This window comes from Onychomys torridus, chromosome 20, assembly GCF_903995425.1.
Source record: "Onychomys torridus chromosome 20, mOncTor1.1, whole genome shotgun sequence".
NCBI lineage: Eukaryota > Metazoa > Chordata > Mammalia > Rodentia > Cricetidae > Onychomys > Onychomys torridus.
Window position 1 is genome coordinate 41,199,414 of NC_050462.1, and position 523,015 is coordinate 41,722,428.

Sequence of the window (523,015 nt, forward strand, 5' to 3'; positions counted from 1 at the left end):
GAACTCACAGAGATCTACCTGTCTCTGCCTCCTGAGTGCTGGGATTAAAGGCATGTGCCACCACCGCCCGGCGACATTGTTTTTTAAAACATGTAAGATGAAAAAAAGAATTGGCTCTGGAATTTGTAACACTTATTGATCTAATTGCTAGACCCTATGGCACCCAGAAAAGTGTTAGGTAAATGCATACATATTTGTGTGTGTACACACACACACATACACACACACACTTGCACTTATGCATGTGTGCACACAGATGTATATGTGTATATGTGCACATATAGGTAGCTGGTAATGTTACTGAATAACATAGTATCTTCCAATTGTATCCATTGATTCAAGTTATGTTTATGAACTGGAAACTTGAACACAATTTTGATAGTTGGATCAAATGGCTTAACATTTGTGATTTCCTGAGAAGCCCCGACTTTGGATTAAGAACACCCACTCCCTCTCCCAGGGAAACTCAGTTCCAATGTGTCCTCCCAAGAGCTATGAGGCTTCGTAGCTCTGGCCAATGGACCTCTTTTGCAGACACTAGGGTCAGACAACAGTATTTCTCATATAGAATGCTAATAATGCAATTTGTGTCTTAAAAAAAAAAAAAGGTCTCCGCCCTGAGACAGTGACTGTAATCGAATTTCTTGAAGGTTTTTTTTTTTTTTTTTTTTTTTTAACCTCAAATGAATGGTTTGGAAAGCTTTCACTTTTGTTATTTCCTGGTCATCTTGGAGGAAAAAGCCCATGTAACCACCAAGTTCCATCTTCACAGCATCTCTCCACTAGGACATAGCATCATGTGATTCTCCAGTTAACTTCATGCATGAGGACAGCACATACTTTCATTGCCATTTTTAAGATGTATAGACCGAGGCTTATCTAACCACGGTGAAACTCCTCTGCCTCTATACATCAAGCCCCTCACTTAACGTAACAGCCCCGAGGTTTCTGTACAAATGCATGGGATTATGTAACAAAGTTACCTGTACCGAAGAAAACATTTTCTTTTGTGAAGTGCAATCACAAAAATCAAATCATTCTAGAAGCAATCAGGTTTGTACTACTGCCACAGATAGACCAAACGTTCTAGCGCCCAAGAAACTTAAGTTCCTTTCCCTGTATCCATGAAGAAGTTTGTTGTGTTCCTCCTTCAGAAACAGCTCCCCCTGCTGTCCTGGGTAGCCTCCCTTGGCCAGAGTTAAGACAGCCAATGGAGTCTCTAGGTGTTTCAGTCTCCCTGAAGCACCACAGCGGGTATTCAGTTGTGCAAACAATTAATTACTATGAGGGTAGGGTGGGGTAGTTTTCTTCTCTCCCTTCCAAATGCCTCTCCCTAGCTCCTAGCTTAAGAGCCCAGCTGGACAGACAGACAGACAGACAGCGATGGAGACAGAGACAGATCTGACACTGGTTCTCAGCTCTCTTCTTTGCCTGCTCGAGGAAATGTCCGCGGAATTCAGTCTCGAATTAACCAGACTGTGTCTCCACTGACTAGTGTCGCCCAATTCTCTCCACCCTGTGGCTGCGGGAATCGGGCTTTCTATAGAAACGCCTGTTGTCGCCGGTCCCACGCTGAGCATGTGGAGTCAACAGGGTAGATTACGCACACCCAGCAAGAGGAGGGCAGGGTGCAAGTGAGTGGGTCTTTCCTGTTTGCAAGCAAAGGCAGGGTGACGAAGTCACCAGAAAGAGAGATCCATTTAAGTCCTGGGATTTTTACCCGGCAGACAACGGGTTGGGTAGCGGGAAACCGGGAGAGGAATAAAATCAGCTTGAGTGACTAGCACGGAGCTGGGGAAACGCGGGACCGGGTTCAGGGGCGCTGAGTTCGCAGGACCAGCAGAAGCAGATCTCTAAGGAGGCATTTACTGCACCTGTTGACGTCCTGCGTGGCTTTAAATTGGCTTGTCGAGGGGGCTGGAGGAAACCCTGAGGCACCCAGAGAAGTTTGGGGCAGAGCGGGGAAAGCGCCTGGCTAGGCAAAGGAATCCAGGCGTCTCAGCTCCACCCCTGCAACAAGGCAAGAGGACAAATCACAAACGACTCGGAGGGGTGGGGGTTAGGGGGCGTGGGGACAGTCTCCAGCCACTGGAACGTGGGGGAGCGCGTCCTGAGACAGCCCAAGAGTGTCCTGGGAGTGCGGAGTGTGGGAAGCTCGAGCAGTCTCCCTGCTCGGGAGCAGCGGGGACAGGCGCGAACATCCCACCCTACACCGCTCGCCCTGCGCCGCTGGGATTGCACAGTCAAGAGACCAACTGGAGGGAGGACAGCGAGCGGAGCTTAGGACGCGGGTCTCCGGGTCCTCGGAGGCGGGAAGGAAGCAGCCCACGCCGGACAGGGCCTCCCAGGCGCTGCACGGACAGCATGAGTTTCCCGCGAGGTTCCCACGATCGGGCGGCCAACAACTCCAGCCGGTGGTGGCCTCTGAGCGCCCAGGATGCCAACAGCAGCCGGGAGGCAGCGGGGCTGCTCCAGGAAGGTAACGACCCTCCCGGGGATGTGCGCAACGAGGAGCTGGCCAAGCTGGAGATCGCCGTGCTGGCGGTGATTTTCGTGGTGGCCGTGCTGGGCAATAGCAGTGTGCTGCTGGCGTTGCACCGCACGCCACGCAAGACATCCCGCATGCACCTCTTCATCCGACACCTCAGCCTGGCAGACTTGGCGGTCGCCTTCTTCCAAGTGTTGCCGCAGCTGTGCTGGGACATCACCTACCGCTTCCGCGGGCCGGACTGGCTGTGCCGCGTGGTGAAGCACCTGCAGGTGTTTGCCATGTTCGCGTCCGCCTACATGCTGGTGGTCATGACAGCCGACCGCTACATCGCCGTGTGCCACCCGCTCAAGACCCTGCAGCAGCCCGCGCGCCGCTCGCGCCTCATGATCGCCGCCTCTTGGGTGCTGAGTTTCCTGCTGAGCACGCCCCAGTACTTCATCTTCTCTATGATCGAAATCGAGGTGAACAACGGTACCAAAACCCAAGACTGCTGGGCTACCTTTATCCAGCCCTGGGGTACCCGTGCCTATGTGACCTGGATGACCAGTGGTGTCTTCGTGGTCCCTGTGGTCATCTTAGGTACCTGCTACGGCTTCATCTGCTACCACATCTGGCGCAACGTCCGTGGGAAGACGGCGTCGCGGCAGAGCAAGGGCAGCAAGGACTCTGGGGACACCCCAGGTCCCTTCCACAAGGGGCTTCTGGTCACGCCTTGTGTCAGCAGCGTGAAGACCATTTCCCGTGCCAAGATCCGCACCGTGAAGATGACCTTTGTGATCGTGACTGCCTACATCCTCTGCTGGGCGCCTTTCTTCATCGTCCAGATGTGGTCAGTCTGGGATGACAATTTCATCTGGACTGGTATGTAGTGAGAACATGGGGGCTGTGTGTGTGTGTGTGTGTGTGTGTGTGTGTGTGTGTGTGTGTGTGTGTAGAGAGAGAGAGAGAGAGAGAGAGAGAGAGGAGAGATTTCATAGTATCTCATCAATAACTAAGCTTCTACATGCATAAAAGTGGGGTGTCTTCCATGTCCACATTACAGGGGATAGGGAAGGGGAGATAAGCAAAAATGAAAATTCTTGGGTGTCCCCTCCCCCTCAGGTACAGAAGGGGCCAGGTGTCAGCAAGTATGACCATCCTAAAGCCACACACTGTGTCTAGAGTCACCCACTAGTTGCAAAACAATAGTGACATTTTCCCAGTTACTTAGACTTCTTGGATAGCCTGCCTTCAAGCCCTAGGAAGTAGTCTTAGTGTCAGGGTGGCTTTTGGGGGTTGGTGGGATTTAGGAATCTACCACAATGAACAGAAACCTCCTGCTGAAATTCTGCCGAAGTCAAGGGTAGAGATGGACACACTTTTCTGGAAAAGGCTAGGAAAGGATTCAAGAAGTCTCAACTGGCTTTTAGTTCATGAATCCTTCCTCATTACAATATTTTCATTTTTCTCTACTCATAATAACTTCTTTTCCCGGCACCCCACAGCAGGAGCATTGATCATCTGAAGTCAGAGGATGCGTTCACTCTTCTTTCAGCACAAATTTGGTAACAGAACTACCGACACCGCACAAACAGCTCTGTAGTTGACTGTGGAAGTTTCTCACCCCCCACTGGCTAGTCTCATTGTAGTTTCCTTAACAAATTAGAAAAACCCATTTCCCAGGAGGCTATTATTTAATTTTGTGTCTTGTAATATATCTTCCTTTAATAAGAAAACAAACAAACAAACAAACAAACAAACCTCCAAACCAAGTGTGTTACAGAAGTGTTCCTGGTGAAAACTTTAGTCAAGATAGAAAATCTGGGAGAAGTCATATCTTTTTCCAGTTTTAGGACTGAGGCATGGAATACATAAAATGTATTTTTTTATGAGTATTGTTTTTTAACATTCACAGATGTCATTTAAATAAATACTTTTGTAGGCTATATTGCCAACAATGATGAATAAATGCAAAGCCTTTTTTTGTTTACCTTTCCCCTCCGAGAAGCCTCTAAGAGTGTCAATCAAATTGAAAATTTCTATTGCTTATTGAAATTTGGACATAATTACTAAAATTGTTACTTGTGCTATGCATATTGAGAATGTCTATTATTTTTTAAATGCCATGCATGGCTACGGTCACCTATGCAGCACTTAGCACAAAGCAGTGAACGGTCTAGAGCAGTGGCTCTCAGCCATCCTAACGCTGCGACCCTTTACGACAGGTCCTCATGGTGTGCTGACCCCAGCCATAAAATTATTCTCATTGCTACTTTGTAACTGTAATTTTGCTACTGTTGTGAATCGTAATGTAAATATCTGATATGCAGGATGGTCTTAGGTGACCCCTGTGAAGGGGTCGTTCAACATCCAAAGGGATCCACAGGTTGAGAACCACCGGTCTACGGTTTATTTTGCCGTGACGAAAGTGAAATGATCCAAGTCTGTAATCAGAAGAAATTTGGTGTTTGGTAGTTCTTCCTTTTTTTTTTTTTTTTTTTAAATTATCAGTGCAATAGTTTCACTTTGAAAAGTTGTGGTAGCCAGGTAGTACCTCACAGAATAATTCAAAATCCTGTTTGAATCCCCAGTTCAGCTACTAGGGGTGTTGTTGATGTCTGCTTTAACTATCTTGTTTTGTTTCTATTATTTATTTGGAAAGGGGTCACATAAACCCAGATGTTTTTCTCATTATAATTCGTTTGAACTACAATCAAAGATGGTCTTTTAAAATCAAGCCAAATGACTAATGATTCCCAAACAAACTACTAAACAACTGAAGCTGGCTTCTTTGGAGCTCTCTTTTCAGTACCCTCTTCCCTAGAGTTTTTCTTTACCTCTGCTAAACACGGCCTGTATAGTGTACTGTGCCCAAGTGATCAGGATGCATGTAATTTGGTGTATGGGGTGATAAACACTTCAGATTTCCATTCTGTAAACACCACATCTGTTCACAAAGGCTCCTACAGGTGTATAGGTTTTTAAATAAATTACTCAATAATTTCACCTTCTTAGAATTCCTATCCATTATATGGAACTGCTCTAACAGTGTCTGGTTGAGACTATTTCCACAAAGTTTTAGATATTTCCTTTTACAACCAACTTTCAAAAAGCACTCATTTCTCTGCAGCAACAGCTGTTTCCCTAACAAATAAAATGTTCATTTCTATACTAACGTGCAACATTTTAACTCATTAGTCAGGAGGAAAAATAGATTAATTCAGTGCAGTGTCTCGCTTTGGCTGTTTATTAAACGATCGCTCTCCACGATCTCCCCACAGATTCAGAAAACCCCTCCATCACCATCACGGCGTTACTAGCCTCCTTGAACAGCTGCTGCAACCCCTGGATATACATGTTTTTTAGCGGCCATCTCCTGCAAGACTGTGTCCAGAGCTTTCCATGCTGCCACAGCGTGGTGCAGAAATTCACCAAGGACTCAGACAGCGTGAGCAGAAGGCAGACTTCCTACTCTAACAATCGGAGCCCCACAAACAGCACAGGGATGTGGAAGGACTCACCTAAATCTTCCAAGTCCATCAAGTTCATCCCTGTTTCCACCTGAGCGGCATAGCCAGACTCTTGGGGAAGTGGGTGGGGGAGGGGGCCTTTTGGTCCATTATCTAAATCCAGCTAGAGATCATAAGAGCAGATGGGTTTATGCGAGATAGCCACAAATGAGCTCAACACATACGTTGTTTCTAAGCTGTGTTGTCCTCACTGCTGTGACCAAAATCGGAATTATTTTTGCATAGACTATTAACGAAAATGTGCTACACTGAAATGTGTAGGCCAGGTTCATAACCATACTGACTTTATATTTTGTGGTTGATGTTTTTTTTTTTATTGTATTTTTATTTCTGACCTAAGTGAGGTTTGATTGGTTTAAGTCATGTGATGTGTACTGTTTCTCAACAAAGTGGTGTAAAAAGACCCGGTGTAGCTGTCAATTTGTACAACATAAAATGTAGCAAGAGGTATAGGAGGTTTTGGTTGAGGATGGAAAGGAGATAACTTGGTACCTGGCAGTCCTTCCTTCACAGTCCTGGTATTCTATTGGCTCTGAAAAACATGCTACTAAGAGGCTAAAGGCTTGACAATGTCGTGGACAGGCCGGTAATTTGTATAAGGGATGCCATACTTTATAGAGGTATAGTAGAAAAGGCGCCTACAGACATTCTCTTGTATATTTTAAACATACACTGACCAGCATTAAAAGGTATCCTGTGCTGTGCCAGATGTTAACATTCCATACCTACATAGTGACTCTAGATACACAGCTTGTAAAAAGTCTCCTAGAGTAACTCCAGACAAAAGACGCTCACAACAGGTTTGATTTAAAGCAGTTTTCTTCCTGTTTCCAGTCCATAAAATGGGTTCAGAACAAAAAGGATGCAGAGATATGGGGAGATGGGAGACAGATGGAAAGAGAAGGCATCTAGCCTTGTCTGGGTTCCTTCATTCAATGTGTGACTTCCAGCAAGATACCTGAAAATATTTAAAAACCTCTGTTTCTCGGTTGTACAATGGGCCTGTTAACACTCACCTTGCAGGGTTGTTGTGAGGATTAAATGAAATCATACGTGTGGGTGTTTAAAAAAACAAAGTGCTATTGATAGGCAAACAAGTTGTTTTTATTGTACTCTTGGGATCTTCAGACTACAAATTTTCTTATTCCAGCTTATTTTTCATTAACTAGCACTTGTTGTTTCAAAGTCTGGGACATGAAATCCTAAGATTTAAATATAGATCTGCTGATTCATTGTAAAGCCTTGCCAGCCACTACTGAGCCTGGCTTGCCTATGTCACAGAAGTCTTCCAGCACATAGCTAGAATTCGCTTTCCATGTGGATAGGCCACTGCCAGGCGAGATCATCACATTCCTTCATTTCTAATTGAAGATAAATTACAACACTCCTTGGCTGTGGGCTGTGCATTTTTTATCAATGAGACTCTGTTGTCTGGTTAGTTTTTCAAGATCGAGCAATGATTGGATGGTGCGTCACAAATATTTAGCAACTGTCAGAGTTATCGTTGCTTTTAAGAGTATTACCGACTTTCTTTTCTTAGCTCTGTAGATAAGAGGCCATTGGCTGAATGGCACCACTATAACCTGAAACCACCAGCATCCTCACCATTCCGCTGCATTTCCAAGTTCTCAGCCCTCAGAATCTCTGGGTTGATAGGTCAAAAGACTGTTTCCAAACATTCGGGAGAGGTTGTTCCCTTAGGTTTTAGAATTCTTCCTAAAATAACAAACTGGGTTGTGACATGGTAAAGCACTTGCCTTTTAATTTCCAGCACTGAAAAAAAAAAATCACACCAAGTAAAAGGTGTGTGTGTGTGTGTGTGTGTGTGTGTGTGTGTGTGTGTGTGTACGTCACAGTTTAACCTGAGCCATCAACTCCAGCAACTACATCTTTATTTTTTTAGTACAGCATGGCCATAAGCCTGTCTCTGTTAGATGGTCAGTCTATCTGACAATCTCTCTTTGGTTATTCAAAAACTAAAGCTTTTGGATTAGAATAAACAAGAGCCACCTTTTTCTAAACCTATTTCCAAAACATTCCAAAGCTTTCTGGCATAATTTCTGTTTCCAAATACCAGCATGTCCCTCCAAGTTAAACATTTCCATCTGACCCTTTTCTGAGGAGCATCTCTGGAGTGACATCAACCTACTCACCAGAGTGTTCTCCCCCTTTTTTTTGTGATAAAACAGTATCATGATATATGATATGATAATCTGGCTTTGCAAAAAAATAGTTTTCATTGTATATGCACATTATGACATCATGTTATCGTCTCCTTTTAAATGTGAAAGTAGTGATCTGGGGGCCCAAGAAGAAACAGGTACTAGTTCTGCAGGAGGCAGGTACTGGAATCACGCTCTGTGGTTTAGGTGAAGAAAACCTACCTAACGCTAAACTTTCCTGATATGGTATACCCCGAGACAGCATGCATATAGCCCTAAGCAGCATTCTACATTAGAAGAGGCCATCTTCCTGCCTCAGAAGGAAGATGTTCTGGGACAGGAAGCTTCCCTGTCCTTGACCAAAGGGAAGATCTGATGTTCAATGGAGTTTACAGTCAAGTGGAATGTGTTACTTTATCTTATTTTGGAGGTCATCTGAGGGAGGGCTGAAGGGGATATAGCACTAATCTATCTATGTGGGTATTAGATATATGCTCGATAGAGGTCCACTAGGAGGGGAAATGTGCTTTATTAAAACAGTGATATGTATCAGCAAATGATGACAAGCATTTTTTTCAATACATATTCAATACCTAATGGGTTAGTACCAGGACATGAATTTTTACAGTGTGTATCTAGTTGGTCTTTTCCTCTTATTTCTTCTCTGAAACATGACTGGGCGGAAGATTGGTGAACTGTATATTTGACCTAAATTCACAATTACTATCTTCATCAATGAAGGTTTAGCACCTTCATGCCTAAGAAAGTTTAGTTGAGACCAAGAAAGGTGTGATGATTGAGAAGGGCTGTGATTTCGGGAGAGAAACAAATTAAGTGGTTTTGCTGGTCTCAGCTGAGCTTATTACAGTTTCTAGAGTGGACAAGCCCTTGTGATAAAAAATCACAGCTTTTTTCTGTTATCACATAAATAAAGCAATACAATTAGCTTCAAGTTTTGTTCTTCTCAAGCCCTAAAACCTAGAGTTTTAAACTCATTGCAACACTGGCAACTTAAACACTTGGCTCCACCTAAGATATAATTAGGTGTTATGTAGGGAGAAATTTAATTTAATCTTTTACGACAGGTATTAGAGGTTAGGATCCTATAAACATGCATAAATGCAGTTATACTGAGCAATATTTCTGTTAGAGAAAGCTAGGGTAGAGTAGGGACATCCCAGATGCCACTCCTTAAAGAAGCAAATCAGCCAAGGTCTCTAGCCCAACCCCCCTATATATGGACTTTCAACACCAGTTGAAAAAAGGCTTGTGGCATTATATTATTATATTACATAATATATCATATATTATATTATTATATTGAAATAAATCAATTTTATTCTGCACTGGCATTTCTAGGAATAGAAACAAGTTGCAGACTTGCTTGAAGTAATTATTTTACAACTCACTTTAACAATGAGATATATTCCAGATTAATTGAGTGTGCTGGTCTAGAAAACCAAGGATCTATTGGCTAATAGGTTGAGGATGCAGCTAAGAATCAGAATGCTTGCCTTGCACATCAAGGCTCTTGGGTTCAATCTCGACCACCAGGAAAAACTTCTCTAAAGTCTGTGGCTATGGATAGGCTTATATTTGAGGACAAAAGTATTTCTGTTATTTGAGCATGGCAAGAGTAAGTTAAATTTTGTTAAGTTCTTTTCACTAAACTATCACTAGAAAAATAAATATAAGTGCTGTTCTAATCTATATTAAGGCACCCAACATAAATTGGAAATAGCCAAGGTCATGTGTGTAATTCAGTCCTTAAAATGTCATTTATGCTCATTTTTTTTTCTAAAAATAATCAAGTTGTCTTTGGGGGCCCTGGAGATCAAGAACACAGTCATCATAGTTTTTCAGCTAGTGTTCTTGTCCCTGGGGGCTCATAGGTTCCACCATATTAACTTCTAACCTATGTTGTCTAATGTTTTCTTTTCTTATTTTATAAATTGAATCCTAACAGCGTCAACTAAAAGCTAGTTTGGGGTTTGGCTTAAATTCTAGAAGTAGTGAATGCCCAGAAAGGAAGAAAAAGAATTTGAAATTTCTACTTTAAAATATTGCTAGAATAATAATTATGTAGTGTACCAAAGACTCGTAATGAAACATGTCAGTGTAGAAGTTGCCCTTCATCCTGTCTTCAGCCCTTCTGGATCACTACTCTGTGTTTCTTCTATCTGCTCTCCACTTCCTCTTTACACACTGCCCTGGTGCTTCCTGTTGCTGAGAGAAAACCACCTTAGGGGAGGAAAGAGTTTATTTCATCTTAAAACTCCCAGTTTAGGCTGGGCAGTGGTGGCACATGCCTTTAATCCCAGCACTCAAGAGGCAGAGCCAGGCAAGTTCAAGGCCAGCCTGGTCTACAGAGTAAGATCCAGGACAGGTACCAAAACTACAAAGAGAAACCCTGTTTGAAGACAAAAAACAAAACAAACAAACAAACAAAAATCCTTCCAGCTTACAGATCATCACTGCCACTAAGGAAAGTTGGGCCAGGAACTGGAAGAAGGAATTAGAGCCAAGACCATGGGAGAATTCTGTTTACTAGACAGACAGACAGACAGACAGACAGATACACACACACACACACACACACACACACACACACACACACACACACACACTCCCAATCAATCATTAATCAATAAAATGCCTCACAGCCCTGCCTACTGTAGGCAAGACAGCTAAGCTACATTCTCCTAACATCTGGACATAGTCTGGACTGACTATCGACAGTGTTTCGTTTCGATAGCTGGGAATCTAATGTGCTTACATTCTGCAGTTTAGTTTTTCCTACTTTGACAATACAAAGCTACATAGAATCAGGAAAACCACAGGGTACTAAGAGGATGGAAGTTAATCCAGCACCCTAAACTCCTCCAAACTTCTGTGCAAAATGGAATCAATTTTTTCAAATTTATCTGTCCTTGTTAACTGGTTATGATACAGGAAACTTTCCATACTCCATCTTTGCTCCTCTCCCATCCCACTGCTGTTATGAAAACACTTGAGCTAGTCCATTGCTTGCTGTTTCCTGCTCTGGAATACACTCACTATAGCTGCCCTTTGATCGTGTTTGCATTGCATAGATCTTTCTTTTCTTCATTTCAACCTCTGTCTCTTCACGACCCATTTGTATCTTTTTACCTAAAGAGTGCTTCCTGCGGGGTTGGGGATGTAACTTGGTTAATGGAGTACTTAAGCAGCATATCCAAGCCCCAGGCTCCACCCTACCCACTACATAAATGGGCCATGAGGATTGACACCTGTAATCCCAGCACTCAAGAGGTGGAGTGGGAGGTTCAGAAGTTCAGAGTCAGCCTCAGATGCAATGAAAATTCAAGGACAGGTTTGTGAAGAGTCTGTGTTTCAAAGGCAGAGAGGGCAGGACTGGGGAACTGGCTCAGTGGGTAAACTGGTTGCTTCAGAATGTAAGGACGAGCTGTCTTTCTCCAATGACGATGGAAGCAGATGCAGAGATCCACAGCCAATCACTAGACAAAGCTCCAGGAGTCTAGTCAAAGAGAAAGAAGAGGGATTCTATGAGCAAGTGCATCAGGATCATGATAGGGAAACATGCAGGGACAACCAAACCAAACTAGAGAGAACCCATGAAAGTTGGATCAATGGTTGTGGAGCCTACATGGAACTGGACTAGGCCCTCTGCATGGGGAGACAGTTCTGTAGCTTGATCTGCTTGGGAGGGCCCCTGGTGGTAGGATCAGAGTCCATCTCTGGTGCATGAGTAGGCTTTTTGGAGCCCACCACCTGTGATGGGACACCTCGGGCAACCTTGAGGCAGGGGAAAGGGCTTGGACTTGCCTCTACTGAATATGCCTCTACATGGGAGGCCTTGCTCTCTTGTGGGAGGGAGTGGGAATGGGTTGGGAGGGCAAGGCTGAGGGGTGGGAGGAGGGAAGAGGGGATCTTTGATTGGTGTGTAAAATGAATAAATGAGTTTTCTTAATTAAAAAAAAAAAAGATTGTAAGGAGCAGCATTCAGATTCCAGCACCCACATAGATACCACAACAGTTGGAGTTGCCTATTTATAATCCCAGCTGTTGAGAGGCAGGTCATCAGAGCAAGCTTGACTTTACTAGTCAAATCTGCAAGCTCTGAGTTCAGTAAGAGACCCTGCCTTAGTGTAGAAGGTGGAGAGTGATAGAGGGAGATACCCATGTCATTCTCTGCCTCCATGCCTCTCACATACACACATTTGAACACACACACACACATTTGAACACACACACACACCATACACACATGCTAAATACATGCAAGTAACGTACAGACTGGACAGGTTGTAGTTATGTATTTAGGGATGTGTGTGTGTGTGTGTGTGTGTATGTATGACTAATTAATAAAAAAGAGGCCATGAGGAAAAGAGAAATGATGTAATTATAACCTCAAAAATAGTTTTAAAAAAGTAAAAGAAAAAATTGCTTCATGTATGCGACATAAACTTGGATCTTCTGGGGTCTTGCCTCTTTAAGGTACACAGTCTCAGCCTTCCAGCCTGAGTGTATGATCCACTTATGTTTAATGTAGCTTTTAGCATTTGGGGATTTAAATATCCTTTTGCTATTTCTTTTATATGTATACCACTCATTCCTCACAGTTTGCTCTTCTCAGTTCCTTCTTCCCTTTCAATTGAGTGACCTCAATACTTGATCAACAGTGGATAATTTCTATATCTGTCCATCTTAGCTGTATGTCCCGCACCTGACATTTTATGTCTTTACCTAACAGTAGTCTACTTCCAAATAGCATCTCATAATGACAGAAAAGCTTTACCAGATCTGCTTTCACTGTCTCCCAAGTTCTTCATTCTTTTTTGTCACAAATATGTTTTTCTATGTGTTCTGTGCCTCAAAAATGCTTGCTATCACTGCTGTGTCAAATGATAAAACCCCACCCCCCTCACTCTGCTTGTTTTGAGACAGGATATTAGCTCAGATGAACATGATCTCATGATTTATCTCAGTCTCTGGAGTAGAAAAATTACAGGCATGCACCACTACCCCCAAGCAGTCAAGCTGCCTTTTAAAGAAATTTTAACTCCACCTGTCCCATTCCTGAACATATGCATGAAGGAATCAAAGGTATCATACAGTAGATATATCCACATACCCATTTATTATGGCATGTGGAATCAGCCTAGGTTCCGTTGAGTAGATGGAAAAAAGAAATTATGGCACATACACAGTGGAATATCGTTAAGCCATCAAGAATGAAGCCGTGCCACTTGCAGGAAAGTGGATGGATCTGGAGGTCATCCTGGGAATTAGTTGCTTTCCTTACTCCTATGGACACATACCTGACAAGAAGCAGCTTAAGGGCAAAAGGGTTTATTTCATCTTACAGTTCCAAGAGACAGTCTATTGTGGCCGGGAAACAACATCAGGAGCTGGAGGTACCTGGATACATTCTACCTGCAGTTGGGAAGCAGAAAGTAGACGGTACATGTGGCCTGGGCTGTAAACTCAGGGTCCAAGCCAGTGACTCACTTTTCCCAGTGAGACTCCACCTCCTGAAGATTCCACTGTCTTCCTAAAGAGCATTACCAGCTAAGAAACAAGTGTTCAAGGACATGGGCTTGTTGGGGACACTTCCCATGCAAACTACTGCATCATGTTAGATGAAATAAACCAGGGTCAGAGAGAGAGAGAGAGAGAGAGAGAGAGAGAGAGAGAGAGAGAGAGAGAGAGAAATTGTCTTCCTTCTCATGTGCACTCTAGGTTTTGAAAAAGATGTGAAAACAGAGAGAGAACTCTAGGGGAGGTAGAAGGGGTGAGGGCAGTGGGATTCAGGGGTGATGGGGGCTAATACCATCAAAGCAGTTTTGGGGTATGTATGAAATACCCCTGTGAAGCCCATTATTTTGTGCATTTAATATATGTCAATAGAAGAAAAAAATAGACAAATGTATTCTGGAGTTACCCACATGCCATTTTCAGTGTCCTTTGTACTACTGCATAATTTCAATTATCCATCTGGATTTTTTTTTCTGCCTAAGAACTTCATGCCATATTCTTTTTAATGATGTTTTAAAAAATTATGTGCATTGGTGTTTTGCCTGCATGTATGTCTGTGTGAAGGTGTCGGATCCCCTGGAACTGGAGTTACAGATAGTTGTAATCTACCATGTGGGTACTGGGATTTGAACCTGTGTCCTCTGGAAGAACAGCCAGTGCTCTTAACCTCTGAGTCATCTCTCCAGCCTCTCATTTTGTATTCTTGAAGTGTGTGTTGGTTGTCCTGAAATTTCCTCATTCTTTTGTTTGCCTGGAAAAGTTTTATAAGATGAAGTGTCAATTGCCTTACAGAAGTTCCTCGTTTTCAGGAGGTCTCATTTATTACCACTCTCGGTGTCTGTGCTACTGGTGTTGTATTTAGGAAGTGGTCTCCTGTGTCAATACATTCAAGGCTGCATCCTACCTTCTCTTCTATCAGGTTCAGAGTAACTGGTTTTATATTGAGGACTTTGATACACTTGGACTTGAGTTTTGTGCACGGTGACAGATATGGATCTATTTGCAATCTTCTACATGTTGACATCCAGTTATGCCAGCACCATTTGTTGAAGAAGCTTTCTTTTTTCCAATTGTACACTTTTGGCTTCTTTGTCAAAAATCAGGAGTTCATGGGTGTGTGGATTGATGTCAGGGTCTTCAATTCCATTCTATTGGTCAACATGTCAGTTTTTATGCCAATACCAAGCTGTTTTTATTACTACAACTCTATAGTAGAGCTTGAAGTCAGGGAAAGTGATGCCTCAATTCCTTTATTGTATAGGGTTGTTTTGGCTACCTTAGGTCTTTTTGTTTTTCTATATGAAGTTGAGTATTGTTCTTTTGATGTTTATGAAGAACTGTGTTGGGATTTTGATGGGGGTTGCATTGAATCTGTAGATTGCTTTTGGTAAGATTGCCATTTCATCTTTGTAGGCTCCTCAAATGAAAATCTTCCCAGTGATGCAATACGAGATACCACTGCTCTATTCTACACATAACCTCCATCCAGTAACTGGTGGGAGCAGATGCAGAGGTCCACAACCAAGCCAGAGCACCTGGAGTCCAGTTGAAGACAGGGGGGAGCAAGGGGGCTCAAGATCATTACAGAGAAACCCAGACAGAGACAACTGAGTGCAGCTCCTGGGACCTCAGACTCTGGACCAATGGCTGGGGAGTCTGCATGGAACCGAACTAGACCCTCTGCATTTGGGTGACAGTTGTATAGCTTGGTCTGTTTGTGGGGTCCCTAGCAGTGGGGCCAGGATTTATCCCTGGTGCATGATGTGGCTTTTTGGAGCTCATTCCCTATGGAGGGATGCCTTGCTCAGCCTTGATTAAATGGGGAGGGGCTGGATCTTACCTCAGCTGGATGTGCCAGGCTTTGCTGACTCCCCATGGGAGGCCTTACCCTTTCTGGGAAGGGGATGGGCTTTGGGGTGAGGGGAGGTGGGGAGAGAGTGGGAGGAGGGGAGGGAGGGGGAACTGTGGTTGGTCTATAAACTTCGTAAAAAATTAAAACTAATATATATATATATATCACTGCTCTCGTTAACCAGTGTGCGATTACTTCTGCCTTCCTCCTTGGGAAACTCTTTGGCTCTTTTTCATGGTGTGTCATCATGGCGTGCTTTGGTGTGGCTTTGTTTCTCCTGCTGTTTAATAAGCCTCTTGGATCTGTGAGTCCATAAATTTTATTGCTTTTGCCCAGCTATTCTTTCTTTTCCACTCTTTATGGGGCTCTGGAACTTTGGGTATTACCCAAAGGCTCACCTGTAATTTGTTTATATTTGGGGGGGGGCATTTTTCTTTCGTCTTTTAATTTATGTTGTTTCTATTTCTACCTTCAAAGTTATTATTCTTTATTTCTTCAGTGCCTAATCTTTTAATTCTATCCAATGTTTACGGATAAAAGTTTATTTTATTCATCTGTGAAATGTTCACTTAGCTCTTTTCTTTTATCTTCCATTTCTTGCTTTATGATGTTCATATTCTCTTCTGATTATTGGAACACACTCATTATTGCTGTTTAAAATTTATTTTATGTGCATGGATGTTTTGCCTGCATGTCGTGGGTGCAGGGCTCATGGAGGACAGAAGAGAACATAGGATCTGCTGAGACTGTACTTAGACACAGTTGTGAGCTGCCGTGAAGGTGCTTGGAATCAAACCTTTGCTGAGCAGCCAGCGCTCTTAACCACTGAGCTTTTTAAAATTTTTTATTAGTTCTTTTATAATCTTGTCCAAAGTTTTGATTGTACTTCCCCCATCCGTCAGATCCGCTCCCACTTTTCTAGACACCCAACTAGTTTATTACCTCCCTTGTACTAGGTCAGTTTGTATTGATTGACTCTTGTCTAAACTATGAGCTGTGCTTTATTGGAATGTCTAATGACTGTTCTGATTTATGAGATGGTGAATATTGTGAATTAGCATTGCTGAGTGTCTAGAAGAAATATCCTCAACAGAGGAGGCATGGCATGCAGTCAGTGAGGAAGTGTTAAGTTTGTCCTTTGACCTGGGACAGAACAGACCCATGACAAAGGAGTCAGATCTGGTGAAAAGTGAGGTTCAAGGGCAGGGTCCCTGAATGCTTGTTTAATCTCCAGGAATTAAAGGAACTGTACAAAAGTGTGTAGAGATACCAATTTCAAGAGTAAATATGCTTTCCAAACACAGCCTTAAAGACTTTAAAGTATTACATAAAATATATTCAGTGAATGTGATATTCAAATTTTGAACTTTTTGTTATTAAGGCTTTTGCTCACTGTCTTCACATACAACCTATTTAGGAAATATCAGTCTTTAAAATTATTTTCTAATGTGCAGTCATGCTGAGGACATGTGCCAAGAAAAAAGACTATTTGGCCTGTTTTCCAGAAAGGAAATAAAAACTTTAATTTTAGATAAGGCCTGATTCATGTGTCTTTTGTTCTCTGGATCCTATTGAAGCAATTTTTAATAAAAAGCTGTCATTTAGAGTATAGTTCAGCTTCATAACCCATCAAATTTATAAGCATAGTGAGTCGGTAAGTATATATGAAACAGATAAATTTGATTTTAGATATGAATTTCAACAGGATATATTTGTCTTTTAACTCATACAATTGGGTGAAAAACTCAAACAAGAGACAAAGTGTGTGTGCGTGTGTGTGCGTGTGTGCGTGTGTGCGTGTGTGTGTGTGTGTGTGTGTGTGTGTGTGTGTGTGTGTGTGTATGTGTGTAAGGGGGAGGGGCTCTTGCTACAGAGCCAGTGTGAGCATCAGGATGCTCTACAGAACTTCAGTTCCTCCTTCCACTATGTGGGACCCATGGACTGAACTCAGGTGTCAGCCATAGCGGCAGGTGTTGTATCCCTCTGAGCCATCCCGCCAGCCCAAGAGAAATGTCATAGTTGTCTAAAAGTAAAACTCAAATTCTCTATTTGAAAAACAGCTGTATGAACTGGTTGGTGGTGGCAGCGGCAGCGGCGGCGGCGGCGGCGGCGGCGCCCACCTTTAATCCCAGCACTCGGGAGGCAGAGCCAGGTGGATCTCCGTGAGTTCGAGGCCAGCCTGGGCTACCAAGTGAATTACAGGAAAGGCACAAAGCTACACAGAGAAACCCTGTCTCAAAAAACCAAAACAACAACAAAAAAAGACAAAAGAAAAACAGCTGTATCTCCAAATGCTCATATAAACTGAGACCTTTTTATCACACACCAGATGAGATCATGTGGGATAGAAGGACTGGTGTTCCAAAGATGCCCCAGGGCCACCTGAGTCCTGTTAGATGTCCTTGACAGCTAAAGATCCCACATGGATCTTTTTTGCACAGCCTAATGGAACATTTTACAGTTCTGGATCTGTACATTTGGAGGCGGCTTAAATTTGTTTGGATCAATGGCATACACAGCACGCAATATTGCCTTTCTGTTTCTTATATCTAATCTTTGCCTTACCTGTGTCTCTCAAGAGCATATTTCAGGGATATATAGGAAAATTTCTGCCATGGGAGTTAACTGGAGAGTAGGAAGTGTTGGTGTATACTTCTATTTTGCTGGGGTTTTTTGAAGGTTGCTAAGAGAAAATGTAAATCATTTGTGGTCAAATCTATTCCTCTTTCATTGTGACATCCATAGTCCCTTCACTCCAAAAATTTTAAGAGTTCAAATTTATCTTCCTCGATTCTTCTCTTCTCAGTCCTCCTGAGTTTGATATGGGAACACAGAATGAGCAGAGACACTAAGCTGGTTTTGTTGTTATGACCTGCTGAGTGATCCTATCGGCAAGCTTTGTGAGAATAGTGGTTTCTCTCCTACTATGTTCCCTCTTTATCATACGAGCTTCATCTAAATTATTCTAAACCATGAAATAATATGTATTTGTGGACGTCTATTCCGTGTCCCCAATGCTTTCTGTTTATATCTTTGCAGTGGCCTTCCATTTTGCTGATACATGAGAGGGCCTGGGCTCTCACCTCTTCACAGCCTTATCCATTCTTACCAATTACTCTTACATCATATTGATGTAAAAATAAAAATTTACTCAGGTATAAATGGAAAAAAATTAATCTCTGTTCTCTGCACCCTTGTTTTTTCAACTTCTTTTGCTCTTCATATGTGACTATTAACATCTTGGTTCCCAGATGAAACTTCAAGCTCTTCATAAAGCTCAAAATCGTTATCAAAATGATTAGTGATATTTTTTGTCATTAGAATTGTGTTGGTGATACATATTCAGCTAAGGAAAAAAATCATAGTTTGGAAATACTACTTTCCTATTCAAAACCCATTATTATCTGTTAAATTTTATTTTTTAGATCCTACTAAAATTTCATAACTTTATTCATGTGGGTACCAATACTTTGTGTGTAGTTTATTACTTGACATTATATATTATTAGCTCAGTAAAGGGATTTCCCTCTGGTGTATTTTTTCTTTTATCAGTGATCGCAGGGAGCCAATGAACCCCTGAGTGAATGTGTAAGGTATGGATGAACTCTGAGTGAATGTGTAAGGTATGGATGAAGTCCTGAAAGAATGTGTAAGGTATGGATGAAGTCCTGAGTGAATGTGTAAGGTATGGATGAAGTCCTTAGTGAATGTGTAAGGTATGGATGAAGTCCTGAGTGAATGTGTAAGGGATGGATGAACTCCTGAGTGATTATGTATTATTGACATGGCATGACCATGCTAAGAGCCAATGCCTCAGACCCAGGACAACTGGCAAAGCTTTCCTCTGGTCCAAGTACAACTGATCAATGTATGTAAAACTAGTTACTGCTAAGGCTAGCTGGCTCCTCCCCCTCTGAGCTGAGGTTCCCATTTGTTTCCTTCACCAGAGGAAACATCCAGAGTGAATACAGCCCACCTAAACCCAGCGTTTCTGTATATGAGTTTGTGTGTCTGTCTTCTCTTTATTCCTTTGCTGTCCCCATCAGGCTTCCAGGACCAAACCATGTAGTACTTGACAAATGATGATATAATTTCATCTTCTCTGTTTTATCTAGTAGTCTCATACTTGCTTCAATAGCATTGAAAAACATTATTTGAGATTTTAGCAATACTCCACCCCATCCTGTGAAAATTGGGATGAGGCTATCAACTCTACCTTTGCAACTTTGTTTCTAGGTCATGTTTCGCTATTTCTTGGAAGCTGTTAATAGTGAAACCATCAAATAGCAATGCTAACGAAAATTCTGATTAGCCTTGATGATTTCTAGACAGTCTCTAATGATAAAACGGGAAATAAAGAGCCCTTGTTGCAAAGCAGAATGGCATAATGCTGCAAGTGAGTCTCTGCAGCCTATTGCAGAGCTTGAATCCTAGCCATCAACTCCGAACTGAAGTAAGTGGGTTTCTTCTAGCCTCACTATTTCACTCTGTTCAGCTTTAGAATGGATTTTACCTTAGTGTCTACGTCTCATGGTTGATGTGAGGTGGCAGTGAATTACTATTCCATGGAAGGCACTTTTATCTCACCCATGGCTTTTAGACACCTTCCACACGCTCCAGGACTGTAGAACACCGGCAGACCAGGAGCCTCAACACATCAGACCCACTGATGGTTATCACCACAGTCTCTCCTCTTCAATTTCTCCTCGCTCTCCTTTTCTGAATATCACAGAGTTTATCTAGCAAAACATCTCATATAAAATGTATATGACCTGATTCTATACCACACTCAAACAGGTCCTTTGGCAGGAACGTGACTCCTCTGCTGAACAGCCATTGTTGATGTAGGCTCTTTCCAAAACTTTTAACACAATGGTGCTGGTTCCTCACATGTTCGTCATTCTGATTTTTTTTTTCTGCTGCCTACTAGTTGCCATCTCCACATGCTCATCAATCACAAGATTCAAAAAGGGACCAATATATGTCTTCCCTCATGTAACTTCATTCTTTAGCTCTGGAGGGCGGGCCTTGCTCCTGCTGGCGCCTCAGTGGACTCTGAAGAGCACCAAGGAGTGGGCAGCCTCCTTCCTCACATTTTATGCTGAAGTACATTAACTCAACTCAATGTATTCTGTTTCAACATTTTCTGAAGAAAATGTTGTTTACTCTTTGCAGTCTGTGTAAACGAATAGCATTTGTATTTTTGTAGATGGAGGCTACCGGGAAGAAAATATGAGTTCTTGATATTCTAAAGCTCGTTCCTTCCCATCCTTCATTAACAGTGTTTGTCTATTGTCAAGACACTGGAAACAGTGGCTCTGTGCTCCATCTCTGATCTCTATCGTAGTCAGCACAGGCCGTTGGCATAAGGTACCATGAAGACAACCAGATGTGGGGATGTATTGGCACCTGATTTGGGGGACATTCCCTTGTCTGTGGGATCTCTACTACCTCAAATGTATCATCCTGTCACCACACTGAAATTCCATACGCTAATGAGTCTTACGGGTTGCTTTCAGTCCAGACCTCAATCCTGTTCAAATTCATGAATTCAACTGTTCTTGGGATTTTGTTTGTTTTGTCTTTCTAAACAAAACAAGAACAGTCACCCTATAGTGCAGATAGGCCATGTAGCCAAAGCTGGCCTTGAATATGCAGAGATCTCCAGCCTCAGCCTCTTCCGTGCTGAGATTACAGGTGCGAGCCACCATTTCTAGTGTTGAACTGTGAATGTGTGTGTTTGTGCCAGGGAGACTAGATTAAATTTAGGGCCCGCACACAATAGGCAAGCTATCTACTACTGAGGTAACACGGCAGCCCAACTGTCTGTTTGATATCCTTGCTATTTCTGTTAAATAGATTGACTGGAACATCATAACATTTGGTAGACTATTTATTGACCTGAATAAAAAGCCACTATTCCTGTGTCTCTGGCTTCCTAGAACTTACTTTCGGCTGACTTATATTTCTTGTTGGTTTGATTCTTGTCATTCCTCACTGGCATTTGAGTTCCATGAGAACCAAATTTTTTTTTTTCTCCTAAAATATACCTGTTTCACTAAGAAAAAGTTTGACATCAAGTAAATATTCAGTAAGTGTGTGGTACAAAAACACTGCCATTATAAAGATGCAGAATTATACAGCTTCAAGTTAACAACATAAATGTTAAAAATAACATGAAAAATAATGTTAGCTGAGAGTTTGCTGGGTGCTATGCCTGTATAAAGAGTTTATACAGAGCTTCTGAGAATGGGTACTCTGTCTGGTAGTTTCATTTCTGCTTAGATACCAAAATCTTCAAGGATTTGAGACATATGTAAGCAGGATAATTTCAGAAAATGACACAAAATACAAAGCCACATCTGACCTGCTAAGACATCAGGACCTTTCAATAGTGAGAAATCCTGCATTTCACTCATGAGGGAAAATTAGCATGTGCTGATGTGTGATGCTCAATCTTTACACAGAAATAGCAATGACATCATGTGAGCCTATATGACATCATGTGAGCCAATGTTTAAAATCTTGTTCAGCATGTGGTGTTTCTCTGGCCTTGGCTCACTGTTCTAAATCCTGGTTTCCTAACATACCTTCCCTACTCAAATGATCTGAGGCTCCTCCAACCCTTTGCTCTTTAAGGCTAGTCTTAGACAGATTCTTGATGTCTTAGGTTGCCTTCACATAAGAAAAATGTCCCATAATTTTTATGTGTAATGAAGCCCGGAAATGTGTAGCTGGTTGACAACTCATGGGGATTCTTCTCCTTATTTAACAATGAAATTTTTTTTCCACTTAAAATAGGATTTCAAGTAGTTCAGTCTGGCCTCATACTCAGCCACAATCTTGAATTTTTGATTCTGTCTCTACCTTGTAAATTTTGGTGTTAAAGATATGCACTACCAAAACCAGTACATGCATTTCTGGGGACTGAACTCAGGGCCTTGTGCATGCTATGTGAGCACTCTACCAACTGAGCCACATGCCTAGCCTACCCAGTGGAATTTTATAACCAATTGCCATTTTCTTTATATGTGCTGAATCTATAGTCTAATTTTCTACAGCATATAACACAAAGATATTAAAAATAATAAAAACACAACTCAAAGTCTCATATTCAAAAAATAAAGATTTTGATTATAAAATATCAGTGAATGAAATTAATATAAGTAAATGTATATTCATAACTAGATTATATACATATGTAATATAATGGCATAAGTATGCATGCATATGATTGACATATAATAAGCCATAACTGGATGAGATTTATTATAGGAATGTAAAGTTAAAATCAAAATCAATCACTATAATTCACCATATTAGCATAATTTTAAAACTATACAATCAGCTCATTAAATGCAAATAAAGTATTTTCAGGATTCAGTACTCATGACTGATAAAAATTCTTGGCAAACAAGAAACAAAAGAATATTCTTCAGGCCAAGCTGTAGTGGCGCATGCCTTTAATCCCAGCACTCAGGAGGCAGAGCCAGGTGGATCTCTGTGAGTTCGAGGCCAGCCTGGACTACAGAATGAGTTTCAGGAAAGGCTCCAAAGCTACACAGAGAAACCCTGTCTCAATAAACAAAACAAACAAAAAAGGAATATTCTTCAGCTGAGTTTTTAAAAATGTACTAGAAACACAGACATATACACATGGACACATACATATATATACATACATACATACACACACACACAGACACCTGCATACAAACATACATACTAACACATATAGACCCTAACCCCCTATACACACATGTATACACACACATACACACACACAGCCGCACCTATAGTTAGCATCACACTTCATGGTGAATGACTGAATGTTCTAGAAGATCAAGAACAAGCAATCATTTCTGTTTATGCTGTTATCACTTCACAGATTTCTGGAGGTTCAAGAAAACACATGATAAAGAAATGAGTACACGCTTGCGGTGGTGGCACATGCCTTTAATCCCAGCACTCAGGAGGCAGAGGCAGGCAGATCTCTGTGAGTTCGAGACCAGCCTGGTCTACAAAGCGAGTTCCAGAAAAGGCACAAAGCTACACAGAGAAATCCTGTTTCAAGAAAAAAAAATGAGTGAACAGCAAGAAGAAAGTTGATCTTTGTTCACAGATGGCATAATACATTCTAAGAAAGCCAAACTAACAGGACGGTTTAGATAGGTCAAGACACTAGGTCTAGATATAAGAATTAACCATTTTCTACATAATAACAATTGGGAAGTGATAGGCTATGTACAAGAGTCATTTTAGATTTGAGGACATTTCAAAGGGGAAGGTAAAGAGATTTTTAAAAAAAATCATTCCAGGGCTGGAGAGATGGCTCAGCCGTTAAAGGCTAGGCTCACAACCAAAAAATCATTCCATGCAAACTGAAACCAAAAGAAAGCAGAGGTGGCATTCATATGTGACCAGATCCAGATAAACTTAAGGTAAAACTCTTACAAGGACAACATCAATCAACTGTAAAGATAGGAGCAACATATGTCAGCGACTATCAAAGGACCTAAGTAAATTAAGCAAATGTTAGCAGAGTGAAGGGAGAGATGTCAAAACAGAAGTAGTAATGGAATCTAATACCTTGTTTTCAATGCTGGACGGCATGTCCAAACAGAAAATCAATAAGGAAAATGAAGATGTGAGCAATGCATGTCGAGTGAGACCACAGGAACCCAACAGATATTTACAGAACATCCCACCTACCGGCCACAGAATAAAGCCTTGCAGAGAGATCACACACAAGGTCAAAACTAACAGGTCCTAATCAAGTTCAGGAGAAGAAAAATCACAACAAACATTTTTCAGTCACAATGGAATAAGAAACAGAAATCGTTAACAGACGAAAAACTGGAAAATGTATTAGGACACAGAAATTTAAAACACATTTTGTAACAACCATGACTCAAAGAATAAATTAAAGGGGAATTAGAAAATGTCATGGGGTGAACAAAGGAGACGCTTTACACACAGCATTGAAAGCTTAAGCAACCTGCCCCACGGGTGGCCTCCGAGGGTCCTTGGCATCTCAAAGACATGGAAATTAACAACAACAAAAAAGTCTTATGTGTTTTAGACTTCGTATTGAGTAGAATGCCATCTGTCAGAAATGCCAAGTGTAGAGTTTCCCTTCTAGCTTTATGGCCAGGTTTCTGATGAAAGACATGCTATTCATCATATGGCCACAGAGAAGTTGGGTAGGTTCAGACAAAAGCTGAGTATGTATGTGATCCACATACGAAAGCTTTTCCTTAGTAAAAACATTTCCCTTTCCTCTCCAAGTCATCGGCAAAGGCCTCATTCCAGTTGCTAACTCTATGGGCTCTTGCAGCCACTGGGCCCCTTCTGGACCTGATATGGCTGTCTTGAGTTCCTTGTTCTGTACTTGCCTCTAGGGTCCTAAGGATAGAAGCTTCACGCGTTGTCCCAGAATTCCTAGTCAAATTACTGCCTGTTAGGTTCCATAACCGGAAGCCACAGTAGAAGATGGTTAATTCAAGAGTGCCACATGTTCCTCAGCTATTTATTGAGTGACAGCCCCAGGCTCTGGGTGTTTCTGCACTGCCAGCATTACACTCCCACAAGAACAGTCTAAGCACGAAGGACAGTGTTCTAAACTCCAGTCCACCTGTGACAAGAGTCCCCACCTGGAAATGTTAATACTGCCCATGCAAGCAACCCTCTGCAGGGGTCTAGCCCTAACTAGAGACTATTCTGAAGCAACTTATCTCAAATGGATGGTTTCTAATAACTGTGCTATTTTCTCAGTCTCCTCACCCACCCACCCCCACACCTCCCACCCCGCTCTCTTGGAGTTCCAATATGAGTAGAACCAATTTCCTCTCCAAAGCTCTCTCTGAAATAGCTTAATGTTGTTTTAGTTTTCTGATATGGACACTGTGATCCTATACAAGTCACCTGCCTCCTTTGAGGATACACCATCTCTTCCAGGCTCTAATCTCTGTCCTTTGACTGTGGAGGAGAAAACACCACACACTCAATGTCAAAACTGTTTTTGAAAAGGGGACCGATTTTCCTGTACTTTCCTACACACAAAAGGTAGGCCAATAATAAAAAAACAAACAAACAAACAGATCCGTTGCCTGTGTCTCTTCTAGACGAGAAAGCTCCTGAAAAATCAGCCCGTTTGAGACCGGCAACAAGTATCACTTTGATCGATGCTGACCTTAGAGAGTCATGGTAAGTGCTCACAACAGCTTTTCAGTGTCATTACCACAAACTGCTACTCGTTCTTAGGGAGGCTTTGTCTGTGTACTTGCAACCTCACGCTGCCTTTTGTGTGACAAATCTGAGCACTGATGGCCCTGTTTCCCCAGCTTGCTAAGTGTGCTTGGGATGACCCGTGGCTTCAGTGGTCTCTTCGACATCACTTTTTCCTTTACATTCTCTCTGCTGTCAGTAACTAAGTCCGACAGGTTGGCCAGTGTCATGGTTTTGCACGTTTTTTGTTTCCTTGGTCACTGTTTTGACTAGGGATGTAACACAAGGCCTTGAACAAGTTAGACAAGCATACTAATACCGAACTGTATATACCCAGCCCCTAAATACTTAGATTTTAAAAAAATGAAATAGCACATACAGCATCTTTCATAAAACAGTATCATCCATGTGTAAAGTATGACACATCACCATTACTGTAGTGCTGTTTCTGGGTCTGCTTCCTTTATTATACCATCTTCCTTTCCTAATTTGGATTATCTACATTGGCAGTAAAGTCAATATTAAAAAAAAAAAACACTTCTGAAAGCACATTGCTTTTCAGACCAAGAATTTTTATAAGTCCTGTTGCTTCTCAAGGTAAGGTCAGTTTATGTCTACCATCCACTGTCTTTCAGTTCAGTGAGTTGGAATCAACACAGATGGAGAAAACATTGCCTATGACATTTGCAAGCAGATGCTGCAATGCTCAGAAAACATGGTAAATTATGAAAGAGAAGTGTCTTAGTCAGTGTTCTGTTGCTGTGAAGAGACACTATGACCATGGCAATGCTCATAAAGATTTAATTGGGCCTTGCTTACAATTTCAGAGGCTTAGTCCATTATCATCATGGCGGGAAGCATGGCAGCATGCAGGCAGACATGGTGAAGAAGTAGCTGAGAGTTCTACATCTGGATCTACAAGCAGCAGGAAGAGAAAGCCTCAGTTCTTGGGATGGGCTCCCGAAACCCCAAAACCCACACCCAGGGACACACTTCATCCAAGCAGGCCACACCTCCTAATCCTTTCAAATAGTGCCACTCTTGATGACCAGTATGCAAATAGGTGTGCATATGGGGATCATTCTCATTCAAAACACTATAGTCAGAGTGTAAAGGGAGCCTGAGTTGTGTGGTATTTTGTGGGAAGATGTGAGCAAATGTCTGTTCACCCCAAATAGGGCACAGAGGACAAACCAAAGAAATGACCCTTGCTAAGTCCACTTTAGTGAGCCAGCAAGTTTACTGGGGTACCTAACAGGATAATGGGTAATCCAGAGGAAGCTGTGTCACCCAAAAATGAACCTCAGCATAGGTGGTGGCTCACAAAAAGCACTCTCAAGAACCTTGCCCAACTTTCAGGTAGCTTGGAGAGTAGGCAAGAGTCCCCTTTCCCTAGTAATTGTTACTGTTTATGTGGGTCTTGTGAATCCTACACATTTTAGGAGCTTCCTGAGCCTTGTAAGTTTCCTTAGTTTGTTGAGCTTGGCTCTCTCCTCCTCCATACTTGGGGAGTTCAATTTGTAGGAACTAACTAAACACCACCTCTATAAATATGACTCAGCTATTGGGCATTAAAGAAAGTTCCCTGTAGCTCACAGTTCTCAACTGAGTTTTAAAGGATGGGTATGAACTAACAACGAAATATGAAGAAATTTAAGTCTAATAAAATTTAATTTAGCTCTCAATATGAGAGTGTATTTGCTAGTCCTATGTTCCCAGAACATCCAGCTAATACCATTTCCTATTTAAATGCACAGTTGACTTAAGGAAACCCAAGAATCACCTTACTGTGGTCTTCCATAGGCTTAACCCTTTCCACCTTTCCTCTATTCTGATTGTTGTTAGTGCTTTCCCTTAGAGCTAAGCCCACAGCCCACGGGGTCACATTCAGTAAAAGATATCCATGTATGCATTCCAACACAAAATTATAAGCTCACTAAAACATTGTAAGACTCCTGTTGCAATTTTATTTGGGGAACATGATTGCACGGTTCTCAAAGGTGAACTTTGTAGATGATAGCGTCATATTTTAATATCACTCAACATAAACTTAGGTGAGCTCTCATTATTTGTAAACATGTCTAGCCTCAGGTTTTTTTTATTGCATCCATTTTATTTGTATGTCTGTGTGTACACTCATATGAGTATTCCAAGACACATGTATGGAGGTCAGAGGACAATGTGTAGGAGATTTTTTTCCTCTTTCTGCTGTACATGGCCCAGAGAAGCTAGAACTGTGCAAACCTCTGCTTCAGAATATGGTTGGCCTCCCTCAACCTTGCCTCTACAAGGGCACAAACTATTTGTCCAATTGTTTTACATCATAGCACAATGGATTTTATGCACTAGTGTGTTATTTAAGTGAGGAAGGGGAAGAGAAGGAGGCCGCTGAGATATAAGAAATATATTTATGGATGTCTAGTAATTATATGGAGAAAGATTATGCAATACTGCCTCTTTTTACACTGAGTAGAGGTCAGTCCACCAAAGAAGTTTCTCTCAGTCTGGATCAGTTACCCTGTTGATTCAATCATTATGAAATAAATTTACAGAATTGTCCAGGAATTCAACAGCTTATACATGTGGCATCTTCCTTTTACGTTATCAAGACACATTGTATTTTTTTTTCTAAAATTTAGCAAAGTACAATTCAGGGGAAAAATGAAAATATTTCTATATAGGTCAGGTTATCATCTAGAGGACTTTAGGATTCTCAGAGACAAATTCATATACTAATAAACAAGTTTCCAAAAAAATATTTCACAAATAAAATAAGCTGAGATAAAATCGACCATAGGAATATATGCCACCCAGTCCTACATAGTTGACAGATTTGAGCCCCAGATTTGCAGTGTTTCCTGTTTCCTTTCTGGGGACTCCTCCTTCAGAGAAAATCATTCCCAGCCTTGGCTATATACCAGCATTTGCTTTGTTAACCATTTCATTAGTGTTACGATAATACTGTAAAAGAAATCTGAAGTATTTTTTACATATAAATGGCCTTATCTTTTACCAGTATAAATTCAGATAAGTTTGAAGTATTATCTTCAAGTAAAAGAGCTTGAAGATGTTATAAAAACAATAAAAAAAATTTTTAAAAATTAAAAAAAAAAACCTTGTTCTTGGAAGAAAAGCATGATGTGTCTCTCAGAGCACATTTTAGATTTAGAAGGTTTGAATCATGGGTTCTCCTTTTGCTGATGGTATGATATCTGATGGGGGTTGTTTTTTTGGGGGGGGTATCTTTGACATGCAGATGATTAAGGTGTGTGTAGTTAGGTTTCCTGCCTGGCCCACAGTCAGGACAAATCTCTCTCACCCACCAGGCCCATAGACGCTCAGACCTAACCAAGTAAACACACAGAAACTTATATTGCTTACAAACTGTATGGCCATGGCAGGCTTCTTGTTATCTACTTCTTCTATCTTAAATTAACCCATTTCTGTTAGTCTATACTTTGCCACATGGCTTGTGGCTTACCGGTGTCTTTACATGTTGCTTCTCATGGCGGCTACTGACGGTGTCTCCTCCCCCAGCCTTCCACCTCCCAGAATTCTCTTCTCTCTTGTCCCGCCTATACTTCCTGCCTGGCCACTAGCCAAACAGCATTTTATTTATATAGAGCAATATCCACAGCAGGTGTGCTCTGAGAATTTATTGATAAATCTGTATTCAATAGGGTTCCCAAAAGAAAAATAACTATTAGAACTCACAGCTTGTTATTAAAGGAAATTTATCAAATGGGCATCCACAGTGGGACCAGATAATCCCACAATGTCCATCTATACACCAGAGATGCTGAGACCATGTCAGCTGCTCATTCCAGGAAGCTTGGGGTGTTTTGGGAGCCCTAGTCGGTGCTAATAGCCTAGAAAGTCACAGTAGAATCACTGGTATTGTCTCCATGTGGACAGGCCAGAGCATCTGGAGGCAGCAGAACATCAGGGCAGTACAGACACTCAGAAAAAGTAAAGGTGCCTGGGTACCGTTTCTTTGTTTATTTCTTAGAGCTCTTTATATCTGAACTGTCCTTGGAAGTTCTATCCAGTGCTTTTGACCTCTGAGGTCATCACAGCTCCATGTCTACTAAGTACTGATCTGAAATTCCTTCCCCTACCTAATTTTAAAACTAAATTTTCCTTCATGCGTACCCAAGAAAACGGATTTGTTTGTTTGGATTTTTGGAGTGGGTGGGTATCTTTGTTCTGTTTATTTTGGGGTTTCTATATGTTTCTTTCAGGTTTGATTTTGTGTCATATTTTAAAGTTACATCTACATTTATAATTGATAAAGTTTCAAACAGAGTCTACCTCTATATTCATCAGTTACTAAAGAAAACTAAGACATGATTTTTTGCCTATAAGGAACCAATATGCAGCCCCTCCTTGATGAAATCTGCGTGAGTCCTATTTGAACAGAAGGTAGTTTAACAGCTTTGGTTTAATTCAATCAAAGTTTGTTCTGGGCCCTGATTTAACTCTTAAAAGATGTTACCAGGACTTCAGTGCAACCTGAGCTTGAATGTTATGTTATACCACTTGAGACAAAATTAAATCATTTGCTATAGTTCTAGAAAATTTGGCCCAATGATGTATGGAGACCCCCATATGAATAGCCTCCTTCCTTCCTTCCTTCCTTCCTTCCTTCCTTCCTTCCTTCCTCCCTCCCTCCCTTCCTCCCTCCCTTCCTTTTTTTTATTTATTTGCTAAACCAATGGTCTGTACTTATGTCAACAGAAGCACAGCAGGAGCACTCACTTTATATTAAAGGAAACTAAACATGTCATTATTAATAAATCCTGGATCTGCAATGCAGTTTTTAAACTATGGAAAAAAATAAGATTTGAACACATAATCTGTGGTGTTTTTGTTGTGCTTTCTACCCTCAATACACACAGTGTTTCATCTGATTGCCAGAATTCTACTCATCACCTAGGAACCTGCATGTCAAATCCCTTAAGCAGATGCCTGCAAATCACATCCACCTAATGGGCCCCATGGAGTTCTAAGGGAGGAGCAGGCTGAGTCATGGGGTTCCCACTCCTATCCCCCATCACTGCATTGTCCTTCAACCTGTCCTCACCTGCACTGTGGTCACTGCTGCTCTCTGGCCTCGTGCAAACATGAATAAAGCTTAACTACAGATCTCGTTCTAATCTGCTTGGAGTTTGAAATTTACAACCGCACCAGAGAGAATACTGAGCGGGTAAATGCACTTGCAACACAAGCCTGAAAACCTGAGGTCAGACCCTGGAACGTATGGAGGAAGGAGAGAACCAACTCCCAAAGTCTCCTAACTGTCACACAGGTACATGCACCTGAACACACACACACACACACACACACACACACACAGAAAGACAGAGACAGACACATACACACAAACACACATATATATACACATATGCCCAGACACATACATACATACACATATACACACAGAGAGACGCATACACACATACCACGATAATAATGATAATAATAATAATAATGATAATAATAATAATTTTGAAAAATCCATTTTGGGAATAGTAACAATGACTGATGCATGTGAAGTGTATATAATGTTAAGCTGCTAAGTGGAGAAGTGGACTGTCTGTCTACATGGTGTACCTGTGTATTTGAGAGAGAAAGAGAATACATAGGTATTGGTGAGAAGATCATGGGTAGCTATTCTCCTCTCTTTTAAGAAATCTCAACAAATGAGATCGAACTGAGGCAGGAGAAGGGTAAGCGGAGCATCTGGCTTAGACACTGCCTTGAACAGCTTGGTCTGTGGTCTGTTTTAAACTCTAATCACCCTAGTGAGCCCCTCCTTAACCTTCTCTGGAAATGAGCACCACGCATGCGGCTGAGCACTAGCTGGCCTCCTCTGCTCTCCAGTCTAGCTGGGAGGGGCTGAGGACTCTCCCAGGTCTGTGCTGTGACTCGTGGAAAGGGGCTGAAAGAGAACTTTGAAGGCTGCATTTGGCCTCCAGATTATTCTATGAAAATGTTTAAAACTGCGAAATGTTTCTGTTGAAGAATTAAATGGGGCCCAGTGTGGTGCGATGGCTGGGCAGATAAAGGTGCTTACCACATCAACATGGTGGCCTGAGTTCCATCCCCGGAACCCATGGAAAGATGGAAAGACAGAAGCAACTTTCCAGAGTTCACCGGCCTCCATCTCATCTCTCGCTCACTCGATGATGCTTGAAATGATGAGAACCAAGAGCATCCAAAGAGCTGCCTGTGGTCCCTGAATCTAAATATCTCAGGCAATCTCTACTTTGCCTTCCTTCTCCTCCAGCCTTTTTAACCGCTTACGGGGAGGGTAGAGGGGAGGTGTGAGGATTAGAAACCTGTCTTACTCGGGGGTATCCTGGGATCAGGCCAACCCAAGAGAGCAGAATGCTAAGCAGGAATTTTTCAAGCCGCTGATTTATACTTTAGAAGGCTGATGCTCATCCTGGTGGATGGCGGACATACTCAGACCTTGGGAATCAACAACTGACGGGAGTCTGACCTTTCTGTATGCTCCTCTCCCTGCCCTCCCGCAATAGAGGCAGCTGCTGAACGTTAGCCTGCGCCTCACTGTATTCTTCTACCTTCCTTTAATTCCGTGCCTAAGTGCTACAGGCATCTATAGACTGCTTGTCTTTTCTCTCCTACCGCACGCCCCTTCCCCACCCAGAGGGTGAAGTGCACGGCTGGCGTCCTCAAACTGCTGATAGAAACAGAGGAAGGAAGCTAGGCTGGAAGAACAGCAAACACACAAAATGATGCTCCTAGACAGATGTGGTGACGTGGGCCTGCCACCCAGCACCCAGGAGGTGGAGACAGGAGTCGTTTCTAGTTCAAGGCCATCGTGGACAACATAGTGAGACCCTCTACCACCTCCCAAGCGCACTTGTAAATATCGCCCAGCCAGATAGAATTGATGAACGTATTTGATGGAGGAGGAGGTTAACAAACTCAATTATCTCAGAGAACACTGATTTATAATGGTGAGATAAAAGCCTTAAAGTAGGGCTGGCAAAACGGCCCAACAGGTAAGGGCACTAGAAGACACGCCTGACATCCTGGGAGTTCCATTCCCAAAATCACAGGATGAAAGGAGAGAGTTAACGTCCCAACATTGTCCTCTGATCTCTACATGTGTGCCATGGTATGCTGTACACACACACACACACACACACACACACACACACACAAACACACACACACTCAGAGAGAGAGAGAGAGAGAGAGAGAGAGAGAGTAAATAAATAAACAAATATTTTATAAGTCTTAAAGTAGTAGGTTAAAGTTGAAAATTTTACAGCTACAAATAACTCAATTATAAGGGATACTTAATAATATGTGATATCCACGTGATCTTAAAAATAGAAATCAAGAATTGTGTAACTCAGTCCAATAGTTGATTAGAATGAAAAGAAACAAAAATCAGTAACAGTAACAGTGTGCGGAAGTCTTTTTCTAACATTTCAACTCACTGGGGAGTTTATACTCATCCATTCAACAAACAAAAATGAATTAGACTGTATGACAGTGTTCTAAACACAATGAACAAAAAAATCATTAAACACCTCGTTCAGTGTTCTTTCTACAAGGTAAAGTGGTTTCTTTTTTTTCTTTTCTTTTTTTCCTGGAGCTGAGGATCGAACCCAGGGCCTTGCGCTTGCTAGGCAAGCACTCTACCACTGAGCTAAATCCCCAACCGGTAAGGTGTTTTCAATTCCTATTTTCTCCTTTTTTCAGGTCTCTCCTACACAGCATCACTGCACAGAGCATGAAGGGAACGCACAGGGACTTTCTACCCACCCATCTGTTCTGCATTGCTCTTATTTCATTAATGGAAAATTATTCATAATATTCCTAACATTAATCTAAAAACCTGTTAGTGTCAAAAATATGGATGAGATGAAATGTAAAAACATACATATTTATGAGTTAGCATAAAAACACAGCACACTGTATGTATTGCATGTTTAAGTTGTCATATTCTCAAATATTTATTATTTTTTGCAGCTATTTGAAATGTACAAACTCGATTTTTTATCTATGGCCTGTTCTTGAGACACAGAAGACCACCAGCATTTATTTCTCCTAAGTGTAACCTCTTTTTTCCTCCCCCATTACCCACTGGTAACTACTGCTTTGCTCTCAATCTCTACAAGGACCCACTTACTGTTTTTCAATTGATTTTTTTAAACTGGTACATAATTTCTGAAACTGTGGATCACCACTCCTTGCTGCAGGAGAGTCACATAACTGAATGTGAGGGTCATGAAAAATATGGCAACAATGAAGGGTTTCTGAATGGGCAGCCATCACACATTAGTCAAAGTCAAGTGCATAATTCATCCAAGATGTTTCTGGGGGCTTTCACCAAAGCTGCATCGTGTGACCTCACTGCAGCCATGGTCCGAACACACAGCATCAGCTACCCTACCCATGCCATGAGGTACACAACACTAGTAAACAGTGCCCCAGACACTTTTACTCAAATTTAAGACAGTCACATGTTATGGATTGCAGTGTTTTTAATCTACATACAAAAAAAAAATCAGACAATATGTTCTGATCATGTTTTCTCCCCTTTTCCACAAATAATTATTTAAAGTAAGCTCATTTATTATTGGTAAATGTTTGATTTGTGTATTTATTTTACAGCTCTGTATACCCGAGGTCACATAAATTTTTCTTGAGTAAAAAGCCATCATGAGTAGAAAAAGTTCCAGATGGCCTGCGCTAAATCATTAAAATTGTACACATTAAGTGTGATGTTCCGATTACCTCCTCAAATGGCCATCACTTTGTTTTGAGGAAGAAACCCTTTCCTCTAGCTGTTGGAGAGGCACACTACACTGCTGGCATCTGTACTCACTTGCTGTGGGATGCCATACTAGAACTCGTTGGTTCTCCTTGGTGACCCTTCCCCAACTTCCTCTGATCCTAGTCTCCCCTGACTCTGGGAACTCTTCCCCAGTCCATATAAGCATTCTTTCCTCAGTTTCTTTGAGATCAACTATGCTGGAGTTCGTGGAAGTCAAGTCACATGGCACTTGTCTTCCTGGGCCGAGTGTAGTTCATTTAAATCAGCGTTTTCCACATCCATCTGTGTCGTCACGAACGATAGAGTTGCATCCTTCTACCATTAAATAATATTCCATTGTATATGTGTACCCCATCTTCTTCCACCTATTCATCAGTTTATCCATGTAGATTTCTTCTATTACTTAGCTATGGGACAAGCATGGGAGTAAGATTTAGGATTAATAAACCAGATGATAGCTCTATTTTAAATATTTTTTGACAAACAAACAAGCATTTTCCCCATAATGGTTCTACTAACTTACTTTAAGAAAGATATGAATGAGACTTGAATAGGCATTATTAAATTGGCAAAAAGAGAAGTTACAAATGTCAATAATAGCATTTTATTTCAGTCATACATATGATATTCTTGGGGGAGGGGTGTGGTATCAATGGTTTTAAAAAAATTATAGGTACCAGGTTTTAAGAGAAGAGGATCAGTAGGTGATGCACATTGGGTTTGGGTGTAGCAAACCTGCTACAAAATTCTATTATGCTGGATACATGCCATTACACTTTTGCCAAACCCTATACAACTTTACAGCACAATAAATGATTGAAAGTTAACTTTATCGAGAATAATCATTTAAAAAATAATGCAGGATAAGATTTAGGAGATGAAAAATAACCTAACCATAATATGAATAATAATTCAATGAAGGTATAGAGGGAATGGTGAGGACCTCCACAACCTTAGGGGTTGATGGGTTCTGTAGTATTAAAGCAAAAGGAGGGATATATAAGTTGTGCTTTGAATTTTTTAAAAATATTTTGTGTGTTTTTCAAGGCAGGGTTTCTCTGTGTAGCACTGGAACTCACTCTGTAGACCAGGCTGGCCTCAAACTCAGAGATCCTCTGGCCTCTGCCTCCTGAGTGCTGGGATTAAAGGGGTGCTTTGATTTTTAAAACGGTTTCTCTTAGACGTAGGGTTAACAGATGACTCAAAACAAGCCAGGTGTCTCATTTTTAAAAGAAGGATTTATAGAAGCATAGATGGACAAAGCTAGAGTGATGTGTGTGGCAATGGATTAGAATTAGAAACATCAGTGGGAACTCATGTTTGGTGTAAGTGCAGGTACCCACAGAAATACTTATGGATGTGCATATAGATACAGATTAGTGCATGTCTATATTTCTTAGCTGGCTGGCTCCCCTCTTCTCTCTGCCTATCTCTCCTCTGCCTAGCTATTGACTGTAGAGCTTTTTATTAGATCAATCAGATGCCTTAGGCAGGCAAGGTTAAGCAGCAACACATCTTTACATCATTAAACAAATGTAACACATCTTTACATAGTTAAACAAATATTCTATTCCACAACATACCTATAGTTGAAAATGCTGGCCAGTAGTACCGCAGCCAGGTAAAGAGTCAACATCAACAAAAATAAGTCCTGTGAGGAACATGGGTATCACTTACTCTATGTTCTCCTTCCCACAAATCCTCATCCTCATACTAATAAAAAGAAAAATACCAACCAGAACCAATGTGAGGGGCATTGGTGCTTCACCATGTGAAGGATCAGAAACAAAGTTAAATTGTCACAGCCAAGAGACTGAGTTCTGAGGACCTGATGATTCTGGATGGAACTATGGAACCAGAAAAGAACTCTAGCACAAACTAAGGAAACCTAAGCAAAGCACGCATTTGACTTCACACCAGTTTCAAACTTTGATCATGAGCCCTAACAAATGTATCTTCCATATGACCAAAGATGGGAGCAGCAAAAATTGAATGTGGGTTGTATGGAAAACCTTGATGTTTTTCTATTATCATTCTGCAAAATTCCCACTGTTAGCCAGTGGCATGGCTCAGCAGGATAAGGCCTCCTCTTGCAAGTTGAAGGGCTTGAATTTGGTCCTTGGAACCCACATGGAGGAAGGAGAGAACTGACTGCATGTGTGTGTGTACACATGTGTACACACACACACACACACACACACACACACACGCACACACACACACCATGCACATGCACATGTACATGCACACTAAACTATTGTTCTAAAGTTAAAAGTTCAATGAAACTATTTATAACAGCCACTTCAAAATTGGTAAAGATCATTAAGCTGACCAGCTAGGAGTCCCAAAGCAACCACCTGCAGAAAAGGAACAAAAATTCACCACTGGCTTGTTCTCCAGTATGCTTATGAGTAGATCTTTCAAGTGAATAAAAATTCTACTGTTATTTAAATCATAAGTTCTCAGCAGAGACAGTGTCATCCTGGGAGGTGTTTAGCAAATGGTAAAAATAGTTTGGGTTATCTTGGTTTGTAGAGAGGTTCCCTGCATTGGAAAATAGTGGGGTGGGGGGTGAGTGGAAGAACAAACATATGACAAACCTTGGGACTGTCTTTACAAGAAATAATTCTCCCAGGACCCATGTGATTTTAAAATGACTCATTCAGTGAACTTCCATGTGAGTGAAAAGTCAGGTCTGTTTACACAGTCCTAGAACCTCGCAGTTAATATTGGAAATCTTTTATTGCTCTCTGACCTTATTCTTTGGAGTTTGAGTTTCTCAAAGACGGGGTTTGCTGATGTGGCCCATCTCTTTAGCCAGATTGAATGGGGATGCCCTGTCTCTGGCTTCTGAGGCTGGAATTACAGACAAGCCACCATGCCCTCCCTGCATTTAGGTAGGTCCTGGGGATCCGAAATCTGGTCTTCTCAATTGTACATCAAGTGCTTTAATCCTCAGGACATCCCACAGTATTGTTGAGGAAAAACTCATTAAGATATTAAAAATGTCAAAAGTTGGCTGTGTAATGAACAGTAATTGGATAAGTTTGATTTATAAATGGACAAAGTAAAATGAAGTTGTATGTCATGGGCTAAAAAATTAGAGAAATATAGAGAAAATATCATTTTCCAAATTATGAATGATAGCTACAAATAAGCTGTTGATGTAAAAAGATTAGCTATATGGAAAATTACTTTTTCCAAATTTAGTGCCTGTATGAGAAGCTTTCCAAATACAGCAATTTGTCAGTGTGGTTTTTAAATAAAAATTTCCTTGAAGAAGACATGGAAAAGTTTAAATGACTTTTATATGCATACATTTTTGAAAGAGGCAAAAATAGCATTTTGTGAATCATTATTTACTATGAGTATGCAAAGACAATGATGTTATTTATAAATAATGCTACTTGTCCTGAAAACATGTAAAACACAGAGGCCTGTATCCTTAGCAATACAGACTGTTTTCTTTTAAGTGGTTCATTTTGTTCTACTACTATTTATTTTAAGACATTCTATGAAATCTTATAGCATAAGTTCTATATTGAAATTATTAAATCTGGAGTCTGCTGGGGAATATTATTTCAAGGTGTGTTATGTTTGTTTATGTTGGATTTGTTTAATTCTGTGAAGCTGTATTGCTGTGCCTGTCTAAAGCACCTGATCTAATAAAGAGCTGAATAGTCAATAGCAAGGCAGGAAAAAAGATAGGCAGGGCTGGTAGGCAGAGAGAATATAGAGGAGAAGTCTGGGAAAGAGAAGAAGTAGCCAAAGGAGGAGGATTTCAGGGGCCAGCCACCCAGCTACAAGCAAGCCACAGAGTATGAGTAAAATTTACAGAAGAGAAAGAGGAAATCCCATAGACAAAATACAGTTGTGTGGTGATATATTGTGTACCCCCAATATATTGTGTATCCAAATAAACTTATCTGGGGATTGGAGGACAGAGAAGCCACTAGATTAGACATAGAGGCCAGACAGTGGTGGCACACACCCCTAGTGCTATTACTCAGGAGGTGGAGATCCATCTGTATCTCTGTGAGTTCAAGGTCATACTGGGGACAGAGCCAGGCAGTGGTGACACACACCTTAAATCCCAGGACTTGAGATCTCATGCCTTTGCTTGGGAAGCACACATGCCTTTAATCCCAGTAAGTGACATGGCTAGGTAGAGAACATTATATAAGGTGTGAGGAGACAGGAACTAAGCAGCAGCTCAACTGAGACCCTTGGGGTGAGGACTCAGAGGCTTTCCTTTCAGTCTGAGGATTCATGGAAACAAGATCGGCTGAGGAGCTGGCAAGGTGAGGTTGGCTATGGCTTGTTCTATTTCTCTGATCTTTCAGCTTTCACCCCAATTTCTGATGCCAGGTTTTTTTTGGTTTTTTGTTTTGTTTTTATTAATAAGACCTTTTAAGATTCCTGTTACACAGTTGGGTTCAGTTAAGGAAACCTGGCAAGAAACAAGCCAAGTTAAGGCCAGGCATTCATAATTAAGAATAAGCCTCCATGTGTGATTTATTTGGGAGCTGGGTGGTGGGTCCCCCAAAGAGCAAAAACAAACAACATTTTGGCATGTTAACATGGGGCTCGAATTTCCACAGTGCCTAAGAAAGCTTTATTTTTTTAAAAAAGGGAAAGAAAATATATACAGCTCCTTTTAAGAGTTTTGGCTAGACAGTTTCTGCAGGTCACTGAGCCCTTGAATAGCTAGTATGTTAAGTAGGAATAAAAAAAACTAAGTAATAGTGCCTGTCACAGTGCAAGCATCAACGTTCTAGAGCCCTAGGAAGTTTGAATGCAGTTCCTGGTCAGACAAACCTCCCATGCTTGGTTTTCATGACCCAAGAAGCGGGCAGAACCAGCTGAGAACCTGGTGCAGAGGATTCAGGTATAGGTAGCAGTTTAAGGCTTGCTTATATGGTCAAAAAAGGATGAAGATATGCAGCAAAACAGACAGAAAAGCTTCTAAACAAGTTATGGTGTGTTTAACAATGTGCATAGGTTTAAGAAAAGAAAGGGTACAGTCATAGAAAGAAAAAAATAGTTTAAAAATAATAAAGTCTTTAAAGAGAGTAAAAATAATATAAAAGAGAAAAGCCACATAATATAGGAAATACACAGGGAGTCTGGATCACATGTGTTATTGTGTTAATTTTGAACTTTTTGATTATTAGCTGCAAAGAGACCTGGAATTGAAAGAGGGACTGTTGAAATAAATCAGCCTATATACTTTAGGAATGCTTTAACTTTTAAAAAGTCAAAAAATATATTTATCAAATGGAAATAAAAATTCTTTGGAGTTTTATTCCCACAGGAGATGAAGAGGCTGTGGATTCCTTTAGGGTTAATATAAATCAGATTTGATTAGGTAAGACCTCCTGAAATTTGACAGGTGATTATCTATCAGCAAAGGTTACTGTTGGTCTTCCAAGGACTTGGTCATTATCTCAAAATTTCTCTCTGGGACCCTAAAGATACTTTGTCCACAAACAGCTTGGAGAATACAATGTCCACATTCCCAAGAGGGGTGTGGGAGGCTTTTGGTTATTTTGTGGGTTATGGATGTTTGCTATCATTTAGGGGAATATAGTTTATGATACAAATTTAAAGTTATTTTTGTTACATATAAATATATATATTTAAGATTTTTATATATTTAAGGTTATTTTTCTTAAACATATTGTATGTATGTTTCTATTTTTGTTTGAGGTATTGTGCCTATGTAGTGCATTTAAAAATGTAAGTTAAAGCTATTATTACAAACTATATAGGATAATCAGGAAACATAGGTTAGTGGTTAGTCATTATAACAATCAAAATTGGCTGGGTGGCACACACCTTTATTTATTTTTATTATTATTATATTTGTGTTTCAATTCTACACATCAGCCATGGGTTCCCTGTCCTCCCCCCTCCCGCCCCCACACCCACCTTCCCCCCATCCCCTCCCCTCCATTCCCATCTCCTCCAGGGCCAAGACGCCCCTGGGGATTCATTTAAACCTGGTGGATTCAGTACAGGCAGCTCCAGTCCCCTCCTTCCAGGCTGAGCATGTGTCCCTGTGTAAGCCCAAGGTTCCAAACAGCCAGCTCATGCACTAAGGACAGGTCCCGGTCCCACAGCCTGGATGCCTCCCAAACAGTTCAAGCTATTCAATTGTCTCACTTATCCAGAGGGCCTGCTCCAGCTGGGGGCTCCACAGCCTTTGGTTCATAATTCATGTGTTTCCATTCATTTGGCTATTTGTCCCTGGGCTTTTCCAATCTTGGTCTCAACAATTCACGCTCTTACAGTCCCTCCTCTTTCTCGACAGTTGGACTCCAGGAGCTCCATCTGGGGCCTGGCTGAGGATCTCTGCATCCACTTCCAGCAGTTATTGGATGAGAGTTCCAGCACACCCGTTAGGGTGTTTGGCCATCTGATCACCAGACTAGGTCAGATTAGGCTTTCTCCCCACCATTACCAGCAGTCTACAGAGGATATATCATTGTGGATTTAAGGGGACCTCTCCAGCACTCTGGTGGCACACACCTTTAATCCCAGCACTTGGGAGGCAGAGCCAGGCAGATTTCTGTGAGTTTGAGGCCAGCTAGTTTTACAGAGTGAGATCCAGGACAGGCACCAAAACTACACAGAGAAACCCTCTCTCAAAAATTCAAAATCAAACAGACAAAAACAATCAAAATTGTAAATATGTTAGGTGTTCTTTCAAGGTCATATAGAGATATATTTTAGATGGATAAATGGTTTTCAAATACTTCAAAGGCCTACAGAATATAGCATTTAAAATGTTTTGTTAACTTAAAGTTTTTCATGACACAGACACATCTGCTCCTGGCAGTATCAATTTACTTCAGAGAAGATGATGGGCATTGAAGAAATTCCTTATGGAGTTTGCTTTCATTGTGGCAAGATTAGCTACTGGGCAAAGAAAATGCTCTTGCCTTTGTTGACAATGTGTTATGTAGACTGGACATGCAGGACACACAGGAAAAGAACTGTTGAACTTTGCCAAAACAAGGCAGGATAGTCTTTCAAAATTCCTGCTTCATAGAAGAGTCTGTCAGATATTCTGCAAGACACAGAGAAAAGCAACTGATGAACTTTTTCAAAACAAAGCAGGGCAGTTCAAATTCCTGTTTCATAGAAAAATTCTGCCTAGATACTCTATAGGCTGAAGATGGATGCTCCAACATTGCAGAGGAACTCTAGTGATTATCCAGGCAGCCAAATGTCTCTGTTGTTAGATAACACTACATCCTTCTGGGTCTTTGATGGAGTTGAAGACTAGATAGTTATAGTTGCAGTTTTCCTTAGTTGTGATAAAAAATAAATTATGTATAAAACTTTGGATTCACTAAGATAAGATAGATAATGCATTATATCTTTGAATATGCTAACTAAAAATGGACAGAATATTGTAAATGTAATTCCTACTTGATAATTGTTTTTGTTGTATGTAGTTATACTATGTTAGAGTTAAAACCTTTTTATTTAGATAAAAAGAGAGAAATGTTGGGGAATATTATTTTAATGTGTGAAACTTGTGTTTATGTTGCATTTGTTTAACTCTGTGAAGATGTGTTGCTGTGCCTGTCTAAAACACCTAATGGTCTAATAAAGAGCTGAATGGCCAATAGAGAGGCAGGAGAAAGGATAGGCGGGACTGGAAGGCAGAGAGGATAAATAGGAGAAATTTGGGAAAGAGAAGGAGTAGCCATACAAGGAAGTGGGCTTCAGGGGACAGTCACCCAGCTACACAGCAAGCCATGGGATAAGAGTAAGATTTACAGAGTAAGAGAATGAGAAAAGCCCAGAGGCAAAAGACGGATGAGTTAAGTTAAGAAAAACTGGCAAGAAACAAGCCAAGCTAAGGCCAGGCATTCATAATTAGGACTAAGCTCCATGTGTGATTTATTTGGGAGCTGGGAGGTAGGCCCCCTAAAGAGAATAAGAGCCAAAACAAACAACAGGGGTCTGCTTTTTAAATCCTTTTTTCCAAAATGGTCCTTCGCACACATTCTCTGTAATGTCGTCCATTGTGGTTCTTCCCCAAGGAAACATCTGGGCACTCCTATTGAAGGTTGAGGTACCTGAGACCATTTTTAGACAAATTGCAACTTGTGAGTGAAAAACAAAAGCCCAGTCTCTGGCTAGGACAAGCCATCCCAGGGTGCCAACTAGACAGATGAGTCCTGATGAAAAACAGGGAATTTTTACAATGTGACCGTATTAGGAGAAGAAAATACCAAAGGGGTCCAGGGACCAACAAGTCAGCTCTTCCCAGTGTTGACTTGAGGCAGAGACAAAGGAAAGAGATGAACAGAATTAAACACACCTGATCAAGCAAGGTGTCACATGATCTCAATGTCACCCCCAACTCCATTCTGAACATGACCTAAAGAAGTGCTTTATCATTCCCAGGGAGCAGCTCACCGACTGGCTATCCAACATCAAATAGTCAGCCCTGAAAACACACATGAATACCATTATACAGACTGAGCACATATACATGTATATATTCCTCAATATAACCTCCTCAATCTGCATAATGGTATATACATACATATACATATATTCATATACACATACATTCCTATATTATGTACATATACATATGTGTATTATATGAATATATAAGGATATATGCTTGTAACAACAATTAATGAGAAAAGAAGTCATGAATTTAGGAGAAAGCAAGGAAAGGTGTATAGGAAGATTTGGGAGGAGGAAAGGGGAGGGGAAAATAATGTGATTATATTATAATCTCAAAAAAAGGAACAATATAAAAAAGAAGTACATACTACTTCAGAGATCAAGGTAGTTCTCTCTCAGTCAATGGTTACTTTTGCTCCAGGATGCATTCTGTTCTTATGAATGGATGCTCTTGGTAGAGAAAGGAAGCAGAGATCAGGCTATGGCCCACTCTTATTGTATAAAACAGTGTTTTCTGAACTGAACACTGTCCTAGGAGACTCCATTTTATAAGCAACTTTGACTGCACTTTGAGCAAGAAGGACAAGTGTGGTCCCTGTCATGTACCACTCATCCAGCACAGACTTATAAGTGTCTTACTCCTGGGCATAGAGAAGACCACCATGTAAGTATACAGGTAGAAATAAAACTGTTAGGGCAAACAGACATCCCAAAGTCATATCAGAGAAAACAGGTCCTAGACTTTATCAGACATACCAGATTGAGTAAAGGGTGTAATTCTCTCACTTGGACCTCTTACAGAGATGAACACCCAGCCCTATGATGGCATGATCCCATGCCAATCTACTATCTGATATACCTGGTGTCTTAGTCTTCCATTGATATAAAGATATCCAAGATATAACCATGGCAACTCTTATAAAGGAAAGCATTTAATTGTGACAGACTTATACTTTCAGATAATAGTCCATTATCATTACAGTGGGCCTATTGGCCATATGCAATGCAGACACAACACAGTGCTGGAGAAGTAGCTGAGAGTTCTACATCCAGCTCTGCAGGCAGCAGGAAGAGAGAGGCAAGGGGCCTGGCTTGGACTTTTGAAACACCAAAGCCCACCCATAGTGACACACTTCCTCCAACGAGGCCACACCTATTGTAACAAGGCTGTACCTCCTAATCCCTCTCAAGCTGATGGTAATTATTTGCTGCTGGGAAAGAGAGAAATGGTATTCTTTAAGAGTGTCAGCTCTGGTAAGTCAAGCACGTGCTATTGGAAGACCATATGTATGGGAATATGTGGGTGGCACAAACCAGTCCTGAAGGGTTAAAAACAAAGGGACGGGAAGTTGAGTGAGTAGGGAAGGGCCATGAATCTGAGAAGAGATGGGGGAGGGGTGAATATGATCAAAACACACTGTATGAAACACTGAAAAGTATAATTATAATTAAAAAAAGAAATTCAAGGTGAATCTGAAGGAGAGATTAAGGGCAATGACCAATCTCTATATCCTCAGAGAAACTAGAGGAGACAGACAGACACACAAAATGAAGTCAGAGCCATTGGGCTTTCATTGGGCTTTTGCTAAACTGCACATCCATCCCAGCCTGTAGTCAATACTTTTCAATGACAACAGTTTCTACATGCCTGTTATATAGAGATGTATGGACTGTGGATTTATTTCAGTACCTGATATATTCTAAACCCACCCCAGAAACTTACATCTGACATCCCTCAGATCCACCATTCTTTCATTCATAAATACTTCTCAATGCCCACCATGGTAAAGGAGAATCTTAAAAGAGGACACCATGAAAATGGAGTGTAGTTGTCTGGCAAATCTAAGCATTAACCAGAGGTCAGTGCAGTTAAATTCTGGTAGTCATGTGTGTGTTCTCTCTGACTCACAGGCAGCAACATCAGCTGAGGTAAAGATGGGGGAGAGTTGGATTTAACCCACGTAGTCAGCCTTGTAATAAGTATTGAAAGAAATCAAGGATGTGCACCACAATTAGAATGAATATAATGACTGTAATCATTGTTCATAAACTATGACATCACTGTCCTTGCATTTGCCCATGCCCTAGAATCAACATCCATTTCAAAGGATGTGTGTCCATGAGCTCAAAACAGAAATAGCCCTTCTGCTTGGAAAAGTCACGGATCCTTTTTTCATAAGAAGTGAGAGGTGGAGGGAGGATTACTAGCTTTAAAATTGACCTCTGAACTTGTTTTTATTCTCTATGTATGCAGCATGTGCAAATAAACCTCGATGGATAACACCTTGCATTTTCATTATTTATAAAGTTAAGCATTTTGAGCTGGGAATAGAATTCAGTTGATAGAGTGCTTGCCTAACATGAACAAAGCTATGGGTTGGATTTTCACCACATAAACCAGGAGTGATGGCAAGCTGCTGTAATCCCAACCACCAGGATGTAGAGGCAGAAAGATCCAGAGTTCAAGGTCATCTTTGGTTATGCAGAGAGTTTGTATCAAATCAACACTTGAGACCTTGTTGAATGGAGATATAGAGACAAAGAGAATTTTACAGTGAAGGGCACTTAGCAAGGAACTGAGCCTTACTAGTCAAGGTTACTTTATACTTTAGCAAGCTCCTAAGGAGGGAAAACACGCCATCAGGTGGGGTTTAAAGTTAGTGACCATCCTAACCCCATCCTTTATCCTACAAAACACAGATCTGTTTTCATTTCAAGGCACATGAACAGTTCAAGACAATGCCTGCCTTTGTGCTTAATGGCAGCCATCACTCTAAGTGATTCCCTTAAGGCCATCCTCTTGAAGAGCTCATTGCCAAGTTTCTGTTTGAAGTTATTATTCCTGAATTTGCTCTCTTAGCCACACCCGACTGGATCTTACTCCTCAGAGGCAGCGTCAGCCAATCCACTAGTCAAGTAATAGATAAACAATTCCCACAGTAGTTAAGCACAACATAAAACACTTTTATGAAAAGGAGTGATTATATCACTGAATAGATAACTCTAGTTTTCAGCTATAAATGTACTGGTATGTGAAGGAATTTTAAGCATAGTGTTTTAAGGAACATACCAAAGTGTCTATGACCTACCTGCTAACAACTAGAAGATGGTTTGAGGAATAGAGTTCAATAAGGACACATTTTCTGAGCTTTTTAAAGTTGATCTATACAGCACAAATGTTAGGAATTTATTTTGACACCTGAGCCTTTCAAACCTGTCACTTAAAAACATTACAAATATAGTTAGTATTGAGAGAGAAATACCGCAGCGTGTTACTATAAACACAGTTGGCTTTTCATGTAGTAAACACACCTGTCTGCTTGGGGGATGGAGTGACCACCATCTATATAAGGTAAATGGAAAAAAAACCACATCAATAAAATTACTGAAGACAACGTGAAAACCAGAGATTTTTCATATGTACCAGGGAAGGAATGGTGTTGTGAGACAATGTCAGCACCTCCTTTAAAATGGAGAGAGCTTTATATCTGGATATTAGTCATTAAACACAGGATAATTAAGCTACAACTTAAAGAGGTTAGGCATAGAGGAAGGGACCAGGGGACCACATGGATCTCTCTGGGAGGGGGAAATAGAATAGATTTTATAGGTGGGCAGGAGCAGGGGTGGGGAGAGATGAGAACAGAGTATCAGGTGGGAAGGAGAGGGGAGATGGGATTGAAGGATGGAGTGAGGGAGAGACAGCTAGAACTGAAGAGCATTTGAGGGGTAGTATGGAAACCTAGTGCAGTGGACACTTCCCATAATATATGAAAGTGATTCTAATGAAATCTCAGATAACGAGGGAGATGACACCCCACTGGCCATCTCTTGTCTCCATATGAAGTTTCCAGGACTGGAACTAGGTTATCTCCAATTGAGTTGTTGGCCCAAAAGTTCCCTTGAATATTTCCAAACAACCGAGGCTGTCGCCAGGACAATAGGTTGCTCTCCACAAACTGACAGCAAGGCCCTGTTGCTGAAGACAACACCCACACAATTCATCAAATATAAAGAAGTCAAGCTGGTGCCTACATAGAACTTTCACCCCCATGTTCTAGTGTCTACAACATGGAAAGGTACTTTGTAGGCTACTGAAAGAGAAGAATAAACACCAACCCAGCCACAAAAATGATTCATCTACAATCTGTCCTGCCTACAAAATATGCTAGGGCAATGGTGGCTCAAACCTTGTGGGTGTAACCAATCACTCTCTAACTGGATTTAAGCCCATTCCATGAGATGGAACCCATCCCTGACACTGCTGGGGTGACCAAGAACCAGAGACTAGATAGACCAGAGATCTAGGGTAAAACCAAATATTACTGTTCTAAAAAAAAAAAGAATTAAAGTAACAATAAAATAACTCCTAATGATATTTGGTTATACTCAGAGATCAGTGCCTTCTTCAGCCATCATCAGAGAGGTTTCCTCCTGTAGGAGAAGGGAACATTATGGAGACCACAGCCAGACATCAATTACACAGAGAGACTTTGGAACACACAGCTCTAAATGAGGTGTCTCCATCAAATCCCTCCCATCAGAGCTCAGGGAACCCCGTGAAAGAGAAGACAGGGGACTGGGGAGACAGAGGGCATGGAGAACACCAGGAGAAAGAACACAGCTCTCTGAAACAGCTGAGCAGAACTCACAGGAACTCACAGACTGAAGCAGCAAGCACAGGGCCTAGCTCGCTCTGCACCAGGTCCTCTGCAGACACTTTGTAGCTTTTCATGCAGCACTTTGATGGAACTCCTGAATGTGTGAACAAGTGGATCTCAAGCTCTTGTGCTTCCTCTTAGGGCCCTTTTACTTTCCTGTTGACTTGTCTTACCCAGCATCGATATGACGGGTTTTGTTTTTATTTATTTATCTTATTATGTTTGGTTGTTACCTCTTAGAAGCCAGAAAGGGAATGGATCTGGATGAGAGAGGAGTCAGGGAGTTACTGGGAGGAGTAGAGGGAGAGAGACTGTATTCAGATTATATTGTAGGAGCAAAGAATCTATGTTTAATAAAAGGGGGGAAGTGAAAGAAAAATCAGAGAGAGCTTAGGCATCACTTTAGCCTGGAGTTTGGAGACTCTCAACATACAATTGAAAATTTGCTAAAAACAACATTTACGATGGTCGGGTGTGTGTGTGTGTGTGTGTGTGTGTGTGTGTGTGTGTGTGTGTGTGTGAAACTACCCAAGGGAAGGGACAGGTCAGGGATGTGTACAACAGAAGAGGAAGAGCATAGTGGGTATGACCAAGAGACATTGTGTGCATGTGTGAACTTGTCAAAGAATAAATACTAAGCATTAAACAGAAAAAAACTATTAAAGGTCAGAAATGATTATTAGATCAACCAAGTTTCGGAGGTTTTTTTTGGGGGGGGGTTGTTTGTTTTTGTTTTGTTGTTGTTTGTCTGTTTGCTGTTTTCAGTGCCTGCGACGTACCAGGCATTGTCTTAAGTTCTGTGAATAGAGTCACGGATAAGAAAGACAGAGTCCCCTGAGCTTGTGGAGTTGGTATTCGCAGTAATGAGGACATGGTGAGGACATACTTCAGAGCCTGATTAGCAAGTGCCCTCCTGTGAAGACACACATGAGTGAATGCTTCAGGTTTGATAGGCTTCTCTTTGGACACTGCAGTCTGAAATAGCCATGGACCAAAGGTTGGCAAACAAGTCCAGAGGCCAAGTTCTACCCACCGTTTGCTTTTGTAAATAAAATTACCTTGGGATGCAGCCAGAATCAATTGTTCTGTAATTGTGTGTGGCTAATTTTCTGCTTCAGTGACAGAGTTGAGTCTCTGGAAGAGACAATATGCCCTGTAAGAACTGTACTTTCTGCTGTCTTACCCTTTATGGCAAAGGATCCTAGCTAAGTACAGGGCGTAAACACTTGTGGCCACATTCCAAAAAGCTTATTAATGAATGCTTTATTGAATAAGGCATAATTTACAGACACTGAAATCTGAATGCGATAGCATTTTCATATGTCAAAAACCACTCTGTTTTATTTATTTATTTTTTTTTAACTTTAAAAATGTGAAGTCTATTCTTAGCTTGGCAAGCCGGACTGGGTCTATGTATCATGGCTTCCTAAACTGCCCCAAAATCTGTGCCCAACCCACAGATCTTCAACTTTACCATTTTCAGGGATGAGAGCCTATATTTAACTGCAATTTTGTTGATAAGGAAGCTGTCAGTTTCAGAATTATGATAATGAATAAACTATGGGCAATCCATGAGAGAGCAAGGACAGCCAAGTTCCTATGGCAGGGTCGCTGTAGTGGGAGGACTTTCTGATGAGCTCTAGCTGCCTCCCCACCCACCTGCCTGCCACTCCAGTATCATAAAGTCCCGATAGGGACATCAGACTGTACCAGGCCTATATTTCAGCCTGACTGTGGCTGCATCTGATAGCACTATCAGTGACATTTTAAAAGTAAATTACAAACATCATGGCACTTTAATACTGAGAGTCATTACACTCTTTTCAGGCTTTGGTTCCATTCTGCATAATTAAACAGGCCTGAAAATCTCCCAAACAAAAGAGCTGCCCCTTTGGGAGGCTATCTTTATAGGCTATAGTTTCATAAATTTCTCCTAAATAACAGGGTTTCCCCCCCACACACACTTTCATGTCATACTCTTTGTAATCAAATGCAAAGAAGTAAAATTACATGACTAGGTGTTTGACTCAATCACTAATCCATTTAATCAATGGGTAGGATTTGGCCTCTGGATTTGTTTGCTAACCTTTGGTCCATGGATGCTTTGGATTGCAGTGCCCAAAGAGAAGCCTATCAAACCTGAAGCATTCACTCGTGTGTCATCACAGGAAGGCACTTTCTCATCAGGCTCTGAAGTATGTCCTCACCATGTCCTCATTACTGTGAATGCCAACTACACAAGCTCAGGGGCCCTGTTTCTTATCCGTGACTCTATTCACAGAACTCAAGACAATGCCTGGCACAACGGAGACACTCCACGTGATTCGAGTGACTACATTTAGGATGAGTAAATGATGGACCGCACATAATCTTGATGCACCTGGGTGCCCACCACCATTCCATTCAGAAAGTCTAACAAGTATGCTGCCTTTGAGTTCAGTTGGAATCATTCTCCCCATAACTTCCACTGGAGATTTCAGTCCTTGGCTGTCTACAAAAGTTGACTTCATCTTTACCTGTAGCTTCTTTCAACTTTTCAAAAATGACTTTAGATGTTTGCTGAATCAGCTCCCTCAAATGAATCCTCGAATTGTATCTGTTGTATTCCATCCTTGATGGGGTTTCTTAGTCCCTTAAAAGACCAGTAGCCCCTGCTGGAGATGAATAATCCACAAATCCATTATTTGTATTTGAAACCTAACTATGAGACTGGGAACAAAGGGTCAGTGCAGCCAGAATGTGTCCCTTGTCATCACGGCGCATGTGGTGACACAGCACGCTTTCTTTAGATGTCCAGTCACCGAGGTTATCTGCCAAGGGTTCTTCTCGCATTGGGTCCATCTTCGTTTTATTCTTTTGATTCTGAGTGGATCTCTCTCAACTTTGGAGAGATACTTTTAATTTCCTATGTGAGTTTATTTGAAAAGTGACAACCATTCAATTTAGGGTTTGTTTTGTTTTGTTTTCTTCCCTCTTTGGCATTTGCACAAATACCATTTCTAAAAATCTGTTACACAACCTTGTGGTTGCCTTGATTTTAACACTGGTTTTTAAAATCCCTTGGCTTCTTTTCAGTTACAGTACAGATCCTGTATCTAGTCTCTATGGTTGACTGGCCCTTTGAGGACATTCTTAGAACCCTCTCTCCTGTGGTTCTCCCAGCACTGAAGAACAATGTTAAGTTCTTCCCTATTGAGAGAGAAAATGGCATGTCTAATCCAATGAGACATCTCTAATGTAATTTTTCTGCTAATCAGAGTGTCTTGGTGGGCCATTGTATCATATAATTACCCAAGACACGTTGAAAAGTACAGATATTCCTGCCTTACCTGATAGAGCTAGATAGAATTGCTGGAATCTATCCAAGTCTATGGAACTGCAGCTGTATTTTCTGAGCCCCAAGTGCACTTAGATTTTCATGCCAATGTAGAGTTCTGCTCTGCTTATAGGACAGGATGGTCCAGTGTTTGGAAGATTCTCAGTCTGTACTGGGAAACAAGAGTGGGCAATGACCCAAATGGCTATGTCATGGAAATTCACTCTCCAGAATTCCACTGTAATGGACTATTGAGCAGTTCCCCTTCTTTAGAACCTTCGAAGATCTCAGAAAAATCAAACAGCAACTTGATATTTCAAAAACTATAAAGCCTATTAGTGAGAATTTTGTACAGCAAGAATGCAGCATTGGCACTGAGAAAACACCTACAGTTGACCCCTGGCTCAGCCTCCTAGCTAGCTGTGTGGTTCTGGAAAGGTTTCTGCATGGATTTTAGCCTCTTTACACACGTGTGAGATGTCAGGTTGATACTCAACAGTCACCCACAAGTGTCAATTTCTTCCACTTCCAACAACTGTGGGACATGGGACAATACCCTTAAGTGATGTCTATAGCAAACAAGAAGAGAGAAGAAAGCAACCAGATTCGAGGGAACATACCTGTCATCCTAGCACTCAGAATCTGAGGCAGGAGGCTGTCAAGTCAAGGCCACCTGGGCTGCATGGAAAGGTTCTCTCTCAACAAACAAGAGTAGGAAGTATTTCTCAGGATGACATCCTGCACCCATTAGGACACAATGTTCAAAGGCAAGGAAAGATAAAGCTATACCAACTGCTCAGTTGCTAGTCATTGCTTTTTAACACCCTAAATCACACTTTCTATTTTCAGTGAATTTAGATGGAAAAACAGACACTCAATTTTTGTTCTCCTAAAGAAGTTTTGGTGATTCTAGAAAGGTGTCTGGCTACTAAAAATTTGGAGAGAGGGGGGCTACTGGCGCCTATTGGATAGAATGTCAAGAGTGCTATTACACTTGCTATAAGGCAGAGGATAACACCCATGACCCTGTATCAAGGGAGTGGCCAGGCACAAATATCAGTAACACTAAGATTAGCAAGCCCTATTTCTATAGGCTAAATAATCTCCATTTCTTTGTACTTGTTAAAAAACGTAAAGCTAGTTCATAATAAAGACTGATGACATATGTGTCCTCTTTCTGACATCAGCACTTCGACATAGCTCAACCATTACCAATAGTGGTATTTGTGTAGTACTTGAGAATTACAAGATATCTCACTTAACCCTAACAAAAACATTATGAGGACTCTGTTTTCAGTAACCATATCAGCTGAGAGTGACGGCATGAACCTGCAGTCCTCTTATTGGAGAGGCTGAGCTAGCAGGATTGTGAAGTGCAGGTAAGCCTGAGCTACCTAGCTGAACCATTTTAATCATAATAATTGATAATAATAATAAAGAAGCCAATGCCACGGTTGTAGACATGTTCTCGAAAAGATCATAGTTAAAGAGCAAAAACTCTAACCAAAAACCTTTGCCACTAAAACTCACATTCTCCACCGTCTCCTGCCCCAGTTGACCTCAGTTGTCCCCATGCTTTTCTCAGCAGAAAGGCCATGGTCACCTAGGTCCCAATGGCAAAGGGTCTCAGCCGAGGATGCAGAGAACCACCATGGAGGTTGAATGTACGTTGAATTTCTGAGGTGGGGACAAATCAAACATCTCTTCCAACATTCCTGAGTCCAGAGAAATGAATCTCTGGCGCTATTCTAGGTTTCAGGAACCCAGTGTAGTGTTAATGAAGCCCACCTCCACCCCCACCCCCACAAGTATTCAAAAGTGACCGTCATTGTCGTCTACTTTTAAAGCTTTCTATTCTGGGTCAAAGTAACTTTTAAAATGAGGCTCCATTTGTTGTTTTCTTTGCCCCTTATATATGTTAGACATAATAAATTTCATAACAAAGAACATGACCTAGTATAAGGCAATACCGTAGGCAATCAAAGTCTACTAAAGACCCAGTTCATGTGGAAGATGGCAGGCTTGCAATCCCAAAGCCCCCGCAACTGTACTTCAGTTCATTCAGGCACCTCTTTATCAGACATTGTTAACTCAAGTGGATTTCTACCTGCTCTTTTTAGCACTCTCCCTGGTAGCTGATTTTAAGCCTACAGTACTTCTTACAGATTCCTTATTGTGGAAACATGTTGCTGGACAGCAGTCTCTGTATATGGATTATGGGCAGCCCTGAGCTAAATCTACATTTCATCCAGATCTCCCCTTTGACAGACATTCGCATTGGAGGTGCAGTGCTCTGAGTTTGTCCTAAACTCTCTTGAGGTTTTCTCACCCCTGTGACATTAATATTATCTCAACACTGCCACAGTGATCTAAAACGGTGATGTTTAAAATGTCATCCTAGATCAGTGCCAGTTTTTCCCAGGAACTAATGCAAATGAACACTTGAACACAGTCTTGGGCACATTGAAATAGAAACCCTGGAGCTGGCTCATTCAGGTGATTCTTGAATACACTGAACTCTAAAAAAAAAAAAAAAAAATGAATTATATGAGCCAGAAGTTACCTATGGAAGTCATCTATGGAGCTTTGTGAAAGCAGAAATATCTGCTCCAAAACCCACATCAATTTAACCAGGTTTTGAACAAATACATCACCAGGTAATTCTAATGTGATGTTAAAGGCAATGACTGGGGCTCTGACAAAATAGAATATCACTGGTTAAGTACTACAAGTCTAATCCATGTATCTCCACCCTCAACACTGATTGATTGGGTCTGGAGAAGATACTCTGGGTTTCTATCACAAATTTTTCTGAGGTTGTTTCCAGATATTTGGTTGGTTGTTTGGTCATTTGGTTTGGTTTGGTATTTTTATGATTTTCATGTAATTCTAGTGTTTAGTAGAAAAGCACTAATCCAACCTGACCGTCATTTCATTGAGAAATACAATGAATGGTAAAAGTGGTATGTTTAAGCTTATAACAAAAACCAAGAATTTCAGGATTAGCCCCTGCCCGCCCCCCCTCCCACTTGCTTCTGATTTGGCCCAATGCTCTGAACCATGTACAGTACTTAGCTGCCTCTGAAAAGAGTTTGGCGTCTCCTTCCAGATGAACTTCATACCTCTAATTTTTTTAACGTTTCTGAGGAGTTTGATTTTTATCTTCCAATGACCTAGCTACTCTGAACAAGAAATTTTCATGATGAAAAATATGACTCATGCACTGAATCTTGAGCTAAGAGTGTAGTGCCCTAGCACGAACAAGGTCCTAAGTTCAATTCCCAATCCAAAAGCACATAAATAAATGGGGAGGAAGGACACAGAGTAAAGGAGGAAGGAAGCAAATTTAACTTGACAAGACATGTCTTCTAAAATAACGCTTACCATGAACACTCTTCCATAATGTGATATCATCACCCACTCACCAAATGATGCAATCATATCACTTGTCTGTTGAGTCTAGTCTGAATTTGGTGATTGCTTGGCCAGTGCCCTTGATGGAAATAGCATTCTTGACTTCCAAGTTCAGTTCATAAAAGTTCTGGCATCCTTTGCCCAGGCTTCACAGAATGTTTATTATTTTCCCAAATGGGTCAAATTGACATTTATAAAATAGCTCATCCAATAATAGCACAACATGAATTTTCTCAAGCTCACATGGATGATGGAGCCAGACAAGGACTGTACAGCATCTCTTATGTGAGGTACACTTGTGCTTGAGATGCTCACACTTGAACCTCAGCCACCACACATCAAGACATTCAAGTAACAACAGAGACTTATGTGTATGTCTTAACCACTGTTCTACTGTTGTGAAGAGACACCATGACCACAGCAACTCTTATAAAATAAAGCATTTCATTGTAATTTGCTTACAGTTTCAGAAGCTTTAGTCCATCATCATCATGTCAGGGAGCATGGTGACATGTATTGAGAGACAGACAGACAGACAGACTAGGCCTGACATGGTCTTTCATAAACCTCAAAGCCCACCCCCAGTGACACATTTCCTCCAACAAGGCCACACCTCCTAAGCCTTCTAATCCTTTCAAACAGTTCCACTCCCTAGTGACTAACCATTCAACTATATGAGCCTAGAGGGGCCAATCTTGGTCCAACCGCCACAGTGCAGGCACACTCTGGTTCTTGCCCTCAACTAAGTTCTCAGCTTGTTTCTACATCAGCTTAACCCTATGAGTGAACTGCCAGTGATCCTAGCCCAGATGGGTTGTCAGATGACTGGCAGCCCTATTAATATTATAATTAGGTAAAAGACTTCAAGCAAAAACTGTATACAGCTCAACTCTTCCCATCCTCAAAGTGGGAAAGATTAGGAAAAACCCTTGGGTTTTGAAGGAGTTTTGTTCATCAGCAATAGATGCCTAGAGCAATAGAACACAAGGAGAAAGCCCAAGAGTGGAAGGAGGGTAATACTGGTAAGTTAACAGTTATGAAAGGTCATTGGGAGAGGACAGAGTTGGTGGAAGGTGAAGGTCATGAGCACAAAAAAAAGTAAAGAATGACAGAACGGGATAGAGTATATGGCCTCCTCGGTGGACCGAAGACATAATAATCTGCCTTCTTTTAAAATCAGTTTAGGAATACGAAAGAGGAGGGTCTTTTAAATGTTTGTGCTGATAGCAAACTGTCGAAATTTAAAGACTAATTGAAGTGAAGGATGTGGTTGAAAGTGAACTACTGTCAAAATAAAATGAAAAGATAACCAGCTCGTGATGCCTTCTCCGACGGAGCGGACTTTGGAACCTCAGCTGCGAGTCTGTATTGTGACCCTAACGGCTGCATCAGGACCAAGGACTAGAGAGACACTTGGGCGATAGTTTCTACAGTCAGTTTCCTAGGGATGCAGGCAAATAAGAATGTTGTAAATGTCAGTTCTTCCAATTTCTGGATAAATCTGACCTTGTATCCGAAACTCAAGCTGTGACCCTTCGCTTTCATATTTAGTATTCTTTCAAACAATAATTATTCTGAAATTGGATTTGGATGACAATTGCTTTCTGAATCAAAACATACACAAAAAGAATCCTGCCCAGATTATTCTTGTCCTATTTTTCGTCACAATACACCAATTCTGCAGTGATGCTTGCCTTCGAAGTAGATGTTAAGGGACGCAGGTGCTGGCTTGCAAGACACACACAATGAGGGTCAGTAGTGTCCACTTTGTGACTCAGCTGCTCCTGTCTTCCACTTTTTGCGTCAATTGCCTTTACATGTTCCTCATTAAATATAAGAGCACAAAATTCTATCATAATAAAACTAATATTGGAAATGGGTATTTTGTGTTCCCTTTGATAACCATATTTAATATTTTATAGACATATTTCACTCACTAAAAAGAGAAAAGCAGAAAGAAAGAGAAAAGACTTGAGGTAAGCTATTCCAGCCACCAAGAACAAACTCAAATCACAGGTGCAGACCTGTATGGCTTGAATGTCCCAAATCAATCTAGGTTGAAATTTAATGGCCACTTAATAGTATGAAGAGGCGGGACCTTTAAGAGGTGATAGGACCTGCCTTCATCAATGATTAACACTGTTATTACAAAGGTGAGTTACTTATCATGGGAGTGGGCTTCTGACTAAACTGAGGAATTTGGCTGGACATCCCCTTGTGTGTGTGTATTGTCTTTCCTTTCTGCCATGTTATGATGTAGGGTAGAAGTCCTCACCAAATACTGTTGCCATACTCTTGAACTTCCCAGACTCTTATGAACCAAGAGCCAAACAAACTTCTATATAAATCACTCAGTCTGGTAAACTAAGGCAAGTTGTAACAGTTACTTAGCACACATGTTTCCAGTCTCTTTCCTACCTCTGTCTTAGAAATCACAGGCAAGCATGGCTCTTCTTTATCTGAGCCTGCACACAGCCTCAGAATTCGTCACAACCACTATCCTCCACCATTCTGTTACACTTGCATATGAAGTCAGAAAATGGTCTAGGTTTATTTTTCCAACCGCCTTTCTAAATCTGATGAGCAGAAGTAAAGACAATCATCCAGGTGACTTTGCCCTGTGAGACTAGGTACTTTAGAAAGTATTTTTTGTTCCCAACAGAAACTAATTTTCCCTTTGAAATTACAAATACAGTATCATATATTGTGTGACCTGGCTTCATGATAGTAGCTAAGATTGAAATTTCACTTAGAACTAAGATCAGAAAGGCATGGACTCTCAGAATTATCTTCACTAAAAGCAAAACAGATTGCTGAAAATTTTATTTCTCCATTGAAACTAATAACAATTGTGCTTTATATGTATCCTATTAACAATGCACCAGCCAAGGCTTTCATAATAATAGTCTGGGGTAGTATCTCAAGTCAAGTTCAACCCGGTTAGAGGGTTTCTCATATCTGGATCAGCCCATGACCTCGGTTGGGTAATCAGGAATCTTCAAAGTGGATCCAGGCAAATAAATCAATACAGGGCAAACACAGTACATTCTCTGTCAGTTTTTTTATTTTCAAGGTACTTGGTCAGTCATTGTGGACTACACAAGATGTAAAATTAGCCCACAAGATAGCTCAGCAGGTAAAGGTGTTTGATGGCAAGACTTATGATTTGAGTCTGATCCTGAGATCCACATGATGGACGTAGACTCAAGCAAGTTGTCCTCTGACCTCTACATGCATGCTCTGGCACCAATGCATGTATGTAAGTATACACACATGCACACACACACACACACACAGACAGAGAGAGAGAGAGAGAGAGAGAGAGAGAGAGAGAGAGAGAGAGAGTAAATTAAAATAAATATAATTTTTAATAAAGTGGCCCTACAGAAGTATATAATAAATGGAAGGAAATACTCTTTGAAAAGTTGTATTATCTAATGCTGATAGACAACTGGCTTCATACAAGCTAGGAAACCCCTGCAATTTTTCCTTAAAGGAACATTATATTCACTTACCCCAAATTTCAAGATAAGCTAAGCATGATGAGAAGATCCTTCGTTCTGTGGCCCCTAAAAGCCGATTCATTTTCATTGATCTGTCATTGATTAGCTGTGAACAGCTGGCAAGAATGAGGCCACAGAACACTCCCAAGCACTGGCCCTTCAACTGTAATTCTAAGAGCCACCTCGCAGGGCTATTGTGAAATGTAAGATCCTGCAGGAGAGGGGATTTCCCACAGAACGAGTTCTCAGTACATGTTATGTTACTATTATAGTACAACACTGCTAAGATTGTTGTCCTTGTTCAGCTCATGTTTGGGCAGCCATGCATGTAAGACTTTCTGAGTGTTCCCTCTGACATCACTAAAGACACAGTTTCACAGAAAACTCCTGGATCCTCTAACTCTTAAAATCTTTCTACCCCCACTTTCTCAGTGTTCCCTGAGACATAGGTGCCAGAGTTCTTTTGTTAATGTATTCACTGGGACTGGCTCCACAACTCTGCATTCTGATTGGCTATGGTTTTCTAGAACAGTCTCCATGTCTTGCAAGGAGAAGTTTCTTTGATGAAGATTGAGGACTACACTTATCTGTGGGTATAAGGACAAATACTTAGGGTACAGTTAGAAATTGTGCTGGTTTAATAAAGTAGTGGCTGTAGGTTCTCTTCAAGACCCATGATTTCACTGGCCCTGAGAGGTTGGCCAGGTGTGTAGTACCAGGTACGATTTCCCTCTTGTTGAGTGGATTGTAAGTCCAATTAGAGAGCTGTTGGTTACTACAATATGCATGCCACTACTGTGCCCATAGGATCATCATGCCATGTAGGACAGTGCATTGTCCAATAATTGTGTTTTTATCAGTCTCTTGTGGGGTCAGTTTCTTTTGCTTTGCTAAGAACATAGAAGCTTTTAAAAGAAAAATAAGGGTTAGAGCAATGGCTTGGTGGCTAAGAGCATTTTTTGCTCTTGCAGAGGACTTGGGTTCAGTTCCCAGCACTCACATGGTAGCTCACACCCAATAATAATAGTTCCAGGGAATTTGATCCCTGTGTACACTAGGCATACATGTGGTACCTATGCATACATTTAGACAAAACACTCACTCATAGAAAATATAAATATCTCTAAGATTTAAAAATATGGGTCTCTAGTGTAAAACTATAAGATTTGGCTTATAATGAAGTATCAAGGTTAAGTTATAGATTATAAAAATATGTCACTGTAGTGTGTTAGGTATATAGTGGGGGTAGTTCAGCATGTGTGAGCTTAAGGGGTATATTAAAGCATCAGATAATTTCTTTACTATTGCTGTTGCCTATTTCATGGATTTGGACAGATGTGCAATGACTTATATCCACTTTATAGCATCACTCAAAATAAGTTTACTACCTAAAAGTCCTCTGCACATCACTTTCTCATCCTTTTCCAGAATGTCATAGCTATACTCATCTAGAATGCTGCTCTTTCAGATTAAATTCTTTAAATGGGCATTTAAATTTCTTCATGTATCATAATGTCTTGGTAGCTCATTTCTTTTTAGCATTAAATAATAGTTTATTGTCTGGATGTATCAATTTATTTGTGCATTTACCTACTGAACATAATCTTCATTCCTATTTGGTGTTTGGAACTATGAATAAAGCTGTTTTCTTACATGTAAGTTAAAAAGAAGAGTGTGTCTCAAGTGTGCTGCATCGTTGAGAATCGCAGCTCATGCTACTCAAGACGAAAGGAGAACAAACTGGTATAAGATCTTGGGCAAATGGAGGAAGAAATGTAAGCACTCTTCAGATAGCTGAGATGGATTTTTATGAGCAAGTTCATTTAATTATTTCAAAAACTCAAAAGTAATATATGTTGAGGTCTTTCAAGAACATCTTTATAATTTGCACAGAAAACACATTATTAGTCCAAGCCACCCAGGGTGTACTAAGGCCTCAAGTACACCAAAAACAATCTCAAGTAGACAAGGCATTAGATGTTCTCTCCTAGAATACGGCAGCCAAACACACCATGGTTTGTAATATGCAGGGTTTGTACAGCACAGAACTGTTGGTAATCATTTACTGTACAAAAAAAAAATATTTTATAGTTGAATACTCAAGATGGAAAGGGTCGGTTTCTATTTACCATGCAGCAGGTTCCTTGATTTGAATCTGATTTTGTTTGAAATCAAATGATTTTTTTTTCTCCACAGTAACCCACAGCCTAGTTTCCAGCATACTGAAAGTCCAACCCATGATTGCCACATATCTTGGTGTCTTTTCTTGCTGCTATGATAAAAATACTCAATAAAAGCAACTTCAGGGAGAAATGGTTTATTTTAGCTTATAATTCCCTGCAGAGTCCATCATGATGGGGGAAGTCAAAGCAACAAGAGCATGAAGAACTGGCCACATTAGCCCACCAGAAAGAAGAAAGAAGGCAGTGATACACACATGATGCTGGTGATGATCCAGTTCTCCACTTCTTACCAAAGTCCAGGATCACCACCCACACCCATCAACGTAAGACAACCTCCTACAGATGTGCCTATACACCCATCTCTCAGGTCACTTCAGATTGGCTCAAATTGACAGTTAACTCTAACCATTGTAACATGACTGAGAAATTAGGGAGTCATTAAGATTCCCATGCAAGCAATGACATACAAAATACATTTTCTAAAAGCACTTCCGAATCAGCCTTTAATAGTATAAGGGGAAATAGTTTTAAGAAAGGAAGAAGTGAGAAAGAAGCTAGCCAAGAAATGTCTGACTGGTAGACTAAGATATAAATGCTGTGGTAGACTAAGATAATCAGTACAATATAGAGGCCTGACTATGGGTAGAGTCCCCCATGTGTCTACACATGACAGGCTTAACACCATGGTCAGTGTATTGGGCTGTGGCAGAAGCTGTAGGACATGGGGCCCTAAAGGAGGTCCTTGAGTCATTGGAGGCATGGCCCTTGAAAGAATCTGTGGTACCTGTCCAACTCCCAATCTTTCTCTGCCTCCCAACCTAAGATGTGAACTGCTTGCCCAAAGGCACACTCACTCTCCACCACTGCCATCCAGGGCCCTAAGCCCAGCCCCAAATCAATGAGGCTGTTTGACACGGAAGAGAACCTTCAGGACATGAGCTAACAAGCATTTTCTCCTTCTAAGTTACTGTCTCAATGCTTCATTGTAGTCTCATGAAGATGACCAATGCAGAGGAAATCCGCAAAAGACTACCACAAAGAGGATCATGGGACATTGTCAAAGACTGTGTGTTCACAAGACAAAAAAAGGGAGAGTCACAGGTCGCAACACAGTCTCTCATGGTACTCACTTGCTTTTTATCTGATCGCTCCTTGCCACCTTCATCACAGTGCTCTGAGGTCAGGATTATTCTTCTGTCTTCGCAAATGAAGAAACTGAGGCTCAGAGCATTCGTCCACCTGCTGGGGCCTAAGAGGCAGCCCACGAGTCCAGCTCTGCCTGAGTCAGAAAGCCTGTCTGCCCTCTTCATCACTGTGAACCTCAAACGGTTGGGGACAATGTTAATTACCGCTGTCAAAGCAGAGGAAGGCGCTACAGAAATCTGTTGCTGGTTTGGGATGTGCCCCACTGGAAATTAGTAACAAAGTGGAGACATTTAGTATGAATTAAGTGACTTGACATTGTTACTAAAATTCCTGAGATTCTGTAAGTTCCATTGATACATATCTTTATAGATAATTTTGTTAGTTTAGCTTTTTGTAAAGGAAGCTGATTTAGAAGGGAGGGAAGCAGAAGACGACTTGGTGGGTAAAGGCCCTTGCCACTAAGCCTGGTGACATGATGATCCCCAGAACCCGTGTAAGCAGAAGAACCAACACTACAGAGCTTTCCTGACTACTGTCCCACTACATGGACACACGCATCCAAGTACAACAATAAAATGTTTAAAAGGTTCTGGTCATTCAACTCTTCTAGCCTTGCTTTTCTGTGAATTCCCATCCCAACAAGAACAAATGAGGCGCTTGCAGCCATTTACTTAATTGTTTAATTCTCATGTGAATGGGTGGGGGAATGCTGCGAGCCTACCCATAGGAGGGGAAGAATTTTACCAAGGAGGCAGACTGTTAAATGGAGACTGCTTCTGCCTTCAGGGCTCTATTACTTCCAGAAATACCTCTGTTCTCTTGAGTTATTCCCTACAGGTAAATTCTTCTTTCCTGACACCTAGTGTGCTGAGTGTTCATTTTTACTTGAACAAAAGCGGCTGGATAGATAGATAGATAGATAGATAGATGATAGATAGATAGATAGATAGATAGATAGATAGATAGATAGATAGATAGATAGATGATAGATAGATAGATAGATGATAGATAGATAGATAGATAGATAGATAGATGATAGATAGATAGATAGATAGATAGATAGATGATAGATAGATAGATAGATAGATAGATGATAGATAGATAGATGATAGATAGATAGATGATAGATAGATAGATGATAGATAGATAGATAGATAGATAGATAGATAGATAGATAGATAGATAGATAGATGATAGATAGATAGATGATAGATAGATAGATGATGGATAGATAGATGATAGATAGATAGATAGATAGATAGATAGATAGATAGATAGAGATATTCACCTGTGTGTGTGTGTGTGTGTGTGTGTGTGTGTGTGTGTGTGTGTGTGTGCGGGTGTTGTATATACATATGGAGACAGACACATACACATACTGATGAGTATATGGACATATACTCCCTTGATCTGTTACTTGAAAGAGCACAGAAACCCTGAGAACCAGGTAAAACTGGGAATGGTCTTGATTCCTAATGCCACTCTCTATTGGAAGTGGCGGTGGATCAATGTCTGGTTCTAAAACTGGGACAGGAAATAAACAAAGGGAGCCAGTAGTATCTTATAGGGCTAGACGCCAAGTAAAGCTCAGAAGGAGAGAAAAAGGCTTTTTATAGAGATTTGCCCAAGGGTCAGGAAGCCTGAAAGAGTTCCCAACAGCCCAAGCTAGAACAGTTTAAGCAATAAAATAAACCAAATTATAAAACAAATACCCAAAAGTCAATAAACAGAAGAAAGAGATGAAACAAATCTTTCGCAGAATTACAAATAATTTATGCAGATACCCCCCAAGGGGGCAGAATCTGAGTTCCCACTTCTAAAGTGTAAACTGCAGATGGTGACTCATTCCCAAAGAGTACAACATGAGAAGGAGAAAGAGAATTTACAGTAGAGAAAGCTAACAAGCATGTCCCACCCGAGCTGGATGATTAAGGCAGAAAGCACAGCAGTAAGTCATGTTGATGAAATGGACTGTGTTGAAAATGGAACTCTGTCACTATGGTCTGTCTCCCTGCCCATAACTCCGGTACATCAGCTAACTTCTGATAGCTAGACATCCTGCAAAATACTTGACAGATGTGCTACAAAACCGCCAAGGCCATTGGAAACAAGGTACCAATGAGAAACTACCACAGACAAGAAAAGACTAAGGAAGCTTGACCATTACAGGTAATGTGTATGTGGGATTCTTACTACAAGGTGGACACACTCATTCAGTAACAAACTAAGGGACCACTGTGCCCTGTGGGATTCAGCTGACAATGCTCCACCAATGCTCATTCAGTAATTGTTGTAAAGGAAATGATAAAGAGATGGGATATTTTTTTAATTCTGAGTATCAGTTTTTTTTTTTAATTCTGAGTATCTGAATTTGTCAAGGAGTGTGTGTGTGTGTGTGTGTGTGTGTGTGTGTGTGTGTGTGTGCGCATGCGTGCGCTGATTGATTGTTTCACACTGGGGCAAAGTGTGATCATACTAAGGAAATGTGGGATTTGGTTATAGATTTAGTAATGTGTTTAAGAACTAGTCTCTAAGCACTGATGTGTTCTATATTTTAGGCTGTTTGTAATTACAAGTGTAGTTCTCAATAAAAACAGACAAGTAATCAACTTAGAAACTAGTCACCAAAGTAGAAATAAAAGGAGAAAATCTCAAAGATTCTCAACATGAAAAGCGGAACCTGGAAAAAAGGAAGGTGGTGAGCTGGAGGATGGCTCAGTGAAAGAGCTCACTTCTCAAGCATGAGGACCAGAGTTCAATGCCCAGCATGCATGTGTTTATGGTGTGGTGACATGTGTGTAATCCCGGTGCTCGGGAAGCAGAGACAGGTGGATCCTTAGAGTTTGTGCGACAAACAGCCTAGGCTGCTCGGAAAGTTTCAGGACAGGACAATAAGAGACCTTATTTTAAAAACTGATTTTAAAAGGTGTCCAACTCAAGGTTGTCCTCTGGTAACTCAAGGTTATCCTCTGGCCTCTACATGCATGTATTAACTGCACATACATAAACACACTCACATGTGTACACATTAAAAACCACACACAGACAGACAGACACACACACAGACACACACACACAGACACACACACACAGACACACACACACACACTGTATTATGTGTGGGACAGGGGCGATGGGGTTTGACTTCTTCCTTAGTTCCAAAGGTCAGTTAGAGACAGCATCCCACAGTGAGTGATTGGGAAGAGACAGTGTTCTTTCCATCTTCAGAGAACATCTACTTCACGGCAATCTGGAGACAGCACAGAAACTAAAGCCACACTCAGGCTGTTGCACCGCTAACATGCTAAGCAGGCTGTCTTAACCCTTTCCTGACTGCCCCACCCTAAGTGATAGAAGTATCCTAGAGAAGTCCTGACCACTCTTGCTAGGTGAGCAATTATCTTGTCTTGTGTTATTTTGTACAACATGCCAAAGAACTCAGATAATTCTGAAATAAAAGACCAAAGCCTTTGCCCAAATACACTCATTTGGGACTAGAGCGGCACTCAGGTAATCCCACTTATGGAAAGAGACCCCCCTCGCTCTCTCTCTGCTAGACTCCTCATCAGCTTGCCTTGAATATGGAGCGGTGTGCACTATCCCAAGACCTCAAATGGAGGACAATCTCCGCAGAAAATCTTTGACATCCATCTGCAAATATAGGACAAGAAAGTCTTCATATCCAGGAATCTCATGAGAGTAGTTTTTACAGGAACTATTGGCCCACTGGGAAATAGCAGGATTTCTTGGATTCAGTTTTTGAGTATGAGCCAGCAGCAGATCTGAACCAAGCAAAGTGGATTGGTGACTAGAAATAAGGCTTCATTACTTCTCTAAGAAGATTTCTATCAAAAAGCTCCATTGTCTTGCTGCTTACATTTAAGTTTTTTGACTATGGAGGCTGACGAGGTGGTTCAGTAGTTAAGGGCACTTGCTGCTCGTCCAGAGGAGCCAAGTTCAGTGCCCAGCAGCCATGTCAGGCACACTGTGACTCCAGTTACAAAGAATCTGATGCCTGTAGCCCCCTTGGGCACCTGCACGTGTGTGTACATACCCCCATGCAGACATACACAGGAAGGTAATAAAAGCAAATATTTCTTAAAGCTCTTCAGTTGTGTAGCATGGCTGTTACTCTGTTCCATCCTAACCACCCACAAACGCGGTACCAAGTTCTACCTTTGGTCATCTGATGGTCTATGACCAAAGTTCTCCATCAGGATAAAACTTAAGCTTCATTATCGAATGTCTCTTCACCTCATCTGCATCATCTCTGGCCCGGTATCACCCTAAGTTCTAACCCTGAAAGACTCACTGGCCTCATCAAGGCTTTGTAGAAGCTATCTCTACTTCCTTTGCAGTCTGGTGGGTCTCCAGCCTGTTCAACAAGTTCATTCTTGAGCATCCTTCAAAATTCAGCTTAGAATCACTGCTGTGAACTGCCCTTACTGTTCCCTTGACTCCAATCAAGAGGTCATTCCCTTCTGGGCTCCATAAATAGCCTGGGTTCACCCCTCCCACAGCACGGATACTGGGATCCATGTGTTCATCACTGGGTCCAGTACAATGATTAAGCTGTGCGTTCTCTGGAGTCGACAACAGTGTCTATTATTTCAGGATCCCCAAATGCCGTGTCTATAATATGTGGCGCCTAATTGTCACTACCAAGAATTGTGGAATGAACCCAATTTAGTAAATGCTTGAAAGCCACAAATTGCTATGGGAAAGTTAGGTTCAACCCAAACAGACGTGCCACCAGGATGCATGAACCGGATAACAAATTTGACCGTACGAAAGGATTTCATGCTTTTGGCTTTGTCCCTTCCTAGTGGTTCACTCTCTTGTGGAATGTTCTTTCTGAACAAAGTCACGGAGCAATGGTCCTCATAATGGAGCCTGAAATATGGCCATGGCCACACTCATCTGCTTCCAGTTCACAGAGCAATGTACCAGTTCTCACACAGGGCCCACACACAGGAAGCACTCAACCAGTTTGTTTAGTAAGTAGGAAAAGCCAAGTGTGTCATAATCTATTAAAGCTTGAAGACTGCAACGGAAGAGGAAAATCTTAGTTGGATTTAAGTTCGAAAGCTGCTATAAGCCGGTTACTGAATTAGATACAGACAGCATGTTTCATATCCCAAATCAGCATCTATACATATAAATGTGTGCACAGGTAAATGCATGTACGTATGACTAAAGCGAGCATCTCATAAAATCTTATTTATCCTTATGAGCTATGAACTCAAAAGTTCTCTGATGCTTTAGTGTGTTTAAGTTGTTAGTGTTTAATCTGAAAAGCAGCTTTCGAAAAAATGAAAGAGTGAATGGCCCGAGGAAATGAAAGGGATAGCCAGTCAACCCAAAGGATCCACTTGAGGTTAAGCGTGATAAATTTAACATAAGCCTAGTGGGCATGGTTATGGGGCTTTACCCAGGGTTATTCAGCTTGCGGGAGACTGGCATGGAGTAGGCAGAGGGTTAGATTTAACTGCTGAGGGGTTTCCAGATACATGTGACTAAGATCAAGGCAAATACATGAGGAGCTATGATGACATCAAAGCAAGGAATCTAGTTCCACCGAGGCCATATGAGGAAGTGCAGGAGCTAAGTAACAGAAAATGAAGAGACGATGAAGTCAACATTGGAGGAAGGGGGTTCAGTGGCTTTGGGAAAGGAAACACAGGCTATCAGAAAGCATAAGAGAGGCAGGGCACTGGGGAGGGAAAATGTGTTCAGGACTCTGAGATCATGGTAGGAGTATCCTTTTTGGTAAACCACGAACAAGATGACGACCAGGAATGTGGCTGGGGAGGGCGTAATGAGGTCAGAGAGAGGCTACATCCAGGAAGGGGAGAAAGTTCATGACCCTGAGCACATGGTGTTGAAGGAATCATCTATCTGGACACTGAAATAACCAAAAAAAAATGTTTAGGGGAAAATTGAGAGTGAGCCAAGAGCTAAAAATAATAGAGATGAGGAGGAGAGAGCTTCCAGGAGATGGTTCTAGCTGGGAGGGTGGTACTAGTCTGTTGGCAAGGGCTTCAAAGTTGGGATTTTAAGCAGGTAGAAGGAGAATTGGGACTATGAAATTGTGGTGTCAGGTAGCTTATACAAGGATCAGTATCCCTCAGCAAGTTATTGAAGGTGGTCGCCTCCCTCATGGTCAGCTTTGTTTTCTTGTTTGTTTTTGGGTTGTTTCCAAGGCAGGGTCTGTGTAGCCCCAGCTGCTCTAGCTCTCACTGTGTAGACCAGGATGGCTTTGAATTTACAAAGCTCCACCTGCCTCTGCCTCCTACACACTGGGATTAAAGGCGTGTGGCTTTACCTCCTGTGTCTATACTTACACTAGTAAGGAAAGCACCGCAAATGCTTCTCCATGGAAAGTCCTGGTTTATAGAAAAAAAAAATGGACTCAACCTCTGGCCCTAGATGGAGATATGACTTTCTGATTTGCTCCTCAGAGTAGGACATCACATACTGTAGCTGACATTTTCCTGGTCCTGCCTGGCTCCTGCAGTCCTGTGACTGCTTGGACCCAAGTAAACACACAGAGGCTTATATTAATTAGAACTCCTCAGCCATTAGCCCAGGCCTACCACTGACTAGCTCTTACATTTAAACTAACCCATAATTCTTATCTATGGTTAGCCACATGGTTTGGCTTGGTACCTTTTCTCAGTTCTGCCTTCACATCTTGCTTCCTCTGTGTCTGGCTGGTGACTCCTGACTCAGCCTTCCTCTTCCCAGAATTCTCCTCTCTGTTTATCCTGCCTAGCCTGTACTTCCTGCCTGGCTACTGGCCAATCAGCATTTTATTTATCTACCAAATCAGAGCAACACACATTCACAGCATACAGAACAACATTCCCATCAACATACCATTTCCTCCTCAAGAGTTAATTTGGCTGGACTTGTCAGTCAACAGAGAAAAGGCTACCCCACAGGAACCCTCATTCATGTGATAGGAGGAATAATTACCCCCTAAATGGAATAATGTGTTTATCCTTCCCAGAACCCCTCTTCGTGGCAAAGCCAATTATGGAGCCCCGTTATTAATATATTGTGTACACTAATAAACTTGCCTGAAGATCAGAGGACAGAGCCAGCCACTAGATTAGACATAGAGGTCAGGCAGGGGTGGCACACACCTTTAACCCCAGCACTTGAGATCTCATGCTTTGCTTGGCAAGCATACATGCCTTTAATCCCAGGAAGTAAAATGTCAGGGAAGAGAAATAAAGCATGAGGAAACAGGAACTCATTCTCTTTAGGCTGAGGATTTTGTAGAGTTAAGAACTAGTGGCTGGCTGCTCTGCTTCTCTGATCTTTCAGCTTTCACCCTGATATCTGGCTCTGTTTTTTTGTTTGTTTGTTTGTTTGTTTTTGTTTTTGTTTTTGTTTTATTAAAAGACCCTCTAAGATTCGACCAACAGAGCCCTCCACCTTTCTGAAGTCTAACACCTTTTTTTTCTCCTTTGCATCTGGATACTGACCCAAAACCTAAGCACACTTTCAGGGATAGTCTGGAATTTCTATTTCTCTGAATCTCTCTCTCCCCATGTGCCACACAGCTACCTGCTCACCTCCATGTGGCTGCTGGGACTCTAATCAAAAGACAAGTCTTTCCTCCTTCTTCTCTACATCTCCTGCCTCCCAGCAGCTGCCTGGAGGTTCAGGTCGCCCACTCCTTGAGCTTCCTTCCAAGTTCATTTCTAAATTATTTTATTAGCAAACCTAACAATCCAAAAGGGATCTCTGATTTCCCTAACAAAGAGAGGTGCACACACACCTACTGCTCCTCCTGGTCCAAGGGAAGGACAGCAGGGTAGCAAACACAGCAAATACCTTGGAACAGGTGAGGGAGAGGGAGGGGGAGGGGGCTCCATTGAGCAAAAAGTGTGTGTGTGGTAGTGGGGAGTGGGTGTCCAAAAGGAGAGGTGAAGTAGTGATTTGAACAGGAATGGCCCACATAGACTCATATATTCCAATGCTTGGTTACCAGAGAGTAAAACTATTAGGATGTGTGGCCTTGTTAGAATAGGTAACCTTGTTAGAGTAGGTGTGGCTTTGTTAGAGTAGGTGTGGCCTTCTTAGAATAGGTGTGACCTTATTAGAGTGGGTGTGGCCTTGTTAGAGTGGGTGTGGCCTTGCTGGAGGAAGTTCATCACTGGGAGGGGAGGGTGTGTTTGAGATCTCAGATGCTCAAGCCAGGCCCAGTTGTCAATCTCTCTTCTTGCTACCTGCAGATTCAGAGGGAGAACTCTCAGCTCCTTCTCCAGCACCATGTCTGCCTGCACACCGCCATGCTTCACACCATGATAATAATGTCCTCTGGACTATAATCAAGCTCCAGTTAAATGTTTTTCTTTATCCAAGTTGCCACCGTGGTCATGGTGTCTCTTCACAGCAGTAGACACCCTAAGACAGAGAACAGTGAGGAACTTTGCAGATGGCCTAGCCTGTTAGTATTAGGTTGGGCTGATTATAGACTCATACAGATACAGTATCTAGTTCACTGACACTTTGCTACAAATAACTAAAAGATAAACAATTTAAGCCCTTACTGGGGTCTGGCCTTTGTAACTAAATGGTGGGGGGAGTTACCTGGCTTCCTTTCCATCACATGGTATCATGTGTCTCAAGCTACATTCTTTACTGCTTTTCACCTTTCCTCCTATTTCAAACACGATTTTCCACTCTGTAACACTCGTGGTTACTTTTACCCAGAAGTAAATACAAAGTTAGCAACCTAGTTGAATTATGTCAAGAGGGAAAAACTTTCATTTGACATAATTCACTCAAGAGCCAAATGGGATTCTATTTTTCTCTTAGAAAGCTGTTTTTTAAAAAACACAAATACAATTTCTACTGATTTTTGTTCTGTGTCAGTTTATAGGCTGGAAAGGAAATTCAAACACATTATACACTTATACAAATACCTAAAATTCTCACAGGCACGCACAGTTCAAGTCTTGCTTTCCAGCAGTTAACAAAATGTAGCATGGGCCCCCTCTAGTGGGCATTTAGTGTTACTGCATTCTTACTCCGGCACTGGAGAATAATTTTTATTTAAATTTTTTGGGGGAATATCATACATGAATATTGTATTTACATGATCTCCACCCCTTCTTCTCCCTGATCCAACTTCTCTCATTTTCCTCCATTGCCTCTCAAACCTATGACCTCTTCTTTAATTATATTGTTACACATATACATTATATGTGACAATTGTACAGGTGCATACACACACACACACACATACAGCCTACTGAGTCCATTTAGGGGTGCTCATATGTACATGTGTTTAGGCCTGACCACTTGGGATTGAATAATCTGTCAGGGGACTCGTGTCTAAGAAAGCATGATTCTCCCTCCCCTTCAACAACCACACTTACGGCTCATCATCAAGGGCCTTGTGAAATCCCCCCATCCATGTTTGCATGAGTGATATTGCCACCACGCAGGTCTTGTGTAGGTAACCATGTTGATTAGATTTCCTGGTTGAAGCTTGGCAGTCTGTGTTGGTATTGGTAGATGGTGTTTATTGATTGCCTTGTATGTACCAGGCACTGTTCTAAGCGTAACCCTAAGAATCCCAAAACCTAATGAATAAAAACTGACCAAAGAGAATTTTTAATTTACTTTAAAGGTAGGCCAGCCTTGACAGCAATTAAAAAAAAAAAAAAAAAACGCTTCCCTAGTGTCCTGCACACTTTATGTAATTTTATCAGTCTACTATAGTCCTAATTGTAATTTTTAAATTTTTCTATTTTTGATCTATCAGAAAAAAATATAAATCAAAAGCACAGCGAGGGCTCAGGGAGAACAGACCACTGGTTCGGGTGCGTACTGTGTGAGTGTACAGACTAGAGTTCAGATCCAGAAACCCAGGGAAGTGTCCTGTGGGTGTGGCAGCCAGCCTGTGATTCGAGCCTGGCAAGGTGGAGACTCAGGATTTCCGCAGAGCAAGGTGCCTAGCAAGACTAGCCATAGAGGCGAGCTCTGGGTTTGACTGAGTGACCCTGGATGGAAGAAAAATCAAAGATCATTTCTGACGCCAACCTCTACCTATGAATATGCACACACACGCACACACACACACACACGCACGCGCGCGCGCACACACATACGCACACGCACACGCACGCACGCATACACACACACACGCACACGCGCGCGCACGTGCGCGCACATACACACACGCACATGCGCGCGCACACGCACACGCACGCACACACGCACACACACACACACACACACACATGGAAAAGGGGAGGATGGAGAGAAAAAAAATACATCTCACTGGGCTAGAATGGCTTAGTATTAAGATAACAACAACAATAAAATGCTACTGAGGATGTGGAGGAAAATGAGCCCTATACACATGGTTAGCAGGAATGTTAATACAACCCCCATGGAAAACAACATGGACGTTTCTCAAAATACGACCCAAGTCCCACATGTATGCTGAAGAAATGTAATTAATGCACCTGACTACCCATATTCATTATGATACTATTCACCACAGTCAAGCGATTGGTTCCTGTCAACAAATGGATGATAAGGGACGAAGGGGGTAAGTTCCACATATTCACAATGGAATATGATTATGCAACGTAGAAGGATGGAATCCTGTAACTGGGTAGAGCTAAAGTTCATTGTGATAAATGCTATAGACATACAGGAAGATGGTTTTATCTGTTTTCTCTCATCTGTGGAAAATAAGACAAGCAAATGATAATAATTAATTACCCTGATCATCTTTTGAAAGTAAAATATATATACACTCCTCACCTAGATTCTATAGCTATAAATGTTTGGATTTTTAGTTTCTCTAAGCTCTCTCTTCCTCCTTCTTCCTCTTCCTCCTTCTCTCTCTTCCTCCTTCTTCCTCTTCCTCCTTCTCTCTCTTCCTCCTTCTCTCCCTGGTTATGGATAGTTTTTCTTCCAACCTGAGAACAATGAAGGTGATACTACATTACTCACAAAAGGCAGTCTCCCAAGCAAACAACTGAAGCCCTCAAAATCAAGAGAAAAACAATCTAGTACCCAAGCCACACACTCTGTGTTTTGCCAGTTTCTCTCATAGACTGAGATACAATCTAGGATCGCATCCTACAAGAAGTTCTTAAGTGATTTTCCACATCTCCTTCAGTCAAGAACAATTCCTCAGTTCCTCCCTTTCGGGATGAAAACATGTTTCAAAGAACATGGGGGTTGCTTTGTAGACTTTGCCCCTTGTGCGGGACTTGTCATGAGTGTAGGTCATGTGTGTAGTCGTAGTTAGTTGTATTTCATGTGCTTCACTCAAGGGTACCACAGAGAGGACCTAGTGCAATTCTTAATGCACTGGATGAGGAGGCATCTAATGTTGACTTTTTTGGCATTTACCAAACTTTCCTAAAAAGTTGTAAGACTTTCTAGCTTATTAATTACTAATTAGTAAGCACATGGGAAGTACCTTGATATAACACAAATATCTACAACATATTTCTTTGTATGTTCTGATACTATCATTGCCTTAATCACTACAGCTTTATATTAAGCTCTGATACATACCACTCCATGTGCATCCCAGACTCTGTGTTTGTGTGTGTGTTCAGTGTTTGTATGAGTGTGCTGATGTGCATTCAGAGTCTACAGGATGACACAGACACTCTTCCTCAGGCATTCTCCACCTTAAATTTGCAGGCAGAGTTTCTCACTAGACCTGGAGCTCACGGATTCTGCTAGCCTGGCTGACCAGTGAACTATAGAGATCTTTCTCCCCCACCTCCCAATACTAATTGCAGGCAGACTGCCAAACCAGGCTTCTCTAGTGGATGCTACAGAGCCAATACCAGTCCTCATGCCTGCCCAGCAAGAACTTTATAAATCAGGCTGGTTCCCCAGCCTCTCATCCTGGATATCATTTTACCCTTAATACTTCCATTTAAACAGTCCAGTGGCTTTTCTCTCAATCACACGAATGTATCATTTGAGTTGTAGAGAATTTGCATCTTTATGATGTTATGTCCCTTACCATGAACACAATATGTTTCTCTCCATTAATTCAGCTTCTCTTACGTTTCTTAAAGTGTTTTGATTTTCCCCAGGCAATGCTTCTTGAAGATGCACCCCTGAGGTGTCTGATTAGAGCTGAGATTTGTGGTAGGAGAGACGAGGCTTTACCTCATCCGGGAATTGCTCCTACACTGAACTGGGTTCGGCTCCATCTAAAGTCCCATAGATGCAAGATGAACATTTAAATCTGATGGTGACTTGCTCTTCACTTGACCTGCTATCCATGGTTAGTCTTGCCTCTTGGGAATTCACTAGACACTCCAGAAGAAGCTTGAAGAGGCAGTGTAGGAGCCTCTGGGGTCTTTGTGTTCACAGATAAGCAGTAGGGAACCCCAGTTAAACACATGGGTTGTTCCTTCAAGAGAAGGGACGAAATGCTTGTTACCCATCCAGAAGGTTGGAGCAGATGTGCCTTCTAGCCTGGTGACCTTTGCACTATCTGTGTGGCTAGAGATGTTTCTGGTACTTGGGTCCTCCCCCAGACCTGCATCCTAAGTTTGTTTTTCTTGGTCAATCTATAGAACCCATCTTTATAGACTTTACAAAGAGTTTTGATATAGTCATACTCAATCTGTATTTAGCTTACTTTAGTCCTCAAGGAGATTTATGTATGCTTTGTTGTGCACAAAGGACTATGCTAATTACCACCAGAGTAAATTTCATCAAATTGGACCATGTTTAAATATGCCTAAAATAAACAACTTGGGATCAGACTCCCAAAGTTTGAACCAACACTGGTTATTGAGTCATGTTGAGCCTAACTGCCTTCTTGCCTCCTGTGGCTCATCACTCTGCTGGCTGTGAAGGTCACAGAGACCCCTGCAAGGCAGAAGAATCTGGACCAGAACATTCCTCTCCTCGGTGAACAATGCTGTTTTCCAGAGAGGACATTCAGTGTGACAACAAAGAGGTAAGAGGAAATAAGAGAAGAGAGGGAGGAGATAAACCAGACATTTGAGGGGTTGGGCCAAAAGCACTAAGTCCCCGCTCTTCAATCCTCCATTGTCACCCAAGCACTCCATGGTAAAGCCGCAACAATAAATCCTAGTCAGCAGCCACCAAGAGCATGAAGCAAAACTCCATTGGTTCCTGCCACAGTTACCATAGCCAAAATGGAAACGTAAGTGTTACATAGGATACAGAAGAGCTTTGTGACTGAACAGAACTCCACAGTAGGCAGCCCTGTGGCTCTTCAACAGAAGAGCCCAGAGTCCATTCAAGGAGCCCAGTTCCCCTGGGGTTAGGCCAAGTGCCCCATGATCTGGCTTGACTCAGGGACAAAACTCATAATGCCCTCATGACATTCCTTTGAGACTTGGAAATCAGGAATTTGAAATTATATTTCCTGGTAAGAATCATTCAAGAAGAAATAATGAGCAACTGGGGAAGAGATGACCAATGTGATTTTGGGGAAATCAAGATGCCTGGCCAACACTCATACTCTGTGAGAAGATACACCATATGCACATTTGCATAGAAATGGGCCATGTCCCCATGGAAAAGATCTGATGGCCTTGGCATAGTTCTGCTACTTCTCCTGCCCCAAAATGGTAAGATAATCAAAGCTCAAGAGTTCTTCATTTAGTCTGATCGTTTCAAAAGTAGCAGTTACCACCAATATAACTCAAGAGTACAAGCTTGAAATGTCAGGTTTTAAATAATGCAACTTCCCAATAATGAGATTTACACCATAATTTAACTAGGGGAAAAAAACACTCTTTAGAGTATGGGACCGGTTCATTTATTTGACAAATATTAATTATAAAATGAGTTTTTCATGGAGAGACGTTGGTGACATCCATCCTACACACCGGTCACTTTAAGTCCTCCTATTCTCACACTGCTGTCTTTTACCTTGTGGATGGCTGCAACTTCATGCCCTGTGCAGACTTAGAAACTATCAGACAGGTGATCTCACCTAGCTTCTCCTAGCTTAAGACAATGTGAAGACAGCTACCATATGGAGCTATCCATGGCAACCCCAGAGGTTAGATCAAAATGTTATAGTCAGTGGGGGAAAGTGATGTAATTCAAGGCAAAAGGGGAAATCATGAGAATCACAGTGAATTCAATCTTTGATAGGAAATCTGAAATGATTTATGGTCTGTGTAGCTAATGAAGTAGTAGCTTAACATATGGTAGTGACTACTGAACTCACCTCCATGGCATTTTACAGCTTCTTAAACCACAAGTTTACAAAACTTGATGTGCATGACTAAAAAAAAAGTTAGATTTGTAATTTTTAACACAGGAGAATAGTGCTGAATATACTTGAGGCATCTCTGTAGACTGTGAATGAGAACACAGAACCAGCGGCAAACATGATACCCTTCTTACCCTTAACACTCTGGCTGAACGTCTTTCTCAACTCCTCCATCAATGCCCTTTAGATATTCTAAGCACAGAAACTATGTTGTCCTGGACTGTACTAAACCTGGGTTTAAAACAGTGCTTCCTCTTCAGATAGGCAGTTGTACTTTACTTTGTCAGCCCCTGAATTCTGATTTCAGAGTTTCTATTTTCAAAGGCTTCCCTCTGCTCCTCTGTGAAAGAAAACACGCTAGAGACCTCTAATTCTTCCTTTAACCCATGCCTTCTCTTCTTTGTGTTCCAAATAGTTCAGTGGGTGTGGGAGAAGCCACAGTCTAGCATCAAAACCAGCCTCCTAAGGGCTGGGAAGATGGCACAGTGGATAAAACTTGATGAGCAAGCATGAGGACTCGAGTGTGGATCCTCAGCATCCACGTAAAAACTGTGTGCAACGGTGTCATGCGCTTGCAATCCCAGCACTGGGGTGGCAGAAATACACAGATCTGTGACTTCACTGGCCAGCCAGTCTAGCCAACTGGTCATCTTCAGATTCAGTGAGAGAACTGATCTCAAAAACAAAAATGGGAACCAATGAAGAAGAAACTAGCCCTGGATTCTGGTGGCCACATGTGCACACACTATCACACACATACAGATATGCATGTGTACATATAAGAAAAACAAAACAAGAGCAACAATAAAACCTGCCTCCCTGGTCCTTAACTGAGTGACTGTCCTGAATCTCAGTTTCTGTTCTCCAATCTCCACCTCCCAAAGTTGCTGTGAGGATCTGAAATGTATAGCATTGTGCTCATTAACACCCAAGGAAGCCTCTACTCTGTTATCTCATGTGAGCGCTGTTCTCCACCATCTGATGCTGCCCTCCCCAGGGGCATTCCCACCCATAGTGCTCACATCTCATTTATATCCACCATCCAACCAAATGTGCCGTGCAGATCTTTGATCTGTAAATGAGCAAACTCTTTATCGAATGGCAGATTCATATACAAATGTTCAAGAAACCAGTTAAAACCAACAGATCTGTTTCCCTCCGACCAGAAAATTATTGAAAAGCTCTGTCTCAAAAGAAAACATAGAAATCACCAACAACTATAAGAAAGGAGTTTCATATCATTCATTATCAGAGAACTGCAAAGTTAAATCATGAGTTAATCTCTCTCTATGGAGAATGGCAAAACATCATCAAAAGATAAGGCGTAACAAATGCTGGCGAAGCTATAAAGAAAGGAACCTAGGTTTGCACGGTTGGTGGGAATTTGAATGAGCGAAGGCACTCTGTGCTGCAAAATAGTATAGAGTTTGAGAAAACTTTCAAAGAGGGCTGGAGGAATGGCTCAGGGGTTAAGAGCACTTGATGTTCTTGCAGAGGACCTGGGATCGAGTCTCAGCATCCACATGGCAGCTCACAACCATCCATACCTCCAGTTCCAGGGAATCTGATGTCCTCTTCTGACCTCCAAGGGCATCAGGCACACATATAGTTCACAGACATACATGGGAGCCAAATACTCATACATATAAATACTTTAAACTTTCAATAAATAAACAAATAGTATTTAAATAAAAGAAAATGGCATGTTCAGAAAACAGGAGAAGAAAGTACAAATAGAATTGCCTTGTGGTACAGTATCCTACTGTGGCTAATATAACCAAAGGAGATGGAATCAATGCACCAAAGAGATGCCTCCATTCCTGTCATTAGTGTGCCTCTATTCAGAATCTCCACCTCCCAGAGGTGCTGAAGGAAAATTCCAATCCACTATCTTGTCCCAGAATCCAGTCGTTGTTCTTCATTTTCAATATTCTGGAAAATATACACCACAGTTTTCCTTGCTTCAAATTCTTCACTAAAAATTTGTCGAAAGGGAATATATTGATTACAGTTCCCCTTGATGTCACAAAAGACCTGACAACACAGCTTAAGGAGGATGTATGTGGGCTCTTGGTGTGAGGACACAGTTCATCACAGCAGGGAGGGCATGGAGGAAGGGGGGGAAGATGAATGCTGGTCCTCCGGTTCATCTCTCCTTTGTATTCAGGCTGTGATCCCAGCCCATACAATCCTGCTGCCCACATTCAGAACAGACCTCCCACCTCAGTTAAACCTCTCCAGCAATGCCTTCACAGATGCAGCAGGAGGCATGTCTCCTAGGTGATTCTCAATCCTGCTAAGTGGATAATCAAGATTAACCACCACAGTAATGATGGTAAACTCTCCAAACAGCTAAACTCAACTGTGATATTTGAATGATTGGTACTATAAGTTCCATGATAACAGGCAAGAAGAGCAAATAGGATGAATAAAACCCTGAAGATGTACTTACTACAAACTGTGAGATGGCAAGAAACTTTTGTGAGATACGAGAAGAATTTATAAGTATATAAATAGTTGTGGTGAGTAGGCTCAAGCTAGGATGAATACAATTCATAATTTTTTTCAAGAACATGGACTATTCTGAAACACTTGCTAATAAAGAAGAAAGAAACCATCAGTTATAAATCAAGCCACCTCTGGACAATAACTTTGTCATCACTGTACAAGTTAATTTTCTATTGACCAAGGTAACTTATAAAAGAAATAATTTATTTGAGCTTATGGTTCCAGCAGGCCCATAGTGCTGGGTCAGAGGCAACCAGCAGGCATGGCAGCTGGAGCAGGAGCTGAGAGTTCCTGTCTTTAGCCCTCAGGTACCAAGCAGAGAGTGAACCGGAAATGGTGTAAGTCTTTTAGCTCTCACAACCCAACTCCTGGGACATACTTCCTCAACAAAGTCACACCTTCTAAGCATCAGCAAACAGTGCCATCCACTGGGGACCAAGTATTCAAATGACCAAGACTTGAGGGGACATGTCATTCAAACCACCATAATCACTAACTACTGGAGCCTCATTCAGGACTGGCACACGGTCACCCCAAAGGTGAAGTCTAACAGCTCATCTAACAAACTAATTATTGAGCTACATCTATGGTCATGTGTCTCTGCCTGTGTGTCACTCAAACAGAATAACTGTGCATCAACTCCAGACAGTCTCAGTGTAGTTATTCAGTCCTGACACTTCCTAAACTATAGTTCCATTGGGGGAAAACTTGATATGAAGGAGCATAAGGAAGAAGGAAAAAGGAAGTTAGAGGAAGAGAGTGAAAGAGAAGACAAGGACATTAACAGCATCAACTGCTTCCGTGACATCCTCCTTCTACCCTCCCTGGCTGACGTACACTGTCTCTTACTTCTTTCTCTCCCGATCTGTTGCATTAACTGATCCCATAAAGCATGTGACTTGAGCATCTTAACTTGGTCAGTAAGACTGTCTGTAATATGACCTTTCTGGACCAGCGTCTCTTGATGAACTTGGATACTACCTTCACATCATGATGGTTCCCTGCAGGGTGTATTTTTCTCTGGTCTAGAATTTCTTTTTTGAAGGGAGAACCTTACAGTTACTATTCTTCAAAAACATTAAATTAGGATCATTTTAGAGTAGAGGACAATAAAGGCTCTTTTTCTACCATTTTTTTTTAATGATTTTTGATAGCTAGCAAGTGTTTGAAGAACTAGTAATTTTGTATGAACTTGCAACCTGCTTGCAGAGGTCACTGTTTCTAAGTATAGTTTCTGCTAGTCACTGAATTTTCCCTCTTTTTTGTCATCGGGGATCATGGTCATTATTCTTCTGTTCGCTAAGTATCAGTGTGCTTGTGGTCACCATTGCCTTGCTGGGCCAGGCCACACCAGAAAGATCAGGGGTAACTCAACATCTTGCAAAGAGTGGCATCAGGCAGCTCCTGAAAACCGTTCCTGCCCACACCCATCCACCCACACTTCTCTCTCTTCAGCGCTTTCCTGTTCATTCTCAGCTGCTTTCATTCCTTACTCATTTTCCTCCCCTTCTGACTTCGGGAACAAGATCTGAGTCCATCCGAGGCTCTGCTCAGAGCCACTTTATTTATTTATTTATTTGTTTGTTTATTATTTGTCTTGAGACTTTCTGCTTTTAAAGTTTTGCTCATTGTATCAATTTTGTCTCCCGGATTTCCCAGAGCATCTTCCCTGGGATGTCTCTGGTCCACTGCGTACTGGAACCATTGCAGTCCAACCCTACAGCTTGCTTGGACATCACGGTTCTACTGTGAGTTCCACTGGTGAATCTCCAACTCAAGCGCAAACTTGAACATAATATGTTGTCTTGGCACAGGAGTGCCTTGAAACAGGATTGTGGTTGGGAAAGGAGTAAAAGAACATTCCAGTCATCCTTCCCTTCATGCCCTCAGCCCAGGGTTTTCCTTCCTGCTTTCAAATAGTGGGTGAGTGGGTGGCATTTTGTTTTGCCCTCCTTAGGTCCTGAAAGGGGGGGGGGGGGTCCTTCAGAATGAAATAATCTACAAAATTTGAAAGCCTCTTCCTTGTGAATACCAGAAAGGAAAAAAAGAGGAAGTTCAGCCATTCCACAAATAAGTTCAAGGACAGATAATGGGCGTTAATAGTTCTAAATAAAACTAAGGAAAGAGAAGCAAGCTTCATAGTCCTTTCAGCCTCCTATATCATCGCAAGCAGTCCAATGGTCACCCACCTAACAACCAAACCAACCACAAATAGTAAAGAGGATTCTGAGATCATGGAAATGAATGTTCACAGAAAAGGTAGATAGGGATCTGGTTTGATCAGAACTGTGGCTCCATTGTTCTGACATTCTCTTGGCTCATCGTCCTTGCCCTGGCTCTGTCTTCAGCTGAGCTGCTCTGGTGAGGTCAAGATTACTGCCAGCAATACCAGAACCACAGGCTTCTGCAGGAACCCCTCAGAACTATAAACCTATACTTCTCAAAAGGAATTAAGAGGCAAACTGATAAAGGAAAATGAATTTATATATACCTTGCCCAAGCTAGTGAGAGAGAGAGACTCCTAGTTTCTGGTTTTGTATCCGTGTTACAATTTTATACAAAAATGAAACAAAAGGCGGGAAATATGAATATGTTAATTTTTCAGAAGCCCTTGAAATTCCTTTTTGGAAGTCATTTCCTCCTGTGTCTGGTATCAGGCCTTCATAATTTTCCTTCTAAGTGGAATTTCTGTTGACAATTTAGTTCTTTGGTGTCCACGGCTTCAATAACTTAATAGCTGAAGGGAAGAACACAAGCATCCCTCTTTAGAATATGCTCTTTCCTGCAAGGGTGGCTACATGTCCATGACCACATCATGAAGAGGACAGTGGTAGTTTAGGGCACACATCCTTAGGTTCACACAGATTAGACCATTCCTGTAGTTAGGATAATATTACACAGTGACCTTCTTAGATTAGGTATCACTGGGCCATTCCTTCTAGCCTGGAAAATGAGATGACCCTTCCTGGGCTAAGCTGTTGCAGGTGGAGTCAACTAAACTAAAACTCCAGGACTGCTAACAGCACAGGCAAAACAATGCTTTCTCACAGAAGTCTGCCTATTATTAGAGCTGAGGAAGGGAATTGATGCTGCCTTGGTAACAGACATGTCCACTGTACTCTCAGCATAGAGTGCGGTAGTTTGAATATAAATGGCCCCCACAAGCTCTTAGGGAATGCACTGTTAGGAGGTGTGGCTTTGTTGGAGGAAGTTTGTCAACTGTGGAGGTGGGCTTTGAGATTTTTCTATCCTCAAGCTACATCCCATTATCACAGTTCACTTCCTGCTGCCTGAGGATCAAGATGTAGAATTCTCAGCTCCTTCTTCAGCACCATGTCTGCCTGCATGCTGCCATGTCCCACTGTGATGTTAATGAACCTCCAAACTGTAAGCCAGCCCCAGTTAAATGTTTTCCTTTATAAGAGTTGCTGTGGTCATGGTGTCTCTTCACAGCAACAGAACCCCAAACTAAGATAATAGACTTGCACAGAGGATGGATGCTCATATAGGCTGGTAAAGTTGTTGTTCCATGAACTTTGATCAACTAATTTTCTCTAACTGTGCTTTTTACAGCCTGAAAGTGAATGTAACCAGAAGTCATTACCTTAAGCCCTTAAACACATTTTTATTAGCTTAAAAAACATAGGTTTCATTCTCTTCTCTTCTCTCTCTCTCTCTCTCTCTCTCTCTCTCTCTCTCTCTCTCCCTCTCTCTGTGTGTGTGTGTGTGTGTGTGTGTGTGTGTGTGTGTGTGTGTGTGTGTGTAATTCAGACAACTTTCAGGAGTCACATCTCCGTCTGCCTCATTGAGCCAGGGTCTCTCTTGTTTCTGCTGCTCTGCTGTGTACTCCAGGTGAGCGGCCTGAGAGCTCTCAGTCGGTTCTGACTCCACCCCCCAGCTCACCATATAAGCACTAGGATTGGGTGTCTCCATATTTTATGTGTGTTCCGGGGATCGAACTCAGAATGCCTGTTTACCTGTTGAGCCATGGACCCCATGTGACCTTTTGCTCTTTCCCTTCCCTTTTCAACACCTCCTATCCCCTCTCCTGGTCTCAACCTTAAGCATTTAAGATGATAAAATAGAGTCAGATGAGAAGAAAACGCTTCCTGATTCCCTTAAGAGTTCTATGTAACCGCTGGTGGTTGAATTAAAAGGCGAACCATCCACCTAAAAACAAGATCACCTTACAAGTCTCATCCCCTCTTCCTTTCACTCAATTTCATTTCCCTGCTATGCTGTCAGAGTTAATTTCCTGCCGTGATGCCATGCAATGCAGTCTTCCAAAATTCCAGCTCATATGAGTGTTTTCATCATTTTGAGCATATTTTTCTCTCCAGGTTAAGTGGAATCAAGACTCAGGGGACATGCTGTCCTTGTATTGTTTTATATTACAAGGCTTTTCCCTGACACCATCCTTACACACACACACACACACACACACACACACACACACACACACTCCCTTGGGGGATTCTGCTGTATGTTCTACCAGCTCCTGAGCAGAAGGCTTCAGTATTTTAATTTGTAACATTACTTCCTGGCAATCCCAATACACATTCAATAGATCTACAGTTTAAATTCTAGATCCTCGGCTAATTTACCATGCGTATATGAATAAGAAGGTCCTTCCAGAGAGCATTCAGCTACTCTTGGGTGGTTTAGGCTTCCATAGTAAAAACAGAAGTACCTCACACATGGATCCAGTCAAATTCACAGTGAAATTATGAGGAAGTCTATGAGAAAGTCTGCACTCAAGGTTCATCTGAGCTCTGACCTTTGGCTGGACCTGACTAGTATTTTCAGTTCACTGTAGGAATTAGAGAGCTGGAGGTGGAGAAGAACTGAGGAGGCACTTACGTGCTTTATAAAGAACCAGGGCAAGCGTTGGGTGCATGAGTTCCAACTGTGTTGGTCCCTTCCTATTTTCCTAAGTCTTTTTAAAAACAATACTTGTTTATTTTTAAACATAATATAATCACAGAATTCCCCCTCTCCCCTTTCCCCCCTCCAATCCCTCCCATGGACACCCATTGCTCTCTTAAGTTCATGGCCTCTTTTTCTTTAATTGTTGTTATACACACACACTTCAAAATACATAAATACAACCTTCTCAGTCCATATAGTGTTCCCTGCATGCATATGACCTCAGGGATGACCACTTGGTATTGGATACCAATTGGGGGTTCTTCCCTGGGGAAGGCCATTTCTCTCTCTCAGTATTCCTCATTTGGCCACAGTTCTTGTCTAGGGTTGAGCCTCTTTAGGCTTTCCCCATTCCCTGTCAGCATGTCCATTGGTCTTGTTCAGGCAGCCATGTCAATCAGACTCCCTGTAGCTCTCCGACATTGCTAGGAGACACAATCTCATAGCAAACTTCTGGTATCTCTGTCTTTTATAAACTTTCTGTCCCTCTTCTGCAATTACTCCTGAGCTGTAATTACTTTCTGAAGATGTATCAGTTAGTACTGAGTACCACAGGATCCCTTGTTCTCTGTCTGCATTTTGATCAATTAATGTCTTCTGCAATGGTCTCTGTCTGTTGCAAAGATAAGTTTCTTTGGTGAGGGATGAGAATAACACTTCATTTGTTTCTTTTTTAGACATCTTTCCTTCTCATATAACCCTTAACTCTCACTGTTACCAGGGAGTCAGGGTCCTTCATTGGGGTTCCTTGTCTCATTAACAAAAGAATGCACATATCAGCAGATGCCTGGGGAAGAAAGAGGATAAGAATGGGAGAAGCCATGCTGTTTGAGTTAAGCCAGCATAGAAGCCTGCTGCATGGTAGACAAGCAGCCACATGCTGGAGGGGAGCCCTAGAAAGAGGGTGATGTCCAAGGTATTAAGGAAGGATGCTTAGAAAAGGAAAGGACAGGTAGCATGATACCATTCTGCAGCCTGCAGTCCTACATGTGAGAATTCTGTGGCGAAAAAGCACATTATCTTATTAAAGGGATATTTATTCCTCCTGTCTCTTTAGTGTGGCTTAAATTAGATCCATCTTCCTGAGAGCTGGCTCTTTAGCCAGATGTATACCTGCCCAACTGGAATTGCTAAGTCTCCACATAGGCCAGAGATCTCATTCTCTTAGTCAAAAAGAAATAGTTTTGTTGTTGTTGCTTGGTTGGTTGCTTGGTTGGTTGCTTGGTTGGTTGCTTGGTTGGTTGCTTGGTTGGTTGCTTGGTTGGTTGCTTGGTTGGTTGCTTGGTTGGTTGCTTGGTTGGTTGCTTGGTTGGTTGCTTGGTTGGTTGTTTTTTGGTGTGCCTGAACTGCAATTGTATCACCAGTCCCCTCCACTTTCCATTTCACCAAATCCCTCTCACATTAAAGGACCTGGACTCACCATCAACTTAGAACTGGTACCCAATGGTGTGTTTTTTACAAGATGATGTGACCTCATAGGCAGCCACTCCTGCATGAAGATAGTTTTCCCACTTTCCACCATATTGTTTTCTGCCAATAACACTGGACAGAAACAAACAAGGAAAACTAACTATTTCTCACAAGTAAGCTAGATCACCAATAAACATAACCATGTTTACTCTTTCACCACGGTGGGTAAGGAAAGGAACTGAATGTTCAGCCCCTCCCTCCTCCCAGCACCCAATCACCAACTCCTGCAGGTTTTCCCTTAGGAACATATTTGGAGACCTGTCTCTTGTTTCCCACAATCCCTACTGCCCTAGCCCAAGGTCAATTTCATCTCATTGAACATTGTCCTTATAAATGCTCACCCTGTCTCTAATCATTTTTCCTCCAAATCCATCCTCTATATGTCTGAAGAAACCAGCTACTTAAGGCATAAATGCAGCTATGACCTCACAGAGACAGATCAATGGGGTGTGCCTCTCACCTGCTGCATAGTTCTCAGGCTCTGCTTATCAACCATCATCATCAAAAAAGTATTAGAGGCTTATGGAAGGATGCCAAATTTGCATGTTGATAAGGAAGGTCAACTTTCTAACTATCACATCCCATCACAGTCCTTTCACAAATCTGTAAAATTATTTTAAGTTTCAGGTCCATACACTGTGTACTATATCATTCAAGTGGCTAGTGCCATCGGCTGGAGAAATGTAGCTGTGTGAAAAGTCCTGCGTATTATCAAAGCATTCATTGATAATCTGGCCTCACACTGGTCCATTCTGCAAAGTTCAACATTATGTTTTAGGCCTCTTTGGGTAGACTCCTGGAAGCCATTCGGACCCTGTTTCTCCCTGCCTACGTTCCAGCAACATCACATGGCTCATAGTTCATCCACACATTGTTTCTTTCTCTTTGCTCCAGCTGTCTCTGTGGCCAGAGTAAAGAACGCTCAAGCATGAACCACTAAGCAACTGAGGATTTACCACAGCCTCCCATCTCGGCCACTCCCTTGCTCAATTAACTTTATGTAACATGAAGCACTCACAAAAGGGTTTCCTCTCCCAAAACCCCTTTTCTTATTTCTTACATGGTCTTCTCCCCACCTCTAGAAACGAGTTCAAATACTTCAAGACTATCTTGTGCCAATCAGGAACATCGCTCGTAGCATATCTGTCTGCCCTTTCACCTCCTTCTGCTCAGTGAGCATTCATAAGCCACTGAAGAGTTGGTATCTTTTCAGTTATTTTAGCAGCTCTGAGCACAGTGCATCTGAAGCCAGAGCCCTGGTTACATAGTGAGTTCAAAACCAACACAGCCACCATAGCAAGATTCTGTCTTAAAACAAAGAAAAGAAAAATCAATTGTTCTCATTCACACATGTGCAAATAAGCTGAGTCAGCTGACCTGACCTGGGTTTGTCTGGACTTCATTCCAAGTGAAAGTTGCATCCAAATCTTCCCAGACCAGAGGGGTCATAGATGTGTGTTCTTTGTATGACATTGAAAGGTCTGATGGAAGATGAGTCTACCACATAAACGTGTCCCAAAATTCAGTCTCTGTCACACCTGCTGACATTCCACTGGCCAAAAGCAGGTTGATATGACCAAGCCCAACATCAGATAGATAGATAAAATTGAGCCACGGAGAGACCATAGGAAGTGAATCTGTGTACCCACTATACCTCAGATGTGTCAAGGAGCAAAGGAGAAATCAATCAGGAGTATGAAATATGGTTCCATGGCGGCATAAGTGTGTGGCAGCATAGGTTAGTTGAAGAGGCTGAGAAACATGAGAAGGCACTCCTGGGAGAAGGAGTTGGCCATGCAGACTTCTTTATATTTTATCTAGGAATCCACTTCTTATACATAAACCTCAAAGGCCTGCCCTCACAGTAACTTCAGGTGCCCCAAACAGGGGCTGGAATTCCCAGTTCAACAAACAGCATGTATTTCTTGAAAGATAACGCTTTCCAGATTTTCTCTTTTCTTTCTAGCATGTGCTCTTTGGCTTGGGTTATCTCTAGACCTGTGACTGAGGCATCAATGCTTACAAAGTCCAGGCTTTGTTGGCTTCCAAAAAATGAAGGGAACTTTCCATTTTCATCTTTTTCTATGTAAATGTCCACTGGATGAAGCCGTGGAGGTCTATCAATTCTGAGGAGTAACAACAAGGTTTTGAACAAAAGTTTCTGGACACAGACTGAACCTTCTGAAAAGCTCATTAGCTTCAGGGTCTTTCATAAAACACCAAGAGTAGGAGCCAGTGAGATGGTTCAGTGGGTGAAGACACTTATGCCAAGGACGATGCTCTGAGTTTGATCTCTGGGACCCACATGGTAGAGGGAGAAAACCAATTCCCACAAGCTGTCCTTTTATCTCTGGATGCACAACATGGCATTCACATACACAGACACACACAGAGAAAATAAATACACAAAAAAATGTAATTTAGAAGATTTAAATATATCAAAAGTAGTCAAGCATAAGTCACTATTTTCTTTGCTGCTGCAATAGTTTTTGATGAGGCTATTTTCCTCCCATGAGCCTTCTCTGAGGCGCTTTCCAATCTGACAAGCAACTATTTAATCAACTACTTGAAATATAACATCACCCCATGTACTCAATGAACAGCTTCTGAGAATCCCAAATGTTGGCAAAAGAGCTCCATGTTCTGTTTAATGTCTCGGGCAGCATTTAACATTGAAAGTGACTAGCATAAAAACTTTGGTTTGAGAGAGGCAGTACGATGTTAGAATTATCTTGAGTCTCATTACTGTCCTTAATAACTGTGATTCCGGGCCACAAATCTATCTGGATCTGACACCAAGTAACTTCTATAGAAATATTTTCAACCTTCATTTTTACCCTGACCTCTGGTTCTTCCATCTTGCTACCTTTTTATCTAATTGTTGAAAAGCACTCCATCACTTCCTTGGCAGGTTAAGCCCTGGAGAATCTTACTCTTCATTCTGAAAGGGCCTTTCCAGGTATTTGCAAAACAACCTGTCATCTCTTCTGATACAAATGTCCCACAGTGCTAGTGTGTAACCATCCTTGTTTTTAATAGAGTAGGATTTTTTACTTCTACCTGTGTTTATCACTAATACACATCTTCAAGAAGCACTGATGAAATAAAAAATAACTATTGTTTTATTATCTAAAATGTTTTGACCTAAACCCTTCTTGATTCTTATAACTTCTAACTCCATCCTGAATATAACCTATTGTCTTAGTTAGGATTTCTATTGCTGTGGTGAAACACCATGATCAAAAAGCAGTTAGGGAGGAAAGGATTTATATTTGGCTTACACTTCAACATGGCTGTTCATCACTGAAGCAAGTCAGGCCAGAAACTCAAACAAGCCAGGAACCTGGAGGCAAGAGCTGATGCTGAGGCCATGGAGGGGAGCTGCTTACTGGCTTGCTCAGCCTGCTGTCTTATAGAACCCAGGATCACCAGCCCAGGGATGGCAACACCCATAATTGACTGGGCCCTCCTCCATCAATCATGAATTAAGAAAATGCCTTACACTTGGATCTCATGGAGGCATTTCCTCAGCTGAGGTTCCTTCCTCTGATGACTCTAGCTTGTGTCAAGTTGACACACAAAACCAGCCAGTACACATATTAACTAAGGACCTATGGCCAAAAAAAAAGAAAGAAAAGAAAGAAAAGAAAAATCTCAAAGAGGTTAATAAGGTATCAAGGTCCAAGTGCTTTTAAGTAGCAAAAGTGTTCCTTAAGTCTATATCCAACAGGCTTCAAAACCTTTATTTGCTTATCTTCAAAAGGGACATTTAAGCAGATAGCTCTGAAGATCTTTGAGATCCACACTTATTAAATAAAAGGTTAACTCAGAGGCCAATATTTTCCAGTCTCTGAACATTCCAGAAAAGTAAATACAACTGGTTTCTAGGAAATGGCCTCCAAGAGCTTGACATACATTACTCACCTAAAAGGAGTATACTTACTTACTGGGATTTGGAGCATTGTATAGTTTGTGCTATGTAACAGCACCAGTGGAATCCCTGGGCACCAAAGCTCAGAAGAGTTTTGTGGAAAATCCTTCATGTGTGCTGTGGCTTGTCTTTGCTTAAGCTTGCTCTGTCTAGTTCCCCTGGGATAACTGGGGGTTCATGTCCACTGGATTCTGCCCTATGAGCCTATGTGAACAGAACAGCTTACCTGAGTCTTATAGATCATCCTAGCTAATCATACACTTCAAAAATGGTCTTGGGGATTCCCAGGTAGCCATTTCAATTGTTTGTTGTGCATTCAATATGATTTTTATGCATCCTGGGTAAGAATCAAGGAGTGACATTTTCCAAAATTATTCTCATCATATTACCTGAAGTTCAGCCAGTGAGCATTCTCATGAGGTTTAGAAGGCAGAAGATAAAGAGAAGCTAGTGATTTGTCTCACTAACTGCAGTCCAACACAGACTGTGGGTCAGCAACACTTTCCTGTAAAGGCTTAGATCATAAATAGTCTAGTCTTTTCTGGGCATATAACCTCTGCCATAGTATTTTTTCTGCCATCACAATGCAAAAACACAAGGTCTAAATAAATGTGTGTCATTGCTTTCCAATACATTTTATTTACAGTCACTGAAATATCAATTTTATGTGATTTTCCTACCACAAAATACTGTTCTGTTGTTTTTGAATTTTTATTTTAGTTACTATAACTAAACATGTGAGACTAGGTCATTTATAAAGGAAAGAAATTTTACCAGCTCACTGTTTTGGAGATTGCAAAGTATAGCCGCATAGTACCAGGACCTAGGCAGATTTATTTTATTATTTATGTACATGTATATGATGTGCATTTATGTCTCCCTTCTCTCTCTCTCTCTCTCTCTCTCTCTCTCTCTCTCTCTCTCTCTCTCTCTGTGTGTGTGTGTGTGTGTGTGTGTGTGTATGTGTTGTGTGTGTGAACATGTGTGAGCAGGTGGTTGGAGGTCAGGAGGAGGCATCAATCTCCTGAAGCCGGAGTTATAGGCAATTATGAGCTGCCTGATGTGGGTGCTTAGAACTCAGTCCTTTACCACCCAGCCATCACTATAGCTCCAATGGTAAATTTAACCCAACCATAACTAAAAGTTCCCAAGTCTGCCTGTCTCTCAGCAGATGGAATTACAGATTCATTTATTTTATTGGGTCTTAACTCATTCAACGTTCCCTACTTTCCAATTATGTTGCTGTATTTTAAAGAAAGAACGTCCTATTTCTACTGCCAAAAATACATTCCTTGCTCTAGACATAACGTGTCCTGGTTTCAAACTAAATAGATGTTTAAGGAAAGCATATTTTTCCTAGAATTTAGCTTTGTACTTAAGTCTTTGGAGAAAATTCTGTTAAAAATTTAAAGCTGCATTTGTAAAACTGCTATATAAAGAATAAGCTTGTGGTGTGTTTTGGGTTACATAGTAATTTCATACATACATATACATTGCTTCTCCTTGTGAGATATTTCTTCAACTGCTAGGCAATTTTAAAGAGATTTTTCTTCTATTAAAGTTTAAGAAGAAATATATGAACATGGAACACTACCAATGAGTATGTGAAGGCATATACACATAAGCATCGGAATGAAGGAGCCAGTATCCAGACGAGCACTCAAAAGAATTCAGAAGAGAACAAGGAAGCAAAATAAACTTGATAAGTCTAAAAGCACAAATACAGCCAAATACAATGTATTTCTTCCTAAAAGTAGCACTGGACATTTAAACTTGAATGTCTGAGTTTGTTTCTGCTGACAGTTGAAACTTTGAGGGCGGAGACTATGTATGACTGACAGCTTTACTCTGAGACTAGCCTCTGCTCACATGACTAAGGCCCTGTTTCAGCAATGCAGGCTCAAGCTCCTCTTTTATCTTTCATATTTACCTTTTTGCTTTCCTTTCACTCCCACCCACTAAAAAATACTTCATATCTGCTTTAAGTGTGAGGCAAGCCCCTTGAACTAAGCGTCCAGACTTGTTCAGCATTGATGTCGGGATAGCTTTCTCACTGGCATCCACTCTGAGCTTGTCTTCTCTCCCTGCTCTCTCTCAGCCACTCCCATCTTCTTCCTGAAGACCTCAGCAGGAGCATGAGCCCAGATGCAGCAATCACGGCAGGCTACCAGCTCTCCCAGCTCTCCAGCTCTTTGGTGCCCTACCCTCTCTGCTCTCTCTAGATCCACTTACCAAGTCCTGGGAGGCATTTCTGAAGTCCATCTGTCTGCTTTGATTTTCACAACCACTCAGCCAGCCACTGCTTCTTTCTCTCTGGATCTGCGAACAGACTTTTACATCCCTCCCTGGAGGCCACATCTGCCTGCCCCCAACTCCATATTGTCTGCATCTCAGCCAGGGACACCTTGGAGAATTCAGACTGGGTCAAGATTGTCTTCTGTTCATAGTCTCTCAAGGGTTCTGCTTCCACTCTCACATTATGATGCTGCCCCTTCATTTTTGACCACCCAGAAAGAGATTCTAGGTCAAACTGGTAGACAGTTGAGGCAGCTGTTCTTCAGACGGGAAGAAAGAAGAGGTCCTCCATGAACAGATATAATTAGTTCATGAAATAACCTGGGCTAGACCAGACACAGGAATTAGATTCTGTTCTACGTGAACCCAGCACATGTGTGTTGGGAGACTCTGTAATCTGAACAGCAGGTAACGTTTTTAAAGTTTAGGGTTGAGGATATGACTCTAATAGAATACCTGCCAGCATTCTTAAGGTCCTGGGCTTGATCCCAACATAACAACAACAACAACAACAACAACAACAACAACAACAAAGCTCATACTGGTCAGTCCAAGGAAAGAAACATATCTAAGGCCAAGCCACAACTCTCTGGCCCATAAGCAGCCTTTGTGTGCTATGATTTTTACCTTAATTTGCTTGAGATGAGAATTCTGTTAGTTCTGGAATTGTAAAAACATTTCCTTGATAGGAACCACTGCCAATGGTGAGGGATTCACACCTCCCAGTTCTGATAGTTACATCTTGAAATTGATGCAAATTGTGTTTAGGGAGCTATTGATATAGCCATTAGTAACACTTCCATTAGTAACTTCATGAGTAAATACCTTTTCTCTCCAGAAAGAATTAATACTTTTGTGTTCAAAAATAACTACTTGCAATCGATAGTTTAATCTTCATATAGTTACTATTTAGATCATTTTTAATATTGAAGAGAACTCTGCATAATGAACATCTAAAAGATTAAATTTGTAAATCAGCAAGAAAGCACCAACAGAAATAACCTGGGAAAAACTGGGGCAGGCTTAATAAAGGCACCATTTAAAAGGACAACCTCAGTAGCAATCACCTGTATTTGGAATCATCACTGGAACCCAGAGACAAAAAGGATTCTAGAGGGGTCCTCAGCAGCCTACAATTTTTAATTGAGGTTGTAGTGGTCAAAAGTAACTCAAAAAGGAGGACGCCAAGGAAATAAATACCTAGACTTCACTTTCTAAGGTCTGGCCTATTCTTTTAATTAGTCTGTCCCGGTGTGTATAGTGTGTTCAGGTAAAGGAGCTAGGCTGTCAAGTGCATAATAATATTTAGTGAGGGAAGGGATCAGTAACCAAAACCAGGTAGAGTCTTGGATTATTAAGCATTTCCCTATGCTTGCAGGAGAGAATAGATGAAGATTACAAAGTAGCTGCTTTGGGGCTGGAGAGATGGCTCCGTGGTTAACAGCAAACACCGTTCTTATAGAGGACTGAGTTCAGTTCCCAGCACCCACAATTGGGCTGCTCACAACCACCTGTAACTTCAGCTCTGAGGAATTTAGTGACCTCTGCTGGCCTCTGTGGAATGAAAATGAATATAATGAAAATAATAAATCTTAATTTAAGTAGTTGCTTTTACTGTTGTTCACAAGGCCAAAGTTAAAACACAGTGCCTTAATTAGTGTTTCTCTTGTTATAATAAAGCACCATGATCAAAAGCAACTTGGGGAAGAAAGGTTTTTTTTTTTTCCTTATAATTCCACATCACAGTTCATCATCAGAGGGATTTGGGGCAGAAGCTCAAGGCAAGAACCTGAAGGAAGAACTGAAGCAGAAGCCATGGAGGAATGGCGCTTACTGGCTGTGGTAATTTGAATGTAATTGGCCCCCATAAGCTCATAGGAAGTGGCACTATTAGGAGGTGTGGCTTTGTTGGAGTGAGTGTGGCCTTGTTGGAGGAAGTGTGTCACAGTGGGGGTGGGCTTTGAGGTCTCCTATGCTCAACCCACACCTAGGACAGTTCACTTCCTGTTGTCTGCAGATCAAGATGTAGGACTCTCAGCTCCTTCTCCGGCATCATGTCTGTCTGCATGCCGCCATGTCCTGCCATGACAATAATGGACTAAATAAACCTCTGAACCCCTGAAACTGTAAGCCACCCAGTTAAAATGTTTTCCTACATAAGAGTTGCTGTGGTCATGGTGTCTCTTCACAGCAACAGAAACCCTAATGAAGACGCTGGCCTTGCTCCTCATGGATTGCTTTTTCTTATACATTCTAGAACCACCTGCTTAGGGGGTGGTACCACCCTTAGTGGGCTGCTTCTTTCCACATCAATCATTAATCAAGAATATGCCGCTCTGGCTTACCTATAGCCAGGTCTTGTTAAGGCTTTTTCTCAATTGAGGTTCTCTCTACTTTAGGTGACTCTCGCTTGTGTCAAGCTGACAAAGGACTAGCCAGCACACCTGGCTGGACATCACTCCGTGAGAGGGATACAGGAGAATGAATGTGTAAACTCACCCTTACCTTTCTTGAACCCTGTGTGGTGATACGAATGACTAAGCTAAGCACTAAGCAGCTCACTGATCTTGAGCTCAGTACTCCCAGTGCTGCCTCCTGGCTTCCATCGCATTCTCCCATTTCATCCAAGGACTTCTCTACCATAGCGTCTCCTCTGAACACCCAGCATGGCTGCCATCACCTTGCCAAACACAGACGGGAACAGAAGCAGCTCCAAGGACCGGAGTACAGAAGAGGAGTCCACGTCTGATCGGATGGGGCAGAAAATCAGGAATTGTCTGGGTACTACAAAACATGAGACGCTCATCAGCTATTCAGTAGCAGAATGGCTGGAAATTTTCATCTGTGGTTTCTTAGAATGAAGCACCTATGGCGCTCTGGCTTTTCCTGCAAATTAAATTGGAAATGGGAACCACAACTGAGTGACAGAGCTTAGGGAGAAAGTGACAGGCTTGGGGGCGACGGTGATTTTCATTTTAAAGTATTATAAGAAAGCCAAGGATCCCCTGAGTGGTCTAAAAGAGCCCCCCCCCCAGATGCCTTTAAACCACAGGGCTCGTGCACCTGAAAAGCAATCAGAACACCATCCTGAAGAGTACAGAATCATATTTTCAATTCATGCAGACGCTCATGAGGTTTTGGGTAATGTACAGGAGAATGACAGGGGACACAAAGAGCTAGATCAAGATCACTGGATGTACTCAGAGGGCGATAGCTTGCGTACTCTGAACCCCCAAGCGACAGGGTCCTTCCCACAGTTAAGTTAGTTTTCTGTGGCTGTGGGATCAATGATCCCGAAGGTTAGGTTTCAAACAACTGCCATTTATGACCGAGTTTCAGCCAGTGAAGGATTCAGGCTTAAGCTCCTTTTCACGGCTGCAGGATGGCTCCCAGGTTCTCCCTGGAGGTTTTCTCATCCATGCCTTCTCCAAAAGGAAGCTCCCACCATGGACTATCTGAGAACGATTGTATGTCAGCATGTCCAAGCATATTCACACGCTTGCATTCTTTGAGAACTGTCACACGTAGGGGTATATGCACTGATTCACAGGCATGCAATTTCCAAGTGCTACCACGTAGGCATTCATTTATGTCTTCACACATTTGCAATTTCTGAGTGCAGTCTTGTGACGGCTTGTAAGTGTTCATTGGCAGGAGGTTTCCAAGTGCTGTTATGTCGGCATGCATGAGCATGTTCACCTGTATGCAGTTCCCAAGTGCTCTCATCTGTCAGTGTGTGCGCACATTTTCATCCACATTCAATGTCCCCAGAACTGTAATGTCAGTGTCAAATCACAAAACCAGAAACAACAGAAATGACAGAGCTAACACCAGTCCTACAGATGTGATTTCTGGTAAGTGCTACCTAGATAAAACCCAGGATGCCAAATTTAAAAGAAAACCACACAGTTCATCAAAGAATTCAAGGGATCTAAGAAGACATAAACACTTTATTTAACTCCATTATTCTGATGGGTTTTCTTTTATATGTGACTTGCAGCATTCAGCAATCTTTCTTTGTTCTGTATATTTAATGTTTTTAACTACGATACACCTTGGGGAGTTTTATTTCCGGTCTTGTCTAGTTGGGCGTCTTTTTGTTTCATTTTTTGGGGGGTGTCTTGGTCACTGTTCTATTACTGTGAAGAGACCCACAACCAAGGGAACTCTCATAAGAGTTAATTGGTGGCTTGCTTATAGTTAGTTGGGGAGATTTAGTTCATTATCATCATGACAAGGAGCATGGCAGCATGCTTTGGAGCAGTAGCTGAGAGCTACATCCTGATCCTTAAGCAGAGGTGGGGGGGGGGAGACTAGGCCTAGGATGGGCTTTTAAAACCTCAAAGCCCACCCCCACCTCCCAAAACACATTCCTCCTACAAGGTCACACCTTCTAATCCTTTTAATCCTTTCAAACAGTGGCATTTCCTGATGACTAAGCATTCAAATATATGAGCCTATAGGGGTCATTCTTATTCAAACCGAGATATTGGGATTCTGTGTACTTCTTGCCTCGACTTGTATGGGTGTACCTTTTTTTTTTTTTGGAGTAAGATTTTGTGACAGGACAGCCGAGTGTAGAAGTTCCTCCATCTTGCTGAAACTATTTCAGATTTAATGTGAATTTGATCTCCTGTGGAATTTCCTGAATCCTGTGGAAAATTAACAAACTCTATTCTAGGAACCCAAGGTCAAGATGCCCCAGCTAACTTATCTTAGCTTCTGTTAAACTGCTGGTTTGAACAAAAACTACCCCCTTGCAAATGCCAAACAAGATAACGGGATGTGGTTTTTGCCTTTCAAAGCTCCTTTTTCTAAGCGCTTGCTGATACATTTGGCTCCTGAATACCTGAATGCAGTCCCAGCTGTCTGAAATAAAGACTTTCACTTGGCTGTAGACTTTGTCTAGTACTCTTCTTTGGTAGGCACCTATAACATTTTGAAGGTCTCAGAGAGATCCCCAGAGACTAGACCCCAGTGCTTAAGGGCCTTGAGATTCCAAGGAGCCCCGGAAGGGAAGAGTATGTTAGCTAGGGAGGACTCCTGGGGAGTATGCAACCTGAGACATTCCAGGACTCAGGGTAATCCTCTCTATCTCTGCTGAGTGCTCTGAATGTTGAGTGCTCTGGAGACACCATGTTAGTTATTATTAAGCAGTGCAATGTTATTTACTAAGCGGCACTGTTTACCATGTGAGAAAAGCCACAAGGTATAACAAAACCCACTATAAGGGTTGAGTAAGAAAAGGAACAGAGGAGAATGTGCTTAGGCCTATGGAAGATTGTGCATGGAGAGAGGAAGAAGAAGAGGGAGGAGTTGTCTGTGACCTGCTTTTTATGGAATTCCCCCAACCCTCCCCCAACCCACCCCCACTCCCCATCCCCCACCCCCGCACATGCACATATGGACTTACATAGCTAGGCCTCACATGCACATAGATTATGTGATCACACTGCACACAAATTACATGATCAGGCAGTGCATGGATTATGTAGGATGTAAGGCCCTGGGATGACTAAGCCTCTGGCTTGGCTACTGGACAGCGTATGTGTGGTCATGTAGCTGGGGGGAGTGGCCAGGAATTTCAACACACCCCATGCTGCAATTGAAAAGGGAAAAAAAATAAGACAAATTGAAAGTCACCTGGTCTGAACACCTTCAGTGGTAAGTTTGATCTTCAGGGGGTGCCATCTGGTTTGGACAGAAGAGGGGAGGTTGGACTTGACTGTGTATCCTGTGTCCAGAATCCATGTGGGCTATCACCAGACTCCCCTGGTCTGTTCCTGTGTACGATTGTGTGCCAGCCACCGCTGGTTGTCTTTACTATGTGCCTTTCTGTTACTGTGTCTCCCTGTGTGTTTCTCTGTGCATTTCTGTCAGTTCTGGTGGTTGGAGAATCAGATAAACAGATCTGAGGTGGAAGGAGGAGTGAGCCAACCACCAATGCCACCCCCGAGACAGTGCCCAGTTTTCTTCAGGCTCACTGGCCATGCCCGCTCACCTGCACTTCCCCCTCCCCTTCCAGTGGCAGTGGTGGTCATGCTGGCTGCTGCTGTTGCTCATTTCCCTGTCATAACCAACGGTTTTATCTTGTGCAAGACCCCTTGCCCCTTGGCTTAAGGCCTGTGCCCTCTTATTGGGAACCCAAATCCTTTTGGTTTGGCCAGTTTGCCCAGAGAAACTCCAACCCTTCGTCTGCTCTCTCAGCCTCGCTGAAAGAAATTGACCTACCCCCACCCTCCTGCTCCAGAGTGCTTGCTTCTGGAGGGTTTGTTTAATCACTTGACACCCCTTTGTGGTCCAGAGTCCTGGTCCCATATCCTGTGTGGAGGTTGGGAAGGGCTGGCCTCCCATCCAGGAGGGTTCCTGCTGTCTAAGCAAAGTATATGGAGAGAAGAAGAAATGGTTGCCTGATCAGTGTGCTCTCTTCTCTCTCTCTCTCTCTCTCTCTCTCTCTCTCTCTCTCTCTCTCTTTCTCTCTCTCTCTCATTCAGCAGATGACTGGTTGTGACTGGGAAGGAGGAAGTAGTTCCCCCAGCCACACCTAGAGAGAAAAGCTGAAGTTCAACTCCTTCCCCATCTGTGGTTTATATGTCCTTCCCTACCAGTGACCTGTATAATGGGAAGAACTGTAAGAAATATAAGAATAATAGTAATTGGAAGAATATATAAGAAAGCCCCCCCCCCTTTTCCGAGAATCCACAGCAGCTGGTGTCATCTGCTGGGGAGAAAAAGTCACTCAGGACAGACAGATGGACCATCCCTTGGACCTCTTCTCTCTAATGTCCCTTACAGGGATGGAATGACTGGGATCTAGGGAATGGACAGGGGTCAGTAAATCAGGTTGTGGGGAAGACTGGCTAATAAAAGGCCTTCAGGGATGACAATTTTATGTATGCCCTGCTGACGGTGAGTCGTCCTGCCAAGGACAAGGTACCTGCATCGAGTCCTCAAATCACTTGTCTTGCTTGTACTAACCGTGTGCCTAAGTGTGTGTCCTCTGACTCACTGGAAAGTTACAGCCCAACTCTATGTCTACTGGTCTGTGCTATCCCCCATGGAGAAGAGGAGGCTGTTCAATATTGGCCTTGGCTCAAGGCTAGAGAAGGTCAAATGGGCCCCAATTCTGACCCCAGTTCTAGAAGAGGCAGGAAGAGCCAGTACAACTGCCAAAGGCACCTCAGTCTTGACTGTTGGGAACCTCAGTCTTGACTGTTGGGAACCAAAACTTCAGGGAACTCAGTTCCCAAGCAGACTTTGACCTAGGCCATTTGGAGAATTCTACTTCCAGGCTGGAGAGCCAAGGTAGTCCTACAGAACTGAAGGAGACTAGACCTCCTTTAGATGAATCAGGGAGGACTTTGTATGGCCTTAGGAGAAACTTGCTGTTTCTGTGCCAGCCCATCAGGAGTAATTAGGGAAAACCTTATCGCAAAGAAAGGAAAGAAAGAGAGATTAGCTCATTGGTATCAGTCTCTGTTCACCTGGTCCCCATGGCTGACCACTTGTCAACATTAGCTAGATAGTTGATTCTTATTCTGATGGGGCTAATGGTGGGACCCTGAATCTTCAATTATGTCAAACAAAATAAACTCAGTTAAGCTACTGGTCCACAAGGACCAACTATGGCCCCCTATCTAAACTGGTGTATGTGCACCTGTTCATACACATGTGTGTTCCTAAAAGAGCTAAGGTGCCTGCACATCATTTCTAGCCAATTGAACTATCAAAATCCATAAATAATACCGTGAAATGTCATTTTAAATGTCATTCGTGCTAATTAACAAATTTCTTGCAGATTTAGATAGCAATATTAGAAATAGGGCTGTCAGCCTTTTCTCTACCGTGGGTTCCTCAAGAGTCTTTCAAATGGTAATTGCCCATTCACAGAGTGTGGATTTCTGATAACGACACTTCAAATGTTAATGAATCATTCCTAGAATGTAGAGGAAGCAGGGCACACTCTTCTATTACTCCCATTATTTACTCTCAGAAACATTTTTAGATAACTTGAGTGGATTTAGCAGCTCCCTAGTTTAGGCTGATATAAAAAAGTCCTCCTTGGAAAAAGGACAGCCGACCAGCTGACCCCTTACCCTCATCTTCATCTCAGTGACTCTTGAGCAGCTCACAGTATAAAACTTAAGATGAGCTGGGGAGAGCTGTACCTGGTCTAGGGGACAGCATGCCAGCCGCACTTTTACATCTGGCCATCAGAGGACAGTATACCCCTGCTGATGCAATATTTTTCTTTTCTGCTCTCTAGAACACAAAGGAATGAACTAATAATACATGTGACATTTGGAGAGCTTTTCTCGGTCTCAGGTGAAAAGACAGCACCTTCTCAAATAAAACTGAAGAGTGCTTTCAGTGTCCCCTTTTCCAGGTGTCTAGGAAAATAATGTGGTCTCCTTTTACAGGCCAGGAAAGCAACAGGCAGCTGTGCGCAGCTAAGTTGGCACGTAAAGTCTAATCTATAACCTAGAGCCCCCCTCCCTCCCCACTTATATAAAGGTATATATGAAGATCTGCTCTGGACTCACTACGACCCACCTTCCATCTGTACCACACCACACCTGTGCTTATGTATGTCTTTATTTCCTTTGACAATGAGGACTGTGGGCTCTTCTGGGGTAGCAGTCTAGTCTCTTGCTTCTCCCATGAAGAGAATTAATCTGAAAATTGAATTTTCTAATCAAATATATTAAATTTGTCTGGTCTCTCTGTCCTTCTAGATGTGCTGTAGCAGCAAAGACTCGTGCAGGAATACATCCCCCTCCACCACCACACGAGAGAGAGAGAAAGAGAGAAAGAGAGAAAGAGAGAGAGAGAGAGAGAGAGAGAGAGAGAGAGAGAGAAGAGAGGAGAGAGAGGGGAGGAGAGGAGAGGAGAGGAGAGGAGAGGAGATATTGGCAATGGAAGTTACTGGCTCCAACCTGGAGAAACCCCAGACTACATAAATCTCAACTCTTGGGAAGTAGAGAGCGAGCAATCAATAGTTCAAGGTCATCCTCAGCTGCATAGCACATCAGAAATCAGTCTGGGCCACAAGAAACCTTTTCTTGAAAAAATAAAATAAAATAAAGATCCAAGCATCTCTTCAATTTTATATAGTGCCAAGTGCCAGAGATAATAATATATATATTTCCCCATGAATATATAAGCACACAACCTTTATAGTAACATATGAATATTTACTTATACATTACAAATATCTGCATTTATAAATTTTTACTCATATTTTAAATACTCACTACAAAAAATAAATATGACACTTAAATATGCTTATGTATCTTTTTATTTCCTTTATACTGGCAGTTTTGATTGCCCTATAACATTATTACAATAATATTTTACAATATTAATATGATTAAACATTTACCTCCATATTTGTAATTTATTTAAAATGACAAATACTTAGGAGCACTATAAAATTTTTAAGAATAAAAAATTTTTAAAGATAAAGTATTTTGAATAATTAGATATATATCCTATTTAAGGCTACAATTTTTTCCAGCAAATTATTTTTTCAGCAATCATTTTCAGCAAATAATTCTTCTTCTTGGCTTCCTACAATTTAAAGGTCTGAGCTTTAATCAAGTTCACATGGATACTCACTTGAAATGAGTGTAGTAGCAAACAGTCTATAAAGGTGTGTTGACATTGTGCATCCATATTTCAAACAGTGTGCTCAGTAATTTTTCATTAATAGTTTTACTATTATTTCATATTTTAGAATAGGTCTTCATCATTTTACATCTTATAAGGTGTAAGAAAGTTTTCATACCTTGGTGGGAAAGTCGTTGGCATCATTTTCTCATTGATTTCTAATGTTATACTGTGGTGTTAGAGTTTTTATAGCTTCCCTGAGGCCACTCATCAGTTGAGGAAGGTTGGTTTGGTTTTTCTCAAGCCACATGGACTAAACTAGAAGGAAGGAATTTGTCACATGTCACAACACACTATGAGTAAGGGGGAGATGCCCACTGCAAACCTGCTCTGCTCTTAAAAAGGTGCCCCAAACTCCTCTGCAAGTTGTCACCATGGGACATGTGAACTCAACCAATAAATCTAAATATTGAATATTCCAAAGGATTACACTTACTCTTATACTTTTAGAAATAAATAAACATCTAAATGTATTAGCTTGCCAGCTCACCATCTCAGCTGTATGTAGAGCTGACATCTTCCTGCTGTCCACCATTTTGATGATCACTGACAGAACAAGGGACCATGAAATATAGAAACTCCATGTTTTGACCTCTTGACTGTGCTACAAGATAATAGAAAAGGCTACTCAGTTTCCAATTGCTAAAAATCATTTCCATAAACTCCATGGCTTGAAACAACATTGGTTTATTATCACATGCCCCCTAGACAGGAGCCCAGGCACAGATTGGACTGGTCCTGGGGATTTCTGGTCCTGGGGACTGTACTCACACTGTTGTCTTGTGCTCGGGACCCTATCTGGAGTGCCTGGGAGGAACTCATGTGGAATTGGCTGGCAGTTCTCAGGTCTTTAGGATTGTAGGATGGAAATCTGGGTATTGTTGGCGGTAGACTGGAGGCTACTACTCTCAGCAATGAGAGGCTGTGTAGTATCTTGATACATGTAATTCCTCCTGGTGCCTGCCTCCTCCCTCACAGGCATGAAAGAGCTCAGAAAGATGAGAACTACACATTTATGTCATGTAATCACATGATCACATCACATGACCATGTATTTTGATCCTATTGCTCTGTCCTTACAAGCAAGTCATACCCACCCACACTCAAGATGAAAGGATCATTCAGGAGCATGACAACCAAGAGGTAGGGGACATGGGCCACCTTAAGTATCTACATGCTATCATTGCTACCTACAAGGGAGACACAAGAATAAATACTGAATATTACCAGTTCTTAAGGAGTTATTAGCTCATGCAATTTCAGCTGAGTACCATGTAGCATGCTCATGCTAAAGAACCTTGTCAAAGCCACCTCTGTTGGAATCTGGCACACCCCCTGTATTTTCCATGCTATCACTGACTCTAGGAAGAATTCAGGGGTAAAAATCCATCAACAGAGCTCACTCAGCCAGACTCAGAAGAGCAGAGGACAAGGACTGTACACCCTTGCTCCCAGGCTAGTCAGACTTAGCTGTGAGCTTCTGCAGCTCTGAGACTGTAGAAGCTTCTGTACAACCCAAACAGAGGGGTGGTCTCATGATCTCAGTTAGTTCCTGCAACTTCATGGCTCTCTGGAAGTGAGCTTCCCTTGTCCATTTTGTGAACACCTGAGTACCTGAATTCAGACCTCTTGTATTTGAATCAAAACAGTCTTCCTAATGGAAACCTGTTAGGACTAAGATCTCCAGTGCTGTGTAACCTCCTCCCTGACACAGGTATAAATATTGTCACCACTGGTGTTTGACTGATAGAATATGAGAGAAGGAGAGAGAGCTGGAGAGAAAGGGAGGAAGAAAAAAATCCATCTCTGTGTGGCATGTATTTCCAACATTTTGTAAACATTTTGTTTAGCTACTGGTATGTAACAAATCACACAAAAACTTACTGGTAAAATATGTAACATTTATCATGGCCATAACTCTATGGGTTAAAAAATAGGAGAGGTAGGTGTTCTGTGAATTTTCCTGTGCAGATGTGAACAAGCAAGGCATTGATGACAGACCAAAGGATCCCTTCTCTACATGTCTAGCTTAGTGAACCCCTGAGATTCTTGGAGTTACTGACAGGAACATGGGGCGCATGAACGATTTGTTAAAACAGTTACTTCACCAAGATGCCCACCCCAGCTTGGGTGACAGCTCTTCAAAGTTGAATCCCTGATGCTCTTAAAACGTACATCCCCTGAAGCTCCCTACACAACCTGCAAGCCACTAGACTGGCTTAGGGTTCTCCTCAGCAATTGTTCACCCTGTTTATAACCGTGGAGGGAGGCCTTATAAAGCCTGTAGCTTCTAGAACCTTCCTAAGCTTTCTGTTCCTTGGAGGGTATAGTGGTTTTGATGGTCCCTTGTAGGCTCATGTTTGAATGCTTGGTCCCTAGTTGGTGGAATCATTTGGGAAGGGTCTGGAGGTGTGGCCTTGCTGGAGGTGGTTCTAAACCTAATGCTATTACCAGTTAGCACTCCCTCCCTCCCCCCTCCCTTGCCCACATGCCATATGGTGTTGTCTCAACATGTGAGCTCTCAGCTAATGTTCCAACACCATGTCTGCCACCCATTATCATAGGACTCACCCTCTGAAACCATAAGCACAAACTCCAAATTAAGTGCTTTCTTTTATAAGTTGCCTTGGTCATGGTGTTTTGTCACAACAACAGGAAAATGAGATATTTCATTGACTTCTCAGGTCTTCAGAGCCTGCTGCTTCTCCCAAGAAGGAATGTTTCATTTGAAAGCAATGCTACACAACAGCAACTCACTACAGGGATGGTTTCTATCAGCCCCACAGTGTCTAGAGTCTCACTGGGGTGACTCAGATGGTCAGGAGTGCACCGGATGGTTTGATGAGCATCATATGTCCAAGACAGTTCTTATCATTATGGCATTTTACTAGGTCTATGATATACAAGATGGCCTCTTCACTCTTGTGACATGTTGCCTAGACTGGGATGGCTGGAAAAGGTTGCCTTGGTGACTTGTCTTCTCTCCAGATGACAGTCTCAAGAAAACAACTTCTTCCATATCAGATGAGTCCTCTGCACATTCGAAGCAGAGGTCACAATGACGTGACCCAAGAATCTAAGGCAGAAATGGTAGTCTCTTAAGGCTCAGCCTCCCAAGTCCCAAGATCACTTCTATCACATTTTATCAGTCAAAGAATTATTAAGGGCAGCACAGATTCAAAGACAGAGTAGGTATAAACTTGAACTCTTGGTGGGGGAAATGGGTGTACATGCACAAGCAAGAATTGATGGTACCACTTTGGGCAGGGGGTTATTTCTTTGTTGATTTGAGATAAATCCTTGTTATGTAGCCAAGGATAGCCACAAGCTCATGGGCCTCCTCTCTGATCCTTCCAAGTTCTTGGGTTAAAGGCACTGTGTCTCAATGCCTGGCCAAAGATGCCACCTTGGATACTAGTCACCATAGTGAACACCATCCTGCAACTAAATTTTTATGTCAGTGGTAGTTCTTAAAAAAAAATCCACCCTAGATGTATCTCACTCATTTCTTCCACTTGCTACATGTTACTTACTAATATGTCACAGGTTAAAGGGGTGTGGTGGCATACCCATAATCCCAGCATGTGGGAGGCAAGCCTGAGCTACATAGCAAGTTCATATCCAATCTGGGCTATCTTCAAGGTCCTGTCTCAAATCAAAACAAATCAAACAAGCTATACTATAGTTTATTTAGATATTTGTTCCCTTGGGGACAAAAAAGCCGAAATAGAAAAAAATAAAAGTTTTTCTATTTTAAAATCATTATTCTTGAACATACTTGATTTTGTTTGTGTTTAGTTGTTTCTGGGAAGTGAGATGATGTGATCAGTAGTAAAGGACAAGAACACATCTAGAAGATACTACATACTTGCCACAAGAACTGGCTTAGCCACCTTACAATTACACCTTACACCTAAAAATTCATCACATCTCCAGTTTCTCTACCAATTACTTAAATGCTATCACACTTTTTAAGATTATTTTATTATTTTAATTTTGTGGATGTGGGTTGGTGTGTGCATATGCCAGGCAGGACTCAGATGTCCCTAGAGCTGGAGCTACAGGTGGCCGTGAGCTGCCCCACATGGGTACTGGGAACCGGATTGGGTCCCCTGCAAGAGCAGTTAAGACTCTTAACTGGTGAGTCATCGCTTCAGCCCCCACTATAAGATTTTTTAAATGTGTGTGACTTAGAAAATAGTACGTTATTCTTTTATTCATTTTCATACCCCTGTCCTGGGACTGTTCATTCATCACCAAGTCTGTCGAGTGTTTTGTCTTTTTGTATACTTTTTCCGTTTCTATCAAACTGTTTTATGTTTTTCTTTATAGAAATAGTTTGTCTTCCTATTCCCATGATGTCTTTATTTATCATGGTATCTCTTTCCTTGCTCTCCCACTCTGTCCCTGTTCCAGCTCAAATCTCTCATTTCCTTATGTTCTCATCCCCCATTCTTTGCCCTCCTTTACCCCCACCACACACACCCACCATGATGGGAAAACTTACAGAGATGACCAGCCAAACTAGTGGAAACCCATGAACTGTGGACCAATAACTGTGGAATCCCCATGGGACTGGACTAGGCCTTGTGGATACATGAGATAGTTGCTTAGCTTCAGCTGTTTGGGGGGCCACCAGGCAGGGGGATTGGGATCTGTCCCTGGTGCATGAGCTGGAGCCCAGTGCCTAAGGTGTGACACCTGCAGTCTTGATGCGGGGGGGGGGGGGGGGGGGGCTTGGACCTGCCTCAACCAAATGTACCAGGCTCTGCTGACTCCCCATGTGAGACCTTGCCTTGGAGGAGGTGAGAATGGGGGGTATGTTAGGGGGAAAGCTGGGGGCCTGGAAGAGGGAGGAGGAGGTATCTATGGTTGGTATATAAAATGAATAGAAAATTTCTTAATAAAAAAAAAATCCCTGACAGTTACAGAAAGAAAGAAAGAAAGAAAGAAAGAAAGAAAGAAAGAAAGAAAGAAAGAAAGAAAATTTGTCTATTCTGTATCCTAACCCTCTTCTTTTTACCTATTCAGGACAGATCTGGATGAAAGCCAGCATCCTGACCACAGGACTGGAGTCTGAGTGAAGAGGTAAGTTCAGAGCAACCCCCATTCAGGGCCCAGGTCACTTCAGCCATTTACCACCCTCACCAAGTGTGATACATTCCAGCGTGAGCCAGATTCCCAAAGATGCCGGGCAAACCTCATCCTTAAGGTGACAAATTCATACTTAGATTTCTCATTTGGAGTCAACTGCTCACTATTCACCAGTAGAATCTGAAAATCACCACTGTCGGCACAGACCAACAGTTTGGAAGGAAGAGAGAAAGGCAAGATAATAGTCCATCTCCCTGACTTGTTCTGGGAAAGAAAAATAAACTTCTATCACAGAATCTGAGAGCTACGGACATCTCAGAGTTCACCCAACCCTGTAATTCTTAAATCTCTTCCACGATCAGCATGAGAAATTCACCCAGACCTCTGAAATCAGACCTTCAGGAGGGTGGGCCAGATTCCTGCCTCACACACAACACCCAGAGCCCAGCCGGAAGCCCTTGGATAGAAAAAGGAAACCCAGGCCAAGGGAGTGTTCACATCTGTCGTTTTATCTCAGTCCAGTGGCCCAGGGCATAGATGTTCTGAAGGGTTAGACTGTCTTATCTCACAGTTCCTCTACAAGGCAGATTTTACCGGAGATGGTGAAGGCTGAAAATACTCTGATAATAAAGTGTTCTGACAATGTTGGTAAATGTTCTTTTCTAAACATTGACTCCGTGCTTAGTATCTGTTGATCTAAGAACTGAAAGGGGAAAGCCTCCAGATCTTCGTCTGTGGCAGTATTAATAACAAGGAACACCCCTGCAAAGGCACATGAAGCCCTTTCTGTTGCCCTTTTTTCCTCCAGTAGTTAACAAAACAAAACCAAAAAATATCTACACACAAGGCACAGCTCGGGTCCTGGGTATTTGTACTTATTTTACAACCCCAAACTAGGATGTCCTCAGAGACAGAAAGGATCATAAAAAGTAAGCAAGCTTTACGATTTGTATTCATCATTGGTATCCCACCCCTGACGCCCCCCGCCCTTTCCATTCTTTGCTATCCCTGTTCCCTGGATTCTCATTTATTTTACAAGATTTATTGCATACCGTAAAACAGTCAGAATAGCTAGGGTAAATGAGCCTGGCTTCGGGAACAGGGAGTCTACATTCTAAGGCTCGCTGTGCTCTGCTTGCCAGACACAAAGCTGTTGATGTACCCCACTTCCTTCTCCTGCTGTTTGGTAACACGGATAAGATACTCCATGACCCATTAAATGTCTCCCAGGATCATGGTAAGAAGACTGAAGAGGGTGTTTGATAAGCAAAGTCTCTTGTTTTCCATGGTGTGCTCTGAGGGGACAGATCTGGATATGAAGCATGGGCATTGGAAGCCACACCCTGACCTTAACTGTAAGGTTTCCTGAAAGGTCCAATTGTCAAAAACATACACAAAACCAGAGAAAGAATTATCTGAGGCTATATGTGCACACAGATACTTTAATTGTTTTTAATTGGTAGCATTTATCAAATAGGACACTGTTCCCTTGAATGGAAGGAACTCTTCTCACTATTGTCTTTTGGGGACAAAAGATAAGTGTACATTTTTTTTATTAATTATGAATGTAGCCTGGATTTACAGAAAATAGACTATATAAAGAAAACAGCAATATTAATATATTTAATATAATAGATAATCAGTATTTATTAGTATTAGTTACATAGAAATAATCTAATTTTTCATGTATTTCCATTCTGCCTACCCTCTTACACAAATAAACACCTATATTTGTGTGTATGACTCAAAATTAGGACACCTTTTTATAAGTGGTATTAGAGTTTATATTAGATTATATATTACGTTTGTTATAGTTTTGTGGTTGTTTGTATGCCTATTTTCTGTTTATGCGACAGGATCTAACTGTGTATCTATAGCTGTTATGGTATAGAACATGTTTTGTATACCAGGGTAGAATTAGATCAATAGTTTTCCTGCCTCAGCTTCCCAAATGCCATGATTACCAGCAAGTGTCATCATACCTGGATATATACATATATTATATTCATATATATATATATATATATATATATATATATATATATATATATATACACACACACACACACACACACATACACACACACACACATGTGTATATATATCTATATGCCCATGTATACATATGGATATATGTGGATATAAGATATATATAGAGAGAGAGAAAGAGAAATTTTTAGATTCATTTATTTAATGTCATGTGTCTGAGTGTTTTTCCTACGTGTGTATATGTGCACCTTGTATAGGCAGTGCCCCCAGAGGCCAGACCAGGTATTGGATCTCTTGCAACTGGAATTACAGATGTTTGTGAGCCACCATGTTGGAGCCAGAAACTGATCCCAGGTCCCTGCCAAGAGCAGCAAGTGATCTTAACCATTGAGCGAGCCAGCACTCCAGCCCTTATCAATTTATAAGTGAATGTCCTCCCTTCTGGGCCTGCTGATAACCCTCCTCGAATTCAAATCATGTTACTGCTTCTTGATAGTGTATGATAGCATGGTGATCTGCAAGAGCTATTCTTTTCCTGTTCACCTGGCAAACTGTCATTTGTTATACATCTACCCTAACTAAAGGAGTTGAGCTACTCCAGTGATTTGCAACATCAGAGAATACTTCACTTTGTCCGAGGTCAGCACACCTCCTCATCTTTACTCTTCTGTTCTCTGACCCACCTCTTCAGATATCTCCTTGGGGGTCAGTTGCTTTTACTATGATAATGAGATATCTTTGGGCAGATTTCCACACGTCCTTCTTACATTTAGCCAAAAGGACAGAGAGTGAGAAGGGCCATCCCTGAGCAGCACAGAGGACAACGGGCCATTCACCCAGCAGACCACTTCCTGTTGCAGGGTTTCCTTCATCACTCATTTTACTGCCGTGGAAGTTAAATCAATAAACACACAAACTAGCTTGCTTGCAGGAACAGAAAAAGGGAGAGGATTAGATCTTAATGCAGGTCAGAACCCTGGGTAGGTATTGATCTTGTATAAAGATGTTGCATAAAAATCATCCATATCTCTCGGTAGACAGAAACCAAACTAAGTGTGTTGTGTTTCAACCGTCTTGGAGGCACGTCTTAAATGTCCGTAAGTAGATTTTTTTACCTCGATGCATCTCTTTCAACAGGTGAATTTTCCTATCATTTCTATACTCTTCTGGCAGGAATTCTAATTTATTGTTTATTTTTAACTGTTGGTTAGTTTCATTTTTATACAATGAATTATCATCATTCTCATCCCCCATCTCCTTTCCCATCCCATTCCTACCCTCTCTGAAAACTCTCCTCTCAACCAAGTTCCCCTCCAGCTTTCAAGCCCTCTTTCCATGTGTGATACACTGAGTCAATTAGAGTTTCTTACCTTAATGGGGGTGAAGTAATACACTGGAGCAAAAGCAACTTATCATTTGCCACAATGCTAAAGAAAATGACAACACCCCCCCCACACACACACACACCACCACCACCAACAACTGCTGTGTATAGTTCCTTTGAGAGGGACCTCACAGGTCCTGCCCTCATCCCTGATTTGCCCAATCTTATGCAAGACTTATGCAGAGAACGGCAGCTGCAGCGTGTTCCTGAGTACAGTGGCTATGTTGAGACCAGAAGACATCTTTTTCTCCCATTAGACTCCCATAAAAAGTTAGATCCATCGAAAGCTTTAAAACTACAAGTTTACATACAAGTCCACTGCTAAGAAGCAAGACAATTCACCATTACCAGATAAGAGAAGCAGGAAGGAAACCAGTTGGTTACAGAAAGTCCATCAAGAAAAACCACAGGCTTGATGCATTTAATCTATGACGAGGTCATCTGTTCATACGTAAGATCAGGATAAAATAGGATGGAATTTGTAAAATGGAACTGAAAAGCCCAACACACTTTACAAGGAAGATCTACTACTGCATGGGCAGCTCCTTCTGGTTTGATGGCGAGGGGGGATTTGTTGTTTTGTGTCACAGGGCTTGGCTTTTGGAGATAGATGAGCTTGCTCTTTTGATCACGTTCATCCATTTTTAAAATCTCATATGTTCCATGTGATCCCATGTTATTAACGGTGTTTCCTAAAGTGGCACAAACTAAAAGAGCTCTGGGAATCACCCCGTGGTTAATCCACTTACTCCATCTGTAGCGGTGGACAATAAATTTTGAGTAACAGATGTTTGCAAGGACGATCGAAAGTGTCGTGTTTTATTATGTATTTTGAGAAGCACAAACGCAGTGCTTTTGAGAAACTCCATTTATACATTTGCAAGGTTTTCATCTTCAACATAACAAAACACAGTGGGCACCCCCAGAAAACTACCTGCTCATCACCTAAAACAGGAAGGAGGAGAAGGGCCTGCCGTTGTATATAAATCTGCTCTCAGAAAAGCTTCTACAATCAGAGCAGCTACTTAAACCTTGACAGAAATGAGACTACCTTATCAGGAAAAAAATGGAGCACGCAGCTGCAGAGGCTGGAAAAGGCAGCCTGCTTCCATCTGAGGATGGCTAGAATATTGCCTCGTAAATGAGAGAATGTGTGTTGTGAAAGGAATGTAGCCATTGATGCTTGATACCTTAACCTTCTGACACTTCATATTGGAAGAATAAAATTGATGTCAGGCATGTGAGGCTCCGCGAACACAGAGCAGTAATGACAGGAACAAAATGCAAGCTCTGGAGTGCTCCGTGGGCACAAAGTAACAGAACAAAAGAGGGGCCCAGGATGGCATCATTTCAAAGAGGCGGGTCTTAAGAGGGTACGATTTGAAGGGCCTGGAGGCATAGGAGGGTTCTGCCAAAGAGCCGTCTTTCTACCCCACAGGAGACAATCTTTCTTCTCGAGTGAACGTGTCTCATGTTGAGTGTGTTTAATCAATACAACTAGACATGCACCTAAGACATGTACAGGTAATTTTATGAGAAAGGAATAGAAGAAAAGATCCTTGGAATACTATGTTGATGGGGCAGAATCTGCTAACCTTTCAAGTAGCATTTGGTGCCTTCAGAGGAAATCAGTAGGGTTTATAGATGCCAGTGGCTGCCCATCCACAGTGAAGGGCAAGGGAGAAGCTGCCATGTTTGTGGGCACTTCCTATTTCTGTGACAGAGTCCTTAAAAGGGTTCATAAGGATACCCACTTAGGAACTTAAATGTACCTTATAAAAACATGCTAAAAGAAGTCATTTGCATTTGGAGAACCTTCAGATTCGCTAGCAGACCAGATCTTAAAAGGCAAAATGATGCCAGTTACAGGAGTAGTTGACGACCCACAGGACCACCCTCGGGTCAAAAGTCCTGAGAAGTAACAAACTTCTGAAAGAAGTCAAGGAAGATCTGAAGTGAGGTTTTGTGACTTGTTAGCTTCATGAGGAGCGCTACAGTGTGAGGGAAACATAGACTGGAGCTTATGTCTGAGTCTACCGCCTAATAATTTCTCTGAAACTCCATTTCTTCATGTGTAAAATGAACGTAGTATTTCAAATCTGTAGGGTGGTTTTAACTGAGCTACTAACCATTGACAAAGTAGCTCACAAATGGCATGCCAATGACTATTTTTATTGGAACTAAGAAGTCATAAAGCAATGTGCAAGCCAGAGACATCCTTGCACACATCAGAACTTTTGCATTTCTAGAGAAAGCTGAGATCCAGGGAGATTCAGAGACTAACCCTCCGACTTCAGAGTACCAGGGGTGTTTGTACAACAGCTTGAAGGCCCAGCAGTCCCAAAAGTCTGCTCTGGAACATTCTAGAGAGTTTCAAGAGATAGACAAAGGAGAAAAGAATATGGACCTCTTCTATCTCCATTTTTTTTCTTTTAAAGGTTGAGCTTGGGGGTGGGGCAGATAGTTCAATGAATAAGAACACTTGCTGTATAAACATAAGGACCTGAGTCAGAATTCCCAGTATCCACTTAAAAATATATCAGGAACTGCTACACATGCCTGTAACCACGAGATGAAGAAAGGAGAGGAGAAACATGGATTCCAAGAACTCCCTATCAGATCACTAGCTGAAACAGTAACCGTCTGGGTCAGTGAAAGACCTGTTACAAGGCCCAAAGGCGGAGTGTGATAGAGGAAGACATTTGCTGTGCTGCTCTGGATTCTGCATACTACACATGTGTAACATGCGTGCGCACGCACGCGCACGCGTGTGTGCACACACACACACACATATGGTGGGCATGCACGTATATGTTCATTTAAAGTAAACAGGCAAGCCAAAACAAGAAGTTAGAAAATGCTTGCTCTGTACTGGCAAGCAGGGAATCCCCAGAGCAGGCCAGTTGCACAATGGGGCTGTGTCTCCTCCTGTCTGTCTAAAGTCAGGCCGGAGGCAGACGTTTCTCCTCAGGAGAGCTGGATGCTTCCAGGGTTGAAACTGGCTGATTGAGGCCACCCACAACATGGAGGATAATCTGTTTCATTCAAAGTCTGTTGACTCAGTGATGATTATTGATAGATGGATGTGTAGAGGTAGGTAAGTAGGTAGGTAGGTAGATAGATAGATAGATAGATAGATAGATAGATAATAGATAGATAAATCTTCATAGCAACATCTAGTCTACTGTTTGAACAACTGGGCTTAATAGCCTAACTACATTAACATATAAAACTCACCATCATTTGATATGTGAAGGCAGGATGTATCTGGGGGCAGGAGCGCTCAGCCATTGAGGTTTTATTTTGCTTTTGCTGTTCTTTGGAGATTTCAGAGCTGTTGGTTTGCTGGGTTATTTTGATACTGATGAACTATCTAAGTTGTGTGAGCTATTGCTCTGTGCCCTCACTCTAAATTTAGATGCTGAAATTGGCAAATATTTATTTAGTGAACAGTTCTGTGGGTCAGCATTTTGGGCTGAGTTCCATTGAGCTCTTCGAGTCTTCAGGGGATTTACTTCTGTGTCTGAGGTCAGGCGTTGGATTGGTGAGTGCTGGTTGACTTTGGATGGCCCATCTCAACTCTACAAAATCTCTCAACTTCTATTAGCCTAACTATGGCTTGCTCATAGAGGAGGTTTGCCCCAATGGATAGCAAAAGCATATGAATGATGTAAGAATGCATCATTCCCCGACATACCAAATTTCACTACTAACTCAATCCAAAATCACTGGAGGAGCTGTAACTACAGCAAGAGACCATTTAGCCTGTCTTTTCCTACGCATAACGATGTCTTGATGGAGCAGGGAGTGTCTTCTCTCAACAAAACTGAGAAGATAGCGTGTGTCTGTCTGTCTGTCTGTCTGTATGTATGTATGTCTGTCTGTCTGTCTCTCTCTCTCTCTCTCTCTCTCTCTCTCTCTCTCTCTCTCTCATACACTCATACACACAAAGAATACAAACATCTAGAGAGCCCAACACTATAGCCTTCACTCCCAAACCTGATCATTGTCATAGAGACCTCTTTTAAAGAACTGAAGTTGAATGTTTCTACCCAATTCTTTTTACTGCAAGTGAGTCTCTGGGTCATTCTCATTATCCTCCCCAACTGAGCTGGTTTTAGACGTTCTCCTATTCACTGACCTGGTGATATTGCTGTAAATGCACTGTAAATCTGTGTCTGTGCTTTATGCAAAAAAGGCATCAGGAAAGCTCCCCTCCAGTTTCAGCAACCAAGTTTCACCCCATGGGAGAGAGGTTGCTGCTACTGGAAACACAAAAGTTTCTTCTGTGGCTTGTGAGTCTATATGAGTCAGTGGTGTGGCCATCGCCTAGCATGTGATGACTGCCAGGCTAGACACCCTGTAGTCCAAAGAAACAGAAAAAAAGAAATGCCTTTCCAGTTTCCACCCACTCCGGCTCTCCCCACAGCACCCTCCCACCCATGCGGCAGAATCAAGTCAAGAGTTGCCCGCTTCCAGCAACAGTCATAAATCAGAGGCTGCTGACACCAGCAAATCCATCTCCACATGACGAACAATAAAAAGAGGAAGATGGAGACAGAGCGAGCGGCATTTCATAAATGAGGTTTTACTGATAGGCACAAATGAAAGGCAAAGAAGTCAGCGGTTATGACTGGGAACCTGCGGTTCAGAGCTGTGAGACCCCACTACCAAAAGCCACGTCTGCACCTGCAGACCCTCATGGCACAGAACAGCCAGCCAAGGACAGCCAAGGAGATGGCTCCTCAACCAGGGGTGTTCCACTGCTCTGTGTGTGTGTGTGTGTGTGTGTGTGTGTATGACTGTGTGTGCATGAGTATGTGTGTGAGCATGTGTATGTGTGCATGAGTGTGTGTGAGTGTGTATGCATGAGTGTGTACATTTGTATGTGTTTATGTATGTGCACATGTGTGTGCACATGTGTGTACATTATGAAACAATTAGCCATACCTTGGATAATTAATATTTCCCTCTAAGGAGCATTTAGCCCCCACCTATTGTCTTCAGCTTGCTAAGCTTGTTTGGTCCTATTCAAAATAACCTCTAGGAGTTACATCTTTGTTGATGTCCCAGCTTATTGATTTTTATTTATTTGGGAAGCCCCCTAAGGCGGACTTTTTAGGAACTAACACTAAGAATGAATGTGCCAAGGATGTGTTACATTTGTACTTGACATCTAACCAGGAAAACACGAGAACCTGTGTTGTTTGAAAATATGCTATCACCACACGAACACAAACAGCAATAACTAGAGGCAATTAGTGTGCACACCTGTGGTTTTCCTAATTAGGAGATTAAAGCATCTTCACAGGTCAAAATGTGAAGGCTGGTTCTTTTTGGTAGGGACGAAATGCTGAGCTACATGGGCTTTCTCATGTTATCATTTTAACTGTATTGTTAGGAGCTGAATGTAAAGAGCGACAGCAAAGGCGTGTTTCTTTAGTCAGTATAAGTTGTATCCTGAGGCACTAAGTCACAGAACCATGTATCTTCAAAGACCAAGAAAATCCTGAACCAGGAGCCTGGGATCTGGCAGTGAGGCGGGATTAGTTTAACTGTCCTGAACTTCTTCAAGCGTGAAGGTCTGATGCCCTAGCCCTCTGGGCTCTCGTGAGGAAGGATTTGCTGTAGCTGCTGAGGAGTCTCTGCTTCCGTGAGCTTCAGGCAGTGACTGATGAGGGATCGGAGTGACTCCAATTTGAGTTGTTAAAAGAAAGAAAGAGGGAGAAGAGGAGGGAGGAGACAAGTGAGCCAGAAGACTAGCACTCACGGTACCACGGGGAAGAGAAACTGGTGGCTGGAATGGGGCTGGTGGTGGAATTTATCCAAGTCCTGGTGTGCACATACCTTTAGCGTAGCAAATGCACTTCTATAAATATACCATAAAAATTAACAACGAATGCTCTCAAAGACTTTTTCTAACTGTAAGAATTCTGGGCTGTGGTTAACGACTCCTCGGTGTAAGTTCTTCTCTGTTCTACTGTGGGGAAATGGCTAAGTCAACAATGGCAGGTCCAAATATTTCCACACAAAACAGGAGATAAGCTGCATTGTAAGTGGAACATGCCGGCCGTGAAAGAACAAACTGTGAGAGTCTGCTTACCAAGGTGCCTAGAGCAGGCAAATTCACAGCCAGGAAGTGAAGTGTGGGCTGTTGTAAGGAGAAGGAAGAAGGGGAAGTTTCACTTAATAACTGTAGTGTTTCAGTTTTCAATTAGTGATTCAGTTCTCTGAAGTTCCAGAGATTTACACAGCAATAAGAATCCCTAAAAATGGGTAAAATGGAAAACATTGCTACGTATGCATTTACATTTTCAGCATTAAAAATAAAAATAGGATTATATTTCAAAGATGACTAGATGCATGATTTTAATTTTATTAATTTGCCTTAACGTTCCTTTTTTTTTTTTTATAACCTATAGATTTTTTTGTTAGTAATAGAGGGAAAACTTAGTCATATGGGCAAAAACAAAAAGCCTATTCCAATCTTCAGTTAATGCTACTTTAGTAGCTGGTAAATGTGATAATAAAAAGGGAATTGTCTGTTTTCTCTGCTAACTATATTTTCTTTACCCAGAGTGCCTTTTCTGCCACGTGCCTCCCACAAGTACCTGTAGAAGATGCTCACTCCCCTTAAGACCTCCCCCTTCCTGTTCTCAGACCTGTAATAACAGTGAGTATAACCACCTCTCTAACCCAGTTACATTATCTGTAACAGGCGCACACACACACACACACACAAAAAAAAAAAAAAAAAAAAAAAAATTGAAAACACATTACATCTCATGTCATCTCAAAATGATGACACATACAAATAGGTATATTTATCCCCATTATAAAGATAGGGAAACTGAGGAAGAGACACAAAATCCCTTGAATTGTCAAAGGTATAGAAATCCAGCCATCCCTGCTCCTAAACCCACATTCTCAGGCTGATTCTCATAGGGAGAATGCCATGCTGAGTTCTTCAGCCAATCCTCATCAGGATAGTGCTTTCACAGTACAAATATCTTCTCCCAGCCTTCCCATCCCGAGCTCCTTGCCACTGGGAAAATCTCTGATCCATCCAAAGCAGTGCGTAGCTGAAGAGACTGTCTATCTCCCAATAGCCCAGGAATTCTGTAAACTCAGACAAGCAGGATGCTTGGGACAGGCATTGTATAAAAAAGAACAAGCTTTTCCTTCAAGCAGTGGCTCTGTCCATCACCCTATCTGTAGAACAAGAACGTAGGGAAGGAAGTTCAAGAGGAAACAGGAAAGAGAGGGGTAGACAAGAAGGTTTTGGAGGGAGTAGCCCTGCATCCAAGTTCCCAGGTCTCAGTGGGGAAAAGTTAATGCTTTGGTTATACATCAAACTACATTACAGACTTTTAGAAGTTTCCTGTTCCCTAGAAGGTCATGAAAACCTCAAGAACAGCACTGAAGGAGAGACCAACTTTGATGCTAAAGGGACCAGAGGAGCAGAGTGGCGATCGACATGCAGCCAGGCCGGGACCTCAGACCTCACCCTGGTGGAAGATATGTGATGTCACTCCTCAGCCTTGTATTCTGGATGTCACTGAATACAGCACCACTCTATATTTTCCGCAAGTGAATGTAGTGCAGCGGGGGTCCACCTGAGGCGGGAACTTGTGACTGCAATAGCTAAGTGATGAATACTTACTTAGGTTTCCATAGAGATTTGAGTATAAGAACAATTCTACTTCCTTTTCCACCAAGGGAAGGTATTGGTATTCTGAACTTTATTTGCCGGAGTTAAGAAATCATATTCAATGATTCCTACCTATAAAATCTTTTCTCATCTCCTACTATGTCCACAGGCATGAGAAACAATGTGAAAATTGTTAAGGGTCTGCACAGACCTTGTGTAACCAAGCCCAACTTCAAGGGGCTTACTCCTTTATTTTTTCATTCTTGAACTCAGACCTGACAGGATAGACTACGAATAGCTTCTAAGAGGGCCTATGGGCTGTGACTATCCACACCCATGTGAGTTTACTCTCCAGCTGATCTACAGATTTTATTTACAAGATGGCAGGCTCAAATTGGGACTTTGACTTTCACAGGACTTACTCAATGAAGAGTGAAGGGAACGGTCTCAGGGTTGGAACTAAGACTGTATGATTGGAAAACATGCCAAGCTGGATCTGAACATTTACTCTACCTGATGTGTGACCCTTCATAGATTCTTCGTTGATTTGGGTCTTGGTTTATCTAGATAAAGTCAACATAATTTCATACATCACACATATATTGAGAGCACTCAGAATAGAACCTGGCATACAGCAAGCTCCTAACAAACATCCTAATGAACAAATAAAGCCAGAAAGTTGACAGTGCCAGACTATAATGAACACAAGCCATCTGGGGATGTCCCCTAGGACAGAGAGATTCTCGGGTAGAGTAAAAGTCTTCTTTGTGTTATTTCTGGCAAAAATGCTAGAGGGTCCCCTGGCAAGAGGGAGAGTAGGCACTGTGGCAGACATGGTATTGATAGTCTGGAAGTGAGTTATTCCTTTCTGAAAACCTGGGGCAAGAACTGAGTTGACCCAGAGGTGGGGAAGGGGGAGGAAGAAAACAATGGAATTTGCTAAAACTGAATTGGGCATATTTTGATGGCTTTGCATATATTTAGAACACTGTAAATTCATTTAAGCCAATCTTCTTGATACCAGTATATCTGAGAAAAGGGAGCTGGGACACAAACCTATGTCAGGTACTTGAGTTTAGCCATCTGAGCCATGTCATGTGGCTTCTTGCCTGGTGATTTTCCTTAGTGACTTGGAAGGTTCCAGATCCTATTTGTCAACCTGGCCCTGATCATTCAGCAGAATGAGTCTCCAGTTGAGAACTTGGCCTCCATCTGAGTAATGCAAATTCAGAAGATGCAATGACTCACTTAAACATTGTAGCTGTCCTGGGAATGAAGTTGTTGGCTCTGAGGCCTATGACATCATCTGTTAGACACAGCAAGACGCACACGCAGTCCTGTTTACTGCCTCTAGGAAGCAGTGGCGTCAGACCCCGTCTTCCTCCCTCCAAGTTTTACCAGCTCCCAATAGCTGCATTTATTCTTTTCAAAGAACAGGGATCATTGAATTTGAACGCTTGCACCATTATGTGGAAATCATCCACTCTGGGCTTTCTCTGGAAAGTTTGTGGTCCTGGGGTCTCCTCTTTTCCAGGTTACTGAACAAATCATGTCTTTTTTCCTTCAGAGCCCAGTCTGAGTTTCAAGCCTTGAATTCATATACAAAATGCCAGTCCTTCAACTTCAACTGGAATTAAGGTGGATGGGTGTTTCTGTTTGAGAAACAATGCTTAAAACGAACAAATAAATTCAAGTGTGTATCTTGGTGTCACAGTACTGGCAGCAACAATTTATCCCATAATACAATAGTTGGTGGACTCCATTGCAGGAACATTTCATCTGGTGGATTTTCTACTTTATCTCATTGTCTTTCAAGACAGGGTCTCGCTATATAGCCTAGCCTGGCCTTGAACTCACCATCCTCCTGCCTTGACCTCCTCACTGCTGGGATTCCAGATTTGGACTGCCACATCCTGTTCCCCTCAGTGCAGTGTTGATGGGAGTGGAGCTCTGGTCCAACTCAGGGCCCATCATGCACTGGTGTAGGACACAGTAAAATTTAAACACCGAGTTCCAGTTTTCTCATCTGTGATGTGAGCTCCTGGCGATGGACAGTGATGTTGGTGTGTGGGACTCAGTTTGTGCACATGGCTAGAATCATGCCTGGGCATTCAGGTGTTTGATGTATAGCGCTCATAATTAATCATTTGATAGAAATGACAAAAGAAATGTCTAGTCTTCCTTTTCCAGTTCTTGGTGTTACAGTCCTGGAGAGGCTTAGTTCCCATTTCCCTAAGCAGACATTTTACAGAGAATGCTTTCTAGCTCAGAAGTCATGGCCTCATACATTATCCTTGGGGTCTGCACAGAAATTATTATTAAAAATAGAACCCTTTGTGGATATAATAACACGATGGCTAAATGACATGAATAACAAAAATTACTTTTGTGTCGACCCATACAGCTTAAAACTTACCTGAGGTATAAATTTGCCTCTATTCCTTAATAAAGTCAGTTTACGGGGCTGAAAAGTATGTAGGCTTAATCTATACATATCTGAATTTAAGCTCTTCACCTGCATAATAAAATAATAAGGTATTTTAGTTGAATTTTTATTAGGTTATTAGTATCCTGGACTACTTCATTTTAAACATCAGCTGTCACTGCCAACTATTAAGAGACAAATACAGGTACTAAAGAAAAAATACATATCCTTATTCACAATAACCAAGATATGGAAACAGCCTAGAGGCTTATCAGCAGATGAATGGATAAAGAAATGTGGCATATAGAAACAGTGGCATATTATTCAGCTATAAAGAAGAGTAAAATTATGACGGCTGAAGGGAAAATGGGCGGAACTATCCACTGTCATGTTAAACAAAATAAGCCAGATTCAGACACACACACACACACACACACACACACACACACACACACACCAGAAGGAAATATATATGTGGGGACTATATCCATATAGGGGAGATCAAGGTGGGTAGTAAGGAGCAAATATGAACTAAGTATAAAACATGTATATCAATATATAATAAAATCCATATTTTGGTACTGGGGACTAAACCCAGGAAACCCATTATTTTATATGCTAACTTCAAAAAGTTAATAAAAATGGTTATTATTGTTATTGTTGCTAGTATTTTCTATAATGATTCCCAGAAATCATAATTGTTTACTATAAGATGAAGTGACAAGGTAAAGACCCACCATTTTCAGATTATGGTCAAAAGTATGATCAGGTATTGAGCACTCCAGCTCCCCGGGCTCATCACTGGGAGGAGTTGGAGTCAGCTGCTCTCCACTGTGCAGTTTTTCATGACACTCCCTCAGTAACCCTGGAGGTAGCCCAGTCTCTCTCTTCTCTCAGCAACCCTGCCTCACAACTCCCCTGTCCCAGGGGAATCTAGAGTGGAGACTTTGTAGTTAGACTCGAGTAGTCAAGAGAAGCAAGCAAACCAGGGTCTTGCTTCTGGGAATTTAGGAAGCAAAATTCCTAATCTCCCTTGACACTGTGCGGCCAGGGGTTCTACAAGCCATCTCCATCTGCTACAAAAGGCAAGGTGGCATCAGTCTGCACCATCAAACTGGTGGAGCCCGTGTATAGTCACACTTGCTCTTGCACAAAACTCAATCATGTAGACATTTTCAGAGCCACTACTGAAAACATGATGTTGGCAGTTTTTCAATACAACATCTTATGATGGAGGCAACGTTTGCGCACCTATTGCCGAAGCTGCCATAATCACAAAGTTTCAAGGATAAGAAGACAGATCAATAACACATAAGGCAGCGAAAATGACCCACAGGGAAGTAGACAAAATGCAACTGGATCCCTAGAGAGAAAGGAGCTCACATTCCCCTTGCCGACTGACAGGGCGCTCGAGCTCTCGGCCCTCCCCCCCCCCTTCCCTCCCTCCCCCGTCCCCCCAGCCCTTCCCACAAGGAACATAACTGAGGAGAAGCAAAAAATATGTAAGTGGTTGGGGAAGAACAGCCCCTCAACATGACCTCACTACTGCATATGTGAATTCACAAGAGCTCTGCTTACCCACACAGATCAAGCAGGGTAAAAATTCCAACATGGAACATGGAAGGGCTTCTGGGGCCCCACCCACAGCTAAGAAGCTATTTCCAGTTAATAGTTTTGGAGAAGAAGGGAGATTCACTCTTCTTTTGGGGATGGCCACTGGAAGGTTCCCCATGCCTCAATGCTGACCTCATTGAGCACTAATAGGACTCAGTTTGTTAGCAAACTAACCAACTAAAAAACAAAAAGCAAAAGAAGACAGTATGCTGGGCAGGAAATGTGATGGGGGTGGGGCCCTTGGGGACTGGGATGGATACTATCGTGGTTAAGAGCACTGACTGCTCTTCCAGAGGACTGGGGTTCAATTCCCAGCACCCACATGGCAGCTCACAACTGTCTGTAACTCCAAGATCTGACACCCTCACACAGGAAAAAAAAAAATCAATATACATAAAACGAGAATAAATTAATATTTTTTAAAAGATACATTGTATACATATAAGAACTTTTCAAAAAATAAACAAAATAAAGAAGGGTTGGGGAATAAGGCCTGCAGTGGGAAGGGAGAGTTGGAGAAACTATGAAAGCAGAAATAGAGGTGCTCAGTTCTGAGAGCAGGCTGCAGAGTCCAGGGCTATTGGCCCCTGGCATGTTCTCTGATGTACTCCTTCCTCCCACCCCACCCAACCCTACCAATTAGTACCAGAACCTGGTGTTGCTTCAGGCTGAGAAGGCTGTGGAAGTTTTCCTACTAGTGACGACAGAGCACATGGAACACATCTGCTTGCATTGAGTGTTCCAGTGAGGTTGACTGCACTAAAAGAAGTGTCCATCTTTTTGTTTGTTGGCAGTGCCGGATTTTAAATACTATATACTAACTCTGTCTCTCTTAAGGTTTCAGAGTAGGCTAATTCAGCCCCTCCGCACGCTTCCATTTCCTCCCCTTTAAATAAGGTGGAGTTTGAGGAACTGTTGGGGTTCTTAATAAAGATGAGAAGGTCAAAAGACAGACCTTAATGTTTAGAAGATTACACTTTCTTCTGGGATGAAAGGTTAGGTATGCGTTTAAGTTTTGATGAGGCTGCCAGTGGCCCCATCATTTTGCAGTTATGTCAGGAAACAGATCAGGGAACATGCCAGCAGCCACTATTCCAGGACTTGCCAATTACTAGGCTGAGATATTTAAATAAGTTTAATTCTGCTTTTCAGTTTCTATCAGACAACCTCAGGCTTGGAACTCTCTAGAGAACAGAGATAGGTGGCTTACAGTTTTATAGGATGGGCACTGGAATCCAGTGCATCATAACCTGGCAGAGGGTACCACATGGTGAGACAGAGCTCAGGACTCTCCTGGGTGCCAAGCTCCATGACCACATTTAATTTGAATTTCTTTCCCAAAGCCCAACCTTCAAATACCATTAACATATAAATTTAAAACTTGTCTCCAAAGCAGGAACTTTTGAGTGACCCAGTTAAACCATAGTGCATACATATAACATTAATCACATCCATTCAAGGAATGAGTAGCCTCTTCTTCACCTAGGATGGCTGGGGACACATGTGTCTTAGTTAGGGTTTCTATTGCTGTGAGGAGACACCATGACCACAGCAACTCTTACAAAGGAAAACATTGAATGGGGTGGCTTACAGTTCAGAGGTTTAGTCTATTATCATGGTGGGACATTGTGGTGATATGTTGTGTACCCCAATAAAGCTTACCTGGGGATCAGAGGACAGAGCCAGCCACTAAATTAGACATAGAGGTCAGGCAATGGTGGTACACACCTTCAATCCTATCACTCAGGGAGGCAGAGATCTAGACATCCCAGAGATCCAGAGATCACAGAGATCCAGATCTCTTGAGTTCAAGGCCACACTGGGCTACATGAGAGAAACAGAATCAGGCAGTGGTGACACACACACGCCTTTAATCCCAGGAAGTAATATGGCAGGACACTGAAAGGTTTATAAGGTGTGAGGAAACAAGGAACTCACTCTCTTGAGGCTGGGGATTTTGTAAAGATAAGCTAGTGGCTGGCTGTCCTGCTTCTCTGATCTTTCAGCTTTCACCCCAATATCTGTCTCTGGGATTTTTTAAATATAAGACCTTTAAAGATTTGTGTTACAGAACATGGAGGTGTGCAAGCAGACATGGTGCTGGAGAGGTAGCTGAGAGTTCTACATCTTGATATGCAGACAACTGGAAGTGGTCAGAGACACTGGGCATGGCTTGAGCATATATAAGACCTCCACATATATCTATAAGACCCCCCACAGTGACACACTTCCTCCAACAAGACCACACAGACTCCAAAAAGGCCACACCTCCTAATAATGCCACTCCCTTTGGGGGCCATTTTCTTCCAAACCACCACAGCATGCCTTGAAGGGATAACAGAGGAAGACAAGGGAAGACTCACAGCTGAATGGACCTGTGTCTGGGCCAAGAGAAGGAGGCTAACTCAGCTCCTTAGCACACTTCAGCTTTTCCCCCTCTAAACAGGCCAGAGTTTGAGTGGTGGTCAGGGTTCTCAATAAAGATGAGAAGGCCAAAAGAAAAATCTTAGTTTTAGAAGACTGTTTTCTTCTATTTTTTCCCCGTTTGTTTTATTTTGTTTATATCGAGAGAGGAACTTACAGGGTAGCCCAGGATGCCTCAAGCTTACAGCAATTGTCTTGCCTCAGCTTCCCAATACATTTTATTTTTAATATGAAAAGGAACTATAGGTCTATCTGGAAAGGTGGGGTAGATGATTGTCCTGAATAGTTTTATGTCAACTGGAGTTGACAAGCTAGAGTTATCTGAAAGGAGGAATCCTCAACTGAGAAAATGCCTCCATGAGATCCAGCTGTGGGGCATTTTCTTAATTAATGTGGGAGGGCCCAGCCCATTGTAGGTGGGGCCATCCCTGGGCTGGTGGTCCTGGGTTCTATAAGAAAGCAGGCTGAGCAAGCCATGGAGAGCAGGCCAATAAGCAGCTCCCCTCCATGGCCTCTGCATCAGCTCCTACCACCAGGATCCTGCCCTGTTTGAGTTCCTGTTCTGGCTTCCTTCAATGATAGAACTATATGGAAGTATAAGTCAAATAAACCCTTTCCTCCCCAACCTGCTTTTTGGTCATGGTGTTTTATCACAGCCATAGAAACCCTAACTTTCCAGTTCTTTAAAAAATTAAATTACATTCATGTAGTTATTTGTGTCTTATCCATGCATTGCCACGGTGGCATGTGGAAGTCAGGTGACAGCCGTGGAAACTGGTTCTCTCCTTTCATCATGTAGATGCCTGGGCTAGAACTCAGGTCCTCAGGCTTGGTCACTAAGCCCTCTCGTTGTCTACGCAATTGATATAATGAGTGAGAGTCTAGCCCTCATCGCAGCACTGATTTCGTCGTTGATGGAAGAGGCAAGATGAACAAGTGTAACCAAACAAATTGATAATACGGCTGTCTGGGTTACCATGTGCCAATGTATGGTACTTCATCAAAACCGTGTACTTAATAAAATATATTGGAAAAACAGCAACGCTCACCCTATCGCTGCTGAAGTGAGAATATCAACGAGCACAATTGGAGAATGACTCATGCCTTTCTGCTCGGATAGGAATGTTAGCATGCATTTTGTGCTGCTCACAAACAATACAGGTGAGCATTAAAATGGGTAAAACACAACTCTCTGTTTTCATTTCACAAGAGACATGTGGTTTCTCACAACTGTGCTCTAGTTTATATAGCGAAAATAAGCTGTTTCAAGAATGCAATCTGATAGCTTCCAGGAAAAACATAATATATTCAGAATTACAACCCATTTTAGAATAATAGTCTGGCTTTCCTAAAGCATCTTCTCTGTCCACTTTGGAGTGGTAACTAGCCCTTACCATCTGACATCTGTCTCTTTACACGTGATATGTTTTAGTAGTGAATATTATTGTATAAAGCACCAATTATGCCTCGTATTGATAGATGTCACATTTATTTTTTTATCCATTTACCAGTTGATAGACATTCATTTGTTTTCAGTTCATGGCCACTGTGATTAACACTGCTATGAGCAGCCATGGATAGAGAAAGTCAGTGTGTAGACACACACATTTTCATTTCTTCCAGGTGTATAGCTAAGACAGGCTGTGGTGTAAGGTTGGGTGTACATTTAAGTTTTGAAGAAAACTTACTGGGCTGAGATATTTAAACAGAGTTCAGTTCTGTAGATCTACCCTATTATATCACAAATTTCTGCATTTTTAAGCTCTGTCCTGGGTTCTGTAATTTCTATGAGTGTTACACACACACACACACACACACACACACAAACACACATATACACAGAGAAAGAGAGAGGACACCAAGTATTATCTTTTAAAATACCTTTGCTGTCGTTTCGGTTTTAAAGTCAGGCTGAGCATGAAGGTAACAAAATCCTGGATTTAGCCAGCAAATACAATTGACAAAACAATGTTCACTTCTGTTACTACCTTCCTTTCAAATTCAACCCAAGAGCAGAAGACAAAATCCCTTCCTGGATAAACCAAAACAAAAAACAAAACAAAACAAAAAAACAGCGTGAACAATGAATGATCTTCCAGAAACAGCTTGGTCTTAAGAGACTCTTAGAGGACGCTAGGGAATGAGTGGTCTCTAAGAAGCTGGGGGGAAGTGGAGAGAGATAAGAAACTTCCCTCAGAAGAAAACACTGAATACACATGTCACCACTTTTTGAAATGTCTGTCTACCATTGCTTGTCAGCCCCTCCATAAAGCTGTGTGCTTTGGCCCTTTAAGCAGATAGGAAAAGAGGGGTATACTGGTAGCAGTCCCTTCAAAGCAAGTCACAAATATGGTTTCTATGTTGTGAGAAATGCCTGTTGCCTTTTATGATGATACATATAAGAGTTCCAACATATGGTCGCATGTGACTGCTGCCCCTTGTAGTGAGAACACTTGCCCTAGAATAAGAAACAGGGAGAGAGATACCAAGAGAGGGAAGAGAGGAAGAAGAGAAAATACTTCAGAAGACTGGCAAAATAGACCCCCCTGCTTCTCCTCTTGTTCCCCATCAGCCTGGGTTTCACCTCTGGTCAGGCTAAAAAGATCACCATTTCCTGTCACTTTGATGAGTCATGTTTCCCTAAATCAAAAGTAGCATGCTAATAAAGTCATTCAAGATTTGGAACTGTCCACAATCTTTAATTCTTACCCAAGTACAAGTTTGAGTGTGCAATGTATGTGCAGGGGCCCATGGAGGCCAGAAGAAGGCCTTGGCTCTCCTGGAGCTGGAGTTACTGGCAGTGAGTGGCAAGCCATCCAGAGGCGGTGCTGAGAACTGAACCGGAGTCCTCTGCAAGAGCAGCAAGGACTCTTAACTGATAAATTATCGCTCTAGCTCCTCTATTTTTTTTTTTTAAGGCAAATAATAACAGAAAGGAAGGGGAGGGAGGGAAAGAAGGGAGAAGGGAGGAGGGGGAGGGGGAGGGAGAGAAGTTGGCTCCGTGGAAGCAGAGCCTGGCATGGTGGCTGATGTGCTCGGTTCTTTGGCCCTCTCCTGCACGTGTCCCAGCTGTCCCTTGCAGTCCTGACATGTGGAATTCTTCCTGCTTGTCCTGCACTTGCCTCAGCAGACTTGATAGTGTCAACTTCTCACAAAACTTTGTTTTAAAGACTCTGCTCTTCCCAGCCAAAGGGCCCTCCCACTCCCCTCTTTCCTCTTCATTGTTTCATTATTTTATTTTAGGGGGTGAATGGGGACGTTTGCTCAGGCATGTGGATGCATGTAGAAGCCAGCAGTTGACACTGAGATGCCATTTCTCAATTTCTTCACCTTTTCTTTCCTTTTTTTTTTTTTTTTTTTTTTTTTTAAGAAGGGAAGGTCTCTCAGTGGACCGGAAGCTCCCCATCCAGATAGTTAAACCCTGAGAGCTACCTGCCTCCCCTCACTCATTCCCTAAACACTAGGGTTACACCACACACCATGGCATCCAGCTTTTACATGGGTGCTGGGGACTTGAACTCAGATCCTTAAGCTCGCTCAGCAAACACTTGATCCGCTGAACCATCCCCACAGCCCTCCCGCCTCACTTTTGCCGGTGACGTCCTTTACAGGTGTCTGACTCTGCTGCTTCTCTCTTCCTGCACATTTTCCTTATTTGTTGCCTGTTTTCCTCCTGCAGAATGGCAGCACCACAGAAGCAGGAGGGCTTTGTCTCGTTAGCCACTGCTGGGTCCTAGTGGCTGGAGCTGAGCCTGGCATAAAAATGGCACTCAAATAATGTTCCCTGGATGGATGGGTGGGTGGGTGGATGGGTGGGTGGACGGGTGCGTGGGTGGGTGGGTGGACGGACGGGTGGGTGGGTGGGTGGGTGGACGGATGGGTGGGTGGGTGGGTGGATGGTGGGTGGGTGGGTGGATGGGTAGATGGGTGGGTGGATGGGTAGATGGGTGGGTGGATGGGTAGATGGGTGGGTGGGTGGGTAGATGGGTGGGTGGGTGGGTGGATGGGTGGGTGGGTGGGTGGTGGGTGGGTGGTGGATGGGTAGGTGGGTGGGTGGGTGGTGGATGGGTGGGTGGGTGGGTGGGTGGATGGGTGGGTGGGTGGGTGGGTGGGTGGATGGATGGGTGGGTGGGTGGGTGGATGGATGGGTGGGTGGGTGGGTGGGTGTGTGGATGTGTGGGTGGGTGGGTGGGTGTGTGGATGTGTGGGTGGGTGGGTGGGTGGGTGGGTGGATGGATGGTTGGGTAGATGGGTGGATGGGTGGATGGGTGGATGGGTGGATGGATGGGTGGTTGGGTAGATGGGTGGGTGGGTAGTTGGGTAGATGGGTGGGTGGGTAGTTGGGTAGATGGGTGGGTGGATGGATGGATGGGTGGGTGGGTGGGTGGATGGATGGGTGGATGGGTGGATGGATGGGTGGATGGGTGGTTGGGTAGATGGGTGGGTGGGTAGTTGGGTAGATGGGTGGGTGGGTAGTTGGGGTAGATGGGTGGGTGGGTGGGTGGATGGATGGGTGGGTGGGTGGGTGGATGGATGGGTGGGTGGGTGGGTGGATGGGTGGGTGGGTGGATGGGTAGATGGGTGGGTGGGTGGGTAGATGGGTGGGTGGATGGGTAGATGGGTGGGTGGATGGGTAGATGGGTGGGTGGATGGGTAGATGGGTGGGTGGATGGGTAGATGGGTAGGTGGATGGGTAGATGGGTGGGTGGATGGGTAGATGGGTGGGTGGGTGGGTGGGTGGGTGGATGGGTAGGTGGGTGGGTGGGTGGGTGGATGGGTAGGTGGGTGGGTGGATGGATGGATGAATGGGTGGGTGGATGGATGGGTGGGTGGATGGATGGATGGATGGGTGGGATGGATGGATGGGTGGGTGGATGGATGGATGCGTGGATGGATGCATGGATTAATGGATGGATGCATGGATTAATGGATGGATGCATGGATGCATGGAGGCAGAGGGAGAGAGAACCTAAGAGCAAAAAGCAGTCAATGCCCACAGCAGCTCAGGCTGGATGGCCCCTGGTTTTCCCTGGATTCCATGGAACAACCTAGTGCAGCTTCAGAAATCTTCCCTTTCCAAAGACATCCAATGATGACATCCAGCTGGGCGTTGACCCTGGTTTCACAATTTAGCAGCATCTTCCCCATACTGTCCTTCATTTCCTGCCCATCCTGGGCCAAGGGTTGAGCACAACAAGGATAGACATGTGGAAGCTACTCATCACATCTGTTTTACTTCTCTTGTTCTCTAGTTCATTCATCCTGCGGATGAGCCCCTTCAATAGCTCATTACTTTAATTTCCTCTTCTCAGCTTCAGGACTAATGCAGTTATTAGGAGAATTAATGAGATGATGGCTCTGCGGTGCTCAAAGGCTCCAGACCAATTTTTTTATATAAGCAATTATGATGCTATTTCCTTTTCTTTTTCTGCTTCAAACTCGAGAGTCTGGGTTTTCATCTCCTCCTTTCCTCCCACAAATTGTAGAAAATCACTACGGTTGTGTAAACTAGTTTAAATGGGCCTCTGAGGTATGCTTCTGGTTTGTAAAGCATTGCTTTACAACTGGCACAGACTCTAATGACAGTAATGGTGCATGGCTAAACACAGTGATGATAATGGCTCTGCCAGGCTTACTTCCCATGGTGCTATTATCTGGAGGAGCCATCAGGTATTAGATAGGCAACACCTTTGGCATGGAGGTTGAGTGGATTCCAACTGAAAACCGCACTCATCACACCAATGTTCCCGATGCCTTTGTGCTTCTCATTATTTTTATCATTTAGGAAATCAGCCAAGATTTCATAACTGCACCTTTTAGTGTATTTGAGGAAGCGTGCTTCCGGGGACTTTATCCTTGGTGTTCTTTGGTACCTGCCCATCACTTGGCTTACCTATTCGTAAGTTTAAAGAGTGGGTGTAGCAAACTTCTCTCCCCCTACACACATTCAGTAGGATGCTAGGCTCTCAAACAAACCAAGTCCCTTCTTGATTTGGGATCTTCAAATATGTTTGCTTTGGGTGTTCTCTCTCTCTCTCTCTCTCTCTCTCTCTCTCTCTGTCTCTGTCTCTGTCTCTGTCTCTCTCTCTGCAGGGAAATCTATCATCCCAAATCCCCAGAAATTTAATTCCTATGAAAGTGACTTCCTCATGGGAGGCCCCTATGACTGCATGGATCAGCTGAGTATGAGTTAAGAAGTCCTGACCGCTAACAATAGAAAGCCCAGCTAGACTTTTCTTTAGCAATAAGGATTTAGTTTCCCTGACAAATGTTGTATGCATGCTGTTCTGGGCTGTCTCCGAGGTTCCACATTTTGTTAAAGCCACGGGTGAGTGTCTGCCTTTTCTTGCCCTTTACCAAATAGCCTTTTCAAAATGGCTATTGTGTCACCAACCATCACACCCTCACATTATATCTGAAGTAAGACAGAAGGGGAGGGTTTCTTCCAGACACATTTCTCTCATATCTCTCTCTTTTTTAATCAGGGAAGAAATTTTTTTTTTCCAAAAGGGTTCTGCAGATATCCACTCAGCCCTGGGCACGAGTTATTCTCATCTCTAACTGGAAAATGGAGGTGTGAGAGTGTTAGTCTACAAAGGCAGTGCATTTCACTGGCAAGAGAAAAAGGCCTTCAATTAGGCAGTCATCAGCAAGACCACAGCAGGCTGTTCCAGTCTTGTGTTCCCAGGGCACACCGTGTCTTTTCTCTGTACCTCTCATCACATCATCAATGTGCAATTACTGCTGCTCAAGTGTAAATTTGTCTGCCACTCTTATTCACCTTTACCCGTCTGTTTCCCAGCACAATGCCTGGCCCAAATCCAGCTGTGGAGCTGTGGGACTCACACTAAATAACAACAATGCGGCCATCTTGAAACAAACAGACAAGACAAAGTGGTTCTATTAAAACAACTAAAGTGCTTCCCTTGTGTATTCTCTTGCTCTTGTTTTGTGTTTGTTTGTTTAATGGTATTATTGTTTCCTATGTAATATTATTGGAACAACACATTTTAAATTGTGAGTTATCACTTTTTAAACCATCTGTACATTGCCTTTTGCTAGCGTTAAATGAGACTATAAACGGGATCCTCAAAATTGCAGTGTGGGTGTCATGGCTCACACATGCATTTGCATAGTCTTTCCAGAGTAGCAGAAATGCTACATGAGCTAATGCGACTATTTATGTTCATTTCTTTATATATGCCCATTCTACCAGTGCTGGGTGGCATCAGCCTACTAGAGGATATGGAATGACTGCGTCTTCATTAGGATTTCTAGAGCTGGGAAGAGACACTTTGACCACAGCAACTCTTATAAAGGAAAACATTTAATTGGGGCTGGCTTACAGGTTCAGAGGTTTAGTCCACTATGGCCATGGTGGGAAGTATGATGGTGTGCAGGCAGACATGGTGTTGGAGAGGTAGTCAGAAGTTCTACAACTGGGTTGGAAGCCAGCATGAAAGAGACACACACTGGGCCTGTCTTGAGCATTTGAAACCTCAAAGCCCGCCCCCAGTGACACACTTCCTCTAACAAGGCCACACCTACTCCAACAAGAGTACAACTCCTAATAGCAACAGTCACTATGAGCCTGTGGGGGCCATTTTCATTCAAACCACCCCAGGTTGAAAGGAAATCACTCCTCCCTTTCAACGGCATAACTTGCAGAGCTCAAAGAGGATGCAATTGTGCCCGTCATGCTTCTTAAGACAAGTCTGTCTTTTTCTCCATGCTGGAGACAAGTCGTGATCACTCAGGGCTGTCAGTGCCTTTGCATATCTAGTACACTCATCTTGAAGTCCCGGGAGTCTCATCAAACTGTCCCACATCACGCATCTACTAGAATTTCATACTCATGGGCACCATGATTTGTGTCAATGGGGTAACTGGGAAAGAGGCGCTCATGTGTGTTGTTGGCATGTCTTCTGCTTAGGCATGTGTGGTGTTATCCCTCCAACTTCGCTTAGGAAACACATGTTCAACCATAAAACTGTAAAGAACTTCAAGAAGGCCACATCAAAGTACTGAAATAAGCTTGGGCCCTTGCCACACCCACGACGGTGTCGCCCGCGTGACAAATGCCTTGGATGAGGTAGTTACGTGGGAAAGGGGGTCTCGCGGCCCTCGGGTCTATGCCCCCAGCGACCCCTCATCAATCTGCCCGAATCAAGGTGCCAGGCTACACGGAACCACACAGATCTGCTTGCAGAGGCTGGCTGGCACTCTGCCTTCTTCTCTTTGCAGCTGTAATTATTGCTGTTTCTTTGTGTATTAATTCCAAGAAGTTAACTCTTAATGTTCCTGATGTGCCCCATAAAGAGAGTAATGATTCCTCAAAAATGGCTTCAATACCCCCACCTATGATTCAAGCTCTTAGGCCAACAATTCAAGAGGGTCCCCAAAGTTTGGGGGAATTCATGAATAATTTAGAACAGAAAGAACTTATGATTCAGAAGGACGGAGATTCTAGCAAAGAGAGAATGAAAGTAAAGGTACAGGCACTCATAGGCAATTCACACGCACAGCCAACAGCAGCTGCGAGGAAGCAGTTACAGAAATTAGCCATTCCTACAAAAATTATTCAGGGACAAATAAAGTTTCTCATCAAGGGTCGATGATGACAACCCCCTAACTTTAATCTTAGATATAATAATTATTTAGAGCCATTACCTTTTATGGGAGCTTATGACGTACATGGGAACCGATGTGTAAATCATAATGGTATAAAAACAAAATGACATAAGTTACAGTTCATGGAAAGATTAGCTAGGTACCGACCCCCCTGGTGCCTTCTCACCCACAGGCAAAGGTTAAAATATTTTCACACAAATAAAACCATGGTTAAAACAATGATGGAAAGGGTTTAATTTTGATACAAAACAAAAATGTAAAAGGAAAACTATAGCTAGGGCCGTAATGTTCTCTGTCCAGATGAGGAACCACAAAAGAAAAAGTAAAGACTATACTCATGAGATCTGTTAATCATTCTGAAAAAAATTATATGACGATATTGTTGATTCTATGTCTATCACCTTACTGGCCGATTGCCGTGTTTCCCCAAGTAACTATATAAAATTCACTACTTGGTCTGAGTAAAATTACAACAGCTTCACAACATACTCTCGTGTCTATGGCTGTCTGTCATTCGCCGAATCCCACTTATCCTGAGTACCTTCACCCCGTTCCCTCGGTCTGGTGGTCTAGCTGAGATCCAGTCCGCGGCAGGCCCTTCTGAATATGAAGCCCTCGATGACCACAGAAGTCACATAAGCTAGGAAACTAGATCGGCCACACCCATCCAAGCTGGGGTCAGAGAATTTTTTGTTGAATGAATAAACAAATGCAATCTATTTCTTTGACCTTTCCGGTAACTCATGCTTCGGAAACTTCTTCCAAATGAATGGCTCAGCTTCTTAAAGCCTTTTCCTGGTCATTTGTTGGAGCCCACTAGGTTTCCTAGTGGCTGTACCCAGCAGGACTGCATAAGAGGTTGATTGGACCACGGGCCTGGGTACCAGGTGTTTGTAAGGGTCTACACTTGACTGTAACTAGCAAAGGGGAGGGCTTTTGCTCCACCCCTTGGCATTGTTATAAACAGACCTTTGGAATAAGGTTCTGGGCTGGTGGATGGAGATCTAGGCCCATTCAAGTCTATCCTGCACGTTTGTTTGTTTGTTTGTTTGTTTCTCTGTCCTCTGTTTCTAAGTCTCTTATCCTTTATTCTCCAAGAGTCCCTGAGGTAAATAAATGTGGGGGCTGGTCCCCCACAGTCATTATACTGAGTTCAGGAAGAAAGTATGACAAGAGAACATGAGCTCTTAGAAGCTCAAAGGTATAGTGAAAATCCAGAGAAATGGTGAAGTTTTTAAAGACGGGACCAAAGAGAACTCTTCTGTCCCTTAAAGAGTAGTCAAAAGTCTGAGACCCAGACCACAGGGTCATAGAAAACTAGGCTTATTAATCAGGGCTCCCAGGAGGAACAGAGTCACTAGGAAAAGATAGACATATAATGGGCAGATGAAGAGACCGACAGATGTATAGATGAATGAATGAATGAATGAATGAATGAATGAATGAATGAATGGCAGGTAGATGACAGTAGATATGTAGGAAGTAGAAAGAATGGACATTGGTTTGTGTCATTCTAAAAAATGAGAATTCCCACCATTGACCACATACCCAAAACCCTGAAAAGCCAGTAGTGTGATTCAGCCTGAGCCCAAAGGTTTGAGAAAAGGGAGAAGGAGAGAGCAATATACACACAGACCTAAGTCCCACAGTCTGACTGCTTATGAACCAGGAGCTTCAGTGTCCATGGATGTGAGAGTCAATTCCCCGTTCTCTGTCCTAGCTTGTACTACGTAGGGCCGGCAATATTTTGGACGATGCCTGGACACGTGGTTGAAGAAAACCAGTTCTCTGCAGGAAGCACCCTCACAGGGAGTTCTGCACACAATGCTTTACTAATTACCTGGGTGTCTCTTATTCTAGTCATCAACATATCTATTGTTCATCACAGTTGGGTTAGCACCTCTGGTCCTCAGTGTCTATGAGGGTCTATCTCAGCACAATAAGAGACCTTAGAGCTTTAGGGCAATTTTTGTTAGGGTACACAATATATCATCACAAAGCAGCAATAAGAATGCACAAGTCAGGCCTGGGGTTCCCAACCTGATAGGCATGCTGAGCTACAATGAGCCCAAAACGGGCTCAGCAAAGGATGGGAACACATAATCATTGGGTCTTCAGGAATGGCCCTGGTACATGCTTTGTTCACATCAACCTAGGGCTTCCTGACGAAGACAGCAGGAAATCAGCATTCTAGGACCCTTCCTTTCCACTCACTATGTAGGTCAGGCAGGTGCCTCTCTCCCTCATTCTTCCCCATCCCCATCTGAGAGCTAGGTCCGTTTGTGCCTTTAAGTCAACAGCTCTGACATGACCAGGCCTCTTTGCATTCTTCCTTCTCTTCTGAACGGCCTTTCCGACAAGACTTCAATAATAATGACTTAGAAATAGAAAGAACTCAGAAATATCAAGACAAAGGGGCGAGCAAAATCAGAGAATGATAGAAAGAACATGCACTGAACCATAGATTCATGTTTCTTGCAAAGCTCCTTGCAGCTCATTAATCCTTAGAGCTTTAAAAATGTCCTGTTCAACTTGATTGCTATTTGAGGAACATCAATAAAATCTCCTCTCGCCAGGCTGCGGCGGCGCATGCCTTTAATCCCAGCACTCAGGAGGCAGAGGCAGGTGAATCTCTGTGAGTTCAAGGCCAGCCTGGTCTACAGAGGGAGATCCAGGAGAGGCGCAAAGCTACACAGAGAAACCCTGTCTCGAAAAACCAAAAAAAAAAAAAAAAAAAAAAAAAAAAAAAAAACAAAAAACAAAAAACCTCTCTACCTTCTTAAAGGAAGAAGCATATCACTTCTATTTAAAGAACCATTCTAGGTCTGAGTTGACATCTTTCTGAAAACATGAGGCTAGGTCTTCTCTTAGCTTTTCTTTAAAAAAATATTTTATTTACACTTTGAGTGTTTACATTTGTGTATATCATGTATTGTGATTATATACAGCCTTCCTTTCCCTACTCCATCTCCCACAAGACCCTCCGCCAACACATCCTGCTTCCAACCTCATGTTCATGTCTCCTACCTCATATAGTCAGTGCTATCATATATATACCAGTGTAGAGCCGTCCACTGGAACACAGGAAACCTACTGGTGGCCATAACCACAAAGAAAAATGACTCCTCTTTCCACAAAATGACTCTTCTTTCCCTGCCCACCATCAACTGCCAACAGCTCTTCAACTAGGGAAGGGAACCTCGTGAGCAACTCCTTCATCCACACTGGATTTTGAATGGCGTAATTTTGTATAGGTAATCTCAGCTGCTATAAGGTCATGAGTGGGTAGCTGTGTCATATCCAGAAGATGGCATTTCAGGGCACCCCTCCTCTGTCTCCCACTTTTACATTCTTCCTGTCCCCACTTCTGTGATATTCCCTGAGCCTTGAGTCGGGTTACACACATGTCCCATTTGGGGGTGAGTATTCCCAGCTGCTTATTTTCAGCACTTTGAGCAGTTATCCATCTCTGCAATAATCATCGCCCACTGTGAAAGAAAGCTTCTCTGACCTATGGCTATGAACATAAATATTTAGAGGCAGTTTGACAGCATGATCTTATTTCAGAGTAGTAGTGTACAATAGTAGAGTAAAATAGTAGGTGTACACACACACACACACACACACACACACACACACACACACACACACATACCAAAGGCCTACAACTTCTCCTGAGCCTTAGGCTTTGACCAGGGTTACATACCAGGAACATTGCTTCCCAAGGTAGGTAAGCCTTACTTCTATTCCCAAAATCTCAGTGGAAATTTCCTAAAATACTTTACTGCCCTTACATGGACAGAAAAAAAAATATATTTTAAAGCCATATCAGGTCCAATTTAAACTGAATAGTCAGGTTGACACAACCTCAAATAATCTGGGAGGAGAGTGTCAGTATGGGGACCGTCTAGATGAGGTTGGTCTGTGGACATCTTGAGGGCCAGGGTGGATTGTGTTAATGAAGGTGGGTATACTGAGCCATTGTGGATGACAGCACTCAATGGGTTTGGTCCGGAATTATACAAAGTAGAGAAAGCCAACTGAGTGCTAGACATTCACGCATATTCTCTATCTGTCTGTCTGTCTGTCTATCTATATCTCTTGCTCTCTCTCTCTCTGCTCTTGGATAAGCTCTTGCCTTCATGTCCCTGACACGAGGGACTTTCACATGGAATTTTAAGCCGAATGAACTCTTGGTCCTCTGGGTTGCTTTGGTCAGGGTACAGGGTCACAGCAACAGAAATAGAACTAGAGCACCAGATGCAGCACACATCGGTTCACAGAGGAGACTAAGACAAGATGATCAAAAATGAGACCGCTCTAGGTCCACAGGAAGACACCTCCTGCCCCAGAGAAAAGGTTTTAAATAACGTAGTAAAGTATTTGTAAACTGATAAGACTGCCAGTCTTGCTATATTTTCAGGGTTGACAAAAGGCAAGAGCAATCATTAAATATGGAAAATCTTATTTCTTAGATGTTTTGTACAAAATGAAACTACTAGAACATGTTCCTTAAATGCATTGCCCGGAAATACGCTCCTAGAAAAAAGGAACCCATCTATCAAAATAAGCAATTAGAAAAGAATGTAACACATTTATATAGATTTATACATTTCCAGCCTTTACGATTTAAGTCATTCAACTTAAATGGTTGTTGAAATGTTTAATGGAAAACACAAAGTCAGTAGAATGCTTGTCCAGCATGAACAAAGCCCTGGGTTTGATTCTTAGTGTGGCATAACGCTGGGCATTGTAGTGTACCCCTGTAATCCTAGCACTTAGGAGGTAGATGAAGGAGAATGAGAAACGTGAAGGTCAAGGTCATCCTTGGCTACACAGTGAGTTCTAGGATGGCCAAGGCTCCCTGAGACTCTAGATAACACCACCACCCTCCAAAATAAAAGACAGACAATACAAAGTGCTCTTGGTAAATGAGACTGGATAGCTAGTTTGCCAACAGTGAGACTTGCCAGCACTAGTCCCTGGAATACTGACACCCCTCTTCCAACATTTCTGCATGTCCACCATCTCTAGCTAGATAACTGCACCCCACCATTGCGGAAGGTGAGATATAATAACAATATAAATGATGATTTTACCCAGAATCCTCTGCTTTCAGAAGGATGTTGATTAGCATATTAATATTCATGCAGGGGAAGGCATTTGTTCGGGACAACCTTTGTTCCTCTGTCTACTTTTTCCCTTATGAGGCATGGACTGCTGCTGATTCAAGTTCCTGGTTTTTAGACTTTGCCTTTAAAGCATGATCCGATGTGCTGCTGTCTTACAGCTTGTTATTGTAAAAACACAGCTCCCTGATCACTCACAAAACTGTGCTTTACGTGGCCCTTACTTTGCTATATGCTATTACTGCTATGCCTAGACTCACAGTGCTTATCCCAATGAGTCACCAGCCTATAATCTCACTGGGGTGGCAGCCAACACAGTTAACAGCAAATGATGAGAAGCCACATGACCTCCTCAACTTCCTAGCAAGGGTTCTCCCCAGATTATTTTGCCTTTGTGTTTATCATTTGCCAACACTACTCATGTTCTTGCTATCTGTTTAGGTCAAGACCAAGAGAATATATTCAAAAATTCCCCTGCAAGGGTAATAATGACATAGTGAAAGGAAAAGAATTCCAAATGGCTTATATAATTTTTTAAATTTTATTTGGGGGGTTACAACATAATTTCAGGAGCTATATACTCTACACAAAGAACCATAGGCAGCTAAGGGGAGCTGAGAACAGGGGAAATAGTCTTCCCCAGGGAAGAAGAGGCGTTGCCTTGTTATCCAATGCCAAATTAGGTCAGCCCTCAAAACATACATACAAGCAACATTACACAAACTGAGCATTATTATTTAAGAATAATGTGTATATATACATATACACATGTAACAACAACTAATGAAAAAAGAGGTTATATATGAAAGAGAGCAAGAAGAGGTAAATGGGAGGTGTGGGATGGAGGAAAGGCTTTTTGTTCATTTTTTTAAACAAACTTTAAAATTTTAATATTGTGTTACATTTTCAGAAAAGTTACAAAGATAGTTTGGAGAGTTCTCAGCCAGCCTGTTTTCATTTTCCCTTAGTGCGAGCATCCTTAATGTACCACATTAGTCTTATCAAACAAGCCAGTTTCAGTACATTACAATTACTATTCAGTATAGTACTATTACCCAAATAAAGCTCACGATTTGTTTGGGTTTCCTTGGCTTAATCCTGGTGACCTTTCCCATTTTATGATCCCATCCCTGGTGTCACTGGGCTTCCAGTGAGCCTGTCCTTGGCATCTCCTGGCTGTGATGTTTTCTTGGATCGCCCTTCCTAGTGATCACTTGAGCCTGTGTTTCTCATGGCTGTACAGGACACATGAGTATGAAGGATGTTGACCACAGAATCCAAGCACCATTCTCATCATACCTGATCACAGACCTGTACAATGAATGTGACTCACCGTGCCCAATGAGGCTGGTTACTGCAAACATTAACCCTGTTCTGTGAGCTGAGCTGAGGTGATCTGTGAGCCCAGGCTTTTTCAGGGGATGCAGGCATTTTCACGGGATGCAGGCATTTTCACACGATGCAGGCATTTTCACGGGATGCTACTTTCCCCACCTCTTCCCAGCACTGCTTTTATTGGTAAGGAAGTTCCATGTGCAGCCCACATGTAAGGAGGACATTTGTTCTACCTCTTTGAAGGCAGGATACCAACACAAATCATTTGCATCCTTCTGCATAGAAGAGTGATTTATTCTCCCAATACTTAATCTATACTCAATTATTTATTCACAGCATTACTGATATTTGTTTTAGTCTTTGCTGTATAATTCACTACCATCTTATTTATTATGTTGTTCAAATTATCCAGGCATGCCATTAGGAGCCCTGCCCCTTGACTCTGCATCCCTTTGGCAAAACCACCTTCTGTACTTCTTAGTAATTCTTAATTCTCTGGGACTAAAGGCTAATTGAGGTTCATATTTTGTGTTTCCTGCCTCAGCCTTAGAGTCATCCCTTTCTCTGAAGAGCCCCGGTTCTTTCTCTCTGGAGAACTCAAAACTGGTTTGGTTTATGTTTTCAATTTGGCCTAAACCCTACACTTCCTTTTCAAGTTTGTACAAGGAAATCCCACTTTCCTGAGGGAGTTTATTAAGACTCTGGACCTTTGGGACAGGTAAAGGTGTAATTCAGTAACACAGCACTTATCTGCTATGGCTATTTACTTGTCTGTTGTTGTGATAAGACATCATGACCATACAACTTACAGAAGAAAAAAGTTTATTTGGACTTATGGTTCCTCAGGGATCAGGCCATCATCACAGGGAGATGTGACAGCCAGAGGCAGGCTGGATGGCAGGAGCAATCCGAGGGCTCTCATCTTGAACCACAAGCATGAGGCCAAGAGTGAACTAGAACAATGCCATGAGTCTTTTCAACTCTCCAAGCCCACCGCCAGTGACACAATTCCTCCACCTCTCCTGAGCCCTCCCAAACAGTGCCGCCAATGAGGGACCAGACATTCCAATGCAGGGGACAATGCAGGACATTTCTCATTTAATTTATTGCCTATCTTGGTATGCATGGGGCCATAAATCCCACCACATACACTGCAAAAACATAATAAAACAAATTAACATAGTTAAAGGCTGAAAGCTTGAACCCCATTAAAAATATCAAGCAGATCAAATCTGTGTTCAATGCCCAAACTTCATCTCCCTCCAACTTGGTATCTCAGGCCCTACCCACATCATGTCTTCTTAGTTCTTAAGAAATTCTTAGTCCCACCTTCCATAAACAAGATACCTTCAAACATATTATTCTGCTTATTTTCTCATTCCCACTCACAACAAAGCCCTGAGCACTCCATTCCCCCCTACCTCCCCCCTCCACACCTCCCAATCTGTAAACCCTGCCTACTCCATCTCAGAATTCTAGGAGCCGTCTGCATCCATCAAAAACACTGTACACCTAAGTTTATAGAATAAAGGCTGGTGATAAAAAAAAAAAAAAAAAGCCAAAGACTCAGTTTTTAATCCACTGGGCCATTCTTATGGGTATGGAGAAAATGAAAATTAAGTTTTATATGTGATTACATGAGTTTAGACTCAGGCAAAAGTTGAAATGTCTCTGGTATGTACATGGAGCCTCCAGGGTACCCTTACAGCAAAGGACCTGTGCAAAGCACGGTGCTACATGTTTAGAAATACAGTGAGCTTGATTTTATGTTTTGGCACTGTCTTCAAGATCTCAATAACTTTTCAGCTGGAGGTCCTGATGCTTACATTTTCCTTTCTTCACCAGGCGTGGCAACTTATTTAGCCAGGGCTGACCTATGGTTGAGGGTAGCCCTTACTGCCTTCTCACCTTGAGCACGCAAAGCTAGTCTTCAGATATGATGTAGTACTTTAAGGAAATGGAGTCCAATAAGAAGGATCAGCAGGGAGAAGCTCTTACAAGCAAATATAATGATGTAAGTTGGATCCCAGGATCCCATAAGATGGAACTGACTCCTAAGAGTAATTCCCTGACTGCCACATGCACATGCCTACACACAGACACAGATTTTTTTAATGTTTATGAAAATGAAGTATGTCTAGAGCCCACATACAGTTCTAGAATTTGTACTATTCTATATGTTTGTACATAGAATAAGTTAAACAATCATCTACCTGGTGCTTACTTGTAGGAGGCCTGCTCTGACCTGTCAAAGGGTTCTTGGAGGAGGAGGGAGGAATGAGGAAGTATTAGATAGAAATATAGACGGAGATGAAGAGAAAGACAGAGACACGGGATAGCTTTGGGAGGACCCTGGGTCAATACCCAGCCACCTCAAGTTTTATTCTAATGGGCTTTTTATACACTACCAAGGGGAGAGGCAAAAGACCTCCCCTTTCAAGATCAAAGCACACCATACAGCCAAGTGTAGACCCTTCAAAACACCTGGTAACCACACCCCTGGACAAATCATCCTATTATGCAGCCCTGCTGGGTAAAGCAAGCTTGGATTCTCTGACCTTAAGTAAAGCATTACTGGGGAGCCTCTGTGGGCCCCCACACTTACTAAGTCCAGCCCTTGAATGCAATTCCATATTTGACAAAATTATGCACTTCCTGAAGTCATTTAGCCCAGTTTGCTTGTAAGCCTTTGGCTGCTTGATGAATATCGGGTCTATCCTCCTCTACTGACATAGACATCTGTAAAACTCCCCTGGGAGAACACTGAGCTGTGGCATCCCTGTGGTCTTCTAACCTAACCAGACCCAGTACTTCTTTGTAAACACAAGACATCCCTGTTACACAGAGGAGCATAGAGCTGACCCAACTATATTTACAGGAAATTACAGAGGGCAACATCAATAATACAGGCAACAGCCTAGAGTCAGAGAGCCTGCCTTCAAATAATGACCCCACAATGTTAGCTGGAAAGTTGCCCAAATTATTCAACTCAGTCTTATTTTACACAAATGATATAATTACAGGTATGACACAGGTATAGGTGTCATGAAAGTAATTGAGCTAATTAATGGAATGTGCTTATGAATGCCTACCAGAGAGTAAGTCCATAAATGTCAACTGTTACTCTTTAGCTACAGAGGAAAGTACTTGAGACCCAGAGAGGTCATGCAATTTTAACTACTAGCTGATTAAAATCCATGTCTTTCACTATGAGTTTCCACCTCTACACTGTAGGGTATATAAAGATTTGTTAGTCCCTAAACTTAAGGAGTTCAGTGTGAGCACAGTACACCAGAAATAATACCTTTATTATAAGAACTAGGTTAAAATTTCATAACTGTTCCTTACAGCTATTTACTTGGATCCAGGTGCCAGGATATTTTTTTATTATTAATTCAGTTGTAGACTTCATCCATAAGAACACTGTGTCTATCTATAGGGGCAAGTTATATTGTAAGTCTTCAGCTCAAGGTTCCGATGAAGGAGAAATAAAAACTGAGCTCATAGAATACAGCAGTCTTTCATTTTTCTCTTTCCAAAGAGGAGGTAGGAGGGAAATACTGTACAAGACGTGGTGTGTTTATATAAATGAGGTTAATTTAAAACTTGTTTTGAACCCATTTTTGCAGACTTGTATAATCTATTGAAATAACAGGAAGTACTCTCAGATGTCACCAAAGTGTTGCTGGGACACACTGACCTCATAAAAGGAAGCCTTTTATTTTTTTCAGTAAATGACAGAGTATCAGCCCAATGTGTCCAAATATCATTGCCAATAATTAGCCACAGCTTGCCAGTCCTACATCCAGCACCTCTTGGCATGAGCTTCACAGCAGACATCAATGGCTCAGTTATAAGGAAGCTGAGAGCAATAAGATTGTGTATTAACATAATCAAATACTCAACTAAATGCAGTGCTTAATTATGATCCATTAGTTAGCCGTCATCCACAGGACTGGGAAAAACATTGGCAAAAGATATTCCCACGTCTTTGAGGGCTGTTCTCAAGTCATTGGGCTTCTACATTAAGTCCAGTTACCCATCAGGCCAGCCCTCAGCTGTCACAGACACCTTCACAGAAGCAGTTCATTACCACATCCTTCTCTCAGCGTTTTATAAGTGCTACTGTCAAGGGGGAGATAAGCTACTTTTGATGTTCACCTTCATCTCCTTCCCTCCTCTGTCCTCTTTAAAAATGTTTACAGTCAATGAAGCAGGCGTACAGAAAATAATGAGAGGCAAGAAGCAGAGAGCTTTGGGTAGCCAGATCAGATACTAAGACCACGGTATTGGACCACTAAAGGTATTAGCCATGTGTCAGAATCAATCAGCTCATGAACCAAGAATAGAGAAAATGGCCCTATGCATAAAATGTTAGGGGAATCTGCTTTAATCTTTGCCATATATCTGCCTGCCTGCCCTTCCTTCCTTCTTTTCTTTCTTCCTTCTCCTTCTTTTTCTTCATATTCTTCTTATTCTCCTCCTTCTTTCCTCCTCCTCTTCTCTCTCCCCTTCAGAAGTGTTTCTTAGAAACTAAATTTTACATAATTTCTTAAATAACCTTTATGAAAAGCACCATTTCCATTGTTTTTTCTAACCATTGTGATAGGCTCAGCTCCTCACCAGCCATCTACAGTTCTCAGCAAGCAGTGAACTAAAGCCATACTTGCTGAAGTATTTCCCTGTGACAGATGCTTTCAACCATTCCTTCATGGCACAGCTGGTACCCATATCTCCTCCACAGCTATTTTCCCCAGCCATCAACTGTCCTTGACCCTCCACAGAGACAGCATCCTGCACTCTACTCATTCCCATTAGGATTTTCAGTCCACCAAGTGAAAGAGGCCCAAACACCCCCCAGAAAAGAGGAAGATGACATAGGAAAGGGAACCTCTGAAACCACAGGACAAGACACAAGGGGCACTCTAGGCTGCTTGGACCCTGGGTCATTAGGACCCTGGTCCCTAATAATGATGAAGGAGATATTGAAGGAAATGGAAATTATCAGATGAAAGACTATGAGACAAAGCTAGGGATGCCGAGATCCACATGGCACAATAGAGAGATCCATATGACACATAGCACAATAGAGAGAGATCCACATGACACATGGCACAATAGATAGATCCACATGACTCAATAGAGAGATCCACATAACACAATAGAGAGATCCATATGACACATGGCACAATAGAGAGAGATCTACATGACTCAATAGAGAGAGATCCACATGACACAATAGAGAGATCCATATGACACATGGCACAATAGAGAGATCTACATGACACATGGCACAATAGAGAGAGATCTACATGACATGGCACAATGAGAGAGATCCACATGGTACAATAGAGAGAGATCCACATGAAACAATAGAGAAAGATCCACATGGCACAATAGAGATCCATATGACACATGACACAATAGAGAGAGATCCACATGGCATAATAGAGAGATCCACATGGTACAATAGAGAGAGATCCACATGAAACAATAGAGAAAGATCCACATGGCACAATAGAGATCTACATGACTCAATAGAGAGAGATCCACATGACACAATAGAGAGATCCATATGACACATGGCACAATAGAGAGAGATCCACATGGCATAATAGAGAGATCCACATGGCATAATAGAGAGATCCACATGGTACAATAGAGAGAGATCCACATGAAACAATAGAGAGTCCACATGGCACAATAGAGAGAGATCTACATGACATGGCACAATAGAGAGAGGTCTTCATGATGACACACGGCACAATTGATGGGAAACTTCCATCAGTTGGAAAGACCCTCTGTGAGTGGGATACATCTGGCAATACTGTTTCAAGGTATTTTGATGGCTTTTAGAATTTTAAAGGGTGTTTATGTCCAGAAACTATGCATGTCTCCTTTATAATAGATTCTCATGAAAATACAATGTCTTTATGTTTGAATAATAAGAAAGCATAAGATTGAAAAGCGTAGATCTTTGTTTCATTGGTTTGCTGTTGGTACTATACATGATGAGTGGGGAAGTCGGCTATTCTCAGAACATGCTGAGAATACTGATTACTAAATTGGGTCAATGAAAAACTATAGACGTTTTCAAAGTTGGTATTCCTGTTTCTAAATATTCTTGGGGCAGAAGCTGGTAAGATGATTAAGGCATCTTGTGAGGGCACATGTCACCAAGCTTGATGACCTGAGTTCAATACCCAGATCCTACATGGTAGAGGAAAGAACCTACTCCAGTAAGCTGTCTTCTGACCTCCATACATGTACTGTAGTACACTTGCACACATGTGGGCACACATGGGCACATGCGTGCATGCACACACACATAAATTAATAAATGTTTAAATTATTCTTTTGTATTTCAACTTTAACTGTTGCTCATGATATTATCTGTGTGCAATAAAAAATATTAGTTTTGAAGTTATACAGGTAACTCTCTCTTGAGGAGCCTGTGTCCATGTTTGGATATTCATTGTCAGCTTGTGAATTTTTCAGTTGTTTTCAACATGCTATAGTTTATTCATTTGAAGACAGAACCTCTGGCTGTCCCAGACTAGACTCAAATTCACTATGTGGCCAAACACAACCTTGATATTATAATCCTCCTGACTCCACCTCCCTAGGGCTGGGATTACAGCCATGTATCACCACACCCAGTTTAAGTGGTGCTGGGGTTAGAACAGAGAGCTCCGTGAACACTGGGCAACTGAGCTCCATCACCAGCCCATACTGCTCTTTTTCTAAGTGTTCCCTTTCCCTTAAAGCCTGTGCTTAATCAAAGGACCAGTTTGCAAGACATTTGGAGACAAGTCTCACCAGTGCATGATTCCATGTTCTTAATTTAAGGTCTGAAATAAAAATGTCTCACAGAATACACAAAGTTAGGAGGAAGTTTATGGTATGGAAAAGAAATAAAATATGTGGGTGACAGGGAAATGTAAGCATCACGTAGCTTCTAGGAAGTTACTAATAAATACCTTACAAGAAAAGCTAGCAAAATGCTTTCACACTCCACTCACAGCAACTGCACGGTGCACAGAATACCTTCTATTACAGTTGAGAAGAGGGCTGGCAGGGGCTCGGTCACCTGCACATGGTTACAGGGCTCGCCCCCCAAGCAGCAGAACAGGTGTCCAACCTGTGACACGCTCATTGCAATCATGGTCACCACCGTCCTCACTCCAGGTCATCACACGTCTAAGCGCTAGCTTGCTGTACGATTTTAGTATCAATGCAAAGCAGACGCCCACCTAACCCAGGTGACTTTATGTTCTGCTCGGTCACTTGAAATACCTGTGTCTGTGTGGTTACAAGGTGCCTGGTTTTATAGTATGTTCTTCAAGCTTTTGTATTTTTATTTATTTATTTATATTGAAGGTTTTTTTTAAAAAAAAATTTTTTGTTTTTGTTTTTGTTTTGAGACAAGGCCACAGATAGCTCAGGCTAGCCTAAAATGAGCTATATAGCTCAGGATGCCCCAAATTTGTCATCCTCCTGCCTCTGTCTCCCAGTGTTTGGGAGGGGTGCATGGAAGGGAGGGCCATCTCTACCTGTGTGTGCTTGTGTGTGTGAATGAGGAACGAAGGCAGTCAGCTCAGTAAAGAGCACCCTCCTGCTCCTCAGAGCCAGCCTAGGAATCGGTTTTCTCTTGTTGTGAACTGGCTTTGAGGACAATTCGGTAGCGGAAGAAGGGAGGAGGGAGGAGGAGGAGGGAGGAGGAGGAGGGAGGAGGAGGAGGAGGAGGAGGAGGAGGAGGAGGAGGAGGATAAACTCTCTCAATACATTTAAGCAAGGCAAAATTCATAAAATAAATAAAATAAATATTATCACCAGCTAGACACCAGGTGCTGGCCTAAGTACTAGGAATACAAAGGTGAGCCAGCTGCAAAACATGCTTTCTTTTCTTTTAATTCTGAGACAGAGTCTCACCGTGTGGTCCAGGCTTGGCTTTGAATTCTTTTTGTTTGTTTGTTTGTTTTGTTTTGTTTTTTCGAGACAGGGTTTCTCTTTGTTGTTTTGGTGCCTGTCCTGGATCTGCTCTGTAGACCAGGCTGGCCTTGAACTCACAGACATCTGCCTGGCTCTGCCTCCCGAATGCTGGAATTAAAAGCGTGTGCCACCATCACCTAGCCCTTGGCTTCGAATTCCTGATCCTCATTTCTTAGCCATCTAAGTACTGAGATTACAAGTACACTACCATTCCTTGACTTGGTGGGAAGACAAGTTAAATGTTTATATGAGTGCATCAAATTAGAGCTTCAAAGAAAAGCTAAGAAAAGTTACACGTGACATTGAAATGCCACCTCATGTAAATGATCAAGTTACAGGAGGTGGAGAAGCCATGCACTGTTTCAAAGATAAACTTATTCAATCTTTTCGTGAATAGCTAAGGATGAGTAAAGTGGGGAGGGGTGCTTCCGTGATACATCAGGCTTGTAACATGGTTGCTTTCAGGGGTTTGAGCCACAAAGCAAGTCTGGGCATGTTTGAATTTATGCTCCCTTCTGTCACAGCTCTCATTTATTTTTAAAGAATTTTAAAAACAATATGTATTTATTTGCAGAATGTGGTTCTCTTCTTCTGCGTTGTCAGACTTGGTGGCAAGCACCCTCACCCACTGGGCCTTCGGACAGGCTCTGGATCTTTCTCATATTGAGAAATAGCAATTCAGAGAGGGATGCAGAAAGGGATGAAAAGGCAGAAAATGCATGGCAAATAAGCCTGGGATCAAGCAATTTAAAAGGCTGATCTGTTTTGCATAACATCTGAGAACAAGATGAATCAGCTTGTACTGAAATGACAGTTGAAGAAACACTCGCTGCTATCCAAAACACAAGACTAAAATTTGATTCCCAGGGCTTAGACTAGAGGCAGGAAAAACATACATCACACACACACACACACACACACACACACACACACACACACACACACAATGTATATAGTAAAACAGCCAGCACCAAATGAGCATCATCCCCAAGTGCCATCAGATAATCCCTTCTCTAAAGGAAAATCTTTCCAGCAGCTAAAACCTACCCACGACTGATAGCTGCCCAATTCACTACAGGAAAGAAAATGGGGAAGGGGTGTTTCCATGTGCTAACGACTTTGAAAGACTAAGATGGCGCACGAATGCAGCTGTGGGTGATTAGGTCTTTGGACTGTTTCTACTCATCTAAATTTATCACAGAGAGCTTTAAACTAGAGGGAATAATGTTCCATTCACAGGCATTTTAATTTTAAAAAGCTGGGTGCCAACACAAAAAAAACACAGAACCCACCTCAAAGGGAACAAAAGATTACTTATCCTAGAGCCAAATATGAGTGACCCTCGCCCTGGAACACGTATTCAGGCTGCCCCAAATGCCACGTTCTAATATGGAAACCATTTCATGAAGCTTTTACAATCACAGAACAAAAGAAAAAAATCACAGATGAAGGCACTTTTCAAAATCACTGGTGGAAACAAGGTCCTCCTCACTGCGGGTTTCAGTAGCCATCTCATGACTCTCTCAGCACTTGGGTTGGTGGAGGCGTGTGGTCAGTGAACACATCCCCAAAGGTTTCATGTAATTGAGTCACGAAGACGTTAGGTCAGACCCAGAGGTTTGCAAGAGGTTATCAAAGGACCTACAATAACCCAATTATTTAGCTCTGGTCCTGTAACTTTCCTACTCTCCTAAATCCCAAAATTCCAACCAGGCCTATGCAATCTCCACCAAAGGTCTGTTTGTTGGTCTGTTCGTTTTTGTTTTGTTCCTGGAAAATTCAGTTGATACCAGCACTAAGCTGTCAAAAATGACAACATACTGAGAGTTTAAGCTTTTCTGTAAGGAAGTCTACTCATAAGTCACGCCTGAATTCCTCATTCATCGGACAGGTTTCCAGGAGCTTCCCTACTGAGTATGATCTTAAGAAAGCCTCAAGAGTTTCATTAGATTTTCCATTGGATCATAACTCAAAGTCTGTCATCACAGAGAAACGTCATTTCTAACTTGGAACTTTTCTTAGCTATGTAGACGTTTGGAATTTCCTTTTTGTGTGAGCATAAGGAAGTGAAAGCTGTCCCCCCACTTCTACTACACGTGTGAACTAGAATGCTAGACATGTGTAAGCACATGCCTGTGGTAGGTGCATGCATTCATATGAATAAATTTAAAATAAATATAGATGTGCATGGCACACAAAAGCACCATACTTGATTTTATGACAGTTAGCAGGAGCCCCAATAACTGAACACACCTCGGAAGTGGAGGCTGTGCTCCATTGGTCTGCTACCAAAATCACCTTGCCTAGCATGGATTACTTTGTTCAGCAAGATAATTTCCCTTTCAGTAGACTCAGACTCTTTCTAATCACAATTATCTTTAAGGAAAAAAATTGTCCATGATACTTTGATTATACCCTCAGAAACAACAGACGAACCTGGATTTTGGAAATTTAACCCTGAACTTCATTGAAATGCAGTCATAAAATATACTCTGGTTCATCTTTTTTTCCCACAAGTTTCATAATTTCAGTTTTCTTTACTGCTGAATAAAAATTCATTGTATCCACATGCCTTGTTTTCTTTATTCATTCATTAGTCGATGGACATATAGGCTGATTCTATTTCCTAAAGATGGTGTATATACCTGGTGGTAACCCTGGCTCAGAAAGCCAAACGTCCATTTCATGTTCTTACTCATATGTGGATCATAGCTTTGAATTTTAAAATACTTATATTTAACTTGGAATGTCTATCGAGACCTGCCTACTAAACATGGACCATGGGTGGTAGTTGGGGAGGCAGCTTGAGGAGAGGATGCTAGGGCACCTAAGATATGTAAGTACAGAGAGGGAATACTGTGTGTGGCAAGGTTTAAATGGGGATGGGTGAAAAGGATGGAATAGAGAAACAGGTCGGGTGTGTTGAAAAAGTCATATGAAAACGTACTACTTTATAAAATAATTTTTAAATATATTTTTTTAAAAATAGTTTGAACAGAGGTGGATAATACTAACCCCAGAAGTCATTGGAATTTTAAATAAATTTAAAAATTCCAGTGGAAGGTGCTATGGTAGAGTATTATTTTAAGGTGTTGTTACTTTTGTTTACGTTGTATTTGTTTAACTTTGTGAAGCTGTGTTACTGTGCCTGTATAAAACACCTGGTGGTCTAATAAAGATCTGAACAGACAATATTGAGGCAGGGGAAAGGATAGGCAGGGCTGGCAGGCAGAGAGAATTATAGAGGGAGAAATCTGGGAGAAAAGATCTAGAAGCCAGAGGAGAGGACTCCAGGGGCCAGCCACTCAGCTACACAGCAAGCCACTGAGTAAGATTTACAGAAGGAAGAGAACGGGAAAAGCCCAGAGGCAAAAGGTAGATGGGTTAACTTAAAAGCGAGCTAGAAACAAAGTCAAACTAAGGCCAGGCATTCATAATTAAGAATAAGCCTCTATGTATAATTTGTTAGGGAGCTGGGTGGTGCCCCCCCCCCAAAGAGTAAAAAGAACCAACAACATCAAGGTGCAGGATACCTCCTTATGAGTTGTTGGCCAAGGAGTTCCCAGAGGCCTGCAAAACAATAAGGTTATAGCTCTTGGTTGTCACCGGAACTGGACAGCAAGACTCTTGCTGAAGATATCACACCCTTAGAGGAATCCAGCTAGAACTGAGTTGGATGCTTCCTGCCTGCTGGCTAGCTTACACAGTGCCAGAAGCTGCTATTGAGGAAAACTGAGGGGAAAAGTCATCAGCTATAGTGTGTCATGCTCCAATACTGACCTGCAGGGCAACATGTGCCCCATGGTGTAAGAGTGGATGCTGCTGTGTGAATATCCTGTGCATTCTCATTGGATCTGAGGCCTGCTCCTCAGGAAGGAGAATATGACAGAAGTTCAAAGGCCTGTGGCTCCCAAGGTCATAGGCCCCAGGAGGGCTTTGACATGTTGACAAACTGCCTTCTAAATAATGATATTTTTGCCCACTGAGTAGTTCTGCTTGTTTTTGCAGCAAAGAACAAAGTTAATGTAATTCTTGACTGTATATATTATATATTCTTATTGGATAGTTTTTCTTGTATTAGTTATAAGAATTTTTTTTTGGTTTTTCGAGACAGGGTTTCTCTGTGTAGCTTTGCGCCTTTTCCTGGAGCTTACTTGGTAGCCCAGGCTGGCCTTGAACTCACAGAGATCCACCTGGCTCTGCCTCCTGAGTGCTGGGATTAAAGGAATGTGTCACCACCACCTGGCTAGTTATAAGCTTTAAAAAAAAAAAAAAAAAATTTAGACAAAAAGGGGGAAATGTGGTGGTATTGTGCTCCCCAAAATATTGTGCACCCTAATAAACTTACCTGGGGTCAGAGAACAGAACAGCCACTAGATACAGAGGCCAGAAAATGGTGGCACTCACACCTTTAATCCTGTTACTTGGGAGACAGAAATCCATCCAGATCTCTGTGAGTTCAAGGCCACTTTGGAAACAGACAGGCATAGTGACCCATGCCTTTAAATCCCAAGAAGTGAGGCTTTAATCCCAGGGAGTGATGGCAGAAAGCAGAAAGGTATATAAGGCATGAAGACCAGAAACTAGAAGCATTTGGCCGGTTAAGCTTTTAGGCTTTGGAGCAGCACAGTTCAGCTGAGATCCTTTCGAATGAGGATACAGAGGCTTCCAGTCTGAGGAAACAGGATCAGCTGAGGAACTGGCAAGGTGAGGCAGCTTTGGCTTGTTCTGCTTCTCTGATCTTCCAGCATTCACCCCAATAATTGGCCTCAGGTTTGATCTTATTAATAAGAACTTTTTAGGATCTTATTAATGCAAACTCATGGCTGGTCAAGGGGCTGAGAATAAATGATAAGTGTTCAGCTCCCACAACAACATCCACATCATCTTTTGTGATATGGGGAACATGCAGGAAGAGGAAAAATTAAAGATGTAAGAACTGGCTGATGGCGGAAGGGCAACAAAACTCTGTCTTCCGGGCACTGGCAAGGCCATTACATCCATGAACTCAATAGCTGCAGTTGTCTTCACAGGGCCTGAACACATTGGACCTATCACCATTTCAACCACGGATGCCAGAGGGAGTCATGGGTCTAGCCCCTCCACGGAGAGCAGCTGACGGCTGCAAGATAAGAGGGAGTCATCTTCAATGATGTAGCCATTGGTGAGGTACCCCTGATCCAGTGGGTAGCTTCACACCCACACCCGCGCAGGAGACCCTGGCTAAAGTCAGTGGATCACAAAACAAGAAAAATGACTAAGTAAATAAATAATAACAAGGCAGAAAGATACAGTCAGGAGAGGATGATCGGTTGAGGGGAGGTAGTGATAGTGGAAAGGAAATCAGACGGGGTAGCAGGGTGTGTGTGACCAGGAAGTGATATGCCTATGAAATGGCCAAAGAATAAGCTAATTGAAAGAAAGAAAGAAAGAAATGCACTTTTTACAGTTCTTTCACTCAATATATTTCACTGAGAATATATTACTCAGAGTGGGGAGGAGTTTGGAGGTCTGCCATATAATTCACCATCCATGGTCCAGATGTCAATTTTCAATATGTAAATTCTCTATAAAAGTGAATAGCAGAAACTGATTTCTCATGAGATCTGACAGTAGGAAAGAAAAAAAAAATCCCCAAGAAGGGGTTCCTCTGCAAAGAAAAATTGCCCTTATTTCAGAAAGTTCCTAACGTCTGGTGGGGCTCTCACTTCTAACCTCTCCCACCTTTTCTGAGGGAACATAAAGAATAAAGCACAAAGAAATTTAACCTACTTTATCAAATCTACATCAAAATTTAGAAACAATGAACTGTAAACTTGAAAGAGCACTGGAACTGGCAGTTCAGTCTCCTCAAAGGCAAGAAGGCTGAGACTTATGGAAGTTGCCCAACCGTCGATCAACTAACAGAATGAGATCAGCAGTTTAAAAATAATATGAAGGATTTATTTCCCCCATAGTATTTGCATTACTGTTACTGTAAATTACTTAATACCCCAGAAAATTCTTTTCCCAGTGACAACTCTTTCAAGGTCACTCATCTGTTCTCTTTGACGTGACAAAGGCAGGCCAAATCAAAGCCCCAATTATTTGTGACCCTATTGTCTGCCTGATTTAACATACATAACTAGAAAAGAAGTCCTTTCCTAATGATTTTGATTTTTGTAAACCAGAAAATTCTGATTGATCCTCCAATAATTACACTGTTTTGACAAAAATTCTACACAGGAACTCGCAAACAAAGAGATCTTGGGATGGAAGAGATGCAGAAGGGCAGGAGGAAACAGAAAAGGGAACACTGTCAGCTCAGGGTGGGGGATCGGGTGTGCTGTGCTTTTGTTGTTAGTGATGGAGAACACACATGTTCACCATGCTGTCTGCTGTTCATCCTTGTTGGGTAAACGAACGAACAGAATTGTAGAGGCTGGACATGATGAAAATGCATAATTTGGATCAGAGAGATGGGAAGGTGTATGATATGTAGGATAATCACACCAGTCTAATACAGAAGGCTTAATTGAAGAAATATCAGAAGCTGCAGTGTGGTGGCTCATGTCTGTAAAGCCAGTACTCATTAGGCAAAGGGAGGAGGATCACCATAAGTTTATGGTCAACCCATTCTACACAGTGAAATTCAAGCCAGCTAGGATTTATTTAGCAAGATGCTGTCCCAAAAGAAGAAAAAAGAAAATTATTGGGAGGCAGCTAGTGCCCTGCTTTGAACTTTCACAGTGCCTGCTGAACTGACCCCACTACACCTTACCAAACAGTTCTATGAATGGGCTTCTTATCTGTCTCCTTACCTTACCACACAGTTCTATGAATGGGTTTTGCTTCTCTGACTCCTCAAGAAGTAAATTCTGTTCTGAGGGTAAGGACCATGGTCTCCATTTTCATACTTAAAGTTCAGCATAGGGAAAAGATAAACAAGATGTCAATAAAGCTACTAAATGCATGAATCAATTTATGTTATCTTGTTAAAATGCTCACAAACCTACAAATGCCATACTATAACATCTTGATGTCAAGCTAAGTACTGTCAATTTCATCTTGGAGCTAACAGATTATCAATTAAAATATTGGACATGATCTAAAGATGAGATCAGAATGCCAATGCCATGGCTCAGGTAAGAGCTGGAAGGCCGAGAAGGTGGCAGAGGCATGAGAAGAAACAGACTTGAATGTGGATGCTACTCCTCTCACCCATGTGAGCATTGAAACGGATGCTGTGTCCTGAAACCCACTGACATTCTGCTTCTATTGACCTCTTTCCAGCTGCTGTCTGCATCATTAAAATATCTGCATCCACTCAAAGTCCAAAGTGCTTTTGACCTTTACCTTCCATAGCTAGACCTTTTAGTCTCTGGAGTGCTGTCATCCAGGGTGTGTTTACATCGTCTTCCATTGTATCTTTGAAGTCTGACAAGCACACGATGATGTGATTCAGAGGGAAAAAGAAAAGCACCCTGCCTCTTACCTTGAAGACTCCCATCGATTCTGTCAGCAAATGCATCAATGGAGATGGAGAAACAAATTACAGAAGCAGACCTTGTCTTAGGATGAGAAACCAGACCGTTCCGACATTAATTCAACTTGAAATTTTGAAAAGGAAAATAGACCATAGATCATGAATACAGGGATTGTTCTTAAGGAGCCTTAGGTGAAGGGGAGATTTTTTTCATCGTTGTTATCTTAGCTTGTTTCTTTTCTTTATTTTTATGGTGCTCAGGATTAAACCTAGAGCCTTACCCAAACTAAAGAAGAACTCCAGCTCTATCTATACCCATGCCTTCTTTTCACTTTCTATTTTGAGAACAGGTCCAGTAAGTTACTCATCCTAGCCTTAAGCTCAGCTACAGTCTAGCTAGGTCTTAAATTTGAGATCCTCTGGCTTCAGCCTTGGAGGGAGACTTTTTTTAAACCTATACAATAACTTCTTTGCCCTTTACGAGGAGTATTTCCAAGGACAACAACCATCTACCCTAAAGCTGACCGTATAAGAACACAATGAGCAAGGTTCACACCTCTACCCAAAGTTTCAGCACAAAGGAGGCCATCAGCCTCACCTCACACACATGTTTACATTTGAGGTTAACGGTCTTCCTATCTCTAAGTTCTGAGAAAGAGAAAGAGCTTTTCTAGAAAAACCACCACAGCTGGCGCTCAGACTGAGATATGCTAGGGACAGAATTTAACTTTTTTAGATTTCCTTATTTTATTGTGTGTGTGTGTGTGTGTGTGTGTGTGTGTGTGTGATGTTTTCCCTGCATGTACATATGTGCACCATATGCTTGCCCAGCATCCTCAGAGGTCAGAAGAGGATATAGGATTCCCCTGCAGCTGGAGTTATGGATCATTTTGAACCACCATGTGGATGTTGGGAGCCAAACTCAGGTCCTCTGCAGGGGCAACAAGTGCTCTTAACTGCTGAGCCAACTCAACTCTCCAGCCTGAGCTACACTTTTCATGAATAATATTCAGTCCTCATGACAAATTTATTTATTTGAGAATTGTGTTCAGCTGCCAGCGGCGGAGATTCAGAAGACAACGGCTTAAGTAAGTGCCTGGCAAGAAGTCCAACAGCGACCATCCGTGGGTTTTACAGCAATGCCATGAAGTCATCAGGCCATCCTTAGTGTGCAGAGAAATACTATGAGTCTTGGTGAGATTTATTCAAGGAAAATGTCACCATGGAAACTGCCCATGCCTTGGGGGGGGGGGGAGGCTCTTGGTCTTGTTAAAAAATAACGATTTTAAAACAAATTCAGAAGAAAGTAATAATTTTTAGTATCGTTTTCGAGAAAAATAACAGGGCAGGCAAACTGTAAGTCTTGGCACCAACTAGGAAAAGGGTGATGAAGAAGAGGACCTGTGCAGTCTTTCTGCATGTTCTTCCTCCTGCTAACTTTGAACAGAGGTTTGTCTGGCTCCAAGGTAAGGACGAGGGTGATGGGGGAAGAGGATGGCATCCTGTATTCACAGAGACTTGATAGAGAGTTAAGCTTGGCCGTGTTTACCTCCAACCACATGGCCACAGGCCATGAATACACAGGAAAATTATCCAGGTCAAGCCTAGGGGAAATGAGCCTGGGAGAGGAAGACAGGATTTTTCTTTCCCTTAAGCAGATATAGCACCAAGGCAAGGAGCTTATAAACCTAGCACAAGGCAGAGGTAGTCTGGAGGCTGGCCTCCCTGAGAGGAGTCTTAGCCAAAGGGTACATGTTAGAGATGTGAGCCACCAGAAGCTAACCTGAATAGCAGAACATGATATTCTGTGCCTACTGTGTCCTCATGGAAACATCTATAAATTCTTGTATAAGCCACCAGGGAAGTTGGGGGCCCACACTGGGTACCACAAGTTACTGGGGAAACTGGGGAAACCTTTTAAGATTCTTTTAGGTTAGTCTTTGGTAACAAAAAGATGCCAGGTCCAGCCTCCATTTTTTTTTTTTTTTCAGTTCTCAGAGTGCCTTATTAATTCAGGTGAGCTCACGAGTATAAGGTGTCAAGTGAGGCTTTGAGTTGCCTCTGGATGTGTCCCATCAAGGGCAGTGTCTTCCAATTCAATCCCTGAATGTCAACAGAGACAAGCTTGTGCAATCAAGAGAGCTGCCAGAATGAATAGCCCTCAGCTTCCTCTTGCTGTCACACTGTGAAAGTCTGCTGGCATTTCCTTTTTTTTAAAAGGCTCTAATAGTCACCCTGTGAGACGTTCAGCATTTATTCACCACCAAGTTCTATGCGACTGGCACTGCAGGTGCTGTGATTCTGATAGCTAATTCTTATCACAGCCAAACAAGGTAGAGATTTTTCTTCTCAGTTTAAAGGGGAGGAGGCTCAGACAGTTTGCACGATGTATCCAAAAATCACAGCGCCAATAAAAAAAGTGTTGGGATGCAAACCTAGTACAACCCTTACTTGAATAAAATGTGTGTAGAAGGTGCAAGATTCTAGCCTGGGTAGCAAGATGCCACTCCACCTCCCAAGATGTGGTGTTTTAAAGGAGAAATGTCCCCCATAGTCTCAGATGTTTAGGAGGAAGTGTGTCACAGGAGGCACCTCTGAATTCTACACTAGTATGCAGTGTGGGTGTAGGACCAGGCTCAGTATGGTAACATTTGCTTGCTTATTTTCTATTTCCTTGTATTTATCTAACTACCTTTGTAAAAGCAGCTCTGCTAGTGCCAGAGTTCCCATCCATTCATTTTCCTTGGCTCTTTACATCACTCCAATCTATTTCGTTCTTATTCAAGTATAGAAAAACTCTTGGGTCAGGAGAACTCTGCTAACCACAAAAAAAAAAAATTACTAATAAACCATAGTTTTAAGTCAGAGAAGTTGGTGTACTTAATTTGGAAAACACAAAGGGAATCCTATGTCTCTATAAGTGAGGTCAAGGGGCTCAGAATGCCTTCTGGAGAAGCTGAGTTAGCTAGGAACCTGCCCTGGCCAGAGCCTTGGGCCTGCCAAGCTCATCCAGGTCCAGACTAAACAGATGGGGAGAGCAGAAAAATGTTAGAGCTTGGGCAAGCATCACTGCAAAGGGTGTAATGGAAAGAGAAGGAACCAGTCAGATGTAAAGGCCTTAACAATCCAGGCAAGGAAGACATGGGGTGAACAGTAGGTTCAGGACCCCCTCTGAATGGAAGACCCACATAATCCAAGAGCTTTAGAAGGTACAGAGAAAGCATCAACTTGAGGTAGCAGCCTAGACCATTCCCTAAAAGCTGAGTGTGCCCTGTACTTCCTCATCAGGTGCCATCTTTAAACAGAGCACCCACAGTTTACCTTGCCATTTTCCTGCAGCTGGATCTTGTATTGTTTGGTTTTACAGTCAATGTAGTCAAGATAGAAACTACGTTTTCTTGATGTTTTTCCCTTAAATGGTTCTAGGTTAGTGCTGACCAAGGGCAGAAATTAAGTAGATGTTATTATTCTCTCAAGGTCTATCAGAACGATGGACTGCTACTCATCAGATTCCAGGACCCCGAACTCTCCTCTGCTTCCTGTCCTATTCTTCTTCCCATCTACCAGCTTTGCTGCTTAGCAGAGGCTCATGGCCACCACTAGGAGCCTAGCTGCAGATCCACAGAGATACACAAAATCAATAACTTCTCATAGACTTTCCCTGACCTTCTTCCTGAAGTTCCCACTTCAGGGAGCATCTCATTTCTACTGGACAGAGTTATTCTGACACTTTCTGAGATCAATTCCCGCAAAGCAAAGATCTTTGCTCCGATGTCAGTGATGACATCCTAAGATGTCCCCCAGAATCTGCTACAAAGCAACAAAGACTCATCATTGAGCAAAAGTTGTTTTCTTTTTAAAGAGAGATGGAAAGATGGCTCACTTGGCCAAAGGCTTGGCTGTACAACCATATGGACCCTAGTTTGACCCCCAACACTCACTTGAAAAGCTGGGCACAGAGGCACACACCTGTGGTCTCAGCACTGGAGGGTAGACACAGTAGGTTCACTCCTAGGGCTAGCCAGGCTAGCCAATCAACAAGCTAGAGGTCCAGTGGGAGATGCTGTCTCAAAGACTAAGGTGGGGGACAAATAAGAGGGACTTCAGATGTCAACCTCTGGCCTTCATGTGCACATGTGTACATATACCTGTGTACACACACACACACACACACACACACACACACACACACACACACACACAGAAGAAATAAAGAAAAGGAGAGGCTGGAAATGTAGTTGAGTATTTGCCTAGAATGCATGACGACCTGCATTCATTCAGTCCCCAGCACTGCATCAAACCAAGTGAGGTGGAGAACTCATGCTATCCCAGCATCAGGAGTCTGAGGCAGAACCGTCAAAAGTTAAAGGTCACCCTCAGCTACACAGCAGGCTGGATGAGAGCCTATCACGCAGAAACGAAATTTACCTCACTTTACATTTGATAAGAAAACAAACTAGAAAATCCATTCATCAGCGCATTTCTGGATTTCAACTTCTTGCATCCAGTCTTCCAACATATTCCTCACACAAATTAGTGCCCATCCACAAAAGGTAAGAATCGTGAACCATTCGGGACTGCACACTGCTCTCACACTGGGACTTTTCTAATGGTAGGAGAAGATCAAATGATTTGTTTTTGATCAAAAATAAAAAGACAGCTAAGTAAAGATTTAAGACACTTATTAAGTTAAAAAGTGATTGTTCTTTGAGCCAAATCTCAAAACAGGACTTTACTTCTCTTGTTTATTGATATATTCAGACATAACATAGTTTTAAAAACATTGAAGTCAAGGAGATTAGAAAGGCCTATTTTGTATAAACTGATTTGTGAGCTTTACCTGTAAAATTAACCAGTGAGGAACTATTCTGTAACAACTAATTTAGAGGCCTTTTGGAGTAAGTCCCTCCAAGGTACCCGTGCCCATACATACAGCCATGTTTGTAGGACATGTAGGGCCTTTCTTGAGCACCTGATGGCTGGATATGAATTTGTGCTTGATCAAAGGCAGCCAATCAGAATCTCTCCTGAGCCTTCAGCATCAGAACACAGAAACTTGACTGCCCTTGGCTTCTGATGAGCATTTTAGCTAGAAGATGTGGAAAGGTAAAGGCTAGGACCGTGTCATAGGTCAAATCTGGGATATGCCCTCAATGCCCGTGTGTTAAAATTTTGGTCCTCATGATGGCATATACTAGAGGGTGGAGGAAGCAAGCCTCCACAGGATGTGACTACAAGGAAGTCTTGGGTCATTGGAAGGCACGCACTTCACTGGGCTGTTGGGACCTGCCCACCCTCCTCTGCTTCCTTTCCAGTCATCCTGTAGTAAGTTCTCCCTCTGCTTCTCACTTTCATCATGATGTGTTTCCTCTCCACTGTCCCCAAAGAGATGGAGCCAAGTAACCATGGCCAGAAACCTCAAACCCTCTAAGGTAATGGAAAGATGGGGGGCAAAAGCATAGTGAAGTACTGTCCAGAGAGATCAAGGACAACCAAGCTAAAGGCCTGAAAGAGTCAAGGATGGAGTAAATGGCATTGAATGTGAATGCTCTGGTTTCTGAGGACTTTACCTCTAGTTATTACTGGAATTAACCAGGGAAGCCTTCAGATAATTGATGAAATATTATCTCTGTTTTCCTTTCTTATCTAAAACTCATTTGAATGAGTGTCTCTCCTGACCCCAAGGTGAACTCTGCTTAGCTGCGGGCCCTGGTGCCTATTACAAGATTATCAATAGAAAACCAGCAAATGGGAGCTGGGGAGACGGCTCAGTTGGTAAAGTACTTGCCCCTCAAGTGTGAGCACCCACATAAATACCAAGCAGAAACCACCATTCCTATAATCCCAGTGCTCAAGATGCAGAGAGAGGGGATTTCCAGGGCAGACTGGCTGACCTGATGAGCTCTGGGTTCTGGTGAGGGAGCCTGTCTCAATAAAAACAAGGCAGAAAGCAGTCAAGACACTCAACACCAACCTCTGGCCTTCACACACACTCATGCACATACACATGCAAACATGCATACACATATGCATGCACACATACCACAGACATATACATGGAAAAAAACTGAATAAAATTAATTACCACACACAAATTAATAAGAAATTAACAAAATGATAAAATGCAGGTTCCCAATGGAGAAGATAATCTAGAATATTTACTTTAAGTGAAATTCAAGAAATACATGTAGCAGTCACAACACACAGCTCCTGTTGCTACACTGAAGAAAGGATGAAATTAAATCAGCAGGGGGAGGGGAGGGGCTTGTGAAGTCCCACCCCTATCTGAGGAGCTTTTGGCAGCTGGTCTTTAGTGTCAGGGAGAATCACTTTTCCTTAGGGATGTGGGCCCTGAAAGGCTGCCCATGCTTCAGTAGACAGCCCCACACCCATGTGCATTCATGAAGCACCAAATGGATTCAATGGTATTAAATTACACACAGAGAAAGACAAGGAGAGACAGAGACAGAGAGACAGGGAGAGAGCGTGGAGGGAGGGAAGGAAGGAAGAAACAGAGACAGAGACTGAAAGAACATGAAGTTGGGAGGGAAAAATCAGGGGGCTAGAGGAAGAATAAGAGAGGAAGAAATGGGGGTGAATTTGATCCAAATCCATTATAGGCATGTATGCATATTAAATACATATTTTCAAGTAAATGAAAGTCAAAGAAGGAAGAAAACAGGTAAATATACACACAGCCAAGCATGATGGCCTGAAGCTACCACGTGTTGGAAAGAACCAATTCCCCCAAAGTATCTTCCGACCTCCGCATAGGAGTCCCAGAAAAGGGGCGGGTCTTGCGACTGTTTCAGTGGGAGAATTATTGCCAAGCTATTGGCTATTGGGCAGGATTCAGAAGAGAAGGGAAGAAAACGAAGTCTGCAGGAAGAAAGCAGAGAGGCTACAAAGCTCATGACTGAGCAGATGGAGCGGACAGGACCCAGTGCATGGGTCAGCCCTACTTGATCTAAGCATCCGCAGGAACAGGAAAAGTGCTGGTAGGTGGGAGATGTGGTGGCAATGTGGGGAAGCTGGGACATTCATGAGAGCAAAGTGGGACGTGAGAGTAGCGAGAACTGATAACTAGGGTGCTTTTATCTCTCACGCCCAAATGCAACTTATCACCACTAACTCCTATTGCAGTTCCCTTTGATTTATATTCAAAATGTAGCCACTTTCTCGGCCATTATTATTAGCTCAACAGCCTCCCATCTACCTCTGTGCTTGTCCCATTAGGATAGTCTCCATACACAGCCTTTTAAAAACATCAATCAGATCACATTCCTTTTGTGTTTACAATCCCCAAGGGCTCGCTGTCTTGCACAGTGTATACATCAAATCCCTTACAGAAAACGGGAAGCCCTTTCATCTGTCCTGTCCCCTCTGAACTCGCCTCCTTTCCTACCTTGTCTCATTAGCCCGCCTTTAGCCACATTGGCCTTCTCTAGCTCCCTTGAAGATTCCTGGCGGGATTCCACCCTAGCATCGCCCCGTACTGTTCACCCCCCAGTATCTGAACAGCTTGTCTCTCTTCTTTTTCAGGCTCTGAAAAGATACATTCCACCAGGCTTTCCCTAGCCCCACTGTCTACAATTGCACCCCCTCTTCTTTACATTGAATTTTTCCTGCTCCGTTTTTCTCCCTAACGCTCATGGCTATCTAGCACGTTAACTCATTGTCTTAGCTGTCATCATAACAATGCAATGGGTTCAACAATGCAATGGGTTCGCATCTCGGCAGCGCATGCACAGTCAAAGCAAGCATAGCCCAGAAATGAAAAAGTACAGGAAGGTTTATTAGCCTTAGCCAGTAAGGCAAGCATGAGAGTTAATTCCAAACCAATGCCCTTCAGAACAAAAGAATTTTATACAGGAAGCCTATCACGTGTATATGGAAAAGCACTTTGCGGGGCAGGCACAAACCTGAGCGTGCTCAATTTAAGATGTACATTACTGTGCAGGCTCAGTTTAAGGTGCTAACTCAAGAAGAACCGATGCCAAGAACACTTCTGGGCATGCTTAGCTTCTATCACAAACGTGACAGGCAGCAATCCTCTGGCTACACTTAGCTTCTTTGCCCCAAAAGGTTTCACCTGCAGCCAAGTGAAAGGACATTTTAAAGATGTTAACATAGGGGTACCTGGTTCTTGTTTGGTTGATTGGTACGCTTCCCTAATAGGTAGGTCCCAGCTCAGACTATTGTCCACTTGAGGTTACTGCCATCTCAGAACTCAAAAGAGCATCTGCTCACAAGAACTTATATTGGTTGACTGAAATCATATATGATGATTCTGTTTTATAGACTAAGAAATCAATTCATAAAAGCATTGACATTGGGTTGAGAAAGCTCATTCGGTAAAATATTCAGCGTGCAAGCATAAAAACCAATATTTATTAGACAAAATCCAGGTAGGGTAGAGCACACTTGTGATCCCAGCATCAGAGATATGAAGAAAGGCAGATCTCTGGGGCTCACTGGCCAGCTAGTTTACCTGTTCCGCCACGTTCCAGTACAGCATCAGGACACTGCCTGTTGTTGTTTTTGCTCTTTTGGCTCTTGAGGGGTCTGCCACCTTCTCCCAAATAAATCACACATGGAAGCTTATTCTTAATTATGAATGCCTGGCCTTAGCTTGGCTTGCTTTTTGCCAGCTTTCCTAAACCTAAATGATCCCATTTAACTTTTGCCTCTGGGCTTTCCCCATTCTCTTACTTCTGTATAACTTACTCTTGTTCCATGGCTTGCTGTGTAGCTGGGTGCCTGGCCCCTGAACTCCTCCTCCTTCCCTGGCTGCTGATGCTCTTTTTTTTTTTTCTCCCAGAGTTCTTCTATTTATCCTCTCTGCCTGCCAGCCCCGCCTATTTCTTTCACCTGCCTCACTATGGGCCGTTCAGTTCCTTATTAGCCCATCAGGTGTTTTAGACAGGCACAGTAACACAGCTTCACAGGGTTCAACAAAGGCAACATAAACAAAAGTAACACAGCTTAAAGTAATATTCCACAACAATTGCCCACTATTAAGAGTTAGAATCTTGCTGGGTGGTGGTGGTGGTGCATGCCTTTAATCCCAGCACTTGGGAGGCAGAGGCAGGCGGATCTCTGTGAGTTTGAGGCCAGCCTGGTCTACAGATCGAGATCCAGGACAGGCACCAAAACTACACAGAGAAATCTTGTCTCAAAAACAAAACAAAACAAACAAACAAACAAAAAGAGTTAGAATCTTCATAGTTGATGGCTTCTGGTGGGAGTGGGGGTGAGGAAGGACTCAGGTTTTTTCTTCTTTTTTTGTTTGATGGGAGGAGGTGACAAAGTTGGATCTGGGAAGACATGGAAGTGAGTGTGATGGGGGGGGGGGGTTGAATTATGTAACATTCCCAAATAATCAATAAAATATTACATTGAGGGGAAAAAAAAAAAGAGAATCTCTACATGAATGCCTCTCCATGATAAATCAGCCCCAAAGAACAAATAAACACTTTTCTACCAACTGGTGCTATTCATACATCTGAATTTCCAGTTCGTATTTGTACAACTGCACTAAAATATGATGCAAAGATGCTAATCACAACATTATATGCATGGCCAAACTTTAGACGCTCCTAGGTGTCCATCAATAGAAAACTGATTAAATGAATTCATTGGCATCCAAAGTATTGAGAATTTCAGTAGATGTGAAGGAGGTTTGGGCAGATCCCTAGTAATGATTTTGCAAATCTCACATCCAAGAATATGATCCATAATATCTTATTCATGGTGCTCAACCAAAACAGTCTAGAAACTAAAGGATTTTCTGGGGTATTTTTTAACTTGTTGGTGAAACCTGGCCAATTATAAACCCACTTGGCAGCAAATACTGACATGAGGATATGTAAAGGCCCAATGTATCTTACTTGGAGTAAACAGAATATTCATTGCTTTTGATATAAGCAAAAATTTAATGATTTTAATTATGGGGTGCTCCTTGAGCCCACTAGTAGGGCTATGTGATATTTGCTACCCCCCTGTATTATCCCTCTGAAAATCTGTTTGTGTGTGGCTTACAAAAAGTGAGCAGGAGATAAAGAACCCTGTCTGAGTCATGATCCAACTTACATCATTTAAAAAAATACAGTGGGAGCTAAAGAGGTGTGCCAGTGATTAAGAGCATTGGCTGCTTTCCCAAAGGACACCACTTCAGTTCCCAACATCCACTTGGCAGCTCACAACTACCCATCAGTGACTTCAGTTCCAGGGGATCCAGTATCCTCTCTGGCCTCTATGGGCACCAGACATGCAAGTGATGTACAGACATACATGCAGGCAGAACACCCATCACATAAAATTAGAAAATTAAAAATGAAAGGATATACTTGTATATGCCTGGGAATTCTGAAGGGAGCCTATGTTTTTATAGAGAAAGAATTTGCGGTGGTTACTCCTAAGTAAGGGACTAGAAAGACGTGCAAAGTTGTTCTCATCAGAAGCCCAGGAGTTCACAGTCTTTCTCTTCAGTGCTGTCCATGAGATGGTTCAGCTCCAAACACCTGGCATCCCTGAGTGTCTCAATGAGAGTTAACACTAGAGAGTGAGAGGCTCAAAGCTATCTTAAGTCATATCAGCTGTGGGTAGTACAGAGTGGAGAGGTACAGGAAAGTCTCCATTGGTTGACAATGCAGGTGGAATTGCCATGGTGAGGTCGGGAAATCAGTCAGGAGATGACCTGCTCACCGACAGCAGCAGGTGCACGAGACAGAGTCCAACCTCACCATTTCTGTCTTTTCTAACTGCTTTCCACCCTAGCTTTTGGGAGAAAGTTTCTCACTAAACTTGGAGCTTGACAATTCAGCTAAATTAGTTGGCCTGCAAACTCCAGAAACATCTATTTATACTACCCCGACACTTGTTGTCTTAGTTTGGGTTTTTATTGCTATGAAGAGACACCATGACCACGGCAACTCTTATAAAACCTTTAATTGAGGGGGCTCGATTACACTTTCAGAGGTACACTCAATTATTCTTATGGCAGGGAGCATGGCAGCGTGCAGACAGAGGTGGTGCTGGAGCTGAGACTGCTACATCTTGCAGGCAAAAGGAAATCAATGGACACACTGGGCAGTATCCTGAGTATATGAAACCTCAAAGCCTGCTCCCACAATGACACACTTCCTCCGACAAGGCCCTAACCACTCCAACAAAGCCACAACTCCTAATAGTGCCACTCCCTATGAGATTATGGGGCCCAATTACATTCAAACTATCACACTTGGATTATAGTGTGGCAATCTGTCAGAGTCCAGCTCTGACCTGCTCCCACCTTTTGAAGGGTTCTTAGGTGGAGGAGAGGGGAATGAGGAAATATTAGGTAGAAAGAAAGAGATGATAAGAAAGACAGAGACACGGGATAGTTTTGGGAGGGCCCTGGGTCAATAACCAGTCACCCAGAGGTTTATTCAAAAGGGCTTTTTATAATATGCCAAAGGGAGAGGCAAAAAATTTCCCCCTTGTAAGATCAAAGCACAAAGTACACCTGGTAACCATGCCCCTGGCCAAATCATCCTATTATGCAGCTCTGCTGGGTAAAGCAATCTCAGATTCTCTGACCTTGAGTAAGGTCTCACTAGATAGCCTCTGTGGGCCCCCACATTATAGTTATGTTTTGTTGTACCCAACTTCTTACATGGATGCTAGAGTATCAAACTTTGGTCCTCACGGCAAGCTCTTTACCAGCAGAGATCTCAACCCCATAATATGTATTTTTTAGATAATATACCTAGATGCATATACATTTCTAAGTCTGAGACACACTGTATGTAGTCCACCAGAAATATGGGACCTGTGAGGGCCAAAAGAGCCTCCTACTTTGTAGGTAGGAAACAAGATCCAGAGTGCAAGAAAGGTTTTTACCCATTGTGGTGGTTTGATTAAGAGTGACTCCATACTCATGTATTTGAATGCTGGGTCCCCAGTTGGGGAAACTGTTTGGCAAGGATTAGGAGGTGTGGCCTCATTGGAAGAGGTGTGTCACTGGTGGCAGGTTTTGAGGTTTCAAAAGACTCATGCCATTCCCAGACTCTCTCTCCCTTGCAGTTCTGTTCCAAGATGTGAGCTCTCAGCTACTGCTCCAGCACCATGCCTGCCTGCCTGATGCCATGCTCCCCTGCCATGATGGTCATGGACTCTCTTATCATCCCAGTAGAAAAGTAACTGATATAAATGTATATGAATCATCTAGGCATACTATCTAAAAAAACAAAAAACAACAACAACAAAAAACATTATGGAGTTGAGATATCTCAGCTGGTAAAGGGCTTTCTGTGAGAACCTAAGTTTGATACTCTAGTGTAAAAAGTTGGGTACAACAAAACATAACTATAATCCCAGTGTTGGGGTAGTATCGATAGGAGGTTTTCTGGAGCTCACTGCCCAACTAGTTTAGCTGAATTGTCAAGCTCCAAGTTCAGTGAGAACCTGATCTCAAAAAGTAAGGTGGAAAGCAGTTGGAAAAGATACACAGCACCAACCGCAGGCTTCCACCCACACATGCACGTGCATGTGCACACACGCACAACACGTACTCATATACACACACGAAGACAAATTATGGTTTGACAAGTCTGTGGCAACCTTAGTAAGCAACTAGCCAATGGCAAAGTTGCTGGTTAACCAGATCACCAAGCACCCCACAGTGGTCTGCCAATGGTGAAGCCACTTGACTAAAATAAATAAAACTTTGAGTTTTAAATGTTTAAAGGTTGACTTTATAATAGCAAAACACTACTCAAAGTATCCCCGGTGATACAATATATTGCTATGGCGTATCTTGAAAGCACGCTCAGACGCAGTCCTAATGGGGTTTGTCCATCGTTAAAGCAGTTGGTCCCATCTGTAGGGGAGGGTAAGCCAACTGAGTGCATCCGTATGCTAATTCCCTAAAGTGTTACCTGAGAGTTCTGCTTTCAACTAGGTTTGATACTTCAGAGATCAGTGTGACATTGGCCCAGTCCATCCATACAAAAGACAATTGTCTCTCATGACTTGCATGATTAATGTCAACTTTACAGAAACATTTCTGTGCTGGAGATAGCCCATTGTCCAATAGTAAGAGGATATTAACCAACAGAATGTGGCTCTCGTGGCCCTTGGGAAGGAGCTAGGTTTTCATTTATTTCTGTTCAGAGTTAAGTAGGCAGATGGGTTTTCAATGAATAATTCATTATAATGGAACTGGGGTTTTCTAAAATGAGTTGTTGCGTGTAGCACTCAAAGATTCATGGTGAGTTTATTTGAGGTTGTGCCTACATCAGGAGGTCAAATCTCCGTCTGATAAATTCAATAGTGTTTAGTCTACATTAGGGATAATTTTAGAACTACTCTCCTGTCAGACATTTTCCAAATTACACTTTCAAACTAGAAACCACATCACAAGCTGAGTTGGTTGGGACATTAATTACATGCCCTCACCCTGCTAGCTTTCTGTGTGTCCTCTCACTTTGGGAACATAGGAAAACAGGAGAGCCAACTGTCCTGAAAAAATATTGAAAAAAAAAAGTGTCTTAAGAATCTGAGTTATAATTCACCTAAAAGACATGAAGCACTTTCTCCCACCCCCCACCCCCACCCCCAGATCTAGGTACCATGTGATAGCAGAGAGTGAGAAGTAAGAAGTAGCTATAAGGAAAGGCTTTTTTAAAATATAAAGATAAGTAATTGTTTAATATGGCTCACCTTGGAATGCAAACTTCTCCTTTCCTTCCTCAATCCCTCCAATGAGTCTCCGGCCTGAGCATTTCCCAGGGCAGCTGTTTCCAGGGGGCCTTTGGATAGCTGTGGTAGCCCAATGGAGTTGCCTAGAGAGTTCAGCCCTGACACGTAAGGAGTTAGCTGGGCCACAGTGCAGAGACTACCCAACACTGCCAAGCCTCCAGCTTCACAGGCACAGAAGTAGAGAGCATGTCCACACATATGTCTATGTGCTTAGTTCTCTAGCTGTCTCTCGTTCACTTATGCATTGAGTTCACGCTTTCTTTACTAACCTCACACCTCACAGCTCCGTTCCCACACTGAGTGGGCCCACTGGGCAGGTTATATAAGGAGCTTCCTCTCAGTGTGTTGATTGAACTCTTTATCACATGCATAGGACTCACAATGGGGTCCCACTAAGATCATATTTAAAAGGAAGATATGTTGGTGTGTTGGGAATTGTGGAACCTGCTAGAGAAGTGGAAGGCATATCGTGTGAGGAGGAGGCACACGTGTATGCGAAAGAGGATGGGTGCTGTGGATATCGCTCTGTGTAAATAAAGTTCTGATTGGCCAGTGGCCAGGCAGGAAGTATAGGTGGGACAAGAGAGAAGAAAATTCTGGGAAGTAGAAGGCTGGGGAGAGACACCGCTAGCCGCCGCCATGAAAAGCAACTTGTAAAGACACTGGTAAGCTACAAGCCATGTGGCAAAGTATAGACTAACAGAAATGGGTTAATTTAAGATAGAAGAAGTAGATAACAAGAAGCCTGCCACGGCCATACAGTTTCTAAACAATGTAAGTTTCTGTGTGCTTTCTTGGTTGGGTCTGAGCGACTGTGGGACTGGCGGGTAAGAGAGATTTGTCCTGACTGGGCCAGGCAGGAAAACTCTAACTACAGATGGGCAAAGGAGGCCGCCCTGCTTCATAACAACCAGCCCTTGTCACCACCAATCCAGTCATAGGAGCCACCACCCATCCCTACAACGTGGTAGTCTTGTCATATTGTCTGGGTTGGCCCTCAGCCTCTGTCGCAAATGGTCCTCTTAGCTCAGCTTCCTGTGTAGCTGGGTAGACAGGTGTGCACCACTACACCTAGCTGAGTCTTCATTTTGTTTCCTTTTGTAAGATTTTATTATTGATTGATTGATTGTCTGGGGGAGGGGGAATGTGCACGCCATGTTGTGCATGCAGAGGTTAGAGGTCAGCTTCTGGTCGTCGGTTCTCCCCTTCCACCATGCAAGTCCCCGGGACTGAACTTAGACCTTCAAGTTCGGCAAGTGCTTCTACTCACTGAGATACCTCACTACCCCCCTGAGTCTTTATTTTGTAGTTGAGAAAAACAAGACAGTCTTTGGGAGATTTCTCTGCTTTTGTGATGAGGCAATGTACGTGTTCATTAAAGATCCCAGTGAGTTCACCTCAGTTGCCACCAGGTGAGGACACCATGGGACGACAGCAGCTTAAACAAGGAAGAAGGCTTTCCTGGAGTCCGATGGTGCTGGCACCATGACTCTGGATTCTCAGGCTTCAGAACCATGGGAAATAAACCCCTGTTGACTTTAAGCTCCTCAGACTCTGGTATTCTGTTATAGCAGTCAAAGCTAAGACAGCCATTAAATTATGAAATAGATTAAAGATCACCATAATTTAAACAAAAACAAACAAAGCAGGATTAGGGACCAGTCTTCACTGCATACATATAAAAATGTATTAATAAGCTATGAATAGGACATGCACCAAAATGCATCAGTTATCAGAAAGTGCACTTTGCCAGCCCAAGTATGCCAAGAAGGATGAACACCCTCTGAATCCTCTATCTTGTTGTACTTCTCTTTCTCTGATCTTGGTTAATTCACAAGAAAGGACTAAGGCTGTTTGTCCAGCACCTACCTTCCTCCTGCCTCTGATTTCAAGCTGAACAGCATGTGGGCAGCATTTACTTGTCCCTGGTTCCCCTGTCCCCAAGCTTCTCATTCACTGTATCCCAGCACCATGATGTTGGGAGGAGGTTAACTTAACAGGAGTACAGGAAAAGGAGTCTGGGGTTTCTAGAGTGGCCCAAGACTGAGTGGTAAGCTCAACTCTGAGGTGTAGCAGCTGCCCACCTGGAAAAGCGGCAGTGGAGTGTTTGCTAGTCATAATATCACAGGTGCTTATCTGCCTCCTGTGTTTACCTTTCATTTGGTCAACGTCTAACAACAAGATAGGGAAATGCTCCTTCTAAGGATGCTGCTGGTTTGGGTTTTACTTGTGTTTGAGCGATGGACATACAGCTCAGTAATAGAATGTTTTCTTAGTACATACAAAGTCATTCACCACACCATGAACACATACGAATAATAACATATGCCATTTCCAAAAGGTATTCCCAGGGGTCTAGAGAGACTACTCAGTCGTTGAGAACACTCAATGCTCTTGCAGGGGACCCAGGCTGGATTCCCAGCCCCCCACAGCAGACATCTCACAACTACCTGTAATTCCAGCTCTAGAAAAATCTGGCCTCTGAAAGCACTTCGGTGCCCATACAGACAAGCAGGCGCACATAGAGTGCACACAAATGAAAATAAAAATGTAAAAATATAAAAGATACTTCTATAGTCAACATTAAAAAGTTACCTCCCGTATGGAATACTCGACCCTTTCACTCCAACACACACTTTTTCAGAACATTCCCTCTACTCACCCCTCTCTCTGCTCCAGGGTCATAGAGAACCATTCGCTCTGTGAACCTCATGCTTCTCCAGCCTCCCCAACACAGGATTTCTCTCATATCTTCCCAGCCCCTGAATGTCTCTTGTTCTCATACAATCCCATTCCACTTCCAAGTTCACTTCAAGTATGCAGCATCTTCAAGCTGTTCGTTGCTAGAAAATTAGCTGAATGGTCACATGCACCAGGTCACAGCCCCTGGGCCAGTGAGAGCTCAAATAAAGGCTAAGACATAGTTTGCTTTCTCAGAGAATCTCTCAACTAGTTGTGATATTTGATCCAGTGATGAGAATGTTGAAATGGAGGAATAAGGTCTGGTGGAGGAAAAGTCTGTCTGTGTACATTGTGGACCAATAGCCTCAGGACCACCCAGGAACTCGTGAGAAATGGAAAAGGTCCTGGTGAGGGACTGTCACCTATGACCCCACAACCTATGCAGGCAACTCCGGGGCATCTCGGAGTTGAGATATGCTGGGTTTACAGAGAGCTGAAAGACAGATGCATGCTAGTTACTTTTGCTGTCCCTGTGATTTAAAAAAAAAAAAAATACCAAAAGCTACATAGAAGAACTTTGTTTTGGCTGATGGCTCCAAAGAGATCAGAGTCCATCGTGGTGAAAGATGTGGTAGCTTGCAGCAGGCACAGAGGCAGGAGCAGGGAGCTGAGAGGTCACCTCTCAACCACAAACATGAAGCAGAGGGAGTGAACTTGAAATGGGGTGGAGCAATAATCACTCTTGAAGCCCACCTCAATGATGTACTTCCTCCAGTAAGGCCATCCCTCCTACACCTCCCCACACAGTGCCACCAACTGGGGGAATGGAACCACCACAAGACCTGAAGATGGTCAGAAATGCAACTTGTCTTCAGCTATAACCCTTTGGAAAGAAGGAGGAATGTGTTGACCCACTGAAATATCTCATCATAATGAAGTAAACTAGATAAGGCACTGCTGCTATGCCTGTAACTAAGGGATGTCTGTTAACATCAGGCCCACCCCAATAAAGGAACTCTCTCCTGTACAGATGTGGAGTGATTTCCAGAAAAGGGTGGATGTATGATTTGTAAACTCTGGACACATGTCTCACCAGACTCCTCTCTTCCTATGTGCCCACAGCGAACCCTATGAATATTTCTAAGAGGCCATTTATCACAATGGTGAAGTTAGTTATCTCCTAATCAGACTGGGACCTCTTCAAAAGGAAAGTCCCATCACTGTTCCTTATGGTCCCCTGTAGTCAGAAGGTTTCTCCAGTCCCTCCCAGATCCTTGCGGTCCCTCAGCCACTCAGACAAGTAAACACACAGAGGCTTATGTTAATTACGAATTGCATGTCATGGCCTATGGCTCAATTTTCTTGCTAGCTAGCTCTTATAACTAAACTCAGCCCATTTCTATTAATCTATATGTTGCCACGTGTTCTGTGGCGTTACCTGTGTGCCATTATATGCTGCTCTCTGGACAGTGGGATGGTGTCTCCTCCACCTCTGTTCTTCCTGTCTCTCTCCTAGATTTCCCACCTGCCTCTAAGCCGCCTTGCCATAGGCCAAACAGCTTTATTTATCAACCAATCAGAGCAACACATATTCACAGCATACAGAAAGACATCACACAGTATTCCCCAGACTGGTATAGTTAGATTTGGGTACAGCTTATATTCAAAATAAATAAAGACAAGCCATCAGAATGGGTGTGAGAAACTGCAGTTTCTGCGTTTTTCATTTCCCCTTGAGGCTCACTGTGCACTCTGATGGTGTTCACCAACTCTCTCATCTCACTTTGTCTGAAATGATGCCCAAGTGTAAGCACTCTAGAACATTTATCCTGCATGCTCCATTATCTCCACATTGACTTATTGTTTGTCCTTGTCTGGACTTGGTCCTCTCGCTCTTGGCCAACTTCTAAGTATTTCCTCATACCCAGTGAGCCAGAGAATGCCTCTACCTTTAATCACTTCTCTGTATATTACCTGTACTTCCAAGTTCTTCTCTGACTATATGACTGTTTCTTAGACCCCCACCCATGGATTACAGCACTATGGAGTATGCTTCTTGTCCTATTTATCCCCCAAGGTCATTTCAGACCATAAGTCCTATTTCCACTTTTTTTTAACAATTGCTCCAGGGATCAGGGTTGTGGCTCACCAGTCTGCTCACATCTGCATGCCTCAAAGTGGGCCCCACAGTCATAGACACTTGTCTAGCATGCATGAAACAATCCTTAGCCCCGCTCCTCTGTGCTACTTGGCTGCTCCCTCTCCCCTTTGAGGTCATCTGCCCACGACTGTCCACTCTCCTTCACTCACTGAAGTCTGAGGTTGGGTCAATGTCTTCTCTACACTTGGGACCCGGCTTCATCGTTTGACATCACATCTTCAAGTCACCTGCTCTGGAAATCAGACCTTAGATGGTTATTAGGCACAGGCTCAAGTCAAACCTCCATTCCCTCTGGAAAGCTCTCTCCTCCCATCAATTACCATTATCAATTATTATTGTCCCACCACTCTTCAGCTTCATTGGAGTCTCCAGATCGACTCTCTCTCCAGCTTTCCTCAAACCAGACAGCATCTTCGTGTTTATTGGCCTCCTCATCCTTTATGCTTATGTTCCTCTGTCCTCAGTAGCACTAGTCAGAGCATTAGCTCTTCTTGCCCTCTCCCACAAACATGTATCCACTAGAGAAAGTGACACTGTAAGTTCATAATCACCAGTACCAATGGGCCATCCAGAATGAAGCAATACCATGTCAACCCAGCCTCCAACAGAAAATATCCAAAATTTTTCCACACACAAAAAATTTCAAAATGCTTGTATTCTTCTCACCCCCAGAAGGCAACTTTTCTTCCTAGTAAAGAGGTAAAAAGTTACCATCTAGGGATGCTGCTGGGGGCTGAGTTGTATCCACTGGAAGGTCATATGTTGATGTCCTAACCCTTAGTGTCTCTAAGTGCAATTACCTTTGCAGAGGCAATTACAGTAAAAGTGAGATCCTCCAGCATGGACATGGGAGTTGAACGTCCAGTCTTACTCCTTACTCCTACGGAGGAACTGGAGATTGTTAGCTGCTGGGGAAGAAAGGGTCAGTTTTCTCTAAGAGGGTAGCTCCTGGTAAATCAACCATGCTTCAACAGAAGACCACACATCCAAAAGACATTTGGAACAGTACAGATTTGTCTCGAAGGAGTTTTAAAAAGAGTACAAAGTTGGATGGATAGGTGAGGGGGTGGATTTCAGAAGAACTGGAGGGGTGAACCTATCAAAACACATTGTACAAACTCTCAAAGAATAAAGAAATTTTTAAAAGAATATAAATAAACACGATATCCTACCTTCCCCACTCCATTTCCCCAGGTTACACTGCTCTACAACTCTGCTGACGAAGCTTTGTCACAATGAAGTGGACATGGTAGCACGTGAGTAACACCAGCACTCGGGGTGCAGCAGCAGCAGAACTTTTACATGAGCCATCACCAGCCTGTCTCAACACTTGAAAACAGAAAAGACACACACACACACACACAGAGGCAGAAACACAGACACACACACACACACACACACACAGAGGCAGAAACACAGAACACACACACAGACACACAGACACACACACACACACACACACACACACACACACACACACACACACACACACACACACACATGTTATAGAGAGGTCCTTGCCCTTCCTGGCAAGTTGGGCGATAAGGGAAAATAAGAATAATTTGGCTTGTGTGTGTGTGTGTGTGTGTGTGTGTGTGTGTGTGGGCGCGCGCGCGCCCACGCACGTGTGCAGATGCATGCACACCACAGAGCGCATGTGTATCATTCTCTGCGTCAGCTGTCATCTCTACTGACCACTGTGAGGTTGTTCTTCCTCTTGTTTTCAGATGCCTAGCTGCACCTGTTTTTCTCCCTGCTCTTCTGGTTGTTCTTTTCCTGGGTTTCATGCCCACCCTTTCCTTGTTATTCCGTAAACTTGGAGCACCTCGAAGTTCCGTCCCAAGCTTTCATCTTTCCTTCCGTGATTGCTTCCATTCGACTCTATTGCTTCTTCTCTCAGACCTATGGGGTCTTCCACTGCCCACAGAGAAAGCAATCTCATACCCTACGTGTGCACCACCACCCATTTCAGCTTCATTGTCCCTCTCACGAAACTCAGTCATATTTGTTCTGCAGTCTTCAAATCGACTGCCTGGATGTTTCGCTGAAGAATGTTCTTCCCAGCCCACAAATAGCCCTCTGCTTCCTCCAACCTTCTTCTATTTATGTCTCACCCACCAAATTCACTTATGCCTCCTTGAAATCTCATTTTACTTCCCTTCTCGCGTACTTCATCATTTTCTCAGTACCGGCCTCGGAAGAACAATAGGTTTTCATTTTATTCTGATGCTGAAAATCACCCCTCAAAATGATTTCCACACGGCAAATGACTACCGAGCTTCCCACGTCAGGCTGTAGTGAATTTATTTACTTTAGGGTAGCCATAGGTGAACCTTTATTATTATTTTATGGATCCATGGGGTCAGGCTGACCCTACTAAATATAAATGCTTTTCCTGAACAAAATAATATCCCATACTTCTATAGACACTCTACCTGAGTGCTCTTCATTCCTTCAAACTTCCTTTCACAGAAGACTCTATGATACCTGTTTTTAATAGTGTCTACACATACCCAATGAATCATTCTATACGCCTGTTTGTTGAGGATCCCATACTAATTTGCCACAGAATCACAATAATATGGGGAGAAATCAAAATGTCTTTAATTTTTTAAAATAAAATGTATTTAAGTCCCATTGATTAAATTAGGAAATGCTAAAGGAGGTGAAGGAAGCGAGGCTCTGGCTGACTTGTATTTGGTGTCATTTCCAGAGACCATCAGAGCTCGAAGGCTCTGGCCTAGTCGCTGGGTCCGCCCTTTGGTGGACTTGTAATATGAAAGCATCACTGGAAGGTGGTGGACAGGTAGTAATCCTCATTGGAGGAAGAGGCCGCTGGGCGGTGCATCTGGCCCCAGCCCGTCCGGCGTTCCCTTTCTCTGTCCTCCTCCTTACCTTGTACATACCCCACTGCACTTCTGCCAAGATTCACGATGTTCTCCCCCAAGCAAGTGGGGCCAAGGAAATGGGAGCTGACCTTTCTGAAGCCATTAGCTGAGCAAATCCTTCCCTTGTGTGATTTCTGTCGAATAGCTTGGTCACAGTGACACCAAAGTAACTAAATACTCTAATATTTTTAAACAACACTTCCTTCATTCTAATCTCATTTTCTTGGGGTTTTTTTCCCCAGTACTTACTGACTTTCATTGGAACTGATACATGTATATATTATGTATTGTTACAAGTAAATACATAATATATGTAAACATGTACATCACAAATGAGCACCCAAACAAGACATCCGATTCCTTGTCTCTTTGGCTGGTCTTTCCGTTATGTTTGTATGAGATGCTTAGCAGAAGACACATTACAATTTCAATTAATCGCATTTTCTACCTAGCGCAGTCCTTCACGAGCTCTCAAAATGGGACAATACTGAGATAGCACTGGACTGGACGGTCTCAAACAAAAGTGGCCTGTGAGTGAGGCTGCAGGGCTGCCCCTCACAGTCCCCTCCCTTGTCTGCGCTCTTTAAGATCTGCAATAACAAGGGGAGCTATGAGGGGCTTGGAGCGGCTATTTGCACAGTTGGCGCCTTTAGGAACTGGTCCTTTTCATCCCTCGCCCCCGCAGGATTATGAAAACTGAAATTTCATCACAGTGGGAGGCCATTTAAGTCAGAAGTGGCAGAGTGAGAAACGTCAGAGGAGGCAAGCTTCTGAGCAACCCCACATGAAAGGAACTTTCCACAGGCCCTTTGCCACGAATTTGCCTCCAGGAAGTTTCCAGATCACACAGAACCTTAGGAAGGACCAGAAAAGGCTTTGGAGATGTCAGAGACTTTCTCAGTTGTGATGCACAAGGTGCATCATGGAGAAAGAAGAAGAATTAAAGTCTGAAAGGTGCAAAGGAGAGATTTGTCAGATAAATGAAATAGGCTTCATAGATGTAGGTGTATGTATGTAAACATTTAGTATGTTTAATAATGAGTAACACAGCACTTTTTAAATTATCTCTTACCTAACCCATTTCAATGAAACAAATAAACAATAAAGAATACATACATTAACTTAACAATAGAATACATCATTAGGTCCATGACAATCCAGGAAACTTATGGCTATAAAAATAGAAAACTGGGCTCTAAAGTCATATTTGAATCAGATTTTGCCTTCACTGCTTACCACATATGAGTTTGGTCACATCATTCATTTCCTTGAATCTTAGTTTCTCCAAATAAGGTGCTTAGGGTGTTAGCCATGTTTCACAAAGAGAAAAAAATTCTGCTGTTAGCGAGGAGAAGCAGGTAATAATTCTTCTTCTTGGATGTCATCATACCACACTGTAGCTACTGGAAGACAAAAGCTTCTTAAAGGTTTAATTTTATGATGCCCAACTAGCCTGACTGCATTTTTATTGACTGACTGATATTTGTAGTTGGAGGAATTTTGTTTTGTCGTGGAACCAGAAGTACCGGTGTCCCTGCACATTACAATCAGTCTTCCACACTCATCCAAAGCACACCTTGCACACCATTGCTTCAGGAGAAACCCCTAATAAATGTTAGCAGATCTGAACAATACCTGAAACTCAAGAGTACTGAGGAAACTCATACGTAACTTACTACCAAGTCTGTTATTTAGCAGTAAATATTTCTCAGTTCTCATAGGGTGTGTGGCATGTTCCCAAGTACCTTAGAGTGCAATTAAAGTTGTGAGTTCAGCCTCTTAGAGGCTTGAAATCCTTTCAGCCACTCATCTCAGGCATACATCCATAACTTCCTTAGGGTAAGTTGTATGTATTGAAAGTGGACAACTACATAGGTTTTGCTGTCTGTGAGAGCATCTCCAAATCAAGACAGTGAACTTATGCTTCACTGTCAACTTTTCCTCCCATCCCTCTGAAATCTTTTGTCCTCTTTGGGTGCTCTGGTCACCTCAAGATGGAGAGGACTAGCCATGATACACTAGTTCATACAGTTTCTGAAATGTTGTTAAAGGGATTACATAAGATGTATTTTAACCCATCTTGTTTACCGTTAACTTATTTTGAGAGCCTTCAACATTATCAATAATTCATTGCCTTTATAGCACAGCAGTGTTCAATTGCATTTATAAATATGCCATAACTCCCTTATTCACTCCCCTGTTTATGACACTTAGGTTGTATCTACTTTGGGGGCTACTATGATTAGTATTGCTATGATCATTTGTGGACAGTTCTTTATATGGGGATAGTCTCTCATTTACTTTGAGTAAATGTCTAAAGAGTGAAATGACTAAATCATAGAATATGTGCATGTATAATTTTTTTAAAGATAATGCTGAAATACTTTCTTCATACAAAGTAACAATTTGTAGTCCTAGGAACAAAATATGAGATTCTACACACTCTGCACGAGCACTTGGTATGCTCACTGTATTTTTTTTTTTTTACTTTTTAAAAATTGTATTAGTCATTACAAATGAAAATCATTTTCAATGTCTTCAACCACTGTTGTTTTCTAGATGTAAAGTGTGTGTTCAGGAAAGCGAAATTTGTACATTTATTCTGATTTGATTTTTTGTTTTTGTTTTCCCTCTTTTATTAAAAAAAGCTTCTTTTCTCATATAATACATCCTGTTATAGTTTCCCCTCCTGTTACTCTTCCCAGTTCCTCCCAGCCTCCTCGCCCATCCAGAGCTGTAGCAATGCCCGCACTACTACCCGTTCCTCATGTCCGAGCGAGGGGCTAAGGATTAAAACAGAGACAAGACAGAAGCGGGTCAATCATCTCAGTAGAATGCCCTTTATTGAAGGAAGGAGGAGGCCTTAAATACAGACTTACAGCACAGTGGGAGAACCTGGGAGGGCAGAAGTTGGCTACAGATGTTTTACATTCTAGCATTACACCAACATGCAGGATACGCAATGAGCTGTTTAGGAGGTATGAAACCGGCAGGGAATTGGCCTAGGGAGGACATCTGATCGAGGTCAGCAAGCAAGGCAGCAGCTACACAAGGAACAGGGTCAGGGACCAACACAGTTTCACACCCTTTCCATCTCTCATTTAAAAAGAACAGGCTTCTAAGAGATAACAACCAAACATAACAACGTAAAATAGAAGATAAGACAAAAATCATCACATCGAAGTTGGACAAGCGAAATCAGCAGAAGGAAAGGAGCCCTAAGACACATAGTTGTACCTTATTTTATTTTTGTATATTATTTAGTTCTGGTGTGGGGTATGTGTATGGCCTGTAAGGATGTATGTGCGCATGTATGAGCAGAAGCGAGAAGTCAACACTTGGTATCTTCTCCTATTGATCTCATTGGATTTTTTGAGAAAGGGTCTCTTTGCTGAGCCTCCATCCACAGATGCTTTGAATAGACAGATGAGTTAGTAACCATCCATGTTTTGCTTTGTTTTGATACAGAGTCTCTCTATGTAGCTCTGGCTGTTTTGGAACTTGCTATGTAGACGAGCCTGGCCTCAAATTTACAGCTATCTACCTGCTTCTGCCCCTGAGTGCTGGGATTAAAGGTGTGCACCATAAGGTGTCTTATCACAGCAACAGGAAAAGACAAGACAATATTATCTTCTTCCAGATCTCTGCACATTTTTTTTCTGGAGCTGAGGATCTAACCCAGGGCCTCGAGCTTGCTAGGCAAGCACTCTACCACTGAGCTAAATCCCCAACTGATATCTGCACATTTAACTTGCCCTAGGGTTCTAAATCTTTGCATAATTCTGAAATTATTTAAGATTGCAACCTGGCTCCCATTATGTATCCATACTCTTTGCTACACACTATATATTGTACTTACTGGTTGTATTTATTGCTGTGGGATGTTCTGTATGTCAAATGTGTTGCTCTGATTGGTTAAAATAAATAAAGTGCTGATTGGCCAGTAGCCAGGCAGGAAGGATACGGTAGGTGGGACGAGGAGGAGAATTGTGGGAAGTGGAAGGCTGGGGAGAGAGACACTGCCAGCAGCTGCCATAACAAGATGTAAGGCACTGGTAAGCCATGAGCCATGTGGCAAAGTATAGATTAATAGAAATGGGCTAAATGTAAGAGTAAGTGCTGAACAATGATAGGCCTGAGCTAATGGCCAAACAGTTTAAATAATATAAATGTCTATATGTTTACTTTATAAAAGGGTTGTTGGACTAACAGGGCTTGGCGGGGGCTGGAGAGAAGGTCCCCAACTACAATTTATGGCTTACTATCTAGGTGCACCTGCCGGTGACTAAGTTCTATTAGTCAAGACTTTGTGACTGTTTTATTCATTGACATGTTCCAGTACCAAAGGCATGGCTTCCTGGTACAGAGGGGGCATTTTTAAGCATTTGCTTGATCAATGAATAATGATGCATGCAACTTACTTAGCACATTGTCTGGTATATGAAAATGCTTATGTAATGTTAGTCTCAAAAAACCAGTGTGAGGATAGCTTTGATATTGATATGAGGTCAGGGGTCACAGCTGGCACAGGTCCTGAAAGTCAGATAACACTGAACCTGCAGGCAGACACCAGCCAGGATCAGCTTCAGAGATTACAGCCATAGTGAGGAAATAAATAAACAAATAAACAAACAAATAAATAACAAAGTAACCTACACCCAAACCTACTCTGTAGAGTGTGCTGGATTTTATTCACCAGCTCTGTCTTCCTTTACTATTTTTATTTACTTTAAATGTAATTACTTGACTTCACTTTACCTTTCAACAAAGGCACGGCTTTGGACCTTTCTTCTCTATGTCTGTGAAGTGAGCTCTCCCACAGACTGGATAAATAAACCTGAAGCTTGTGGCTGAACATTGAAAACAGGCATCAAAGTGGTCCTCTCTCCCATGGAGGCTGCATCTAATAGAAGTCTCTGGTTGTCCCCCACTGAGGAATAAGGGCACAAAGCTCCTCTGGATGGATGCCAAGACAACTGTAGGAAGGTTCAACATGCTTTCCAGCTCTCAAAATTCAGTCTCTTTCCTCTTGCGGAGAGGAAAGACAGCAGAGCAGTTAAGGGTAAGGTTTTCAGCTCTCAGCTATTGCTCTGACTTCTTGGCTTTTAACTCTGCAATTGGCTCTGTGTTTCTTATTTAACAAGACGGTTACATCTACATCTCTGCAACTGGAGTAGAATTGATAGGAAGACTGTCTCTTGACCGAGTGTCCTAGTCTTAGCAACCTGGGATGCCAAGGCAGGTAGATTGCTTGAGCCCAGGAATTTGAGGACAGCCCGAGCTACACAGTGAAATCATGTCTCAAAATCAAATAAAACAAACACAAACCACATGAGCAAAACGAAAACTCTTTCCTTGGGACCTACAGGTACAACAACATTGTATGACAAATATTGCACCCATTGATCTTCCTCACCCCAGATGGCTTTTGTAATGTTCTGCTCAACTGTGATTTCACAGAACATTACTAAATGTTTCTCAGGGGTGGGCTGGGAATGCCACTAAGTGACAAAGTACTGCCCGATCTGCATAAGACTCCCACATTCCATCAAAGGCAAAGTGTAGCAGAGAGATAAAGGGGGATAGATATATAACTTAAATTCCATAAATTGTGTAATGAACTTTAACCAGATGTCTTCACTGGGAGATTCTGAGAGATGCCATCTGCTGATGTGCAACTCTGCGCATCCAATAAGATGGGGTGTTATGAAGCTTTTCATAAACTCACTGGTGATGGAAGCCCTTTGTGAAAGAACCTTGAAAGGCCTATCTAATTTATTCAACAAGATTCATTCGTATACAGGATACACACAGTCCTTGTCCTGGGGGTCCTAAAAATCTAGCAGAGAAGTTGCATGTGAAAGTTGATGAATATAATAAAAAAAAAAAACTAGAATAAAGGATGTCAACAGAACATTTAAGAGAGGGCTGTGTTTAGTAAGATGGACTTTAAGAAAAACTAATTTGTTTCATGAACAAATTTTATGTTATATAAATAATTACAAGATGTTTCTAATGTACTGTGTCCACTGTGCTGTGTTGACTATACTGGAAATATAGATGCATAAAACATGAGTCTTGCTTTAAAAACTTCTCTAATAGAGCTAAAGATCAATAGAAAGAAAATGAACTAAACAACATAAGCTACAACAAAATTATTTATTGTAAGTTTGAATGGCTTAATTGCCCATTAAAATGTTATGCCTCAAGACCTATAGATTTTCATTGCTTCTGGGAAATCCTCTCCCAATGCCTAATAGCCACTACTAGCCAGACTTTCCCAGGACTTAACTTACACTGCCTTATAGGGAAAGGGATTTGTGTGCATCTCTGGTTTAGTTAAACTATGGACTTTGTCTTCCGTACAGGGTTGGGGATGTAGCTCAGCAGAAAAGCATTTGTCCAGCATCTTCAAGGAAGGTCTTGGTATGCCCCTGAGAACCACAAACAGACTTTGACCCACAGACTTTTACATATTTGGTTTCCTTGCAGTCAGTTTCAGGCCAGCAAGTTATAGTGGTTAAGAGCTAAAGAAAACAAACAACAACAACACACTATACCATCATATCGATTGATTTAATGCTAGCATTGTCTACCTCTTCCTTGAGCCTTGGGTTTCTTGTTTATAAAACAATTTATAATACCATTATCTACTTAATCATGTTGGTGTTTTAGCATAAGAAAACTTTCCATTGCAAATAAAGATGGAAGGTGTTTGAAAAGACCTTCTTAGTCAGAACAACTAGTTACTGTAGATTGAAGTCAAAGGACATCGAGATGAGATAAATAGTGGGCAGGCAGGGAAATGCCACACCATGTAGTAAAGCAAGAGGCTTAAAGTGTGAGTTACAATGTTCAGATGCGATGGAAAGGTCTCCGATAAAACTAAAGAAAGAATGAAGGAATTGTTTTCAAGACAGATTGTCTTGTCAATAATGATCAATAGGAACTAGGGAGACAGCAGCAGAGTTTAAGGGATATCAATAGAATGATCAATAGGAACTAGGCAGAATGAAGTAGAGTCCAAAGGATATGAGTGATAACTATATAAACTAATAAAGTTGTAAATGTCACATGGATCCCCTCAGTGTTGCATACCAATACAATACATTAATTGTGTTTGGGCCTAGATAGGTGGGGAGCCAAAGCAGAAGTTACAATGTTATGTTCAAGACTAGTTAGTTAGCTGGATGTGGCTGTGCACATTTTGGAGGTATTGGCAAGAGGAGTTCAAAGTGCTTCTCAGCTATTAATACAAAGTTGAAGGGGACCTGCTCCCACTCTTTCACCCAGGGTACTCTTGAGCAGGGAGAAATGAGGAATATGTAGATAGAAATGTAGAGGAGAGAGAGAGAGAGTTAAAAACACAGGATAGCCTCGGGAAGGCCTGAGTCAAAACCCACTGGCCTTTTCTGTCTCTACTAAAGAGCTTTTAAAGGAATGTCAGGGGTGGAGCAAAAGACCGCCCCCCAGCACAGCCAAGTGCAAACCATCCCAAACACCTGGTGACCATGCACGTGGCCAAGTCATCCCCCAATGCAGCCCTGCTGTGTAAAGCAAGCTCAGATCTCACTAGAAAACCTTTGTGGGCTCCCACACACAGTAAGCTCAAGCCAGGCTGGGCTACATGAGACTGTCTCCAAAAAAATAAAAATAAAAATAAAAAAACAGGTGCCAGCAAGATTGCTCATTGAGTAAAGGCATGTGGCACTAGGTGTAATGAGCTGGGGTCAAGCCCCAGGACCCACGTGATAGAAGAAAAATTATTCATGAGTTGTTCTCTGACCTCCACACCCAAGCCATGGTACTTGCACACCTGCACTCACAGATGCCAATGCATAGAGTTTATAGAAACATAGGAATAAATAAGTGTAATTTCAAAGAAATTTAAATCTGACTCAAAAAAATAAAACAACAACAAAATCAAACAGGTGGAGATTAGTTCCCATGGACTGCAACTGTCTCTTACACAATTCAAGACAGCATGAAGCCCACTATGTATGACCAAGTAGTTCCTCATAAAACCATACTTCTCCATAAATAAATAGCACATGGTCAATTTGGTTCTCAGACATACACATTACTTCAACAAGGTGGATTAAAACAAAAAAACTTTGGTGTAGATACATTGTAGGAAGAACCAATAAGAAAAGAATTAAATCTTTATTCAAAAATCTCTTGGAAGATTATTCAGATTTCACCAAAAATAATTTTTTTGAACAAGCCCACTTACAGTTTGCACTATTTTATATTAGGAAAAAAGAAACACTGAAAATAGTGAACTGAAAAATGTAATGATATAGTTGATCATTTTTAAGTAGCTATGTTACATTCTTGAAATCAAGTACCCTGGTCTTGTAATACAGTGCTGACTTTTTGAACTGAGAGAAAAATTTAGAGGCGTTGTGTTTCTTTGTTCCTAAGTGTTAAGGTTAAAGTCATGTGAACATTCCACCTCTTCATCCTTCTTTGTGCCAACCAAGCGAGAGACATCCTTAAACATCTCAGTTCAAAGTCTGAGCAGACTTTCCAACTGAAAAAAAATGCTAAAAAGATAAATGTACTCCATTCTTGAAATATTACTTATTTTATATGCTAAGGGTCTCAAAAAAGACATTCAGGCATAATATTACAATAAATTGCAAATTAATTTCTAAAACACACAGTCTGTTTTTAATTTCAGGATCCTCAATTCCTAAAAACTTGATCCATCTGGCTTTTGTTGTTACTTTTTGTTGCTGTTTGGGGGGTTTTTTGGTTGTTAGTTTTTGTTTGTTTTGTTTTACTCACCCATATAACCTCATCTGGCCCCAAACTCACTCCTCTTGCCTCAGCCCTTCAGTGTTAGGAATACACACGTCAGCAGCCAGGCCTACACTCAGGCTCCCATGAACTACATTTGGGCAGCCCCTGTGAGGGGGTCACGAGATTCATGATAGGAGATTTGATGCCTCGTCTCTTCCTGCACACAGATGTCTTAGTTCACAGATGTACAGGATGCCAAACCTGTGGGGACCTTCCAAAACGCTCAAGCCATCTCTTTGTCTTATTCAAACAGAAGCCAGAGATGTCTAGGGTTTGAAAATAGTTGTCATATCAGTGAACTCTGTTTTAACCCCCCCCCCCAAGGGCATTTGTTCCTTTTGCTTTACATTCATAAACTGAAAGTCCATTTACTGCGTCCCTCCAGTGTGCAAAATCTTCCACTAGCCTCTGAGGAAACCCAAAAAGCACAAATTTAATTTTACTCTTAATTAACTAAAATCTAGTTGGGCATAAAGACGAAGCATAAGGAAATTAAATTACTGTCCAAGAGTTCCATAAACACAGAAGTTATGTCTGCATGCATGATTGACCATGGACTGAGTTATCCAGACAATGTTCTAAGCACAGAAAAGATAGAGCAGACTTAAGGGGTCTCAGAAGGCTTCAAAGAAGGTAGAGTTTGGAACCACCCACCCATGCAGCCTTTCAGTGGATTTTTGTAAGTGCCCATTTGTTTTCCAGAGACTAGGTGGTACCCTAGCAATTAAAGGATGAAAGACATGGTTCCTGACCTCCAAGAGCCACAGGCTGGTGAGGACAGCAAGGGCAAGAAACAACTGGAGGACTCCTCATGTCAAGTGTGGAGACAAGAGAACCGGACTTACTCTGAAGCAAAGTATATAGAACACAATTTTTTAATTTATTTCTTTCACTTTTGAGATTATAATATAAATACATCCTTTCTACCTTCCAAATCCTCCCATATACTTCTCTTCACTTTTTCAAATTCATGACCTCCTTTTTTCACTAATTATTGTTACATACATAAATATGTAATGTATATATTCCTAAATACAATCTGCTTACTCTGTATAAAGTTATTCGCATGGATGTTTTCAGGGCTGACTTGATTTGGCATTGGATAATCAATTAGTGTGTTTTTCTCTGGGGAAGATTAATTTTTTCCCACTCTCAGCATTTCTTAGTTGCCTGTAGCTCTTTGTGTGGGTTGAGGCCTCATGAGCTTTTTCCTGTCCACTTTAGAATGTCTATTGTCCTTGTTCAACTTATGTTTAGGCAGTCATGTTGCTGAGACTTCTGGCTTTACTAGGACACATAATCTCAGAACAAATTTCCTGATCCTCTGCCTCACACGATCTTTCTGTCCCTCTTCAGTGTCCCTTGATGCAGGAGTTGTTTTGTAGATGATGTAGCTTTTGGAACAGGGCTCCAAAACTCAGCATTTTGATGGGCTTTAGTTTTTTTGTAATAGTCTTCATTTGCTGCAAAAAGAAGTTTCCTTGATTATGTGCAAGGGCCACCCTTATCTGTGGGAATAAGGACAAATATTTAGTTGTGGGCTAGGCTAGTTTAGTAAAGTAATGGTTGTAGATGCTGCTCAAAGATCCCTGGTTCACTAGCCCTGTGTAATCAGTGTGGTTTCCAGTACTAGACATAATGTCCCTCTTGCTGGTTGGGTCTTAAGGCCAATTAGAAAACTGTTGGTTACCGCAAAGATATTCATGCCACTATTGTGCCCTTTAGGGTTATCACGTTGGCTAATTACTGTGGTAGAACAAAAGTTTCAAGGAAACAATTGTTTTAATGGTCTCTCAAGTACAGAGCTGGCATTCTCCTGCACCTGAGAGAGTGCCTTCAGAGGTTGCTTCTACTATGATAGTCTAAACCTCCCTTCTTCTTCTTCTTCTTCTTCTTCTTCTTCTTCTTCTTCTTCTTCTTCTTCTTCTTCTTCTTCTTCCTCCTCCTCCTCCTCCTCCTCCTCCTCCTCCTCCTCCTCCTTCTTCTTTTTCTTTTGCGCCTTTTCCTGGAACTCACTTGGTAGTCTAGGCTGGCCTCAAACTCACAGAGATCTGCTGCCACCGCCGCCGCCTCCGCCGCCGCCACCACCACCACCACCACCACCCGGCTTTAAATCTCTCTTCTTTATCTACCTGAATACCATAAAGCCTATCTCCTTGTTTATCTGTATGTAATAACCTCATCTCCTTGTTCAGATGTCTGCAACAAACCCACCTTCCCATTTAACTGTATAGTTAACATTGAGTTTCTATGGTGCTGAGGTTTCTCTATCAGATCATCCAATCCCTGTCCATGTGTCCATCTGTCTGACTTTCCTTCATTCCCTCACTGCTCCAGCCAAGTCTGACCCCGGAGCCCCACAGAACATGGCACCTTCTTGTTATAGTTTCTCTTTTGTGTGAGTAAGTTCTTTCTAGGAAAACAGCTCAGCCTCAGGTGTATCTCCCGCCACCACAGCAAGGACCACACAACTGATACCACAGCCTGCTCATGATCAGATCCCCTACAGGTAACTTTGTGTGTGTGGGGGGGGGGGGTAACATATTCTTTAGTCCATCAGTTACCTTGGAAGCATCTCTGTATTCCTATGGCAGACCCCATTCATCAAGGATGCTTGCTACTTCATAACACATAAAAGAAGATGGCTACCTTGTGGTTCTTCCCACAGACACTACAGCTTCAGACAGAATCGCCTTTGTTAAATGCCCTTTTACCCATGGCAAGGACAATATAACTAACAGCTATTTACAGAAAGAAAGCATGCTGTCCCATGTCATGTGGACCAAGTTTACACCAGGATTGCCTGTAAAGACACTCCTACTTTATGTGGCTGAGCTTAATTTTTAATTTCTCAGCACCCACAGCAAGAACAATGCTTCCTTCCAAACTCATCATTGGTTTTCTCAGGTTCCTGGGGAAACAATAGACCCAAAGAACAATTCTAATCAAATCTAGTTTTTGTTGAACCAGTAAATTTATAAAATGCTTATTTATAAAACATAGCACAGGTAGGGGTCACTTGCGGGGACGTGGGTGGCCTCAAAGCAACCACATCACTAAATTCCCACCTGAGCATGAATGGTGATGTCTCCACGGCTGGATAGATGGAGTATCCTCCTCATTTGACCTTCCCACACCACAGACTCTAACACCTCTTGAGACCATGTGCAGTGTGGGTGGAATTCACTCACAGCCGGGAGGAGGTACAGGAGGAAGTGGGAAGAAGCTTGAGTGACAGTGTTATGGCCTTCCCTACTTTCTGCTGTGAGGCGCCATCGACAGCCCCGATCTTAAGATTTTGCTTTGGTAACCACAGCTGCTCTGATAAAAAGTGCAATGGCTGTTATCCTCAGAGGAACAGCATTCCACAACAAAGATCAAAGGTTTGATTGATTTGATACTTCTTATGCATTCTTTTTTTTTAACATATACATTTTAAAAGAACAATTAGAAAATCCAGCCATCAAGTTGGCCCTAGCTGTTCTCTATCACATGTGACAGTTCCACACGGTATGTCTTTTTATGAGGAATGTAGTTTCTTATCAAGGCCACTGGAGATGGTTGTAACTACAGTCAACAAGAAGTAATGAGTGCTCTCCATGGCTGATTCCTGTGAATCTTACAGAGAGCACGTGAAAACAATCCTTGGATAAAACGCTGGATGAGTCTTGGAGAGTTGTGTGGAGAATAGGAGAGGTGGCCTGTTAAACACAATCAGTTTCGTGTTAATCTAGAAACCCAATAACACAGTCACAAGACTGTAGTTAGTCATTGCTAGCTAGTCACCAGAAATATCACTTGGTGGGTGAGGGACTACAAAGTAACGCATGGGTGCTACTGGTTGAGCAGACTCTGAACTAACTTTGTGGGTAACAGCTAAGTATATTATTTGCTCTGTTTTAAGAACCAAGTTAATTGTGTTAAAAATCTCTCAAGTCTTGGCAAACATGACCTCCCCCCCCAAAAAAAAATCACCAGAAGAGATGCACTTGGGATAAATTAAGTCTGGCTCCTGTCTATGAAGTAACGATGTTACTTAAGTGATGATCTAGGATCTGATTTTAGAGACATAGCTATAATCCCATTGTGTCTAACAAGATGGGACAGCTCTGTGCTCCAAATGGTGACTATAAAGAATGACCCTTAGTCCTAAGAAAGCAGGGGACAAAGCCACTTTATAAATGAGCCTCAACCCAGTTCCCAAACTGATAGAGAAGACTCAAAAAGAGGACAGAGAGGGACCCCTAAAGGAATTCACTTAAGGGGTGTCCACTTCATGTCAGCACTGTAAAGATCTCATCTGAGACAACATAATGGAGTTCCTCAGTGGTCCACATCCTTCAAGAGTCCAGTGAATCTCTGAATGGTTCAGCAAAAGACTAGAGTTCCAAATCTCATGGCAGAATTCTTCTTTAAATCTAGGTGTGATTTCAAATAAATTTTTTTCAAATATTTCGAAAATATTCTGAAATTATTTCAAATAAAGATGTCTACTCAATATATCTCAAGGATGGGATGGTTTTTGTCAATTTGACACAGCTAGGTTCATCTGAGGAGAGGTTGGTTTGGGTTAGTGTTTTAACACAGCAACAGAAAGCAAATCTGAACAGATGGAAATAGTAAAAGAAAAATGTATAACTGTCCTCAGGGTTAATCCAGACTATGGGTGTCATAATTCACCAGAAAACACAAGTCTACCACTGGGTCCTATGGCACCAAGCACAATACAGAATCTACACATAGTAAATGAAAGTAGAGCAAGCAGATGGAGAAGTTGTGTTTACTGACCTGAGACTGTTACAAATGTGGGGTTTTTATGAATATATATATAATCCATCATATATGACAAGAAAATATATAGCCCCTGCTGGATAACAGTCATATTAATAAAACTTCAGCCTTTATTACAAAACCAGTTTCACTTATTACCTGTTGGGGCCACTTCAATCCCATGCCTCATCTGGAGTAATAAAGGCAGCCCAATTCCACATATCTACACTCTCCACAGTAAAAGATGTAGCACATAAAATGCTTATTTGTAGTCAATTTAAATAAAAATGCAATAGGAAACTGGAATAAGACTCTGACTCGGTTTTTACTGAGACAGTAACCAGAGTGCCCAAACCAGAGTGAGATGGCCGCCCATACCTCCACCATCACATGCAGATGTGTAAAGAAATGGAACCAGACTCCAATCAACCTCTCCACCCAACCAAATTCTGCACATCTTTCTCTGGGGTCTAGCTTGGTCAGTTTCCTGACTCTCCCATCCACACACCCCCCTCCACCCACAACACCTAGCCCAGGTCAACATCCAGTACCTCAGCCTAGTCTGTCTACCTTTACCTGCTCTTCAACCAACCTCTAGGATTCTGGAAGGACCTGCCCTGCCTGCTGCCACACGTTTCTCATGTCACATCCAACCTCTCCACCCAGCCTTCTCTACCCCTTCTCTCCAGACTTGGACCAGGAGGCATAGCCTTTACACCCTCCCAGTCCCCTCTGGCCATCTGACTCCATTCCACCTAACCCATTTCCAACCTCTACACCAAAACTGCCTGTACATCTTCTTTTCTGTCCCAACCTGTTCTGTCAGTATCAGACTTAGAACTAACAAAAGAAGTCCACATGCCTGGATTTAGTCTCAAAAATACAAACGGTAGAAAAGATCAAGCCAGTATTCCCCTCCAAAACCTACCAGTTCTATAGAAATGTCTGTGAATGAAAACTACCCTGATGAACTCCAAGACATGTAATTTAAACAAACAAACTAAAACTTCATCAAAGAATTCAAGGAGTTTAAAGAAGACACAAAGAAATAGATCAATGAAATTAAGGGAAAAGAACTTAGAGAGAATAAATGCCTGAAAATACAAACATAAGGCCGATGGAAATGATGATATGTAGGCAGAGTTTTCCTGTCCTGCATCTGCTCTCAAATAAACATACTGAGGCTCATATTAATTACAAATGTCTTACCAATAGCTCAGGCTTATTACTAACTAGCTCTTACATTTTAAATTAACCCATATTCCTTCTTTACACTCTGCCATGTGGCAATACCTTTATTAACATGGCACGTTCATCCCCTGCTCCCTCTGCATCTGGCTGGTAACTCCAGACTCCTCCTGTTTTCCTCCCAGCATTCTCCTAGTTTGGCTCTCCTGCCTAACCTTATTCTGTTCAGCTATTGGCCAGTCAGTTACTTTATTAAACCAATCACAGCGACATATATTCACACCATGTAAAGGAATATTTCACAGCAATGAAAACCATCCAGGACTTGAGAAGAGGACTCAAGCTGAAATGAAGATGGAATTGAAAAACCCAATAACCAAACGAGAAGACCCGAAGGAAAGTCTACAAATAGAATGGATCGAACAGAAGATGGAATATCAGACTGGAAAATCAAGTAGGAGATCTAGACCAATAAGCAAGAAATATGAATTTTAAAAAGACAACAAAGGAATATACAAGAAATGTGAGATACAACAAAACACCAGATTATCACATCTTAAGCATAGATGAGGGAGGCATTTTCTAAGACAATGATCTAAACTAGATCTTCAACAAGGTCATAGAAAATAACTTGCCCAAACTAAGAAAAGACACATCATACAGCTATAAGAAGCACACACAAAATGGCAAACAGATAAGACCAGAAAAGAAAATTCCCATAGCATATCACAATTTAAACACTAAGGATATACATCAAAGTGTATTGAAAGCTACAAGAGAAAAAACACAAGTCACATATAAAAAGAAAACTTTTCAGAATAATAACTGATTTCTCAGTGGAAACTTCAACAGACCATTGCCAGCCGAGGCTAATATACCCAGCAAAACTATCCACTATAATTGAAAGAGAAAGAAAAAGTTTCCATGATATAATCAGCCTAAAAAGATTATATCCAACAAACTAATGTAAAGAAAATACAGGATGCAATATTTAAGGATGAAGAGAGAAATGATCATAGCAGAGAGGCAGTGGAAAGAAATATGAAGTCATAATTATTAAAACACAAAATACCACTGAGAATAGAGACACCAAAAATCAACGACACAATGACCACAATTAACAGATGCATTTCAGTAAAAACTTTAAGTACCAATGGCTTCAATTTCCCAATCAAAAGACATAGGCTGACTGAATCAATTGAGAAACAAAATTCATCTACCTGTTGTTTACAAACATATCTTAGCTTTAGAGATGAGCACTGCCTTTTTTTGTGGTTTTTCATGACAGGGTTTTCTCTGTAACTTTGGAGCCTGTCCTGGACTAGCTCTGTAGACCAGGCTGGCCTCGAACTCATAGAGATCCGCCTGCCTCTGCCTCCCGAGTGCTGGGACTACAGGCGTGTACCACCACCACCCAGCGAGCACTGCCTTTAAATAAAAGGATGGACAAATGTATTCACATCAAATGGGACCAGGAAGCGAGCAGGCATCACTATCCTAATATCCGACAAAACTAGAACTAATCAGAAGAGAAAAAGAGGGACACTACATTCAAATCAAGGGAACATTTAACCTAGAAGACACTACTGTGTCAAACACCTATCTGGTGCACCCAGTTTCATTTTTTTTAATGCACTACTGAGTTAAAAGACACAGATTAACATTAATACATTAATAAAAGTAGATTTCCAATAGACAGATCATCTGAACAAAGAATAAACAGAGAAACATCAAAATTAATCAACATTATACATCAAATGGGTCTAACAGATATCCACGTAATTAAGGCAAGAAATCCATAGAGTCTGCTGAAAGGACAAGGGAATTTATTAGGGGAGAAAAACACTGTATAGAACAGAATTGTCTTAGGTTCTAGAATGCTGTTCTGTCGTCTGAGTCAGTCCCACTTTCAAGTTCCACTAGGGAGCGAAGAGAACTGGCCTACATGCACCTCAGGTCTTAAGGGTACCAAGAGGCCACACCCCAGCGGCATGTACTTCAAGGTGATAGGCAAGTGGAGCAGTTACCTGCTGCATCTCTAGGGGTAGTGCTTCAAGGTCATAGACGGAACAGCTATCCACTACACAGCCCTAAAAAATACACATTCTGCTCATTGGCACGTGGAAACTTTTCTAAAACAGTCCACATCCTGAGACAGAAGACAAATCTTTACACATTTAAAAAGACTGAAACAACTCCATGTATTGTCTCTGACCACAATGAAATGAAGCTTAAAATGAACAGCAAACAAATCTCTAGCAAGTACATAAGCACACAGCACACGGAGATTTAGCAATTCATTACTAAATGATGAATGGGTCAAAGAAAAAAATCCAGACAATAAAAAATTTTCCTGGAACTAACTGAAAATGAAAACACAGCAAAACCTCTGGAACACATTGAAAGCAGTCTTGGAGGGATATTTATAGCTCTAAGTGCCTACATCAGACATATTCATAAAAAGCACAGAAATGACTTATTAATGAAATGAAAAATGTGGAAAAATAAGAACAAACCAAATCCCAACTCAGTCTTCAGCAGGAAATAATAAAAATTAGAGTCGAAATCAATGAAATAAAGACAAAGAAAACAATACAAAGAATCAAAGGAATTGAAGGCTAGCTCTTTGAGAAGATAAACATGATTGACAGATCTTTTGCCCAGCTAACAAAAAAAAAGGGGGGGGGGGATTCAAATTAACAGAATCAGAAATGAGCAGAGAAACATTACTGTAGACACTAAGAAATCCAGGATATTATAAAGGAATACTTTAAAAACCTCTACTGCATTAAGTTGGAAAACCTACAATAAAAGGATAATTTTCTAGATTCAGCCAACACACTTAAATTAAGCCAAGAAGAAGTTTGCAACCTAAACAGACCTATAACAAATGAGGAGATTGAAACAATAAAAACCCCTCCAGTTAAAAAAAAATCCAAGACCAGAGAATTCACAACAGAATTCTAATAGACCTTCACAGATCTACATCTAATCATTCTTAAACTATTCAAAGCATCCAACAGCTCCACCCAGCTATGGCACTTATGAACCACTTATGAACAATGACCAGCATGGCACAATAACACTAAGGGTACGGTAGTAGCACCCATAACTTGGTAGTAACCAACAGCTCTCTAATGGAACTTAAGACCCACTCAACAAGAAGGACGCATGCCCGGCACTGGAAACCTAGACAACTCCCTAGGGCAAGCAAAGTCATGAATCCAGGAGGTGAACCTACAACCACCACTTTATTAAATCAGCATAATCCTACCTACATAATTCTAAACGATTGTCCTTATACCCACTGATAAATGTAGTCCTCATCCCCGATCAAGGAAACATATCTTTGCAACAGATGGTTGCATTATAGAAAACCACAACCAATCAAAATGCATAGATGTGGAACCCAGGACCTGTGGATACACCTACAATACAACTCCCTCCCCTGATGTCCAGAGGTCACTGTGAAGGCACACATGGCGTGGGGGGTTGGGAGTAGAAAGATCATAAGAGCCAAAGGACCAGGGATTTTGCTGTGAGACCGTGTCTCCTAGGAACGGAGAAGCTGTGCTCGTAAAGTCTCGAAGATGAGCTGAACAAGGACAACAGCAATAGTCATGCTAAAGGCGACATGGGAAAGCCCTCGAGGCTTCATCCCTGCATGAGGAACTACAGGCAACTAAGGAATGCTAAGAGGGGAGGAAAACTTTCCCCAGGGGAAAACACAGGAATTGGCTAGCCATTATCACATGATAATCCGTGAAAAGATCCAAATAACATACAGACTGAACAGGGCACATTTATGTATCAGGAATATATGTACAGACATGTGTGTATGTAACAACAGTTAATGAAAAAGAAAAGGCCATAAATTGGAAAGAGAGCAAGGAGAGGTATATGAAAGGGTTGGGGGGATTATTTAATTCTACTATACTCTGAAAAATAGAAGAAATTAAACCAAGAAGTAGTTCCGCAGCCCTTGAACCCCTTGGGCAAATGAACTGTGCAAAGGCTAAGAATGTGGGTAGTCAGTGAATTGGTAAAGAATCACAGTTGAGAGGCCAGATGAGAGGTTAAAAAAAAAAAAAGCATGTAACCACAAACGTAAACACTACAACTTCCCAGAGCACTGTGACCTTACCACTGGAGACAAGGCTGTTAGTAAGGGATTCGTTGTCAGAAAGCTCAAGGAGACTCTGGATAGAGGATCTCATTCTGCCTAGGAAATCTACAGAGAAAGGAAGGTCCAAATGCTGGGGAAGGCAGAAGACTGGTCTGGAGAACACCTCTAACTCTCTCAGCTTGTGAAGTAAAAGATGTATACTACCAAAGACCAGGGCGGCTTCGTACCACGGCTGTGTACTGCCATCGGAATAGATGCAGGAAGAGCCAAAATAGCTGACCAGGAATCTGAAGGGACCCAGCGAGTTTCCATCTTCCCAGATCAGGGCTCTGCATAGACAAAAGACTGGCAGAGATTCTGCCAGAGTTAACCCTCAGCTATGCAGACAATCTGAAGCCATGGAGTCCAGCACGCCCTGGCTGGCTGCCTAACCTCTCTCCATTCACCCCCACTTCACCCCACTTCACCCAGCAGACACCCCTCCTAAGGCAGGCCCTGGCTGGTGGAGCTGTGACTGTTAAACTTGACTATTTATGACATTCAAGATATTGAATTGAAAAAGCTCTCACTAAGAGTCAGGAGGGGACTTTTAATTTTCTGAGAGTGACCATGCCTTTCATCTCCATTCAAGATGCAAAGAAAAAAAAAAAAAAACTCAATTCTCACATAAGCACAGAATAAACGCATGTCAAAATGGATTTAAGTCTCTGATGAAAAGGATACTGACGCTGGTCCAACAGCCCTGGAGAAACTGAGTATTTACAGACACTGTTACAGGTAGGGTGAGGAGGGCTGAGAAACTAGCAACCAACTAGCTGGCAACTAGCTACGGCTTTAGGGGGCAATGAACCACAACTGTGTGTTTTCTTTTGTCCTTTGCTTGTTTTCTATCAGGAAGAAACCATTTGCATCTCAAACACAAAAGTAAATATCACATGCATCAACACCATCGCAAAACGTGGATCGTAATCAATGATTATGACCAAAGGCTGCTCCAAAATGACACAGAAAGAATATAAGGTCATTCCTGTAGGCGGAAGTTTTCCTGTGTCCTGCAGCTGTTCAGTCCCAAATAAACACATGGAGGCTTATGTTAATTACAAGCTGTTGGGTCTATGGCCCAGGCTTATTGCTAACTAGCTCATTCCTCTTATATTAAACCTTTTCTATTCATCTATGTATTGCCACATTGGCTCGTGGCTTTACCCAAGTTCCATTACATCTTGCTTCTCAGGCAGGCGGCAACTCTCAGTGTCTCCCTGACTCCATCTTTCTTCTCCCCGAATCTTTGCTTGGATTTACTGCTTGTCTATAACCTTTCTTGCTATAGGCCAGAGCAGTTTCTTTATTAATCAACGGGAGCAACACATATTTACAACGTGCAGAAAGATCATCCACAGCACATTCTCCTGCCTCACTCAAAGTTAATTTAGAAAGAACTTTATACTTCCTTTACATTTACATTTATGACATGTGCTTATTTGCCTCTGTGTGTATGTGTGTGTGTGTGTGTGTGTGTGTGTGTGTGTGTGTGTGCATGTGTGTGTGTGTACATGTACATATGTACCATGGAACACATGGGGAGATCAGAGAACAACTTACAGGCATCAGTTTGCTCCTTTTATCGCGTGGGTCCCAGGGATGGAACTCAGGTCCTCAGGCTTGGCGGCAAAGGCCCTTACCCACTGAGTGATCTCTCTGAGCTTGTATTTTTGCATTTAGACCTTCCAGAAACAAACACCTATCAAAGAGGGTCTTAGACTCTGTAGGAGATGGTTGTTCTCCTGTTTTTAGGAATGGGTATGGGCCCTGTGCAATTAAACAGACATTCAAACACTGAATTACAACCTCAGCTCTGAGACAGACTTCCATGGTGCAAGTTTTTAAATAATATTTCTTTTTACATTTTTAATCATTATTTTGTGTGGGTGTGTATGATGTGCATGTCTGGTTACATCTGTCGTGATGTGCATGTACCACCCTGCATATGTGGAGGCCAGAGGTTATAATCAGTTCTCTCTTTCCTCCTATGTGTGCACTCCAGCATTCAAACTCAGGTCTGCAGGCTTGTGTGACAAATGCCTTTATCCAGTGAGCCATCTCGGCAGCCTTACTATTTACTAAGGAAAAGGGAAACAACGCCCCTCTACCCATAAACAGGAAATAAAAGTAAGATTGCATTTTCGTCATGATGTGTAGGATGTGGTCGCTCAGCATCCTGGGTACGCATTTGCAGGCACCAGAAAGTATGTCACACGTGGCTTTCTCTAATGAGCTAGCGTTGCAGGGATTTTGGTGGCCAAGTGTGAGACACAGGCTGGTGTGAATCTGTCAGGGAAGTCTTATTTCACTTTTGGGAAAGAAGGAGGAAGGTGTGAAGGGAAGCAGAGAAGACAAGAATCCATGGCGGGCTACTCTCCAAAGCCAGGGTTAGAGAGGCGCTCCTGGGACAGAAGAGAGTGTGGCTATGAGGAGGGATAAGGGACCAACATCATCTGCTGCACTTTCTGTCTCCAAAATCTCCAGAGAAGAGCTAGAAGTTGCTTGTTTTCCTCTGAAGCCTGTGTTTATTCTGCATCTTTCCAAGGGACCTAAGAACTTCTCTTTAAGAAAAATCAGCACACTATCCATTTGATCACACCTTGGGCGCCCATTTCATCTGGTAATCGACAGAAAGCTAACAAGACAAACTAATGTGCTATAGGTATTGTTCTCCGTGATTCAAAATGAGCAAATGCTTTGACACAATTCTGTTCGGTTTCTCAGCACCAAAAGTCTGTACATACTCCTCTGCCAGGGACACGAGAGTTATTTAAGAAAGCGATAGATACTGTTTCCCTTGGTCAAATATAAGGGTTTTGGGGTTTTTGTTTGTTTGTTTGTTTGTTTGTTTCCTTTCTAGCAAGCAAACGGTTGCCATAACCAAACGGGCCTTCATGCCTTTGTCTATTAAAACTGTTCTGTGAGCCAGAGCTTTTGCTGGCTGTCATAGATCCCTGAGCAAGGCCACAAAGAGTTCACTGTAGGTTGCTGTTATGGTCTGGCATCCTCCTAATCTGACCCTGGAACTGGGCAGCTGATTAAGCAGTATTTGCTCACTGATACCTCCTCCCCCTGCTAAAACAAACAGAGGCAAGTGTGGACATCCAAAGAAACCCGTTTCTCCTTAGAAATCTGTGGGACAGCAGCCAGAAGAACAGAAAGCTATCCCACAAGATGAGAAGACGTGAAGACAGATCCTGCCCAGAAGAGAGAGTGAGGTGGAAGTCCTCTTAAAATCGTGATCTTCACTAACTCAGAAAATGCTAAGAATAGAGTAAGAAAAAAACAAAACAAAATAAAAATCAAAAGCTTCCTCCTCCCCTCAGCCAGATCACAGAAAAGGAGTCAGACTTGCTTCATAAATGGGGATCTTAAAGCTTGTTACAGGAGGAGTCATAGGTGTGCCTTGTCTATAGTCTGAAAGAAAATCCCTCAAAAATCACAGGAAAATGGTCCTTTGAAAACCAGCTGGGTGTGGGAGTGCATGATCTCAGGACCTGGGAGGCTGAGGCAGCTGAGACCCTCGTCCTAAACAAAACAACAAAAAACAAAAGAAGGAAAGAGAGAAAAATCTACTTCATGTGTTTGGAGGCTTGCTTTTAAAAATCAGCAAATGTTAACAAAAAAAAAGTGTGGTGTGCTCTATTGTTGTAGTCTTTATTTGGGGGGTTGTTGGTATGTGTGTGTGTGTGTTGGTGTGTGTATGTGTTGGTGTGCGTGTATGTTGGGGTATGTGTGTATATGTGTGTGTTGTGTGTGTTTTGTTGTGTGTGTTGGGGTGTGTTGGTGTATATGTGTTGGTGTATGTGTGTTGTGGTGTGTGTTGGAGTGTGTGTGTGTGTGTGTGTGTGTGTGTGTGTGTGTGTGTGTGTAATACTAAGATGGGTGCCTGTACCCAGGAATGCACATGTGTGCACCAGAGCAGGATGCAGGTATTATCCATCAATCCCTACTTAGTATCTTGGCACCAGGCCTGTCAGAGAACTGAAAGTTTGCTGTTCAGGATTGGCTGGCTGGGAGGGAGATCTTCACCCAAAGCTAAGGTTCCAAGCACACACAGCTCTCCAGATTTTCATGTGGGTGCTAGAATTTGAACTCAGTTCCTCATGCTTGCAGAGCAAATACTTTTGCCCACTGAGTTACCTCCCTAAATGTTTTTTAATCCTTCATCTTCCATGCACAGTGAGGATTATTTTAGCTATTTTAATTAAAGAGCCTTATCATTAATAGTTGCTTTGATTTTTTTTTTCATCGCTAGAAAATTTTGTAAATAATATCCCATGTCTTATATTTGCTAGGTACTGGTCTTTTGCAGCATGAACATTAAAGACAAAAATTTAAAACAAATGCTTTGGTTCTTAATTACATGTACCAATAGGTAATATCTGAAGTACACAGATAAATAACACCCCAAACTGCCAGTATAGGCAGGCCCCCAACTTACTCCATAGTGAAAATTATACTCACTCAATAGAAACCATACTTTAACATTTGAGTTCTGAGGTTTGCCCTGGGCTAGTTATTTGCGCTACCAAATATTCTCCAGTGACACCAAATGACAGCAGCTAGCTGTGGCAAACAGTCGCCATCCAGGTGAAGGAGAAAGAATCCATCCAACACAGTGCACTGTCGCTCAGCTTCCACATTTGGTGGATCACGTCTATTAAACTCATTTTCTACTTCCAATGCTTTCCGACTCACACTGGCTTTATCTGGCCGAGGCTACCTCTTCACTCAAGGAGCACCACTATGTCTGTGGAATTAATAACGTTTTGCTTTCATTTGAATCTTTTGAATAAATAAATGATGCAATCTTTCCCTCTGCAAGGGGTGGTGACCCACCTCTCTCACAGACTCATTTCATCTTGGAAGAAAAACATAAGCACAAAGACGTAACTGTGAACTGTGAGCCTGCTCTCTCTCTCTCTCTCTCTCTCTCTCTCAACTCCCTGGGGCTTTGATGGTTCCTATGTGTTCACACGTTGGAAACTTGACCTCAACATGGAGGTACCTGGAAGTGAGTCCTGAGGGCTCCACTCATGAATAGATTCCTGCACTATCATGAAGAAGTGAGTCTATTTTGTCAAAAGTGGGTACTTTAAAAAATTGAGTTGTCTTAGTCTCTCTCTCTCTCTCTCTCTCTCTCTTACTTTGGCTCACCCTCCTTTTATTCTCTCCCTCTCTCCCCTTCTCCCTCCTCCCACCATACTACGATGAAGCAAGATGGTTCTAACCAAATAAGACCCCCTCCAGCTGGGGCTTTTGATCTTCAATTTCTCAGATTCCAGAACTGAGAAAAAATAATTTCTTTTGTTTCTAAATTCTCAGTCTCGTAGTATTTTTTACAGAAGCTACCATTCACCAAATATCTACCGTATATGCCAGGCACACTGCAAGCACATTATGCTGTTTTTGGAACATCGCTATTGCTTAAAAGCAAACAAACAAACAAAAAAAATCATTCTAGAAAGTTCTAGCACCAGATACTAACAGACTTTATTGCTGAGAAAGCAGCCTCATCAGTGCTACAACAGTCCAAATAATGAACCCTTGGGAAGTTTCTTGAAGCATCTCACCATATCCCATTTCAAAACAACCCAAGTTAATGTTTTCAAGACATAGGTTGGCTTTTAACCATTCTGCTTTACAACATGGGGAAGGCTCTCAAACGTTTCTCTATGAATGATAGTGAAAAATTTAAAAACCAACATTTACCCAGGAAAGGTGAGTCCATGGTGACCTTTAGACAGAAACCAGGAAGAGGCTGTGTTCCAGCTTTGGTGATGTTGCTGTGACAAAAAAAACAAAACAAACAAACAAACAAAAAAAAAAAACCAACACCCGGACGGAAAGAAATCAGTGGAGAGATGGTTTAACTCACGGCTCCGGGTTCTAGTCCGTCAGAAAGCTGGGGCAGAACTCCAGCAGCTAATCACATCGCACTGAAAGGAAAGAACACGCTGAAATGGATGCAAACATGCTTAGTAGTGCTCAGCGGGCTCTCTCTCCTCACACAGCCCAGGCTCTAAAACCACCAGCAGCCTGTATCTTGCCACATCAGCTAAACAATGAAGTTCCCCACAGACGTGCCCACAGGCCAACCTCAGTCTCTCTTCCCACGTGACTCTCTGCTGGCTGGTGTCGAGGTGACAAAATCAGACACCACAGGCAATGCTCATGAAAACCGCGATATTTAGGAAAATTTATTCTGTCTTTGACATTGAATGTTGAACAATAGATACTTGTAGTAAGGCCAAAGGCCTTCACTACAGAGTCATTCAAAATAGCATTATATATGGGCTTTGAATTCTTTTCAGTACAGACTGGGATGTGGAAATGCTAGATTGTATGGTAATTATACCTTTCTTTTTTTTTAAGGTTTTATTTAATTTTTTTTATTTTATAATTTAATTTAATTTTACGTATCAGCCACAGATTCCCCTGTCCTCCCTCCTCTCGCATCCCTGAGTTCATGGTCAACAAGAAAAAAAGCTCCAAATTCTGTTCAAAGTCTGTCATGGAGTGGGAGAATGCATAGAGAAATAAAGGCCTAAAGAAATGAGGACGTCTGTATATTTTTTATGTTACACATGATGGGGGAAAGACATGTAGGCATGGTAGGCATGGAGAATCTTGGGGTTAGAATCCATGCTCAGATGGTAATCCGCTGGAAGAAACAAGCAAAGTCCTAACTGCAAGTCCTCTCATCCCTGGGTCTTCAGAGACCATGGCATTCTCTTCCTCCACACACTTCTCTGATTATATGGCCTAAGGCAGTGGGTCTCAGCCTTCCTAATGCCATACCCCTTTAGTACAGCTCCTCATGTTGTGGTGACCCTCCACCATTGCTACTTCACAACTGTGACTTTGCTACTTTTATGGACCATACTGTAAATATCTGATATGCAGGATGTATTTTCGTGGTTACAAATTAACCCAAATGGGGTCAAGACCCACGGGTTAAGAACCACTGGCCTAAGACGACAAGGCCAGCTGGAAGATGAGTCTGGCCTTTGCTTCAATGTCCTCCAGTGCCACAGGGCTGCATTTTGAGGAAGTATGTCCCGAACACCCCCCACCTCTCTCAGGGGGGATGCCATGACTATGAAAATTGCTCAAGCAAGCAGAAGCAGGAAAATCTGAGAATTTTTCTTCTCTCCTGTTTTTTCTAAAAAAAAAAAAATCCATGTTTCTTTCATAAAGAAACCTACCTACCCTCTTCGTCGAAGAGTTTTATCTCCTCCCTTGTGGTCAGATTTTCATTGGAGCACCAGCTCCCAAATAATGACACAGAGACTTCTGGTTCATTATGAAAGCTTGGCCCTAGCTTAGGCTTGTTCCCAACTAGCTCTTATGACTTAAATTAACCCGTTTATATGAATTTATGTTCTGCCATGTGGCTCTCTTCTCCACACTGTATGTCTGACTCCCCCAACCCCTTGTCTCGCTGGTGAATTCTGTCTCTCTTCTTCCCAGAGTTCCTATCTCTGCCTGGAAGTTCCACCTATCCTCTCCTGCCTAGCTATTGGCCATTCAGCTCCTTATTAAACCAACCAGAAGATGTTTTAGCAGAGACACATCTTCACAATGTACAAAAAGATCATCCCACGACACTCCCTCCCCACTAGCCAATCAAGGATAAAATCCAAGACTTGAACTTCCCTTGAAGGTTCTCATCAACATTTGAGCATATCTTATTTCATGTGTAAATAGACAATTTCCTCTTACTAATCTGCCTTTTCTTCAACTTATTTTCATTTCAATTTCCGACATGAGATGACAAGAATTTTTTTTAATGACTGGCCACATTAACAAAAATTCAGTTCCTCACATATATTTATATGATTCTATATTTAAATTATACATGTAAATTTATATAAACATACTTAAATATTTCCCTCATTTTCTAATAAGTGATAGAAATATATGCCTAGACAAACTGCCTGCTGTGTAACTTAGTCTAGGAGGGTGGCCAGGAGGTAGCAGGCAGTCCCTCCTGCTGAAGAATTCAAATATCTGCCCACAGCAGTACACACAGGGCTCTCCCCTAACATAAGCCCATAGAAAGGAGAGAAGGGGACGGTTCATACATTTCCAAATAGTTTGTGAATGTCATTCAATATATTCTACATTTAGAGCTGTGGGAAGGGCAAGTCCACGTCTGCTTATTCAACATCCCTACTCATTTCCTATGCATGGATGCTTCTCAGCTGGTCTGTAGCAGAGTCACTCAGGAGACTTAATCAAAGTACATACTGGGTTCCACCTTCTTCAACAGGTCTGAAATGGGACCAGATAATCACTTTCCTAGCAAGTTTGTAGCAGATCTGCAGTGGCTCACAGGTGGCTGGTTGGACATTCCTGCATTAGAGGATACACTGTTAAATGTAATTATTGATTTGGAACTCAAAGGAAGAACAAGGACTTGGCAGTGAAGTTTTTAGATAGCCTACCATGTTTGGAAGTTGGGGGCAGCCTGGGTCATGCTGTAAGCTGTGCAGAAACTCTAAATTCTGTTCAACTGAAAACGTCATTATAAGAAAGTCTGCAATATTACCAATCCCTTTCCATGCCCCTCCATGTTGGCTTCCCTTTTTAATGCTACCTGCTCCCCACCTGCCGCCATTTTAAAATCGCTGCAATAAGCATTATTGTTTCAAGGCAACAGGGACCTCACTATAGTAACAATGAAGGTTGTTTACTCTGTGGCAAATCTTGGTTTGCTCAGAAAACTGCTCTCGCTTTGCAAGAATTCAGCAATCAAGCACCTAAGACAGCGTCCTCCCTCGTGACCCATTCTTCTTTCCTTCTTCGGTGTGGAGATGACAGCTGTTTTCAATACGTTCAAATGCAAAATTAGTTGCTTTGTCCTTTTTGTTATTAGCTGTGTTTTGAACTGAATGAGAGCGATTTCTATGCTTGTCTGTAACTATGTTAGGACAATTGCTCCAAAACCTAAATACAGTATTATTGCAAACAATCTCTCACATTTTATTCAAAAGCAGGACAGCATGCTCCCCAGTCTGGCTGTTATGAACACATCGTGATGTTAGTAAGATACCTGCTTTAGTGGTTTTTAAAAAACAAATCTGTAATACACCTGTGTTAATTGTCTCTTTTCTAATTGGCTTGGCTTTGGAAAGGTGGCCTGGGGACACCCTTCTCCACCTCTGCATTGAGAGGATAGCTGTAAATGAGATCCAAAACAAAATCATCAACTTAACAGAAAATATTAAATTATTTTTGGATTTTTTTGAAACGTAATTATACAAGTCTTAAGCCTAAACTTTGTAGTTGGCATCATGCGGCTGTGTTGCTCAAATGTACACAGAACCTCTACTTCATGGTGGCATGTGGCTTCTGACATCTTATCTTCCTAGGCAGTCAGTGGAATCTGCATCATCAAATGTTACAGGCACTCGCGGTGGCTTGGTAAATGAATAAGAACAACAATGCTTTAGCTCATCATTGCAAACGATCACATTTACTGCTACTCAGGAGGCAGGTAAGCATTTTTATTTAATTATGAAGGGTACGTCCACACCTCGACAACACCTCATTCATGGCCCCCATGCTTTCATGCTTTACAATCAGACCCCTATTTCCAAGGCTTCCACATCTGACATTTGGAAGGGCTTAAACCTGGCTTTCTATTTTCTTCCAATTAATTTTCACAATAAAGGTATTATCTTTTATCTAATTTTCAATCCCAGAATTGTTTTGACAATGTCTCGACAGAAAACAGAAGCCATGACAGGAAAATCCTGGAAGCTTGTTCAATGGAAACAAGTTGCTCAATAGACAGATTGAGGCAAATGGTAAGTCACCCGCTTAATTTTTAGAGAATTGTGCATATTTTCAAAGACTATGATTTGGAAGGGCATCATATGAAAAAGCATGCCGTCAAATCGGGTATCTATCAAGGATTATGAAAAAGACAAAATAGCAAAACTGCAAAGAAAAATCATCTTCTCTACAACTTTCTTTTAAAGTTACAACTTAGATTCGAGTGAAGAACTAGTTAGGTGATATAGTCTATCTAATAACAAAAAGTCAAAAACGTATAGTGATAGTGAGTTCATTAAACAATATATAACTAGTGTGGCAGATATAATGATAAATTGGAAAATGAAGGAGGCTATTTCTAAAATCAGCTTGTCTCACCAGACAGTGGTCCTGTGAATTGGGAAAAATTGAGGAAAAGCTATTGAAAGAAGTTTGGAGGAGAGGACCCCTAATCTTAAATTTATGCTCCGGTGATGGATGGCAACATTGACACTAAAGATGCACCTCCACCTACATTTCTATTAAAGACATTGACAACGACGAATGTAACACAACTGAAGAAATAACGTCATCAGTACGAGTAAAAGACTCAACGGAATCAAGATTTACACAAAGCAGTGAAAATATGTTAAAGTGATTTTTGTCTCGTCAAGACATCTAGTATAGTTGCCAATGAGAAGATAAATGATAAAAACTCATAAAATTAATAGAAGATGATGTAATTGCTTGAAACTCATACTTAATGAAGCATCATAGCATCGTACAGCAATGTATGCCCCCAAAGCATTACAAATGCATATTACGACTTCATTGAGGTCAAGCGGTTAATCAAGGTCAGTTCCAGGAATTCCTTCATTGATGCTGCCTTTGGTGACATCATTTACTTTTGAGAAGACAGAAAAGTCGGGTCCAAATAAGCAGAAGATTCCACGCCTTATGAAATGTTACCAAGTGGTTTATATCCTCAAATATAAAATCTGTCCCAGAACTTGATGAAGGAAACCGGCTTTCAGATTTAGCACTTTTAGTGGACTTAACCACTCCTTTGAGTTGAACACGAGTCTTCGAGGTGAACAAGCAACTTACCACTACAGTGTTTCAAACTCGTAAGAGGATTCCAAAGGGAAGTGAAATTGTGGCAAGCTTGGATGAAGTCAGGCTTTTTACACATTTCAACAGGTTGGCTAACGACAGCCCTGTGAACAGTGAAAAGTATATATAACCCTTTTTTTCCACTTGATACAAAAAACTTGAAACGTATTTCAAGATTGCTGAGAAAATAATATTTTGGTATAATTGCGACTCCATTTTCTGTTGACATAAACATATTACTGCCCAGTTTTCAAGCAGAATGCTTATAGATGAGAGCTGACATTGAAGAAACATTTGGCCACATCTCTGTGCTAAGCTTCCACAGGCCCTTTCTTCCCAGAGATAAAAGCCTTCTTAACCATGGCATCACTTTGGGTAGCACTTACATTGGTGAGACATGGTTTTCAAGAATGAAGCAGGCTGGAGATGGCTCAGTGGTAAAGAGCACTGGCTGCTCTTCCAGAAGACCCGGGTTCAATTCCCAGCACCTGCATGACAGATCACAACTGTAACTCCATTCCAGGGGATCCAACACCCTCATACCTGACATACACACAGGCTGAACACCAATGCTCATCAAAAAAAAAAAAGAAAGAAAGAAAGAAAAAGAAAAAAAGAATGAGGCAACTTATGAGTAAAATAGAAGCAAAATATCTGATGAGCGCTTGGAGGAGCTCCCGAGAAGTGCAGCTACTTCCTTCAGACATACAGTGGCTCTTTAGTTTCTTGATATAGATATAACAGGATTAAAGGGTAGATTAAGGAACTTACTTCCAAAGAGCAACAACTTGTTTAAAATGTTTTACATTTGTATAGATTTTAGTCTATTGATACAAACTTAAAGTTAATTTTGTTATACTGTGTGTATATTTCTACTCCTGTTTAAGGTATTATGTTTGTATAGCTCATTTTAAATTGAAATGGATAATTAAAAATAGATTAATAATTAGTCATCTATGATAATCATACTCATAGCCATGTTAGTTAAGTCTTCTAGATATACATAGAGATATTTCAGATAGATAGGTAATCTTCAAATACTTCAAAGACCTACAGAATATGGCATTTAAAATACTTTTAAAATTTAGACTTTCTGGACAGTGAGACATGTCTGCTCCTGGCAGCACTGATTTACTTCAGAGAGGAGGATGGGCATTGAAGACACTTCATATGGAGTTTATCTTCACCTTGGCAAAAATAGCCATTTGGACAAGAAACTGTTCTTGCCTGGACTGCTCGATCAACTGGACATGCAGGACCCATAGAAAGGTGACCACTAAACTTTGCTTGACAAAATGGTCCTTCAGGTTCCTGCTTCACAGAGGAAACTGCCAGACATTCTAAAGGACACTGAGAAAAGCGACCGAGAGACTCTAGCCCTATGGGCTGAAGACAAATGCCCCAACTTTACAAAGGAACATTAGGTGATTGTCCAGGCTGCCAGCTGTCTCTGTCTACTCTTCGAAGACTCCTGGAAAATGCTTCAATCCTTCTCCCAGTTCTCAGGTAATATTATATCCTTCTGAGGTCTTTGATGTGGTTGAAGACTAGATAGTTATAATTTCCTCAGTTATGATAAAAGATAAGTTAGGTATAAAACCTTAAACTCACAAATATAAGATAGATAGGATATCTTCTTTAATATTGTAACTATAATTCTTGCTTGATAATTGTTTTGTTATATGTAATTTTACTATGTAAAAGTTAAAACCTTCCTTAAAAAAAAAAAAAAAAAGAAAAGGGGAAGTGCTATGGATATCGCTCTGTGTAAATAAAGTTCTGATTGGCCAGTGGCCAGACAGGAAGTATAGGTGGGACAAGAGAGAAGAGGATTCTGGGAAGTAGAAGGCTGGGGAGAGACACCGCCAGCCGCCGCCATGAGAAGCAACATGTAAAGACACTGGTAAGCCACATGTCATGTGGCAAAGTATAGATTAACAGAAATGGGTTAATTTAAGATAAAAGAAGTAGATAACAAGCAGCCTGCCACGGCCATACAGATTATAAGCAATATAAGTTTCTGTGTACTTACTTGGTTGGGTCTGAGCGACTGTGGGACTGGCGGGTAAGAGAGATTTGTCCTGACTGGGCCAGGCAGGAAAAATCTAACTACAGTTTCTCAAATACAAAGTCAGGGGTTGGGGATTTAGCTCAGTGGTAGAGTGCTTGCCTAGCAAGCACAAGGCCCTGGGTTCGGTCCTCAGCTCTAAAAACAAAAAACAAAAAACAAACACAAAAAAATCAAATACAAAGTCAAATGCCCCAGGAGTGGTTTTTCACTTAATTAAAATAATTACATCACTATCCCCTCCTCCCTCCTATTCTTCCCATGTCCTAATGCCTCAGACCCTCCCAAATTCACTGCCTTCTCCTTTTGTTAAACTATTTTTGTTACATATACACATAAACAAATAAAAATATAAATATAACCTGCCAAGTCTGTTCAGTATTGGCCAATGCATGTGGCCAGTGCTGACCATTGTACTGCATGACCAGTTGGGTGCCCACTAGCTTCATTTTTCCCTCTCCCATTTATAATATATATATATATAAATCAAAAGAAAGCATTACTTTTTTATTATCTAGACATGTCAATTTTTTGATATGATTGATTTAAAACTTGGCTCCTCACGCCAAGGAGGATCTGGTCAACACAAACCAAACTCTATGTTTTTGTTCTGTTTTGTGGTGGCCTTTCTGTTTCATTTGGCAATTTTTTTTTTGTTTGTTTTACTGGGTTTTGTTTGTTTGTTTGCTTGTTTTTGAAATCTTCATCTTGTGGGGTGTTTTTTTTGGAAAGAGAGAAAGAGAAAGAACATAAAGTTGGTAGGTAGGTGAGTGGGAATTGGGAGAGAAGAGGGGAAGACATGATCAAAATACATTGAATAAAAAAATCTTTTAAAGAGCAAAAGGAAGAAAGAAACTAAGAAAGAAAGAAATTTTGGGACCTGCTTGACTGTTTTTAAAGACTAGGTGTGGCACTACACAACTAAGATTATGATGTGAAGAAATTTTTGCTCATCTGTTGTGTCAGATACAACTATAAGAAATTATTTCCTTCAAATTTCATTAGTGTTTGTATATTTAACATGTGACCCAAGACAATTCATTTTGTTAAACTCTGAAAGATTTATTCATGTTTATTTTATGTGTATGAATGTTTTGCCACTATGAGTCATTTTATTGCTTTATTCCTTCAGCATGACACTATTAGATTTTTCCCTAGAATCATGACCTATCTAGTCTCAGGTTCTTGGCCACTTTACCAGTGTCGGGTATGGGTTTCATCTCATGGAGTGGACCTTAATCCAATCAGAAAATGGTGACTTGTTCCCATAACGTTGGTGCCACGATTGCCTCACGGCAAGTCACTGTTTTAGGTCACACATTTGTAGCTAGAAGGTGTTGATGTTTGCCTTTCTCCTCCTGTAGTGTGCTGAGTAACTTTCAGCTCCTTGAACTCTAGTTTTTAAGGGTGAAGCTTTTGCTTAAGCACCAGCTCAACAGCTCCAGGTTCGATGACAGATGTAAGTATTGTCTTCAGCAGTATGGTTTTCCCAGCAGATTGTGGAGAACAATCAATGATCTTGGTAATAGCCCAAGACATTTGGGGTTATCAAGGACCCCTTTAACCAACAACGTAACAAGATATAACCTGTTCCTGGTGCTGGGGATTTTACTTGGTGGTATAAAATATTTAATTAGTGTCTTGTCTGCCCTATTATTTCATTTACATTGCTTTCATGTGTGTCTATATTTTAAGACGCTTCTATAATAGCAGGTTTCCTTATGGTTTTTCAAATGGCCTCTAGCATTACTTGTCCCTCTGTATATTCACTCCTTTACCCTTCTCTTCCATCCATTCCCTTCCCTGTTTGATCTTTCCAGTTTCCTCTTTGTCTCTCCATCGCGAAATATTCTGTTTCTCCTTCACGCCGCGTCCCCTCAAGTGACTGTCAAAACTAGAGTGTTCACACTGGCACCATACTTCACGTCTCTAAGCTCCGAAGGATGCTGTCGCTGTTGCCTTCTCTTTGGGGACCTTGACATTTGAAGCTCCCTAGCGAGGTATTTTGTAAAACATGCTCAGTTTGTGTTTGGCCCAGGTTCTTCTCATGAGTAGCCTGCCCTAAGGAGATGAGAAATACTGCAGGGGAGGTTCGCCTATTGAGGTTCATCCTGCAAGTGTGCAGGATGTTAGTGCATTTTAAATTGAGGGCATTAACCTTGATCATTTATTTACAGTGATGTCTGCCAGGTTTTTATAAAGCAAGTTGTTTTACATTTTGTCATTAGTAAATATTTTAAGAGAACTCCTGATATTTTAAGGGGAAAAAAAGTTATTGGGGCTTGTCTTTCTTTTCTTATAAACAACTCTTAATGATAACATGAAGTCATTTAATCAACAGAGTTATTATAGTATCATAGAGCAATGAGATTACATGAAAATCATCCAAACAAAGTCTCTCCCAAATGAATAGTCTTCAAACACAAGAGGCAGATGCTGTCTTCGTTGGAGTGGCTGTGAAGAGACACCATGTCCATGGCAACTCTTATAAAGGAAAACATTTAATTGTGTTAGCTCGCTTACAGTTCAGAGGTTTGGCCCACTATCATCATGGTGGGGAGCAAGGTAGCATGCAGGCAGACACAATGCTAGACAGAGAGATGAGAGTTCATACATCTTAACTCACAGGAAACAGGAAGTGGTCTAAGACACTGAGCAGTATCTTGAGCATATATGGGACCTTAAAGCCACCCCCACAGTGGCACACTTCCTCCAACAAGACCACACCTACTCCAACAAGAGCACACCTCCCAATAGTGCCTCTCCCTTTGGGGGCCATTTTCTTTCAAACCACCACAGATGCCTAGAGCATATGTACAATATATAACAAACAAATCGAGGGTCTCTCATTTCTTGATCCCTGTATAATTGGAATTTGGTTGCTCAGATCCTCCCAGGAGTAATGTATTAGTAAGTGAGAAAGGCATTTATTTTTAGAGGCACCTATAACAGCAATAACCCCCTCCCCCTAAATTACAAAGGCAAAACTCACTTTCATCTCTTGCTAGAAATCCATTGAAAGGCAAGGGAGTGGGGGAAGTTCGGTTTGTCGGCAGGGCAAAGTTCTAGGGAAGAATGCTGGACCACGCTAATGATGGCACTGTGCTGTGGCAGGCACAACAATTAGGTTATACCGGAAATTTAGACTACCTTCTTAAAGGCTTAATTCACTCATCTTGCTGATGTTTCTGATTTTAATTGTTCTAAGTGTCCTATTTCAGGAAAAGATTGGCAGCTGATGGAAAATATGAAAAGTGGTTTTACCCCTGACGATGAAGGAATCTTTTACTTTTTCATGATGGTTCTGGACCGCTGGATTTTATTTATTTATAATATACCATGGCCAGGTACTACTTTGCAACTGAAAATAAATCACACAGGAAATTCTTATTAAAATCCAATTTCATGTGCATGCTAAAGCTGCACTGTAAAGCGAAATGAGGAGAAAGCCTGTATTAAGCTCAGCTCAATGAAACATGGTTATTGAAACCATGTTTTAATATTGTCCTTTAGACTATATTAAAAGGTAACTGTACTACAAGAAACGCTTGAAAAGAGGAGTCTAAGTTCATTTCAGACCCAGAGGGTTTCAGAGCCTGTATTGAGTATGGATGGTTAGACAAAACACTCACAGTGAGAGAGTCACCATTCAGAAGTTCACAGGCAAAATTTAAGAAGGAATTGAATTGGCATCATTTAAAATTCTGGCCCATTAAATTTGCTTTGTTTTGGGTTCAATTTTATTTTATGTGGAAGGGTGTTTTGGTCATATGTATGTTGGTGTACCATGTTGGTGCATTGCCTGAGGAGGCCAGAAGAGAGATTTGGATCCCCTGAAACTGGAGTTGAAGACCATTGTGAGCCATGATATGGGTGTTAGGAATTGAAGCATAGTCTTCTGGAAGAGCAGTCAGTGCTCTTAATGGCTGAGCCATTGACCAAGTTTCCCAACCCACATTTTAAAATTAGAGGGATGAAGGGGACTGAGATAAAACGAATGTCTATTCAGTAAAAAAAGAAAAACAAGAAAGGAAGGAAGGAAGGAAGGAAAAAAGGAAGGAAGGAAGGAAGGAAGGAAGGAAGGAAGGAAGGAAGGAAAAATATTAAAATGATGGACCGAGAGTAGCGGAGTTTCACTAAACATTTGAAATATTCCAAAATTATTAAAGTGAAATGGTCAAAGGGAGGAAATACCTTTAAAAATAATTCTAGATACTGAAAGAAGGAACCATTGGGGCTTAGCTAGGCTTAAGAAGCAGGGTTCCTTCTGGCAATGGTCAAAAGGGTGCCTGAGCTGACCTACTCTGGTGATCGGATGGCCGAACGCTCTATCATGATAGAACCCTCATCCAGTAACTGATGGAAGCAGATGCAGAGATCCATGGCCAAGCCCCAGGTGGAGCTCCAGGAGCCCAATCGATGAGAGAGAGGAGGGATCATATGAGCAAGAGATATCGAGATCACGATTGGAAAAAGTAGAGAGACAACTAGCCAAATGAGTGGAAACACATGAACTGTATAGACCAATAGCTGAGGAGCCCACATGGAAGTGGACCAGGCCCTCTGGATAAGTGAGACAGTCGATTAGCTTGAGCTATTTAGGATGCCCCCAGGCAGTGGGACCGGGACCTGTCCTTGGTGCATGGGCTGGCTTTTTGGAACCTAGGTCCTATGCAGGGACACTTTGCTCAGCCTTGGTGCAGGGAGGAGGGGACTGGACCTGCCTGTACTGAATCTACCAGGCTGGGCTGACTCCCGGGGGAGACCTTGCCTTGGAGGTGTGGGGATGGGAAGTTGGTTGGGGGGGAAGCTGAGGAGAGAAGGGAGGATAGGGGAATCCGTACAACGAATAGAAAATCTCTTAATAAAAAGAAAGAAAAAAAAAAAAGAAGAAGAAGCAGGGTTCCTCCTTGGGGAGTGCTGGGCTCCTCTTCCAGCACCTGGGCCACCTCCCCCCACTTCAGCATTTGGGCCACCCCCCCTCTCCACCACCTGTCCCATCCCCCTCTCCAACACCTGGGCCACCCCCCTCTCCAACACCTGGACCCCCTCCCTGTCTCCAACACCTGGGCCACCCCCCTCTCCACCATCTGGGTCACCACCTCTCCAACACCTGGGCCACCCCCTCTTCACCACCTGTCCCATCCCCCTCTCCACCACCTGGGTCATCCCCTCTCCAACACCTGGACCCCCCTCCCTGTCTCCACCACCTGGGCCACACCCCCTCTCCACTCACTAATGATAAGGGCCTGGATTCCCTGTAACTCCAAAGGAGCTGCTCAGAGCATAGCCAGTCAGGTCGTACAGAGTCTTAAATGGAAGGTAAACATCAGAACATGATGTAAAACAGTTCAGCATGAACAGGATACCGGTCCTATGGCAAAAATTTAAAAAAAAAAAAATTAAGCAGAACCAATATTTAACAAATGTTACCCTTGAAGAAGCACATTTATTATTCTAAAGGCATTTAAATTAACATAAGATCGCCAAAATATATTTTATTATAAGCATCTGTTCGTTTTTAACTTTAGCATTTAATTCAGTGGCTGTGTTCTGTTTTTCTTTACTTTTCCATGTGCCCTTAATTCTGTGCAGTTAAAATACTGCAATACTGAAGATTTACCGGTCTCTGTATTGGAGAAAAAAGCTTGTGTGAATAAATTTGTTAAAAACCATTCGTGTTAGTTCAAATAGTGTATGTTCTTGATTTCTTGGGGAATCTTTTGTTGTCTGTAGTAATAAAATTCTAGATTCAAAACAAGGTTTGTGTCACGGACAGGGACGCATGGAGAGGCAATCAAAGAAAAAAAGAAAGTGATTCTCTGGCTGCTTAGGGGGAAACTTCCAAGGATTCTTGTGTATCCATTGTGTAGGTAAGACTCCAACACCAGGAGAGATCTGCTCCTTTCGGGGGACTAGGAGGTCTCCCACTTGGATTGCACCTGTCTCCGCGAAGTTTCTTTTCCGGAGGTCAAAGGCAGCGTTCCTCCTGGAGCCTACCCCTCCTCTGGCGTCTCCCTGCTGCCTGAGGCCATGTGACAGCCCCTAACACCTGCACAGCCACCAGCGCACAGCGCCCCCATCCTCCTCGCCAGGTACCGACCAGGCCAGGCTCCGTCTGCCTCCGGAGGTCACGGTCCGGGAACTAGCCGGGCTCGGCCGACAGGGGAGGGGCTGAGCCTGGGCCAGAGCTGCAGCCGGGAGCCCGTGCAGCCTGATTATCACATGACTCGACGGCGGTAGCGGTAGCAGCTTGAGCGGCTGGTCCGCGCGGGCTCGCCGGGTGGGCTCAGTTCCGCGCACGCAGGAGGAGCGGGGCGCAAGGGGGCGGGGAAGGGACCCGCCGCAGCCGCCGCCCGCCAGCCGCTCTCGGGGGCTCTCGCTTGTCCCTCCCTAGCCGCCCGCCCGCTCCATGTCGCCCGGTTGCGGAAGTGTCGCCGGGAGAGGTGGTGGCGGCAGCAAGGAGCACGGGAAGCCGGGGCTCGGCCCCCTGCAGCACTGAGCTCCGGGAGCCGCGCGCTCCGAGCGGCCCGGCTAGCCGTGCGCCCCGCGCCCTCCGCAGCCTGCATGCCCCGCGCTGCGCCTCTGCCGGCCGCCGCCTCCTGCTCGCCCAGCGGCTGCCCGGCGCCGGAGTAATATGCTCACTCGCGTGAAATCTGCCGTGGCCAATTTCATGGGCGGCATCATGGCTGGCAGCTCCGGCTCCGAGCACGGCGGTAGCGGCTACGGAGGCTCGGACTTGCCCCTGCGCTTCCCGTACGGCCGGCCGGAGTTCCTCGGGCTGTCTCAGGATGAAGTGGAGTGCAGCGCGGACCACATCGCCCGCCCCATCCTCATCCTCAAGGAGACCCGGAGGCTGCCCTGGGCCACCGGCTACGCAGAGTGAGTGCACCCGCGCCCCGCTTTCCTCGCGGCCCCCCCCCCCCCCCCCCCCCCCGCACCGTTGCAGCCCCCTTCCTCTTCCAGCTTCTGAGCTCTAGGGCTCTCCCCCACGGCTCTGGCCTCCAGGCCTCAGCGAGAACCTCTTTACTTCCACTGACTAGCTCCCTTCCCCCTCTTCCCCCCAAACCCTGGGTATGAGCTCTCGGGGGCCGGGCGGTGGGTGGAAGAGTGGATGGTCAGCCGCACAGGACCGTGGGAACGCTGAGGTTGGACTGGTCTATAATAAGGGGTCTGTGACACTTTGGAGGGGAAAGTGGGCCAAACAGCTCTGCTGAAGTTGCAACGTAGTAGGAAGACCTGGTATCGGTGTCCACCCTTTTTAAAAAAGAAAAATCGTTGTGCGCCCCCCCCCTCCCGTCCCCTCCACCAAGAGTTTGGTGAGATCCAGGCTTGCAGGACGTGTTCCCCGAGGCGGGCGGTCGGCTGGGTGCGCGTGACTGTACGTTCGGAACGGTCTTTTTCTCTGAGTTCCTTGGGCTTTGGAGCAGGTAGTGAGTGCTGCTCGACCGAGTCAATGCCGCTACCATTCCCCACAGTCCTTGCGGGGGAGGGGGAGGTAGAAACTTACTCCAGGCGTCTAATACAGCATTTTAGTAATCAGCTTTGGCGATTAAGCGAGAGCTCCGGAGTGATTTACTATTTTAAAAAACGACTGAGTTAGGCTCAAGGCTGGGCGTGGAACAGAGAGGAGAGGTTTCATTGCCCTTCCCTCCTCTATGGCCACTTCTCCATAGACTATTAATAACCATGTGAATGGTGGGATAGGTAATGTTTTCCCCCTGCCTATTATTTACTATTTAGCGTCGTGGAACTGGCAGACTAGGATGGGAGGGGGGATTTAGCCCAGAATCCTGAGGCTAAAAGCACTCCGAGCCCTGGGGTTCGGCATACCTGTGTCCTCTTTCCTCTACACCCCCTCTGTAATCTTGGACGTCCCCAAACCGATGCACGACTTCTCTTTCTGATTGGTCCATCCGGTAACCAATCAATCTCTCCTATGCCTGGGCACCTCGGTGCTGACCCGGTTCTGGTGGCCCTGATTCCCCCCCCCCCCCCCTCCAGCAGGCGTAGTTCCCTACGAGCCGCGTTTCGGTGCAGGAAGTAGGTGGCTTGCGAGGCAATCTGCTTTGAATCTTGACTTCTTTTTCCTCCCGCGTCATCCCTGTGATCGTGACTCCGCGCGCTTGTGTACGAATGGGGATGGATGACTGGCGGCGTGTAAAGAGAGGAGGAGCACGAGGATTGGGTGTGTGGGGTGGGTAGGTGGGTGTATGACATAAAAGGCAGGCAAGCGTGAAGGAGAAGGAGCTGGAAGGAACAAAACAGCCCCTTAACCTCTAAGAGGAAGCCTGTGTGGGGAACGTAAAGGCGAGGAGAAGCGCCTGCTCATTCATGCCAGCAGTTCTTTTTTCCTGGAAAATAAGTTTAAAAGCCCATTTGGACCCTTTGCAAGGTCAAAAGCAATTGGAGAGGTACAGTCCCATAATTGTAACCGTGGAGGCGCTTGTGCCTGCCGAGCTCCTGAGTAGTGGAGGTTTGAGGCTGGTGGTTCCATGGAGCATGGCCACCTGAGGATCTAGGAGATGCACTGGGACATGGTGAGATGATGAGAGATGGGGGCGGGTGGTGGTGGTGGTGGTGGTGGTGGTGGTGGTGGTGGTGGTGGTGGTGGTGGTGGTGGTGGTGAGATAGTCCTGCTCACAGTGGGCACTACCAGGACACAATGAAGGAGAAACCTCTCAAAAGTATGAACAAAGGGAAAAGAAAGAAATTTTCAGTGAAAAGTAGGAACAGGAAGCTGGATCTAACACCCCCCCCCCAACACAGACACCCCTACTAAGCCTGTTTCCTCATCTCTGAGAGGTCTATCTTATTCTAGGCTAGAACATGAGAGATGTTCAACTCCAAGACTGAAAAAAAAAAAGCCACTATAAAAGCTTCAGCGTGTATAACCACCTACAAACGTACTACTGTATCCATGTTAATTCACACAGAGATCTTCAGGAATGAGACTTCTACCTCCTCCAAACCCTACCTCCATGACCCCAGCAACTCAGTGCTGGGGATGTGTGCTTTTCCAAATGTGTTTGGATGTACCTCTGAACATGTCTGTATTCTTAATCCTAGTTGGTGTTATTCTGTGACATTTTCACAAAACACTGTTAGGGAAACCATTCCAACTCAGTGTGGGTAGAATTCTGTTATCCTGGCTGCCCTCACCTTGAAACAAGTTCTCACACATAGCCCAGACCACCTGAGAAACCTCATTCTTCTAAACCGTGTTATAGCACTAACAATGTTAATATAATTAGTGCTGGATATTCCTTAACATTTTCAAGTTCCTATTAAGCCATCTAAGTATCATCTAAGTCTTGTCATTTCTACTTTGTAGATGAGAACACAGGTGTGAAATGGTTAAGCACCTTGCCCATGTTAATACAACCTGTATCTGAACCCAGAGGGTCCAACTCCAGGGCCCATGACACCAAACTCCCTCCCTACTGTTTAAAATTCCGATGCATTCATCTGACCCAGGATATGTCATTAACAATCGATCTCTCCCCTCATGCCTACTTTTGCCAGGTCTAATAATGTACTGAATCATTACTCAAACCTCTATCATTTTTCTTCTTAATTGGTATAATTATTATAAAATTCATATATAAATATGACAAAATTTTTCTTTCTGACTTTTCATGAATGCATCCTAAGTGATAAAACAAGGCAGGAAGAAGGAACTAAGATTATTTAAATAATGGAAATAGAAGAATGCTGTTGAACCTAGTCCTTTGATTCTATCTCTTAAAAAAAGTTTTAAGTTACACCTAGTGGCATAGGCCTGTATTCTCAGCCATGTGGGAGGCTGAGGCAGGAGGATTTCAGCTACTCGGAAGGCTAAGGTAAGAGTTATATAGCCTATCTGAGGTAGTGAGTTCAAGGCCAGGCTGGGCAACTTAGTGAAACCATGTCTCATATAATAAAAAACAGAAGGCTAGAGATACGTTTACATACATATACAGTCACAGACACATGCATATACATTTCAGTGGAAGAAAAAAGTGACTGGTTCCAAGATTTCCAGCAATGAAGGCCATCACCTGGTGACAGGGAGGTTGGAGAAAGGGCTTTTAGCTGTAATTTTGACGACCCACCATTTTGGATGGTAGAAAATGGTCTATTTTTGTCATTTACTTTTATTAAGAAGAGATAGTCTGCATGTGACTGAATTAGAGAACTAGCCATAAGCAATCCATGTAGTCTTGGAGATGCTGATATGGAAGATCCTCTTCCATTCTGGAACTTTGTTAATCAGATTTTCTGCCTCCTTGAAGAGTATCTTGTTGTGGAGATAAAAGGTAGCCATTAGATCATTGAGCAGTTCTCAACCTGTGGGTCAACATCAGCTATCTTGCATATCAGGTATTTACATTATGATTCATAAGAGTAGCAAAATTACAGTTATAAAGTAGCAACGAAATAACTTTATGGTTGGGGGTCACCACACCATGAGGAACAGTCTCAAAGGATCACAGCATTAGGAAGGTTGAGAGTCACTGCCCTAGATTAAGGGGTTTTGGCCGGGACATGAAACTCTTGGAAGCACTGTAGTAATAGACAGTATCTTTTTAAAAACATGTATTAGCAAGTTCCATTTTGAATCTTGGCTTTGAAATCACTGACTGAGCCTATGAGGTCTACCCATAGAGCATCCAGGGAAGCCACCGTCTGACCCAGGGACTATGGGAACAGCCACTTCCCTCCACTTCCACAAGTTCAAGTACCGCAAAGGTAGTCACAGCGGTGCAGGGGCCTGAGGTCATCTCATTGTTTTAATGGGTTATAATCTTTTTTTTTAAACTTAAAACATTTCAAAAATCTGTCTTAACTTTTCTACTGTTTAGGCAGACTCAGACATGCAGGCAGTAATGGAGTTCTTACTTAAGTGCCCAACAGTGAGCCAGTATTTTTGAGAACCACTATTTTGTATATTGTGTCATTTAAGTTTTACTAATGATACATTTTTTCAATAATAGTAATTGTATAATTTTACATATAAGCAACCGCATGTCTTTCCTTTATGACATTTTTTCTAATAAAAGAACCACTAGATATGGGTAAAAAAAAAAAATCTTAAACATCACTTTGAGAACCTTCATTAAATGTGCCTTAGGGAAGTTCTTTGAGTCTCATGGAGTTAGTTCTAAATTCTGAACTTCTGGACGAAACAACCTTCTTAAAACCCAGAGACCAACTCACAGGTGTTTGATTCTGTTTTAGAATCTGGAGGCCACACCATCTCTCAGTGATGGCACTAAATACCAGCTGCCAGCCAGTAGCATTAGTTGGCTATGCCCTGGTAAAGACAAAGAAACCATCTTTATCTTGAAGTCTCCCAGATCTTGTTTTCCTTTCCTGCTCTGGTCTCCCCTGGCACAACTTGCCCATCTTTCACACACCTTTTAGTGGGGTGCCTGCTTCAGAACTTCCTGTTCGACCTTTGCAACTAAGGAACCTGATGCTTGCTTTCCACTTGTAGAGAAATGATGGAAAGAAGCAGGCGGGTGAGGGTGGCCATTGAACTGCCCTGTTTATAGCATTTACCTGCGCGTGAGCCAGAAGTCTGAGGCGCTGAAGATACTTCGTCTGCCTCAGTGGTTACTTTCAGAAAGCTTTAACTTTCCAGATCTGGGTTTCCATTTGCTAACTTCATTCCAAGGTGGTGCGCCTGTGGGGGCCATTTTTGTATTCAAATGCATCACCTTCCTTCCAAGACTCTGCTTGCTTGCTGGAACTGGATTTAGCCATTCTGACAGGTGTATTTATTTACCTGGGGTAGAACTCTGTTTGGGTAGACAATATCATACGTGATATGAGTCTACCACACCGGGTTTTCTGGTTTTGGTGATGGCAACTCTGTCTGGTAACTTAACCCTGCAAAGTGGAATTGTTTCCTTCAAACGCATATTGCTCAAGATAGTTTTCTTTGTGTTCAGTAGAAAAAAAATTTGTTTAAGTGTCTTGAGTTTTCTAATTTGCCTAATTTAAAGAGAGAATTGGCTTTTTCACTCTTGAAGTTATGCCTTCTTTTGAGAAACAAATGTTCATCTACTTCTGTTCTTTCCCAATTACGATATCATTGCCCTCTTGCTGTGTGGCAGGTACCGGTCCCATGCTGGGTCCATCATGTAATAAGACATAGAAGTCATCCTATAGTCTGTGTTACAGCACTGCCCAACTCCCGCCCTTTGTGGATCATCTTTGGAGTGACATTGAGGACTACCACATTTAAAGATGTCAGAAGTGGGGCTTTTGTTTGTTGTGATTTCGGTCTCGAATACCTCTGAGCAATCTGGAATCTCACTACTTGGGTCACATGAGGGAAGCAAACTTTTTGTTTTCCCCCAAAGACTTTTGTGATTAGCTCTGTTCCCAACTGTCCCCAGACCTTTATACATACCCACTGTAAAGAAAAAAAGATCCCAACTTATTCTGTTGCAATGTAGCATTTAGGTTCAACTCTGGACAGCTGGACTGATGGCTAGGGAGCTACGTGAGGGGTCAGCGGACAGAGTCACTGAACTGGTCTGACCTAGCAGGATTATTACTGGAAACAGATTAACTTGTCTTTCAGAGGTCGGGGATAGAGGCTTGATCCCATAGCAAAGCTGAAGAGTTCCTCTTAAACTTCCTTAGCAGGATTCTTGCTAAGACCATAGGACGGGATCGAAGGTCACAGAAGGAACTTAGAGGAGCGGTCACAATCCCTTTGGGGGCGTTCAAACTACCCTTTCACAGGGGTCACCTAAGACCATCAGAATGCACAGATAGTTACATCAGTATTTGTGTGTGTGTGTGTGTGTGTGTGTGTGTGTGTGTGTGTATTTTTTCAAGACAGGGTTTTCTCTGTGTAGCTTTGCGCCTTTCCTGGAAGTCACTTTGGAGACCAGGCTGGCCTCGAACTGTGTCACCACCCCCTGGCTTACATTAGTATTCTTAACAGTAGCAAAATTACAGTTATGAAGTAGCAATGAAAATAATTTTATGGTTGGGGGTCACGGCAACCTGAGGAACCGTGTTAAAGGGTCACAGCATTAGGGAGGTTGGGACGCACGCACTGACTTAGAAGGATCTAATTATGTCTCATCAAGTACAGAGTGTTTGTCATCCCTGCAAACCGGGGAAGGTAAGAGAGGGAAGAACCGCAGTTAAGTAACCGTGTTTTGATTCCGAGTTATCGAGTGGCATCTGTGACCTCCCGCTGCTCCTGTGTTCCGTTCTGGTTTTTGGAGGGCATGCAAAGTGTGTAACTGATGCAGGATAGACCTAATTACAGAAACTGACATTAAGGGCAATAGTTGAGGAGCCTTTCCTAAGAGGTCCCTTCGGTGGTTTTTACCAGCTTTCTAATTTGTTCTATCACGGACACTTTGAGAATGGCAAGAAGCAAGCGAGCTTTTGATTTGCTGGGCCCATTTCCATATCCCCACCACCACGCTACTTCATTAGAGGCATTAGCATTTTCTCAGGGCAGCAGTTATGCACTGAGATGTCCCTGTGTGCATGCTCCGTACCGTGTATTTTCCATGTGAGTTTAATTAAGTGCATGAGGCATAGGTGCAGACGCCCATTCAAAAACACGGTGTTTTTTTGTTTTTTGTTTTTTTAAGTGGCAGACTTCTTAAGCCCTAGACCCAATTCTCACCCCCACCTCCAGTGGCTTTGACCCGTCTTATAAATATTTCTTTCCTTTCTGTTTGTAAATCACACACATTATTTAACTCTTATCTACCTCTAACAAAAATATTTTTTAAAAAATATAACTATAAAATGTCATCAAAAAGTTCATATAATATATAATTCACTGAAAACTATAAACAAAGTAAAATTGCAAAGCTAATAATTGTTAATACTTGAGATAGATTTAGACTTACTGTATCTTAAAAATTAAAGTGCATCACTTGCATGTTGTAGAATATTATTATAAAGTGTATTACTTTTGTTTATGTTGCATTTGTTTAACTCTGTGAAGCTGTGTTACTGTGCCTGTCTAAGACACATGATGATTTAATAAAGAACTGAATGGCCAACAGCAAGACAGGAGAAAGGATAGACAGGGCAGGCAGAGAGAATAGATAGGAGGAATCTAGGAGGAAAGGAAGTAGTCAAAGGAGGAGACTCCAGGGGCCAGCCACCCAGCTACACAGCAAGCCACTGAGTAAGAAACAAAGAAAGGAACACAGGAATAGAAAAGAAAAAGCCCAGAGACAAAAGGAAGATGGGATAGTGTAAGTTAAAGGAAGATGGCTAGAAACTAAGACAAACCAAGACCGGGAATTTATAAGTAATAATAAGACTCCGTGTATTTATTTGTGAATTGGATGGCAGGCCCCTCAAAGATACAAGAGAAAAAAACCAACAACATCTTGATGTTCCAACGTGGGACCACAGAAAACAGACAACAACACTTGAACATTCCTTTGAAGGTGTCTTCTTCATGAGGGTGGGTTGGACTCCCCGACAAGTCAGTATCCAGAGTGATGTCTGACGCTCTGTTGGAAGACTTTGCATTAATGAATCTCTAGTGGACATTCCATCTGGGATTAACATTTAGGCTTTTAAGATTTATTCTGCTCCTCTAATTATTTCCTTAAGGACAACTTCTGGATGTGGAGAGCTTGGTTAGAAGCCATGCACATGCATAATTATGATTCATGTTATCAGACTGGCTGTACCGCTTCATGCGATAGTCAGCAGTGTGTTACTGGAAACTGATTTAGCCTTTGATGTCTGCCAATCTTCAAAAAGATGAGTTGCTCCTCATTAAAACTTAAGCTTGATGAGCCTAAATAGTCATATATATGTTTATATCATCTATTGGCCATTTGGATTATTACTCTTTCTAACCCATATAGTTTTGTCCACTCTTTGGAGATAACTTTTTTTAATTTATAAGAGCATTTTGTATATTAAGGGCATTAACCTTTAGCCTATAACATTGCAACATTTTTTTCTCATATAGTCTGTGAATTAGTTTTCTAATTGATGAGACGAAAATACCTGATAGAAGCAAGTTAAGGAAGCAGTGATTCTCTTTGGCTTACAGTTCCAGGGCGTAGAGTCTGTCTGGGTGGGGAGGTGATTAGCAGCAGGAGTGTGAAGGAGCTGTCACAGTGCATCTGCAATAAGGAAGCAGAAAGATAGAAATGCTTGTGCTCAGCTAGCTTCCTTCTTTTTACATAGTCTGGGGACCCAGTCCAGGAAGGGATGCTGCCCGAATTTAGGGTAAATTTCTCCACTTCCATTAACCTAACCTAGATAATCCCCCATAGACACGCCCAAATGGTTTCTTCCTGTGGCAGTCCTAAATCGCATCAAGTTGACAAGATTAAACATTACGTCTTGCATCTAACTATATTTTTTCCTTTACACTGCCAGGTTTCATTTCTGTGTGATCACATTTAAGCTCTGTCATAGCTTTTATTTAGTATCATTGCAAACTTTTGAAGTCCTGTAATAACCATTTTTTTAAAGATTTATTTATTTATTATGTATGTATGACTGCAGGCCAGAAGAGGGCACCAGATCTCATTACAGATGGTTGTGAGCCACCATGTGGGTGCTGGGAATTGAACTCAGGACCTCTGGAAGAGCAGTCAGTGCTCTTAACCTCTGGGCCATCTCTCTAGCCCTGTAATAACCATTTTAGCTCTTTAGCTATTAAGTGTTCTTGGTTGTCAGTCACAGAAGTACAGCTTCTTAGGAGCAAGGAAGGAAAGGGAGTTATAGAGAAGATAGTGTTGTTGTCTTAATGACCTGTGGCTGTGAAGAGACACCATGACCACAACAACTCTTATAAAAGAGAACATTGCGTTATGGCTGGCTTACCATGTCAGAGGTTTAGTCCATTATCATCATGGTGGGAAGCATGGCAGCATGCAGGCAGACATGGTGCTGGAGCAGGAGCTGAGAGTTCAACATCTTGACCCACAGGAAACAGGAAGTGGTCTGGGACACTGAGCATGGCTTGAGCATATATGAGAGCTCAGAGCCCACCTCCATACTGACACACTTCCTCCAGCAAGGCTACACCTACTCCAACAAGGACACACCTCCTGATGGTGCCACTCCCTATAGCCCAAGCATTCAGACACAAGTCCATGAGGGTTATACCTACTCAAACCACCACGCTTATCTTAGTCCAAGCATAGCTGGGGAGCTCCACAAGGAACTGCACCTCTGTACCCAAACGTCACCCTGGAGCAAATCAGGTGTTCCTTCATTCCTTCTGTAGCCGCACATCCACCTCTCCATGCCAGGACATGCTAACTCAGCCTCCATTCCAATTTGGGGTTTAGGGGAGAGGCTTGATTTGGTTCAGCTTGTATCAGATGTCTGTCTTTGGCTTCCATGTCTATGACCGGGGAGCCAAGATCACATCTCAGCCTGGCTGCCAGTGCCCACTACAGGAAATTAGCTCTTTGTAAAGAAGAAAGGGGTGGTAGTTTGGGCTGGGCAGACTGATCGGAAAATTCTACCATAGGTAACTCATTTAGCAACAAACACTAAAGTTCCTCATGTACTTCAGACTTGTATTTGCGGATCAGAAAGTAAATCGGCCTCATTTTTGTACATTTTCAAATTATTATTACTGAACAGTGAATCTTTAGAAGTGAAAGAATTATAATATCATTGATAGCTGAGTTTTTAAAATTCTATCTCTTATGCAGTTGTTTGTACTCGATAATTTCCCAACACACACAGTGCCTGAAATATTGTGTATGTGTGTCTGAATGTCCCTGCGACCCTGCCTTGCAACTCAAGATGCCGTTCATGTCTATATTAAAGACTGATCTTCCATTGGTCATAGGAACTTCAGTCAGGCATGTCCAACTTTTGACATTGCAGCACAGTGTGGTCATCTAAAAGCTCATGCTCTAGAACCATGCCAGGTTACAAATACACGTGTGTGTGTGTGTGTGTGTGTGTGTAGTGTTTATATATATATATATATATATAACAACATACAGAAATCTCAAAATGTATTTACAGTTTTGTATTGGATGACACTCATAGCTCTCCTGTGGCCTGTGGGTCACAGGTTGGACACACCTAGACCATCCTTTTTTATCATTTTTCTCCATCCCAGAATGGATAGACTTGGGCCAGCCATGGAATTCATGTAGTTTGAAGGTTTGTCCTAATGATTCTCTCACTCACATGAATGAAGGCGCTGTAGCCCTTCAGACAGAGGTGAACCTTGGTAGGAGAGTGCAGCTCCACTTACTGTCTTACTCATCTCTGATTCCTAGGCTAATGAGAGACACCATAGATCAATGGGCTTTATGAAACTAAAGTTCCGTTTATCTTCTGCAACCTCTCTCTCTTTTTAAGTCTTCCAAAACCTGTCCCATTTCCCTCCATTAGAGATGGGTTCAGTTTGATACACGTCTTATATTTTTTGGTAGTATGCGTGCAAGTCCTCTCAGTCCGTTTCGTGAACCAGTTGAAGTCTGAGACTGGGAACCACTGTTTTTGTTGACCTCACCTGTCACCTTGACTCTCCATGTAGTAAAAGCCTACAAAGGAAAATGACTCGTTTTGTGGTATTCCGCATAGACTTTCATGCTTCCTGTTTGGCTACAAGAAAGTAAGACCAACAGATGATAGCCTGGGAGGGAGTAAATGCGCATGTCCTTGTGCTCTGGTGTTAAACTAGATTTTTACGAGTGTAACGTTGAACCTCAGAAAAGTTATTGTAAATATGGAGAGCTGGAAACACTTTTTGCAGCACACTATTGAAGAGCCAGTGGTCGGGAGCCCTGCCAGCTGGCTCTTGTCCGTGTGTGTGTGTGTGTGTGTGTGTGTGTGTGTGTGTGTGTGTGTGTGTGTGTAGCCTGGGTTTTGTTCTTAGCTGGACATCTATCCCACCAGTGATGCCACTCACCTTTCTGATCTCTGGAGAGAATGGCTTGCTCAGGATTCATAGAGACAGACACTGTTTCACTTAATCATAGTTCCAGCCTCGGTGTTTTTCTTATAAAATGGAGGGATAGGATTGGACTGGATTGGATTAGTAGTTTCCCCTAATTTTCATTTTGCCACCTTATTCCCAAAACACTGAGAAAACCAACATAGGGTTATTTTCATTTTGCCAAGAGGACATTTAGTCTTACCATCCACTATCCGTTGTAATTTAAAGCCAGAAGTGTAGAGGCTCATGATCTCGGGCACAAGAACAGCTTTTAAATCAAGTGCTTATAGTTTTATGAAAATATTGTGAAACTGCCAATGTTTTTCTAATTTTTTTTATGGAGCCATAAAACCATGGATTTATGCCAAGGCCCTTTTCATCTCTGAACTCTGAGTCCCTGGGGTCAGACTAAGAACAAATATATATTGCTCTCCAGACTAAGGACTGTCCCAGTGAGACTGCCGCTTCTCTCGTTGTGATATTTTCCCCCAGAACTTTATTATGAAAACTTTTTTTTAAAGACAGGATCTCACCGTGTCACCCTGGCAGAGAACTCACAATAGCAATCAGGCTGATCTGGAGCTCACAGAGTCCTGCCTGCATCTGCCTCCCCAGTGCCAGAACTTAAGTTGTGCATGGCAGGATTAGCCTCTTCTGAAAGTTTGAAACTTGCAGAAAAATTGAAGCCACTATGTACCAGGAACCACATCCCCACCATCTAGATTCTGTAGTTCATATCTTGCTGTATTTGCTCTATGATATATAGTTGCCTGTGTCAACATTCAGTCCATCCTTGAATTATTGCATATATGTCTTCCTTTAGTCAGGTTGCTTTACTTTATGTTATTCTTTCCATAATAATTTTTAAAAAGTGAGAAAAATCATTAAGAGTTGGGTCTTCCATATCAGGGGGACACTCCACATTGGACTTCTATATCATGAGCACACTGCAAACGCCTCCTCCGTCCTTAAACTTCCTGTGTCTTAGCGTTCGTGTCATTGAGCACTTTATGTGGGGCGGACTTGGGAAGTGTCTCTTTCCTATGTTCCTGTTTAGTTGCATCATGAATGATTTGTTTGAAATTTGAATCACTCTTCCAGGCAGGGGCCGGTCAAGTGTTATCCAAGGAGCAGTCTTGAACACAGACTCCAGGATGGCGCCTGCGTAGTGCTCAGGATGAGTCGAGACATCTTGGCCTGTGACTTCTTAGTTCTGAGGTAGAGGTGGTTTGCTGGGAGGAAGGCCCAGGTGCCCACCTGCTTAGTGACTCTTCTTTCTGGTGTGGGCAAAGCCAATTGTGTTTCTCTGGCATGTAGATCCACAGGATTTTCTTTCACCATCTCTGAATTAATTTTCTCTAAATCATTGGTTTTCAACCTTCCTAATACTGTGACCCTTTACTATAGTTCCTCATGCTGTGGTGACCCCCAAGCAGAAATTTATTTTCATTGCTACTTCATCACTGTAAGTTTGCCACTGTTATGAATAATAATGTAAATTTTTTTGGAGATGGGGGTTTGCCAAAGGGGTCACAATCCACAGGTTGAGAACTGGTGTTCTAAATGTCTGTACAATTGAAATACTTAGGTGTGTTTTCTGCATGTGGATTTTATGCTTTCTTAATAGAATAAAGGATAATAATAATAATAATTATAATAATAATAATAATAATAATAATAACAACAACGTTCATTTATAAATCTGTGGCTGTGGATGGTTGCTAAGAGCCTGCATGAGCTCTTAACATAAACATCTTTATCTTTAAAGGAAGAGGATTGCGGCATCTATCTGTGTCTGTGTGTCTTTCTGTCTCTCTCACCAAAATAAATACAATTAAAAGAATAAAATGAGGTCTGGAGAGAAATCCATTTATCTCAACATCCCATGCTGTCTTTCTGTTCTGGTGCTGGCTACTGATTCCTTGATACTGACCCATAACTATGCGGAGACATTCATTAAGAAAAGAATATCGGTCCACCCCGGAACTCCCATCTGGACCAGAGGTGAGTGCCTGGGATTATAGCCAGAGAGGCAACTGCCCTTGGGTCCCACCACTGGACACAGGCCACTCCAGGAGGACCTGACCAACTTGGCCCCAGTTTCCTGCCAATCGGCAGGCCCTGAGGGAAGGCTCCCCTTTTCCAAGACTGCAGGCAGACACTGCAGTCTCCACACCCTGCCCCCACATCCATCTGCTGGAGACCCCAGCCACTTCCTGAGACTCAGAGACCAGCCCCAAGCTTCCATCCTGCCCTGGAACTCCCATCTGGACCAGAGACCAGAGGAACTCCCATCTGGACAAGAGGAGCTCCCATCTGGACAAAATAAGGAGACCCCAGGGACTTCCCGAGACTCAGAGTCCAGCCCCCCAGCTCCTATCCGGCCAGCACTCTCATCTGGACCAGCGCTCCCATCTGGACCAGAGCTTCCATCTAGACCAGAGAGAGGCTCCCTAAATCTGTCAACTCTCTCTGGACCAAGTACACTGATAAGACCAAGAACAAACACAAGAAGAGATGGGCAGACGTCAAGGCAGAAGTACATACAACAAAATAAACAGCAATACAGCATCACCAGAATCTAGCCCTTCTCCAACAGCTAGACCTGAACATCACGGAATAGAAGAAGAAGAAGGAGAGGGGGAGGGGGAGGGGGAGGGGGAAAGGTAGGGGGAGGGAGAGGGAGAAGGAGAAAGGAGAAGGAGAAGAAGAAGAAAACAACCTTATAAGTAACATCATGAAGAGGCTAGAGTCTTATATAGAAGAAATAAAAAATAAAGTAGAGGAACAGACAAACAAAAAATGGGAAGAACGCTATAAAAAACTAGAGGAAAGGAGCAATTAAAGCAGAAGAAAACAATAAATCCTTGAGTGAAAATCATGAAAAAGCAAGGGAGACAATCCAAGACCTGAAGAGGGAAATAGAAAAAATGAAGAAGACACTAGCAGAAGGAATGTTGGAAATAGAAAATCTGAGTAAACAAACAGGAACTTCAGAGGCAAGTATAACCAACAGAATGCAAGAGATGGAAGAGAGGATCTCTGGTGTTGAAGATATAGTAGAAGAAATAGATTCATCAAAGAAAACACTAAAACCAACAAAGTCATGACCCAAAATGTCCAAGAAATTTGGGACACCATGAAAAGATCAAACCTACGAATAATAGGGATAGAGAAAGGAGAAGAATACCAACTCAAGGGCACAGAAAATATATTTAACAAGATCATAGAAGAAAACTTTCCCAACTTAAAAAAGGAAATGCCTATGAAGACACAAGAAGCCTATAGAACACCAAACAGACTAGACGCCCCAAAAAAATTCCCCTCGCCACATAATAATTCAACAACTAAACATACAGAATAAAGAAAGAATATTAAGGGCAGCAAAGGAAAAAGGCCAAGTGACTTATAAAGGCAAACCCATCAGAATAACACCTGATTTCTCGATGGAGACTTTGAAAGCCAGAAGGACCTGGACAGATATAATGTAGACACTAAGAGACCATGGATGCCAGCCTAGAATAATATACCCAGCAAAACTTTCAATCATCATAGATGGAGTGAACAAGACCTTTCCAAGACAAAACCAGATTTAAACAATACTTATCCACAAACCCAGCCCTACAGAAAGCACTAGAAGGAAAATTCCAACCTAAGGAAGGCAGATACACCCATGAAAACACAGACAATAGAAAACACCACAGCAGTAAACCCCAAAGAAGTGAAGTACACACACACTACCACCAAAAAATAAAAATAACAGGAACGAACAATCACTGGTCATTAATATTCCTTAATATCAATGGACTTAATTCACCTATAAAAAGACACAGACTAACAGAATGGATAAAAAAACAGAACCCATCTTTCTGCTGCATAGAAGAAACATACCTCAAATTCAAAGACAGACACCTCATAAGAATAAAAGGCTGGGAAAAGACTTTCCAATCAAATGGTCTTAAGAAGCAAGCTGGTGTAGCCATCCTAATATCCAGCAAAATAGACTTCAAACTAAAATCAATCAAAAGAGATGATGAAGGACATTACATACTCATTGCAGGAAAGATCCACCAAGATGAAGTTTCAGTTCTGAACATTTATGCCCCAAACACAAGGGCACCACATATGTAAAAGAAACATTACTAAAGCTTAAATCACATATAAAACCCCACACATTAATAGTGGGAGACTTCAACACCCCACTTTCACCTCTGGACAGATGGGCCAAATTGAAACTTAACAGAGACATAATGGACTTAACTGATGTTATGGCTCAAATGGACTTAATCGATATCTACAGATATCCACCCAAACAAAAAAGAATATACCTTCTTCTCAGCACCCCATGGAACCTTCTCTAAAGTCGACCACATACTTGGCCATAAAGCAAATCTCAACAGATACAAAACAATTGGAATAACCTCCTGTGTTCTATCAGACCACCATGGTTTAAAGTTAGATTTCAACAACAGAAAAAACTACAGAAATCCTACAATCTCATGGAAACTGAATAATGTTCAACTGAATCACCAATGAGTTAAGGAAGAAATAAAGAAAGAAATTAAAGACTTTCTAGAGATCAATGAAAATGAATACACCACATACCCAAAATTATGGGATACTATGAAAGCAGTGCTAAGAGGGAAATTCATAGCACTGAATGCCCACATAAAGAAGCTGGAGAAATCTCACGATAGTGACTTGACAGCACACCTGAAAGCCCTTGAACAGGAAGAAGCAAAGTCTCCCAGGAGGAACAGACGCCAGGAAATTATCAAATTGAGAGCTGAAATCAGTAAAATAGAAATAAAGAGAACAATACAAAGGATTAATGAAACAAAGAGTTGGTTCTTTGAGAAGATCAACAAGATAGACAAGCCCTTACCCAAACTAACCAAAAGACAGAGAAAGAGCATCCAAATTAACAAAATCAGAAATGAAAAGGGGGACATAACAACAGACAATGAGGAAATCCAGAGAATTATCAGGTCATACTTCAAAAACCTCTACTCCACAAAACTGGAAAAATCTAAAAGAAATGGATAATTTTCTGGATAGGTACCACATACCTAAGTTAAATCAAGACCAGACAAACCATTTAAATAGTCCAGTAACCCCTAAGGAAATAGAATCAGTCATTAAAAGTCTCCCAAACAAAAAATGCCCTGGACCTGATGGTTTCACTGCAGAATGCTACCAGATCTTCAAAGAAGACTTAATACCAATACTCTTTAAATTGTTCCACACAATAGAAGCAGAAGGTATATTACCAAACTCCTTCTATGAGGCTATAATTACCCTGAATCCTAAACCAAAGATGCAACAAAGAAAGAGAACTACAGACCTATCTCCCTCATGAATATTGATGCAAAATACTCAATAAAATTCTGGCAAACAGACTCCAAGAACACATCAAAACAATTATCCACTATGATCAAGTAGGCTTCATCCCAGGGATGCAAGGGTGGTTCAACATACGAAAGTCTGTCGATGTAATATACCATATAAACAAACTCAAAGAAAAAAACCACATGATCATCTCACTAGATGCAGAAAAGGCATTTGACAAAATCCAACACCCCTTCATGATAAAGGTCTTGGAGAGATCAGGAATACAGGGAACATACCTAAACATAATAAAGGCAATCTACAGCAAGCCAACAGCCAACATCAAATTAAATGGAGAGAAACTCAAAGCAATACTACTAAAATCAGGAATAAGGCAAGGCTGTCCCTTCTCCCCCTACTTATTCAATATAGTACTTGAAGTTCTAGCCAGAGCTATAAAACAACATAAAGAGATTAAGGGGATACAAATTGGAAAGGAAGAAGTCAAGCTCTCCCTATTTGCAGATGACATGTTAGTATACATGAGTAACCCCAAAAATTCAACCAAGGAACGGATACAGCTAATAAAAACCTTCAGCAACATTGCAGGATACAAGATCAACTCAAAAAAATCAGAAGCCCTTCTATATACAGTAGACAAACAGGCTGAGGAGGAAATTAGAGATTAAATCACCCTTTACAATAGCCACAAATGATATAAAATACCTTGGGGTTACGCTAACTAAGCATATGAAGGACCTATACAACAAGAACTTTAAGTCCCTGAAAAAAGAAATTGAAGAAGATGTCAGAAAATGGAAAGATCTCCCATGCTCATGGATAGGCAGGATCAACATAGTAAAAATGGTAATCTTACCAAAACCAATCTACAGATTCAACGCAATTCCCATCAAATTACCAATACAATTCTTCACAGATCTGGAAAGAATAATACTCAACTTCATATGGAAAAACAAAAAACCCAGGATAGCCAAAAGAATCCTGTACAATAAAACAACCTCTGGAGGGATCACAATCCCTGACCTCAAGCTCTACTATAGAGCTACTGTAATAAAAACAGCTTGGTACTGGCATAAAAACCAACATGTGGACCAATGGAATCGAATTGAAGACCCTGACATTAACCTGCACATCTATGAATATATAATTTTTGACAAAGAAGCCAAAAATGTACAATGGAAAACAGAAAGCATCTTCAACAAATGGTGCTGGCATAACTGTATGTCAATGTATAGAAGGCTGCAAATAGATCCATATCTGTCACCGTGCACAAAACTTAAATCCAAGTGGATCAAAGACCTCAACATAAATCCAGCTACTCTGAACCTGATAGTAGAGAAAGTAGGAAGTACTTTTGAACTCATTGGCACCGGAGATCACTTTCTAAATATAACACCAGTAGCACAAACACTGAGAGAAACAATCAATCAATGGGACCTGTTGAAACTGAGAAGCTTTTGTAGAGCAAAGGACATGGTCAACCAGACAAAGCGACAGCCTACAGAATGGGAAAAGGGCTTCACCAACCCCACATCTGACAGAGGGCTGATATCCAGAATATATAAAGAACTAAAGAAATTAGACATCAAAATACCCAACAGTCCAATTAAGAAATGGGCTATAGAACTAAACAGAGAATTCTCCACAGAGGAAGTTCAAATGGCTGAAAGACATTTAAGGAATTGCTCAACATCCCCAATTATCCAGGAAATGCAAATCAAAATGACTCTGAGATACCACCTTATACCTGTAAGAATGGCTAAGATCAAAAGCACAGAAGACAGCTTATGCTGGAGAGGATGTGGAGCAAGGGGAACTCTCCTCCACTGCTGGTGGGAATGCAAGCTTGTACAGCCACTTTGGAAATCAATATGGCGCTTCCTTAGAAAATTGGGAATCCATCTCCCCCAAGACCCAGCTATAGCACTCTTGGGCATATACCCAAGGAATGCTCAATCATACCACTAAGGCATTTGCTCAGCTATGTTCGTATCAGCTTTGTTTGTAATAGCCAGAACCTGGAAACAACCTAGATGCCCTTCAACTGAAGAATGGATAGAGAAAATATGGTACATATACACAATGGAGTACTACTCAGCAGAGAAAAACAATGACATCATGAGGTTTGCAGGCAAATGGATGGATCTAGAAAAAATCATCCTGAGTGAGGTAACCCAGACTCAGAAGGACAAACACGGTATGTACTCACTCATAGGAGGATACTAGATGTAAAACAAAGATGACTAGACTGCTACACAACTCGAGGGAGGCTACCTAGAAAACGGGACCCTAGGAAAGACACTAGGATCACCCAATGACAGAGAAATGGCTGAGATCTACATGAACAACCTGGACAACAGTGGGAGTAATGAAGGGCAAGATTTGAGGGAAAGAAAGCTTAGGGGAGCAGGAGATCCCAGCTGGATCAAGAACAGAAAGGGAGAATGAGGAATAACAGACCATTATAAATGAAGACCACATGAGAACAGGAATAGGCAGAGTGCTCGAGAGGTCCCCAGAAATCCACAATGACATATTCTCTGTAGTCTGCTGGCAATGGTCAAAAGAAAGCCTGATCTGACCTAGTCTGGTGATCAGATGACTAAACACCCTAACAGTCATGCTGGAACTCTCATCCAATAACTGATGGAAGTGGATGCAGAGATCCTCAGCCAGGCCCCAGGTGGAGCTCCAGGTGTCCAACTGTCAAGAAAGAGGAGGGTCTGCAAGAGCGTGAATTGTTGAATCCAAGATTGCAAAAAGCACAGGGTCAAATAGCCAAACGAATGGAAGCACGTGAATTATGAACCAAAGGCTGTGGAGCCCCCAGCTGGATCAGGCCCTCTGGATAAGTGAGACAATTGAATAGCTTGAACTGTTTGGGAGGCATCCAGGCAGTGGGACCCGGACCTGTCCTTAGTGAATGAGCTGGCTGTTTGGAACCTTGGGCTTGCACAGGGACACTTTGCTCAGTCTGGAAGGAGGGGACTGGACCTGACTGTTCTGAATCCACCAGGTTTAAATGAATCCCCGGGGGTGCCTTGATCCTGGAGGAGATGGGAATGGAGGGGAGGGCCTGGGAGGGGGGAGGACAGGGGAACCCATGGCTGATGTATAAAATTTAAAACACATAATAATAAGGAAAAAAAAGAAGAGGTGGAGAGACCATAACACACACAAAAGAAAGAATATCCTGGGCCTGCGAGTTGGCTCAGTGGACAAGGACATTGAAGTCTGCTGACTTGAATTTTCATCCCCAGGACCCACACAGTGGGAGAAGAGAATGTTCTCCTACAAATTGTCATCTGGCCCCCACACACTTCGGCTCAGAAGGCACATACACAGGCACACAAGATGAATAAAATATAGTTCAGCAACAACAACAACAAAAAGTATCTTATTCTTGTGAACAAAGTACCATGAAAAGGAGTTTAATGTTTTTGCTTCTCAGAAAACACTAACAGGGTCTAATCTTCAGGTGCCTTCAAATTGGATAAGGGAAAATGAACACATCACATTTTGAATAAAATTATGTTTTTCAAGCACTTTGAAGTAATTTCATTGAGTAGAGCAATCTTTCTTAGTTAGACTTAACTTTCTTGGTATGTGCATTCTAAGCATAGCAGTCTGGGACTTGTCAAATTACCATATTTTTCCTTGACTAGAAAGTGCTTTTTTTCGTAATGTAATGTCTTTGGAAATGAAGTAAGCCTTCAAACCAATCTGTCCACTTGATGTGGTTAGCTAAGAAGTGGATCACACTACTTGCAAATGTGCTCTAGAATTCTCAAGAGCAGGACTCAAATCCTAAGTCAGGTTTTAGGAAACCTTTTTTAACTTTTGGAGAACTACCTGGGTTCTTCATTAAGCAGACACATTTTAAAGGGCATGAGTTTCAGGTAAGTGACTTGGTGAGCAACAGGCTAGCAGCGTTGAGCATAGTGACCCCAGCAGTGTTTGCCCACAAGTGACCTCAGAGTGTATGCATTACCATCAGTGACTTTCACAAGCCAGACCTTATGGAACCTTGCTGGTGTAATTAATCATTGCAGGACTGTGGGCAGACAGATCAATTACCTGGCAAGCAGAGAGAGCCAAAGTGGCTTGCTTGTACAGTGTCCTTTTAGGGAGATGATAAATAGATTTTTAAGCATTAAAAAAAAAAAAGATGCCTTTCTACCATGTGACCTTGTCCATATTAAGTATAGAAGAGGGGCCATTTTCAAGTAATAAATCAATTGTTTTTTTTAAAAAAAAAAATAACATAAAAATGTAGCAGGTTATTGAATTACTTTATTTTTGAGCAGTCTACTTTGGTCTACCCATGGCCATTCCATGTCGTTTAGAACTGGTGAGCATGGACAGATGATGTTTAGAACACACAGCTGGCAGAGATCAAAGCTGCAGTGTGGAGGTTGAGGAGGAAGGGATTTGAAGTGTGAATATTAGTCTGTAAGAGGATTGGAGGCATGGTCCAGCTGGGAAGGCCAGCCGGTAACAATACAGACAGAACTCTAGCTCCCCCCAACCCCACCCCAGACAGGAAAAAAAAAAGGAGGAGGAGGAGGAGGAGGAGGAGGAGGAGGAGGAGGAGGAGGAAAGTACAGTGCTTGGTCACAAATGAACGGCCTGTGAGGACTCCGGAATGTATGTTTAGGGAAAAACAACAGCTTTCTCGGTCCTTAGGATAGCGTCCTCCATAATGTAGAAGGTGGAGCAGAGCCAGAGGCAGATTAGATGCCTCCTGGCATCTTTCCCTGTGCTTATTAATGGGTAGAAGTCACCGCAGGCCTGGGCTGTCCTGTTGCTAGAACCAGGTGTCCAGTGTGAGCACGACTGTGTAATTTCACTGCAGCCACAAACAGGAGAGCAGAGTTGGCGAGCTAGACTACGGTGGCAGCTGCTGTGTTCATTCATTCATTTATTTATTTAAAATAGTGCTCCTATATGGGGACTTCCCAGGCCATGCGTCTCTCCCTCCTGCCTCGCCGCCATCAGGTGAGTGCTGGTGGAGGCCACCTGGCTGTGCCACCCACCCCTTTCATACCTTGTAGCCACCTGACCTGCCTTCTCAGGGAGAGGAAGAGGTAGATGTTTCCTGCAAGGGATGCGCTAGTGAGTGAAGGGCCTTCACCTGGGCCTTGCCTTAAAGGCTCCGCCCCCTCCCCCAGGCCTGGATGTCAGCAGGTGCTCTAGACTCCTAAAAAAAAAAAGCTTGTTGCCTAACCTTTGGCCTTTATGGACCGAAGGTTAGGAAACAGTGTGTCATCATCAAGGTGGTTTTAAGATTCCATGGGGAAGATTTCCTTTGCAAGCTGTGCTACATAAGCATTGAGTTTCCTCCATTGGGGGCGGGAGGGGAGGAGTTACCCAGACACATTAAATCCCTCAGGCGTCATGAACACCAACATGGAGTGTACTGTCTCAGCCCCAAAGCAAAGTGCTTGCCGCTGTTATGGCTGCATCCTTACTGCTCACTGTAGGTCCTATGTCTTAACCCATCTAGTGTAATCTTCCCAGATCCTTGTTATGCCAGATTTAGATCCCAGCTGAAAGCTGCTGGCAGGCCTGGATTTTGCACATACACCTGAGGATTGCCCTACCCCACCCCACCGCAGCCCCTGGGTGTGCTCAGGTCAGTGTTAAGATTATTGTATTCAGAATTTACATTCTCCACACCTCCCTCAAGCACATTGTTCCAGAACGTCTCCAGTGTTCTGTTCCTTGTTGAGAAACTGCTTCATAATGGTTTTATTTTCTTGGCTTCCACAATGCTGCCAAGTTGCCTGATAGGCCTGACGTTCGTCGGCTGCAGATTTAATTAAACTCGTGCTGAGAATAATATTTTCCTAGCAGAGTTCAACCCTAGGGCAAAAGTCTCTCTTGTAAAATTTTCTATCATTTACTAACTACGAATGAGAAGAACTTACAAATATCTTCAGATTTCTACTAGCCCCTCGACAAAGAAGGAACATTAATCAATTAGGAACTTAGAAGTAGTTTTTTTAAATGTTGCTGTATTTTTCTTATTAGAGAAATGATAGGTTCTCTGTAGGTACTTCAAATTCTTATGAACATTATAAAGAACATAATTATATATAAATATTATATATCGATAAAATGATGTCTGTGTATCTCTCCGTGTGGATGTATTTATAAAATGAGATCATTCTTCATACTTGGTATGTTTCTCTTTTTAAAAAATATTTACTTTTGTATTTTGTGGGTATGGGTGTTTTGTCTGCACATACATCTGCACATCAGAAGAGGGCATGAGATCCCACAGGACTACAGTTACAGATGGTTGTGAGCCACCATGTGGGTGCCAGGAATTGAACCCAGGACCTCTGGAAGAGCACCCAGTGCTCTTAACCTCTGAGCCATCTCTCCAGCCCCTCAGTGCTTTTCTTAACCTGAAAATGAATCTCTTTCCATGTATTTACAAATATCGTACTTTTTTGTTTGTTTGTTTTTCTCCTTTCTTTTTGAGATAGCTTTTAGTGTGCAGAGCAGAGTGGCTTGAACTGGCTGTATGGCCCAGGCTGATGTGGTCCTGGTAATTTTCCTACCTCTGTCTGCTGAGTGCTGGATTACAGATGTGAGCACCACACCTGGTCTAATCTGTCATTTTTAGTAACTCCACATAGTCTCTTCTTGTAATATGTCTTTCTCCTTGAAATGGCCAGGTTTTCCATATTGAGAATGGTTCTGGTTTTGGGGAGGGTGCACTGGGGATGTATCATAATGTTAGTGTTTCAGTGGCACACATGAATCTCTCAGTTTCATTTCCAGCAACAGGCACTCAAGCACATGTGCATATGTGCATGGGTGCAGAAACACACTTATGCACACACACACACACACCAATTCTGGAATGAGCACTCAACATTCATATATATCTTAATGTGAAAAGTCATAATGTGAAAAGCAAAAATCATAATGTGAAAAGTGATGGGGTTTTTGTTTTTGTTTGTTTTTCGGTGAAAAACCAAATGTGAATTTTGAGAAATGTCAGATAATGTGTTTTGTCTGAAATTCCTTTAGTAATGTAACAGTTTGCGGAGCTGTGCCTGCTGGATGAGAGAACATTGCTTTGACATTTAGGTTTAAATTTTGTGTTTCAGATAAATGTTCTTTATGGATCAACTTAAGACTCACCTGGATGATTCTTCAGTACTAAAGGAACATCTTGGCTGTAGGCAGTTGAGAGTATAAACTGATGTCATTTGTTCCTATTGTGTTATTTTTTTTAAAGAATAGTCTTGAAGTGTCATAGCTATTATTCATATGTATATTATATATAACCAGATAAATAGGTAGGTAGGTAGGTAGATAGGTAGATAGATAGATAGATATCCCTCCCATACTTGCTATAAAGTTGGTACACTGATAATCAAATGTAAAACTGATCTACTGGAACATAATACAGTTCTCTTCATAGTACATGAAGGGAAAGTCAACTTTGTTCTTCAGGCTGATTTAAAATTATTATGCGTTCACCTCCTGGGCGTAAGTTGCCACTTAGTTTCAGATTCACTTGGCAACTGATATTTGTTGGCAGAATGGCTAGGTGTGTTCTGTACCTGCACTGCCCTGTGTTGTGTGACAAAACTTTCCATGGAGGAGATACAACACACACTTCTATTCACCCCAGATAGGGAACCCATGACAAACCAAAGTCCAACTTGGTGAACCAGTGAGTTTTATTGGGGTTACTTACAGGAATATGGGTGAGGGGTTACTTACAGGAGCAGAAAGGACTCAAAGACAGCTGCATCACCAAGGCTCACCCCAGCATGAGTGACAGATCACAAAATCTGGGAACCTGGAGCACCCTTCATAGACTGCAGGCAACTCAGCAGGTTGGAGCATGTCCTTTCCAAGTGACTCTGGTCTGAATGTCTTCCAGCCCACTCAGCTGGTTTCTGCTTCTCCCAGGCAGCTGGTCTGGCCTTCTTTTTGCAGTTCAGCTTTGCCATCTGAGGGGGCGGAGCTTGTACTCTGGCAGGGAGAGGCCTAGTGAATCTGCTCAGTTTCAGGGACTTCCTACAGCTATTTTGAGTTGTTTACCTTCCGGTTTGAGGCATGTCCTGCAGGATAGAATGTTTCAATCTCAAGGAAACTGTTACACAACACCCTGTAGGGCGAAGGGGAAACTAAACACATCTAGCGTTCCTACCCTTTGACTGGTGGGAAGCAGGTAAGAACTACCGGACAAACCCTTTAGGTTTCTTGGTATGTGTGAGTTAGTAGCTGACAGAGAGGTGTGTCTCGTTATCAAATTCAGAAACCATTGACGCTGCTGCAGATTGTCAGTCCTTTCTCGACTCTTTCACCCATTCAAATTTTCTTTTCCTTTTCCCTGTGCATTGTTCTTGTTATATGGCTTAACAAAAATGTTTGGAAGAGTATATAACAATGTCTCTTTATCCCTGGCTACATCCTGTGGCTTCAATTACCCATGGTCAACTACACTCTGAAAATATTAAGTGGGAAAATCCAGAAATAAGCAATTCATAAATTTTAAATTATGCACCTTTCAGAATACTATGATAGAATCTAGGGTTGCCTTTTTACTGTGCACAAATCGTTCCTGTGTCCAGCGGATCCACACTGTGTGTGCTACTCACCTGCCCACTTAGCTGTTGGCTACCAAATGGACGGTGTTAAAGTGCTTGTGTTCAAGTATTTCTTAGGTGTCAGCCCAAATCTGTGCCACAATGCCTGCATTATTCACCCCCTCTTTACTAAGGATGTGTCACGATGCCTGCATCATTCACCTCTCTCCATCTCATGAACAGGCATCGTATCATCTCACATCCAAAGATGTGTATGAGTACCGCACAATAACCTATTCTGAAAAATACCACTTCACTTAATTTATATTGCCTTTATCTCACTACTGGTTATTGCTATTAATCTTTTGCTGTGCCTGGTTTCAAGATTAAGCTTTATGATGGATATGCATGGGGCGGGGGGGGGGGGGGGGGGATGCAGACTGGGAGGAGTTTGGCTCTATCTGCAGTTGCAGGCATCCTCTGAGGCCTTGGAACAGCCCTGAAGAGGATGGAGGACAACTCGCTCACAGATTGCCTACTCATTACTCCTCTGTGCACAAGCTGAAACACTGTTGAATGAGGCACAGAGTGGTGTGTTGGTACTGAAATCTGCATTTGCTACAACAGCTCAGAGCTCTCCATCCACCGTGTCAATATGTTTTCATTTGAAATCCTGTGCCTCTAGAGATAAACAAACAAGACAAGGAAATTCCGGATTAAAGTGAAGCCGTTAGCAGCAGCCATTCTTGTGTTGGCATTCTTCAGAAGCTGATCCCAAATGCTTCCATTCTTGTTGGTGATGCCTAATGCTATCTAATGTATTTAGAAATCAAACAAAACTTTTTAATATATTTATAAATTCACTTAATAAACATGTTCATTTTGTTTTGCTTTGTTGTTGTTGTTGTTATTTTTTGCATCTTAAATTATTTTTGGCCAGTATGGGCTAGCATGGTCTAGCACTTGCTAGGTAGTATAAGCTAGCCTTGCAGTCATGATTTTCCTGTCTCAGTAAACGTACTCTTAATTAAGTATTAATTCTAAATTAATAATGCATTTATTAATAAATTAAATCTGAAGCAAGGATGGGCCTCATTTGTCCCTTGAGAGTTTTAGAGACCTCTAAGGTTCCCCAAACTTTAGGAACTGCTGGTGTGGCATTTATTGGCATCTATATGGCTAATATTGGCATTGTCATACCTTTTAAATTTATTTCTTGAACTATGTCTTATAGATAGAAAAACTACTGCTATAAAAATAAAGTGTTAATGGTCAAAAGCAATTCTTCTACTTCTGACATGAAGACAAATTCAGAAATTCACTTTCCTGCCCTCCCAGTGGCCTTTTGTCCCTTGGGTACTTTGTCTTCTGAGGTCTTGTGTGGCATGTATGTCTGGGCTGTTGAAGGATATTAAATGGTTATGTGAGGTTAGCACTATCTATCCATCTTTAATGATAAACATAATAGAGCCAGCATTCATTAGTTAGAGATAGGTACACATCTTCAGACACCATGGTTTTTGTTGTTGTTTTTTGTGTTTCCTGGATCATTTGGTGTGGTATTCCTGTTTCCTTCTTACCATTATCACAGGGTGACTCTGGGCTTCCTGTGTGCCCAGGGCAGGAGATGCAGAGCTTTTAGCCTGAGGGGCTCGCACTCTCGCCGGGAAGATGGAAGTCTGTGCACAGCAGCGCAGGCGATGGTCTGGTGCTGAGAACAGCATGATGGGAGTGTAAGGAGGGAGCCTGGGATCATCTCAGCTCATCCTCTCCCCAGCCAGTGGCTTCCACAAAATGGTCCACATTTCAGTCCTTGGTCAGCTCAATCCAAAACTAGGTCATTACTTCAGCTGCTTCAGCCGAACCCTGGAAGTAAGTGTTAGAAGTTGTGCGCTGATTAATTTCTGCAGATTTTTAAAACGGTGTTTATATAAGCTCCATAGGGTGTTTTTCTTGTTTTACACTGGGTCTTGAATTCTGTCTCTGAAGGGTCTGCTAGTGGGAGTGAACCAAAGCTCTTGTTACACTTGATACAAAGGCGCACATTTCTCCAGCAGTAATACAAACCCAGTTATGGGGCATTGGTGACTAACAGTCTCACTTGGGGTCATAGTCTGCCCCCCTCTGCCCTCTGCAGCACTGGAGGGAATGGCACCAAGTGGGACTTAAACCATTGTCAGAGAATACAACAAACTGTTAATAAAAATGTACCCTGCTTTAGAATGGGGTAGAGTTGTATGAACTTGGGGGTGATGTTGCTGTTAGTGTCTTGTCCAAGAGAGATCATTGGATGACTGGGAGTGTTTACTGAAAGGGGGGTGCTTCAAATGTTCACCAGTGAAACAGAGAACTTCATGCTGGTAATGTACAGTCCCATACTATGGTAGCCAATTTTTTTTTTTTTGGACATGATCCAGTTCTAGCCAGATGGTAGATTGCCCATGTCTGAATAGGGCTTACTGAAAGTTGAAAAAAAAAAAAAAAGGTTGAAATATCTTACCTATCTTTCCTGAATAAATAAATAAATAACGGAGCTCATGAATACTGCAAATTCAATCCCCCTTGTTAGTCCCAAGCTATGCATGGGTAGGTGACCCAAGGATGTCTCCACGGCTCTCAGAACTGTGCCGTCACTTGGCATAGGTCTCATGCCCTCCTCCTCTGGCAATTAAATTGCTGTGGAAAGCAGCTGGACTTGATGTAATTTTAATCAATATCTTGTGCTTTCCTGAGGCCCCGAAAGTATCGCTGTTCGGCTCTCAGCATCTCTAACCTGGAAGGACACGGAGTCTTGCTTGTGATTTGATTTGGAAATTCACAGACGTCATGTTGTGCTGTTAAAGTACCAAGAAGCTTGCAACTTAGTGTGTCAGTGTGTGACACATTTTAAAATGTTCACAGTAGGTCTCTAGATCTGTATTGGGTCTTTGGACTTCAACTACTGTGCACTGTGTTTTTCTGAAGTGAAAGATAACTCGTGGGCTGTCGAGTGACCAGGAGCAAACATCCATATATCCTTGAAGGTCATCTGGGGCAAGTGGCTACTGATGCATGGTCTGGACTCTGCTGACATCAGCGTCCTCTCCAATGTGCTTTTGATCCCACTGTGTGATTGGTTGGCTTTGATCTCAAGGCCGTTGCTCATTCCCACATCGCCACCGTCCGTTTCTATGCTGGGTTCTTCTGATTGGAAACAGTGTGCTTCACAGAGAAGGCATACTCTTGGTGTTTGAGCTTAAATAAATATCCTTTCCTGCAGAATTGTTGTGTTTAATCTCCTCTTGGAACAATGACTTACCTTCATTTCCCATTCGTATTAGAAAAGTTAGGTATTTCGTCCCTCTTTTTAATAAGTTTAATTGGTTAGGTCTTTCAAGAAGGAAAATTACCTCTATTCCATTCTATGACATTTCAAACTTTTCAGACTGTACTTTGACACAAACATCAAAAACAAAACAAAAGAAATAAAAAATGGGTCCTGGGAGTCAGCAGTCTGGTGTAAGTTTATTTTTAAAGAGAATAGTGTGCGGTCAACCCTGCCCAGATTTGGTTGGTGATACTGGGATACTGGGTATAAGTAACATCTGGGCTGTTTCAGCATTAAGTTAATTCCGTTTCCACACAGTTGATATTTTTAACCTTCCACTAAGTATAAGGTTCTGGAAGTTAAACTGTAACACATTCCCTATCTTCAGGGGTCCCGAGGTTAGGAAGGGAGGTGTTACTGTTACACCTAGATCATGTTATGTGCTACAACAAAAGAGAGAGACAGCACTTGTGGGTTCCAGAGATTTTATTAATTCACCACATAAGTGGGTCACTGATGGATCAGGGCTGCAGGACAAGGACTCAGGAGCCTTGTTTCTCCTGACAGCCCAAGCAGGGGCAGAGCTGGGGTTTATAAGTCCCCAAGCCTTTGTTGCCAAGTTGCAGCTACAGTTTTTGCCCATCAAGATTTAGAGATTAGGGGCTGCCTTGAACATTCATTCCATCATTGTCAAACCGATATACAATGCAAGCCTTCCAGTCCAACCAATCAGATTCATTTGTTCCCTCTGTCGTTGGGAACAGCCATGTTTCCATTGAACTAAAGATGCATAACGACTATTTCTGTAGTTTAGGGAGGAGGTTGGTCAGCCATTGGAAAGTTCGCAGCTCCCCTAGGGCTTGGCAACCTGCACCTTATTTCACCCCAGAGGTAAAATGGAGTCTGAAGTCAACATGGCGGTACTCAGGCCAAGGGGCTTGCTTTTGCCTGCTCCCTTCAGTGACATGTATGACTGTGAGCCCCAGAGACAAGGAATTCAAACAAATGCATTGTGAGCAGGAGAGGCCCCCAATTCCGCTGAATTTGGGGGGGGGACGGGGAGACGCTGAGCAAAGCTGGCCTTGATCTAACCCTGGAGGAGCAGGTTTGTGGGGTGGAGATGGCCTGTGAGGGACAGGACAGTAAGTTCAAGTTTAGCTGGGAGCAAGCAGTTACTTCTGGGATTTAGAAGACTCTTTGGTGGTTGACTCTCTGTTTGTGTGCATTTACCAGGGACCATCAATAAAATCCCACACATTGAGCCGGAGCTACTTGGTACTAAACATGCAGCAAGCCTCCCCTCCTAGTCCAGAAGTGAGTGCAGGTGGCAATTTAGCATCTCTGAAGGACTGCCAGTGTGGCCACTGGATGTGGACTTCCCGTCATAGCCGGAGAAGGAGTCACATCTAAGCGATGTCCTGTGTTTAGGAATCATGCGGGCTTGCTGTTGGGGTGTATGTCTGTACATACATATTTATGGAGGGTTGAAGGGAAAAATGGCAATGTGTAATCTTCACACAAAATCATCTTGGGTTTGTGGTGGGTGGAGGCCTGGGTTAAAGTCACTATTGGTCATAGGTTTTTGTGGTTTTTGTTTTGTGTTTTTGTTTTGAAACAACTACCAAAAGTGATAATAAGGAGGTGTTGGTTTAGTGGCTTGGGTGTTTCCTGGGGAAAAAAGTCACTCTGCTCCAGCTATGCCACAGCCCCTCTCTCTGGCTGAGTCGCCAGCCCACTGTGCTGGCTCTGGAGAGAGCAGAGCAGTAACTGAAGGCCCCACGTGAGGTAGAGGGCTGCAGGTGCTGCAGATGATGCCTCTAATTGCGCACCCCCCCCCAAAAAAAAGTAAAAATAAAAAAAGGAGAAGCTCCCGAAACCCTAAGGCAAACTTTTACACCGAGATTTCTGACTCATTGCAAGTTAACACCTTTCTATCTCTGTCCGAACTATCTCCAGTACTAACTGTCAGACCTTGATGAGGGAGAAAAGGGTGTGCAGGGTCCAGGGACAGAGTCCATGAGAGGGGCCGGGTGAACCATGCTAATAAATACCTTGCTCCTTGTGCAAAGGAAATATATACCATAAAGACTTTGCAGTAAGTGCTGGAGACGGCATGAGGTCTGTATGTGGAGAGTAACTGGTACTGTGGGAAGTGGGTGGCGATGAAGAATGAGGAGCAATGGAAGGAAAGGGGACCATTGGGAGGGACTGAGATGTGAAAGCGGACAGAGGAGGAACTCTGTAGGGGATTAAAGAATGTATAGGTTGGAGACACAACCAAGCGTAGCAAGCTCCCTTCCCCTGGGCACAGGAGAGAGTTGTGGTTTTCTCTTTTCAGGTGGATAATCCCTTGATTAGTGCTAGACAGTATCCTACTGTGAGCAGAAAGGAAGGATGACCTCTGGACTGGAGTGTGCCGTCGCCACTGGATGACCTCTTCTATGAACAGAGGAGAATAGAGGTTTTGTGGATCCTGGGGCAACTGACCCACTCACTGTAGGAGAAAAAAATCTGACCTTGCAGAGGTCAGAACTTGTGTTAAACGGCCGCAATTTGGAGAGTGTTTGTTATTACAGCACATCGTAGCCTTAGCTGATGGATGCATGGTGGTCATTTCCAGCATAAGCCTTACAAATGCTGCAGGGCTCGGTTTCCCTTGTTATGTTTGGTTATGTATTTATAGGCTCCATCTGACAAAATTGGCACAGCCCTGACTTATTAGTTTATGGGGTTTCTTAGTGCTTTTAACAGAATGGAAACTGTGAACCCCCGAGCTAAGGGAGAGTGTGCTTTGTTCCTAAGCTTATCTAACTATAAAACCCAACCCCATGCCCCTTGCTTGGCCATTTATTTTTTTTTTAAAGAACACTGGAAAATACTGACTTACACACTTGTAAGGGTCTGGGGACCAAGCGAATCTGCCTACACCAAGGAGAATCCTTGGCTTGTTTCAAAGAATGGTCCACAAGATAAGACTTGACTGTATTTAAAAGGAAGATAGTTGTAGCTTGGTTATGAAATGTTCCCCCACCAGGCTGGTCTCGAACTCAGGGAGATCCGCCTGGCCCTGGCTCTTTCTGCCTCCCGAGTGCTGGGATTAAAGGCGTGTGCCACCACCACTAGGCTTCTGTAGCGTTTCTTAAAACACGTTTAAGCTGCTTGCCCTTTCTTGGGCTGCTAGGAAAGTACTTGGGTCATTAGTTACACACACTGTTGCTCTTTTTTTGTTGGTTCTGCCTCGTGTATTTCCTTCTTTCTGGAGACATTTGTCAAATGTCTGCTCCGAGCCTTTATCAAAGGTATACTTTGAATCAAAAAAAAAAAATGCATCTGGATGTAAAGGATGTAAGAACCAATGAGATACGTTCCTTCCTTCAAGTTGTCTGGGAGAGTCCCATACCCCTCAGTCACTGTCCTGGAGTGGAGTGTCCTGCTACTCACTGTGGGAGTGCACAGCATCCCAGTGTCCTGGATCTTGGCCTGGACCATCAGAGAAGGCTTCCCCCTTGGATCTGAGGCTGGAATTGAGCCTTAATGAAGTCAGCCTTAATGAAGTCACTGGTGACATTCATATTCAGATGGTCCCTTTGGCTGTCCTCAGCCTTCCCTCTCCCGGGACTTCTGTGACACCCCCCCACCCCTACACACACACACTTTTTGCGTTCTTTTTCTGATCTGCTCATCATACTCCTTTTTCTTCTCAAATTGCCCCGAAATATGACTTTGCCTCTGAGCTCTTTTTTCTATTTTTCTCCATTGATGGTATTATCTCTGCCATTTCTCTTGGACTCTGAATTTCTCTCTCGTACGGTCCGTTCTCCTGTGAGTATTCCCTCATGGTCATGTCTGCTCAAGTCTGAATTTGCATTCGTTTGAAACGTGCGTGTAAATCCCAGGAGGCGTGGAGGATGTGCTTGCACTCCCCTGCCCGTGTGTCATTTCTGAGCTAATGTTCTTTGACAGTGCCAGGTGGGAGCAGTTGGCAAGCTCAGAGGTCTCCCTGCACCAATACCTAACAGCTGGGAACAAATCTGCTCCGAGTTTCTAGAGCCATGTTGGCCTATTAATAAAATTCTGTTCTTCGGGCATTCTGGGAGCAAAGCTATGTTCCCTTCTTGTTCCATTAGGTTTGGTGGATGCTGTTTTGGCAAATTGCCACACACCCATAGTTAATATGTAACCTTCGCCATAGCTGCAGTTGCTGCAACAGAAAACAATAATTGAGTTGCCTTTCGTGGTACCATTGGTAGAAATGTAACCACTGTTACTCAGGGCTTCAATTTCTGCCATCTCCCCTGAAACCGTAATTCCTACTGCTCACCAGTGACTCCACCCCTCCGTGCCCACGTTTCTCATCATGCTCTTCCATTCCTCCTGCGTCAGCTCCCATGTCCCTCTGAGTTGTAGAGACGCTGGCCTAGAAGGACATGCAAGGCCTGCCGTCTGCTGTGTTACTGTATCATAACTGCACGTAACCTGCCATGGTTGGTGCATTTTCACAGCTTTGTTAGTACTTGACAGGTAAATGGTTACCAGGGAAAGGAAGTGATTTAGATTTGTAACTATGTAGACGGTGAGTTCAGACAATGACAAATGGTCCTTTTGTGAGTCAGTAGATTGGTCTAGTTTTAGAAGGAGATCTTGACTATGTGATCTGGATTTCTAATTGAAAATCCTTTCCTGGGATCACCGTTTTGTTGCATTGCAGGCTCGTAAGACTGGTGTTTTGAAATGGATGCCATCCTTCCTTTTTTTTTTTTTTTAATTGGAAAATGGAAACACATGAATCTCCCCAAAATTTAATAGGGATGTTCCCAAGACATGAAGAAGACTTGATACTTAACAGGGACCACACCTCAACGATGTCTATGAAAGCTTCACTTAGAAAGGGGGCAATCCCAGCTGGGAAAGCATCAGAAGCTCCTGTGTGCTTAGAGGAGCAATCCCAGAATGTATGCAGGGATGGAAGCCAGCCTGATTTGAATTTGGGTTTGGGAGACGCCCTCCTGGAGAGGTGAGAGCGTTCATTTGTTCAGCCAGAATTGGTTTTAAGGGTTATTTCATTATGTGTATGTCTGAGTGTGGATATGTGCACAGGAGTACAGATGCCCTGGCTGGCCAGAAGAGGGATTTGCAGTTACTGGAACTGGAGTGACTGGTATTGTGAGCTGCCTGACGTGGGAGTTAGGGGCCAAACTCAGGTCCTCTGTAAGTGCTTGTTCTGAACTGTTGTTGAGCCCCTGACTGCATGCTGGGTACTGTGATGGATGCCGAGAGCTCAGTAGGGGTTGTGTGGTCCCTGTCCTTCCAGGTTTTACTGTCAACACTGAGGCCTGAAGGGGAAGGAGAGTGGAGATGGATGGGCCTATATCATCTCTGAAAATGAAAACCAGTGTGCAATGGCTTGGGAGGAAGTAAATGTTGGTGCTGGAAAGTGAGGCTGAGGAGGAGCTGGGATTCTGTAGACAAACAGCCTGACATCCAGCATGAACTTCTCACTTGTACTTGTTAAGTAGTTCTGGCTAGCACACTTGGGGCATGAAGGCCAACCATCAAATTGTACAAGTTCACCAATGTTTGAGTGTTGTGTTGACTAAGAAGCCTGTCACATGAAAAGAATAAGGAGGATAATAAGGACTTACCAGAGGAGAGGATGCTCATGAGAAATTCAGATCACATAGTGAAGATCCTGCTTCTAAAACCAGGCAATCCAGTGACCTACAAGGGGACAACCAGTGGCTTTTATCACATGGACCTTCTCAGAGTTTGGGTTTGTTCCCCCACTGCTTTCCAGTCCTTGTGAGGTGGGCTGGGTGGCGAGACAGTGACCATTGGTGACCTGTGTTGGGTCCTCCTATTTCTTTTATGTCCTCTGGCTTGGGGAACCTGGTGTGTTATAGCCACTCAAATCGTTCTGCCATTTAAAAACCTTTTATTGTGAATCTTTATTTAAAAGCTTACTATTCTTTTATGCTAATAGACTTTTTTACTGGGAAGGGAAAAGAAGACTAGCCCTTGCAACTTGGAATGGCCATAAATTACTCTTTTAACAGCCATGTTGGTTGCTCTGGGAACCTTCTAATATCATTTAGCATTCCACCTGAGGACGCTTAGTTCCCCACTTTCCGTGTGAGCTCCCTTGTATGCTCTTTGGTTGCTGCTAGTGTCCTGGGGTTTAGTTGATTTTCCAGATAAACCAGTGTTGCTAGTGAGAGAGTCGTGGTGAGCGTTGGCGTAAGGCGGCAGATGGCGACCATTTTCATCATTGTTCTGTATCTTCAAGCAGACACTAAGCCCTTCCTTCCCCCGATAATTTTTTGTCACAGGTCAGCCTGCATAAAGTGCTGGGGGTCCAAAAGGACATGGGCATCGCTTTTAAAAACTGTCATTACAGGCGTCAGCCTTTCTGAACCCGATGTAGTAAATTACTTTTTTTTTTTTTACATTAATTCCCCTGCATGTTTCTTATAAAGGTGGAAATGAAGAAAATTTCCAAAGAATCTATGTCCTTTTCTCTGTGAATGGCTCCCAGGGACACCTGCCCTTGACTGTGCTCTGAGAGTTCCTTTGATGGATTGAGAATCTTCAGCTTATCCAAATTGCTCCTGAACTTAAAAAGGATAAGTATCCTAAGCTGATTAATAAAAATTCACATAAGCATCTGATTTTTTTTTTTTTTTACTGCATTTTAGGTAGTGATGGTCACAGCACTTAGCATGCATGCTGCTCTCTCTCTCCTTGGCTTCCTCTCCTTCAACTCTCTCCCGGGCTCTGCCATATGTTCTGTCCACATTTCCCCATGTCAAAGTCCTTCCAAGTACCAGCATTCTTCACACCCATCATCTATGAAGAGCAGCCTTTCTTTACTCTCACATGGTCAATTCCTATTTAGCTTCCTTCCTAGAGGGACCATACCTGAATCCCCGGGCCCATTTACTCCCCCCTCCAATTATGAATATCTCCTGACTCTTCACAAAGATGTTTACAATTATAACTGTAAATTCTAAAACGGTGCCCATTGTAATACCTCAGTGAGTCTTACTTCTGTTTGAATAGACATCCTTTTAAACTGCCGTCTACCAGGTGACATTCCCTGCCCACAGTGAGCTCTGGGCAAGCGGGGGAAACAGAGACCAGGCACATTTCTCTGCACCCAAGTGGCTTTGGGTGCCGGGAAGAGTCAGATGAAAGAAAGAGGTCCACATTCCTTAACAGAGTGTCAGGGAGACCTGTTGGGGGAATGACTTCTGCAGAGTGCAGTGACAGATTGGTGGGGAAGACCGACCTTGGAGGTGGTAGAAAGCGGGCATGCCAAGGTCTCTGCATGGGTATTTGGGTACTACTGCCTGACGTCTCATAAAAGATGGCGCTGGTGTGTGTCTGCGTTGACAGCAGAGGAGGGGGTGGGAAATGAAAGGCTTCTGGGTGCACATTGACAGCAAGGTGGAAGGATTTGCTGATGAGTTAAACATAGGAGAAAAGAGGAGTCGGGGTGATTGTCTGTGTTAACCCAAGACACTTGGTGACCAGTGGACCCACTTTCAGTGGGGAGACATGGAGTCTGAGCGCTCTTACAGGGATGGGCGCTGATGTCCTTTGGCTCCCGTTTCCACCTGATGGTGAGTGTGCTTCCCTCATCCGTGGTCCGGGGGGTGGCTGTCACTCACCAGGTACTCAGGATGACTAAGTGGATAGGAGAGATCATGCATCTTAGAGTTGAGAAAATGTGGTCTAGAACTGACTCCTCATGGGTTTTGTGGTATGTTATTTCATGTATTAATAGCATTTCAAAGTGGGGGGATCAGGGCATCATGAGGATGAGACTGTTGTTGTGGTAATGTTAGTGGCTTCCTGGGAGACCCACTCTGGTCCACCTACCTGTCCTCCCATGTGATACCCTCCACTTGCTGTGATGGAGCAATAGAGGGCCCACGCCAGATGCCGAGAATATGCTGCTGGCATGTTCTTGGGTTCTCCCTTTCTACAACAGAGAGCCAAATAAGCTGCTTTTTAAAAATTAATTTACTGGTCCCACATATTTTGCTATAGCAACATGAAATGAGCCAAGGCATGTGGGGAGCCGTTGTTTCTAACTGTTTAGCGTCTGCCCACTCTGGAAGTTTCTTTAGAGCAAGTCTACAGTTGTTGATTGCCTTGTCCCCCCAACTCTAGCAGGGAGTTGGCTTAGAAATCCACCAAAAAAAAAAAAAAAAAAAAGTCAGGAGATGGTGGTGCACGCCTTTCATCCCAGCACTTGGGAGGCAGAGGCAGGTGGATTTCTGTGAGTTCGAGGCCAGCCTGGGCTACAGAGTGAGTTCTAGGAAAGGCTTCAGAGCTACACAGAGAAACCCCATCTCAAAAAAACAAAAGCAAAAACAAAAGAAATCCAGTGCTCCAGGTAGTTGCCACCATAGCTATGAGACATCCTATTCTTCTGGCTTCTCAGCCAGCACACGTATACACTCGACACCCTGACCAACCTTTATTGCCTTCCTAGTTGTTCTTCTCCGTTCACATATAGTCGGAGTCCAGGTAGTCAGTAAAAATGTGCCTTCCTTGCCTCTTGAGATATTTGTTTTTAATAAAATAACAACAAGCAAAACTCCTTTCCTCTTCGATATACATGATTGTGACTGAAGCAACTCAGTATGCGGGTTACCCTCTGCATGTCCTCAGAATTTATATTCCGTCATGCTTCACATTTTAAAACAACTGGGATGGCCATTCTTTTCTGCCTTGAGCTTTTTTTTTTTTTTAAAGATCTTAATTGGTGTTGCTCTTATAACCTCAGAGGCTAGGTTTCAAGTCTTTACTCTCTGTCCTGATAGAATGCAGAGGAAATGCTGTGAACACAGTGGTGAGGGTGAGAGGCATCAGCCGTGGAGATGAACACTTCTTGGAAGGCACACTTCCTCTCCCGTCCCTGAAATGGAAGAGCACACTGGTATGGCTAGCTGATCACATGTGTCGGGCAAAGAACATTTGCGATGACCATTTGTGCCTCCTGTTGGCGCAGGTGCACAGCCAAATTCTCCAAGTCACACAGAGTGCCAACTCGGGACAAACAGAAGAGATTGGGCCAGGATGTATTTGTGCTGATGTTTTAGGTGCTGAGTGTCCGATAAAGTGCTGGGCTTGGTTCTGAATCTAAGGGGGGTAAATGCAGCAAACCCATGGACGAGCCACGTATAAAAACTAGGACCGAGAACCCAAAGCCAGCCCAGGTCATCAGAAGAGCATGCAGGTTTGGTTGGCAGACCTGCACACAAGTCTGGACACTTCATTCTCTCAAATGGGTTCCTTTGCTCTACACGTCTGAAACCTTAGGCAGTTTATTCATTTTCCTAGAACCCCAGTTTTCCCATCTCTAAAACTGGGGTGATGATCCCCAACTCTCCAGATTCATGCTGATGAAATGAGATGATAAAGCCCCTCTCCCCCCTGCAGGACTGGGCACATGGTGATGTACAGGAATGAATACTCTTCTCTTTCTTGTCTTTTTCTGTTGGCAAGCCTCCGGCTGTTTGTCTTGGGTGGAGGAAGAGAGTTTTGAAGGAATGAGGTCCAACATTTCAGAAGGGAAAATGATGGTTTTTAGGGGAGTGCTTGCCAAGAGCAGGAAGTCCTGAGAACTTGAAGGTGGTGTGTTTGGTTTAACCCTCTCAGGGGAAATGGGTCTGTGGATTCATGCTTTTTCTCAGCACCCCCCATCCCCTTCACACCTAAAATGTTTAGCATTCTGCATCATTCCGTATTCATTTTATTCAAAGCTGAAGCAGGAGCGATGGGTTCCTTTGCTCGACGAGTCTGATCGCATTTGTGCAATAGACTGAAGCTGGGGGTCTTGCTGCACTTAATTTCCAATTATCCCCGTGTCCTACTTTTAACAAACAAACTATGGAGGGACCCTGGCCATAGTGTTTTTTGTCTCTTGTTTTCCATTCTGTTGTTCCTTCTCTCTTTTGTTCCTTGGGGTTCTTGTAACGGACAAGTAGATTAGTGTATTTATGAATCATCTTTCATGTGGAGAAGCACGATTTACATTCTCTGGACTGTCTGTTGGTGACCCACTTTAGGTATTCGTTAATGTCCAAAGGCATTTTGTTCACAGGGAAAGCACTTTCTGGTATCTGTGTTGTAGCGCTCAAATGTCTGGCTAACATTTTTGAAAGTCAGTTTTTGTGAGTCTATGTAAACGTGGATTGCAAGTCATTTAGCAATTTAAACTACAGTGCTATTTTTTTTTTAACATCTCAATATTGGAAATGGTACAGAGTTCCAAATCTCAAAAAACGTTCTGTACATGGAAACCTGTCCTCAAATGCCACACTGTAGCAGCTTGTTTGCCATGCTTGACCCCCCTGTTTGCTTCCTATTTGTGGCAACTTATATTTTGATAAATTCTAGTATCAGAACAAGATGCACTGGAGGCTTTTGGGGGCAGGCGTAATAGAATAAGTATCTATGCCCATGGTTACAGAAGCCTTTGAGATTTTGGGAAGTGGTCCGACCAGCTGAGATAACAAGACTTAATTATCAGCTGATTTGGTTTCTGCTCATCTTGCAGAGCATCAATTCTAAGCCACTGATCATCTGCCCACCTTCATTTAACACTGTGTGCCTTTGTCAGTTCAGGCAGATTTCGGAGCCACGGCTTGCATCCAGGTCTTGGCCATTTGCATGGTACTTATTCTAGAATGCTTTGGTGTGCACCTTTTCCTGGGCTGGTATTTCATAGGCCATTGCTTAGTTCCTCTCTTATGCCTGGTGCTCTGCAGCTGTGGACGCTGACATACGCTGTATTACCACTTACCTCCAATTAGTGCGGGCATCTCCAGATAGCATCTCCTAGGCTACAGAGGCAAAGTGTGTGCACCGAATGCACCCTTACAGCATGAAGCCAATTCATCACTCTGACACACTGTTCTGTTTCCTTTCCCCTGATTATTAAGTATATCGAGGCCTTCTGCTACCTTTTTTGCCAGAGCCAGTATTATTGACTCTACCACATTCACCTTCTCTGTACAGACAGACAAATATTTACTAGAAGGAATAGTTCTCCTAACAGCCCTCTGCTGACTAAAGTTAAAAACTTTTCTTGTCCCTCTTGTGTGGGGACCGTCTCACTGTGTGCTCTGTGTTGCCTTGTTTGGATGCCATTATGAAAATTGCACCTTGCACAATTGGATCAGCTTTCCTATCTCAGTGCCCATGTTGTCCCACCTTGGCCCGTGATCTGTCCTGTGAGCATTGTCCCTCACATCCTTGTACATCTCCTCTTCTGCTGGGTACGGTTTGAGACTCACCAATTGTTATTTTTCTTGCTCCATGACAGGAAGTTATTTATTCTCTAAAACAAAACAAACAAAAAACAAAAAAACCCTGGTCCCTGTCAGGCATGATGGAACCTGTTTGTAATCCCAGCACGTGGGAGGCTGATGCAGAAAGATCAAGACATGGAAGACTTTACTGCAAGTTTGAGGCCAGCCTGAACACAGAAACCCTGCTTTCTTTTGAGGGGAACAGTTTGTTGCCAAGATCTGGTACTAGCCAGGTATGATGGTACACACCTTTAATCCCAGCACTTTGGAGGCAGAGGTAGGGGGATCATTAACCCAGCTTTTTGGTGGGAGTTTGGGAATATTGCTGCCTAAGCAAGGCCTGCCATAGCTCTTGAGCTACCAAGATGGAAAATATTTCTTGTAAAGTGAGTAGGTTTGGATTGATTTTTTTTCCCTCAAGAAATCAATATCTCATATACTAAGATATCAGTTTTGTACATATTACTGCTTTATATATAAGAAAGGAAAGGGGCATTGCTGAATTCACTCTGACAAAGTGAAGTGCTGACTCTTCAGGGTGAAGATGAATCACTCCGCTTCTCAGACTAGAGGTCACTGTAATCTCCTTTTAAACCCTTAACGAGGGAGGCAATTCTGCCTTTTCTCTAACCAGTGAGAGTTCTGACATCACCGTTTGTGTTCTTGTCTCAGGGTACAGCATGTACTTTTCTGTGTTGTTGTTTGTGTGTGCACATGTACACAGGTTTGTGCATGTAAAGGCCAGAGGGAGATGTCAGATGTCTCTATCACACACGCTCTGCCTTGTTTAGCAGACTCCCTCACTGCACCTGAAGCTTGCCATTTTGACTGGACTGGTCTGGCCGGCCAGCAAGCTCTAGGACTTTAGGTCTCTGCTACCCAATGCTGAGTTACAGGTACGTGCAGCTGTTGTTGGCTTTGTGCTAGTGTTGGAGATTTGAACTATTGCCCACTGAGCCATCTCCTGAACCCCATATCTCTGTGTTCCGACAACCCCCCTCTCTTAGGGCCCTAGACGTAGTTGGTGATGTTATAAGCAGGTATGGCACTGTGGCCATTTATCCACAGGACCTTTGCTTTATCGAGAGATCGTTTGGGAACCCACAGCTGTGTTTTTAGACCTTTCTATAAACAGTCACTTTTTGTATCAGTGATGACTAATAGTGCCTTTTTGAAGACTTTTTTTTTTTCCCACTGGGTCCACACAAGAAATGCCAATAATGTACACAATGCTTTTGGATTCCTAGCAGTAGATGAACAGTTTCAACCAGCTGAAGTATGTATTGCATCTCCCTAGTCTGTTTCCTGGTATAAGATTCCATCACTCACTAAGATCCTTGATGACAGGATGACTCCAAAAGACACAACCCCTTTCAGAAATACATTATGATTAGCATGAGTAGTTGAGAGTTGCCTTCCCCTGTCTCAGTTTACATCTAGACTGGTGACTTCCTTACAAGTCTGTTTGGACTAATGGTTGGTTCTTTAAGACCTAGTTACTGAGTTCACACACACATACACACACACACACACACACACACACATACATGCATGTGATGGATGGATGGATGGATGGATGGATGGATGGGGGGAAGGGCAGAACTTGTGTATCCTAGGATGGCCTTGAACTCTATATGTAGACAAGGATGACCTTAAACTTCAGATTCTCCTTCCTCCCCTACTCAAGTGCTGGAATAAGAGGCTTATATCACCTGGTTTATGCAGGTCCGCAGACTGAAGTCAGGGCTTAATGCATGGTAGGCAAGTGCTCTCCAACTGAGCTACATCACCAGCCCACCATGAGTTAATATTTTTCAAGGGATTCAACCTTTAAAATCTGTACTTTCCACATACACCAACACATACACACACACACACACACACACACACACACACACACACACACACAATTAGATACAAGTCTGTTTACTTGCTCTATACCAATTTGCAAATCTTAAGTTGCTATATATATTTTTTTTCTATTTCTGTGGCTTGAACTCTGATCTGCATTCACTGTGCCACTGGGCTCCATCTCCAGCCCTTGTGTAGCGTCTTTGTGTCTCGTTTTCTTCTGCTGTTAGAGGAACTGGAATGGGAGTGTTCTTCATTTCCTCCCTGAGTAGACCTAAAATCCTGGAGAACGTTCTTACCTTCGTGGTTGACTCCTGGCCCTCAGGTCTAGCTCCATTTGTTGTTGTTTGTGGTGGTGTTTTGTTTTGTTTTATTTTTTGAGTTTTTTGTTCATTTGTTTTTGTTTTTGTTTTTATTTTTTTAACCAAAATCAATTTTACTTGCCAATGTTATTTTCCTGCTCTTCCCTTCAAATTTTACAAAAGCATTAGAGACGACACAAGGGCGGAAGTCTTAAAATACAGAGTCAGGGTATTTCCGACCCCCCACATCTGCCTGACTTCCTGGTGCTTTGCCTTCGGCTAGCTCCAAGCTTTCCATCTCGAGTCTTGCCATGGATCGCCGTCCACCCCTTCACCAGCTGTCTCCGCGCTAATCTTAAAGCAGTCAAGAGGCTCTCTGACTTGGTGCTGACGGAGTCATCCAAAGAGAGGAATGTGGTTGCTTCCGGTGGGGAGATGTTGGAACCCCGTGATTTCTGAGATGTGGTGTCCGTAAAGTCGGGTCCTCACAGTGAGCAGATCCGGTCTGCCCCCGTGTCACTTTGGATGGAGCTGATGCTGTCCTTCCGTGTGGCGATGTAGCCAAGACGTCCATGATGGACAGCGTGATTGCAGCCTTTAAAAAGCCAGTAATTTAGTTGCTACCCACTCACCGCTTAAGAAAGCCATGGTGAAATACTTAAGCTGGTAGGATTGTCTGTCCCACTTGGTTTATCTCACTGGTCACAGGAGGGAGGCCAAGGTGTCTCTCTGTGGTTGGTGTTTCTGATCACCAGAATGTACTGCATAGCACAGTTCTCCATGATTCCATTTCACTATCATTCTCTCTTTCCCTTCATAGTAATAAACATCTCAGCCATCGTCCCCCACGCCAGCATTGGGTCATGGGTTGTATATTCTTCTCCATTAATTTACAAACCAAGCCTGTGTTGGGATTGTCATCACAAGAGCTGAATCTTAGGGTCAAGGCCCCAGCTGACATGATTCTGAACCTCAGAGGTTTCCATCGGAGGGGAGGGGAGGGCCACCCCATTACAGCTTTGCTGTTTGCTAGACAGTGTTGAAGAGTACTGTGAATGTGTCCTGGGGCTGTGATCTATGTCTGGAAAAATGTTCTAATGTTGGGCGCTCGCGCTCTCTCTCTCTCTCTCTCTCTCTCTCTCTCTCTCTCACACACACACAATGACAGAGTCCCAGCTCTGTAAACTTCTTTTGAAAGCCCCTTTTTAAAAGTTTTAATTGAAAGTGTTTCATATTCCAGTTAATTATCCTTCTGAGCTGTCTGCAGGGGGGAAAAAAAAACCACTCCACAGCAGTGGTTCTCAATCTATGGGCTGTGGCCCCTTTGGGGGCCAAAAAATCCTTTCACAGGAGTCGTCGCCTAAGACCATCGTAAAACACAAGTATTTACATTGCCGTTCATAACAATAGCAAAATTACAGTTATGAAGTAGCAACGAAATAATTTAATGGTTGGGGGTCGGCACAGCACAAGGATCCACACTAAAGGGTCGCATCATTAGGAAGGTTGGGAACCACTGTGCACTTAAGTAGGCAAGCCATGCGACAGGTAGATTCTCCCTCCTCTGTTTCTGTTTGGCCACCCCGTTATATTCAAATCTTAGAGGCTTGGGACAGAATTCGTCACTGGTAGAACATCTCCTTTGCTTCACTTCCAGCTCACAATTCCTTAGGCTTGCCCTCCTGCAGCTTTAAGGGTGGTTAGCATCTGGGGCCCCAGGCATGCCTAGAGCCTAGATTCCTTCTGTTCCAACCCTCCTGTCCAGGACTTCAGACCATGGTACCTTACAGCCTCTAAGTAGTCATTAATTGGCCATCGCATTAGGGAGGGTTTTCTTAGTGGTTTGAAATGTAGTCTCACTTGCGGAACATCTCTGCTCTTGGAATCTTGGAATTGGTTGCCTTAACAGCAAGCGTCTTCATACACTTGCGCTTTTGTGGAGACAGGGTCTATAAAGATGTCTCTGATTCTGAAGTAAGTGCTGCTGGCAGCTCTCAACAGCTCAGAAATACAATCTCACCCAAAAGGCCTCTGTTGCCCGAGGCACAAACTGCCAGTTTCTTCTTCGGCTGGCAGCAGATTTTGTATGTGAAGCGGCAAGCTTTTTTATGAAACTAGACAGCGGACGCCATCATTAATGATCCAAGGTCTTTCCCCTCTAATTCAAGAACTTTAAAAATAGAAACATGAGCGCTAAGTGGGTTCAATGGCTCCTAATTGTCATTGCTTCATTATAAATGTAAACTCACCACCTCAGGGTTTTGTAAAAGTGCCTTCGGAGATTTGGCTGGTACCCACTGGGGACATATGGTGCCAGTGAATTCATTGTGTAGCCGAGGCCTGGAAGGCACAGCCTCATGGGGATGGAATCTTTGCTCTATTCTGGGCAAGCTGTGCGCGGCAGCAAAAATATACCAGTCTACGTGGAAATAGAAATGAATGGCCCTGACATTCTAGCCTCCACATTCTCTCCCCCTCGAGCACTAGTATATATTGAAATGGTGGTGATGGGAAGGCCATCGAGTTTGCTGCCGAGTGTGAGGTCTGAGGGGAGCTTGGAGATACCATTATAGCATATGGAGGTAGAAATATGTGGGAGTGATGAGGATGTTCATATTTTCTCTTAGACTCAGAAACAGAATTGCTGAGGTCAGTGTGGCAGTTCAGCAGGAATGCTTTGAAGCCAGAAACATGAGGAATTTAATCTCTGTACTTCCTCCCCTGTGACACCCAGAATTTTTCTCCCCTGTGGTACCCAGCATTTTCCTCACTGATTGTGAGGATTAGGATGGCCGGAGGGCACACCTAAAACATACAGAGGATGCTCGGGAGACATTAGCACATACATACACACATGCATACCTGGCCAACCCTTTCCATGCACAGCTTCCCTCTTATCCTATTGAAAAAATAAATATTCAAAGATACTGAGGGTAGCAAGGTCGCTGAATCGAGGCCACTAGCACTGTGACAGCATCTGCCACAGCCTGGGTGCTCAGGCACAACAGGAATTTATTTCTCCAGTCTGGAGGCTGGCAGGCTGAAATGGGGCCCGCCTCTAGGCTGCTTACTGGTAACCTGTAACCGTGATCCCACGTGGCAGGGACACAGATCTCATGAATGAGATCTATCTCTCCCCCCCTTCCTTCCACCCTTCCTCCCTCCTTCCCTCTCTCCCTCCTTCCTGCTCTTCTCCTGAGCATAATCTCACCACCTCTCAAAGGCCGCACTTCCTATACCTAATGCCATAATCTTGGGGTTTAGAGCCTTTACAGGATTAGGGTGGACATAAACATCCTTTGCCAGCTCTGAGCTTTCCAGTGTTCTTCTCATGGTGGTTTTTATGCTTTACAAAAACTCTGGAGTAGTGTGTGGGTCTAGAGGGGACTGGAGCTGTTTGTGCTTCCTATGTTGAATTGAGTACTATACTGTTTGTTTAAATATCTGAACTACAGAACAGGATCCTGAGTTACTGTCCATGCTTGTCTCTTCCCAACTTCGCACACAGATCTGTGATTACAGTGTACCCAAAAGATGATCTACAACCCTGACCACTCAGAAGTCAAGATGCACCTAAAGGCCCCTGCATTACTAAACTTTTCTGTGGCTGTGATAAAATGCTGTGGCCAAGGCAACTCACAGAAGAAAGGGTTTATTCGGGCTGAGGGCTTCAGAGGAATAAGAGTCCTGTCACCATCAACGCAGAAGCATAGCAGCAAGCCACAGTCAGGGTGGCCAGAGCAGAAGCTGGGGGCTCACGTCTCTGACCACAAACAGGAAGCATAGAGAGCGGACTCAAAATGGCGCCAAGTCTTTAAGCTCTCAAAATCTTTCCCCAGTGACGTAGGTTCCCCCCCCCAACAAGTCTATACCTCCTAAGCTTCCCTATTCAAGGCCACCAACTCAGGAGCCCAACATTCAAATGCTTGAGCATATGGAGAACAACTCACCCCAGAGAATCATGGTACCTGGAGCAGGATGCTGAGAGCTCATATCCTTAACCACAATAACAACTTAGACCAAACAGAAATGGTTAATGCCTTTTAATCTCACTCCCACCCCCACTAACACACCCACTTCCTCCAGGCAAGGTTGGACCACCTAAACCTCCCCAAACAGCACCACCAAATATAAACCAAGTGTTCAAATGTTGGGGACATTTCTCATCAAAACCCTATAGTCTCCTGTTTATCTCACCCCAGCTGCAGACTCTTTCTCTTTCAGTGGCAGGTAGACTCTCTTCCCTTTGGCTTGCCTTGTGTGTGAGCTACAGAGATGGATCACAGACTTGAATGTGTGTGAACTAATCCAGCAAATTTCCCACATAACCACAGGTAGTAAGTTCTGAAGTTTGTGTGAGTCACCCAGGCTTTCAGTAGTACATTTCAGGAAGTTGTTTGGCAAAATGTGGGTTGATCATTACTAAATAATTTCTACCTCTGTCTGGCTGCTTTTTTGAAGTTTGGGTTTTCGTTGGTTTTTTTTTTTTTTTTTCAGTTCTGCATGTTTCCTAAATTTGGAAAAAAATCTGTGTGTTTGAGCTCTGAAAAAGGTAGTCTCTTAGCAACACATAAGGATGAAGGCACAAGCAAAGAATCGTCCTTGATTTGTGCATGTTCTTACTGTTTCGAAAATCACTCGATAAGGAAGCCTTGTGAGATTGTTTACAACATTTGATAAATTTAACTTAAGACAAGAATGGCAATTTTCTTCACACACACACACACACACACACACACACACACACACACACACAGAGTTTATTTTGCCCACTTGGCGAACATATGTGGGCATTCATCATCAGAAATTAATTGAAAGTATCTGTTTGAAGGACTTCCTGCTCCTTACTTAATTAACTTAGAAACCCTTGCTTCATAAGCCAGTGGGTTGTTCTACAAAAACAACAACAACAAAAAAAAAAAAACCAAAAAACAAACAAACAAACAAAAACAAGAGTTCACCCTCATTTTATACACGCACAGTAATCCTTTTCATTAAGTGTGGAAGCATTTTGCAGCCATTGCACATCTGTTGACCGGGCAGTGCAGGAGTGTTGACTGATCTTTGCACATCTGTTGACAGGGCAGTGCAGGAGTGTTGACTACTCTTTGCACATCTGTTGACCGGGCAGTGCAGGAGTGTTGACTACTCTTTGCACATCTGTTGACCGGGCAGTGCAGGAGTGTTGACTGCTCTTTGCACATCTGTTGACTGGGCAGTTCAGGAGTGTTGACTACTCTTTGCACATCTGTTGACCGGGCAGTGCAGGAGTGTTGACTGCTCTTTGCACATCTGTTGACCGGGCAGTGCAGGAGTGTTGACTGCTCTTTGCACATCTGAGACCGGGCAGTGCAGGAGTGTTGACTACTCTTTGCACATCTGTTGACCGGGCAGTGCAGGAGTGTTGACTGCTCTTTGCACATCTGTTGACCGGGCAGTGCAGGTGTGTGTTGACTGCTCTTTGCACATCTGTTGACTAAGTAGTGCAGGAGTGTTGACTGCTCTTTGCACATCTGTTGACGGGGCAGTGCAGGAGTGTGTTGACTGCTCTTTGCACATCTGTTGACGGGGCAGCGCAGGAGTGTGTTGACTGCTCTGTTTAAGGATGACCCTGGTCTTAGCCCCTTTCCTTGTAAGCAGTAGCTGATGGGTGCCAGCAGAGGAGAGAGCAGCAGTGGCATTCTCTCTTTGCCACCCTCTCCCCAGGCATCTGGCTACTTTAGAAGGCCACCTTCCTGCACACAGTAGTCCCTGTTTCCTATCTCTCCACCTGAGTCTTCACCTGTGCTAGGCTCACCTCCTCTTCCCTTTATATGTTTCTGAGCTCTGCAGCAGCCCATCACAGCTTCGCAGGGAGCTCCCAGAGAACCCACTGCTTGCCTGGGCCAGGCGCTCTGCTTAGTGAGAGAGAGAGAACCTGCTTCATCCACCTGACATTTCTGAGTCCAGCCTCAGTGGTCACTGGCTGTTTACCTCACCAAGGCTTCATTGGACTTTGTTGAGATCCCACCCCAGTCCAGTTGTCCAGGCTGGGGACTCAATGTTTGCCCATGGATGCAGCATGGAGTCAGGATAAGTCATCTCCCTTCCTACCCACTTTCCTCACTCTGTTGCCCTGGTTAGCTCCAAATTCCTAACCTTCAGTTACCTTCCTGTTTTAGCCTCCTGAGTATCCCCAAGTGCTGGTCAGGGCTAGTGACTGAAAACTTTGCAGGGTGTGAACACCTGCTTGATGGGATAGCGTGCGTTGTATGTCCTTACCCAAGGTTCCTGTGATTATCTGTTTGTCAGATAATTCACAAAAATAATTACCTGTCTAAAAGATTTAGGATTGGCTTTTTTAATTCTCCAATAATAATTGGTATCACTTAAATTAATCCCACAGATACTACTTAATTAAGGTTGTTAATAGGTGTAGTGTGGATTGCAGAATGATGTGGCTTTATTTATAAATGGAAGGTTGTTTCCTTATATATAATGGAAGAGCATATGTGTGTGTGTGTGTGTGTGTGTGTGTGTGTGTGTGTGTTGCCTTATATATAATGGCAAACTATTTTATGCTTGGAAGCCATCACTGGAATAATAACCAGTACTTCACATCATATGAAGTCATTGATGAACGAATGAATGGACATTTTCTTTTCCAAGTCATTTCCAGTTGACATAGGTATGAGTTTCCCTGGGCCAGTGGTTCCCAGACCTTGATGTGTGTGAGAACAATGTATAGGACTTGTTCAACTACTGTTTATTGACTAGGTCAAAGGTGGGAGAGTAGGATTTGATTTCCTGTCACAGATCCTGTTGGTGCTGTTGGTCAACCATTACACTTTGAGAACTGTCTTTTGTCCTTGGCCTTCAAACATAGGAACTTGTAAGTTAGAGCAGGGGTATTCATCAGATGGCTCATTCGGGGCCATCTTTCCCAAGTGGGCCACCTTCTCTACTATGTTGAATGTGAAATATCACATTAAGAAGAAGACTTCCTTAATTCTAGCTGTGAATTTTGTCTTACCCTCTCTTCTGTAGAGAGTAGACATTTAATTCTTTGTGTCTATCGAGCCATGCCTCGGTCCTGCTGGAGTCAGCGAGGGCACACAGTGGAGCAGCAGGAGATGACGTCACCATAACACAGAAGGAACAGAGCTCTTCCTTCTTAAGACCCTGTGCTGCTGTTTTCCCTTTCTGAACATGGGAATGAATGACTGGAAAAGTAACTACAGCTACCAAAGGCCTTAAGATTAAACACATAAAAACAATCATGCGTGTATACTTACTTTTATAAAGTTGCTATGTGTGCTTCCATAGAAATTCAATCCTTATATATTGTGGTGATTTATTTGGTAAGGCTCCATCTCTTTCTAAGGCATTTGTCTTGGTAGATTGGAGATTATTAATAAACTTTGCAAGCAGAGTATTTTAGTTGGCTTTAACTATCAACTTGACATAGCCTGAGAAGGGATTGCCCAGATCAGGTAGGCCTGTGATCATGTCTGTGTGGGGTCATCTTCACTTTTGTTTGATGTTGTAGGACCCTGTTACTACAGATAACATCATTTCCCAGGTAGGTGGTCCTGGAGTGGATGAGAAAGCTTTGAGTCTCAGAGTGAGCGAGCAAGCAGCATTGCTCCATGGTCTCTGCTTCAAGTTCCTGCTTGAGTTCCCGCCTAGACATTTATCAGTAATGGAGGAAGTGTAAACCAAATAAATCTTTTCCTCCTCTAACTTGCTTTTAGTCCTGGAGTTTGTCACAGTGCCAGAAAGGAAACCAGAACAATAGGCACTGCCATTATTTTAGAAACACTGAAAACACATACAGAGTTATGCACCTGCCCTTTGCTACTTCATTCTTGATGTCTATTGTTTTTAGTCTAATAGTTACTAGTCTAATAGTAGGAGGGATTGGCCCCATTTTATAGATGAGAAAGCAGAGGAACATCTGAGAGTCTCACCAAAGCTACTTTGAGCTATAACCTAGATGTTTCCTAGGAGTCCATTGAGGTTTTTATTCTTTCCTGAACAGTCCATCTGGTCAACCCACTTCTCCGTAATAGAGAAATAATCTCATCTATGCATCTTATCAGACTTTAGCTAACCTTTGTCCTTTACCCCAACTTTCCCTTTACTCTTACCTCTATATCTCTTCCTTCATTTTCTTCTGTTCCTTGGGGCCTCTGCCATGAAAGCTGTTCCCTTATCTATGGCTGTATAAATACACATAAGACTTGATGACTTAACATGATGGCATGAGTCTGGAGTTTGGGCTAGGTTGGTGACATGGCTTGTCTATGTCCTACATAGTGGCTACATTCAACTAGGAGCTTGGTTGTGACTGGACCATCCCCCATAGCTTCACTATGATATCTTGCCCAGAGCCTGGGTGACTGGGATGACTCCTGCCTGTTTGCTCTCTTTCTTTAAGTGGTGTGGCCCGCTTATAGGCTGAATTGTGCTTCTCCAAAGTTTTATATGTTGAAGACCTAACTCCCAGTGCCTCAACATTATTTTTTTAGTGATAGGTATTAAAAGAGGAGATTAAAGTTAAATGAGGTCATTGGAGTGGGCCCTTGAGAAAGGCTTCCTTGGGAGAGATTAGGACGCATACAGAAGGGAGAGTGTGTGAAGATGTGGCAAGGCAAGGAGAGAGTCTACAGAAGGTGGCTACCCTGATGACATCCTGACCTTAGACCTTTAGCGCTATAAAGGTACTGTTGCTGAATCACACTCAGTTGCCTGTTGTACAATATGCCAATCACTGAAATAACAAGTTTTGTTCACACAGCATTGTAGAAACTAGAGGCCTAGTTTCTCCAGAGATAGGGTCTGGGACACTCATAGGATATAAATGAGAGGCAGTCCAAAAATGGGAAAGGCAGTTGTTAGTAGGAAACAACAGTGAATTAAATGGCAGTCTGTGCATGTTTAAATCAGACTTCAAGGCTCTTCATTGTAACCATGTGCAGAAAACAGCCGTGTTGGCATGATTTGTGGATGTATTAGCATGTCCCTTTAGGGTCATAAAGTTATCTTCCCACCACTTGGGCAGTCCTTGCTCAGGTGGCTTTAACCACTTTGAGCTGGATAATACTACCTCAGAATTCTTGACGGAAAATAAGGAAAAACCTGAAGTGGCTGTTATTGTGGTGACTGTACATCTGAGGTGTTATCTGCAGGGATATTGTGCCAAGTGACTTCTGAAATCAGTGATGAAAGCAAGGAACTGGAAATGTGTCCAGTGAATGCCTCTGGTTAGTGAATACTTCCAGCTTTATGGCTCTGTGAACCTGTAAGGTTTCTGTCATAATTGTGTTTTTAAAAAATATATGTTGGCGTCTCTCCATATTGGATCCACTGGACTACAGTTTGCCATCTAGCTCTTGACAAGCTTCTCCCTCCCATGGTGGGTGCTGGGGGTCAGCCCCAGGGCCTTGTGCTTGCTAAATTTATAATCCACTATGAGCTACATCCTCAGCCTAGCCCACACTTCTTCACTAGCTGGTGGTGATGAGCAGGTTCCCAAGATGGTGAATGTGGAAGACATTTTAAGAATTGAGCTTGATGTGTGAGAACTTCCCTCCTTCTGTGGCATTCTACTAATAAAAGCAGACATAAACCCAGTCCCCATGCATAGGAGGGAAGATAATTTCTTCCACAATGAAAAGAATTCTGTGCATAGATAGAAGGAGACATACACACACAAACATGTATGTATGTATGTATGTATGTATAATTTATGCATGATTGAATCCCATTGTTCTGAAATCAGAACTGTTGATGGTATTTTATTACAATTGACTAGGGCTCAGTGATATGTGCTATTCCTGGTTTTTTACCACAAATTTGGACACAGCAGTGTGTGTGTGTGTGTGTGTGTGTGTGTGTGTGTGTTGAGTTTAATTTCATTTAAGACGTCTTTAAAATTTTTAAAACCTGAAGACCTGAGGATGTGTCTCAGAGATAGAGTGCTGGCCTAGCATGTTTGAAACCTTAATCTTAATCCCTAGTACCAGGAAGAAAGGTAAAGCAAAAGATGTCTTTCTAGGACATGAACATAGCTCAGTTGTTAGAAAGCTTGCCTACCATGTACAAGGCACTGGGTTTGATCTCAGCACTTTATAAATTAGTCCTAGCACTCAAAGAAGTGAAGGCCAGATCAGAAGTTCAAGATCATTGTTCACACTGCATAGCAAGTTTGAGGTCAACCTGGGATTTATGACTCAAAAAGAAAAAAATCTTTTAATCATGATTCAACACTAAAACCGAGAGTTTCTGTATATAATTTCTGTATACGTAAAAGACATGTAATATGAGAAGGAAGAAAGTGCTGTAGTGGAGCAGATTTTTATTAAAGGAATGACCTCAATTGCTCTGGTTTCTTTTTTGTTTTTGTTTTTGTGTTGTTTTGTTTTGTAAAAAAATAACAAAAAACCAAGAACTTTTTGAGATGGGAAATAAGTCAGCGGAGCTGTGTTACAGAATTGTCGTGGAAGCATTGCTTTTCAGATGACAAATTATATACCCCCAAGTAGGGTAAATTGGTGGATTCATTCAAAAGGATGAAAGGAGTGTCAGCAATACTAGGCCAGCACATCCAATTCATGAGTTGCAAGGACTCTTATTGAGGGGTAGAACATCAGTTTATCAAAACTTCCTGCTGTCTTGGAACTGTCATAGCTAGCTGCATATTTGCCAGTGATCTGTGATTTAATTAAGAAAAAGTTTAGTTTAGACAGAGAGGAAATGCTGACTAAAAGTCCAGAGCCTTCTAAAAGCTTCCAAAGCCTTCCTGAAGTACTTAATGTGCTAACGAAGAGATCAAGGTCATGGGCACTTGCTATGAAAAGCAGTTACCGCTGTAATACTTAGACAACTGGTGGCTAGAAGTTGCTGTGATTTAATGTGTAGAACACTTCCCAAGAAAGAATTCTCCCCAAATATGTTTGTGCATACATACCTGCTTATGCTCACGCACACACACGTGCACACACACCCACACACACACCCACCTCCCCTCTCTGTCAAGCTGAATTTAAGAAATAATTCAAAATTGATGAAAAAAAGATGTCCTAGGGCCCCACAAAACATACCTCAAATATAAGTTCTTCTTGTGTGTGTGTGTGTGTACACATGTGTACCACATGCATGCCTGGTACTCTCTAAGGTCAGAAGTGAGTGCTGGGAATCAAACTTAGATCCTCTGCAGGAGTAGCAAGCGCTCTTAAACCACTAGACCAACCCTTGAGCACCCGTCGGATAGAGGTTCTTGATGACTTCCATGGATGAGTATCTGAAGAGTAAGGGACAAACTGACAGGAATGGGATGTGATCTACTGCAATTCGGCCTAGAGTGCTAGACTTTGCTGTCCTTTATGACACTTCAGTCACAAAGATACAACTCTGGGTTATCTAGAAAACCTTCTGATGCGATCAGAAGTGAGAAGAATGTGCCAGTCTCAAAGCTGGCATACTGAGGAAAGACTAGTTGGATGGTGGAGCACACCCCCAATCAATAGAAGACCATCAGGTGGGAAAAACGGATGTCAGTGTCTCGCTTGGAATGATTTAGCAGAATCAAAACAGGGCATGTGAGGAAGTGTCATGAATATCTCAGGCAGTGTATTTTTATGGAGTACGTGACTGATGCATAACAAACTTATGTAAAAGCTCTTGAAATAATTACAGTTGTAAGTGACAAGGATGCATTGCACCACAGTTTGCTTGGCAGCCTTTTCTCCGAGCTGTGTGAAAACTGGTGGCTCATCATGAAACGGATTATATCTTAGACGGGATAAATGTGACATGAGTGGAGGCTGAAGTCACTGCTTCCCTGGAGTTTCTCATCCAGGCAGCCCAGGTTCCGGGAGAGCAACGCATTTTCCTGGAGAGTGTGTAGGAAGCCATGCAATCGTCAACTTCCTAGGAGAATGTTCTCTGCGTTGCAAGCAGCCACATCCTGGTATTACACTTATTTTCTTGCAGTTTCATGTATGTTGTATAGATTGCATGAATAACCACTAAAAGATTGCAGAGTAAACTGGTACATCATTTAAAATCTGTCCAGCTCTCAGGAGCTACTTAAAACCCTGTTTTTATGACATGACAGTATCTACAGACAGCAGATGTTCAGGAACTGTTTTATTTTTATTTTTATTTTTGAGAGTTCACAGCAGAATGAAGTACAGATGTCTTCAGTACCCCCCCCCCCATTTATAGTTCCTCTGTCACCTACACTTGTTACAGCTAATGCACTTAACATACATGCTTGCCACCTAAAGCCATTGTTCACATGAGTGTTCGGTCCTGGTGGTGTCCATCGAACAGGCTTGGAGGATGTACAATGGCACAGTTACATCGTGCCGTCAGGCAGGGTAGTTTCGCTGCTCTGAAAGTGCCCAGTGATGTCCCTTTTCAGCCCTCTCCCTTAACCCTACAACCGCTGGTGTCTTTATTGCCTTTATAGCTATGTCCAGAATGCCAAGCCATTGTACTTTTTGTATATTATTGCCTTTCAGATTGGATTTTTTTATTTAACAATATGCATTTAAGGTTCCTCCCTGTCTCCTCAAGGACTCATAAATTGTTTCTTGGCCCCTCAGATAATCCATTGTGTGTATGTGTTGTGGTTTATTTTTCTGTTCATCCATGGAAGGCCATCACTATTGCCTCCAAGTCTTGAAAGCTGGGAGTAAAACTGCTATAAACACCTAAGCCCAGGGTTGGGTTTTGGGGTGTAAGTTTTCAGTTCTGTTGGTAGATGACGAAGTCCACAGTTCTTAAATAGCATGCTAAGAATATGTTTAGTTTTGTGAGAAGCCAAGCCACCCGCCTAAGCGACTGCTTCAGCTTTGTATTTCCAGTGAGCAATAGACAAGGGTTCTCTAACCCCCTAGCTGCCCTGGCACAGGTGTTGCTGGTGTTCTTACTTTGGGCCATTTGCTAGGCGTGTTTGTGGTTCCCTGGTGGTACACGGCGTGGAATGTGTTCTTTATGCTTCTTGTCAGCGCAGTCTGTGAAGGGCTTTGGCTCCTTTTTCTCAGGTGGTTTTGTTATTGTTGAATTTTTAAAGGCTCTTTGTTTGTTTTGAGTAACCGTCGTTTACCAGATGCGTCTTTTGAAGACACTCCCTGCCTGTCTGTAACGTCTTCCTCTCTGAACAGCGTCGTTCACGGGGTAGAAAATGTCAATGAAGTTATTTCAGAGTTCACACCGTTAGGGTGGATTTATTCACTCTCTTTGCCAAAGTCAGTGTTGAGTATGTTTCCTTCTCTATTATCTCTCTAGAAGTTTTACAGTTTGAGTTAATTTTTATGAGGCACGCTGAGTCTGTCTAGATTCTTTTCTTATGTGTGGATGTCCAGTTGTGTCAACTATCAACGTCACTTACTTGTTGATAAGACATTTACATATACTTCATTCTGTTGTCCTTGTTCCTTTGCAAAAAAAAAAAACAACAACAACAACAACAAAACCCAAACCAGTTGACTATTTTTATGTGGCTGTATTTCAAGGTTGTAATGTTTGATTTGGTCTACTGATTTCATTGCTCTCCTCGTTCTACAATCTCAATTTCTGCAGCTTTACAGTAAGTCTTGACATCAGAGAGTCCCTGTTCTCACTTGTCCTCCCTCAATATTACCTTGGTTATTTGGGAGTCTTTTCCCTCTCCATTCACACACCAAGAAACAGCTTGTCGACAATCTGCAAAGACAAGTTGCAATGATATTGATTGGTTTCACATCGATTGTGAGATTCTGACTCAGTTGAGCCGGCAGGTAAAGGCCCCAAGCCTGATGACTGGAGTTTGAACCCTGAGACTTGGCTTTACTGGACTCTGTTTGCATGTGTCGCTTACCCTGGCTTCCTTATGGATTCCCGCATCCATTTCTGTTGGCCTGTCTGTCTGCAGAACTGAATTTTGTTCCTCTGTGCCCTGCCAGTGAGAAGCTCAGCTCTTCTCCCTCATTCTCCAGATCCAGTCTACATTTAGCTCAGGGTCCTTCAAGACAGCCTCATATTGAGCCCATCCCCACCTCCTGCCTCCTACCCCCACCCCCAACCCACCACCATGTTCTTAGATCCATTCAGTGTCTTGTGACCTGTGTCCCGGACAGCACCTCAGCCATATTTCTGGCTTAGATGGTAACTGACAGGTAGCTAGACTGGTCTTTCTGTCCCATTGCCCTCTGACCCACCTTCTCTCCCTGTGATAAAGTACCCAAGATAAGCAGCTTCTTCAAATTTGGCCTGTGGTTTCACAGCTAGCCCATTGACCTTTGGCCCTGTTGCTGTGGGGCCTGAGGTAAAGCAGAATAGCATGGTGGAAGGCCACAGCACAGGAAAGCAACGCAGGTCTTGGTGGCCAGGAAGAAGAGAAAGGCAAAGAGATAAAGAGAAAGCATAGCAAAGAATGAGAGAGGGCACCTAAAGAACCACTTTCTTCAAGTAAGTACTGCCTCCTAAGTGTCCAAAACCTCATAATAGCAGCTCACATTATGAATGGAACTCATCAGCAAATCTATATGATGAGTCACGCCTCCAAATCCTTTCCTCTAAACATTGCTGCAGTGGGGCACATGAGCCTTTGTGGGACATTTCAGATTGAAACCACAACACTTAATTACCCCTTTCTAAGTGCTGGAATGACCATATTCCTTATCAAATAAGAAACACACGATAAACCCTATTTTAGCAGTTCTTGAACATACAGGCCTTTCTGTATCTTTATGTTTATGTAAATGCAACTCTGAAGATGAAGATACCAAATGTTTGAATGATAGCATTGGATGACATTTCTTTGATGAAGTATGTATGATGAGCTGTTGGAACTCTCTGCCACCTCTGCTGAGCATCCTGAGTAAATTGTTAGATATTTTGTGAATGTATTCCGTTTCATTTGCTGATTCTGGTAATACCCTATTGCAAGCAGCATTAGAAAAATAAGATTTTGTACTCTGATAACTGTAGTGATCTATTGGGTACCCTAATAAACTTGCCTGAGGATCAGAGGACAGAGCCTGCCACTAGATTATACATAGAGGTCAGGCAGTGGTGGCACACACCCTTAATCCTATCACTCAGAAGCAGAGATTCATCTAGATCTTGGTGAGTTCAAGGCCACACTGAAACAGAGCCAGGTAGTGGTGGCACACACCTTTAATCCCAGGAAGTGATGTCTGGGCAGAGAAAGGTATATAAGGCATGAGGAAACAGGAACTCACTCTCTTTAGGCTGAGGATTTCGTAGAGCTAAGAACTAGTGGCTGGCTGCTCTGCTTCTCTGATCTTTCAGCTTTCACCCTGATATCTGGCTCTGGGTTTTTTTTATTAAAAGACCATCTAAGATTCAAACAACAGATAACTATTACTGTGCAGGGCTGTAGACATTTTCCACACAGGCTGTCTGCTTTTGGTGCTACAGTTAAGTGTCCTTGCTATAAAATATTATAATAAATATGGTAAACTAAAAGCATGTAGTTGGGTATGGTGGCACACACCTGTTGCATTAGTCACTTTTCTTATGTCTTTGATGAAATATCTGGAAAATGTAATGTTGGAAAGGAAAGATTAGTCTGACTCATGTCCATCATGGGCAGGAGCCATGGCTGAAACTCAAGCATTTGTAAAACTGCAACCCAGCCAGGGAGCAGAGAGAAGAATGCCTGTGCTGTGAGTTCTCTCTCCTTTTTATTCAGCCTAGGACATCAGCCCATAGAATGATACCTCCCACAACCAGCATGAGCCTTCCCACCTCTCTGGAAGCATCCTCAGAACCATCTAGAGGGTAAACATGGGCGACTTAAAAATCCACTCCAGTATAACCACTTGGGAGGCAGAGCCAGCTAGGGGGTGGAGGGGAGGGGGGGTGGTCGTTGGTGTCATGAGTTGGAGGTGAACCCTTGCTACATAGTCCTTGTCCCAAAAATATCATGAAGATCATAACAGTAACCATCAGAATAACAACAGTAACTATGTTTCTAATTATGCAGCTGCAATCAGATGCTAAACAGACAGTAGTTTGCATTAGCGCCTTGGTAGCATAGTGCACAGAGGTTTGTAACATGAGCAGAGCAGGCACTGTCTCCAGTTACAGAGAGTTGACACTCAGGAGTGTCATACAGACACAGACACAGAGCAGCAGACGCTAAATGAGGGGTTAGGGACTGCAGAAACAGTGTCCATCCATAAAGTAATGCCGCACTTGAAAGAAAGATTGACTACAGTGTATGGTATGCTTTCAAGTGGCCTGTTTGGAAAGGCCATCTTAACTCTAGCTTTATCTGTAGTAAAGAAGTCTCTGTGATGGTGCGCTGTAATTCTGATCCCAATAATATGATCTGGTGTGTGACCTCCGAGAAATGTTACAGCTTTGATGAATCTTTTTTTTTTCTTTTTTGTAAACTCAGTATATACAAGTCAGAGAACAAAATGGCATAGGTTTCCAAAGTGTTGTGTTATTTCAAAGTACGTGAGTTTTACTCCATGTTTTAAATTTTCTCATTTGGAGATTTGCAAGCCTTGTACCAACAGTGGTTTTCCATGCCTCCTGTTGTCTGCATCTCATGTAATCAGCAAAACGATCGAATGTAAGTCATTACCACTGCACCTGTAGTGGGCAGAATTGGAAGTTGACCCTATGGTTCCTGGTGTACCTGGGACATGTAACCTCATTCCCTGGGTGGACCAGCACACTGATTATGTGACTTGGAATAGCAGATAGGCTTTTGCAGGTGTGGCCAGGAGCCCCACTCAATTTTGGGGTAGTTGATAAAGAGACTGTGGAGCTAGGGAAGTAGCTCAGTTGCTAAAATGCTTGCCAAGTGAACATGAGGAGCCAAGCGAACACGAGGACCTGAGTTCGATCCTCAATACCTATATTAAAAGCCAGGGCTGATAAATGTATGTCACTTTGAGTTCATGGTAACTCATTGCATGGCTGCCGAAAACTAACGCACAGTGCTGTGTTTTAAATGAAAATACAGCCTTTGTTATTTTCCCCCCACTATTGCCTGTTCCAGGATCCATTCAAAATTCAGTTCTTCATGCTCTTGTTCCTAAATAAGTCAAGATGAAGTCAACTTGAAAGGTTTCTTCCTTCCTTCTTTTCTTTCTTTCTTTCTTTCTTTCTTTCTTTTTTCTTTTCTAGACAGTTTCTCTGTGTAACTTTGGAGCCTGTCCTGGAACTCCCTCTATAGACCAGGCTGGCCTTGAACTCACAGAGATCTGCCTGCCTCTGCCTCCCGAGTTCTGGGATTGAAGGCGTGCGCCACCACTGCCCCCCGGTGAGAGGTTTCTTTTAGAATATCTTTTATTTATTATTTGAGAATTTCATACATGTATTCAATGTATCTTGATCACATTTACCCCCAACTCTCCCTTTTGACTGGCCACACATGTTTCCAAGGCAACCTACTCCTACCTTCATGACTTCTTTTTTTATCCCACACTGAGTCCATTGGTGCTGAAATGTTGACTCCCCTTTGCTGGTAACTGTAGCCGCAGTGAGTTCATGAATGCAATCAAGACCTTGTCATGTCCACAGCACTCCTGCCCAGCCTCCGGCTCTTCCATCCTTTCTGCCTCCTCTTCTGCGATGTTCCTTGACTTGGGAGCCGGATAGATACAGACGTTCCATTTAGGGCTGAACACTCCACAGTCACTTATTGTCAGCACCCTGACCAGCTGTAAGTCTTTGCATCAACTGCTGCCCACTTGTAGAAAAGGGCCACCCTGGCCAAGGTTTGTGGTGGTATTGTGTTCCCCAAAATATTATGTAACCTAATAAATTTATCTGGGGTCAGAGAACAGAACAGCCACTAGATACAGAGGCTAGAAAATGGTGGCACTCATGTCTTTAATCCTAGCATTTCAGAGACAGAAATCCGTCTGGATCTCTGTGAGTTCAAGGCCACATTGGAAACAGCCAGGCATGGTGACACACACCTTTAATCCCAAGAAGTGAGACTTTTATCCCAGGGAGTGGGGGACAGAAAGTAGAAAGATATATAAGGTGTGAGGACCAGAAACTAGAAGCATTTGGCTGGTTAAGCTTTTAGGCTTCTAGCAGCAGTTCAGCTGAGAGCCATTTGGATGAGGACTCAGAGGCTTCCAGTCTGAGGAAACAGGTCAGCTGAGGAACTGGCGAGGTGAGGAAGCTGTGGCTTGTTCTGTTTCTCTGATCTTCCATCATTCACCCCAATAACTGGCCTCCAGGTTTGTTTTTATTAATTAGACCTTTTAAGATTCCTGCTACAAAGGTTGAAAGTTTATCTGTGTCCACCTGGCTCCCAAGTCCTTGCGGTGCCGCAGCTGCTCAGACCCAAATGAACACACAAAGGCTTATATTAATTATAAACTGTATGGCCTATTGGCTCAGGCTTCTCGCTAGCTAGTTCTTATATCTTAAATTAACCTATTTATAAATCTATACTTTGCCACATGGCTTGTGGCATACCAGTACTTTTACATCTTGCTTCTCATGGTGGGTGCTGGCAGACTCTCCTCCGTTCTGCCTTTCTCCTTCCTCTCTCTTTGGTTAGAATGTCCTGCCTAACCCTGTTCTGCCTCACCATTGGCCAGATGGCTTTATTTATCAACCAATCAGAGCAACATATTTTCACAGCATAGAGAAAGACATTCCCCCATCAGGTTGACACTAATCTACGTACAGAAACATTAAATATTTAGAAGGAAGTTTGACACTATTCCCACTTAGCAAAACAGCAGCAGTTAAGTCTTACCCCTACTAAGACCTATGACTTTCCAAGCCATGGGCTTTTGACCAAGCTTACAGTATGGAACATGAATTCCCGCCTGTGGAATAAGCCTCAAGTCCAATCAAAAATCAATTAGTTAGCCGTTAATTGTCATGCTACTTACTATTTTGGAGGTCAGCATTACAGTATTGCGGATTTATGTCTAGATAATACCAGTGATGACTCCCCAAACCCCCAGTGGTCTGCATAGCACCATCCAGCCCTGCGAAAGCTAGCCAGTAGAGAGGAAATTTTCAGGTCAGTTGTGGCTTGATAGCTCTATGTCCTCCAACAAAATTGTATTGTGTCTTCAGCAATAAATAGTCTTACCATTCAGTTTTGGTAGACAACCAAAAACAATGGCAATCACCTGTGTTGTTTTGGCATCCTGTTTGACCTCCCTGACCAAAATAACTTATAAGGAAATATCCCATGATATTTGAGTGGCACTGAGGTTTTTATTCAACAACCCAAGTTGGGGACATATTATTCGTCCATGAAGGATACCTGTAAAAAAAATCATTTTTTTATTGTATTTTTGTCTTATAGAATAGTGGATTTCCAACTTTTTCCCCCCTACATCCTTAGTTTTGGTTAACCTATACCCACCTCTTCTTTTTCCCTACCCCATCACCTTCATCCACGCTTCTGAAGTAGAAGCAAGTGGGAAAGACCAGTTCTTAGACACTGGTGGATTAGTGACTTACTTGTACTACCCATTTGACGAGCATGAGCTCACTTGCTACCTGAAGCAGAGTGACCTGGAGGAGAGGCTGAAACAGTGGGTCACTGCCCTTCACAACCTGCCGGCTGCCATGTAGATTTCTTTAAAATCGTGCTTGCCTGCCCACCTCACCCTGTGGTCTGAGAATATAAAGGAAAAATACAAGTGAGACCCAGGATCGAAGCCCTTTAGGAGCTCTCCTGGCTTTGGTCCACTGGTGACATCTCCTCTCTTCCAGTCTTCTTGCTGTCAGAGTGCTCATTCCAGAAGGATCCCCGCAACACGTAAACCTTTAACTCCCAGGCTCCCCCACCTCCCAGATGCTTTGATACCACTTGTGTTCCTGCATCTTCTGCCTCTTTAGGCCTCAACCCGGGATGCATGCAACTTGTCAGTCCAGTGTCTGCAAGCAACAGCATCACAAAATTTGCCAGTGGTAGCATGGGAGGACCAGTGTGATCTATTTATAGTTCCTCTGCGGTTCCATTGCCAGTATGGGCTCCATGGTCCCTCCATGACTTGATGCCCCTTTCTCTGTGGCTTCCATCTTGGCCACAGAGTGCCCTTTTCGGGTGATGTCTCAGATGCAGGGATGCTCCAGCAGAATCCTGGGAGCCTAAGTCACGGGCACGGATGGACCCTTTTGTCCCTTTTCCTCTTAATTACACAGAACCTGGCTATGTAAAAAGGATGAAATCAGTGAGAAAATGCTTCCTGGAAGCTCAGACGTGCCAGCTTTGGGTTGTTGTTTTCGAGCCTGCATGGATGTTTTGAATGCTCAAACTGCCCGTAGCTGGGATGGCAGCCTTGTTCTCCCTCGCTCCGTGCCTCCACTTCACAGGCAACAAACACCAGGCCCACCAGGAGGTCCCCGAGAGCAGAATGTAGGCTTTCTTGTTCCTGGTATGTTGTCCTTATTATTGATTGATTAGTCTTTTCACATCTTCTTACCATATGCTCCTGCTAGAGACTGGGGGTGGTGTCCAGGTGCTGTTTTGATGGAATTTAGCCTAAGACCAGAAATGCTCATCCTCTACTCTGCTGATACTCTGTGTCCGCTGCAAGACTCTGGAGGAGAATCAGTTTTTTTATGAGAAACTTCTGGTACATCTGGAGCCCAAACCTCATTCGTATGTAGGACTGCTGTGCCTATTAACCTGCCCAACCACATGGAAGCAGAGGTGGTGGGATGGGAACTGGTTCTGCTGGGAGTCATGGGCTCCGGCCTCATGAGATCCAGCCACCTGTGACTGGACACGGTGGCCTGTCAGTCTCGCCTGCTCAGAGCAGTGGCTCAGCAATATCCTCTCTTTCTTTGAATATGTGAGAGAGGAACTGGGAGGAGGCAGCTGGGTGGTGAAGGGGAAGGAGGGGCTGAGACTGGAACCCTTTAGTTTCTTGGCATTTCGTTTGGAGGCCTGGGTGGACTTTGATAGCACAGGGTGATAACATGAACTAAGGTTGTGACTGTGCTCATGTGGGGGAGGTGTTAAGGATTGGATCAGAAAAATTATTATGTTTATTATATTCTGGACATACAGATAGTTGGAGTGAGGGAAGTGTCCTCAGTGAGGGGAGAGGTAAGGGTGATGATGTCAGGGTTGGGCCACAGAAGCAAAATAAGCGCAAAGAGGATAATAAGTAGGTGTCTAGATGTGAACATATTAAAGGGGTTGATTACAAGGAACAGGATTGTGCGGTTGAGGGCTGGCGTCACAAGTTCAAAGCCCACGGACTCAACTTGAAAGTTGACTACAAATGAGAATGAGTCTTCTTCCTGGCTCTGCTTCTCAGTCTTGTCTCTTCCCCCTGACCGTCTCTCCTCCCTCTTTCCTAACCCTCATGCTGCCTCTTCTTGTCTTCCCTCTCCCTCCTCACCTTGCTGCTTCTTCTCCCTCTCTGCCTCTCTGTGCCTTCCACTTATTACCAGTCCATTCAAGGTGATGCCTTTTAAGAGTCCTGTGTTAATTACTAAGTTACTCAATCCTTTCATGGCAAAAGCTAGATTGATGCAGACTTAAACATTTAGGAAATATGAACCTTGTAAGATGACCCCTTCCATTTAACGAGAGCCCTTCCTTCCAGCCCACCTTACCCGAGTCGTTTTAGAAAGGAGATTCTAAAAGATGCAGTTTAGCCTGGCTAAGCCGACACTCCAAAGCCACCACAGATAGCTTCACCTTCTGCCCCAGACAGCTTTGCGCTCATGTGAGACTCACGGAGCCCTTCAAGTTACAAGAGGATGACCGTGCAGGAGTGAGGAGGAGCAGGAGTTCATGGACTCAGCTGTGGATTACTGCGGCTTTGAAATGCTGCTGGACCACCACACATCCTGCTCACAGATGTGGCTCCATCTTAACACACACGCGGTAATTAGAAGCAAGTGCGTGTGCTTCACCAGCTAGGAGATGCGGGAGAGCATCCCAAGCGGTGGTTGTTAATCTCTAAGGTGTTGAAGAGGGAAATGCACCCAAATAGGCTGACGTAGAGGGGTGCTGAGGTGGACTTGGCCATGGGAGGGCAGTTGCATTCACCTGAGAAAACAAGTTTTCGCTTTCTGACTTGGGTAGAAAAGCAGATGAGGCCGATCTGGTGGCCAAGGAAGGCACCGAGGGTGTGTACTGGAGCAGGGAGAGCTTCTGGCAAGACCATGAACTAGAACTGAGCTATCAAGTCACCTCCCCAGTACTCAGCATTCACACCTCAGGTGCAGCAGGCTCCAGGGCAGGAGTTCGAAACCCGTGTCTGCTGGATTCCAGCCAGGAAGAGAAGCCAGTACACATTCTTGGGGCTCCACAAGGCTTCACAGAAGAAACAACAAAATTTCATGTTTGTTGGGACTGACAGAAATTAGCCCAAGGAAGGAGTGCGGTGCCCTGTCTCCACAGTAGCCCTGGCTAAATATGGTGCTCACACATGTCATTTCTTTACGTCCGCATTATACAACCCAGTATGCCCTGTGATAGAAAGGTGATTGTTTTACTAAATTGTATCTCATTTATACACTGTTTTATATGTGTGCTGGTGTGTATGTACATAGATGTATGTATAATTATCCCCTTTAAACGACATTCCTTTTTGTCAACAACATTCTTAGGTCAGGGTAAAATTCCTCTTACCCACCCACTACCAGCGATGAGTTTTTAAAGTTTGTCCATTTGGGTCAGAGTAGTTTTGTACAGGCCCTCTGTTCTGACTGTCTGTCATAGTGTGCCCAGGGATTTTTCAGACCCTACCGCCCAGAGATTCCAGTTGAACTGACCACAGAGGAGCCTTACCAGCAATACCATTTTTAAGTGGCAGAGCCTGTGTGGCCAGGGTTTAGTCCCTGGAGAGAGAAAGAGACAGAAGAGCCACCACAGGCTCCTCAGGAAGATAGAAAAGGGAGAGAAAAATCCCAAAGTGATCATACCTACAGGGACAGACTTTGGTACAAATGGGCCATACCAGAGTTCAAGCCTGGCCTCCCCCAGCAGGGTCATTTGGTCAAGAGGATGAGGAAAAGTAATTTTTAAATACGTATTTCTGTTATGTGTGTCGGGCATTTGTCTGCATGTATGTCTATTTCCCACATTCGTGTCTGATGCCCAGAGGTCAGAAGTGTGCATCAGATCTCCAGGGACTGGACTTATGAGTGGTTGTGGGCAGCCATGTAGACGCCGGGAATCAAACCTGAGTCCTCTGGAAGAACAGCCAGTGCTCTTAACTGCGGAGCCATCTCTCCAGCCCTGGAAAGCTGGCATCTGTTGTTGTTATTGGTGGTGGTGGTGTTCCTCTTATCACATAGATACCTTCAAAGAGTTGTTTCCTTTCCTTTCCTTCTTTTTTTTTTTTTTTCAATATAACCATTATCTGAAATCAGATCTTGAAACTACAACTTCCGGCCTGCAGCCTCCCCTGAGACATGTAGGAACCTGTAGTGTTCCTCAAAACACAGCATAAACGACCGAAGCGTCATGTGCTAAAAAGTTACTTCCGTCTTTAGTAGAAGCTAAAATTAGCAAAAAAGTGGTATCGAATTGAAACCAGCTGCTTCAGAAGGCACCACCAGCCTGTGGTCTATTATTTCCTACTGAGGTTTCCCCCCTCAAGAGTCCCCACTGAAGGAACTTTCCATTTTGACGAAATGTCACACATTTACAGCAGTCCAAGACGGGAAGAATTTTACCCCCTTGAGTATAGATAACATTTTAAGACATAAAATAGGACATCTGATGTGATGACATATGCCTGTAGTTGAAGCATGGTGGGGGAGGGTGGGGGGGGGGAGAGCTGAGGCAGGAAAATGGCTATAAGTTTGAAGCCAGCCTGGGCTATATGACATGACCTTGTTTTCAGAGAAGGGAGTGAGGGGGCTAAATGATAAGAAGAACAGAAAGAGGTACAGATAAAGGATGTGTTGAGAAGGGAGGAAATTTTTAATGGTAGACATTAAAATTGACTACATCAAACCCCCTTTTCCCTTGGTATATTAAAATGTCTGAGAATCCATCTCTATAAAGACAAATAATGATTGTCTGTCTATACTCTTGCCTGGGAGTTTAGCATCTAATTAAGCAAATTTCTGTCAACCATTGCATCTTCTACAATCTACAGTTGTGGGGGTGAATCATGCCTTTGGCCAATGTTGGCATGCTAGGCTCAGAAGCAGCCTGCCTTCACATCTGGGGCACCCTGAGATCCGAAGGGTCCCTGACAAGCACCCTGGCCTTAGTAGTTTCTTCCTCTCATATATGAGAATCTTCATATGTTTCATGGAAACTCGGAGGAGTTAAAGGAAACAGTCCACATGAAAGGTTGAGAAAAATTCTGGCATATGGTGAACTCTGTTGACGCTAATGACTAGCATTGATGATACCAAGTGCCTCCTGTCCTCATGAAGCTGCTTACGTTCATGAAGGGCACTGAGAAGGTGGAATATATGAGTTCTTGTAATAAATGCTATTAGCCTGTCCTGTGCCCATGTCTGTTCTAGGGGCCGAACATGCAGTAGGACTGAATGATGAGCTCTTTCCTAGAAGGCCTTGGTGCCACTGGGATGGATTCATGGGGAGAAGAGAGACAAGAAGGGTGCATTGGCATGGGGTTGCCCCTGTGTGGGAGGAGGACCAGCTGTGAACAGAAGTAAGGGATAGGATAGGTCATGAAATGGCAGTTAAGGACCCAGCAGTGAAGGAGGGGGGAAGAGGAGGAGGGCAATGACTCAGGGGAATCACTGAGAACTTAGACAGGGATGTTCACTGCTGCACAGGTGGGGGACCGCCATCCCCTACAGAATCATCCCCACACCTCACTGAATCAGGATGCGGCATTGTCTCCGAGTCTTGCAGATGGGACTGGCACACGTGCAGACAGTCCCAAATACTGCCCAGAATAGCAGGCTGCTCACACAGTGTGTGTCCTGGAAGATGCAGCCAAGATTTTTAAAGATCCAGCCAAGAACACACCTCCATAATGACTGTCTCCAATTGAGCCTAGACTGTAGAAAAAGCCTACAAAGCCTGGAGTCAGGGAGCATGATGTGTTCTGTTTGGGATATAAAAAGATAGCAAGAAATAAAACCAGCCAAGGTACATGTGTAGAGTCGTTTATTCAAGATGGGCAGAAGAAATGGATTCTTGTCCCGTCCTGAAGGAAAGCTTTGGCATGTGGGAGAGTGTGGGGAATTGTAGGTGGCGATTACATCATTGGAATTGGCACCTTCAGCAACTGGGCACCACTTGGGAACTAGTCACTGCATGGCATGTTGGATGTCTAAGCAGTTGCCTTGTGATTTCTGCCAGATAGGATGCAGTCTCCAGCTGAAACATCAAATGATGGTAGGCTCAGAATGGAGTGGGCCCATGTTGCCTGGACACTTGGTGTCGGCTCTCGAGCCCAGGGCCTTGCGCTTGCTAGGCAAGCGCTCTATCACTGAGCTAAATCCCCAACCCAGGGCTGCTTTTAAGTCTCAAGGTCATGCAGCTAGTATGTATCTGTCACTGTCACTTCAGGACACATCTCCTGAGCATTTCCTGAGTTGAATGTCTGTGTGAAGTGTGATTTGAAGAACTTTGTGGGTCATTTTAATTGACACTTTACATTATTTTTTTCTCTCTTCCTCTTGTGGGTGTCAAAAAGCACTGGGTGTATCATTCAACTAATGAGTTGATTTGCCTGGGATCCTCACCTTCCTCTCCACCTGTGTCCCTCCACAGGAACTTTCGGTGCCAGCACAGTAAGGTTATCTGTCTACTAGAACCTGGGCATGTGGTTTTGTTGTGTCTTTTGATGGCTGAGCATCTCTAAGTGTCTTGGTTCCTTCCTGTATTCGAACACTTTATTTCTACAACCCACATTCAGACCTTTTTTATTTCGTCCCTATTTTATCGACTCAGCTTGTAAAAAAAAAATGATCAGGTCCTGATTCATGGGACAGGAATCCACCACTACCCCCTATTTCCTCCCAATATGGGTATGAGAAGCTTCAGTGTTCGAATCAGAGGTCATGTCCCCTAGGCAAAAGCAGAGTAACCGGTCATTGACAGGGCATTAGCCAGTTTTGGCCCATGTGGTCATGGGACTGCTCAGCAGCATGCTGCCGACGTGTTCCCTGTTAGCTCGCTCCACTCCAGGGTCCTATGTAGTGAGTAAGACTATCACAAGTTTCCTGGAGACCTAGTATAGCCTAGTCCTCCCAAATTGTTTACTTAATGCTCATCAATGTCATGTGACTGCTGACTGTCCACGGGGCACAATCTAGATACACCTTGGGGACAAACCCCTCGGCATGTCTGAAAGGGGGGTTTCTGGGTTGGGTTAATTGGTAGACCGTAAATTTGAATGGTACTGTGCCATGGCCTAGGGTTGGGCGCTTGTCTCCCTTAGCGTCTTCACAGTGAATGCAGTGTGATAGCCACCTCGCCTCCTCTGCCATAATGAACTGCCAGGCAGGACAAGCCCTTTCTCACGTAAGTTACTCCCTGTCAGATATTTAGTGACAGCAAGAAGAAAAGTAGCTGTCAGTGGATGACAGGTTCCCAAGCTGTTGGAATCAAGGAGAGAACCGTGCCAGGTTACATGACTCATTTTGAACCAGCTAACTTGCTGTTTTATAGGGGTTTTTTTTTTTAATCTTAGATTTTCGTTTCACCTCGTCGGTATTCATCTGCTCTTTTCTATCTGAACAAACTTCTCTTTAACGTATCAGTATATATTCCCTAGACTAATTATAAATTCCCTGCAACCCCGACATCAGAAATAGTCCATCTTTGATCATGTTCTAATGATGTGCATGCAGTACTTAACATGTGGAATTCTCTCTCAAAAAAATAATAAAATGGTTTTAAAAATCATATTGTCTACTTTAAATATGTTCAATAAAAGTGAATTTTAAAAAAAATTAATTTTATTTTCATGTCCCAGTTAGGGTTGCTATTGCTATAATGAAACACCATGACCAAAAGCAACTTGAGGAAGAAAGGTTATATTTGGCTTACACTTCCACATCACTGTTCATCATCAATGGAAGTCAGAACAGGAGCTCAAAACAGGGCATCCGGATCCTGGAGGCAGGAGCTGATGCAGAGGCCATGGAGGAGTGCTGCTTACTGGCTTGCTCCTCATGGCTTGCTTGGCCTGCTTTCTTATAGAACCCAGGACTACCAGCCCAGGGATGACCCCACCCACTATGGGATGGGCCCTCCCCCATCAACCACCAATTAAGAAAGTGCCCTACAACCAGGTCTTATGGAGGTATTTTCTCAGTTGAGGTTCCCTCCCTTCAGATGATTCTAGCTTGTGTCAAGTTGACATAAAACTAGCCAACACACTTCATAAAAGGCTCATCCTTAAAATCTTACGCTTATTGTCTTTATGATGTCTGAAATTTCTAGTTTATTTGAGTCATCGATGTCTTTGGTTTCTGTTTTGAAACTGATTCTTGACGTGCTCTTGACCTAAGAGCTTATGGTCCCCGCTCCTGTCCCCTCCTCCCAGTGCCGGGATTATAGGCCCCACGTGTCCGTCACCATGCCTGGCTGATCTCTGGCTTTCTGAGGAAACTTACCTGTCCATGCCACCTTTCTAAAGTCATCGGGTCTCCCTGTCCTTCCCTTGCCTCCGGTTCTGTGCCTTTCTAGCATTCAGCACAACCTTTTAAGATCTGAGCAGTCTAGCTAGTTTCCATAGCAACATTCACTTTTCTTCTCATTAGAATTTTGGGGAATCGCCTCGTCAGAGCACCTAACCTTTACAAACACTCTTCTGCTTTAGAATCTCTGTGCCCTATAGCCCTGTTGCCTACGATCTTCCAACTGGAGTTTTAGCGCTCCTTGACTGTATGACCAGAGGGGTTTTCCTCTGAGCCACAGGCAGTAAGCCTTTTCCAGGCTTGCATTCAAGAGATAGCCCCGTCAACTTAGGTTCAGGATAGCCACCCCTGCCCCGTCCTCTGCTTGTGAGGACTCAGCTTTGGCCATCAGGACTCTTCCCTGTGTGCAGAGGACAGGCATCAGGATGCGACATTGAGACATTTGTGTGACTCTCTCTTTATTCTGGCATGTTCTTCCCTTTCCTCAGCTCTCATCTTGTAGAAACCCAAAGGTGGGTATTTAGAAGTTGCAGAATCCAGTATGGAGATTGCCAATGGCAAAGCACACTTACATTCTTCAATTAGCATAAAGCACAGAAACTATGTTCAGGCTGTTCTCAAGATAATGCCGTCTATTTGAAGCATGTGTATGTGGAGGAGAATGTTTCTCACTTTGGCTCTTGATCTTTTTTAAAGCAGAAATGCCTTTTGACCTAGGAAATAGTTCTTCACTCAGCTATGGCCCAATTTCTAGACCTCAGATCTTGGAAACAGCTCAGAAAGGCTATGACATCAGTCTGCGGGAGTGCGCGCTTCTGCATTTGGCTCAGAGTATTTTAGGGACAGCTTGCCATAAAAAAAAAAAAAAGGTAGCCAGTGGCCACAATGAGCTGGAAAGCCTTCCTACTTTGGCACTCCAGGTTCATGCAATGTTTTTCAAATTTGGTTGATGACAGGGTGTCAAAGACTTAGCTTCCCAAATTGTGGTTCAGTGTCTGGATCCTTTGGATGTAAGTAAGCGTCATTCTCCCTTCATGGGTGACAAACCAATCACTGTTGTCACCTTCTGTAGTGGACAGCATCTCGCTTGGGACTCTGTGATGGTCTGGTTTCCAAAACTGTCATTCTGTTGGTCCTGTTACACTGTGTGTGTGTATGTGTGAGAAAGAGAGACAGAGAGAGACAGAGAGAGAGACAGAGAGAGAGAGAGCGCACATGTACATGCTGTAAATTGAATTCCAGTGATCTGCTACTGCCCTGTACCTCAGCCACCCCTCATCCTTGTCTCCCTCCAGTTCATTTCTGGATGAGATAGCAGCCGGAATGGTCATTTAAGAATATAAGTCCATTCACCGTGTCTCCATGCTTGGAAGCTCTCAGTGGTTGTACCCTGCATCTGGGGTCAGAAACAGAATTCTTTACCATGCAGAGTGAGGCCATGGTGGACCTCTGGAGTGGCTCTCGAGCTGTATTTCCTAGCACAGCATCTTTCTCTGGGCACCATCTTCCCCAGGCCATATACCTTGCCCTCTGCAAGGACCACGCTTGTCCTTTCCTTCTTACCTGGTTGACTCACACCTATGCTCACCTGTAACCTCCTCAGTAAGTCTTCTCTAACATCCCCATCTAAATCCATGTGATAGACTCTTGACTTTGAGCCTCAGTTTCTGTTTGTGATCCTCTCCTTAAGTCTTTGTACAATCAAACTGTGACATTCACAGTGCCAGAGACCGTGGTTTTGCTGTTTGTTATTTGTTTTCAGGTCTAGCCCTCATAATTCGTATGCAGGCTGATAAGAAGCGTAGACTTAGGTATTTGTTGAATGTGGAGACAAATGATGAGGTTAGTGCCATGTCATCAAGTCAAATGTGGAGACAGGACAAAAGGAGACGCTGCAGCAAAGAGACACATGCCCTAGGCTCTGCCCTGCTGCTTAGTGGCTGTATAGTCTGGGACAGAGCTTTTGACCTCTGTGCCCTCCCCGCTGCCTTTTGTTTAAGTTGAGGATCATTTCCAGACCTACTGAGTGGAGGTGGCGTAATAAACGTGAGTGGATTTGTTGGAGGTTGAATGTTCTTGGTGCTACACAGGTGGGTGCCTTCTTGTCCTTTAGTGACATTGCCTTGGGATTATTCATCCGTGACCAGCAGAGAAATAGATGGTAGGAAGGACCTGGAGCTCAGCCAGCACAGTGGCTTGGGCACAGAGCCAGTGCCTGGCACCGGATGCAGCGGAGGCCACGCAATGCTACAAGGGGTCAGCAGCCTGAGCCAGAGGCCCCTTTGACATGCTTGGGGATGTGACCCACGCACTGATGTTCACCCTCACCAGCTCCTGTCCCAGTTCCACAGGAAGGCCGTGTGCTCTTCTGGAAGACTCCCAACTCACAGTGACCTGTCTTGAAATAACAGTGCCCCCTTCACTTCAAAACAGGTTTATGGCCTTAGAAACATTTCGCATGTTGTTCATTTCCTTATTATAAAATATAAATGAAGTAGTTAACTATTTCTTGTCCATTTTATAGGGTTAACGTGGAGGACTGACTGAAGTAGCATGCAAAAGACTTTGGAGATATATGTGATATTATATGTAGGAAATAGTGTTTGAATTTAAAGTTGGGATACTCTGTTGAGTAACCAAAAGACCTCCTTTGTACACATATTAACTTTGGTAATATATTTTTGCCAGATAATTCATTCCTTAGGAATGCAGTAGTTTATATATGGATTTGTACCACCATTTGTTAATTTCCATATGTCCTGATTCGTCTAAATGATTGATCGGAATTTGCTATTAGTGAAGTAATACACTGTGTTTTCATACTGATTGCCAAAGTGTATGCAAACATGATTAATCCTTTTAACACAGAGAAGTCATGCATGGGGGATATAAAATATCGTGTAAAGAGATTAAATTAGGAAACTTGCCTCCAGCTGATACCGTCAGAGTAGGCTGTCTGCTGATATCAGTAGGTTTAAAACTGCACCAAGATTTTAATACCAGTCATTTAGTAAAATAGATATCATTTTATCCCTTCTTTATGTTGTGGTTAAATATTAAAAGAAAATTTAGGATTGAGAACATTGTTTGTCTTGTCTCCCAGTGACTTGGAAGTTAAGAGGAGCATCTGGAGTCACAGACACATCTGCATCCCTTCGGACTGTTGTTGACATTGTGCCCTGATGTGGCTTTCAACACTGCACCCCTCCCATCTCTTGTTACAAATTAAGATGGCTCCCTGGTATATGCAAGTTTTCAGCTAGGATTAAACATCACTGCAGTTGTGTTCTTCCAATTAGCATATTTATGCCTCATCTTGGAAATACTAATGAGATTGCAAGAGACAGTTTTAAGTTCAGAGAGAAACATTTGGCAAGAAACTAAATTCTGCATTGACTTCCAAGGATCCACATTTTAAAAGCTTGGCAAGAACTTAGAATAGGTTTTTGTATATCCTGGCAATTGATATTAAGGCCTGTGATGCATACAATAAAAGTTATAGATGCTACAGGCTTACAGTATGTAAATCATATGGGCTTTGTAAATTGATATGTAGTTGGACAGCTTGTCCTTTCAAGTGTACAGTTCTGTGGCTTTCAGTATATTCACCAGATTGTGGAATTATGTTGTTGTTTTTCTGAGACAGGTATAGCTTTGGAGCCTGTCCTGGAACTTGCTCTGTAGACTAGGCTGGCCTTGAACTCACAGAGATCTGCCTGGCTCTGCCTCCCAAGTGCTGGGATCTAAGGCATACATCACCACAGCCTGCAATTATTACCACTAAGTACAGAACCTTCTTATCACGCCAGAAAGGAAAGCCAATGTCTGTTAGCAGTGGTACCCTAAATTCCTCTCCCCAAGTCCCTAACCTCTATCAAGATGCTGAATTTACCTTATCTTCATCAGTTAGATCACTTCTACTTTTGGGCTGCTATAAACAACGTTGCTATGGACATTCACACACAAGTTTGAACATAATGCTTCTGGTCTTTGTAGAGCCATAGCAGATGCGGAATTGATAGATGCTATAGTCTAAGGGTTGGCAGGATAAGAGGCCTTGTAAAAGCTGAACACAAATTTTCTGACAGAAGAGTTGGAGACAAGACTGGTCTATGCATGTGGCCCATAAAGTTGGAAAGCCTTGCAAGTGGAAAAATAACTTAAAAATCAACCTATCTAAGACTAGAATCGGAGCAGGCTTTCTCCAGGCTATGAGGGAGGCGGGTGAGGTGATGGTGGGCAGCTGATATGGGGCTTTTATGCCAAGCAGCAGTACTCAACCTGTGGGTCACAACTCCTCTAGGGGCTGAATGACCCCTTTCACAGGGGCCGCTTAAGACTGTTGGAAAACACAGATATTTCCGTTATGATTCGTAACAGTAGCAAAATTACAGCCATGAAGCAGCAATAAAAATGATGTTGTTGTTGGGGGTCACCACGAGGAACTGCATTAAAGGGCCGCAGCGTTAGGAAGGTTGAGGACCACCGATGCTGCATAACAACTGTAGATTTTACCCCAAGTGCACTGGGAAGGAAGCCAACCATCAAAAGGAGCATGAGCAAGGCAAAGCCTTCTGTGTCATTCCTGTGGTGAGTTAGAACATCGGTCGGTCTTTTATGTGGTGGCGGCTTGAGAAAGCAGCAGGACAGACAGGAGGGGACAGCTAAGAATGCAGCATAGAGCCCTTGTAGGCTGGCGGTCACGCGTAGATTCTGCTGTCACTGTGTGTCTGTTTCTCTGTGACCATAGGCAGCTCCCTCAGCCCCTTGGGGCCCCTTTTTGCACATCTCTCAAACGAGACCATTCATGTTAGATGCCCTGTGAGTGCGTAAGGCCGAGTGAATGTGTCTGTCACACCGTTCTGTTGTGTTTCCCCGCTGGGACAGATACCTGAGAGGAACTGTTTAGAGGGTCCGGGTTTCTCTTGGCCCCCAGGTTTTGAAGATTTCCCCCATGGTCACTTGAGTCATTGCTTTGGGCCTGAGGCAGAGCATCGTGATTGGCAGTGTGCGACGGGACGAAGCCACAGACCCTCACGATGGACAGACAGGAAGTAGAGTTCGACAGGACTGACACATGACATGTGTCCTTCAAGGGTACCCCGGCGGTGACCTTCATCCAGCCCCACTTCTCTAATAGCCCTTCAGCTGTGGTGTCATCAACAGCTTCATCCATAGCGGCCTGATGATGCAGTCCAAGAGGAAGGTGGCCACGCCCTTGTGGTCCAGCAGCAGCAACCACTAGGGACCAAGCTTTCACCAGATGCGCCTGTCGGCATAGCCAAACCACAATGTATAAAGCATTTAAAACAGATGTTGGCACAAATGAAATGTCAACTACCAAGCTAACACAGAAGTAAAAGATTTCAAAGCCGTGATTCTAGTAACCTAAAACAATGTAATGTACATCTTTAAAAAGCAGTAAAATAATCCGGGCGGCGGCGGCGCACGCCTGTAATCCCAGCACTCGGGAGGCAGAGCCAGGCGGATCTCTGTGAGTTTGACGCCAGCCTGGGCTACAGAGCGAGTTCCAGGAAATGCACCAAAGCTACACAGGAGAAACCCTGTCTCGAAAAACAAACAAAACAAACAAACAAAGGCGGTAAAATAAGGACCACAGTAAGAACCACGCTAGGGGAAAGTCGAGCAAGATGATGGTTTTCATGACACGGTGCCTCGTACATTTGTTCGCTGCTCAGATGAAAGACTGTCAAAACAGTTGATGTGTGACAATACCACAGTCTATAAGGCAGTGCTGGGCCGGTGTCAGTGTTTTGAAATTCAACCATGGGTTGATTTTGTCTTTAATTTAGGGGAGATACAGAGGTGCGACCAGGCCACCTAACAGTGGGGGTGCAGCCAGAGTCAGGAAGTACCTCAGACACACAGTCCTCTCCATTCTGCAGATGTGGATGCTACCTGTCCCCTAGTGGGAATCCATCTTGCATCCTTCATTTCTCCGTTCTGTGAAGGAGGTATGGACCAGGTGGGGGATAGTCGTAGTTTCATGTGTCTGATTTTTGAGAAGTCTGGTTGGCCTCGAGCTCCTGGTAGCATTTAAAAACAAATAAATAAAACGGTCCTGGGGCCCTGGTGACACCGCAGTGTCCATCAGTCCAGGACAGGAGTAGATCGGTAACCAACACTTCACACTGCCTTCTCAGAGCCCCATGGTCCTATAATATGCTGTTAGGCATGGTAAGAAAGTGAGGCAGTGATGGCATAATAAAAACAAAACCCTGAAGCCACCCTGAAAGGTGCCATGTGCATTTACACCAGTTTAGCGGTGCCCCACGCTGTGCTGGCTAGTTTAATGTCAACTGGACACAGGCTCGCGTCATCGGAGAGGAGGAAACACTGATTAAGAAAATGCCTCGGTAAGACTGGGCTGTGGACAAGCCTTAGGGTATTTTCTTAATTAGTGATCAATGGGGGAGGGCCCAGCCCATGGTGGGTGGAACCATCCCTGGGCTGGTGGTCCTGGGTTCTATAAGCAAGCAGGCTGAGCAAGCTAGGGGAAGTAAGCCAGTCAGCAGCTCCCCTCCACGGCCTCTGCATCAGCTCCTGCCTCCAGGTTCCTGCCCTGTTTGAGTTCCTGTCCTGACTGTTTTCAATGATGAACTGTTCCGTGGGAATGTGAGTGAAATAAACCCTCTCCTCCCAAAGTTGCTTTTGGTCATGGTTTTCCTAAGACACCCACCAATCAAGGTAGTACAACTTAGTGAACCAATGAGTGGGTTATTGGGGTTACTTACAAGAATATGGGTGAGGGGTTACTTAGAGGAGCAGAAAGGACTCGGCAGCATTTGAGCCCACCCTAGCATGGGTGACAGCTTGCAAAATCTGGGAACCTGGAGCACCCTGCACATCCTGCAGGCAACTCAACAGGTTGGAGAGTGTCCTTTCCAAGTGACTGATCGAAACCTCTTCCAGGCAAGATGTCCTGCAAGATGTCCTCTGATGCCCACATATGGACCAGAGCACTTGTGTGCTGATACAGACACACACATACACACACGCGTTACAAAAGAAGTCAATCTAATTTTAAAATAAATGGTAAAAATCAGCAACTTCGTAAGTCCTGACGATAAGAGAATATCATGTGGTATTCCTTAAACGTTACTGTTATGGGTCCTTGTCCCCAGATCAGAAGCCATGCTTCAGCAGGGATGCTACCACCCAGTTCCTAACTTGCTGTGCAGAAGAAACGCCCACCTCCTCCTCCCACCTCTGAACCCAAGTTTCTCAACCTTGGCAGTCCTGACGTTCCCCGTGGAGGAACTCTGTAGTGAGAGCTGCCCTGAGCATGTCTTGGCTTCTGCTCGGACTGCAAAGAGCCTCTGTCATCCAGCCGCTGATTATCTGTGTCCTGTGGAAGATAGCACCCATCACCTGGTTGCTACGCCGCTGTGCGTGAGGCATTGGTGCTGACAGATAAACATGGGAACGGAGGTCAGTGCATGTGGATGGTTCCAGAAAAGCCCTGTGTCCCGTGATTGGGTAGAACATCTCGGTTGTGCTGCTGAGAGATGTGGTGATTGCTAGCCTATCCTTATCTGTGACTATTTCCTATCTCCATCAAATTAGAAAACATCCCGGAACCTTTTCCAGCTTCAAAATCAAACCTATTTCTCCCCCCCCCCCCAAAAAAAAACCCTTCTCAGTGTGTCTTTCCATTCCTAAGCCTGTAGCTATGGCACGGAACAGCTCTGCAATGCAGGCGGGGGGTGACTCTATTTAACAGGCAAATTGAGAATGTCCGCAGCCCAGTTTTCAGAGAGCGACACGACCATCTTCATATGTTTGCTTTGTTTCGAAGAAGGTTAGCGTGATGGCTGCTAAACTGTAGGAGAGAAGCATGCTGAGAATGTACCTGTGGGATCAGCTGCCTAACCACTTTGTGTTTCGAGAGAGCATCTCTGAGTGAAACTGGTTAGGAAATAAATTCCCTATCCGTGAATAACACTGTGTAAAATTACATTTGCTTTTACTTAAACAGTTAAGTATGTAAAAGCCCGTGTTGCATAATAGAAATGTTGATGAATTTAGAGCTTTGAAACATTCCTGGGACTGTGTAATACTATGCTACCTTAGAGAACAAAAGTCTTCATAAAAAAATGAATTTTTACTACAGCATTTAAAAAAGATTACTATGGCATGTTTTAAGCTAGACTGGAAGATAAATTGGTGCCTTGCTACCTAGTCTCTGCCTTTCAGATGTGGGGAAATGATTGACGTCTCAACGAGCGACTTTTCTCAGCATAGTTTTTAGGGTGACTATTCTGTGACTCATATTTACTAAATAAAACATTACAGTAGCTTGCTTCCTCTACCACGTCTCTGTTTATTTCTTCAGGGAAGGTAGCATCTGTACTTATTTATAAAGGCTGTACTCCAGGCTCAGGAAGGCTTTTCGTATTTCTTTTTATTCTGAGTTCCTTTCAATTATTTTTTTCCCTTTCCAAATGATACTTAGAAGAAAATCATCTATCATTAATGGAACTGCAAGCTTTGAAGGACTTCTGTGGTTTGGAAGCCCTCAAGTCAAGTGTGCCCCTCTCAGACACATCCAGGATTATTTAGGTCGGAGACTAATGTGCGGCCAAATGAGCTAATATCTCTTGGTTTGTGCCAAAACTTTTCCCTCTGGTCTCATGTGACATCTAGTTACTGACCACCATCTTGTGACCACAAGAGCCCCGACTACCACCTCACATCCTAACCCTCTGCCACTGTCATTTACCTGATTCTGGTAGAGTCTGCCCATGGTTTCAGCTTTCTGTTTCAGCAGCCCATGCTTGGCTCTTCTCCACTTTTGCTCCTTGCCCGCCTTTTTGGGTAGCAAATCCCAGAGTAGAATTTCCCAGCAGTTTGGCAGACCATCTCTCGGGAGGCTTAAAGCCACACTGAGATACTAAGGCCAGGTTCATTACACAAGTGTGCTTTGTTTGACACACAGAATTGCTTTCAAAATCTACAGATTTTTTTTTTTCCATAACAGAGCCTTAGCTTTCCGTGAAATGCCAAAGAGACTTGGCAACTCGGAGCCATATCGCCATCATCGGCTGAGTGTGGTTGCCCTCCTTACAAGGGCTCATGCTCAACATGCTGCTTCAAGCAGCACGTTGCCCTAGATACACACTCTGACCCAGGAAGCAATTGGACCTGAGTCCTCTCTGAGGGACAGAGGCCCGAGCTGTTTCCTTCCCACGAGGGAACCTCTCCTCAGCACCTCATTCTTCACAACCATGTTGCTTTTTTTCTGGGAGCAAACAGGCTAGCTCCTCTGAGTAAATCGGGAAGTCAGACTTCCACTTTAATTCATGTGTTTGAATATACCAGACGCATCCTGTGTGGGAGGAGGGAAAGCAGCTTCAAAAACACAGCCACGGGGGTCACTTCGGCCACAGTAAGACAGCTGTCCGTGGAGGCCACACTTAACTGGCTCCTGTCACATCCACATGTAAAGCTTGCAGTGGTTTTAATGAAGGTATTATATCACCGGGGGAACAGCCCCAGTGACTTGAGGCTTGTAATTTGTTGCAGTGTTTAATGTGAGTGTTAACAGGCATTTGTTTGAGGGACCGCTGTGTACCAGGTTTCTTGCCAAAGCTCTGGCTAATAGTCACAAACCTGGAGAGATGAGGTCTGCAGTCATTCCAACCTCAACAAGAGAAGGAAGGTGTATAACTTGCTTTGCCAGGAGGTGGATAAGGCAGGATTTCAGTGGAGTCCAATTTGATTTTGGGTTGGTTTTTTTGGGGGGGGGGGGAGCGCGGTGTTGAGACAGGGTTTCTCTCTGTGGTTTTGGTGCCAGCCCTGGATCTTGCTCTTTAGACCAGGCTGGCTTCAAGCTCACAGAGATCCGCCTGCCTCTGCCTTCCAAGTGCTGGGATTAAAGGCGTGTGCCACCACCACCTGGCTCGAATTTGATTTTTAAATTCATGTTATTCTCAATAACCCACACTGCCTGTCTTGGTTAATTTTCCATTGTCCTCTTATCCATGGTATTGAGCTGGTCAACAAGGAGGCCAGACTCGGTTTTTTGTTTCTTGTTTTTTTAATCTGGAAAAACGGAAGTGTGTGTCTGTTCTTTCCTTTTGCAGGATGTTTAGGAATATTCATTAAGGCGATGTATCTAGAGGTGCTGGGTAAATAATAAAATGCTAACACTTCAAAGAAAGGCTGGAGCTCCAATGCCTCACATTCAGCCAATCCCTGTTGAGCCCTGTGCTTCTAACAGCCCTGGGATTTCTAGAGCCAGGAAACTTCCCCGCAGTGACTCAAGAGTTCCTAGCAGTGGATAGAGAAGGTGCTGTGTCCCTCAGAAGGCAGGAGCAGTGGTTCTCCTGAAGACTCCATCTCTATTTGGAAAGAGGAGCGCTAAAGGCTGATCACCTTTGCAACAGTAAGTGGCCCCAGCATCACGAGGTAGGAGGTCACCAGCATCATCACCCCCTGACCTTGGACAAGTCAGACAGTCCCTGTTGGTCTGTTTGCTTGTCTGAAAGACAACCACTTGTAATAACCATTTCCAAAGTCCCGGCTCTGATTTTTCCATAGTCATCGCTTTAAATGACATGGCGTTGTGTGCATGTTTTGTTCGTTTCTTAATTTCCGTGCTGAATATTTATCAAGGCCTTTTGCTTTGGAAGGAATACTTCCTTTCACAGGTCTCCAATGTTGGCTCTCTGAGGCATCTCTTCCTCACCTCTCCAGAAAAACAAGCTGCAGTCTCCCACCTTCTGCCTCTTGGACTCGTGAAGTTTTTTTTTTCCATTTGCTAATGCCTTTGTTTATTTACTGTTAGTCCACTGCTTCTGACTTTTGAATGTCCTCCAGGAACTGAAAGATTAGCGTGTGGAGGAAACCACAGCCCTAAGGCTAAAGAGCAGCAGGGGACTGCTCACTCCTCTCGATGTAGCCTGCACGACCCTTGTCCCTTGGGACTTGAAGGACCTGGTGGCAAGCTGAGGGATCCCATGATAGCTGTGTTACTCTGGTGATGTCCTTCCTAACTTCAGATCTTTGGATGCAAAGCCTTCAGGGCAGCTTTTGTGATTGTTCCATAAGACAATGCTCAGTGCAGATCTCCCGGAGGAACTAGGCCATGACTGGGCTGGCTGGTGTGAATGAGCCGCTATTCAGAGCTCAGATGACTAGCTGCAGATGTGGCAGGATCATTTTCTGTCATTTGCTGAGACAGTGAACTTCCTCCCAAATGTGGCCAGTGCTATTATTAAAGATAATGCACCATGCTGTTGAAAATGCAAGGCGCGACAGGGTCCTTTTGCCAAATACCAGTCCAAGCATGCCGGTTTAATGTGAGCTGGGGGAAGAGCCAAAATGTGAATAGATTTGTGATCCCAAAGCTAGTTGTAAAGCTGTGTCCTCCTGGTGTGGTGCCCTAGACCCCCACACTGCTGCTTTCTGCATGCATGTCAATGAGGAACCGAAATGGGGGATCACATGCTTCCTAGAGTCTCGTTTCCTAAATGAGCCACTTCCTGGACTCCCCTCTCCCTTACACAGATGTCCTCTGGGCTTCTGTGGCAGCTTGCTAAGTGTGTCTGTGTGTGCAGCCCATGGATTGATTCCCCGTTAACTGCGGGAGTCATTACCACGAGCATCCGCTGCTGGTCACCCAGTTAGCCCCTATTTAGTGTATTGGTATCTGCACATCATTAGAGGAAAACATCAAGAAATTAGCGTTACCCTTTTCCGTGTAAAAATTAAGAGGCGTCAAACGGCAGGACTACAAACAAGTTTAGTTACGGATCCCATTCGCTTTTATGTGACGCCTCAGCTGGAATGGCGTCCGTTCTGGAAAGTCCAATGGCCATTCCCACGAGACAGCAGCAGAACCGTGGGGTTCGCAAGGCGGGGACAAGGAAACCAGTGGTAAAAAGATTGGGGAGCACATCTTTTTTTGGCTCCCTTCCCCACTCCCTTCTGTTCTCTTAGGTCTAGTCCAGAACTATTTATTCCCCCCTATTTAAAGGGTTTTGTATATATTTTAATAGGTCTTAAATGGAAAACCTGTAATAATCATATTCTTTTCCAGTAGCCATGTCCCAAACAAGACTTGAAAATATTTACAGGTGTACCCAGTAATATGAAACTAATAATGTCTGCAATCCAGTAAATAAAAAAATAGACAAACAAACAAACAAAATATTAAACATGCAAAAAGCAAGGACGGGACCCCATTGTTGGCTCTCACATGACGGTTCTTCCACAGGTCCAGAGACCTAGAATTATAGGGTTTCAATGTGAACAGTGCCTCCTCTACTGATGTATTAGTCCCCAGAGGGTGGCACTGTTTGGGAGGTCATGGAACCTCCGGTGCTCTCTGCTTCCTGATTGAAGGCACAATGTAATGTGAAGAACTACTTTATGCCTGCCCTGCAGAATGTATCCTTTCTTAGACTGTGAAACAAAATAAACCTTCCCTTTCCTGCTCAGATACCTGGTGTCGGAAAGGAGAAAAGTAACCAATACAGGCACTCCAGATGCCCTCTCCATCTTCCCATGGAGATTCCAGAGGCCAGCTTCTTACACATTTCAAACCCCAAGGATCTGAGCCCTCAACTCCACATGGACTAAGTTGTCCCCTTGAAAGTTGACGCCTAAGAATGTCCTTTCCCAGTGCTGACCTTCTGCCACCCTGGAGTCTGGAGTCAAGATGATTCTGGCGCTTTCTGCCATGATAAGACCTGCTCACTCTCTGCCCACTGCCCCAGCATGGTCTTGCCTGAAGGTATCTGATTGCTACTGTGTTCTGTCTTTGCCTCCTTCTGCTTCGGACCCAGGAACTTGTTGGGCATCCTGTTTTCGTCTATGCCAGTCTGCAACCTGAAACTCCACCAGTCTCTTTCTCTTGGGTCAGTGTTTTACATGACGAACCGATGTGTTAGGTGGGGCTGCCAGCAGTCCTGTTAGCTGAAAACCCACAACCCGGGATTTACAGTGCAGGAACCGTGGTAGCTGTGAGCGAGCTGGGACACCTGGCCACCACAGTGGCCTGTTCTACTGTTGGTGGGAACAGTGTGTGCCTTCCCATGTGGTAAACTTATCAACAGCATCCTTACAATAGTAGCTTCAGAATTTTCATTTACCTTTTTAGTGCCTGGTTTAGAGGCCACTGCGTTAGTTCAGCAGGTGCCCTGTCCTTCCAGTGTGGGTGGGGACTAGGAACCTCAGGACTGTGTCTTGGTCCTTATGAGATCTTGTTCTGAACCAGCCCTTTCCCAAAACGCACTTCTCAAATTTTTATTTTATTTAAAACACTCTTTTGTCACCTTGCCTTCTAGCAGAGAGATGGATGTTTATTTTTGAGGGATCCAGAATAATTTTAGGAGGTACATTATTCCAGTATCTGTCAGAGATAAAGCTCTAGCATGATGCGTGTGGTGTTACCGTGTTTCACAGTCCTTACTGTATGCCAGGCCTTCACAGGTGGTTATACAACTGCGGCGGGGTGGTAAATGCCAACTTGTCCTCATCTTTTTTTTTTTTTAATGTTTTTACTCATTTTACATACCAACCACAGATTCCCCTCTCATCCCTCCTCCTGCTCTCCCTATCCCCACCTTTCCCCCACCCACCCCTCATCCCCTCCTCCAACAGGGTAAGTTCTCCCATGGGGGGACAGCTAAGCCAGGTACATTCAGTTGAGGCAAGAACAAGCCCCTTCCCACTGCATCAAGGCTGTGCAATGTGTCCAACCATAAGTAATGGGATCCAGAAAGCCCGCTCATGCACCAGGGATAAATCCTGCTCACACTGCCAGGGCCCCCTCAAACAGACCCCGCTGCACAACTGTCTCCCATATGCAGAGGGTCTAGTCAGGTCCCATGCAGGTTCCATAGCTGTCGATCTAAAGTCCGTGAGTTCCTATGGGCTTGGTTCAGTTGTCTCTGCAGATTTCCCCATCAGGATCTTGACCCCACTTGCCATATAATCAATCCCTCTTCCCTCTCTTCAACCGGACTCCCAGAGCTCGGCCTGGTGCTTGGTTGTGGATCTCTGCATCTGCTTCCATCAGTTACTGGATGAAGGTTCTATGATGACAGTTAGGGTTTTTGCCAATCTGATAACCAGGGTAGGCCAGTTCAGGCACCCTCTCCACTATTGCTAGTATTCTAATCTGGGGTAATCCTTGTGGATTCCTGGGAATTTCCCTAGCACCAGGTTTCTCCCTTACCCCATAATGTCTCCCTCTATCAAGATATCTTTTTCATTGCTCGCCTACTCCATCCCTCCCCCAATTTGACCATCCCATTCCCTCGTGTTTTCATCCCCCATTCCCTCCCCTCTATTGCCCCCCCATCCCCAGTTGACTCATCAGGATCTCCTCTGTTTCCCCTTCCCAAGGTGATCTGTACATTCCTCTTAGGGTTCTTCTTGATACCTAGCTTCTCTGGAGCTGTGGGCTTTAGTCTGATTATTCTTTGCTTTACCCCTAGTATCTACTTATGAGTGAGTACATACCATGTTTGTCCTTCTAAGTCTGGGTTACCTCCTCACTTGGGATGACGTTTTCTAGTTCCATCCATTTGCCTGCAAATTTCATGATGTCATATTTTTTTATTTTTATTTTTTAACCACTGAGTAATGTTCCATTGTGTATATGTACCACATTTTCTTTATCCATTCTTCAGTTGAGGGGCATCCAATTTGCTTCCAGGTTCTGGCTATTAACAAATAATGTTGCTATGAACATAGATGAGCAAGTATCCTTGTGGTGTGATTGAGCATTCCTTGGATATATGCCCAAGAGTGGTATCACTGGGTCTTGAGGTAGATTGATTCCCAATTTTCTGAGGATCCGCTATACTGATTTCCAAAGTGGCTGTACAAGTTTGCACTCCCACCAACAATGGAGGAGTGTTCCCCTTGCTCCACATCCTCTCCAACATAAGCTGTAATTAGTGTCTCTGATCTTAGCTATTCTGACAGGTGTAAGTTGGTATCCCAGAGTCATTTTGATTTGCATTTCCCTGATGACTGAGGATATTGAGCAATCCCTTAAATGTTTTTCAGCCATTTGGGATTCTTCTGTTGAGAATTCTCTATTTAGCTCTGTAGCCCATTTTTTTAAATTGGATTATTTAGTATTTTGCTCTCTAGTTTCTTGAGTTCTTTATATATTCTGGAGATGAGCCCTCTGTCAGATATGGGGTTGGTAAAGATCTTTTCCCATTCTGTAGGCTGTCGTTTTGTCTTGTTTACTGTGTCCTTTGTCTGAGAGAAGCTTCTGTGTCTGTGTCTCAGGGAAGCCACTCTTGGTCCATCCAATCGGAGCTGTGTCTCAGGTAGCAGCTGTGTCTAGGAGGATGGGTGGGTTTGGGGGCCGGAGTGGCTTGTCAGTTACAGGGTCCAATGAGGGGGTTGTCGTAGTTGGGCTTGCCTGCACGAGTCCTGCCTGCTGGCCTGCAACTGGGGTTGCCTTGTCTTTCTTTCTTTTATAAGTTGCCTTGGTCATGGTGTCTCTTCACAGCCAAAGAAACCAAGGGTGATGATATGTGGGGCGTGTTACATCCCATCAAAGGGCCGATCCCCCTTGTGATATCAGCTGCCCGCTCAGAATGCACACCAAAGCCCTGGTTAAAGTGGCCACCATAGCTTTCTCTTGTGAAGGTATGTTCATCTCCATTAAATTCCCAAGTGCTCCAGGAGGCCATCATTTCTCACCACACTAAACCCCTTTCCACCATCTTCCCCCTGAGTTAGTTCACATCTGTGCATTGTTTTTCCCTCGGTCCAGTTTCGTGATGGAGAGTTGTGTGGTTGTTTTCTACCTATGAATTCTTTGTACTCTGTAGCATTTTCTTCTATACCTTAGTTTATGCTGCTATAACTAAGTAATATTAGCTTAAAAACAAACAAACAAAAAGCTTATTTCCCAATTAGTCATGGTTGCGTACGCCTTTAGTCCCAGCACTCAGGAGGCAGAGGCAAGTGGATCTCTGAGTTTGAGGCCAGCCTGGTCTACAGAGTGAGTTTCAGGACAGCCAGAGTTACACAGAGAAACCCTGTCTAAAAACAAAACAAACAAACAAACAAGCAAAAAAACCCAACAACAAAAAGCTTATTTCTCACAGTTCTAGGGGGCTGTAAGTTTGAGAGCAGAGGACTAGCATGGTCATGATCTAGGGGGTTCTCTTCATGGTTATGTGTAGTTGGTTTCTAGAGCAGTCATGATCTTTGTGTCTTTGTTTTTGAAATTATAATAATGACACTTCTCTCTTTCCTTTCCTTCCTCCAAACCCTCCCATATACCTCTCTCAACTCTCCTTCAAATTCATGCCCTATTTTTCACTAATGTTATTGCATGCATATATGTATTTGTGTATACATATGCATTCATAAATATAACCCGTTGATAAATACAGTGTTACTCTATGTATGCTTTTCAGGGCTGACTCTTTGGCACTGAACAGCCACTCACTGGGCTCTTCCGTGGGGAGGGTCACCCTCCACTCCCAGCTGTGCTCAGTTGCCTGTAGTTCTCATACAGTTGCCTGTATGAAGGTGATGGTCACAGTCTGAGAGGACCCCCTTCCTGGTTGTATACGGTTGTTGGATTCTAGCGTGGTCAGGTTCCTGCAGGGACTCTTCTGCCTGGTTACAATCAGTTGACCTCTCATGGTGTCTCTCCGTGTTTAGGAAAGATAGCTCTGAGGTCTCTGGTACGGAAGCAGGATTCCCGTTACCTCTCCTTTGCCCTAATCACCCATCGAAGGCTCCTCTCCTCCCCTCAACTCCTGTGCTGCTGAAGATCAGAGGCACACCAGACCTTCCCTGTGTCCTGAGCTGCATCCCTACCTAGCCCCTCTTCCTACTCAGCCCCTTCATTTTTGCCTTCGGGCAGAGTTTACGCTGTAGACTGTCTGGCCATGAACTCATTCTCCGCCTCTGTGTGAGGCTCTCTAAGCACTGGGAACCACAGCTCCTTGCCGCCACACCTGGCTTCAGCCCCACTGACAACATCGTGTTGGGGTTAGGATTTCAGTGTACAAATCTTGGTTGGCAAGAAACGCTCCAGAGCAGTTGATTAGTGGGGACAGAACTAGAGCTCTTTTTAAGCAAGACGGAGTCCATGTTTAATTTCCTTCTTTTATTTTCAGAGCAACTAGCTGGTGTAATAGTTTCCTCTAATGGTTGCCGCTTGGTTCAGGTTTTGTTTTTATTTCTCTTTTTAACTATCACTGGATTCAGAGGTTTTCCTCCATGTGTCTGCTCCTAACGTTGAAATTATCTCATATCAAAACACATACTTTTTTTCCTTCTGAAATCCTGGGTTATCTCTGAGGGTCGTGGTTTTTGTTTCCTTTACCTGGGCCCTGACTCACTTCGTACTCTCGATGTCTTCCAGCCCTGCTTTAACCTGGTGAGAAATGGTCCTCAAAATGCTCCCTGGGGAGGGTCTGCTTTCAGGCACTCTGATTGGACCAAGTTATAAACTATTTATGTTTCAACTCTTGAGTTCGTGTTGGAATTTGTGATTCAGATTTAAAGTTGCAATGCTTTTCTTAGCCTGTCTTACACTAAAGAAATAGGTGTTATTTTCTATATCTTAGTAATACATGTGCAGTGCGCTGATTTTCCCCGCAGTGAGACCACAAACTGCTGAGCAAATCTTAAGACTTTTCTACTGTTCCTTCTTTTTATTTTTAGCTTGTATCCCATAGTTGTTTAGAATTTATATATAACCTGTTTTGTAAGATTAGCAACTTGATATGTAGTCCAATTACTTGTTTTTTAAAGATTTATTTATTTATTTATTTTATATACAGCATGTATCCCTGCAGGCCAGAAGAGGGCGCCAGATCTCATTACAGATGGCTGTGAGCCACCATGTGGTTGCTGGGAATTGAACTCAGGACCTCTGGAAGAGCAGTCGGTGCTCTTAACCTCTGAGCCATCTCTCCAGCCCCAAGTCCAATTACTTTTTAAAATACACATACATAGAGAAGTTTAGTTTCTGTTATTTTTTTCTACCTGGTCTCTTTCACTTTTCTGCTCCTTAGGGGGTCTGCTTCCATTAGTTCCAAATTTATTGTTCAATATTTTATTTTGTGTATTTTTTTCTTGTTTTCTCAAACAAAAGACAGGACAATATTGGGGTTTTTCTTATTACTTTATTATAGCCTGGAGATTGTATTAACAATATAGAGTCTTAAAACAAAAAAAGTGTGTATGAAATATGTACTAAAATCTGTTCATCGGAGCTTGAACCTGAACTTCAGAAACTAAAGTGAAAGTTGAGAGGAGCAAACCGTCAGGAAGTCGTTGCCCTACAAAACACACACCTTGCGTTTAAGAAAGTCAAAGTAGCTTAGTGTATCCAGCTAATTGATAATGGATTACTTGCTGTCCCTCTAGCAAATGCTCCTGCAAGTTCAGAAGTTGGAGCCCCCCCCCCCCCCCCCCCCGCAGCTGCTGACAGACCCCACTTCAGACTCAAGTTCCCGTCTGTTCCTGGAGAGCAATAGATGTTACTCGGAGTTTTTACCTTCTTGTTCTCTTAACACTTTTTAGCACCTCACCCACTGGGCTCCTGTGATAACAGCAGGCCCCCTGTTCCTTCTGGGTCCACAGGCTATTTTCTCCTTGCTCTGCAGTGAGGCATTGGGTGGGACAGGCTTTGGGGTCAGAGGGGTCTGAGGATGTTCTACCAGGTGTAGTTCTCTGACCCCAGGTTAGCCAACGTTCTATACTCAATTCTTATTAAACAGGACAAAACCAAACCAACAGACAAAAACCCGCTTTATTTCTGCGTTATTGGAAGGCTCAAACGGGATGCTGTAGATTTACATTATCAAATAGTCACTGGCATCATATTAAGAGTTTCTCATGCCAGGCAGTGGTGGCACACGCCTTTAATCCCAGCACTCAGGAGGCAGAGCCAAGCGGATCTCTGTGAGTTCGAGGCCAGCCTGGGCTACAGAGCGAGATCCAGGAAAGGCGCAAAGCTATACAGAGAAACCCTGGGGTGGGGGGGGAGAGAAAATAGAAAAAAAAAAGAGTTTTATCCTAGTGAAAAGATTCTATTAATTATTTGAATTCTAGTGTAGAGCTATCTGATACAGTGGTTGCCCCAGAGTCTAAATTTCCTCCCAGGTTAAATAATCCAAAGGCTCCTTTGCTGCCACCACTAGAAGCACACTTCTGAATATCGCCTTTCCATTGCTTCCCACCCTCGAACCATTGCTTCTGTGTGGCCAGAGTTCCTCAGCATGAGTCTCCTGTGTGAGCGACTCTCGGTCATGAGTGCTCAGACCCTGACCCCCTGTAGCAAGTGATGCTGAAAGGGCTCTCTCTCTCATTCCCTTGGTTGGGTCATGGAGGGAGGGTCCTCCTTGTCCCCATCCAACCAGTCATGACGCCGCATCCCCATCCTTCCCCTCAAATGTATGTACATGGTACTGCAACCCCACGTATCACCAGGATCCCCATCTGATCCTAGCGCTCTCTTGAGATTTCTGTCCCCAGCTGTGGTACCCACCACTAGAGACTTGTAAAGTAGGAATGTCTTAGTAGTCTCCAGCTCTGAAGAAGAGGGCAAGGAAATGCCAGTCCCTGGTAGACCAGAAAGACCGTATTTTAATCTAAGCCAGTGCTACTTATCATCAGTAACTTGGGCATCACCATCACTTGGGAGCTTTGTGCAGACTTTACCTGAGTGCAGTGGTTCGAAACCTTCCTACCGCTGTGACCCTTTAATACAGTTCCTCATATTGTGGTGACCCCCAGCTATTGCCACTTCATGACTGTGATTTTGCTACTGTTATGAGTTGTAATGTAAATAAATACCTGTGTTTTCTGATGGTCTTAGGTGACCCCTGTGAAAGGGGTCATTTAACTCCCCCCGGGGGTCGCAACCCACAAGTTGAGAACCAATGCTTTAGTGCTACTGAATTGGAATCTTGAGTTGAGCCCAGAAACTATGTTTTAAGGAGTCCTCCAAGGGATTGGTAGGCACATCCAAATTTGCAAGGCATTCTAAACAACAGAGGTTGAAATTAGCAGTGTGTTCTCTCCCGTGGAAAAGGTGTCATATGTTGTAAGCATTTAGTGCACTTTATACGTTAATGGGTTAATGCTATTTCTAGGTAAGTCTATCAATGGGCCAACCACTGTCTTATGCTTGTTTGGGCCAAACTGTTAATCAAATAAATCAGGGATCTTATTCATAAATGTTTTCTCTACCCTTTTCAGGAGTATAGTAGTAAATTAGGAAGAATATAAGTTGAAAGAATTTTGTATTATTTTCATTCTTCGGTGGTTGAGTTGTACTTTTTGTTAGTGTAAAAAGGATCTATTGTTGCCAGTATTAAAAACTCTATTCAATTTGAAAACATAATAAGATAGAAAATACACTTCCTCATGCCCATTTTATGAAAAACAGTTCTTCCTCCTGACTTCCTCTCTTAGGCTTCTGGCTCTGCCATTAAGATGGTCCCTGCAATTGAGAGCCTGTTTATTATGACAGCCAGGACTCGGGAACAATGAAATCTATTTTAATCTCTAGATTGAAATGTGGCACGGAGGTAAACAGTTCCCTCACTTTGAGTCTGTGGAATTGCCTTTGAGTTCTGTTTCTTAGGGTCGCGGTTGTTGGCTTGTGTTCCACAGTTGATAAATTTCTAGCAGATGAACGTCTCATCTTTCTTGGTGTTGAGCCTCAGCAATCTTTTTTTTTTTTTTTTTAAATGGGATTAACATTTATTTGTAGGTCGCAACTTACTGTGTAGTCTTCAGAACAAAGCATGATGAGCTCAAATGATAAAATTATTCCAGGGATGGAATGTTTGAGAACAGCACTTCCCAGATGTGATCCCCACTGGCCTATTTCTGGTTTTCACTTAAAATTGAACTCCTCTAGATGGTCACTCTTTGTACCGGCTCCTCTCTTGTTTCTGTGACCAAACGCTTGACATGAAACAAGTTAAGAGTGGATTTATTTGGTTCAGACTTTAGAGTCATGGACCAGATCACCCTCTATGGGGAGGGAAGCATAGGGAGAAGCTGTGGTCCAGGGGGCCGATTGGGAAGCGGGGAGAAGGGGATGCTGTGTGCCTGGATCCTCCCTTCTCCCTTTCTCGTTCTGTCTCTGGACAGACCTACCATGACGTAACCAGAGATGTACCTCCTAGATGACTAGTTATGGATGAAGGTTAATGCCAGATTCTTTCACCACTTTACACAGAATTATATGTTACTCGAATTTAAATAGTCATATAATTAAAAAAACAAAAAGACCTGGAGCCAGATATGGGGTAAATGCTGAAAGATCAGAGGAAACAAACCACTAGAGAAATTCCTCACCACTGCCGAGTGCTCAGGCCTAATGGAAGTTGAGATCCTATCTCCACGAATCCTCTGACTGAAAGCCTCTGAGTCCTCAGCCAAAAGCCTTCAGCTGAAAAAGCTCTTAGTTCCTGTCTCCTCACGCCTTATACACCTTTCTTCGCCCACCCATATCACTTCCTTCCTGGTGCTGGGATTCATGGCGTGTGTGCTTCCCAAATACTGGTAGCAAAGGCATGAGCTCTCAAGTGCTGGGATTCAAGGTGTGTGACTCCCAAGTACTGGGGTTAAAGGTGTGTGCCACCCACCGCCTGGCTCTGTTTCTCTCCTAGACTGAATCAATCTCATGTCGTCTAGGGTGGCTCTGAACTCACAGAGATCAGACAAATCTCTGCCTCCTGAGTGCTAGGTTTAAAGGTATGTGCCACCACTGCCTGGCCTCCATGTTTAATCTAGTGGCTTGTTCTGTCCTCTGATCCTAGGCAAGCTTTATTTGATACACAAAATATATCACCTCAATTATATCTGTGGATGCTTAGGTTTTTTGAAGGATTTTAATTCTCTTTTTCTTTTTCATTTACAAACTTCATTATAAAAAAGCTCACCAACACAAACAAGCAAAAATCACACACTGAAATTAACCAGGCCAAAGTCTATACATTTTGAAGAACTTCTATACAGTTAGAATAGCCATTTGAAACAGAAGCTGTGTAGCTTTGTGTTGGACTTTACACTTTCCCTGTTCATTTATCCACCACCAAAACCAAAAAGTCCCTGATAGACTGAAAACTAGACAAACAATTAGCTCTATACTTGCTTTGATAACTCATGTCCATTACCTGCGCTCAGTCCTTCCTCAGACCCAGTGTTTAGCCTGCCTTGTTCTCTTGTCTGCACATCATACAGTACCTACCTGTGCATTTGTGCATTGACTATTAGATAGACCCTGCATGTGAGGGAGAACATGCAGAGTTTTTTGTTCTTTCTGAGATTGTATAACTTTCCTTAATATACATTCTACATCCATCCACTTTCCTGGAAAGTTTGTGATTATATTTCTGTTTAGATATTAATAGTGGTTCCATTTTTTAAATGATATTAATTTTTTTTATTATCCACTCATCATTCCTATCGTGAACAAAGGAGCATTAAACATTGAATTCTAAGTCCACAGGAGTCTGAATGCCTGTTGTGTATCAAACACCATGCTAGTCCTTAGTTCAGTAGATTCAACCCCCCGCCTCCATAGTGCTGATGGTTTGATATTGGCAGTACTACAAATGAATGCACACTGGGAATTGAGTGTAGTTAGATCCTCCAGCATGTTATTGGCAGCCACCAAATGGGGTTGGGTTTTTTTTTTTGGGGGGGGGGTTGGTTTTGTTTTTTTGTTTTTGTTTTTTTTTTTGTTGTTTTTTTGTTTTGTTTTGTTTTGTTTATTTTTATTTTTTATTTTTCGAGACAGGGTTTCTCTGTGTAGCTTTGCGCCTGTCCTGGAACTTGCTTTGGAGACCAGGCTGGCCTCGAACTCACAGAGATCCACCTGACTCTGCCTCCCGAGTGCTGGGATTACAGGCATGCGCCACTACCGCCCGGCGTGGGGATTTTTATTACAGGATATTGGAGTTGCTCAGCTAATCCAAATACACTTAAATTTTGGGAACAATTAGAACTCGGATTATTTCTAGTCTATAGTCTTCTTTTGTGTACTCTGCCTCATTTCTCTTCTCTGTTGCCCTGTGTTTCTCCTTACTCTAGTTTTTCCCTCCTTTATTTTTATCTATTTATTACTTACATTATTTATAGGTAGGGTCACTCAATGTGACTCAAGCTGGTCTTGAACTTGTGATCCCTCTGACTCAGCCTCCTGGCTGTTGGAATTACAGCTGTGCACAGTTGTGTGTGCCTCCTCCACCATCTTTACCTTTCCCTTCACTTTCCATAGAAAAACACTAACTGACCCAAGTTGGCCAAGTGGCCTTCACTAAGCTATTTATTAGTGGCCATTGAAAAGCCATATGCATGGGCTGGAAGACAGGAGAGAAACAATATCTAGAAGAGAGAATCTAGGCACAAAAAAAAAAAAAAAAAAAAAAAAAAAATCACATTTCTACCAGTCTATGCACTTTATACCTTCTCTTCATCTAGATATTAGCATAATTTTAGAGCTAACAGAACCAAGTTTTTGAAGGTTGATTTACCCAGCTCATCTTACTAGCCGGCAACAGAGCTAGAATCCCAGTCCATGGCACTACTTTATGGGTACACTGCATTGCTTAAGAACAACACCCAAAAGAGCATTATGAAATAGCTTTAAATAGAGCACTTACAGTGCAGTTTACCTTTCTGTCACTACTAAAGATGTGTGGTAATTAACCTATAAAGAGGAAAAGGTGGGTGCTGTGGCATACCCCTTTAGTTCCAACACTCAGGAGGCAGAGGTAGGTAGCTTTCTGGGGGACTAAGCCAGCCTGGTCTACAGAGTGAATCCCAGGACAGCCAGAGCTATATAGAGAAACCCTGTCCCCAAAAATTAAGAGGCATAGAGAGAAGAAATAGATTTTGATTATATTGGCTTGTGGTTTTGGAAGTCTCTGTCCATGATCAACTGACTGTTTCTTTGGGCTAGTGGCAAAGCAACACAGCATAGCAGGAGCATGTGATGGAGCAGACTGCTCACCTCACACTCTAGAGAGCTAAGAAGGGACCAGAGCCATGCTCCCACAGTCACCTTTGGAACATACCTCCAAAGATCTAGGATCTCCCCCAGGTTCCACCTCCCAGTGATACCACCAAGGAAACCAAGCTTTTGTGGATGAGCCTTTTGCGCACGTGTGCGTGTGGAAGCGGGGCGGGGACTGGGACAGTCAGTATCCAAACTCTAGTAGGTAGGACACACTTGCCAGACAAGAAGGTCAAAGCAAAAGTCACCTGATACAGAGCACACAGAGCAAAAGTCACCCAATACGGAATCCTTAGCAGCAGCATGGTGCTGCCCTTAAACCATAGGCAGTCTGTTATGGCCAGAAATAAATAGTGTAATCAGAACAGGTAAGGGAAGCAAGGGCCTCAGTTAGAAAGACTGTTATGGGAGAAAAATGAAGGAAATTAAATCATATCCTAAAATTGTCAAGAGTCCGTTAAATGGAAGTTGAGTCTGAGAGAGGCATGGGAACATTCGTGGTTATGAAAGGTCAGGATGGTCACCCAAGGAAGGCAGCAGCTGGTCAGGTTGGGAAGTATAGGCATCAGTGCCTAGAGGGTGTGATGAGGTTCTGATTCCACACCTAGAGGTGTGGGAACTGGGTGATGTAAGTCACAGTAATGAAGCAGGGTCTGCAGGCTGAGAAAGCAGGTATGGGCACAAGTCAGGGAGCTTGGAGTGCAGGCATGTTCCAGGTCCTTTGAGCAGAGAACATCAGAGGGCAAAGGCTGTGTTTGAAATGTAAAGTAGACCTGAAAAGAAAAGAAAGCCAGCGCAGGCTTGAGCAGCTTGGGTGTCATAATGAGGCAGATGTTCTGAAAGCTTTTGGACCGGCAGTCAAGACCCCCCTGAGATCCCCACCATAGATGTGAACTTCATTCCTTGGCAGTACTCAGTGTTTGGATCCCAGACGAAGCCTGGGGAGTAGAGACAGTCTCCAAGGGAAAGTTTGTTTAGGGAGAAGAGAAGCAAGCCAAGTTCAAAGCTCCAGAGAGTAGTTGCTCAAAAGGCTCATTTTTTTACACCCCCACATGAAGGTCTAGTTGGCAAGAAGTTTGACTCAACCAAATTTCTAATTTCTTGAGATCTAGCATATGTTAAATATGGCTTACAGGTACCAGAGAGTTTCCTCAATAAAGCGATAAAAATCTATGTTATTTGGAAAATCATTTTTGCTCTGAAAGCAGTTTAGATTTAAAACTAAGTATGGGAGAGGTGAGGATGATGTGGGGAAACAGATAGACAGACTCAACAATTGGGAAATGGGTCTTTAGAGGCATCATACTCAATGTACAGATGCCTGGAGTCTCTGAACGGAGTTAAGCCACCTGCTGCATATTTCCAATGCCATGGATTCCCATAAAGGGAGTTCATCGTTTTGCTGGGTAACTTTAGATTGATAGTATCAGAACATGCCTGTCTTTGTGTCTCAGTCTTCCTTCGGCCCTTGAAATTCCCCTGCCCACAGCACTTCTGTGTTTTAATTTTAAAGCCGTGACTTCTGATTAGGGCAAGCACTTGGCTGGAAGGCAGGCTCCATGGTGAGATGCCTCAGGCCCTGACCCCTCTTAGCCATGTCTCTGCTTGAGATATTTGAAGCCGATTCTGCATGTCTTACTCCCAAGTTCATTTTCTTGCTTGAGGTCCTGGTAATGAAACACAGTTTGTCTTTGAATGGTAGACTTGTTTTCCTGGAATTTCAGTTAACTGAAATTTATGAGAGGCCATCATCTTCAGACTGGCCAGGTACTCCAGACCAACAAAACAGACAAATCAAAATGATGTGACCTGTGCTAAGTATCCAGGGGTCAACCTGAAACTTGAAGAAACATGAAAATCTCTGAATAAAAAATCAGCAGCAGCCAGTTCAGTTGGGCCCAGTCAACCTGAGCGAGTGTGGCAAGACATCCATCCCTTCAGCTTTAACCCTTACAAGGATAGTAACCTAATTTTAACCCATCCTCTTTCCAGTTGTTTATTATACTATTTTCTTCCCCTTGGGCAACCTGTGCCTACAGCCATTCTAATCTTAGTTAGGATCCTTTCTTAACTTGTGACTCACTTTATAAAAGTCAATTCAATGAGTTACATCCATTTCATGACATTTTGCTTTTTGAGACCACATAAGAAATCCCACTTAAAACATTTGAAGCTTTTACAAATAGTCAGTGCTAGAACTCATTCACTCCCGTGGTGTGTCATGACAAAATTGAGCTCATTGGTTCAGTCTCCATTCGTAGATTTTAATTAACGTTGTTTTGCTGACTGAACTGCGCTAGAAGGTCCTATTGAGCATCCAATAGAAGTGTTTTGTATCGGTTGGCTTGTCTTCCTAAACACTTTCCCTCTTTTGGAGACTGTAGAGATCGGTTTACCTACAATAAAGTGGAGCCTAGGCTGGCCTTCCAGGGGCCTCAGAGTTGAAAGTGTCCTGTTCTTTCCCTTTCCCGTGGAGGATATTTGGACCTGTTGCCTGAGCTTTTCCCTGGGTCTGGAGACAAAGTGAGAAATGTTGGGTCAGATATGGCCCCTTTCCAAAGGGCCTCTGGGTTTGTTGTTTAGGATTCTAACCTGAACAGAATAAACTTTCACCCGCATATTCGGTAAAATGCAGGCGTGAAGATGTTTCCAAGGCACACTGTTTTCAGATACTGTGTTCTTTAAACAACATAAAACAAAGACTGAAGTCCTGAGAAAGAAATTAGTTACTGCTCTTCCGGGCCACTTCGCAGTGGTACTGTTATTGATTCCGATAGCGTTTGGAGCACAGAGGATGCCAGCGATGTGTCACGGGCCCTCCTCCAGCTCCCTGTGTTCCACTGGCCGCTGCACAGGCCATCTCAAGAGCATCATTTGTGTTAGCGCAATCTATGACTTTAAAAAAGTCTGGGTTGTTGTGAGGAAATGCCAGGATGGCTTGTCTGAGTCTTTCCTCTGAATTATTTTGTATGTAACACTGGCGCATTGAGTGACTGTAACGGTATTATTGCTCTCACGTCGTCTAGGGTTGTAAGCTTTAGCCGAGCCATTCAGTGGGAAACGCTTCTAAGTAGCTGTTTTCCTGCAGTCAGGCAGATACTTCCTCCCAAGGAAAACACTGTTGTTTCGTTTCCATCTTACTGAAGAGAAACTGAGGCATGGGAACATAAAAGAACTTGCTGACGGTCGGTCACCCAGCTATCAAGTGGCAGGCCTGGGACTCTAACCCAGGGAGACTGTCTCTACTCCCTCTGCTTTTACTTTTTATATCCAAAAAAAAAAAAAAAAAAGAGAGATTTGCAGATTTCCATCCAAGCCTGGCTGCCCATTGGCTGCTTCTGTTCTGTTCTATGTTTAGTTGGTGTGGCCTCCACACATGTGACTACATGCCTACCCATGAAGTATGTTCAGCATTGAGTATAAAGCCAGAGGTCAGCATCTGGTGTCCTTTCTTAGGAAACATCTGCTTTGGGTTTTGGGGGCGTTTATTTTTTGTCTTGTTTTGTTTTGTTTTAAGGTAAAAACTACTCTGAGCCGGGTGTGGTGGTGCACACCTTTGGTCCCAGAACTGGGGAGACAGAGGCAAACAGATCTCTGAGTTCAAGGCCAGCCTGATCTATAAAGTGAGTTCCAGAACAGCCAGGGCTGCACAGAGAGACCCTGTCTCAAAGAAGAAAGAAAGAAAGAGAGAGAGAGAGAGAGAGAGAGAGAGAGAGAGAGAGAGAGAGAGAAAGAAAGAAAGAAAGAAAGAAAGAAAGAAAGAAAGAAAGAAAGAAAGAAAGAAAGAAAGAAAGAAAGAAAGAAAGAAAGAAAGAAAACTCTCTCTCAGGCCTAGATCTCAGTGCTTAGGCAAGGCCTGATAGCCAGCAAGCCCCAGAGATTCCTACTCTCTCCCCCCCCCCCCCCACATCTCAACCTCCCCATTCTGGAGTTAGAAGTACCTGGGACCCAAACTTGGCACCTAATGTTTACCCAACATGCACTTCGCCCACTGAGCCATCTCCCCAGCTCATTCAAATTATTTTCTTCAGCAAGGATTAAGAAATGTACCTTAAATACATTTGATCTTATCGGACCTTGGAAGCTCAGCAGGGTCAGGCCTGGTTAGTTCTTGGATGGGAGACCCTTCTCACTGCCAAATAACACTGCATGGCACCATGGCACTTCCTCTCCCTGTTTGTGTAATATTTATAAGGAGAACAGCAGAATTCTATACAGACAGATACTTGCTTTATTCAACAGCAAGACTGGCAACACACAAGATTTATCCAAAGTTGTATTGTGGGATTTTTTTTTTGAAGACTATGCCAATAAAAAATTCTGATAAGGATGTAGGGAAAGACGATTCCTTACCCACTGCTGGTGGAGTGTAAACTGTACAGCCGTGATGGAAATCAGGATGAAGGTTCCTTGGGAAATTAAAAATAGAGTGAACACATGAGCTAGCTGCATCACTGTCAAGCTTATATCGTTTTACAAGAAGATGCTTGCATGCCCGTGTTTATTGTAGCATTTTTCACAGTAACAAGAAAATGGACTCAGCCCTGAGGTCTGTCCTCAGATGAGTGGATAATGCAAACGTTGGATGTATGCACAGTCCCATCTTACTCTGCTCTGAAGGAAAACGAAATGATGGAATTGGCAAGAAAATGGAGGAGTCTGGGAAGTATGTTACATGAAGTGACTCAGACTCCATTCTCACGAGCAGACCCCAGCCGTGATGCTCATACGTGTGCAAAAGTGTGGGAGTGTGAAACAAGGAAGAACAGGAGCAGGAGAAAGGTGCTGAGGGAAGAGAGGATCCATGTGCCATGAAAACAGGAGGCTGTGGAGCGGTGCAAGATTGAAGTGGGGGAAGATGGTGAGGAGGAGGAAGGTATATCACTAAAAACAATTAGAAAAAAAAAAAAACATGCTCGAACGTGCTCCCACCGCTGGGATTGTGACACTTACCTTCAGTGCCCCACATCCTAGGTTCATTCCCTGGTATGTATTTGAAAAGAAAAAGGGAAATACAAAGACAAGCTAGCTAAACACTACAGTGACTATTATAATATCAACATAAACTTCAGAATGACAAATACTACCAGCGATAAAAAATGTCAAAAATGAAACCTAATTCTTTGCATGATAATTTTTTAAATATTTTTTTAAAGCGTTATGTATTTCTCAGCTGGGCACAGAGTGGGGAGGGTGTAGCTCACTGATAGAGCAGTTACCTAGCATGTGGCTAACCCAGAGTTTAATCCCAGATAGCGGGAGAGGGAAGGGTAGAGGGGTGTGTTCAATTTCGTCAATTAACACAAACCTGGAAGTGCCTGAGGAAACAGAATCTCCACTGAAGAGTTGCCTACATCAGGACTGGCTGTGGACATATCTGTGGGGGCATTTTCTTTATTGCTAATTGATACAGGAGGGCCCGGCCCACCAGCCCACTGTGGGTGGCACCATCCCTAGGCAGGTGGACCTGGGCTGTGCACTGGGTAGCAGAAGACCGTGTTCTTCAGCGTGTCTCCTTCAATTCCGGCCTCCAGGTGCCTATCTTGAGTTATTGTGTGAGCTTCTCTAGATTATGGACTGTAAAGTATAAGCAGAAACAAACCCTCCTGCCCCCAAGGTGCTTTTGGTTTATATTTTACCCCTGCAACAGAAAAGCAAACTAGAATAGTGTGTATAACTTGATGTCTGTTGAGATTACAGTGTCTTTATCCTTTGGTTTCATATTTTATTAGTTTTAAAGTTCAATCTGTTTTTAAAAGTCATTTCTTTTCACAAAGGGAGATCTTTATAAAAAACATACTGTTTTTTTTTTTTTTTTAAATTCCCAGTGGAAGTGAACAGCTGTCTATGAGTAACATTGTATTTCATCTCCAAATGATTTTTCATTTGTGTTTTAACTTGGAAACGTCAGATCCTTTGGGACAGGCCCTGTGTACCCTCCACACCCGAGGCGCTCTAGCATTTGACCATGCATGCAACTCCCCCCCCCTTTAACTACAGAAGTTAGACAGTGATGCTATTAATACCTTGCCATGAGGATAACTGAAAGGAAACACCTCAGGCAACTTTGTAATGTTGATTTTTGCTATGCTAAGGTTTATAGCTGGACAGGAGAGGTGAGGAAGAACATACCGACCCGAGTCTACGTGAGGGCCACAAACAACATCGCGTCTTCTGATTTTTGGTGTGAGTCTTTCAGTCCTAGTCACTTAACTATCCTGATGAGTGTCGTAGAAACTGGAAGTCTCTTCAGAATCCTTGGAGCAGAGTTCCTCCCACTCAAGTAACACCAGGGTGTGTGCCAAAGCTCTGCCCAGTCCTACGGCTCCCGTCTTCTCGACACCTGCATTTTGGTCCAATTCTGTGACATTGTGGGTGCTCAGCTGTTTCTAGTCAGCAAAAGACAATTTCAGAGACGACGACCCAGCAGTTGAGTTCTGGAGTGGGGCTCACACTTTCTGTGAAAAGTCCCCGGAGGAAAAAACTTGGATCTGTTGGGAAGTTAGTGTCTGTTCTAGCAAGCCACCTGGCGTCATGCAAAAGACTGACACAGACAATGTGTCCGTGAACAGTGTGGGTGTGTTCCGATGAAACGGTACCTGTGCCCTCGTGAATTGTTTTTTTCTCTTTCGACTATTAACAAATAAATAAATCCACTCTTAGGTCGTAAACCACACAAAAACTGATCCGTCTTTGGCCCACAGGCAGGGATAGCTGACCCAGCCCCGGTTAAGTTGAACTTGGCTAACTCGGCCTTTCTCATTTCGGGTGTCTTAGACCTTTTTGTCGATTGACCTAAAGCTACTTTTGTTATCTCATCTTGCAGATCTTTGTTACCCCGAGTCTCTCCTCACCTTCCTCTCTCCTTTCCTGATCTGGGTGCGCTGTTGTGATGGCTGATCTTGGCTGTCAAGTGGACACCTGGGTAGAGGGGCCCTCAAGTGAGGAGGGCCCTGCATCAGATTGGTCCGTGGACTTGTCTGTGGGGCCATTGTCTTGATGGCTAATTGATGTAGGAGAGCCCAGCTCACGTGGAGTGGTACCATCCCTGGGCAGTGGGCAGTGGAAGAATGGTGGCTGACTACAAGGCTGAGAGCAAGCCACTCAATAGCCTCCCCTCATGGCTCCTGTCTCTGCTCCTGCCTACCTGCCCTGGCTTCACGCAGTGATGAACTATTAGCGGGGAAATGTAAGTTGAAATCAACTCTTTCCTCCCAAGGTTGGTTTTGGTCAGTATTTTTTTTTTTTAAAGATTGCTTGATTTATTATGTATACAGTGTTCTGTCTTCATGTATACCAGATCTCATTAGAGATGGTTGTGAGCCATACCATGTGGGTGGTGGGAATTGAACTCAGGACCTCTGGAAGAACAAACAGCTAATGCTCTTAACCGCTGAGCCATCTCTCCAGTCCCGGTCAGTATTTATTTAATCACAGCAACAAAAAGAGCACCTGTCTGTCCGTTTTGCCATTTTGGAACCTGGGAGTCATCCCCTTGTTCCCTTCCCTGTCTGTAGCCGGAGTGTTCCTCCAGTCCCGCCAGGCCCCCCCCCCCCCCCCCCCCCCGCAGCCCCCCCCCACAGCCCCATGGCCCGTTATAAAATAATCACTCAGAAGCTTGTGTTAATTATAACTGCTGGGCCATTAGCTCAGGCTTATTACTGACCAGCTCTTACACTTAAACTAACCCATAATTCCTATCTGTGTTTAGCCACGTGGCTTGGTACCTTTTCTCGGTTCTGCCTTCACACCTTGCTTCCTCTGTGTCTGGCTGGCGACTCCTGACTCAGCCCTTCCTCTTCCCAGAATTCTTCTCATCTGCTCACCCCACCTGTGCTTCCTGCCTGGCTACTGGCCAATCAGCATTTTATTTATCAACCAATCAGAGCGGCACATATCCACCGCATACAGAACGACGTCCCACAGCACCTTGTCCTTGGATCCATGTCTGCCAGACTCCCCAGGACTTCTCAGTTCACATGCCACCTCTGAACGCCTCCTCTTCCCCTCCACGTAGAGCCAGTGCTTGGGGCGTGGCCTCTGTGTCACTTGGACAAAAAGACCTTCCCCGATGTTTTTACCTGTTGCCATCCTCCCTCATCTACCTCAGCAATCCTCATTTCCCCCCATGGGACCCCGTAGGGAAACCGTCCTTGGAGAATTGCATGTTTGAGTTCCGAGATAATCTTTACCAACCAAGCCTATAGTTACAGCCTATGGTTAGCTCACGCCCAGGCTACCTATTCGAAAGTTCCTCTCACGCTCAGTTTTCTCAGACTGCTCCGCTCCCTGGGACCCTCCCTTGAACTTCTCTCTAAGTACTGGTTCCTTCTTCCCTCGGTAAGGCTGAACTCATAAGCCGCCTCATCCGTGACCCTTTCTGTAGATTCGATCAATTACTCTCTTCTGGGTTCTTGGAACTTTTATGACAGACACCTCAACTCTGGAGTCGGTCTGAGACAAATGGCAGTGTTTTCTAGAGAGGTTCAGTAGACTTGAGTGTGTGTGTGTGTGTATCACTCAAATCCTATGTTGGAACCTAACCCCAACGTGACACTATTAGAAGTGAGACTTTCCGGACATGATTAGGGGTGAAGGTGGAGGTCCTGTGAGTGGGATCAATAGTCTGGTAAAGTAGGGTTAAAGAGCTGTTCTCTTTTTCTCTGCCCCTTCTGCCAAGGAAGGTCGTAGCAAGAATATTGTCGCCTATGAGCAGGTAGAGAGTTCTCAACAGACCCAGGGTGTGTTCTCTTCTGTCTGTACTGCATCTGGAACACTGAGAAATACAGTTCCGTCTCTTGAGGTGGTGAAGCTTTGTTATTGCTGAGATACCACATCTTCTGAAGGTGATTGTAGCTCCTTGATGGGCAGATGCTATGTGCTGATCTGTCCCAATTTGGGTTTCTTCCTCCCCTATGACATGACCGCCCTACATTCCTAGGCTGGCTTACAATTTACGGTCCTGTTTGGCTTCTGAAGTGCTTGGATTGCGGGCATGTGCATCACTACGCTCAAATCTGTGTCTACACGTGTGTGTGGAGGGCAAAGGACAACCTTAGGTATCGTTTCTCAGGCTCCATCACCTTACTTTTTTAGACAAGACCTCTCACTGGCCTTCAGTTTGCCAAGGTGTAGAGCCCCACAAAGGTTTCCTAGTGAGAACTTACTCAGGATCCAAAAATCTGAGCCTGCTTTACCTAGGCTGCATAAGGAATGATTTGACCATGGATGTGGTTACCAGGTGTTTGGAAGGGTCTACACTTGGCTGTGAGGTGTGCTTTGATCTAGCAAGGGAGGCGGTCTTTGGCCCCACCCCTTGGCATTGTTATAAAAAGTCCTTTTGAAGAGGCGGAAGGGACTGTTGGGTTTTGATCCAGGTCCTCCCAAAGCTATCCTGTTTCTGTCTTTCTTCTCTTGGCTATCTTTCCATCTAAAGGTTTCTTATCCCTCTCTCCTCCTCATAGGAACCCTTTAAAAGGTGGGAGCTGGCCTCCCTTGCCAAGTAGGCTACCCTGGCTGACCTCAAACTCACAGAGACCCTCCTGCCTCCTCTGGGATTAAAGGTTTGCACCACCATGAGCCTAGCTAGCTATTCCCAGCTTTTTGTATATGGGTTTAAGGACTAAAATTGGTGGTTTTATACTTACAAGACAAGCACTTTCTCAACTGAGTTATCACCCTAGCCCTGCAGTAAACATTCACAATTATTTCAATCACTATGTGTTCATGTCTAATCATTTTCCTATCTTCATTCACTCACGGAGCTGTGGCGTCAGGATTGCAGTTCAAATGCCCATTGGGCCAGGCTGTCAATTTAACTGTCAAAGGTCAATACAGGAAGGTCTGTAATAAACTAGCATGGATGTGTCCAGTCTCTTGGGAACAACCTCCTCTCGGGGTTGACTGTTTTTATATAGTATGCAGGCGGATACATTTATTTTCAAGAGAAACTGGAATATGAACATTTTAGTGAAATATTCCAGATTTTAAATATAGATTACAAGCTTTTTTAAAAATTCCACTCTGTGGGCATTTGGGGTTTTTGTTTGTTTGTTGTTTGTTTGTTTTGTTTTGTTTTCTGTTTCTTGTTTTTTAATTCTAACTCATCCATAGGATGGATGTTGGCTTTGAGGCCCATGATTGTCCACGCCCACTCGAAGGTATGGTGTGGATCGCTGAAGCTCTGCCAAAGCGTCTATGTTCTGCCTTCACCAAGCTGCCTCCCCCCAGAGTGGTACTTAACCTCCACAGTGCAGAAGCTCACCACCACAGGAGCTTTCTTCCATACTGCCCGGTTTCTTCTGGTGGCATGTGGTTACCGTTAACCACAGTGATGGCATGGACGTCTGTTCCCTCCCCTGCTCTTGAGGGCCTGTTGCAGGGACACTGCCCATCTTAATGGGAGTCGCTCCCACTGACCATCCTCTGGTGGCGATGAGGGCTGTTACCAGGGGACTCATCAGGTTCCTGGCCAGAGCAAAGCTGGGAGCTCAGAATTCAGGATTAAGTTGTCTTCCTGCTGTGGCCTGTCTGGGTGTCTCCCTTCTTCAGAGAGCCTTATAAAACACGGACTGCAAGGTTACCCAGAGAAGAGAATGTTCGTAATAGGCAGCTATATTTGATTTCTCATAAATGATTCATTTCCCCTGGACAGCAATTTTCAGTCCGCCTCTCAATTATATATGAATCAGCAATATGTCTCCCTTCACCTGATGTCCTGTACAAATGCCTCTCCCTCACTCAGCGTGATTACTACCTGCTGAGAAGTAGTACTATCACTCCATGTAAAATTTTTTGTTTAAACTACCCAGGGCTTTATACTTCCTTTAAAAACAAAATCAAATTCTGCAGCTCTTACGTTGTTCTTTTAGGTTGTTGGGGGGAAAAATAGTTGTAAACTTTCTATATTGAACAGAAGGTAATTCTCCTTCATACTTTTTTTTCCCTTTCCAAATTTTAATTCTAACTTCAAAATTACCCAGTTCTTTAGGCAAGTTAAATCCTCTTGTCCAACCCATATCTTCGCAACTCAGCTTTTAATAGATGAAATAAATGCAGCTGAGGACTTGAGATATAGAGCAGGAACTTGCACACACCCTGCCTCTCATTGACTCCACTGCCCCCTCTGAAAGACAGTGGTAGGTACCTCAGAGTTGACCAGAGGATGCAAAGAGTTGATTCCTCCCTGGGTAGTGCTGGCAGCTCCCTGCACACAGACAGATCTCAACAAATACGCCATTCTCCTCACCGGGAAGTGAGCAGCAGAGGCGATTTCTCTCTGACTCCTACATTGATTCAGTAGTATCTGCTCTTTGCCCTGTTCTCAGCAGAGAGCCTTCCCCCCACCCTGGCCCTCCCCCTGCTCATAATGGCCACAATTTATTGCATGCAGGTTAGTTCCAGAGAAAATGTTTGCCTTCTTTGTAGGAGATTTGGAAAACAGCGTCACTGGAAATATGATCATTTACTGCCCACCAGCATTTTATTTTCAAATGTTCAAAATAAGCATCTTGTACAGATGAAGAGTGTGCTTTTTGACCTCAAGGGGGTGCTGGCTTTATTTAGGAGCAGAAGACAAGGACTGACTAGCTGTTCATACATTCATGTGCTCTCAGCTTGCAGAACTAGAGCTGCTCCTCAGCTTAGGAAACTGAGATTTTTTTTTTCCTCCACTGACTTTTAGACTTGCATTGGTTCTCAACCTGTGGGCCATGACCCTTTGATGGGGGGGATTCAAATATCCTGTGTATCAGATATTTACGTTATGATTCATAACAGTAGCAAAATTACAGGTTCGAAGTAACAACGATAATTATTTTATGGTCCAGAGGGGGCATCGCGACATGGAATTGTTGTAAAGGGTTGCAGCATCAGGAGGGTTGAGAACCCCTGCTTGAAGAGGGGTCTAGTTCCCTTTTCATTTGACAGGTAATGCATTTGCCTTTGAAGAAGAAAATACGGCCTTGAAGTTGATAGACACTGAACTGTTTTAGGACCAAAGTCAATTGAAAGAATCAAGTCTTTCCTACTCAACTTGTGTGAAGTATCGAAGGTAAAATAATGGGAACTAAACAGGGGCGGGAGGTGGAGTTCTGTGACAAAACACATGACCCTGGAATCAATCCCCAACAATGCCAGAGAGGAGGGCAACCGGAGAGATGGCTCAGCAGTCACTTGTTGCCCTGCTAGAGGACCCATGTTCGATTCCTGGCACACATGGTAGCTCACAACCATATAAAACTCTGGTTCCATTGGATCTGATGCCCTCTTCTGGCCTCTTGATGTACCGGATACATTTAACATAGGCAAAACATACACTTTAAAAAGTTGTTTATTTTTTAATCTTTTAAAGAAAGGAAAGTTTTTTTTGGTCAGTCCTTTATCAACTAAGTAATACTGAAATGTCTGACTAGAACAGTAATTTAGTCTTTCCACCAGATTGACATTTCTGACTTTTTAGCATTTCACTGGCTTATTCACAAGCTGATTCAACACGAAATGGCAAAGTAAGGTCACCGGTAATTGCTCTTTCCCAGTTTTCCACCTCTGATGAGTCAGTACAGCGCAGACCTCTGAACCATGTGATGTACAGTAGGAAAGTAACAGCCTGAGAGCTGAGGCCAAGGAAAGAGCTCGGGACTCGCAAGTGTGTTCCCAGCTCTGCTGTTTTTAACTGTGCAACCTTGTATTGGTCACAGTCACCCAGGGCCCTAGATTCCGCATGTATAACACAAGGTTTAGGGAACCTCTTGGCAAAACCAGGTCAGCTTCAGAATTTAACAACCATCATGGGAGACAGGAAGCTGTATTTTACGGGGATAGTGATTTCCGACTTCATGATTTAAGTAATTATAGTAGTTTTATGGACTGCTGGAAGCCAGCAGCAGCTGATGAGTCAGCCTTGGGGGGAGGGGGTTGGCTGCTGAAGATCTGCAGCACTTTTGCTGTTGTTATTTTAAAAGAAGGCAACAAAAGATGACTACAGCACACGGTTAGGCACTAATTGGGTGGAGTGACACCAGGTTCTGGAAACGGTAGCCGAGACCTTGCCCAGAGGGTGCTGTGAGGGACTTGTCGTGAGCTGATTTCCCAGCCGGACCTCCGTTTCAACATTGTCTGGGAAAGGTGTTTGTTTGGGAAACCATGGCGGTAGAGCATTGCCTTTGAGTAAATAACACCCTGCAGACAATGCTGCTTGGCAAGTCATTACCAGTGACAGGAGACGGGTTATTTCCTACTGGTTCTCCCACCAAGGTCAGACATCAGAAACATGCGCCTAGTGAACCTGTTCTGTCCTGAGATGCAGTCCGACCTAGTGAGGTAGCTGGGACCAAGTGTGACCGTCTCTTGGCCGGGCATGTCCTGGGTTGCCTGTGCCGCCTCCTTCCCCGGGGTCGTACTGGGACTCTTCTGTGGTCAGAGAAGCAGGGAGGAAGTTGCCCTTGCTCTCAGGACTAGACCTTCTCTGTACTTCCCCGCGGTCCAGCCTGGCATGGCGCAGACTGCCTGTGTGGTGCACCGGGAAGAGTTGAGATGGACTCTGAGCCGACTATGTCTTTATCCCAGCTGTGGCCTTGGCTGTGGCACTTAGAGTCTGTGACTGAACTTTGGCAGTCACTGTGGCACTGTGAATCATCCATCACCTTGTAGGTGCGCTCACCATGTGCATCCCCAAATGCCCCTTCCTTAGAGGAGACAGGATGAGGATAAGGCACCCCCTCTCTCCCAACCGCTCCACACCAGGTATAATAAACTGCAAGGCCCACTTGACCTCAGAGAGAGGACAGCAGGAACGCTCACCTCCTTATTATCCCCCAGAAGGTGATGTTGAAAGCAAAATTCGACTTGAAATTTATATATATATATATATATATATTTTAAAAGCCCCCAAAACTTCAGCATGTGAAGTGAGTAAAGGCAGATCTTGCTTTGTAAACGCAGCAGAAATGAAAATTTGTAATACCACCAATAAGAACAACGAAGCAATGTTGATGACTATCAAACCTTGAAATAGAGCACATAGCAGGTAGCTGGTGTGGCCTTCTTCTTAGAGCATGCAGATGAGTAATCACAGATGGCAATGGTATTTTCTTTTTCAAACCTAGATTGTCAGGCTTGCCAGCAAATGGTTTTATCCACTGAGCCATCTTGCCAACCCAAATATGGTAATTTTTTTAATCAAATGATACGATACTTGTCAATTCAGAAAAAAAAAAAAGATAAAAAGCTTGCCATGACAAAGGTACCTGTTTCTGATGACATGAATGCATGAAGTGAACTTTTCGTGAGGCCACACCACAGTTCATTAAGAAAGAGATACCTGCACAGTTAGAAAGAGTGTGGTGTGTGCAGGGCTTATAATGAAGCAAGGGACAGAGTTCATGTCCAAGAGTGGGTACAGCTCGAAAGGGATCCCAGGGAATGAACTCGTTAATTATTGCATTTTTCATAAGTGCTTAAATGTTAAAAAATAATTAAAAAAAAAAAAACCAAAGTGTGAAAATGTGTGAGACACCTCCTTGCAGTCCCTGTGTTTGAAGATTGTCCCCAAACCCCTGCCTGAGGTCATGTGGCACTCAGATCTCAATCTGTTGCCCCTTTCCGGGATGTGTGTGTGTGTGTGTGTGTGTGTGTGTGTGTGTGTGTACACACAATCAAGGGGAGCTCTTTTTAAGGAAAGCTAGTTCAACTGCCGCTCAATAAGACAGAGGTGCTGGCTGACACACAGAGCCGAGTCTGTGTGTGCCTGGACTTGGGCAAAGGCACATGAACGGTGGAGCATCTTTTCTTAAAACATTCCAATCCTTCTGACATTAGAAACTAGACCAAAGCATTGCCCGCGCTCTACAGAACCTTCTGGTATATCTTTGCTGTCCAAGTTGAAGTGTGTGAGCAGTAATCATCGTTCTGCAAGATAAGAGGCAGAGCTAAAAATGCTCTGACAGCACACCTTTGATCCCATCACTGGCTTGTGTGTGAGAGGGGGCAGAGTGAGATACCGTTCTCTCTTCCCTCAGACTTTACGGTGTGCTGTAAATTGCTGCCACATTCTTTGATACGATCGATAGGGACTTTGCTCTTTATCACTTGGGGAAATGGAACACAATTCCCTGAGCTACCTTGTCTGTCCCTGTTGTAATTACCAAACAGTTCAAACTCCAGATTAACCTGAAGGAGTGGTTGCTTCATATGTTTTGACTCAAGGGGGGCCTTTGCGGGGGGGGGGGGGGTGGTGGCTGTATCTAACAGACACCTGCAGAAGTGAGCTGTGATCAGAATAACTCCCTTAGCGAGTGCATCAGAGGGTGCTAATGCAGTTCCGTTCGTTTCTCCATCTCTCTGTTTCTTCAGGACATAAAATATAGAGACCATAGGGCCCACAGCATCAAGTCATTTGATGCCAGCTGTGGAGTCTCTTTGGCTGACCCTTGAGATAGAGGCTGAGTGCTCAGCTTCCCAGAAACCACCCTCTGACCAGCTTTTTCTGGCTTCTCCTTCAGGGTTATCAATGCCGGGAAGAGCACGCACAATGAAGACCAAGCCAGCTGTGAGGTGTTCACGGTGAAGAAGAAAGCCGGGGCCGTGACGTCCACCCCAAACAGAAACTCGAAGCGAAGGTCGTCCCTTCCCAACGGGGAAGGATTGCAGTTGAAGGAGAACTCTGTAAGCATCATCCCCACCATGTCTTGGTTAGTCATGTTCTTAGCCCCGACGGTAAGATGCCAGGGCTCCGTCCAGGTGAGAATGGATGTGGGAAGAGCTAGTCTGCAGATTCAGGGAAGCAGTGGGTCAGCAGGGGCATCGTACATTCCGTGCTGAAGGTAGCACTTGTTAGGTGAGCTGGCATGTGTATTTTTAACAAAGTGAACACAACTGGACTGCCATAAATAGTTCATTTTAGGAGCCAATAGATATCATCTCTGGTGGTTTCAAAGAAGCTGATGTTTTTGTGGAGGAAGTGACCTAAAAACCTTTTGTAAGGGGTAGAAGAAACTCCAGCTGTTGGCTCAGAGCCCAGCTATGACTGTGACTGTCTTTCCCTTTTCTGTCTGTTATACTTGGCGAGTTGGAGCCTGTTCCTAAAATTCTTCCAAGTTAATATTTGTTTCCATTGGCCAAAGGCCCTTGCAGCCTATGGGGTGGCCTTGGCAAAGCAAACGCCCTCCTGATGACAAGCCCCAGGGTACCATCCCCTCTTGCCAGTGTCTGGAGAACAAAGTAGACATCGTCTCCGAAAGATCTGCAGAACCCCTTGGAGGAGGATGCAGGGGTCACCAACCCTGTGGATCAGCAGATCTTTCAGTCCCGTGGAGAAGTGCCCTGTGGAAAAATTCAGGGCACATTAACTGAGATGGCCCACATGTGGCTATTTGTTCGAGGAATCTTTAGTCGATTTCATTTTATATATAAAATATACAGAATTTTAGAAGATCTACGCGTTCCTTCTTAGCCTAGAAAAGAGTGTCTTGTTTCATTTAGGCTCAGAAAATAGTGAAAGGATTGAGATCAGTTTGGAGTCGGGAAGCGTAGCGACCTTTGGGGTTGCTTAGCACCTGTTTGAGCTGAAGGAAGCATAGGATGAGGTCTTTCCCAGAGAACCAAAGTCAGGTCTTGACTGGAGGGGGCAGGATGATAATGGTGACGTGCGTGAGCTCTGCAGCAAGATGGCTCAGGCCATCTGAGATTTAACTAGCTCGTTTATGTTCAGATACATGCTTATTCTTTTAGCCTTTTTTTTTTTTCCCCATAACTGCCAGATGGTAGAAGGGAACTGGTCGGGACTGTGAAATCTAATACTAGTCTGTGGAAAAATCTGAGCCAGTCATTGATGAAGAAATTCTTAACATAGGGCTGGAGAGAGAGCTCAGTGGTTAAGAACACTAGGTCTTGTAGTAAAGAACCCAGTTTCCATTCCCAGCAGCCACATGGCAGCTCACAACTATCCATAACTCCAGTTCCAGGGGATCTGATACCCTGTCCTCTGTGGATACTGTGTGCATGTGGTGCACATACATACTCATACACAGAAAATAAAAACCTGTCTTAATCCTTAGGACGTTAATGATCGATCTCTAAGGCAGGCAGTCCCTCTTCAGTCACTGGATTTCGTGTTTATTCTTCAGTCACTGGATTTCGTGTTTATTCCCTTGTGAATGGGGGTTATGTCGTTCTTGGACTCACTTCCACTTGTGAGGGTGGAATTATTGCTCGATAGAGCTCAGAAACTGAGAGCCACTGCTGATAATGAAATGCCTGGACATTGTCCCCAGGCCAGTTTGTGGAGGTTTTTCAGGTTTTTCTTCTACTAATCCATTCCTCTTAGAAGTAGAGCCTGAAGTAATGTTTCCATAGAGACAGTGGGAACAGGATGTGTGCTCTTGGGGTGGAGCCCCGAGCCTTGCAATGATGGTTCTGAATCCGTGTGAGACGCGTACTCCTGGAAGGAGCAAGAAGGAGCTAGACAGAGTGGACCCAACAGGCCATCCATTTATCTCCTCCATTCCTTTTTAATTGTAGGCAAATGTAGGTAACGTCACATTTACCATCTTAACCATTTTAGGTGTACAGTTCAGTGGCATTCACGTATTTGTGCAACCATCACCCTGACCCACCTCTGGAACTTTTTCATCTTCTCAAAAAGATGTTTCCCAGGGTGGTGGTGGTGTGTGTCTTTGAGCCCAGTACTTGGGGAGGCAGAGGCAGGTGGATCTCTGTGAGTTTGAGGCCAAGCTGGTCTACAGAGAGAGTTCCCGGATAGCCAGGGCTACGCAGAGACCCCTATCAAAAAAAAAAAAAAAAATGGCGGAGGAGGAGAAGATGTGTACGTGCACACTGATTCTCCATTCTGCCTTCCCCTGGGCCCTTGGCAGTCACAATTCTGTTTTCTTTCTCATAAATTTGACCACTGTAGGTGGCTAAAACAAGGGGAAATCAACAATATTTGTCATGTTGTATCCACCTTATTTTGGGATTCAGGATAACATCTTTGGGTTATCCAGGTTGTGGTATGAGTCGCCTCCGAAGGTTGAAGAACTTTCCATCCTAAACATCTTCCTCCTCTTGTTTACTGCTCACCTGTGGATGGACACGGTGTTGTGTACAAACACTTTATTAAGATTCCACCTCCTTACCCAGCTGGTAGTGGCACACGCCTTTAATCCCAGCACTCGGGAGGCAAAGCCAGGTGGATCTCTATGAGTTCGAGGCCAGCCTGGACTACCAAGTTAGTTCCAGGAAAGGTGCAAAGCTACACAGAGAAACCCTGTCTCAAAAACCAAAAAAGAAAAAAGAAAAAAAAAAAAAAGATTCCACCTTCATTTCTTTTGGATGTCTACCTAGCAGCATAATTTCTGTTTAATTTTTTTTTTAACTGGCAGTTTTATTTTCCACGGGCTGCACCATCTTACATTCCCACCCACAATGCCATAAGGTTCCAGTTTCTTGTCTTTGCCAGAACTTTTATATTCTTTTCCTTTTTTCTTAATAATAGCTATCCTAGTATATTTGTGGTGGTAGTTCATTGTAGTTTTGAATAATGGTACTATATTTTAAGCCTTTTATTATTTTATTGATATAGGCACATGCACAGTGTACGTGTGTGTGTGTGTGTGTGTGTGTGTGTGTGTGTGTGTGTGTGAGAGAGAGAGAGAGAGAGAGAGAGAGAGAGAGAGAGAGATGGTATCCACAGAGGATATAAGTGGATATCAGATCCTTTGGATTTGGAGTTACAGGTGTTTATGTGGATGCTGGAGTCTGAATTCCAGCTTCCTGATAAAGCAGAAAGCCATCTCTCCAGCCCCATGGTACTGTATTTCTGTGTGTTTATTAGCCCTTTATACATGTATATATACATGTGTACACACACACACATACACACACACACACACACACATATATATACACACATATTTACACAACATATATATAACATATATATTCATTAGAGAATATGTGTGAATCCCTTAAACATTGTTTTAATTGTGTCTTCCCTTTTGCTGTTGTTGGAGCTGTTCTCTAGAAGGCCCCGTGACATCAGTTGCTGTGTACCAAGAATGAGATGTTGGGGATTCATCGGGATGCATAGACACAAAACTACTTACCCATGAGGCATTTACAGTCACTGAAAGAAGCAGTTAAATGTAGAGGGTAGCCTGGCCTGGTGACACCCTCCTTTAAACCGAGCATTTGGAAGACAGAGGCAGCTGCTGTTCTCTGAGTTTCAGGCTAGCCCTGGTCTAGACAAGTTCCAGGACAGCCAGGGCTATCCAGAGAAACTGTGTCTCAAAAAATAAAAACAAAAAGTAGAGTGATGAAGGGCCAGGTGATGAAGGCTGTTAAGAAAATGGCGGAATTGGACACGGTGGAAGATAGCAGGGTGGCCATGGAAGACGTCTCTGAGAAGGTGTGATTTGGAAGAAGAGCATGCTATCATTATGGGCCATTGCAGAGACCTGGATATAAGAGCAGGCCCTGAGTCCTCATGAGTGAGCCAAGAGGCTCCAGTGGTTGGAGCAGAGACACAGAAAAGCTTTGTCATGAAAGTGTGATGCAGAAATCAGGCAGGAGCAGGAAGGTCACCTTTGGGTCTTTGGCTTGTACACCGACTGCAGACTTTACCAGCTCCAGATGCTGGGGACACTGATTTGTAAAGGTCAGTGATCGCCCCCCCCCCCTCGCTTTTAGAAAGCATCCCTTAAGAGTCAAACTCACATATAATAGCACTTAAGGGAGCAAGTGAGAATGTAAGACCCAGGCTCATAGCACAGTTGGAAAACTGTAGCTAATGATAATGTATTAGACGCTTCAAAAAGGAAGGCTGGAAGGAAGGACTGTGACAGTATAGGACCCACAGCCAGAAACCATCAGGGGGAGACAAATGAGGCCGACTCTGCCTGCTTCCCTGTGATCCCCTCCCTTCAGCCTGCAGACATATCGATCACCAAGCCAATGAGCTGAGCCCTGGGGTGACATGAGCTCTGTATGACTCCACTCCTGCTGGAGCAGGAGGAGAGAGATCACTAAGCTGAGATGGTGTGATGGGGTTAGTAGTGCAAGGAAGATAAGAAACCCAGCTTCTACGGAAGCCTGACCCAGACTGGCCACTGGATGTTGTTCCGATCTTAGATAGTCTTGTAATAAAAAATCTGGAGCCAGATATTGGGATGAAAGCTGAAATATCAGAGAAACAGAGCAAGCCACAGCCAACCTCACCTTACCAACTCCATGAATCCTCAGACTGAAATCCTCTGAGTCCTTACTCAGGTGAACTGCTTTAGTTCCTGTCTCTCATACCTCATATACCTTTCTCCACCCAGCCATGTCACTTCCTGGGATTAAAGGCATGTGTGTGTGTGTGTGTGTGTGTGTGTGTGTGTGTGTGTGTGTGTGTTTCCCAGTACTGGGATTAAAGGTGTGTGCCACCACAGCCTGGCTCTGTTTCCAGTGTGGCCTTGACCTCACGGAGATCCAGACATATCTCAGCCTCCTGAGTGATAGGATTAAGGGTGTGTGCCACCACTGTCTGGCCTCTATGTGTAATGTAGTGGCTGGCTCTGTCCTCTGATCCTCAGGCAAGCTTTATTCCAGTACACAGTATATCACCACATCTGGTGGTCTGATGGAGTGCCTCCTAGAGAAAGTGACATCTGAACTGTGATCTTGAAAAGTGAACAGGAGGGGGCCGGGCACTGGTGGCACACGCCTTTAATCCCATCACTCGGGAGGCAGAGGCAGGAGGATCTATGCTAGCCTGGTCTCCAGAGTGAGTTCCAGGACAGCCAGGGCTACACAGAGAAAACCTGTCTTGAAAAACAATAACAACAAAATAAATGAAGAATAGTACAGAGGAGGGAGCAGAACTTGGTGGTAGATGATGTGCCTGCCACGCATCTATCATGCCTGTCAGGCCCTGGATTCCATCCCCAGTAAAACAAAAAGAAGTAGAAAATAAAGAAAAGCAAGTTGTTTAATAAGCCAATATTAGAAAGGAGTGTTTCTGATTAAAGCAGTGGTTCTCAACCTGTGGGTTGTGACTGTGATTTATTTGTTGGTATTATTTACTGGGTGTGAGAAAACACGAGGTACAACGGAACCCACTATAAGAGTTTTTTTTAGGGAAGGGAAAGGGTGGGATGGGAAGGCCTACCGAAAAGAAAGAAGGTGGGGTGCACACTACCTTTGGCAAGAGGGAGAGAAATCGCGGGGGAGCAGGTAGAGCCTGCTTTTATATGCATGCATATATGGGCTTACTGTAGCTACACCATGCATGTGTATAGACTATGTGATCATGCTGTGTGCAGATTACTTAGGACAGAAAGCCCTGGAGTGACTAAGCATTTTGCCTGACTGCTGACAGCGTATGCCGTCATAGGACTCCAGACGTGGCTAGGAATAATAACACTGACCCCTTCGAAAGTCGAGCGACCCTTCCACAGGGGTTTCATATCAGATGTCCTACAGATCAGATGATCATGATTATGATTCATAACAGTAGCAAAATTACAGTTATGAAGTAGCAACAAAAATCATTTTATGGTTGGGGGTCACCACAGCATGAGGAACTGTATTAAAGGGTTGCAGCATTAGGAAGGTTGAGAACCATTGGATTAAAGGAAGGTGCGTAGGTAGAGACAGGTTTTAAGAGAGTCCCTGAGGCAGGGCATGTGCACTTTGGAAAGGAACACAAACCAAATGATATTAATGGTGAGTTGTTAGGGTCTGAACCTGGGCCCTGGCGCATTAACAAGTTGGGCTCAGCCACTCATCCTCAGTAAACCAATTAAAGGGACAAAGTCATAGTGGAAATAGAAGGAGATTTGTCCAATGTGACCACAGTAGGCTCAAAGAGGACGGTGACTAGTCCCCCACATCCTCCACCTTCATTTCATCTTCAGAGTCCTGACATGAAGTTCAGGTTAACCAGAGGGGCATGAGTAGACATAATTAAGCAGTCCTAGGCAAAGTCTGGTCCTGGCCATCACTGTAAGGTGTTCTGACAAGTTGTCAGAATAGTGTGAACTCTATTCCTTGGAGATAGGCTTCCCCTTTGGCTGGCACAAGGGCTTCAGCTTTTCCTTTCTCCCAGAGTGAGATTCCTGGGGAAATTCATGTCCATTTTGGTACTTTGTCTCAATAATTAGATAGTTGACAGGAAGTGGCCGAGTGTCTCTTTAGAAATACCTTCACTCCTGCCAGGACAATTATAGTAAGACAAGAGCAACAAGCATCAGACATGACATTTAGCAGATGTCGTAATAAGCCGGGGCTTTAACCGAGTGGTTTTAGCCCTGACAAGATGAATTAGGACAGTAGTGGTCTAGAGGATGCTGGGATGACAGCTACGGGGCTCCTGACACAGCAGGTGAGAAATGATGAAAGCTTAAAATGAGGCAAAGATTGGAGTGAAGGGACAGCCGGAAGAGCTGGTGTGAGAAAGAAAACCCGAAGGGACCAGACCCCTGACCACCTGAGGTAAGGAGGAATTGAAGATGGAGGAGGCTTCCGACAGTGTGCTGGACAGGTGAAGAAGGTAAGGGGGTGGGCGGAGGTGGTGCCTGGAGTGTGAGCAGACTGACTGTACCTTTCCAGGTGGAAATGTTCTCTAGGAGGGTAGAAAGGGTTGGGGCTCACAGGCAAGCCTAGAGAGTTTAGATTTCAGGAAGTTCCAACTTCAGAGACTAGAGCTGAAATGTCGGTGTCTACCCCGAAAGGGCATGAAAGCGAGAGGGAAGAAGGGTACAAATGGAGATGGGTCCTAAATAATCCAAAAAGGAAAAAATGTCTTAGTTGCTTTTCTATTGTCATGACCAAGGCAACTTATAAAAGAAAGCATTTCAGTTGGGGGTCATGGCTCCAAAGGGTGAGTCCATGATCATCATGGCAGGGAGCATGGTAGCTGGCAGGTAGGCGTGGTGCTGGAACAGTGGCTGAGAGCTCACATCTGACCCCCGCCCCAAGCATGAGGCAGAGAGACATAACTGGGTGTGATGGAAGTCGTTTGAAACCTCCAATCCCACCCCCAGGGACATACCTTCTCCAACAAGGCCACACCTCCTAATCCTTCCCAAACAGTTCCATTAGCCAGGGACCAAGTATTCCAATCTATGAGCCCGTGGAGGTCATTGTCATGTAAGCCACTGCAAAAGGAGGATTGTTAAGGAAAAAGAAGAAAGAAGTTATTGTGGCATAGGTCACACAGAGATCAAGGAGATATGGATGGGGAAATGGGCATATTGTAAGCCAAAAATGGAACATGATTAGTAACAGCTACATTGTCTCACATGCAAACAGAGGGCTTAGTGTGGAAGGCCTACCTATTTCTCTCCTAGAGACCCGCTCCCACTTTTTCCCCAGGGTACTCTTGAGGAGGGAGAAGTTAGAAATATTTAGATAGAAAGAAATAGGGGAAAGAAACAGAAACACAGGATAGCCTCGGGAGGGCCTGGATCAATATCCACCAGCCCCTCCTGTCTCTTCAGAAGGGCTTTTTATAGGAATACCAAGGGGTAGAACAAAGACCTCCCGCTTGCACAGCCAAGCGCAGACCCTTCCAATCACCTGGTAACTACACACATGGTCAAGTCATCCCCTTATGCAGCCCTGCTGGGTAAAGCAAGCTCAGATCTCACTCCGAAACCTCTGCGGGCCTCCACAGCTTAGCAACATAAAGAACCTCAAAGGGGATGATGTGGCCCCCCACTCAATACAAAGGCTTAACCTCTTCCCCCTTTCCTGGCCTCTGTGTCCACAGTGAACTTAATAATACTTGAAGTGCATGTTTCCAAAAGACTCCATGCATTACATAATCTGTACAACCTCCTTAGAGACTCGAGAACACCCAAAGATGATTCTCAGGTGACATGGACTATCTAATGGGAAGAAAAAGCATTATAGATGTGCTTCGTCAGCAAAGTCAGATGCACAGCCAAGCTCTGACTTCATATTTGATAACATCTCTTACACTGCATGACAGTAGCATTCGTAAGTAACAATGAAATGACTTCTCTCACTAGAGATAATTACTATCTGCTAGAAAGATTTTTTATTTTTATTTAATTTTTTTTTTGGTTTTTTCGAGACAGAGTTTCTCTAGACAGGGTTTCTCTGTATAACAGTCCTGTCCTGGATCTTGCTCTGTAGACCAGGCTGACCTTGAACTCACAGAGATCCACCTGCCTCTGCCTCACAAGTGCTGGGATTAAAGGTGTGTGCCACCACTGCCTGGCTTGCTATGAAGTTTAAGGCATTATTTGATCCCATTAATACAAGTAGTCTGCCCGCCAAATAAGTCAACTTAAACCTTTTATTTTCAAATAAATCAACCTTTGAGCCAGGCATGGTACTACACACCTTTAATCCCAGCACTGGGGAGGCAGAGGCAGGTGGATCTCTGTGAGTTCAATGCCAGCCTGGTCTACAGAGTGAGTTCTAGGACAGCCAGGCCTATGTAGAGAGATGGTATCTCAGTAAATATTTGGGGTGGGTAAAATAATATAGCATTACCTTCTGCTATTGTTGACTCCCTCGTGGAGTGTGCAGGAGAGGAATGGAATCTCCTCTTGGGCAGAAAGCCTGAGAGTGGCGCCTCACTTCTGAGAAGGAAGCCACAGATCCGGTTCAGGTTCGTGTTAAGTCAGACATCAGAAGTTACAGACGCTGCGTTCAAAAGAAATCGTAAAACATAAAAGAGACCTACATGGTGAAGTGAAAGAAGTGGAAAGGATTAATAGTTGGAAGAAAATCAGGGGAATAGATACCATTACACTGGATTGATCTATGGTGGGTGTAGGTTCCATTTTATTTCTCAATTAACAGTTGGATGATATACTTCATAAGAAACAAGTAAAGCTTCTCTTTAGAAGACTAAGGGGGAGAAGGTCTACACGTGACCTCAGCCACGAGGCCAAGAAGTGGTGGCTGTCCGCTGAGGTGCTTGTAAAGGCAAGAGCGTTGTCCATCACAGGGGAAGGTGGGGCTTCGCGCATACCTGGACCACATGTATACAGTGTGCACATGAAAAGCCACAGAGCCCCCAAAGGGGCAGATGGGCAAGAGATCCTCCTCTGTGGTGTGCAGGCCTCTTAACGTCCCCATCCCTCTGATTACTGTCCTGTAAACCAAGGGTTGGTCAGCTGGGAGAGAAGGGGATCTGGAAACAGCGTTACCAGGGTCTTCGGAGTGTTGAGAATGATGTGCATGCAGCCTCTCACCCACTACTGAAAGCCTTTCAGTCAACTGGACTGATTCAAAGAAATGCGCAGTATCACTGGGTTCTCTTTACTGTGTATTTGAAAGGTTTCAGAGAGCTCTTACTTATCATAGAGAGTATAGTACCAATGTGTATAAACATAGACTTCCCAAGAGCTTTTGCTTGGCAGCCCCCAAGTGTCTGATCCCAGGAATGAGATAAAATTGGGGAAAAAAAAAAAAAAAAGAGTAATCCCTCCAGATTGCCTTCCCAAGGAAGAAGTTACCCTTATGAGCGTCTTAAAACCTTACTGTGAAGAAGTACATGCCAGGCTGGGAACAGTGGCACATTCTCTGCATTGGGAGGCAAAACAGCTGGGCCTTTGTGATTTTGAGGCCAGCTTGGTCTACAGAGCAAGTTTCAGGCCAGTCAGGGCTACATAGTGAGAATCTGTCTCCAAAAAAAGAAATTTTTAAAACTTGCATGCCTTTATTATAACGCTTGAAAATTTTCAGGATATTGTGGCCAGCACTAGATATTCATTCATTCATTCATTCATTCATTCATTCATTCTCTCTCCCTCTCTCCTTCCCTCCCTCCCTCTCCCTCCCTCTCTCTTTCTCTTCCCCTCTCTCCTCTCTCTCTCTCCCCCCCTCTCCCCCCCTCACACACACACACACACACACACACACACACACACACACACACAGTACTCCTTATTTGAATTGGGGATTGTTTTGAGCTTGAGACTCCCCTTGGGGACACATGCCCTCTAAGGTCATTTCCTTAAGAGCACCCTTATGTTGTTTAATTTGGGGAAAGTGCATCAAAGTCTGTGGTTTCGATGTCTGTTAGTTCAGTGTCTGATTACAATAACAGGAGATGGCTGTGTCAGCATCTGGACAGAGTTCATCAGCAGGGAAGAGAGAGCGAGCAGATTATCTTTCTCAGCTGAGGACTGGGCAGCAGTGGGGATTCCAGGCATGCAGGAGCAGAATCTGAGGGGAGAGGGAAATGGAACAGAACATGGGGCTGTTAGCTCTTCCCCTCAGGTTGCCATTGCTTCAATCCGCTCTCTGCAAGAGCATTTCCAGCCACAGGGCATTCAGATAAAAGTCTTCTGGTCCCCAATCTCCCTGTTTCCCCCATGGGGAACAGTCTTTGGCAGTTCTTGGTGCTCGAGGCAGTGTGCTCCCTGCAGAGGTGGAGCTTAGAAAACAGTAGCAATGGCCTTTAAGTCACTGTTGACTTTTTCCTCTGACTCTGCGCATGTCAAGAAAATGTGGAGACCAGGTCCTAGGGGAGGGACATGTAGTGGCTGAGAACTCATTCAGACTGAGTTCCTCAGCAGCTCCCCTCCTCCCTATGGCAAATCTTACAATGCAGGAAACTATATAATGCTTAAATGGAAGCTTTTACTATCTTATGACAAACAGCATCCTCACTGAGATATTAAAAAATATCAAGATTATTTCCCACAACAATGGAAAGATCTCTAAGTAACTTCCTTTTTTAAAAGAAGGTATAGTAAAAAATGAACATGCCAAATGTCCATGTCAGTGGACACCAGAGAATGGGGGCCTGAGATAGACTTGCATGGTGTTGCTCAATTGCCCTCACCTCTGCCCACTTCTCACTTAGTGTGTTACTGTGGGGTTGAAAGTCCCCATGGGTGGCAGGGCTGCTAGAGCTGCCCTGGGCCCTGCATTGTTGTACTGGCACTGGGATTTTGAAAACTGGCTGGACGCATTACAGACGTCAAACCAGACAGAGCCGGCGTTTGGGAGAATGCAATCTCCGTGTTTCCCCCATGGGGAACAGTGATGAGAACGGAGAGGGAACTGTCCTCCAAGTTCATGAGCAGCTGTTAGTAAAAGCAACCAGGCTGGGCGGTGGTGGCACACGCCTGTAATCCCAGCACTCGGGAGCCAGAGGCAGGCGGATCTCTGTGAGTTCAAGGCCAGCCTGGTCTACAGAGCTAGTCCAGGACAGGCTCTAAAGCTACAGAGAAACCCTGTCTTAAAACACACACACACACACACACACACACACACACAAAAGCAAAAAACAACAACAACCAGAATATCATTCAAAGTGGGACTGCAGATCTGCACATTCAAGAGACTCCTTCCAGGCTGCTGGCATGGCCTTGTCCCATAAATACTGAATCATTTACAAGGCAGGGGGGAAAAAGCAAATATCGAATGTGCAGAGTACTGGCATCCGAAGAGATGACACTTTCCCTTAGGACGGCTATTTCCAGATTAGTAGTCACTCCTCCATCTGTTAAAATAAAAAACAATATTTTTTGAATGTATTCTCAATGTATTTTAAAAAAAAAAACTTATTGACATGTAATCAGACTATTGTGTATTCATATAGAATATATTTATTTTCCAATTGTAAAAATAATAAATTTTTCATCGTCAAAGGCAATATTTTGAAGCCATAACAACCAACGGTTAGGTACTATTAGTTATATGTCAAGCACTGTTCTGAGAGGGTTTTTTAGTGTGACCCCCAGTCTTGTGAAGAGCAAAGACTTCTTACATTATTAGCTAATGTGTCAGATAACAAATCATCAGTAACAGCAGCGAGTACACATCCATATTCCATGACTTCTTCCCTTCTCTGAGCCATATACCATTGTTCTCAGACGTGCTTAAAGTATCATTACCAGGAACAGGGCCATGTGGACATGTTCTGGATTGCCTGTGTTTTCTGTCAGCGGTTCCTTGTAGAAAAATCTCTAACTCTTTGAGGGAGAATTTAGTTTAAATTTTGCCAATGCCATCCACCACACCACAGAGGATGCAGGAGCCAGGAATGAATCACATGGTACCAAAGTTTGTGTGCGCCACGGGGGTGTTCCACTCCCTCCCACACGAGGGCGCCAGTGCCAGTCTCTGGGAAGTAGGAGAACTTGAGTTCTTTTTACTTGAAAATAAGAGGGGATCTCAAGTGTTTCTTTCCCATGCTAACTAGTTGCTCTGACTGCCCTTGTGTGCTCCCTGAGGAGAGCATCCTGCAGGGAGAAGAGGGATGAGTGTATAAACTTTTAGAACTCAGAGTGAAAAGACACAGCTTCTCTTTCTCTAAACTGTGTAAACAGTCGAAGCTCACCCTGGGTCTTCATATACTTCCTGCCTTACTGAGTCAGTGTTTCTGCAGGCAAGCAGCACAGGAACTGTTTGCAGTAAAAGCTGAGCTGCCCCACCCCCGACCCCGTTTTTCTGCCAGTACCGCATGGAGGTGGGCACCTCCTTGGCTCCCCATGGCTCTCACTGGATTTCTGTGTCTGGGGATTCACCAGGGTGTCAGAGCATATGATGAGGGCGCTCAGGATAACTTCCGCTGTGCGGTGACCCAAGCAGAGTGTACAGTCTGCTTCTGTGAAATTACTCCAGCTTCCTGTTTTGTGGATAACTTCGTTCAGAGCGGTTTTATTTTTGTTAAAAGAACCAAGGGCACCTTCAAGCTTTAAAAAAAAATAAATAAATAAAAATAAGTTTTAACTTTACAGATGAATAGAGGAAAGAAAGTAATTTAAAAAAAATTTTTTTGTTGTTTTTAGAACTCTCATTTGTCACCTTCTAGAATGTTCCATTATTGGGTGATAGATGTATTCCTTTAATTTTTGTTTGTGTGGTATTTGACTTGAAGACTAGGCCACCTCATCCGTGGCAGTCCAGCGCATTACCATTGAGTCGAACCCCAGCCCTTTCCTCGGAGGATGGGTGTGGTTGTGTGTGTGCATAATTACACACCAGATTGATTGTTGTTCTTAAATGAAATAATTCAGTATGTAACTTAAGTGTTTTATTTTTAAGATTTTTGTTGTTGTTTGTTTGTTTTGTTTTTTGAGACAGGGTCTCTCTGTGTAGTTTTGGTGCCTGTCCCAGATCTTGCTCTGTAGCCCAGGCTGGCCTCGAACTCACAGAGATCCAACTGCCTCTTCCTCCCAAATGCTGGGTTTAAAGGCGTGGGCCACCATCACCTGGCACTATTTTTAAGATATTTTACTTACTTTATTTAAATGTGCTTTTTTAAAATTCCTAAGTGATTTTTTTTACCAATCTATAGTTTCATATGCCAAGAAAGGGCTTTTATTCTGTTTTTCTTGGCAAAGTGAATTTGACCCACCCCTGCCTGTTGTGAACAAATGCAATGTAGGCATGTGTTAAAATGTAACATTAAGACAGACAGCCACTCGAGAGCATGTCCCTGTAAATTGGGAGGGTCTGGTCTTTCAGGTGTGAAATATCCGTATTAGTAACAGTGACATTTTCACATGCCACCAAGAAAGAGACGCAGGGGCCACTGCCAAGCCACGGGCCATCGGGTGACAGTCCAGGACGCATTGCTCCTAAACAAGAAGCAACTTGAAGTAAGGCAAGCCCATGCTGACCTTCGAAGGTTGACTAACTAGTGGAAATCCGGGAGGTCGCACCGAGCTTTGTGATGATGGGAAATTTGAAGAACAGGGTCCAATTCTACCCCTCCGGCACTCCAGCAGCATTGCCGGAACTGCCTGTGCCCCAGTTTGAAATGAGGCAACAGTGATGACTTTATGGTTAGTCTTAGTGAGAGTCTTAGCGGCTCCAATGATAGCTCCGGAACCGAGGCTTCCCCAAGGGGAAGTGACTGAGGGAGAACGGAAGTGGGGTGAGAGGAACAGAATGTACAGCAAGGTGCAGCTGGGCCTCCCTGCTGCTCAGTGTCCCCCTGGAGAGTGAGTACTGATAGGGGTGGTCACCCCCAGCTCAGATGTCCATCATCCTCTGTGTGATGGACACGGCACTGACATGGATTGTTTCTAGCACCACACGGTACAGCTCTTCTTCTTTGGGTGAATTGTTTTATTATAACATATTAAGGATATGTCTGGTCACAGTCATGAGGGTCCATCACCAATAGCCAGCCGTCTGTCTTTCCTCATCACACCCTGGGTGGTCCACACATTTTACATGTTGACCACTCCAAGCGGCACCAGGCGGCTCCTCTCTAAAACTCATCTCTGTTATGTGGTCTGTAGCTGGAGACCTTCTCTCCAGCCCCCGCCAAGCCCTGTTATAAAATGAACACACAGACGCTTGTATTATTTAAACTGCTTGGCCATTAGCTCAGGCCTACCATTGTCTAGCTCTTACTCTTATATTCAGCCCATTTCTATTAATCTATACTTTGCCACGTGGCTCGTGGCTTACCGGCACCTTACATCTTCCTTGTCCTGGCTGCCGCCGGCAGTGACCTCTCCTGCCTTCCTGTTCTCCCAAGTCTCCTCTCTCTTAGTCCCGCCTCTACTTCCTGCCTGGCTACTGACCAATCAGTGTTTTAGTTACCAATGAATCATCCACAGCCGTGGTCCTCTTCCAGACTGTGAACATCAGAACTTGGCAACTCCGGCATCCTGTTCTCAGCCTTTGGCTGAATGTCCAGTGCAGAACCTGACACACTGGAGAGAAAACTATGGCATGTCTTAAATCCTTGCTATCCGTGCCTCAGTTTCACCTTTTCATTTCTTCACCCTTTGCATTTTATGTAAGGAGAAGGGTGCAGAGAGAAATTAAGAAATTTGCCCAGCTGGGCATGGTGGCTCATGCCTTTAATCCCAGCACTCCAGCAGCAGAAGCAGGAGTTGTAGAATATTATTGTAAGGTGGGTGACTTCTGTTTGTGTTGCGTTTATTTAACTCTGTGGAGCTGTGTTACTCTGCCTGTGTAAAACACCTGGTGGTCTAATAAAGAGCTGACCAATAGCAAGGCAGGAGAAAGGATAGGCGGGGCTGGCAGACAGAGGGAAAATATAGATAGATAGATAGATAGATAGATAGATAGATAGATAGATAGATAGAGAGACTGGAGTAAAGAGAGCTAGGAGCCAGAGAAGGAGGAGGACCCAGGGGCCAGCCACCCAGCTACACAGCCAGCCATGCAATGAGTAAGATACACAGAAGTTAGAGAACAGGAAAAGCCCAGGCTAAAGGTGGGTAGGATGGCTAAAAACTAAGCCAAGCTCAGGCCAGACATTCATAAATAATAATAATAATAATAATAATAATAATAATAATAATAAGCTTCCGTGTATGATTTATTTGGGAGCTGGGTGGCAGGCCCCCCAAAAAAGAGCAAAAACCCCGAACAACAGTACAGGAGGATCTCTGTGAACTTGAGGCTAGCCTGGTCTATGTAGTGAGTTTCAGGATAGCCAGAGCTACAAAGTTAAATGCTGTCTCAGAAAGAGAGAGAGAGAGAGAGAGAGAGAGAGAGAGAGAGAGAGAGAGAGAAAGGAAAGAGAAATTTATCCAAGATTATACACTAGTAAATTCCAGACCTTAGATTTGTCTTGGCCCACAGCCTATGGTCCTTCTACATCACAGCATATCAAAGAGATATAATTTGTTTTATCTCATTCTAAATTTTTCACTTGAAATGGCATGGATATTTTACCTGATTTTTTTATTTATTTTATAGCAGTATTAGGGATTTATTTTATACCAGTATTAGGCCTCATGAATTCCAGGCAAGCTAGAGCCACAGAAACTTTCTAATCCACCATGGCAGTTTGGAATGCTCACACCCATGACAAAGTCATCACTGAGCTGTTAGGCAGTGTGAAACCTGAGGCCACACTTGGGTACTGTAGCCCTGAAAGCTGGTGCATAGAGCCCAGGGCTAAGCTGAGGAGGCAGGTGTTCCTCCCCCTGAAATGGACAGCCCCTTTGCTGGTGCGCGGGTGTGGGCAGCGGGGACAAAGGATGCCGCACAGAGCTGTGGCATCCTCTCCTCTCCTTATCCATGGGGGGATCTCAGCGGGTAGAGAGCACAGCTGTCTGTCCACTTGCATTAGACTATCAATTTGCTGGTTCAGTAGCAGGGTACGGGGCCACCAGCAGGATACAGGCCAGGACAAGCAGAGCAGCCAAATGGGAATGGCTTTGAGGGGTGCAAGGGTTTTAGTGCCTTTTCTATACAGACACCGAGAGGGGAGGGTCATAGGAAGTATGTATGGGTGTGCTGCATATGGATCATGGACGACTGTGCGGTTCTACAGTGGCCATGTGGCTTTGGGGTCCATGGAGTCCCTTTGAGATCTTGGGACCTCAAATACAGCCGCAACACACCTAGCCTGAGAGCTGAGAGAGAACAGGTCTGGGTAACAATAGTGAGAGTGAGTCAGCTCCAGGTCATGAGTGAGATTGCTGTTCTCCTGGTGGCCTTCGCAATGTGAAGGGTCTTGCACAAAATTCTTCATTCCCAAGTCTCCTTTGAGAAAAAACAAAACAAAAAAAAAAAAAGGATGCAGAAGGATTTGTGAGTTGTGCATCAGTGGCCCTGGGCCCTTTGAGTTAGATGAATGAACAAAAATCCCTTTTGTTCTGCCCTTCCCTCCTGGTTATGAGGCTGTCAATCGAGAAGGCTGCTGTGCCCTGGGGAAGGGCTATCCAGACCAATAGAAGGACCTGACCTCCCCCTCTTGGAGACCACGGTGATGGCCAGCAGGTGGCTTAGGTCTCTTCATTGGTTCCTAGTGGCTGATCAAATACCTGGTTGGTGTCTGTCTTTATGTTGGGATTTTTCTTGTTTTGTTTGTTTCAATTATGATGGTGCTGATGATGTATATATGTCACAGGTGGTGGGTGGGGATGTGCATGTGTGAGTGCAAGTACCTATAGAATCCAGAAGAGGGCGTCAGAGCCTGTGGAGTGGAGCTACTGTGGGTGCTGGGGAAGCGATAATTGCTCTTAACCACTGAGCCATCTCTGCAGCCCAAGATTATGGTTTTAAATGCAACAAGTTAATAACCAAATAGGGCTGGCAAGGTAGCTCAGTGAGTAGGTGTGCTTGCCATTCAAACCTGACAGCCTACGGTCCATCGCCTGTACAAAACCTGATACAGTGGTGCACATCTGTAATCCCAGGACCCTTGTAGCAAGATAAGAAAAATCACTCGGAAGTTCACAGGCCATCACACAAACACAGTCACACAATGCAGCAAAATCAAGGGAGACCCTGGCCCAACAAGGTAGGAGGGGAGAACCAACTCTCCAAAGTTGTCCTCTGGCCTCCACATACACACTGTGGCATCGTGCACTTGTGACACACACACACACACACACACACACACACACACACACACAAGTAAATAACTCTTTAAAATAAAAAAAAATTGCAAGTACGTAGGCATATCGAGGGAATTAATTGTGTCAAAGTGATTCTAAAAAATTTAACCGTGTTTGTGATGTGACATTATGCCTTTCGTTCGATTGTGTAGCAAAAAAAAAAAAAAAAATGAAAACTTGGGTGTGGATCTGGTTACATCTGTCCCTTCAAAGTAGCAGTAAGGTAAGAAGTTACCCAGGGTATTTGAAATGGCAGTGTTATTGTTCTTTGGACAAGGAGGGAAAGGTTCTGCTGAGGACACCATTGCCCTGTAGCCCTAACAAGAAATTCTAAACTTGGGAGGTTTGTGGAAAAATAGAGGTTCACGGACGCTCTGAATTCTACTCATGGATGTCCTAAATTGAGAACCAAGAATCCCGCCACAGGTTACTATTACTTAACATTCTTTTGGGTGCCTGCACCTGCCTTACTTTGTATTTTTCTTTCCCTGCTTTACCTGCCATGGGTTCCAGAACACTATATAAACACATCGCCCTGTCTTCTCCATCACCTCAGCTCTTGTCACAGAAGCTGACAAGCTTGGCTGCCCAAATGTCATGGGCACCTAACTCGCCTACCAAGAAGCCCAAAGGCAGAATGGTACAGGGCTTGTGGCTTCCCTAGCAAGGCGGCCAGAGCCCAGGCTCTTCTGACTTCTTGCCCCATCATCCTGCGCCTATAGATTTCAGCCTTGCTTGCTTGCTTGCAAAGGGCTGACTCTGCTTCCGGGTTCTAGGACCTAGGCAGGAAGTAGGAAGAATGAGGGAAGAGAAGCAGTATGGTTACATGCTGCAGGACAGTCTGGGAGCTGATGTGTAAGGATCATATCACTGGCCCAGTCACCAGTAAGGGGAAGATGGAGGAGATACTGGATGGGCAGTCTTCCCAATTCCCCAATCGCTGACCACTTGGTACTTATTCCCCTGTGCCCAGGCTGGCAGGCCCTGTCACCTCTAAGTCCTCCTCATGTGTGTTCTCTCTTTAAAGCCAAGTTTTCCCCCTCTTTCCCCAGCCACACTGATCTGTTTCTGCACTCCAGAACATGGAGAATCAACTGAGGCACGGAAGTCCTCTAGGATGGCCCCCCCACCCTGGTTTGGCAGAGAACTAAAGGCGTCAGTGACTCACCAAGATCGTGTTGTGGTGGTGGTGATGGTGGCTGCCTCTGCGTGTGTACTTTGTGCAGTGTACATAGTCGCCACTCAACGTACATTGCTTATAGTCCCCTTAACTCCCCCAGCCCAATGAAGTTAATGTCGCCTTCAATTCGTATCAGGAAATCATGGCAATAAGATACACACTTTTGACTGCCACGCCATTGCCTGACCCAGTCATGGCTGAACCGGGTGCCATCCCCCACCCAGGTAATGTGTGTGGAGGTAGTGTTAGCATCCGAACCTCTAACCCTTAAGACATTTTCCTTTCCACTGCCCTCGGTTCTGAGCTCAGCTTCTGCTCTCCAGTGCTTTTAGTGTATGTGTTTCTGTCTGAATTTGACTGAATTCTTGTTAGGGCACAGATACCCAGCAGGAACAATCATCACTTTCAAACCCTTCTCTTTTAGTCTTTCACAGGATAGCTCGAGTGACCCCCATCTCCGTGAACGTCCTTTCGTGACTCTTGGGCTTGAAGGCCAAAACACTTGGCGTAGACTGTAAGGACTGGGTGGCCTTACCACCATTCCAAGGAGTCACAAAGCTCGCCTTCCTTTCCTTTCCCATGCCCCCACTGGGTCACATGACTGTGGAATGGTTTCCTCTTGCTTGTGTGCCTTCCTGCCATGGGGCTCTGCACCGCTGTTGTTATTGTTTAGTGTTGTGTTCCCCTTCCTTTCTTATACACGAACTTCTCAGAAGCTCTCAGCCCAAGCCTCACAGCACCAAGAACCTCTTCCTGTACCACTGGCCTCCTATTGAGTTGAGCGATTTCACACTGGATTATGAAAATACTAGGGTCTCTCTGTGTAACAGTCCTGGCTGTCCTGGAACTTGCTCTGTTGACCAAGTTGGCCTCTACTCACAAAGATCTACCTGCCTCTCGCTCCCTAGTGCTGGGATAAAAAGGCATGAGCCACCACCGCCCAGCATGCCTGATACCTTTTATGACCAATCTGGTGTTACTGCTGTCTACTATAGTGCCTGTTGTATGCATCTTATGCTTGTGTGTTCTAGGGGTGTTTGAAGACAGGGTCTTAACTCACCTACCCATTCATCTTGGCATTCCAAGTGCTGGGACTGCAGGTGTCCGCTGCCATGCCTAGCTTGCATGTATAATTTAGTTGCGTGGTTTCTAAAACTGCTCGCCTTAAAGAACTCAGAATGTTGGTGGTAAGGTGGCTTGGTGGGTCCAAGTGTTTGTTGGGCAAGCATGAACACCTATTTTCAGATTACCAGCACTCACAGAACAGCTGGGTGTGCCTCCATGGGTCTGTGGCCCCAGTGCTGGAGGGACGTGGAGACAGGATCTTCGGCTCAGCCGGGTTAGCTCAAAAGTGAGCTCTGGGTTTCTGCTGCCTTCAGGCACAGTGAGAGAGGATCTGATGCTGCTGACATCTGTACAACCATGCTGACATACACAACAGACACGCGCTCTGATTGATTAAAAATCAGTCTTTTGAAAAAGTTAAGATGACATCAATAGAAGACACCCTGTGTCAATCTCTGGCCTCCACATTTAGCTCCATGTGAGAGTTCACTCACACCCACATGCGCGGGCACGCACACATGGGCAAGCACGCACACACACACACACACACACACACACACACACACCCGCCCCTGGCATGACTAAATCCATGATAGAGGAAGGAATACAGACTGCAAATGGATGACATCAGTTGAGAAACTGAGCCTGGGGACAAAAGGAAAACAGATTGTTAGTGGTTGCATATTGTGTGGACTGGACTAGGCTTCCCGGTTAGTGGAGAAGCATGTCTTAAGAGCTCAGGATGTAGAAAAGGAAAAAGGGAGATTTGTCTCAGGGTAAGGTCACCGATGGAGGAAAACACTTCTTTCTACTCACCGCCTTAGAAAAGGGCTTTCTCCAGACGCCAAGGCCAAGCCTAGTCTGGGACTGCAACTTCCGGGGGAGGTAAGAAGTTGAGTGTTAAAGCCAGACTCCTTCTATAGATTCCACCTTTTATGTGGAATTGTATCACAAACTCTAGGCGCCTAATTAGAGTTACATCCTTTCCTCCAAGCTGTGACCTAGTTAGTGGCTAATGATTAGACCTACTGCCCGAGGTGGGGAGGCTGGGACCACTTCATCCCATGGGTGTTGGTAAGTAACAGCAATGACTAACTTGAGAGCCCTGTGCTTGATTCCATTATTTTCAGACCAAAGGTAGACATCCAGCTGAAGAGCGTGGCCCGGCAGAGGCTACAGCCCAGGTCCTCACTTCTCTCCTGTCCCCCTCTCTCCCCAGGAGTCCGAGGGCATCTCCTGCCACTACTGGTCCCTGTTCGACGGCCACGCGGGCTCGGGGGCTGCTGTGGTGGCATCTCGGCTGCTGCAGCACCATATCACACAGCAGCTGCAGGACATCGCGGAGATCCTGAAGAACTCCGCCATCCTTCCCCCGACCTGCCTAGGGGAGGAGCCCGAGAGCACACCGGCCCATGGCAGGACCCTAACCCGCGCAGCCTCGCTGCGTGGAGGTGTGGGGGCCCCCGGGTCCCCCAGCACACCACCCACGCGCTTCTTCACCGAAAAGAAGATCCCGCATGAGTGTTTGGTCATTGGGGCCCTGGAGAGCGCCTTCAAGGAAATGGTAGGTATCCTGGACAACTGGGGTAGCTCAGTCCAAAGCGTTCTTGCTAGGAAGGATGTCCCTGAAGTGGGCGTGGTCTTCCTGCCTCCTCCTGCTCACATGCTCATCTCTCTACTACCACAGGCTTATTAAAAAGGTCACAGCCAGATACAGTTTCTGGAGTGATTGCCAGCAGAAATTAAGACCACAAGAGAGGGCGAGCATAGGATACCCTCCGCTTATTACCCCTAATATTTCATAAGACTCCTATTGACACCAGCTGGTATGGTTCAACTTAATTGGAATGTGAGCGTGGCCGCCATCTGTTCTACACATGTGTACAAAGTCCAGGTGTTGGGGAAACCGTGTTCAGTAAAGTACTCTGAAGTACCCTTCCTTTAAAAACGGGCCCAGGGTTGGGGATTTAGCTGAGTGGTAGAGCGCTTGCCTAGCAAGCACAAGGCCCTGGGTTCGATCCTCAGTTAAAAAATAAAAATTTAAAAAAAAAAAAAAAAAAAACCAGGCGCAGGCTGGTGTGGCGTGTGCAGTTAAAGCCCAGCTCTTGGAGGCAGAGGCAGGTGGATCTCTATGAGTTTGAAGCCAGCCTGGTTTATGTATCAAGTTCCAGGCTACACAATAAATCCATGTCTTGAAAAAAAAAAGGAGCCTGGAGGGCAACTGAAGAGAGGGAAGAGGGCCACGTGGCTTGGTTTTCCAGGGCCTGGATCCCTTTATACTCTGCTGGCTATCTGAGTGGGGTCTGGTCAAGGAATTCAGCACCCTGCATGTTGGCCTGGACGCTGGCTGACTTCTTCCTGGCAGGACTGCCATGGATGCTGTATCCTATGTGACCTCCTCTCACCTCTGACCCCGCCTTTTACTGAGGCAGATGTGGTGGTGCCAAAGACTTTGTACTCTCAGCAGCAAGCTGTGGATGGGCAAAGAGTATGGACTACCTAAGGGTGTTTGGAAGGACCTGAAGGAGGCCAGAGGGCAGTGTTTTGGAAACCTGAAGATAGGAATGTGATGGTAAACCCATTCCGTGATGCACGGGTGACTAGAAACACCTCACCTGAAGTGCGTGTCCACCTTCATGGTTTGGGACTTAGGACTTGGCTCTACACCCTACTCAGAGGAGAAAGTGAATGTAGTTCCTGATTTGTTTATAAGGAACAACGTTCAGATATTAATAATACCTCAAATTTGTCTGTGACTCCAGCTCATCCCTTCTTGGTTTGGTTTCATCTCTGAACACGTATACTTGCCCTTTGATTGGCACGAAGTTTAAAATGCACCCACTCTGGAAAAGGTGATTTAGGGGGGAAGCCGGGAGTCGAGGTAGAAAAGTTGACGCCTGCAGAGACTTGGGATAAGAAGACTGTCCATCCCTCTGGCTGGTGTAGACGCTCAGGTGTTGGTGAGTATGACTAGGCAGCAGTGGTGTACAGAACTCTGGAACATTTAACAGAGACGACAGTCTGACCGTGACCTCTCCTGCAGCAGAGAAGGAGTCAGAATATGGGGACTCGGCGTTGGGGGGGACGGCACCTGGGGATTCTCGTTTCCATCTGTGGTGGCTGGGGCTACAAATCATCTTTTGCCTGCAACTGTCTTCTCAACTCCACCCACTAGAGGCCAGTGTCGCATTGTTGAAGGCCTCTCTAGCAGCAGCAGCCCCACTTGAACTGGGAAGCTGATTCTGATAAATACCTAAAAAGGAGCCCAAGGTTGGGCTTTTCAAGTTTTTCACATTAGGCAGTCCGAAGCCTGAGATTCCTTGTGAAAACAGTTGTGCGTGTGCTTGTGTGCGCGCGCGCGTGTGTGTGTGTGTGTGTGTGTGTGTGTAAATAGATACGTCACTTTAGTTTATTCAGTCAGTAAATATTTGCTGAGAAACAACTCTTTCAGGTGTGAAAGGGAGTAGAACATAGAATAAAAATAGAAAAAGTCAGGCATTCAGCAAGTGAAATACAAACAGAGAGAGAGAGAGAGAAGAGGTAGGAGGTTTGAGTAGAGCTCAGGAAAGCAGGCAGGCCGAGCTGTGCTCCACCGTGGAAGTCCTGTAAGCTCGGAGACCTGCAGGAGCTCATTATCTAATTAGGGGGACACTTATTCCTCCCATCACCTGAGCATGTGTCTCAAATTTCCTGGGTTCCGTCTCCTGGCCAGATGATTGACAGGCCCAGCTGGATTTGCTCCTGAGGGAGCAGACAGTAGTGTGGAATGTTCTGCCTTTGGAGCACATCAAACAAGAGCTCTCAGGAGACCTAAGGAAGTTGTGTTGTGCCCCCACACACACACACTTTGCACTATTGCCCGGGGAGAAAGAGGATGCTGCCCACTCCACAGTGTCTTTAAAAGCTGTTAATTCCTGTAGCAGCGTGCCCTGCATATCTCAGTTATTTTGGTGTTCTAAATAATGCCAAAGGAAGTCATACAATGATGACAGAAGTCCAACATATATTTGGAAATCCCAGGCCGGAACAAGGAGCACCTGTCGCTAGGGCACATGGGTAGTTTTCACAGAGTGTAGACTAACAGAAGAAACAAGAGAACGGCATGCTCTGAACAAGAGGTGGCGACAGGCATTCCAGCAGGTGCTGTGCTCCTCTGCTGAGACAGTGTCTTTGCATCTCGGATGCTCGGGTTGCCTGCCCAGTGTGAGATGGATGGGGAAGGTGGCCTCCGACCACCGGCATGTCATACTATCAGGGACAGGTTTAGCCTCACAACTCCTTCGTTGAATCCCACCTTGGCTCTGACTTCTACTGGGAAGGCCATGTAGCCAATACCTCCCATTTCCACTGTGGAAAACGAACTGTGGCCTCCTAGAAGAATCTCAGAAACTTAGCCACTGATTGCTTGGGATGAGCATCAGAACTGACGGTATAGAAACAGAAACAATGCCAGGACCCTCAAATAATGGCCTCAAAGTTACTGTCGCCTCCTATAAAATCCTTTTTCTTCCCTGCTTCTCCTGGTAATCGGTTTTTTTTTTTTGGGGGGGGGGGTTTCTGTCTCAAAGCAAAATTTGGGGATTTTTTTTTCTAAGATTCTAAATGCAACCAACTTTTTTTTAAAAGATGTATTTCTTTATTACATATACAGTGGACTGTCTGCATGTATGCCTGCAGGCCAGAAGAGGGCACCAGATCTCAGATCTCATGATGAATGATTGTGAGCCACCATGTGGTTTCTGGGAATTGAACTCAGGACCTCTGGAAGAGCAGCCTGAGCTGTCTCTCCAGCCCTGTAACCAACTTTCTTCTCTCCAGTTTTACGGGTTCAAGTCTGCCAACAGTGGTTTTTCTAACCATGCTTGTCTTAACAGCTAGGTTGTTTCCTGGCCCAAGATGACAGGTGTGAATGAGATAAATGTTCTGAAGTCTAGTTTCAACCCTTTCCCCAAAAAAGAATGTTTGGGTTGAATGGACAACGTTTCAGACTCAAAGAAGTTAATTCCATCAGCAGGGTAACTGTCAAAGGATCAGGAATCAAGTCAGCATTGATGAGCCTGTCAGCCTACCGCCTGCAAGATCTGAACTCAGGATGAAGCTAAGAGAATCTCAGAATCCTCACCTACTTCCTGTCAGTATTGTTCGGTAGCTAGCTGGACAGGTATTATTGGACTTAGAGGCTATTGACGATGGACGCTCCCTCATGGCTGACTCTGGACCTCACCTGCCATGTCCCTGGTAACCCTCGAAAGGGAAAAATTAAGATTAGCCCCCATAGTATTTTAACTTACCATATAAAAAAGATGCAGGTCTGTTGAGGTCTGTTAAGCTCATTCCTTTCAGCCAAAAGAGTGGAATGCACTTCTGGCCCTGCATGAAGACTTTGACATTCTCATCTGCTCAAAACATTAGAACATTGCATTCCTTGTCTCCTTCCCTAAGACTTAACCTAGCTCTCGAGGTACCAGACACCTGCCTCACAGGAGAGAAGATTCACCTGAGGACGTGCTAAGACTATGAAAGGAATGGTTGTCCACTTAATTAAATGATGTACTGAACGAAAACCCTTCCCCAAGTCTAGAACTTATGGAGCCTCCACCCATGCAACCTACCCACTCTTCTATCTTCTTTCTCCCTCAAGCCTAAGTATGTTCCCCTGACACTCGGGGCTCCCTCAGTCTTCTCCAAAGTCCCCTTCCCCTCCGGCCATGCAGCTGTTGGCCAGCCTTCATGGCTGAACATGCTAGCCTTGGACCCTAACTCAAAAAAGCATGGATTTCTCCCCCCCCCCTCCTCCTCCTTCCTCATCTGCTAAGATTTACATCTTGCCTGTCCTGTTGTTTTCATCTCAGAATCTAAAAACAAATCGTCCTGGAGCTTCCTTCTTCTGAATCTGTTTCTGAATTCTTTTATTGAGGAGACTGAGAACCTAAAAGGGAGCCCTGGTCTTCTCAGTAACAGGATGCGTATAAGTTCTTTGCCACAGAGAAGAATGCCATAGAAGCTTTTTGTAAGGGAGAGAATAGCATTTAGGTTGTGAGGGGTTTTTATTTTTATTTTTGTGTGTATGGGTGTTTTGTCTGCATGTATGTCTATACACCACATGTGCAGTCTCCAAAAAAAGGTGTCAGATCACCCTTGGAACTGGAGTTAATGATGGTTGAAAACTACCGTGTGGGTGCTGGGAATTGAACCTGGTCCTCTGGAAGAGCAGCCACTGCTCTTAACCACTGAGTCAGCTCCTCAGCCATGAAATTGGCAATATTTTGTAAATACAACTCTCCATCTTCTATTACTGGCAACTGGTTGGGGGAAAAACATACCATGACGTTATAAAGCTTGAGAATGAATGCCAAGCTTATTGCTAATTTATGAATTCTAGAATTTCAGTTAGCATATTCATGGTAAGTGTATAACTTAAGCGTCTTTATTGAAGCTTGGTTTTTGTTTAGTCTTTTTTTTTTTTTTTTTTTTTTTCCACATGAAGTTCCTTTAGGAAGGGATGGGCCAGGGGATTCCCCTGCTGTCAGCAGGTGGCGCTATTGAACAGCACTAGTTTTTTATTTTTTTCTTTTTTCTTTTTTTTAAAACTCCCTTCTGAAACTCCTTGCCTAGCTGGCAGATGGCCTTGTTCTCAGAATAAACCAGGATGAGACACGAAAGCCAGGCAGGATCTTATTATTTGTGACTGACACTATTAGCAGTATGCTCAGAACCACATTCTAACCCAGCCAGGGGGAGCTGCCAGGTACATTAAAACTGCCCGGGGGTGGCTTCCTTTTGCTGACCAATAGTGTTTTCTTTTCACAACCTGGAATTGATGAGCAACAAAGACTGGGCCTGGAGTTGCATCATCTCTGAGACTTTCAAATCAAATGACAACCCTTCTGGGTAATATATATATATATTTTTTTTAAGTCTTTCCTGTCAAGGGAGTCTCATTTTACACCTATCTCTGTATCATCCGTGTCCATTCCTTGCAACAACAACAACCAAAAAGAGAGGGGCAATAAAACCCCATATCATAAGAATCCTCTCTTTCCTTTGGTTCAGAGATGAGCCTCACCCGAATGTGCTGTTTAAGCAGTTGCAACACGGAATAGCTCCGCTTCTCTCAGTAGAATGTTGCCTTTGAGGGAGCAGCAGGACACTGGCCTGAGCCGATCAGCCACTGACTGACTCATTGCACCGGTCCGTTAGCATCTAGGCCACTCTTGGAAGGATTGATAGTACGTAGATATTCTACCAGTAAGTTGTTCTGGATGTATGTCTTGGAATTAATTCACTGGCAGCTAAAATGGAGAGGTCGTCCTTGTGTTCTTGCTTAGAACACACAGCAGTCGACAGCTTTTCTCATGACCGCATTGGCTTGTGGGAAAAAAAAAATACCTAAAACTCTAGGGCTTAAAAAAATAGTTAGACATTGTGTTTTTATGTATGTATATACTTAGGTGTAAATGGCTTAGGGTAATTTGAAAGATTGAGGATTTTGAAGGGGAAAGGCAGTTAATTCCATGGTAAATATATCTTTATTGACTGCATTTATCATGTTTAATCTCATAGTAAAAGAGCCACACAGATGGTCCCTTAATGTTCCTTTCAGTACAAAGATTTTCTGAATCTTTTAGAGAGGAGTAGGTGGTGTGTGTAGGAAAAAAATAAATGTGCTATTTTGGCTTCTAGGGAGGAGGGAAACGAGGCGATTATTTTTAGAATCTGTTCTAGTTGCACACAGTTTCGGAAGAAATAGAGGAGTGCGTGTTAATGTCAGCGAATTCTTCAGGGGGATGGGTTCTGAAGAAATATGCCTTTCAAATCCCAGTGATAGTACTGGTGGGGAGCACACTTGTAATTACCGTGTGTGCACATGTGTGTGTATTCCCCCACAGATGTGGGGCATGGGTTGGTCAGAGCATACGTGTAGGAGCAGGGCTTCTTGGATTAAAATATAGTTAGACTTGAGTCCACTTTTGTTTTATAAGAAAGTAGCGTACCTTATCCAGAAGGAACTGCAGAAAAAAAAAATGTACAGATAAAATGTAAAAAAGGAGGAAGGAAGCAAATTAAGTAAATTGTGTGTGTGTGTGTGTGTGTGTGTGTGTGTGTGTGTGTGTAAGAGAGAACATGCTCACCTTACTGTTAATTTATATTAAGGTCTGAGCTGAATAAACTAACCAGAATTTTGTTCCCCAGCATTAAAAGTAAATATGAAGCCCGCTGCTGTAACAGAACATCTTATTGTTAAACACTGTCTTGATCACCCCAAGGATTAAATAATTTTAAAGGTCAGACATTCTTACGTTAGAAACCATGATAAATAATGCCCATGCCTACAATTCAGAATAAATTCATTTACCTCAATCCCTAGGGAATTCTTTGCCATGCATAGCTGTTTAACACGGACTCTTTGTACTATAGCCCCCCCCCCCACTTTTGGATTGCAGTAATAATTCACTTAAGCCTGTTAAACACCACTCACATTCCAGTCCCTATGCAGCATGCAAACACTTGGATGCTTAAGGAATTTTTAATCAATAGTGCCTTTCATTCCGACTTACATATTCAAACAAATACTGATTGCAACTATGAAAGGATGGTTTCCATAGCTAGAGCAGTGCTGTTCAATATATTAAAAACAGTAATGTTGGATATGGACTTGGATATACCAGGTTATATATTTATTATACTTTAAATGGGCATATACTGATTGTATCTAAAATGTACCTATATCAACCTCTTTAGTTTTTTTGTGTTTCAAAAAAAAAAAAAAAAAAAAAACTAACAATCTACCCACCAAAGGATTCTTTTTATTCTAGAAATGAAACAGAAAGACCAGAGCCAGAAATGTTGGTCTGGTTTTAATTTTTCTGAGGATGCTTCATTACATGGCAGGTAATACAGGGCTTGGGAAGAGAACCAGTATGAGGTAGAGTCCACTTGTTATCCAGGTAAATATGGGCGGTGGCCCCACTTCTCTGCATCCCAGCCACGTAGTTAGCGATGTGATGGTCTTGAGGCCATAATGAGATTGCACATCTGTGGTGACGCTTAGCTTGATGCCCCATGTAGAGAAAGTGCCTGTGGGCTGCTCCAACATTGGGAGTGTGTCCCATTGTGAACTGTGGCTACTTTCGAGACTGGGTTTCTCTGTGTAGTTTTGGTGCCTGTCCTGGATCTCACTCTGTAGTCTAGGCTGGCCTCGAACTCACAGAGATCTGCCTGGCTCTGCCACCTGAGTGCTGGGATTAAAGGCGTGCGCCACCGCCACCAGGCTAAGTCACCTCTTTTCATCCAGCTATAAAAGAACTATTTATTCAAGGCTTCGCATTAAAAACTTTATGTCCAGGTACTTGGCATCCCTAGCCTTATTCTGTGTCCCACATGACAAGCACTCACACACAGACTAGATTCCCGTAAACTGTGCTGTCTGTTAACTGGGATTTCCATTTTCCTCTTCCCATATTTGCCTGGCGTGTCTATGTGTGGTCCTTTGGTTCCAGTCTCTGGTCTGCAGTGGTCTGGTAGTTTGTGTCAGGTCCTCCAGAGAAGCCCATTAGGTCAGTGGGTTCTCAACCTGTGGGTAGCAAACCCCCCCCCCGGGGGGGGGAGGTGTCACACGACCCTTTCACAGGGGTCACACATCAGATCTCCTGCATCTCAGATACTCACATTTTCAATCTTAACAGTAGTGAAAGTGCAGTCCTGAAGTAGCAAAGAAATCATTCTATGGCTGAGGGTCAGTCCGCACAGCACGAGGAACTGTATTAAAGGGGCACGGCCGGTGTTAGGAAGGTTGGAAATCCCTGCCTCGGGGCGGTAGGAGAACAGGCTCTGAGGATAGCCTGTCCCTTCCCGCGGCACATCCCGACTCGGAGACTGTACCAGGTGACGGGAGGAAGGCTTCCTTTAGTCCCGAGTCCTGCGCAGCGGCACTGACTTTCCTTTCCTCTGCAGGACCTTCAGATAGAACGGGAAAGGAGTACCTATAACATATCGGGCGGCTGCACAGCCCTCATCGTAGTCTGCCTCTTGGGGAAGCTGTATGTGGCAAACGCTGGGGACAGCAGGTAAGCACACTGGCCGTCCGGTTCCCACTAACTCCGCTGCCTCCAACAAGCTCTGCCTGCCCTTTAAGAATTCAAGATTGCAAGAGAAAACTATGCTGGTTGGGATTAAATATGAGGGGTTGGGGATTTAACTCGGTGGTAGAGCGCTTACCTAGCAAGCGCAAGGCCCCGGGTTCGATCCTCAGCTTCAAAAAAAAAAAAAAAAAGAAAGAAAGAAAGAAAGAAAGAAAGAAAGAAAGAAAGAAAGAAAGAAAGAAAGAAATATGAGAACAAGCTTCCTGCACCCTAACAGAAAGGCATTTGTTTCCCTTTTGGTCGGTTTTTCCGAGACAGGGTTTCTCTGTGTGGCCCTGGCTGGCCTGGATCTCGCTCTGTCGACCAGGCTGGCCTCGACCTCAGAGATCCGCCCGCCTCTGCCTCCCCAGTGCTGGGATTAAAGGCTAGACATTCATTTAAGAACAATCAGATTGCTATTGAAGGGGAAAGGGCATGTGACTTGTTCATAGCCGCAGCTGGTGTGTGCACACAGAGTTCATCTAAACCAGGAGCGTTCAAATGGTTGGTTTTGGTTTTTTTGTTTTTTTTTTGGGGGGGGGACCCTGGAACCTGGCTTACATAAAAGTTTAGCAGAGTCAGAATATTGGAGAACAGTGAAGGGGAGGGGGGCATCTGAGTGGAGTGAGGGCTCGGAGGGGACCTGACACATTCCTCTGCCAACTGTAGCTTGGCATTTGCCTCCCCAGGAAATCAGAAGTTTCTCCTTGTATATGCATGCCTTTGGGGGGGGGGGTGTATGTGTGTTAGAGAGAGAGAGAGAGAGAGAGAGAGAGAGAGAGAGAGAGAGAGTGTCTAACCCTTGGTTTAGCATTGTCTAAGAAGAAGATAAACTTGTTCTTTAACTCCCTTTAATAAATGGCACTTCTTGGCCAACGGTGCTTCTGCAGTATTGATGTGGCTGACTGTGTCATAGGCTCTTTCCCGGAAGAATGGCCATTTTGAAAATGACGGAAGTGCTAGACTCCACACATAGAAGGGCAATTGCCTACCAATGGCTGCTGTCTTGGGATTCCGTCGTTCCTGTAGGCCCTGGGCCACTGGTCTACACTGCTGCCTCTTCAGTCCTTCTTATACCCTCCCCCACCCCTGCTGCACACACACACACACACACACACACACACACACACACACACACACACGCCTTCTCTTCCCCGACTCTGTTGCTGGTGCCTCTGTAGTTTGGAAGACTGACAACCCTCTTCTCTTCCATTCGCTCTACTCTTCTGTTTTACAAAGAGGAGACCTAGGTGAGAGGTCTCTATTCCTCTTCTCCCAGTAAGGCCTCTATTCCTGACCTTTGAGGAGAAAGGACTACCAAGGAAACAGCTTTAAACAGGGGTTTAAAGATGGGTGCTTCGAAAAGTCCATTTCTTTGGAAAGAACATGTGGATTTTCTGTTTGACACACATGCTCTCTCAGGTTTCAGGGTAAAATGTTGCCCAGTAACTGGCAGGGTGTTTAAGAGACTGTTTATCCCGTGGCTCCTGCTCCCCTGTGCCCAGTGAGGTTCACCAGCTCAGACGTCCCAGCAATGGATGAAGAAATAAATGGGGGCTCATCAGGAGTCAGTGGAGTGGCCTCAGGAAGGAGCTAGCCACCTTAGCCTTATGGGGCAGGACCAGGAGAACCACTGAATGCGTCAACACTGGTCTAGAGCTACAGGAAGCCTTGAGGAAATGGCCTTTCTCCCTCCCGTGTCCTACCAGACTTCTCATTGGTTGAGCCCACCCGGCTCAGGCCAGCCAACAGGCCGGGCTGGGACTGCACTCATGGAGGTGAAGCATGCCTGGCACCAAGTCAAGGCTGGGGCCAATGGGAAGCGGTCAGTGTGCCCGCCACATCCTCCTCTGCGTAGCCAGGAGTTTTACAAAGCGTCTGCACCGAAATCAGTGGCTTGAAAATGGACATCTAGTAGGTTGGGGATTTAGCTCAGTGGTACAGCGCTTGCCTAGCAAGTGCAAGGCCCTGGGTTCAGTCCTCAGCTCCGGAAAAAAGGAAGGGAGGGAGGGAGGGAGGGAGGGAGGGGAAGAGAGAGAGAGAGAGAGAGGGAGGGAGGGAGGGAGGGAGAGAGAGAGAGAGAGAGAGAGAAAGAAAGAAAGAAAGAAAGAAAGAAAGAAAGAAAGAAAGAAAGAAAGAAAGAAAAAAAGGGCACCAAGGGGCAGATGGCAAAGGTGCCTCTTCAGTTCTAGATCCTAAGCTCATTGAGAGATGGCCAGCAGTGGCAGGCAATGGCTCCTTTCTGCTCTCATAGAGACTGGACAAGTGAGCCAGCCTCCTGCGTGCGCGCGCGCGCGCACACACACACACACCCCTCCTGCCTTTATGTCTCATTCCCAGTCTGTTAAAGCCAGTTGGCTTCCCTAGCCCTAGGCACTCAAGAAGTGACCGGGTGACAGTGCAGGCCACAGCCCCCCCTCACCCCAGTCCCCCCCACCCCCGCTTTCCTGAGGAGGCGTCACCCTCTAGATGACCTCAGGTTCAGAAGTTACCTCCAGTCAATGTCCAGGCTATCTTTAGCTCAGAGCCTCCTGTTTTGGAACTGTAACTCCTCCCCAGCGCCTTGCCTATCTCCTGTCTGCTCTGGGAGCCAGGCTCCTTTACCTCTAGACACGAGATGGCTTGTGTATCCCAGAAACCCCTGCCCAGGGACCTGCCAGTTCCCAGGGTTCATCTTCTCAGCTTTTGCTGTTTTGCCCTGGACACGAGTCTCCAGACCTTGGTCTCCACACTCGTGAACGTACTGGCAATGGACTATGTGACACCTAGAATTTATTATGGCTTACTAAAGGTTAACCTAGGGGAGCAACACTTTCAGAAAGCAAAGCCATGCTACTTTGGCCAGTCTTTGTGACAGTTCTTGAGCCTGTTGTTAAATGTTTAATTTAACCAAGGCCCTTGTTTTTCTAAGTGCCCATAAAAAATATGTTTTACATTTATTTCTAATTTTAAAAGCCTAATAAATACCCATTTTCTTAATAAAGCCATGATTCACAGAATACAAATTACCCTGCAACCTAGGAAGCTTAAATTATATTTGTGGTACTCAGATCCCAGTGTCCAAATACAAAGTTGGGGTTTTACAGCTAATTGTTTGGGTTTGGTACCCATATGTGAATCATAATTCATAAAGAAACCTAGAACAATAGAAACTGGTATTTTATTAAGCTAGCCCAGTGATCATTTATGGAACACTTAAGATGTTTTTTGCAGCTCTTTCCTGAATGATACATACTGATATCTTAAAACATTACCGCCTACTTTACATACTAATGATATATTATGGGCATCTCAGTTTAAAAACATTGTTATTCTCAAGAAAGAACGACCAGGTAATCATCTTCATAGCTGTGAAATTGTAAGTTACCATTTGTCAACAAGCAGTCAGGTAAACCAAGACTCAGGTAAAAAAAAAAAAAAAAAAAAAAAAAAAACATGATCAGAGCTGACAGAAAATTCTGGCAACACAGCCCTGATTAATTAAGTGCTAATTTTTTTTTCATTGTTGGATAATAACTGTCATGTGTTTGTATTTTAAGTCTTGACAGTTTCCAGGGTGAACATAAATCTTTGTTGGGCCTTCCCTACCCTGTAATTACTTACAGAGTACCGATGAGATGAGAGCTTTGATTTGATGGAGAAGCTGCCCGTGGTCAAGGACTGTTTTCTGGGCCACTTATCTATGTGTCGTGTGATTTTACCATCAGGCCATGTGTATGCTCCCGGCTTGATTTCCCAGTGTCTGTCTCAATAGCCATCCTGTATACAGTGGCCAATGACTGGTCCACAAAGGCCTGCCCCACGGAGGAGACAGACTTCCTTTCTCATGTTAACTGAGCTCACCAGCCATCAACATACAGGGACTGCATGGTACTCAGTTGCTTTACTTCTCCGGGGCAAAGGTAGTCAGCTCAACACCTTGGGATCTTAAGGGACTAGCAAGGAAGCAGATGGTGGGTGGATTTCTCCCTTTAAGCAAAAATGAACCGGGAGCAAGAAAATGTCACGCGAAGCAGTATGCAAACGATTACCCATTGTGTTGGAGTCAGCAGCTCTTCTGGGTCGTGCTGTTCTTCCGTTTAGGAAGGTGCTTTGGCTCCACCTTAGAAGATGATTTCATTTTGTTTCTAGAGAGCTCAGGCACCAAGGAAGCAGAGCCATGACTCCTTATTTCAAACAATGTCTAAAGGTTTGGCAACTCAGACTAGGTGAACTCGTGTAAGAAAGGCATTTAAGAATCATTAATGTCTTGATTCCACACTTGCAGTAATTGTAGGAACAGAGTCAGTGAGACAGCTAAGCACTAGGCACTTCCTTAATACTTGAACAAGGTCGTGTTTAATTCTGTCAAGAGTCGGAATTGTTCATGTCAGATACGTTCAATTTATAAGAAGCAATTTTCCCAAGGTCCCCAGCCACTGAGGGGCAGAACTGCCAAGGCACACAAGACTGGGGTGAAAGAACCAGGTTGTCAGGGACTACATCCATCTGTCCATCCATGCCAAGACTCATTTTAACATCTCTAATGCAGGAATTTCTAGTTAACTTTTTTACTCCCTATTTATTTGTACATGAAATACAGACACACTTTACAATCAGTGGCATCTCAGAGTTTACCCAGAATGGATTATGGATATATGTGAATGGATACCTACATTTAGAAGCTGGTGTTTTGTTTTTGGTGTTTTAATTTTTTTTTATTTTTATTTATTTTTTATTTTTTTTTTTTTGCGACGCTGTCTATGTAGCCCAGGCTTGCCTTGACCTCCTTCATTGTCCTGCCTCTGCTTTCTGAGTGCTGGGATTATGATAGTTGTGCATTCCCATCCCTCGCTCTTAGAGACTGATATAAATAAGTCACATTTGTCTTATTTACTTTTCCATTACTGTGGGAAAAAAAAAAAAAAAAAAAACCATGACCAAGACAAGTTCTAAAAGAGTTTATTTGGGAGGTTTTGCAGAGTTAGAGTCTGTGGCCATCATGACAGGGAGTCTGGCATCAGGCAAGCATGATGCTGGAGTGGTAACTGAGAGCTCACATATTGATCTATACCTAGGAGGCGGAGACAGCAAATTCAGATTGGTGCAAGTCTTTTGAAAACTCAAAGCCTGACCCAGGGGCACACCTCCTTCAACAAAGCCACACCTCCTCATCCTTCCCAAACAGTTCCACCAACGGGGGACCAAGTTTTCAAATACATGAGCCTATGGGGGCCATTCTCACTGAAAGCACCCTGTCAGTCATCAAGAGATACCTTTGAGTGACCCATCCTGTTCCTTTACAGTGTAAAAAAGATGTTTTTCAAAGTGAGCACAGTCCACTTTCTAAAGGTCACAGTTTTTAGGCCATTTTAAACATTGTGTTTTTATTTTGAAGATAGTCTGTTGAAAACAACCCAAGCTGCCTTTTGACCCTCTATGTGACCATTATATTAGGCGTTGCTCCCACAAAGTCAGACTTTCATTCAGTTGTGTTTATGATTTCCTTAAAACAAGTATCTCCCAGACTTTGAAAGTGACTCCAAAGACTCCTGGGAATATGAGATTACATGCTTAAAATTCTGGAAAAGGGTGGTGAGGTCAAGGGTTTATTCACTAATTAGCTCCCTGCAGGAGTGAGCAACCACTGGGCCAGGTGTCTCCAACCTTGTGACCTTGTAGCGTGATGTTCTCAGTCTTTTGAGAACAACACAATTGTTTTCTGGTTTTATTTAATTGTTTTCAGTAAGTTTGTGATTTTGCATTGGCAGCGCCCATAGCCATCCTCACTGGGTGCTGCCCAAGGGGCATTGTTTGGACCCTTCATTCCAACTGCACTTAGGGAGTTTGGCCGGGATAGTACCCTTGCAATTTTCCTTTCTCTCATTTTTGGTTTGCAGAATTTTCCAGATTAAGTTAAAGCTTTCTCTCTGAGGTCAGAGGTGAATTCCTCTAGCAAGGCTGAACTTTCTTGAGGATAGGAGCTGGATATTAAACAAGACTTCCATTTCTAAATTCAAAACCAATTACACATCTGTGTGTCGTCTCTCTGCTGATGGGAAGATAATGAAACATGATGTCACGGCCTCTGGGGACCATAAGGAACTGCTCGTTCCTTTTTATGTGCTTGCATCTCACCAGTGGCCACTGCAGCCCCTTCACAGAGCTCCACGGTGCTCACAAGTACTTCATCGGCCCATGCCTGACAGCCAGCTGCCCCTTTAATGGGGGCCTTTCTGAGTCCAGCAATACACTTGATCTGTTTCCACTGGCTGCTTTTAGTATTATATACCTCTCGTTTCCTTTGACATACACCAAAGAAAGAAAGAGAGAGAGAGAAGAAAGGAAGGAAGGAAGGAAGGAAGGAAGGGAGGGAGGGAGGGAGGGAGGGAGGGAGGAAAGAAAGAAAGAAAGAAAGAAAGAAAGAAAGAAAGAAAGAAAGAAAGAAAAAGAAAGAAAGAAAAACAGAATCAACAGAGAACCAAGGTTAAGCACCATTTTCCACTGTGGAAGTTAAATACACAGTCGCTGCCTTTGTATCATTTCAGCATATCCCCTAGCACTGCCCAAATACTGTAGAACGGATTAGAAGGAAGAATACTAAAATCAGATGATCACAAATACACACAGAGAGGCAGGCCTCCACTTTTCCTTTCATAGCCCTGTGGGACACACACACACAAAGGGTTCCCGGAGATAGACACTCTCTTTCCTCAACCTGTGGTTCCCCAAACCGGCAGCATTGCCTGGGCACGTGTGTAGAAGGACCTGGTCCAGCTCTGTTGTAGACATCCAGCATCAGAAGCCTCCAGGCAGGCAGCCAGCAGTCTGTGTTAGAGCGAATTCTCCACAGGGTGTGGATGTGTGCTGCTCCAGGTTAAGAGTCAGGACGCATATGGCTGCAAGTGGTTGGCACACAACTGTAATCCCAGCATTTGGGAGGCTGAGGCAGAAAGAACGTGTGTTCAAGAGCAGCCTGGGCTACAGACAAGACTGTCTCAAGCAGAGACAAAGAACCACTCCTCTGTAGTCTACCCTCGCCATCTGAGAGAGCAGGGAAGGGCCCACTCTGTCCTTGGGGTTACAGAACGACACCTTCTCCTGACTTAAGGTTGAGGCATGGAATTTGGTAGGCACACGTACAGCCCTGCAGCACATTCAGCAGAGTTGTTTCCTCTTGCCCTCCAGGGTGCTGTGACCTGAGGTGGAAGGGCCAGCCCACATCTTGTTGCCAGTTATTTTTACTCTTCACTCTTTTGGGGGGGGGGGCCACCACACAGCTCCCAACTAAACCATCCACATGGAGGGCTACTCTTTCTTACGAAAGCCGGCCTTAGCTTGGCTTGTTTCTAGCCAGCTTTTCTTAAATTATCCCATCTACCCTTTTGCGTCTGGGCTTTTTTACCTTTCTGTGTTCTACATACCTTTGTTTACTTCTTCCTCTGTGGCTGGCTGGGTGGCACGGTGGCTGGCCCCTGGTGTCCTCTCTCCTTCTTTTCTTGCTCCTCGATCCTTCCCTCCCAGATTATATATATATATTCTCTCTGCCTGCCAGCCCCGCCTATCCTTTCTCCTTCCTCGCTATTGGCCGCTCAGCTCTTTATAGACCACCAGGTGTTTTAGACAGGCCCAGTCACACAGCTTCGCAAAGTGAAACAGATGCAATGTAAAAGAATGCAACACATCTTCGCATCATGACAACAAAAGTCCCACGGCATAAACAAATGCAACACATCTGAAAATAATATTCCACAACACACATCTCCATCCTGTGGCCTGGGGTCTCTTTGTGACAGCCCGATATTCTAGACCATGGGTTCAGTCATCGAAAAGTGGAATTAGGATGAATAGTCTTGTATGACCCGGCTCCAGTGTCAGCCCTGGTGCCCTTAGCTGGAGTGAGGCGTACCCCGAGTCATCCCTGGGAAACCACCGTTGCGGCCTTAGCTCCAGCTCCCAACCAAACTGATTTTAATATTTTCCCTTTCCTTGTAACCTGCTGGGAGGCTCAGCAACAAAGCCTCATGGTACTTGTAGAAAAGGAGTATTTGCATGTGATAACCATTTCTGTCCCCGGCCCCCAGGGTTGGACACATTAGAGCCAAAGGGGAATTTTATTACAGCAAAGGATCGGGAGATTCTATTTTGGGGCCAGGCCAGACCACTCCAAGATTAACATGAACTAGCAAGATTCTAAAGGGCGGCGGTGCCAGAGAGTATTGGTTTAATCTAGTGAGGTGAAACAGAACCATAGTCATGGTCATACGTAACTTCTTCTATTGTCAAGAAGTGGGGCAAAAGAATGAGGGAAGAGGAAACAGCTTCTCAGTGGCTCACTTGAAAATGTCTTTGAGCAGATAGTGGACTCAGTTTGGTCAACATTGTGGGGTCAACACCAGAACGCAGGGCAGTCGTGGGCTTTCTCAGTCTGTATAAATAAAGTACAAAGGTCACTACCGTCGGTCTATCAGGTAGGCTAAAGCTGGAAATAATAGACACCAAACCTCCCTGACTTAAAAATGTAGTGGCCTTGACCTTGTGAAGATCCAGGGTCTTGGGCTGAAAAAGACTGCCACGTTAACATTTGGCTTCTGAGGGTTTGGGGAGCATGTCCACCCCATCAGATTGAAGAGGATAAGAACACAGAGGATCACTCAAGGAAGTCTGGAAGAGGCTCACAACCCTTCAGTGTGCGGTGCATTGACTAGAATCTAGTTCCATACTTAGAAGGTTGACAGGAAGTGTTGCCTGAATTGTGTACGTAGGTAGGCTCTAGGGCCGCAGTTCTCAACCTGTGGGTCATGACATGACCCCTTTGGCAGTGAGAGAACCCTTTCATAGTTATGAAAGTAACAATGAAAATAATTTTACGGTCAGGAGTCACCGCAGCATAAGGAACTATAACAAAGTTGGGGGCAGCATTAGGAAGGTTGAGGACCACTGCCCAAGGGAGTTGACTTTAGTGGACAGTTAGTAATGGGGACCACCGATGAGTATTGGTGAAATTATTAAGGCTACTCCATGTAGTCAAAAGGGAGGTTTATTTTGTGGGGTAACTTACAAATGAAGGGATAGGTTGCAGGGTCTGGGAAAGGTATGGCGCAGTCTGGCGGTGTTCTCTGGAGAACTCTGCTCAGTCTACCTCCTGCGTCCAGAGTCTAGGCAAATGTGAAGAAATGCCTCGCATTTGGATCCTGGGTCTTCAGCATCCTCTCTCAGCCCCGCCTTGTGGGCGTGACCATTACCGAAGCCTCAGTAGGGGTTGGAACTTCCAGGCCAAGGCTGGGATGGCTACCCTCTACCGATGAGCCTTGAGAAGGGATTCCTAAGAGGTTCGGTTAGTATCAGTGCCTTTGTTCGGTTGTGATTCATTCTCTTCCTTCGTTCTGCTGCGGCTACAACTTGGGTGTCACTTTCTAAAGTTCAAATGCCAGTTTCCTCTCTTGTTACCTTAACTTCCTCACCGTTGAGATTAGAAAAGACGTGGTGAGGTCAGCTTCAAACTGCCACGGGTAGTAGTGAAAGAGAAGGCGGAGTCATCGTGGCGAGCACCTTCCTCTTGGGGAAGAATGTGAATGTGAAAACTCTCCAGTAAACGGCGTGCCAAGTATCTCTCTGTGAAGAAAATTCCCTGGAGAAGGCAAAACATACTCGATAGCAAAGATTACAGTCTCCAGGTAGGATGTGACAGTGGTGGAACCTTGGCAGCCTTTGGTCTAAGACACATCTGTCATTGTAAGGTCAGAGGGCTGTTCAGTTAATAGTTTAGTCTTTTGTCTATTCTCAAACTACAGTTTTTGGTGTCTTTTAATGAGCTCACTGCTTCTTTTTTATGTCATCCTTAGTGGAGTTAAAATAGCTATGAGGAATGGATCATTTATTAATATTCCGGACTCCATTTTAAAGTTTGCTTGTAATAACGCTGGGTGGTTTGCACTGGAAAGATGTCTGCGTCAGTGAAGGTGCTGAGTCATGAGACCCGAATCCGGTTCTCCTAACACCACATACAAAGCCAGGAAAGGTAGCACATACCTGTAATCAGAGCACTGGGGAGGAGGTAACAGGCAGACCTTTGGGACATTCTGGCTAGATATCTAACTGAATTGACGAACTCCATGTTAAATGAGAAATGCTTTCTTTAAAAATGTGGAGAGCTATTGAGGAAGTCACTCAGTATTAAACTTTTAGTTTCAGGTGCACCTGTGTGTGCACAGGCACGCAAAATGATTACCCACACACATACATAAAAACCAAACCTCGTATAATTCTTTGAGCATTAATTGGGAGCCTCAACATGAAGATCAGACATAAGCCGAGCAAAATCCAACAAATATTTACGAGCCAGGCATCTGCGTGGCACTGTGCTAGGGAACCACTATGTATGTATGACTGAGGCACACTGGATCTTGACATCCTGTACTGACAGCCCAAGATGCAGACAAGCCTCCATTTATGATACAGCAGTCATCAAATGCACGTATTTTCAGAGACAGAACGCGCTCTGGGCTTTGGTGAAAGGATGCTGCCTGTTTGTCCTTTTCTTGTCCCTAGTGAAGGGTATCACACCGTAGACTGCTACCAAGGTCAGCATCTACTGTAACAAGTCCTGTAGATGGTTCTCCTAACTATGTTATTCTGCAGTACCGTTGTGGTTATGAAGAGTGCTTACAAGCTAGGTTGGCATTTTGGGGTCATCTCGTGGTACCGATACTTTAGAGGAAACCATACTTGTTTTTGTAAATGTGACCTTCATTGATATGGCATCAGCAGGAAGTAGTACATAAAGACCTTAAATGGTTGGTGGTAAGGTTTTTGATATCGGCTGAACTGTCCTTCTGGAAAGGGTGTGCTGAGAGTAACGTTTGAGGAGGGCAGCTTCAGGGGAGAGCCCCAACAGTATCCCCCAAGAGGAAGGAGCGGAGAGAAGGATTGAAGGAAGTGAGACACCAGCCGAGCCTAGCATCTGGGGGAAACAATCAGGTGACCAGAAAGAAGTGGACCAGGTTAAGACACATGAGTTAATGAATTAATTCCATTCCAGATGTGCTTGTGAGCCTACTACGTGTAGCCTGGAAACTAGAGATCTGAGTAGTAGTGATCACAAAAGCCTTGCTCTTGTGGAATTTACATCATCATGAGGGAGGGAAAGGCACTGTAAATAAAATAAGGAAGGCATATAACACATAAAATCATCTCAGCATTACGTGCTAACTGATGCATTTGAAGTGCTCCTTCCAAACACCTTCTTGCTGTATGTATGTAAGCGTTTAGTAAATCATAGTTATGAATAGTGATTATCAGGGGGTTTTATTTTTTCTTTTGCTCCTTTAATGTGTCCTAGTTTACAATAAAAATGTGTTGTGAAGTCACATAAATTTTGCATGATAGACGAAACGGCGTGAAAAGGAAGGGCTCTGTGAAGTCCTGAGCTGATGGAGAGTGTATGTTATGAACTTTTCAGATTGCCTTTGCAGCTGCTGTGGGACTCCAGCGTAGAATATCACTCAGCCAATATTACTGCCAAATATTGGTGCTGGACCCTAGAACTCTATTCCTATCTTATTGGATCTGGGCGCATCCTGAATTCAAGTCAGATCGCACCAGTGTGCAAGTTCTAGCACACATATCTCCAGATAGTTTACAAGGATATTGTAGTTACTTGGGGGCATATTGAGCATATTGTAATATTCTTTCCAGTTCTCAGGTTTTGTGATTTCTTTTTTTAAATCCAATGTATGTCACTAAGCAGCAAGAAAGTCTTTTTTCTGCATAGTGCTTTAATCCAGACACACTCCCACCACCAGGCATTTGACCATCACAGAGTTTTGTGCTTAGTGTTTTGTTTTGTTTGGGGATGGTATTTGTTTCTTTGTCTTAAAAGACTTAACTGTGCAGTCAAGGTTACTAATTCCTAGGGAGCTCATACATGGAAGAAGCTTCCATAGTACTGCCCAGAGCTCCTCCAGTCCTCTGCTCTGTGCACCATCGTTTGGCACTGGCTCTTGCTAGAATCTTCTTTTGTCTCTTGCAATGGCATTATCAGCCCAAAAGAAACTGCAGAGCAGTGACACCCCACACACACACTTCACACACACACACACACACACACACACACACACACACACACACACACCCTGACCCAGGCTGCCATGCCTGCCTGCAAAGATCGGATTCACGCAGCTCATTTTCACAGGTCTCCTGTCTGTTTTTCAAGTGTTTTCTTGCTTTTCTGTGCCCGGGTTTTTGTGTCGCTAGCTTCTGGTTTAGTTTATGTTCCTTTCTTTGTTTTGGTTTGTTTTTTGTTTGTTTTTGGCTTTTCTGCCTTTCTCAGTTACGTTCTTAGTGATGCTGAGAAGGCAAGTCAAATTGCAAAAATATGTCAAGGTCCTTCTTCCAAATGTATATTTGAGCCCGCAGGGTGAATAGGTCATCAGTTTAAAAAAAAAATGACTAGACTGTTAGACACTTCCTGGACTCTTTATTTAAATGGGTTTTACAGCAGAGGCCCAGGGTGGTAATGGACGGGAGCACTCGGGTCAAGCAGGTGCAAGGTCAGACTGGATTCTGGTTTCTGGCTTCCTCCGGCACTTGTATTGCTCTGTGACCTTGAACAAAGTACCCAACATCTCTGCCCCTTCTTTATCAGTGCCATAAGATAACAGAGACCTTATCTAGGGTGAGTGTATCTGAACGATCTGCTCCAGGACAGCCGTGTTTGCATGTCACAGTATTCTGCAAGGGTGTCCCTTACCTCTCCAGACAAGCACCTGCTTTGGCCATCGAGTCTGATGGTTAGAGCCTCTCAGAAGTGATGATGTCACACCAGGAAGCGCTCAGCGGTGCCTTCTGCTGGGCCAGCAGTCTCCAGCAGAGGTGCAATTGCATTAAGCCAGGTGTTAATTACTGTTTTGCAACATGACCAGCAGGCAGTCTTCTGGACCAGCCAGCATTTATTTCTTCGGGAGCTTTCAGGCTCACTAGGCTGCAAATGTCCAGCAGTATTTGGCAGAGAGAAATCACCCTCCTGGGTTATCCTGACACATCCAGTGTAGTGTGAGTACAAAGGTACATCAAAATGTACAGTGAGCTGCGGAATATGTCCCAGGATAAGCCTAAAAGAAATCGGACAACAGTCTTGAAAAGACAGACTCCAGCCCTCTTTCGCCTTAACATTCGGTGTTTCACAGGCTTCTCATCCTGCTGAATCCAGTCTCAGGGATCTGAGGACATCTTCTGGTAGTGTGACTGGTCTCTGCTCCTCTGAAACATTCTACCCATCATGTCTGTCCCCAGATATCTTCATCTGCCCCTTCCAGATCCTTCACCAATGTCTCCCCGACCTCCTTCAGCTTAGACAGTGAGCTCTCTGCCTTCCCCTAGCTGGTTCCCTCTGCATCCAGGGTTCTCCGTCCAAGCCTGCGATCCTAGCTACCTCTTGGGACACTAGAGTTAACTGTCCCTTCCAGTCAGTCCCTGCAATCCAGTTTGCTTCCTCCTCTCTGCTGCCAGGAGGTGTGGTGACGCTGAATAGCTCTTCTCCGAGGGCTTTTTCTCTTCCTCTGGGGCATGAAGACCATCTTCCACAGCCCTGTACACATTCAGCACATGGCTACGCGGCAGTGTTTCATCCAGAGGATGTGAGCAGAGGAAACCGTGAGACCTCTTACACACCGCGGTTTGAAGAGAGAGTGTATGTGTGAGACACACATCGAATGAGATGTTCAGTTCCAAATCCCCAGTCTCCAGGAATGTGGCCGAATGCGGCCTCATTTGGAAACGGGATCTTTGCAAAACCAGTTTAGGTCATCTGGGTTTAAGGTCTGCCCTAAACCCAGTAACTGTCATCTGAGTAAGATGACCATGGAAGAGACACAAGGCAAGGAGCACCAAGGTGTGCTTTCCCGCAGCCCACCCACCCCCAGACCCAGGACCCTGCTGACCCCGACTCCTGCCATCTAGTCTCCAGAACCAGGAGAGACTCGATGCCCGATGCCCGTTGATCTCAGCCACCACCGGGTTTCTAATGATTTGTCACACACACCCCAGGAATCTGCAAAACATATCACCCTCCTCCTTGCTCCTCTGCAATTAGAAGTTGACCACCACAGTGGTCTCAAATGTGCTTGTTGATGTGGGCAGAGCACCTGCAGCCCCTCCCCTTCCCTGTGTGGAACAGAGCCTCCCACAGCGCCCCGTAAGCTAATCCTTACAGGAAGTAAACATAACACCCGGTGTTAAGCCATTTGGACTTTTAGGGTTTATCCATCCAAGCTACTAATGCCCTTAACTTAAGTACTACTTAAGAACACTAAGGGTAACTGCCCTTAATACACACTCAAGTCTTTTTTTCTTAGAAATGGGGTGAGATTGAGACAGAGTCTATCAAACTCTGTAGCTCAGGCTGGCCTTGAACTTGGTGGCAAACCCCCTGCCTCAGCCTTCGAGCTCTGGGATCACACCTGCCTGATGTAGCCCACGGTTCTTCTTCAGATACTTTCTCCACATCCTATCTCTGAGCATCCCTCACAACCTCCTCAGCTACCCAACTGAGTTTCCCCACGGGTCTCATCCCACAGCCATTTCCCACTCCATTGTCCTCTCTGCAAAATATCAGAAGGAGGTGCATGGCATAGTTGGACTCTGTCTTTGGCTTTGCCCATCCCACGGCCCCTACACCCTCATCAGCGTCTGCCTGGGCACTCAGAGCAGCAGCCCTCCAGGTGTTTGTTAGACAAGGTGACGGTGAACTTGCTGCCTCTGATGTTTCTGAAGGATTGTGTTGAATGTGATGGTGTGGGAAGGATTTCCGGTTCTCCTATCCATTTAGAAATTCCCAGATCTGTGCCCGGAGCCTCTGTTGGAGATGGCTGTGGAAGCCATAGTCCCCGAAGGGTGCTGGAGAAGCATGGCTTCATTTTGTCGCAGCCTCCTCCTCTTAACGTGCCCAGAGAACTGCTCCTGAGTGCATGTGAGGGACAGGCTGGCAATAGAGGGTGGTGGTGGCTTTTCCCTTTTGGACTCTGACTTGGTCATCTGGCACGGAAGCAGGTATGTGTGTGTGTGTGTGTGTGTGTGTGTGTGTGTGTGTGTGTGTGTGTAACTACTACTAGAAAACCCAAGGGCGTTGGCAGCAAGCACATGTGTCTTGCATTAACTCAGTTCCTAGCTTCCTCTGCTTGACCTAGGTTTGCTTTCCATGTAACTTTATTTTTCATTTCATTGTCTGTACATTCACATAATCTCCTATTCAGTCCTGCCTGGAACAAAGTCAGGTCTGAGTAACTGAGATACCCCGAAATACTCACACTTCAAATGCTCAGAACTGAAGGAGGTTTCCTTCCCCCAAATGGCGCTGAATGTGTCCCCCAACATTGTTCCAGGGCATGGGCTGTAGTCACCGCTTTCCTCCACACTGTGACCGAGCACCTAGCAAAGCAAACAAAAACAAAACAGAAACTTGACAGTTTCTTTTGGGAGGTGGGGAGAGGGGAAGGCGTGGTGGCTGAAGCAGATGCTTGCACAGCTCCGAGAGTTTGTGGTGCACATTGCTCACGCCGTGGCAGATCAAGAACCGAGCACAGCCTGGAACCGGAAGTGTCTATAACCCGCAAGTCCCGCCCCCCAGTGACCCACCGCCTCCAGCGGGAGCCCATGTCCCAAAGATTTCCTCAACCTACTGAAACAGGCCATCTTGGGACCAAGTGTTCTGTATGTGAGCCTGTGCGGGGCACATGCCACATTCAAACTGTGATACTGCCAAACCAAAGACATAGGGTAATTCAACAATGTCTTCATCCCCTCCCCTCCTCTCTTCCCTCCCCTTATCAGCCACAAATTCTATCAGCGGCCAGTGCGGTTTTTCCAAGGATATGTATTTTAACTTCTTCTGAAGCTGTACACATGGATCACCCCTTATCCATCTGGACAGTCCCATGACAGATGGAAAACACAGTGGCTACAAAACAGATACATGAGTCTTTATGGATAGAATCGGGGTTTTTTTTGGGGGGGTTGGGTTTTTTGGGTGTGTGGTGTTTTGTTTGGTTTGGTTTGTTTTTTCTTTTTGAGGGAGGCGGCGCTTAGGTCTTTGTCAACTGCTCCCTTCCTCCCCTGCCATTTCCTATCCTCGGTCCCAGACTGTGCGCTCCAATCTCCCAGCCCTGAACTGCTCCTTCCCATTCTTAGCTGTGCTCTTGTCCTTGTCCCTGAAGTAAATCTTGGGATCTTCGCTGCCTCCCCAGTGCCATCCCAGACAGACCCCCACCTCCCTTCACTGGTGCCTTCCCCGTGCCAGGTGCCCGGAGCCTGCCTCCCCTGGGTTATGGCATCCCTTCCACACTCAGGGTAATTGGGTCTCTCTTCTTTCTTCCCTAATGGGCACCAACTCATTTGTGACAGGAATCAAATCTCACTTTCTATCCCCTCAAAGCTCTTCCCAAAGTAGGCCATACTCCTCTCAAAATTGCTTGTGACTGGTATTTTCTCCTTGAAAAGTTTGTGGCAGTGTGGGTACTATGCCCAGCTTCTCTGTGGTCTTAAGAGAGCTTGGGCAAGTAGGTGCCCTTGGACTAGAGACAGTACTACCAAGCAAAGGTGCACAAGGGATGGTTAATTAATCCTGAGTAACCCCACCTCTGGTCTATCCTAACACACACCCTCGCGTTTTGGACCTGGAATACAAGTGCTTTTTGGTTGCCTCCGTCACATCCCCTTCAGCCTAGCCCCATCTCTCCACTGAACTTCAACAAACCCTCTGCTCTCCCTCCTCAGCTCTGTCTGGTCCCAGACTGGTTTCTACCCACACCAACGATAACCTTGGGAAAAGAGAGAATACCCTGCCCCCAAACCCTCTAGAACTGTGTTGTTGAGCTCATCTGAGCTCTTTAAAGAACATTCAAGATCCTTCCCACTGGCCCCAGCCCTCCTCCCCAGTCCTCTCTACCTGTCCTGCCCTTGAGCACAGGGTTTGCCCACCTGCTCTCTCACACAGGTGGTCCCCCTACTGTTCAGCCCACACGCATACAAATGCTTCTATCTGAACAGTACCCCCTTAGCTATCTGGGGGCTTCCTTACCAGCCTTCGGCCTCACTCAGCATTACTGTGCCCTCCAGGACCTCCTCACTGGAGCTTCCTGCCCACCTCCCTAGACAGGCATGCCTCCTCGTTGGGTCATGGAGATGTGCCTGGCACCCATTAGCGCTTCGGGAGTCTTTGCCACAAGAAAGAAAAGGAGGAGAGGATGACTTAGAAGTCCTAACATGATGGGTAAAGTTGTTGGTGGGACTGGTGCTTCTGTTACATCCGGGGCCACATGGATCTAATTTGAGTCCATTTTTATGGTTAAAAGTGTCCAATTGCTCTGAAGGCTGAGCCCTCCATATGCACAAAATGTTTTGACTCAATACAGCTATTGCCCAGTGTTTCAGACGGATTCGCTTCAGATTGGTGGCTCTGTGTAGCATCGGCAGCCGTGATCTCCACTCACTAATTTAGGGCATAGCTAAATTTGCAGCACATGTCTCCCCTCGGCAATGTAGGACATAAGCCAGGGGACTCTGGTGTCCCCCGACAGTGCCTCTCTACATGCTGGCCCCAGAGTAAGTGGCCTCTCCGGGTATACACTCTCTCTCTTTTCCTTCTGGGTCACACCCATTTGTTCTCATTTTGCTATTTTTGTCCCTGGTAATTGTCTGAATGGAAATTCACCAGTTCAACATCTCCAGAATTACAGAAGTAAGGCTCCTTAGCATCAGGGAATACATTCCAAGCTTCCTGGTGGATGTCTGAAACCTGGGTCCTACAGGGCCTTGTATATTCTCTTTTTTCCTATACTTCATGCCTATGAGAGATGTTAGATCATGAGCTGGGCACAGTATAAGATTAACTGAGATGAAATAATTTTAATGGTATGTTTTCTAATCAACATTATTTGAAGCTTTTGAGTTGTTCACGTCTGGAATTTTCTGTTTTGGTTTTTCAAGACAGGGTTTCTCTGTGTAGCGTTGCGCCTGTCCTGGAACTCACTCTGTAGACCAGGCTGGCCTCGAACTCACAGAGATCCACCTGCCTCTGCCTCCCGAGTGCTGGGATTAAAGGCGTGCGCCACCACCGCCCGGCCTGTTTAATATTTTGGAGCATGACTGACCTTGGGTATCCGAACGACCTAGAAGGTGGACAGCTGTCTTAGATTTTACAAAGGACGGGAGACAGTGTGCTCACCACTAGCATGAGGCAGAAGCCAGTGCAAGCGAAAGAGAAAATGGCCTCCCGGCTGGCCTCCCCAGGAGGGAATACAGTGCACCTGTGATGTTCTTCAGAACAACTCTCAAAGTTGTTCTGAGTGCTCAGGAACAACTGGAAGTGTGTCGGAGAATGGATGGTCTGCCATGAACAGGGGGAGGCACAGGAGAATGCTCTGGAACCCTGAGGTGAGGCCAAACACAGCTTCCCATCTGGCCCGGGCACTGACCTCCCCCTGTCCTGGCTTCTTCATCCTGGAAATGAAACATCGGCACTAATGAGATGAAAAAGCTGAAGGATTTCTGTGAAGAAATGTCATCTACCTCCTCTCTGAGGTATGCACCTCTCATTAATGTTTAATGATCTGTGATGGGCTTCGGAGTCACCGTGGCGACTTCAGCTTTCTGTATTTGACAAGTGTTCTCTCTAATTATCCACCGAGAGCAAAGGAACAGGTGGGAAAATGGGCCGAGAGACAGTGAGAGGTTGTAGCAATTTGTGCTACACTTTCGCCGGCTCTGTCAAGTGCCGAACAATTAGTCTTCCCTTGAAGAGCACACTCAGAGCAGGCGAAGTCAACTGCTGTTCCCGTCACTGCCCCGCTCAGGTCACCTCCCCACCTCCATGCAACAGTCATTCGGAGGCTGGCCCTGATCCATTGGCTCTTTGTAGTGGGGCCCTGCAGCAGGTGCCCATGTTTCATGGAGGAGGAAGGTTGAGCCTTGTTGAGGTTCAAAGAGCCAGGCCAGAGTTACAGGTGACAAATGGAAGTGCCCGGAGGTCCACCTGTCTCTCCCCAGTCAGACGCCATGTGGCTGGGCAACCCCTGTACCATGGATGGATTTATTAAAGGGCCAGACCTCTAGCCTGACCTGACAGGTGGTATACACTTGAACCCAAGTAAACCAGCTCCTCATTTGTGCTTGGTGACACAGAGCACATTGCATAGAGACTGACATTGCTGTTCATATGCAAAGTAAAGGTAACATTTGTCACTTTGGTTTGCTGAAGAAAAAATAGATATGTTGTAGCAGATGTCTTTGGAAAATAGAGAAGAAAACAAAAGCGTCGGTTGTTTTGGTTTTGCTTTTGGTTTGTCCTTTTAATAAGATGAACAATTGATCCTGTGAGATTTGTTCAGTCAGAAAGTATCACCAGCCTCCAGGCCGGCTTCTCCCTTCCTGCCATCAGTCTGTTCTTCCTCATCTCTACCTTATGGCATCTTTATTGTTACATATACCGTGTGTGTGTGTGTGTGTGTGTGTGTGTGTGTGTGTGTATATATATATATATATAGTTACATGTAGCACATACATATTGTTACATATACCGTGTGTGTGTGTGTGTGTGTGTGTGTGTGTGTGTGTATGTATATGTGTGTGTGTATATATATATATATATAGTTACATGTAGCACATACATATTGTTACATATATCGTGTGTGTGTGTGTGTGTGTGTGTGTATATATACATATATAGTTACATGTAGCAATACATATTGTTACATATATCATGTGTGTGTATATATACATATATAGTTACATGTAGCAATACATATTGTTACATATATCATGTGTGTGTATATATACATATATAGTTACATGTAGCAATACATATTGTTACATATATCATGTGTATATATATTGTTACATGTAGCACATACATATTGTTACAGATACCATATGTATATATATATATAGTTACATGTAGCACATACATATTGTTACATATACCATGTGTGTGTGTGTGTGTGTATTGTTACATGTAGCACATACATATTGTTACATATATCATGCATATATATATTATTGCATACAGCACCTCCACACATATACATATTGTTACATATAGCATATATATGTATTGTTACATATAGCACATACACACACAGTTACACATAGCAGGTATGGTTATAAGTGTTGTTTGTTTGTTTGTTTGCCTTTAAAAAAGTCTGCAATTGATTGACAGGCCAGGCCTCTGTGCTTCCTCGCTGGTTTTGTGGGAGCATGGGACAGCAGTTTGGCTGACAGGCCCCGAGCAGGTGGCAGGAAGGTCTTGTCTGCTGAGTGCCCTGTTGCTTGTTTGGTTCATGCGCACACAGCTTTAGTTCTGGAGTACTGAGTCCCTCTGGGCAAGCATACCTACCAAACATGACCACAACACAGAGCCAACCACCAACCTGTAAAACACCCATCTGACCACCACCCATGACAGAAACTCTGTGGGGCCTCTCTGATGAGCCAGACACTTGAAGGGACCAGGTGGAAACCACTCCCGCATTTTACTGAGTCTCTAAAACAATGACCGAAAGTCTTTGGCACACAGCGGAGCAGTGAAATCAGGACAGGAACTGTAGAGTGCCATACCGACTGGGCCCACATGGAAGCCTTGTCTGCCTGGGTCTGTGGGCCGGTTACTGTATCGGGTCCCAGGAGCGAGGTCCCCCTGCCAGGAGCCAGACCCATTCCTTCATGCTAGTCTGCAGTCACCTATCGTCCCAAAGTTCCAGAGTCCTTGCTTTATCGTTAGCTGTGGCTAAAATGAGGGATATCCACAGATGTAGTGGCCTGTGGAGGAGGTGGCTCTCTTCCATTCTTTACGTGGCATGAAGCATGCCTTCTCAACAGTGTGTCTCTCCTGGCTCACAAAATGCCCACATGCATGACTGTCCTTTAGGGGATTCTCCATACCCTATCCAGAGACAGTGAGAAGCATGAGACAGGTGTATTTGCCTGGTATTTTCTGGCAGTGTCCAGAGATCTCTACCCTAACTATAGAAACCAAACCAACTTTGGCAAAGAAATTCAAGTATTCAGGGTAGGAGTATTTTTAATTCTAATAAGCTTGCACAATTTTTATTTTATATGTGTCGTATTTCTTATAGAAAATCAAAATAGGCAAAAAGAAAGAAAGAAAGAAAGAAAGAAAGAAAGAAAGAAAGAAAGAAATCTATGATCTCACCCCTCCCAAATTTCTAGTAAGAATTTGAGGTGTATTTTCTAGATTTTTTTTTTTGTCTTATAAACCCCTCCAAGAAACCATATTCCATATACTGTTTTAAAACTAATGTATCCCTTCCTCTATAAATAATGGGCTATATGGAAAAATAACCAAGCATGTCTCAGTGGCTCCAGAAAAGGCATATAAAATTCTGTTCACTGTTCTTCCAGAATGGTGATATTCTTAGGACCGAAGGGGTTTCTTCTAGCTACCTTTTGAGATGTAGGCGGCATCTGTGTTCTGTTCGGCTGCTGTCTGATAATTAGTCTGCATGGCACAGACTTTATTTTCCCTTCTGTGTTCTTTCTAGTCTTTTTTCTTTTGAAGATCCTGTAACTATAGTGTTTGCACTGTAGATAAGCTCCAAGTCAGTGGGCCCTGAGCTGGGGGCTGGAAGTAAAATACTGATGCTGTCTCTAGGGCATGGCTCGTCGTATGGTCAGAGTTGGTGTCTACCCCTCAGAACTAGTGTAGGTCTTTTGGCCTTTTCTCTCTTTTATGGAGAAAACAGATTTTAAGAGATATTCTAAGACATGCCCACACCTTCACATTGCAGAGAGAAATATCCTTAGCTGTCAAGTTTCCTGGCTCTGTAAGACCTCTGCCCAATAATTCACACACACACACACACACACACACACACACACACACACACACACACACACAGAGTGTGTATGTTTTCTCCAGTGTTTAAGGGTTTAAATAAAATACAGCCAGTATGGAGAATGAGGAAATTTGCAGTTGTCTGGGTGGAAAGATAAAGTATTTGGAGCTATGATAAAGCATATGTCCCACAGACAAGCAAACACTGCTTATGTTAACAAGCTGAGTTTGGGGTTAATTCTCCATAAATTTGCACTGTAGCTCACCCTTCAGTTCCTTAGATTTGAGAAAACAGTTTAACTACAAATAAACACCCGAGCAATGTAAATACAGAACCGCCACACACGCAGGGAGTGCTATTATAGGCAAAGATGGGTCACACTCATACACACGGCATCTGTGGGAGTCATGTGAACTCTGAGGCCACCAGACCTCAAGGCAAAAATAGACACCCTTCAAAGGCTTTATAGCTTCCAAGGGTCGTTCATGTGGAGACCAAATGAAGATGCTGGTCCCCACGATCGAGGCCTCACAGCTACAACAAAGGCTTGTGAGTGACTCCAGCCAAACACAAGAAAGTGTGAACTTTTCCATTCGTGTTGGGAAGATGTGACTAGTTTTGTGGAGAGAGACAGAGACACAGAGAAACCCAGAGAGAAAGACAGAGACAGAGAGAAAGCATGTGTGTGTGTGTGTGTGTGTGTGTGTGTGTGTGTGTGTGTATGGAGGCCAAAGGCTAATGTTTGATATCTTCCTCAATCACTCTCCACCATATTTTTTTTCCACATGGAAAGTTTTATTATTAAAGGGGGAGGGGAGAGAGAAGGAAGGAGAGAGAGAAAGGGAGGGAAAAAGAGAAAGCGGAGGTGTGCACTACCTCATGGCTAGAAAGAGAGAAAGCACCACCACCATATATATATATTTTTTTTTAACACACGGTCTCTCACTGAATCTGGAGCCTACTTGTCAATTAGCTCGACTGGCTGGATAGCAAGTCCAGTTCCAGGAATCCTCCTGTCTCTGCCTCCAGAGCATTGAGATTACAGAGGTGTGCTGGGGTTTCAAACTCAGGTCCTCATGCTTGCATTTTACCAGCTTCTAGCCCTGTTTTGTTATGTTTTTAAAGTGTTGTTACCTTGGTGTCACTGGGAATTGAACCCAGGGCTTTGCATGTGATAGGCAAGCACTCTACCATGGAGCTACATTCTCCCACGCCACATATGATAATAATTAGGATTCATCAGGGTATTAGGATTTGGGGGTTGGTTTGTTGCTATTGATGAGCACTTAGCTCTAAGCACTCCAGTGTAGCCTTCTGAAGGGCAACTCATCTTTACTATTGATGCTTCCTTATGATACCCGCTTTTAAATTGCCCGGACCGAGGTTGTAAAAATCTTCACAGAGAGGCCTCCATCTGCTCTTCTCCTTTGAGGAGGTTTATAAGTGAGCCCGGCTCTGCCAGTGGGAACAGGATAATTATGTTCTAAGAGCCCCTTGTTCTGTGGAGTGTTTGACTTCACTGGCTGATGGTAACTAGTCAAAATGTAAATTTTAATAAGCCCATAGAGACTGGACTGCAGAAACATGGGGCTGGAGGGATTTTAAGGGTCATGCCTTTCCTGATTGTGTTCTGGAGTGTTGTTGTAGGAGGAAGAACCTCCAGGGATGCAGTCATGAGGACATCCTTACAGCTTCAACCTTGTCTCCTAGAGAAGCCCTTGAGGCCAGGTCTAGGATGGCATGCATGGGCTTGATGTGCTAGCCTGTGTTTTCTCTCAGTGAATTTACATCTTCATTGATTATCAGTCTCTCTCTTAGTTCTTGTAAAACACACAGGAGTGAGTTTATTTCCGTCTTACAGTTTGAGGGAAATGTGGGAATTTTGAGTAACCTGTTGTCTAGAACTTAAGATTTCTTTTTGATGTGCTAGTCCAGAGTCCAATCCCCACCCTTTTTTTGTGTTCAAATGAATGTGTTCAGCTGTAGTGTGACCACTCTTCCATGGAAGCTGAGCTGGGCATGAGTAAACCTAGCAAAAGCAGGAAGGATTTTTGGGTTTTATTTTGTTTTGTTTTTTGATCTTATCAAAAGTCAAAATTGGTTCTGTTGATAATGTCCTTCTGTCTTGTACTATCTGTACAAAAATAACTCAGATGTTCAGCCCAACTTTATCAAAGCATGAGGAGGTATGTGGATTTAGAGGCCATCCAGCTGTGGCATCTCATAGCCAGACAGTGCCCATAGGTTCCCATTCTACCAAAGTCTTTCGTAGGACCTCACTCTTGGAGTTTCTGTGTTCTGGCAGTTCCCCCTCCTTCCCTACCTCACTTTCCATCCGGGTCCATCACAACATTATGTGTTTGTAGAAGAAATTCTAGAAGAACTACTTCTTTCTTTCTTTTTCTTCTCTAAGCCCTTGAGGAGACTTATCTTGGCTTGGATGACGTCTTTGCTGACGTCACAGTCCCTGGATTCTAGCTCAGTGGGATTCTGTTTTAAAAGTCTTCATGTCTCCGTCCTTTCCTCTCATCTCTGCAGCTCACAAAAGCAATAGTTCCCACAGGTTCTCGTCGGCTTGTCTGTGGGGAGTTTGCCTTTGAAAGGGGTTGGTTAGTTTTGTGTTTATTTTATTTCATTTTACAGTGCTAGGGATGGAAACAGGTCCTTGTGCATGCTAGGCAAACACTCCACCTCTGAGCTACAACGCAGCCGGGGGCCCAGGATTTCAACCCTTCACTACCCACACCATTTCCCAGCACCATCCAGTTAGGACCCACTGAGATCCAGTTAGGACCCACTGAGATCCAGTTAGGACCCACTGAGATCCAGTTAGGGCCCACTGAGATCCAGTTAGGGCCCACTGAGATCCAGTTAGGACCCACTGAGATCCAGTTAGGACCCACTGAGATCCAGTTAGGACCCACTGAGATCCAGTTAGGGCCCACTGAGATCCAGTTAGGACCCACGGAGATCCAGTTGGGACCCACTGAGATCCAGTTGGGACCCACGGAGATCCAGTTGGGACCCACGGAGATCCAGTTGGGACCCACGGAGATCCAGTTGGGACCCACGGAGATCCAATTAGGGCCCACTTAGATCCAGTTAGGGCCCACTGAGATCCAGTTAGGACCCACTGAGATCCAGTTAGGACCCACTGAGATCCAGTTAGGGCCCACTGAGATCCAGTTAGGTCCCACTGAGGTCCAGTTGGGACCCACTGAGGTCCAGTTGGGACCCACAGAGATCCAGTTGGGGCCCACTGAGATCCAGTTAGGATCCACAGAGATCCAGTTAAGACCCACGGAGATCCAGTTAGGGCCCACGGAGATCCAGTTAGGACCCACTGAGATCCAGTTGGGACCCACGGAGATCCAGTTGGGAACCCACGGAGATCCAGTTGGAACCCACGGAGATCCAGTTGGGACCCACTGAAATCCAGTTAGGACCCACGGAGATCCAGTTGGGACCCACTGAGATCGGGCTGCCCATTCTCTTCCTCCCTTCCTTTTCCCTTACCCTTCCCAGTAAGGTACCCTTCCTTACCCTTTCCTTGCCCTGTCCATGTCATGTATCACCAGGTCAGCTGAGCCTTGGAGTTCCCCCACTGTGAACCCCTTGTTCATAGATGAATCCACTCTCTTCAGGAATTCGCTTCATATATCTATATGCATAGGTATATTTCATAAAACATGCTTCTATTTTAAAAAGCCACCTCATCATTATGCAAGACCTGTATTTTTTGCATACAGATTTTAAAACACGCTTAAGAAAAAAGACATCACACTCTTACCACACAATATGAGAACCCGTTCTCCCACCTGACATCAAAAGGCTCTCCTCATGACCCTCCCCCAGCCACCCAGCCCCTCAGGGAAAGACACCCCCCTTTCTATCAGACAGACCTAAACTGTGAGTCCCTCACTATGCATTCTCTGTCCCAAGCCCTTGTGGTTTTCCAAGTCACACCTCTCAGAACTAAAAACCCTTTGCCACCACCTCCAGAAGACGGCCTTCCAACCTCCATTACTTCCTGAGCATCCTTGCTGTGGATTCGGATCACAATTGTCTGATGCATGCATCTGAAGGCTTTCATTTTGTGAACACCTTCACCATTTTTAACCTGTTTTTTTAGCTACCCTATCTCCTGTTCTTCATTGCCAACCAAAGATCCTGAACGATCTTTTTAAAGTTCAAGTCAATCCTGTGCCCGTAGCTTTCACTCGGGGTAAGAGGAAAGCACTAGAGGATGGGGAGTTACAGGACTGGGTGTCTCCAAGGGCCGCACGCCACAGTGGCGACAGTTTTTCTGACAGCACACAAGCCTGTGTTTAATGATCTATGCTGGCGTTTCCCCAGACGGGTGTCCAGTCTGCCCTTCCTAGCCTGTGTACTCTCCTGTCATCTGTAGTGGAAACTGGACGTGGCTAACCTGCCTGTCAACTTTGAATGCATCTCTTCCCTGTCTCTCCCTTATATCCCTCACAGCACAGTGACAGCCTCCTCCTTGAGGGGTTTTGGAGCCCCGGGAGGTCATCTGTAGAAGTCGGGGGATTTGATCCTCTTCGCTGCGGCATAGTCTGTCTCTGTAATGTTTTCATCTGTCTCGGGCTTTAGTTTTACTGCCAGACATTTGCTTCTCCCCCACCTCCTCACCCCCCACCCCCACCCGCCATCCTGACAGAGAAAATAGAAAATAAAACGGTCCTCCCTTGTCATCTGTCAACAATACACCTCTGCTCTCTAGTATCCAATTAGTCTCTTCTTCAATCGCTTCAATTTTTCAGAGGAGACTGAAGAAGGTCGCTGGTGTGGTCTCTGCCGTGTCTGTAAGGACACATCTATTCTTGGCTTTACCTTGTGAACGTTTTTCGTTCCGTTGGCGTTCCTGTATCCTTGGCCCGTTTCTCGTTATAGGTAATGGGGTCTTCAGACAACCCCACACTAGCATTCTGAGTGATTGCACGTGGGGAAAATATATTGCCTAGAACATATTTCTTCACTTGTAAATGTCAAAGAGGCTCCTGTGTGTGAAGCCTTCCCACTAGGAAGGCATTCTACAGAGATGAGTAGAAACTCAGCCTGGCTTCTGGAAGGTCAAGGAAGGAATAAAGAGCTGTGAAGTTGAGACATGGAAAAATCTTAATTTTCAAATGTCTTCTGGGTCCGGCCTCTATTTCCCTGTGAGGCTGAACAGGGAAATACACAGATGGGGTAAGGCGGAGGAGCACACGTTACAGGTGATAAATTCAGTCCTCAAATCCCAGTGCAGGAGCATGTCAGACTGAGGCAGGCTGGGACCCGTCAGTTCCTTTTGTCTAAATTGAAATCAGATCCGGAGTATAGGAGTGGGATTGTCTATTTTCCTCTTTTCTCCTCACCCTGGTGACAGAGAAATGTCACACACACACACACACACACACACACACACACACACACACACACACACACATGAGATGCCACAGGACAGGAAATCCCAAGCTTCACATCAGCACTGGTAGCATCAGGTAGCAGGTGCACAGATGCCTACACCCTCCTACCTGGCAGATCCTAGGAGAATAGCCTAAATGAAGGAAGCCAAAGAGGAGAGAGGAAGGGCAGCCTGGCTTTCTCTCAGGCAACCCCATCTCCAGCCTCAGCCTCCATTTTCCCTACTTCTACATCTCGGAAAAGACAGTTCAATCAGAGAGCAGCCTGGTAGAGCCTTTCCCCAAAGGAACACAACCTTGATTTTTTTTTTCATCCCATGAGGCTTCAGGAGTAGGAAATAAGGTTCCAGACAATGAAACGTACTGTGTTAGCTATAGCTCAACCAAGTGTGTGGATCCCTGACTCTGACCCACACGTCAGAAGGTGACGAGATGTTAGGATCGATTCCTGCCCAGCTCCATGTGGCAGTCATCATATACTACCTGATCTCGCGATAATGATGCCTGTTACTATGCTAAATGCTCGGAGGAGAAACACTGACTTACTCTGCAAAGAGGTGTTTGCCAGTGGATGAGAAAGCAGGTGGGTGAGCAATAGAGCCACTGTTCTGTCCTTCCGTGGTCTCACATCTGTTTCTTCTGGACTAGGTTTTCTCCTTTTTCCTACCTGTATTTCCTGGAACATATGTTTCAAGACCATGGTTTGTTGTTGTTCTTTTATTTTTTGGTTTGGTTTGTTTCTTTTTGAGACAGGGTCTGTCTGTGTAACCCTGGCTGTCCCGGAACTCACTGTGTAAACCATCCTGGTTTCAAACTCACAGAGATCCACCTGCCTCCGCCTCCCAAGTGCTGGGATTAAAGGTGTGCGCCACCACGCCCATCTGGTCAGGTCCATAGTTTTATCCACCACGTAGACTTGAACATCCCCAAACCTTTGTCTAGCCTTGACCTCATCCCTGGGCACCAGCTCCGTCTTTCCAACTGTGCATCCGCTAGCCCTTCCACTTGGCTTCAGCCTCGTGCCTTGAGTAACACATGCCCAGAATGCACTTCTCCCCCTCCAGCCTGGCCAGCCCTCCTCCGTGCCCCTGTGGTGCATGGCATCATCTCCCAGCTGGGAATTAACATGTCCTGGGGCCTTTTCTTCTTCGCTCCCCACATTGAAAAAGGAAGTTACATGTGTTATCTCTTAGGGACTTTGGTTTTTCCAGACATACTCTAGTCTCATTTCTCATTAGGTATCTTTAAGAACCTTGGGTAAATTATGGGTTGCGTGGAATGGTAGCGGGGGGGAGGGGCTTGGCATGGGAACCTTTTATAGCTGTTGGGTAAAATAAAATTTAAAACTGCAGATATGCTTGGAAAACTACAGAAGACACTGATACTATTATTAATGTTGATGTGGATTTTTAAAGCTATTGATTAAGGAAAGCAAGAATGCCCCCTTCTCCCCTCTAGATCACCCGTCTTTGAGCTTGTGAGGTGACCTCAACACGTGAATGGAAATAACAGTAGAGGTCATCATTCTGTGTCTCATTAGAGTGCTAAGGAATACCACCAAATGGGGCTTGTTCTCTCTTTCATATCGTTCTTTAAGACCCCAGCCATGGACAGTTACCATTGTGTGCAAATCAATACAATTCTAAATCATTGATGGTTCTGTTTGACTTTTACAAATGAGTTTCTTTCAGTGATTTGTTCAGCATTGCTAAAAAGCAATATTGGAAGTTTTGTTTTGTTTTTTATGTATCTACTCATTTAGTTCAGAGAGAGAGGTGTTGTCCTTTTTCAGGTGGGGGGCGGAGACGGGGCAGGGGGCTGGAGAAGTTGAGCCTCGGAGTGTCTAACTTACTTCCCCAGCATAGTTCATAGTTTGACATCATCTTTAGCCTGTAGTCCCTGATTGCTTTCAACTCCATCCCAGCCAGCTCCCAAGTCCAGTTGGATGAGAGATGAGTTTCTTGGGCCTTTGCTAAGCCTGGGGGTGGCAGGTCAGTAAGCAGAACCAGAGGAGGGCCCTGCAGGCCTGGCTGGCATCAGCAGCTGGTCTCTGTGGCCTGGCTGTGGGCAGCAGTTGCCCTGCTAGGTAGAGCATGTGTTTTGTCTTCAATGGGGGCTTTCCGGTGGTAGAGAATGACCCGTTTGCCATCAGCTGCAGGATTTTTAGGCTAGACCTAATTATTTACCAATCTAGCTTTGCCTCCAAGTGGCCAATGCCGCTCCTGATTTATAGTATCATACAGAAATAACAGTGAAAGGCCTGCCCCCCCCCCGCCCCAAGATTCTTGTCAAATGAATATAGACAGAGTTCCACTTGTCCTTCTGAAGAATTGCAGGGATGGACAGCCATGGCTTCTGTCAGATATGTAATACAAAGACCGAGAAACTCGTCTCCCATTTCCCACCGCCCAGTCTCACTGGAGGAATTTAAATCACGTTTCCTCTCGTTTGTGTCCCTCTGAGCATGAAGAACTAACTGGTCACCCACACTTCTCTGTGAACCAAACCATTTCAAACGTGTGACAGAGGATGCGAGCCAATCGCTTCTTTACTTACCTCAGGCAACACTGACACGATCGCTTTAAAGGCCCCGGGAACATCTCTTTTCCACCCTTGAGTTGGTTTTATTTCTCTTCTTGGGGCTCTGCCCAGTTGCTTCCTTTACATTGCCTTTTAAAGAGGCCAGAAACGGACACAAATCTAACAATGGTGTGACTAAAGCAGAGCGTCGCTAAAGATATGGCTTCAGACTCTGCATGTCACATTCACAGTGAGCCATTTGTAACCATAGGTTGAGAGGGTGGCGAAGAGAGAGGAAGAAAGGGAGAGAGAGAAAGATCTGACCACTTGCTATGAGGAGAAAAATACACTTACATTGAAACTGGGGAAGTGGTTGGGCACCTTTGTGCCAGGGACTGAGCAGTGCTGTGGATCTGAGGGATTGACCCTGCACTTGAGAAAAGAAGTCTGTACCCTTCGACGTAAATGGGAAATAAAATATGAAGTGTTCAATGTGTACAACGAAATCCAAGCATATAGGCATGACTTTTCCAGTATGGTGGCTTTAAGACAGCGCCGAGTGAGAACCCACTGTGATTTTTTTTTTTCAGAAGTAAATTTAATTTGAACTCTATAATCCTCTGTGAGAAAACCTACCCATCGGGAATGTAACAATGGCACAGCCCCTTTTGGAAAATTGATTGGTGATTCTTCAAAAGGTTAAATTTAAAGCCGTCATGTGCCTCAACACAGAGCTCTTAAGCATATAGCCATGAGAACTGGCAAGATATTCGTAAAGGGATGCCAGTACATATATCCATAGCCCCACCATTCACAGAAACAAACAGAAAGGGAGGGAACAAGGGAAGGACCCAAATGTCTATCAAACACTAAATGGGTACGCAAAATATGGCATAATCTTATGATGGCAATTCATTCAGCCACGTGATGGAATAAAGCTGGGATGCATGCTATAATATGGATGCACCTTGAAAACATACATACATATACACCAACGTATGGTTGGTGAATGGAACTGTTAATAAAAACATAAGGGGCTGGAGAGATGGCTCAGCAGTTAAAAGCACTGGCTGCTCTTCCAGAGGTCCTGAGTTCAATTCCCAGCAACCACATGGTGGCTCACAACCATCTATATAGTAGGACTGGGTACCCTCTTCTGGCATGCAGGTATACATGCAAAGCACTCATACATAAAATATAAATTTAAAAAACCCATATATTATATGAATCCATTTATATCCTATGTCCTGAATACATCAGTCTATAGAGACAGAAAGTAGATTAGTGATTGGCAGAGTAAGGGGACATGAAGAATGATCCCCCCCCCCCCAGACAGGGTTTCTCTGTGTAGTTTTGGTGCCTGTCCTGGATCTCACTCTGTAGATCAGGCTGGCCTTGAACTCACAGAGATCCGCCTGCCTCTGCCTCCTAAGTGCTGGGATTAAAGGCGTGCACCACCACCGCCACCAGGCTAGAAGAGTGATTTCTAATTCCTGCAAAGAATGATGTCTTGAAGTTGGGACTCTTCTGAGGTGATAGAAATGTCTAGAAATTAAAAAATGGTGGTAGTCATTCAATCCTGTAAATACACAAGAGTCTACTGAAATATATATTTCACCCGGTGGAGTCTGTGGATTCAAACACAACAAACTACTCCAAAGTTAATACACAGATGGAACCTTTGACTTCTTCTAATATTAAGCACCATGAAAACTTGAAGGCTGTGAGGCTTTTTGTCCGGTCTGGAAAATTTTGTGCTAGTGCATTGGATTTGCATGTTGCTGCTATAGCAAAATGTTTGTACAAAGGAACTGAATGGTGACATTGAGAAATTATTCTGGGTGGTATGGACACAGTCTGGGTGGCTTGTGGGGGGAAAAAAAAGCAAGGAACATGGGCTCAGTTATTCCACTATGGCCATTTATTTTTGCTGCTGCAAAATATTCCTCCTGTCCATTTCTTAGGGGCATGTTTGCTGAGGAACTTGTGTGTTTGAGGCTTTTTTTTTTTTTTAATAAATAAGTCATCATATTTGCACACGTCTTTAGTAGCCATTCTGAAAACGGAATGACTAGGAATACACCCAAACCAGTTCTCAGCTCCTGGGATGATTTTTTTCCCCCTTCGGCTATTTTTGGCACTTCTAATTAGCGTGTGCAGCCTGGCTGTCCTCTGGCAGGGGCAACCCCGGCTGGTTCTGTCAGCCGCTCTGCTTTTTCTCCCAGCCACAAATCTCTCATGCTTCCGAAGAGACAGTCAACCACCTCTGCCACACCAATGCAGGGTCTGGCGCTTCCAGGCACAGTGGATGCCTCCCCCTCATCCCTTGGAATTGATCTACACTGTCAAAAAGGGTTTTCCAAATGGTTTCTCTTTGTCACCTTGTACTGGCTTTTCTCCCCCCCCCCACCCCCATTCTGGAAATGTGCAGTTTAATGTTGCGTTTCAAATCACTTTCAGCTGAAAAGTGTGTAATGGAATCAGGGCATCCCATGAATACCCTTAACAGAGTCAGAGATGCCTTGCGTGTGTGGTTCCGCCTTCCAAGGGGACCAGTGACAGTGATGAAATTATATCTGGGCCCTGCTCGGTAATGGATTCCTTGTCCTTTTTCATTTAAGGGAGGCACGAAGGGGAGCTTCTGGATTTACTCTTATTTAATAGAATCTAAATTATGGTGATTACCACCTCCTGAGCAATATCGACTTAAGCACTCCTAGGCATCGCCCTACCCCACTGGTGTCCGGCTTCCTTCCCAGAGAGCTGCAGTTTCGAACAGATAGGCACCTGAGAGTCCCCAAACCCCGCCCCTTCCTTTCAAGACAAGGCTACTTAGGCTCCCAGTTAGACACTTATGATAAAGAATTCTGCTCTCCCAGGCCAAGGCTGTTCCCATTCCAGTACATAGCCTTGTCACCACCTGTCACTCACACATACCTGAGTTCTCCCCCAAACCCTGAGTTCGTTGAGATGGAAAAGGACTTGGCCAGTAGCCTTTGTCTCCAGCCTGTCATTTGACGGTTTGGTATCTAAATGCATTGTAACTTCCTAGGTGAACTGTCAGAATTCACAACCCGGCCAAGCCTCCTCGTGCAGGCCTGTAATCCCAGCTACTCAGGAGGCCGAGGCAGAGAGGGATTGCAAAGACAATGACAGTTTGAGTTATAGAGTAAGTTCAAGGCCAGCCTGGGCAACTTAGCAGGACCCTATTTGAAAACACATAAGAAAATTAAAATGGGCTAGAGTGTGGCTTAATAGTCAAAGCTCTTGCCTTACATATGTGAGGTCCTGGGTTCAATCCCCAGTGCCACCACTACCACAAGCACAACAGCAAAAAGATACAGGTTGGGTAGGAAGCCTATATATCGTAGAACCTTTCTCCAGCACAGCTACATTGACACACATTTAAGTACACACGTGGGTGGGTTCCAGATGGAGGGCTGGAGGACTGCTTAATGATTAGCCATGGCAGTGAAATTCTGTCCCACCAGGATTCCTTCAGACCACAGCTCTCTGGCATGTGGCTTTGCTGACCATCAACCCTTGTGGTCAGAGAGAAAGAACCCAGGTATGACAAACCAAAGCAGTTTGGCTTGGTTTGTAACTTCAGATATGAGCCGATCCTTGTCCTCTGTCTTGCTTGGAGGGCTCTAATGCCTCTTGCTCTGTGGAAACTGGACTCTTAGACACCACTACTTGCTTCTTGGACACAGCAACTGGGCCATTTTGGACTCCTTTCCCATCCCTGCTCTGTAGAGAAACAACTTCTAAGTTGGACGAGGGCGCGCACACACACACACACACACACACACACACACACACGCTTCGACAAAGCCTTGTCTTGAAGCTGACAAGACTTTTTAAGTGTTACATGCCACACTTATTTGTGGAATCGTTTGATTGTAAGCTGAGGGCCGGGACAATATATGACTTTAACTTGAGGGTGTAGGGGGTGACAATTTCTGGAACACGCTCTGCAGCCAGGCATGACAGCAGCTCCTGGCCTTCTTCAGGCCTCAGAAAGCCCTTCAAAGGACTCGGATCTGCCCCTCCTAACTTTCCCAGCCCCCCTTTCACCTGCTAGGACTTCTTCTCTGCAGCTTTTGTTTTGCTGTCATTTATCAGGAGGTCTGCAACGGACCAGCGCAACTTCTCAGTGAAGGTTAGATCAACCTGATGGCGCTCTGGGAAGCTCTTCTTTTGGTGACACACACCCAGCATAGAGTCACCCCTCAATACCACTGGGATGGGTCCTGGGTCACCCCACACACACACACACACACACAACATCCAAATCTGAGCATGTTCAAGTCCCTTATGTGTAATCTTGTGCACATCCTCTGTGTGCTTTCAATCCCTACACTATTTATAATATCTACATGGTATATAAACAGTTGCTGTGCTATATTGTTTAGGGAGTCATGGTAAGAAGAAAGTCTACATGCAGTATAGACATAGTCCCCCCCACACACACACACACCAAAATATTTTTCATCCACAGTTGACTGAATCTGGATATTGAACTTAGGGATACAGTACAGGAGGCCAACTGTGTGTGGTCAGTTTTGCTTGCTCTGGAACAAGGGAAATCGCTTCTAAGAACTGGAAATGTCATTTACTGTTGTTTGTGACCTCCCAGCAAGAATATCTCCCACTGCCTCCCCTCCCGGCCCTTAGTTGGAGAGGTACCTCACAGACAGTGGGTAGCAGGAAGTGAGTAGGAAGGTGGGTCTCTTTTGTTTTGCTTGATTAGCACTATCAAGGAAATTTCTCTGTGGCCACTGGACATGGGCACATGCTCCAGATCCCTTGGATTCCCCAGAGAGAATCAGAACAGGACAGACCCCTCAGGCTGCGAGGCCATGACTAGAGAACCCCGTTAGCTGAGACTGAGAGCCAGCCAGAAGCAAATCATCACTAGTTACTCTTTCAAATTCTTCTTTTGTACTTTGGGTTTTTGGGGGTTTTTGTGTTTTTGTTTTTTTTTCAGCACAAGTTGCCAGTTCTGAGCACACTCTTGGGGAGGTCTCCTAAAAACAGTGATAGAGTACAGACATTTCCAGGTTTGACCAAGTTCATATTTTTAATAACAAAATTTGACTTCTAGCATCTCAGTGAATGGCCCCTGACAAATACTTTCTCGTTTGTGCCTAAATGCCAGGTAATTCGAGGTGGGTAGTTGGGCCATTGGACAGAACCTGTGGACTGATGCCTGTAGCACCCAGGTCCTAGGGACTGATAGTTTTGAAAGAGGAGTAACTATGAAGATGAACTTCAGTAATACACCATCAAATCTGAGCAGAGACCTTCCTCTCTGAATTTACAAAAGGAACATGTCCCCTGTGACAGTCTCATATATAAAGGACAATTAGCCATCTAGCCCGTATCCACACCTTTCTCCCGGCTCACTCAAATGGAATTATGTACTGTCAGGCTGCCAGAGGTCACTGTACTCAAGACTTTATTCAGTAAATAAAGTCCTGCAGGTGAGAGGGAAGAACAGTCTTCCACCGGGTGATGCCCAGCCTGGCACCAGTGGAGGGTCTGCCAGCTGATAATACACAGAGTGCTGACCACTAGCTGACTGAGTCCTCAGAGGCCAGGAGCTCAGAACTAAAGGCTCCTGCCACTGTCGAGCAGGGGCTAGAGTGAGAGATGGAAGCCAGAAGACTTGGAGTAACAAAGTACTGAACTGGTACAGAGAAGTATCACAGTGCCATTCAGCTCAGAGTATGGGGACTCAGGAGCAGGACCTTGACCAGTGCTCAGAGACCACATGCAACAACCCGAACACCAAGGCTGGGCAAAAAGAGCCTTCTGGGCCAAGCCTCCACAGTTGCCTGTAGCTGGTCCTGCAGTCACACATGAGGCTTTAGCCTAGAATCAGACTATATCTATCTATATATGGAGAAATGTGTACTTCGTTCTCGCTGGCACAAGACACAAGTCTACACACATTACTCAGCAACTCGCTTTTCTTGCTTGCTTTGCCAGAGTGACTCTGGGTCACAAAATGTAGACTTCATTCTTTTAAAAAATAAAAATAAAGACTGTGTCCAAACCAATCCATTCCCCAGTTCCTCTCATGGCATTCAGGCTGTTTCCAGTCTTGGCCACAAGAAGTAACATCAATGCTTGAATTCTTCTCTGTGTATCCCGTGCAGTCTTTGAATTCTTTTTTTTTTTTCAATATTCCCCAAAGTGAGCTGGCTGAACCACTGAACATGTAACTGTTAATTTTAATGGTTCTTAGATGTGTAATCATTTCCATTAATTATGAGAATGACTGTTCTCACCCCTTTGAGAATGACTATAGAATACTGATTTCTACATGTGTTCAGCATTGCTTCGGCTTTAATAGGCATTTTCCCAGCCTCTTGAGAACTCACTGTCTTTTTATGTGTTTATCCAATGTTTGAAATTTCTATTCTGTATGTTATCCGATCCACTTTCATTGGGGCTTAGTTTGTCTTGTTTTTCTTTTCTTTGGCCAGCTTAGCGAGTGTCTTCTGGGGTTTTTGTCAGGACCACTCTGAGGACAGCCATCACAGTCACATTGACATGAGCTGTAACAGCACGGACTGTGATCTCCCTACGAGAAATCATAACATCAAATGACTGTTTGAAATGAATGTCCCAGATCCCTTTCTTGTTCCCTTTGGACTAGCTAAAGATTTTTCACTCACGAATGTACTAAAAGCTGGGTGGTTTTCATTCTCATCTATTACCTTGGAAGATTGAGGACATGGGACTTTCTAGAACGTGTTCTCTATACTTGAAGTTCCCTGTGGAGTAAGTCACCTATACCCTTTCCTGTGGCTAGTGCTTGGGAGGGAAGGTATATATATAAAAAACAAAAATAAGAACTATCCAATTGACTCATAAGAACTTGATATCAGACCTGGTCATTCAACATGCCGTAAACAACACCCCATCGACACTGCAGGGAAAACAGATTTCAGCTGCGTCTGTGAATGAAAGGCTGACCTTAACTTCAGGGAACATGTTTAAGGACCCTCCCCTCCATAGAGGGAATAGAAATCTCTACAAATTTCTCACTTACTTCCACTAAATGCAATAGAGAAATGGAGTATCACCTAAAATGTGACCAGAGCAGTGGCCACGGGTCCAGACCTGAGGCTCTGGAGGGGACCGAAGAATCCAGTTCTCTGTGGCCCTCCTCGCCACCTCAGCTCTTGTTCTGTTTTGATTTTGATTTTTCCTTAAGAGAAGCATCCTGTAAAACAATGAAGAAGACAGAAAAAATGCAGGGCCTGCCATGAGAGAATGTCGCGCTTTAATCCAGGCGTCCTCTGCTTTATCAGTGGTTGAAGCTGAGATTTGCAGGTCTTCCCACCCACTGTCACTTTTAAAACACCCTTCCTCGGGCTGTGCTAAGCCACTGGAGACCGGAACTCTGGCATATTAATCCCAAGATCAGAGGGATGAAAGAGAGAGAGAGATCAAAGGGAAGCCACGCATCGTGTATAGGAAGGGGCACCACAATGTGGCGGACTGGATGGCTGGTAGCCAAACATTTTATCTGTGGGAGACTCGTAAAGGAAGAATGTGGTAGTTCCTAGAAGTGAGGAAGGTGTGTGTGTGTGTGTGTGTGTGTGTGTGTGTGTGTGTGTACACATAGTGGAATTTAGATGTGATTGCCTAGGATAACAAGGAAGTAATAGGCAGTGTGGGTTACCATAGTTTCACTGAGATGGATGCAGATACTTGTGAGGAGTTTGGAATTTACAAGCATCTGCATAGGGAATAACTGCTGGCCTTGCTACTTCCTGTCCTGTGAGAAGACAGCTCTGCCCTACCCCCAGCCCCTGTCCTTCAAGTCACTTTTCAGTGATGATATCCTTGGAGGCCTGTTATCTTCTTGTAAAACCCACTGAGAATATATATAGATTTTATACATTTTTATTATATTTTTATCCATTTTGTGTGCGTGTGTGTGTGTGTGTGTGTGTGTGTGTGTAAATGTAAGCGCATGTGCACACGCCTGGGTAGAGCATGCCATAGCACACAGGAAGAGGTCAAAGGACAGCTTTCTCCAGTCAGCCCCAGGAATCGAGTTTGGACCATCAATCAGGGTTGGAAGCAAGCCTCGTGTTTACCTGCTGGGGCCCTGTCGCTGCTCAGGCTCTACACCATTAGTGATGTTCTTCCGAAGAAAAGGGTTGGTTAGAACTCTGTGTCTGGACACATCCACCCAAGTCCACATCACTGTCTTGGGTACGTAGTTGCTCATCCCTTAGCAGACAGCTGTGCCCATCATCTGGCACATGCCAGGCCCTGGGCACTAGAGACCTGGGGAAAGTGACCGAGCTCTGTCTGGAAAATGTCCTCAGTATAGTTAGAGACATCGCTGAAACCAACAATTGCATTAGGGGCTGGTGAGGGCTGTGGCACAGCTAGGCATGGGGCCTTGTTGGGGGGTGGGGGTCACAGAAAGGGCACTGAAGGTAGCCCAGGAGGACAGAGGGAGGCATTCTGAGTCGACTTAGAGAGGAGTAGGTGGCCCATGGGAGCCAGGGGAGGAACAAAGAGACTTGAGGGAAAAGCTAGAAATAGAGGCAGGAACCAGATGGAGGGAGGAAATGGAAATGCCAGGAAAGGGGAGGGATGTGACGTGATGACAGCGAGGCTTTAAAGCCGCCTCGTGAGCCAGGTGTGGTGATGTGTGCCGGCAGCCCCAGCGCTTGAGAGACCCAGGCAAGAAGATCATAAGTTGGAAGTTTATGGTCTTGCTGGGTGACACAAGCAAGACCTTACACACATACACACACACACACACACACACACACACACACACACACACATTCATACATACATACACACATAAACACACACATACACACGTACACATGCACACACAGATACACATACACACATATATACACACACACATACACAAGCACATACACATACACACGCATACACATGCACATACATACATACACACACATACACATACATACACACACCTGCACACACAGATACACACACACATACACACACGTACACATGCACACACAGATACACACACACATACACATGCATACACATACACATACATACACACATACATACATACACACATACACACACACATACAAATGCATACACATACACACACGCATACACACACACACACACACACACACACACACACACACACACACACTCCCGCATTCTATCTGCTGCATGTTCTATCTCATTCTTGTGGAATCCAAAAAAAAAAAATTAATACCAAAAAAACCGAAATAGAATACTGGTAGCAAAGTCCGGGAAGGGAAGATGGGGAGGTGGAGGATGATGGGTAAAATCAGACAGGCATCTGCTCTGATGTTCTGTGACACACACGCCAGGATACATATGCTTCCGGACTTTGCACATTCAAAATCACTAGTAGAAATGATTGTGAGTAGCCCTGGCATAGTGGGGCACACCCTTTAATTCCAGCATTGGGGAAGCAGAGGCAAGTGGATCTCTGTGAGTTCCTATGAGCCTGGTCTATGTACTGAGTTTTAGGATAGTCAAGACTGCATAGAGACCCTGTCTCAAAGAGAGAGAGAAAGAGAAAGAGAGAGCGCCATATGATTGTGAGTGTTCCCATCAGAAAGAAGGGATAGGTGTTAGAGGTAGAAAATCTTCCAATAAACCTGTAATCTCTGCCTATTATTTATAGATATGGATTATCATATCCCATAAATGTACATATTTAATTTGTTAATTTTCAAAAAAGCCCACTTGTACCCATGGGTAAGAAATTGGTGTCTTAGGGTTTCAATTGCTGTGTAGACACCAACTTTTTTTGTAAAGGAAAACATTAATTTGAGTGGCTTACAGATTCAGAGGTTTAGTCTATTGTCATCATGGTGGGAAACATGGCAGAGTACAGGCAGACACCTGCTGGAGAAGGAGCTAAAAGCTCTACGTCTTGATCCATAGGCAACAGGAAGTGTAGTGTAACACTGAGTGTAGCTAAAACATAGGAGACTTCAAAGCCCACTCCACAGTGACACACTTCCTCCAACGAGACCACATCTGTTCCAACAAAGCCACACCTCCTAATAGTGCTACTCCCTTTGGGGGGACATTTTCCTTCAAACCACCACAGTTAGTAGCAGAAAACCCAAGGAGAGTTCTGAGTCATATACAGGGTCTGATGGAAACCCAGGCCAGGACAGAGTGATAGAGATCAAGGAGAGAAGGATTTATGTGCAACCAAGAGGAGAGGTCTGCAGGACAGGGCACCTTCTTGGACCTGTGGAGTAAGAGGGTCAGAACTGGGAAGTCTGGGCTCTGCAACTGGGTGAGAAGTAGTGCCAATCCCCGTGGCAGAGGATTCTGGAAGACAGATTTTGTGGAGGATGAGAGAGGGTGACGCAGGTCATCAGTTTGGAATGTTACTAAGTGTGCCGTCCCATGAAGCACCCAAATGGATATATCTGTTAGCTGCTTCAAGACTGAAGCACAACAGGGATGTGTTGGCTATAAAGACAGCCTGCAGCCTCAGTATACATTGATATTAATGCCATGTAATCATTCAGCAAACATCAAGGGTACACTGTCAGGACCATCTCCACGGGCATGTAAACTGGGTGTGTTCATTAGGGTTTCCATTGCTGTGAAGAAACACCGTGACCACGGCAACTCTTATAAAGGAAAACATTTAATTCAAGGTGGCTTACAGTTTCAGGGGTCCAGTTACTTCAAACCCCACTATCAGAAGGACTCCACATTTGTTTTAAGGCCCTCATCTTGCCATCTTGAAGTGTTCAATTCTGTGTGTGTGTGTGTGTGTGTGTGTGTGTGTGTGTGTGTGTATGTGCATGCATGTTTGTGTATACATATGCACATGTGTTCGTGTAGAGACCAGAAGTCAGGGCCCGGTGCCATCCTCAACTGCTGCTTTCCATCTTTTCTGTTCCTTTATTTTTATTTCATGTATAGGGGTGTTTTACCTGCACCTTTGTCTGTATATCATGTGTTTAAAGAAGAGCCTGAGGAGGCCAAAAGAGGGAGACTGATCTCTGGAACTGGAGCTGCAGACCTTTGAGAACCTCCATGCGGGTGCTAGGACTCAAACCTGAGTCCCCTGGAAGAGCAGCCAGTGCTCTTAACCGCTGAGCCATCTCTCCAGCCCCTCCATCTCAATTTTGAGACAGGGCCTCTCGCTGAACCTGGAGCTCACCAGTCTGACTGACCAGTCAGGCGTCTAGGCTCTTCCTTGTCCCCACCTCCCCAGCTCTGAGATGACAGATTCACACTGCAGTGCAGGCTGCTTTACAAGGATCCTGAGGACCAAACTCAGATCCTCCTCCTTTTGTGGCAAGCACTTTGCTAATCGATCCATTTGCCCAGCCCCAAGTTTCCAATTTTTAAACAAGTGGTCCTGTGATCCTATTTCGCACTGGGCTCTGAGGTTCTCATACCGGTTCTGCCTATGATTGCCTGATGTTGTGTGCAGTCCTGGAATGATAACATTGATGAAGTCAGGCATGATTGCTATAGGAACTTACAGGCCAGCATGGAAGATAGCCAGGGTTATAAATGTGATATCTTTTGTATAGAGATACATCGCAGGCCAAAAAGGACATGAAAAAGAGAAGGTTCACCCAGCCTTAGGGCGAAGAGCAAGGAAAGGAGATTGCCTGTGGGGTAGGAGCTGTCCCTAGAGTCAGAGGAGAACTGTAAAGAAGAATCTAGAAAGAGGAGGTCCTAAGAGCCCAGGTTGGAATCAGATGCTGCCAGTGGCTTCAGAACAATGACATGTCCCGTAGAGATCTTACAGGCCAGTGGTTCTCAACCTTCCCAACGCTGTGACCCTGTGATACAGTACCTCATGTTGTGGTGAACCCCCCCAACCATAAAATTATTTTGTTGCTACTTCATGACTGTAATTTCGCTACTCTTAGGAAATGTAATGTCAACATCTGATATGCAGGATATCTGTTATGTGACCCCTGTGAAAGGGTCATTTGACCCCCCTGTAGCCGTAAGTTTTCCTGTGTCCCGCCCAGTCCCACAGCCGCTCAGACCCAAGTAAACACACAGAGGCTTATGTTAATTACCAACTGTATGGCCATGGCCTATGGCTCAAGCTTCTTGCTAGCCAGCTCTTAGAACTAAACTCAGCCCATTTCTATTAAGCTACATGTCACTTTGTGTTCCGTGGCTTTACCTGTGTGCCATTACATGCTGCTCCTTGGACGGTGGGATGACGTCACCCTCCCCTCTGCCTTTCTCCTTCTTGTCTCTCCTTCAATTTCCCACCTAGCTCTAATGTAACTTGCCATAGGCCAAACAGCTTTATTTATTAACCAATCAGAGCCAACACATACTCGCAGCACACAGAAAGACATCCCAGAGCAGCCCCCAAGGCGGGGGTGGGGTGGGGGGTGGGGGGCATGCTCTCCCTAGTAAAAGCGGCTTTTTCTAGACCCCAGGTTATAAACCTAGAAACTCTAGGCCAGAAGTGTCCAGCTCCTAACGTGCTCGTGAACCCGCTTGGGAATCTAATTACAATGACAGTTCCGATAAGAAGCCTGGAGTAGAACCTTGGACTCTGCATTTCCTCCATGCACCCAAGTGAGGCCAGTGCTGCTGCTCACTGATCCTTGGAGTTCCCAGGAGTCTAGCTTTGCACTGCCCAGTACGTTAGATTCTAGCCACCTCAGACTTCTTTAGGCTAAATGGCATTATAAGTGCTGTTCTCAGGCTGCAGGGTAACCACAGATTGAATGCTCAGTATGCACATGGTGCTGGGGGGCAGCCCTGTTGGACTATGCAAAGAGCGTTACTGTGCTCACAGAAGGTTCAGCAGGACAAACTTTGGGTCAGAGGGAGAACTGTGGCAACATTCATTTGTTCCTTCATCCATTTAATCCCTGAACATTTATTAGATGTAGAGTTGGATACTTGTTGCCAGGGCATTAAGGCAAGGATCCAGAGATGGTATTAGTGAACCCTCTGGGAGGGTGTCGGGGAGGAGAGGACATCTTGCATGGCCTGTCGGTGGTTGTCACAGAGGCTTTCTGAATTGGTCGGCTGCTGATGCATTTTTCCCATTTCAGGGCCATAATCGTCAGAAATGGAGAAATCATTCCCATGTCTTCGGAATTCACCCCTGAGACCGAGCGCCAGCGACTTCAGTACCTGGTAAGAGTCGTGTGGGTCTGGCAGAGGGTAGTGGTGTTGGGGGGGTGGGGGGGGGTTGGAGCCGTGTGAGAGGAACACGTTGTTGTGACACGAGAACAGCCCCACCACAGCCAAACGACATATGGTATTAACTCCCCCACACACACCTCCTGGATCACACATCCTGGCTCTGCGTGTGACGACACACTCCACCTCCGTGAATTTATTATCGCGGCCACCTCTTCTCCCACCTGCAGCCAACCTCACTCAGTATGCTCTGCCTCTCCCGTCGGGTCAGTGTGCATAACACAGGGTCATTCTGAAAAGTGCAGGGCTCCTCAACCTTGGCCTGCACCTCAGTTGAGCTCCTGCAGGCCTTGCCGTCAGCCACTTTACCAGAAGGAGCCTCTTCCCATGGCAGCTGAGATCCCCGACGACGGCATGGCACCACTTCACACCCAAACAGGAAGGCTCAGGACCCTTCGGAACCATGCAGGTGTCAAAAAACCTGTTTCTACATTGAAGATAAATTCTCCTGTAGGCGATCCTCTTGGGTGTGAAATAGTGGGGGGGGGGGGGCCTTAGGAGACCCACGCTCCCCTTAAAAATCAAAGTTTTATGAAAAGCAGAATGAAATTGTCTTCCTTGTCCTCAAACTCCAGAAAGACGATGTTGGGCATAAAAATGAGTCTCAGATAAAAGTAACTTGGGTGCCCCCCTCCAAGTCCCAAGCTACTTTGAGGGCTGAAGTCTCTGACCACCACGGATGGAGATCTGTGGAGAAAAATGTTTGCCTGCCAAGATTTCCTATAAGATAGTAAGACTCCAGTAGAGACCTTCAGCTCTGTGAACAGACTGGTCTAAGCCGCTCACAAGGTCTTTCCTATGTGTCTCAGCAATGTAGATAGTTGGGTGGGGGGCTATCAAATATTTCATTTTTTTTTACTCTGTGTGTGTGTGTGTGTGTGTGTGTGTGTGTGTGTGTGTGTGTGAGAGAGAGAGAGAGAGAGAGAGAGAGAGAGCGAGCGAGCGCACACTTGTGTCAAAGGACAACTTGTGAGAGATTGAGCCCCGGGTCACCTCTACCACTGTGCCATCGCTGGCAAGATTTGATTGATTTAGAAAGTAGCCCTGTACCTTCACTCAATTCCCCAGGAAGTGTGTTCGGCTATAACTCTACAACATCCCCTTTGCTAGTTACAAGGCATGTGTGTGTGTGTGTCATAGCAGGAATCCCAGACTAGCAGAAAGTAAGAACTTTGTCTTCTACCCAATTTCTGTTTGGTTTGCTTGGTTGCTTTAAGGGGTGGTCGAGACAGCCCAGTCCAGCCACAAACTTACAGTATCCCCTCTCCCCAACACCTTCAACTCTATTAATTGCTTATCTTGTTGTTAGACCAAAACACACCAACAAAAGCATCTCGATGAAGCAATGGTTCTGTCTTGACTCACAGTTCGGGTGTGTACGGTGCATCCTGGTGAAGAAGTCACCGGGCCAGGAGTTTGCGTCGGCTGGTCACATGACATCCATAGTCAGGGAGCAGAGAGAGAGGGGTGATTGCCAGTGCTCTGGTCACTTCCTACATTTTATTTTGTCCATCATTAAAAGAAGGTCTTCCAACCTCAGCCAACCTAATCTACAAAGACTCTCCCAGACACGCCCATTGGTTTGTCTACAAATGACTCTAGGTCTCATCAAGTTGACAGAGGAACCATCACGGCCTCTCTCCAAGCACTGGGACAGGAGATGTAAGCCTGATTCCTAATGCTGTTTTCCCGTGTTTGTGGTAGGACATTCTGGAAGCTACCAGTGGTGGAGCTCCACTTTTTTCTTTTTCTCTTGGTTCTCTGGGAAAGTGTAGAAGATGCTTGACCCCAGTCCCCAGCTCTGCTATTCCCTAGCTGGATAGCTTTGTGCAGGTCTCCTAACCTTTCTAGACCTGGATTCATCACCTGTGAAATATAGCACTAGACAGCAGGGTCACCAAAGGCCTCTTGAGAGACAAAGGTCATTCCCAATCAAGTTTATAACAGCTGGCCTGTATGGTTTTCTCTGTCACCCAAGGCTATAAAAATGATCTCAGCATAGACCTTGTCACTTCCTACCTAAAGCTTTGAGCTGCTTTCCATAGAAAGAATGCAGCCAGACTTGTTGGCCAATTCAGATCCCCGCTGGCCTCTCCAACACCATTTCCCTGTCACTACCACGACCCACCCCCCCCCCCCCAACCCACTTCAGCCAGATCAGTACCTTCCCTGTCAGCTCAAGCCATCACCACTGTCTCTCTGACCTACATCCCTTTGGAAATGTTTCTCTGTTTAGAGGGGGCTCTGCCAGAAGAATCCCTCCTTATCCTTTCAGATGCCAACACAAGAGACACTTCTGGGAAGCATCCTCTGATCCTCGTAGGGAGTCAACCCCCCCAGTGCTGGTATCTGCAGAGGCTGTAGTGTGGCTTTCAGGGTTTTATTGTTCTCTTGTTTTTATTCAGATCTCTAGCTTCCTCTCCAGATTGAGTTCTGGAAGGCAAGGCTCTTACCTCAGTCACCTCATTGCTGTGCTCAACCTAGGGGCTGGCATGGAGCAGACTCTGAGTGGGTGTGGATGAGGGAATGCTGGGTCAGCAACAGACAGTGCTCCCCCCGCCCCCGGGCCCCCCCCCCCCGCGCCCTCCTGTGCATACAACAGCAGCGGAGTATGAGGCATTTGCATCCTTTGCCTCCATTCTTGGCAGCTCTGTCCTTCCGTGTCCCCCACTGAAATCCACTTCCTGCTGGGGGCGGTGGATGATAAAAAGTTAATTTCTTGTGCTTTGAAAATTTCAAGTAATGCATTTTCTTTATCAAAAAAAAAAAGAATATGGGGGCTCAGTTTTCAGGGGGGATAGGAATGGCTGAAGTTATCTGGGGACAGTAGGGGTAAGATGTCTGTGACTCTGCATGACTTCCACAAGTCACATCATTGATTGCTAATCATCCATTGTGGGGATGGAAAATCTCAGAAGACCTTGTAGGGATTAAACAATGTGAGATGCACAGAGTTCCCCTGTGTTACCCAGTCCTTACTTAGCTCTTGTCTGATGAGGTCAAGTCTTGCTCCTTTAAAGATGTCTCGGTCTATCTGGGTTGTTAAAACAGAATGTCAACCAGTAGCTGGCTTATAAACAACAGAAATGTATTTCTCACAGGCTGGAGGCTGTGAAGTCTGGGATAAAGGCCCTGGAAGTTTCAGTATTTGGTGAAGACTCTCATCCTGCTTCATAGATAGGCTTTTTTTTTTTCCAACCTCATATGACAGAGGTGTTCTTGGAAGACTCTTTGCTCCATCCTTAAGCTATAATCACGCCCACACATGGCCTTACCTCCCAGATATCATCACGTAGAGATTTGGCTCTAACATACGAAATCTGAAGGTGTATAAAAATTTATTTTAAAGCAAAATCCTGCTGGCCTGAGATCCGTTTTGCCCTGCTTATTTAGCACTCACTTCTGATGTTGCTAAGAGGAAGGGGTATTTTGGAGTCTGTCTTGACCAATCAGTGTGGATGCTGTTAGTCCACACAATGGGGCCTGATGGTCAATTTCTAAAAGATGAGGGCACATCTTCTTATTCCCTACTCCCACAGCAGATAGACATGAGGAGTGGACACCATCAGAATCTAAGCCACCCTGGTTGCCCAGTCTCTTGTCCATTCAGTCTCTTGTCCATTCAGTCTCTTACCCATTTGGGTTTTGGAAGATGTGCACTGAAATGACCTTCTCTGCCCATAATAATCACACAGTGTGACTGTTTATAGTGAAGCATTTTAAGTTAAAATATTTGTAATGTAACATGTGAAATTTTTATAACAAAATATGTGTTAGAATTAGGTTGTTAACATAAAGTTTTAAAAATAGTATCAAGTACCAGAATGTGGAGCAGACTGTCTTCAGCCCCGGTCCTGTAACGACCTGTGCACCCTCAGTTCTCGCTCATAACTTGTTCAGAAATGGGAATGAAAAACAACCCCTTGGCAATATAAAGCATAGACGTTCTTCTTCAGTTTACAACTCGGCTTTGGCCACTTATAAACTCATCACAGTTAAATATTCCTAAGTCAAAATGCAGCCAATATATCTGATTTCCCAAACATTATAGTTAATCCTTGCCCAGTTTCAACATACCCAGCACATGTATATTGGCTTATGGTATGGGGACATTATCCAACAAGCCAAGTGAGGTGGCACCGTAATCCCAGCACTCAGGAGGCAGAGACAGGAGAATCACTGTCAGATCAAGGCTAGTCTGGGCTACAGAGTCAGACTCTGTCTCAAAATAAATGGATAAACACAAATAAGTCACCAGCAGTCTGATGTGTACTATAATAAAGTGCTGGCTAGTTCGTTCATTTTATTGCATGCATTACTGAAACTAAAAGTAGGTATACTTTATGCTATCATGGAGTTGAAAAAAAAAAATCATTCAATCCAACCATTGTCAGCCAGGGACCATCTGTGTGTGAACCACTTTGTGGTTTTAAGTACACATGCTTCTGCTGATTTTTTTGAACATCCATTCCCCTGATCTAATTATGAACGGTTGGCGCAATAGTAGTTGGAGCATCCTTTCCCTCCCATGACCTCACCCAAGGATGGAAAATCAAGCAACTTCTTCATTCTCTGAACAAATTGAATTTCATGTTCCTATTGTGTGAAGAAACATTTATGATGGACTTACCAGGACATCTAGGCCCTTAGCTGCTTGCTTTGGGTCACTGTCTATAATCCCAAGGCTCTGCTCTTGTTGGAGAAATGGATAATGAGCTCTGGGGTGTAGGGAGGGTGGTCAGGGCTCTTTGTGATCTGCAGTGGAGAGGGATGTCTTGGGTATGGACAGTCTGGATGCTTAGGGATTACGGAGCTGGAGGCAGATTGTAGAATGAATGTGGCAGTCGGGAATTTTGTTTGGTCTTGCATCCTGACCTGAGGGCCTCTTCACACGGCTCTTGGGGAACATGAACTTTGTTTGATAGGCTCTCTGACAGGGGTGACTAATAGAGCAGGCTTATGGGTTTGGTGTGCTCACACAGAAAGTGGCAGGTGTATGTATGGTGAAGGGATCACAGGGGCCCTGTTTTCTTACCCCAGCAGCCAGGGAGACCTGAAAAGCCTACAGGCATGAATAAGCCCGGTTCTTCTCTAGCTGGTTTGGAAGGGGATTTTGTTTGTTTGTAGGTTGGTTTTTAATGGATTGAAATAAATACTTAAGGGAGTCCATGAAGCTAACTGTGTTCTGGGAGCATCAAAGCAGAGCTAGGCAAAAAGGGTGTCTGGCTACTGGATATCTCTCAGCAGAACTGAGTGCTTCGTGTCTGTGGTCTCCAGGAAATCACCCTGCCTTTCCTTCAAGTGGCAGCTAGAAATGAATCACCCTCAGGGGACCTCCAGAGCCCTGAGGTATGAGAGAGGAGGCTCCCCTCGCTTCTGCCTGGACATCTTTATAAACTTCTGGTTTGATTACATTAAGATAATGCTGGTATCATCAAACCTTCCAATAATACGCTCTGTCCTTGCAGAGCGACCCATGTCTGAGGCTGGTTTTAATCAAGGACAATGTGCAGACAGGATGGAAGTGGGCTTCAGATACATTTTTTTGAGACGTGAAAATGCAGCATTATCTGGAGTGACTGTTGGTGGTATCTTGGAACCGCCCCAGCCCCGATCCAGCCTGGTCCCATTTGTCTGCCATCTCTCTGGGGCTGGGCTTGGGAAGGCTTCCAGAGAAGAATGTCGTGCCTCCGAGCTCACTGAGATTTTTTCATGCTCAAGAGTTATTTTCACAAAAATATTCCTTAAGGCTGAACCTGCTTTTATTTTAAGACAGGGGGAGCTCTACTGCAGTGGGTCACAACCCTTCCACAGGGTCGCATATCGGATCTCCTGCAAATCAGATCTTTACATTACGAATCATAACAGCGGCAAAATCACAGTCATGAAGTCGCAGCGAAAATGATTTTATGGCTGGGGGTCAGCACAAAATGAGGAGGCATCTAGTGGGGAGTTCGAGTGTGCTTCCGATTAAAATGGCAGGCGCCACGCTCCACCTTGACAGTGGTGATTCGACCTATTAACCTCAAGTTGTGGGTGGAGGTGGTGGTGGTGGTGGTGGTGGTGGTGGTGGGTGGTGCGGGCGGGAGTGGTGGGGGTGGCGGTGGTGGGGGTAGTGGGGAGGGGTGGGGGGTGGTACAGAGTCTGCCCTCTGATTGTGCCATGACAGAGTGTATGGATTTGGGCAGGGGTGGGGGGGACACCACTCTGATCCCAATGTCCTTGACACTATAACTTTGTCTCATAAAATTGCATGTAAGTTTTGGATTTTCTCATTAAACAGTGGCAGTCTAAAAACTGCTGTAGCTTGTTTTTCTGTTTCCTGTAAGTTCCAGGGACTATGTGGGAGTGTCCTTGGAACCCTTTCTTGAAAATCCACACATGCCAAGCAGAATTTTATCAGTTCTCAATCCAGTAATAACTTACGTATACAAACTCGGTTCTTGTCACTTGGAGATGAACATGTGGTCACACCTGTGCCACGGCAGAAGACAGTGTCGGGGTACAGTCCTCATCGTCCCTCTTGTTGAGATCTTTGTTGTTTTTCCACTTCACATGTCAGACTAGTGAACCCTTGAGCTTCCAGGGACCCCCGTCTCCATCATCTGGAGTCATAGATGCTGATGTCAAGCATCTGGCTGTGCGTGTGCGTGTGCATGTGTGTGTGTGTGTGTACTGGGAAGTCAGAAGCAGGTCTTTATACTTGTGTGTGAAGTGCTTTTTGTTGTTGTTGTTGTTAACCCACTGAATCAACTCCCCAGCCTCATTTTGAGATCTTTGCTTTTTAAAACAGGGTCTCACTGTACAGTCCTGACTGCCTGGAACTCACTAAGTAGACGAGGCTAGCCTTGTCTCACAAGAGATCTGTCTGCCTCTGCCTCCCCAGGACTGAGAGAGTAAGGATGTGTGCCCATCACACCTGGCCACTTGGAGATTTTTAAGGGCAAACTATGGCTAAGAATTCCTCGCAGAAGAACCTAACGCATATATATTAAATGTGAAATCAACCATTTCACACTTTTCCTTGCCTCCCCTCCTCCACTCTCCAACCAAAATAATGAAGTGGCCAGCCTTTGCCGCAGAAGAGCCTTCCAGTCCAACTATCGAGTGACTGGCAGTAATTGCCAGTGGCCGGACTTACATTCATTTCATTTCATTTCTGACCTTAGATTCTATCATGATAAACCATCCTGAATTGCACTGCATCCTTCTCATGTAGTCTGATGAGACTTTTCCCTTCTAAGGGCAAGAAAAGAGAGAGATCGCTCAACTGTTTTTTGGGTTTTTTAATTTTGTTTTGTTTTTGATTTTTGGCTTTTTGCTTCATTTTGGTTTTATTTCTTTGTTATCTGAAAACAAATGATTTCAGTGAAATTCTGCCTTTCAAAGTTTGAGAGGTCTGGATCTATTTCTCAATCAATCTCAAAGCTGTAGGTGGACTTAGGAGAGCGCTGCCTCTGGTGGAATCCGCCATCTTATTTGATACCTAAGTGTCTTGACTCCCTGTGTCCTGCCGAAGGAAATAGAAACTGAAGGCCCTCTTTAGGGAGGGTTTGGCAGCCACTCCTGAAGTAGAGCATGCCATGGCCCAGCAGCTGCATTCTTAGGTACCTACCTCAGGGAGTTGTACGCAGATGTTCATGGAAGCACTAGACTGTGCACAGGGTGTTGTTTGTTATAGTCCAAACTGGTACCTGTCCAGCTGCCCACAGAAAAGGGAGTGGGCCTGTAAATCATGGCTTCATCCCAGTCTGAAATGCTTTATGGTGCTGAGAATGGAAAAAAAAAATTATGGCTATATACAACATGATGGATCTCAAAGATGTTTCTGTGCCCCACTGCACCCCCAGTGCTGGGGATTGAACCTAGGGCCTAGTAACCATAGTAAGACCTCCTCTACCAACCTGTGTTCTGAGGCTTAATTTGTGACTAAGGAGACTACAAGAAAGTACAAAAATGGGGTTCGGGAGATGCCTTAGTGAGTAACAGCACTTGCTGAACCAAGCTTGAGGATCTGAGTTCAAATCCCCAGAACCCACATCAAAAGCCAGGTGTGATCACACGTGCACCTGAAACCCCAGAACTGTGGGGAATGGAAACAGGAGGATTGTTGGCATCTGGAGAGTGCCAGCCTGGAACTAGGTTTAGTTTCAACCCCTCCTGCCAGTGAGGTCACATCTCTGAAGGTCACAAGAGAGGCGCCAAGTGTTTGAGCTCAAGAGTAATACAAGCAGAGCACGTCTCATTTTTATTACTAAAGCAAGCAAAACGTGAGGCGATGTGTACAGTTAGCTCAGCCAAATGCAAGTACAGTGAGGAAGACACCAGGTGTTGTGTCCGATGAACATCATCTTTGGTCGTGAGACAAGAACCAAGTACGTTCCTCCCAGGCCTGTGCCTTTCCCACAGAGAACATGTGGGCACGGCAGGGCGTTCCCTCCGCGTCCTTCCTTTCACGTGCATTTACTTATCATAGCTGATGCCATGCTCTCTGGAAGGCCACCTTGTGGGCAGACCATTCTGCATTCTCGCCCAACCATAGTTCTCAGTAGGTTCTCAGCTTTCTCACACAGATCAGTGAGAGACCCTGTCTCCAAGGAATAAAGGGAAGAATAATAATAGAACAAGTTATAGTCCTCTGGCGTCCAGACATGTACACATAGGCACACACACACACACACACACACACACACACACACACACACACACACGTACACGCACACACACACACACATGCATGTATGCACGCACGCACGCACGCATGCACGCACACGCACATGAACTCACACACACGTATATGCACACACATGTAAGTTCAAAAACACGGCAAAGCCAATCTAGAAGTTGAAACAGTACTTCCCTCTGGGATAGGGGTGGAATTGGAATTATAGAGGAAGGAAGGGGCTCCTAAGGGGCTGGGAATGTTCGTTTTTAAGTGCTAGCTACATAGGTGTGTTGTTCGTGAAAACTGATCACCCCGTAAATATATTATATCAACCCGTTACACTGTATAGTATACTTCACTGAAGTGGTTTAGGTAACTGTGTCTTTTATTCAACTGCACAGTAGGATTTTTAGGAAGAGCTTTTCGACATCCCTCAGGGAACCTGTCACCTCTTTGCCTTGCACCATGCGCTCTTAGGGGCACCTCTCAGGCTCCTCCAAACATAGAGCTGTTCTCTACCTTTGTGTATATTTGGCCTGTACTGGTGCTGCTGCCCCTTCCACCCCTCCACTCCCCCCCCCCCCCACTACTACCCCACCATCACCACCCCACCACACCACCCCACCCCATCCCGCCTCCATGGCTCTTCAGCACCTTGCAGGGTCTCTCTGGCATCTCCTTTCTCCACCATGGAAATCCCGTTGCCTCCCCTTAGTCTCAGGGTATAATGGCCGTTTCACTGGTAAAAGCCTTCTCCTCCTCTCCCCCAACATTGTGAGCTCTAAGCAGCAGTACCTCTGTGCTTAGGTTTTGAACATCTGACTTGTGAAGGAGCTCATGTGCTTCTTATGAGAATTTCTTTGTCTGGCTACCTCGCCCTAAACCTGACCACGGTATCCTTTTTGCCTGGCACCACTCACTAGCCAGTTGACACAAAGTAGCAAAAGAAGATGTCATTGCCCAGCAGAAGGAAAGGGGCAAAGTACATTGTATTTCTAGCAAGCAGTTTCCAGTAGCCTAAAGATCCACTGTTTGTCCTCTCGAACCTTAGTGTTCGGTACTTAGCCTTTGGATATAACCTCACTCGCTCTCCTTGGGATCTGGGTGGCCTGTTCTGGCTTCTATTTCTCCTCCCCTGCCAAAGTTCTCAGAGGTCTGCTCAGCTTGTGAAGGCATCTCTCAGCACCATGTGCTGGAGGGAGACAGTCCTATGTGAATGCTACATGAATGTTCCTAGCATGCATATATCTAAATACCATCATCAAAGAGAAAGATATAAAATGTATTCAGTATATCCGATAAATCCGGAATGTTTAGGGAAATGTCCAGAGGTTTTTGTTTGTGAGTGGACATGGGTCCTATATACTTGACCCCACCTTGGATTTGAACCACACTTTTGATTTATATTGTTTTGTTTGTTGGTTTGAGACAGGGTTTCTTTGTATAGCCTTGGCTGTCCTGGAACTCATTATGTATGTAGACCAGGATGGCCTCAAGCTCACAGAGATTCATCTGCCTCTGCCTCCCAAGTGCTGGGATTAAAGGTGTGGGCACCACAGCCCAGCCTTGGTCCACATTTTTAGCAAGTTAGCATCTCTATGAAATGTGCCTTGGGGGAAAAAAAAACTGTAGTGATGTATGCATATTTATGAACTGCCCAGGTATGGGAAGTGGAGTAAACCATGCCAAAATTATTCATGATTCTTACAACTTAAGAGCCAGGAAGTCATTAAGTTTTATTGCTTGAAGGAATCTAACAAACTCTCCCCACATTTTGCAGATTTTAAATGTTGGAGCTTGCTGCTTCAAGTGAAATTGAGGTTTAAAAAAAAAAAATCACTTGTGGAACACCAGACTCAAAAATGCTAGGGTAAGCCATCCTTCCATCAAACCGGGCTAGGTCAAGTGAAGCCATTCCAAGCAGTCATGACACTTGGGTGCTGGACAGTCTGGAGGAAGTTTCCACATTCCCAACTTGTTCGGTCACTCTGCATTTGCCAACCCTGCTGACCTCTCAGGAATTCACAGGCTTCCCCCATCCCCTCATGAGAGCCAGGCCTCTCCCGGTGACTTTAAGAAAATCATTAAAACAAGGCTCAGTGAAGCCCTTCCCATCACTTTAAGAACCTCGCTTAAACCCTAGGTTCTCCTAAAATATCACAATTTTTAGAGACTCTTTTTAATGAAAGCAATCTGGGCAAAGGATGATAGGTCAGGGAAAGAACACTTACCCATCATACCTAGAGAAAAAAAGGGAATCTGTGTCCAGTGGTAGAAATACTTACCAATATAGAAATTAAAAAGAAATTCTCAGATAACCTTTTGTTGTTTTGTTTTGTTGTTTTCAAGACAGGGTCTCTCTATATAGACCAGGCTGTCCTCAAACTCACAGAGATATGCCTGCTTTTGCCTCTGCAAGTGCTGGGATTAAAAGTGTGCACCACCACCTCCCTGTCAGACAACATTTTTGTAATGTGTTGATGACTGTGGACATAGATACTTATGCATAATGCTTATTAGACCTCTGTTCGGTTTTTGTCAGCTTGACACAGACTAGAGTCACCTAGGCAGAGGGAGCCCTACTAAGGAACTGCACCCACCAGAATGCCCTGATACCATGTCTGGGGGGCATTGTCTTGATTAATGACTGATGTGGGAGGCCCAGTCCATGGTGGGTAGTGCCATCTGGGGCATAGTCCTGGGATATATAAGAAAGCAAGTTGAGCAAGCCCCTCAGTGGTCCTCCATGGTTTCTTCCTTTTTTGTTTGGTTTGGTTTGGTTTTTAGAGACAGGGTTTAACAGCCCTGGCTGTCTTGGATCTCACTCTGTAGATCAGGCTGGCCAGGAACTCACAGAGATCCAATTGCCTCTGTCTGCCTCCTGAGTGCTGGGATTAAAAGTGTGCACAACCACTGCCTAGCCCTCCATGGTTTCTGCTTGAGTTCCTCCCCAGCTACCCTCAAGGACAGACTGTGGAAATGGAAGCCAAATAAATAAACCTGCTCCCATCCAAGTTGGCTTTGGTGAGGAAGCAAATTAAGGCAAGACCTAGATATAAAGTTTCATGGTAATTATAAGACATGATAACAGCTAACAAGCAGAAATCTCTTTCTCTGAAGCCCGACAAGTTAATTTTTTTTACACGTTCTGGGTTTTCTGTGTCACTCACCATCTCCTTTGTCCTTAAGCAGCCATGTTTGCTCTGTTCTTAGGGCTGCACTGGTGTAGCACCATTAACTCCAGATGGTCTGCTCAGTGCAACTTAAGTGAGTGTGCAAAGATCCGTTTAGGAGGGGTTGATGATGACTGTGGGGCAAGTGTTGACTTTACAGAGCAGTGAGTAGTCAAGAGATGTCATGGGTATAGACAGACTGCTTACAGCTCCGTAGCAGCCATGGTTGTGACAGAAAAAGTCATCATGCCATGAGTGCTGTGGCAATTATCCAAAGAGACAGAATAATCACCACAGAGACAGAGAAATCCAGGGGTGTGGCAACAATATCAGTGTGGGACTGCATATAATATCTCCTCATAACCAAGATGCTTTCCCACATACATTTTAATATGTGTGAAGTTGGAATATTCTACAGATGTGGGCATGAGCAAGCATAAATGCATAGACGTATATAAAGAAGGGACCATTTCTTCTGATAGCCCTATAGGAGGCTCATTGTGAGGTCCCTATAATGAAAGATAGATTGACAAGAGATAAAAGAGAAATTTATCTAATATAGGTGTTGTTTGACACATAAGGTATGTCCGATAGAAATGCATTACATTATAAAAAAAATCAGGATTCAAAGAAACACATAAATGTGTATATTTAAGCTCAGGTCTGATTTAAAAAGTGAACAGTTGAGGCTGGAAAGATGCGTCAGTGATTAAGAGCACTTGCTATGCTTGCAGAGGGTCCAGGTTTGGTACCCAGCATCTACACTGAGCATCTCACATGCCTGTCACTTCAGCTCTTTCCCACACCCTCTTCTAGCTTCTTTGAACACCAGGCACACGTGTGGTGTGTGTATGTATATATGGGCACCCTCACACACACATAAAATAAATTTTAAAATAATATTATTTTAAAGAGCAGGCATCCATGGGAGATGTGGGATTTGACAGTGGGGTTATCTTCTCATAGGAGTAAACCAGGAAAATGTGACAAGACTTTTAAAATCAATTTAAAGATTATTTATGTGCTTTATTTTGAGTGTGAGAGTTCAAGCATGTGTGGAGGTCAGAGGTCAGGGCTCTCCTGTCACCTTGTAGGATCTAGGGATTGAACTCAGGTTGTTGGGCCTCTGCCCATTGATCTGTCTTACTTGCTTGAAAGATATGTTTATTTCCCTTCTCCAGTGGTACCTCCCTTCAGAACTAAAGATGTTCCTTCATGGTAGATTGAAGTGTGATCCTAATTAGTCTTAACAATAAAAACTATGAGTCAGATATCAGGGTGAAAGCTGAAAGACGAGAGAAGCAGAGCACCAGCCGCTAGAGACTTCTTTCCTTTACAGATCCTCAGACCGAAAGAGAAGCCGAGATCCTGTCTCCACCTGCCTTATATTCCTGTCTCCACCTCCCAAGTGCTGGGATTAAAGGCGTGAGCCTCCCAAGTGCTGGGATTAAAGGCGTGAGCCACAACCGCCTGGCCTCTGTAGTTGACTAGTGGCTAGCTCCATCCTCTGATCTCCAGGCAAGCTTTATTTATCAGAACACAAACAAAATATCATACAACAGTAGGTATCGGAGGGTGCCTCTGGAATGGAAGTCTTATGACCTGCTCTAAAGGAAAAGGGCCAAGGGAGAGCAAAGGAGAGTTTGTGTCCCTTCCATCTTCTGAGCGTACTATAGTCTAGGATTACGTGCCTAACTCTCTCATACCAACTTGCAGGGTGTGTAGCAAATGTCTTGGGGAAAACTCCTTCCAATGAAGGAACCATTCATCCGTTTTAATTTGGATCCAACTGGTTCTGTGGAAGGACCGGGCTGGGCAGGCCTCAGACTTGGCTAGCCACATTCCTGGAGTGGGAGTCACCCGGCTGTAGACAGCTGCTGAGCTTTGAGGTGTGTGGTATGCTGCGGTTGTTTAAGAAATGCAGTGTCAATGATGCTTCTGTTGAGACACAGGACAGGACGTGGTGAAAACTGTGACCTTCTTGACTCTGAACTGAAACACAGTGAGAGCTGTGGTATGCTTAATGTGAAAAATTCTGGGGGAGTTTCAAGCCATACACAGATGGTCCTCCATTGATTGATAGTTAGGTTTCCGACTTTCCAACCTCAGGATAGTGTGAAAGGTAAGTACAGCTAAAAGAAACCATACTTCAAATTTTAAATTCCGTTTTGTTTTGTTTGTTTTATTTTGAGGTAGAGAACCACTCTGTGGTTCAAGCTAGCATGGAAATTGTGATCTCCCCTGCCTCGGCCTCATGTGCTAGGATTACAGGCAGGGACCACGGCCAGCTGAATTTTGAATTTCTTTCTTTTTCTAGGATAGAGATGTGTGATGATGCTCTCTCATAATGCTGGGCGGCGGCAGCAGCAACACACCCCGACTTCCTGTCAGCCATGATGTCACTGGGGTTGTCAGTGGAGACTCCACAGTGGGCTGTGTTGCTCTGCTACAGTGTTAGCACTGTTAGACAGACTTCAGCTTCACAGTGGGTGTACCGGGGTTGTAACCACATCATAATCTACAGTATCGGAACTTTACTGTTCAGATATCCCATACTGTGTGCAGACCAGGTTTGGAAGACGACTCTGTGAATAAGCACTCTTGCTCTGCAAGCATTCAGACCTGAGTTCAAGTCCTCAGTACCTGTGCGAAAAGCTGCCCATGACTATACCTGTTTGTAGGCCCAGCAATGGCGGGTGGAGACAGGTGGATCCCAGAGTTCCCTATCCAGCCAGTCTCAATGAAGTCTGGTGGAGTGAGAGACCCTGCCTCAAGGCAGTAAGGGAAGACATTGAGCATCCTGCCTGATCGCTGCATGAGCAAGCACAGGCATGTGCCCCTGCATGCTTATGTGCACGCACCATGCGCAAACACCACACACCCATGATAGAAGCATAGCCAAACTGATAGACAATGGAAAACTTGTCTTAAAGAAACTCCACCAGCCGGGCGATTGGTGGCGCACGCCTGTAATCCCAGCACTCGGGAGGCAGAGGCAGGAGGATCTCTGTAAATTCGAGGCCAGCCTGGGCTACAGAGCTAGTCTAGGACAGGCTCCAAAGCTACAGAGAAACTCTGTCTCGAAAAACCAAAAAAGAAAAGAAAAAAAAAAAAAAAAAGAAACTCCTCCAAAAGGAGTAAAATAATCGTTTGAAGCAGTTAAAGAGCACCGTACACAATTTAGAAGGCAGCCTTGGTTTTCTCTTTGAGAGGTGGAAGGGTGGTGTTGCATCTAACCCAGAGGCATCTATGTCAACAAGCTATCTGGTACAGCCTCCCAGGTAAATGAATGCTGGCAAAAATGGGCACCAGGGTGCCTGGCTAAAGCACCATCCGAGGACCTACTCACCCTTCTGTGAAGAAGCAAAGTGCCTGGACCTCTCTGTGCATCGCCCTTGTAGAAGAGAGATTGTTACCTCCTTACCCATTGCTGGGTTCATAGCTAATAACCCGGCCACAAAAGATGATAAAAGCCTAAAAGTTATTAATATAAATTGCATATGATGGGGCTGGAGAAATGGCTCAGTGGTTAAGAGCACTGGCTGTTCTTCCAGAGGTCCTGCGTTCCATTCCCAGCAACCACATGGTGGCTCAGCCATCTGTAATGAGATCTGGCACGCAGGCAGAACACTGTATACATAACACACAATAAATAAATCTTTTTTTTTAAAAAATGCATATGATACTGGATTCTTTCAAGGCAACAGGCGGAACAAAAATGGTAACTTTTGTGGCTAGTCATGTGTCAGTGTGCTTGGAGAATGAAATGATAAGAAAGAAAGAGAGTAAATGCAACAAGTCCAGCTCATTCAGCGTTTCTGGCCCCCGTGACGTTCCGTCCAGTGTGCACAGAACACGACTTCTCTAGAACAAGCTCCCCCTGTTCCTGTCTTCTTCTTTCTATCCCCACCCCTATCCTGTATTACCAGGCTGATCTCTACCTCCCGCCTCAGCCTCCGGAGTAGCTGAGACTGTAAGTGTACACCACAGTGTCAGCTTGGAGTAAGGGTCTTCCAGCTGCTGTTTTCGGAAGGAAGTCGGCTAAGTTCGGTGGCTTCAGGGGAAGAGGATCCGGAGCAGCCCTTCCAGGCTCTATGAACTGAGTGCTACCTGCACTTCCCATCAGTTTCATAAATACTCGAAGGACAACTTCAAAGGAGAAGGATGTTTTCTTTTGACTCGGAGTTTCGAAGATTCGGTGCACAGGTTGCTCAGGCCATTGCTCTGGAGTCTGTGTGAGGCTGAACATCACTGTGTAGAAGGCTGCTCATCTCGTGGCAGCCAGGAAGCAAACCGATCAGAAGGTACCAGAGCCCAGTTGCTTCCTTAAGGGCATTCCATCAGTGGTGGTAGAACTTGCTTCCAATAGTCTCCACCTCGATTTTTAAATTTTTTTTTTAAGAAAAAAAATCTTTTTCGGGGTTTTTAGAGACAGATGTGTAGGCCAGGCTATCCCTGAACCTCAACCTTCTGAGGACTTCCCAGTCCTCATCTGGGAGACCCCGTCTCCCAGGAGTGCCACAGGCTGATGACCAAGTCTTCAGTCATGGGCCCTTATGGGACACTTTCAGATCATAGCCGCCCATGACAGTTTCCTTGGAACTCAAGCTGCCATTTTTGAGATGGCCCTGAACCCCATCAACCCTCTCCGTGAATGAATTGGTGAAAGCATGTGACCTGAAAATATGCTTTGGATGCAGTATATTTTTGTGAATATGTTTGTTGTGCATGCACCTCTGCGTCCAGTATCTGTGTGTACATTCTTGTGACAGAGGACCCCTGACTGGGTCATTTGTGAAGAACAGAAATATTTTGCTCCCAATCCTGGGCAGTCTAAGATCAAGGTGCTAACATCTGATGAGGTTTTCCCTCATCCTCACATGGTAGAAAACAGGAGAGAGGGAACACAAACCCACACCCAACTGGTCATGGCTGCAGAACCTTAATGTCCTAACTACCTCCAGAAGCATGTACTGAGAAGTGTTATCAGTATATGAATTTGAGGAGACACATCCAGACGATAGCACACTCATTTACATAAACATACATATGTCATCCATAGCAGTCTGTGCATATGTTACAGCACACATAAGACTCTACACTCATGCATATAACTGTTCCTTTTCATTTTTATTAAACTTCCTTCTTGTTTCTTATTTGTGTCTTTCACATCATGCATCTCTATTCCATTCATTTCCCATGCCCTTATATCTACCCTCTGTCTTTGCAACCTCCCCTCCAAAATAAAATAAAATTGAAGAGGGAAAAAATCTTGTCATGGAAGCTGTAGTGTGACACAGTGAGTCACAGAGTAAACCCTTTATCCGTGTATCTTAACTTGCAAGTGTTCATTGCAAAGTCATTGGTTTGGTTTGAGGTCTCTGGTTTCTGCTACACTATTGATGCTGGGCCCTCACTGGAACTCCTCTTACATATCTTGTTGTTGTCCTGTGTCATGGAGATCCTTAGATTTAGGTCTGTACGACCAACCCCTTGACATGTTCCCATAGATCATAGAAGGGTGGATTTGGGGGTGGGCCAACTTATAACCCTGCTTCTGGGCCTGGGTAGTTACAGGGTTGGTCAGCTCACTAGCTCTCCTCCATCCTCACCACCAAGGTGAGCTCTCCAGCATTGCCTTGGCTAGTTCACCCCTAGCAGCAAGGTTCACCCCTATGAGCAAGGGGTGGGGCTAATTTTCCTACTTTCACGCCCTCAGGCTTGGCTGTCCCACACCTGGACCATCAGGGCCAGCCCTACTGTGCATAGGTCATTCCCCCGAGTGCTGCAGCTGGTGAGGGGCAGGGTCAGCTCTCCTGCTCTTATGACCTCAGGGCCAGCTCTCCCACCTGCCATATACAGCATGGAGTGGGATAGGGGGGTGGCATCTCCCCTCCCCAACACCTCATACCACATGGCAGATGAGGGGCGGGGCAAGATCTCCCATGCTCACATTCTCAGCGCAGTTCACCTGCACCCCAATCATTAGGGTCAGCTCTGCTATGCTGCCCAATTGAGGGGCAGGGTCCACTTTCCTGAGTGCTGAAGCTGGGAAGGGGTATACCTTTTTCTTAATAACCTGCTTTTAACAGTTAAATCAAGCATGTTTGCATCTATGAATTTATAACAGTTTGCTTCTTATTAAATGATTTTATGGGGTTTTTTTTTGTTGTTTTGGAGTTTGTATTTGTTTTTGTTTTTACAGTTAAATGGTCAGATACATCCTTGTAACCATTCTATGTATGGATCCATGTTGTGTTTCTTTTTAACTACTGTTTCAGACTGTGTGATCTAAGAGCAGAAGATAACAGGCCTTCCGGGGGCCCTCCTACTGTTTGTGTGAACATGTAGGGGAGTTGCCAGGCCACACAGGATGACTGGGAGTCTTAAGTGGCATATTTAGCTCAGGCCCAGAGCCACCCAATCCTGGCTGATGAACTTGGATTTGGTGCCTTAACCTTTCTAGGCCCGTTTCCTTGGGTTTTGTTTTGTTTGCTTGCTTGTTTGTTTTGATTTGTTTTTAAATATTTGGAAATGGACTTTTTTTTAAAGATGCATTTATTTTATTTCCTGTGGATGAATGTTCTGTCTGTGTGCATGCCTGTTACGTGCAAAGGTCAGGCAAGGGCACTGACCTCCCTGCACCTGGAGTTGAGGATGATTGCCAGGCCCCAGGTGAGCACTGGAAACCCATCCCAGGTCCCTGTGCAAGAGCAGCAAGTGCTGTTAACTGCTGAGCCACCTCTCTAGGCCTCTCTCCTTGTCTTAAGCTGAGTTCCTATCACAGGCTTTTGTGGTACTGGTGAGTGAGATACAGAGTGCGAAGTACTTGTAGAAGGTGCATGGTAAACTCTACATCAGTTCGTCCAACCTTGGGATAGGCCATGGACCAAACCTCCATGCGGATAGAGCCTCAGAGTCCGGGAAGAGGATGAGGGTACATGAGGGGTGCTCCTGTTATTCCTACTGAACTTCTGTTCTTTAGTCCTTACTTTCTTTTCATTGGTTTGTTTGAATTTTGTTTTTGTTTTTTGGAAGGGGGAGTTTTGGTTTGGTTTGTTGTTGTTGTTGTTGTTGTTGTTGTTGTTTTTTCAAGTCAGGGTTTCTCTGTGTTTACCTGCCTGTCCTAGGACTCACTCTGTAGACCAGGCTGGCCTCAAACTCAAGGAGATCCACCTGTCTCTGCTCCCACGTGGTGGGATTTAAAGGTGTGCACCTCCACACCCAGCTCCATTCTTTGGTCTTTAACGGTGGATCAATCCTAAGGAGAAAACCTTGACTACACTTGGGGTGTGGCTGCTACCAGGGCAGGTCACTGGTGTAGTCACACAGGGCCTTGTATTTAGTTTTATGTACTGCTGTCCCTGTCTTGAAATTCTATCCTGGGACCCACAAAATAAATAGCGGTAGTGAGTCCTCCTGCCTAAGACTTTTGGAAGGATGTAATGAGAGAATTCAGAAAGCACTGCGCATAATAATCATTAAATGGATATAAAAGTCTGTGTGTGTGTGTGTGTGTGTGTGTGTGTGTGTGTGTGTGAATATGAATGAATATGAGTGAATATGGTCAGGGTATGCCATAGTGACCGTAGAAGTCAGAGGACAATGTCAGGTGTCATTTCTCACCTCCTGCCTTGTTTGAGACAGGGTCTGTTGTTCACCGGTGTATCTGGCAGGGCTGCAGGCTTCCAGGGATTCTCCTGTCTCTTGGCCTCCCATCTCACCGTGGGAGAACTAGCATTGTAAACACATAATACTATGCCGGCTTCATGTAGGTTTAGGAACTCGAACTCAGGTCTTCATTCCTAGGCAGCAAGGACTTTACCTACTCAGCCATCCTCCAGCCCTCGTTGTTTTTCATGAGCAGAGACAACCGTGATGAGAACATTTAAGATCTCTAATTATGAAAATGTCAGTCATAATGTCACTTTAAAGACAATGAAACCAAGGCTGAAGAAATTAAATAACTCATTAAAATCACAAAATTAATGAATGCGGAGCTTGATGGCTCTTAATGCCAACTGTCTATTACATATTAGTTTTAGGGTTTTTTTCCTTCCCAGGGGAGCTCATCTCCATGAAACCTGATATGGAAGCTTCCTTGTTACCTGTCAGAGTTATCGGGAAGGAGGCTATGGGTAAATGCCTGTTGTAGGTTGAGCATCCCTAATCCCCAAATCTAAAATTTGAAAATGCTCCCAAACCTGAAAATTTTTTAAGTGTTGACTTAATGCCTTAAATGGAAAATTCCACACTTGACCTTGTGTGAGAGGTTGCATGAGAGGTTGCAGTCAAAACATGTACTGAAAACACTGTATGAAATCACCTTCAAACTGTCTATAAGGTGTTTCTGAAACGTAAATGAATTTTATGTAAACTTGGGTCCCATCCCTAAGATTTCACACTATGTACCTGGAAATATTCCAGTTGCGCCCCCTCCTCCCCAAACACTTCCTGCCCTAAGCATTTCAGACAAGGGATACTCAGCTTGTACCAGTTAACTGAGGATGGGGCCATCTGTTCTAAGATGGGGATCCATCCCTTGCGGGCCATGATGTATATGCTTCCCACCCTGCCCTGCCGCAAGGTGAGGCAGTGCATTCCACCCCAGTGCTCTCAAGCAGGAGGAGTTGGGCGTGATGTGGGAAGGTTCTAACACAGATATGCAGGTTTGTGGCTTCGGCAGGGAAGAAGAAACTTGACCAGTTCATCTCTTAGATAGCTAGATTTGGGTTTTGAGCTTAACAATTGAGAGTGTTTCAAAGCAGCCCCGGATGCGACTGTTTGTTCAGAGGCCTTTGTAATGTGAACAGAGATTTGCAGGGAATGAGAGAAGCCATCTGTTCTGGAATAGGCTAGCAAACGACTACAGAGCGAGCTGGAGGGGGAATGGAGGGGCGGGTGAGTCCAGCAGGAGGCCTCTGTTGAGTTCTGGAGGCTCATATGCAGCTCTCAAAGGCAAATCCATGGGAACTACTGTTAGTGAGAGCAAAGAAGGGCAAGGGAGGGGCCAGGGTGACCCCACTGGCCTTCAGTCTGGCCAACATGCTTTCCAGAAAGTGAAACCATCTTGAATTTGAACTACAAAGTCAACTTTGAAGAAGCCCATGCATGCTCACCTCTAAGCCATTAGCTATGCGTGCCTTTTGATTACAATTAACTTATCAAATTCGTGCCTTTGATTACAATTAACTTATCAAATGCAACAGTGACAGCCCTTGGAAGTCACAGGTAGGGTTTTTGTTTACTTAATCTTCTGTGAGTGTTTAAATTCTGAAAAGTATTTACTGCCCTCAAAATAAGGAGACAGTTTTCCTGTTTTTGTACTAAGGCTTTGTCTCAATTTGCAAAACATACTCAAGTTTTATTTTGTCCTCTAAAATCTATGTGTGGCTTTTTCTTTTTCTTTCTTTCTTTTTTTTTTTTTCTTTTTTCTTTTCGCTATTAGGCGTTCATGCAGCCTCACTTGCTGGGAAATGAGTTCACACATTTGGAGTTTCCAAGGAGAGTGCAGAGGAAAGAACTGGGGAAGAAGATGCTCTACAGAGACTTTAATATGACAGGCTGGTAAGAGCTCACCTCACGCCGCCTAAGCACTATCGCACCACCAAAAGCCGCCAATGCCAATGCAGCTGGGGACCTGGGCCCAAGGTGAAGGACAAGAGCCCACAACCATCAGTGGTCAGATCACCTGTGTTCCTTTGCTTCTCTGGTGTTCTGAGGCCCTCCTGGGTGACACCACAAGCCACGAACCTGACTTAATTCCTTGATTCACATGACAGAGTCATTTGGAGGCTTTTCAAATATATTTATACTTCGTGTTTTTTTAAGAGCAGGGGAATCAAAGAAATAGAAGGGATGTGACTTAGTGAGCCACTCTGGCTGGGGTTTGAATTCCAATTCTTGAGCTTCTAAATGAGCAATGTTGGATAAACTAACCCAGGAGCCCATCTTTTCATGGATGAAGTGGGAAAGGGTGTCATCTGTGAGGAATCATTGTGAAACCTGGAGAGATGAGCTGTTTTCTGTAGAGGTGATCCTCATTATCCATAGAGGCTAATTAGCTCCACAATCCTCTACCGGTACCCAAATCCGAGGATGTTCAAGTGCCTGATAGAAAATGGCACAGTGTTTGCATGTAGTCTATGCATATCTTCCCTTTATATTCCAAATCCTAGTAGACGACTTAAAATATTCAACCCAATGTAAATATGACATACATGGTTGTTCTATCATTTAGGAAATAGTTACAAGAAAAAAAAACATCTGGGCATTTTCACTAGGTGCATATATATATATATATTTCCAAGAATGATGGAATCCACACTTCCAAAACTTACAGACAGCTTGGATATGTTTTATCACATTCAGGATGAAGTAACAACTCCTGACACAGTTGTCTTATCCCCCAAACATACCTATACAAGCACCAAGACCTTGATCTATGGCTGACCAGTTGACTAAGACCCCATTCACTCTGTCTGAATAATAGGCAGAATGATGGAGCTCCACGGAACGAGGTTGGTGTGAGAAGGCACCGCCTCTCACGTTGAAGGGAGTGTGTGTGATGATAGCTTGTCTGCCCTGAGGTCCTAATGAGGGGGCCTCTTGCCAACCTGAAGGGCAGTAGAAGATTGAGACAATTTTCTCTTTCCTCACCATGTGGCCAGTGGAGGCAGCAGATGTATTCTCTCTTCTTCACGGTCAACAGTTGTAACAGATGACTATGGTCCATATTGCCATGGTGAGGATGTTGAATCTGGGGTCATGAAGGAACAAATTAAACTACCCAAGGGACATAGCACCTGGTCTGAGGGACCTCTGGTCCCTTTTGTTTTGTGTATTTTTTGTCTTTCAGTAGGTGGAGAAGCAGGTCCCAACCCCAATCTACTGTTATTCCTCTCGGATGGCATCACTAAAACCAGGGCTGGGGAGTCATTGTCGTCTGCTCCCCACCTGTTTCTGTAAAATAGTGTTTCAAATCCACATGCCTGCTTGTGTCAGGGTGGTGGCTGTCTTCACAATGCCTCGGGGGACTGTGTGTTATGGAGTCGCAAGAGATCTGTGGCCCAGGCAGCCCAAAAGATTTGCCCCACCTCTAAAACAGGGGTAGAGAGTCAGAAGGGCTCATGATATTTGCAGCTACGAGTTCTTGAGTCCTGGACTCGTTATTCTTAGCACTTCCAATCCACATGAGTCCAGTCAGGAAAATGAGCACTTCTCATTAAAAATCAAGTATAAGGTAAGGGGTGACTACAGTCTGGAAACACATGGAGGGGCTTAGATGTAAGTATCGTAGAATTTGGAAATATGGCAAGAAGAGTGATGAGTGCAAGCAAGCAATCGTAAGCACGGGAAAGAAGAATCCATGTAAAATCATAAGGTGGGAAATATCTAAACAGTCGAGAGATGTTGGCAACAGCCTGAGCTTGTATTGAAGGAGACGGGGGAAGCCAGACAGCCATTTAGATTTACTGTGGGACGTTATAAGCTGCTCTTGGGTGTTCCTGGGGACAATTAAATAGAAATGTTTTCAGAAGGTTCTATTAAGGGAAGTGAGAGGTAGACTAGCTTCAGAAAGCAGACTTGGGTACCCCGTGGAAAAGGGGCATAGGTAGGTATATACAGATACATGTGATAGAGATACAATGTACATCTCCCAACCTAGTAAAAATGGAAATGAGCAGGAGACAAAATGCCGTAGGTATAAATACAAGGAGTAATGGAGAGAAGCTTTGGTGGTCCTTTTAAGCGTCTTTTCAGCTGGTGTGTAAGCTGCTTTAGGAACAGGGGTGCCTGTCTTGTCAATGCTTGTCACAGAGAAGGCAAACAGAGCATGTATCACAGGATGAAGGAGAGGGGTGGAATCCTCTGACCCTGAGGGGCAGGTCAGCGGGAAGGGTGCTTTTGAGATACATTGAGATGGAGACAAGGCTGTGTGCTGCTTCTCTCCAAACCAGACGTCAGAATCAGGTGGAAACCCTAAGAATCGATGCCTTGTCTCTCCTGAGTGTTCTTTGTGGCAGATACTTGGTGTGTTAGTTCACGCGGGGTGGAGAGGTAGCGTAATGTTTCTTACTGGCTTTAGAATGCACTTGGGAGGCTAGGCGTCATCACTTTAATGGATACGATGCTTTCAAAGGCTGTAACTATTCACTCAAACTGTGTGATGAAGTTAGGGTTTTTTTTTTTTATGTTCCTTTTTTCAGTCTCTTGAAACTACACTTAATTTTTTTTTTTTGGAATGGCTCATATATCTTTCCCTTTAACAAAGCTAAAGTGTCCTCATTTTGTAATTTTTTTAAAAGTAAGTTCAGGAACTCAATTATATCAGACTTTCTATGCACTTTCCATAGCAGTGGGTGGGTGGACCCTTTGTTAGCCAGGTTTCAGAGAAGTGCCTTCTCTCCCTTCCCACTGTCCACGTGTGCATTAGTGTGGCACTCCACAGAGCTGATGAGCTGCTTTTAATTGCATGGAACTTCACTGAAGACACTAAATAATTGAGGAGCCAAGACTGAGAAAGGCTTCAGTCAGGCAGGATTTGATTTGTTTCCAGGGTAATTCCCAGTGTGGCTGCCGACTTCCAAGCTTGGCTGTGGGCAGGATTTATGGACGCCTTCCTGTTTCCTACCTGTTCTTTCTCTTGATTTGAAAATGGGACAGAGGGAAGAGGAAAGCCCTCTCTATCTTTGTTAGAGGAACTTGGGAAGTTGAAAACCCACTTACACCACCACAGCCTGTGTAAATCCCATTTCCACCCCAACTAGAATATGTTGTATTTTATACTGTGTTCATCCTCTAGCAAAGAGCTTAAAATCAAGAATTGGTTTGTTGTTGTTTAGCTTGTTTGGTTGGTTGGTTTTCACATGGAGTTGTTGAAAAGGGGTCTCATGTAGCCTAAACTGGCCTATAACTTGCTATGTAGCTAGAGATGCGAGCCAGGGTCTTGTGCATCCTAAGGAAGTGCTCTGTCATGGAGCCTCAGCCTCAGGGGTCATTTAGTCCAGTTAGATATTAGGGGCTTTACTTCTGATCTTTCCTGTCTCTTCCTCCCAAATGCTGGGATTATAGGTGTATAACATCACATCCAATTTTATGGGCTTTATGCATGCTGGGTAAGCACTCTACCAACTGAGCTCTTGACCTCTGGCACCAAGGAGTCACTCTGAAACGTGGTGTCTGCTAGCCTTTCCAGGTCATCTAGAGAGAAGACAAGGTTGCAGCATTAATTTATGAGAAGGGCGGAAGGATTTGCAGCCTGTCTCTTTTCCCAGTAAAACCTTAAATGACTGCCAAGTAGGGTGTTGGTAGCTGCAGGTGGACTGCTGAGCAGTGGGAGGGTGTCCTGCTCCAGGTTGCAAAGGATTCCTGACCTCACTGTGCCTTGTGTTTCTTGGCTCCCAAGGTAGACTTGGGCTATGAACTCATTTCTCTGATATGGTTAAAAAAAAGGTTCACAGTGCTCCCATGCTGTTCAGTTCCTGCAGGAAGTTCTTGGTTGTGGAGGGGGTTTTTGTTTTTGTTTTTGTTTTTGCTTTTACTTCCCCTATTAGTCATGATAGTAATGGCTGGCTGACAGGTATTGGAAGAGCTAAGGGCCAAACCTGTGACGAACGCTTTCTCTAGTTCCTCAGCTTTTACTATTAAAGTAGGCCAGCGTACACAGTAGATTTTCTAGGTGAAGAAATGGAGGCACCAAGGTTAACGTGCTCACAGATGCAGGACTAGTCTGAGAAAGGGGTAGGAGGTGCTCCGAGACGCGTCACTTCAGATGTATACAGTTGTCTAGTGCTCCGTACCGCCCACGATGGAATGAGTCCCCTTGTTTGAAGTCGCTTCACTTGAGCAAATCAAGACCCAGAAGGATTTGCAGTTTGCTCGGCTCCTGCTGATACCTCCAGTGTCAAAGTACAGACTGGAACCCAGGTATCTGTCTCCTGTTTCAAGACTCCTTCTTAGCTAATATGCCGGACAACTTTCCTCTAGGCCAGCGGTTCTCAACCTCCCTAACGCTGTGACCCTTTAACACAGTTCCTCATGTTGTGGTGACCCCCCCCCCCCCCCCAGCAACAGTAAAGTTATTTCATTGCTACTTCCCAGCTGTAGTTTTGCTACTATTATGAATCGGAAAGGGGTCGTGACCCCCAGGTTGAGAACCACTGCTACAGGGTGAGTAGGCATCTTTACTCAGTTTTGAGCTCTGATGGAAATGTAAGCAGTGCAGTGTAGCCAGGTAGTGGTGGTGCGTGCCTTTAATCCAGCACTCAGGAAGGGAACAGATCTCTGTGAGTTCGAGGTCAACCTGGTCTACAGAGTGAGTTCCAGGACAGCCAGAGCGACACAAAGAAACCCTGTCTCAAAAAAGGAAAAAAAAAAAAAAAAAAAAGGAAGAAAGAAATGTAAACAGCGGACCCCCCCCCCCCCCATTCATACTGGTGTCTCTTCAGTTATGGACAGAAGGATGAAAGAATTCAGCTCAGAAACTGCAAGGCGGTGCCTTTTCTCACTCCCGGTGTGACCCAGTGGGTGGACCATTAGTCAAATTAAACCGGGATGCTTCCCACTTTTCACCCAGAGTCTGCACATGCTTTGGGGGAAGGGGATGGTTCGGGCAGTATCTCCAAAGAACCCATGTGTAGGGAATCGAGGCTTCTCATTAGGGGAGCATTGCACCAGCATTCTGTGGTGTGCGTCTGCATCAGGGAGGAAGTGAGGGAGAGGATGTCAGCTCTGGGAAGCCTTGTCTCATAATTAAAGATGAGTCTGTTGCCTCCTGACAGGGACCCTTTCTCTCTCCCACCGTCTTGCTTTCTCGGAGACTGTGGAGCAGCTTGGCAGGCCCAGATTGTCTAGAGGACAAAAGGTGATTGTCACCAGACCCATCATAATGAAATTGGTAGCTTCCCTGCCTCCCTCCTCCTTCCCTCCTCCCTCCTCCCTCCTCCCTCCTCCCTCCTTCCCCCTCCCGGTGAGTTTGCTCAGCAGCTTGATTTACAAAGGCTTTGTCTAAGCAGCTCTGAGTTGGTCCCTGGCGTGGCCTCCCCTTGCTCTCCCCCATCACCCACTCTGCTCTCACCTTCTGTGCCTTGTGTCATTGGTCTTGATGCCAGCATCCCCAAGCTGGTGCCCCTCCTTCCCAGCCCTTTGTATCAAGCTGCTCTTGCAGGATGTACCCTGTAGCTGGCATTGTGTCAGCTCCAGAGCTCCGCGGCCCAACCCCGGCAGCCCTCTGAGCTGTCTCGGGCTGTAATTTGCTGGCAAGCATCTTTGTTACTGACTCGAAACAACAGTTTCTCACAGCTGGCTCAGGGGCACCAGGTCGCTGCTCCAGTGACTCCTGGTGATTTTGCTTTTCTCACGTAAGGATCCGTGTTCTTCTTCTTCGTGCCCTTCATCCAGCCACATGGGGTGCCGGGGCCCAGGATAACATTGGTGTGGGAGGGGGCTGAGACCTGACCCCTGGCTTCAGGCCAGATTCTCTAGCAGCTGTTCTGGGCTGATGGGATTTGTAGAGAGGGCAAGGGTCAAAGAAGAAAAGTCCATCATGCAAATGGGAGATTTCTTCCAGATGGTTCTGGGTGTAAGCAGTGCACACTGGACCTCTTCCTTCAAGCAAAGCCTGCCTGACTTTCCTGTTCGCGATGGTCCTGTTGAGGGGGCCGTGGCAGGAGCCTGTGCCGGCAACATGAGGTCACACGGCTTATTGCATAGGGGGTGGGCTTTTTGATATTTTGCTCTGACAAAGCCTCTCATTTGGAAAAGGCTTCTGTTGCCCATTGCTGCCAACCTCTGTGTCCAGAGGGGGCTTGGGTAAACTTAATTCTGCCATTTTGAGCTTCTGGAAGAGGCAGAATCCAGAGACATTAACCTTTTGTTCTCATCTCTTGTGGCCCTTAAACATCTAATGTTACTAAGTTAATGACTTGACAGGATCATTTTTCCCTCCTCTGTTTCCTTAAAGCTATGAACAAATTGGGATTTTCCACTGGGAGGAGAAATGGAATCAGCCACCATTTTCTCTGTTCAGCACTCCCTACTTTGATGAAAGCAAAGGAAATCTCTCCATTTTCCTGTGCTCTCGAACACAATATCCAGTAGCCACATGAGGCCACTTAGATTTCAATTAGTTAAAAATTAAATAAAATGAAAAATTAATTCACCGAGTCTCAGTAGCCACACCTGGCTAGTGGCCACTGAACCGGATGCTACAGATCAGAATGTTTATATAATCCGGAAAGTTCTATTGGCCGGAGCTGTGGTCTAGATGATAGGAGAGTCTGAGTCTAGTCAGGCTTTAGAGTAAGATTTGGGAAGTTGTCTGTAGCTGAAAATCCCAACAGCATGAGGTATCTAAGCAGCTGAGCGGCGAGCTAGAGATATGGATTGGTGGGTAAAGTACTTGCCTACCATGTGTGAAATCCTGGGTTGAATCTCTTGCACCATGTAAATGGGGCATGGTGATGCATGTCTATAATGTCAGCACTTGGGAGGTGGAAGGAGGAGGATTAGACATTCAAGATCATAGGTAGGTAGGTAGGTAGGTAGATGGGGGGAGAGAGAGAGGTAGATGGATAGAGATGGATGGATGGGTGGATGGATGGATAGAAGGATAGATAGACAGACAGACAGACAGATAGATAGATAGGGAAATGGATGGATAGAGAGAGAAATAGATGGATAGAGAGATGAATAAAGAGAGGGAAAGAGAGAGAAATGGATGAATAGAGAGAGAGGTAGATAGATCATAGATCGATAAATAGATAGATAGATAGATAGATAGATAGGGAAATGGATGGATAGAGAGATGGATAGAGAGAGGGAAAGAGAGAAATGGATGAATAGAGAGAGAGGTAGATAGATCATAGATCGATAAATAGATAGATAGATAGATAGATAGATAGATAGATGGATAGAGAAATGGATGGATAGAGAGAAAGGTAAAAAGAGAGAGAGAGAAATGGATAGAGAGGTAGATAGATAGATCATAGATAGATAGAAAGATAGACAGACAGACAGATAGTTGATACACAGATAGATTAACAGATACATAGATAGCAGGGAAAGCCAGAGGGAAGAGGCCCCATGACCTTACTGAATCAGACTAAGGCAGCTGGGGGTTGGGCTTCATTCCACCTTCCAAATGTCCAGAGGCTTCTGTCATGGTGTTTAGGAATGACTAACTCATCTCCAGCTGTCCCTTTGCCGGGCAGGGGTGGGGGAAAAAAAGGAAAAAATCTGCATTCTGCTGACCATGAAGGGAAGCCCAGCTCATCTGCCCAAATCAGTAGCTTTCTCCCCTCCCCCACCTTCTTCCTCTTCCTCCATTCTGTGCATCAGGCCCCTCCTAGCCTCTCCCCGCTGCCCCCTCCGCTGCTACCAGATGCTGCTACTCCCCTTCTTGTTCTTCTTTTACTTCTTGGGAAGTCATTCCGAGCCTGAGGATCTGATCCAAAAAATAAGTTAAGTTCCAAGGCTTTCCGTTCCATTCCAGATGACCTTTAACCACAGTCTACTGCCTAGAAACCCAGCTCAGTAATGAAAGACCCAGCCCCATAGCCTTAGGCTTTTACCAATAAAAAGACAACATTTTCTGGAAAGAGAAACCCGCTGGAGGCAGCCCCGAGTGGGTGTCGCGGGGTTGCCGGGTCAAGTTGCACAAATACTGTCCAGGCAGCTAGCTTCCCTTTTCTCGATCATTGCTGTCTTCTGCGCCCACTGTCAGGACATTCAGGTAGATCATGGGAACGGGAGTGAGCAGATGAGAAGGGCTGGGAGCCAGCTCCAGAGTGGCACCCACATTTAATACAAATTGATTTATTGAATCAAGCCAGAAGCCCTGTCACAGGAACCCCGGGCTTTCTCTCTGCCTCGTACCACCTCATAAAGTTGCATTACTGACAATCCTCATTAGCTTTCCCACTGATCCCCAGGCAGCGTTTAAAGGGACACTGCCCTTCTCTGGGGCTTGAATTTATATGTTGGTCATGCCTATGGGTCTAATTAACTCCGCATTATTAGTCTTACTTAGAAAGCCTGCGTTTTCTAGCGGCATTGACTCTTGAGTCTTAGAGGGTAACTGAAAAAATTCAAACTCTTTTTCCCTTGTTTTTGCTCTTAATCACTCTTAACCCAATCTTTGGAAAATGTTGTACTTGAAGATGTCTCTGACTGGCGTTTTTGGGGGCACAGAAGGATTTCTCAGTCCCACTCTGTTGCAAACCCTGACATTTCTGTTGTGCCGTGGACCACACTGGGAAGCTTTTAGACTCACCAGAGAAATATCACATTTTAATTTTATAATTACTTCAGAAGAAAGCAAGCCTTTCCCTAGTGAAAGCTGGTATTCATTTCCTCCCAGCAACTTGTGTTTTCATAGTTTAACGATGATGGGCCGCCTTGGCAGCCATCTGACTGCTGAGGACAGCGTGAAAACCTTGACCCTGCAGAGATCGGGGTGAGGGCTTCGCTATTGTCTCAGGGAGCCGTTACCCCAAACCTCGATAGATTGCAGGGCATGAGGGTTATCTGGAGCTTGGACTGAGCCCCTCAAAGGCTTCTTGTTCCAAGTTCCAGGCAGGAAAGGGAGGCTGGAGACACAGTTAGACCGGGTCAGCACCATGTGGAGAGTGGCCTCTCCCTGGCTCACAGAGCCAGGATGATGAATGGTTATGTGCAGTGTGCATGTTCTGCATCTTTTCAAGACCTGCAGCTCTTGCTGCAGGAGCAGCAGGGAAGAAAGCCATCCCTGCTGTGTGCAGCACATCTCCCGACAGTGATGAATGCCTGGCACTCCTGGCCCATGTGGACCGCCAGGGGAAGCGATGGGGTCTTTACAAATGGCCGCTAGCCAAGACAGTCAGGCTTTGTCAGGCCACTGGGAAGAGGAAGAAAAGGGGCGCCCCACCATCTTGCTCCCTATTGATGGGGCATCCATGTGCACACTCACGCATACCCTCAGCTCTCCTCTTCTGTGGCTGGATGCTTACCATTCCTAAAGCATCCAGGCTGCTTCCCAGCCTTCCTTTCTTCTCCTCAGAGCGGCTGAGGAGTCACACCATCCCCATACCACTGCTCGGATTGTGTCTGTAGCTCATCCCCCCAAGGATGCTCGATGGGCTTGGAGAACACACTGTGCTCACACAGCTTCAAGTCATCTGGGAGCATTTGAGAATGTGGCAGGCCTTCAGAAATTTCGCTTGAAGTAAACGGGGTTGGGGGGGGCACACTTTTTATATTTTGCAGATCTATATTGCATACCTGTTGCATATGAAACATGACATTGAGAACAGATGTGGTGAAGACAGACTGGCTCGCTGGGTCAGTTACCACCTATATGGCTCTTTACAAATCAGGCCAATGCACTCATTAGTGGTTCCTCCATTTGTGATAAGATGTATGTGATTATAGTACCAAATAGTGCTGATATTAGGAATTTATATGCCAGGTGCCCAGCAAAACTGTCTTGTACTAAGTGCTGGAGGAGTGTCTAATTCTGTAATATTAGATGTGAGTGTGTGTGTGTGTGTGTGTGTGTGTGTGTGTGTACTTGTGTAAGTTATATAGCATTAGTAGAAGGATTGGGGGCTTATAATCCAGAATGCGTTCAGATGTTTGTTTCCCAAGGTAATGAACCAGAGGCTAGAAACCAAAAAGGGAAGGTGAGGCAGTTTAGAGATGCAGATGTCTGAAGCAAAGTCAGGGTATGCTGGCAGCTCTGCCCCCACAGCAGGGCGAGTGAAGGGCAGGCTCAGCACAGCCCGGTGACATCGTGCTGTCTGAGAGAGGCCCTCAGTGCCGCCCAGACCCTCCTATCAACCCCACTCTTCCAGCACTGACTAGTCAGGTGCTTTTTATTCTAGAGGATTCTATAGGACTAAATCAAGACCTCCTATCGAGGGAGCTAATGGCAGAGGACGGTGGTAGTCTGTAGACTACCAGTGCTAGCCTGGATTTACTCTGCAGGAATGTAGAGGTCAGTAACAAAGGTTTAAACACAAGACCAGAAGCGGTAGTGGAGGAAGCCATTGTTTTTGAGAGAGGAGACTGAGTTTGGGAGTGACTTTCTGCAGAGGGATGTGTTAGCATCTAAAGACCTAGATTACGACCGGGTCTCAAGAGGACTGGCGCTCCCAGAATGGATATTGTTTGCAAAGAAACAGCACAGGCGGAGGCCAAGGGGTTGAGACAGAATGTGTGTTTTGGGAACTTAAGAGCCAGAGGTGATATTCAAAATGTTTTAATAATCAATGTGGAGAACATAGATGCAGCCTGGAGGATACAAGGGTCCTGGAAATCCCCTGCTGGACTAGGCATTATTAAGCTTTTATTGACTACTGCATCCTGGGGACTGTGCGTAGGACACCGAGTACAGAGATTCACTGGGCCTAGCCAGTCATTTCACAGCCAGTGTGTAATTATTTCAGTGTTTCACACAGTTAAATTGGTGCACGTCAGCTAGACATCATTGCTTTGCTGGCGGTAATCCCACAGAACAACCAGGTGGGACGGATAGCCCAGGCATGTGCACAGGGTAAGGACAGGACTCACAGGAGAATGGTGTCACCCAGCTTTGAGAGCCGGGCTAAAGGTGGGGTGGACCTGCACTATTTTACATTTCCTCCTTCAAGAGCACTGTGTCTCACTATGTAAAGGAAAGACAGGAGGAACCAGTGGTGTATTGAGAAGAAAATAAGGGCCGGTCTCCCGCACATCAGCAGGACCCTATTTTGAAGAAATTCCAGAGAAGTACGCACCATAATGCTCTTGCAGACTTCCCAGGTACTTTACCAGCCTGCCAAGAAAACATGCTTTATCTCCACCCCCACACTCCCCAGTTATGTCACTCTCATCGGGGATTGCTGGGGCTATTTCCCTTCTCCCTCCATGCCCACTAAGTTTCAGAGTGAGAAATTGATGTTGCTGGCTTCAAGATAACAGACGTTGAAATGCTAACCCGGTGTAGCCCGGGAGCCTTTTTGGAATCAGTGGGGCAGGGTGCTGAATTGAAACCGCTGAGAGCCGAGCTCACCCTAGGCACCCATCCAGAAAGCTAACAAACCCCAATGCTAGACCCTAAAAGAGTACATTCTATCACTGGTGTCCTCTTAAACTCAGATAAGTCCAAGACTTATGTACAGTGTAGGTAAGATTTTGTGCCTGTCCTTGCTGAAGAACTGGTCTTGCAAGCTTGCTCTGGGGTCATACACACACACACACACACACACACACACACACACACACACACACACACACACCATCTCCACCTTCCAAGGCTGGAATTACAAGTGAGCAGCTGTGTCCATCATGCCTTATGTAGATATCTGAGGACCCAAACATGACTCTTCACATTTGGTCAACAAGAGTCTCAACCATTGAGCCATCTGCCCCACCCTGTGCATGTATTTTCTTATTTGTGTAATGAAGATAAAAGCCCAGCTCCCTTACTAGGTTACTATAAGAATTATATATGGAAAGACTAGCATTGAGAAGAACAAAGCGAGACTCTCCCGAGGGTAGTTGTACAATGACCTGGAAAGTGTTAAGAGTGGGGTGAACCAGCTGCTGTCTCCGCACCCCGTCCTCTGTAATATTTGGTCATCTTGATGCATGAGGCAGGAGTGTGTGTTCCTCCTACCGATAAGGACGGGCACCTTCACCCAGACCCACTGCAAACAAGTGACTTGGAACCCAAATGATATGTGTCTGTCTCACTACCCATTTCTGGAGTCTGGGATAGGGGCGATCTTGTCTGTTAAAACAGAAAGTTGAGTATGTGTGGGCTTGTCCAAAATGCTCATGATTCTTTAAGAGCCAGCAGAAGACCTGGAAAAGGACCCGCTCACTCTCTGAGGTGCTTGGGCCCTGCCTGTATGGTGTTATCAGTCCAAGGCCCTTGTGTAGAGGGTGTTGAAAGATGTATCATCTGGTGTCGTCCCAAGTGTGGCTTCTCCCCAGAGCTACAGGGCTCTGTGCTCCATGATACTAATGCCCAGATGCCCGAGGGAGAGTAGATCTGGAGGGTTGTGAGGGCTGCCACAAAGGCACTTTGCAGTGGGACTATTCCCTGTAACTAGAAATCTCTGGCGTCGTTTTCTCTCTGCCATTTGTGGTGAGGTAGCCAGTTTCGGTCATCTGAGTTTGTATATAATAACATGATGTCATGCATAAAAGCCCAATGTCAATGAAGTTCGTGTTTGTTTCAGAATGAATGGTCCCAGTGAAAGCTAAAATCACTCTCCGTTGGTCATAAAAGCGAGGTTCTGTGATTGAGGCCTGCCTGTGGGGAGAGTTAATGTTATTGATTGGAACACGAAGCCCTCTTAGCCAAGTGCTAATGCACACCGAGAAAGCGGTGGATCAGAAATAACTTCCAAATCTGGAATTTCCCTAAGAGTCATTCCGAATGATTTGTCCCAAAAAAGCACTGGTTCTCTTTTACACACACTTGACTCTGGGTTTCAGAACTGGGCTCAGCATTTTCATTTTCTATGCAGCCCGTGCCTTTCTGCTCCCCCTCAGCCGAGGGCACGAAATGACCTTTGCTTTCTTTACTTAATTAGCTTCGTATTCCTGCACCTGGGCCTAGCTCCCCCCCATAGCTAGATTGTCAGCAAACGTTAGGGATGAGTACAAAACCTACTGTTTTTAATCTGCTCAAAGCCTTAGCTCCTCCTTCGGAAGCTTGTGAACAGGTTCTGTTTCTTCACCCAGAACTCACTGTGGGTGGGGACCCATTCATAGACTGAGAAACCAGTTAGCGTACAAAGGGAAGCGTTTTCAACACACCAAACAGCCTTGGATGGAAAGAAAATGCTGACGTCTATATTATAATAATAAATGTTGGCGTAATAGATGCTTGTTTACACCAGAGTTAGGAATATATAGGTGTATATTTTTACCACTGATCCCAAAGTATAAAACCTTTTCTCTAATGCAGTCAACTTCTCAAGAGAATATAGAGAGCTAGTAAGATAAAATCCAGCTCTGTTCCCTCATGTGTGTGTGTGTGTGTGTGTGTGTGTGTGTGTGTGTGTGTGTGTCTATATGTTTGAGTATGTGTGTCTGTGTCTGTATGTGTGTACATGTTTGGGTATGTGTGTGTGTGTGTGTCTGTATGTGTGTGTGTGTGTATGTATGTATGTATGTCTACATGTTTGAGTATGTGTGTCTGTGTCTGTATGTGTGTACATGTTTGGGTATGTGTGTGTGTGTGTGTGTGTGTGTGTGTGTATGTATGTATGTATGTCTACATGTTTGAGTATGTGTGTCTGTGTCTGTATGTGTGTACATGTTTGGGTATGTGTGTATGTATGTATGTGTGTATGTATGTATGTATGTATGTCTACATGTTTGAGTATGTGTGTCTGTGTCTGTATGTGTGTACATGTTTGGGTATGTGTGTGTATGTATGTATGTATGTATGTATGTATGTATGTATGTATGTATGTCTACATGTTTGAGTATGTGTGTCTGTGTCTGTATGTGTGTACATGTTTGGGTATGTGTGTGTGTGTCTGTATGTATGTATGTATGTATGTATGTATGTATGTCTACATGTTTGGGTATGTGTGTCTGTGTCTGTATGTGTGTGCACACAGTACATGTGTGTTCATCCCTGTGGAAGTTAGAGGTTTGTGTCCGGTATTGTCCTCAATTATGCTGTACCCTTCCATTTTGAAATTGGGTCTCTCCCTGAACCTAAAGTTTTCCTTTGGCTACACTGACTATCCAGTGAGCTCCAGGAACCCATCTGTCCCCTACCCACCACCACCTAGTGCCTGGGTAGCATGTGCCACTGTGCCTGGCTTTTTTTTTTTTTTTCTTTTACATGAGTGATGGGAGTTGAACTCGGGACCTCAAGCTTGTGCAATCACTTAGATTGCTTTTCTGTTGCTGGGATGAAACCATAACAAAAGCATCTTGGGGAGGAAAAGATTTATTATAACATCTTACACATTAGAGTCAGTCCATGATGAAGTGGGAAGTCAGGGCAGGAACTCAAACAGGGCAGGAACCTGGAGGCAGGAGCGGATGCAGAGGCCATGGAGGGGTGCTGCTTACTGGCTTGCTTCCCCTGACTTGCTCAGCCTGCTTGCTTATAGAACCCAGGACCACCAGCCCAGGGATGGCACCACCCACCAGGGGCGGGATCCTCCCCTACCAATGACTAGTGAAGAAAATGCCCCCATAGACGTGCCGACAGGCTAATCTATAGGAATGGTTCCTCCATGAGGCTTCCTCTTCCCGGGTGACTCTACTTTGCGTCAGGAGAACAAAAACTGACCAGCACATGCAGCAGGTACTTTACCCACTCTGCCACCCCCCCTCCAACCACCCCCTTCTGTTTACCTCTTCCTGTTGTACATAGACCAGGAAAGGTGTGCCTACCAATCCCCAGACTCCAGGTATGGTCCAGTTCAAACATGCTAATGGGTGAGAGATAGAAAAGCAACAGGGGTTTGCCCAGGGATCGTGGGTCAGTTCTGCCACCAGGGAGCTTTCCTCTCTAGGACCAGACCTTAAACCCCATTAGGGGACGCTTTCCTAGAGAGACCAGGGGGCCCCCCTTTCATGTGGCTGAGATGGGGAAGTTGTTTACTTCCTCACTGTGAACCTCGATGTGCGTAGACACGGTCGCCAGCCCTCTTTGGCATATCCTCACTGGATACGAAGCGTCTTCTGACAGCTCAAACTTGGTGTTTGTTCCTGGGTCCAACAGAGATGCATCAACTACGTAATAATGGCTTAACACTTACAGACGTTGGCCAATATAAATGACACTCCAGGGACCAAAATTAGAGAAGAGTAGACTTATTTAGAGAGCTTCAGATTGACCTCACCAGGGTCAATATAACGGAAGAGCTATTGAAAATTGCTGTGGGCACATGGATGTAGGAAGCCAGCAAGTCAAACTATCACACGCATGCATTCACACATGCACAGCTTACATTTGGCAGTAACTCGATCCTGCCAGGTAATACTGCCCCTATGGCAGAAAAGTTGAACCCGGCCAGAACATAAAGGCTAGGCTCCAAACTACGTTGCAAATACCAGACATTCCTGAGTCCCCTCAGACTCTCCCAAGGGACCCATCCTCCATAACTCTGATAAGAGCCTCCTCTTGTTAAAGCTTGCCTCAGACTCGGTATCCCTGACTGTCTGGCCCCATCTTTCCAGCAGGTCAAGTTCTCACCCACTTGCAAGTTTAAGATACATCTGAGGATTTTCTGTAACACTTTGAAGCCAGGCAAAAAAAGGCTCTCCAAAGATAACATTTGAAAAACAATATAGTAGGACTTAAATACCAAATCTGGTGTGGCTATAAAGGAGGTGAGTATGGGTGTGTGTATGTGTATGTATGTATGTATGTATGTGTATGCACATGTGTGTGCATGCATATGTTCCTATACACACACACACACACACACACACACACACACACACACACACACACAGCCAGCAATGGGAGGGGCAAACTGGCTGCTAGCACCACACCAGGAGCAGGAAGCAGCCTCCATTTCTGAGACTCTGTGGTCAGGCTCTGGGCTTGATGCCTTTGGAAATACAGATGGCTGGCAGGAAAAAAAAAAAAGAAGCATGAAGTGGCTGCCAGTCCTGCATGGCTTTTTCCAGGAAGGCCTAAAAAGATTGGGGGTGGGGTGGGCTAGTCAGGGGAAAGCCGTGACAGATTCCAGTATTGCTTAATTGGGGTATTGCCAAGCTCTGAGAGCCACCGTGGGCATTTGGGCTTCAAGCCTGAGTGGGGTTTCCTCCTGGGCCTTGTGGGATGCAAGCAGCTGTTGAGACTTTGTCCTAGGGAGGCAGCAGTGAGGACCTGAGGGCAGGATGCTTCTTCCCACCATGCCTCCACCCAAGTGCGCTCAGCCTGGTGAAAAATGATGGTGCCAAGGCTAGGACTCCGTGTTCTGAAGAAAAGAGACCACATGTGGCTTTCTCCTCCCTCCTGGAGAGGCAGCGGGCTTCCGCCTAAAAAGGGAAACTAACCCAGCAATTCTCCCTTTAGATTGCTGTGTAGATCTCAGGCGTCTCCTGCTGAGGCCTGGAGCTTGTTTGGATAAAGGTGCATGCAGGCTTATATATCATTGATTGACAGCAGAGAGGGCGGGTCTGTTGCTGAGCAAGATGGTGTCTCTATGGGCATGTGCTGCATCTGCCTCTGGTGGCCCGCTCTTTAACTCCACATCTGTATGGAGGGAAGAATGAGGATCCCGTGACATTAATAGTCCCAACCCATGCTTCCTTAGCAGGTTGATTATGCTTCATAAAGGGCGTATTTGCATTTAGTCCTTGCAAGGATCCTCCCAAGTATCCAGTTGAAGAAGCCTGTTCAGGCATCTTGCAGGGACTTTTCCTGGGTTCACACAGCCAGTACACGTGAGGATTGCAGTTTTCCTTCCAAACCACTGACGCTGGGCCTGGTTTGCTGTAGCACACCACAGTGGGCTCTGCCAGGAGGGAAGAAGATCCAGGAAGAGCAGTCCTCAGGGGAAGAGAGACGTCCAAGGCGACGTCAAGAGGTTAGTGGAAGAATGTGACTCACTGCTGTGTGTCACTGGAGATCACAAGATGACTGTCCAGAGTCTGTCGGGATCTTATTCTTTTTTAAATGACTTTGAAGTCTTGCTAAGGAAATCAGTTTAAGGGCACACGAGCAATTTTTCTGCCCCTTCTTTTCTAGTGAGGGGTCATAGCTTAGGAGAAAAGGGGTACCGTGATGTCCAAGTGTGAACTCTGGACTCCAGTTAAGAAGTCACAGTAGGCCGGGCAGTGGCGGCGCACACCTTTAATCCCAGCACTCGGGAGGCAGAGCCAGGCGGATCTCTGTGAGTTCGAGGCCAGCCTGGGCTACAGAGTGAGATCCAGGACAGGCACCAAAACCACACAGAGAAACCCTGTCTCGAAAACAAAAAAAATCACAGTAGGGAACGGGGGACGTAGTTCAGTGGGTAAAGTTTGTGCTATGTAAGCATGAGGACCCACGTTCAAATAGAGCCTCCATTTTAATCCCAGGGCCAAGGAGACAGAGATAGGTGCCCTGGGACAGGGTGGCTAGCCAGCCTAGACTCATTGATGGGCTTCAGGTGAGAGACTATGTCTCAAAAAACAAAGTGGTTAACTCTTGAGGAGTGACCCTTTAGGATGGCCTCTGGCCTGCACACACCTCTGCACCCACACAGACATGCATACCCCAGGGGAGGGGGTCCTCTGGCTGGGCACGAAGGACTCCCCCAAAGACTAAGGAGAACTTCATTCTCCTTTTTTACTGTCTTTTCCCTCCTCCTCCTTCTCTTGCTTCTTGTAATTTCACATCTCTTAAAGTCCTTGCAGAAAGCCATTCTCTTGCCTCAGCCCCCAAAGTAGGTTGGACTGACCAAGGCTAGACATCACAGTGCAGGTCTTAAGATGCTTCCTCAAGTGGAAAGCAGACCTTTAAACTGTGGAATATCGAAGATCATGTATGTAAATTCATATACATTGAGGTTAATGTGGTGTCTTGGCAACGCCACACAGTGTACAGAACCGTGACTTTTAAAAATGGCCGTCCCAAAGGATGTTGGGAATTACTTATAGAAAATAGTCGTTTGGAGAATCATCAATGTTGTGTTAATTACTTTGCAACTATCTATTAATATATGTAGGTAATGAAAGAGAACCTAGAATTTTAATATAAAGAGCACTACTGGTAGACAACGTAGCTCTGATTTTCAGCCAGAGAAAAGTCTGCTGAAGGCAAGGTGAATGGAAACACTAAGCCAATGGTATATGTCATTGTAGAGGGAAACTCACCAGCTGAAGGTGGAGGCGCAGCCTTGGCTCCTTCACTCAGACCGTTAGCTAGTGCTGTGCGCCGTGTGCCTGCCTGCACAGCTGTCAGTATGAAGAGAAGGGAGGACCGAAGAAAGAATTCCGTGTCCTCAGAGAACTCACGTTCAGAACAGAGATGGACCGCACGCAGTAAACTGATTCACAGGGTGCTAAGTGCACCATGAAGGGCAGCATGGGGCAGTGAGCAGCGGGAAGCGCTGTGCTTTGAGTGGCCAGAGAAGGCATTTCCTTACAGGATTAGAGGGAGATCTAGGGATGGAATGGCCCAGGAAGAGGAACAAGGGTCTCACATTGTTAAAGGAACAACCACCACCAAAGCATAGCAGAAAGGAACAGAGCAATCCAGGGCACCAGTGCCCCATCAGGGAGGTGTTCATAGATGGGTTATATGAAGGTGAGTGGGGGGGGGGCTGGGGGGGGGAGCCTTGGAGCAATGCTGAGAGATTTATTACAGGCCACCCAACCAGGCCAAACCTTATGAGCAAAGCTTTTTCTGATAAAAATTACAAAACTAACCCAGGGGTTGGTCAGATGTGTTCTTGGTGAAGGCAGTCTTTAACAGAGGCTCACCCACTAACAGATAGAAGGATCTCTGTGACTCCCTGGAGATCTCTTGAGTTCAAGTGCTCAGAGCTCAGGGAGATGGGTGAAGCCCGCACCCCTGAGACTGTGAACTCATAAGACTGTGAACTGTGAACTTCCTTTGCATACAAGGAAGTTCTTGGCTTCTGTTCCGAAAAGGAGACTAGAGCAGGAAGGTATGCAAAGCCCCTACTGGGGAAGGTAGAATGCATCGATTTGCTTATTTGATCAATAATTTATTAATCAGCCATAGCGTGTTACAGGTACCAGGAACGTTCCAGTTACCTAGCCAAAAATGTCTGCTCTCACAGAACTTGTGAAATGTGGAAGACCAGTAAGAAAGAGAGCATAGTGCATTTGTGACTTCTGCATTTTGCTATGACTGAATACATCACAGAACAACCTAAATGGGGGGGGGGGGGGGGGGACTTGTTTTCCCTTACGATTTCAAGATGGCTGCGGTCCATCTGAGCAGAGAGGGCAGGGTACAAAGCAGCCCGGGTCATTGCAGGAGCAGGTGGTTGCTAGCGGCTCTTCACAGGGAGGCAGGCGAGGAAGCAGGGAGCAGCCAGAACTAGGGGCTTGTTGCAAAGGCCTGCCCTTCTTGACATCTCCTAGCTAAGGCCCCACGTTCTAGACCCTTCACAGTCTCAAAACATAACGCCACCAGAAAAATTTAAAGAAAAAAAAAAAAATGAACCTGAAGAGAATATTCCAGATCTGTAATGTCACATAGAATAAGAAAGAAAAACGCTGTGTTAGGCAATGGTCAGTGCTATTCTGTCGAAGAAAAATAATAAAGTCAGGGGATTGGAGGAAGGAGAGAGATTTTCAAAAGGCTGTTTGAATTCTTTGTGGTATAATGGGAAGCCATTGGAGGGTGTGAGAGGGCAGTGACAAGATCTGATGGAATCCTTACACTTATAGATGTAAAAACAGAAAGAAGTGAGTGACCCAAGCTGAACGGTGTCAACCCCCCTCCTTCCCCAAGCCTAGAGATACTGTCCTGGCACCACGGCCTCTGGCCTTGGGTGTTACATGGAGGGATAGTGAGCCAACGATCATCATGTGGGAGAAGATGACAGGGCTTGGACTCTGTTGGGGGAGTGGGAACAAAACTAATTTGTAGTTTGTTTTGAAGGTAGGGGTGAAAGCTTTTCGCCTGGCGTTGATAGACTATTCAATCCCTGTTCTACTCAGATTCGGGAGGGTGAGGACGTCTAGGCTGCCGGCAAGAAAAGTATCTAAGTATTTGTCACAAGTAGAATCAGAAAGTAGTTACAAGTATAGGTCCACAGAAGGAAGCTGCCGAAGAGCCAAGAAAAGGCGAATGTAAGAGAGGGAGATGGTTCAGGAGTGAGTCTTGGAGATGAGTAGTGTTCTGGGTGGGGGCCACATGCTGGGCCAGGGTGCTCGCTCACTCTCTTGCTCATGGGGAGCAGAAAAGGATGATCATCAGGAATGGCCAGAAGTCAAACCAAGGTTCCCAAAGCCCCATCAAAATCTGTGAAATTACTGAGAATCCATCAGGAGTAAGACCAGGAAAGCAAGCTGAACCTAGGCTCATGTCAGGGTGGGACAGGGTCCTGAGAGACAAAGGGGTGAAGACAGATGGGTAGCTGAATCAGAGCAGGGGAGGAAACTGTCTAGAAGAGCAGGGCTGAGGCAGGATCAGCAAGGACCTCTCCTGCCTTCCAAGTATGAGGAACTAGGCCAGCGACAACAGCCGGAGACAGAATCAGATGGTACCTGAGAGGTCAATCTCTGTTCATAATCTTTCCTTGTCGGGTAGGATGTCCAGCTGATAGATCACTGAACTGGGGCACATGCATGGATTTTGCCCTTGTAAGGAATCTGATCCTTTCTCCTCTTAGCCTTTTGGACAAAGAAAGTTCACTTAAGCTGCTTTCTACGCAGCCTGGGAGCTGTCTCAGAGACTCCCATGCCACGAGGACCGAATGAATGCTTTCTCCACCACTGCTTACTCCATTATATTTCTGAGTACTGTGAGCATTAATCTCATTGTCCGCTCTCTGCTTGGAGACCCACCTCCAGTATCTTCGCGACAGACCAGATTCCCCTCAGCTGCCTACCCATCTGTTGTTTGCATTAAAAAGGAAGTTGAGAGGCTAGAGAGATGGCTCAGTGGTTAAGACCACTTGCTGGCTGCTCTTCCAGAGGACCTGAGTTCCATTCCCAGCAACCACATGGCGGCTACAACTTACAGCCTTCTCTAATGGGATTCAATACCCTTTTCTGTCATTTATGCAGACAGAGTACTCATATACATAAAATACATAAATGGGGGGAAAAGAAAAAGAAAATGAGCCAGGTGTGGTAGCACATGTCTTTAAACTCAGCACTCTGGAGACAGGCAGGTGGATCTCTGTGAGTTCGAGGCCAGCCTGGCCTACAGAGCAAGTTCTAGGACAGCCAGGGTGACATAGTGAGACCCTGTCTGAAAACAGAAATGAAAACAAAATTTCTGAGTGAGTGAGAACAATAGACTGAAGTTAACAAGGTAAATTTAATAAGGGTGATAGAGTCCTTTATTCAAAGTAAACTAGCCTGTGTGCCCCGATAAACTAGATGAGACTTCACCAAGGAAATCTTCTTAGATCTTTTTCTTGTGGACTGGGGTCTGTTTTGTTTGGTTGTGGGCTGGGGGTTGTTATTGGTTGTTTATTTTCACTCACATTCTCAATCTGTGGCCGTGAAGCTCCTCATACCCTGGCATATATGTAGTGCAAATATGTTTCCTTGATCTTTCAAGAACAAGGTAGGAATCAAAAGAATAATTCCATTCTTAATTAGACCACATCTCCAGAGCTTTCACTTAAGATAAGTGGCAGTCTGGAGGACACTGGCAGACCAGAAAGCCCACAGAGGGCCCTTGTCACAGTCTGTGATGTTTGATTAACAAATGTGTTGAGTAAACGGTGGCGTGAGTGGTGATGGGTGGTCCCCAAGGTCCTATGAAACATAGTTGAAAGAACTAAGGAAGAGGAGGACACTGAGATGGCTCCTTCCAGATGTCTTTAGAGTTCTCAGGCAGAAACATTGTTTTGAAGACAGCATCTCTCCATGTAGCTCTGAACTCAATATGTATACCAGGCTGGCCTTAATTTACAGAGATCTGTCTGCCCCCTGCTTCCAGATTGCTGGGATTAAAGGTGGTTTTCCACCATGCCTGGCCTGAAACTATTACTTTAAAAAAAAAAAAAAAGTTTATCTGAGGGTAATGCCTCTATGGTAGGAAAGCCAAGAATGTAGTAAGCCCTGTATTCATTCTCCTCTCTTAAGTATTCGTAAAGGAGTTGACCTCACGTAAGCATGATCTAAGAGTCTTTCGCATCTTTTTAAGTTTGCTGTCTTAGAACAAGTGATTGCTTGATTGCTTACATTACTATAAAGCCGGTGAGTGATCTGGTTTTGAATTTTCCCTATTCATTTAACAGAATTTTCCAAATCTTAGAATCTAGAAGAAAGGAACTAGTCCTATGGCCATCCATTCTTGGTTATAACATCAGACCACCTTGGCTTGGTGTCTTGGCCCTCTCCAATTCCACCATCCTCCTCTCCTCTCCTCTCCCCTGGGTGAAGAAGAAGGGAGCTGTGGACAGGCCGGAAGCATGAATGCTATAGTCTGAACGGGGATGATGAAGGATACCACTAGACAGGGCCTTGCAAGTGGGCAGGACCAGGAGGAGGCTTTTCACTGCCCCGGAGGTCTGAGGATCGCTATCCTCTGAAGGATGGGGACGAGCTGCCTTTGTGGCCACAGATGAAGTGGGCAGGGATCAGAGACAGGTGTGAGGACCCAGCCGTTCACTTCCACTGTTTACCTCCCTTCCTTCCTGTAGATTTCATTGGCTGCCAGGCGATGGCTTTGCTCTCTTACCATTCAGAAAGTGTTCTGTCCTCACTTGCCAAAAGTTCTCTTTTCCTCATCAAATATTTGCTGGCTACCACCCACTCCGAGTGGTCTCATTCCGGGCTTATTGGCCAGAAGGAAACATCCCCAGAGGTTAGCCTGCTAGCCTACGTCTTTGGAGTGTTTCCTCCAAGCGGTTGAGAGCCATTCACTTAATGTGTGATCTTGGGAAAGTAACTGCATTCTCTGACCCTGTTTCCCCATCAGTAAGATGGGGGTCTACTGACAGATTCTAGAAGCTCTACATAACTACCAAGCCCAGTGTCTGCCCCAATAAATTATACCTGCCGGAATTATTCTTAGCCCTAAATCTAGATAGACTCTCATCTGGTTGCCAACTTTTGATTCTTGAGGGTATTATTATTATTATTATTTGTTTAGTTTTTGCAACTGAGATGCACACCGGGACCTCCCTCCTGCGGAGCGTGAGCTTTTGCGTTAAGCAACACCCTGGGTACCGAGGACTTCGCGTCATTATTCTGACTCTTGGCGCATGGAAGCCCACTTATATAATGAACTGTGCTTGATGCCCGGGAAGAGTGAGTAGGAGAAAGTGTTGTCCGTTCCCGCAGTACAATGCTTGTGCTTGTGTGTCGCTGGAGGAGGAGAAAGGGTTCACGTGTTTATTGAAAGCCAACACCAGTGGGAACAGAGTAACTCTTTCTTTTCCCAAGGTTGTTCATTTCTGTTTTTAATTCATTTTGAAATGGGGTCCCTTGTAGCCTAGGCGGGCTGGGAATACACTGTATGTCCGAGGATGACCTTCCTATACCTTTGAACTGAATGAACCTCTGCTCTTTCCCACCTCCCAGTTGCTGGCCTCACAGCTGTGCTTGGGGCTTCATGCAAGCCTTCTTCTACCCACTGAGCTACCACCTAGTCCTTGTTTCTGCCTTAATTTTTTGGTTCTAAGGATAAATTAATAAGTTTAAATATAATGTTGAATTTTTTCAGTTGCCATGGTGCTGGGCTAGCAACTCCAAAAGCAGTGAGTGTAGTGTGTCTGTCTCTCTGAGCTGTGTGACATGGATTTTGTGGTCCTGGTGGCTTGTGTCCTGAGAGGATTTGATGATCTGAGATTTTTGCGGCGTTAGAACAGTTTTCTCTCTGCCTTCCCAAGCCAGGGGGATCTCGCAGCTAGTCTCTAGGGAGTGCTTTCCCGTCGTTAATTCTAGATCGGCCGCTGTCTCTCTCCTTCCTAATTCCAGACTCCGGGACTAGCATCCCAAGGCCGGCCATTCCCCTCGTCTGACTCTTACCACATTGCCTCCCTGTCTAAGACTGCCTTGTCACTCACACAGCACCTTAAATGCCGGCTCATGCTCACGTGAGAGCCTTGCTCAGCCCATCTCCTTCCCCTCCTTGGAGCCATGCTTCCTCCCCACTCAGAAGTCAAACAATGGGGGCCTCGCTGCTTAATTCACCTCTGAGGTAAGCTCACCCCGGAGGAGCTCGGTCTACAACAGAGTCAAATATGGCTCTACGTTAGCCTTTCTAGGAAAGCTTTCAAAACCAAAATACCTGATGCCCAAGTCTCTTTCCGGAGAGTCTGCTCCCCCTGTGATGTGGCCTGGGGCTCGGGATGCTTTAAAGCCTTGGCAGGTGGTTCATTATACAGCCGATGTTGAGAACCACTCAACACAGTTGATCCCTAAGCTGGGGCTGGATTCTAATAATAGCTTTATTTGTTCCCCCAAGTGGCTTATGTACCGCAGTGTTTAAAATAGTTCGTGTGAGTATATTAAACATCCAAGTGGCTAATTTCCACTTTGTGTTAATTTGATAGGTTTAAGGGAAGGAAATGCTGTGGTGTTTCTTTTTTTTTTTTTTTTCCTTGAAAATTCCATTTCTGGGTTACTCTGGGCTCACCAGCCAGGAACTGCAGCGGCTTTCCTGCACTCTGAGCATAGCTGTGCTGAGCACATACTCAGCTCTAAACATTGTTGTCGACTCACCTGGTTTGATTCATGTGGATACTGAGCTCCAGGGGATACGTCCACTTATTCAGTGCTGAACTTGAACCCGGGTGGATCTGATGGCAAAATCTCACTGATTCTCTAATCCGGGAAAGAACGGCATGTCCAGATAGTTCTCTGGACAACAGAGCATGCTTTTTTTCACCTCAAGGGTGCACACTTTGTAAAAACTTTGAATTTTCATGTTAGCGTGCAGTGAATGAGGTCCAGTATGTCGTCTTTATCACATACCATCATACTTTGTTCTCGGTGCCTTTTAATTTCGGTTGCATGCTTCTATATATCAAGAGAGTCCATAAATTTGGTTCCCCTTCACTCTGTAGCTGCCGAAAGTATAGGTGTGAGAGGCCTTTAATACATGGGTTTTCTCCATACATTCTAAACCCACCCTACCCTGCCTGTACTTACTCTTCCTAACTTTATGACCTTGGTTGATTAATGAAGTCCTGAGGACCCCAGCACATATTCATTCTGGGGTGGTGATTGTGTAGTGATATCTCCCTACCACCATTTTGCAGAAAGGGGCAGTGTCACACCAAAAAGTAATTACCTGCTAAATTCTACTAATAGCTGCCCTTAATTGGGTCCTTAATGAGCAGAGGCTCTGTGATGAGCCTTTAGTATCTATCCTCACTTTACAGAGGAGGAATACAAAGCAGAAAGGCAGATCTGCTTTAGCCGAGGGACATAGATGGCCAACTGGCTATGGGGTTGCCTTGTTTGTTTTTTAACTTGCAGATGGGTAGATTTAGGACACATGGCTGCATTCACTGGCAGCGACATCTAGACAGCTATGTCTGCCGCAGACCAGTGATGTATCAAGTAGTTTTCTGTGTGGAGAATGGCCCTCTGAAGGCTCTTATGAAACAATTTTCTACCCACCTTGACTCTCATCCAGAGGTCAAACGGGCGCTGGGTGGTCCACCCCCAGTCATCCCGATGGAAGGTGTTTGATGTAAACGTCCCCTGAAGGTGAGAACTGGTTCTTGGAGGGTGTGCACACTCCATTTTCCTCCTGGACACTGCTGTTTATCACAGCTGCAGACTGCAGGCGGGGTCCAGTGCCTGGATCGCTTCATTATCGCCAAGGCACTAGGAACAGAGGTCCATCTCCCCTCCTCACTGGTCATGGTAGCTTCCTCCCTCTTTAAGAATACAAAGACTTGGTATTTCCTGGCTTGTCAAAGTGTACACACACACACACACACACACACACACACACACACACACACACACACACTTCTGTCTGGAGAATAGAGAATGGCTGTATAAACAGAGATAGACAGTGTGGTCATTGATAGGATCCGTAGGAACATGAGGCTCCTAGCAGCCCCTGTCAGGGCAGAGGTCATTAATTGAGTGCAAACCTGTTTTACAATGTTGTTTGTCCCCCTCCAGGGCATACAAAACCATTGAGGATGAAGACTTGAAGTTTCCCCTTATATATGGAGAAGGCAAGAAGGTAGGCTCAAGTTTATGCCTGGAATGAGAGGAGGCATCTGTAGCCTCGTGGGCTGTGTGTCGTCTGTGGCGGTCTGTCTGCTCCACTCAGCGCTTTGGGATTTTATAGCCGTGACAACCCGAACAACATCGCATCCATCATCCCTCGGGTCACCTGTCTTGAGGGTCCAGAGAATGGCAGGATTTGAGGGGTGTGGGTGAGCAGTCAATTTTGTGAAAATGGCATCCCTTTCCCTGCCCATTTGAGTCACTCTTTACAGGTTTAAACACAGCCACGTCCACATACATCATCCTATTTTGTAACTGACGTCAGTTCAGAGGCCAGTCAAGCTGGCTGTGTCACCTCTACGTGGTAGACAAGGCAGCTGGAACTTCAAGATTACAACTGCCCAGGCAAAACCACACACCAGCAGACGACAGCGCTGGCGTGGGACTCTGGCTTTCTGCTCTTAGCTAGTGTCCTTTTGTGCCACCACTGACATACATACGGACTTTGCAAGCCAGCTTTTCTACTCACCCCAAGAAAGGGGCTGCCAAGTGTCATTGTAATTACACTACAAGATCCGTAGCCCAGACTGAGATAACAGAAGCAAACACTGAATGAAACCATTCCTGTGGTATACACCACACACACACACACACACACACACACACACACACACACACACGGCATAGTGGCTCAAGACTGAAGCAGGAGGATTGTGGTGAGTTGAGGGCCTCAAAGAAGACTGTAGACATGGGACGTGTGAGCAGATTTGGAGGAAGTCGGGATGCTACTGCTGAGATAACTGACCTTTGAACCCATACCCATTTAAGCACTTCCTATGAACACAGCTTGTTTCCATTCAGAGCTAAGAGTTTCAATTAGAAGTGGGTAGTGTGACCCCCAATAAGAAGATTCTTCAGGCGAATTGTCTATCAGTATTAGATAGTATTTATATCCAGAAGAAACGATTCACAAGAATATCGAAGCAAGGTCTCTAGTGTGGGCCCAGTACTGTCTCCCCCGGTCCTTGGCCTTGATACATGTGTAAGCACTGAGTAAGCTGTTCCCTTACGTTCCGTGTGCTCTCCTGAACGGGAAAACGGACTGCTGTCTTTCTTAGAAGGCTATCAGCACTGAGATTGTTGTTGTTGTTCAAAACTAATTTTTCTTCTTAAGAATCACATACATGTCTACCATGGTACCCATCCCTCCATTTCTCCCCTGCAGTTGCTCTCCAGCACACCCCACCCCCAACTTCATTTCTTTTCGTTTCTTTTTTTTTTTTTTTTATAGCCCACTTAATAGTATCCAATTAGTGCTGCCCTTAAGTTCATGGTGTGAAGCCATCCTCCGGAGCATAGGAAACCTACCAATGGCCACACCCTCAAAGAATAATGATTCTCCCTCCCCCAGCAGGTATCAACTGCCAATTAACTCCTGTTTTAGCGGGCTTGGTCTTGTTCAGGGAAGCGTGGCTTCAACAATGAGATTTAAAAGACTTTGGTGAATTGAAACATCTGATTCACCAAGATGTCCTAAAAGCCTCTCAGTCGGCTCACGAAGGAAGGCAGGCAGTCCTGTGAGGAGTGATGGGCCAGTTCTGCCACTGTAGCTCATTGGCACTGTGGAAAACCATCAGACACGTCTGTCCTCCACCCTGGAGGAAGGGGGGACACCACCCCTGTCTGAGTTCTCCTTGGTTTCTTGGAGTCTTTTTTTTTTTCCTCTTTGCACACTCCTACTCAGGCATGGCAGTGTATTTTTCACAGCTGTTACTTTTTATTTCCAGAAATTCTTCTGAGTAGCCTTGTGGGCAGCACCTGTGTACGCGTAAACAAGTTCAGTCACTTCCAATAGCTTGTGCGTCCTTTGATCTAAACGCGGGCATGAGGTTTTTCCAGCCAGAGAAGCTGCTCTTCCAGGGAGAAGGCAGAAGGGCCGTGTGAAGAGACTCAGAACGGGCCCATTTCATGCTGAACACTCCTTCACTAGAAGGAGAACTGTCCAGCCTCACAGCCCAGCAGAGAGGGCTTCTGAAGACTCTCTGGTCGCAGGTCCCTGGCTTCACATCCCTGGCTTCTTTTTCTAATACCCTTTGAATTGGGACCCGTAAGTGTGTCATGGGGGTCAGTGAGATGGCTCATGGTGGGGAGGACACTTGCCACCAAGCCTGACAACCTGAGTTTGGTCCCTGGAGCACACATGTGGAAGGAAGGAGAGAACTGACTCCTGAGGTTGTCTTCTGGCCTCCACACAGTCCTGTGGTACACAGGATGGACACACACACACACACACACACACACACACACACACACACACACACGTACACACGTACACACGCACGCAGCATGGTGGCTCAAGACTGAAGCAGGAGGATTGCAGTGAGTTGAGGGCCAACCTGAGCCTCAGTGTGAGATCTGTTTCAAGCCCGGCCCCCAAAATATCACCGTCTCATTTCTACAGTACTGTGAACCGTGTCTACCTTCTGACTTGAGACAACCACAAATCCACAGCGCTTCAAAGAGACAAGGGTGGATAGACTGTATTAGATTATGATGGGTTTTTCCTCCTCTTTTATTTCTTTCTCTTTGTTTTGTGTGTTTGTTTTGTTTTATTTATTTATGAACTACAGCGCCTGTGTGGTGGGCAGAGGACAATTTACAGTCCCCTCTCCCTCTATCGTGTGAGTCCAGGGATCAAATTTAGGTTGTCACTTGGTGGCAAGTGCCTACTCTCCTGTCCTGAACTTAGTGCTGCTGCTGTTTTTTTGTTTTTTGTTTTTTCGAGACAGGGTTTCTTCTGTGTAGTTTTGGTGCCTGTCCTGGATCTCACTCTGTAGACCAGGCTGGCCTCGAACTCAAGTGCTGCTGCTTTTATTTACTTCATCCTTGCCTGTATGAGGGATTTACTCTTTCTACTCAAGTCACAGAGGAAAATCCCAGCTCAGGTCTTTGAACTGCAGCATTACATGGCCTCTGTTATTGGGGACATAATGTTAACACCACTAGGTTACACATCCCTCAGCCTGACAGGCAATCTGTCTGTCTGTGTCTGCCTGTCTGATACTGTCCATCTTTGGCACCAGATAGTATTGCCTCCACCATGGGACTGTCTCAGTAGATTTTTTGTTTTCTCCAAATTCACCTAGCCCATTGTTTGTATGCCTTCCAGAACTTCAGTACATTTTATATATTAGTTGGATATGTACCCCCTTGCCTCCTCTACCAAGTTTCTTCATAGTAGAGATGAAGCCTTGTGTCCCTTCCATATAGTGTGTGCACATTAGATGCTCTAGGAGATATTTAAGGTGACAGTGTAGATATTAATGCAATATGATAATTCCACAAACCATTATAAACAAGTAGAGATGTAGTAGTGACATTCTGTTCCTTTCCACCCAGAAGGAGTTTGTAGGAACATTGAGGTAGATCATGAAGTCTCTAAAAGATTTATTTTCCCTAGCCATAAAACTTAATAGTTGAGATTTGCAAAGACAAGAGCTGCCTCAGACCCACCTCATCCTTTGTTATTGCCTCTGATATTGCTAAGGATGGAGCTAGGATCCAGCAAATGCTTGTAGTGTGAGTGTGTTTGGATAGATGGATCATGGGTGGGTGGATGGGTGGATGGGTGGGTGGATGCTCTTGATTTAGTATGAACTGATTTCAGCAGCTGTAGATGATCCATGTGTTAGGGTTTATTTTTAGTGCTCTTCACTCCAGCCTCTACAGAAGAAAGCTAAAGGCAGAGCAGAGCAACCTAAGTAAAGCCTAAGATAAAGCCGTGATTTTGATGAGCCCTTTTTAATGCTACACATCCCAGTTGTCAGCCGACAGCACAGACTGATAAGCAAGAGGAACCGGGACAGGATGCTGTCACTGTGTGCATTGCTGGTAACTCTGTGTTTATACTCCTAGGCCCGGGTAATGGCGACTATTGGAGTGACCAGGGGACTTGGGGACCATGACCTGAAGGTTCATGACTCCAACATCTACATAAAACCATTCCTGTCTTCAGCTCCAGAGGTACCGCATGAAGCTTTTGTTTCTATTTTGTGCAACTAAATAGTTTGTGCATTATGCCTTCCCTGACCTCCACCCCACATCCAAACAAGAGCCAGCATGACTTCCATGTACTACTGTCTCTGGTGGCGCCCTGTTCTCACTTGGACTACCTGGATCCATACCCTCACCATCTCCTACTTAGTGAGCTGTGTCTCCTCATCATCACCTCTAGTTCTTCCCACATGTTACATAGTGACGATTCCCAAAGGGCTGTTCTGACTCCTCATGTCTCAGGAGCCCTCAGTGGCACTCCATGGCTCAGAGCACAGCCCAACTCCAATTGCCTTTCCAGGCTTGCATTTGACCTAAGTTTTTAATCAGATCCTGGCACACACACACCAAAGGAACTCAGTTACCACATATGACCTTCGGTTTCTCATGCTTGTTCACATCTATCCTTGCCAGGAAGGCCCTCATCTCCATCAACCGCATCCAGTTCTCTCTGTGGTTTTTGCTCAAATGTAGTGCCTAAGACAGCGGTTCTCAACCTATGGGTCGTGACCCCTTTGTCAAACCTCTGTCTCCGAAAATAGTTACGTTATGATTCATAACAGTCGCGAAACTACAGTTATGGAATAGCAACAAAAATAATTTTATGTTTGGGGGTCACAGGAGGAACTGTATTACAGAGCATCAGGAAGGTTGAGAACCACTGGTCTAAGGGGACATCCTGATTTCTGTTCCTCAGATGGAAGTGTTGTCTTTATGTACTCTTCATATTTTGCACAGGGAAATATTTTCTGAGGCATTTTTGCTCAATACCTTGTAGCTCAGCAGTTATCTATGTATCACCTCACTTGATTGTAGTTAACTAAGGAACTTGGGTCATTCAAGCATCGTTTGGAGAAGTTCATTGAAAAAAAATGCATTTGTCATTTTGTCTATTTAAAAAAATCCTACTGTATTTCCTACAGTTCTAGAAATGGTATGAAGTTCTCTATTGGCTTTCACAATATATTATTTAGAAAAGATTTTGTTTCCATGCTCAAGAAAAAAAATCTAATAATATAGAAGTCTAATAGTAGGCCCAGGATGTTGACAGATACCAGTCATCCTAGCTCTTAGGAGACAGAAGCAGAAATGTCACTAAAAGTTCAAGTCAGCCTGGTCTACATAGGGAGACTGTCTCAAAAGTCAAATGACATGGGGCACATCTTTAATACCAGATCTGGGGAGGCAGAGGCAAGTGGATCTCTGGAGTTAGAGTCCAGCCTGATCTATAGAGTTAGTTTCAAGCTAGCCAAGGCTAGATAATGAGACCCTGTTCCAGAAAACAAAGAAACCAAATGAAATGACGGTTTAGAGATGGATTTTTTTTCACAGTAAGAAGACTTTGTTTTTGTTGTTGTGAGTTTGGGCTTTGTTTTGTCTTTTTTTTTTTTAATTTATTCCCTGAGAATTTCATACATGTACACATATATTTTGATTAATGCCCCCAAATGCCTAGCCCCCTCCCACGTTCCCTTCCTTCTTTCCTTCTTTCTTTCCTTCCTTTCTTCCTTCCTTCCTTCCTTCCTTCCTTCCTTCTTTCCTATCCTCCTCTTTTCTTTGTTTCCATTTTTTTCAGAGGGAAGCAGTGGTGGGGTTTTGAGACAGGGTTTCTCTGTGTAGCCCTGGAACTCACTCTGTAGACCAGACTGGCCTTGAACTCATAGATCTGCCTGCTTCTGCCTCCTGAGTACTGGGGTTAAAAACAGCCATCCAGGCCCTTCAGTTCTCCAGCAGAACTCTAAACAAGGACAATTCTTTTTGAGAGTGTCAGAGTTGGAGCTAGGATGGAAATTTCTAGGCATAAACATTAGGCGTGAAAGACATCTTTTCTGACAGACCCTGGGGTTGTACATGAAGTTGGCTTAGTAAAAAATGGTAGCAGTCCACACCCAGAGCCTGTGGACAGGTGTTTTCTTTCTGAACTCCTGCAACAGTTCTTCATAGTAAGGACCACAGTTGGACAGAATATCCAAAGTCCCCTGGCGTTCCTACCCCCTCCACGCTGGCCAACATCAGGACCAGGGAATTACTGCTAAAGCCACTTCTCGCCAGAGGAAAGTAATAAATTCTGAACCCTGAACTCTTTCCTTTGAACTCCAATGAGCACAGGGTTTGTAACCGAGCTCATAAAACTGTACTTTCCCCCTTGGGGGAAAGGCATTCATCCGACATGTTAAATGGCACCCTCACCTTTGTACTTTCCAGAAGCCTCCCTGGGGATCTCAGGAAACACTAATTAAGCATTTTGCTCTTTCCAGCAGCCTTCAAACTTCTTTCTCAGGCTCCCTCCCCCATGCACACATGCCACAGTGCTGCTCTTAACCTTAGAAAACACCGACTCTGCAAAGGCCTTTCGGAATAGCCTTCTGCGGGGCTGATCGTTGGCTGTGGCCATCATGCTCAGGTTAGGTGTCAGAAGCGTGTTTCTTGTGTTGAACTGAAACTTTGTACTTTTAGTGTCTCCCCTCACCCCATCCAACAGCCTTAGGATGTGACAGGCAGCATCTCATTCCTAAGAGAGCGGTGACGTAAACAGTTATTGTACCCATGCTGCACACTGGGGCATTGAGACTCACGGAAAAAAAAAATAATAATAATAACTGCCCCAAGGTTGTACCACTATCAAGTAGCAAACTGGTGCTTACAACCCACAGCTAATGAGTTACAGGGTCATGGTCGTGAAAGCTGAGCTCAAGAAATGTCTGTAGTTAAGGTCAGAGTTACTCACCACGTACTGGTTCTAGAGCTCTGTAGAGGACACCTCTGTCTTGAACACGAACCCTTGGTCTTATCACCTCAGTGGCCAGAGTTTCCCAGAAAAATACCGTTGACCTCGGACTAAAGCCGAAGATGATTGGTGTAGTAAGGGAAGGTAATTGGGACCGACAGTAATGGCCTCTGTGTGTATGTAAACCGAGGCCAGACAGAACTGTGTAAAATACGATTGCGTGCCTACAGTTTAGCTTAATGGATATGTAGTGTATATACCAAGATCTCTTGCACAAGATTAAATTTGTTATACATATTTTTAAATGTTTCCAGATGGAGGGGCCTTAGCCAGAGTCAGGAGAAGTGGGGGGGGGGGTGCCATTAGAAGAGGAACAATTTGAACTGACTACTGTGGAGGTTAGAACAGAAAAAGAAGACAGTCTGTGGCGTCCACCCCACCCCCCATCTCCATTCCTTAAGGCTAAAACCCTTTCCTCAAGGGGATGGTGATAAAATCATACCCAAGAGAGAAATGGCTAGGCGGCTTCTATTGGGGTCCCAGAAAGGCAGGTTAATTTATTTAAGCCATCTAATGAAGAAGCACAGACACCCCCCACCCTCTTCATTACCTCCCCCCCCACTCTCAAGCACCCCCCAGCACTCTCTCTGACTTCCTCCAGATATTTCCCGGCTCCACGCTGACTCTGCCAAGCATGGATCTTTCTTTCACATTTGGGTTCTAAATTCCAAATCCAGTTCAGTCTGGTAGTTTTAAGGATTGGGGCTCAGGGGGGAGGAGGAAGTGAAGAAATGTGATTTAATTCTAAGAAAAAGGGCTCAAAAACCTTCTTGGAAATTAACCATTGTTACCATTCATCATTGTAATTCCTAATTTGATTTGACGAATTAAATATAAATAAATCAAAACCATGTGGATCAAATTTATGTAAAAAATGCACAGGGGTTTAAAAAATTAGAGAAGGGTTTCTTTCTAGCCAAACACATTTTCGGTTTTGCTGAACACAAGGCGCTGGAAAAAGCCTGAGTTTGCCAAACCTGAAGAGCAGCGGCCAGGTTTCCTGAGCCTTCCCTCAGACCTTCTGGGGTCTAAAGCAGAGATTTCTGGCCAAGACCTGAATTCCACAAGAGGCCCTGCCTAAGGAGAAGGGGGCCTGCTAGCAGAAGGCTACAGGAGAGTGTGGGAGCTGGTTCACGCTCTGGTCAACAGCACCTGGCTTTCTTTGCGTGACTGAGTGGGCAGCTAGTCCCCCCACCCCCCACCTCCCACCCTCATCCCCACCCCACCCCGACTCCCTTCAGCCAGGTCTACCTCTTGCCTAATTAGCTTAAGGCCAAACTGTGCCCTAGCATCCTGAGAGTGCAAAAGAGAGAGGATTTGTTCAGTCTTGGGCACTAGTACCCAGACCCTGTTTCCCAACAGGTCTCCCCCTCCAGCCAAGCACACACAGTGTGTCCTGTTACTCAGACTGCTTGGCACAAGCCTAGGGCCTGGACTCCCAGATGTTCTCTGCTCCCCACCGCTTTGGGCCCGTGACAGGCCCGCTGTGGAGCTAGGATCCTAATTTCACCCTTCTTTTCCGGCCTCCCCTCCAAGACTGTGCCCTAGTTTGGGCTCTTGGAAGAACAAGGCCCTTTTCTGTCTGGGGGCTGTTCTGCAGAGCCAACCCCCCCCCCCAGCTCCACAGTCCTGTCTTCTAGCCCAGCCAGACAGAACCACAGCGAGCCTCGTTTTCTCTCTGCTTTGTTTCTCCTCTCTGGCTTTAGGAGTCTGTCAGCTGTTTCTTATAACTTCCAGTCACTCGTCCAGCTCATTCCTGGGATTTTTTTTTTTTTAATCTAGATAATATTCCTTTCCTTATCCAAAGCCATCCTTTCATGAAGGACAAAGAGCTTGAGTCCGAGACCCACCCCAACCTCCAGCAGGACCCCAGCTGCTTCTCCTTCATCGTGGCGCCTGGCATGGCCTGCACTGGTGGATTGTGGGAAGGAACAAAGGAGACCCCCAGTGAAATCGCTGCCAGGAGGTCTGGTGTGGTTAATGGTGACCAGCAGTGTTCTCCCCTTCTTGCCTACTGGCATCTAGAAGATGTTTCACACTTCCTGTGACCACGTACGGAAAGGGAATGTGTTTGGGAGTGCTGGTATTTCCCAGGCAAACACAAAGGATATTTACGGCCTTCCATTGACATTTTAACATCTATCCCCTCCTGCTTCTTGGTGACTTTTTGTGCTCCAAGCTACAATTCCCATTTAGGGAAAGCAGGATTTTCTATTTTGTGCGTCTGTGGTCTAGTTTATGCGGAAATAATTCTAGGCTACCATGAGAAGGGGAGATGGTTGCTCCATGGCAAAGAAAGCTTTCTATGATTGTGTGAGGACATTTGTGTGCCACAGATGTCTTCAAGTCTTCTAAGGAGTAGTTATCTTCAGATGTTAGAAAGTGGGGGGGGGGGGGCTTATTATCTTTTTAAATGCATACTGGGCATAGTAATGCACACCTTTTGTTCCAGTACTCAGGAGGCACAGGCAGGTGGACGTCTGCGAGTTGGAGGCCAGTGTGGTCTAAGTAGAAATTGCAGGGCAGCCAGGGCTATCTATAAAGAGAGACCAGGTCTCAAAACAAAATCAAACAAACAAACAAACAAACAAACAAAAAACATGAGGGGAATGTGTCCCCCAGGAATCAGAATCTGGGGCCACGTAGAGGTGAGACTAGCTGAAGAATAATTGGCCATGAACCTTGTTGCTTGCTTCCTAACGGATAGGAAGTTAGGAAGAAGGAGGGGAAAATGAGACAACAGAGAGTGAGTCGGACAAGAAGGAAGCGAGAGTGTGTTCGCTGTGAAATAAATCTTGCTTTAGAGAGTGGCTCTGTCTGCAAGACTGGGTAAAGGACTATTAGTCTACTGGGCCTGATTACTACTCTGCTGGATGCGAAGCAGCAGGGGAGCGCTCAGCTAGCTCTCCGTGATGGAGAGCTCTTCAGAGCTGAGAAGAGCAGGCCAGACAGGTCCTTGTAAGGGCTGGCACTGTGACCATGAGACAATGAATCGGGTGAGAATGTAAAAACTACAGGGGTCATATCTGTGACTTGTTTTTCCTGTAATGTAACAAGAACCCACCTGATGGTCGATTCAATTGACAAAGAAATGATTCTGATTTGAGTTTATTAAGCACAGGAATGGCCGTATGGTTCATTGGTTAAACGGACGATCCTGCCTTCCCACGGTTTCAAACGCTGGCATGTGGTTAGTGTATGTCAGGCCCCAGGGGTAATGCCAACTACCATGTCCCCCAACACACACACACACACACAAAACATTTTGCTTTCTAGCCTGAAGGAAAGTAGACTGATTAGGGTCTGAAGAAGAAAAATACTCTTATCTTTTTTTTTTCCTTCTGAGTTTTCTGAACCAGTTTTCAAAAACAGACATAGAAGTCTAGAATCAAAGTAACTTCCTAATTAGTATAGATGTAGATTGGGATTCATGGGCAGCCCTGAAAGCAGATCATAGACTTCTCTTCTTCCTTTCCTCCAGCCCAGGTTGAGCTGACCCCATAGACAGTTCTAGACTTTCCTTAGCCCCACCCAAGCGATGACTTTCTTACTGTTTACCTGCTGAGAGGCAGAGGTAAAAATAATGAGTATAACATGTGGACTAATGAGAAAATTCCAAATGGACTCAGTGTTCCATCTTAACCATGTAGCACAGTGGTTCTCAACCTGTGGGTTATGACCCCTTTGGCACAACCCTTTATCTCCAGATATATTTCTATTACAATTAATAACAGTATAGAAATTACAGTTACGAACTAGCCATAAAAAAATGATTGTATGGTTAGGGGTCATCACAACGTGAGGAACTGTATTAAAGGGTGACAGTGTTAGGAAGTGGTTAGGAGCCACTGCTATAGAGTGTGGGCCTGCAAGTGTTTTTCTCTCTACCTACCTTTTTGCCCCTGTTGACCGTAAACAGACCACTTTCAAAACTACTCACTTTCACGGTGCTGTGTTACTAAGGTTTATTATTCCATGGTCCACAGACTCAGTCTATCTGGGTGGTTCTCTCCCAGAGTCCCCCATATGCTCCCAGCCAAATGTTGGTTGTCCCGCATCCAAACACAAGGCTAGGCTGGAATATGATTGCTCAGCAGGCTGGCAGTCAGTGTGGACTCTGAGCTAAAAGTTTAGCCCGGGCGGCAACATGTGGTATGTCCAAATGGTCTTAGATCCTCAGGGCAGCTTGGTTCCTAGAGAAACTGTCCCCAGAGCAAGTGGTTTGAGGATCCTAGGCAGCATCTCACAGCTTCAGAAGCACTGGTCACTGAAGTTCCAGAACCATGCCACTGCAACATTCGGATGATAGCGGGAATCTCTGAGACCAGTGCATGTGGACAGGGGACACATACACAGAGGCTGTCACTAGATTTACAGAGAAGGTATCCTGCTGAAAAGAGAAGGACTCATGGCTGGCCATCTTGGAATCTTCTTACCATGATGTTCCTGTAAAGTACCACCCCTGCCATGAACTCTTGATAGCTAGGGTAATACCCACCCATCTATGAGGAGCAAACTAACACAAGTTGATGAGTTAGCTGTTCAGTGAATTAAGAAAGGAAATCTACTCTGCTCTGCAAATGCAGATTTATAAAGAAGGTAATTAAACAACAGTATAGGGGACTTTAGCTCAGAGCAGGCCTGTGAGTAGCCCGGTCTAGATATAAAGGAAAAGCAAGTTTGCAATCCAGATATGGTTTCATGTTTGTACAATTCTCAAAGGGGTGATTAGGATACAAGCTTCCAGCAATTGGTTAGGATTTTTTTGTTGGTTTGTTTTGTTTGTTTGTTTGTTTGTTTGAGACAGGGTTTCTTCGTGTAGCCTTGGCTGTCCTGGAACTCACACTGTAGACCAGGTTGGCCTCCAACTCATAGAGATCCACCTGCCTCTGCCTTCCTGAGAACTGGGATCAAAGGCATGTGCCACCACACCCAGCTTTTTTTTTTTTTAATTCTTAATGAACATTTACTTGAATATCTAAGTTTGTAGTTATAATTAGTTTACTGTTATTTCTTTAATGAGAGTGAGAATCCCCAGAATTGTGTAGCCGTTAGAGCTCACAAAGAGTGGATACCCTATGTTCAAAGGGAAAACAAGCAACTCACGGATACTTTTAATTTTTTTTCTTTCTGTTCCTTTTTTTTTTGGTGGCATAAGACAGCCTCAAACAAAATAGAACTTGGTGTCCTCTGACCTATGTGTGCACATCATGGCACACATGCACCTGTATTCACGTGACATATACATCATGTGACATATACATGCACATGTCATACACAGACATTTTTGACACTACAGGGAACATGGTGTCTTCAGCATTTTTCAGAGTTGATCAATATTTTGATCTTAAGAGTCCTGAGAATATACTACTTCACATAAAATCTAGTAAAGAAAATAGCCAAAGTAGGTTTAGGGCAACTTCAGAAATTGTTAGAAAGTCTGCCTTCCTCCCAAACTGAAACTTGCATAACAGTTTTTTAATGAAGTTTCTGAGAGTAATTCAAACATCAGTTTTTATAGTCAAATATTACATCACAATGCAATCCAAAGATACACTACTTTGACATTTACATCGTAAGGAATGATGGCACAAAAAATATTGAATATTTTGTTCTCTGCACTTAAACCATTATGTTTCTATACAAGCAGAAAACACTATGTATACAGTTAACAAAACCCCTGAATTTCATAGCATACAGCTGTCTCTAATCTGAGTGTGTAGGGCATTTTGGCTGACACGCGGGGTGTGATAGTATGTGAAGTGTAAGAGCATATCTTGTATGTTCAGAAGCAAAGCTGTGGTGGGGTCATGTAATACAGCAGGCGTTGAGTGCTCTGCAAAGCAACCTAGATTAATTAATTACAGGTCAAAGTTTGAATTAAATTTAGATTGCTGTGTATTCACAACCCCTCTATGGTTGCCAGATCTTTCACAACGTCTGCATTTAGTTACAGGGTCATGACTCACAGTTTAAGAAGTGTTGCATTAAGTCTAGGGTGGACTAGGAATTTTCATCTTTTAGAATTTTTTTTTGAGACATCTCACTTTGTACCCATGCTAACCTAGCACTCACTGCATAGCCTAGGCTAGGCCCAAACTCCTATTCATCCTTCTGCCTCAGCATCACAGATACTAGCCTTACAGGCATGAGCCACCACACCTGGCTCTTCATAGAGAATTCTGAGGTGCATCATCCTATGCCGTTCCTGACTGTGTTCTAGAAACCTTGGTTCTATAATCCCAGTGTGGGCTTGGTGTATTAACATAACCATACTCCAGTCCTAGATAGTGAGTCATTCTTTTGACTTACAGGATTGAGGTACAACATACCCTATATCTTCCATTTCACCGAAAATTTGCAGAGACCGTGGTTTCTCTTTTTTCTTTATTTCATCTTTTTCCTTTTTTTTGTTTTTGTTTTGTTTTTGGAGATCAGGTCTTTCTGTGTATCCCTGGCTTGTTCTAGAACTCACTCTGTAGACCAGGCTGGCCTCAAACTCAGAGATCCACCTGCTTCTGTCTCCTGAGTGCTGGGATTAAAGGTGTGCCCCCACTACCACCATGGGAGACCTCGGTTTCTTGCTGTGCAGTCAATAGGATTGATTTTGCTATACCAGTGTCCCACAGTTGGCCACCAGTGGTTATGCTCTCCTCAGGCCACATGCACAGTGACTTGTGTACTTGGTCTCTTGCTCACTGAGGCTCCTGAAAACCTACTACCTACCTTTGTGAAGAGCCTTTTGATACAGTAAGCCCCTGTGGTTCTTTTAATCCCAGTAGTAACTGGAAGTAGCAGCCCTAGGAATCAGGACTTACAATTATTTCACTGCTTACACATCACGTTGTCACACAGTACTGTCCCCTCAACTGGATCAGTCTGAGGCTAGGCGGGGACATTATTAACATTTAAGCTGAAAATAATACACGCACAAGGAGAGCTATCACATGCAAGGTGTTCGCTCATCTATTGACCGCCTTGTATCCGGAATTGACCATGACAACCCATCCTGTCTAAGCAACATCCAGATCCTCATAGGCTGGAGTTTCTTCGGGCCCTTATCTCCAGTAAGGAAGGGCGTGTTAGTGAAGATGAGCTCAAATGATGACAGATGTAGAGTCTATCCCATTTGGTGTCTAACTCAGTGAACAATGGTTTCGCCTAATGATGAACCAGCTGTTGGAGGCTCAGAAAAAGAGGTGTCCCGTGGCTGTGTCTGAGTCCACACGCAGAGTTTCTTCTCACAGCTTACCTGGTTATGCGGTGTGCCAGGCTTTGTGTGGAGGAAAGGGAAGTCTATGTTCTTAGGCATTGGCCATAACTTCAGGCTGCATTAGTACTGTCAAATATTTTAGCTGATTTTGAAGCTGTGGGGTCTGTTAAATCTTATCCAAATCTTCGTCTGTAGACTTTAGAGAGAGAAGAAACAAAGAAGCCATCTGTGACATGTTGTTGTTTTTGCTTTTGGGGTGGAGATGGGCCTACCACCCAGTTCCTAAATAAATCACACACGGAGGCTTATTCTTAATTATAAATACCCAGCCTTAGCTTGGCTTATTTCTAGACAGCTTCTCTTAACTTTAAATTAGCCCATCTACCTTTTGCCTCTGGGCTTTTACCTTTCTATTCCTGTATACCTTTCTTTGTTTCTTACTCCTTGGCTTGCTGTGTAGCTGGGTGGCTGGACCCTGGAGGCCTCCTCATTATCTGGCTACTTCTTCTTCCCAGATTTCTCCTTCTATTTATTCTCTCTCTGTCTGCCAGCCCATCCTGTCCTCTCTCCTGCCTTGCTAATGGCTATTCAGTTCTTTATTAGACCATTAGGTATTTTAGACAGGCACAGTAACACAGCTTCACGGAGTTAAACAAATGCAACATAAACAAAAGTAACACACCTTAAAATAATATTCTGCTACAGTGGTATATTTTAAATATGAAACAACCCACAGTCAAAACAAATAGCCAGCTCCTTTTAGGTAGTTTGAACAGCCAACATATTTGTAATTCTTAAGTATCACAGGCTTCGCTTTCAGCCAATGCCCTGAAATCACATGACTGTTCACATCAAGGTTTAACTCATCCCATGATGTAAGAGTCAGAAAATACCGGAGCTCTGAACATGCCCAGTGGCCACTTCGTCCCCACCTTCCATTTCAGAAAGGGAGATGCTGGACGCTGAGGAGAAAGAAAGCCTCTCCCTTGCCACTGCCTGGCAGAAATCCCACCCTGCAACCAAACCAAATTAGGAAAAGCCCTCCACGCACACCCACCCCCTCTCACCTCCAGGCATTGGCCTTTTCTCCCCACACAGCTGACCAACAAGCAGTGTCCAGCTTCTCCTCTCTAGTCCCCTCCATGGGAGGACTCAGTGCTCCACACACACACCCCCAATGCAGGATCCCTAGCACCAATTCTTAGAGCTGTTCAAAGCTATTTTGCTGAGGCAGACATAGGTCTGAAACTCATTCCACTGCCATCAGCTGTGGCGTTGGCTTCATGACATGTCATATAGGTAGAGTCTCTATAGAGAGTTTGGATGCAGGCCTGGTGGCGTGGACACAGCATCCGTCTTAAGACAATCTATTTGAGTCATAGGACCATGAGAAAGGCTGGCGTGTTTCTTCTGGCACAAGCACCATATAAGTTCCAGTTTTGGATTGGCTAGTATAAGACTTTGCACGGCTTTTATTTCCCACTGCCCCTTGGTGGTCTATCTTATGAACTACCTCTGGCTTTCCCCGCAATGATGCTATTGGGAGTCCTAATCATTGTTATTGTAAATGAGACTTTGGGAATGGAACTCCCAAGTTCCCAGAGCACACTCTCATCCCTTTGTTCCCACCCAGCAGCCTATGCTTGGTGTTACCACTTTGAGACCAGAGCCATGAAGGCGGTCATCCACCCAGTTCCCTTCCTCTGTGATCTCCATAACAGCTTTGTGAGAAGAGCAGAGCAAACATAATTTGTTTTTCAGTTTGAAAAATGATCTCAGGGCTGTCTAGCTCAGTTGGGGCAGTGCTGGCCTGGCTGGCACATGGTCCTGGGTTCTATCCCCAGCACGGCACTGCCGCACAAAACCAGGCATGGAGGTGCATACCCATGATCCCAGTTATGCTCATGAGGTCAAGGCAGGCATATCAGAAACTCAAAGTCACCTTCAACGACATAGTGAGTTTGAGGCCAGCCTGGGCTACGGGATACCTAGCTCAAATAAAGAAAGTCCCAAAGACTTGTGAGAAACTGTAGCTTGAACCTCTTGCCCTCTTCCAGTCACACAGGAGCTTGTCATTGTCCCACACTGTGTACTCAACAGAAGAAAAAGTCGTGACAGATTTGCCGACATAATAAAGACATACAAGCTGTGAAGGTTGCCAGGGCATGGTGGCTCACACCTTTGATCCCAGCACAATAGTTGTAAAGGTATCCCAGAGAAGCAATAGAGCTTGGACAAGTGGGAAGATGGATGGGTTCTTAAAGTAGTTCAAGACACCCGAGTCGGCTTGCAGTACTTACAGTACTGTGATCTCTTAGTATGCCACCAAAACATCAGTCATAGGACAAAGAGGGGGTACAGAGCACACAAATGCTGAAACAACAGTCTACAGCCGAGCACTAAATGGAGGTAGTGTATTAAAGAGACACATGCTTCTGTGTCAAGTGGGTATCACTGATGATGGTAAGGCCGTCTCTAAATGCTGGAAAGCGGGAGCCCTGTGAGCTGTAGGCATTTTTGGTTCATCCACGGCATGTTAGCCAAGACTCTTGTCCTCCAACTCATTTCCCTTAGCATGCACTGAGTGTGTTTCTTGAGTATAGGAGAGGGGAATGCAAGGTCCTCCTGCTTCTGCATAAAGAGCCTATTGCATTTGGGCATGTCAGAGTCAGGAAGCTACGCCTGCTGGATCACACTCTGAAGCTAGTGTCTTATGAACGGGTCCATAGTTAGATGACGACGTAGGTCATCAAGGCAGAGGAGTCCATCGGTTCTGTCTCCTAGCGATCACTGGTCATGATCCCTCAGCTGTGTAGATAACAGATGGCCTCTGACTTGGTTGGTTTGATTGGGAATCGATTCATTCAATGGTGGTAGACAGCTGTATTTCTGATCTTTCACCTGGCTAGCAGGATGAAGTGTAATATGTAATAATATTCTCTACCCATGCTGGGAAGTGGCATTGGGACCCAGTGCCTGGGCCAACGCAGCCACAGGAGAATTGCTCAGCTGTGATGTATCATAGGTTATGTGCACCAAGTGCATCTTGAGCTGACCATATCTTCAATTTAATAAGGAGTAGATCAGGACATAACCCCTTTCTTTTTTTTTTTAACTTTTTTTTTTCTGGAGCTGAGGACCGAACCAGGGCTTTGCACTTGCTAGGCAAGCACTCTACCACTGAGCTAAATCCCCAACCCCCATAACCCCTTTCTTAAGTCAAGGAACATCTGTGGATCACTCTAACTTGGACTCCCGAGGCTTCTTTGTAGTTACCCCTCCTTCCTCTCTTTGTAGATTGGAACAAGGCAGCCATTAGGAGCACTCAGCCTCTTTCCCCCAAGGTGTTCCTCTATGCACCTTGCAGCTCACCCTCTTAGGGTCCTTGAGAGATGATCTTCCAGATGCCTTAGTGCTGTGGAGCCTCAGAGCCCACTAGATTCGTGTGAGGCTTCCAGGAACATGAATAGCTATTTCAGGAAGTGAACAGAGGAACCTTGGGGAAGGGAGGGGAGGGTTTCGGATTAAGAAAGAGCAACAGCAGCCTCAGGAAGGGAAGAAGTAGGTCTATAATGATCACTCTAGCCCACTGAAGCCCTGGTTGCTGGCAAGCGTCAGTGCAGGACGGGATGGCTTGCACCCCGGTCCAATTCTCCTGAAAGCATTTTTGTAGAGTGTTCTGCATCATAGGTTAATGTACAAGACATGAGCCGTAAGTGGAAAGTTGGCAAAGTCCTTTGGAAATTGGCCGAAGGGCAGGAAATAAAGGATAGCAGTAAAAAACCTAAAAGGCTGTTAATTGAGGAGTGCCTCAGGGCATGGGGTTGCTACTGGCTTTGTGTTATTTACATAAAAATTGTGTGGAAACTGGTATTGAAAGGGATTTTTCATGCTGGCTAATGAAACTGCATTAGTGAGCTGTGAGTAGAAACATGAATAGGAGTGGTGAAGATTCCAATTATGGATGGAATGGAAGAGCAGCATTTTCAAACCTGCCGGTATGAACCTGTGTGGTTCTGTGGGCCCGATTTCCATTTTGTGACTGGGGTAGGCTAATTTCAGATTGGAGAGATCAACCTGCCACTTCTTGGACCAGCACAAGGCATTCTTTTGAAGCCCTTGGGCCACCCTGTTCATGGGGTAGATCCTGAGACAGTATTGTCTTCAGATCTGGAAGCATCTGTTTTCAGAAGGACTATAAAGCAAATGGAAACTCCTCTTAGCCACAGACGTAAGACCAAGCCACCTGACATCCTTCATCTCCCCCATTACCTATTTCCCTGTTTAGTGGAGCTCAGATGATCCCAGCAGCTCCATGTCGATCAGCCCCAGTGCAAAGCTAGCCCTCGTTTAACACATCATGGAATTAACGTGGTGAGGTAAGACTTGGAGTTGGGAGCCCAGGAGTGACATGCACTGTCCTTCCCATAGTCTTGGGAAACTAATTGTATCTGGCATCACAGAGTCTAGAGAGTCCTTGATTTTCAGGGCCAGTAGGACTCCTATGACCTTGCTACTCAAAGTGTGGTCCCAAGTATTCGCACCTCTGACATCACCTAGAGAACTGCAGGTTCCTACATCTCTAAGTGCTCAGGCTTCCTGGCTGACTGGTCTACACGCGACCACTTGTGGAAACATGGCTGCGACACACCCAGCAACCACCAAAAATAAAGCAAAGGGGGGTGGTTGCCTCCCATAGAAGGAATGGCCTGAGGAAGGATTATGTGAAAACTCAAGTTCTGCCCTTCTAGGCTTCACCAACCCCAACCCCACTTGCTCAGAAGGCTCAGTGCTTTCTCCAGAATGTCAGCTCAGCCCTAGGGAGCGTGCCTTTTGAGGAAAAACAGAAATATTTAAAAGCCGGCAGAGTATGCCACTGAGTGTTCTTCCCCTGGGGGTGGCGTCAGGTGCCGGGCCATTAGCTAATTGTGACTGTCTCATCCACAGGCCAAAGAGGCCTGGAGCTGTGGGTGCTTTTCCTTTGAGCTCTTTTACCAAGGTTAAGCAGTCTTTCAGTCTGAGGTACCCCACCAGGTTATCTGCTAACCCATAGGACCAGACCCTGAAGGACAACACTAACCTAGAACAAAGATTGGATTTGAGCCATCTGGTCAACCTCCTAGAATCCCATTCTCTATGCCTGTGATGGCCAGATGCCACCAGTGTAAGCAGTGTGAAGGGACACCAGAGCAGCCACTTATGCCACATTCTCTTTGCCTCTTCCCACCCCTACCCCAGTGCTTTCTCCAGGCACACAGGGTAAAGGAATTGAGAAAGGGGAAGTTGGTGAGTCACTAAATGGATGTTTGTCCTCAGTCCATGAAGTAGTAGTGTAAGCAGGGAAACTGCAGAATCAGGAAGGAAGGGCTCTGCAACCCCCAACTCCTCTTTGCTCCTCCCTGGCCCCACCAACCCTGCCCACGTAGGGCAACCATCCTGTTGTGCTCTCAGTCTTGCCCTAATGAGACTGGCTTCTTTATTCTTTCTTGTTTTCTAGGGATGGTCTGTCCCTTGTAAAGAGTTTCTTAGACCAGTGTTGCAATATCACTACCATTCAAGGTATGAGATGAGAAAAGATAGAAAACCTGTCCGATGGCATGCTTTGGAAATGCAGTTTGAGCTTTTTTGTCTTTTGTAAACTTGCCCAGATTGGGTTTTGTCAACCCCAAGTGTGATATCAGCACCTCATCCTTACCAGGAGGGAGGGGAGTGTTGTGACCCATTGTGCCTCAGAGGAAATAGGCAAGAATATTTCAAATAAATTATGTATTAAACAAAGCGTGTCTCCTTTAGTCCTTAATAAATACATATGGAGCCATTTCTTAAAACCCAAATGGACTTCATCTCCTCTACAGACTGTTTCTTAAAATGGAAGAATCTATTTTTTAACTTTATATTTATAGCAGTTGGAAAAGGATGGTTCTTAATATATGCAGAGGAAGCTGAGCAGGCCAGCCCCATGCTCATCATGGCTTACACAATGTCCACATGTAGCTCCTCACTTCAGCTGTGTCTCAAGCATTACATTTTCAACTCGTGTCTTTCTTATTAATTAGTAAGCCCTTTCTGGCCCCATTCACAGTTGTGACCAGGCCCAAGTGTCTGTAAGCAAGTCCCAGAAAGAGGGTCCCCACTCCACAAAGCTTGCTATGGGATCAAGTACCTTGTAGTGTGTCCATGAAAAATAGTGGGCATGAAGTGCAATCCTAGTTAGTCTTAACAGTGAAAACCTGGGGTCAGATATCAAGGGTGAAAGAACATAAGACAGACCAGGAAAAAAAAAAAAAAAAAGAATCAGAAGCTGCTTGGTTAGAGGCAAAAGAAAAAAGAAAATATCACCCACCCACCCCATCTCCCCACTTCTCACATTGCTGTCTCCCTGTTCTTTTCAGGTAAGAGTCTATGATCTCTCCCAGTATGAGCATGGAGCAGATGACGTGCTGATCTTGGCTACTGACGGACTCTGGGATGTTTTATCAAACGAAGAAGTAGCAGAAGCAATCACTCAGTTTCTTCCTAACTGTGATCCAGATGACCCTCACAGGTTGGTGCATTCAGAAGCCCTGGGTGGTCTCACTGGGACCCCTGCTTTCCCGTGTAGGCTGTGGGAACAGCTTAGTAACCAAATACAGAAGGGACTACATACATATCTCATGAGAGCTCATGTGGGCCTATGACCACAGAAAAAAAAATCCTCCTTAAGCTGAACCCAAATACAGATGGCAAAGAACTTGATCTATTTAAAAGTTTGCCAACAGGGGCTGAGAACATAGCTACGTTGGTAGAATACTTACTGAGTATGCACAAGGCCCGAGTGTATTGTATCTGATAGCACCTCATAAACAGCTTGGTGGTGCATGCCTGTAATCCTAGCACTTAGGATGTGGAAGAAGTTCAAGGTCATCCTCAGCTAAGTAAGGAATTTGAAGCCAACCTGGGCTGCATGAAACCCTTTAAAAAAAAAAAAAAAAGTGCAACACTTCTTTTTCTTTTTCTTTTTCTTTTTTTTTTCTTTGTGAGGAGTAAGAGGAATTGGAACAGGTCTTAATATGTAATTCTGGCTTGCCTAGAACTCACCATACAATAGACGAGGATGTCCTCACACTTGGAATGAGCTCCCTGCCTCTCCCTCTGCAATGCTCATAGTACATACCATCACACCTTCCTCCTTTCTCGTGTTCTCACTTCCGGTTAGTCTGGTTTTTGATCCTGCTGAGAGGAACGATGACCACCCCTTCCATGCATTGATCATCCCGTAGGAAATTCTTTCTTTGGGGAAGTTCAGAGCAAGGAGAAGGCCGTTCCAATAGTTTTCCTTTACAGTATTCCGCCAGGGTCAATACCCCTAGCGGCCCTGTAAGACTCAGAATCCTAGAAGGAAACACCTCTAGAAGAAAGGTAGCTTGGGCTATGACACCAGGAAGTCATTCATCACGAGTAAAAGCCAGCAGAGCAGCAGACAGTAGAGCTGGGCCTAGAAATACTCCCTTACTGAATTGGTTAGCAAAAAAATATAAATAAATGTCTTGGCTTGCGTTAGAACATTTTAAGAGCTTGGAAAACATGTCCAAGGAAGAGCTAGGAATGGTGGCACACCCCTTTAATCCCAGCACTCTGGAGGCAGAGGCTGGTGGATATCTGAGTTGGAGGCTGACCTGGTCTATAGAATGAGTTCCAGGACAACAGCAGGGACCACACAGAGAAACCCTAGTTCCAAAAACCAAAATCTAAAAGAAAATATGATCAAGGAGAAGAGATTAGGAAAATTACTATGCAGATTTTAAAAACATGTAAATGATGGGGAGCTGGGTAGATGGCTCAGTGGTTAAGAGAACTTTCTGCTCTTACAGAGGACCCAGGTTCAGTTCCCAGCACCTACATGGCAAGTCATAACTGGCTGTAACTCCAGTTCAAAGGAATCCAACATCCTCTCTGGCCTCCACAAGCACCACGCATACACATGGTGTGCATACATACATGTAGGGAAAACACTCATACACATGCAATTAAAAATACATCTTTAAAATATATAAATGGAACTTCTAGAGAATATATATGTAATATATATATATATAATTATATAATATATATATATATTACATATGTATTAGTAGAAAGAAAGAAAGTCACCCTCAGTGACCAGGTTAAGGACAGTTGAAGCAAACATTGGTGAGTTAGAAAATTGGTCTGAATAAATAATCTGTCATATAGCTCAGAAAAATGAGAAAAGAAACAGTGGAACATTAAACAGGTAGGAAGTTAACCTAAGATGTTCTAGATATATTTCCAAAAGGAGATAACATAAAAGATGAGGAAAAGGGGAATTACAGAAGTCTTGAGCAACATTAAACCTAAAATCTAGAAAACCCAACAAATCCCATAAAAAACAGTACAGGAAATTTGTAAATAGGTACTTACATTTCTTAATTTTTTAAAAGACTTACTTGCTTTCATGTTTTGCTTGCTGTGTCTATGACATGTCTATGTGTGCCATGCTCATATAGGCCAGAAAAGGGTATCTGGACCCCTGGAACTAGAGATACAATGGTCATATGCTAACATATGGGTGCTGAGAATCAAACCCAGGTCCTCTGGAAGAGCACCCAATACTCTTAACTGCTGAGCCATCTCTCCAGCCCTAAATAAGTACTTCTTAAGGAACCAAAGAACCTTAGATGCAGCCACCTCAGGGAGATGGACACAGAAGTATCCTGTAGAGTTACAACAATTTTCTCAGACACAATAGGAGAGTCAAGAGACCCTGGGGTTGGATCTTCAGTTGTCCGAGCAAAAGGCTGTCAATCTGGAAGATTTTTCCTGCACAGGAAAACTGTTAATAAAGGATATGAATTAAAGAAATGTCAAACATAACAGAAACTGAGAAATGTTATTGCCGACCAATCTCTGAAGAAGATTCTGAAGGATGTACTCTTAGAAGAGAAAGGAAAGATCCTGGAGGAAAGACCCAAGAAACTGAAGTATAAAAGTATAAGTAATATGTGGATGAGCATAGACACACATTCTTTATTTCTTCCCCCCCCCCCCCATGGGGTTTCTCTGTGTAGATTTGGTGTCTGTCCTAGATCTCCTCTGTAGCCCAGGCTGGCCTGGAACTCCCAGAGATCCACCTGGCTCTGCCTCCCGATTTGCTGGGCATGCGCAGCCACCACCCGGCCACATTCTTTATATAAAACACTGATAGGGTTAAAGTTGTTAGAACAAATTTACTGGATTAAAATAGCGTGTTGGCCAGGTATGGTGACACTCACCTAAAATCCTAACACTTGACATTGGAAACAGAAGAATCACAAGTTTAAGAACAGCCTGAGGGGGTTGGGGATTTAGCTCAGTGGTAGAGTGCTTGCCTAGCAAGCCCAAGGCCCTGGGTTCGTCCTCAGCTTTGAATAAACAAAAAAGAAAAAAAAAAAAAAAGAACAGCCTGAGGTACATCTCGATCCCATCTCAAAAACAAACTCAACAACAACAAAAGAGCAGAGCATGTTAACTGGCAGAGGATAGTAATCAGCTTAAATAAGCTATGTTTCTTTTTCTGTTTGGGAACATGTTGAAAGTATTTAACTGGTAAACTTTAAATAAATGTAAATAGAGAAACTAGCATGATAGTGTAATGCCTCTGTTGATAGGGAAGAAACCCACATGGAAGTGAGCCATATTTCTGAACATCTGGTAAATCAAGGAGACAATTTATACTGCAAACTAGAAATAACCTGGGTCTGGAAAGTAGTGCTACATGTGGAAAGTGTAAAGGCTGACTCTTGGCCATTCTTTTTTTTTTCCTGGTTTATAAGCTAAGGCACCACCTCTGATGTACCAAGTGACTGCCCTCCCTCCCTGTCATAACTCCATCTAGAATTTCCCCTGTGTTCTAAGGCTCCCCAACCCCATCCCTCTGACATTTTTGACCACAGAAAACAACAACAAAGACTGAAAGAAACCTGTAACCTCAGAGAAAGATGTGTCGTGTTCTCAGCCTGTGCGCTCCATATAAACACGTACAAAAGAGTCCATGTAGCTCCCAGGCTCTACGAAGCTATCCACCTGTATGTATTCCTCCTGGGCATATGCCGCACACTTCCGGTTCCAAATCCATGGCGCTTACATCAGTAACAAGCATCCAGTGCTGGAAGTGCAAGCCACAGACTAAGTCTCCAAGGAAAGTCACAGGAAGAAAAATAAAGACCAAAAGGACAACGCGTATACCAAGAGGATAAATTATAAAGCCAAAATTTGATTCTTTGAAGCATCTTACCACATGAGAGAAACACAGACCAACTACAATGGACTTCGTCTTCACACTCACCTAAGGGATGTCAGGCGGTCAGAAAAGTAACATGTTGTTCACACTCACCTAAGGGATGTCAGGCGGTCAGAAAAGTAACATGTTGTGTGGAATTCCTCGTAGAAGAGGTCCCAGGAGCAGTCATGAAGTGGGCTTTAGGGTTGGAAGGACTTCGTGGAAGTGGTTGAGTAATGAGTTGCCATTGGAAAAGAAGACAAACAGGAGATCCATGCTGGGTGGTAGCTACACTGTAACACAAGTGTACCTAAAACCACAGAAAAGCACTTTGGATATAAGTTTTAAAAAGGTAGACACAGTCAGGCTTATGTTATATGTATATTTATCATAATCAAATAATGATCATTAATGATGAATGATGAAATCAATTTTAAAAGGCAATAAAAATTAACAAAGTCCATACATTTTCTGGAACATTAGTAAAAATGGGATTCAGATAACAGTAGTTCAAAGTAGTTACAACTCAGATGCAGCAACAATGAAAATATAAGAGGCAATTATCAACACTAGAATGATATAAAGATATTTCAACCTTTATTGAATCTACATAGCACATTATAATAAATATATCAATAGATTTTTGAGGACTGGAGAGATGGCTCAGTGGTTAAGAGCAATGACTGCTCTTCCAGAGGACTTGGGATCAATTCCCAGGACCCACATGACAGCTCACACATGTCTGTAACTCCAGTTCCAGGGGATCCAACACCCTCACACAGACATACGCACAGGCAAAGCACCAAGGCACATAAAATAAAGATAAATTCAAAATTAAATTTTAAAGTATGTCAAAAATATCAATAGATTTTTTTAAATTTCATTTTATGGGTAAGGGTGTTTGGCAGTAAGTACAGAGGGCAGAAAAGGTCATCAGGTCCCCTGGAACCGGAGTTACAGCAGGTTGTGAGCTGCCCTGTGGGTGCTGGGAATTGAACTTGAGTCTCTGTAAGCGCTGCGGCTGCTCTTAATGCCTGAGCCATCCCCCAGCGGGATGGCTCCGCAGAGTCTGACAAGCTGATTCTAAGGCAAGTGCAGAAGAACGAAGTCGGAGTCATAGCTTAACATTTACTTAGGCCGTACAAAGTCCTGCCCTGCTTGATAATAAGATAAAACTAAGCATAATTAACACAACAGGGAAAATTAAAATTGCCCCTTACCCCAAAATAATAAAGAAATAGTAAGCCTGGGTAGAATGAGACCTCTAAAAAGTAAAAATAAAAGTAAATAAAACTTTTAGAAAACAGCACAGGAGGTTTTCCCATGACCTTGGAGTTGGGAAGGATTTCTTACAAAGCACAAACGGGTTTTTGCTTTGTTTTGTTAAGACCAATAAGGGGCTGGAGAGAAGGCTCAACACTTAAGAACACCTACTGGCTTCCACAGGACCCAAGTTCAGTTCCCAGCATCTACATCAGTGGTTCATAACCACCGGCAACTCCCGCTCCAGGGACATCCAGTGCCCTCTTTTGCACTCCAGGGCATGTGCACACACATGACATATGGACACTTGTACACATACATAGAAAGAAATGAGTCCTTTTTAAAGGTCAATGTTAGTACATTGGCAATCACATGCTTTGTTTCTTTCAAGAGACAGAAACAGCAAAATGGTGAGCCATGAGCCAAGGGAAGATGAGCATACCTTGTTTAACTGAAGAGGGATTTGTATCCATTCTACATAAAGGACTCTCACAGAGCAGTAAGACACACAAGCTGAGGGTGTAGCTCCATTGATAGAGCCCTTCCCTGGCACAGATGAAGCCCTGAGTTCATCTAAAGAACAGCACGGTGTGTTGGTGCGTACCTATAGTCTCAGCACTGGGGGCATAGATGCAGGAGGAGGTTTGTTGTGGAATGTCATTTTCACTAGGCAAAGATGTGTTACATCTGTTTGTGCTGCGGAATATTACTCCAACTGTGTAGAGGTGTGTTACCTTTGTTTGTGCTGCATTTGTTTAAGGATGCAAGGATGTGTGTTTGATTATGTAAAGATGTGTGGCATCTGTTTCACCTTGCCTGCCTAAGGCACCTGATTGGTCTGATGAAGAGCTGAGTGGCCAATAGCGAGGTAGAGAAAGGATAGGCGGGGCTGGTGGGCAGAGAGAATAAATAGGAGGAGACATCTAGGCTCAGGAGAGAGAGAGAGAGAGAGAGAGAGAGAGAGAGAGAGAGAGAGAGAGAGAGAGAGAGAGAGAGAAAATGAAGGGAAAGAGGGGAAAGACAGACAGACACAAGAAGCAAATAAAAAGCCCCAAGGCAAAAGGTAGATGAAGAGAAACAGGTTAAGTTAAAAAGAGCTAGCCAGAAATGAACCTAAGCTGGGCTGAGCATTCAAAATTAATCCTAAATCTCTGTGTCAGGATTTGGGAGCTGGTTGGTGGGGTTTTTACCAAAGAAAAAAGTCTGGTTCATTTTTCCTCCTACAATGATTTGGCTTAACTGCTCCGGGGCAGAGGTGTTGATGGAACTCTGGTTAACAGTCCTTCTTCCCTTGGCTCTCACTTGGTTCTTGCTCATCTCCATTTCTAGTTTTCACCCACATTGTGTATCCTACCTGTTAGCGTGTGAGTTTGCTCTTCTGTGATGATGTCTATAAAGCTCTGGAAAGCCAGCTGCAAGTTAGGAATGACTTTGCATCTCTCCAGGCTCTTTCTTTGTTTACTAGCCCATCTCTCTCCATGGCAACAAATGTGACCACCATGGAGTTAAAAACCTACAGACTGTGTGTGTGTGTGTGTGTGTGTGTGTGTGTGTGCGTGCGCGCCCAGTAAGAGCAGGCACCTGAGGTTCAGGAGAACGTGCAGAGACAGCAATTTAAAAAATGGTTTTGTTTGTTTTGATTTTAATGTGCCTCTAAAGAATGGGAAGTCAAAACCTGACATGGGGGAGACAGGGGAATGAACGGGTGGAGCTAAATTTTCAAGAAGAGAGAGGCTGGAAGAGTGTAGTTGGAGTTTTCCTGCCTGGCCCAGTCAGGACAAATCTCTCTTACCTGCCAGTCCCACAGTTGCTCAGACCCAACCAAGAAAGCACACAGAAACTTACATTGTTTAGAAACTGTCTGGCCGTGGCAGGCTTCTTGTTATCTACCTTTTCTATCTTAAATTAACCCATTTCTGTTAGTCTATACTTTGCCACACGGCTTGTGGCTTACCAGTGTCTTTACATGTTGCTTTTCATGGCAGCGGCTGGCAGTGTCTCTCCCCAGCCTTCTGCTTCCCAGAATTCTTTTCTCTCTTGTCCCGCCTATACTTCCTGCCTGGCCACTGGCCAATCAGAACTGTATTTACACAGAGCGATATCCACAGCAGAAGAGCTAGGGGTCTACCTAGCTAGAATGCTGCCCAGCATACACAAAGCCCCAGGTTCGATCCTCAGCACCCCTATAACCCAAGCATGGTGGTATTCACCTGTTATTCTAACACTCTAAGTGTGCAGTCAGGAAGATTGGTAGCTCAAGATCATCCATAGCAAGTTTGAGTTCAGCCTGAGCTACCAAATAAATAACAAAAATAAATAAATAAATAAGGGAGAGACTATTGAGAAGAAAAATTTCTGGGTTGATTTTTAACAGAATGTAGGGGTCAAATGCGTCAAGATTTTCTACTTTATAGGATAGTTCCTATTTAGATTCATTCACTTTGGCAAATGCTCTGAAAGGCTCATTTTGAAGGCCAAGGTTTGTTAGAACACTGGGGAAGAATCTCTGTGGTAAAACAGACTCCTCTCCTACCCTCTCACAATCTAAAGTCCGGGGGGTGGGGGAGGAATCACAAAAACTTCCAGAAGTTGCCACTTGAATAATTAAAAAGAGAATTTAGCCTGGAACAATGGCTGTTTAAAAATCTGAAGAATTAAATCAGCCTGAGGCCTGCAGCAGAATGGTGTGGTTGGAGATGAGGAAGGGAAGCCCAGCACTCAGTGAGGCTGGTTGTGCTAGCCTTGGGGAGTGTCATCAGAGAAGGTGTGGAAGCAGCCATCCCATCTCTGGGCTTTCTGAATTGATGAGATTAGTGATTACACACATGCTTTGTGAGAAAAGGGAGCCTGTGGTAATGAAACAGAACTTGAGTGATTTGTTCGTTACGAAGCATGATCAGGAAGCATTGCTGAGTAACAGCCTTTGGATGGCTGGGGCACCCTGTGTGTGCCCTAGTAATGGAAGCCGTACTGGGAAGCCAGAGAGACTTAATTTGTTTTAAGCTCTGGAATTATGTAAAATGCATGGCATTGTTGCACATAAGCTGTAAATTTGGCAGGAAGGTCCCAGCCTTAGCCTGTCTCCTTGAGAGGCCCATGAACACTGAGTGCTCCAGGACTCTCTTGGCTGGGATCTGTACTATTCTGGAAAATGCGAACTGAAAGGGAAGTTACCCTATGTCTTAGCCCCGTCACAATTCTGAGATGAGGAAAAGCCCACGATTCCAGAGGCCCTATTCACCTTTACATTCCTTTCCCTGTAAATGTACCCAGGACCCTAGGTTTGCTTCTGGAATCATGATGTTGGAGAAGTAGACAGTGGGTGTGCCCGAGCCTGAGTGGGGCCGACCAGATGGGACCCGCCCATTGTTTGATTCAAAATAAGAAAGAAAAGATGCACTCCGAGTGTGGGAAAAGCCTGGGAGATCAGAGAGGAAGCAAAGCAAAAGAGCATGTTTGATATTCTCTATAGACCCGTCTCAACCCTGAGACACGAACCAGGTTTCCCTAGCTGTCTGGAAAGGAAGCCAGCAGAAGGAAGCAGGGCCCAGGTTGACCAGCAACAGGCCAGAGTTTGGGGTTTCTTGTTTGTGCTATGTGTGGGTTTTCTCCCTTTGATTTTTCCTGATGACAGCCGCTCCCCTCACATCGCCAGCACTGTCTTCCCTCGATGACACAGTCCCCCAAAAGAGGGATATAAAACAGCCACTTTCATGCTTTGAGAGTAGAGTTGGTTAACATAAAGACCAGTTAACAGACTGCTGACCCTCATTCCTTCCTCTCTGGCATGGCATGGGGGGCTGGGGGGGGGGGTGAGGTGGGGGTACAAATGGGCCCTGTAGTCTGAGGAACCCCAGCTTTTCCTCTCTTTGAACTCTCCCCACAAAGGGACCAGAGCATTAAGCGACAGCTTTGTGGAAAACCCAGAATCTGAGTGCAGTGGGTGTGGGTCTTCCCCTTTGTTGTATTGGAGTTTGTCCTGAAGTGCTGTGAAGCTGGCAAGTCTTTGACTCTTCTGTGGTGGGCGGGGGGGGGGGTGGGGGTGTCACAAAATGAACCATTCATAGGGAGCACCTCACGCTAACATTCCAGAGGGAGGTTGTCGGAGGTCACCGGGTTCGGGCTGCACCGAACCCTTGTTCCTAGAACTCTGGTCAGATTCTTTTTTAAAACGTAAAGATAAGGCATGATTCGGAGACGACCTCTAAGGTAAAACATGAAGAACTGGCCATCCCCTCTGCAAAGCTGGAGGTTCACGGGTGGGTCTCCCAGGGAGATTATTCAAAGTGGGGAGCAAAGTGGGGAGCAAATGTGTGAACTATCTGTGAAGAAGCTGAACGGTTTTTGTCAGAGGGGAGTCAAGTGTTTATTACTATTATAATTTATCATTAATAAATCACTACTATTACTGAAGGGGAGGTAAGAGGGATGAGGAAAACATGTCGTGATCTCTCTCTCAATGCAAGTGCTGAAGCAAATCTTTGCAGGGCTTTGCCCACCCCCGTATCTCCCAAACCTGTCTATAGCAACCTTGCTCTTTCTACCTTGCTAACAACTCTCCACTGGCCCTGCCGTGCCACAAGGGGAGTACGTGTGATCTCTGCCAACGGAAGACCTGGCATATGCTAACTGCATGCTAAAACTGTGCCGGGCCCTGTCAAGAGTCTGAAGGAGTCCTCAAAGGACCGGTGTGCCAAAATCCCTCTCCCTCAAGCATGAGATGCCTTTTTGCTGGTAAGGGTATTCTTGGCTTCTGCCCTCTGATTAGTTGAGGGCCTTGAGAAGAAATGGGGAGGTTGAAGGTCAGACACCCCACCTGCAGCCTTAGCGGAGGTATTAAATGCCAGTTTGAATTACTCCGGTCATATCTAATTTATTTTGGCAAGAGACAACAAAAGTTCTCGCTAATTTTTTTTTTTTTTTTGAAATCTTTCTGTAAGTTAGTTGAACTAATTTCTCAGCTGCACCATGTGCTTTCCAAAAACTATGCCCCTCCCTCCTCTCCCCTCCCCCACCCTCCAACTTATTGCTTGCAGGTTTTAGGAACAAATGCCTGAGTGTTTGATCTGGTGTTGGTAGACTAGATAAAAATCTGCATTTTTTTGTGTTCCTAGTGCGCTGTTTAGCATATTCCGATCCGTGGGAATCTGGAAGTCCGCCTGAGACCCTGGCTGCAGCAGCAGCCTCTGCAGCCCACAGACAGTCTTCTTTATCTGTGCTGTTTGTTGCTGGGGCTGGCAGAGCAAAGCCGGGTGAGGACTAAGCTGTGTGGCCACATCAGGGAATTTGCAAGAGCTTGCCCGGGGAGGACTGAGAAGGAGCTGGGTTATTATTCCTCCTTGTATTGAAATGTTGCTGTTTGGGAGTTGAACGAAAATAAACATTCACCACTGAAGAAACCGGGGAGCCCAGCCACCGCCAGGGGACTGAGAAGTGGACAAAGCCTGGCAGTGGGTAGATATAGCAGGGGGCAGGGGATCCTCACTCTTCCCACGGGGTGGGGTGCTCCCTCTAGCCTTGTTCTAGTGTCTTGGGCTTCTTGGCCTAAACCAGGGGCTTCTGACACCCTGAGTAGCTTCAGGAGCTTCAGATCTTGGTCCTGAGACCCAGCTCCCATGGGTTCACCTAATATATATGCCTCCTCTCAAAACCAATTACTGCTTTCTAAGCACAACAAAGGCCACCTCCAAGTCAACCCCGGCCCTCCGCTCAGCACCATAGACCCCTGCCAGTGTTCCAAAGCTGGGGAGTTTTTCTCCCCTCTTAAATCTCAGAAACCTGCTCAGCATGCAAAGTGGGGGCTCCTCCTCCTCCCTCCCCATCACATTGTATTGCTGAGGGGGTGTGGGCCAGCAGATGGAGGCTCCTTTTATATGCAAATATTTGGAACCCATTAATTCCCCAGTTCTTGCCCACCTACCCTCCCTCCTAGAGAACCCTTTCTGCACCGTCCAAATGACTAGTGGACGTTCCCACCCGGCTACAGCTATTAATGATTGTAAGGACGGTTAGCCTGAAGTTGACTTATTTTTGACAGTCCTATACTAATGCCAAGATAGCCCCGTGGGAAACAGCCTCTGTAAGAGGTAAATGGCTTAAGGCAAAAGCTTGTGGGAAGAAGAAAAGCATTTGAAGTCTAATGAGGAGAAGGACGATGGTTAACACTTCTCTGGCCATGTGCCGGCCACCATATTGGATGCTTATGGAAGGGAATCTTTTCTCTGCAGAAGCCTTGAGATATACAGTATTTCTACTCCAGACTTACAAGTAAGAAAAAGAGGAGCCCACGAAGCTACATCCATCTGGGTGGTGTGAAAGCAAAGACCAAATCTAGGTGGTCGATGTTGTGTGACATTTTGATTGTGTTCTAACAAATGAAGCTTGCTTGGAGTCAGAGGGCGGAGCTAGCCACTAGCTGACCATAGAGGTTTGGAGGACTGTAGAGAGAATACAGGAAGTGGTAAGGCGGGGCAGACAGAAGATCTTTTGGAAGGAGGAATGGAAGAGATAGGAAGCAACTGGTGGCATCTCCCTGTTCTCTGATCTTTCGGGTTATTACCCCAATATTTGACTCCCGATTTTTTGTTGATAAAGATTAATTAGATAGATTAAAGCCTCAGGTCCGTAACCTCTAAGCCCCTTGTCTGAGTCACTAAAAAGGAGACAGAAGAATTGCCACACAGCAGACACTCCTGAGGGTTTATTGCCTTCCCTCCGTGCATGCAAAAGAGCGTCAGCCTTCCCAGAGTTCCACCCCCTCTCCTCTTCTGTTTTCTCTGCCATCCCTGCTGTCCATCCTTCCCTGGCAGCCATTTCCTTATTGCAGAACTTTGTTGATCGATATTGAAAGCTTCAGGCAGAGAAGAAAAGCGATCTTAAAATTCAAAATTCATCTCCTGGGGAGATTCTTAGCCTTGGAGAAAATGAGCATTTCCAATGACCGCAGTTCCCGGAAGCGGCCTGGGCAAGCATCTGTGAGGAAGGCCTTGGTCTCGGCCCTATGGCTGTTGCACATCCAGCATCCAGAATTGCCAGCCACCTCAGCTTGCCAGGTCCCAGGTGCCCCACAACCCATCTCCTGTGCTTTCATCAGCTGCCCCCCCCCCCCCACCCCTGTCCCGCCCGGGGCTGTGTGTTTTGTGTTTGCTTCATGTTCATGCCCCTCAGGCTGTGGCACATAGATGTCCTTGTGTTCGGTCTCAGTACCAGTTCTTAGTGTCCTCCTGTTTCATGGCCATAAGAAGTATTTTCTTCATTGCCACCAACCCAGGCCACTTCTGAACCTTGGAAAACAAACCAGGAGCAGAGAGGTAGCTGAGGGGATTTCTCTGTGTGCGAGTCTCAATGAAAAGCAGCCTTGGACTAGTTCCATGCTTGGAACAAACTGACTTTTGAACGTGGGGGATAGTGAGGTGTCTACCAGCTTGGCCCATCCTAGCGGCTGCAACAAAAGACGCCTTCTCCGGGAGCTGAGCTCAGTCTGTGGGGAACGTTTCCTTACGAGGGCCTCCTTGTTCGAGTTTGGGGTTTCGGATCCCGTAAAAGGCATGTCAGGAAGCTGTCTGGAAAGTCCAGGTCCAGGTCTCACTGGTAGGATGCAGAGTCCTACAGAGAGCTGTCTGATGGGGAGGAACATCGCAGCGCTCTTGAAGCCGAGCAAAGAGAAGGCAGGCGTGCGTAGAAAGAATCTCAGGGAGTTCGGGATTTAGCTCAGTGGTAGAGCGCTTAAGGCCCTGGGTTCGATCCTCAGCTCCAAAAGAAAGGAAGGGAGGGAGGGAGGGAGGGAGGGAGGAAGGAAGGAAGGAAGGAAGGAAGGAAGGAAGGAAGGAAGGAATCTCAGCTCCTCAGAATAGGGTGGGGCTCAGAAGTCCTGGAATGTTCCCTGAACTTATTCCTTAGGTTGGAGCCTCTACCTCCCAGAAGCACGTGGTTTCTGAGGGCAGATACCTGACAAGATTAAGGCTCGGGGTTATGGAGGAAATGGCTATATAGACCTAGCACATGGGACAAATGTGAAGTCAGCCTTCATACTACTGCTATGACATGGGGATCCTAAGCCCCCAAATTAACATAAATATGTGATGCACTGGAAAAACCCATAATACCCCACCCACCCACACACATATATACATTCATACCAAAGATTGTTTTAAATCTGTAGACAACCCTGGGCACATAGTCAACAACTGATTTCAGAAGAAAAGCTTGTACCTTACCTTAAAACATGTGGAGAAAAAGTAGAAAGAGACGATGGAGCGCCCTTACCCACCCTCCAGAGAAAACCTGAGGTGGATTTGGGGAAGAACCAGAGGAAGTCAAGGCAGAAACTGTCGCTGTCATGAAGTAGTTCACTGAATGGACGGAGTAGTAATCTTCTGAAGAAACAGTCAGAGGAGTAAAGGGCAAGCGTAGGCTATGTCTGAAAGGTACAATGGTAAGGGAATGTTATAAAAACCTCAGGGCGGGCTGGAGAGACGGCTCAGAGGTTAAGAGCATCGGCTGCTCTTCCAGAGGTCCTGAGTTCAATTCCCAGCACCCACATGGTGGCTCACAACCATCTGTAATGAGATCTGGTGCCCTCTTCTGTATACGTAATTAATAAATAAATCTTTAAAAAAAAAAAAAAAAAACCCTCAGGGCTGGAGACGGCTCATCCTGTAAGGGCCCTGGACGCCATGCCCGATGAACTTAGTCGGATCCCTGGAGCCCACGTGGTGGAAGGAGAGAACAGACTCTGCAAAGTGTTCTCTGACCTTCATGTGCATGTTGTGACATGCTCATAAACATGTACACATGGATGGGTGGGTGGGATGTATGTATGTAAGTAAGTAAAGTAAGTAATAATAATCATAATAATAATAATCATAATCATCATCATCTTCCATAAATAAAAGTGCTTATGCAGAGGACTGGAGTTTGGTTCCCAGAACCATATCAGATGACTTATGAATACATGGAACTCCAGCTCCAGGGGATTCGACACCCTTTTCTGATGCACATACACGCTTGCGCGCGCACACACACACACCCCATAACACTTGAGTGACAATAACAGTCTCCAATACTGCACTTGGAAACATTATTACTCTAAGTGAAATCAGAAATTTCGTTGTCTCAAGATGACGTAAGCGATTGCTAAAGGCATCATCTTAATGTACTTCTACAGCAGGAAACGAAGTTCAGAGTGGAAATGGACTGAGAGAAGCGAAGACGTTTGTGAGGGTGTTGGTTCCCTCACATGCCCAAACAATAAATGATAAGGGTGACTCGTGGAGGCTAGAAGCCAAGGCAAGCTAGAATATTACACCATTATATGGGTGGTGAAGGAGGGTGTTCTGATGTTATTTTAGATTTTTAGGAATAAGGCAGAAATGGTGAGCTGTATATATTAAAAATTGAGTAGGATTCCAAATGAACAGAAATGATATCTCCAAATCTCCTTTGTGTGGGGTGTGAATGTTCAAAAGCTATTAATATGGTAGAAAATAAGAGGAAAGTAAAAAACACAAAATAAGACTCCATACGTGTATGGATGTCTATGTTGTGTTATAGTGAAAGCAAAAGGTCAGATAGTAGCTTTGGAGCCTGTCCTAGATCTCGCTCTGTAGACCAGGCTGGTCTTGAACTCACAGAGATCCGCCTGCCTCTGCCTCCCGAGTGCTGGGATTAAAGACGTGCGCCGCCGCCGCCGCCGCCGCCGCCGCCGCTGCCGCCTATAAATGTAACTCTTAATGACTCTAAAGTTGGGTTTTCTCTTAATTAGCCATGCACCATTGAAGAAATAATAACACTCAGATTACAATACGATGAGATTTAGAAGTAATAGCTCTGTAAGCTTTATAATCTAATATCATCAAGGTGAGAAAGGGGCGTTGAAAAGGACTGTGATTTCTCGCTTCTGGGATTAGAATGTCACTATTCTAATAGGGATGGTTGATGGGTTAGTGACTCTGTGGAAGCGAAAACATTTATCGAGTTCTTCCCAAGTCATGATTGGGGCCTACAAAGAAAATTAAGGAGCGTCAGAGAGAACAGGTGCCATGGGTTATGGAAACTGAGACACGGGTGAATGGGGACGTGTCATGCCGTGGCTACCAGAACAAGAAAAGGGTGTTCAAGAGGAGAGTCCAGGGTTCAAGAACACAGTCAGCAGGCTATGCTGAGTGGAATGAGTATGGAGATGCTGCCTTGGGATTGGGCAGTCAGAGGATGGATGGAGAGGGAGGGGTATAGGGCCTCCTGGTAAGAGGCTGGGGATCTAAATGAAAAGAAAGTAATTAGAGGAACAGGGGTAGATTTCTGTATCAGGAAGTCCAGAACCTGGGGATATAGCTTAGTTGGTAGAGTACTTGCCTAGCATACGCAGAGCCCTGGCTTCAACCTCCAAGACCCCATAAAACTGGACAGGGTGGTACACAGGATCCTAGGACTCTGGAAGTAGAGGCAGGAGATCAGAAGTTCAAGGTCATCTTCCAGGTCCAGTTCAGCACGAGTGAGAGGCTCTGTCTCCAATCAGCTCAAAAGCTAAGGGAAGGGCTGGAGAGATGGTTTGGTCAAGCCTAGGCTCACAATCAAAACCTCAGGAAAAACAGATGGATAGTGAAATCTCAAACAATTTATCTTGCAGTAAGTGACGACTATATTTTAAAAGTCAAACTTCATTGAATGGAGCCATTGTCTCCAGGTGACCCAGTACTCAACTTTAAAAAGTCAAAGCTCTACTATATACATGTATGGAATTTTCATGTGTGTGTACAGAAACGGGGAAAAAATGCCAAAGCTAACTCTGACCATTTAAAAATACTGAGAATGCCAGGCAGGAAGGTACATGTCTGTGATCTCAGTACCTCAGAGGCTGAGGCAGGACAATTGTGAGTTCAAGGACAACCTTGCCTCTAGGGCAAAACCTTGTCCCCCACAAACAAACAGTGAAATACCCAAAGCTATGAGCAGTCACAGTGCAGGGCTGCTCCCGCCTGGGCTGTCGTGACTAATCTTGTCCTGGTCCCCCAGCCCATTTCTTGTGACGGCAGGACCTGCTCAGGCCTGTTTGCCTCCTGAGGAGACAGCCATCAAGAACTGTGTCTGGGCTTGTCAGGGCTTCTTTTTCTGACTTTTTAAAACATCTGTCTCCTTGTCTGCCACGTTTTCCCACAGGGTACCATGTCCACAACTCATCTCTTAAGCTGGTTTAGGTGTATTCAACCTGATGAAGGAATGAACTCACTGAGTCAGCAAAATTGCTTCTCTCTCTCTCTCTCTCTCTCTCTCTCTCTCTCTCTCTCTCCCTCCTTCCACCCTCCCTCTCCCCCTCCCTCTCTCTCCCTCTCCCTCTCTTTGAGATAGAGTTTTTGACCGTCCTAGAACTCACTCTGTAGACCAGGCTGGCCTTGAACTCCCAGAGATCCGCCTGCCTCTGCCTCCCGAGTGCTGGGATTAAAGGTGTGCACCACTACTGTGTCTCCAAAGAAAAGGTCCAGAGATGATCAATCACCAAGATGATAAGCATCACCCTAATGTTGCCAGTGGCAATATTATTGCTGAGCTCCTGGTTATGTCTTACATGTACAATACAGTATACAACTAAGAATGACCTCAGGCAAGCCCCATAGAGACTGTCCTGAATCTGTAGAATGTGGGACTGGGGTATTCATGTAGTTCTTCAGCCTAAGGCCTCCTTGGCTGTTGTTCTCTATTGTTTTAATATTTATTTTATTTGTATGTGTATGGATGCTTTGCCTGTATAAATGTTTGTGCACCGCATGCCTGTCTGGAGCCCATGGAGGGCATCAGACCCACTGAAACTGGAGTTCTGAATAGTTTGAACCACCATATGCACACTGGGAATTGAACTACGACAGTCTTTTTAAAAAGCGATAGGTGTTCTTAACTGCTCCCTGAGGCCATCTCTGTAGCCCTCTCTTTATTTCTGGACCACAAGAAGAGACTCCTTAGTTAGGACAAACTGGTTGCATCTTCCCTCAAGTATAACAGACTTCTATATCACGCCAATAATCTTCTCAGTATAGTTAGAAAAAGGTGTCTCTCCTACCTCCCCACTATCCATCCAACACGGAGGTGACGTTCATTTTGCATTAAGTACAATATGGTTTATAACACACACGCTGGCCACCTGGGCTGTATGAATAGACTTAATTCTTCAAGGCTGTACAACTTGGAATGTTCCCAGCCCCGATCATTTGCTGAAACCCTTGTTCTTAAAAGCAACTCTGTTTTAACCAGAGTGCTATACATTCTTAGGAGGTTTAGGGAACACACGGGCATCTGTCCTGAGATCCCAGAGGTAATGCTGAGGTACTCCAAGCAGGGAATGGCCGTGAGTGCCTTGTAAAAAGCCCCATTGTCGGGCTTCCAAGAGGCCATACATAGGGTGACATTTATTTTCCTGGTGACTTATCAGAACCTGCCTGTTAGCTGCTTAGGTTCCAAACATGATTTAATCATGGTACAGGTAACAGACTCGTTATCAGAGCTGGGTTTGCCTTCCCCAAGCTGACAAAATTGATCTTTAAACCAAAATGCCAGTTGCCATTTATACAGAGAAATACTGATACTTTCAAAACACAAAAAGTAGCAATATTCTTCCCTGGTAGGCAAGCCTATACAGGGAGGCAGATGGTAATCAGCGGGTTATTTGGTGAACGTGAAATCAGAAAGAAAGAAAAGATGAATCACTTGTTTCCTGGCATAGGCTTAGAAAATAACCCATGGCACACTAAGTCCAGCCCTGCCAGACTTCGTTGAAGTCTCTCAAGTAAGGCACTCTGCACTGATCCATATTGAGTAGGGAGCTGCCAGTGCTGTAGTTCATTCTTATGCCTCAAGGTTAATAGAAGCCGGTGCCCGCAAAGAACGCTTCATGTAAGTTACACTTTTTTCTCTCGATGTTAGTTAGTCTCTTGGCTAGCTTAGCGTCATCTGTTTGAAGTTTACCATTGAAATCTCAGTGAACAATCATCTTTTCAAATTCTCGAGTGATCCCTCACTGCCCTTAACATGAAAGCATCACACCAATAAACACATAGATAAAGTCACCCACACGGAGGCTTTCCCAGTCACCCCCACCCACCGCCCTTCACTTTCTTGTTATTTTCCTAGACCACATGTTGTAGGCTTTTGGGGTTTTTTTTTTTTTTTTTTTTTTTGGTTTTTTGGTTTTGGGGTTTTTTTTTGTTTTTGGGGGGTTTTTTTTTTGGTTTGTTTGTTTGTTTGTTTTTTGGTTTTTTGAGACAGGGTTTCTCTGTAGCTTTTGGAGCCTGTCCTGGACTAGCTCTGTAGCCCAGACTGGCCTCGAACTCACAGAGATCCACCTGGCTCTGCCTCCTGAGTGCTGGGATTACAGGCGTGCGCCACCACCTCTTTAAATTTTTTGAACCTATTTTTCAAAAAGGTTTACCACAGCCATGAATGGAAAACACACTACTCCTTTTTGATACAAAAGGAAGCTAGCCTTAAAAATAAATGGGTTGACAGAAGTTCCTGGGTTGGGTTGGGTTTTATTTTTATTTTTTTTTTTCTCATGTACTTATTTAGCTAAATACTCTTTGTCATGGACAGCTGGGCGGGTGTGGATCTTTGTTAAGATCTAGTAACACCAAATTAGGATTCTCCTGGGTCCATTGTAACAAATAACCTCAAGAGTAGCTGAGCAGTGGGATAATGTAGATCATTTAACGCAGAACCTTGTTCATCCAAAAAAAAAAAAAACCATCAGACCTCACACATCTGGGGAGAAGATGGCTCTCGCCAGCTTGTTGTTTTTGTTGTAATTTTAAAGATAGTTGGAAAATGTATGGCCATAGTGATGTTCCTGCCCAGTCTCCCTGGGCCTTGTGTCTGCCCATGCTGTTCTGACTCCTGACTTGTCTTATTCCTGTGTCCTCCCCCCTGCCCCCTCCTTGCACAGGTACACGCTGGCAGCTCAGGACTTGGTGATGCGTGCCCGGGGCGTCCTGAAGGACAGAGGATGGCGGATAGCAGATGACCGGCTGGGCTCAGGAGACGACATTTCTGTCTACGTTATTCCTTTAATACATGGGAACAAACTGTCGTGAAAGTGACCTAGGGGACTGGGAGGACAGAAGGGGAGAAAGCTGGGTTGCCTCTACGCAGGGCCGGAACTGGGGAGTGCCTGGGCTGGATTCCAGGTGATGCAATTTCTTCCCAGCCCAGATGGGGAATTTGCAGCCCAAAGGCCTCTCTGGCTTTGCTTCAAGATGACTCTTGAGTTTCCGTTTCTTCTTTAGTCCCAGGTCTGGACACTGAATAAGAGCAAGACACACAGCCTGCTACTGGGTGTTACGTTTCTCTCGGTCTCTATTGTAGGGTTCCTAGGTGGCTATTGCCTATTTGGGGCACAGGCATACACATTTATTTATTTGATCTAGAATAGCAGGGACAGCCATTTCAGGTGTAACCGGCAGGAGACTCCTCAGCCTGTCAAGCTGCCGGATTCTCTCCAGGTGAAGAGCCCCATTGAAAAGTGAAGGACCATGCCTCAGAAAGTGTGAGCACCCATCTTGTCGAAAGCTCCGGCTGTTTCAGGGATTCTGCCTTGCTCTGTCTCATCCCTTCCCCCACTTCCTGTCTCCCTCTAGATTCTTTTGTGGTAATGGGGTGAGGCAGGGATTTTTTTTTTTTTTTTTTTTTTTTCCTTTTTGACATTCCTTGAATCTTTCTCATTTCTGTTCACTGGGACTTTCCAAAATGTTGCTGGGCAGTTTCCATTATCAGAGACCAGCCCGATCTGGCTTGTCCCACATTCTGTGTCCCACACACGTGTGTAGTGGTCCAGAGCAATGCACCGTGTGGGAGTTAGTCTTTGTTGTATAACATTTTTACCCCTGAGTTCTGTTTCCTCACCAAGTCAACGTGTGCTTCAAAATGTGGGTGTTTCCTCGGACCCACAGTCCCCCTGTCATCTGCCAGTCTCGAGATTTTGCTGTGAGAGGTTGGTTTTTCACTTCTGGACTGTGTAGGTGCTCGCCTACCTTCTGTGTCCTGGAGACGCATAGGAAGCAGCATCTAATACAGTAGCTGAGGAATCCTTCTGTCCGTCAGTCAGCCATACTTCATTAGGGGAGAGTGTGGGATTCAGGCTTCCTAGGTCGTTGACTCTTCTCCACTCCACAGGAAGTGTGAGAGTCACAGGTCTGTTAGCTGCCTCTCCTCTCTTCCTGCCGTCTCCATTCAAGGGTAGATGGAATGACTCCTGAGTATAAAAGTGAATTTGAACTGGGGCTGGTCGTTCCCATGCTGCCCACCCTCTTCTTCAAAGGAATCATGATGTAGAAACCTAAGAGCTGAGCCCCACTTCCCCACTGTGCATCCGCCTCCACCGCTGGGCATTGCCTCACAGGCATAGCAAAAGCACACGCATGGGTGTCCTGTCTGCCTCCTGCTTCCTTGCTGGGAGGAACAGCAAAGTCCAGCTTAAGAACCACCTGCCTCTTGAGCAGACTGCTGCTCTGCCCAGGGGCCCTCAGATCAACATCTGATTGCTTAGTCCTGTTCCTCTGGTCTTCCAAGTATCATCAACTTGGTATGATTCAGACACTCTTCCAACCCAGCAAAGAAAAAACAAACAAAAAAACAAAAAAATGGTGTAATTCCCCCAAAACACACAAGAGGCGACTCCAGCTCTTGTGTTTAAGATAATTTTTTTCTTCCCAGAGGAGGGCAGAGGAGCATATCCCCCAGGCTAATAAGTCATCCACATTCCTAGAGTTGTAGATAATTTCTTAGGAAAGGCCTGGTGCCTTCCTCCTCAGGAACAAAGTCACCCCACTGTGTAGAACCAGTACCCAGTCCGGCAGGGGACATACTGTGTGTGTGTGCCAACTTGTTGCCTGAGAACCGGGTTGCTGCCATGTCAGGAGCATCTTCATCCAGCTGTGCACCCTCCTCCTTCAGGAAGTCTTCACCACCCCAGACATGGCCGTAGGGAATGGTTTGTGGCAACCATTTGCTTCTCTGGAAGAATGTCATGCTGTGGGAGACTGCTCAGGCGTGTTCCAGCAGCATGGCCCTCTTCCCACATCTGCCCAGTTCTCAAAGTCATGTGCAGACAGGAAACGAGAAAGTCTTGGAAGTCCCTGGAGACCTGAGCCACTGTCTTTGGGAGCATTGCCATATTCTCAATGCCTTTCATATTTTGCTTCTCAGTACTCCTCTCTGGGTCTCACCTTGACCTTCCCCAGTCATAGGGCCACTAGAGTCCGCATTGGAGTGTAAATATCTTATATGGTGTGTGACAACATTCTCCCAGTTCGTTTACTGCCAAGGCACATCTCAGGACAACAGAGCAGAAGCAAAGCCTGGAAAACCCAAATTCAAATTATCCTAAAACCCAAGGTCCTTCTGGTTTTAGTTGGAAACGTATCTAGGAATTCTCTTCAGGAGACCCTGTGGGTGGAAGGGTTTTAGTCGATGGCCAAACCCCGTTTGTGTTGTGGGATTGTGAAGACGAAAAAATGAGGTGTGTAGATCAACCGTGAGGAGAGGGATTTGTTCCCGTCCATGGCAGACCTACCCAGCACTGATACTGCTCTGTGCATTGGGCTTGCTCACTGTTCACCCAGGCTCCAAGTCACCCTGTCCCAGAACAGTAACGTCTGTGTCACAGGTTGGTCCTTGGAGCATTTCTGGAAAGGTCAAAAGACAACACACTCAGACGTCTGCAAAATGTCTTTCTGTGTGTTTAGGAACTATGTCTGACTGACTTACAGCCGGACCTGCTTGCCTCCGAGGAAGCCTTGTGTAATGAAAAGCATTTGATTTCCCAGTCAAGGCTTTACGGGTGTCTTGGGGGTTGTGTGGCTACTTCCTTTAATGAAAGGCTCTTTCAGCCCTAAATCTCTTGGCTCAGCCTGCCCCTGCTCTCTGGCTCGTGGTATACCTCCCTAAAGAGTGTGAACTCTGAAACCCTTTACTAGGTGGTAACTAAAGCTTTGTCTTTCTTAACACCAAATGTCAGCAGCCAAAGACTCAGAAGGGGCCTGCTGGGGTTGTGTACTCAACAATTGTCCCTGTGGCAGAGAGCGGTGGCAATTGAGCTGGGCCAAACATGCAGCTGTCTAACCAGAACAAGCCCGAGAAGCCTGTGTTTCAGTTATTTTCCACAGTATTCCACGTTGGAGGATTTGGAGTGTCGGATTTTTTAAATTCCTAACGTCTTACCTCCATGGGGCTACATGGAGCCAGCTGCGTCTTCCCACCATGCTTCTCTGAAAGTCCCTTTCTTGAGAGGAATTATACCCATGGATGGATATCGGTGGGCAGGCGTGGGAGCCCCTGGAGCCAAAAGTCCTCCAGGCCTTAGCCGTTTGGATGGGGAATTCAGTATCCCAAGACTGCTCGCTAGTTTAGAATCCCTTTGGGAAGGTGTCTTTTAAAATGCTGACCCTTCTTTTGTGCTCTCCCTCCCTGGCCTCCTTCCTCATCAGCCCCTCTGCTGTGTTTGCAAAGGAACAAGTGGGGGTGGGGGGTGTTGCTCTTGGGTGTACTAGTTTGAAGGTGTCACCCCCTCCCTTCGGTGAGCCAGGATCTCTGACGTCTTCAGAGTGTCTCTGTTGTACCATGGTGAGCTTCTAATTTCAGTGAGTTGTTACTCCTGGGCCAGCGGGAGACAGCATTGTAATTGTCTATGCAAAGGAACAAATCGCCTGACCCTCAGGCCTACCAGATGGAAGAGTAGAGCAGCCTTTCGGCCACAGGACAGGATTTTGTGTTCGGAGCTCAGAATTGTGAGGGCCTGTAGACTGTATAGCCCACCTCACTGAGCAAACCTTGGGTGCTATGTGGCAATGTGGCATCTGTGTGTACACTGGAACTTTCAGGGGACGCTGTGTGAGCAGCCTGGCTGGCTTGCCTCTTCTGTGAGCCCTGTGGCCCCTTTGTGGATGTGAACACCATGGGGGGGGGGGGGGATACTGCTCTCTCTAGTTCATGATGTTATCTGTGTAAATAGCTTTAAATTTTCCTTTCTGTGTCTTAGGTGGAGTTGTGTTCATGTAGCAACCAAGTAGGCCGTGACCAAATAAGGCTGTATCTGTACTGTCGTTTTTCAGCTGGGATGTGCTGAAGATGGAGACCCTGTGTCCTCCCCCCCTCCCCTCATTCGATGAGTATTTCGTGTGTGTTTAGGGGGTCCCATTCCTGTTTTGCCTCTAATTTTCTTTGTTTCTTTGGTAAACCCAGGGAGGCCCCTAGTAAGAATCATTTGTAAGAATATGTATGTCATAGTCTGGGTTTCCAAAACTACTCCACATACAGTGACTGGAGAGGAATCTGCCTGGAAATGGTCTCAGACTCCTGTACCTTTCTGCTTCGTGATTGTGAAACATTGACTTTTGTAAACCCCCCAAACGAGAACTGTTTAAAGGGATCTATTTTGTGTGTTTTGAACCTTAGGTGCAGTGTCCCCTGGAAAAAGCCCAAGAACTGTATATGCTCAATGACGTTTTAAATAAAATGCTATATATGTATATATAAATATGTATATAGGACATCTTTAAGGAAGCGCTCTTTGTCTCTTATCTATGAAGTCACTGTGCAGTTTCTTCTTGTCAGGGAGTGATGGGAACGTGTCACAGTTCATGTGAGATGGTTCCCATGAGCTCAGACTAAAAATCTAAAGAGAAGAGTCACCATGTGTAATATGTCTATCATATATATATATATATATATATATATATATATATATATATATATATATAAAAGGGTGGATGGATGGATGTATGTATAATCACACAAACGGTTTTAGAGGGGAAAATTATTCCCAAGAGTAATTTTTTCCAGTTTAATATTCCATACAATATATTTTAGTCATTTCCACAGCACCTCTTCCCCAGCTCCCCCCAGATCCACTGCTTTCCCCTACCCACACACATACCTTTATGTCTTTTTTTTATTTCAAAGTTACATTTCTTTTTTTTTTTTTTAAGATTTATTTATTAAGTATACAGTGTTCTGCCTGCATGTATACCTGCAGGCCAAAAGAGGGCACCAGATCTCATTACAGATGGCTGTGAGCCGCCATGTGGTTGCTGGGAATTGAACTCAGGACCTCTGGAAAAGTAGCCAGTGCTCTTAACCTCTGAGCCATCTCCCCAGCCCTTCTTTTCTCTCTCTCTCTCTCTCTCTCTCTCTCTCTCTCTCTCTCTCTCTCTCTCTCTCTCTCTTTTTTTTATAAGTCCAGTTTGTGCTGCCCATCTAGTCCTGGATGTGGGATGGTCCACTGGAGCATGGTTGATCTATCCGTGGCCATACCCTTAAAACTGACTCTTCCCTCCCTCGGAAATGTCGGCAAACCATGTAACTCCTTAGTGCAGTCAGGTGCTTGTCATCCCCTCGCTCCACCATGCTAGATGTTGACACCTTGCTCTTGTTCAAGCAGCCACAGCCATTGTGAGCTTTTGAGTGCAGGCTTCTGGTCATGTGAAGAAGAAACTATTCTAGTCTAATCCTCCCTGACCCCTGGTTCTTCCAATCTTTCTGTTCCCTATTGTCAGTCCCTTGGGAAGAGGTTGGGATATAGATGTTATCAGTTTAAAAACAATTATTTTTAAACTGATAAAAGTTACAAATTGCCTAGTCCTATAATTTTACATTTAATATTTTCAGGTCACAGTTAACTGCAACTATCGAAGGCAAAACCGTGGATAAAGAGAAACTGTGGTATTGACTCCCAAAAGAATGTTTTAGCTTTTTGAGACAGGGACTAGTGGAGCTAAGGGTGGCCTTGAACTTGCGGTGTAACAGAGAATGAGAACTCTGTCCCTTCTGCGGTGCTGAGGTCACCTCTATGCCTGGCATGTAAGAGAAAACATAGGTTATGTAGGTTTTCACTCAGGAAGAGCAGGATTGAAAACAGGCAAGTAGATTCTTCTTTTAAGACGAGGTGTTAACTGTAATTCTTGGCTGACCTGGAACTTGCTATGTAGACCAGGCTGGCCTTGAACTCACAGATATCTGCCCCACCTCTGCAGACTAAAGCCATGTGCCATCACCCTTAGATTTGACCCTAGGTGGTGTTGGAGGGACAAGGAAAAGGAAAGAGAAAATGGCTTTGAGAAAATACCCTTCTGACTCAGGAAGCAATCCTCCACGTGGAGAAATAGAGGAGCCAGTTGATCACAGTAATGGAGACTGCCTGAGCCCTGAGCTGGGATATAGCAAGAACCCTCTGTGAGTGTGTGTTTACATCCCACCTCCTGCCACTGGACTGACCTTTGGCAAGCCAAGGAAATGGTGACCACTGTGGAGCACTGAGCCCAGGAGGAAAGACGGAGCACTTCCTACTTATGACCGGATGTTATTTACAAGTACTGGACTTTGCAAGTGGTCCCCTGGTTCCCTGGGTGCTTGATTTGCGATATTAAGACAATTTCTAAATCATATATGTCTTCTTTAAGGTAATAGTTTTTCAAAAAGTTCTCATCATTTAGAAATCTACAGACTACTTAAAATGTGTTGTCATGTTCCTTCAATTAAGTGACAGGCAAGAGTGAGCTAAATATCCGAGGCGTTAGTTTGCCTTTTGGATTTTTTTCCCTGTCATTGGAGTCTTGACGAGGTGGCTGCCTAAATTTTCAGTGTCTCAAGTTCACTTCTGATGAGATTCCCCAGCCCGTTGGCCTCCTTTGCTTTATTGATTCCAATTATGCTACCCAAAAGAGATGCAGAGTGTCACCGAGCAAAGATAGGGACAGGGTGTCTGTGACTGTCTTCCAGGGACTGGGTCTGATCAGTTGGCTGGACCAAGGAGTCCAGAGTCAAGGTTTGGGGAGGTTGAGGGCAGACCTGAACATCAGCACTTCTGGGGTGGTATTGTGTTCCCCAAAATATTGTGCATGCTAAATAAATATCTGGGGTCAGAGAACAGAACAGCCACAATATTAAACATAGAGGATAGGCAGTGGTAGCACACACCTTTAATCCTAGCATTCCAGGGGCAGAGATCTACCTGGATCTCTGTGTGTTCAAGGATACAGCCAGGCTTGGTCACTCACGCCTTTAATCCCAGGGTGTGATGGCAGAGAGCAGAAAGGTATATAAGGTGTGAAGACCAGAAACTAGAAGCTTTTGGCTGGTTAAGCTTTCAGGCTCTCGAGAAACAGTTCAGCCAAGATCCATTCGGATGAGGACACAGAGGCTTCCAGTCTGAGGAAATAGGATCAGCTGAGGAACCGACAAGGTGAGGTAGCTGTGGCTTGTTCTGCTTCTCTGATCTTCCAGCATTTATCCCAATAACTGGCCTCAGGTTTGATCTTATTAATAAAACCATTTAAGATTCCTGCTACACACTTCCCCAAAAGGGACATGAAAACCAGCTTTTGCTTGGATCTTCCAGTTTCATGCTTGCAAATCTAGTCACTATGTAGTGAAAAGAGGCTCTTCTGAAAGTTGTTGTTGAGTAGGGGTGGGAGAGCAATTGACCTGAGTGTGGAGAAAAATACAGCCACAGCCCTAAACACCGCAAACCATGTACCCTCTGCACAACCCGGAATGCAGTGTGCTTAGTGACCATGAATCCCTGATTTAAAGCAGAGAATTGTAGGAGCTGTCGTTAATGATTTTAGTAATTTCATCAGTCACCAAGTGTTTGGTCAGCAAGAAAAATTTTTAAAAAGTGGGAGAAATTTGGGAAAAATTGTGAAATCTCCACTCATATTCCAGATTTGGGAAAAACAAAAAAAAAAAGTTTCCTGTTCTTTTAAACCTTATACACAAGTCAGAGAACATCTGGACAACCTCCTAGTCATACAATAAAACAAAGGAAAATTGCTGGGTGGTGATGGTGCACACTTAATCCCAGCACTCAGGAGGCAGAGGCAGAAGCAGGTGGATAAGTTGGAGTTCTCTGATCTACGGAATGAGTTCCAGGACAGCCAGGGCTACAGAGAGAAACCCTGTCTTGAAAAAAACTAAACAAACAAACAAATACGTAACAGTATGGTTGGCTCTGTGCTTACAAAAGAAATAAGTATTTTCATAGGTATTGCATATTAAAGAGTACAATGCAGAAAGACTCAAATATTTATGGAAGAAACAAACTGTTCTCTGGGAATTGCTTCAGAACCTCTGAGAGGAGAGGGCTGCACGGGTTTACTGATAAAACAAGATTGGCCATGCTGAAGAAAGTTACGCAAACTGGAAATGAAGTGATGACCACATGTTTTTATGGCCTTTCTGGAATACCATCTGCCAGGCCCACCCAAGGATTATTTAGTTATTAGGCTATGGGCTAGTAAACTTTTTCTGTAATGGGCCTATTAATATTTTAGGATTTGGAGAGGCCCTGTGGGCTTGGCCACAAAGACTCTGATCCGCTGGCATTACTCAGAGGCTGTCATGGAGTTCTGCACCAGGACATGTTGGAAGCGGGGGATGGGTTATAAAAGAATTGACTTGTGAACCTGTGGCCCGATGCCACCTGGGGGATAAATGAGGAAAGTCATTCCTGGACAGTCATGACCTAATGCTGAGTGAGGCAAAGCCAGGTAGATCCATAATTGTTTATCTTGTTTTATCAAGTTATGAACAGGGCAACTTATAAATGTGCTAGTTTGTATTCCTAAGACTGTCCCAGAGTTATGATTTTATAGTACTTCAACGCTAAACAACCTCATCTTTCCTGTAGGATTTTGTTTCATGTATTTTGGGTTTGGGACTCTGTTAAGTGTGTGTATGTTTATGACGGTTATGTTTTCCTCATGCACTGATTTCTATATCCCTATAAAACATCCTTTGTTTCCAGCGACATGTTTTTCTCTAAAGGCTGTTTCATCCCATAGACGACAAGCCACCACTGCTTGTGTCTCCTTGTTCTTTTCATGGTGCCTCTGTCCCCATTTTTTGACTCCCAACTTGTTTGTATTGCTTGTTCTAAGTATGCCTTGTAAGGTAACTCTAATTATATGGTGGGGTTTTTTTGGTTTTTTGGGGTTTTTTTTTTTTTTTTTTAATTCATGACACCAATCTCTGCCTTGAAAAAAAAAGGTTATGCTTATTTTTATGTGTATTTATGTTTTGCCTGCATGTATGTGTGTGCACCACATGTGTGCCTGTGCCCTCAGAGGTCAGAAGAGGGCATCCCATCCCCTGGAACTGGATGTGTGGATGATTGTGAGCTTCCATGTAGGTGCTGGGAGCCTAAGTGCAACAAGATGGACCATCTCTCCAATCCAACCTCTGCCGCTTGGTTGGAATGTTTACCCCAAGTAAGTTTAATGCAATTACCATGAGATAGGATTTCCTGGGAGCTTTGAGTGTGAGTTGGCCTAGAGTACCTACTTAGTATACAGATCCTGGGGTCACCTCTCATATAAATGGGGTTATGTCCTCCAATATTTGTTTTCTAGGTCTTTCTTGTTCCTTTATTTTCCTATTACTGCCTTTTTGTTCATAAAATAAATTTTAATACATCATTTACATTCCTTGTTTCTTTCTTACTTGAGTTTTCCTCTCGATTGTTGCCTGGAGGGTACTGTAACTTAAGCACTATAATTTTAATCACTGGCAACTTAATTCCATCAGCGTGAAAATTTTTGCTCCAATATGGACTCCCATTCTTCCCCCTCTCTGTGTTATTGTTACCATACAAATTACATATCTATAATGTAATTATAGCAACAGTCGAATAATTGTTTATGTGGCTACCACTTAAATTATGCGGGAGAATCCTTACTATTTATTTCTTCATGGGGCTTTGGGTTGCTAGCTAGTATTCTCTCATTCCCCCTGAGCACCCTTTAATAATTCTTGTAAAACAAATCCTGTAAGAAAAGGATGCATCAATTATTTGAGAATGTCTTCATTTTTCTTCTTTGAGGCTTGTGTTGAACTTGTGATCCTCCTGCCTCTGCTGCCTCCATGCCCACCTTCTCCTTCATTTTCTAAAGAGTTTTGCTAAACCAAGAATTATTGGTGAAGAGAAATTTTTTCAGCATTTTTAATATATCATCTCTTTGTCTCCAGGATTTCTGATAAGTTTGTGGTTAGTCTTACTGGGAGTGCCTTGTGTGTGGTAAGTCACTTTTCTCCAGCTGCTTTTACGAGATTGAGTAGATCAATTTGGGTCCCTCTCATGGATCCTGCATAGAATTCACTGAATTTCTTGGATGTGCAAAGTTTTTAGTTACATTGGGGACACACATTCAATGCTGTGGGGAGCAACATACAATTCTGGGTTAGCCTTCTCTTCCTGGTCATGTGGAGTCTGGAGATTAGCCAGAGATATGCTGTTGAGTCTTCTCAGGTCTTTGCTAGGAACACACATTGCCCGGTACATTCTTGAGAGCATTTAAATCTCCGGTAACATATTGATGTTTTTTCCAAATCCCTGGATGAATATCTCATTCACCGAGTCTTCCTTTCTCGGGGGTTGTTGTTTTGTTTTGTTTTGACCGGACTCTTTTTATACTTAACTTTCTCAGATAACTATGATATCAAACAGTCATTGCTGATTATTTTTTAGTAATGCCCTACCGGTCAGAGCTGAGTGCACAAAGATCAAGTAAAACAAAGCTCAAGAAACGGGACTGTCTCGGAGAACTGCCAGATAGTCTAAGTGGTAGGTAACACGTCTCTGGGCATAGGGCTTTGTAGAGAGCTACAGAGCGATTCCTTCTCTCTAGTGGCTAGTCATGTGCCAGTCTTCATGACTATAAGACCACTGGTGTTCGAGGCTGACACCCATCTGGATAGGAGAATAAAGAATCTGTCAAGGTCAAGATGCCATCAAGCCCCCTGTTCCCACTGAGATTCAGTTATTGTTTGTTTGTTTTGAGACAGGGTTTCTCTGTGTGGCCCTGGCTGTCCTGGAACTCACTCTGTAGATCAGGCTGGCCTCGAACTCACAGAGATCCACCTGCTCCTGCCTCCCGAGTGCTGGAATTAAAGGTGAGCACCACCACCGCCTGGTCAGTTATTCTTCTTTAGACACACATTCCTAGTACAGTTGCAAGCCTTTGGTTTATCTCCAGATGCTGAAGAAGTTGGTCTTGCCCACTTTGGCCACCGTTCCCTTTGCTTGAGCGAAAGAGTGGATTTTCAGAGGTCTGTGCCGTCATTCTGCAGGTGCCGCTCCAAGGGAGAAAAAAAAACGAAAGATCGTGCCAGTATAACTTAGTTGGTAGTGTACTTTGCCTAACAAGCATGAGGCCTTAGGTTAAATCCCCAGAACCACTTAAACAGGGTTGTGTAGAGACCCACAGTGGTTTCCTAGTGAGAACTTACTCAGGGTCTGAGAATCTGAGCTTGCTTTACCTAGCAGGGCTACATAAGGGGATGATATGACCTGCACGTGGTTACCAGGTGTTTGGAAGGGTCTACACTTGGCTGTGCGGAGTGCTTTGATCTAGCAAGGGGGAGGTCTTTTGCCCCACCCCTTGGCATTGTTATAAAAAGCCCTTTTGAAGAAGCAGAAGGGACCATTGGGTTTTGATCCAGGTCCTCCCGAAGCTATCCTGTGTTTCTGTCTGTCTCCTCTCCACTATCTTTCTGTCTAAAAGCTCCTTATTCCTCTCTTCTCCTCAGAGGAACCCTTTAAAAGGTGGGAGCTGGCCTCCCACAGGGTTGGACTAGGAAAGCAGCTGACCACTGTCTGCAAGACGTAATGGTCCATCCTAGTAGAAGCCTGGAAGACAGTAGAGCTGAGAGACACTGAGACTATGGAGGCCCAACTCAGGAGGTCATTAACAACTCGGTCCAGTTGTCATTCCTGTGATCTTTTGGCGAAGATTGTGGCTGCTTTCTGTCCTTGTCCCAAGGATTTGCCTGAGGCTAAGTTTAAAAAGTGGACGGACTAATTTCTGTGGCAGAGGACATCTCAAGGCAGCCTAATATTGTCTCTGCCGTGGGGTTGTCAGTAGTCACATGTATTATGCAGGTCCACAATGAGAAAGAGCAAATGGGTGGAAAGAAATGTGCAATGTACAGTTTGAAGAGAAAAAGCATTAGGGAGGTGAATGTTGGAGCCCAGGCTTGTGATGGAAGAGATAAGGGAATTGGGTACGGGTCTGATCCTCTCTAGAATGAGTTCCACAACCTGTGCTTCTCAAAAGCAACAGCAAATCAAAGATGCTTCCAATGTGATTCAAGGGTGCCAGGCAGGATTCACCCCAAGCTGGTAGCCCAAGATGCCACTGTAGTCCACATGGTACTGGTGTTAGCCTAAAGTACTTGAAAGTTTAGACTCTAGAGTTTAGACTCTAAGTCATGCAGGAGACAGGAGTAAACAGGTTGTGGAATCTTCCTCTCTGGTTATGGAGAGCCGCTGAGGCCAGGAGTGCGGTAAGGAAGTCCCTGCGGGCGTGGAGGCCAGCACCCCAAGATGTTAGAGGTGCCAGAGCCACAGAGTATCTGCCAAGGAGAGCTGTACACAGAGAGTGGAACCAGCCCTAAAGAGAAGAGGTATGTTGAAGGCAGAAAAGCCGGAAGGGCAAGACATGAAAGCCCTCTGACATTGGGCATGGCGCTACAGGATTTGGAGTTTGCCCTGTTGGGTTTCTGTATTGTTTTTGGTCACTTTTTCCTCACCTTGACCCCCTATTCCTCCATTTTGAAATGGTGCCACCATACATCAGAAGTTTGTAATTTGCTTTTTTCTTTCTTTCTTTCTTTCTTTTTTTTTTTTTTAACAGAGATTGCCCCTAGTCTCAGAAGAGACTTTGGACTTTTAAACATCTGTTGACTGAGACTATGAAAGACTATGGAGACTTTTGGAGTTGGGCTGAAAGCATTTTGATATGGCTACAAGTCTATGGGATCCAAGGAATGGAATGTGGTGGTTTGAATAAAAATTGCCCCCACCCCCACCCACCCCCGCTCCCCCATAGGCTCATATTGTTTGAATATTTGGACCTCTGTTGGTGTTTGGGGGGGGGGGGGTCTATATATTCATCACGTATTGTTCAGGCTGGCCTCAAACTCATAAGCCCAAGGGATTTTCCTGCCTCATGAGTAGCAGGAACTTCAGGGAAGAACTTCACAGTGTGCTTACTGGGTTTCACTCTTCAAAGTCTCTTGGTATTCAGCCAGACAGACCTCTATGCCAGCATCTCTGTCCCACATACCAGAAAGATGAGTGCCAGGCTCAGTTATGAGGCCTTGGCCTGTGTGGAATGAATGGTGTGCACACCCCAGAGGTATTACCCAGAGTGCCTTTACCTTCTGTGAATGTTTCAGAAAAAAAAAAAAAACAAAAACCTGAGGAGCAGATAAGGTTTGGCTAACCAATGGCCGAAAGGGGCAAATCTTGGAAGTCTGGAAGACCGAGTGGAATTATGTTTAAATCCTCTTGAAGCAGAAGTGTGCTTCAAATGGCTCCTACAGTCTTGAGCACTGGGCTGTAATAAAAGAGATTGGACAAGGTAAATCTTTCTCCAGGATGCCCAGCCATACTCGTTACCACAGAACCTGAAGTGTCAGAGCAGAGAGTCATCTGAAAAGGCAGTGTCCATATTACGGCTTTTGACATCTATCTTTATGGGCTCAGTTGACCTGAAATAAGATGGCCGTTTCACACACTAACAGCTGGGTTTTTGGATGAGTTACTTGACCTCTGCCTCTGGACTCAGGAGAAGAGAGAGAAGCTGATATTTCTCACCGCAGATCAAAGCTCAACAAGTATTTCAACTTAAAGGAGCCCCTGCCCAATGACCTGATAGCCAGCATTCAGTTATTAGTAGTTAATCCCCATTCCTTCTATATGGTGGTTGGTTCCAGCCCCTAGCTGCACATTAAAATCACCCGTGAGCTTTCAAAAGGATCGTGTTGGGGCTGGGGGCTGTAGTTCCGTTAGTAGAGTGCTTGCCAAGCACGCCCAAAAACATGGGTTCTATTCCCAGCACTTTATAAACTGGATGTGGTGGTGCCTACCTGTAATCCCAGCTCTCAGAGCCAAGAGGATCAGAAACTCAAGATCACCCCGGGCTACACTGTGAGTTTGAGGCCACCCTTGATTATGTGAGAATGTTTATTAGATAGATAGATAGATAGATAGATAGATAGATAGATAGATAAGCAGATAGATCCTTAGTCCATATCACAATAGGGACAGAGCCATCTATCAGTACTTAGTAAATGCTCTCAGCCACTGTAACTTAAGACTCACAGTGTAAAGATAAGGAGGATGAGACTCTGAATTTATCTGGCAGACAAAATAAAAAGGAATGGGATTCCCATTGAATTTGAACTACAGATGAAGAATTTTTTTTGGGGGGGGGTTCATACTTTGGGGACAAACTTAGACTAAGAATTGATCTGCAGTTTATATAAAATTGGAGTGTGATGGGTTTCTGGTATTTTATTTGTAAACGTCAAGGGACAAACCTGAGGATTAAATACCACTCACTGAACAGGCGTCTCTGTGAGCTGAGTTCTTGTCTCACAAAACCAAACCATCTAGAACAAAACAAAAAGAGCCCTCGTGCCAAGCCAGCACCGCTGGGAAGAGAGAGCGATGTAATGCTCCGGTGCCTAGGTTGGTGCCTAGGCTTTTCTGTGTCCCAGACATCATTCTCACATTCTCTCTCTCTCTCTCTCTCTCTCTCTCTCTCTCTCTCTCTCTCTCTCTCTCTCTCTCTCTCTCTCTCATGCTTGTGTGTGTGTTTGCATGTATGTGCTGGCTATCAGGTCACTTGACTGGGGTTCCTTTAGGTTGAAAGCCAGACAACAACTCTGGTGGTGTTCTAATGGATGCCATCCTGGCTGTTTGAGACAGGGTCTCTCACTGGCGAGGAACTTGCTGAGTAGCCAAGGATGTCTGTACCCCCAGGTACTGCAGTTATGATAGGTATACACTGTATCCAACTTTTTTGTTTCCTTCTTCTCCCCCCCACCCCCAAGACAGGGTTTCTCTGTGTAGCTTTGGTGCCTGTCCTGGAACTCGCTTTGGAGACCAGGCTGGCCTCAAACTCACAGAGATCCACCTGCCTCTGCCTCCCGAGTGCTGGGATTAAAGGCGTGCGCCACCACCGCCCGGCTGTTTCCTTCTTTCTTTCTCTGTCTTTGTTGTTGTTTTTAATGTGAATTCTGGCATTGAACTTGGGTCCTCACATTTGGAAGACAAGCACTTTACCACTGAACTTTCTCCTTAGCATCTTTGGTGGTATTACTTTATATGTAAGGGTGTCAATCAGATTAGGGCCCACCCCTGTGGTATCATTTAATCACTTATTATTTATTTTTGCTTGTTGCTGTTGCTGTTTGTGGTTTTTGTTTGTTTGTGGTTTTTTGTTTTTGTTTGTGGTTTTTTGTTTGTTTTTTGTTTTTGATTTTTGGATACAGGATTCTACTATGTAGCCCTGGCTGTTCTAGAACTCACTATATAGACCAGGCAGGCTTTGTTTTTGTTTGTTTGTTTGTTTGTTTGTTTGTTTCCGAGACAGGATTTCTCTGTATAGCTTTGCGCCTGTCCTGGAACTCGCTTTGGAAACCAGGCTGACTTTGAATTCATAGAGATTCACCTGCCTCTGCCTCCCGAGAGCTGGGATCACCACCATGCCTGGTTGGTAATCACTCTTTGATTGACCTAGTCTCCAAATGCACCCGTATTGGAGGTTGGGAGTTACAGCCATTTTTGTGGGTGCAAATCAGCCTTTAACAGTGCCATTCTGAACAGGAATTGGGAGGATAAAGGAGGTGGATTCTCTTTTTCTGGAGAAGCGGCTCAGTGACTCAGTGGAAATAGTGGAGGGTGGAGGGATGTAAAATGCATTAAGCGAAGAGGAACCCACATTAGAAGAAAGTATTAGAAAGTGACAGCCTGTCTTCTAAGAGATTGGTGTAACTGGAAAGAACAGAGAAGATACAAGATTTGTGGTTAACAGTGGGAACACTGGAGCCCTTCCATGCTTTTACTGCAGCGAGATTTCTGGTTTCCTTGGTCCCTTTTAGGAAAAACTAACACCACTCAACGCAAGTGTGATGAGATTGTGTCCAGGGAACAAGTGGAGACAGCTCCATCTTCATTTTATCGGGTTCAGGGTGGGGGTGGGGATTGGCAGGCATGGATGTGCACAAGGAGATGCTCTGGATAGCCTGGGCTGCAGGAGGCTTTCAGAACCTGCAGGCCCACGCGGGAAAGGGAAGCTGGCTGGGAACTCTCTCTCCAGTGATGGTGCGCGCCATTCCAGATACCTGAACCTCAGGTGAAGGCTGGTGGGGAAAGTCTGATCGCTCTCTAGGTTTAGACCGTCCAAAGCACAACACTCTGTCGGCTTTGTTCTTCTGAGTATTTACAAAGAGTATGGCCAGGCAAGGGGGTGGGGGATGGTGATGGAAACAAGCCACCAGCTACCAGCCACCAACCACTGACTTTTCCCAGAGAGGTAACAACCCAGCCCTGGCTCACTGAAAGAGTCCATCCAGTCTTCCCTCGCCTTTGTCCAGGGCGCGTTCCACGTCTGTCCCCCGAGCTCCCCCTCTGCCTCTCTGACCAATGTCCCTCACTGCCAGTGCACGGTGAGCGAAAGTTTCCTTAATAAGAGTGTAAATAAAAGCCAGGCTGAAAAATGAGTTTTCCATCTCAGCAATCACCGGCCTAACCTCGGCTGTAAATAGTCTGGCGAAGGCGCGCAGATGGAGTCTCCGCACTTGAGGGATCTGGGCATCTCTGAGCAGCATGCGCTGGGGGCAACAGCTGGGGGGGCATCGAAAATGAAAGCTGTGAGCCCTGGGACACAGCACGAGTCCAGCCCAGCTTTCTGTAAGAGCAAATGCAAAGGCACCCTCCTCCTCCACCCTGGGGACCCCTAGAGCAGTTGCAGGAATCACCCTGGTGTGCGGTGTCCTCTGGAGGGATGCACCCGCCAGGCCTCCCTAATTTATGGTCCTTGGTATCATAGCTTTAGCGTGATTTATCTGACCGCAGAGAAGATGGCAGAAAACCTCGAGAAGACTGATTGGCCACCCAGGCGTTGTGCATTTCTGATTGGCCTTATTAATTTAGGATTCAGCCAGGAAGCAGCCTCTTGGCAGAGTCCAGGAAATCAACTTGGTAACAACCTCAATGGCGAGTCCTCTGGGACTCACAGGGGTAGAGCTTTTGTGAAATGGAAGGAATAATAGATTGCTCTAAGAGGCCCAGGGGTAGGGCAGAATGTGCTAGCATGCAGAGTGGATCAGATTGAGCTGGGGAAAGAGGCTGAAGAATCTTTCACCTCAGCTGGGACTGATTCCCAACTTCGTGTTTCAAGAGACCAAAGACATCAGTGCTTGCCGGATAGGAGCAAGGATGCTTGTTTTCTTGTTGCTGTTTTGTTTTGTCTTATTTATTTGTTGTTTTTTTTTTTAAATGTGTTGGGGGAAACCCAACACATGACTTAGAAAGGAACCAGAGGACAAGTTAAATGTTTTGTTTCACAATTTTATATTTAGATATTTTATTTGCTTTTTGAGTTTTTGTCAGACCTCATATTTATGGGATCTATAAATTACTGGTTAAGCCCACCAATATACCACACGTCACAAGGTCATTACTCTGCGTTGCTGCGGAAGTTATCATTTAAATGTCACTACTGAGTGATGCAACTTAGCCTGGTGAATAAAGGGACTATATAAATAATATTTGAACGGGGAGGGATGTTGTGTTTATTGGAAAATATTTTCATGTGAATGAATTACAAATTTGGGAGAGGTCGCTATACCATTTAAATACACCCCCATTCCTTTATTAGACTTATTATTATACTTAACCTGTGTGTAGGCATGTAGGATTCCAATGTAGGCAACCTCCAGATATAAGCATTAACACTGATCCTCCAGGCAGCCAAAGCCGGAGAGGAGAGGAGAGGAGAAGGGAGGAGAGGGAGGAGGAGAGGAGAGGAGAGGAGAGAGAGAGAGAGAGAGAGAGAGAGAGAGAGAGAGAGAACTTGATTGATTGGGGGAGGGCAGGTTGATGTCACATAGGCCGCAGCACAATCATTTCCTTTATTTATAGCTCTAACCAGGAAAAAAAAAAAAAATGGACTGGGAACCGCTGAGTTCCAATTTCTTTCGCTGCCTGAACCGATGAGTGGGTGCCTTAAATGTCATTAAGTCAGAAGGTTGTGCATTCCATCCATTGCCAGGTTAGCGAAGCTTTGAAGCAGGTCTAGACGGCCATCGGCCTTCGGGAATTGTCCTGCCACTCACGGAGGTGGGCCAGCGCAATCTTGCGGGTGGAATTGGCTCAGTAGGGGAGAGAGCTGCCTGTCTGTCAGTGCTGACTGGCGTCATCAAAGGCCGCCCACCCGGGGTGGAAATGATGGTGGCCCCTTTAGTTTTCTGACAAAAACAAAGTGGAGCAGAAAGCACAGAGGTGAGCAACCTCCCAGAGCTACAAAAAACGGACGGGGCGTCAGGGACAGCGGCCTGTGTGCATCACCAGACACAGTGTGCGCACAGGGCACAGTCGTCCAACGTCCGGGGTCCTAAATGTGTGCCCCGTGAGGTAGGTAGATAGTGTAGCATTGAGAAGTGGGTGTGAGCCAGGAAAGGTTCCCCATGTGTTGGCCGCTGCACTGGTTCACGAAGGATGAGGGGTTGACAAGGACAGAGAACAAATCCTGCTGGCAGGGGTGGAACTTGAGCATGCAGAGGGGAGGAGAGAAGAAGGGAGAGGAGGGGAGGGAGGGGACGAGACCAGGATGATGGTGTCCCAGGCGGCCCAACTTTGCGGTTCTCACCTCTCGACCACTTCCTGTAAAGATGCATCCGGAAGTCTTCTCTATTTTTCTAAAGAAAGTAACGGAAACGGGCTTGTTTCCTTAAGCACATTCAACACTAATGATTACGGGGCAAGCTCAAGTCATAAACAAGAGCTCAACTTTGGAAATCCTAATACCACGTTTAGCCGTAAATCTTCTCAGCCACCACGACACACGGCGCAGAAACAAATCACGTTTCAGAGGACCGCGGCGTCGCCTGCCACAATTTGACCTTTCGTGGTGTTTTGTTCTAAAGACAGGCTGATGACTCTAAAGGTAGCTTCCCTGCATCCAGCACCACGGTCTAGCTCTGCCCCTCACCTTTCCCTGCTAGGCTGCTCCCCTGGACCCTGCGGGAGACTCATCTGCCATCACAACGAAAACTCGGTTCAGTCCGGCTGCCTTCATTTGCTCACTGGGTAGCCCCTTCCCAGGCTGCTCTATGCATGATTTTCTATCTTCATCCCACCCGTAGCCTCCCCATCTCCACGCCGCTCCCCCAGCCCTGAACCCATGCACCAGCAACTGCCAGCTCGGTTAAAGAGCAACCCAAAACAGCCTTTTTGTCTTCACGCAGTCTCTCAGGCCATGTCTCTGTGGCAGCTCTAATTTGCTCTATAAACATGTAGGATTACTTATTCTCTGATAGAGAAGACACATCTCCTCGGGGGTGGACTCTAGCCCATTACAGCTGGCATTTCCAAGGCCCCCCGACTCTCACACCCCAACCCTTTACGTGCATGAGCCCCCTTCCACTCGGGGCTGTCAGTTTTGCACTTGAACCTTTGGAAAGCTTTTTTGGGGAGGAACTGCCGCGTTATGTATCAAGGGCAGATAGCCCGGGGGCTTGCCAAGGGGCCCAAGCTGTGCCTGTCAATAGCAGTTCGGGGTGATTCTGACAGCTGCTGGATTCGTATTTATTCATTTTGCAAACGCTGCAGAAACTCTTTCATCTCTTCCAGGGAATGTGGAGGTGAAGGAGTGTAAGGTTTGGGGAAAGTCGCACCCCGGTGCACGATGCTAACAGGAGCAGCACAGGGACGGACGTGTACAGGAGCACAGTGGAAGAGTGCCGTGGCAAACCAGAGGACAGAGTGTCTCAGAGTCTGCGAGGATCGGGACGTTCAGTCCTGCTGACCACTGCACTAGGGCAGGAGGAGAGGAACCCAGGAAGCGGACGCAGGGTGGATGGTGATGCTGGTCCCACGTGGGAAAGAAAAGCTTAAATAAGATCAGGGCTAGATGGAGGGGGGAGGCAAGAAGGGGTCTCTGGAAGGTTGGACATGAAAAGGGCAAGAAGGAGGAGCAGCCATCGTCTCTGTTAGCTTCACCCAAGCCTCAGATAACCAGACTCTGAGAGGGCAAGGGTCAGTGTTGTAGCAACACTAGAGCCGACGCTCCAGGAAAGGAGGCCCCTGAAATGTAAATGTTCATAGCGAACAATATTGAGTAGATATTGAGGCGGGAAGAGGAAGGATGCGGATTCCAGGATGAACACCAGTTTTGTTTCTTTCTTTCTTATAAAGATTTGCTTTATTTTATTTTATTTTATTTTATTTTATTTTATTTTATTTATTTATTTTTGGTTTTTCGAGACAAGGTTTCATCACTGTTTAGCTCTTGCTGTCCTGGAACTCACTTTGTGGACCAGGCTGGCCTGAAATTCACCGAGATCTGCCTGCCTCTGTCTCCCAGTGCTGGGATTAAAGGTGTGTGCCACCACTGCCTGGCTAAGATTTGCTTATTTCTGTTTTATGCATCTGAGTGTTTGCATGCAAGTAAGTATGTATGTATGTATGTATGTGCGTGCACATTGCATGCCTGGTGCTCTCAGAGGACAGAAGAAGGCATCCAGTTCCCTGGAATGGGAGTTACAGATGGGTTGTGAGCCATCATGTGGCACTGAGAACCAAACCGAGTCCTATGCCAGAGCAGCGAATGCTCTTAACCCATGAGCCATGTCTTCAGCCTCCACGTTTGTTTTTTCTTACTCTGTACCCCAGGTTGGCCTTCGTTGTGCCCCCCATGTTGCTGGGATTGCAACTGTGCATGCATCACCATGTCCAACACGAATAGGACTCTTAGGCATTAAATACATCAGGGGCTACTGAGTGATCTTTTTTTTTGTTTTTTTGTTTTTTTGTTTGTTTGTTTGTTTGTTTTTGGGGGGGTTTCGAGACAGGGTTCTCTGTGTAGTGTTGCGCCTGTCCTGGAACTCACTCTGTAGCCCAGGCTGGCCTCGAACTCACAGAGATCCTCCTGGCTCTGCCTCCCGAGTGCTGGGATTGAAGGCATGCGCCACCACCGCCGGCTGAGTGATCTTTAATGCAAACATGTCCTAAAACAGGGAGGGCTCTTACAGTCTAAGTGGATGGACACTGGCATTTGGCCAACACATGACAAGGTGAGATGGACGGTAAAACCATCTGGTTCAGTGCTGAGGTTTGTCCCATTTACATGTGTGTCAATACTGTCACCATTGCCAATCTCCTCCCACTTGTTAGTGGGAACGAAGCGATCATTAACTTAGCTGCTTTAGCATTGTATCTGGTACCAGTAGATCCATGTTTAATAACGAGAGAATGAACAGTTTGAGGGAACCAAACCCTGAGGCAGCTTCAGATGAGGCTCCCAAAGACTCCCTTGAGGGAACTCCCCTGGAGTATGGCCTAGACATAGTGACTTAATTGAAAGATCAGAATCCAAGGGATGATGAGCAGCATGGTGGACATCAAGGTTACTTGATCTGTAGGTTGTGACCCCTTTGGGGGGAGACAAATGACTCTTTCACAGGGGTCACCTAAGACAGGAAAACATAGACGTTGACATTACAATCCCTAACAGTTATGAAGTAGCAACAAAAATGTTTGGGTGGTTGGGGGGTCAGCACGACATGAGGAACTGTGTTAAAGGGTCTCAGCGTTAGGGAGGTTGAGAACCTCTGGGTTACTACCAAAGACTTCTCCTTCATCCTGGCGGCATTTTCTCTCTTGCTGGTGTTTCTCTTGTTCTCTTGCTTGCTTGACCTGATCAGCCAAGCCCGCTTCCGATAGGTCCACAGAGAGACTCACGTGGCAATGAATTGACCAACAGCTCAGGAGAAACAGGATTGTGTCTTGTGACTGAAAGAACAGCGGCGCAGCATTGGTAGAGGCCGAGAACGGCCCAGCCTGAATTCCCTCATTCCTTCAAGACAGCAAAAGGACTATAGAATGGGTTTCTGATATACCGTTCTTGCTGGTTTCAATTCTCTTGAGCTATTGTGGTGGTTTGGATAGGTATGGCCCCTATAGATTCATGTGTTTGAGTGCTTGGCCCATAGGTGTGGTCTTTGTTGGAAGGAAGGGTGTCACTGTGGGGGTGAGCTTGGAGGTCTCATGTGCTCAAGCTTCATCTAGTATGGTACATAGTCTCCTTCTGCTCCCTCCGGATCAAGATGTAGGCCTTGCAGCTCCTTCTCCAGCACCATATCTGCCTGCATACCGCCATGTTCCATCATGATGACAATGGACTGAACCTCTGAAACTGTAAGCCAGCTCCAATTACATTTTTTCTTTGTAAGAGTTGCCGTGGGGGCTGGAGATATGGCTCAGAGGTTAAGGACGCTGGTTGTTCTTCCAGAGGTCCTGAGTTCAATTCCCAGCACCCATATGGTGGCTCACAACCATCTGTAATGAGATCTGGCGCCCTCTTCTGGCCTGCAAGGATACATGCAAACAGAACACTGTATACATAATAAATAAATAAATCTTAAAAAAAAAAAAAAAAAGAGTTGCCGTGGAAACCCTCACTAAGACAGCTGTGTTCCTTAATTTTCTAGTGTTCACTCTATAGTCCATTACTCAAAGAATTTATCAAGTCACTGTGATATGACAAAATCTTAGGCTTGTGATGTTGGACACACCACAGCAATGTCCATCTTCAGTGGCCTCTCCAGGGACATTTGTTTAGAAAGAGCGCCACACACAGGTCCTACTGCCTATTGTTGGTACAGACAGTGTCTTCCTTCTTTAAACTGTAGCCCTCTTTTCCCACCACCAGACTTGACTTGCTGTCTTGGGACTTGTTAAGGTACAATGCAGAAACATTCTCTTGATTCTCCAAAAAGGCCATTTTAACTCCTAGACAGCCTCTGCCCAGCAACGGAAAGGGGCCTAAGATTTAATAATGCCCTCATTGCTCTGTCCACTTGCTTCATATGTATGCAATTTGCTTCCTTTAGCTCCCCTTTCCTTGGTTGGATATAAATATACCTTATAATTAAGGTATACCAGCCGGGTGGTGGTGGCACATGCCTTTAATCCCAGCATTCAGGAGGCAGAAGCAGTCGGATCTCTGTGAGTTTGAGGCCAGCCTGGTCTCCAAAGTGAGTTCCAGGAAAGGCACAAAGCTACACAGAGAAACCCTGTCTTGAAAAAAAACCAAAATAAAATAAAATAAAATAAAATAAATAAGGTATACCTCTGTACATATGGCAGATTCATGGTAGAGTCTAGGCCTGATGTAGATAATAGTGAGAAATACTATAAGCTCTTAAGTAGTAGAGTAATATACTGGCTAGTTTTATGTAAACTTGACACAAGCTAGAGTCATCAGAGAGGAGGGAGCCTCAGCTGAGGAAATGCTTACATAAAATCAGGCTGTAGACAAGCCTGTAGAGCATTTTCTTAATTAGTGATTTATGGGGAAGCCCAGCCTGTCATCCCTGGGCTGGTGGTCCTGGGTTCTACAGAAAGCAGGCTGAGCAAGCCATGGGGAGCAACTAGTAAGCAGCTCCCTCCATGGCCTCTGCATCAGCTCCTGCCTCCAGGTTCCTGCCCTGCTTGAGTTCCTGTCTTGACTTCCTTCAGTGATGAACTGTATGTGGAAGCATAAGCTGAATAAACCTGTTCCTCCCCAAGTTACTTTGGTCCTGGTGTTTCTTCACGGCAGCTGTCACCCTAACCAAGATGAGTGGCTTTCACTCACCGAGCATGCCCGGCATCAAGGCTACCATGTCTACAGCCAAATAAACAGAAGACAGACCCCGAGAAGAGTCATGATGACCAGGGTTAAGTGGGATGGGCACAGACATAATTACACGTCAGTACTTGCCATGCGTCTGAAAAGGGGGAGGGTGTAGAGCCCTGAAAGCATGTCTGCCGAAGCTACTTTTCTTGTGGCCATGGCCACACACTTGCCAAAAGCAACTAAAGGAAGGAAGTTGATTTTGGTTCAGAGTTTGAGGGTCCACGTTGGGGATGGCTTGGCTGTACCTAGTGAGAGGTTGCTGCTCCATGGCATCCATGCTCAGGACGCAGTGACCATGCTTAGCCTGCTTCCCACATTTTACTGAGTCCAGGGCACCATCCCATGGGATGATGCCATCCAAAGTTCCCCTAGGTCTTTTCACCTCAATTAACCCCACCTAGAAAATTCCTCAGGGCCGTGCCCAGAGCTTCATCTCCTAGGCCCTTTAATTTGACAGAATTAGCTATCAAGCACCTAACTCAGGCAAACAGGGAGAGGGAGAGGGAGGAGTGACTGACATATTGATCTCCACCAAAAGTTCACCAGCAGACAGGAAGGGAAGCCAAGGAAACTGACTGAACAGCTGTGGCAACAGTACAATTAGGATTAGATATTTTACATCTGTCCATCCATTCGTAACAAATAAACATGTGGCCCCGATAGAGAGGATGCCCAGAGCATGATGGACTGTTAGAGCAATCAGACATCCCTTTTAGAAGATTTAGTTCATTCACATACAAAGTCATCAGATTAAACATGAAATAACAGGCTGAGATGATATCAGGCCTATTTTGCATACCTGGATCATGTCAAGGACCGAAGAAAACCTTGAAACTAGAGTGTTTCTTCCTCAGGCTCTGGAAGTATCTACCTGACTCCTAAGGAAGATATCATTATGTTCTTTAGAAACACACAGGGTCATGCGCTAACCTTCAGGAGGAAGAATTTTTGTTCTTTGTGTCTTGGATGAGGTTGAGTTTTTAAGGACAGCACCTGCAATACATTGCTTCTGTGCTCTGCCAAGGGAATAGTAGCTGCTTATTACACCAGAGAGCAGACTCTGATGGTCATGCTGCTCACCACACTACCTGTCTACCTTTGCCCACTACACAATAGAAGATATATATACATCCAACTACATATATCTTCCATATGTATCTACTAGCTCAAGGTGGGCATCAAAGTTTGAGAAGATCATAGATGCGTTGACATGCCCAGGGTACTTAACTCTTTTCTAGACCCCGCCAAGAACTCTTAGTATGCCAGCTATTTACACAAATAGAGAACCCTCCATGGTACTCCAAAGAACACAGACCGATGGTTAATGTCTGTGATGGCACACAGAACACTTGAGGAACTTCTTTAAGAAAAATGGTGGTCAGGTGGTGGTGGTGCACATCTTTAATCCCAGCACTTGGGAGGCAGAGGCAGGCAGATCTCCATGAGTTCGAGGCCAGCCTGGTCTACAAAATGAGTTCCAGGACAGCCAAGGCTACACAGAGAAACCCTGTCTCGAAAACTCCCCTCCAAAAAATGGCGGTAATAAAGCTAACTATATGGGGTGGGTGTGGGCACTCCCATCGCCTTTCTCGTGACGGTTTCTGTCCTTACTGTCTTCTGACCACTTTTTCCCATTTACTCTTTTTTCTCATGAGTAGTTTTCATTCAAGATCCTTCCCTGGGGACTGGCATGGCGTGGTGAGGAAGGAAGAGAGCAGGCAGGAAGGCCATTTTCCTTTGGACTGACTCAGGCTGAAGCTAGCTCCTCCCAGAGAGGCAGGAGGTGGGGGGGGGGAGGGGGCTGGAAAGGAAGCAGGTGGGGGAAGCGGAGGAGGGAAAATGAGGAAGCAGGGCGGCCTGCTTTCATTTCTGTCGCTGTGAAAAATCACGGACTAAAAGCAGCTGAGGGAAGGAAAGAGTTTATGTGGCTTACAGTTGAAGGTCACAGTTCGTTATCTTCGGATGGAAGTCAAGGCAGGAGCTTGAAGGAGGCCTTTTTGTTATCCCGTGTCACATGACCTCTAACTACCGACCTCACTTTACAGCCAAAAGAGTACAAGAACCGTGGAGGATGCTGCTTGCTAGCTATCTTGTGGGTCCTGGGAAGCATGCACAACTCATTAGGGTTAGAGTCAAGTGCCCTGACCCACTGTCATCTTGCAAACCCCATCTACAAAGTCAATTTCCCTTTGCCATGCCATCTAACATCCTGGACTTTTAAGATTTGGACTTCACTCGGTACTTACATCCTATGGACCACAAATACTATGTCACTCAAAGGGATTACATGTTGTCCATCCTTTGCCCAGTGTGCTGCTTCGTCTTTGTTATCTTGATGCAAGCGAAGGCCATCTGGGAGGAGAGAGCCTCAACTGAGAAAATGCCTCCATCAGATTTGCTTGCTGGCCAGTCTCTGGGAGCATTTTCTTAATGAACGTTTAATCTAGGAGGGTCCATTCCACTGCGGGCGGTGCCACCCCTGGGGCAGGTGGTCCTGGGTTGTATCAAAAAGCAGGCTGAGTGAGCCATGGTGAGTGAGCCAGTAGGCAGTGTTCCTCCATGCTGTCTGTTTCGGTTCCTCTCTGAAAGTTCCTACCCAGATTCCTGCCTTGACTTTGGCTGTAAGCCGAAGTGAACCCTTCCATCCCCAAGTTGCTTTTGGTGATGGTGTTTCTCACAGCAACAGAAGACAACCCATATGTTTAGAATTCTTGAAAACCAAGCTGTCTGCATGTCAGTTGGGTTTCCTCTCACGGATGTGCTAGAAACAGGAGCAGCAATCCTAACCGGTCCTTGTGCTCACAGGTAAGTATTAGGAAATCCAGGAATGCAGGGTTGGCTCCTCAACAGAGGAGATGTGGTGTACCTCTTTTCCACCCAGAAGGCTGCGAGTGAGTGCAGTTAATAGCCTGGTGAGCTGTGCTAACTAACTGTAGGGCCAGACCACACTCAATCCCCCAGACTATGATGTTTATCCAGACTCTTCCTCTCTAGACCTGTATCTTGAGCATTGCTTCTCAGTCAATAAAACCCATTCCTAGGGGAGATAACATGTGCACTTTGTAGCCTGGGACCTCTACGAAGATCCAGACTACACCAGATCCTCCCCTAGGCCCTTAAGCCATAGAAGCCACTCTTATGGAAGAGATCATATGTACTTTGCAAAGGAGTTTCTGTATGGTGAAGCCTTAAGCTTTCTTGTGATAATTGTCACCAGAAAGCATTTTTCCAAAGTTGTACTGTCCTTATGTATGTCCAAAATAAACCACCCAAGGTCAGACTCTAGTTTGAACCAATGCTGGCTACTGCATTGTGTTGAATCAGATTTGTTTGTTTGTTTTTGGTTTTGGTTTTTTTGAGACAGGGTTTCTCTGTAGCTTTGGAGCCTGTCCTGGAACTCACTTTGTAGACCAGGCTGGCCTCGAACTCACAGAGATCCACCTGCCTCTTCCTCCCGAGTGCTGGGATTACAGGCATGCACCATCACCACCTGACAAAGTGCTAGGCAAGCACTCTACCACTGAGCTAAATCCCCAACCCCTGAATCAGATTTCTTGTTGCCTTACTTGGATTTGTTACTCTGCTGACCCTGGTGTTTGCAGAGACACACACCTCCTCCCGCTGCCCTAACCAAGTAGGAGATTCATTGTTTTTGACCGAAAAGACCCTTTCACAATAAAAATACCATACATCTCAGAAAAGACAGAGTCCCACCTGAGGAGCCACTGTGTACTGTCAGCATGCCACCTGACCCCACCCTCTTCTCACCAGCCTACAGAACGGCTCTGTGTCCTGGCCATGGAGGTGATAATGGTGGAGCATTTTATACACCACCACCCCAGGGGCCCAGCCGTTTGGTTTGGTCAGTTTGGACATTTATCTGCCACTCTAAGCAGTGGCACATAATTACTGCAGCCAGAACCACCAAGCAAGGGCAGACTAATGTCACATACTGGCTAGACTTCAGTCAGCAAGAAATGACTTAGACTGGCCGGCTTTTGTTTTGTCTATTACAAAGTTGGCATCAAAACTAAGCAAGATTGAATTAAAATTATGAAAGAGTAGTTTTTCAAAGAAAATAATAATTTCTGCTCATTGATTTCCTGAACTGTCTCCTGATTTTTGCTTTAAACTGGTAACAAGTGCCATGGCCCTGACTACAAAAATCCCACTCTTAAAATAGTAGAGTTAGAAATGTGATTTCAGGAGTCCATATGGTGAACACTTTGTGCTCAAGAGACAGAGCTAGAGAAGAAAACAGAGAGAGGTTAAGAGAGAAATTTATGGGTATATATGAAAAATGCCTTTTAGACCACTTCAACTAGCAAGCATCTCAAACACCTTCTCTGTGTAAGAATTTCAGGGAGCATGTTAGGTATATTATCTGTAGCCCCCAGGACCACCTTTTATTGCAAGTATTACAAACAAGACAACCAAGGATAAAGTCACCTGAAGTTACCTAACTGTTCAATGTCAGAGGGCCATGCCCCCCTTGGTTACCTGAGGCTAAAATGCTTGCCTGCTCTTGTAAAGAAACTCACCGCCATCCCAATGCCTGTACAGTAAGCAGCGGTGATGGGACATGTAGAACTGCCATTGTAGAAGACCTAAGGCCGCCTACTTAGTCACCGGCTCCCTGAGCGGCATTGGTGAGCTCAACCTCACCATTCATGAATTGACTGGAGTCCCAGGTTGATTCAGCAGGATGTCCTTTTGAGCTGACTTCTTGTAACAGGCGTGACTTCGTTTCTTCCAAAAGGTAGCCACAGGGCCGGCAAGATGATTCAGTGGGTAAAGGCGCCGCCACAAGTTGTCTCCTGAGCTACACACACACACACACACACACACACACACACACACACACACACACGAGCATGTGTGCCTCTTCTGGCTAAGTGTGAATAAATAAATATATTTAAAAACAAAACAAAGTGTAGTCACAGATTATTTCGTAAGAAATGAGGGAATAAAGCAAAAACAAACAATAACAACAAAACCCACAGAAGAACTAAACTGAGCAAAGGAAAAGATACACAATGGTAACAGGGAATCACTCAATATCTAGCACAAAAGACCCCCCTCCCACCACACACACACACACACACACACACACACACAGAGCCAGGGGAGGCTGAGGAACAGTTTTGTAAAGCTTGGGATCTCTGATTTCCATTATTAGCCCCTCTCGGTCACATTCTCAGGAGAAATGTGTCTTTGAACTCAAATTCAGCATTTGATCAAACCAATTAAAAACGCTAATTAAAAACAAACAAGTCGAAACCAACAATTGTCTAACTATTAGGGGAAATTCCTTTCGTGGATTCAATTCACTTAGTAATAAATTCATTCCTAAAGTTAGACGGTCTCTTTTCTATTGAGGCTTTGCGAGCTTTTAGTTTATGGGAAGATGTTTGTGCTGGAATTCAGTTTTCCTGAGAACTTGGGCGTGTGTCAAGGCACCAAGACAATGGTCTAACCTCACACAAAAATCTTCCCTGAGGTATGGCAGGTCAGCATTTTCCCAGGCCTGCACGAGGCATAGCTGAGCTGCTCTTGGGACCATTCCTTCCCTGTAGGACTCTCTCAAATTTATCTTACCTCTGTAAGTATCTAGTATATTTAGGGGTCGTATAGCAATACTTAACAATACTAGTTAAGTGTGTGTGTGTGTGTGTGTTCACTCACTCTCAGAATTGTATGTGCACATTCATTTTTCTAAGGCAAAAAAATTCAGGTAAGCCTGCTCGTCTCTGTTTTGGCTCCCTTTCTTCAAAAGGATTCCTTCTGGATTTCTCTTTCGACATCGCTGTGGGCATTCATCAGATTAGGAACGAATACATAGATTATGGAGAAGACAAAAGACAAGCTAGTTGAGAAACTCTCCAGTTTCTCGGAGGTTCTCTACCATGGAAAGGAGCCAGAGGCTAGCTGAGTCTCCCACTTTGCAATGTAACCCTTCGACATGGCACCTGTCGGTAGAAAAGAACAGGATGCCAGGGCTTGGGTACCAACGTCAGGGGCCTTACTGATACTGCAGACTCAGGTACCTCATATACCCATGGGGAAGTTTCCCTTCCCACTCCAGCATTATTCTCATTTGTTACCTAGTTCTTCTGGGAGAGTTTTTCAGAGTCTGCACGATAGTAAGATACCAGGAAGTATCTGGACCATTTGGTTAGGCCAAGAGGTGGTAGAGAGTGTAGGGCCAGGGAGGGATGCTGGAAACCACAGATGAAGATAGGTGCCACAGACAGAGGAAAAGGAAACTCATGTTTCACACCCCCCACCGACAGAGGTTGGGTAGTCATGTATAATCACGAGATTTAAAGGAAGTAGCTTGTCTTGATGCACGGTGTAGGTCACTGTGTATGTATATGTATGTGTGTGCCAGTATATGTGGTGTATGGATGTGTGTGTCATTGTGTCATTGTGTGTGTATGTAGTGTGTGTGTGTGTGTGTGTGTGTGTGTGTGTGTGTGTGTGTGTGTGTTGCGTGTGTGTGGAGAGGGGAGGGGAGCAGGGTGAGAGAAAGGGGACTGAGAATCTACTAGAAAACCTGAGGTCTAAACCTGTTAGCAAAGTGATTTGCAGACCGAATGTGGGAGATGGCCTGCTTTTGAGTAGCCTAAGAGCTAAGAATGTTTTTGTTTTAAAAAGAGAAAGAACGGAAGAGCCCAAGGAGGGACTTGGAGGTGAAGAGACAAAGAGGGGAAGCAGCAGAGATCTTCATCCACCAAGCCCTGGGTCTTTGCCATCCGGCTCTCCATTGGAGTTGTTGCCTCATGTTCTAAATCTTTCAGATGTGTTGCCGGGGGTGTGGGGGTGGGGTTGTACAACAGCAACTTCCAAGGTGCTTTCTTTGTCTGTGAGACAGGGTCTTGACATGCAGCTTTGGCTGGCCTTGAACCTCTGCCTCCCAAGAACTGGGGTTAGAGTTGTGTGCCACCACACCTAGCTCTAAAATGTTTTTAATATGGGGATTTTCTTAATAACATGGACTGATCTTTTTTTTTTTTTTTTTTTTAGCTGAGGATCGAACCCAGGGCCTTGTGCTTGCTAGGCAAGCGCTCTACCACTGAGCTAAATCCCCAACCCCTGGACTGATCATCTTAATGAAAGGCTTTGTTGTATCAATTATACTTATATGTGAGTGTGTGTGTGTGTGTGTGTGTGTGTGTGTGTTAGTCTCACATCATCACATTCTCTCATTTCCCCCTCTGTTCTCACACATTCCTTCATCTTGTCATATTGAGCAAACTTATTCCTCATTCCGTGATCACCTGCTTAAAACTGGTCAGTGTTCACACTTTTCTTTATTGTCTGCAGTTATTTACATACATGTTTCCTTAGACACAAAAGGTCCTTAGAGCAGGAGCCACACCTAGCTACCTATTATCTGGTGAGTCACACAATCAGATGTTTAAAGATGAGTTCACAGACAGGGCCTTGCTGTAGACTGAAGTTTCTGTCCTGCCCAGTCCCACAGCCGCTCAGTCCCAAATAAACACACAGAGGCTTATATTAATTATCAACTGTTTGGCCGATTGCTCAGGCTTATAACTAACTAGCGCTCATGCTTAAATTAACCCGTAATTCTTATCTATGTTTAGCCACATGGCTTGGTACCTTTTCTCCATCCAATGTTCTCACCTTAACCTCCTCTGCATCTGGCTGGGCACTCTGTCTCTGCCTTTCTTCTTCCTAGCCTTCTCCTAGTCTGGTCACCCCACCCACACTTCCTGCCTGGCTACTGGCCAATCAGCGTTTTATTAAACAGACATGAGTGACAAATCTTTACAGTGTACAAGAGCACTATCCCACAGCACTTTGCTGTGGGGCCCAGGGTGTCCTTGAACGCTCTTCCTAACTCAGCCTCTGAGTGCAGGGTTACAGGTCTATGCCATTATGCTTGATTTCAGATGTCTGTCTTTTTATTTCTTTTGTTTTGTTTTGTTTTGTTTTGTTTTGTTTTGTTTTGTTTTCTGAGACAGGGTTTCTCTGTGTAGCCCTGGCTGTCCTGGAACTCACTCTGTAGCCCAGGCTGGCCTGGAACTCACAGAGATCCGCCTGCCTCTGCTTCCCAAGTGCCGGGATTAAAGGCGTGCGCCACCACCGCCCTGGCCAGATGTCTATTGTTTCAAACAGCATTCCCAGGGCTCACCCAGAGGTGCAGCTCTGATGTTTGTCTCGTCTGGCCTGCACTTTCTTTTAGCTTCTCTATCCCCGCATCCCCCAAGTTTCTGAAGAAATCAGCCTACATTCGTTCTAGATATTTATGGCCCCCGGTTTCAGCCACTCATTCTCTCAGCACTTCAAAACTCTACCTGTCACCTAATGTAACTCTCTACCTAGCCTACCTCAGCTGCATGTCATCTTCAGATTTTCTCAACAGCGTCACTGTGCACAGGCCATGTGCCTGAAGACCGCTGTGTGCCCTCACACCCAAACCAAACCAAACCCCAAGACGTAACCGGCACACCTTCATAGTCATCTTTCTACATCCAATAGGCCATTACTTTGGGAGGAAGGGAATAAGACTTTTATCATAGCCAACAAGCTAAAAACAAAAATAATTTTACTCATAGGAAAGAAAAAAAAAGTATGTTAAGACAACAATGATGAACCGTGGGCCAAAAAAGGAGTCTGGGTTATTTAGGAACCTGAATACAAACTTTAAGAATAACATGTTGGTCCAGGTTTCCCTGGTTTCCTGGGGTGGGAGTGGTGGATGGGGACCACAACACCAATGACGAAGGCCGACCTTCTGCTTTTGGAACTCTGTCCATGGCCTGAATTAACTAGACTGCCTCCGTGTGAACAAAGCAATTCAGATTCCCTGTAATGTGGGATCAACAAGGGAAGAGGTCCTATTTAGTGTAGGAAATGAGTCAATGCCTCCATGACCGACTCCCCAGGCTCACAGAGACCAAGTAGAGGGTACCGGAGAGTACTGTGGTTTGAATCACAGGCTCACGTTTTGGGCCCTTGTTTCCCAATCAGTAGTGGTGTTTGGGGAGTTTGTGGTGCCTCTGGGACATGGGACGGAGCTGGTGGACATCAGCCTTTGAAAGCTGTCCCCACCTCTCGTTCTGATGTCCCTGTTTCCAGCCCGATGCATTGTGAACAAGCGGCTGCCTCATGCTCCCGCCAGTGAACACAGCAGCCTCAGTTGCTGCGTCTACCTGCTGCAAGGAACTAGGAAGAAGCCTTTCCTAGTCCGTGAATCAATACAGATGCTTTTCTGTTCTTCCTATCGGGGCGTTTGGTCAGAGTGGAAAGTAAGATTGATGTTGGCAGTAGAAAGACCCATGCAAATATTAATTTTTGCTAATGTCCCTTTAAGACAAACCAAGTCTCAGGATTAAAACAGAAAATGCCCGTGTATTTAGAAGACAAGGTTACAGTTCGGCTTTAAATCGAATTCCAGACGGAAGGTTACTGAAGTAAGCAGAGCAATGGATAGAGTTAAAGCCAGTGGGATGTATAATATAAAATAAAAAGCTATTTAGCATGACAATGAGCATGTGTATTTGCACTGAGAAGAACTGCATCTATACTGCTTCAGTAAAAGGTATTGCTCATTTACGTGTGTGTGTGTGTGTGTGTGTGTGTGTGTGTGTGTGTGTGTGTGCCCGGCACAGTCTAGGCATTCAGTAGCATGATTTCTGTCATCAGTAAAATGCAAAATCATGGTTTCTTGACACCTGAAGCAAACTGGTGGTTTTATATAATTATAAAATCATTTATACCTCTACACCCAAAGGACAGAAAATATTTAATTATTAGATTAATAGTCATGGTGTAAATAAAAACACACAGCTAATTATTTAATAAAAGTTGACCTATGTTAGTGGGGACACCATAGAGCATACTGATAAAACACATAAAAGGTAATTGAAGAGAAAAGCACTACACAAAAAACATAGAGTGACTATAGTGGATCATTTACAAAGAAAAATGTTCTGTCATTTGGGGTAAACCTGAAGACATCGTGTCAACTGTCCTGGCTGCCAGTACTGGAAGGGGAAGCCATGCATCTCATTATTTACCGACAGAATGGTAGCTACCGAGGGCTTGTGTGTGTCCAGGAGGGGATGAGGAGATGTGGGACAAAACGCACAAGGTGTCAGGAAGAATAAACAAGGAAAACAAGGAATTGAAGGCAGCTCAGGGTGGGGGTGGGGTACGACAAAATTAGATTTCTGTAAATCGATTAACTTTACTTTTTTAGAACAAATTTTAAAGTATGCAAATATGCTAGGGAACCAGCACAATAGACCCGGCAATGGAAAAATCATTAAGATAACTATGTTACACAAGTGTCCAGCACAAATTCCAAACAGGTCTTGATTTTGATAACTATATATGTAAACAATGGTACCTTGTGAGCATGTGTGAATTTCTACTGCAAAATCAATGAACCTAACCTGGATTATGAACAAAATAGTGGCCCTGTGGCATTCTGAGCTCAAGGTAGCATCTCATGGTCTGGGAAGACAGCCTGAGCACACTTGCCTGTTGCTTACTGACCGTGTGTGTGTGTGTGTGTGTGTGTGTGTGTGTGTGTGTGGTGTTGGGGGGGGCTAAAAGCGTATTGGCATTGCACCCAAAGGTATGTCTGTGTACCAGGAGCATGTCTGGTGCCTGTGGAGGCCAGAAGAGGGTGTCAGAGCCCCAGGAGCTGAAGTTACAGATGGCTGCTAGGAATGGAACCCGGGTCCTCTGGAACAGCAGCCCGTGCTTAAGCGCCAAGCCATCTCTGTAGCCGAACTTTTTACATATTTTCATTTCTCTTGGTTTTCTATCAACCAAAGGGCTCTCCCTATTTTGTTTCTTTAAAGTGATTATGAAAAATTCCAAATTATGCAAAAACAGAACAGCATGACCTCCCTTTACCCATTGCCCAATATTAGTAAACACAAGGCCAGGCTTTTCATTGTCTCACTGTGCACACCTGTGTCTCACTATGCACACCTATGCCTCACTATGCACATCTGTGTCTCACTGTGCACACCTGTGTGTGTCTCACTATGCACATCTATGATGCCGACCTTTCATCATACCACTCACTGCCAACAGTTTAATATGACTCCCTAAAAGATTAAGGTTTAAACAATGCATCACTATCAAAAATTAACATTAAAAATTTATTTATTTAGTCAGGTGGCAGTGGCGCACGCCTTTAATCCCAGCACTCGGGAGACAGAGCCAGGTGGATCTCTGTGAGTTCAAGGCCAGCCTGGGCTACAGAGCAAGATCCAGGACAGACTCCTAAGCTACAGAGAGAAACCCTGTCTTGAAAAACAAAAAAATTATTTAAAAAAGTTTTATATATATATATATATATATATATATATGTATGTATGTATGTATGTATGTATGTATGTACGTACGTATGTACGTATGTACGTACGTGTATATAAAGCCAGGCATGGTGGCACACGCCTTTAAGCTCAGCACTGGGGAGGCAGAGGTGGTGGTTTTGGAGTTCAAGACCAGCCTGGTGCACAGAATCAGTGTGAGGACAGCCAGGACTGCAAGAGAAACTGTCTCTAAAAAACAAAACAAAAAGTATTTACTTCGACTTACACCTATGGGCCTCTTGCCTGCATGTCATGTCTGTGTGCACTGCGCGCGTGTGTGCGTGCATGTGTGTGCGTGCGTGTGTGTATGTGCGTGCGTGCGTGTGTGTGCGTGTGTATGTGTGCGTGCGTGTGTGTGCGCGTGTGTGTGTGTGCGTGCGTGCATGTGTGTGCGTGTGTATGTGTGTGTGCGTGCATGTGTGTGCGCGCGTGTGTGCATGTGTGTGAGCGCTGCGTGCGTGTGTGTATGTGTGTGCGCGTGCGTGCGTGTATGTGTGCGTGCGTGTGTGTGTGCGCGCGCGTGCGTGCGTGTGCGTGTGTGCATGTGTGTGTGCGTGCATGTGTGTGTGCGTGCATGTGTGTGTGCGTGTGTGTGCGTGCGTGCATGTGTGCGTGCGTGTGTGTATGCGTGCATGTGTGTGTGTGTGTGTGTGTGTGTGTGTGTGTGTGTGTGTGTAGTGCCGCAGGGGCCAGGAGAGGGCACTGTTGACACTGGATTTAGAGCTGGTTGTGAGCTTCCATGGGGGTGCTGAGAACTGAACCCAAGTCCTCTCTCTCTGCAAAAGCAGCCAGTGCTCATCATCCCACCTCTCTAGGCCCCAAAGGAACAAACTCCCAACATTCAGACAGTATTCGTTGGTCACTGGACATGTGAGCTCACTTCTTAGTCTTCTTCCTTTGCACAGCCCGGCAGCAAGTCTCAGATATGAACTGCAAAGACTGGCCAGTGGGTCCAAATGCTGTCCGTACCATCCGACTTAACTCCTACCCATCAGCACTTCATCTAATGGTTTCTCTCTGAAGAAGGCTAGCTTTACTACTACTTCATTAGCTGCTGTAAATGTTAGCATTCTATCACAATTTCCGAATTGTTAAACTGGAATGATTCACTTCTCCTGCGGGTACTCAGTTACTTGGAGGTAGTTTGTGTAAAGACAGGGTAAATACAGCAGTTGGATCTTTGACTCATGTTCTCCAGTCCAGAAAGGCCAATCCATAAGCAGCTCTCCACTGCTGGTACCATTAATATAATCCAACACTTCTGAAGCCTCAGAGAGTTGCTTTCTTGAATCCTCAACACTATACAGTGTGCTCTTGCCTCCGTGAATGCTTAGCATTCAGAATGGGCACAGCAGAAGGACATCTGGCTGTGTGGCCTTCAGATGGGTAGAATTCTCCATAAGGCAGAGTCCTACACAGCTACAACTCCTAAAGGTCTCCTGTAAACTTAGACATCCCTGGCTGTGCCATTCACTTTGCTGGGAATAAACTTCCTATTGTTTTGAAATAATTATGTAATCCAAGAGGGACTATACAGCAGAGAACTTGAACTTTGGGTCTGCCAGCCTCCACTTCCCAAGTGTTGAGACTAGAGGTGTGCACAACTGTGTCCAACAAACTTTTAACAACAGAAATGGATTTTATCTCAAATACCATCACAATACCAACATATTCTGGACTGAGGGCCCCTCAGAAGGCACCTAAGTAGAACTTGGGCTTGTAAACAACACAAGTAGGCCAGAGATATAACTTAATTATAGAAATGTGTTCTCATTAGCACACAATTATAACAAAGACGTAAAAAACCTCACCATCATCTCTACTGTCCAGAATATATTACGCACTGAGTAAATACAAGGAATCTACTGGGACTGTACTTATTCACTTGCCAGAAGTGAAATGGGTGCTGTTTTAATCTGCACAGCATGTTTTAAAATTCAGAAGGCTGTTAGAACAAGTCATGGGCACAGTAGTAGATGAACACTCCAAGCTGCCTTGTGAACCCCTGGCACACTGGCATCCTAAGACACCCTGAGCTCCACAGTAATATGTCCTCAATTATAATAAAAGCTAAGGACTTGAAACCCAACTCAAAGTGGGTGGTCCATTTCCAGAAAATGTTTGATGATGAATAGAGAAGGAACTTTAAAAGCTAACATATTATATATAATCATTATAATATAGGCCTAAAATGGTCACCAGGAACAGTGAACTCCAGCCATCCCTAGGGTTCCAGACAACACACAGAAGCATGAGAACTCTCTCAATGACTGTTCCAATTGATACAGACCTCTCCGTAGCTGTTACCCTGCAAGTGCCAGTCAAGGTCACTAATGTTTACACCCATCTGTATCTGACCCTTCATCGCGGCACTTGTCAAGTTTTCTGTTTTCTCTTGGGGGCAGCAACCCCCCAACTACCTTCCTTTCCTTCCCCCAAGGTGCCTAGTCAGGAGCCGACAAACACATTACATCAACTTTCATGAATCATAACAGTAACTAACGTTTGTCTTAATTATTTAAGTGATTGGTGGGGCCCATGTCTATTTAGACTTTATGATATTCATAAAATTCCCCTTTTGGACCTCCTTTGCCCGATGTAATTATTTCTGATAAGGACCACTCCGCTTGCTCTCCGGCTGCAGACTCGGTAACAGGGACTGACTGTTCAGTGAGAAAGTCTAGTCCCTCCAGTCAGGTTTTTCATGCAGGCAGTGGGTACAATAATCAGGAAGGGGAGAGTATAGTTATGAAATCACAGAGCCTCAGCATCTGGGTTCTACACTGAAGAGCTATTTTCTGCTCTTAGGTTCCTCTGGCAAGAATGCTTTGGGGCTTTTTTCCGACACGAAGGTGTTTTTTCTACCAGCCAAAAGGCAATTATATTTTAAAATGCCTTACAAATGAAATTTTCATGCATACAGTAAATAATCAGGGACATTGGGACACGAAGGAAAGCGTCTTCTAATCATCTTTTCTATGTGGTATGTCTAGAACACCCTAACATTCCTCTACTTCCAAATGGAGGTGGCATTTGTTAAAATCTCATTACGACAGCCTATCCTTCCTTTGGTTCGGCACTTGAGAAGGGCACTCAAAACACTGTCTTAGCCTTCCCATCAATGGCTTTGTAACTACAGATTACTTAACCGCTTGACAGAAGACCTTTAACAGAAAAGTTAATTGCATTAGTAAAATGTCATGGATACTGACTGTAAAGCTGTATTTTCGTTAGGTAAATCCACCCTGTTGGAAACCTGTCAACAGTGAGAACAGTCAGCTGGTAGCTATCCCTGCCACCCAGAGAACTTAAAAGCAAAAAGCTGATTGGCTTCCAAAAACCAGAACAGAAATGTAACTCTGGGAGTCCTTTCCCTCACAGCAGCAAAGACACACATATGGAAGCAGTTAGTTATACAGCCAACAATACAAGTATGTCCTCTGTGGGCAGTGGAGCTTTAGACAAAACTTACTTGAAAAACACACAATGAACTACAAAGAAGGCAGTGAGTTAAAGTTCAGTGTTACCAACAGAATTTGATATTTTGGAGGTACAGATCAACAGCTAAGGGTTCATCATAAAAATTTTAAAATGAGTGGGGCTGGGTGATTTGCTCGTTTGCTTGAATAGAGTTTTGGAAAACAAAATTGTAGTACAATTTGAATTTTACTATTTATTTCTCGCACAAATCAAGATTTACCTGAGTATACTTCAGGCTTTCATCACTGGGGTGGGGTGGGGTGGGGTGAGTACTTAGTCCTAAACTTACTTTACTCTATCAAGAAAAGCAAACTTAACGCTAGCATTCTAGTCTTTCCTGAATGTCAAGATTCATGGTTCTTTCCTGTCCTTCCTAAGATGAGGTGGCTCCCTCCATCCTGATGAAATTAAGCTTATCTTCAAGGCTTAAAACTGAGCTTTCTCAAGGCATTACATCACATTTGGATTACAGAAGCACCTAACTCCTACTGAAAGGGACAAGAGACTGAGCTGCTTTAAAAAAAACAACTCTCACGTCTCTTTTTCTTAGCAAAGAATTACCTTTTAAAAAGCATCAAAGTGCCACAGAAAGTGTACTACACTGCATTAAAACCATTATGCACAAATCAAACAGGGCAGTTTGAAAAGCAGAACCAAAACTTACCATCACACTCCTCCCCTTGGAGAAAATAAAAATCTGGATGCAAGCATCTTCCACATAGACTGCGGGGTAGTTTTCATTTAATTACCCAAACGACACACTCTCTCTCTCTCTGCAAAACTCTTGTCTTCCTCATAGAGGTCACGAATCGAACTCTATGCCTTTATTAGACATTAAACTCAAATCTCTCGGAAGCCATACTTCCCACTCCGATCTAGGCTCCTTTAATAAAATGCAGATCTAAAGAACCGCATTAACATAAAAGTCTAAGGCCGACCAGCCCTCCCCCACACCCCCAAACCGGCATGGCTGTTCAGAGCTCCCGAAGTTGAACTACAAGAAAGAAACAAAACCAAAAAACCAAAAACCAAAAAACACAGCACACGTTTAAAAAAAAAAAGGAATTTATTATTTTGCTTTATACATTAAAAACAAACAAACAACAAACAAACAAACAAACCTGAATAGTGCATTGAACTACAGCGTCCACCCTCTTTTTAAGGAGTTCGAAACAATTTAAATGGAAACTCTCCGTTGCCCTGAGACTTGAACATTTTACATGAAAACTCTGAAACTGAGCGGTCACATAATAACCCAGATCCAAAGAGAAAAAGAAACAGAAACAGCTGAGAAAAGTTAGGCATTCCGGCGGCAGCAGAGCAGCCAGCAGCAGCACACACCCCCGCTCCGGCCGCACGGACGCCGAGCCCGGGCTCGCACCGGTTACTACGATCGCCGGCGGCGGCTCGGTCCCCGCGGCTCGGCTCCCTCTGTCTCCCCGCGAGCTCGGCCGGCGTGGCAGCCCAGGGCTCGGGGCTGCGGCGGGTCCCCGCGGCCCCGGCACACAAAGGGGCTGCCCGGGCCATTGTCCTGCTCCTCCTCCTCCTCCTCCGCGGCGGCGGCGGCGGCGGCGCTGAGCATCACCAGCACTAGCAAGGCAGTAGCTTGCGCAGTTA

General features: G+C 44.2%; 2 protein-coding genes across 2 annotated transcripts; both read left to right on the forward strand.

Moving 5' to 3' along the window:
- Positions 1-2,136: 2,136 nt before the first annotated feature.
- On the forward strand, positions 2,137-7,016 carry Avpr1a (arginine vasopressin receptor 1A). Its single transcript, XM_036169986.1, has 2 exons — positions 2,137-3,352; positions 5,752-7,016. The coding sequence occupies exons 1-2, from the start codon at positions 2,365-2,367 to the stop codon at positions 6,033-6,035; spliced, it is 1,272 nt and encodes a 423-aa protein (XP_036025879.1). The 5' UTR covers positions 2,137-2,364; the 3' UTR covers positions 6,036-7,016.
- Positions 7,017-212,844: 205,828 nt separating this feature from the next.
- Positions 212,845-487,337, forward strand: Ppm1h (protein phosphatase, Mg2+/Mn2+ dependent 1H). Its single transcript, XM_036169724.1, has 10 exons — positions 212,845-213,687; positions 322,452-322,614; positions 343,724-344,068; positions 352,459-352,571; positions 395,481-395,565; positions 416,918-417,036; positions 443,209-443,272; positions 447,175-447,282; positions 463,706-463,857; positions 482,759-487,337. Exons 1-10 carry the CDS (start codon positions 213,443-213,445, stop codon positions 482,904-482,906), a joined length of 1,542 nt encoding a protein of 513 aa, XP_036025617.1. The 5' UTR covers positions 212,845-213,442; the 3' UTR covers positions 482,907-487,337.
- The last annotated feature ends 35,678 nt before the right edge of the window (positions 487,338-523,015 follow it).

Excerpts from the sequence above, each read along its gene's own strand:
- Avpr1a (XM_036169986.1), top strand. The coding sequence starts at position 2,365 with ATGAGTTTCCCGCGAGGTTCCCACGATCGGGCGGCCAACAACTCCAGC. Across the intron at positions 3,353-5,751 it reads TGACAATTTCATCTGGACTG|ATTCAGAAAACCCCTCCATC; the intron begins GTATGTAGTGAG and ends ATCTCCCCACAG.
- Ppm1h (XM_036169724.1), top strand. The coding sequence starts at position 213,443 with ATGCTCACTCGCGTGAAATCTGCCGTGGCCAATTTCATGGGCGGCATC. Across the intron at positions 395,566-416,917 it reads GCCAGCGACTTCAGTACCTG|GCGTTCATGCAGCCTCACTT; the intron begins GTAAGAGTCGTG and ends TTTCGCTATTAG. Across the intron at positions 447,283-463,705 it reads TCCTGTCTTCAGCTCCAGAG|GTAAGAGTCTATGATCTCTC; the intron begins GTACCGCATGAA and ends TGTTCTTTTCAG.